General features: G+C 40.6%; 8 protein-coding genes and 1 non-coding gene across 13 annotated transcripts in view; 4 read left to right on the top strand and 5 right to left on the bottom strand.

Moving 5' to 3' along the window:
- Nucleotides 1-28,081, top strand: part of mrps22 (mitochondrial ribosomal protein S22) — a 47,155-nt gene extending 19,074 nt beyond the window's left edge. The window contains exons 4-8 of the mRNA XM_019345271.2: nt 24,444-24,587; nt 26,508-26,591; nt 26,818-26,963; nt 27,080-27,188; nt 27,714-28,081. Of these exons, the coding sequence (XP_019200816.1) occupies nt 24,444-24,587; nt 26,508-26,591; nt 26,818-26,963; nt 27,080-27,188; nt 27,714-27,806 (576 nt within the window). The 3' untranslated portion in view covers nt 27,807-28,081. The remainder of the gene's footprint in view (nt 1-24,443; nt 24,588-26,507; nt 26,592-26,817; nt 26,964-27,079; nt 27,189-27,713) is intronic.
- Nucleotides 27,923-39,685, bottom strand: LOC100702225 (COPI coat complex subunit beta 2). Of its 2 annotated transcripts, none has more exons than XM_005461703.4 (23): nt 39,040-39,685; nt 38,822-38,913; nt 38,214-38,351; nt 37,960-38,046; nt 37,635-37,761; nt 37,185-37,333; nt 36,734-36,880; nt 35,131-35,230; nt 34,904-35,046; nt 34,529-34,728; nt 34,166-34,276; nt 33,504-33,592; nt 33,298-33,404; nt 33,049-33,192; nt 32,789-32,919; nt 32,394-32,601; nt 31,958-32,068; nt 31,369-31,583; nt 31,164-31,256; nt 30,715-30,895; nt 30,496-30,567; nt 29,144-30,115; nt 27,923-29,063 (listed from the first exon to the last, which is right to left on the bottom strand). In XM_005461703.4, exons 2-23 carry the CDS (start codon nt 38,822-38,824, stop codon nt 28,980-28,982), a joined length of 3,612 nt encoding a protein of 1,203 aa, XP_005461760.1. In that variant the 5' UTR covers nt 38,825-38,913; nt 39,040-39,685; the 3' UTR covers nt 27,923-28,979. The 2 variants fall into 2 exon arrangements, with proteins under 2 accessions (XP_005461760.1, XP_005461761.1); XM_005461704.4 differs by having other exon boundaries at nt 39,131-39,685.
- Nucleotides 39,686-39,938: 253 nt separating this feature from the next.
- On the bottom strand, nt 39,939-41,992 carry LOC100700053 (retinol-binding protein 2). Its single transcript, XM_003456946.5, has 4 exons — nt 41,834-41,992; nt 40,576-40,754; nt 40,361-40,462; nt 39,939-40,087 (listed from the first exon to the last, which is right to left on the bottom strand). The coding sequence occupies exons 1-4, from the start codon at nt 41,904-41,906 to the stop codon at nt 40,034-40,036; spliced, it is 408 nt and encodes a 135-aa protein (XP_003456994.1). The 5' UTR covers nt 41,907-41,992; the 3' UTR covers nt 39,939-40,033.
- A 36,992-nt stretch (nt 41,993-78,984) lies between these two features.
- LOC100697641 (lysophosphatidic acid receptor 6-like) lies at nt 78,985-80,244 on the top strand. Its single transcript, XM_005461706.4, has one exon. It carries the CDS (start codon nt 79,087-79,089, stop codon nt 79,924-79,926), a length of 840 nt encoding a protein of 279 aa, XP_005461763.1. The 5' UTR covers nt 78,985-79,086; the 3' UTR covers nt 79,927-80,244.
- Nucleotides 80,245-90,992: 10,748 nt separating this feature from the next.
- LOC100697909 (calsyntenin-2) lies at nt 90,993-400,832 on the top strand. The gene is made up of 17 exons (XM_005461707.3): nt 90,993-91,615; nt 201,187-201,309; nt 268,370-268,565; nt 287,361-287,569; nt 299,659-299,808; nt 323,607-323,792; nt 325,602-325,859; nt 326,629-326,750; nt 360,578-360,740; nt 369,115-369,281; nt 372,575-372,723; nt 383,121-383,332; nt 388,808-388,978; nt 389,072-389,217; nt 391,594-391,717; nt 397,592-397,776; nt 398,101-400,832. Exons 1-17 carry the CDS (start codon nt 91,552-91,554, stop codon nt 398,311-398,313), a joined length of 2,838 nt encoding a protein of 945 aa, XP_005461764.1. The 5' UTR covers nt 90,993-91,551; the 3' UTR covers nt 398,314-400,832.
- A 19,368-nt stretch (nt 400,833-420,200) lies between these two features.
- LOC100700324 (SPRY domain-containing SOCS box protein 4) lies at nt 420,201-463,109 on the bottom strand. Of its 3 annotated transcripts, XM_005461708.4 has the most exons (4): nt 462,738-463,109; nt 446,463-446,577; nt 434,193-435,057; nt 420,201-421,476 (listed from the first exon to the last, which is right to left on the bottom strand). In XM_005461708.4, the coding sequence occupies exons 3-4, from the start codon at nt 434,899-434,901 to the stop codon at nt 421,349-421,351; spliced, it is 837 nt and encodes a 278-aa protein (XP_005461765.1). In that variant the 5' UTR covers nt 434,902-435,057; nt 446,463-446,577; nt 462,738-463,109; the 3' UTR covers nt 420,201-421,348. The 3 variants fall into 3 exon arrangements, with proteins under 3 accessions (XP_005461765.1, XP_019223264.1, XP_019223265.1); XM_019367719.2 differs by lacking the exon at nt 446,463-446,577; XM_019367720.2 differs by lacking the exons at nt 446,463-446,577; nt 462,738-463,109 and adding an exon at nt 442,213-442,360.
- A 13,883-nt stretch (nt 463,110-476,992) lies between these two features.
- Nucleotides 476,993-491,291, bottom strand: LOC100700601 (solute carrier family 25 member 36-A). Its single transcript, XM_003456948.5, has 7 exons — nt 490,826-491,291; nt 488,048-488,212; nt 485,787-485,864; nt 483,557-483,657; nt 480,059-480,125; nt 478,552-478,841; nt 476,993-478,459 (listed from the first exon to the last, which is right to left on the bottom strand). Exons 1-7 carry the CDS (start codon nt 490,864-490,866, stop codon nt 478,266-478,268), a joined length of 936 nt encoding a protein of 311 aa, XP_003456996.1. The 5' UTR covers nt 490,867-491,291; the 3' UTR covers nt 476,993-478,265.
- A 400-nt stretch (nt 491,292-491,691) lies between these two features.
- trnak-uuu (transfer RNA lysine (anticodon UUU)) lies at nt 491,692-491,764 on the bottom strand. Its single transcript has one exon. It is a non-coding gene; the product is annotated as a tRNA-Lys (tRNA).
- Nucleotides 491,765-503,089: 11,325 nt separating this feature from the next.
- On the top strand, nt 503,090-527,308 carry pxylp1 (2-phosphoxylose phosphatase 1). 2 transcript variants are annotated; one of them, XM_003456939.5, is made up of 6 exons: nt 503,090-503,402; nt 505,972-506,130; nt 515,821-516,009; nt 517,459-517,585; nt 525,207-525,346; nt 525,461-527,308. In XM_003456939.5, the coding sequence occupies exons 2-6, from the start codon at nt 506,049-506,051 to the stop codon at nt 526,486-526,488; spliced, it is 1,566 nt and encodes a 521-aa protein (XP_003456987.1). In that variant the 5' UTR covers nt 503,090-503,402; nt 505,972-506,048; the 3' UTR covers nt 526,489-527,308. The 2 variants fall into 2 exon arrangements, with proteins under 2 accessions (XP_003456987.1, XP_005461768.1); XM_005461711.4 differs by lacking the exons at nt 503,090-503,402; nt 505,972-506,130 and adding an exon at nt 513,695-513,846.
- Nucleotides 527,309-576,716: the final 49,408 nt, after the last annotated feature.

Below are 576,716 nucleotides of genomic sequence, written 5' to 3'. Positions count from 1 at the left end.
GGAGAATGTAGGGTGTAAACTTCAAATATCTGCTTGTTTTATCAAGACATCCCATATTTAGCGACAGTGCTCTGACTACGTCGGTCCTGCCTGACAGCTAGCCGGCTACCTAGCTGGCTACCTAGCTAGCTGCCGCACTGGCTGCAAATGGATAGCGAGGGGACTCTCTCTGTCGTTTCACCTCCTGGTCTCTCGCAAATGCTCGCATAGAATCGGAGTACAGCTGGATGTGGAAAATAACTGAGTTGTTTGGTGGTGGAGCTACAACAGAGGGCAGCTACCCACCGGTGTGTGACAGAAAGGACATGCCGCCAACGAGACATATGAGGCCGGCAGGCGATTGCTAACGCGGTGGTCAATCATGGATCAGGGAAAGCGAAGGCAGGAGCGTGAGGTGAACTGAATTTCAGGTAAGAAGTTATGAACTGCACTCTATTGGGTCAGATATAAACCGAGTTTAGGTGTAGTTTATTTAGCAGCAGTTTCTTATGTGTTGCTGATAGCCGGCTAGCTACTAGCGCCGCTAGCATAGTTAGCTCGCGCCGCTAGCAACCCTTCGTGAAAAAGCACCCAGGCTTGGCTTATATTGAGGCGGGTGAAACTCGTGTCAGCACCCGGTCGCTCTCTATTTGGGTCAGATATAACCGAGTTTAGGTGTAGTTTATTTAGCAGCAGTTCTCTTATGTGTTGCTGATAGCCGGCTAGCTAGCTAGCGCCGCTAGCATAGTTAGCTCGCGCCGCTAGCAACCCTTCGTGAAAAAGCACCCAGGCTTGGCTTATATTGAGGCGGGTGAAACTCGTGTCAGCACCCGGTCGCTCTCTATTTGGGTCAGATATAAACCGAGTTTAGGTGTAATTTATTTTCGTGACCTTTTACAATCGTAATGCCACGGGAGTTTATATACAGCTGTGTGCGTACTAAGTTACTGACGTTGGACTTTATTTTATTCATTAGGGTTAGTTCATAGAGTTGCCGTGCCGTACAAACGGAATCGTCCCACATTCAGAGAAAACATTATGATTTATTCTGTCGTTACGAAGCCTCCCCTGTCATTCTCTCGCGTGTTGAAACGTCAATCATGAAACTGATCAATGATCGGCTGTTCGCTCTTATTTATCGCGCTAAACAACAGCAGCACGTTTAAGCTTGATCAGCTGTTGTTAGAATTCTTTGATTTTAATTTCTAGTATCAGCTGATGTTTGCTGGAGCATGAAGATGAAATCAGGAGATGTCCTTACTGAATCATCAGAGCTGAACTGGTGATGGAGAAACAGGTTTACACTTTAGGTGACATGAATGAGTTGAAGGGAAGTTATGAGTTGTTTCTGAGAGACAAAGACCAAGCTCCTTTTTGTGTAGCTGACAGCTGGTAACTGTGCAGGGCGGATCTAGCAAAGCTTTAGGGGGGGGGGAGCTAGGGCATTAACAGAGAAAGGTGGACACAAAGATATACTTTCTTTCTTACTCTCATATAAATATTTAGCTTTTATTAAATAGTTATCTGAATCTCACAACCAAAGTTTGTATAATAATACACAGGATTGGCTGTAGACCATTGTTCATAATTCAGAACACTGTGTAAAAATAACAAAAAACAAAAAGTGAATGCATGTGTGAAAAGTGGTCTATAATGTAATGCTTCAAAGTGTGTTCATGCAAACATTGTCGGGTCTGCCGTGGTACAATGGGACTTCTGCTCATGAACCTGTGTGCACAGCGTCTGCAAATCGGCGCTGTACAAAGTAACTTCATCTTTACACAAAACTGTAAGCTGTCATCTGTGAAGCGTGAGCGGTGTTTGTTTTACCATAGTTCATGGTGGAGAATGGCTGCTCTTCTGAGTTTTGCTCTCTGTAGCCGTATGAATGGCAACTACAGTGATTAGCAGCGGCATAGGCACACATAAAATTTCTTCTGAAATTTTCGCTTTCTAGTTATGTGTGCCTATGACAAGAGGCACACATATTACTATTCGTCGGATTTTATTATATTATTATTATTCTTCAGTTTCCGCCTGAAATTTTGCAGCGAAACTCGCCCCGCAGTTTTGAGACAAGCTTCATATATGTTACCTCATTTTGTGCGGCTGGATCAGAATGGTGTGCTATGACTTTGGTGTTTATAACTATTATAGTTTTTAAATATTAATATTTAGTGAAAATTTTCCCGCGCTTCTCTGCCAAACAGTTTTGAAAATAGGGTTACATATGTTAGATCATTTTGTGCGGCTGGAGCTGGACTAGTATGGTATACACTTTTGGTGTTTATGACTTTTATAGTTTTTGAAATATTTAGATTTAGTGCAAATTTAGGCCAATTTCCATAGAAACAGACTTATTTGTGGTGGGTTGGCTCTCTCTAGTGGTATACCGGGAGTAGTACGGCTGAAAATCTGTATGCTTGTTACAAAACTCCATATCCCATAATTCATAGCACCCTCTGCCGAGTTAAACAATGGCGGACACCACTTCGTTTTATATGTCTTTTATTCGTGTTTCTAGGTCACAAAATACACTTTTAAGATATTTTCAGGCGAGAATGTAGGTGTGTAAACTTCAAATATCTGCTCGTTTATCAAGACATCCATATTAGCGACAATTCTCTTAAGTGTTGCTGATAGCCGGCTAGCTAGCTAGCGCCGCTAGCTTAGCTAGCTAGCGCCCCTTCGTGAAAAACCACCCAGGCTTGGCTGACAGTGAGGTGGCTAAAATTCTTTAATCGCCTGATCGCTCGGCAAGGGTCTGTGTCTTAGCTGGACTTATTTTTCGTTTATATGGGCCGATGATGCTGGTCGATGTGGAAAAAATAACTGAGTTGTTTGGTGGTGGAGCTACAACAGAGGGCAGCTATCCACCGGTGTGTGACAGAAAGGACATGCCGCGAACGAGACATACAAGGCGGTGAGGCTACCGCGATCGTCCGGTGTTTGCTAACGCGGAGGTCAATCGTGGATCAAGGAAAGCGAAGGCAGGAGCGTGAGGTGAACTGAATTTCAGGTAAGAAGTTATGACCTGCACTCTATTTGGGTCAGATATAAACCGAGTTTAGGTGTAGTTTATTTAGCAACAGTTCTCTTACGTGTTGCTGATAGCCGGCTGGCTAGCTAGCTAGCGCCGCTAGCTTAGCTAGCTAGCGCGGCTAGCGACCCTTCGTGAAAAACCACCCAGGCTTGGCTGATAGTGAGGTGGCTAAAATTTGTTTAATCGCCCGATCGCTCGGCAAGGGTCTGTGTCTTAGCTGGACTTATTTTTCGTTTATATGGGCCGATGATGCTGGTCGATGTGGAAAAATAACTGAGTTGTTTGGTGGTGGAGCTACAACAGAGGGCAGCTATCCACCGGTGTGTGACAGAAAGGACATGCCGCCAACGAGACATATGAGGCCGGGCAGGCGATTGCTAACGCGGTGGTCAATCATGGATCAGGGAAAGCGAAGGCAGGAGCGTGAGGTGAACTGAATTTCAGGTAAGAAGTTATGAACTGCACTCTATTTGGGTCAGATATAAACAGAGTTTAGGTGTAGTTTATTTTCGTTGTGCTGACTTTTTACAATCGTACTGCGTGCTAGCTAGCGCGACGGGAGTTTATATACAGCTGTGTGCGCGCTAAGTTACTGACGTTGGACTTTATTTATTCATAATGGTTAGTTCGTAGAGTTGCCGTACAAACGGAATCGTGCCACATTCAGAGAAAATATTACGATTTATTCTGTCGTTACGAAGCCTCCCTGTCATTCTCTCGCCTGTTGAAACTTCAGTCATGAAACTGATCAATGATCGCTTTCTCTCTTGTTTGTTTATCGCGCTAAACAACAGCAGCACGTTTAAGCTTGATCAGCTGTTGTTAGAATTCATTTGCTTTTAATTTCTAGTATCAGCTGATGTTTGCTGCAGCCACAGCTGTAAAAACGGCTGTTCCAAACCAGATATCCTTACTGAATCATCAGAGCTGAACAGGTGATGGAGAAACAGGTTTACCCTTAGGTGACATGAATGAGTTGAAGGGAAGTTATGAACTGTTTCTGAGACAAACACCAAGCTCATTTTTTTGTGTAGCTGACAGCTGGTAACTGTGCAGGGCGGATCTAGCAAAGCTTTTGCCAGGGGGCCAGGTAGGGCATTAACAGAGAAAGGTGGACACAAAGATATACTTTTCTTTCTTACTCTCATACAGGGAGTGCAGAATTATTAGGCAAGTTGTATTTTTGAGGAATAATTTTATTATTGAACAACAACCATGTTCTCAATGAACCCAAAAAACTCATTAATATCAAAGCTGAAAGTTTTTGGAAGTAGTTTTAGTTTTAGCTATTTTAGGGGGATATCTGTGTGTGCAGGTGACTATTACTGTGCATAATTATTAGGCAACTTAACAAAAACAAATATATACCCATTTCAATGATTTATTTTTACCAGTGAAACCAATATAACATCTCCACATTCACAAATATACATTTCTGACATTCAAAAACAAAAACAAAACAAATCAGCGACCAATATAGCCACCTTTCTTTGCAAGGACACTCAAAAGCCTGCCATCCATGGATCCTGTCAGTGTTTTGATCTGTTCACCATCAACATTGCGTGCAGCAGCAACCACAGCCTCCCAGACACTGTTCAGAGAGGTGTACTGTTTTCCCTCCTTGTAAATCTCACATTTGATGATGGACCACAGGTTCTCAATGGGGTTCAGATCAGGTGAACAAGGAGGCCATGTCATTAGTTTTTCTTCTTTTATACCCTTTCTTGCCAGCCACGCTGTGGAGTACTTGGACGTGTGTGATGGAGCATTGTCCTGCATGAAAATCATGTTTTTCTTGAAGGATGCAGACTTCTTCCTGTACCACTGCTTGAAGAAGGTGTCTTCCAGAAACTGGCAGTAGGACTGGGAGTTGAGCTTGACTCCATCCTCAACCCGAAAAGGCCCCACAAGCTCATCTTTGATGATACCAGCCCAAACCAGTACTCCACCTCCACCTTGCTGGCGTCTGAGTGGGACTGGAGCTCTCTGCCCTTTACCAATCCAGCCACGGGTCCATCCATCTGGCCCATCAAGACTCACTCTCATTTCATCAGTCCATAAAACCTTAGAAAAATCAGTCTTGAGATATTTCTTGGCCCAGTCTTGACGTTTCAGCTTGTGTGTCTTGTTCAGTGGTGGTCGTCTTTCAGCCTTTCTTACCTTGGCCATGTCTCTGAGTATTGCACACCTTGTGCTTTTGGGCACTCCAGTGATGTTGCAGCTCTGAAATATGGCCAAACTGGTGGCAAGTGGCATCTTGGCAGCTGCACGCTTGACTTTTCTCAGTTCATGGGCAGTTATTTTGCGCCTTGGTTTTTCCACACGCTTCTTGCGACCCTGTTGACTATTTTGAATGAAACGCTCGATTGTTCGATGATCACGCTTCAGAAGCTTTGCAATTTTAAGACTGCTGCATCCCTCTGCAAGATATCTCACTATTTTTGACTTTTCTGAGCCTGTCAAGTCCTTCTTTTGACCCATTTTGCCAAAGGAAAGGAAGTTGCCTAATAATTATGCACACCTGATATAGGGTGTTGATGTCATTAGACCACACCCCTTCTCATTACAGAGATGCACATCACCTAATATGCTTAATTGGTAGTAGGCTTTCGAGCCTATACAGCTTGGAGTAAGACAACATGCATGAAGAGGATGATGTGGACAAAATACTCATTTGCCTAATAATTCTGCACTCCCTGTAAACAGCAAGCTCCTTTTTTTGTGTAGCTGACAGCTGGTAACTGTGCAGGGCCGGATCTAGCAAAGCTTTTGCCAGGGGCCAGGTAGGCCATTAACAGAGAAAGGTGGACACAAAGATATACTTTCTTTCTTACTCTCATATAAAATATTTAGCTTTTATTAAATAGTTATCTGAATCTTACAACCAAAGTTTGTATAATAATACACAAGATTGGCTGTAGACCATTGCTCATCATTCAGAACACTGTGTAAAAATAACAAAAGACAAAAAGTGAATGCGAAAGTGCATAAATATTTATTTTACGTGTTTGATGTGTGTGGCGGGGCTTGGTCTGCAGTGCCGCTGCAGGGAGGTGGACCCACCTGAGCGCATCTGCAATCACGCCTCTCGGGCGTTGTCTGTGCTCTCTCGGCTGTTTTTTGGGTGTGTGTAAGTTGAAAAGCTACAACCGGTTGTGTGGGTACACCAACCATGTGTGAAAAGTGGTCCATAACGTAATGCTTCAAAGCGTGTTCATGCAAACATTGTCGGGTCTGCCGTGCTACAATGGGGACTTCTGCTCATGAACCTGTGTGCACAGCGTCTGCAAATCGGGGCTGTACAAAGCAACTTCATCTTTACACAAAACTGTAAGCTGTCATCTGTGAAGTGTGAGCGGTGTTTGTTTTTACCATAGTTCATGGTGGAGAATGGCTGCTCTTCTGAGTTTTGCCCTAAGCAGCCGTAAGAATGGCAAACTACACAGATTAGCAGCGGCATAGGCACACATAAAATTTCTTCAGAAATTTTCGCTTTCTAGTTATGTGTGCCTATGACAAGAGGCACACATATTACTATTCGTCGGATTTATTATTATTATTATTATTCTTCAGTTTCCGCCTGAAATTTTGCAGCGAAACTCGCCCCGCAGTTTTGAGACAAGCTTCATATATGTTACCTCATTTTGTGCGGCTGGATCAGGAATGGTGTGCTATGCCTTTTGGTGTTTATAACTATTATAGTTTTTTAAATATTAATATTTTAGTGAAAATTTTCCCGCGCTTCTCTGCCAAACAGTTTTGAAAATAGGGTTACATATGTTAGATCATTTTGTGCGGCTGGAGCTGGACTAGTATGGTATACACTTTGGTGTTTATGACTTTATAGTTTTTGAAATATTTAGATTTTAGTGCAAATTTAAGCCAATTTCCATAGAAACAGACTTTATTTGTGGTGGGTTGGCTCTCTCTAGTGGTATACCGGGAGTAGTACGGCTGAAAATCTGTATGCTTGTTACAAAACTCCATATCCATAATTCATAGCACCCTCTGCCGAGTTAAACAATGGCGGACACCACTTCGTTTTATATGTCTTTTATTCGTGTTTCTAGGTCACAAAATACACTTTTAAGATATTTTCAGGCGAGAATGTAGGTGTGTAAACTTCAAATATCTGCTCGTTTTATCAAGACATCCCATATTAGCGACAATTCTCTTAAGTGTTGCTGATAGCCGGCTAGCTAGCTAGCGCCGCTAGCTTAGCTAGCTAGCGCCCCTTCGTGAAAAACCACCCAGGCTTGGCTGATAGTGAGGTGGCTAAAATTGTTTAATCGCCTGATCGCTCGGCAAGGGTCTGTGTCTTAGCTGGACTTATTTTTCGTTTATATGGGCCGATGATGCTGGTCGATGTGGAAAAAATAACTGAGTTGTTTGGTGGTGGAGCTACAACAGAGGGCAGCTATCCACCGGTGTGTGACAGAAAGGACATGCCGCGAACGAGACATACAAGGCGGTGAGGCTACCGCCGATCGTCCGGTGTTTGCTAACGCGGAGGTCAATCGTGGATCAGGGAAAGCGAAGGCAGGAGCGTGAGGTGAACTGAATTTCAGGTAAGAAGTTATGACCTGCACTCTATTTGGGTCAGATATAAACCGAGTTTAGGTGTAGTTTATTTAGCAACAGTTCTCTTACGTGTTGCTGATAGCCGGCTGGCTAGCTAGCTAGCGCCGCTAGCTTAGCTAGCTAGCGCGGCTAGCGACCCTTCGTGAAAAACCACCCAGGCTTGGCTGATAGTGAGGTGGCTAAAATTTGTTTAATCGCCCGATCGCTCGGCAAGGGTCTGTGTCTTAGCTGCACTTATTTTTCGTTTATATGGGCCGATGATGCTGGTCGATGTGGAAAAAATAACTGAGTTGTTTGGTGGTGGAGCTACAACAGAGGGCAGCTATCCACCGGTGTGTGACAGAAAGGACATGCCGCGAACGAGACATAAAAGGCGGTGAGGCTACCGCCGATCGACCGGTGTTTGCTAACGCGGAGGTCAATCGTGGATCAGGGAAAGCGAAGGCAGGAGCGTGAGGTGAACTGAATTTCAGGTAAGAAGTTATGACCTGCACTCTATTTGGGTCAGATATAAACCGAGTTTAGGTGTAGTTTGTTTTCATTGTGCTGACTTTTTACAATCGTACTGCGTGCTAGCTAGCACGACGGGAGTTTGTATACAGCTGTGTGCGCGCTAAGTTACTGACGTTGAACTTTATTTTATTCATAAGGTTAGTTCGTAGAGTGCCGTACAAACGGAATCGTGCCACATTCAGAGAAAATATTACGATTTATTCTGTCGTTACGAAGCCTCCCCTGTCATTCTCTGCCTGTTGCAACTTTAATCATGAAACTGATCAATGATCGGCTTTTCGCTCTTGTTTGTTTATCGCGCTAAACAACAGCTGCACGTTTAAGCTTGATCAGCTGTTGTTAGAATTCATTTGCTTTTAATTTCTAGTATCAGCTGATGTTTGCTGGAGTCACAGCTGTAAAAAACGGCTGTTCCAAACCAGATGTCCTTACTGAATCATCAGAGGTGAACAGGTGATGGAGAAACAGGTTTACCCTTTAGGTGACATGAATGAGTTGAAGGGAAGTTATGAACCGTTTCTGAGAGACAAATACAGGGAGTGCAGAATTATTAGGCAAGTTGTATTTTTGAGGAATAATTTTATTATTGAACAACAACCATGTTCTCAATGAACCCAAAAACTCATTAATATCAAAGCTGAAAGTTTTTGGAAGTAGTTTTTAGTTTTAGCTATTTTAGGGGGATATCTGTGTGTGCAGGTGACTATTACTGTGCATAATTATTAGGCAACTTAACAAAAAACAAATATATACCCATTTCAATTATTTATTTTTACCAGTGAAACCAATATAACATCTCCACATTGACAAATATACATTTCTGACATTCAAAAACAAAACCAAAACAAATCAGCGACCAATATAGCCACCTTTCTTTGCAAGGACACTCAAAAGCCTGCCATCCATGGATTCTGTCAGTGTTTTGATCTGTTCACCATCAACATTGCGTGCAGCAGCAACCACAGCCTCCCAGACACTGTTCAGAGAGGTGTATTGTTTTCCCTCCTTGTAAATCTCACATTTGATGATGGACCACAGGTTCTCAATGGGTTCAGATCAGGTGAACAAGGAGGCCATGTCATTAGTTTTTCTTCTTTTATACCCTTTCTTGCCAGCCACGCTGTGGAGTACTTGGACGTGTGTGATGGAGCATTGTCCTGCATGAAAATCATGTTTTTCTTGAAGGATGCAGACTTCTTCCTGTACCACTGCTTGAAGAAGGTGTCTTCCAGAAACTGGCAGTAGGACTGGGAGTTGAGCTTGACTCCATCCTCAACCCGAAAAGGCCCCACAAGCTCATCTTTGATGATACCGGCCCAAACCAGTACTCCACCTCCACCTTGCTGGCGTCTGAGTCGGACTGGAGCTCTCTGCCCTTTACCAATCCAGCCACGGGCCCATCCATCTGGCCCATCAAGACTCACTCTCATTTCATCAGTCCATAAAACCTTAGAAAAATCAGTCTTGAGATATTTCTTGGCCCAGTCTTGACGTTTCAGCTTGTGTGTCTTGTTCAGTGGTGGTCGTCTTTCAGCCTTTCTTACCTTGGCCGTGTCTCTGAGTATTGCACACCTTGTGCTTTTGGGCACTCCAGTGATGTTGCAGCTCTGAAATATGGCCAAACTGGTGGCAAGTGGCATCTTGGCAGCTGCACGCTTGACTTTTCTCAGTTCATGGGCAGTTATTTTGCGCCTTGGTTTTCCACACGCTTCTTGCGACCCTGTTGACTATTTTGAATGAAACGCTTGATTGTTCGATGATCACGCTTCAGAAGCTTTGCAATTTTAAGACTGCTGCATCCCTCTGCAAGATATCTCACTATTTTTGACTTTTCTGAGCCTGTCAAGTCCTTCTTTTGACCCATTTTGCCAAAGGAAAGGAGGTTGCCTAATAATTATGCACACCTGATATAGGGTGTTGATGTCATTAGACCACACCCCTTCTCATTACAGAGATGCACATCACCTAATATGCTTAATTGGTAGTAGGCTTTCGAGCCTATACAGCTTGGAGTAAGACAACATGCATGAAGAGGATGATGTGGACAAAATACTGATTTGCCTAATAATTCTGCACTCCCTGTAAACACCAAGCTCCTTTTTTGTGTAGCTGACAGCTGGTAACTGTGCAGGGGCGGATCTAGCAAAGCTTTTGCCAGGGGCCAGGTAGGGCATTAACAGAGAAAGGTGGACATAAAGATATACTTTTCTTTCTTACTCTCATATAAAATATTTAGCTTTTATTAAATACTTATCTGAATCTTACAACCAAAGTTTGTATAATAATACACAAGATTGGCTGTAGACCATTGTTCATCATTCAGAACACTGTGTAAAAATAACAAAAACAAAAAGTGAATGCATGTGTGAAAAGTGGTCCATAATGTACTGCTTCAAAGCGTGTTCATGCAAACATTGTCGGGTCTGCCGTGGTACAATGGACTTCTGCTCATGAACCTGTGTGCACAGCGTCTGCAAATCGGCGCTGTACGAAGTAACTTCATCTTTACACAAAACTGTAAGCTGTCATCTGTGAAGCGTGAGCGGTGTTTGTTTTACCATAGTTCATGGTGGAGAATGGCTGCTCTTCTGAGTTTTGCTGTCTGTAGCCGTATGAATGGCAACTACAGTGATTAGCAGCGGCATAGGCACACATAAAATTTCTTCTGAAATTTTCGCTTTCTAGTTCTTATTATGTGTGCCTATGACAAGAGGCACACATATTACTATTCGTCGGATTTATTATTATTATTATTATTCTTCAGTTTCCGCCTGAAATTTTGCAGCGAAACTCGCCCCGCAGTTTTGAGACAAGCTTCATATATGTTACCTCATTTGTGCGGCTGGATCAGGAATGGTGTGCTATGACTTTTGGTGTTTATAACTATTATAGTTTTTTAAATATTAATATTTTAGTGAAAATTTTCCCGCGCTTCTCTGCCAAACAGTTTTGAAAATAGGGTTACATATGTTAGATCATTTTGTGCGGCTGGAGCTGGACTAGTATGGTATACACTTTTGGTGTTTATGACTTTTATAGTTTTTGAAATATTTAGATTTTAGTGCAAATTTAGGCCAATTTCCATAGAAACAGACTTTATTTGTGGTGGGTTGGCTCTCTCTAGTGGTATACCGGGAGTAGTACGGCTGAAAATCTGTATGCTTGTTACAAAACTCCATATCCCATAATTCATAGCACCCCTCTGCCGAGTTAAACAATGGCGGACACCACTTCGTTTTATATGTCTTTTATTCGTGTTTCTAGGTCACAAAATACACTTTTAAGATATTTTCAGGCGAGAATGTAGGTGTGTAAACTTCAAATATCTGCTCGTTTTATCAAGACATCCCATATTAGCGACAATTCTCTTAAGTGTTGCTGATAGCCGGCTAGCTAGCTAGCGCCGCTAGCTTAGCTAGCTAGCGCCCCTTCGTGAAAAACCACCCAGGCTTGGCTGATAGTGAGGTGGCTAAAATTTGTTTAATCGCCTGATCGCTCGGCAAGGGTCTGTCTTAGCTGGACTTATTTTTCGTTTATATGGGCCGATGATGCTGGTCGATGTGGAAAAAATAACTGAGTTGTTTGGTGGTGGAGCTACAACAGAGGGCAGCTATCCACCGGTGTGTGACAGAAAGGACATGCCGCGAACGAGACATACAAGGCGGTGAGGCTACCGCCGATCGTCCGGTGTTTGCTAACGCGGAGGTCAATCGTGGATCAGGGAAAGCGAAGGCAGGAGCGTGAGGTGAACTGAATTTCAGGTAAGAAGTTATGACCTGCACTCTATTTGGGTCAGATATAAACCGAGTTTAGGTGTAGTTTATTTAGCAACAGTTCTCTTACGTGTTGCTGATAGCCGGCTGGCTAGCTAGCTAGCGCCGCTAGCTTAGCTAGCTAGCGCGGCTAGCGACCCTTCGTGAAAAACCACCCAGGCTTGGCTGATAGTGAGGTGGCTAAAATTTGTTTAATCGCCTGATCGCTCGGCAAGGGTCTGTCTTAGCTGGACTTATTTTTCGTTTATATGGGCCGATGATGCTGGTCGATGTGGAAAAAATAACTGAGTTGTTTGGTGGTGGAGCTACAACAGAGGGCAGCTATCCACCGGTGTGTGACAGAAAGGACATGCCGCCAACGAGACATATGAGGCCGGGCAGGCGATTGCTAACGTGGTGGTCAATCATGGATCAGGGAAAGCGAAGGCAGGAGCGTGAGGTGAACTGAATTTCAGGTAACAAGTTATGAACTGCACTCTATTTGGGTCAGATATAAACCGAGTTTAGGTGTAGTTTATTTTCGTTGTGCTGACTTTTTACAATCGTACTGCGTGCTAGCTAGCGCGACGGGAGTTTATATACAGCTGTGTGCGCGCTAAGTTACTGACGTTGGACTTTATTTTATTCATAATGGTTAGTTCGTAGAGTTGCCGTACAAACGGAATCGTGCCACATTCAGAGAAAATATTACGATTTATTCTGTCGTTACGAAGCCTCCCCTGTCATTCTCTCGCCTGTTGAAACTTCAGTCATGAAACTGATCAATGATCGGCTTTTCTCTCTTGTTTGTTTATCGCGCTAAACAACAGCAGCACGTTTAAGCTTGATCAGCTGTTGTTAGAATTCATTGCTTTTAATTTCTAGTATCAGCTGATGTTTGCTGCAGCCACAGCTGTAAAAACGGCTGTTCCAAACCAGATATCCTTACTGAATCATCAGAGCTGAACAGGTGATGGAGAAACAGGTTTACCCTTAGGTGACATGAATGAGTTGAAGGGAAGTTATGAACTGTTTCTGAGACAAACACCAAGCTCATTTTTTGTGTAGCTGACAGCTGGTAACTGTGCAGGGGCGGATCTAGCAAAGCTTTTGCCAGGGGCCAGGTAGGGCATTAACAGAGAAAGGTGGACACAAAGATATACTTTTCTTTCTTACTCTCATACAGGGAGTGCAGAATTATTAGGCAAGTTGTATTTTTGAGGAATAATTTTATTATTGAACAACAACCATGTTCTCAATGAACCCAAAAAACTCATTAATATCAAAGCTGAAAGTTTTTGGAAGTAGTTTATAGTTTTAGCTATTTTAGGGGATATCTGTGTGTGCAGGTGACTATTACTGTGCATAATTATTAGGCAACTTAACAAAAAACAAATATATACCCATTTCAATTATTTATTTTTACCAGTGAAACCAATATAACATCTCCACATTCACAAATATACATTTCTGACATTCAAAAACAAAACAAAAACAAATCAGCGACCAATATAGCCACCTTTCTTTGCAAGGACACTCAAAAGCCTGCCATCCATGGATTCTGTCAGTGTTTTGATCTGTTCACCATCAACATTGCGTGCAGCAGCAACCACAGCCTCCCAGACACTGTTCAGAGAGGTGTACTGTTTCCCTCCTTGTAAATCTCACATTTGATGATGGACCACAGGTTCTCAATGGGGTTCAGATCAGGTGAACAAGGAGGCCATGTCATTAGTTTTTCTTCTTTTAAACCCTTTCTTGCCAGCCACGCTGTGGAGTACTTGGACGCGTGTGATGGAGCATTGTCCTGCATGAAAATCATGTTTTTCTTGAAGGATGCAGACTTCTTCCTGTACCACTGCTTGAAGAAGGTGTCTTCCAGAAACTTGCAGTAGGACTGGGAGTTGAGCTTGACGCCATCCTCAACCCGAAAAGGCCCACAAGCTCACCTTTGATGATACCAGCCCAAACCAGTACTCCACCTCCACCTTGCTGGCGTCTGAGTCGGACTGGAGCTCTCTGCCCTTTACCAATCCAGCCACGGGCCCATCCATCTGGCCCATCAAGACTCACTCTCATTTCATCAGTCCATAAAACCTTAGAAAAATCAGTCTTGAGATATTTCTTGGCCCAGTCTTGACGTTTCAGCTTGTGTGTCTTGTTCAGTGGTGGTCGTCTTTCAGCCTTTCTTACCTTGGCCATGTCTCTGAGTATTGCACACCTTGTGCTTTTGGGCACTCCAGTGATGTTGCAGCTCTGAAATATGGCCAAACTGGTGGCAAGTGGCATCTTGGCAGCTGCACGCTTGACTTTTCTCAGTTCATGGGCAGTTATTTTGCCCCTTGGTTTTTCCACACGCTTCTTGCGACCCTGTTGACTATTTGAATGAAACGCTTGATTGTTCGATGATCACGCTTCAGAAGCTTTGCAATTTTAAGACTGCTGCATGCCTCTGCAAGATATCTCACTATTTTGACTTTTCTGAGCCTGTCAAGTCCTTCTTTTGACCCATTTTGCCAAAGGAAAGGAAGTTGCCTAATAATTATGCACACCTGATATAGGGTGTTGATGTCATTAGACCATACCCCTTCTCATTACAGAGATGCACATCACCTAATATGCTTAATTGGTAGTAGGCTTTCGAGCCTATACAGCTTGGAGTAAGACAACATGCATGAAGGGATGATGTGGACAAAATACTCATTTGCCTAATAATTCTGCACTCCCTGTATAAAATATTTAGCTTTTATTAAATAGTTATCTGAATCTTACAACCAAAGTTTGTATAATAATACACAAGATTGGCTGTAGACCATTGTTCATCATTCAGAACACTGTGTAAAAATAACAAAAAACAAAAAGTGAATGCAAAAGTGCATAAATATTTATTTTACGTGTTTGATATGTGTGGCGGGGCGTGGTCTGCAGTGCCGCTGCAGGGGAGGTGGACCCACCTGAGGGGCATCTGCAATCACACCTCTCGGGCGTAGTCTGTGCTCTCTCGGCTGTTTTTTGGGTGTGTGTCGGGCTGTGAGTTGAAAAGCTACAGCTGGCTGGGAGGGTACACCAACCATGTGTGAAAAGTGGTCCATAACGTACTGGTTCAAAGTGTGTTCGTGCAAACATTGTCGGGGTCTGCCGTGGTACAGAGGGACTTCTGCTTATGAACCTGTGTGCACAGCGTCTGCAAATCGGGGCTGTACAAAGTGACCTCATCTTTACCCAAAACTGTAAGCTGTCATCTGTGAGGCGCGAGCGGTGTTTGTTTTTACCATAATTCATGGTGGAGAATGGCTGCTCTTCTGAGTTTTGCTGTCTGTAGCCGTATGAATGGAAAACTACACAGATTAGCAGCGGCATAGGCACACATAAAATTTCTTCTGAAATTTTCGCTTTCTAGTTATTATTATGTGTGCCTATGACAAGAGGCACACATATTACTATTCGTCGGATTTATTATTATTATTATTATTCTTCAGTTTCCGCCTGAAATTTTGCAGCGAAACTCGCCCCGCAGTTTTGAGACAAGCTTCATATATGTTACCTCATTTTGTGCGGCTGGATCAGGAATGGTGTGCTATGACTTTTGGTGTTTATAACTATTATAGTTTTTAAATATTAATATTTTAGTGAAAATTTTCCCGCGCTTCTCTGCCAAACAGTTTTGAAAATAGGGTTACATATGTTAGATCATTTTGTGCGGCTGGAGCTGGACTAGTATGGTATACACTTTTGGTGTTTATGACTTTTATAGTTTTTGAAATATTTAGATTTTAGTGCAAATTTAGGCCAATTTCCATAGAAACAGACTTTATTTGTGGTGGGTTGGCTCTCTCTAGTGGTATACCGGGAGTAGTACGGCTGAAAATCTGTATGCTTGTTACAAAACTCCATATCCCATAATTCATAGCACCCCTCTGCCGAGTTAAACAATGGCGGACACCACTTCGTTTTATATGTCTTTTATTCGTGTTTCTAGGTCACAAAATACACTTTTAAGATATTTTCAGGCGAGAATGTAGGTGTGTAAACTTCAAATATCTGCTCGTTTTATCAAGACATCCCATATTAGCGACAATTCTCTTAAGTGTTGCTGATAGCCGGCTAGCTAGCTAGCGCCGCTAGCTTAGCTAGCTAGCGCCCCTTCGTGAAAAACCACCCAGGCTTGGCTGACAGTGAGGTGGCTAAAATTTCTTTAATCGCCTGATCGCTCGGCAAGGGTCTGTGTCTTAGCTGGACTTATTTTTCGTTTATATGGGCCGATGATGCTGGTCGATGTGGAAAAAATAACTGAGTTGTTTGGTGGTGGAGCTACAACAGAGGGCAGCTATCCACCGGTGTGTGACAGAAAGGACATGCCGCGAACGAGACATACAAGGCGGTGAGGCTACCGCCGATCGTCCGGTGTTTGCTAACGCGGAGGTCAATCGTGGATCAAGGAAAGCGAAGGCAGGAGCGTGAGGTGAACTGAATTTCAGGTAAGAAGTTATGACCTGCACTCTATTTGGGTCAGATATAAACCGAGTTTAGGTGTAGTTTATTTAGCAACAGTTCTCTTACGTGTTGCTGATAGCCGGCTGGCTAGCTAGCTAGCGCCGCTAGCTTAGCTAGCTAGCGCGGCTAGCGACCCTTCGTGAAAAACCACCCAGGCTTGGCTGATAGTGAGGTGGCTAAAATTTGTTTAATCGCCCGATCGCTCGGCAAGGGTCTGTGTCTTAGCTGGACTTATTTTCGTTTATATGGGCCGATGATGCTGGTCGATGTGGAAAAAATAACTGAGTTGTTTGGTGGTGGAGCTACAACAGAGGGCAGCTATCCACCGGTGTGTGACAGAAAGGACATGCCGCCAACGAGACATATGAGGCCGGGCAGGCGATTGCTAACGCGGTGGTCAATCATGGATCAGGGAAAGCGAAGGCAGGAGCGTGAGGTGAACTGAATTTCAGGTAAGAAGTTATGAACTGCACTCTATTTGGGTCAGATATAAACAGAGTTTAGGTGTAGTTTATTTTCGTTGTGCTGACTTTTTACAATCGTACTGCGTGCTAGCTAGCGCGACGGGAGTTTATATACAGCTGTGTGCGCGCTAAGTTACTGACGTTGGACTTTATTTTATTCATAATGGTTAGTTCGTAGAGTTGCCGTACAAACGGAATCGTGCCACATTCAGAGAAAATATTACGATTTATTCTGTCGTTACGAAGCCTCCCCTGTCATTCTCTCGCCTGTTGAAACTTCAGTCATGAAACTGATCAATGATCGGCTTTTCTCTCTTGTTTGTTTATCGCGCTAAACAACAGCAGCACGTTTAAGCTTGATCAGCTGTTGTTAGAATTCATTTGCTTTTAATTTCTAGTATCAGCTGATGTTTGCTGCAGCCACAGCTGTAAAAACGGCTGTTCCAAACCAGATATCCTTACTGAATCATCAGAGCTGAACAGGTGATGGAGAAACAGGTTTACCCTTAGGTGACATGAATGAGTTGAAGGGAAGTTATGAACTGTTTCTGAGACAAACACCAAGCTCATTTTTTTGTGTAGCTGACAGCTGGTAACTGTGCAGGGGCGGATCTAGCAAAGCTTTTGCCAGGGGGCCAGGTAGGGCATTAACAGAGAAAGGTGGACACAAAGATATACTTTTCTTTCTTACTCTCATACAGGGAGTGCAGAATTATTAGGCAAGTTGTATTTTTGAGGAATAATTTTATTATTGAACAACAACCATGTTCTCAATGAACCCAAAAAACTCATTAATATCAAAGCTGAAAGTTTTTGGAAGTAGTTTTTAGTTTTAGCTATTTTAGGGGGATATCTGTGTGTGCAGGTGACTATTACTGTGCATAATTATTAGGCAACTTAACAAAAAACAAATATATACCCATTTCAATGATTTATTTTACCAGTGAAACCAATATAACATCTCCACATTCACAAATATACATTTCTGACATTCAAAAACAAAAACAAAACAAATCAGCGACCAATATAGCCACCTTTCTTTGCAAGGACACTCAAAAGCCTGCCATCCATGGATCCTGTCAGTGTTTTGATCTGTTCACCATCAACATTGCGTGCAGCAGCAACCACAGCCTCCCAGACACTGTTCAGAGAGGTGTACTGTTTTCCCTCCTTGTAAATCTCACATTTGATGATGGACCACAGGTTCTCAATGGGGTTCAGATCAGGTGAACAAGGAGGCCATGTCATTAGTTTTTCTTCTTTTATACCCTTTCTTGCCAGCCACGCTGTGGAGTACTTGGACGTGTGTGATGGAGCATTGTCCTGCATGAAAATCATGTTTTTCTTGAAGGATGCAGACTTCTTCCTGTACCACTGCTTGAAGAAGGTGTCTTCCAGAAACTGGCAGTAGGACTGGGAGTTGAGCTTGACTCCATCCTCAACCCGAAAAGGCCCCACAAGCTCATCTTTGATGATACCAGCCCAAACCAGTACTCCACCTCCACCTTGCTGGCGTCTGAGTGGGACTGGAGCTCTCTGCCCTTTACCAATCCAGCCACGGGTCCATCCATCTGGCCCATCAAGACTCACTCTCATTTCATCAGTCCATAAACCTTAGAAAATCAGTCTTGAGATATTTCTTGGCCCAGTCTTGACGTTTCAGCTTGTGTGTCTTGTTCAGTGGTGGTCGTCTTTCAGCCTTTCTTACCTTGGCCATGTCTCTGAGTATTGCACACCTTGTGCTTTTGGGCACTCCAGTGATGTTGCAGCTCTGAAATATGGCCAAACTGGTGGCAAGTGGCATCTTGGCAGCTGCACGCTTGACTTTTCTCAGTTCATGGGCAGTTATTTTGCGCCTTGGTTTTTCCACACGCTTCTTGCGACCCTGTTGACTATTTTGAATGAAACGCTCGATTGTTCGATGATCACGCTTCAGAAGCTTTGCAATTTTAAGACTGCTGCATCCCTCTGCAAGATATCTCACTATTTTTGACTTTTCTGAGCCTGTCAAGTCCTTCTTTTGACCCATTTTGCCAAAGGAAAGGAAGTTGCCTAATAATTATGCACACCTGATATAGGGTGTTGATGTCATTAGACCACACCCCTTCTCATTACAGAGATGCACATCACCTAATATGCTTAATTGGTAGTAGGCTTTCGAGCCTATACAGCTTGGAGTAAGACAACATGCATGAAGAGGATGATGTGGACAAAATACTCATTTGCCTAATAATTCTGCACTCCCTGTAAACAGCAAGCTCCTTTTTTTGTGTAGCTGACAGCTGGTAACTGTGCAGGGCCGGATCTAGCAAAGCTTTTGCCAGGGGGCCAGGTAGGCCATTAACAGAGAAAGGTGGACACAAAGATATACTTTTCTTTCTTACTCTCATATAAATATTTAGCTTTTATTAAATAGTTATCTGAATCTTACAACCAAAGTTTGTATAATAATACACAAGATTGGCTGTAGACCATTGCTCATCATTCAGAACACTGTGTAAAAATAACAAAAGACAAAAAGTGAATGCGAAAGTGCATAAATATTTATTTTACGTGTTTGATGTGTGTGGCGGGGCTTGGTCTGCAGTGCCGCTGCAGGGGAGGTGGACCCACCTGAGCGGCATCTGCAATCACGCCTCTCGGGCGTTGTCTGTGCTCTCTCGGCTGTTTTTTGGGTGTGTGTAAGTTGAAAAGCTACAACCGGTTGTGTGGGTACACCAACCATGTGTGAAAAGTGGTCCATAACGTAATGCTTCAAAGCGTGTTCATGCAAACATTGTCGGGTCTGCCGTGCTACAATGGGGACTTCTGCTCATGAACCTGTGTGCACAGCGTCTGCAAATCGGGGCTGTACAAAGCAACTTCATCTTTACACAAAACTGTAAGCTGTCATCTGTGAAGTGTGAGCGGTGTTTGTTTTTACCATAGTTCATGGTGGAGAATGGCTGCTCTTCTGAGTTTTGCCCTAAGCAGCCGTAAGAATGGCAAACTACACAGATTAGCAGCGGCATAGGCACACATAAAATTTCTTCAGAAATTTTCGCTTTCTAGTTATTATTTTCCTTTTTCCGCCTGAAATTTTGCAGTGTATCTCGACCCGCAGTTTTGAGACAAGCTTCATATATGTTACCTCATTTTGTGCGGCTGGATCTGGAATGGTGTGCTATGACTTTTGGTGTTTATGAATTTTATAGTTTTTTAAATATTAATATTTTAGTGAAAATTTTCCCGCGCTCCTCTGCCAAACAGCTTTGACAATAGGGTTACATATGTTACATCATTTTGTGCGGCTGAAGCTGGACTAGTATGGTCTGACTTTTGGTGTTTATAACTTTTATAGTTTTTGAAATATTTAGATTTTAGTGCAAATTTGGGCCAATTCATCTTTTGGCGCCAAATAAACAGACTTCATTTGTGGTGTGTTGGCTCTCTCTAGTGGTATGCCGGGAGTGGTACAGCCTGTCTACCCTTATTTGGATTACCGTAATGATGACAATTTCAACGGTGCGCACAGCGTCGCTGCTTTCAGGAGCCATTGGAATTTTTAAGGTTGCGCAAATCATTCAAAAGTTACGGTAATGCTTGGTGGAAAACTCAATATCCCACAATTCATAGCACGCCTCTACAGAGTGAACAATGGCGGCCACCACTTCGTTTTATATGTCTTTTATTCGTGTTTCTAGGTCACAAAATAAGCTTTTAAGATATTTTCAGGCGAGAATGTAGGTGTGTAAACTTCAAATATCTGCTTGTTTTATCAAGACATCCCATATTTAGCGACAGTGCTCTGACGACGTCGGTCCTGCCTGACAGCTAGCCGGCTACCTAGCTAGCTGCCGCACTTGGCTGCAAATGGATAGCGAGGGGACTCTCTCTCTCTCGCTAGCTAGCACGACGGGAGTTTATATACAGCTGTGTGCGCGCTAAGTTACTGACGTTGGACTTTATTTTATTCATAATGGTTAGTTCGTAGAGTTGCCGTACAAACGGAATCGTGCCACATTCACAGAAAATATTACGATTTATTCTGTCGTTACGAAGCCTCCCCTGTCATTCTCTGCCTGTTGCAACTTCAATCATGAAACTGATCAATGATCGGCTTTTCGCTCTTGTTTGTTTATCGCCTAAACAACAGCTGCACGTTTAAGCTTGATCAGCTGTTGTTAGAATTCATTTGCTTCTAATTTCTAGTATCAGCTGATGTCGATGTGGAAAAAATAACTGAGTTGTTTGGTGGTGGAGCTACAACAGAGGGCAGCTATCCACCGGTGTGTGACAGAAAGGACATGCCGCGAACGAGACATAAAAGGCGGTGAGGCTACCGCCGATCGACCGGTGTTTGCTAACGCGGAGGTCAATCGTGGATCAGGGAAAGCGAAGGCAGGAGCGTGAGGTGAACTGAATTTCAGGTAAGAAGTTATGACCTGCACTCTATTTGGGTCAGATATAAACCGAGTTTAGGTGTAGTTTATTTAGCAGCAGTTCTCTTATGTGTTGCTGATAGCCGGCTAGCTAGCTAGCGCCGCTAGCATAGTTAGCTAGCGCCGCTAGCAACCCTTGGTGAAAAAGCACCCAGGCTTGGCTTATATTGAGGCGGGTGAAACTCGTGTCAGCACCCGGTCGCTCTCTATTTGGGTCAGATATAAACCGAGTTTAGGTGTAGTTTATTTAGCAGCAGTTCTCTTATGTGTTGCTGATAGCCGGCTAGCTAGCTAGCGCCGCTAGCATAGTTAGCTCGCGCCGCTAGCAACCCTTCGTGAAAAAGCACCCAGGCTTGGCTTATATTGAGGCGGGTGAAACTCGTGTCAGCACCCGGTCGCTCTCTATTTGGGTCAGATATAAACCGAGTTTAGGTGTAATTTATTTTCGTTGACCTTTTACAATCGTAATGCCACGGGAGTTTATATACAGCTGTGTGCGCACTAAGTTACTGACGTTGGACTTTATTTTATTCATTAGGGTTAGTTCATAGAGTTGCCGTGCTGTACAAACGGAATCGTCCCACATTCAGAGAAAACATTATGATTTATTCTGTCGTTACGAAGCCTCCCCTGTCATTCTCTCGCGTGTTGAAACGTCAATCATGAAACTGATCAATGATCGGCTGTTCGCTCTTATTTATCGCGCTAAACAACAGCAGCACGTTTAAGCTTGATCAGCTGTTGTTAGAATTCTTTTGATTTTAATTTCTAGTATCAGCTGATGTTTGCTGGAGCATGAAGATGAAATCAGGAGATGTCCTTACTGAATCATCAGAGCTGAACTGGTGATGGAGAAACAGGTTTACACTTTAGGTGACATGAATGAGTTGAAGGGAAGTTATGAGTTGTTTCTGAGAGACAAAGACCAAGCTCCTTTTTTGTGTAGCTGACAGCTGGTAACTGTGCAGGGGCGGATCTAGCAAAGCTTTTAGGGGGGGGCATTAACAGAGAAAGGTGGACACAAAGATATACTTTTCTTTCTTACTCTCATATAAAATATTTAGCTTTTATTAAATAGTTATCTGAATCTCACAACCAAAGTTTGTATAATAATACACAGGATTGGCTGTAGACCAGGGGTGGGCAATTCCAGGCCCCGAGGGCCGGTGTCCCTGCAGGTTTTAGATGTGTCCTTGAACCAACACAGCTGATTTAAATGGCTAAATTAGCTCCTCAACATGTCCTGTTCTCCAAAGGCCTGATAACGAACTAATCATGTGATTCAGGTGTGTTGACCCAAGGTGAGATCTAAAACCTGCAGGACACCGGCCCTCGGGGCCTGGAATTGCCCACCCCTGCTGTAGACCATTGTTCATAATTCAGAACACTGTGTAAAAATAACAAAAAACAAAAAGTGAATGCATGTGTGAAAAGTGGTCTATAATGTAATGCTTCAAAGTGTGTTCATGCAAACATTGTCGGGTCTGCCGTGGTACAATGGGACTTCTGCTCATGAACCTGTGTGCACAGCGTCTGCAAATCGGCGCTGTACAAAGTAACTTCATCTTTACACAAAACTGTAAGCTGTCATCTGTGAAGCGTGAGCGGTGTTTGTTTTTACCATAGTTCATGGTGGAGAATGGCTGCTCTTCTGAGTTTTGCTCTCTGTAGCCGTATGAATGGCAAACTACAGTGATTAGCAGCGGCATAGGCACACATAAAATTTCTTCTGAAATTTTCGCTTTCTAGTTTGTTTTTATAAAGCTCTGACTTGTATTATGAGTCTGTGGTCTGGGAGAGAGTCCTGTAACTCTCTGTCTGCCAAATACAATATATAATGATCAATGCTGGGCAATTAATTATATAGTTACTCCTCAAAAAAGTAACTCAGTTTGGCAAACAAAGTTTTTTGCAGCTATTTTTTTAAATGCAGCCAAGGCATTTTTAAATAAACATTTCAAACTATTTACAGAACAATCAGCTGTTCTGCATCAAATTTGATGCCACACAAATTATTTGTGCCACTCCAAAAAATAATTTCTGTCCACTATGAGATAAAGGAGAACAACAGCCTGATACCTGCAGGCCTGCCAACAGGAGATGTATCACTCCTGTAACACCTGTAACATTCAGCAGCTGCCTCATTGTTCTGACACACACAACAAAACTATTGACTACGCTACACACTAACTACACACTAACTACACAAGATTTGCGCTAAACGCCTCAAATCTCTCACATCTCAAAGCACCGCCGTCACTCCTAAAACTTCCCCCCGTTTCTTAACAACTAGATGTCACGTTGCCATATCATTTTTTTGATTGGTCGACATGGTACTTTTTTGGACGAATAGGAAAGAGAGAGGGGGGTGGGGGTTTGTTTTTGCTCACAGGTGGAGAGTGCTTTCGATCGTTTTCCTTATAAAACGCCGTTTTTACTGCTTCTTCCCGCAGTAAATCTAAACAACGATAGTGTTCAGGAAGAAAACCAAACATTGCAGATATTTTTTATCATAACTCTGGTTTTACGTGGCCTATCAACACAATTTAAAAACTGGTATAAAGTCCACACTTTTTCCGTCAATTGTTCCGTCTGTCCTGCTCACATCTCCAATGGTTGTACACGTTGTCATTAACGTGGCTTCAATGCACATCAGCCACGTCGCTTTGCTAGCTAAAACACCAGTCTCGGCACATAAGGACGCTGTCATAGCCTGTCAACGACGTTGATTAGCTGCGTATATACGAATGTGAATCGCATTATTGGCTGGACTATGGGATAAGGTGGCATCATTCTCATCCCATACTGGAGCAGCCAGTCACTTACTGACTAACACTGCAAAACAGAATTGTTAAAGTATTAATTTTAATTTCAATTCAGGTTAGATTTTTTTTTTTTTTTGTGCGCAACGCAGATTTTCTGTGCGCAGAGACCGTGCCAGCAGTGCGCAATTGCGCACGTGCGCAGTTTAGAGGGAACATTGATCACGATTGCTTTTATTGATACCTGCTCTGTGCCAGACTGCCATATTTAAAATACAGACTTTTTATTATAGGGGTCCTGACTGACGTGAGCTTCCATAATATATATATCTGTATGCCCTTCATTGCCTAAAACTCACCGATTTGATATGGCTGTGGATTCAAGAATGTTACTAAAATATACCATATATATATTCTGTATGTCTTTTCAACAGGAAAGATTTATAGTTGTACGGGAACCTAATGGAACCCTTAGGAAGGCCACTTGGGAGGAGAGAGACCGACTTATCCAGGTCTACTTCCCTAAGGAGGGACGCAAGCTCACTGCACCACTTCTGTTCAAAGAGGAGAACCTCAAGGTAGAACCTAAGAATTCTCCCACCTCTCTTTCTTCTTCTTCTTCTTTTGAAATTGTATTCCATAAAATTCCTTCCATGCATCTTTTACAGAGCTCAGGTTTTATAAGTGGCACCAGCCTTCTGTAGACAAAGGCTTCATTTTGTGCCCATGAGGTTTTTCCTTTTACTTGTCATTGGTCGCAGTGAAAACATCATGCGCTGAAAGTGTTACACTAGAGTGTGTAGCTGGCCCACAGCAGATACTTGGACTTGAACTGCTGTAGTTAATACGCTTAATAATGGCTGCCTTCCATTTATGTCTGCCTGATCCAGCGTCGTTTTATTCTGCTTGCTGGGCTCATCGTCACAGCTTGCTGAACACTATTAGCCATTATTGTGATTTGTTGGATCTGTGATTTTTTTTTTATTTATTTATTTATTTATTTTTCGGTATGCAGCTCATGTTTGCACTGATATAAAATGAGTTGATGTAATCTACTCTACTTTTCAAAATTGTTTTTTTATTTACACATAGTCATCATTATCCTTGTTTAGATTGATGTTCTATTAACAGGGCTAACAAGGGAAAACTCTTATTTGGACCTAATTTTCCAACCTTTATGTATTTCAGAATACTACTGCTTGTATAGCATTACCATGGATACATTGTATCCATACATGGGCACCAAATTTTAGTTTATTATTTATTTTATTCTTTGTAGTTTATATTTGGAGATACAAATTAAACTTTTAATTACTAGAATAGTAAAATCAGTTCCTTTTGTAGTCCACCAGAGGGTGCTGTGGAGTTTTCCTAGCCAGGTCAGCTCTGATGATTGTCAGCATGCAGGAGGAACGTTCATTCAACAAATGGGCATCAGAGAAAGAAATGAGAAAAGCACCATCTGCATTTAAATCAAAAACATGTTTGTTTTTCTTTCTTTTGTAACAAGTCGGGGACAAAAATGTAGTGTGTAAGTGAAATACTCTGAGAATGTTACAAACGTGAGGAGTTGTCTCACACACCACCATCCTGAAATACTGCTGACTGATTACAGGACACCTCATGTTAAATCAGCTCAGCCAAAAAACAACTAACACTTGACCTACTTATCATGATTCAATTTGATTCAATTCAATTCAGTAAAACTTTATCGATCCCAAAGGTTGGCCCCGAAGGAAATGACAAACCTACCTCGTGAGTGACAAACCTACCTCACTGTTAACAGTGAGCTAAGAGAATAGGGTACATGCTGAAGACACTGGAATAAGATATGTGACACTGTCACAGTGTTTTATCACAGACACAGCCCTGTCTAGACTGTACAGAGGAGAGAACTGTAAGGCCGAGGAAAGTTGGAGTAGAACACAAAGGGTTACATTAACTTGCAGGCTGTGGATTCATATGTGATTAATATGGCTCATTTTCTCTCAGAGGAGCGTTGACTGCTGTCTCATATTCTAAATGTATGTAATGGTACAGCAGTCCACACATTTGCATTCAGTTGTTTGACTAGAATGTAATACAAACAGCTCAGTTTGACAGGTGGGTGCAGCATTTACGACAGGTTTTAATGACAATGTAGGTCCGCCTGTGTGCCTAACAATTAAAGTCATTCAACTGGAAGAGACTGAAAACCTTGTCAATATTTGTTTTAATTAATAAGATAAAGTTTATCACTGGAGGACATAATTTGCAGATAAATCACAGTATATGTTATTGCAAACTCAGCATATCACAAAATGTTTAAAATCACAATAAATTATCACGAGTGAAGTGTTGTGATAATATCATAATCTACACATTATTCTGTCCATAAAAAAACAGCTATTAACCACGAGTAACAAATGATCATCACCTCATGTTGTTCATTGTCACTGTGTGTGTGGAGGGTTTCCTCAGTACACTGTTACCCACTGATACCTCTTTCTCTTCATTAGTTGGTGTTTTCCCAGGACCGCCATGAGGATGTGTTGGACTTGTGCCTCGTCCAGTTTGAGCCAGACTCTTCAGAATACATCAAGGTAAAACAGTGAGCTTGTGGTATTTTGACCTGATCGTCGGCTGCACTGAGATCTGTAAACTGTACCTAGAGCTCGTTAAGCTGTGAAATTTTCTGCCCTTTTATATGTTCTCTGCTTTATTTGATATGAAGTGAAAAAAGGGGCATGCTGATTGTTGTGCTGATTATTTAGAAATGAGCTACTAAATCATCAAGGCCTGTATTCATTTAATGTGTTTTGTGTCTAGATACACACGGCCACATATGAGGACTTGGACAAACATGGCAAATATGATCTGCTGCGGTCCACCAGACACTTCGGAGGCATGGCCTGGTACTTAGTCAATACTCGTAGGGTGGATGGGCTCATAGTGGACATGCTAAAAAGAGAGCTGTGAGTTTTGTTTTTTTAAGCTTTTGCACTATTTTAGAATTGAGTTACATTGAGTACGCTGTACCTGCTGGCAAAATTCTGATCTTAGCCTTCAGTGTGTGTGCTGGTGTTTCCAGGCTCCATGATGCTGTAAGCCTCGTGTCTCTGTTTCACATGGTCCACCCCCACAGTGAGTCTGCCCGGGAAGCTGCCAGCCAACAGGCCACAGGCACCGACCTGCTTAAGGTAGTTGAACTGTGACAAACAGTATCTGCTGATTCGTAGCTCTGTCTGGCACTTGAGTTCATTTAAAGTCTGTTTAACGTATTGCTATTTGATCTAGTTTACATAAATGGTATTCCTGGATATTCGAGGTGAATCAGGAGTCAGTGTAGCTCTTAAGAGGTCAAATCTAGGCTGTTTCCTGCATTAGACGTTTGGGTTTTTCCTCTAACGTGGGAATAGAGGGACCAAGTCCAGGATATATCAGGACTTATTTGTTCTCACAGGCCTTCAGCCTTGAAGTAATGGGGAGAGACACTGAGAATGACAACCATTTAATGTGAGAGGTTAGCGGCGGGAGGTGTGGGTGTGTGTTTGTCTTCTACATTCAAGGCCTCTCATTTAGTCACGGTTGATTTCGAAACCCAATCTTAGCTGTGTTCACTACGTCCAGTAATAATACTATTAATACTGTGATTGCACTTTGACTGTATTTTAGTGTAATTGATCTCTGTTCTTTTTCCCTTTTGCTCATGTGTGCCCCTGCAGATCTATGCCCAGAGGGACTCCCAAAGGTCGGGGTACATCGAGCTGGCTCTGCAGGCCTATGAACAGACTGCTGTTGAGGGCTCTGCTTCATGATTGCTCCATACCTCAATAGAGAAATGCTATACAGAATGCCGGGAAATCCTGCCTCTCATGTATATTGTTGTTTTTGTGTTGGGCCAAGAGTAAAATATGGTTCTCCAAAGGAAACCTTTTCACATCACAACCAACAATTTGAAGAGTTGGCTGAAACGTCTTGTGAGATACTTTAAGATGTTTGTTTCTTACGTGGAGAAATTGTCTGTGTAGTTCTTTGAATCAAGCTTTGTGTCTCCTTATATCATGTACATAAAATAAATACAGCCTTTGTACTTGAGTGTCATGTTATTGGAGTTGTATGAGAGACTGTGGAAGCTCCTTTAGTTTACTCTCCAAGAAAACAGTCACAGTAGCATGCAGTTTTTATTTCAAACAAAGGAAGCAGAAAACCATTTTAAACACACTAGCAACAGCAACATACTGTATGTTTTTGATCATTTAATAAGCTTAAAAATAAAATTATGACTTTAATTATGAAGACAATGAGAAGAACCAAATGGGGGGTTTGCGTGACGTGGTGTATACATAAAGTGGAATGGCATGCAGAAGATTTAACTCGCATTGAAATAATTTGGAGTCGGATGCTTGTGACATGAGTAACAGGGAGAGGTATTGCGATTCTTTCCTATGAAAGCTATGTTTATGTCAGCAAGTAAAGCTGGAAGCACTTAGATTTGAGACACAGCAAACCCCAAAGTATTTATTTAAAGCTACTAACCATTTAAAATAAAATAATAAAGGCACGCTAGCAACAATGAAGAAATGCCTATTTGTCTGTCAGTACACTTTTGACTTTAATACACTGGATCTGCAGATAGTGTTAAAATACAGCCTGGTCTCATCAGAGTCGTGGCTGGAAACCAGCAAAACAGCTCTGTCCCACTGAGGCATGGACAGGCTTCCTAAGGTTTTCACGGTGTCTGGCATCATGCCTCGAGAGCAGATACTTTGGGATTTGTGGGCTGCAAGGTAGGCGGGTTGGGCTTATTCCATTGTGTTTGATTAGTCTGGGATCTGGGCAGTTGGGAGGCTGGTTTTTGTGGTGTTTGGATAAGGGTTTAGGCCAGACGTAAGAATGCAAATGCCGAATACTCACTTTAGTCTTAATTGTTTCGATTTATAAAACTCTTATTACTGAACAGAAAAAAATGGCTTGTGAAAGACTAGTTTCTATTCACCCAGGAAATCTTCATCTAGGTTGACATCTGTGGTGTCAATAACGTCCAGGTCAAAGTTGTCCAGATCATCCAGGGCCTACAGGTGAAAGACAAAACAATTCTGGATTTAACATTCAAAGCAATATTAGTGTAACAGTCTTATAAACCTTTGTTTACCTCATCATTCGCCTCGAGGTCCTCTGGCAGTACCTCAGGTCTTTCAGGACCTTCCTCTTTCTCTTCTGCTGCATTTCCTTCTGCATGAGCTACGGCGAGGGCTAAAACCTCTGGCTCAGCCTTGTGAATAACAGGAGGCTTTACTGGAAGTTCTCCAGTTTGTTTCTCTTGTTCTCGTTCCTGCGCCGGGACTCGCTTCAGTACTGGCACTGCATCTTCAAGCGAGTCTAGCAGAGGATCGAGGGTCAGCTCCGGTAAAATCTGGACAGCTGTGTTCAGCGCTGGAACATCTGCGGTTTCAAAAGAGATGAGCTCCTCCACTGCTGTGTGTGAAGGTGCTGTTTCTGCAACAAGTTCGCACGTAACAGGAGTCTCTTCTGTTTCTGCTGCTCCACCCATTGTACCTGGAACTTCTGAGGGGATCGTATCTTTTTCCAGATCTTGAATGATCATTTCCCCAGGTGCTATAGGCTCGGACATAACTTCATTATCGACCGTCAGACCAGCGCTAACCAGGACATCCTCAGCTGCTAATGCCTCATTTGGTGCTTCTTGTGTTGTTAGAGTGGTTTCTGTTTCAGAAGCACAGACAGCAGGTGGAGCTTCAGTTGCTGGAGATAATTCCAGGTCTTTCTTCACGCATGACCCGACATCTTCCACAGGACTGAGCCGTACCATCTCAGCCTCCTCATCAGGCATCCTGGTGATCTCCTCTACAGAGACTAGAGTGTCTGCTTTAGTGCCAACCTTCACTGCTTTAAACTCACATGATTCTGACACTGCTTGTTCTTCTGTAGCAACAATTGGAAAAGGGTCCGCTGCTCTCAGGACAGATTCTTCTTCACTTGCTGAAACAGGATCAGTCGACTCTTGTTTTAGTGAAGTGTCCTCCTCCACTACTGCAACTTCTGAATATGTACTTTCTGTTACTACTGGCACAATGGCGGCCTCACTAATGCTCTCCGCCCCTGGCTTTAAAGAAAACACAGAACAATCAAACTCAGAAAAGGAGTTGCAGTGTTTGCTCACGGTGGATGAAAGAGAACAGTGTCAAGTGTGAAAGGAGCTGAATCAGTGGTAAATTTGAATGGTTTTTTTTTTGCTTCCCGCAGTGAACCATTACAAAAATTTTTCATTGTTGTTATCATCCATTAGCTAATATTGTTGCCCTAGAGACACATATTAGGTTAGGATATTACACTGTAGTTAAGATACCATGGAAGGAAATTAAAAAAGACTGGTATGCTGCTGTGACATTTATAATGGCTCAGGCACTTATTCACACACAAGAGCAGCCTGTTCGACTGCACTGACTGAATGAGCATGTGTAGAGATGAAGACTGTGCTCTCACCTCTGAGTCCGTGATTTCTCCTTTAGATCTAAAACCTGCTGATTCCTCCAGAACACTGCGCTCTTCATTTGGCTAAAGAACCAAAAAAAGTGGGATCTCAGACTCAACTTTTGTTCAAAGTATGAACAGCTATAGTCCAACAAGCTTTGCAGCTAAATGCAAAAATTTTAGATGCTGATTTAACTTTGAAAATATAGTTCGACTGACTCTCGCACTGACCGTAATGAGAGAGTATTCTGCAGCAGGTCTGACCCCGACATGAGTCTCCTTCAGGTACTGCTCAGCCAGCAGGGCCTGCTGGAGGCCAGGGAACAGGTTGGTGTACTGGCTGGGGTCAGCCAGAGCATCTGCTGCCTTCTGGTTGACCTTGGAAAGACTCTCCTTCCACAGCTTCACCACCCTGAAGGAAGAGAAGCACACGCAGCGCCACAGTGATGCATAATATATTATAGAAATTCTCATTAATAAGAAACAACATTTTTCTAAAAACTCTGATTCAGACTAGTAATTATTTCAACAGCTGGGAGGAAAACAGGAACTTAATATAATTGCACATCAAGTAATACATGCAGAGGTTCTTCAGGACACAAACAGATAGGCTAATGTAAGCCCACAGGCAGAGTGTTACACTTGGACATATGTTAGGTATTCATTAGAAGCAGCATTACCTTGAGACATGGCTGGGCACATATGTTCTTGCCAGGAATGCAGCTTCTGGCAGTCGATCTGTTTTGATCAAAAGGTCCAGACATTTGTCCACTCTGAGCAAATACAAAAATCACAAGGATGGTGATGACAGAAAAAAAGAATAAAGTTTAAACACATAAGCCAGTTTAAACACCTCCTTTGTGCTCTTTACCCTGACACACTCACCTCCCCTGCAGGAAGTAGGTGAGGAAGGCCACGTTGGTCTTCCCATCGCTCTCTGCCCCCTCAGCCAGTTGGCCCACCATGTCAACGTTGCCCGAAGTGGTGGCCAGAAGCAATAATCCCCCATAATCCTGAGCTTGGTGGAGACACTCCTGAGCCAAGCTAAACTGGCACTTTGTAGTTGCAAGCTCTGCCAGCTGCTTCCATTTTTGTTCTGACTGACTCGGCCCCCGAGAGCAGAGGTGCCAAAGAGACAGGAGAGCGGATTATCTCAGGACGAAAGGCATGAACCTCGACAACAAAACCCTGTAAAGCGGTTACTAAATAAGGGACACCAGGTCTGTGACTCACACTGTCAGGCATGTATAGGAGAAATAACTGATTCTGTGCACATTATGTATCATATTACAGAGCTGCTGAATAAAAAACAAAACCAATAATCATTGACTTATTTATGTGAATATACACCACACAACTATTCCACTCTGTAGCTTTAGCTAACTTTAGCATTTTGCTCAGAGTAGCACAGTGTCTAAAGACATCCTTACACAGCTGCTAACATTTAGTAGTAGTAAAGTGTCCGAGGTCTCACCTCTGCTTTCAGGGCCAGTTGATAGGCTGTCTTGAGCTCTCCCAGCTGCAGAGCAAGTTCAAACTTATGCTCTGGGTCAGTGGACACAACGAGGGCCTGCTGCCTAAAGCCCTACACAGCACAAAATAACATTCTCATTAGTCTGTATTCTGTATATTATCCTCTCTCACTTGTTGTGATGGCCAGCAGTAGAGGCTAGATATATGAAGCAATATGAATGGGGGGAAAGTGACTGCGTGAGAAGCCAAAGCCCTTGCATGATAAATATGTTTTATAAGAAACACACAGAAATTCTGCCCAGAGGTATCACTCCATCTGGCTGCCTCATGTTCTGTAAATTATGCATTCGTCCAAGTCCTGAATTTTTACTCAGCTAAAGGAGCAAGAGAAGCACAAAGATGGATTTCCAAGGGTAAAAGCTGGCATGCAAACATACCTGTTTCTCCAAGAAGCGGGCTACACGGGTCTGCTGCTCCTTGGGAATTGTGGGTAGAACCTTGTCAGCAGTGCTGAAGTCCTTCCTCATGACAGCTGTCTGATATTCTAGCACAGAAAGCAGCAGCGAATAGCTGATAACGTTCAGCTCCTTGTCTCCGAGGTAGAGACGGTCATCCTTCGGGATGTAGCCAAGCAGATACATCGTCCTACACCAAAGAAAGACAGTCTGTAGTTTTGAATTTACTGGATAGCAAGTGGAAATAAAACATAAAATAAGACGCTAAATTGATTCATAGCCATACAACTGATTTTGCAGCATTACAGGAACATTTATGAATATGCCAAGGAAAAAGACACCAAAATGGATTTGCAGATACATATTTGTGAGTTTACCTGTCCATGTGAGCAATGGTGATTATCTCTCCTCCTACATAATAGCTGAGTCTGTTAACAGAGCTGGTGTAGATGAAGCAGTCTCCCACCCAAACCCCTGTCTTTACCACCTCTTGGACCTCCCCCAGCACCTGACCAGCAGGAAAAAGAGGACAGACAGAAAAGAGATTGAGAAATTATCTAAAAAGGTAACAGAATTCTTCTAAGACGTCCAATTTTTACTTAAATAGTCTAGACAATTGACCATGTAAGTCTCTGACCTCAAAGGCAGCCTCTATCCCATCTTCTGTCACCCCTTCTTTAGACTCCTGGGCTGTGGACACTCGCTCTGGTAGGTAGCGCAGCACGAAAAAAGACTCATCTGTAGCGATACAGACGAGCTCCCCAGAGTCAGACCACAAGACCTAAAGACACAATTAAAAAAAACAAAACAACTCCTATTAGAAAGCCACAGTAGTAAATTTAGTATCGACTTAAGCTGATAAAGTGCTCGTTGGATTATAGCTGACATGTTTAGGCTGGATCTCAATACGCCGGATCAATTCAGAGCTCTCCCAGTCGTAGAAGGCCAGGCCGCTGTTTGACCTCACTCCTAGTAGGCAGCCACCAAAGATGCCTGTAGGGATGCAGGATAGTAATACATAGGCACAGATACTCACACATATGCTCTCAAATATATATTCAAATTCAAACAAAAACATGACATGAAACTCACCTTCAGCTCCAAATTCAGGTTTGAATGTCTTCTTCTCTTTGAAGTTCTTAAATATTTTGACCACACTGTTGCCTTCTCTGACTGCATACCTATAACAATATGAATAATAATAATGTACCAGACCACAGGGGACTTACAGTAAGGCTAATCAGTCCTTTGACCATTTTCAGGAGTACATATTTTGGGTTTATGTTGACAGTTAGATGAGCAAGTTAAAATCCTGTTTTTAAAAAAATCACTCTGCATTTAATCATTAGTTATTATTAATCTCTGGCTCTTCTTCACAGCATGTTTTTGTCCTCTCTCTCCCTCTCTCTCTTTATCCCCAAACAGTCTCAGCAGATGGCTGCCGCTCCCTGATTGGCCTGGTTCTGCCAGAGGTTTCTTCCTGTTAAAAGGGAGTTTTTCCTTCCCATTGTCGCCAAGTGCTTTACTCGTTGGGAGTTGTGTCATTGCTGGAGTTTTTGCTGTATTACTGTAGGGCCTTACAATAAGAAAAGAGCCTTAAGGCTACTGCGATTTAGCAAATAAAACTAAATTGAACTGATTAGAAATTGGACGATGTGTAAAATGTAAAAAAGAGAGCATTGGTTTTCTTATCTAAGTCAGCACAAAGTATATTTTCTAAAATGCTGAGCCTTAATGTAAAGGTAAAGACTTACTGTGAAGAGTCGTGCGCCCAGATAAACTCCTGAGCAGAGCCAAAGCTCTTGTTCCTCAAAGCCATGGCAGTATAGATGATGTACTCCCCATCCCCACACACCACTACAAATCTGTCAGTGTGCAAAGATACAAATTACACACATGATTATCAAATTATACTTTAAGATTTTTACCCCAAAGACTCAGTGAGCATGCAGGCTGCCACTATCTTACCTGCACTGAAACGATCATAGGCAATTACACTATAGTTAAATCTAGTTCAAGTCTAATTTACACTTTAATAACGGTCATATTTTGGTTAGAGGAAAAAGAAACATTAGTCAGAACTTCATGCTGTTTCCACCCAAAGCCTGGAGCTTTACCTCCCATTAGGGCTGTGTTGGATTGTCTGGGGGTAAATCTCACAGCTTCCCAGGTCCTTCACACTCAGAGGGAGCCTCGCTCCATCCCTTATCTCAGTCTCTGTCAGTGCCTTTAGGTTGGCCTGCTGCACTTCAGAGTGACGAGCCCAGATAACCTTCCCGCTAGAGTCCATGGACATGACGGGCTCCACTCGACCAATCTGAAACAAAGAGGGAGTGGCTGAAGAAGGATTAACAATAATAAATGGAAAAAAGAGAGAACGGTGTATGAAGAAATGGAGGACAGAGATGTTACATCATCAGCTGAATCTTAACCACATCACTACTTAAAAAGTCCATTCAGAAAATCTGTGAGAAAACTACAAATATAACTACCTTGATGATGATGCTGCCTTCATCAAAGCCTATAGCCACACTGTTGGAGCTGGGCTGGCCACATATACACCACACCCGCTCCATGCCATAGTTGAGTGTGTTTTCCAGCCGGTAGGTGTTGGAGTGCCACACACGAACAGTGCCTATGGAAAGGACAAACAGGTCAAACCTTAAGCAAGATGCCGTGCCCATTTGGGAGCACAAAAATGTACGAATGTTTGACCCACCATCTTCAGCACCTGTGAGAATGATTGGCAGCTGAGGATGGAAGCTGACGCAGGTCACATTCTGAGCGTGACCCTCCAGAGTCTGAACACAAGTTTTGTTCTAGGGAGATAAAGCACACACCGTGTTTATTGTTCTTTTCACATGTGGTAAGATTTTTATATGAATGCACATGAACGTGTGTATGAACTGTCTATATTAACGCTGAATAACTGCTTAAGAACAATGACTTTCCATATAATGGCTTTATAGTTAAGAATATAGGGAGTATTATGGAAACTCCTTCCTATTTTTTACTTCTACTACAGATGCACCTCTTACTGTTGCTAAATTAAATGGGAACAGCAGAAATAGAAATGGTTACATAGATATGGTTTTGCTTTCCATTCATGATAACCATATGAGTTATTTAACTGTCCTGATTTAGCTGTATTTAGAATAAAAGGTATGTATCTTTAAGGCTTTTTACTTATTTTGCTTTTTTAGCATGTACAGTGTACATACATAGAAAAAAAATCAAATACAAAGGGCTCTAATGTCCAGAAAACAATGATAGCGCTTAATTGTGTCTAGTTTTTAGTGAATGAGAAACACCTTCAACATTGCCAACAAAACAAACACTTCATCAGGGCAAGGAAATTTCAGCTATGGGTACCAATGTTCACTACAGTTTCAGGTAGACCTTGAACTCTTTCAGTCACGTCTTCAGACTAAATTTGCAATCTGTGCTTCGCACCCTGATGCACACACACCTTAACTGAAAACAGCTTTGCCCAAATCTTGTAGATAGAAACCAAAGATGAAAGACTCCTCGAGTTGAAGCTGTCATTAACCTTGAGTCAGCACTACATGTTTTTCATATTTTTACATACTCTGGTAGATTGTGGATACTTTTATACAGTGCACCAACATCACTGCTGGCTCAGAGAGCTAACTTCAAATATGAAACTATCAAAAGACTTGATAGTGCTGATTATCTATTTTGGAGTGGCGATGAGAGTTTGGCCTTTTGTCCATCATTTTCCATGTTTGCTTTTATAGACTAAAGAGGAGTTACACTGATGCAGGAAGGATAACAGTGTTCCCATTTGAGTGACAGGTTGCTAGGTTACCTCAGTGAAATGAGTGTGATTATTGTGTTGACAATCAGACCATCCAAAAATGTCTGCATTACATTTTTTTGTTGACTGAAATTCTAATATCTTATTTATATATTAGCCCTAATTAGCAGGTACCTGTGTCTGTGTCATGCACTATGTGCAGTGTTTGGATACTCCTTGCAAACCAAGCTAACTACTGTTAGCGGATAAGTTAGACGTAACTTTTCATCTAAAAATAAAATAAAATACACATTGGTCAAACTGAAGGCTTGAAAATAACAGTGGGTAATGTCATAGTGAATATGTCCATCTTTTATATACAGGTTATGGTGGAAATATTTTCTTAATACTGTAGTGTGTTGTTATTGTATTTTTATTGTTTTTTGCGTACCTCTTTGCATGTTTTGTATAATAGTCTCACATGTCACATAATTATGGCAATAAACTGTTTTGATCCTAGGGTGCAGAAAGGAAGAAAAAAGCAGTCTAGTGTGTTTGTGATAACCTGATAATCCCAGATCTTGACCAGGCGATCATCAGCCCCTGATATGAGGTAGGGCTTGTCTCCTCCACTGTAGTAATCAATACAATTCACTCCCTTCTCATGACCCTCCAGAGTAAAGTTGGGAGCCTTGGAGCCCAGCTGCCACACCTACAGTACAACAATTGAGTTGTTTATCACTGAGCAACTGAATAATGTCAGCAAATTACTGCTCCTGTCTCACTTAAATTCTGTTGTTAGCAGTAGTGTTTCTCAAAATGAAGACCACCAATCCCGCTTTTCTTCCTCCTGTAGAGAAACTACACCTGTGTGTTCCTCCTTTTTGTCTCCTTTAACTTCATTTAAACTGAAAACCACTTTCATTTCTTCATGGCCTACAGCGGTCTTCCTTGCCTGCTCTTACAATTACTTTCCTGTATTCGCTAGGTGTGCTTGTGTGTGCGTGTGTGTATACCTTAATAGTCCTGTCCAGAGAGGCACTGGCAAACTGGTTGTTGTCTCTGGGGTTGATGACAATCTGCATGACATAGTGACTGTGTCCCTCAAACACCTGACTGCACAACCACTTTCTGTCCCAGTCCCACAGCTTGATCAACATGTCATCTAAAAACACGGAAACACGAGAAACGTAATTTCAATTCAATTTTATTTACACACCGTAGCACCACATCACAAAAAAAGCCAGACACGGAAAGGCCATCCAACTGCTGTGATCAGTTGGGGTGAGGGAAAAGGCAAGGAGAGCAGAGCATAGAGAGACAGTAAACAAGAAGCAGGAAAAAACATGATGATGATGATGATTTCTGATTACAGCTTGCAAAGTTTAAAAAGTTATATGCATGAGGTAACATTTTATATGAGAGCATTTGTGTTTATGTGAGTATGTGTGGTGGCAGTTTCCTACCACTGCTGGTGAGGATGTATGGCTGTGTGGGGTGGACAGCGATGCATCGGATGTAGTCAGAGTGAGCCTCAAACAAGTGAACTCTCTCCAGCGTGTTGTAGTTAAACACACGGACCTGCATGTCATCCTGCAGACAGGCAAAGAGATTTGAATTTCTCTGCCCATTAGAAACGGGTCATCTACCAAAGCCAACATTACACACAACAGACTCATTCTTTTTAACCTTAAAACTGTCACATTTGTATTGTTATTTGCACAAAAAACATACAGTAAAAGTAAAAGTAAAAGCTTTGAATCAGCAGTGCACATGAATTCAAATACTTACGGCTCCAGTGATGACCCAGTGTTTCCTGGCTACGAACTTGGCCACTCTTACAGGCAGTTCACACAGCTCGAATGTTTTCACTATCATCTACACACAGAAAAAAGCCCCATGCTGTCAGACTACATCACCATTAAAGACATCAAAAGCACAGACGAAGGAAGATGAAAAGATTGGTTATTTCATGTAACCACTCAACGAGCGATTAGGGGGGAGATCAAACGGCTTTGTACAAATGTGCAGAGACGGATAGTGACCTGTGTTTCATGGTTCCAGACCACCACGGTGCCGCTGTAGAGGCTGACCACCATCCACGGCTCAGTGGGATGCAGGTCCACACTCTTCACCCGGTCTGACCGAGCTGTCAGCTTCCGCTTGATGTCCAGTCTCAGAGGCTGTGGAAGAGTGAAAAGACAAAGAGATAATAACACCGTTAAATATGTTAAAGTAAGCTTTAATCCTCCAATTTTGTCAGTAATCAGCTTGTCTCAGCTGCTGTTTGATTTCAGTTTTTGGCTGCCTTGAGGGTGGGGTTGTGTCTGTTGATACTTCTCATACCAGATTTTATATGCATGCCTGCTCCATCACTACAGGTCCTTTCAAGTCTTTTCGTAACTCTGCTTATTTAGTATTACGAATGCATGTTCAAAATATCCAACAACCAAAAGACAAAAGTGTTTTTTTCAGCCTTTTCATTGTCTCATTTTGAGAGTTTAAGACATACAAAGTTATTCCAAGTTATTATGTCACAATTATTAGGTCGCTGACAAAAGTCCTTAAAAAAACTGCAAACGAAATAACTATAATTTTTTTTTCTTAAATAACCGAAGTCACATAAACAGTTTAGTTTTTCAGTTGCACCTACCATGACTGCACATCGGTGAGTCTCTGCGGTGCTGTCTACTGTAAATACGGGCCTCACTGCTGCCTGCCTGTGGAGCTCAGCGGAGCAAGTTTCTGTAAGAAAGTTCGAGGAGCTGCAAAAACCACCTCCGGTACAGATTTTCCAAAATAAGCCTGAACTCCCAAATTTCAACAGGGCTATAAAGCCAAATATAGAACCAAAAGGCTGAGTATAAACACCTGTCTTGTAGATTTTGCTAGTTTTAAAAGCGTTTGTGTAAATAAGTATTTCTTCAATAACAAGATGTTAGCTCTGCATGTTTACACTTACAGGAAAGCTAAGCTAGCAGTAGTTCAGTACATATAAATATGGCTTAGAAAATGCCATTTTATAACAGGTTTGCTCGTTTTCAGAGCTACACAATAGCTGTGAATCAACTATTAGGTATAGTAATTAATGCAACACTAAATATATAAAGGTAGATATTTCAACAAGTTACAGTGGGCTATACGGGATAGATTGTATCCTGTTTTACAGTATGTGTGCAGGTTTATATATAGGTGCTGCTTCCTGTTTTGGGGGGAGGAGCACCATTTCAAACACATTTCGTATTGCTCAGCAACAACATAAATCTTTTCTTGTGAAGACAAGAATTTCCGGCCTGTATATCTCAGCCGCCGCTGTGTGATTTACACAGCTTCATCCAACGTGGATTCTTCCGCATTTCTTGTAGAAGCAAAACACGGTGTCACTTGTAAACTTTTACCTCCGCATTTGGTGCTCAATAATTTCCAAGCAAATTATTATTTTCATGTTTTATTTACGTTTGTCTGACAGAAGAACAGAGTTTAATATGAACGTTATTTTCTGACGCATTCCTTTATTCATTCTGGCGTGTTTAATTAGTCTTTCTCCGTTTTGTATAGTTTAGACATCAGACATTATTACATACATTACTTACATATCAGAGAAACCTTTAATTATAAAAGTGAATTTTAATGTATAAAACATGCACTCTTTATGTGTTTAAAAGCCTGTACTTTTTAATCCAGTACTGGATTTATGAGCAAGGTTGGACTTCACTTTTTGTATGCATTTAATAGACAAAATATATCACATCAAAAACACAGTAAATCAGTACAGTTGTGTGACATCAGTTTATTGCAGCTCTCCATAATCACATTATAAAAAGACACAGCAGACGGTTTTGTGCGGATGAACTTCATTCCAGTGTTATTTCGCCTTCTTAAATACTTGGTGGCAGACTTTGTCGAGAACGTGGATTTCCTAGAACAAAAGGTACAGACCTTCAGACTTAAAGTTCAACATGGTGCAACACATGGCTGTCTAGATTACACAACAAGGCTGAGCCCGCATGTGGTTTTTTTAGATAGTGATTCATTATCTTTTTATTGTTATTGCCCGCTGTTATGACATTTAACTTACTTAATGGATAAGATTCCATTAAGTAAATTTTAACTGCTTTTGATTCAAGATTCAAAACACGAGAACATCTAAATATATGGCAGAAATTTCCCAGCATGTCACGTTTTTTCTTACCAGGTGTAGTAGGTCTCCCTCAATCCAGTGTCTCCAGCCACGATTTTCTTTCTCCCCCTTCTGAACACACACCAGCTTATCCCCATCCCAGGTAACTAGTGTCTGTTCCACCACAATATAGGACAAAGACATAGACCTTAATACATCACTGGTTCAACACAGCTGTTCCAGGTGCACTTGTTAAAGGTTCTCGGAGTAAACAAATTCAGTCCTACCTTGACGTTTCGGTTGTCGAGTCCCTTTGTGTACTCATCAAACTCCTCACCCACAGTGAAGTTGACCTCATAGTTTCTGAAGGTGCTGAGGGTCTTTGTTTCAAACTTGTCTCCATTCTGGACTATCACTTTCGTCTGATGCAGGTGGACGGCGATCTTCCTGGTGGCAAAGTCAATGTCTGCAAGCATGCAGGGATGCAAAAAATGAATGCAGGGTCAGCTGAGGCATCAGCTCTTTGTGGGTCTGTGAAGAATATTCTGTCCTGTCTTTGTGTGTGTGCAGACACACCCAAAGCACACATCCAACAGAAATGCACACAACACCACAGGCCACTTATTATGATTCCTCTCCTACCGGTCCTTTTGACAGTTTCGTTTACCCTTTAAAAATGACCTTGCTCCCAGTCAGAAGAGGCCTAAATGAGTTTCTCCATCCCGCTCAGTTTGGGCTCTGCCAAAGAGAACCACCCATCCTGACCGTTTAGATATTCATATCCCATTTGCCCTAAAGTGAAAATTCAATTTCTTCCCATCACTCTTACAGATGAGGTCCCTATATTTACCCATCTAAATGATATTTTTGACCCATTTCCATAAGGATGTCATTTTCCCATCCGCTGGATGGAAATGAGGCGGAGGCATTGAGGATTTCCTGGATTTTGTGTGAGCCGAGTGTACCGAGGGTTGTTTTATGAATTGCAGATAGAGTCGTGAATAATGAAAGTGTTTCTGGGCCTGATCAACGACACGCCAAAAAAAAAAAGGAAGGAAGGAGAGCCTTTTTTTTCTTCCCTCCTTCTTTTTTAAAAATTGACGAGCTGGCCCGCTGCCTGATCCAGGGTCGGAATCTGTCTTCCATTTCTGTGGATCGTGGAGGATGAAAATGCAGAAAGGAGTGAATCAATATTTATTTGGCGTCGTAACAGACGGCAACCGCTCACAGAGTGGAGGTTAACTCAGCCTGACAGCAGCTCAATGAGGAAATGAAGCAGTGCCATAGCACTCTTCTTTTTTTTCCCTTCCTCTTTCCACTGTCTTCATCTGTCTCTCACACTGCTGCTCTCTCATCTTTTCTGTCACACACATGCTAGATTTCCTGCCCAGACCTTCCTGTCTACTTGGCTGCTTTTAAATACATCACTGTAACTGAGCTACAGTAAGCTACAGTGTGTGTTTTTGGGTTGGATTTTTAAAGAGAGTTGCCAAGCCAAATTCTCTCCTTCTATGCCGTATCAGATTTTGCATGAGCGCGACTTACCGAGGGCCTTCATGACGTCTTCAAAGTTATCATTGCTCACCATCTCCCAGCGTCCACTGTAATCTGCAGGCATGTTTGACTGGTGTGCGTTTGGAGGCAGGAGTTTGCCGTAACGTTTGTTTGTCAAGCAAAGAGAGAGGCAGTGCGTCGCCCAGCCCTTTATATATACCGTGTTTGTTCCTGTGTGTGTGTGTGTGAAAGTGCTTGAGTGTGCATGTGTGTGTGTGTTCACACTTATACCACTATGTGAGGACCAAAATTTCAACTATTACTATGCTTGTGAGGACCAACATTCCCCACAAGTTTGAAGGCATTTTTCAGGGTCAAAATGTGGTTTTAGTGTCAGGGTTACAGTTAGGTTATGGTTAGGTTTAGGCTGAGGTTTGGGGTTAGGCATTCATTTTTGATGGTTAGGGTTAGGGTGAGTGGATAGGGAAAGCATTATGTCAGTTAGATGTCCGCACTAAGATATAAAAGGAAAGCATGTGTGTGTGGACCAAAGGTCAGTGTCATTGTTTGTCCTTCCAGTGAGTGTGTGTATATGTATGCAGAATAAGCTCAGGTTTGCATTTTTTTTGCATTGTAAACACACTCATGTGGGTTTGTGTGTTGTGTTGTGATATAAAATCTCATATTACCTACAGCTGAGAATAGACTTTGTGCATGCTTGGAGGTCTGAGCATCACACTGATGCACTGTAAAGAGTCTCCTGCACTTGTTCCAATCTCCATTTCCGACTTCCGCAATCACTCATTCTAATGTGCTGGAGTGGAGATGAGCTGTAGTGGAGCATGGAGATGTGTGCTGATTACCTTAGCGATAAGTTTGGGAGTTTTGCGGTGGAGACATTCTTCTCTCTCCTTTTTTTTTAAACTTCAAGGAAAGAAATTTTGTTGACTCAAACACAGATTTTTTTTCTTTATTGATGAAACGCTTCCTGATAAGATAAGACACTCAGGCCTCAGTCAGCTGGAGTTACTTTATCAGCAATTGAGCATGAGTGTGTGCTCACATTTTTACAACAGTGTTTCTCTGTGTTAATGTCTGAGCTGCTTAGTTCGGGTTAATGAAAAGTTTCTGGTTGGTTTATTTGTGCGGGGTTTCGGCGTTGGATCACAGTTCCTTGTGTTTAATAATTCTGAAAGCTGCCATCTAATCCAATCCTCTTCCATGTCTGTTCATTGAATCAGATACCCCAGCAGAGACTGTGTCCGACACAGAATCAATATGACTCACTCTCTGGATCTCTTTCAGAAGCTGCAGTGATTTTCATAAAATATTGTGCTGTTGTGACATGGTTTCACAACAGCAGCGGTACCGCGCGCTCATGCTCGCATTGAATTCATCTACGGCTCAAAGATGATGTTGTATGTGGAGGGCCAAAGGTGATGTTGGAGGAGAAGCTCTGATAAACCTCATAATTTATCAGGGCTGATAATAACCTAACCACAGCAACATTTAACACAGAGAGATGAACAGATCGCAACGTCCAACTGCACTCTTTGCTTCATCTCACTGCATTTCAGCCGTCTAGTGTAATCATTGACAGACTCTGCCTGCAGTCTGTTTAGTTTGTGTTTTCCTTACACTATCCATGATTCTATGCATAATACATATGCAGTAGAGAATTAGTAAGACTAAGTAATACTAGTAAGACTAATACACTGATTGCCGAAATAAGCAGAATCAGAGAAGAACCCTCCTACACTGTCTCACCTACTGCTGAAATATTTATGTAATACATATTTAAAAATGGGTCTGACCCCAGGGTCACCAAATGGTCTGCTTTGAGGCAAATCTGGGTGTGTTTTGGGACTTTGTATCAACCATAAAATTCAAGCGCACAAAACAGGTTCTTTTACAGTGCTTTATATCTAACATTCACTCTCTAATGAATGCATCACGAGCAACTCTGGATTCGGTAACTTGCTCAAGGGTACTCTGGCACACAGACTAGAGTAGCCAGGGATCAAACCAGCAACTTTCACAGACAGTCTTGGTTGATAGCTAGGAGGTAAAATTAGAAGTAACTAAATTGTAGCTGTGCTGCTTGGATCAGATGCTGAAAATGTGTTGTCAGAACAGCCAAAACTAATAATATGTAATTAAAGAGTGAACTAACAATAACTTAGATTACTTACAGGTTTTTGGCATTGCTGTTCCTTGGGCACAAAATGTTTGAAAAACCCTGATCCATCCAACATTCAAAAAAATCCAGAATGTTTAAAAATGTTCTAAATGACAGATAATGGTTATTGGAATCATAAATATCTGCATAAGCATGGGGAGCTTGTTTTTGTTTTGTTTTTTGATCAGATATAAGACTTTTTGGCTTTTACTCTTTACATGGAAACTGTTTGTTATAAATATGTGCGCTTCTTTAATCTACTGTAAAAACTATGCTTTCTGTTTATCTATTTTACTTCTTTTCATCATTTCAGCATCTGGTTGATTATTAGGGGAAAAAAAGTTTTATAATTTAGTTTTACCTTGTTTGAAGAAGGACTACATCAGCCTTGTTGAGTGTAGTCTCTGTGGGTTGGATTATAATCTCCAAATGGCCAAAAAAACCAACTCCTATTTCTTGCTGTTTCTTAAAGAAAATTTCTAAAACACAAACTAGGGTCATTCAGTGTTCAGTGAGGGCTTTGAATAAAAAGCAGGACATGTAAAGATGGTGCTGGAGTGCGTGCTGCTGTGTTTTGCTGATTCCGTAGTAGCAGGTTTGCTACACAATATTTAAATGATGTTAAACTACAAACTACTTTTTCAAATATTTTATTAAAATATTCACCAAAATGTTAAAGATGAATTAATCACTTTTCATTTCAAATGATAAAAAAATCAAAATACATCATGGGTTTTGTAGTTGCTCAAAGTAATCATTTGTGGAGAGTAAAACACCAAACTTGGCAATTTCCCAAATTTCTGAGACCTTTAGCAACTCTCAGCTCATTGTATTGATTTTGTTAAAGCCGCTACCTTAAAGGTTTTAGCACAAAGTGATCTCCCCCAATGGTTTTATTTTCATCAGCAGTAGATCAAGCAAAAAGCCACTGTATAGGCTTCTACCTGCACAGCACAAACATATAGACAGTTAGTTAACAACAAGTGAGCATACAGAGAGCTGGTTATTTAAAAGAGAGTAGACAAATCTATGAGGCTGAATAACAGACTTTCATGTGTAGAGCGATGACTCCAGATAAGTGCTGTTAATTTATGTTTGTCGGATGTATAGAAACTGCAAAAATAAAAGCTTTGTACATTTAACAGTATGTCACTGTTGTGTTTTCAGACAGGTGCACACATCCCAAGCCTTCAATAAAATCAAGCATTATAAATTTAACATAAGAGAACATAAATTCTATAAGCAATTAGACAACAATGATATTTTAATGTACACTTGCAAGGTAGATGACTGGTGTGTTCACCTGTCATACACAGAAGAGTTATTATAAAGATTTCTAGCATTAAAGCATTTTTTATGGCAGTGTGGTTGAATCCGTGTGAAGGCGAAAGAGCTCTGCTGCTTCAAGAATCTGGAGTGGAGTGGGTGTGATGTGTCGTCCACGATGGAGCAGTTCGTTCAGTGCCCTCCTGTCCTGATCTTTAGTCAGTGTGGCTCTTGCGCAAGGCCTTGATCAAATGAACAGGAATGACAGAAAGGGCCTGGAAGCCTTCTATGGGGCTCAGGAGGTATAGCATGTAGTCTGTCCACTACTCAGATACTTAGTAATTCAACCCTTCCTCTGCACTTGCACGGGTGAACTGTTCACTCATTCACACACATTCACAGCCAGAATGATTGAATGTTTCTTGTAGTTTAAAGTGCTTTGAGCAGTTTATAAGATTCGAAAAACTCTGTGCACGCTATCTATTCACTAAAAAGTATGAGGGACTTTATGAATGTGCATCTTTTGGCCAACTTTGAACACTTGTGATGATTCAATATGAAATATTGCTACACTTGTGTTTTTTCTCTGCTCTGGACAGTAGAAGAGGCTCTGCTGTACAAGGGCGATGTCATGCACTGAAGCAAAATCTAACAAAAGTTGAAGGGTTGTTTGCTTATACTGCCAAGTTGCTGATCACATCTGATCAAAGTGCACCAGCACAGCCCTGATAAAGCAAATTAGTAGAGTTTGCTTTCCCTAAGCAAACTTGAGCTTGATTGCTGGCTGTTTCTGCATATTTAAGGTTAGAGAGAAAACCATTGCACTTATTTATCCTAATTAAAAACCACATTTCTAACTCACAATACAGAACTGTGCCTGTACATCAAAACAGTTTCTACCTGCATCTACCTACACTTTGAAATGTGGACTGCTCTTCATCAAAGTTACAATAAACTAAACTAAACTAAACTGAACTAAACACACAAACAGTTTTACTCTTGATGTCTTGATGGCACACTGGGTAGTCATTAACAGTCTATGCTGGAAAAAGCATTTGATCATCTACAAATGTCTCACAAAGCTATTTGATACCAAAATTTTCATTTTAGAGAAGGATTGTGGGCTGTAGCTGTGTCCCTCTCCATAAAAAAAATCTTGCACAGTCTGGTTACCGGCAACGTTTGATCTTTTCAAGAAAGATTGGTTCATGTAAACCACGCTTCAAGCACAGCAAATTTCCCTTTAGCCCTCAGGAGAAGCATTATCGAGAAGCACAAATCTGAGAAATGCTACAAAACATTTCTCGACCCAGATTTTATCAGTTCACATGAGTGGGAGTCCTGCAAATGACAAATCGAGACCACAGCATTCAGCCCTGAATTAAATAAAAAGAAAGGTAACAGCAAAACACCTGCAGAAATCTCTACAACTGACTAAATATTAAACCGTGCGTCCATTATAAGAACATTATAAGACCCCAGCTATCAGCTTCATGCTTTTAACTGAACGAACCACAAACAAAACTGCTACTTTCCAGAAAAAATAAAACAAAAAACTGGACGTCTGAAATTTAGCGAAAAGAAGTAGAAATGTTGAACTTCATAGTCGTATCTTTATCCTTGGTTTGATTTCTCTTTTTTTGTAGTTTTTTAAATAAAAATGGAACTACACACGGACTCTAAATCCTCACCACTGCTATGAACGAGTGTGGAGGGAACATCACAGTTTAAGGCTTCATGGTTTTGCAAGGACAGCAAATTTGAATTTGAATTAAGGAGAATGTCAGGGCAGCAGTTCATGACCTGACACTTATGAAAGGTCAGCAACGCAACCAGGCAATTTATCCACAGCCCAGGAAAAAGAAAGAAGAAAATCCATGTTTGTGAGGCACTAAATCCTGACCTCAAACCAAATGAGATGCTGTAGTTCATTAGGAATATTGATGGACTGAGATTGGACTGAGAAATGATTCACACTTCCTACTGATCTTTTGTAATTCTCATAGGCAGCCACAGGAAACATCTATTGTTAATGCTAAAGGAGTTTGTATAGGTTACTACACTAACACTTACTTCTTCTGGAGTGTTCATCTGTTTGTTTGTAAGATGAAGTCACAAGAAGGTCAGCTTACATTTGATAAGTGAGGGTTCACCAAGCTTTCCTCGCTGCCGCACACGCAGCAGAAAACGGAAAAGTCTCTTTGATCTTCTCAAGTTCCCTCTCTACAGTTTCCCCATTTCACCACACAGGGGCGATGTTGCTACACACGAGTCAAAGTACCTTGTGAGACCTTGTGAGAATATCTTGGACTCTGTGCAAAAATATTAGCACATTTCATACTGCGATGAAAGTTAAAACGACACAGAGCCATCTGGGAACTGAGAGGCCGACTTAGTGGAAATCTGTTCATGTTTTTTTTTCTTTTTTTGTTAGGTTAAAGAAAAGTATTAGCTGATTTATAGTAAACACGAAGACAGAGACGGTTAATTACACAGAGAATGACAAGTAATCCCCTAAGAAAGAATGGCTGCAACTATGTGCACACGTTTGCACGGCGTCTCATAAACGTATGCAAATGCAATTAGGGTAGTTTTAATAATGCATCACAGTGCATCACATTTTCAATTCTGCCTGATTCACACCTAATGGCACAGCCCCCGTAACCTTGTAGGCACACACTGCATTGACAGTTATTTCTGTCAGCTGAGTACACACTTCCTTGTGTGTGTGTGTGTGTGTGTGTGTGTGTGAATGAGTTTTAAGATATCTTCACAACTTGCCTGCAACCTTGGCATCTAACTGATACATATCTTTGAAATAATCTCACAATTCTGTTTCCTGCTAGACTTCTCACCTCCCCACCCCAACTTGTGAGTGCCTTATTCCACTTATCTCAGCATAATCTTTATAACGGTGAGATGTCGTGCATTGTGCTTACGTGCTGCGTCAGTCTCCACAAAATGCGATTTCAATATCCTGTGCGATTCAATTCAATTTGCTTCATTAGTGTGGCATTCAAAGCTTTGCATTATGAAGTCTTTACACCCCCGTGCAGCTCCCGCAGTGGGCTTCTCATCCCTCCCTCATCTCTTCCTTCTCCCCGTTGTTTTAAAAAACATCAAAGGTTAGATTAATCACAATCCTCAGAGGAGACGGATGACTGAGAGAAGTCTGCTCTTTGTTATGAAATCTTAGTTGCAGATTTCAGCAGAGAATAGATATATTTGCAGTATTTTTTCTTCATCCCACCCATGGATTCTAATAGTGCAGTGTCTTGCTGTGTGCTTTGATGTCCCAGTGAGAATTGAAAGGGCCCCAATGTTCCCACACAAATGAATGATTTTTTTTTTTTTGCTTTTACCCTCCTTATGGAAGCCTGTTTGGGAAAAAAAGAAGCTCAGCAGTGTTACATGCATCAGTACACACTGAAAAATAGCCGTGTTAGAGGAAATTGCACAAACAGGGGGAACGCATGCCCACGCGCACAAAAAGATGCATAAAAAGACATTTTCATCCTAAATAACCTTTGCAATTTCAGACAGAGGACAAAATCCAGGTAGAGTGTAAGTCCGTTTTTATTGCTTCTGCACTTTTACAAATGATATGCAGGGCTTTAGACTGCAGAAAATAATAGATCTGCTGGTTATACAGTGTTGCTGTCAATACACGGGGTCCTTTCAGGTGTCAAAGACACGCGCTGTGGAGGTATCCTTTGTCAAGGTCACTCAATGTGCACTGCAGGCTGCTTCATAACAAAAAAGAAAAAAAAGAAGAAGAAAAAACCCCAACAACAGCCAGATCTACAAAGCAAGCTCTGCTTCCTGTCATTTGTACAGAATGCTGCCATGAATGTATGCATGTGCTGCATGCACTCAGCTGTGCTTGTTTGTCCATTTATGCATGCTAAATGATTCACCCCGACCGATCAGCATCGGTACATGTGTGCTTTGTTGGACTGAGCCTATTCTTCTCATAATAAATCAAAATCTTTTTTTACACCTCTGTGTGCACTCATTCCCCAGAGGGGGGGAAACCACTCCTCAAAAAAACTCTGACCTTCACCAATCCACATGGTGCCCCCCCCCCAACCATTCAGACAAAGCAAGACAATATACTGTAAATAAACTCTCTGCTGCCATCTTTCACTTAAAAAATAAAAAAAGAAACTAACTTTTTTTCCCTCAGGAAGTTTGAGCAGGAAAGTAAAGAAGAGGAGAGGGGAATGACAATGTTAAATATTTCATGTTTTCCTCTTGGTAATTCCGTGCGGTCGGAACGAGACCTCGTTTTCCACAGAAACATGAGCAACTTTGGGACTGATTGCAGGAGCCTGGGAAGCTCTGTGTTTCTCTTTTATTTTTTTATTTTTTTTTTTGCCTCTCTGCTCCAAAATAGGCCTGGGTGGTGATGCATAATGCATGGGGCTTCCTATGTGCAGCTGGAAAGGGCTGTGAGTCCTGAGGGATCAGCCAGGGAAAGGGGTGTCCAGATTCACATTCTGCTGCGTGGGGCTGGACACGTCAAAAAAAAAAAAAAAAAAAAAAAAAAGGAGCTTGAAGGAAAACATGAAGCTTGTGTGTTTTTTAAAAAAAAATTCCTGTTCAGATTACTGTAAGATATCTTACTGGCTTTCATCTCAATCAGGGCCACAAGAGAAAACGTGGGGCTCTTTTTGTCAAATGTATTATTAATTGAAAGTTTCTTCTAGTGTATATTTAATTTTTATGATTCAAATAGTATAATATTGGAGCACCGTGTTAGTTCAGGCAATCCATCGAGTCAAGCTGCGGCAGATCAGCTGATTTCACTGCCAGCCCACATCAGCTGATGGTCAGCTGATAGGATTCTACACATCCAGCTGTCAAATCTCACACTCACGGGTCCATAAGTATTTGGACAGTTTTGTTTTTGTTTGATGTGGTGTTGAAAAGAGACAAATTTAAACTGATTTATGTCAACACCCAAATACTCATGGACCTAACTGCTATATAGGCTGCTTTGGCCCGTATAGTTGGTGGTGCAACTGCAAGCCACTTAACAACCCACCACTATCTCAGCTTTTTCCATTTCATTCTATTCATGCTACTGTATTTCTGACTTAACCAACACCAAGTGTGTTGTCATTGATGCCTGATCTGTCCTGCCTTTAGGCCTTCCATTCCTGGGCACAATCTGATTTTGATCTAAGTGGCAAGAGAGCTGGACTTGTAGAACTGACATTTAAAGAATCCCTCATAAGAGATTTGCTTTATCTGTTCCTGACAACGTCCTTGTGGATCCCTTATCCTGTGGTGGTTCAAGTAAATCTGAGGCTCCGCGTTATCGGTGCATTCCTCGGCATATTTATGCAGAGTTGACACTGCGTTGTTTTGGTTTTTTTGCGCAGCGTGGCGGCTTTTATCCTGCCAATCCAGTGTTTTCCTGTTGTGTTGAAACAGAATCTCTGTGCGTCTCTCACGCGTACAGTTGTTTATGCTAAACATTAGTATGCACAGGCATGTCAGCTGTCACACTCATGCTTGTATCCAGAGCCCCTCCCCAATGGAAAATGAATTTCAGTGCACAGCTTCTTCTTCTTCCCAGTTGTTGACAAAAACCAGTGTGCCGTAGTCTCTTATGCTGCTAACCTGTTGTCGTGCAAGTTTGGATTTGTATAATGAGCATTTGTTCTCTTCCATCCGACGCTGCCTTGTGTTCAAACATTTGTTTGATTAAGTAATTAGCAGAGGAAAAGAAAAGAAAAAGCCAGGGTTTGGAAGAAGAAGCCTATAAATAATGCGTTGACTTTAGAAGCGTCATATCTTTAGCTCGAATGATTAAATCCCCCTGCCTTAAACAATAAAAAGCAACTGATGCTGGGACTGATGTCTTTGGCTGTGTTATTACAGATCAAAACAAAATTTGTGGTAGCACCCTCCTCTAGTTTCAAGATGCTTCCCAAACACTGCTCAAGGTCTTCGTTAGCAAATCGAGCTGGCTGAAGCTTCATTGTGAGACCTTGGTGTGGTTATATGATAGTCCCATATTATTTCTATCTTTTTAATCCCTGCGCACGTCTTCCACAGTGCACCTGCCTCCGGCTCAGAACGTGACCAAAATAACTTCCCATCACATGACTCTTCAGGTTTATATGGCTCGTACTGTGATTTATTTATGAAAGCGTGTTTTTCTCCTCTAACAAAATTAAGAAGGAAATAAGTAAAAAGGGGGCACTGTCATTAGTAGAGACACATACTGAGTCTTATAAATAAAACATTTACTATCAGAATGAACATAATTTGTTCTAAACTTTTGTTCTATGTAACTGAAACCGATATTGTTGCCAATATATCTGAACACATCGTCAGTGGGGGAAAGTAAGATACACATACAACCTATAGCCTGTAATACTATTACTTTTTAACTGTGAGGACAATGGCTGGATGCCGGTGGCAGCGGTGTTCCTTTGTTCCACCTGTCAGTATTGCAAGTAATTCACTAGCAAAGAACACAATTATTGCACAAGTAATTTTCTTTTATATCATAGTGTGTCATTCTGTATCATTATACTGACTGGGGGAAAAAATAAGCCTTAGCTCAGCTTCGCTTTGCGACACCTCTTGCATGCGAAGTGTGCATTATTTAACAGTGTATTCACTTCACTTAGATATTTCATGTGTAGATCAAGGAGAGGAGAGGCTGCTGGCGGGATTGAGAGTCTTTTGTGCTGAGACAGTTGGTTGCCAGTCCATCTGGGTATGAAAAGTGCTCCAGTTGTCACAAACAGTCTGCATTTCTGTCCTGTGTTACTGAGAGAAATGGTGAAAAGGACAGGAATGACTGACGAAAAAGTGATGCGAAGGCATTGTGGGAAAGAGGAAAGGAAGGCAAACATAAGTGAAATGTGGAAGGAATGGAGGAAAACATAGGTTAATTTAGTTATTTGGAGTTTATGCCTCACTGTAGGAGCATTGTCGGGGACTCTGATGTGAGGTGGGGGAGCGAAATGAGAAAACTTTGGCCCAGGTTCCCGTCTAATTTCTCTTAGTTATTTGGCCTTTCCGCTTGTGGAGCTTTCAATCTCTGAGGCCTTCGGGGGGTCCAGATTATCTCTTTCGTTTGGAGAAAATGAGCTGAGCTGGAAGCTACATTACCTCCCCTGCCTTATGTGAGCTCATTTTTCCCACACCGCCATTAGCTCGCTAAAGCCATTTGGAGATGCACTGTGGAGTGTTTTCCATGTTCATCAGTAAGTGCCTGGCATTCCTTCAGTCAATTATCACCAGAACTGTCTCTGTGTGATAATTCAGGCCTCGGGCTTGTGTTTCTGTGCCAGGGTGGGTATACAAGGGACATGTTGATGGAGGTTTTGAGCAGAGCTTCCAAATTCAAAGTAGCAATCAGCCATCCCTGCTTCATACTCACATATGAGACCAAGTGATTTAATACAAGTAAAAGTGGAATGTTAGATATTGTACCACTGTACAGAGTGCATTATTGGTTAAAGAAACAAAAAGAAATAATAGAGAAAGCTTGAAGTGAAATGATGCCTCTAAATGCACATATATTAGACTGTCATGCAGAGAAATCTGCATTCTATGTGGATATGAATAGGGATGTGTATAACATTAGATAATCTGTTGTCCGTTTACAGCATCTTGTTGTGTGATTGCATTTGTCCCTAACCTTCAGGAACCCTCGTGTTAACTTTTATCTTGTCGAAAAAAGTTAGCGTTCATCCTCCATCTTCACTGTTTATATTATGCTAACATAGCTGTTTCGCTAGCCATCATTATATACCAGCTAGCCAAACTTCAGTAACCCTGCAAAACATCACTGCTGTTTACTTTCCCGTCTTCATTTATGTTGGAAGTGATAGCAGGGCTGTATGTTTTTGTTTCAGAAATCCCTCAGTCTGAACATGGTATATTTAGATGGAAACTAGCGAGCTAACTCCCTGCTAACTTCTAACTCCATTAAATTTAATAAATTCAGTTTTCATGGATGCCTGGATGTTAAACTTAATTGTTACATCTGGTAGAGCAGCCACACTGATCATTTTATTACAAATGAAAGAATTTAGACAGTTTTTCAACTGTCAGTGATGCCGCAGTGATCGTTTGACTTTGGGACCTGCAGCGTAGTTTGGGCCCAGACATGGCTAATGACATCGAACTTAAAGACCAGATAGGTCCAAGTAGTTTTATATTTACTGCACTTTTTTAATGACAAGGCAGTAGGATTTAATGCACGCTCTTAGACACTTGTTATTACCACTTATTACTTAATATATTTTCTCTCAGTCCCGGAATAAAAAGCGTAGCCTCAGTTTTAGCTCTGTGCTTCTTTTTAAAAAAATATAAACACAAAATGCATCATGAGACAGGGCTATAGGGATGTTAAACTCCTTACACATCACTTAAAACCTGTTTTCTTGGCATAATATATGTTATGTTCAAAAATTGAAGCAGTTCTCTCTTGTTTGGCTGACAGATCAGCTGACTCCCACCATCCTCCTGCTTCCTTCTCCTTTTTCTTCAAATGTCATTTGCCTGTTTCGAGCAGAACTTCCACTACTGAGGTCCTTGCAACACAAGCTTCCCTTTTTAAAAAAAAGTGGTCCTCAAAATGTGTTTCCTTGCAGAGAGCTATACGGCCATGGCAGTATGCTGGCTGCACATAGGTGGACCGTTATCCGCTATCAATTGTTCATCAATTGCTGGGATTCATTCTTGGATGAGTACACAGTTGGGATCTCTCCAACATTATGATGTCACATTATGTCAACTGAAAGCTCAGCAAAAGCAAATATAATATTATAATAAAACTGTAACTCAAAACAAAACCTATACCTACTGGTTAACATCCACAGAAAAATGTGTGAAATAATTTCCAATTTAAAAGTTGTTCATTGAACACTCATAATGATGTAATCTGTCTACTACAAATAGTGTTTAAAGATGTTCTGTCTGTACTGATGTATAAGAGCATATATATACGTCCTTCCAGAGTAGCCTTGACATTTTGACTCCACTATTTGACTTCATTATTGCCACTGAAGCAAAGTAGCATAGCAGCTTCAGGTTACTGCAAGAAGTAACTGTGAGAGTTAAATTGCATCCATAGTAACAAGCGTCCTTGCCCCTAACATTGGCACACTTCTTCTTAGTGACTATTCCATAATGATCCAACATTGCAGGCTAAACATATTTTTATATTTCTATAGTTAACTGAGGGTAAGACGGCGGCACGGTGTTAGGCACTGTTGCCTCACAGTAAGAACGTACTGGGGTTGAGCCCACCGTCTCACAGACAATCATTAAATGGTTCTTCATCTCTCTGTGTTAGCCCTGCAACACATTGGTGACCTGTCCAGGATCTACCCTGCCTCTCACCCTTTGTCAGCTGGGATAGGTTCCAGCCCTCAGGGCCCTTCTTCTTCCATTCATCCATGTAAGTGGAAGAATGGATATAGTGAACTGAAGTCAGTTTTACAACATAATCTATCTGTAGAGCTCTGAACTCTGTTTACTTCCTGCGTAGTTCTTTTCACTGTAAAAATCAAGCAAGAATATAATTTCCGCTTGGGGTGTCCAACAGCACTCAGACAGCTGTGTGAAGAGTAAGTCCAGGGAGTATGTTGAGCCACTTCCAGGCACTACAAACCGATAGGATAACCTCCTTTTTACCATAAATACCATCAAAGAGGCCTGACGGCAAATGTTTTCATCTGAGGTGTGTGTGTGTGTGTGTGTGTGTGTGTGTGTCTTGGTGCAACAGTCATCTTTTAGGGAACAGAAAAGTCCACATTAGGTGTTTGCAGGGGTTGTATAGGAGCATGTCACAAGTGTGTCAGCCAAGAGGCCCCAGTTTGTGCACTGTTTGAAGACTTCGTGTTTTGTGCTTTTGCCGTTAAAGTTTACAAAGACACAAAGAAGAACATGGTAATGTTCAAATATGCTACATGTTACCGCAGGAATCTCTGCAATGCCAGCAGCTGATACAACACATCTCAACCTGGTAATAGAAGGCCCTCCTCATATACAGTCACTTGCTCAGCATGCACTCAGCATCATGTCTTAAATACCTGTAACACCAGTTCTCATCCTGTGAGGCCTCCTTGTACGCCTCAGTGGAAGCCACAGTTTTATGATGTAAACATCATAAAACTGTGGCTAAATATTCAAACTGTTGCAGATGGGAGGAACTGGCATTCTAACACGTGGTTAAACAGGGGTTATTGTGGCGAACAGGTTACAAAGGGTACCTCAAACCATGATCGTTTCCTGTCCTTAAGCAGGTAGTTCACTTATTCAGCTTAACAGCAACTACAAATCAAAGAAAAACAAAAAGAAATAAAATAAAACCAATAACAATAATAATAATAATAATAATAATAATAATATTAATGATTACAGAAAGCTCCTGTCTGCTGGTATGAGCTCCTTTATGCCACTGCCTACTAATGCAGACTTCCATTGTTCTTCCTAATTTATTCAGCCAGCTGATACCCTGCAGGTCACAGTCTGAAGCTAAGGGGTTACACAGTGACTGAAATGTGACTCCAAGGAGGCATGACATCAGTACGTCAGTATGCGACAAGCTGAGTTGAAAACGTGTGGTGTGTTCCAGCAATAATGCATTGCTTCTGAGGCAAAAGATGAGCTCTGAGGGCAGTGTGTGTGTGTGTGTGTGTGTGTGTGTGTGTGGTAGCTTTCACTTCAAGCAGCATTCATGCCGAGCTGATGTGATGTTGCCATGGGTCTGAGGGGTTCATTGTGTTCTGGAGGTTTATCGTGGGCTTAAAGGGGCGTATCAAACAAGTGAAAGGGTTTTTTAAATGTCACTTCTAGGTCTGATCTGTAATTGGTTATTTGCGGTTTTGTCCAGAATTTTTAACCTGGGCCTTATGACTCCTTCTAACCTCACTTTTCTGCCTCGCTCTGGCCCGGGCTCCACTGTCTCGGCTAACATTTATTGCGAGTTATGGACCGTATGAATAATTGATCCCGATTCTATTTAAGATCCTGACGGGGACAAATGGGATGGGGCTACACTCGCCAATATTTCTCCCTCCACTGCCCTAATAGGAGCCCTCTTTACCCGTGCCACCGCAGTCATTTTTCCTCCCTCTCATATTCCCTCGTCTTCCCCGCCCAGTTTCCTTTTCTCATAGTGCGCCATACCTTGTTCCAAGTTGCCGACACTATTTTAAGAACTGGAATCATTCCAGGCAGTGTAAAGGGTATTAGAGAGGAGTAGCTTCAGCTCTATGACAGACGATGCCAGCATCGGTCGATAGCAGATAGCGGGGTAAGGATGTATCTCTGTGGTTTTATAGTGGACTGGCCCTTTAAGTGTCATAACCAGGGAGATCATTTGGAAACAACAACATGAGACCATAGTACATCTATTTGTGCTATAAGGCGAACACCAAGATCAATGCTTATCACATTGGGTCTTTATGTCTGTGGAAGTAGTCCAATCTATTAACTGTGCCTGTGTGTACTTCTGTGTATCGTGTGCCTGGAGGGCCGAGGTGCAGTAGCTCTTCCGTAGGAACGTGTCCCTGTGGTCGGGCCAGCGCAAAACGCCGGCTCCAGGTTCAGAAGTGATGGCAGATCATTAGTGTGCGCACATGCTGCGGGGAAGTCAGAAGATATGGACCTAATGGACTGTAATGGACCCACAAACACAAACACACGTATAGGTAGGCGTGTAATTCACTGCAGCACCGACCATAATGAGCAATTCACTCCATGTTGTAGCATTCATCTTTCCCCTTCTTCTGTGAATTTGCTGGACGAGACAGAGACCCTTGAAAATCTTTCAGCACTGAGCGTCCCTGCAGAAGTTTCTTCCTTCTCTCGCTGAACACTAGGGTCCTTTTCAGCATTGATATTTGTCCAGCAGTGAGATCTAATAGCAGGCTAAAAAGAAGACGGCCGCTGACAGAGCTTAGGATATCCCCGAAAACCTTCTGGGTGTCATTCACTGTCAGCTGGACTCCTACACTCACCAATATGTTGTAAATAGAACAATAGCTACCCTGTGAGTTGCACAGAGAGCCCTGCTCCTGTTGACGATGTCTCCCCCTTAGCCTTCCTCCTTTTTTCCACATCTTTATCGTGTGCGTCATCCACTCTTTTTTTCATGACTCAAACTCCCACTCCAGCACTTAAACAACACAAATCTCCTGAAGATAGATTTCTGTAGATTATGATTTAAAAAGGTCTATAAAAGTGTAGGCAGGGAGATGAAAGGCCAGACAAATGAATAAAAGGAAGGTAAGATTAATTTAATATATGAATATACTGGCTTCGGTGCTCGTAAAAGCAGCATAGCCAAACGTAACCTGGGGGAAGGGGGCAGGTACATCAGCATTAGTAGCATTAGGTTGGTTAGAGCACATCTGCTCTCTTGCGATTCATAAAAACACTCCAGCACTGGAAATATTCTGTACACAGGGTCTGTGGCAGCCAGTGGCATCTGACCCTTTTCATAGGCAGCAGGAAGGAAAGGGTTTGCATGAAATATCAGTAAATTCTGGATACAAATATAAGCCAAGAAACTACAACTTAAAACAGGCTTATTGGTGTCTCCATCTGCATAAACACTGAACACGAGCTACTTGAAGAAACACGAGTTAAAGTGTTTGGAATTACTGCCACAGTTTCCTAAACTGAATAGAATTTAAACAATCTCCAACAAAGAGGATGGAAAACCATAACTAGGGAATGAACACGTTTTTTTTTTTTTAGCTGAGTTAGTTAGGAGTAACTTACTGTAGGAGGATCATCAGACTTTCGTGCGCCGTAAGTAGTGGATGTTTGAAAAAAAGATGGGGGTTGTTTTTATCGCAGCTGTGTGGGGGTTTTTCGCTCTCACTTCAAAGAAAAGCTCATTTTCACCCAACTTTCGTAAGTAACCGAGTCTACTCAGAAACCATCCAACAACTGATGTGGCAACACTTGTGTTAGAGTGATTATCACATACAGCGTGACGCACTCTTATGAAGCACGCTGAAGTGTCTTCTCAGTGCTCACTGCTAATAGGTAGACCTTTCTGACAACTCCTCTGAAAGAATGTTGTGAAGTTGATTGTTTTTGAGGTGGGGTGGTGGAATAACGTATAGAAAGAGATACCTGCCGAATTCTTGCAGGTGTGATCGCACCCTCGGGTCATTTGTGTTAGTCCCGGTTATCTCGTGTCACGTGGTACATTACTGCCACCAACTGGTATGGAGTGTGTGCCATGGCAACTTTTGGCAGACGTTTATAGCGGGTTTCCTTCCTTTTTATGTCTCTTTCCACATGCAAACTAGGATCTTTTGTTTAATAGTCAAACATGTTGACCTAGTAAGTCCTATCAAAAATGGATATGGCCTGATAGCTTTCACTGGTATATCAATAAGATCCAGTTTAACGTCCAATTTAAGTTTGAAAATCAGTTGCCTTCTCTCAGCGTGATATTTCTGAGAGTTTAATAAAACATTGTCTAATAGTTTCATCTTCTCCACAATAGTTACATTTCCCTGTATGGTGTTTTTTTGTTATAAAGATGCCCATGTGGGTCCACAGTGGGCAGGTGTAGGTGAACTGCGGGGCTGTGTGGTAAAAGCAAACCCACACTGATCCTACGCAGGCTCCAAGTGGGTATGCCCACACAGTGCCGATAGCAGTTTTGACATTTCGGGTTCCTGTATGAGTTTCTATGGGAAAGTCCACTATGGTTTGTGTATAGAGAAGCGTAATGGTATTTCCTGTGGGGCCTGCGTGAGCTAACCCACAATGAGGCTTTACTGTGGGTAAACCCATGGTGGTTTGTGGGGACGACTCTTCAAATAGCTGTTCTTTTGTATTTTTAAGTTGTTTGAACTATTTGGCAGAATCAACAGTGATTAAACTCTGCCAATCTGTTTTTTTTTCCTAAAAAAATGTCACATTAATTAAAATTATTCCTAAAATATTAAAAATGTCACAAACGCTGTTACATCTGGAACATAAATTACAACTGTGGTTAAATGTTTTGTTGGGCTACAGCAAAACGATTTATGATGCAGCTGTGCCACACATCATATTTAATTGGCATGCTTTTAAAATGCGGGATGTCTTATTTAGTTAAATGGCTGTTGCCTCAGCTCCTCTCTGCTGGTGTCACTTTCTCACCTCCTCCACCCACATCTGTGGAGGGAGGAAATCGGGGCATGTACAAACTGAGAAATGAGGAGCGGGAGGGGGTTCTAGTGAAGTCTTAAAAAATAATCAAATTGGCAGAAGTTATGCCTGGCCTGATCCAGCCCCCAGGCAGTACAAGCACCTCTTAACACAGTTAAATTCCACCTCACACCTGCTTCCAGCACTAACCTAAATCAGCAGCAAAGGATTTACAAGAGTATGCTTCATCACACCACTTCATTACAATGAGTACACTCCAAACATTGCTAATTGTGGAGAAAGAAGCACAGGAGGGGCTTCCTTCTTAAAATCACGGCCCACACTAAGCAATATTGATGATGGGCTTAAAAAAAAAACGCAGCAGCAAGGTGAGGCCATTGATCAATAGGTGTGACTGGATGCCTCTGCAGACTGGAAGCAAAGGGATTGACTAGGGCCCAGCGAGATTTACATGGAACTAAAAAACAGAGGTTCTTCTAAGACAATCTGACTGTGTCCTCCCTGCCCCCGGTGGCTTCCAGTAAAGCCTTTGTCTTTTTGGACTGCTTCATTTTTTCTAAATCAATCTTTTTTAAAGAATATCAATTTTTTATAAAGTAACAAATAGTTCCAATTATGAAGGAGCATTCATTTGTATATATGAACTGTAAAAGGTCTTGATGCATGCTCAGTCATCAAGGTACATTAAACAGTACATTTGCATAATGACTGAAACGACTTAAGCCATAATGACTGAAGAAGTCACTTGGATGAGTGATGAAAAGTTTCTCCCACTGAAAACGTTACGTCCAAATGAACAGAATCAGTTTTTGGGGATCTGTAAAAGGACTCACTGAGGCTTTTGACTGGTAGAAATTGGAGAAATATCACACACACCGAATTAAGTGAGTTCTAATTCCGTGTGTGACGTTTTGTGTATTTGAGATAGGCTTTTATTGTGCAGTTGCAGTTTATTTAAACTTTGCGTCAAATTTGTCCTTTTTTGACACCTGCAGCAATAAAAATACTCTAAATGTCATTCTTTTAGCTTCAAGTTGGATAACCTGTGAAATATGATTGAGTACAGTGCAGTGAATCAGTATTTTCTTCCTGATCTTTTTGTTTCTTTTCATATTTGTCATACTTGCATGTTTCAGACCAATTCAAGTGTAATAAATATGCCAAAAACTAATAAATCAGGAAGGGGGCAAATACTTTTTAATGGTACTTTAGGTGTGTCAAGTTTTTGAAGCTGCTCCAGGTTGGATTTGACCGGTATCTATTCAGATGGTTTTTAGAATTACAGTAAAGAGAACTCTCCGTGTTGATTCCACATTTGCCCAGGTCCAGCGGTTTTTGATATGGGCGACATGGGCGGTTGCCCAGGGCGGCATCGTGGTGGGGGCGGCATCCCGGGCATCAGCAAAAAAAAACAAAACAAAAAATTTGCTCGTACTCATGCTGCCTCGACATCATGCCAGAGCATTTTGGGGATTGCATAGGCACCGTTCGGTTTTCTATTGCCCATTGGCCGGGAGCAGGGCGCCCTCCGTTTGCGAGGTGCGCCTGCTGCTTGCGGCAAAGGGAGGAGAGGGCGGGGCGGCGGGGGATTCGCTGGCTGGCTGGAGCGGCATCTAATAACCAGCTCCCAAAAAACAAAAAAACAAAAAACAAAAACAGAATAAGAACAAACTAACAAACACAAAAACACCAGACATTAAGATACACACTTATAATTTGCATCGATGTTTTTTCGCAATTCTATACGCGAAAAGTGAGCGCGACAGCCCTCGGTGCGCCTGCTCGCTGCTGAAGTCAAAGTAAACTTTATTGTCATCTCCGCTATATACAGTCCAGTATATAGAGAGACGAGACGACGAGGCTCCAGTTACAGCAGTGCAAGTAAACGAACAATAAATATAAGATGAGTAAGAAAATAAATATACACTTTAGGACTCGGGGTAAAGGGATCAATAATAATTTAAAATTTATCATTTACAGTTTCATGATTTAAAGTCTCACACACAACCCGTCGAAAGGGGAGGGGGGCGGCTGCTTCCAAATAGAGCACATTTCATTCATAATGATGTAAATCCAAGCCTATTATGTATTCACGATTTGAATCCTGGGTTGTGTGAAATCCCAGAAATACACCTTAGACAAAGTGAATCTGTGAACTAAGGTGTAGGTCTGTTAGGTTATGTCGTGGTGATCCTCGGGTTGGGGGATGGGTGTTCATACTGGAGTGCAAAATTAAAACCAATGGAAGATGGACAAGAAAAGTTCAAAGCCATCAGGTGCTCAGTTTAGAAAAAGAGACAAGAAGAAGAGGAGAAACGAGCAAAAGATACAGGTAAGCAGATGTGTCATTGGATAATGGCAGGTCATCCTGAAACAATCAGAATCAGAATACTTTATTAATCCCTAAGGAAATTATGTGGGTTACAGTTGCTCCAAGAAGAAATGGTAAAAATAGTAACAGTAACAGACTAAACTCCAAACAATACATCATGTTACAGATTTTACACATTTAAGAAATAGCACTAATATATACAGATCACTCAATTATAAATATCAAGGATTAACAGAGGTGATTAAAAATAAATATCAAGAAAATTGACAAGAATATTACAGAGTAGAAAAGAGCGTGTGTAAATAGGGTGTAACTATTGCAGTGTTTACAGTGTGTTAGACGGAGGAGTTGTACAGGGAGATGGCCACAGGTAGGAATGACTTCCTGTGTCGTTCAGTGGTGCTTTTGGTAATCTCAGTCTCTCACTGAACATGCTCCTGTGACTAGCCAGTACGTCATGGAGTGGGTGGGATGTATTATCCATGATTGTCCTTATCTTGGACAACATCTGCCTTTCAGACACCACCCTAATGGAGTCCAGCTCCCCCACAACATTACTGGCCTTGTTTATTTAGTCTGTTGGCATCTGTGACCCTCAACCTGCTGCCCCAGCATGCAACAGCATAGAGGATAGCACTGACCACAACAGAGATACAACAAGATAAGATTAATTAGTAGGGATAGTGAAAACTTCTGTTTACGTTTGTTAGCCACTTGACTATGATAGTAAACAGTAGAAACTGATGTAGCTTACTGTATCTTTTGGACGGTGTTCAGCACAATATTAATTAGTCATTGTCAATTGTTGATTTGTCCTATTCTCATTGTATGACGAATTATGATGGCTGTTTGTTAGTCGTTTGCATACTCTCTCTCTCTCTTCATACACAGTGTTGGGAAGGTAACATTTAAAATGGATGCCACTACAGATTACAGAATACATGCCCCAAAATGTATTTTGGGGCATGTATACTTTGGATTACTATCACTATATTAATATTACTATATTATCATGCTTTTTACAACTACATTAATGTACTATTGCTGTGTGATTTATTACTATTACTGAAGGTTACTCCCCATACCAATACCAACTAGACTTTTAAACCATCCATCCATCCGCTTATCCTTTCCAGGGTCGCGGGGGGCGCTGGAGCCTATCCCAGCTGTCATAGGGCGAGAGGCGGGGTACACCCTGGACAGGTCGCCAGTCTGTCACAGGGCCAACACACAGGGACAGACAACCATTCACGCTCACATTCACTCACACATTCACACCTAGTGACAATTTGGATTATCCAATTAACCTATCCCCTCAAACTGCATGTCTTTGGACGGTGGGAGGAAGCCGGAGTACCCGGAGGGAACCCACGCAAACACGGGGAGAACATGCAAACTCCACACAGAAAGACCCCGGCCTGATGGTGGAATTGAACTCAGGACCTTCTTGCTGTGCGGCAACAGTGCTAACCAGTGCTAACCTTAATATAAAATGAGTAACAGTAGGGTGGACATTAGGTAAGGCTGCACTTTTTGCGGCGATCTCGTATAGAAAACTACTCCCACGTAAAAAAAAACGTGACAGAGGGAGTGTTCGCCCAGGGCGCCAAACAGGCCAGGACCGCCACTGCCCAGTTCCATGTAGAAACAGCCACCTGTTGTTCTTTAAAGGCTGGTGGGAGACTCTTGACACAGTGAGATAGTGAAACAGGATAAGAGCCATCATATAAGGTACAAATAAGGAGCAGAGGTCATACTGAGAACGCAGGCACCTTGTTACAAATTTCATGTCTGTGCTTTGACAGATGGCGCCTTGACACAGACATGAGATGTGTAATGAGGCGCCACAGTGGTGAAGTGTTAACCACGGCACCATCGTAGCGCCTTATTAAATAGATCTTATGTCATGTCAAGAAACCCTCTCTCAAAGCGCAGACATGAAATTTGTAATAAGGTGCCAAAGTGGTGGAAGGGTTAGCACACTCACTGTTGCAGCAAGAAAGTTTCTCTTCCTGTGCCCACAGTCCAAAGACATGCACGCTAGGCTAGCTGTGAGTCTAAGTTGTCAGGGGATCTGAGGTTTAAAGTGTAAAGAATAACGTGCTAGACTAGCTAGACTTATGCACTGCAAAAACTCAAAATCAAGAGTATTTGTCTTATTTCTAGTCAAAATGATCTCATTACACTTAAAATAAGACAGAATCAGCTAAAGGGCAATATTTCAGTAAGCTAAAGGAACTTGTTTCAAGACAGTAAATCTTAAAACTAGAAAAAAAACTAGACAATTTTCACTTGTTTCATTGGCAGATTTTTTTACTTAATACAAGGTATTTTAGCCAGTGGATCCTCAACTTCCTCACAGACAGACCCCAATTAGGGAGGGTAAAAAAAACAAGTCTCCCCCTCCATCTTACTCAGGACTGGAGTACCTCAGGGCTGTGTTTTAATCCCCCTTCTGTACTCGACAACACTGTTGTTGTGGGCCTGATCTCTGACAACATCGAGATGGTCTACCTGGAGAAGATTAGGAACCTGGAGAACTGGTGCCAGGAGAACAACCTCTTCCTAAACATCAGCAAGACTTAGGAGCTGATCATGGACTTCACTACAAAGCAGGCGAGGAATTACAAGCCCCTGATCATCAGTGGTGCACCAGTGGAGAGAATGGACAGCTTCCGGTACCTGGGTGTACACATAAATCAGGAGCTCTCATGGTCATGTCACATCAACACCCTGGTCAAGAAAGCCCACAAGCATCTCTTCTTCCTCAGAAGACTTAGAGAAGACGCTGCCGCTGAGGGTGCCTGGTTTGGGAACAGCACCAAGCAGGACAGATGAGATCTGCAAAGAGTGGTGCGCTTGGCTGAACGCATCATTCGATCAGAGCTTCCTGACCTGCTGTCCATCTACACCGAGCGGTGCAAGTCCCAAGGCAAGGAAGATTATGATGGACCTCTCCCATCCCAACAATGGACACTTCTTACTGTTGAGGTCTGGTAAGCACTTCCGCTCCCTTAAGGCCAAACAGAGAGAATAATGATTAATGGGCCCTAAACCAGGTGTAGGACTGGACTCTCATACATCACATCACCACATGCACTCTGTTTTATTATACACTTCTAATAAGTTCTTTCCTAAATTTTATTTCTACATTCTTTTTTACTGTAAATTTCTAAAGTTAAAATCTGTAAATTTCGTAAATTTCTTTATTGTAGTTTAATGGTTGGGCATTGCACTGCAATAAGCATTTCACCACATGTCGTACTGTGTAGGTTGTGTGTGTGACGAAACAAATTTGAATTTGTAAAGTCATGAAGTATGAAAAATATTGTTCTGTATTCCTACAGTACATTTACATCAGCATCTTCACGACATGTTGTACCAGCAGTGTGTTTCACTCGCTGAGCCTCTATTTCTTTTTCTAATGACCTTATGTTTATTTAAAACGAGCAAACTAACCCATTTTCTTCAAACTTAACTAAAACTTGAAAACTTGCTACATTGCCTCCTAAATGGGCTGAGTTTGTTGTGAAGTGGAGGGACACTGACAGCCTGGCAGGATTTTATAGGAACACGCCTAAAAATTTAATGTGGAGAAAATGTGTTTATTCCTTTTTAAATCTTCTTATGAGAAGCACGAGTATTGGACACAAGTAGTTCCATTTCATGCTGCCGTGTATGAGATTTTAGTAGCAGGAAGTCATTTTCCTTTGTTCTTATTTAATGCCATTTGAGGTGGAAAAAAAATGCTCCAAAGATGTTTGGCGTGACGGAAAATCCTGCTGAAGATGGTTTTAAGCAGGAGCAAAGCCATGTTCTCTGCACCAGTTTCATCTTCTCTTTGTGTGTCCCTCTGAAGAGGTTTATTTATAGAGCCATCTGCATGTAGACATGCATGGTTCCATCTCCTGCAAAACAGCTAGCTATCCCATTACTGCTCCAAGCATGCTTAATTCAGTTCAGAATGTTTTGGGTTCTGTGGTGACAACTGCTCTCCTCCAGAATCTATGTGGGCTGTTTGTGTGTGTGTGTCTGTGTGTGTGTGTGCGCGCATGTGGCAGTGTGATAAAAGACAGATGTCAGACCTAGACAGAGATAGCATAAAAAGGAGGAGAGCAGGCCAGCCTTGGCCAAGTCGCTTGGAGTGGGTGGAAAAAGAGAGTCAGCGATAGCAGCAGAGTGGCGCATGTATAATTGACAACCTATGCTTCCTCTCCATAGAGTTTATGACATTTTCGCTCTGTAATCTACTTTTCCTGGCCAATACATAAGATGGTAGTGGGCTGGGTTGTGAGTTGGCGGCTTGGATGGAAATGGCAGAGCGGAGCATAAGCCTGGCAAGGAGAATGTGAAGGGGAGAAAATGCCATGGCAGCCTTGACGTATTTTTTCTTCTTCTGTGTTGTACTTTCACCAAAAAGCAGGTCTGTCACTGATAAAAGCAGTGAGGATGGGAGGCACTGAGGTGAGAAGACACTGTGCTAAAGCCAGAGAGGGTATTTTGTTTCAATATTGTGGGTGGGATTTAAATAGGCGTTGATGTGATTGATAGAAAGTTAGAGTGAAAGTGAGGTGGGGAAAGAAAAGGTTTGGGTTTGCTGGTTCAGTGCGGAATACATTTTCTCTGCACTGGCTATTAGGTGGCAGGAAGCTGGGGGATTTACACATGCATAGGTGTGTTGCCTCTAGTTTACAACTGCTTGGTAACCACTAAAGTACAAAGTCAATGAGATCCTGAAACACATGTTACACTGCAGTCTGAGGGGCAGAGATGACCAGAGCATGTTTATTTAAACAACAAATTGGAGGTTGAATTGAAAGTAAGCTCATTGTGAATATGATAAATATGATATGATAAACTCAACCGAGGAGGAAAAGCTGCATAGAGTGTTTTAGTGAATATGATGCATTTTAAAAAAGCAAGATCTGCAAATTTTCATTAAGACTTTGTTAAATTAGCTGTAAATTGCTGTGAGGCTTTTTTATGCCTTCCTTAAATCCTCCTCATCATTAAGCCCCATAACGCATGTGAATTAAAGACATCATTTGGCCCCTCATACACAACAACTATTCGAGATTCGTTTTTAATGGACCTAATGGCATAAATTGTGAATTCCCATCATTTTTCTTATATAAGAGATTTCTATGAAACGAGGTGCTTGAAAAACATGAATGTTGTTTGGTGTGAATTTTGAGATTTTAAAGTATTAATGTTACTGAAACTTTCCCCAAGTTATTTTTTTCCTTAGAAAGACTTATAGATAAATTATGATACATTTCCTGATCCCCTCTGTGAGGCTGTATTGGGAATTGAAAAATCACTTCTCTTACTTTCACTTTCACTCACCACCTTGCTTAAAAACTAACACAGAGACAGAGTTTGAAACAATGAAAATCAAATAAAATAACTGTAAATGTGCTATCTTACTGCTCAATTTTGATATTTTAACATAGAAGTCTACAGGGTCTGCCGGTCAATGGGTGCCATTAGAAAAACTGCCAGTTTTTTGGGGGGCACTTCCACGTTGGGTTCATTTTTCAGCTCTGGAGGTTCCCCAATGCATTAACCTAGTACACTAAAAAAAAAACACTCACTGAATTTAAGTTTAGTGCCAAAGGGCCCTTTTACAAGCATCCATATGTGAGGTGAGGACTGACATTTGAATTGCATTGGATTGCCATGGAGCCTATGACATAGCCTGTGCAAGTGCCACTGAAAGCATTTATACCTGTGAGGGTTGCTTGTGAATTTACATTTCTAGGGAGGTATGCTTCAGTTGACAATGTAGGCCACAGTGTAGGGTTTCAGAAGGGTCAGTGGTTATGACATACCTAATGCATAGATTGGATGCAGAAGGATGAAAACCCCATAAGTGAGAGAGTCACTGCTGCTGCAACCCAGCAGGGTTAAGGCACAGGTGTTAAAGACACCTCACATATATCTGTATGATTCCAGCTGATATTTGATATTATGCATGGGAACAAGAAGGGAAAAATCCAAATATAAATTCAAAGGACTGAGAAGAAACCAGCAAGCAGGGCCAAGCAGAGAAGCAGCTGAGACAGTGAGCAGTTGTTGCTGCATCTATTGCCCAGTATTGCCAAAGTTTGTTTCCCTCTCATTAAAATGACTTTTTCTGTGGTGGTCCCCGGGGTTTAGGTTAAATGTAGCAGAAATACCTGGCTGGGTTTAAGTTAAGCATCACTGTATGCAATTGGCTGGATTGGTTCAGATTCAGGAAAGCCAACCATTACTTGTGAAATGGCCACCTGCTGCTGCTGTCCACCCCCTGTAACCGCATGTGTTCAGCTGAAGAGAGCAGTTTGCACCTTAAAATATGATGTAATGTGACATTAATAAAGTCAGTTTGCTTTGTTTGCTGATTGTTAAGTGGTAGTTATAGGTCATTTTGATCCCAGTATGCCACTGTATGATGCCTTCATCCAAGCTGTGTTTCTGCACTTTGCATGTTCACATGCTGAATGTTTTTAAATCAGGTTTTATGAACTTTCATCAACTCAGAGGGCAGCATCAATTTGAGCAATATATACTTTGCAAGATTAACATCCACAATGTAATGCAATTGTCCCTGATACTCAGTTCAGGTTTATTTATATAGTCCAGAAAGATTCTACAGCAGAGGTGTTCCTATACAAAGGTATCTGAGGCAGGTCGTCTAGTTATCTCTTTCAAACTGAGACAAAGGGCTGTTTGTGGTCTGGCCTATGTGTGTGTATATATATATATGCATATTTATTGATAGTACACTAAGCTACTATTCCACCAAGGTGTATTTTTGCTTTGGCCAGCCACTGTTTTATGGTCAGCAGTGATGAGGTCTAATCTAGGTCGCTGTCACCTTGCCTTATGGTGTCTTCATATGACAATCACAGTTTGCAATCTGCTACCCATCAACAACGTGTCCACCAGCTAAATCACCTTATAGGACCTTGTCCTTTAAAACACAAGAGCATGACTGAACTCATCCTGGCTTCCTGTGTGGACACAAACCTGTTCACACACACATAAATGTGAAAACACACAATTCCATGCTCTGTGACACTAAAAACTCTTCAGATGGAAATGAAACTCCAGCATGTACACATGCTCACAAACACACACACAAGCTATCCCTCTTCATATCGATGGCACTTAAAGAAGAGGAGAAAGAGAAAGACAATCGAGTGGATTAACTGGGTTAACCATGTTCTTTCTCTCCTCCACATCTTACCCACATCATCTCCTCCTCACTCTGTCGCTCCGTTTCTCTCAGGTAGCATCGCTCGCGTTCTCTCACCTTGCCTGTGACTCAGTGCATTGCAGTTTCTCTCACCCCTCGCTCGTATCCCCACCACCACCCACCCTTCAACTTAGCAGCTACAGATCAGCTTGCACTTATTCTCCATCACTTTCATCTTCTTTCACACTATTGTTGCTTCATCTGCCAATTTTCCCTCCTCTTCACTCTATCGCACCCCCCCTCCCCATCTTTAAATCTTCCTCGTCTTGCTTTTAACCATCCAGCTAAGCGTGCATTGTTTTTGCACCATGCTGTTTCACATAATGGTGTACAGCTTGTGTCGAAGTCCCGCGACTCCCTCGAAAAGAGCTTTATCTCCCAGTATAGCGCTTGTCTGCGGTCTCTGGGAATAGTATGATGCAAATTGAGCAGGTGGTGATGGGTAAGTGTTGTGTATTGCCTATTCGCATTAAAATGCAGGCATTTACATTTTCCAGGTTTACAATTAAGCTATGCTTTGTAACTAATTAACATAAGTGGCGTGGTAAGCAATTAAAGCCTCCCTTTGTAACACACAGGAAGAACAATTATATAGTTGAGTAATGAGTTCTTTCCTCAGTCTTGTCTGGTGTCTTTTTTTGTAGTTTTTTCCCCCCCAGTGTGTCGCTCAGCTTCATGGACACATAACCATAAAGGTCTTGCAGGCATGTAGCGTATATAAGCTACGTGTAATTTTTATTTATTTATTTAGTTCAATGCTTTCCTTAAGGGTGCTGTTGTGCTCTGCAAATACACTAATACGAACCACCCACTGACAGCAAATCTAATGAAGCAGAGTTTCTCAGTATGCACATGCACAAGTACACACGTACACAAACTTGAAAGAAACGGAGTTTGCGATGAAAGCAAACATGTTAATCGAATAACTTCAATTTTCAGACCAAAGTAAAAGGATTTGCCCCCTGGCGGACTGGAGAGGGTTATTTGATTTTTTCTTTTTTTGGAATATGAAATGATTCCTCTCCCTTGTGTTCTCACAACATGTCATCTTCTGAATGCCCATGATTGGCTCAGCTTTACTGAGGGAAGTAATTTACACAACAGTAAATCGTTTTATGTTAATAGAGAATAGAGATTGGGAAGCCCACCTCCTCAAGCTTTTATTCTGTAAAGGGTAGATAAATGGACCATACTTTTAGTTCTTTTAATGTGAAAGCGGTACAAATTGCTTTATAGAGTTTCAGATTCACCCACGCAAATATACCGTGGAAAAACTGCTGTGGCCTGCTCTGCAAAAGCAGTTTGAGGTTTAAGTCTTTAGCTAAACCACACTTCCCAGTCTAAAAATGAACATCCTGCATGAGTCTGAAATGAGAAAATGGAAACTTACATACACTTAAGATCATTCTTTCCGACATGCAGAACAGGACACTGTGATGACAGGTTATCACTGACAGGTTGGCTTATAATCTATGAAAATTCACCTCTGTCAGCAGAACAGAAAGCAGGCATTAGCTGGCATGACAGAAAACCTAAAACCTCAGTCAGAGATAAAAAGTAACAGAACATTAGTTAACACAGCATTATCTACTAGCTCTGGCCTTCTGCTTCAGGTTCTGTGCATGCTCACATTTGTTGCATCATTTGAATCTTCTTCTATATGAAATTGATCGACTAAGCACTGCCTACAGACATTATCAGAGGATTGGATTGAGATCCTTCAGAAATCTGAAAAGCAGGAATAGTAAAATGCAACACTGTTGCTGCAGTAATATAATTTAATGTATAAAAATAATAATGTAATGGATAATAATATAGTATTATAATGTTATGGAAAATGATGTTATGATGATCACAGGCGCACAGTGGAAAAAGGAAATAGACTGACTCAAGTTAACATATTTTCTTTTACTGATTAGTGTAGTGTCTAACATGATGAGCTGCTAAATTCTTAGAGCTGCTAAATTTGAAAACCTTTACAATTAAACATTACAGGTCACTCAGTGTGTTCAGGCCTGATAGCCTAATAACGGACGAGGAAATCACTTTATTTTGTTGCCGGATCAAAATGAAATTAATAAATGAATAATTATAAATAACATACAAATGCTCAATTTTCTTATTTGTCTTCTACTAGCTGCTACACCAGGGTGTAAAAGACACTTGGGAGCTTTAGGATAAAACATAAAAAAACACCAAAAACCTTGTGATTGCTTTGATCACAGGCAGATTGCCACGGTTACTCATAGTTTCCATGGAAGACTTGTCTGCAAACACTTAACATTTATAGTGTTCCTAAATAAGTCGGAAGTCAGAATTTCCAGGTTGTTACTCAGCATTACAAGTTATACCTGAATGCCTCTACCTTGCTAAGAACCAGAGCAAATCCTGTTTTTTCTCAATTTTTCTGTAGTAGTAAAACTCAAAAAATGTCATGCAACAAGACTATTTACCTTCATAGTAAAAGTTGTGCATTTCTAATGCAACCTACAAATTCCAAGGCTTTTATTTTGAAAGGAAACACTCTCCATTTCCAGTTTCAGTTTCACTACTGCTTGGCGTTTTATAGTTTATGGGTGATTGCAGACTTCCGGAGACTGCACGAACAAAACAACAAACAAAGCGCCAAAAGAAATTTCAGCATATGGGCCAAACCTATAAGTACACAGATGTCAATGCTAGACAACATGAGTGCAGGTCAAAGCCCAATAATCTTTGAACTTGACTTAATTTTCATCTCAGCTGCACACACGTAAAGATTAAAAGACTGAGTGGCCTATCTACGCCATTAAATTAAATGGTCACATATGTAATTACAGTCCACATGCCACCTGGAGTATGTAATACTCCAATCATACCAGGAAAATCAGTGGTTGGAGGCTGTGGCATGAACAAAATTATTGTGATCATGTGCAGTGAAGTTGCAATCTCATTGCCTTTGAAATGGTAGGTTACTGCCATCTTCAAAGTCAGCTGCCATCTTCAAAGCAAGTTTAGTCCATCACAACAGCGATAAAAGAGGAATAAGCTGGAGTCTATCTGCTATCAACTTGTGATTGAATGGGGTCAACTCGGAGGTTACGTGCAGTCTGTAATATAGCAATTAACTGTGATAAATTGACTAAAATCATAAACACTTGCCATCTGTTGAAAAACTGTTGCTGTACACATACAATTACTTGCATTAACTACTTGCATTCAGAGTCCAACCAAAACCTCAAACATACGAAACAGAAATTTGCAAATTTGTCCACATGGTTGTTGCAGGACAGCAATTTAACTGCAAACCAGTTGACTCTTATTGATTACAATGTGTTGGTAATCTCCATCCATCCATTTCCGCTGATCCTGTTCAGGAACAGGACCCTAGGGCTAACAAGTACACAAAGACAACCATCCACACTCACTCCTGCAATTTAGAGTTTCCAATTAACCTTTGGACTGTGGGAGGAAGCCGGAGAACCCACACAAACACGTGGAGACTCCACAAACTCTACACAGAAAGGCGTAATGGTGGAATTGAACTCAGGACCTTCTTGCTGTGAGGCAATACTGCAAACCACCGTGCCAGCATGCTGCCTGTGTAAACTATCTGTGGAATCGCCAAACTGGTGGGAGTGATTGCAGCTAGCCTGAGTCAGACCACAATTATTTAGAGACGATACGATCTGTGCAGTTGCCTTGCATTTGAATGCAATCACCCACAACATGAAGGTGTTGCATGCTTAACTTTTGGGCAATCAGTTACTCACCTAAATCTACTCACAACTGGTTGCTCAATCACCAGGCAACCACCAGTTTTAGCGAGTCACGAGAAAGTTACCGTTCTATCTTTACTCTAGTGTGAATAAACTATAAGTGAAAGACTAATTAGATATTCCAACTGTGTTTCTTCTTTTTGGCTACAGTAGCAATTTACATAGTTCTTTTTCAAATACAAAGAGGAAATTCATGAGGAGAAACTAAATTACACTCAAACATTTTTCAAAATCTTGGCCAAAGTTCTGCCCGAAGGTACAGTCATAAACACTGGTCAATTTGTCTTGTTGCAACTTTAAGTGTCTTGGGAATGTTGTCGTTCTTTGTTTAGCCCAGCGGCAATGCTCACGATTGCAACGCTCTCCTGTGTTAAACCCGTTTATTTCTGTTGACAGCTTTATTATAGCTTCCCGCTCATTTGCATAGGTAATCAGGCCATACTTTCTGAGCCTGTTAAGATTTAAGATGGCAGGCACTAATTGGAAAAGGGAAGGCAACAAAGCACCATTTGAGCTTGATTTTACAACTTCCTCTCATTGCTTGGGACTAATAGCAAGGTCCCTGCACCTTGGGACAGATTAACTTATTTTGTTTTTTTGGCCTCAGATGAAACATATGAAGTGGGTTAATTGCCTTGCCCCAGCTGGAAATGGCAGAGAAATTGTCTAAAGCGTATAATCTTTTCAAATCCGAGGCTCTTCTACAGGCTCGAGCTTGAAAGCAATATTGACTTTCTGTATTTGCAATGGCTGTAAATATGTGACTGAAGCAACAAAAAATAATAAAATGAATTTGTACATATTCCTTGCAACCTTCACTTCAAACCCTTAGCTCTATGGGTCAGTGTTCAGTCATTTTCAAGCTGCCAGAGATATGCATCTCCTCTGCAGGTCATGAGAGCAGGGCTCATTGTGACACCTGCTGTTCAAGAAATGGAAATTTTAATGAAGTGAGCACAGTAATGTCTGTATCTCCACCCTCCCTGGTGTGGGAGAATGGCACTTTAACCACACTGCCCAAAAATGGACCGGTGATTTCATTAGCGATAGAGGCAGTCAACCCATCCTGTAATCCCAGCTCTTCTTGTGCCCATATGTAGCATGTTGGGAAAGTGAATCAGCACTTATTGAAGATCTTCACTTTAGTCACTTATCCATTGTGTTTCTACTTTTCTGATCATCCAAACAAATATTCTGATAGTGACCAAAGGTTAACAAGTTAGAATGAAGCAACACAGAGAATGGAGCCAAACATTTGCTGTAGTAGCTGTACTTTTGTCAAGTCAGTTAAATTTATATAGTCCTTCATCATAAAATCTACACTTGCCTACCTGCCAAAGACAAAAGCTGACTCATGACCAGTTGGATTGCTTGTTGCAAAAAGTAAGGCTTAAAAAGAACAGGAACAAAGAAGGATGTTTAAGCAACTAAAGCAGCTCAAAGGTTAAACGATGAGAGAGAGCGGCCACAGTTGTGGGTGTTATCAGAAAGTATACAAAATAGAAGGCAGGAAAGGAAGAAGGTGCTACCTTATGTATCAGATAAAATGATACCAGCTTTTCTTAAAAAATTCAACAGAAAAAGCACTGAATGATATACTAGGTAATGATATATTTAGGTAAGACACAGAGATCGCATGTTTAGTGCTAAGTAACAGTGCTAAGTGCTAAGTTAAAATAAAACACGCAGTCAGAGTGTACTACATATTTGCCACTCTGGCCTTAAGATGCGTACTGCTATTGTGTACATAGCATTAGCATTTATTCAGAGTCATCTTTTTGGTCAGAATTCAATATTAATCCTCTTGGTCTGGTTTAATCTAATGTCTCCAGGAGTCTCTGGCTTTTTTTTTTTTTTTGCTGCTTGGTGCTTATTTGGTAGTAGTGATTCATTTTTGATCAGTATTGTTTATAAAAAATGTGGATCAAATAAGCAGCCTTTAATAGTATATAGTTCATATATACTTAATATATTGCTGACCTTTTGAAAATCACTTGTTCATTCCTGTTATTCTTCCTTACTCAAATAAAACAAACTTACACAAATAATGTATTTTTGTTCAGTAAAGAGCAGAAATTATTATTATTATTAGAAGTACTAGTTAACTGATTTCTTTTACTCCTTGCAAAGACCCAAGTATCTGACTAATACTCACTGTCCGTCTCGCTATGAATGCAGGGCCAGCATTTTAAATCAGTGTATTTTAACCAAGACTAATAACAAAGATTACCTGTCCTAAGCAGTGCTCAAGTTTCTCACACATTAGAGCCCAGAGAAAATGGCATTCTTGCTTTTCCACAGAAATCAATTTAGATGCTCTTGTGCCCTGCATGTATTGATGAGTTAGTCGGCCTATTACTCCTTTTATTTAAGTGTGCGAGTCAGATGAAATCACATAATTGCTGTCATTGCAGTAGCCATTTTGATTTCAATCTTCCAAAAGGTTATAGCTGAGAGAGTTTGAGGGAAAAGACCATAAGTGGTAAATTGAAGCTCAGGTGACAAGGTGAAGTTTGGTTATTATTAGTATTTCACTTTCCAGGCAGCTTTCAAGTATACCGCTCGACTATATTAATGTTTTATTTATGTAGTCCAGTATCTGCACGAGAAAGAATGAATGATCATGTATGCTGTGCAGTCACATTTTGCACATTTTGTTCTTCAGCTGTGGCTTGAAACTGAAACATAACAGAACTACAGATAACGTACCGCTGTGTGACAGCCCTTAGACGATTGCATCTTTCTCACACAAATGATTCATAGTCGGATAATCTATTGCCTTCAAAGAATTAAAAATGTGTTCAACGTGTTGGTCCTTTTTTCTGTACTTATTTTTAAGAAGTGTAAGTTTGTTTTAGAGGTGCTGGTTGAATTTTTTGTGAAGAGCCAGGTTCCCATCATTTCTGTCTTTTTGCAAATCTACCTGATGCCTGTGGGTTTGGATGTACTTCGTAAAAAAAAAAAAGTCAGATTGGTTTTTTTTAAGAAGTGGAGCAACATTTAAAAAAATAATATTGTAGCTACAAATATGACAGCACGTTGGTCTGACATGTTTGTGCTGTTGTGCTGTGTATTTGGTTATCATCAAACACAGTGCTGTGCATTACGCCTAAAAAAGGTTTTGTGGTTTGTTTAGATGCAAACCTGAGCTGCGCTGCATGTGCTTTTTATAGAGAAGAGGTTTTTCTCCTGACAACTTTTTTCTTTTTCTGATAGTGCTGTCATGGATTAACAGTTACAAGCTAACTCAGGCCCGTAGCATCTGACATGTAGCTCTAGGGGGGCTTTCTTTGCAATTTGTCTGACCATGAGGTGCATTTTCTGGGTCATTCAGACCAGCAAACTGCCAACACTTGCTGATGATCGATTAATCAGGTGCATTTGATTAGTAGCAGCTGGCTGGAACCACTAAGTCTGTTTAGTTTTACAGAAAACTGCATACAGTCTTTTTCGCATGTCTGTATGCCACTGATCAGCAACCAGTACAAGCAAGCCAAGCACTGTTTGACCGGTTGAATATTAAAAAATTCAAATGAGTCAATTATCATTATCATTAAGTCACTACTACAGACTGATTGTAAATCAATTCAGATAAAGAGAAAAAATTATAAACTTTTGGTTAGAACCTGGGAGAACAGTCAGACCAGTCACTTTATAAGAGTTAGTCTCGAATGTGCCTCAGTGCCCGTTTGAATTCAGGAACTGAAGAGACATTTGTCAAACTTCACACACATATTGTTTCTTGAAGCTAGCATACGATGCATCAGTGTAGATTAAACTAGCCAACAAGATACGTAGCATGTTAAAGGCACAATCAAACTTCGTGCTACGTATGCTATGCCTGAGTGTGGGCCAGTTGTTTCGCTGTTTTGTTGTGCTGATTAAGATCATTTGGTGGTGGGAGAAAATGATTCATTGACGTTGCGTGCCTTTCAAGTCACCAGACACAACTGTACAAAACCAAACCTCATGTGCATTTGTGTTTCTGGCAGGGACTGCATCAACCTCAAAAGGGCTGCTGAATACGAAGCTGTTATCACCATTGGTAAGTCTTTCTGTTCCTTGCACCTCCAACCTTGCAGCAGACACTGTGCAGTTTTTTTCCTTTGTGTTCTTGTTTATTTACAGCTTTAATAATAACAGTGATTTGCTCAAATTCCATTATCTGAAGTGTTGGCAATGACCAAGAGTGGCATTCTGTAGTTCAGTCTCTTTTCGCGTTTCCTTTTGAGATAGTTTTGATGTAGTTTTGTTTCTATCACCTAAAACATGCAACGACTTGTGTTGTTTCCTGTGTTACCATTTGATGATTGTGATGTGCAGTGGGTGTAGCAGCACCCACAGGCGCACACACACTAAAACACAAACGGAGGCACAACTGGTCAGTTCATAGTATATTTAAAGTCTTGGGGTTCATCAAGATGTATTTTTGGCAAATGTGAGACGAAACCTTTTTTTTGGTCAGCAGTGGTTTTGTCTTTAGAAATCTTTCGTATTGAATCATGCATTCACACCTTAACTGAGAACACGTGAGGCCTGCATCTATCTAGATGTTATTCTGGGATGTGTTTTTTTCCCCCATTTCATTACTCCAACTCTCTTGGAGTAATTTTGCAGTAACCCAAGAAAGTTTCACTATTGTTTCAAGTTTTCGCCATTTGAGCATAATGGCTCTCGCTGTGGTGGAGTCTCGAACCTTAGAAATGGCTTTGGAACCATTTCCAGTCTGATCGATGTCAATGCTTTTGTTTCTCAGCTGTTTCTTTAGGTTCTGACATGATATGTTGCTTTTTGAGATCGTTTGGCCTGCTTCCCTTAATAAATGAAATCGTTTTAAAAAGCAGCATTTTGTATTTATTTGAGTTAGCTTTGTCCAATAATAACATTTGTTTGATCTGAACTCTTAAGTGTGACAAATCTTTAAAAAAGACTAAGAAATCAGCTACTTTTTCACAGCACAACACTGGATTTTAAATTTTGAGATTGAAGCACAGACCTTCAGGTTTAATTGAAGGAATTTAGCAAAAGTAAGGCATCATTTGTTCATGAATTACATTCATTTTTTTCCTATAATCACATCTTGATTGTTTGACTTACACTGTGACGGTGCACACAAGCAAAAACGTATCATTGTCCTAAAGCTTATGAATCTAACTGTATACTTCTTATGTCTGAACCCCTCTGCATACACCTGTGTCACTCAAAGGTTCCTCTTTTGCTAGAAAGACCCTACTGTGAAGTAGGAGCTAAAAAAAAAACCCCTTTGTACTGTGCAGTGTGAAAGCAGAAAAGGAACTTCCTCTGAAAGATAAAACGTCCACTGACACTTGTGTTCATTTGCCTAATGTGCACCTGTTTAGGCTGTATTGTAAGTTTAAGGCAGTGGGTTAGTGTTAAAACTTAAGTAGATGTATCAAAATCACAAAAATGCAACCATAAAAGGGATAACATTATAATCTCGATGCATCATGCTATGTTCACTAAGATAAAAAAAGACAATGCCATCAAAGGCACTCACAGTAAATTGCAAAATAAATTAGACAACACTGTAATCAATCAAAAATGAAACAAAACCAAAATTCATGGCCACGTTTTCTTTTTCTCACATCACAGAGAAGAAGAAAGTCTCATATTTTGCAACAAATGTATTTTCATAGAATTCTCATTTGCTAATAAATCCATGTTAGACATCAGAACAGAAGACCAGGTGTGACAATGTTACATTGTGGTGCATAACACTGTAGTGTGCAACACCCACAGAGAAACATAGTGGCTGAAATATTCAAGTATGGGGAAGTTTTGCCCTCACTGACAGTGGACGCCTTCCAGTGAATAGATTTGATCCTGTACAAGAAGCAACCAAGTTTGTTCTGAGCATTGTCGACATGCTGGAATAACATGGGTAACATGAGTTTTTCCATTTCTGTGCAGAGGAAGACTAGATTAAACAGTGAGGCACTGAAAATATATTTTTCAGAGAATCAGATTTTAACTCAAACAAAATTCTGATTTCCCTGTAAAACAGAGGTAAAATTTCTTGAATTCTTTCATTGTTTTTCGATTAAAAATTAAAATTCCCCAGTAACTTGTAAATAAATTAAGTAAATTGTAACTTTTTTTTCTTTCAACTTTAGGCTCCCACACAGAACTAGTTTCACGTAGGGTTAACTCTTTCATTCTTATAAGGTTACTTCCTGTTTCAGCTTTCTCTGCTACTTCAGCACTGTTGAAACGGTTTTTTTTTACACTGTTTTTGACACTTGTGATTTGCAGGGAGGTGTGTCTTGTGGTTTCTAACACTCATACAGTCACTTCCCCCACTTCTACATTTCACACTCACGCAAAACATGCACGAAATCAACGTGGCTCAAAATGGCACGAAATGGAACAGAAGCTGACACGGTGTACGCTGTAGTTTATGGATCTGTTATAACGCTCGGACTGCCTCTCAACGCTCTGTCGCTATGGATTCTTCTTCGCCACCACAGCCGCAAATCAGCCAATGCTGTCTTCATGATCAACCTGGTGATCTCAGACCTCCTGCTCATCATCTCCTTACCAATGAAGGTCTACTTTTATGCCACAAACAAATGGCCTCTGGGAGACATGGCGTGCATCTGGCTCACGATGCTTTTTCGCAACAACATCCGCTCCAGCGCCGTCTTCATCACCTTCATCAGCATAGACCGGCTGCTGGCTGTAGTCTATCCTCTGAAGTCACGCCAACTTCGGTCCTTGTCCAACGCCTCAAAAGGAGCTGCACTCGTCTGGCTGATTGTGGTGATTGTGAATATCCCAGAGAGTGTGGCCTTTTCAAAATATTTACAAAACAAGACTTCGAATGTTTCGACTTGTTTTGATGACAAGAATGACTTCTTTCCTCCAATAGCGTATTTTCAGCTTGTGTTACTCTTCACCCTGCTGTTCATCAATATTGTGTCCACAGTTCTGGTGTCTTTGACTCTAAACAGACATTTGAATATCACCACCAGGATCAACAACAGAGTGAACGTCATGCTGATTTTTGCCATGAACTTGTTGATGTTCTGTATATTCTTCTTGCCTGTGTCCTTGACTGTTTTCTTTGATAATAGACGGGCTGCTCTGAATTGTCTTGCCAGTGTGAACTGCTGTCTGGATCCACTGTTGTATTACTTCTCATTTGATGGTTTCTGGAAGAAAAAAGAGGACACAGACAGGTCCACTGAATAGTCATTGAACATGACCAGTCAGATTTCCCAGTTTCTTGTGAGAATGTTTCAGAGTAAGGTTGTAAGGGGAAATGAATATCAGTATTTAAGAAGCCCAGTTTTGTATCTCATTTATCTAGTTATCTAGTTTTGCATTGTTTTTGTTTTTCCGGTGTATAAGCTCTCCTGTTGACTTGGAAATGTAAACTAATGTGTAATGAGTACTAAAATTAACAACTTTTGTTAGTTCCATCAGACAAAGTTTGCTCTAAATGTTGCTCTTAAATATATAAATATTAAATACTTGGCAAGTCAGAGATTATGCCAGAGTCTGTTTGCATCACTGTGTTGGATTGTCTTGAGTTATTTTGTGAAATAGATGTGCAAAGAGGCTTTTTGTTAGGTTATTAAAACAATTCAATCACAAATGCTTTACAAGCTGTCATGAACCTCACGGACTACGTTAACAACTCTCAAACCTGCGTTTTTCCCCTAAGATTAATTGGAAATTACTTAAACTGACACATGCCTTTGACGGCATCAGAATGAACTTTTTTGAGGCTGTAAGGATTGGTGCAGCTGCCGCTGTTGCAGAAAGTGACAGCTGTGCATGAGAGCTAAAATTTACACATAGAAATATAGATGATCACTGTGAATTGCCTGAATTGCTTCCAGGCAAAATCATTCAGATGTTCTAAGTTGCACAAAATTATCATGTTTATTATATCTGATATGGAAGAAAAAATCTTTACTTCTGCTATCATTTGATGTATATAATTTTGTTTTCTAGATACAGGTGTGTATATTAATTCATTCTTGCGCTAAAACAGCAGCCCTTGTTTTTTTAGTTATTAATTTATTTGTTTTTTTTAGATTTATTGTTCAAATCACGCTCTAAAGCTGACTACTGGCAGGATCTTTTTACGATCAAACTGCAAGTTAAGATGGGATGGACATGTGTGGCAAGCACGTCAGGAACCTGCATGCAGGACATCTCCAGGTGAGCACACAGTTGCTGATGCTTTAAGTGAAGCAGTATCAACTCAGAATTAGAGCTGATGCCTCTACCCTAACTATCACCTGGTATTTACTGTCAATCCTTTATATACGCAGCAGATATGAAAACGGGGCATTTTCATTTTCGTGATAAGACATCTTCTTTTGATTGCCTTTAACATCATTTGGCACAGTCATGTGTGTGTCTTTGGGTATAAATCCTTCAGTGCAGCTGAGGCTGTTGTGCTTTTTTGTCAGCATCTTAGTACGGAGGCCAGCAGCACTCCAGTCCTATGACTCCTATGAGTTTTGGCAAAGAGACGTAGCTCTCTACGCTTGTAGCAAACAATCCAAAAAGGCTCTAGGTGTGAAACAATCCAGACATAAAGTCCAGATTAGCACAATTGAAGTTATTCAAAACTCACTACACGGTCATCTGTACTCAGCATCAACTAACCTTAAACAGTTATTTGTTTTTGTAACTAGGTTAGTAATGGAACAACATCAAACCTCAAAAACCACTCTCTACACGGTGTGTTCATCCTGTGCCATTTAGATGCTTTAGATGCGTGCTTTCATGTTTGCTTTAACTGTGGTTGGATTCGTCTTTATTACATAGACTCTCTTTGTTGAGTGAGTGGTAAAATTAAAAAAGAAAAAAAAGAAAGAGATATTTATATCTTTTGTTAAATTGCCATTCAAACCTCTTTGTCTGCAACAGGCCACGTAACAGTTATTCATTTTTTATAGTTTATAATTATTCATCTTTTGCCTGTTGAAAACCTGCTTTGAGGAAGTTCCATCCGCTGCGTAGCTCACGCTTAATGTGAGTTTTGTGTGTAACCTCTGTCAGCAAATGAAAACAGAATTTGAATGGAAAGTGCTATCCTACATAAGCAACCTGTACTGCTTTTATAAAACTGCATATGGTTCATAAAACATCTGCTTTTTTTCTTTTTTTTTTGTTTTTTTTTAGCTTTATCGGTTCTCTGGTAGTTCTGCAAAATCAAAATCAAACAGTCTTTTTTCAATCAATTTTTACATTCTTCCTTTTTTTGTTTCTTCTTTAAATATTGTCAAATTAAATGAATAATAGTCACAAAAATATGTGTTCTCTAAATGGAAAATATCATTGCTTTCCATAGGGGTGTTGATTGGTTGGCTTGTCCCAGAATTAATGTGTATTTTGGAGTTTCTTTTGGGTTCCTTTTCCCCCCTTGTATATGTGTAAATCAAGGTTGTGTTCATGTTTATTTGAAGCTCTCCATCTGTAAGTGGCTGATACGCCAGATCTGGAGGGATAGCAGGCTCTGACTGGGGCATGAATGTGTGTGCAAAGTCTGGTCACGGTCAGCTGACCCTCTACCCCCAAGGTAAAAGAAAAAAAACAACAACCAGAAAACCACAGGCGCCCGCACACACACACACACACACACACACACACACACACATACACCACACATACAAACACATATACACACCACATAAACACACGCATACATACCACACATACACCACACATACACACGGACAGACACACATATGCACACACCACACATACACACCATAAATACACACAGACAGACCACACACACACACACACATACACACCACACACAAATTCCTTTCTGTTTGTTTCTCTATCACATATCACACACACACACCAGCACAAACACATTCATGCCATGAAAAAAGACCCTAAGCAGGTACATTCAGGTCTGCAAGCCTCCCCTGCCAAGGCCCACAAACAAGCCTGCTGTGCTGCAGCCAAGTCTCCCTTCGACCAGAGGAGGACTACTATTCAAAGACAGCAGCAGCTTTAGTGACTGTGGAGAGTCACGCAGAACAAAGAGCCAAAAATCAAGCAAAGAGGGGCGGAAAGGAGGAAGAGACAAAAAGAAATGCAAAGCTACCAAAACAGCAATGAGCAGACAAATGGCTATCTTCCTTGCATGTGCAGGAAGTGGCTCCATCCAATCAAATTAAACATTTTCTTTTCTGTGTCACAACAGTCAGGGGGAAAATCCCATTTTACAAGGTTCTCAATCTCTAAAGCACTAGACCCTATTCTCTCTGTTGTAAGTCATTTTATTGTATCAGTCACTCTTTTGGCTAAACCTTAAACAGTTCATGACAGCACAATTAGAAAAAGACTGAACAAGTACGGCTTCTTTGGAAGGGCTGCCAGGAGAAAGCCTCTACTTTCTAAAAAGAACATGGCAGCATGGCTTAGTGAACAAACCACAAGACTTCTGAAACACAGGTCTCATTTCTCCTTTGGACAGATAAGATGAAAATGGAACTGTGTGGCCCAAATGCACGGTGCAACATTTGGTGAAAAGCAAGCACACCATATCAGCACAAACAACAACTGTCAAGCACTAGTACAGCTAAAGCTTGGGCCAACCTCGATCATGCGACATTACAAAGATCCCAAGCACAGCAACAAATATACACCAGAATGACTGAAAAATAATAGGTGTTCTGATGGCCTGGTCAAGTGCTGAAGTGCTTTGGTGGGACTTTATACGTGCAGTGTGTATAATCTCACCACTAGATGTGAGTAAATTGCAGATTACAGTTAACCGAGTTTTGAGATTTTTAATTTTTTTTTTATTCCCTTCTAATTCAAGTGCAGCAGCAGTGCTAAGTGTAAGCAGTCCTTTATCTCAGCAGTCCCCAACCCCCGGGCCGGATCTATCCTACCTCACAAACCATCCTACCCATTGTTTCTGCGCATACACATAACACAAACCCCTAATTCACATAATTTTTTTAAACCCATTGTGAATATTTCTTTTTTTAAATGTTTTTTTTATTCGCTTTACACAAACTGTGGTCACAATGCAAATGAAAACATTGTGATTATACATAGAAATAAAGCACAAAGATTAAAAAAAAGAAGAAAAAAAAAGAAACCCCCCTCCCTCCCCACCCGAGGCTCATGTAAAAAACAAAACAAACAAACCAAAAAAATGTGCGTTACATTACTGGAAAATACATTTTTATATAGTCAATAAATGGGTTTCAAATCGCAGAGAATTTTTGTTGTGATGAGAAAACTTTGTATCTAAGTTTTTCCAGTGGTAAAAAGAAAAGCACCTCCTTTGACCATTGTATGTATGAAGGAGCCTTCTCAGACTTCCAGCGGAATAGAACAGAATATGAATATTTCTTACTGTTAGGGTTAGGGTTATGGTTGTGGTTAGGGGTTGGATTAGTCAGAAGTCGCCGTCAAATTATAAAACGGGTACGACGATTTGCCAAAGTAGGACGGTTTCTCAGAACTGTGAGTCGTTTGTTACCAGGCCACGAGAGTTGAGGCTCTGGTGTGAAATTTATGGTTTTCAGGGTTTTTTTATCGGCTTTTATCGATATTTTTTTATTGTTATCTTGATTTCCTTGGGTCTTTTCCCATGTGTTATGAATAAATCTTTTTCTTTTTAATACCGGTACTGGTTGTATTTTGTTGTATTTATCCTCAACTTAAAGGCCAGTCCATGAAAATATTGTCGGACATAAACCGGTCCGTGGTGCAAAAAAGGTTGGGGACCGCTGCTTTATCTGATCTACTGACAATAACTAATAGCATAAGTACTGAGAATAAATAAGCACATTTATTCACATTTTTGTGTTTTAGAGGCCTGACTTCAGTTCAGGTGATGAGGCTTTGCACAAACCAGCATAATTTCTCACTGTACCTTTAAGAGAGTTGTGCATTAACAAATGCATTAAGAGTGGACCACAATTCAACCACAATGACGCAAGAGTCTGATAAAGTCAGACAGAAAATAGTTACTTCACAGAAGTGTCTCTACACTGTTGAATCATAGGATTCCCATAGTTTTTCTGCTTCTGCATTCTGGCTGTTTTTCAGTAAATAATGGCATGATGTAATATGTCCAATGTTGTTGCTCATCTGAGTTTGTACTTAAATAATTTTAGAACCTGATATGGACTAATTATTATTATGTTTTGCTTTATTATGTTGTGATGTGTGAAACATTTGACTTGATGGAGCTTGTAATTTCTTTTTCACATGACTGTATGAGGTGTAATGTGCACTGCAGAGAATGAAAGGATATTGTTATCGTGTGTTTGTTAAAAAGTTAAAAAAGGAAGTTCATTTCATCGCCTACCTGACCACCATCTTTTAGCTTTTTTTTTTTCTGTGTGAGGCTTCTTGAATAAATAAAATTTTATTCAACACAAAATACTCTAATCTTTACAGGAAAGAATATTTTTCGTAGTTTTTTTTTAAAGCTGAATCTCTTTTTCTTTTTTCAAGTTAATTTCAGAGGAAATCAAGATGACCTGAATTGGTTTTGGATGCATTGCAATAATGAGACTGAGCTACAGTGCGTGAGAAAGGACTGAACTCTCATATATGTGATGCTTAGTCACCTGTAACTGCTGTTCAGAATAAATAACGAATATATGTGATATATATCTACGGTGGCCCTGAATAATAAAGTGAAAAACCTGAAAGTCTTGTATTGTCTACTCAAAATTCTGCAACTTCAGAACTGTACAAATGAAAGCTAGAAACTTTTTAAATTTCTAAAATGCACCTGCATGTGAGGGATGCACTATACCTTATGTATTTTGGTCTTTAAAATAAAATAAACCCTAGTCTAATGTTGTTGTGTTCTAGTAAAAAAATATTTAGCAAATTTAAGGTTAAAAGAAGAAGTAGAAATGACAGAGGTAAAGACATAAAATTTAAGTGTTTTGATTTTTCTGACAGGAAAGGAAACAATGTTTTCTCTTACAGTTTTCAGTAATGGGATTGAGAAATGTGCAAGGCTTTGAGCAGATGACAACTTCTGGCCCAGTTCCTGCCAGTGAGGCAAGGCAAAACGGGGCCAGAAGGCATTCTCACAGCTTCAGACCTCTGCATGATGTAGGCGGCATCAAAGCGCCGCCACCGACACTTCCTCAGAAAGAGCCGGGGGGAAACGCCAGGGGGATGATGGTCTATCTCTCTGCCTTTCTCAGCCGCCTCTCATGCCTACCCTTCCCCATCCTCACCTCCTCCTACAGCCTCAGCCAGCCGTCAGTGGGAGCGTGCGGAGGCATTGCACTCTTGTCAAACACACACACACACACACACACACACACACACTTACTGGAAAGCAAGGGCGAGAGGAGAGAGGAGGGGGAGGGAGATTGAGAAATGTGATGTGGTGACAGTAGAGTGATTAGTCTATGCACAGAGCTTAGAAGAAGAACAAAACATGGAGTAAAACAAAGGCTTTGTGCACGTGGAAATATGGTATAAAGGATCGGACAAAAGGAAACATGGGAGTGTCATCACTTGGGAAAAAATGATCTCTCAATTGAGGGAGAAGGATCAAGGTGCTGGGAGAGTCCCCACAGTCATAGGATGGAATACGGAGGTTAAGAGCATTCAACAGGCAGGAGAACAATGGGAATGACATCGGGGTCTGGATTGGACCTGCTTTGCAAAATTAGAAAATAAAACATTTTTAACTGTCAACACATTCCCCAAGCTAATGTCCAAACTCTGAAACTGACTAATAAAAAAAATTGCACACATACAAGGCATTCACTTCTCTCCATGATTATATTCCAAATAGCAGCACAATGGACCATTAGCTCCTGCAATGAAGACGATGGTGTTTCTATTCTCTCCATGTGTTCAGCAAATGATCAAATTAAGATGCACGACTGTGCTTTTCTATCTGTCACACTCGCTGTGCACAGAGGGATCTCCAGCCAGACCTGATTTGCTGGAGAAAGCTGTGTGTCTGTGCACAACACAATTCGTGGGTGTGCAAAGTGAAAGTTTAAAGTCAGTGTTCTACATGTATCTGTCTTCTTTGGGTGCCACGGTCCTGCATCTAAACTTTATGCAAGAGCAAAGGCACATGAGAACAAGCTTAACCGCTAACCACAGTAGCATTCTGGCTATAACTCACGAATCTTTGGTAAGTGGCCACAATGTTCCACACAATAAGTTACTGCTGATTAAGCCTGCTCAGTCACAAAAGTTTCACTGTGTCCGCTGTGTTCAGTGTCAGTTGTTGCAGTCAGGGTGACTTGCGTGTAACGGTGCATAGTAAAGAGAGGTGGAATTAACTCAGAGCAGACTTGAGATTCAAAGATAAGAAAATTAATATGAAACAAAGCTATAAGTAAAAAAAGAAGAAAAAAAAAGAAAAATCAACATTCTCTGAATTACCCAGATTGTGTTTTATTTAAATCCTTGCCGGTGCTTCATTTGTTCTGGAAGGGCTACGTTCTGACATTATATATTTATTACACAATAGTAAACTAATATTGTCATCCTTCCTAAGGTTCCCATCATCATATAGTAGCCGGTAATATCTCCCAAAAGTGAAATACTTACATGAGGCGACCAGAATTGCACATTAAAACCGCTCGGCCAGGTTAGATTGCCTGACGGGGCGCGTTGCGAGTGAAAGTTTTCTCTGGACTCTGAGCAGACAGACGGACATGGTGTGATATCGCATTAGCATTATGGCTCCCAATTCACTATTCCCAGGGTGGTAGATACGGTAGCCTGGTGGGCATAATGTGTGTCAATAATGAAAAAGCATCAAAAACCTGGAGAGCAGAAACGGGATTCTCACAAAATTGGCCATTTGCAGCAGGTTGTAATTTTGAAAATAGCCCTGATGAAAAAAATTGAAGTATTTTGCCTGATGCAGCTCAGTTACTGATATGGAAACTTCTGTCACATTCAGGACGTATCTTGCCAGGTGACTTGCCTTGCTACATTATTATGGGCCCTGCTTTTCTGTGATATAGTATTTGCGTCTGCAGATTAATAATTTGGAGAAGAGCTGTCCTTAAGCTTTAAAGCCTTGTGGAATATAATAGCTTAGAGTATATATCCTCAGAGGTGTTTAAAGGGGACTGATTAGAAGCTCCATGTTTTTATTTTCGGACTCCACTATTGCAGCTTTAAAGAACACATCACCTCAGTTGATCATTCATCTGAAACTGACGCTTCACTTTCCTTCCCCCTCCCTTTAAGCCACCTTTCTGCTGATTGGCGGCCCCTCGCAAGAAAAAGATTTGAACAACAGCTACATGAGATTTGCTCAGGGCCGGAGCGGTGGGATGTTTAAGGATATGCCATTATGTGTCATACATCACACAGAGATAACAATAGAAGAAACTAGCAGAAACTAGCAGAAGACTTTGTTGTACAGATCATATGATGTTTATGTTTAATATGTTAGAGGGGTTGGTGTTGGTGTGATGTTGCACACAAGTTGGTGGGTCGATCCCTAGCTGCTCCACAATGCGCATGCCAAAGTGTCCTTAGACAAGATCCTGAACCCTGAGTTTCTCCTGATGTGTTCATCAGAGTGTGAATGTTAGATAGAAAGCACTTAAAGAATATAGAAAAAAGTGCTTGTATGGCTACATGGGCACATGGGTGAATGAGACATGTATAAAGCAGAAGAGTGCTATATGAGAGCCAATACATATGTCATTTACCAGCCCATACCAGCCCCCACTGTAACTGTATAGTCAGAAAATTTAAAAAAGTGTAACAGATCCTCTTTCAGCTATGAATAACAAAAAAGAGGAAACAAAAAATTAAAGGAGCAGGCGATGAACTGTAGCAAAAGCTTAACCCCCTGAGTCCTGATGTCTCCGTTATGCTATTAAAATAACAAATAAGGGAGTATCTTTTAGAATCAATCCCAGTGTTTACTCAAGCTGTTCTGGGTGCAAATGATCACGCAACACTTTATTTACCTACTGTGATGCATTTTATTGATATTTTTCCCATTTAACATGTCACCCAACCATTCACTGGAGTCTTCTTTATGCAACATATTCCTTGGGTTGTTAAAGTCAAAGCAAGCTAGAAAAACACTGCTCTGCCTCGTCATCTCTTTGTACACAAGCCTTTGTAAGCTACACACCACTTGGGTCATTTTCCAGTGAAACGAAGACCAAAATTTAATTTCATCACTGGATTGTGTGGATTTAAATCTGAGCATTGTCATCTGTTTGTTACCCCCCCCCCCGTAGATAACGGAGGCAATATTTTCCTCTGCCTCCCAGAGATAGTCCAAAAGAAGAAAAATTCCTTTTGAGATAGGCTACTCAGGAAAATTGAAAAAGTTATTATTAATCCTGCTTCCCAGCATCAACAACAAGGCATACACAAACCTTCACGCATGCCAGCACACGCCCACACATACGCATTGACACACACACACCTTCCAGACAAGAGTGGAAGAATGAAATGAGATTTCCCCCCACTCCCAATGTGAAACATGCAAAGAAATTGTGCTCTCTCTGCAAACATGAGCCATGTTGCACAGTGATTTTTAATTTCATTGTCCGTTTCACGAGGCAGCGTAAATGTCTGAACCAAGCAGCAACCTCTGGGACTGTCAAAATGAATCCAGTGTGAAAGTGCCAAAAACTGCAGTTCCTATAATAGTCACTTGGGCTTTATGGATAGTTTCCTCCTTCATCACACCTGTACGGTGAGTGATTTTTTTTTAAACTTATCCATCATTCATTCTGTTAGATGCGAAATGTCAAACTAATTTTACACCGTGGGCCACATACAGCCCACTTTGAACCTACATGGGCAAGACCAGTGAAACTTCCAATTTAACTACGCATTGAATTCTTCTTCTAGCTTCATATAAGTAGTGCCGTTTCAATAGTACGTCTCGGTTTTTCTACATGCTAAAGAAATTCTGCTGTGGTAACTCTTTGGGCATAAATTGCAAGAAAAAACAATTTCTGGTAGCTTATTTCACAGACAACTATGTAATAATTAAATGAAGCTTTTGCTAATTCACAGAAAATGATCTTTTTTTAAAAAAAAACAAAACAAAAATTATTAAAATCATGTGATTTCAAAGTGCTTTAATTCCACAGCTGTTTGCCGGTAATGATCAAAATATGTACTGTTGGAAAGAGCAGGTTAAAGTGTTTTCGGAGGGGGACACGTTGAGCACTTGTGAACATTGTAAGTTTTTTATGTATTTGTATTCAGCCATGTATCTTAAACTTTACCCCAAGCTTCTATGTATGTTACTTTAAAAAATATATATTTATATATAAATATAAAAAATTTATAAATATATAAATTGGACAATTCTTTTTGAAACACCCTGTATTACTCTTTGTCAGGAGGAAAAAAATCTATGAGTTTCTTTACATTTTCCAAAGATGTCCAGTGGGCCGGTTTACAGTCTTTAGTGGGCTGATTCTTACCCCTGGGCCATATGTTTGACACCTCTGCTGGCTTAAATTTAGAGGCCTGTTTACTCACAAGGGCAGCTAAAGCTCATCTCTGTCAGCTAGGCCTCACCTCGGGTAATAGATGACACTAAAAAGGACCTCTTAGCCATGGTTGTGTCATTGGCACCTTTTGGAATATTAATAATTATACTCTCAAATTATATATGTGTCCTGTTGTGATGCGAAGCTTGTTCTAGAAGTTTCTGCCTCACTAAAGACAGAGAAGTGTCTGTGCGGCTTGCTAACAAACCTTGCTAGTTCTCTGCTCGTAAGTTCACACGCCAACCTCTGGGCTAAATATGACATCCAGCTAAAAAACAAACAAACCAAAAACTCATTCACGTCTTTTTAAATACATTTTTGCAACTTACATTCAGTGTTTCAGGCTTAAAACAACTGGAGTCTGTAAATCCACAAATGTCCCCGTCAGTTAAATTGTAGATTATTCAAAACCACACACCAGCCTACACAGTAAATTAGGAGTGCTTTAGAGCAACAACACTTTAATGAGTGGCAACAAACAAACAAAAAACGCTGCAGTATTAAAATCACGTCCTGGATACTCCGTTTGAATTTATGTGCCTTAATTGTATGGCCCTTTTCCCTTCATCGCAATTACAGCATTGTTAAACGCACTGCTTTCTAATGGCATCGTAGCGTTTAACTCTGATGGTGTTGTAATGAGCCTTTAGCGCTTGTAGTTCAATTGTTTCGGCTTTATTTTTTATTATATAAATACTCGCCGACAACCCAACAGTGTTGTACACGGAATCCATTCAAAGAGCTTTTTTCAAACTCCCTCACCCTCGTTTTTTGTAACATTAGGGATCACTGCACGCTGCTGTTGGAGTGGGCTGGGATGCTCCACAGATAGGGAAAGGGAGGAGGAGGAGAGCGAGGAGGGCGGAGGATGAGAGAGTGAGAGGGAGACAGGGAGAGCGAGAGAGAAAAAAAAGAAAAAGAAAAGAAAGAAAAGGAAAAGCGCCCGGGTCCATCTCTCTCCTCTTCATGACGTAGCTCGGTGTGGTCCCGGGGGTCCGCCGCTCTCTGGTCCCGTCTCCACAGTCCGAGCAGCCTGCGGTGCGACGCGCGCGGTGCCGAGCGGCGAGGTGCGTTGCGGGTATCCGCTGTCCTTCTACTTCCACGCTCCCCCGGCTTGTCCCACATATCAGTGAACTGTTTCCACACTGCCTCAACAGAGAGAGAGGAGAGACCCCGCGGTGAGAGAGAGAGAGAGAGAGAGAGAGAGAGCGGAAAGGAGAAGGAGAGAGAGAGAGAGAAAGAGAGAGAGAGGAGGAGGAGGAAAATAAAAAAGGCAGAAAGGGGAGAGAAGAGGAGGAAGGAGGTCGCCTTAGTCCCTCTCTGAATCTCCAACGAGAAGATGCTGAGAATAGCCGGCGTGCTGGCTGCTCTGGTTTTGGGGTTGAGCGCCGCTCACACCAAAGGTACGGTAGGTGAAGGGCAGCGTGTTCTGCGTGGTGCCCGTCTGCCAGTGTGCTTTATTATTATTATAGTGGGTGGCTGTGGCCAGAACTGCTGTGCGTGGATGCAGAGAGGTGACCATCTGATACAGCGAACTAATTGATGTTTCTGCTGATTGCACTGTGTGCGCGTTTTGTTCCTCACTCCAAGACAGGGCTGTAATTTTCCGCTGGTGTTTCTGCGTGGACTTGTGGATACTTAGCACTTGATAATAACTGTACGACTGTGCAGCCCCCGATGGCACAAGTATTCGTTTTTATCTTCTGTGGCATCACTACAGTCGTTGAGTGTTACTCAATAAGGAGCGTACAGTGACCTTGTTATGGCCCATTTTAAAGGGTGGGCTAATCTCATGTGGCATCGCTAGAAAATTGATTACGACTATTGTTATGATAGCTCACCCTCTTCACATTTTTTTTCTTTATATTTGTGGCATGTTGAGTGTAGATGAAGCATCCTCGTGCACTATTAGAGGTTACAGGCTTGTTTTCTGCTGTTTGTGACTGATAGGCGGGGGAATAGGCAGGGGAAAAGCGAAGCAGGTCATTTGGGGAATAAGTTTTAATTAAACAAACAAAAAATTCATCCAAGACGCCATGTATATATATTTGCACCATGTAAGAAAATACATGACAGAATATAGTTAAAGCAGGGGGGTTCGTGCATGTGTGACCTGTCATGAGATTATTGTTTGAGAGAATCTGCATGACTCACTTCTGAAGTCCAGGATCTTGGAAAAGGAGTAAGACAATGTCTTTGCCTGAGGATACACATGCCATGCACATGTATGTAACATGGCAGCCCCCAGTTTAGTATTGCAAAGATATGTACCTATGTAAGCAGCTAAATATGGCAAATTCTGCCAAAGCAGTCGAAGCTTTCAAGATCCAATCAAACTTTTATGAGTCTCCTTTAAAAGTCATGCGCTTTTGTGTGTGTACCTGTGTCAGTCCACAAACTGTCTCTAAGTACTGGCACTTACTTTTGGCTCATTTCAAATTGCAAAACACGCGCCACGAAAAATCCCCCAAGCCACCTGATATACGATAATGACGTCCAGATGTCATAAATCTGTGCCATACTGTTGGCAGTTTTGCTTCGCTGCTGAGCTAATTTTAGGTCTCCCAGCATCCCCACTGCAGCGGGGCCGCTCGGTCCTCTTGTGAGACTGGCATGTGCCGTAGGTAAGCAGGTAAATGCGGCAACAGGTTCGTGCTAATCAACTCCCCGTAGACCTGGGCGGGCTTTTGCACAGCAAAATAACAAGGTGACACCTGTCAGTTTCATCTGGCAGCCACGCGGCACCAGAACTGTGATAAGCTGTTCATCCTCCTCGCCTTCTGACACGGGGAAGATCCTCCCTGCTGCCGGTCGGCTGGCTGCCTACAGCTGCAATCTTTTCTGCGTGTGTGCATGTGTGTGTGTGTGGAAGGAAAACATATGCTAATAGACCTGCTGTGGGCTGCGACCTGGCCAAGAGGTCAAAGTTTTGTCTTTAATGCACTTTTCAGTTGCACGCAAGCAACAGTGGGGCTGTCTATCATGTGCTGTCCTTAAGAATCAGCTTTGCAAATACATGTTACCTATTAGGTATTAACTGGATTAGTTCATAGATGTAATATGGCCAGAAAGAAAGGGGAAGGTTGCTTTGTAAGGAAGGATTTATTGTGTGCGTGTGTTTTTTGTTATCCAGAGCTTGGCTGTGAAGTAAACAAATTACTGCCAAGTCAATGGGGGTGGAAAAACCAAGCACACCATGGTTCTAATTGATTCCCCTGGGACACTGTATAGTGCAGTTAAATCCAGGAGAAAATAAGAGGCTATTGTATCCAGTATCTGCCTATCTGCTGCTATCTGTTGCTCTGTACATTGTCCAACCTTTAACCACCCTTCCCTGTTTCCTGTCACAGCTTCTGGGAAGCAGACACAATAAGAATCACCATTCCCCATTTTCTTTTTTTCCTTAACTCCAAGTCTGGTTCTCACTTTCAGCTTTTGAGATAACAACCGAAAGAGTGCATCCGTGTCAGGCGCCGGAGAGGGATTTGCCTCTGCAGGGCCGGTATACGAACTTGTTTCCCAGATAACTTTGAAGCGCCGCCGCTCCTGTCATTTTGTGTTTAGCCACTGTTTCATTCCAGGAAGGCGACTTCCTTTAATCACCGTCACCCTTGAGTCATCCAGTCAGACTCGGCATGGAAGCGTGTGTTTCTTACTTAGTTGTCAGTAATCAGAGCTTGAAGTGTTAACAGCCCCCTTGCATATGTGTGTGTGTGGTTCACCTGTGCACGCACTCAGAGCGAGAGTGATGGATTGAAGCCAACATGTTGACAGCTGCCAAGTATGCAAAAACAGGCAAGGAGGTGATGTCGTTTACAAAGGAATTATTGCGTTCGCTAGATACACGCTGTGGCTCAAACGATTTCCCCAGGACCGACCGTGTCGCTGCTCAACAGGGAGAATCTCCTGGCAGCGAGGCAGAAAGAGCCATACAGTTTTTTGCCAGTGCTGCCCGGAGCCTTGCTTTTGTGTAATTCCAAGCAATATGAACTCTGAATTTAGATAGCTCATTACCAGCACACTGTATTTTAATTCAGCTACCCACTGTGTGACTCTTTGTTGGGGGAACCTTTTGCTGCTTTATTATATCCAGATAAACACACTGTAGGTCCCCCCCCCACCCCCCTGTCAGTGAGCGTGTAAGCAGCTAAGAGTGCAATATTCAGCCACTGCAAGAGGCTCCATGCTAACTAGCTGGCTGCTCGGACATCTGCTAGAAAAGTTGCAGGATTAATCAACGCAGGTATTGTAATTTATGCCATTCCTTATAGAGCTTTTGCATGTGCAACTGTGTGTGAGCTAGTGCTTTTATGTGTGTGTGTGTGTGTGTGTGTGTGTGTGTGTGTGTGTGTGTGTGTAGAGGGGATAAAGACAAGCCAAGAGGATAGGCATTTGAGGATCCCATTAGCAAATAAAAACGGGGGGTGTCAAAAAAATAGAGGCAGATTTATGTCCACCCCGGTGGAGGAGAGGAAGTGCATTATAGGAAGCACTCTATAAATCCTCCAACGAGGCTGTGACACAGTGTGCGGCACAAATCCTGTCCAGTTTGCCACGGCCACGGGGAGGCAAGCCTCAGTGACACGGAGGAACTTCACAGATTTCTTTTTTTCTCTTTTCCACGAACACTTTCTTTCTTTTCCTATTTTTTTTCTTTTCTCAGAGCTCTGTGCCATTTGAGAAGTAGGAGAGCTTAAGCGGCTGCAGTGATGGAAGAACGCCAGGCCGCTGATCCCGGCACAGTTCCACAAGCATCAGAGACAAAAGACAGAGTCGGAGTGGATAAGTTTAAGGAGAAGGTCGAGAGGCTTTCTGTGATCCCATGAGTGCCGCGGCTAGATTCGCAGGGAGTCTTGTGACTACGGAATAACACAGTTCCTTACAGCATATTGAACTTTGCTCATTAGCGAACAGATGCTGTTTTTATTGCTAATGAGAAATCAAGCCTTTGTTCTCTGCCTCAGTGCTAAGGATGGCATGAATATGGGGTAGTGTCGAGTGGCTATTTGTTGCTTCCTTTCAAACGTTCATATAAAGCCATAAATGAAAGGAAACTTGGTCTCTGTTATCAGATCTTAGTGTATTCTGCTTGTCCGGGGTATTCCACAGTGGCCTTTACACTTATATTCTCCTACATATTTACGCTATATACAGTATCTTTTTGTTCAGCCTTTTGTGCTTTTACTCCATTGTTTTTTGAGACGTGGAACGGAAGGTGGGAGGGGTTTTTGGGAGTCACGGTCTATGTGAGGATGTAGTTCAGTAGCTGACTGAACAGGGTAAAACATACAGTGAGTAGGTGTCTCATCTCTCTCTCTTCTTTCCTTCTTTCTATCCTTTTGGTTGTCTTGAGTGGTCACAGCTGACCATACTTGGCAGTAAAAAGGCAGCCAGGGCCTATTGATTTGCCTTAGACAGACAGAGAGTGAGACACACACACACACACACACACACACACACACACACACACAGAGGAAGGCACACAGAGAGGATTTGATCAGAGACGAGGCCAGAGTAGATTTTGCAGAATTAAGTTAGATGCTGCGGTGTCTTTTATGAGTTGCATTTGGAAGGAGCAAAGAAATCAACTTGAAAGGGAAAGAAAAAGAAAGGATGGATGGATTGAAGAAGCAGGAAGAGGAAAGCAGAAATGAATTATTACCGTATTTAGATTTTTTTTCCTATGGGTGGCCAGGACCTTCACAAAAGTTGTGCAAACACTTCTTTGGAGTGTTTCACCATTTCGTGTGATCTTCATCAACAGATGACCTGTTATGATGCATTACACACTACTTGGAATGCATTGGTTTACCTTTTCTCATAGAAGATAAAGTAATCTGTTCCAGTACTCATTACCGAGTGAAAATATAAGAAAAAATTAAAAGATGTAACTAAAAAGCGACATATTCCACTATATTCTTGTCCTTTCATCCAAAGATCTGCATATCTCTACCTTTTAAAAGATCCAGCCCAATGTCTTTTCACCCTGTCTTCTTCATGACCTCACCTCACGCTAGTGTTGCTCACGAGGGCATGAAGAAGACAAGTAAAAACATTTCTCCCATCTTCCACTTAAATAAACCATTGATGTGTTTGCTGCATTTAGTTACACTGATGTGTTGGATTACTCTGTTAAACAAAAATTTAAGGTAATTCTTTTTTTTTTTCTTTTTCAACACTGATTTTTGGAATGGTACAGTGATGGTGCGCTGATTAGCACAGTTGCCTCGGAGCAAGAGGTTTCTAGGTTTGACTCCACCTGCTGGCCGTAGCCTTTGTGAGTGGCACTTGCGTGTTCTCTGCATGCTTATGTGGGTTTAATCTGGGTACTGTGGATTCCTCCCACAGTCCAAAGACATGGATTAGTTAGATATACTGACAATTCTAAATTGTCTGTAGCTATAAGTGAGCTAAAATATTTGTCTGTCTCTGTATATTTGCCCTGTGATAGGCTGGTGACCTGTCCTGGGTGCTCTCCACCTTTCACCCTGTGACAGCTGGAACGGACTCCCGTATGTGCCTTGCTAGGCACTTTAAATACTTTTTATATCTGTTAAAATAGGCACCCTTTAAAGTAACATTTAAGCAAGTCTACCTTTGTTACCTTTATTTTTAGAAATACCATTAATGGAAAACACTGTTGTAGTCCAACACGCCTACATTACAGGTATAACCTTTGGTATAAAAGTGCCAATTAATTACCATTAATATAAATTATGGACATGCTCTATTACACTGATATCACTTAGCTGCTACTACTTTGAAAAAAATCCACTTGAGACACAACAAATGCTTTTAATGAATCCCAGGCACTGGTTTGTAAATGTGTGATTTAAATACATAATATTCCCATAACAGTACATCTCCTACAACTCCTGTCAGTCACTGTAAAGCAGGACCTGTATTCTCATAAAATAAAAGGAAAAGGAATGAAGAACACACATTGCATTAAGAAAACTTGTAACTTAAAAAAGATACAAGTTTCATAACACTTGCAAGTGAAGTACTGCTGTTCAGTTGTGTTTCGCTTTGATGGATTTTTTTTGTCACAGAGAAGAGTAGAAAACAGTAGAGTCACATGAAGAGGCCTAACATTTTGATGCCATCCTGTTCTCACTTCACACGCCTTTAAAGCTATAGAGCTTAAGTGCAATTCCGGAGCCTTGCTCTCTCCATTGCTGTTAATTTAACAATGTCAAGTATCAGTGAGTATTAAATGCGTGAGCTTTGTTTTCAACAATAACAGAAACTGCAGCAGGCTGCTGTCTTTTAACTGATTTATTAGTAGAATTTTGTGTCTTGATGTCTACCAGATGGTGACTTTCAACTCACATTGACTTTAAAGTACTTATGACACACAACTGCATCTCTGAATGTGTGCATGTATGTCTCTCCTTACTGCTACACTTAATCCCCACTTCTTCTGGATTATCAAGTTGAAGTTATTCTAAGTGTCTAGCCAGACCCTCACCAAGCTCCCCTGTTGTTTTTGCTGTTATGGACTACAGTGCATACAATAGTCACTTAGTCTCACACACACACACACACACACACACACACACACACACACACACACACACACACACTTACACTCAAGAGCTCTTCAATATATTCAAGGAGGTCCTTCTGCCACCTTCAGCCCTCCTTTCATCTATTTGGTCCTGTTTTCCAATCACTTACCTCTAGCCCAATCTCACCAGTGGACTCTCTTCCATTTTTCAGAGAAGAATGATGACACATCCTGAGACACACACACACACACACACACACACACACACACACACACACATGCACGCACTGATGAGTAGCAAAGGGTTACACAGACAGATAGTGCCCGACCTGTCCCTCTCCACCAGCTGGGTCTGGCTGACCTCGGAGGAAATGATCAGAGGGAGAAGGCAGAGAGAATTATAGGATGAGTGAGAGGAAAGGGTCAGAGAAAGTTGCAGATCTTTGTCTTTGTGACTCATAAATCTTCACACTTGACAAGTGGAGCACTCTGAGTGGAGAGTGGACTTTAAGAAACGACGCGGAAAAATAGCAAGAGCCTCTGAGGATCTTAGGGATAAGTCTCTACACTTATTTTTGGCTTTTACTCTGTGATACGCATCACCTATCTTAAATATATATCCAAAACATTAATTTCCTATCTGTATTTGCATGGTGCTGTAGGCTACCTTGAGGTGATGTATGTAAATTTTCCAACCAGCCACCATCAGTCCAACAGACGGTGACATGCTCATTTTTCTTTTAACTCTTTTCCCCATAAAGACGACATTTGACGACCTCGCCTGTGTCCTTAATGATGAGTTCTGACACCTCAGTATATACCAGTAAAGATGCAGTTTGACAACCATTAGAATAGTTTCTGGGGTTTTCGAAGGACAGCTGCATAGGCAGAAATCACCCTCACTAACATCTGATGCAAACGCAGTCATTTTGTTCTATAAGCAGGCCTGAAATGTGACAGAAACCAATGACAAAAACAGCTTCAGGTGAAGATGGGCGGGTTGATCAAAATATTGTGACTAATGCTGGTATTAGTAGACAGAAACATCTACGTTCCAGGTTTACCCTTAAATAAGGTGCCTTTGTAGGTTAAAAGTAACAGTATCGGAATTGGTATTGGTATACAACAGTGGCCCTGAATTTACTTGGTAGCAGCTTGATAGGTCCAAGGGTTAATTTATGAGCGACAAAATGACAGTAAAGAAGATTCTAAATGAAGCTGAATGAAATTAAGTCCTCTAAAAGAACAAACAGGTGGGGATAGTACATGCTTTTCAATGATCAGTATACGCATCATGTAAAAATTGCTGGTCAAAAACTAAGCAGGTGCTTGGTCACCTGGTAAACTTCTTGGACATGCAAGTGGAGACTGCCAAACTGTTGCTTTGCTGCATATTATTATACATTGACCACACATACTAGTTTTCCATGACTATATGTTGCACAGGATTGTACAGTTGCATACGACTCATCACTTTTAAGCTCAGTATAACTACATACAGAGACAAGTTAATTACTTAACATGGTGAATTCTTAAGAATGCGGACAAATACAATAACAGAAAAGCCTCTCGCAGCACATACTGGTCAAGAGGAAGGAAAGTTTGTATTGTTCATGCTCAGAGTGCTGTAAGAAAAATTTAGCCTGCTCTATTGAATGTAAAGTTAGGCTAAATATTTAATATTTTGAGAACTACTGTGAATATTTTTTGGCCTTGACCAGTTAGTTACCAGAGACTCTAAGATCTTATTGATTCTCCCCAAACAGAAGCTCTAATAAATCAAACATTTTTTACTTCGTCTTTTGTGCTGAAGAAAAATTATATAACGCGATCACTATAAACGCTTTGAGTGAAGCATAGTTCCCAAATTTTGAACTGTTACTTTAAGAATGAAGGGCTCCTTTATCAAACTGTTAAATAAGACAGAAAAAGGTCTGGTTGGTGCTGATCTGGTGCTTGCTTCAACACACAGATGTGTTGTAGGAGCGGCAGGAAGGTTATTTGAGTTTCACTGCTAAGAGGGCTCCATATTCAGGTCAGCCCTGCATGAGTGTTAGCTGATTCTTTCAGCAGGGCAAGCAGCAACACATGCTCCTCATTGTCAGTCTACACAGACACACACCACACACAATCCTCATTAGAAGCCATCAGTATTTGCTCTTGGTTTGCTGAGGTTGATGATCTTCCACTGGTATTGGGCTGGGGCTGCCGGTACACACATATTAATTAAGCAGTAATTGTTGTTTTCTCCGTTAGTCCACAATCCCTCAAAGCGCCCCGCACAAACATGAGCATGCAGCGCATAAGCGGGGTAACGTGCAAGGAAGTCCCTGTGTGATTTTTCCTTGATGATTGTGTTAAGTGATCATCAGTTGCTGCCTGTTCTTCTATCTGTGCTCAATTTCAATTAATCCGTCCATTTCCCCCATGAAGGCAACAGTTGTCATCCCATATGCTAGACACTTACAGGCCTGAGCAGAAGCTGGCCGGGTTTATACGTATGCAACCAAAAAAATTCACACACACACACACACACACACACACACACACACACACACATGCAAACACATAGACCCTCACAACTGCTTTCCTGTGGCAGTGCATAAATAAAACAGCTTTTTTTTATACAGCTTTATACTTGCGTGGATTCCTGAGGCTCGGGGCCCTTTTGGCAGTTAAACCTTACATCTGCAGGGGGTCTACAGATATGCCTGCCCTGATAAAACACATGTTATTTAGTGCTGCTTCTTATAAGTTAAAGTGCCAGTGCCCCTGGTGTTAATCCAGTCTGCCAGCAGATGCTCCAGAGTCTGTCACCCTTCTGCAGCGGTTATGATTGGTAGTGACTGGATATGAGGTCTGCCTAGCCTAAGCCTGTTTCCCTACATTATCCCTGTTCTGGCATTATCAAAGCATTGCCACCTTTTTTTTTTTTTTTCAGTATTTGCTGAAATAGGAGTCATTATGCATTTCTAACACACAAAGAGCTGGATGCCAAACATTTAGTCTTGCTATTATCAAGCCTATGTATATTTAATACGGGCTGATGCATCGCAGATCAGTATAAACGCTTCGAGAGCAGCCTCGGTGCTGTTGTTTGGATGGGAGAAAGTGTTGTTTTCATTTTCCTTTTAGAAATATCCCACCCTCCCAGAGAACTGCACGACAGCAGACGAGTTATAAACAAGCAGACGTGGAGCGAGTGCCTGGCGCTGTCCTTGGTGCTGAAATGAGCCAATGACACTCAGAGCGAAACTGCATTAACGGAGCCATCCATTGTGCTGAAAGCAGACTTGCAGGAAGATTTTTTTTTGTGTGTGTGTGTGTCTCCATTAGCTCATTTGCATACACCGGCATGCAGAAAGATTGGAGGGATAGAGGAATGTGAGAACACACCGGGGACCTGACAGTCTGTCACAGTGAGGATAAGGCTGAGCGGTGACTGATGAGTGACAGATGGACGGGTGAAAATGGCCAGGAAATGTGCAGCATTTAAATGTTAATGCTAAGCAGTGCTTTTTGTTTTTTGTTTTTTTAACACGTAGCTGTTACATAGGAAGATGCGGCATGACGATGATGCGTGTCTAGGCGATGAGTTATTATTCACGAGGGTCCGCGACTTTCTCCAGTATCGGGAACCACAGAGCCAAGAACTATAAAGCATCTAAAAATAGAGTTCCAACAGTCTGAAGTGCACTGATTTGTTGCCAGTGATTCTCACACACAGTCTGCCAGACATATTTTCAACCTGCTATAGAAATCTAGGCACAATGATCCATGAAATCCCACATCTTTGTGATGAGTTTGGGGGTGTGTGTGTGTATCTGCACGTGTTAAAATATATGAAAGGCCTCGGCTCGAAACTTCAAAGTTGTCCATGCACGCTAAAATCCCTCTTTCCAAGAAATCTGTACCAACTGTGTTTACTCACATGATTGCACAGGAACACACACGCACACACACAACTTGCAGAGGTGGAGCGTTTGAACAGGTGGGGCAAGAATTATGTAGAAGGCCTGTCACGGATGCAGCGATTTTATCCCTCTGCTGTAACTGGGCCACTGATGCACACGTCCATGCACACATATACAGACACACACTTTGAGCGCCTTCTCTTCCCTCTGTTGAGGTGCATTCCCTCTGGCTGTTGCGCAACCTCAGTAATTGCATGGTCAAATGTGTGTGTGTGTGTGTGTGTGTGTGCGTGTGTGTCTCTGTGTGTATGTGTGTGTGTGTGTTTACCTGCGTCTAGGTCAAATCCTGAGGGACGTGAACTCTGTTGGGTTGTTTCATTTTTTAACGGGACGCTCGGGGCCTCATCACCAAGGTGCTCCTGTCTCACTCCCTAGGAAAAAAAAAAGAGGGATAGCGAGCGCAGCACTGAGGGTACCTGTCAGCTCTTATAGGAGCCCAACACGCACCAAAAAACCACACAATTTGATCGTTTTTCAGAGCTGCACATCCTCACATGTTTATTGTGATTTAGACCAGCTGTCAGGCCGGGGCGGCTGTTTTGGCTCATATCTGTGTCTTGTATCTCTTCATCCTGTGCTCCAGCCCCCACTTGCAGACAGCAGCCAGGCTGTAGCAGCTCCCCTCCTGGTTACCGGGAGGAGGATCTGGGTCATTGTGTACCACCTCCTCCCATCGCTTTGCTTTCTCTCACTCCGCCTTGCTCCTCTTCTGATCTATCTGCCTCCATCGTACCCTCACGTGTGCCTCTTCCTTGTCTGTCTTTGTCTGATCTCTGAGTCACTAATATCAGACATTCGACATCTCCTCTTTTTGTTTTATGTCTTTCTTTCTTTCTTTTTTGTTTTTTAATCTATAGTCTTCATCAGTTTTCATGCTCCCGCTGGGTTTTTTCCTGGTGTAGCATTAGCGTGGTGGTAATTACCGGCGGCGAGGCTTAGCCAGGTCTTATCACACTGTTCTCTCCTTCCCTCAGGATTCGTCTATCCCCTCTCTCTTTCACATTCAGTTCCTGCCTCGTTTACCGAGGACCCCACTGAGATCCCACTTTTGGAAGGGCATTGGGTTAAGGACAGTTAGAAGCTCAAATTTTAATCCGACTTTTGTTCTAGTTTTTGTTGACTTGATTAGACTGTGCTTTATCAAGGCTAAACATACCCAGGGGAGACTGAGAAAAAGAAGCAAAGCAATAATATTAGAGCCCCACTGATAAAGAGGCATATTTCAGCTGTGACAGTATTGGCGTATTTGGCATACTCATAGTACAATATAAAAAACTAAATTATGCAGAAAAAACACATACTTGGGGCCATTGAGATATAAAGTCATCACAAAAAAGAAAAGAAAAAAAGAATAATTTTGCAATCACAGCACATTTGCCAATTTTCTGACAAATTAAAGGAAAAAAGAAGAAAGTATCAAAGTAAATTCTAAATTGGCCATAGGAGTGAATGTGAGCATTAATTGGTTTCTGTATCTGTTAGCATTGTGATAGATTGGCAACCCATCTCGGGCATATCCCGCATCTTCTTTGTGGCACCTATTTAAGTCCCACCTGAATTGCATAAGTTCAAGATAAACAGTTGATCAAAATGTTCAGTGACCCCATTAATGTGGACACTGCAGTTCTGGAAGAGACTATTTTTAAGGTTTTACCTTAAATTATTATCTGAAAAAATAAATCCCCCCATAAAACAGTATTCATTAACCTATAATTCTAACATTCATGTCCTGGGTTTGAACTGGGTTCTTCCTCTTGAGGGTTTGCATGTTCTCACTCTGCCTGTGCTTGTTAGATTGGAGATTCCAAATTGGCTGTAGGTGTAGATGTGAGTGTGACTGGTTGTCTGTTACTCTGAGTTAACTAGGAACCTGTCCAGGATGTATCCAGCTGCTTGCAGGACTGGCTGCAACCTGGAATGGATTTTAAATATGTTTTTTTTTTTTTTTTTAAATTACAATCGGGTTCCATAATAACACACAGGAACATGGCAGCATTCACAAACATACAGTATGTTGAATTCAGATCTTCAGATCTTATTTTCATACCCTTTTAAAACCATGAACATAAGTGGACTCCTTATTCCCCTTTGTCATGCATGCTCAAACGGCTACATGAAGGCTAGAGGGGTGTGTAATAAAGAAAGTGCTACATGTGTTCATGGGGCACTCAAAAATGCTTCACAGGACACACACACACTCTTTTCTAAGCCCTCATTTTTGCCCCCCAACTCTCCTTCGCTTTCACTGCCCTCTATTTGAATATCTTGTCACTTGGATACACTGCGTGTTAACATGGATGCTTGCATGTGTGCGAAGGTCACTTATTTTTCTAACCAGCACAACATTATTAAATCATGAGTCCACCCACCACTCTTGCTTGTTTACTGTTTAGCTCTCAGGTTTTGTTGGCTGTGTGTGTGTGTGTGTGTGTGTGTTTTGGTCTGCGTTACTGATGTGTGCTGGAAAGACAGGTGTTTTTTGGTGTGGTCATGCATGTGCATAAGTGTGTGTGTGTGGGACCGGACCCCCTTGAGTTCTCATTATGGTGAGAGTGGATGGCCGAACCCAGGCTTAACATCTGTCTCTGAGAGTGGAGGGGCCCCACATCGAGCTCTTAGCCAGCGAACGCCCTGAGAGAAGAGGCTGCTTTTACCTGAATACCAAAGCCACAACGCCGCGCCTCGCTCTGCTGTTCACTACTGATCTTTAATTCAACTGTTAAATGCCTGTCTCCATTACTGATAGCACTGTCACATCACGCTGCAGAGAGCATTATCCCTATCTAATATTGTTGCTGTTCAGTTTATATTTTCCATCAGGTGACAGGTTGCTAGGACACTGTCATTAATATTAAAACAACCCTGCGATGGGAAACAAATGTAGCACTTCTGAGCTGTATGAATGTTTAAACAATCATTTATATCACATTTATAATACATTGGTAAGCAGATGTTGTTAACGTCAACAGCTGGTCTTCTACTCTGTCACATAAATAGACAACATGTAAAAAAGTATAGCACAGGTCTGACTGTACGTCGATAAATGCTGTGCATTTATAGGCAAATGAAAATGATATCATACTGTACTCATATTTTTTTTTATATCTAATCTTTGTATACTGCTTGTTTTATAAACAGATTTCCTTTTATTTAAAGCTGGTCTGTCCCACATTAGGCTTCTTTAATCTGTAACTTAACAGAAATGCAGGGTTGGATCTAAATGTCGGAAGTGATTAAACCCAATAACACGAAGGTGCTTAACAACCTGTTGTGATGTTTGTCCTCTTGAGTAAAGACAAAGAGAAAGTAAACACAGTGACACCTGCCAGAGGACGGGGATACATTTTAACATTGTAAGTTAAACAAGGACTACAAGCTGATGGAACTTGTGGTCTTAACACTGGAGGAACACAAATTACTTCTCACGGAAGCGTTAATATTTCAATCGACCACATTAAAACAATATGACAAGGCTGAGCTGGAAAATGTCTTATTGTGAGATTTAAACTGGATTTCTCTTTTTATTCTTTTGTACATAAAGTAAAATAAGATCCCAGTGTGTTCTTCTTCTTTTATTTATCAACAGAGTGAAAATCATTTATTTATTCAGCACGCTTATTATACGTTATTGGTAGCTGGGAAGGGGAGCAGAATATAATATTTTTCGCTCTGTTGTTCCTAACGATTAATAATAACTTATGAAGGTGGTGAAGCTGACATTCCAAGTTATGATATGAAATAATAAACTTATTATTAAAATGCATCCCAAATTGCACTTAGGTGGAAACCTAGACATTATATCTATAATTGACTGTTCAACATCTAATGGTTGAAGGTGGTTGGAAAGAGCTAAACTCTTGAGTTTGTTTTTTTAGATTAATTCTCAAAACTACAATATGAAATCAACAAGGCAAGACAAGCAAGTGAATAGTCAGTCCATAATTAAATTTAAATGTTTGATTTCAACATGACACGGGGCGGCCATCTGCTGTGACTACATGGAGGGGTTAGACAGGACAAAACACGCGGTGGAAGGGACCCAGCAATTAATAATACTAATGATTATATCTGGAGGAGTTTAAGTATTTCGGGGTCTTGTTCACGAGTGATGGGAGAAGGGAGCAGGAGATCGACAGATGGATTGGACATTGTACTGGGCCGTCGTGGTGAAGGGAGAGCTGAGTGTGAGCTGCTGAGTTTAAGCCAACCAGTAAACTGATTGGCTTTCAGTTTACTTAGAGCCGAAGCCAGCCACCCTTCAGAGGAAGGGTGGCTGGCCTCTCCCTTAGAGATAGGGTGAGGAGTTTTGCTCCATGTCGAAAGGAGCCAGTTGAGGTGGTTCGGGCATCTGAAAAGGATTCCTCCTGGGCACCTCCTGGGTAGCTGTTCCAGGCATGTCCCACATGGAGGACACCCCGGAGCAGACCCAGGACACGCTGGAGGGATTATACCTCTCAGGTGCCCTGGGAATGCCTTGGTGTTACCCTGGATAAGCTAGAGGAGGTGGGCAGGGAGAGGGAGGTCTTGGCTTCTCTACTTAGGCTGCTGGCCCCACATGAAGAAGACGGATGGATGGATGGATGGATGATATGCAAAGGGGTGCATAAACAAATTGTGACTGAAATGGGTGAATAAGAAACCCTCAGTGCATCATGGGAATCCCCCAGCATCCTATTGCAGCATAACTAAGGGGGGATTCAGGGTCACCTGATGCAGCCCTAGCTATATTCCTTATCAAAAAGGAATCATTAAGCCTAATCTTAAAAGTAAAGAGAGCGTCTGTCTCCCGAATCCAAACTGGGAGTTGGTTCCACAGAAGAAGGTTCTGCCTCCCATTCTACTTTTAAAGATCCTAGGAACATCCTAGGAACCACAAGTAAGCCAGCAGTCTGAGGGGGAAGTGTTTGATTGGGGTGATACGGTACTATGAGGATTGATTATTCAATACCTTGTATGTAAATTCAATTCTAGATTTAACAGGAAATGAAGAGAAGTCACTATGGGAGAAATATGCTTTCTGTTTCAAGTCCCTGTCACTAATCCCACTGCAGCATTTTGTATGAACTGAAGGCTTTTCAGGGAGCTTTTAGGACAGCCTGATAATAATGAATTGCCGTTCTCCAGTCTCAGAGTAATAAATGCATGAACTAGTTTTTTAGCATCACTCAGAGACAGGATGTTTGCTAGATGCAAGAATGTGAGAAAGCAGTCCTACATATTTGTTTAATATGCCTGCTGAAAGACGCTGGTTTAACATAGGAGATGAAAAAAATAAGCATCCTTAGTGTCTCCCTGTTCCTTAGTGGAAAGCAACCCACTAAGGGACAGGGAGAATATACAAAACAGTCCCAGTTGACCTGGAGATTTAACCCCACAACAGCTTGACTGTGAGGCAACAGTGTCTGGCCTTCCCAGATTCCAATCCAATTAACTTGCCAGAGACTGATCCATGGAGTGGGACGCCACAACACTGCTTGAATTGAACCCGCAACAGCTGCCCTTGTGCCTACATGCCTCTCTGTACTGGGCCTCATGGGTTCTATGTCTATAGCGCAGTGGTGCAGAGCTGTTTTAGTAGAACGTAACTATATAATGCAACCATCTTGCATTATATGGTTGCATTATATGCTCTATGCTGTGGGTAGATCATAACCCCTTAACAAAGGATTGTAATTCTAGCCATTAGGTGGGATTTTTTAAAACAGTTACAGCCATTTTCCATATCAAACTTAGGATCCATTATCATGTAAAAACTGGCGGCTCTTGCAATTATCCCGTTACCTTGTGAATCAGTAACAAGATCTAATTACTGATATGAATGCATTAGTTCTGTCATCTACTTTGCAGGCGTTTAGACACCAGCTGGTGTTTACTGCATTTCCTGAAGAATATCAAACGCACCTGGTGGATATGTTCCCTACATTCGACATGTGTAACAGTCAGAAAAATAAGCTGAAAAACAATGTTAATAATCACCCTGAAATTTGCTCTTGAAAGCACAAAATGATCTACCCGAGCCATCACCACATCAGATTCTCCTGAGTCATAGAATACATTCTGGAGATATGAAACAATCCATCTCTGCCACATAACTGTGAAGAAATGTCAACTAATCTAATCTCCCTCCACATCTAAAAAAAACAACAACAAAAATCGCACTTTTAAGTTACAGGAATACACAGCTGTCTTTCTCTCGCTCACACACACACACACTGATGCACACATACACTTAAATATCAGTGACTCCTCTCCTTTTAAGCTATGCTGTGGGTCCAGAAACAAATAGATTATATCTAGCTGTGTGGCATTTCCCAGGTGGTATTTTCAAGAACTCGAGTGTTGGCCACCTGATGCTCGAGAACATATGAAATGGCTGTTTGTGTATGTGTGTGTGAGAGAGCGAGAGAGAGACACGCGGTGCTGTTATTCCGTGCCCTTTCTGAGTGGTGTCGAGTCTCTTTCCATCTGTTTGAATAGTGACAGTTCTCCCCCGCTGCCCACACCCAAGAGAGCCGAACACCTGTAGAGGGGCACGCGCACGCACGTTTGCATATAGACACATCTTAGCTGTTGACTCTCTCCTCCACCTCTGAGATGGCCCCTTCTTCTTTTTTTCCCCACTTCTTTTTATTTACCCAACTCCAGTTTGTACCCTTCACTTTGCATGTGTATATGCTGATGTTTGTTGTGGTGCTCCACTGTGTAGCAAATGACTTGTCCCTGGCTGGGTGGGTAATTTTCCAGTGGCATTGGTGCTTTCATCCATGCAGTCTCTCGGTGTGCTGTGTTTATGAATTGACATCGTAATCACTCCTTTGCCACTTTCTCTCCATTTCCTGCACGTCGGGAGGGGAGGCAGGAGGGTCTCAGGTTTTTATGCAGATGCTGAAAAAAAGAAAAGAAAAAAAAAAGATGGAAATCTGTGACAGAGTGTTTCAGAGAGGCCAGTAACAGCGTGGAATAGGTGAGCGACTGACTGACAGGATGAAATTGAAATAGGAAGAAAGTCCAGGAGAAAGAGACAGAGGGGGAGAGAGAAAGCGTGACTCGCAATGAAGTTGAGAAAATTGGATGGAGATTTTTGTCAAATCACATTTGACGATTCTATCTGTTGAATTTTTATATAGATAAATGTCTGCATTTTAATGTCTAGAATGAAAGGAAGAACCAGTTTCCTCTGTTGACATTTACCATCTGTAGCTGTCGGTGCTTGACAGCACAATGGCTGATTTGCGGGAAAACACCGAGGACCTTTTTATCAAAGCGTGAGCTGAACAAGTTTGGAATATGTGTGTCAGAACTGCCACGATGAACAAGAAAGTTAGTATTTGGTACTCACCTTTATGTAGTCAGCGATCATAAATAACGCTTGTTCTACATCCATCTGCTTGTGCAAGTACAGGCTGATTTAAATACAGGAGCAGTCGCACTGTGCTGTACATGGTTAGTCACTTTGAAGGTAACTTTTTCCTAGATGAATGCAGCAGCCGGAGTAGATTAAAAGGAAAAAACATGACAGACAACAGAATCAAGCAACTCTGATGCTGTGTCCCGAGTTATTATTAATCTCTGGCTCTCTTCCACAGTGCTTTTTTGTCCCATCTTTAGGACAGATAGGCCTCCCTGAGCTTGGCCCTGCGCAGGCTTCTTCCTGTTAAGGGGAGTTTTTCCTTGCCACTGTCGCCAAGTGCTTTCTCATAGGGTGTCATCTGATTGTTGGGGTTTTCTCTGTATTATTGTAGGTTTTTACCTTATAGTATAAAGCAAATGAAAAAAAAAACTAATTAAGCTTCTGTTACTTATGACTTTGAATATTTCACATATAAATATATCTGGAATCACAGCACAGCCATTAGCCAATAGATGATAAATACCACCAAAAGATGGTATTTGGCAAGTAACTATAAGAATCAGCAAAAATTCGCCCTACGTGCGTTTTTCCTAGGCCAGTAACACACTTGATATATTTACAGTTAAAGAAAACATATTTAACCTCCTAGGACCTGGCGTCCACATTTGTAGACATCACATTTTGGCCCTGATATCCACTTACAAGGATATTATACTGCCAATGTTCTATTGAAATTTAAAACAAATGTCCTTTTATGTGAATCTCATTTTTATCAGAAACAAAAATCAAGTAGAAAAAAAAGTCAGGTAATTTTTTGTTTTTACATTCATCAGGTCCCAATCAGCCCCAATAGCAAAGAGAAATTGAAAATGCATGCCATGAAAGAGTTCGGGTCTTAGGAGGTTAATAACTAACAATTTGAGCTATAAATAATAATCCTAAATAGCTTAATTACTACTAAATAGGATTTTGAGCAGCATTTAAAACTATGACTTTCAATACTTTGCTACAAGTCAGCCACTTTAACCCTCACATTAATATCAATAATAGGTTTTTTTAGTTGTACACACAGAAATGAGGATGGAAATGACTGAAAAGGTGATAGTTGCAGACTTTTATGTCCATCATGGTTCTTTGGATGAAGCGTGCAAATGTCCAAAAACAACACATGTTTAACCATATTTTAAAAGGCACGCCAGCTAGGAAATAAAAATCATCGTATGCACAAATGAACGTGCAAACAATTTGCAGTGTTTACATTCGTAAAAACGGCTGTTCATGAGCAAGACCCGATCATACAGTTTCCATATACAAACACTGAGAAAGAAACAGTCCTTTTTATTTGAAATAAATATTTTAATCAATCACCATATAGATGATATAAATTTTGCTACTCTGTGTAGTTTGTAGGCTAAGGCTCATCAGGATTCGTCTAGGAGGAGTTCGGAAACAAACGTACAGATGTAAATAGGCTACAATCATTATAGTATGATAATGATGTGGTCTTAGTATTAAAATGAGGCTGCAAGCTCAAACTCAATAAGGAATCATACAATTCAAATACTTGGGGATTAACTAATTAAGTTCATTCAGTGCAGACCGACAGCATCTGAGTGTTGTTAAAGAGCAAGTTTTAAAACTAGAAAGGATGTATTCATCCTCCTCCTGCTGAAAAACTGAACACAGCATCAGTCATGTTGGGGTTTGTTTGTCTCATTCACATTTCTACCTGTCCATAACACCCTCTATATAACACAGCTTATTTGTTCCTGTGGTCGCGTTGCATGTGCACACACTGTCAAACAAAATCTGAGATATTCTATTGAAAAAAGCATTCGAAAAAAAGAAGGTTATTGAATCAACACTTTGAATCAGAGTGGGTAAATCTGTATGAGCTTATGCTGAAGGTGAAGAAGCAACACAAAAAATTAAAAATGTCTTGTTTTCTTAAAACCTTGATAGAATGTGAAGTAGGGCATGGTTGTTTTCCTCTGATTGCCACTACTTTGAAAGCATGGTTTCCATCCCCTGTGGGAAGGCAGCTGGATTACCTTTGTTTTCAAGTGCTCCATGCCACTCCTCGCTGCTGCAACTGAGCCTTCAGTAACAACCCCGGCCGGCTTTGTTGGGTCTTCTTACATTCAAACTCCTTTTTTTTGTCTGTCCTGTATTCTCTCAAGTCTCTGAAGCTGCATGATGAAATATAGAGGTACAGTTAGCAGCGTCGAGACACTGAGGCAATAGGAAGGGGATTAAAACCTTCACCCTGTGACACTGTTGAGAGCAGATGCCTTTTGATGTGAAAGCAATTGGCTCATCCAGTGCCATGTAGCAGAAAGGAATAAAAAACTAATCACACTTATAATGTCTGACAGCCAGATATGCAAACACATACAGTTTAACATGTGTGCATGGGAAAATTTCAGTTTCTCTCCTCTGATCTTTCTAACACTCTCTTTACGTCTGTCTCTCTGACTCAGCTGCCTTTTTTCTGGCTCGCTTCTTATAGGCACAGTGCTTCATTGTTTACAGCAGAATAGATCTCTTTATTTGAGGGATTAAAGCGATTACGATCCCCATTTTTTTACAGCACGGATCATGATTCAGTCTTTTTTCTTTTAACCTTTCCCCACTTTTGTCCCAATGTCACGGGCAAAGCGGCAGAGAATTCAAGGTCTTATTGAACAAATGCAGTTAATAAAATACCAACCAGGAGGAGAAAGACGGTAGTTAATAGCAGAGGGGATTTGAGCTGGTAGCAAGAGATTAGGGTGCAGTGTTTTACTGGGCCAATTCTCTTGGAGTCATTCGCTGTCCCCTCCGTTCCCATCTCCTGGGTTTATGGACAGGAAGGTGTTCATAAAGTTACATGGGTGAATGGATGCAGGATGGAAGGAGTGTCATCCTCATATGTGTGTACTTGCTAGCCCAAGGGCTCAGTAGATGCCGGTTTTCCAGCATCTACTGAGCCTGGCTAGATATTTCCTCTCTCTGTATGTATATATATGCCTGTATGAAGCTCCCCAGATTTGTTTTCCTATTTTTTAACAAAACTGCTTTGAAAAAAATGGTTGCTTATTGCACATTTGGCATTTATGGTGACTTGATGAATGTAAGTTCAATACTCTACCACCTCCTTGGGGAAATATCAGCCGCTGTGTTCACAAGCTGCTCACTATCTCTGTTCTTTTGTGGTGAGCAGGTGGTGGGCAGTGAATTGAGCTTTGTGCTGGAAATTACTTACTGCTACTGAAAGCACCAAAGCAAAGTAAAACAAGCCAAACAAGCTGAAACTTGCCATAATGCATTGTAAACATGATGGGAGCTACAGGTTCAAGTCAGTCTGTCACTGAAGGTGAACTCTTTCGTGATGTCGCACCGCTTTAAAATAGAAATTAGGATCGATAATTAGTCTAAAAGCATGGCTGTGCCCGCTTAGAGCTTCAGCAGATTTGGAGACATGGAACCGTTTAACAAGATTAATAAAGATTCCAGAAAGTTGATTCTGTACATGTGGATGTAGCGTTTTCAGTGGAAGAGCTCTACGGTGAAGAGAGTCAAGAGTTAGCTGGATGACTGAGCATTCAACAAGATTGTTACAGAGCATATAGATAGTGAAGGGAAATTTCTACTCTGTTTTATCCATTTGCAAAAAGCACAGTTGCGCTTTGCACGAATTGCACGAGCTTAAAGTTTGATTTAGCCTTCTTTGCACTAAGGTTGAACGTTATATTGATAAATGAATATGTGTCTTAGCTGCGTTTGCTGTCATTCTTTGATGTTGGTCTTAGAGTTGCATGCTATAATTTTTTTTTCTTTGCAGCAAAACTTTGCAACATTCAGCTCAACTCCATGCATGGTTTATCGCTCCTTTTGAGCCAGTGCACCACCATTACCGGCACTGGCTGCCAGGGGCAACGGGCCGGCTCGGCGGGATTGGAATACAGCCGTGTATTTGTGTGTGTGCTTGTGTGTATGTGTGTGTGTGTGGGAGGATGGCAGGCAATCTGTCGCTTGTTTACACTTTATATATCACTCTCTGGGTGCTGTAAATCTCTATCGGGCTCTGTCCATGACCATCTCCCTCCTGGTTGGATTACATCTGCTTTTCTCTGTCTTTCTCTCCCCTTGTCTCACCGAGTGTGCATCAAACTATAAATCACCGCGTGACGCACTGTAGTGTCTCGAGGTGATGCGGTTCTGCGAGCAGGCCCTGAATCACCTTCTCGCCCTGCAAATTTTGAGGTCCGCAAGGGTGAATATTGATCCTCCTAATGGAAGGCGTGATGCTCCTATAAGTGTTGTGATGTCACAGGGTGAGACAAAGAAATGCACAATCGCTCCCTTCCCGGCTGCCTGGAGACATCACCTATATTATTGATTTATCACTCAGGTGTCACTTCTGCCACCATTGATCTGTCCACTGTAAATCTGTCTGCTGACCGGAAAAAAAAAATGAAATTAAGGCACAGAGAGTGGAAGACTTTTGAGCCAGGTTCTAAATATCCCGTGCCTTCTTAACAAGCACACTTCACAGGTCACTGAGAGGCCAGGGCTCTTATCATGAAAAGCCTGCTTCGCTTACGGATCACCATCTTGCCAAATGACAGTGATGGCTCCAACAGGAAAATCAATGCCTTTCCACCCCTGTCATATGTGAGTCCTCTAAAAGCATTTTCTATCCTGCTTTTCAGCTGCACTTAATGATCTTTCAGCCGCTGACTCCTGTCACCCTCTCCATCTTAACATGTGGGATGAGGCCTGAGTGGTTACACGTTCCCTTCGTCCTCCCTTGCCAGCAAAAATGACACGCTCGCTGGAACCTGATCTTTGGCCCTCCATGGGCAGACAATTGGTTGCTGTATTACCATGAAAATATTTAAAGACTAATGAATATTCAGCCCCCTCCAACCTGTTTGACAAACTATTGATTGAGGCACTTGGATAGGTCTTGAAAATATTATGCTCAATTTGTCAAGTCTTTTCAGTTGTGAAGAAGGGCAGGAGAAGTTTAAGAGTGTCTGGCGGTAGGCCCAGGCAACTGGCTATGGGCTGTTTGTCAGAGTTGTCTGATTCAGCCGTTGATGGAGGTATTATTTGCAGTTGGAGTAAGGATGAGTTGCAGCAGATTGTGTGGAATATGAGGGATTTTCTCAGCTCCTGGATCACGGGTTGGGCTAAGAGATAAAATAATCCCTTGACAAGTGCAATATGAACGAAATCCTCGATGGAGAAAATCCCATGTTTACTTGGACATGCAGTTCCACCATCTCCATTTCTGCTAAGGGTATGTTTTTACATAGACTGGACATGGTGTCTTTTTTTAATACTTCTCCATTCACTCAATTTGCAGCTTTGAATATAAAAAGTCACATGCAAAGACAAATCCTGTACACATGTACTTGTATTGCTGTCCTTTTAAAGATTGTAATATTCATTCCTCTATTCTGAATATTATTTTTTAGTACAAGGTTGGCATCTAACTAAATATTTTAAATAAGAAAGTAGAAATAGCAATAAAAGTGACATTACAAGCATTTTGAGAGCAAGCAGAGCTACTTTGTGCTTATATAGAAAGTAGTAGTAGCAGTAGGAAAGCTCAGTTGGAGATTAAAGCAACATTTCTTTGCTGCCATACAACAATCATGTCACTCTTCCCGAACAAAGTGCACCTGTTCTCTGAAGATCGGTGGGTGACCTGAGATTCAACTGTGTCCATTGATGTTCAGTTGAATAAAGATCGGGGCTCATAGCGGGCCATTTCAGTATTGTGCACTGTTTTCTTCTCATTAGACTAAAGGTTTACTTTGACAGCTGAATAAAAGTGGCTGTTTCTCAAAAGGTTGTTTCAGCTTATTTGGAAATTAAGACCAGTTAATGTGGCTTTATAGGTTCAGTTGCTATAGCAGCCTCTCTCGTTATAGCAGCTGAGTAAACGTGTAGACATGTTTAGTGAAATCATAAGCTGTTTGTTGACCAGATGTTAACTGTGGGATCAATTTGTCTAGTCTGTGATCTGCTACCTTTCCACAGCTGTAATTTCTAACTATTGTAAAAGAAGACCTTTAGTTGCAGTATACATGTCTTTACTGTATCCTGATATGTAGGTGCTAACTAGCCTTTACTGTACAAACAAACTATGCGCTTATGAGGAGATGGAGTTGTAAACTTGCATGAACCGAGTCTTTATTTCCTTTTCTGGGGCAGTGAACACGGTACACAAGATTTGCACAGCTGTTACACTGAAACTTGGGCCTATTTACAGAATTTATGGCTGATTATAGTAACTTAATCACCCTGCCAGCATGCATTTCACAGTGGCTTGGGGTACTTGCTGGCAGCCTTACTTCTCACAGACTCACAGCAGAGACAGACAAAGTTATTCATTTTCCAGAACAAAGGCCACCTTTTTACAGGGAGGGTTCCTGTGGGTACCCGACCCAGTGCATGATTCTGCCATAGCAACACTGTGTTTATTCACAGTGGGATAATGGCAGATACTGCCAGTCAGTGTTCCTCAAAAATGTTCATAATGTGGCACTAAAAATGCCAGAAGTTTGTTTTAAAGTTGCTTACTTTCTCAACTGTGCACATCTTGCTTGGAAAGGGGTCAACACCTGACAGGAACTTTTGCTAGAACACGCTGAACCGCTCTGAATAAATTCCACCAGTTTGCAACCACAGCTCCAGTACAAGAAACAGGCCAAAACTATTCAGGTGGAATTTATGATCATGCCTCAAGTTTTATCTTAACGGAGGGATTGGTAATACGGACCAGTATTAAATTAATACTGATACCAAACTAGTAATGAAGAATGGAGTGCCTGTACAGTCAAACTAGCTACCTGAACTTATACCCAGAACAGCAATTTAAATGTTTAAAGGGAGTCACATTCTCTATGAATGTTCTCACAAACATTTTCCATCCAAACTAAAGTTCAACATCAAACTGCTCATTTCTGTTTTGTTTTATTTTTTGTTTTGTTGTTATTTTTATCTTCAGCAGGAATATGTATGATGCCGCTAAAGCCACTTTGGAGTCATTTTATTCATTAAAAGTTGTGAGTAAATCTAGTAGTTCCTTATTCTTTGTAACTAGGGTTGTGAAAACACTTTAGGGTGAATTTCAGAGGTCAATAAAGCTCCTGTTTCAACAGCCTGGCAGTATTAAATAGTCAGCACACATGTTAACGTTAGCCGTTTAACTTTTAGCAGTTACCCACTAGCCACATTAGCCTCTTGTTATCATTAACATAGTGGCTGGCGGACATTAGCTTAGGTAAAAGATGAATAATTTTTGCATTATGGCTAAACGTCTGAATAAATGATAAAGATTTACTTTTCTGCTTTTACAATAATTTATTAAAATATTTTTCTTATTTTGTCACTGACAGCTGTGAGGGCACCTCGGTCGATCGGTTCTTTCACAATGAGCAGTCTGTTTTTTACTGTCTTTGTTATTATGAAATGAAATTCTCTAAATAATTTATAAAATGAATACCTTATTCTCAAATGTATATTTTTTTAAAATTGAACTTAAAATTGGGAAAATTAGTTGAACATTAACAAGTTAACTTTACTTCTGTTGTTACAAAATGTTCTGCCTGGTATAGAAAAAAATGGTGTTGAATATTTTTCTGACTCATGGTATCAAGTTTAAAATTCCAGTATTGTGACAACACTGGTTGTAACATTGTATCTATCTGCAACTAGCTCATTTTGTCTTTTTTTTTTATTTCTGTATTTTCATTGATAATAATAAAAACTTAGCTTGTCATTTGCCAACTCTCCCAAACAGCAGGTCCTGGGAGGTCACTGCTGTGTTGTTTATATGACTGCAGCTCCTGTGACCGTGGCAGCAGTGACGTGATGAGGATTGTGAGGGCGTCTGGGGAATGGCAGACGTGCGCTCTGTTTAAATGCTGCTGTGCCCCGGGGATGGACGCTCACGCTCAAAGTGTCCATGTCTGGCAGGACGAGCTGTGTTGTTATTGGATGACTAAAAATAAAAAAAATCCTTTGACCTTGGTTGGTCGCTGATGACGGAGTGAAGACAAGAGATGATGAGAGACATAGTGAATGTGTGTGTGTGTTTGACAGCAGAGAGATACAGGAACTGAGGGAGGATGAGAGAACTTTGTAGGAGTATTCAAAGTAGCAAGACGAAAACAGATGGAGAGGTCATTCAAGGGAAGTAGGGTAGAAATATGATAAGGGTATAGCAATATTGTACATCACAGATTTCGACGACCTCTTCAATTTGCAGCTCAAACTTATTTAGATAATTTGAAAATACATACTTTGATCTCTAAAAGAAAAAAGAGAGAGATGAAATTTAAACTGGATATGTCATATCTCACGCAGAGGGAAAGAAAGTCTGTAATGTGACTGTGCACGGTTTAAAAATGGGGTGCAAAAGATAGGCTTCACTTTTCTCTTTGATCCTTAATTATAAGCTTAACAGGAAATCACACATTTTGTCATTATTATTACAGTAAATATAACAGCATGTGAAAGTATTTTTCTGCACCTAGCAACTTCTATAACAGCTCACTTTTTCCAGGTAAAAAATAGATAAATTTAATGCGGTGAAAGCAAATGAGAAGCCTGTCTAGTTCATCATGCACCGCAAGTAAAATCTATTAACATCTTGGTTTACACTGCACTGAAGCCTTTATGACCTTCAAATGATTATGTATAAAATAAAATCATATAAAAATATAATACAGCAAAGGCTGATTAATGTAATTTTCTACACTGAAACACAGCTTGAGAGATTACAGGGAGTAGTAAATAACTGTGTCTCGGCTTAGCCTTGCTCTTTTGTGTTACATACATGGTGATTGTGGTTTTTTGGTAAGCATGTTTTTTAACGCAACAATACCACACACAGAAAATACAACACTATCAACAGAATGAATTTTGAATTTCCATGGTTCGACTTGGAATATTTTCAATGCAGCTAACGGTGTAGGGTAAGGATTACAGGTGCAAATATAACCCTACTAGTAGTCTCTACATAAATGCTACAGTAAAGGGAAAACTCACAAAAACTGCAGTTTTTCAAATTATATTAGTCACCCAGTTAAATTTTATTGAACCTTACAGTTTGCATAATTAGGAGTGGGGCTGCTTTGACTGACAGACTCAGGTTACTATAGCTAGCACCTGTCTATAGCTAGTATATCTCCTGGGTTAAAAAATTAAGCCAATATAAAAAAGTCTTAAACCCATATTCCATCTGAAGGTTCCAGGTTCCTATAACAGTAGTTGCAAAAAGTCGTACAGAGGTCTAAGCTGTAAACGCTTTCCTGCTTTGACTGTCACATCTGCTTCTTCTTGTGACCTGTTTTGAAACCAAGATAGTGATGAGAAAACTTGAGCAACTAATAGATGACACTACAGTAGCTTTGGTAACCTTTTATACTGTCTATGATTGTGTCACATAAATATACTATAAACCTAGAAACTATGTTTCTTATGCTGCTTCTTTTTGGAGCATTTTAAATGTTTTTACAAGCAACATGGTTTACTATCCAAGAAATCTGTTTTATTTGTATGCTACAGAACACTAACTAGTTGGTATCTGCGTCTCTATGATGCACCCGTAGAGAGTATAGATGCACCTTAGTGACTAAGTTGGCTAACAATAACTGTTAACATAGCACTGCACTCTCTTATCCGAATATGGTTGGTTCTGGCTAAAAAACAAAAACAAAAAACACACCGCTGTGGTGCTATCAAAAATGCCAAAGACAATGTTTCAAAACCAAGACTTCAAAAACCTGTAGGCACCGTTATAGTGACTATGATGTCTTTTATATACAGTCGATAGAGACAGCACTTCTTATAATCACACTCTTAGTTGTCATTAAATATAAATAGCATAACTGTACTTTCCAACATGAACTTAATTGTGAGATGAAGTGATGAAATTTATCACTAATACATTTTAACCTACTCTACATTGAGCTGCTAGCTACTAGTCCTGCTAGTCTAATGTTGCCCCATGGAGAGATGAAAGAGATGCTCATTCAGGGAGCTGCAGAGCTGTTGATATCTTATTCACATACACATTCAAATGCTGATACTTCTGCTCTACAAATGCACGGTGGGGTTGTACGGCCTGTACTTGTCTTCCCAGAAAGGACAGGAAGCATAGAGGGAAGGGTACAAACGCTGTTTAAAGGCTGACTGACAGCACTGTAGGAAATACACAAAAGACAGCAAGAGAATCTAAGTAAAATATGGAGCTTTGGGAGAGAACTCTATGGCAGAAAGGGGATAGTGGTGAAATCTGTACAATACAAGGAGGAACAGATCAGCATTGAATGTGCTCTTTTCAACTTCTTTCATACTGGAAACTGCAGACTATTACATATAGCAGCCCTTTCTTGGCTCTCTTGCCTATTTGTTGTTAATACAGCCCTCAAAGTCAAATGGAACTGGGTTACTGTGAGTTGGAGGGACTGTAATGATGTCATCTGTCTCCTGTCATCAGTGACAGGAAAAAATATTTGCCGTGGTGCTGTTTACGAAGGCTGTACAGATGTTGGTTAAAGTTTTATGGCTCTTGATTAACATCAGAAAGATTCATTGGAGCCACTGCATCCTTTTCCTCTAGTGGTGTTTGTGGGTTTGCGTGCAGACGCAGTGCTGATAGATGCCTGATCATGTTTGTGAACGCCTCAACAATGATATGTCGTAGATTGAACCAACAAGGCTCATGTCATTTTTAATAATGTACACCAGACACCTCATGGGAACAATGCAGCAGTACGTGTTTGGGTTTTGGCGACACTTTAGCTGCCGTAACGCAATTATCGTCCTGCCTGTCCCTCTCCACGCTCAGCCAATCATTTCCCCTCCAGGAGCACATTATTACAACATGTCAGCTGCGTGCTACTTTTTTTTTTTTTGCCTCGTTTTGACATCTTTGCAATGTGAAAAACAATCTTTCTTTAAAGATGAAACAACTGTCAGAGCAGGGAAACATCTACACTGAGCTAAGTCAAAGGGGGGATTTTACACTCCAAAGTGAGAACATTTAAAATGATTGGAGGCTAAATGGAGAATTTCCGTCTCTGGGCAGTCTTTTTATGTGATGAGCCTAATGCGGTATTAAAAGTTCAGGAAGCAGTTTAGAAGGAAATGACAGTTTCTCTGATGACGTTCCTACACATCAGAGAAACTGAAAGTGGACCATTATTCTGTTTATCACCTCTGTGAATAAATGCAGTCTGAAAAATGCTAAACTGCATTATTGTCCTTGAACTGGGGCAGATTTCGCTGCTAATGGAGTGGACTCATCAAATACTGTTAAACAAGGGTCCTGTCCTTGCCCTTACTCATCTCTTAGGAGGGACATACCAGCAGATATGCGCTGAAGCTAATGGGCTAGCCTCCACTGCGTTAACGACCGCTAGGCTAATTGGCTGGCTGTAAGTGTTAATGCGAGACAATACAGTTCTCCTCCTTTTCCCTCAATTGAACCGGCAAAGACAGCCGCCGCCCTTTTGTAATGGAATTAATGGGGGAAAAAAATAGAAAACGGCCTGGTTTGAGAATTAAGGAAATGTGATATGTGGTCTAGAGTAATTAGGGCCTACAGAGTGAAGAGTGTGAGCACTTAGCGCGGCACTATTCCCATGTCGAGCAGCCGTAATTACGATGGGATTTCTGCCTCTTCTTCCTCCCCGTGATGAAAAGGTTTTATTGTTCCGCTGCTTTATAAAAAAAAGATGGGAAAGGAGGGATCAGCATCGGTTGATGAAAGGAATCTCTCTGAAATGTGCTGCCACCGCAAAAACAAAAAAAGAAGAAGAAGAGCTTCATCTCATCTCAGTGCAGCACCATCACTCTCACACTTTTTGTTTTTGCCTTTCTTCCTTTCTCCTGCTGCCTTTAACTCCCGGAGACGTTACAGTAGAGCTGCATCAGAAGCCATAGAGTAAATTCACAGGAAGCTTTATAAAGATTTTTTTTCCCCTTTTTTTTGTCAGTGCATTGTGATCTCCTGGGATGCGCTCCACAATGGGTGTCAGTGCTGCCTTAGAACGAGGCAGCTGCACGTCGCCGTGTTGTTTTGCTGAGCTTTTAAGAAATGTTTGTGTGAGTCTAAAGCTGCTCTGCATTTATGTGCACTGCTTTTGGCTGACAGCCTGACGGTTCCTGTATGGGATGTGGCATTTCACACAGCGGTCCCTGTTCCAGAAGGAACATCGTCATCTGGGCCTATTCTCCATGAGAACTAAAGTCAGGAAGAACTTTGCAGAAGCTTGGTAATGCAGTCTAGATTAGAGGCGGGCAGATCGAGTCGAATATCGACAGTATCGATATAGAAGCTGGCATCGGTATCAGAATCAATACTTTGTTTCGCTCCACTAAATTTCGCGCATTGCTCCCAGTTATCAGAAAGCAGACATATCTGTGCAAACACCGCTCCTCTCATGTAGGCATGCTTTGCTCCTCCACTCTATGCTGTGTTGATGTAATTGAATAACTGATGATTGATCATGATTTTTTTAACTTAATTCATGACTACATTCTACGTAAGCTGTCTTTGTAAGCTGAAAGTATCTGTAATATTGGCCCTGTATTTAGTTGGTATCAGATCAATACCATAAATTGCAGTATCACACACAAACTAATCAAAGCTCCGCTGCTTGATGGAGTACAACAACCCTTCATGAGTGCAGGGGGAAAAAGACAGCAGCAGTCAGCCAGGTGGTACCAGCAGGCTACTCAGCAGCTGGACCAGAGCAGTGTTTATAGAGTATATTATAGGGGCAAGCATCATTACACAGAATCCATAATGGAGTCCATCACCTGAAATGACAACTCTTTAATATGGAACTATTACAGCTACTGGCTTCACTGACTTGCAGCATCCTTTCGTCCGTGCATGCATTTTAGATGTGTGCTGAATCATATTTTCACCGGGCCCACAGCAGCCGAACGCATCGCGTCATCGACCCAGCGCATCCGCACACGGAAAGTTATCAGAGTTAGGCGCCACTGCTAATGAAAGGCACAGGGCACAAGTCTCTGTGAACCTGCACAGTTGAAAAGAATCTTTAGCATTTCAAACAAAGAATGGAAGAAGGCTAGGGAGTTAGTTTGTGCCTTTGTGTGTGTGTGTGTGTGTGTGTGTGTGTGTGTGTGTGTGTGTAAGTGTGACCAAGACAGAGGCTTTTTGTTATGGAAAATAGGGTATAAATAATCCAAATATGATGAGGAAGATGATTAACACAACAAAACTTAAAGGGTTCGTGGGTCCATTTGTTCAGCCTAGATGGTTAATGAGAGGACAAAATCTCTGCTGAAGATTTGCAGAATCAGATGGATACATACATGTGTGCATTTTTTTAAATTATTTTTTTCATTTAATAACTTGTCTGTATTTTGACCTAAAGGTTTGAAAACAGCTTTGTCTGCTTGCATCCCCTAATGAAGCACAATGCTGCATTGCAGCAAGTCTTTGGTGAACACGAGGAAACGATGCTAATGTTGTTCTCACCCTCTTCACCATCAAATTCCCGAATTATTTCCTTTGCAGTCGTGCACTTTGTCACCAGAAAAACACAAAAAAGGGCATAAAAAGTTAGTTTTACTTACAAAAAGAAGTCCGCTTTTCAAACACGGTGGCCTTGTATTCCCATGATTCACATTCTGTTTTTACAATTTTGCTCAATTATCAACATTTCACCTTTCTAAAAGCCTTATTGGTGTGAACCATGAGTAATTATAACCACTCCATATATAGAGTTATTTGCATTGTCACCTTCTGGTTTTATGAAAAAAAAAAATGCTAAACAGCTAAGTGTTGATGACTTTGGTGGGTCTGGAATTAGAATTAATGGCTCTTTTAATTAAGTGACTAGTGCTCCACTTTGCGATTAGTTTTCCCCTTTCAGGTTTGTGTGGTTTTATTAAAGCTGTAGGCTGTGGTTGTTCTTTATTGAAATGGTCCGTGATATAATGTGACAATTTAAATTGGACATTTAAATCTGTGCTTGGAGTGACGTCCATCTCCACTCAGTCAGAACAAAGACACAGTACGCTACCCCCATGGAACAAGCTGTAAGACGCCTTATCTGTACTAATTAAGCACTTTAAAATTATACTTCTGAATCGCTCCGTGAAGCTGAGCCGGCGCCACCGGGAGCAGTCACAGCGCTCCTCTATAGTTGCTTAACTTCTCTTTACCATCCACCAGCCATTACCTGTGGCTGCAGGAGATCAATCTTAAGTGATCTGAGCCCTGACTGCCGCGATAAAACCTTTCTTGGTATAAGAGATATGACTTTGACCCTCCATTCATAGCGGGTGTCTGTTCTATTCAACACTCTGTCTTACTTCTCATCTTTTCATCGCGACTGAAAAGAGAGGAGGATGGGGCTGTATTTATCTCCTCTGGGGACAGATGAGGGCTTTTGTGCCTGGGTTGGAGACACCCAGTGGAACTGAGGGACACGCCTCCCCAATGGTTTATCAGATCAAATACGTCCTCTGCATTATGTACTGCTCTGGAAGCGACCAGCAGGCCGTTTTAATTCTCCCCTGCCTGACCGGTAATTGTTTGATTAGTAATGGCTGGGGGGAAGGCAGGAAAAGATGGATGGGGCTGTTAAGCTGGAGAAGTGGAGAAATGTGTCCTATGGGCCTTTAATGTAGGTGTTTCTGCAGTACAAAAAAATCATTGAAGGGTGTTTTTAATGTGAGTCAATTCGATGTAATTCTGGAAAAGCACTTCAAAAGACAGCATTGGCTTTATTGGAAAAGAAACCTCCTTGTTTTTTTAGTTCATGGCCCTTTTTTTTCTTACTTTGTTTAATACTCAACGAGCAGCCACAGACAGGGAGTGACATGGGCTCTAACTTAAATCACTTGAACACTGAGCCATTTGATACATATTGCTCCCAGAGGAGCAACTGTGCTGCGCCACAGAGGTAAACATATCTGTTTTTAAGGATGCACATACTGTATAGCCCACATGTCAGCACCATCAACCCTTTCCAGCTCTTTGTGGAAAGACTGGACAATTTGACAGCACGGTAAAAATCATGGTTTTATTTCTCTTCAAAATATCAATTATCGGTAATTACTCATTCAGTAAATCTGTACATCCTGTTCTTATGTTTGGCTCCAAAGTGACTTTACAATTAAAAAAAAGTTTACTGATTAAAATGAAAAAATTTATGATGTATAAAAGCATCTAATGTCAAACTGACAAATTCATAATGTAAATGTAACTTATTAACATTTACATTAAAAAACAGCATCTTCAGAATAAAATGTTCAAAACCATACATCAAGGCTATATCAATCTGGGAGCCAAATAATTAGTATTGTCTTGCCTTTAGCTTGCAGAGGCCAATGTTTCCAGGGCTTTAGGTTTAGTCAGGATATCCATATTGCAGGTTCAACGCCTCGTGTTTGGTCTACTGGTCGCAATTTGGAGATAAATCTTTAAAAATGCTCATAAAAAGCTAATTGGTCATCAGCAGATAGGTGGTGTTTTTGGCAAATGCAGGCCATCTTTTGCTCTCTGCTACAAAGCCTGCTCAAATGTGATTCTTAACACTAAGCTTAGAGAGGTACCAATTGGAATTCAACCCCCAAACCAGTAAGTCAAATGAACATAAAGAGCTCTGCTACTGAAAAGAAATGCAGATAATTTACTGAGAAGGAGTTGCTGGCTGCACACTTCCTTTTACCTGACATATTTCATCAGACAGTAAAACTTTTCTTATTTTCTTTCTCCCTAATAATTTTCCTCACATCTGCTTTGACCCTTTGCTCATACCGAGGCTGCTGGATTGTGGCTGGCTCTGAGCTCTGGATAGCTTTAGCTTTAGCCACTTATCCTTTGTTAGCTTCTTTCAAAAATCCATTTGAAGCCGGGTGAAGATGATTAAGGTGTCTATTTAGGTTTGTTGTTACAAAGGTCTTCCTGGTTGTTCCCCCCGTGTTTTGTTTTGGTGAACTTTGTGTCTTCAGCCACAGTGAAGAGCTTCCATGCTAACACCATATTAGCATATGTGTGTGAGTGTGTGCCCGCAACTATTTGCCTGCATCACTATTTGTGTATTTTGCATGTGTGAAATGGAATCAGATATATGGGAAGCCGACCAGATGGTCTCTGGTGAGGCTGAGAATGCTGGAGATCAGCTGATTCTGGTCCTGGGGCAGTCAATCGGTGCATTTCTAATTGCAGCTGAAGGGAACGGATCTCGTGAGTTAGTTTTTATGCCAAATTCCCAAACTCAGTGTTTCCCACTCAATCGGAGGCACTTTAGATTAACAGCTGCACAAGTTGTGGTATCTGCCAGTATAAAATAATGATCAGGGATAATTAAACAGGCTGTAACTTTACTCATCACTTCAATACAGCTCATCAAAACAACATGTGTGTTTGTTATGTGGCCATCCTCTGCTGCTCACCTGCTGTCTAGTTTATCTGGACTCGGTAGCATCGTTTTCAGTCACGTTTCACCTGGGTGGCCGGCGAGGCACTGCTACTGCAACAGTGCTCCTCTCAGGTCCATTACACGCACTGAACTGTGGACACGCGTTCAAAAGCACACACCTCAGCACACACGCACGACGTTGAGATGCTTTAAAAGTCCCCCGAGAATTGGCTGTGATTATTGTGGTTACTGTGATTGCTGTCATTGTCTCCCATCACGGCCATTATCAGCGGAGCATTTCCCCGTGTGCTCCTTTCAGCTCAGCACTCTGTTTACCCTAATGTGAGCTGGGGGGAAAATAGCAGAGTGGCGTCTTCCATAAACACCTTGTTATCTCTCAGTCCTTCTCTAATTTTCTCCCCATTCTATCACTCCCGCTCATTTTCCCCCCGTCTTTCGATGGGCCGTGTGGGGCCGCGGCTCTCCGGCTTGAAATGGAAGAAAACGGCAGTGTTGTGTAATGCATGTTTGTTTTCAGGGCTCATTGCTGTTTGTTAGTCAGCATCCAGGGTTGTGCTGATGCTTGCTTTTGCTCGAGTTGTGCAGTTGTTCTATGTGTGTGAGATTTTTTTCTACCACCACCACCTCGTTAATAAAAAATGGCTGCAACCTATTTACACTTAAAGAGGTGCCAAAAAAATGAGAGTGGGATGTAAAGAATTTCTGCCCACACATTTCTGCTCTTTGGCTCTGATTTCCTTTTATTATCCATCTTCTTTTGCTCTCCCTCTCATCTGTGTGAGGCAGCCTTAGTCAAAGCACTCAGTCAATTCTACACAAATGGGATTCTTACAATCCAAATAGAGAAGATTGAAATCCGGCAGCATGTATTTGAAGGGTGTTAAACGTGTCACCCAGTTAATGCTTCCTCAAACAGAAAAAAAAGAAAGTGAGAGAGATTCCAAGTCATATTAAAGCTTGATTTCCTGGAGTACAGTCTCTGGCTGCTCTCTCAGGTATAGGCAATTACCTCCACTACTCTTTATTGCTGGTTAAATGCATGCAACTGTGACCTGGATCAAAAAGTCAAAATCCCTCCCTCTTCCAGAATTGTGATTTTTATGAGCACTAAAGCCTGGGTGACTCCTGAGTGATGCTTACTGATGGCTCAGAGAAAGAACCAATCACAGGTGCCTTTGTTGTGCGAGCCTGAATCCAATCTTTGCGTACAACAGAAGATGTACCAACCCTGCTGCAAGCTACGTGAGTGGGTGGACTTGTTTCACATGGTCAAGGTGTGTGTGTGTGTATTCGACTCAGTGACATTTCATCAGGCAGTCACGTTATCCCCCTGTCAGTCCCCGAGACACGAGCATCAGAAAGAGCTGGAGAATGTGTGAATGTTTCTTTGCGCGAGGTGTGAATGTGAGGCGCCACATGTAATGCCCGGCTTCTTTGGCTTGTCGCGTCGTCTCTTTGTGTTTGTCTGCTGCTGTTCACCCGTGTGCACGTTCAAACACGCACAGACACACACGCAAACTTCACTTCTCTCCAACCTTTCTTGCCCAGGGCTTTTATCAGCAATTCATTTCCCAGTATCTCAGCCATCAATCATTCCAGCTTGTCCACAAATGCAGCCATCACTCCTAAAGACTATGAGAGGGAACGATGTATACAGAAGTAGACGCCGGCTCCGACAGGCAAAAGGAGAGCGGGGCGGGGTGGGGGTGGCTTTTTAATTAAGATTGCAATCGACTGGGACTCTTAAGAGATGAAAATTTGCCTCATTTTTGGGTGTGTTTGATCCTGAGCTGACGGTACTTTGGCAGGCCCCGGGTCCCCGTTTGTCCTTTAAATTCAGCGTGACTTACAGCGAGGGCCTTCATTTTGAAGGTCCACTTTAAAGGCTAATCCATCTTCTTTTTACTGACTCCTGCTCAGGCTTCGTTCTGTTTTCAGTCATGGTGTCCATTGCCACACATGCTAACTGCCCACTTCTGCTTCTTCTCTTATTCCCAATAAATCAAAAAAGTAAAGAGCTTCCTACAGTATCACACAGTTTCAGTGAGTGACCCAGCAGTTTTTCTGACAGGGCAGGTGAACCTCAAATGAAAAAAAGCTGCAGCAGTTTGTTTTTTTCTGAAGTTTAGTCAGCAATGTCCACTGAAAACAGGGTCACAGAGCACACACACTGAGCGTCTAATTTGAGTATAAACTGCATTCTGGGAGCCTAGAGCACACTCTGGCTCTGAACTGCATTTCTTGTGTGCTGCTCAGAGCACCACCCTTGCAGAGCATTGAGAGTGCTCCTTTGACACGGGTGAAGGAGGAGGAGGAGAAGCAGCAATCCGGTGTTTAAAGTGAATAGGTTTCCAGCTACCCTGGTGAGCTGCTTTTAAGCCAGTTGCTGAGAGCAAAAAGTAGTCTTTCTTTGAGATGTAACTCAAAACGGATATTGTTTGTCCATGGTGTGTGTTTACCTGTTGCGGTGAGGGGGGATGGGAGTGTGTGTGTCTTAATCTTCAGATTTCTTCCCAGACAAGCGAGCCTCGACCGTCCTGTCATACTGTTAAAGTGTTTAAAAGGGGTCACGGGCACAGATGAGAGGCCAGCCAGCTGACAGTATGTGAAATGAATGTCATCAGTTTGTTCTTTTTCATCACAAACACAGATCTGAAACAGATGGTCTCCTGCGTTGGGTTACAAAGAGTGGAAATCCCTGAGAAAATGAAGTTTGATTTAGAGCGCTGCTTGCAGTTTATAGATTATCTTTATCTTACACATTTTGGTTTGGAAACAATTGCCGTGCTGTCGTTGATTTATATTGCACAATAATGAGAGGGACCATTATAGCTCGCAGAGGTCATAGTGTGAACAGCACATTAACAGTGTATAGTGGGATGTAGTATAAGTAAAATATGAGCCAGAACTGGACTGCCTAAAATATACTGTTTAGCCCAACGTATTCAGTCACACATCCAAATCAGTGAATTCAGGTGCTTCAGTCACTTTCATGGTCACAGGTGAATATAATCAAGCACACAGGCATGCAGACTGCGTCTACAAACATTTGTGAAATAATGGATCGCTGTCAGGATACCACCTGTACAACAAGTCCAGTGGTGAAATTTCTTTACTACTAAATTTTTTAGAGAGCTTAGAGCTTTTTATTGTCATTGTGCAGTTTCTTGCACAGCGAAATTGGGTAGCTGGACCACAAAGGTGCTAAAATAAGAAGAAGAGAAACCAATATACAATAAGGCTGAAAAAATAAAAATAAATAAATAAATAGAATAAAAAGCAGTGTATATGTATACATATGTGAGTGGAACTATATACATGGTGTATGTGTAGGAAACATTGAAACAGACTGGGACCAAAATAATTGCACATGAGCCAAAAATATTGCACAGAACATGGAAAGACTGAGATATTGCACATAGATGATCAACAGCAGTGTCAGAGTGGATGTGTTGGGGAAGTCTTTACACACTCTTAGTTTGCATTAAGAGTTCTGACAGCCCACGGGAAGAAGCTGTTTTTTAGTATGTTGGTTTTGCACCTGATGGATCTGAGCCTTTTTCCAGAGGGCAGGATGTTGAAGAGGTGGTGGTTAGGATGGAAGTGGTCCTTTATAATTGCCCTGGCTCTGGAGAGACATCTTGAGCTGGCAATTAAGTCCAGGGAGGGGAGTGGACAGCCGATCACCTTCTCTGCAGTTCTGATGACCCTCTGTAGTCTCTTCTTCTCAGCTGTTGTGCAACCAGTGTACCACACAGGGATGGCGTGCACCAGCACACTCTCGATAGTGGCACGGTAGAAGGACACTAGGAGTTCAGTCTGCAGCCTGTTCCATCTCAGAACCCTCAAGAAATAGAGGCATATTCCACAGTCAGCTGTTAGTGGTATTATAACAAAGTGGAAGCGATTGGGAACGACAGTAATACAGCTACTAAGATGCAGGCTATGTAAACAGTGAATTACTAATGCAGTTACACACTGGAAAAGGAAGGCTTCAAGCAGCTGGTTAAAAAGCTCAAACCAAGTTAACAACATCCCAGGTGAAAAATGTTTTTCAGTTGTATTATGTGACAACATTGTGCAGCTCCTGAAGACTTACAAGTTACTTTAGTGTAAGTTTTTAAGCCACATTTCATACTTTAAATTTCTACTGGAAATACTTATGCTGTGTCACTACTGTTGCACAATAATGCTGACGCTGGCACCGTGTTTCAATCGATTCAGACTTCAACTTAGAAAGTCTACCATTAGTGACAGTGGCTTATTGGAAAAGAAGGATGGATACTGGCCTTAATTTACTTACACTTACGAATGCTGCTACAGTACCTGCAAGCTGCAAATAACAATAACATGTTGTTCAGTCTTTTTTTTTTGTATATTGTCAGAAATTTCAGCAAATTGCCTTGAAATATTGTGATGTAATTGATACCGCCCACCCTTACTGTGTCTGAAGTAGACCACCTCCTGCTGTGTGCTTGTGTTAGAATGAACTTCTGCACTGAAAGCAAAGTCAACACATTGTAACAAGCCACAATGTCACATACCAGGGTTTCCACCAGTGTAATACGCACATGACGGCATCCCAGATCTACTGTAACCTGAGTCCCTGGTGCGATTAAATCACTGGGAAGAACTGAAAGTTGTAGTCTGCAGATAACACATAATCAAGAATGATTACGTTAGCTAATGTATCTTATGAGCTAACTATTCCCAGTAGCCATTATAAACATTATAAAGCAGCTCAAATGCAGCTTAAAGATGTAAAAATTAAACAGAGAAAATGTTATGACTTCATAAAATTTAATTATTCAGTCATTGGTCGCAGCTACAGGACCAAACAACGTTTCTGGTGGAAACCCTGCACAATCATGCTGACTCAGGACCCGTGGGTGTCAAATTTTTACTCACTAGTTACTACTTTAATAGGCTTGTGCTCCAGAAGGCCATTTTTGAGGGAGCATTAAATGACTCCTAACCAGAAGTGGCTGCTGTTTCCGAACATTCAACTTTACCTTTCCTCCTCTTGTTTTATTAGGCTTAGACACCAAAACTGTTAGATTAGGTTTAGAAGAATATTTATTGGTTTGGGTAAAAATACACCTTTTCACCATGTTTTTGTGTTATACCTCTAAGAAAAGCATCAAGGACAGGACACAGTCAAACTGTCCTTGATTGCCTTGATACAGCTATTCTTCTTTACTGAAGGATAAATGTAGGAAGGGGAATGTGAAATTCAGTGTGGGATTAGAAAAACTGGATGACCACACCCATCGATCACCTCTTCCTCTTGATACCATTTTCTAATATAACTGTGTTTGTATTTTGTACCCATAATCTAAATCTCCTGATCGAATATTTTCACATGAGGAAAATTTTGTTTTTGTGTGGGATGTCGTCCACCCACACAGAAAGCCAAAGTGCAGTAGCCGTTCCATATAGCCACCGAGAGGTGAGGCGTGAGAGTGCTACACTGTGGACTTATCGGCAAATACTTCAAACATCGCTCCATTTCATGCCAGTGATGTCCTGCATAAACTCACATACAATACATAAACACAGAAACTCAAGCTGAAAAGCGCTTCTGAAAGCTGACAGCTTAATAGCACCACCTTACAATAAACCACAGCCTTTATGGTGGTTTTGGACTTCAATCATTTTGTCAAACCTGAATTAAGTATGCTTTTTTTCTACCTTCTGCTGTCACAAACAAGAATCGTTCTCTTGTCCTACCTGGCTAGATTTGGCTAATTTGGTATGGCAGCTTTAAATGACATTATCGTCATCTGCCTCACAGTTTCCAATTGTTTCAAAGAGTTTTTTCATCTCCTTTTTTCCCCATCCACACATGGTTTGACAATGCTTTGACAGCTTTGGAACCCACAGTGTATTTGTGCATCGTTATCAGTTTTATCCCAGTAGGTGTTAAGACAGAGAGAGGTGGTCCACTGAAGTAAGATTACATTGCAAGAATAAAATGGTGGAAAATCGGCTGCTGGCTGCGCGATGAGGTCACATTTCAAAGGAAGCCAGGACATTTGAATACACCTTTGTGCGAGTGCTGTCCTTCAGCTGGCGTTGGTGTCAGCCCGCGTAATGACAAAGGAAGGCTCACTTTCATCTGCCTCCATTTGTTCCTGCTCCCTCATTCTTTGCATTATTACCACAACGGCCTGTTGTTCCCCTTCATCTCCCTCTATGCTTGATTTGTTTGGTCTTGGAGATCTGTGGATTTCATGTCTTTGTTCCCACTGTTGGGAGACATTATGTTTTGATGTCAGTAGATGCTGCATCTGTGTGAATGTACTCTGCAAAATAAATAATGTTCAGTGGGAATTTCTCCTGGAGTTAAAGTTAAAAATGGAACACAACTTCAAACTTGAGCAACAAGGTCTACTTTTGCAGTAGTTAGAGCCATACTTCTCTGCCCGTCTTTAGTGCATCACTCTTGCTATTTATACACTTTCCAGAGATCACCTGTTGATTCATCTAGCCATTCTGTGATAGTGTGTTTTACCCCTCAGCAGTAAAAAGCTGATGGAGTATTGTTCAAGTTCATACATTCCCAGTGCAAGCACCAAGCCTGGATCGGTGGGAAGGGTATATGGATCCGTTTGCTGTGGGAACCCCTTCAGAAATAAGGGAGCAGCTGAAAGTTTTTTTCATTTTCTATTAACTTAAAACTTGCACTGTCTCATTTGAAAATATTAAGGTCATGTCTTACAGTTATAGTGATAATTTGTTAGTTTTGTCAAACTCCAGGGAGTTCATCTTCTTCAATTAAAACCTAACACATCATAAATTATTATCAGTGTTAAGTTAAAATGTCACATCTTTTCACATTACAATCAAAATAAAAGAAAAAACTTAATTTATTCCTTCCAGACAGTGTGGAGAGAGCTTGGGGAAAACCCATGTTTGCTCACAGTGACAGCACCTAAGTAGCTCAAGTGAAAATAAACTCAATTTCACACTTTCCAAGACTATAAACAAATAAGAGGTACAGTTATCAAAAATTTGTTACCCTCACACAGGCTTGTTGGTTTGCAGTCAGAATTTTTAAAGTTGGTGAGTGCTGGGGAGATTCATGACTTATTTAAATCCTGGCTCACAGAAGCGTTCAGTGATATGTTAAAAACATTTTTGTCTAGTCATCGTCAGACCAACAACCAGCGTTTGCCGCAATATTCTCTGGTTTGTGGTGCTCTGCTCTCTATTGAAAGCTAACATACAATCTGCTTCACAAGTCTCCACTACACAAGACCTGTGTTAGACACACTGATAAGAAATCAGCAGCAGTGCCTCTGTACAACTTGTAGGCCACATTTACTAAGATCCAATAGCATAAGATTATCAAAATAAAATGTCAAAAAGACACAGGAGGAGGGTTATGCGACAGCCATGGTGTCATTCTGTTACTGTATCTAAATCACTAGAAACTAGATTCTGATATGCCAGCAAAACTCTTTGGTAAGATAGTTTAGCTGTGTGTGGTTAATGTATGCATGGTTTAAAAGCATGCTAGCAAGGTCAAAGCATAAAGGTGGACTTTTTTTCTCATGGGTTTAAAAAAATGAGGCATGAACTGAACCGTAAATGTAAAAGATTCGTACACGCCAAACAAAAATGTGCACACGTCAACATGAATTACTCTTAATCACTGATGGCACACTCTGTTATCTGTTATTTTCACACATCTTTCTATTTTTCTTTTTTCAACCTAAACTCTACAGCTGCTGTGACTCAGTCTCCCTACAGGGATCATTCACATTCAATTTAATTATTGAGTGTAGTTGCACATCTTTCTTGTAAACAGCTACAGAATTATTTTTTTGCACACATGTAATTTTCCATCTTATTTCACTTCTTGTTAGGGTGTTATGACCCGTTGTCCCACATATCATTTAAATTCAAACAAAAACACTACCCTCAATTCCACCCACCGCCATACAGCCGAGCACTATCAATAAAGCAGAACACAACTGCTTTATTCAATCAGGGGTCGAGCCAATCAGAAAAATTGCAAACAGCACCAGTAAACGCCTTTATTACCTACTCCAGGTTTTTCAGCTACATCAAAGAAACCTCCCCAGATATGTGCTCTGTTTTTTTCCCCCTTTTTTTTCTGGAATCAATCTTGTGAGGGCCAGATAATTATGATAGTAGGCACAGGAGCCAACGCTTTTCCACCATGGCAATTAACAAGGCTTGTTAACATCAAAGGCAGAAAAAGACCAGAGGCTGACTTTCAAACAGAAAGTGTACTGAACTCACAGGAGGATCAGCTTTATGCTCCGAATGTGTGTATTTAAATGCATTTCATCTGAGCTCAGCAAATAGAGAGATTTTTGGGGGAGAATTTATGAGGAATGATTGGGGACTGAAAAATGAGATGTAAATCTGTCGACATTACAGATGTGCTCGCTTTAAAAAATATATAAATTTTCTGTGCAGTAATTGGTTTAATGTCTCTCCATACAGTTATTTAACAGAAAATAATAGCCCGTCTGTCAGTTTATACCTAATCAGTTTTTCAGTAATTATTCTGTCCATGCTGTGGTTAAATCTGCACATCACTTCATTAATATTGCACCAAACAAGCTTTATTTCTGAAACCCAGATCAATGAATTCAAAGAGAACAGACCGAGAACAACTAAAATTACATCTCTGAGCTTTCTCGGATCATATTTGTTATCAAGCTCTGGTTGTTTTCATGTTCCCCATGAGCAAATCTGCCTCCTCTCCAAGTAAATTTGACACAGGGACACAGAAAAGCCTCTTTTCCTGGAACCTCAATCACTCATGGATTCGTCAAAAAGTTTGCGCTCCCAGACACATTTTCATCTGGCTTCAACTTTCTCAGACGGAGGAAATGGGTAAATGTAATCCCTTTTCTGATGGGCGAACAAGCTAATCTGCTTACTTCCTCCATTGTGGATTGACTCGGTGATGGCAGAGAGGCAGGTGATAAAAGAAAAGTACAGAAAGAGAGGTTCATTTGACTTTCTCCACTTCACTCTTCCCCGCGCTCCTTCTCCTGGGAGACTGACTGTAGTGGCTGCTGGATTATCCTTGTGTCTCCTATTCACCTTCTCTCCCCATGCAGTATCTCTATCCCCCCGTCTCTGTCTCCTTTTGCCACAGAGGGCACTGATCCCCTGTTTCTGGAAGTTTCTACGTTTGTTTCAATGTAGCTGCTTTTGTTTTGATGCCTTATCTTTCACAAGAGTGCAGCGAAGGGGAACACGACCTTGCCAATGGTTTTCTAGCCTGCCAGGCTGTGGGTGGGAGATAGAGATGTTGTGTACACAATCGTACAAGTGTGAGTCTGAAATATGAAGTAGCTTTGGTCATGTGACATAAAGGCTGTTTGGTATGACGATACTGTGCACCAGAGGTGACCGAGAAGATAAAGATGACATCATGAGTTTTTTGTTAGCCTCGTTATGCATCACTTTGTTCAGGGGAGAATGGGACGTTTAATCTGTGCCACTAATATTCCCGACTCCAACAAAATCTACATATAAATCTATCAGTTTTGTGATACTAATGCATGCTATTTCACACGTCACGCCCAACCTACCTCTGCACTGTGCACCTGAAAATACAATGTTAATTTGTTTGTTTTTTTTGCACATTTGTCACTCTTACATGTTTCAGATCATCAAATAAATTTTAATATTAGACAAAGATAGCCTGGGTAAATACAAACTGTGGTTTTTAAATGAATTCATTTATTTCATTTAAGGGAAACCTGGCCCTGTGTGGCAAAGTAATTGCACCTAAACCTAATAACTGGTAATGCAACCCTTGACAGCAAGAACAGAAATGTATGCGATTAAAGACAATGACTCTTTCACATCGCTGTGGATACATTTTGGCCCACTCATCTTTGTGAAATTGTTTTACTTTAGCCACATTGGATAGTTGTCGAGCATGAACAGCTTGATTAAGGTCAACAGGAAAGTCCAGACTTTGACATGTTCAGTCTAAAACCTTCCTCTTCTTTTTTTTGATATATTCAGAGGTGAACTTGCTGATTAGGTGTTTCAGATCATTGCCCTGGATTGTCTTCAGCAAAGTGCTCTTGAGCTTCAGAGCACGAAGCGACGGCCGCACATTCTCCTTCAGGATTTTCTGCTAGAGAGCAGAATTCGTGGTTCCATCATTTACGACAATCGTCCAGGTCCTGAAGTAGCAACCCAGGCCATCACACTACCGCCCCCATGATTGTTGCTTTGATTTTGTATGAAATGCTGTTAGTTTTTGTCAGATATAACGGGACTCAAACTTTCTAAAAAGTTCAGCTTTTGTGTCGTCAGTCCACAGAATATTTTCCCAAAAGTCTTGGGGATCATCAAGATTTTTTTGTAATTTGAGACAAACATTTGTGTTCTCTTTGGTCAGAAAATCATAAAAAACATAATATATATAGCTTTTTAAAACTCACTCACTCTGTATTTCAGTTTGAGACCAACGATAGGAAAGACATTTTGGCCAACAACATTCATGACTAGAAAGATTTCTGTTCTTCCACTTCAGAGTTTGAAAACAGTTCACAAATTTTGTAACTACATTCCATATTTTTCTGCTGGTGTCTCTCACTAGCTACAACTTGAGGCTGGCTCCAAAGACAAGTCAGTCTCCATAGACTCATATGTTTAAATGTCCAACGTTATAACATTAAAAACAAAATACTTACAGCCGGGCCTTTGTGAATAGCTTCCCCCACCACAACAACTCTGAGTGTGCTGAAGATTTTGTAACTCATCTGTCTGCATGCTGTAGTTGGGGGCATGGCCACACCGATCAGCATCTGCTGGGCCTCACCTCAATGACTCTGAATCATTACACTGGAGCTCTCCACCGTGTGTGTGCTGTTGGTACCTTTTGGAGTATTTTAATGAAGCATCTGACTAATGCTATAATGTGCTGAGTGGTATAGAAGATAGCAGTGCTTAAACTTTTGTCAGTGAAATTCTAGTGTTTTAATAATGTGTTATTTAGCACGCATTAGCCATTGCAAGTTATGGAGGGAGCATGCTAACTAAGCTTTCCAGAGCACTTTAGCTTATCATTCCACATTTCAATAACTTGTGGCTCCACAAAAACAACACTGTATTGGAAAAAAGGGCCAATGATGAAACTTCAGAGTACAGTGTTCACAACTGATGGTGATGTTGTCTATGTCTACTGCCTATTGTTTGCATAGGTCAACATGTTGCATTGGTCAATCCCTAAAGTTAGGTCACATGAGCATATGTCCTTCATAAGTTCTCTTTTAAATCCATGATGTGTTTAATAGTTGTTAGCCCCCCAACCCCCCGTGACCCTGAATCGGTAAGCGGAAGAAAAGCGGAAAGAGAATGGATGGATGTAGTCATTTTAGGTAATTATGATCTCAGTATTGTCTGAAATAACAGTTATTAATATGTGGCTGTTAGTGATAGTGTCATTGCCATCTAACGTGCCAGTGCAGCTTGTGCAAAGAAAAGATTACCAGTTTAGGACTTCTTACTTTTCAAGGTTAGGGGAAACAAATTGTTTGTTGCATATTTATATATCGATCAGATATGGAGCAACATTAGCATTCATTTGGAGTCATGTTTCTAACCACCTGATGAATGAAAGTCCAATATTCGCTCGCCTTTTATCTCTGTTTTTCATCTCCACGGCTCCTTAGAGAAATATCAGTCTCATTAACTGATAAGTGATCCACTTTGTTCACATGCTATTTTATGACTTTGTCTGTTTACTGCTAGGCAGGTAGTGAGCAATAAGGTTGGGAGTTGTTTTTCTATTTTTTTAAAGAAAGGAAAAAATCCATCTAAAGACACTCTGATGACAACTTTAAGGGGAGACCAAATATCAAATTAGCGAGCCACAAAACTATAACAAAGAGCAGAAAGATGCAATAAAGCTTTAAAGAGCCACAGGAAAGCGCACATGCGGGAGATAATTTTTTAATTTGTCTCTGTAAGTGACTTCCAAGCACTTGGAAGTTGTTTAGCGACTCCAGTTAAAAATAAAATTGATTGTCACTTGTCACACGTTAAGAGTTTCAATATTTCACTTGATATGATGACAGAACATTTAACAGAGATTTTTAATTGCTGCTTGCTAAGCAAAGCGTGTCATTTAATACAGTAATAATGCATTAAAACTGAAGTTTCAGAGTCAGTAGCACAGCCGGTGACATGGCCGTGATAAGACCCACACCGCGGCCATTTACAATGTCTATAATTTCCCTCTGCACTGCACAAGCTCTCATTTATTCAGAGGCCCATTCAGCAGTATCAGGTTTGAAGATGGAGTGAAGCTCAATAAACTGCATATAATTTCGTTCCTGCCTCAAGGACACGAAACATGAGGTCAGAGAGAGACGGGGAGGAGGGGGGAGGGCTCGTCCAGCGCAGCAGACGGATGAACTGCAAAAAACATAATAACAATATGTGGAAAGATAAAGGCAAAAGTCCGACTTAAGGGTCTGTGACACTTTATTGTGCGAATCGTTCATATTCTTTTTCAGTTTTCATAAAAATCTAATGAAAGCAGGGCTGTAATTTTGAGGAATGGTGAGGACCATGACAGTCAAGATAAATGAGCTGTGGTCTAGCTTATCAGATTGAACAAACCATCAATCTAGTGCAGGGTTTAAAATGATAACACTGGACTATTTTTGGATGTATTTTATGAAGGCTGAACGTCAGATGACTGCAGTTCTGAGCGCCCGTGTGTGTAGATCTGTTTAGAGGAAAGCGTTGCCATTTGTGAAAGAGTACATTTCAAATATCGGAGCCTCTCCGCCTGTTGCAGGTTTCAGCCCACAATTATCCCGTTGAGGACATGCATCAAACAATCCATAACATTTCCCATCATGTTGCTTGCACTTATGAATACGTAATGCTGGTACAGGTGATTGTAAAGTGCCCCAGCCCTGCTTTAGTAAACACCATTCCCTGCAGCGCAAATGAGAGGCAATGTCACCTGCCTCCAGGAAAGTGAAATAGACTCTACTTCAGCTAAAGATAAAACCAGCATTACTCTATGGGTGGCTTATTTATAATTTCTATTACGTAGTATTATGAGGCAGTACACTGAGTATTTCTCATATGAAAGCTAATCAAACCGCCATCACGTCGTTTGCTGTGAACTTATCATTTAGATAATGTCTGTACAAAGGCTGATGGAGAGAAAATGAGATGAAAAAGTAAGGAAACAGATTAACAAGATTAAAGGAGGATGCCAATTATGGCTGTGTGTAAATAAGTGGATGTCTTTGCGAGGGACAGACGAGCTGAAATTTGCCTTCACTAAAGGAGTTTTTCTAAAAAGGATGCCAGACGTATGCAGAGGCAAACAACAAGAAGAGGCTTGGGAACATAAAGGAGTAGAAACTACATGACAAACACTGAGGGAATAGACACGGTTTGAATAACGTGTCCACATCCTGTAGTATAATCAGCATTTAGGAAATGATACTGGTATATGCGGAATCTAAATTACAGTTTGTATCCTAATATCATGTCACATTTGACCTGTGACCTCAGTTTTAATATCTGCCTTTCTTTCAAGTTGATGCCTAAATGTGTTATATCTTTAAAGAAAGTATTGTTAGAGAAAGAGAATGAGCTGCCTAGTTAGTGAGAAATACAGTGTCATACCATACACTCTGATAAAAGTTGACTTGTCAGCGACAGATCCGCCTTACTAATCTCATTACCTGGTGCCCAGGGGACACCTGGCAAGGCTCACATCAATGAGCCCTGCTAGTACCTTTGACAAACCAGCACTAAGTGACGCCCAGAGCGATGAAAAGGGACTGCACTACACTCTACGGAGAGGAGGGTAGTAACAAACAGATGATTCACTCAAGGGTGGGAAAGAGAACAAAGGAGGGAAGCAGAAATATCGGACGCCCCATGAGGAACAAAACTTCAAAATAAAATAAAGACAAAGGGAACGCAGGAGGCACAGAATAAAGAGAATAACACAAAGCGAGAAGAAAAAGTAAGGATTTATAACCAAAATCACAGATCATTACAGACACCATGACAAAGGGATCGCTGTTTCTGGCAGTGTAGAAAGAGTGAAATGTTTTGGTAGGAGGCCACAGTGACATGTGAGAAGATTACTTCAAAAGAAATTCCACTAGAGCTAAAGCTATTTCCACTTGGTTTGCTATCAATAATAACATAACTGTAGAAAAAATATGCAATAAAAAACACACACACACACACACACACACACACACACTAATGAATCTTAGATTAATGCCTCTTCACCCCCAATAATCAAAACAAAACAAACAACAAAAAAACCCTAATAAACCACATGGTACACACTTGACAAAGATGATATCAAACCATCAACCAAAAATTAATAACATATATTGAAAAACAAACAAAAGGTGTTTTTTCAGCTTTTTAGGGGATGCAGATGTAATGGATTGTCAGTCAAACTAGCTGCTTGTTGTGAGTTATTTGTTGGAGAGTTGGTTTTGATTTGTTTCCAGCAGATTTATATTATGTTTGTGTTTGTGAGTGTATACATGTGTGTGCTTCCTTTGCTACCAGCAGTCCAGGATGGTAGAGATAGAGTCTGTCCAAAAGGCTGAATGATAAGTGAACTTTCAAAATAAAAGCAAGGGTAATGTCCACTGGTTAAATAATGGTGGATGATGTCATTCTCTCACATTTAGTTATCATTCTTAAATTAAACAAAATATATATTCAAATGTGTCACTGATGTAGGCGAAGACTGTTATATTGCTATTTCATCATCATATACATATATAGAGAGGAGTGTAGTAAAGTTAGTAGTACAGTTTGGAATTGGTGGATATCAATGTTGGCATATTTTGTGACTTTTTTTTTTTTAATGGTGAAAATTAAACTGAAATGATTGCAGTGAGGAGCCACAGATGGCCGCCCCTCCCGGAGCCTGACTCTGCTGGAGGTTTCTTCCTGTTAAAAGGGAGTTTTTCCTTCCCACTGTCGCCAACTGCTTGTTCATATGGGGTCATCTGATTGTTTGGGTTTTCTCTGTATTATTGTAGGCTTTTCACCTTACAATATAAAGTAGCTTTAGGTGACTGGTTGTAAGTTGGCGCTATATAAATAAAATCAAATTAAATTGAACTGAAAAAATGGAGTTGCAGTAAAAGCTTTTTTACACATCTTTTTTCTGCTACTTTTACTCTGTGCTGAGACTCAAAGGAACAGCACAACAGTACAAGAGTCATGTTGAAGCTAAAAAGCTGTGTAGGTTTCCCAGGCAGCGGTGGCATTGGTCACAATAAAATATTACTATCATCCAATTTAGTATTGTTTATTTTATTTGTTTTAGTGACACACGTTTTAATTTAATGATTCAGCTATTCAGTCTGATGTGCATCAGCAGTTGCTGAACACTGATGCTGTATGATGGTTTTGAAAAGCTGGAGCTGGGCTCTAACACAGACTTTGTATTCAGCAGCCAAGTTACCCTTTGGCTACACCGACTTTGGACTGTTCGTGAAATAGAAGCTGCAGCATCACACTTTCACTAAAATGAGTGAAAATGGCTACACCGAATTTGAGAACAACAGGTTAGTAGTGCACAGGTGCTGTGGATATCTGCACATATGCATAAAAATAAACCAAGATTTTTTTATGCACAATGTAGGTCTGTACACACGACCTAGATAAGTTAATAATGGTAGTTTGAATATACTACCAGTGTATATGAAAAAATGCTCTAGAATCAGATTTTTTTTGACTAGTACCAGCTGGCAGTTGTGTAACTTTCCACAGTCCACTGTAGTCTGTAGATGTTTACACACCAGTCTTACACATACTTAGTGAAATGTTTCACCATGCTGTGCTTTGTCCAAAAGCTGACATTCCCAAAATGAAAGCATAGATTTCTTGTTTTCCCTGTGATTTACGCAGCCCTACACAGAATGCACATTGCAGGTAACCTCTGAAAAGTTGCATTGTGCTACACATTGACTCTGAGATCAGGCCACGGGCTTCAACAGGTAACTTTAAGACTTAAGTTCAAGCTTAAAGTAGCGATATAAATGAAAGCACCTTCCGTACAAAGTAAAAAAGAGGCAATCAAAAAGGTGATTTAATGATAGGCCAGATTCTTTTCGTGCGAGGGGGTGCTCATGAACCCAGAGTTCGTCACCCTTGGTTACAGCCATGAGGATAACAAAAAGCCTTTCCATCATTCAGTAAGTGTCAGGATGAACAGTGACACAGTGACACGTGAAGGTGCATTTGCTTCTGGTTGAATATCAGTCTAAATATGGAGTGACTCAGGGTGAGACTGCACCTAGAAGCCTGTAAACAAGTGAGCCAAAAATACCAGCCGCCTTAAACGACCATGAGGGAGGGAAAGTGAGAGGAAAGGACATGGGCTTTTTTAACACTGCTCTCTGTCATGTTTTCTCTTCATCTCCAAACATTATGCAGTTGTCTGGTGCTCTGCCAGCTCAAACAGATATTCACTTCAAAATATGAGAATGTCTTTTGGGACGCCGGTGCAGCAGCCAAAGCACGTGTGAATGCATCCAGAGCTGTAAGCTGCTTTTTCTTTGGTTTGTTTTTTTCTCTGCGTGTGTGTGAGCACATGTGCTTATGAAGGAATATATGAATAAAATCCACATGGGAAGGGTGTCTGGATTCACTTACTATGTAGGTCCTCAAGGTCAGAGACACACACACACACACACACACACACACACAGATATATGGAGATAAATAGGGAAATGGCTTCTGGGACACATTTGAGTCTCCCGTCTCATAATAAACATCTTGAAAACTTTAAGGGCCTTCCTTGTTAATGCTGCCCATTACTTTCCCTCCGCTGGCGTGAATGGGATTTCTGTCAGCATCGCACTTTGCCGTGCGGAGCATTTTGGGCTAAGTAGTCCAAATAACATGGCTCTAAAAGCCTTGACAACGGCTTTTACAGCTTGCCTTTTACCTTTAGAAGCCTCTCCTTTCCGGCCCACTTTAGTCTCTATTTCCTCCCCACTTTCTGCCTTTTAACCGTGTTAGAGGGTCTGTCTCCCATCGTGCTTTGCGGCGTTATCAAAGTCGACCACCTGCAGTTTGTTAATCATGCCGGTGTAGGTGTGAAATGGAGTGTTCACACTCGGCTATGTGGCTCACTCTCTGCTGCAGCCTTTTTTTTAAAATTTGGTCACGGTCAGCCATTTTGGAAAGTTCAGTTGATGTTTACTCATCTCAGAAGAACTCATAAAGTTATCTAGTCCAATCAAAGCCCATTAGCTTATTGATTAGGATGGCATCACTTCCAGTTTGTGTGTTGGATGACAAACTTTTCTACAGATTCATTTGAAGCAGTTACCAGAACAACAGGTTAGCATGCAAAAGCCTTAATTTAGCTATAGTCACTGAGCAGCAGTGCCTCTAGCTATTTAAAAGCAAACAAGGGAGAGATAAATCCAATTCTAACTGGAGAAAAAAATAAGGCACTGTTATTTCAGTGTTGCAGTTATTTTAAAGCACTCTTGCTGTATTGTCACTCCTGAGCCCTGTTTTCTGTGCTTTTATTTCAAACATGTAATCACAAATCTAAGCCTCGGCTCCAAAAGTTGTGCCTGCGGTGATTGGAATGAGAGGGTAAACACGCTGTCAATAGGACTAATTTAACACACGCCAAGATGACTGGCCTCAGAAAGCACTGCCAATTGCGCCCAGTTAGGAAAATAACAAGACGTTCGATTTGTTTTTAACCCCCAGCTGGCACCACTGTTTATGGCTAGGAGGCCAACACCAAGCTTCAGCTTATTATTTAGTCAGGTCATCAGTCTAAACGCTAATTAGAATTGTCTCCCTGCTGGCTTTTTTTTTTAGTGTGTGCCCATACGTGTGTTTGTGCTGTGGGGGGAAAAGAAATAGTCTCGAAAACCTCCATCTCCTTGAATGTCAGAAACTTAATTGTACATATTTGGACATGAGCATAAATTGCTCTCTTTTTTTAGATAAGAATAAAGCAAGTGCAGCTGGCCAGGACTTAATTTACCACAAGGGAGGCAACTCATGCCTCCGCACAAACCTTCTTCTTTTTTTTATAGTGGATTAAATTACAAACCTATTAAGATCTTAGTTAGCACTCTCTCTCTCTCACTCTGTGTCAGACTGATGTAAAAACATACAAAGCGCTTCTCTGTATGTAATTGTTTAGAGTACAATATGCTGTCTTTCTAAATAACTTCACTGCAGGTTCTAATGACCATTAATAAGCATTATATGAAATTCTCATCTGAATCTAATATCTATTGTCATTTGGCCCCTCAGTCAAAAGGTCCTAAAGTTCAGACCAAAGTGATTTTAATTAGAAGTTATGATCCTATTATCATATTATCAACTATTTAAGGTTACTGGTCCCTTTGCCCTTAGTTGTGTGGTTCTGGTGAACAGCAGGGCTACAAGGTGTTTAGTTAAATATTTATAGTTATATATTTATTTACATTATTGTCATGCTGTTTATTTAGTGTACTGTAGAAAGTGAAAAATGTTGCAGCGTATGATTAATGTCATTTTTTTTTATCATAAAGGAAAACAAGTTGCAAAGCTATCTTAAAGAAAAGATATTCAAACCCATCTTGTAGATGTATGTTCCTACTTTGAGTCTTTGAGTTTGGGTCCCTCGATTCTTCTGCGAATTAGTTCACTCGTGTACTCATGTATTCATTTTAATGCCTTATGTCTCCTTGTTTCACCCGTTTCCTGTTTTACTTTGCTAATTAGTTGTTTCTTGAGTTTTGCTTTGAGTTTTACGTCTGCTTGGGGTTGCCATGATTCCTGCCAGCTATGCATTGTTTCCCTCCTATTTGCATTTCCTTAATCAGCCTCCTGTGCACAAACAGTCCTGTCTACTCTGTTTTGTTTGTTTGATTGTCTGCTGTTTCACCTTTCCTCTGTTGTCCCATCTCTCGTTTCCCTCATGTTTTGGTCATCCTAATTCTGATCTTTTTAATTTTTTAATTTTGCTTGTTTGTTTGTTTGTTTTGAATTAAACTCCTGCATTTTTGGATAATTTGTCTTTTCACGTTGCCATGTTATTTTTAGCTCTTAATAAAGGCGGCTTTAAATTTTACTCTTTGTCTGCATTTGGGTCTGGCTTTAAACGAAATCACATCAGAACCCTACATATCGGAAAAAAAGTCAAACCAATAAATGCACTTACTGTCATGAACTGTTGATTCTCTCTTCTGCTCTCTCCTTTACCGTGTATCAGTGCATGTATATATGTAGCAGGGGTTGGGGGGCTGAATAAGGTGAAGATAATCTCAGTTGGCAACAAGTCCTGACATTATTAACATTTGAAATTCTGGTAAAACCACAGCCAGCCTAAATCCTTTTAGACAGCTGGAAAAATAGTCCTGACAAGAGAAGTAGTACTGATAACGTTAATGGCTACACTCACTAAACAAGCACAGGAGGAAAGGGGTTTGACCTATCTTGCCTTTTAGTGAGAAAATCTCTCTCCTGGCTCTCTATTCATATTGATAAGGATCCTGGATATGCTTAATTAACTCCATACAATCTTTTCTTTTGACAACAATCAAATACAAAGCACGGGAAAACATGGTATGCACTGTATGTCTTTGTGCTTGGATGCTTGCGTCTGTTCGTCGCTCTGTACGCGTGTTCATCTGTGCATATGTGTAGGCTCGGATCACGTTTTGCATCTTGCAGTCTCGCAGTATACCTTTTTTTGTAGTTATAAGAAGTCGACATGGCTTGCGGCAGTAAGCTGTGTGTTGATATTGGCTGTGATTGGGATTTCTCAGCACGGCCACACGAGTGTCAACACATTGGCATGCTGCACTCTATCAAGGCTCGGCGAGGTTAAGAGTGCAGCAGACGAGTTGAGAATCATTTCAGATGAGGAAAACAAGCTTGCACACAAGGTTTCTCAACAGTGTGCATAAAGCTGTATCTCTGAGTTAGCTGATTATAACACACAATAACAATTAAAATGTATACACACACACCCATATGGTTCTGCTGTAATTAGAAGCACATTTTTCTTGTTTTAATCAGTTTCCTATCAGATGTTCTGTGCTATATGAGTATAAAAGATGCTCTTGACACGTAGATAGGCAGATTTAAATGTTTGCATTTTAACACAGATTTAATAAAAATGCATACTGCTTGTATCTATCTTAAAAGAGGCCTATGTTTTTCTTATTTGTGTACAAGATTAACAGATGGGCTTTTATACTCTTGGCTCTGTAAATGACAACTCTACGAACACAGAAGCCCCACCCTGCTATTCAACCTTTTGTTTGCATGGGCAGCTAATCAGAAGAAAGCTGATTTAAAGGTAGCTAAAACAGCTTGTTTCAGACTGCTTCAAAAGCCAGTCAAGGACTTATTATTTTGAACTATGAGTGATGCAAAGTTACTCTAGTGAATCTAGAGCTAAAACACTGGGCTAGCAAAGATCACTTTAGTTTTAGAAACACTGGGAGCAGGTGTCCAGGTGAAGAATGTCACAGGAAAGAACATCATCAGATGTGAAATCATCAGCGGTGACAAAATACAGCCATTTTTTAAGCAGAAGTACAGATACTTGGCCGCACAGCAAGAAGGTCCTGAGTTCAATTCCACCATCAGGCCGGGGTCTTTCTGTGTGGAGTTTGCATGTTCTCCCCGTGTTTGCGTGGGTTCTCTCCGGGTACTCCGGCTTCCTCCCATCATCCAAAGACATGCAGCTTGTGGGGATAGGTTAACTGGATAATCCAAATTGCCACTAGGTGTAAATGTGCGAGTGAATGTGAGTGTGAATGGTTGTCTGGCCCTATGTGTTAGCCCTGCGACAGACTGGCGACCTGTCCAGGGCGTACCCCGCCTCTCGCCCTATGACAGCTGGGATAGGCTCCAGCGCCCCCCGCGACCCTGAAAAGGATAAGCGGAAGCGAATGGATGGATGGATGGATGGATGGATGGATGGAAGTACAGATACTTGTGCTAAAAAATACGCAGGTAAAAGTTAAAACACTGATTCAAATTGTTTTCTTGATTAAAAGAGATCAAATACAGCCTCTAAAATTATTCAAAGTAAGAAAGTAAAAAGCAGGTCTTTGAAAGGAAATTTCTACCAGCTATTTTTATACTGCAGTTAAAAAAAACAACCTGTATATGGGAATACAAACTTTTTTCTTTTCTAAACAGAAAAATGAGTCCAGTCATGGGTTAAAGTGGGATTCTGCAGGTGAGAGAAACCTAAGTTCTGTTGTAGTGGCTCAGCGTGGGGAAAACCCACAATAATTTGTATTGAGAGCTCCAGCTCTCTGCGATCAGCTGACCTGCTGCTCTGAAGTTCAGCTCTTTTTGGATTTACATAACTAAATTCAAAAATGTAAATCAGTATTTCTCAAGCTATCTTGGCTGATTTCCATTCGATACAATAACAGCTATACTAACAGGTTGAGATCAGTGAATAAATCTAAGCATCATCAGGTTAAATTCAAATTCGTATCTGTTTCACTTGGTATAACCTTACAGTTACCACGAATGGCAATTCAATTTGAACTCAGTTTTATTTTTATAAAAACAAAATTCCAGTTTTAACCAGTCCAGCACATAGCTTTACTTTAACTTCACCGCAGTGCAGAAGGCTAACCTGCTTGTCCTGCACTAAACTACTGAGTGTTTTCATGCTACCTTTGAATAACACACAGTTAGTATACCTGTGATTGTTTTAAAGGACATTTCACAATATGGAAAACATAACTTCACATCATATACAGATCCCAAATCTCATTTAACAAAAACAAGGACAAGCTTTCCCATTTCCAGTTTCCAGTTTACCAAATGTCACTGATCAGTCTTTATATTTAAAGTAAGCTCTCTCCTTCCTCTCATGTCCTATCGTCCTTCTTTCTCCATCTCTGAATGTAGATATGTTTCATTCTTTTCTCTGTCTGTGAAGTACAGCAGCTCGACCTTTATGCAAAAGAAACAGTTTTAGTGTTTGCTAATGTTTGTTAAGGTGTCTCAAATGTTGCATTTGAAATTTAAAAAAGGAAAACAACCAAAAAACAGTGAACCGTGTATGCTCACCCTTTTCTGTATTGATAGCTGAATTCAGAAGTACTGTGACAATAACTTAAAATAGGTGGTTCCGGACTATTTTAACTGCTGATTGTAGCGCTATAAATGATGCACAAATTGTGTTTTTTACTCTTTTTGCTCTTTGTATGCGATAAGCCCCGATAATGGACACACCAGTATAACTGTCTTTCTAGTGTTTCTGGTGTTTCTTCCATTAAGGATCAAATTTGCTTGATGAGTAGAAAAGACTGGTTTAAAAATGTAGAGAGTAAAAACAAAAAGTTGCCAGAAAAATAAATACTCAAATAACCTAAAGATACCTGAAGTATGGTAACACAGTATTGCTTTATTTTCTTCCCACCTCTGGAAAACATACAGGTACAACAGCGTTGTACAGCTACCTTTATAAATCAAAGCTAGAGCGCTCACTCTCTACAACCCATCCTGCTGTGTGTAAGAGAAAATCACTCTTTTCCAAGTCTCAAGATATGGCTCGATGCCATGGATGCTAATAAAGTTACAATGTAAGTAAAGGTCAAATGGTTGATCCCATTACCCTTCATAAGGAAAATGACAGTGATGGCTGGCCTCAGTGGCCTGGTGAGAATCAAAGCAGCGAGGTAACACTGTGAACCGCAGTGGCTTCGCCTGTTAATAGGACCTTAAATCACTTTATGATCTACATTATTTAACAACATTCATCTTTTGATGCAGTCATCCATAAGCTGATAATAATTTGCATTGTGCCCTTCATGTTTCATGTCCTTGACGCTGAACGGTAAAGACTAGTCTGTTACTGACTGTAGGGTCTCAAGTCTAACTGACATTCTCCTCAGCTGATAGGACAGTCAGTCAATATTATCATCATTTCACTGTTGTAGCTGTGAATTTTATCAACAGCTCATCTAGGTGAATATAAATGTCACCCCTTTTGCTATGCCTTCTTAGCAGTGCACTCTTAAGAACAGTTATCTTGGTTCATCCTCCCACTGGGAACTGTAATTCCTTCTGCAAACATTTATAATTATCACCTCAGCTTTCCCATCAAGTCTAGAAAACATACACGCACGCACGGGTGGATGACAACACTCCTGCTGCACCCATTTATCTAGCATCTCATTGCTAAGCTGCAATATTGCTCTGACATGAAGTCCACGATTGCCTGAGCATGAAGGGGAGGGGTGGGAGAAAGCATGAGGGGAACGAGGGGAAAACAGCAGCTCTAATATGGCAACTGATAAGAAGAGTAAGCGAATGCAACCTAGGTGAAACCCTTAACCTGGATCTCCCTATCTTCATTTTCTTTTTCTCGTTCTCATTTCCCTCTACTTATACACCTCCATCTGGAATTGCAAATCAGCTCATACAGTATGTTTCTTTACAGCTGAGGTGGGAGATAAGGAGTGTTGGGCATATCTGCAATCTGAGCATGTTGTTCATTTCAATTTATTTATTTCATTCTTGGCATTTATTTATCTCCCTGTCACTGCTGGAATGTGTGTTTTCTTGTTAATGTACATGTGAATGTGAGAGGCTTTTTCTTGTAAAAATGATAAAGACGGATGGCTTGTTTTTGTTGTGTGATCTGGCTCAGATTGCGCTGAATTCAAGCGTGCAGCCAAGGGACGGGTGGACACCGAAAATTCAGTTTGCTTCCACAAACACTTGTGTGTTTCTTAGAGGTTCTCCGTGTGGTGTGCTGTTGCGTGACTGTGAATTAAAGATAGGGAGCATTGAGACGACACCAGAAACCTGCTGTTTGGCTTGTGTCAGTAGGCATTGATAGATGAGCCCGGAGTTGCTGCCTGGAAGATGGACTCTAGAAGATCACAGAGCCATTCACCCTAAGGAGATAGACATGGAGACAAGTCTTGCTCGCTGAGCACAGAGATGGTGGTGAAAACAAGATACGATATGAAAGAACACACTTAAGAGGGCACAAAGGATGTCAGTCAGTATAGGTGGAACTTAGTTTCATTAGTGGACACTGTAAGAAAAAGGGGACCTTGGGAAAGTGCCTTTTAGTAAAATGTGTTAAATAGGACTTTATTTCATTTGGTATACTGTAGAAAGTCATGTGCAAAAGTCCCGAGCTACCTCTCTTTTCTTTAGACTTTTGCTAGGAAAATGGTAAATGGATGCTGCAATTTATTGAAACATGTGCAAACATACATGGAAACACAGTATATGAGGTAAAAACAGAGTTTGTGCAAGTCAAATGAGTTTGAAAGTCACTATTTGGTTTGACCACCTTTATTCTGTACAGCCTGAACTCTCTTAGGCAGCTTTCTTTTAATTTCTTTAAGTAGTCTTCAGGAACAGTTTTCAATGTTTTCTGAAGGACATTCAAAGCTCTGCTCTTTGTTTTGTTTTTTGCTTCAGTAATGCTGAGGAGGGGTAAATCTCTCACTGATGGTGTTCCACTGTGTGTTTTTCTATCCAGGTATGCTTTTACTGCATTGGCAGTGTTTTTTGGAGCTACCAGTCAATTCCTTTCCAGATGTTATTGCACGGTTATTCAAAATTCAACTGTACTTTTCTGTGTTCATAATTCCATCAATTTTGACAAATTCCCCAAACCATGACAGAGCCTCCACCGTGCTTTACAGTTGGTTGTAGACCCTCAGTGTTGCACCTTTCTCCTGATCTCCTCCTTATATATATTGACAAAGATTTGAACCAAAAACTTCACATTTGGATTTATCACACCACAAGATCTGTTGCCACTGATTTCTAGTCCAGTTTTATGTAATTTGTTATACATATAATGGAAGCTCAAGCTTCATACAGGTTTATATTGCCTAGTTTCAGACAGCTTTTTCTAGTCTTTGGCTTTTTATGATGTCAATGTGATTTTGGAGCCAACCCAGCACACGCTTATATTCACAGCATTAGTTGCCTATGGACAATTTTGGGTCACTGTTAAGGGTAACATCTCTTTAAACTGAGGGTAGAAGCCAGTTTGCATATGTATATGCAAACTGCAAACTCCATGTCGTTGCCTCAGCCGGCTGACAGGTTTGAAAAGGTGCAGTCCTGCTGTGAGGTGACAGTAAGTAATATTTTAACTGTCAGTAATACAAAGCTTCTCTATTCAAGTCCAAGAATAAGAAATGAAATAATAAATAGTCATGATAGTTTTCCTTTAAAATATTATTTACGTTATTTCAGCCAGACAAAGTAATTAGTATTGGAGGTCAGATTGAGCTGGTAGTACGTGAAATTAATGTTTTAGATGACACGATATTTGGAAAAACAGAACCCAATACTGTAACAACAAGCACTCGGTGGTCAGTCAAGTTCATTTATCGCACGTAGGAATAAGCAAGGCTTTTTTGATCTTCTCTGGGGGCCCAAGCTGCAAGTGTTCTGTTTCCAAGCTTTAAACACACACACGCAGCTTAAGCCTCTTTGGCAGCACCCAGCATGCTACATCCACTCAATGCCGGCTCTGACACAAGGCCGAGCAGTGCCAAGCCACTTGGCCCTCAGCAGGTGGTGTAAATCTGGGCATCCATAGATAGCTGCGACCGCCACATTATCACCAATGGTAACTGCCAAATGACACCACCCTTCCCCCACTCGTGTCCTGACTCACACCAATAGTGAAAGGTCATGTATCATTGTCCTTGTTATGTCAGTAACACTTAAAACCTGCAGGAAACCAAACTGGCAGAGTACACAGGTTTTCGCCTTCGTTCCCGCCTCACATCTGGTGCTAACACAGCTTTATAAACTGATACCTACATACTTTCCTTTTTGAATTTGCATTTAACATGCACTGGTACACACGGTGACATCAGAAAGAGAGAGACTTGGCCTCTACAGAGATAAGTGATGGGTGTAATCAGTGGCTATTGTTAGCAGAATTATGTTGTCCAAGGAGATAGTTCTCTTGACAATAAGTATAATCTGAATCCGCAGTTTCAGCCCATCAGTGTAATAAGGTGCTTGCAAGCTGATCCCTTTGGCAATAACCTCACATCCACCCACAGACAAAAGCACATGCTATAGATGGTGAGAAACTCAGAGTATTTTAAATCAGTGTCTACGTTGTTGTCTATGTTTTTCTGTCTCAATGTTTTCCTCAAATTAGATTTGTCTCATTTAATGTAGCGAGCATTAAATGTCACAGACAGATGATTGTTTATGTGTTTTTTAATCTAGAATTAGTGAACATACAATAAGGTCCAGAAAGATTTGGACAGAAATAACTTTTTTCTACTTTTGGTTCAGTACATTACCGCTTTGAATTTGAAATGAAACAACTCAGATGCAGTTGAAGTGCAGACTTTCAGCTTTAATTCAATGGGTTGAACAAAAAGAGTTTTTTTTAGCACAAGCCCTTCATTTCAATCATTTCAATCAGTGAAATTTATGCTTAATTGGGTTGTGATCAGGTGAGTGACTTGGACATATATAAATATATTCCTCTTCTTAGCTTTAATAAACCCCTGGGTTGCTTTGGCTGTATGTTTTTGGTCATTGTCCATCTGTATAGTGAAACGCCGCCCAATCAATTTGACTGCATTTAGCTGGATTTGAGCAGACAGTATGTCTCTGAAAACCTCAGACTTCATTCAGCTCCTTCTGTCCTGTGTCACATCAATAAACTTGAGCGTCGAAGCCATCACACTGCCTCTGCCATCATTCTGGTAGATGTTGATCTTGGTTTCATCTTTCCAAAGAATGTTTTTTCAGAACGGTGCTGGCTTTTTTATATATTTTTTAGTCCAATCTAGCCTTTCTGTTCTTGAGGCTTATGAGTGTCTTGCACCTTGCAGTGAACCCTCTGTATTTACTTTCATGCTCTTTATAGTAGACTTGGTTATCAATATGCCTACCTCCTGGAGAGTGTTGTTCACTTGGTTGGCTGCTGTGAAGGGGTTTCTCATCACCATGGAAATGATTCTGTGATCATCTATCACTGTTGTCTTCCGTGGATGTCCAGGTCTGAGTTCACCACTGCTTTCCTTCTTTCTCAGGATGTACCAAAGTGTAGATTTTGCCACGTCTAATATTGTAGCTGTAATTCCACTCAAGCTTCTTGGAAAGTGTGCACCATTCAGCAGGCTGTATTATTTGTCAGATAATTCCATTAAATGTCTCAAAAGTCAAACACATGGTTGAGAGATCCAACTCAAGAGCTCAAGTCAGCAGAAGTAAGGTGAAACAGACACCAACTGCCTACAGCTGCTTCTATTGGTACGTCTGTCAGCCCGCACCAGATTTTTAGCCTGCTAGGTCGGAGGTGGTGTTTATAAAGTGCCATGTGAGCACAGTGTCACGAGAGTGTAGCAGCAGCTGGAGCTGTCTCACTGAAGTGGCTCGCAGCTCTGATTTTAGGCATCCATCTCTAGCCCTCTCAGTTTTCCTCTTTCTCTCCAAACTACTTGACAATTCCCCCACCCACCCCCAAATCAATTCTAAATCCAATTAGTCATTGCATTAGACTGTGAGGAAAAGCACCACTGTGCACTGTAGCCTGACAAGTGTTTGGCTTCAGCTGCTGTTTGTTTTCCATGTGAGAGCTATTGATCAGAGGGTATGAGGGCACTGGGCGAGTGGGATGGGTGGAAGGTGGAGAACCTGGAAGAGATAAGTGTTATTGTAAAGGAAAATGTGAAACACTTGTCTGTTTCTGAATTGGAAAGGGAGGACATAAAAGGTGTGGTGTGCAGGGGAAAAGTTCTGCTGGTGTGGGAGGGGGAAGATCAGATGAAAGTGTGACTGAGGCCAACATCTGGCAACAGCTGGGGGCGGGGGAAAGTAGGTGAGAGCGGGAGATAAAGAGCGAGGGGTGGCATGAAGGACGGATTTTTGCAGGGTTGAAAACAGAGATAGATTAAGGGAAGGAGAGTGGCACAGGGTGAGCGTTATTGCCTGAGGTTGAACGCGTCAAAAACAAAAATGATGATGCCGGGCAAGGCCGGCAGGCTGCCTGGCTATCTGGCAGCTTCCTCAGCCAGGGGTTCCCACTCTGAGGTGCCAACATGAAAAGGAGAGAAGGAGATGGATAGAGAGTGGATGGCGAGAGGCAGGCAGGGAGAGGGAAGGCTGATTTTAAAGCAGGATAAACAAAGAGGACAGATCAAAGGGCCGAGCAGCCTCACAGTTTCACCCAAATCGTCGTGAAATCCCTCATGATGCTTTGGAGGCTCTCAGAGCCGAGCAAAGCCGAAACAGGAGTTTTGAGCATTACACCACAAAACACTTACAGCATGCTGCTTTGGGCAACAGCCCAGAAGGGATAATAATACAATAACACAATATGATGGTATTTAATACTCCAAGGGAAATTAAATTCAAGCCACACAGCACGGGAGTGCACATCCATAAATGACTGCAGTGGACGATATAGTGACCAATTAACAGCTGCAATTAAATGAGCAGAGCATATCACATCTATTGTTATGTGTGAAGAGTTTATCCATACATGCATATATTTATTTTGAACTGGGTCTCCAAAGAGAGATGGCATGTTTGCCTTTCAGATATCCAAAGGAATCCTTACACAAGAAATGCAGTGAGCAAAAACAATAAGCTGCTGCTTTATTTTATTACTCTTTTTTTGAGGTGAAGATATGAGATTTGAGAGAGTCTAGATATTGTTAAAAGTAACCTCTTCTATTCTTTTCTCCATATTGTCTCAGCCCACCCTTCATGTTTGTGCCGTGATTTCACTTGCAATTCCAATATTTCATCTAATATTTCCAGGGCAGAGAGCAGTGTTGCTGAATTATTTAGGGGCACCTGAAATCTGGAAAGGTTTCACACACACACATACAGTACTAGCAACTTCCACATATAGACTATGCTGTCGATTTATGGCTCTGGGTGTTGATTTCTTGCTATTGAGGAGTTCAAGAATGGCCATTCTTGAACTCTGACCCAGGACGGCGAGAGGTAGATCAATCAGGAGAACTGACCCCCCCTCCCATGCTATAATCACTATCCACAGCCCTGTCCTGGGGCTGATTGATGATCACTCTCTAACTTTTCTCAGATTCTCTCATGTACACACCACACAGGTGCGAGTGCACGGTTACCTATAAATCAGGCCGACACAGACGGTGCTGTTGGTCACTTCCTAGGGTGAGCATTGTCATGGATATGTGACATTTTCTATGGGTACATTTCTATAAGGCGTCCTGCGGGGATTTAATTTGTAGCTCCTCAGTGCGCTGTCAGCAGCTTGTGCGTGCATTGTTGGATGTGCTCACGGGCAGCTGGAGCTTTTGTACGTTGGCCTTTATGCACCATTTGTGTGAATCAGCTCTCCCCACATATGTTTCCATCATCTCTATTCTGAGCCCATTCTGCTCTGCCCTGACTGGACCAATACCCATTCTTCTATGAGTCATCACCATCAGAGGTGTAGGTGGTATTGGGACCACTGTATTTTTAAAAAGTGAGGACTGATGGAAAGATACGAGCAAGAAAAGAATAACAGGAATTGTGAAAAGAAAGAAAGAGAAGCACTAGAACGCCAATTTGCGGCTTTAATAAAATGTTAACATAGTTATGATGTTCTTCCTAATAAAGAATTAAGCTAAGGCAGCGTTTGTACATTATGCACTCTGTATATGCATTAGCAATGCGGACAGGCAGACAAAGAGTTCAATCAACATGCGTTGGCCTGATTACTTCCCTTCAATCAAATAGTATTCACTGAGATCACCAAGCACTGCCATGATGGAGGTCACGTGGGAAGGAAATTGAGACTGCACACCAAGGAGGATTAGGACAAGAAAAGATCTCCACAGGTGTGCAAGAAAGTAGGCCTACACTTAGTTGCTCATGGCTGTGTGAACTGAAATAAGTGGAAAAGTTTGGACTTTAAATTTCTGTTATTATTCATATTTTCTGTTTGACTTTTAGTTTGTACTTTTAGCAGCTATTTCCTGGTTGGTTTCCTTATGTTTCTCGGTTTTTATTATCTAGTTTCTGTTCATGGCTAAAGTTTGTTTGTATTCAGTTGCTTGTTTCAGTTATCCTGCCTTTCCTGTGTCCCATTGTCTTACCGTCAAGTCTCCATTTTTGTGCTAGGTGTCCACATCTTTTGTTGCTTCCTGTTTTGTTTGGGCAGCTTCATTCTCTTGTGTCTTTTTTCGAGTTTGTTGTTCAACCTGGAGTTTCCCATATCAGTGATTACCTACTGTGTCTGTTTAAAGCCTGAGTTTACTTTCTTTTTCACATCATACTGTTGTCTGCCTATGCATCGCCCTTTGTCTTAGCTTCTTGATTTTTTTTAATCTTCTCTGGATTTCTTCAACCTCAATAAAGTCTTGCTTTTTGTTTAACTTAAGCCTTGACAGAAGAGCAGTGGAAGCTACAAGCTAAGAGTAAATGGCTAATAGCACGACTGTGGTTTTTGGAGGCAGAGCGGGTCTCCAGTCTGCATGCCAAGTATCATTCGCCAAGATATTCACCACAATGCATCCATCCATCCACACAAGTTGTATAAAAAGCACTTAGAGTGCTCAGTTAGAGTAGAAAAGCGCTTTATAAGAACCAGTCTATTTACCAAACATAAATCGACACCATGAATCATGCGATAAAATTGTCCACATCTTTTAAGCATGTTTTGGTTTCTGTCACTTGCACAGCTGTTTTGTCACATTATTGTCTTTAAAAAAAAAAACACCTTCTCGTGTTTTTCGGTCTACTTCCTCTGTGTTTCATTCAGCTTCCGTTGTGTTTTGTGCACTCTTGCTGCATTTTTCTATTTGCTGGTGTTTTCTTAAATTGGAGTGCATTAGACCTCTCAGGGCCACCATATAATAGAAGCGTATTAGATATAACAGAGCAGCACTCACCTTTTAGCAAAGTAAGAGAGCAGCACATTTCAAAATCTGGTGTCTCTTTTCAGAAATCAAGACCTGGTTACTCCAAAAAAGAATCTACAGACCTTATTTTGAGCAGTTTGATCAGGCAGCTATTTTCTTTTGACCAAAATCCCAACAGCTAGCTAATATTACGGATATGCTAAGGGTTATAGCATCAATGTTAACATCCTGTCACAGCTACAAACCTTCTGTTTGTTTGTTTGTGCTCTTCTCACTGGGCTGAACTTGGCACATGTTGTCTTTAGGATTTGTGATGTTTCGATGATCTTCAGTTCAGCAGCACCCAAATGAAAATATGTTGACAGGTCTTCGCTTGTGTGCAATCTTCATTCAACGGTGATCAAATAGTCTGATGAATCAGATTAGCAGGTATTTCAGGGTATTAGAAACTTAATAAATCATAAGCAAGTATCAATTTTATCAGCTGTGTCATTAATTATTGAACATGAATTATTTTGTTATCGCAAGTGGGCTCAAGTTGCAGACATTTCTAATCATGAGGGTTGGAGACAAGCTCTAAATGGTGTGTCCAACGGTGCACAGTCGAAAATCTTAGCAGACAGAAGAAACCATATATAAAATGCATCTACTGATTTCTGTCTAGTTCTCATTTTGAGTCATCTTTAAAAAAAAAAAAAAAAAAAAAAAAAAAAAAAGGAAAGGAAAGAAACATCCTAAGTCTGTGCCAGCCAAGTTAAAAAAAAAGGCTCTCCCAATCTGGATCTACAGTACGACCACACTGCATTAGCACTCTGGCTGATACCTTACTATTGACTCCCACCAGTGTGGTGTGTGTGTGTGTGCGCACGCACGCGAAGCCTCTTTCAAGGCATCTGATCAGCTCTCCAGAGCTGAGCTGATGCCTACCTCGATCAATACCTGGCCTCCAATACCATCCTTCATATATTCAGCAATGTCTGAGGCATGGCCCTTTCTTTCTCTTTGTACTTTCACCCTTTATTCTCCATCCTGTAAAACAGCTTAATTTCATAAAAGGAACCGAGCATCATAATAACCTGTATTATCAGCTGACTCACCAGGTATTCATTGGGAGGCTCTCACTTTGCTTTTATTTCTTTTATTTTTCTCACTCTTCTGTCTCCCTATGTATTATTTTACTTCTGTCTCCCTCGCCTCTTCCATTCTCTCCCGCTTCGTCTCTGTACCTACCTATTACTGATGAGTCGATTTCACGAGTCACTGATGCGGAGAGGGTACAGTAGAATATGGTGCGAGTGTGAATAACAATAGCTGTCTATGCCCCATAAGAGAAACAATAATTACATGGACTGGCACGGGGATCGCATGCCTCATAAGAGCACAAATGGTCATTTCAGCTGAAAAGTGGCCCTGTTGTTGGGGGAGATTTTAGCTAATTATGTTAGGAAATGGGCATAGACATGTGTTTTATTAGCATTTTTGTAGTGTAATCAATGATTTGTCTGAATACTTCTATGTCAAGTTGTGGTGTTTTCCCCTCTTTTTTCCAGTTTCAGTGCGTAGCTACAGAAATGAGTGAAACCCTCAGACAGTCATAACAAAAAAGAGCACATTCACATTAATTATATTCTTGATTCTCTGGCAAAATCAAATCAGAGCATCTTTATAATACCCCACTGGCTTCGTTTCCCTCATTTGTGCTGCATAAATCAATATTTGGGTCTGTAATTGAAGTGGGAGAAATGTAAGTATATGTGGCAGGAAGAGAAGCACTTTAACAGTGTATGTGGCAGAACACACCGACACATCTCTGCTCCGTTCAAGGCTTACTGGTGAATTGAAATGAGCATTGGGATCAGTTTGGCTACTGTCTGTTGCTATAGAAATGTAAATCAATTAATCTTGCGGCATAACAACATAAACCATCTGCACAGCGTAAGAAGCCGTTGCTAACAAACTTATGGTTTGTCTTAAGACAACAGTAAAGATTTACCTAGAATTCCATTTCGGTACTCCTGATTATGCTCTGAAAGGGATCTGTGCAGCAGATTAATTCAACATCAAGACTTTTTGACATATATCTAAACCATGGTCAAAATCTGTGTTTTTTTTAACTGCACCATATTCTCTGTGTTATTAAAGAGCCAAGCTTTCATTTGAGAGGAAGCAGAGGGTGACTGAGGCAAAAATTCAAAAACAGCATTCAAAGCTTTTTTTTTTATAGCAGGTATCAGAGATGCAATTAGGCTACTGGCTCATTGTGGAATTACACTTTAAAAGGTTTTCCAGTTCCGACGAAGGCCTTTGTGACAATGTGTACACGCTGTCCGCTTTTTGTTTGTCTGCTTTAGCTATTTGGGCTGCAAAGTGGGGCTATTACACAACCATTGTCCAGGTAGAAAGGCTGTCAAAAAGGAAGCTTGTAGAACTCTTTCCCTGTCTTTTTTCTTATTTCCCCCCCCCAAATGTTTTCTCTCTTGTGCACGGCTCGATGGCGCAGCACCGAGAGGAAGGTCGGAGAGGTTGCGGGACTGTTGGCTCCCCTCCTTTGTGCTCAGCAAACAATCTTAATTTTGGTTTCTTTTTTCCAGCAGCTTCAAATATCCAAATAGCAGTGAAAGCAACAGATGCATTCTCGCCTGCTGGCGCTCATGTAAACATTTGTTCACATGATGCTGAGGGTGAATGGAGACTGAGTGCGGTGCCTTTTCACCGGGGACTCACTCTGCCACTCTCTGTTTTTATCTCAAAGCTCCACTCTCCGCATCCCTGCTGTGCTACTTGAAGCCTGTGTACAATCTGCCTCTCTTTTGCTTCCTCTCCAACATTTTCCATCTGTCCCTCAGGTTAGTTATTCTTTTTTTGTGTGTGTGTGTGTGTGTGTGTGTGTGTGGGGGGGGGGGGGGGGGGGGGGGTGCATTTGAATTTTCCTCAAACTTCTTTAAATATTTGTAATTCTTTTGGCACATTTTGGACCTCCTGTTGCAACTGATCATCATCTCATCTTTGTCCATATGATCCCCTGTTAGTGTGTGTGTGCTTGGGATCTGGGGCGGAAGCGTGTCACAGGAAATTTTTCTGGTGACATTTAAAGAGGCTTGTGTGTTATGACTGGCTGATTGTCATGAATTGCTATCCACAGCCTGGGTGCACACATTCAACATACATAGAGCTAAAATTTTTGCAGATATGCATGCTAGATCCCTGAGGAATCTGCATTTTTCTTTTTCTTTTATCTCATTATTTGCCCAACGAGATATCAGAAGCTTGAAATATATTGATTTTGCTGCCTTCTTCCTTACTTCCTCACTTACACACGCACCGCTTTGCCACGAGCTGAGTAGTCTATACTTAAGTCAACATATAGAGTGAAGTTTAACCAAGCACGACTCCCCTAGGCCTCCGCCCGTGCACGTTAAATTAACTGCGAGCTCGAGAGACCTGGGAAAACACAGCGCACATACAGAACAAGGGGCAGAAGAGGGGGACACGGAACTGCTCATTTTATTCCTCATCTATAAATCCACCACCGCAGACTCAACACTGAACTTTCCGTGAATCATCCAATTCTCATTCATTAAGAGACTCAAGATTGCCAAAGACTGTAACTATCCTCTGCTGAAAGACCACAAAGATGGAATGACGCTCTCCCGTCGCTGTTATTTCCCTCCCCGCGCTAACTGTAATCTTCGCTGCAAGCTGATTTTTAATAGGCTGATGGCAGACAAATAATTGTTTTGAGGGGAGCTGAGCTCAGACCTAATTCAATCTTCTCGCCACCCAAATCCCCACCCAAACACGCTAATGCACATTAATGAGATTTCATAGCTCTTAATGGGAGACAATGTGTCTGTGCAGGTTTTATCCTGTGTGCGTTATCTTATGTTTTTGACTTTATTGAATGTGAGCATATGTGTTGTCTGTTTGGTCTAAATCTGTTTTCATTAGCTGTTGCATGAGCTCAAGTACACTTATCCATCTGCTGCAGGGGATACATATGCAGCAAACAGCATGCATGCATAGAGTACACACCCTATGGGTGTTATTTAGCAAAGTAGGCAAACATTAGAATGCCTTAGGGACCAATATTTTTCGTTTTAACTTCAGCTCATCTCAGCCCATGGAAATGTCTGTCTAGTATGTTCTTTTCTATTGAATTGTATTTGCGTTAAAGGACTGAAAACATGAAGAAGGGTGCATTTGCAGAAAACGCACAACACAGGATTGTATGTCAGCACCTTAAATTAATTTAGCCATTAATATGGAATAACTTATTGTATACAGACTTTGTCACACTGTAGCATCTGCTGACAGAACTTTGAAGACGCCACGGTGCTCTATAGTGTGAGCGTGACTTCTTGGGTTTGTTATTCACAATATGCTGAACTGGTTCTTATGTAGCACTTTTCTACTCTATCGAGCAATCAAAGTGCTTCATACAACATGTCTCATTCACACAAGCACTGTTCTCTACATCTAAGTGTTTTCTCTTGATGCATCATCCCTATGATGATGCATCAAGAGCAACTCAGGGTTCAGTGTCTTACCCAAGGATACTTTGGCATGAAGACTGGAACAGCTAGCGAATAAACCACCAGCCTTCTAATTAGGAAGTAACCTGCTGTACCGCCTGACCACCACCGAAGCTCAGTGGTGGTTAAGACTGTTGGCTTGTATCGTGCCCTTATATCGTCAAACCCTAAATTGGATTAGCAGAAGAAAATGGATGGAAAATCTGCAATATAGTTGTACCTAGCTACAAGCTAATTGCTAACTGTATAGCACTTGGTACACTGTAAAAAAAATTTTTAATATAAAAGTATTTTACTGTGTATTTTACAGTTTTGTACTGTTTTTCTAGAATATCATTAAATTTACATAAATAGACTGATTTTACATTTCAAATGTAAAATAACATAAAATCGCTGTAAATGTAATAAAACATAATTTTCTTGTTCTATAAATATATTTGTCTGTACATATGCATATTTAGATTGTTAAAATACATTCACAAATGTATCATAATTTCACAAATATTTGTTCGTTATTTGAAAAACTGTTAAATTCAAATGTAATACTATGGAAAAATATATAAAATGATTCTTATAAACATTTTTTACATCAAGTAATGTTATTTAGGGCGATCGTGGCTCAAGAGTTGGTAGTTCGTCTTGTAATCAGAAGGTTGCCGGTTCGAGCCCCGGCTCGGACAGTCTCGGTCGTTGTGTCCTTGGGCAAGACACTTCACCTACCACCTACTGGTGATGGCCAGAGGGGCCGATGGCGCGATATGGCAGCCTCACTTCTGTCAGTCTGCCCCAGGGCAGCTGTGGCTAAAACTGTAGCTTGCCTCCACCAGTATGTGAGAGTGGATGAATAGTGGAATTGTAAAGCGCTTTGAGGGTCTCGAAAAGCGCTATATAAATGGAATCCATTATTATTTAAACCAACTGTTAACTGTATATTTCTGTACATTTAAGTATTATTATTCATATTGCCGCATTCATTGACCTTGTTTATAGGTAATTTCATTGTTTAATCACATTAAAATGTTCCTAATTTAATGTTTAAAAGCACTTGAAAAAGGCAAAATCCCATGTAAAATTAGGGCAACAAACTGTATTGTCATTACTGAAAATAACCGTATTTTTATGAGAAAGTTATTTTCTGTTATTTTCTGGTATTATTTTGGCGCCCCAGCTGCCGGAATATTACTGTTTTTTTAGGGTTTTTTTTTAACAGTGTAGCTAAACCAACCCAGTACATCATATGCAAATAGTATAGTAACTTATCTGTAGTAACTTATCAGATAAAACGACACAGAGTTTGTTTTGATGTAAGTTCAAAATCTCAGGTTGTAATTATTTGGTATGTGCTTAATACTAGATTTTTATGCCTATTTATAAATCATTAAGTCCAAAAAGACTTGTGGTTGAAGAGCACTCCACACACCGTGGCAGATTTAGCTAATCTAGAGATAATTTGGATACTATGCATTACAAGCTAGTGACAATCTCCAGGCTTCACAGTCTTGACAAAGACTGTTTTTGAAACAATAACCTGTCATGATATATAGTGGAAATAAATTTCAACTTTAACTAAAAGACAGGTTTAGGTCTGTTATTGCTTACCTCCACAGCTGCTGTTTCCTTTTCCTCTTTATTTTTGTGTTAAAGAGTTACCATCTGGCTACTCATCTCCTGATGTAGGCACCTCAGGTTTTATTTCATGGATAAAAAGGGCACTTGGCAGAGTTCCCAAACTGTTACATGGCCCTCAACACATCAAACAGTTCACCCTTCCCCGGCTTTCTCAGCATGCTGCTACGCTGTATCTCCATGGTTCTTCCACAATAAATTAATCGGACACCCTGACTGCAATGTGTGATGTCACTGTAATATCCACAAAACCAAATTAAAAAATGAATGAATAATAATTCAACACTATCCAAGCAGGGATCTAGGTTACTTTATATCATGTTCACAGGAATTGCTATTACTGTATACTAGTCATCATTAGGTATTAGGTAAATGGTAAATGGACTGATACTTATATAGCACTTTTCTACTCTCCCGGAGAACTTAAAGCGCTTTATACAACATGCCACATTTAACCATTCACACAGGCACTTTCTTCTATCGTTTTCAGTGCTTGCTAGCTAACATTCACACACATCACACATCCATCATACTCCGATGGATGCATCAGAGAGGAACTTGGGGTTAGTATCTTGCCCATGGATACTGGAGAACCAGGGAACGAATCTTCCGATCAGTAGATGACCTTCTCTACCTTATTAGGTAGATGTAAATAACCAATACTGTAAGTAACTCTTATTGTGTGGCCCATGTCTGAGGTTCATGTTTAGATTCGTTTCATGATCAATAGGTTGCAGCTTTTTTCTTTTTTTTAATAGTTATTGTGGCCGTAAAAATAAAAGTAGTTTTTGTCCAGCAGGAATCTGAAAGTCGAATGATAAATCCAACTCACTAAAATGGCGTTATTTTCCTTTGGCCAGTTCTGCTCACTGTTCATTGTTACAGTTTTACTCATTCCGGGCAGCGATGAAAGGATGTGGCCTTGGGTGCATTTACTGACAGCTGAGGGAAAATTCTCAGAGAATGTCTGAATTCTCTCACATCAACCATCGTGTTAAGCAAAAGAGAAAGAAGCATATGCCACACACACACAACGTCCCATGTTCTGATGTTCAGTCTCCTTTTGGTCTATGCCCAAATTCCTCTGTGCATCAAACCTTACCTTACCCGCCTCTCTGATGTTCTACCTTAGTGCGGCTGCAGCCTTGTTTTTTCAAGATTAAGCCCAGATCTAACCCATAACAGTGGCACTGATGCTTAGCCAGCTAGTGCTCGGTGCCCATTGCTACAGGGCTAATCTCACATATGCCACAGAGGACACGGACACGAATTACACACCATACCAAATCACTGTTGGTCTAACTGAGCCATTAGGCTGTGCTGATAGCGAAAGCATAAACCCCACTGACTCACCTCAGAACCATTAAACGGGGTGCACGTATATGTGTGTGTGTGTGTATCTGGAACATAGGTAATGCTCTTCTGACTCCTTTGCTGAGTCCATAGCTTCATCATCATTAGGCTGCTGCAGTGATAAGACAAAGTGATAGAAGGAAGAAGGCACAAAGACAGAGAGAGAAAGAGGGAGAGAAAAGGGTTTTGCAGTAGAGGTATCGGGGGATTACCTTCACAACTGCCAGCTACCTATTAGAATTTCTTACCAGGTCCAATCACACACATACACACACAAAAAATGGATTTTATAGCTATATACTCAAATATTATCTGATTTGTTATCACCATCATCAAAGGGAAAAAACCAACTCATTTTGGGGCTTAGAGATGGCAAATAAGATTCGAAACCCAAAGATGCTTTGTTTCATTCTTTATGCTGTTCCAAAGTTTTCTCCTTTAATGCTCCTTTTTTTTTAATCTTCTTGCATTGCCCTTATCTGATCCTCCTTCATTAACAGCGTAGCCTCGTTAGGGTTCCTCGAAACGTTAATCTCGTTAAGAACAATCAAAGAAGCCTGAATCTGAGGCAGCCTCCACGCAACGAACAGAGAACAATGGTGCAGTTGTCTCTCTTTGAACTCTTTTCATCTCCTTTTGTAAGTTTCATTTCTTTTCATTTGCTTTATATTTTACATTTCAGACATTTAGCTAATGGTTTTCTTCAGAGCATCACACTGGATGAGCCACAATGGTGGGGATCAGTGTCCCGCTAAAACCTCTAATCTTTAACTCTGTTGCTGGGACCGTAAATGCTGAAACATTTGGGTGCGTGACATCTTGGAAGCTAAGAGGGGAAAAAAGGTGTGTTGTGAAAGATTTTCTGTACCTTTATTAGCAATTCATCATGGTTACTTTTAGGCTTGATTCTGACCTCCAGACTGCTTACATTCTAATAGTCCTTGTGTGATCTTTTACCTCTTCTCTTCTGCCCTTCTTCTTTTATCTTTGCAGAAACAGGCAGTGACATCATGCTGATGTTTAGACATTCCATCATAAGCTGATTGGTTATGGCGCTTGACAGTGATTGGATTTTAATTGATTAGTTACAACCTAATTGACTGATTGGCGCCAGTTTAATGAAAATCAGAACAGTTGAAGTCAACTTCGACTCAGTCTTCATGTGTACCACTAGAAGAGACATCCCCATGGCAGCAAGCTGAATTCGATCCCTGTTACTCTAACAAGCAACATCTTTGAACCCTTTTCTCAAGGATCCTTGAATTAGATGAGGTATGTTTGATCTAGGTTTCCCACAAAAGTTTCCTACCACTTGGACAAGCTTGGAAAACTTGGAAACTTGGAAACCTCCAGAAGTAAAGATCTAGCTTCAGACAAGAAGCTGTTTTACAGAAACTTGTCGTAGGTTTTAAGGTGAAATGTTAATTGTAATTTCTGTGATTTTTACCTGATTTAGCATTAAAAAGAGCAAATCCTCTATTACGCCAGGAGCGCTCACTTACCTTACATCTTATCTCAGTTTAAGAAATTATTTTCAGTCCAACATTACTTATCAACTTTCATACACTCAAAAAAATGAAATTGGGTGGTTGTTACATGCACAAGATCCAAACTTGTAATATGAACTAAATAATTCCATGTTTCTATGGTGAATGTAATTGAATCATGTAGCATCTGCATGAAATTCAGCAACGTAATTTCTTCTTGTTGAGATGACATCATACAATCTAGTAAGAGTGGTTAGTTGCCTGGATCCAGCCACTCTTACTAGATTGTATGATGTCATCTCAACAAGAACAAATTAAGTTGCTTAATTTCATGCAGATGCTACATGATTTAATTACGTTCACCATAGAAACATGGAATTATTTAGTTCAAATTACAAGTTTGGATCTTGTGCATGTAACAACCACCCAATTTCACTTTTTTGAGTCAGCTCACGAAATCCACAAGATCACATTAGATGTCAAACCACAGGAAAATCAGTGGGGTTACAAGAGGCAGACAACCACACCACGTGTATGCTGTTACTATTTCGTATGGTTTAACTTGTCAAGGAGAACAACATAAAGCATCATCAAGCATAGCTTTCCTACTTTTGTTAAGTCTGTATCGACAGATTAATGCCATGGTGGTTCGTGCTGTTGCCTCAGAGCAAGAAGATCCTGGGTTCAAATCCACAATGAGGCGAAGTTTGCAGTGGGTTCTCTCTGCGTACTCTGGTTTCCTCCACAGTTAAAAGTCATGCAGTTGTAAGGGTAGCTGGTTATTCTAAATTACCCAAAGGTGTTGAAGTGCAAATGGTTGTTTGTCTCTGTATGATAGCGACCTGTCCAGTCTGTACCCTGCCCCTGTTACCCTATCACTTCTGCAGCCCAGATAAAGATAAGAGGATTGGAAGTTGCTGTAAATCCGTTGAATCTTATTTTTGTTGAACATTATGTAATATGAATACAACATGTACTACAGACATAAGTTACATTTCATTCATTCAACAAGACTATCATTGGTGTAACAAACAAATATTTTACTAGTTCATGTAACAAGACTGACTTTTGATGTGCCAAAGTGTTTAAACAATATAAGATGAATTTAAATAAATCTAATTAGACTAACATGGTACAAACATGTTGGTTGAACAAAAGTCAAATTAATTGAATGTTACTGTTAATATTATGTTAAACCTACACACATATATCGTGTTGACACAACACAACCAAGATGGATTAATATAACATGATTTGTTTAGATGGAATATAAGTGGCAAGATAAAATTACGTTCATCCAATGACTTATTTTTTTGAGTGATCTACCTCCCAGTAATTAATGCTACTTTTCTAATACCGAGCAAACATTTGTACCCATTACTTTTTTATCACTGAGATATCTGTGGTAGAAAGCTCAGTGAGTTCTTTTCCTTCTGAGACGTATACATAAAAAGTAGCTAAACTGCTAATTGCTGATGCAACTCTGGTTAAATTGTGTGATATAGCAGCCTGAGATGAATTTCCTGTGTAGAGCACATCTTGTCAAAACGAAAGTTCACGTGCCAGTCACACCACAAATGCAAGAGTCCCATGTCACTGGGCCAGTCTCCGCAAAGCAGGCTTTATTGCTGGGTAAGTGCAGGATGACTTAGGGTAACATGCATCTGCTACTGAGGGGTTTTCCATTAAATTGTAACACATTACTAGGGCCTCCCATAAGCCTCTCAGTGAGTTCTGGCTGCTGCCATTTCATTGGTTGTGTCCAAACAAAAAAAGCCCCCGTGTGAACTAAACAACTTAGTTGAAAAGTGAAAATTCCCTTCAGTCAGAACAGGAACACTGGCTTCACTAAGGAGGAAAATAATTTAGGCTACTGTGGTTTAGTGAATAACAAAACCACATTACCAAAATGGGTGAAGGTTCATCACAACCTTCAACTTCCTCTGCATAGAGGTCCTATATAAAACCTGCATCAGTGTAATTCCACGTCCGTCAGTTTACCCTGCATTTTACCCTCACTTGATAGAGCCATGGGCTCAGACCCAAAACTCTGCATTCTGCCTTAGTGCAGAAGATAATTGTCTACTGAAACCAACAAGGTCACATCATCTGCAAAAAGTACAAACTTAAACCAGTTAAAATTAAAATTTTCTATTACTTCTAGCCAAGGATACAGAAACAGCTCTCACTCTGGTAATATAGGGACCGGCCTGTCAAAGGCTTAGGAGACATTGGCACTGTTTCCTCATTTATCATCTATGGGTTTCGAAGGTGTATTCATTCATCATACATCATGACTGTGACAGAAGGGTTGTACAGGAATGTATGTACACGTGTGTAACCTGCTCCTGGAGTTGGACATGTAGAAAGAGTGGGCCATATTTTTCTTAGTTTAAAGCCTAATCAATCAGTTTGTTCCCTATTCTTCCTGTGGTCTCCATGGCGATCAGAATGGGCCTTATGCATCGTCCTCCATGTGAGGTTTCCATAACGATAACATGGAAGCACTTGCTACATTGCTGACAGCAGTGTGACTGGTCTGTAATTAAATTTCACTTTTACCCTTTTTTCACACAAAGAATCATGGCAAAATGACTTAGACACACAATAACAGTGTGTCTGTAATGAGGGATTGTTTGTCTGGGCCATTGCCAAAGCTTAACATGAAAAATGATTTGGACTTCCCCTCTTTCACCCCTTTATTTTTGTATTCTTCTGATGAATTGGGCTTTGGTTCTGTGCATCAGTGGGAAAGCGCTGGATGTTTAGCCTGGAAAATAAATGTTTTTTTTGTGTCTGGGTGAACAACAGAAAAGTTATTAGAGCAGCATAGAAATCATCACTGCCGTTTTGTGTTGTGTGCATTTTGGTTGTATTCTCATCAGGTTCACATTCGTGAGAGATTAAAGTTTCCGAATTACTGAAATCTGTCGCTGCGGGTTGAGGATTTGGTCCTTAAACCCTCAGCGCTGTGTATTCTACAGTCTGTCTGATAAATAAAGATCTGATCTCTTGGCAGTCATTAAAGTGATCACTATGTGTGAGCACTGGGGATGTGGGGAGGGAAAGAGCATTGGTCTCTGTGTAGCACAGCAGGAAACCTTCAGCAAAGGGCACAGGCTGCTCACAGCATGCGCACTGGTCTGCTTCAGTGTGTGAGTGTGTGTCTATGAGTCTATGATCTTTGCTCAACAGAGGTTGTGTACAGACCTCACAGTAAACCCCGTGTTGGCAAGAAACACAGAGGAGGCAAACTCAGGGTTGCAGTTCAAACAGAAAGCTTAATCTTTTTCAAGATGTCTACCATGTTCACAATGATGCTGATATATATTTTTTTCTTCACTTTCACCCTGCATCCACACTAAGCTATAGTATTTTAGACTCTGAGAAACAGAGCTTTAAGACAATGTTTCCTGACAGAATTTATCCTCTAAAATGAATCGATTTCAAAATACTCAAAATCTAGCCTAAAGCGTTATGAAGGAAAAAAATGCTGGGAGACTTCCAATCTTTTACATACAAATCCAACACACTGCCAAAGCATTAAGAAAGAACATTGCAACTTATCAGACTTCTAGACCTTTGGTTTTCAAGCTTAAACTTCCTGGCCTGAGTGAAAATGACATTTTTAAGCATATCTGCCAAAGAACATTATTATGTGAATAGCTGATCAGAATTTTACTGTACCTATATTGTGGCCCCGATTGCAATTGCCTGTCCTGCGGTCTTTTGAATCCAGTAGGATGCTTAAAATCAGGCTAAGATTTTTTTTTTTTTCTGTGGAGGAAACACTATACTTGTCTGTAGTACAGGTGCTGATTTCAAACATTTTATGAACAAGATGCCAAATAGTTGAAAGACAGACAAAAAGCACATTTGCAGGAAGAAGGAAATTAGTTGTTTTCATTGTTTCCTGTATGAAAGATTGCTGTAGAAGTGAGTCAGTAACACATCATTGTAGCTTCCTTTGTGCTAAAGTATACGTTTCATAGATCAAACAGTAGTGTCTGTTTACTAAAAACGGTAAATTAGTGTATTACATTTTGTTTGACTCAGAAAAGTTCAAGACACTGGAATTAGTTAAATTGCAGCAGTAAAGCAAGCAATCACAACATGAGTCAGAGTTGGAGGCAGCAGACTGGAGCCGAAATCATTACTCAGACGCTGTTCTTAATTCATTGTCGTAAAAACGAAACTGTTTATTGTTTACTGACTGTAAGTATACCTAATTGTTCTTTGGAATTGTGTTGTTATTGGATGACTATTCATTTTCATGACAGGAAATGCAGCGTATCAAACATTCATTCAGTTGAATTGCTACCATACTATCCAATAGTTGTGTTGCCTAAAGGTCTGCCTAGAGACCAGCTGTTGACCGCCTGGCAACCACCATTTTTCCAGTAGGGAAAGATAATATTTCCTGACCGGTTGTGAATGGTTGCTGGAGGTTGCAGGCAGATGCTGTTAAGCTGATTGATAAAGCCCCAACCACACTGGCCTAGAACCCTGGTAACCACCCGTCACTACAGAGAAATGTAAATTGCGGTTCAATTTACTTTTATCTATAAAGCGCAAAATCACAACAACAGTTGTCTCAAGGCGCTTTATATTGTAAGGTAGACCCCACAATAATACATTTAGAGATAAATCCAACAATTATATGACCTCCTGTGAGCAAGCACTTTGGCAACAGTGGGAAGGAAAAACTCCCTTTTAACAGGAAGAAACCTCTGGCAGAACCAGGCTAAGGGAGGGGCGGCCATCTGGGTTGAGAGACGGAAGACAGGACATGCTGTGGAATTTCTTTACTGGTTGGTGAGTAGGTTGCTGGCTTGGTGAAATTGGTTGCAAGAGGTATATGGTCCTGCACCGAAAACCTCCTGGTGATTGCTTTGTTGCTGAAGACACCATCTTGACAGCAAATACTCACCAACTCACTAAGCTTGAGTGCAATACAAGCTAGAAATGGAGAGCATTCACCTTCAAAGTCAAAGCTGAGCCTTTTGAAACATGTTGGCGGTAAGGTGCAACTTTTACTTTGAAGGTGGGTGGTTGTTTTCAGTTTGCATCACTTTTTCAAGTTTCACTGCCGCTCAAATGATGAGTTACTGAGTATTTGCAGACAAACAGGCGCCTTTGGTGACCGCAGCATGTACTAACAACCAGAGCAATCTCAAGGTTTTAGGTGCAGCAACCTCTTTATGACCGAGTTCACCGTTTGACAGACATCTACCGAAAAGGAAACACACATATTTGGCTGTGTGGTTGAGTGGTGTGACTGTGGTGTAAGCTTAACAGACGTGATCGAATTCTCATTTCATTCCAACACCTACTCTCCGTGCAGTTAAATACAGTTACATTATGATCATCTACCTCTTACTCTCCCACCACCTCAAGCTCTGATTTTTCCGGGCTAGCTCCTTTTCTTTCCCCCAAGAGAAGATTTGTGTCTCCTCTATGAAGTACAACTTGACCTTAACCCTCCCTCATTCTTTCCCACACTGCCTCCACCATTTTCCATTTGATGTAAATGCAAATGATTCATCATCCTCCACTGATACAGTATCAGCAGTCCATGACGGGTGGGAAAAAAGTGTTTTTATGGAGTAGTTCTCCTTTCCAACAAGTCTAGTACCTCACAGGGACTCTTTTACATAGAACTGGAGCATAATGTAGTGTACCTATGGAGTTTCGAAATGTGTCATTGTCTTGCTAGTTAAGGCTCAAAACGAAAATCCATGTGGATTTTTCAAATACTGAAATAGCAATTGTCATTCCTATCATTTCTCAGCTTTTCCATCTCATCCCTCTGTTCTCGCTCCCTTCTCCTCTCGTCTTCCACTGTGGACAGCAGGCATTCAGCCTCTTATCAGTGGAATCAGCCAAGCACAGCCACTTTGGAGCCACAGATAGGCAGGAATTGGCTGACAATGTGGAACTGCTTCTGAAAAAGAGAGAGAGATATTAAAGATGAGGAGGGGCAAGAAGGGGTGGGGGTGTTGGGGGTAAGGAAAAATGACTAATCATAAGGAAAAGAAAACAATCTGAGGTGTTTATTTTCTTCATAGAAAAATTCCTGGAGATAAGATAGGACTGTTTCTTCCAATCACAACATCGAGTGCAGTCTCTTTTGCACAGCATATCTCCCATGCCATCTTCAAAAACCGGCAAGCTTGCGTTTATGTTTGACTTTCAGAAATCCTTGCAGCTCCAGAACTCAACAACTTTTTCCCTAACAGTTTAATTCAAATACTACACATTTTGTCAAGTCCCCCTACATATAAATTATGTCTTAGCCCATTTGAAAGTGAGATCAGACTGCAGCTAATCAGCCTGGAAGCTGATCGTCCCCACCTGTCATGCCTCATCTCCTCTAAGGTAAACACAGTGATGTTTGAAAAGGTGGCTTGCTAGGTGTGAGCAACTAAAATTGTAATTACAGCGAGACAGGTGTCAACAAAATAGAACAGGCTATGCAGACAAAGAGAAACTTCCTGTCATGTGATGCCACTGAAACTGCTTTCTTTGTTTGAGCATCATGAGGGATTAAAATCACAGATTTGATTAAAGCATGAAACCTTCAAGGTTGCTACAGCCCAGGCAGGCAAGAAGGGTCCAGCTGCACCAAAGAGTGATTGCTCTGATTTTCAAAAACGTCTCTCGCAAAGGCTAAAAATCATAAATAAATAACAAAAATTGATGTGAGAAAAAGAAAACTTTGTACAGTTGTGTGTTGTTCTTTGTGAATATGGTTGAATCCTGTAAATGTTGGTGCCTTTGAGGGAAATAAATATTAACAGCAAACTGTTGTACACTTTTACAGTGTTTATAGATCTATATGGTTTTTCTTGATTCAAGACAAAACTCAGAAAACTATAAAGGGTTAAGATAAAATTATGAATTTGAAGTATTTTGTGTTTAGACTCTGATAATTGTGGCTGCATACACAGTATAAAGAATGAGAAATCTGAAGGCTAGACTGTCCCATTTTACAGCCTCGCACTTCCGGCCTTCTCTGTCTTCGAAGGACCCGGCACATGTAGACCTCCGAAGGAGGACCCGCCCTATGAATTGGGACATAGCTACAGAATGAAGGTGAGCTGACGGAGACACAAATAATTAACACAGGAAGGTAGACACTAGAGGACGGGGAACACAGAGGGAAGAATAAGACACATTAGACACAAAAGGAACCTAAATTAACCTAAACAAGGAACAGAGAACTAAGCAAACTCAGAAACATATGGAAATCATACTCAGGAAACAGTACATTATCTTAAACCTCCAGAAATACCTACCAATTCAAGGCAAGCACAAACTACTGGTCACAACCTCGGGACCATGAAAGTTTCTCACTTCACTTTGGATTTGTGTCATGGCATCCCCTGAATAACGTCAGCGAAGGTTACACTACTTAAACTTAAAACCACAAATTGTACCTCTCATCTAGGCTCCACACAAACTGTTTCCTTTAACCAGTGATTAACTGTTATTCAGGCCACATGGGGAAATGCTTGGAGTGCAGTGTGGATATTGCTGGGGGCGATGCCTGCGGAATATAAAGCGGAGGACAATATGGACACGCTGTCTGTAACAGGCAGTGAGTGAACTCCATGTGATGCTTTAAAAAGCAGGGGGAGAAATTTAGGAGGGGGGGGAGTGGTGATAGTGGTGGAGTAATCTGTCCATTTTAATGCATCTCATTATTAGGGAAAAGGAGGCCTTGTGACATAGAAAGGGGTTGAAGAGGAATGAAAGGAGAAGGGGAGGAGAAAGGGGGAGATGAGGGGAAGATGTTGGAGTGTAATCAGACTATAATTAAGCTACTCTTTCATCCACTTTGAGGGGTCTGCATATGCACACAGAGCACCTTACATGATCGTGTATGGGCTCACGGTATGGGCAGATATGGCTGCTCTGTAAAAGATGACAAACAGCTGATAATTGAACGTGTTCAGATGCATTAGGCATACTTCTCTGTTTCTCTTTCGCTCTTCTGGGTTGCAGTTTCATGGCTGCAGATCTATAGCATGCTGGCATTTAGGTGACCTTGAAACTCACCTGGCTGTTCATTTGGCATTTATGCGTCTTGCCCACCTGGTACACCACAAGCTGGGAGAGATGACACATTAAAATGTTTCTTGTATTTAAATAAGACAGTGATGGTTGTTGTTCTTTTTTGATATTTATTTAGTTTTTTTTTTAAAGTTGCTGTAACTGGTCACACTGAGAATCCACAGTGCAAACACTACAAGTCTATACTGCAGACTGTAATTGGCCAGACTGTATGGTTTTGTCCCAAGGGCTAAAATGCAGAAATGCTAAATAATACATTTGCAGAAGTAAATTTCTCGATATTATTCCAAAAGTTGGAGGAGGCCTGAAAAACTTGTGAGCTACAGCAAATAGAGAATGAGGACATTTTCTCTTTTGCCTCTGGCTTTACATTATTTAACACCTGTCCATAAATTTCCAGCAGCACCCCGTGTCTTTGCTAATCCATAGTTAGAAGCGCTGCAACCACTGCACGTCTTTTATCAAACACGCCTCATTTGTGTTGAGGTACAAAAGACATAGGTTGTCTTTTGTACCTACTGCTATTATCATGGTTAATAACACTAAACCATAAGTGTTGTTGCCATTGCACATTGCACTTTTTTGATTATAAAATTTAGGTCGTTTTCTCAGGGCTTATATATTATTCTTTTGTGTGTATGTGATGTGTTTATTTGTTTGTCTGTTTGTTTTTTATGGACATACTGCAAACCAATTTCCCGTCAGGGACAATAAAGTTACCACCATTGAGTTTACTTAAAGTATTTCACTAGTAGTATACAGTAAAAGACTGCCATGCTAGCATACCAGCTAGCATGGCAGACTTAGAAGTGACAAATAGCCAGTACTCTCTATTATACTAGCTACACGACACTTAATCAGACATCATAAATGCGAACATAGGATATATTTTGGATATGTCACTGATACACAGATAAAACAAAGTTTTTATTTACCACTTAATTCTATCTAATCAAATTTTAGCAGTCAAAACAAAGGGGTGGGTCATTACTGTCAAAGGTACTGAGGTGTGAATCTTAGAGGTGGGCAGATCAACTCAAATATTGTATTGATACCAGTGCTTGTATTGGTATTGGATCGATACTAGCATGACAGGACTGGTACTTTTATTCTACCCTCTAAAGTTTGGGATGTAGCCCACTGAATTGTGGTAAATAAATGATCTTTATGGAAATTGGAAACACTCAAATGTGTTCAGAATTTTACAATATGCTGATGATTCATCTCATAAGTCATGACACACTGCTCTCCCCTACAGCTGGCTTTATAGGTTAAAAGTATCCATATCGGTATCAGCAATACTGGTCCTGTATTTCCTTAGTATCTATTTGATACCAAAATTTGCAGTGTTCCACAGCACTAGTGAATCATTTACGAGATATCACATGAGGTTTGAAATCAGATGACCTTCTGTTCCTGTCTTATCCCTTATTTGTTTTTCTAACAATTACATAGTTGTACCGCTCTGGTGTTATACTATCTTGGTAAGTTAAGCCAAATCTTTTACTAGGTAGTAATTATGACAGTCCAGTTCTAAGGAATTAGACATTGCAAAGAATACTTGAAATTTTGATCATCAGTTCTTCAGAAATTGATTTTCTGAGAATTTGTCTAATAGTTGGAAAGTTTATCTCATTCTAGCAAACCAGAGCTCGTGGAGCAAACTTCCACAGAGTCATTCAAGTAGAACATGTGAGGTCTGTTGGTGTAATGGGTGACAATTTTTCACCACCTCAATCTGCATATGTTCCGTCAGATACTACATATTCTGCACCACATGGCTAACGATGCTAATCAAAGAGTCAACACAAAACATCGTCATTGTTTTTAGCACTTGGAGTTTGAGTCGTGCATACACACTCACACACAAACATGCACGCGCACGGCATTGAAAAACAGGTCTTAGTCATTTATTGCAAGTGGCTCAAATGCTGCATTAGCATAATTTAACACGGGAAATGTGTGAGTCATGGGGAGGGAAAAGCTTATCATCTGAAAGGTTATCTGCATGTTCGGTGAACACACACACACACAGGCTCACATGCACACAGACCATCAGGAAGACGGCAAGAGATAGTGAATGATAAATCAAAGAAAGAGTTGTATGACTAAAGAGGAAAATTTTTTATCAGATTGTATCTATTTGCATGTCCCGTGGCCTCCACTGCAATCAGATTATACTTTGAACAATGCAAGCAGTAATGAGGACTCGATTAGATTATTATTAGTTGCATTTTTCACTTTCACAGATCTCTAGCTGGTGACTGACTTGGTGTCAGCGTGACCTCCAAAACCTGCCCTTAGGCCGGTTGTTGGGGCATGGATGACACCGCGCACTCAGGGAACTGACTAATGCACATGTGAAATGCATATATATATATTATGTAGTGCATGCTCTTGGCGCCGGATCAACTGAGTGACCAAGCTTCTTTTTTGAGATTGCTCTGCAGAATTACAAGTAGTCAAAAACAGAGGTCTGAATTCAGCGGACATTTGATTTGATCAATTTACAGCAGGCAGAACCTTGAAGAAGAAGCAGCAGCAGGCATCAGATAAAAAAAAAATCCTCCGTCTGGCCTTCCCAGTGAAGTTTAGTAAACATGTGAGAGCACCAGAAAGAAGAGAAGATTAGCTTGTATCAAAATCCTCCCTCCTTCTCTCCAGTTCGCCCCTCTGTCTCTCTCTCGCTCTCTCTCTCTCTGGTCCAGCAGGTTCAGCTGCAGCGAGTGGCCATGAAAAATGGATGAGTGTGTTTCTCTCTCACTCACTCACACACACACACACACACACACATACACTCACACTTCTTTCTTTCCCCTTCACTCATCCTGTCTTTCCCCCTCACTGCAGTCTGATCATGCATGGCTGTAATATATTTATTTTGCCAATAACCCGAATGAAGACCGTTTCTTTTCCTTTTTCCTTTTTTGTAATCTTGCTGCAGAGAATAGCAGAAGAGAATAAGCAGAAACAAAGAAGGAAAATAAAATAATAAAAAAATAAGATGAGGCATTACTGCTGCCCAAAAACGTGTGAGCAGGTAAGGCAAAGTAGAGTCGTTGAAGCGCAAAGTCTGCATCTGTTCCATGCACAAACCCCCCTCCCTGAACACACACACACACACACACACACTTCTAGGAAACGTCACATGTTAGTCAGTGCATCTGCCACCAGTGCCACCTCATGTTCTCCTGCACCTTCTGATTTTAGCACTCTGAATTTGGGTTTGTGGGTAGATGTATTCATCTGTAATCTCTCCACATCCTGTGTGTGTCTGTTTGTGTAGGTGTGTGAGAGAAAGAGAGAGAGGTGCCTTATACGTTGCCTGAATGTGGTAGCAAAAGCAACAGAGGAAACAGAAGAAAAGGTTGACCTTTCTCTAATCAACTCTGGCTGTGTGCATATATGTGTGTTTGTGTATGTGTTTATATTTGATATGAGTGTTCAGAAAACCACCGCCACGTTTCTACTCTGCTAGCGTCAAACCAGGAGCACATTAACTGATATTTATCCAGTTTTAAAGATGAGGAGTGCTGAGCTGAAATCATCAGCTCGCCGCCTTTGATCATTGTGTTCACATTAACCTGAACGACCTGAACTGACTGCAGATCAGTGCACTAGCTCAGAGATGATTGATTAATAGCAACCAGCGAGTGCAGGCTCAGAAATGGCGGGCCAGAGTTATGGTAAATAATTTGGCAGCGTGATGCATTCTACTGTGTTGTTTACGCCTGCAAGAAAAACACATACAGGAAAAATACTATTATCATTTCCATTTGATTTTTATGGCCTATTACTAATCTTAAATGGGCTTCCCCCCCCGGTACTTCTTCGGCAACCTGCCGTTGTACCCTCTCATATCCCAATTGTCTCCCCTTCAAATTGCTTAAGCCCTGTAGTCCTTTTGATGCTAAGAGGCCTTTGAACTGGAGCCAGCATCTTTACGCTTCACTCAGTGGCGAGTCTGCAAGCAGCTCAAATATTCATAGGGGCCACGTCTCACCTGGCATACTGATGGACACTGCACTCTGTGGATGGGAACAGATGTGTCAAGCGTGGTCCAAGACACGGGCCACAGGTACAGTATATGAACTGTGTTATGGCACTGGCTGTGAAAATGGTTAGAGAGTTGCCAGTAGAATGGGTTATGCCATTTTATTGCAACATGTGATGGATACTACAGCGAGGTGCAAGGACTTTCTTTTATTTCCATGAAGGTCCTCGGTGTGGGTTATACGGCTCTCAACCGATATAGAGGTGACTGTAAATGTTGTTATGGGGGTTGTTCAGAGGTTTGTATGAAAGTTCACGGTTAGGTCACAGCTGGATAATAAGACTGCTGCAGTGATGCAAGTTCTCCTTGTGCTAGGAAACAAAAGCATGCTGGTTAAGAAGAGTGTATTTTCAAAATATAGAATTTGATTATTTAAAATAGCTTAAAGGACAGATGCTCAAGTACCCGCGCTGGAACTTGAGAGGTCTGCTGTAATCATGCCGCTGCTCTTAGTGGTGATCAAAAGAATACTTCCTAAATCTCTTTTAGTGCTGCTGCCATCATCATCTGCAGTCTTAAGTTTGTGCAATATTGTATTCAGAAGTTTGCTTTTCTCTTTAAATATGAGGCTGCAGCAGTGTGAGTTAAACTCATTCAATGTTTGTGTTTGCTTGGACAGACACACATGGACTTTTTTCTTTTCTTGTTAAGGGACTGAAACAATCTTTGGAAGGTAGCAACTGGATTTGTCTGTCTCAGCCTGCTGGAAGTGTTTTTTAACTGAGTGAGGACTGCTGGATTCTGCCTGTTATCTCTTACAATACAATTGCAATTTGGAAGTCACATTTAAAAAGCAAGTATGAAATGAAAGCATGATCACAGCCATCTGTTTGGGTTGGCTGTCAGTAATGCCCATTGTCATGTAGATGTAGATGGTGGTCACCTTGTTCTGCCAGTTTTTCCAAAAGAAAAAAAACACTAAAAAAAATCCTAAATATAGATGCATAAGAGAACCTAACAGGCAAAAAAATCCCAATCATGTTGTTTTACAGAGCCATGTACACAGCTGGGCTTCACAAAAGGTTTAAACTGTGTTTTGGCAGACATATCTACTCATTATTATCCCAGTTTAAGGCTATTGTAGTAAAGATGAAGCTGTGTGTATTTATGTTTTTTTCTTGGCTAAATGTATTCAGAATATGATTGGCGATTAGGGTTAAACGCAAATTCATTTTTTAAGCCATTTTTAGCTCAAGGATTCTGATTTGTGTTAAAATACACTCTCACAAAGCCAGATTTGCTGCTGTTAGTGTAATAGCTGGATGTCTCCAACATAATCTGGATAGCTCTCTGTTAGTCATTAAATACAGTACAACTAAATACAACTAACAAGTCGAGAACTACGAGAACCGGTGGTAAAACAATTGCTAATGACCATTCAGTTGGTTGAATTGGGTATTCCAAGCAGAAATGCTTTCATTGCTCTCACGAACACGTGAGAATTGTTTTTGAGACATTTTTAATTATTTCTGGAAAACATTCATCTTCCTCAGCAGCTCCGGTGTTTGCAAATGGCCAGTGTCAGGTGTTAGCCTCACCAAACCAAAGCCTCATGCTACGGATGGCTGTGCTCTATTATGCAGAGTCTGGATCTAGATTAAAGCAATTTTTCATAACCAAATATCATTTGGGCTGATTACAACACAACAGGTTCCTTTCCCCACATGGTGTTCAATTCAATTCATCACACACTTCACAACAGAGGCATTCTACACTTGATTACCAGACAGGAGCTATCGTATGTAATACATATGTTCTCAGCGCTTAGTGAATGGAGTCTGGAAACGCTTCTTTGCCGTGCCAAAAGAAAGATGCATTCATGTTCATGTTTCCTTTGACACTTTGTTTTTTCTCAATGTGCATGCTTGTGCGGGTCAACGCATTTTAGTGTGTGTTCTATTTAAGGAGTTCCTACCTAAAGTTATTTATGACTCGTCTTCTGTGCTTTGTCCCATGGAGTGCGGCTCTGAATGGTTTCAGGATTTCACTGGAAGCAAATGAATAGAGGTTGTCAAATTATAAAACATTTAAGCTGTTCAAACTGGCAGTAAAGAACATTCCAATAATCATAGCCATTTAAATTAAATTACTTCTTATTTCTGAGTTGAAAATGGCTCCCTCAAGCCATTGGGATGTAACTGCCTTTGTTGACCTGTCATCGGCTGAGGAAAATAATTGGTACCAGGTTGAGATGGGTGTAACCCAAAGAAAAGGCATTCAAATCAGTGCCATTTAGACTGGGAGCTCGGGGGGCTGCGGTGGGGTTGCGGGGCAGGCAGTTCTCTTTGTATAATCTGAGTGTTGTGAATGTAGCAGAATGAATTTAAATCAGACGCAGATAAAATAAAGAAACAAAGAAAAGAGAAATTGGAGAAAATAGAAAGGAACAACATTGGGTCAATGAATCATGCTATTTAAAGATAATGAGTGTTCTCCCCTTTGAGTTTTATGTTTTAGTGTTTATTTAGAACAAGCACATTTCAAAATTGCCAGTTTACTGAGTCACCACTCACAATCAGTTGATTGTTCATGCAACCATGCCCCCCATTTACTTGGAAACTTCTAAAGAGGCCCTTTAGTTCATTTCCCTTTTTTTCTTGTTGTTGAATGTATGTTATTACTGTGGTGAATATTCACATATAAATAAACACGAGAATAAATACGGCCAGAGTTTCAAACGATGACTCAGTATATGTACTTTGGACATTTTTCACTCCTTTTGGCTCTGTATCAAGTCATAAAGTGGGATTGTTGTTAATATTGTGATCACATAAGTCCCACCTTTTACTATCAAACCTGTTTAAGAGGGGCAGCCAATCAGAAGTAGGGTGGCTTCAAGAGCAAGTGGCCTAAGAGAGAGATGAGTTAGAATGTCTTTTTTTAAATAGTGGATAGACTGAGGAGCAGCACCAAGGGTCCAGTATAAGATAAAGGTTTAATTTCTGAAAACAAAATTCGTTCATTATCTCTTCATTTCAGACAAAACAGTCTCAGATTCATTAAGATGACAGTGAATGGGAGATAAGCTAAACATACCTCCAGTCAACTTTTTGATGTGATTCAAATATTCTATATAAGAACCTCAGATACTTACTTACAGTTTATTTACATGATGTCATAGTGTTATTAAATAATGTCTTTGGAAAGGCATGAGGAAAAAATGCCATTGGGATGAAGAATAACTGGTGTGTGCTGCTAATGCTTTTCATCTAATGTTAGTCAGGGTTCTCCAAATCGCATGAAAAACAAGGCAAGCAGGGGAAATACAAATTACAAATGATTAGAAATACAAGGCAGTCTACACCAAATGCTTATTGTTGTCTCACTCAGCATTGCACTGATGCTCTCATTATGTAATGTGTTCGAAATTCATTAGACCCATTCTTTTACAGCTGTGACTTTTCGCCCTGGCTTAGTGTACAAAGTCATCCCCAGCCAGGCGGTGGCATGTTTATCTTAGTTAACATTTCTTTCATTTCTGTCCTCAAAATTTGATACTGTTCCTCTGGACGTTGCGTCCAGCATCCAGACGAACAGGTGAATAGAATCAACTTTTTGGGATTTCCGTGCCTGGATGATTGAGCATGCATCAAGATCATCATTTCATTTTTGTCCCATATAAAGTCATAATGATAAATTGTTAATTTAATCCTATCTAGAGGTTGTGGCTCCATCGTATAGTGGTTTACACATTGACCTAACAAGTGAAAGATCCCTGGTTTGATCTCAGCAGGAGAAGCAACTCCCCCTGGGCTATCCAATCGTAAAAAAATAAATAATCTGCCAACTCAAACATGTAGAGGTACCTGCTACGGTGAGCAGCTTTGGCAGTGATGTTTGACATTCAAGGAAATCCACAGTTAAAAGGAAATTCTTCAAGTTGAATATATTGTTTTCAAAGTCATTGAGTATCTGTGTTTCTCCTTCCCCATATTAACCATGCTTAATTATTTGGACGTAACACGCAACACTGGGTCATTTTAACAGCTTGCACAAATGACCTGTGGAGGTTGTTTTTTCGAGAAAGATGCTGTCAGAAGTATTCCAGACGAATCTGTTATAAAGTTGTTGAAAAATAAAGACAGAAGTGCAGTTCTGTATCTCCAACTGAGCACCTTAAGGTCAAACAAGAGCAGATTGTTCTTAAAAACCACATCGGGGGGACACTAGTAAAGGATCCTGCCATGAGGCCTGGGGACAGAAACCTTCATCTGCGCTGTAACAGAATGTGTTTACTTGACAAAGTAAAAAGCATATGTTGTTTTTGCACCAACCGCACTGATAGAATCTGCTGTCCAAAGGGTGACAGTCTCACACATTTCTATTTTGGTCCATCGGTCTTCAGTATCCACCCATCCGTCTGTAGAAGAGGGTCAGAAATGAGTCATCTCTGTGCTAGCCAGCTGGTCATGTGACAGCTGCATGCCATATGCAGGAGCACTATTCTGAGTATTGCTAGCTTAGCATTCAAGCCCCTGTGCTTTCACTCAGTAAACCCTCCACATCCCCAGCACTGCTTCCCTCTGACTATCATGACTGCCATCATTCTTACTACTAATAAATGTGAAGAAAGCAGTCGCACTGGAAAACAAAGCCGGGCAGTACAAGAAATCAGACTATTATAGAAGTTTAAACAAGCTTACAGGGCAGGCAGGCTGTCTGCTAAGTAGCACAGATCGAAAGCCACCTTCTTCATTCAGGTGTAATTGTTTAATGCATTCAAGGCACAGCTTTTTCTGTGCACTGAGAACTAAGGATTAATCTAGTTCCGTTTTGGATGATTTCAATCATTTTGAAAGCGTGCTGGTTTGAGAGCAGCAGGTTGCTATTGTTTCTTCCTCTTTTTTCCGCTGCTCCCTTTAGGGGTCTTCTCCTCAGATCACCTGACCCCATCTCACCCTAACCTGAGGGTTAGTGTCTCAGCACAGTAACCCGCAGCATGTCCTTCTTCACTCCATCTATGAATCGTCTTTTTGGTCTTCCTTTTTTCCTTTTCTGCCACAAATCACCCCCGACACCTGACTCCACCCACTCCACCCTGCTTGCCCTCTCTTCTAGACCTCTCTTGTGCACTGTTGGATCCTTTAAATGGTTAACCCCAGGTAACCATTTAACTCATCTGCCTCCACTACCTCTACTCCTCACGTCTTCACCTGCCGCCTCCCTCTCATCCGCACGCATATATTCTGTCTTGCTTCTGCTGACTGACTTCACTCCTGTTTTCTCCAGAGCGTACCTCCACCTCTGCAGACTCTCACTACAGATTCTAATGTCATGTGCGAACATCATAGTCCACAGAGACCTCCGGCTTACCTCATATATCAGTCTGTCCATCACCACTGCAAACAAGAAGGAGCTCAGAATCGAACCCTGACGTAATCCATCCTGCCACTCCTGATTTCCTCTTCTGGCACCCTATCATGTGCTTTCTCTAGATCCACAAAGACACAGTGCAGCTCCTTCTGACCTTCTCCATACTTCTCCATAAACACTCAAAAATGGCATCTGCAGCACTCTTTTTTGGCTTGGAGCCATACTGCTGCTCACTGATCGTCATCCCTTTCCTTAACTTAGCTTCAACAAATCTTTCTCATATCTTCATGGTATGGCTCATCAGTTTTATCCCTCTGTACCGATTACAGCTCTGCACATCACCTTTGTTCTTCAAAACTGGTACCTCTCTCACTCCCCAGGATTGTATTAAGCAGGCTGGTTAAAAAGTCCAGTCTCTCCCTGAAATCTCCACACCTCCACTAAGTGGTCATCAGGGCCAGTGCGTTTCCACCCTTCATCTTCTTCAGTTACCCTCACTTCCTTTACTAAGAGCACCCCCACCCTCCATGGCTGAGTTACCCAGTACTACATTTTAATTAGAAAATTAAAGATATTATGGAGAGAAAAAAATAATCAGTCAAGCTTTGAAAAAATAAAAATCTTTAGATTAGTATTTTGAATGTTATTTTATATGAATAGTAAATGGCCTAAATGCTGTTCATATTTTCAGATATAATTTGAAAAGCCTGGGCAAGGTTGAGTGGAGGTGATCTGTTGATCTCTTTCAGAGAAACTCAATTAAAAATGTTTTATGCTCCTTTCATTGCTGTTTTTAATACCGGTCTTGTTTTGTTTATTTCCACACATTTAATGTGGTTTATGTTGTTCTTTTTCAATCACTTTTGTGTGCATTAGTATTTCATTAATGTACATTTGCCTGTGGCTTGTCCACCGAGTCTGCTAAGAGTTTCATTGACTTACTAAAATGTGCCGTCCTCTATAGATTATAGAGCGTCTAAGTGGAAACAATCAGTCCTTTCATGTATTGCGTTGTTTGCGTGTGCTTGTGCAATGGTCCTTTGCTTTGTATGAATGGTTTTCTTTATATGTTTGTGTGTTTACACTATTTAAGTGTGGGTGTGTTCGCAAGTCTGGCCTCACAGCTTCTGGAGCGCTTCTGGGCATCGAACAGCCCGTGAATGATCGGACCAAGGTTGTCTGCAGTGAACTGATGTGTTCCTCTTTTGACACTACTGATTCTTTTATTGAAAATAGAGTTAAACATAGTTGAAGGTGTATGTATATAAGATGTGTGCATTTTTTTCTCAGTGTGTTTGCATGCCCTCTGTAGAAATCCTTGTTGCTCTGCTGGTTACTGGTGAGTCTTTGGTTCAATGGCAAGTGACTAACACAGTGCAAACCTACAACAGTGGCCCAAATCCATACTCTGATATATACTAACAGTCCCATTAGTCACATATTATTGTTGTTGCATTCTTGGCTACCTGTAACTCAATGTAGTTTTTTAGCTCTCAGCACACATTAGAAGAGGCACTTAACGCCCATTTTTAATTTACGGTATATTCAAAGCACCTACAATACAATACACACCAAACAGACGTCGTGCTTAATCAGTTGCACCCCCACACCCCCCATGTTTTTCCACCTGAATTAATTTGCTGCACAAAACAACAAAGTGCAATGTAATTTTCAGGAACATTACATGCAATATACAGCGTGCGTGTGTTCATGTGTGTGTGTGTGTGTGTGTGTGTGTGTGTGTCCTATTCTCTTCAGTATAATAAACTTAAAAAATAAGCACTTGATCTTTGGCTGAGTTAAAAAGCGGTTGAAAGGATGTTGTAATGCACAAACACTTTAACAAAGCAACAACAACAGAAAAAACTAAAACAAAACAATTGATTGCTTCAGTATTTAGCAGCGTATATAGTGGGTGCTACCCAGGGTGCAGATGTGCATCATGAAATGAAGAGCGCCGGTCGGTGGGAGGAACAGCACAATAATTGGACATGAGTGAGCTTTGTGGTTCATAAGTGGAGACTGTGCATGTGTGTGCTGAATACCTGCTATTGTGTTTTGGTTGTTCTTTTTGTTTTGTCTGAACTGCATTTAACTTTGTAAAACACTAAAGTGTTCCTGTGCCTTCCATAAGAGCTTCTTTAACACTGTCATTTTTCCTGTTTGCTGCTTCAAATAGCGCACTAACAGCTTTAAGAGATCCTCTCGCATAAGTGTGGCTTTGCCAACGTATGTCTCCTTTACCAGTCTTCCGGGAGTTTCCTTTAGATAGGGAAGTAGTTCTGATTATGTTGGGTATGTCAGTAGCATATCCAGCAGTCAAGCCTGATTGGATACCGCTTCTGGGATTTTTATTTTGCTTATCGGTGTTTGTTCATTCTGTGCGTATCATCAGCTACATATTTCGGAGATTTGGTGAAGGTTAAAGTGCGCTCAAAGCAATTTTCTCCTTTGTGTACATCGCTGACTTGCAACCTCTTCTGTTCTCACAGTTCACACTCAGGGCTCCATGGTCATGCACTTGAGCTCTCTAGGTTTAACCACAAACACACACACACACACACACACACACACACACACACACACACACAAGAGAAACAAATACACAACAAATGTGTAGGGGAAACAATATCCTTTTTTCATCTCTGTGCCATTTGGGCTTGAGAATTCCAGCTTACCCCTGCAGTCCATAAAAATGCCTGTCAGGTTAACTGCTGAGTCTACATTAACTGTAGGTGTGAATTTGTGTTTGAATGGTTGTCTGTCTTTCTCTGTTAGCCTTGCAATAGACTGTGCACCTGTCCAGGGTCTACCCTGCCTTTCACCCTATGACAGGTGACACAGACTCCAGCCCAACTGTAACTCTGAATTGGATAAACTGAAGAAAATAAATGCATGGCTGGATGGATGATTAAAATACCATTAAAATTACAGGCTGCTGATTTCTTTGACAGTTAAAATTATGAATTCAGAAGGAGGGCAAATACTTATGTCATCAACTATATATATTCCTCTCTCCAGGTAATATTGTAACAATTAAATGTGGATTTGTGTGAAAGCTGAGCTACTGTTGCTCAAACTGCTGAAAAAGTTGATGCTGGTTCTGATAGAGAGGTATCAGAATACTCAGTGTCACAGTTTGTTGCATAAGAATCTGGTCCTGGCACCAACAATGGGCACGTGAGCATCAGATCTGGATCACAGTGCACTGGAAGAAGGTGAGCTACTCTGATGATTCACATTTTCTCTTAGATCATGTGGATGGCCAGGTGTGTGTGCACTGCTAAACATGGAGCACCTGCCACCAGGTTGCACTATGGGAAGAAGACAAGCTGGCGGAGGCAAATGTGACACTTTGGGCACAAGTTTGAAGTATTGAGTTCGCCTCTAAATTCTCCAGATCTCAATCCAATCGAGCATCTGTGGGATGTGCTGAACAAACAAGTCCAATCCACGGAGGCTCCGCCTCAGAACTTACAGGACTTACAGGATCTGTTGCTAACACCTTGGGATTGCATCTGCAATAATCCCACTGTGGTTATTTTTTCTCTTTTCCAGTGAATTATCAAAACCTCTAGTGGAGTCCATGCCTCGCGGGTCAGGGTTGTTTTGGCAGCGAAAGGGAAACTAACACATTGTTAGGGTGGTGATAATCATACACCTGATAGCTGCTATCAAGTAATAATAATAATAAAGTCATTTTAATGTGAAACCAGCAGGCTACAAGGAGACAGCTGCCATTGATTTCCAAATTATGTTGAGGACATTGCAGCAAGGTGCAGCAGGTGTTTCATTATCAATAAATAATGTTACTGTGCAAAGGATTTTGCTCTAAATACACAGTGTAGAACTTTTATCATTATACTGCCAAAGAAGGGCATTATTGTCTCTTTCTACAGGAGCAAAAAGTAATGTTTCAGATATATCTGTTTTACATATTATGTGATAGGTTGTCTTTCACTCTATGATGATTTAAACAAGTGTATTTGTGTTGTTAAAGGCAAAAGAGCATACATTGAATACATTTTAGACTTAATTATCTTCCAGAGACAAAAAAGAAAGTTTTTGTGTTTTGTTTACAATGGAACTGTCTCACCAGACATTTTTTAAATATTAGGATTGGCAAATTTAGCTCTGCTTGAAGCTGTTCCCCAACAGTATGTCAGTGGGACTAATGAGCCCTCTTTAATTCTTTTCTTTTTCTGCTCTTTTGAACTTTGTTTTTGGGGAGAAGGAGAATTTTAGCTCTCTTTTCCTGCCCTTAATCCCTCCAGGATCAGGTAAAATGAGCTAGATATGTGCGTGGATGAAGTTTGTGCATGTGTGTATGTGCGTGTGTGTTTAGCAGAGGTCCAAAAAGAGTCCCAGCAGGGATACTCTTCCTCTCATCTCCTTGCTCAGTTGCCTTCAATTTTTAGAGCAATATGAGAAAGATAGAGAGAGGCAAAGTGGAATGGACTGCCAGGAAGAATCATGAACACGCTCTTAGGAGCACAAGGGACTAAGTGCTGTGGAGAGCTGAGTGTGTGTGTATGTGTGGGGGAAAAAAGAACACGTGTCCACGGTATGTAGGCGACTAAGATGAAACAGCCTGACCAGACTGCATGCATTTGAGTGAAGAGGCTGAAAGTAAAAACACAACAAGAAATGAACAGAAAAAAGGGAAAAAACTAAGCCAACTAAATCTATTTGAGAACAGACACAAGAAGAAATCGTTTCCAAGGTCATGCCGCTGTAAGTGTAAATGTTTCCTTCACGCACACATGGGGCCACATACACACACGTCTTTAACCAGATTACTGTGCATAGTGCACTTCATGTTCCATAAGACGGTGGCCTTCGTTTCAAAAGCCCAGCCACTTTAAAAGGATTACACTGGGGATACTTTTATTGGCTCAATGTGTTTTCAACCCCCTGTTCACAGCTGGCCTGAGGTGCCATATTAACTGGGCAGAGGGAAAATTCTGCCTGCAACAAAACAGACCTGAGAACTCCCACCAACTCCTTGTTCTCAGCTCATACTTGAGGCCATCTGCAAATAAGAGGACACTTACTGAGCTGTGAGAGAGAGTAGAAGTGGTCTGAGTCAGCCTCGGTGTTATATATTTGGTTTGCTTCCTACAGTGTACAGAACTTACCACCCAACTTATTTAATGCACGGTTTCTAGAAGTCTAGAAAAAAGCAAGCAGAAACGGGGAGTTTAGGGGGGTTTTTTACACTTAACTGAGCAGAAAATGATCAGTATGTTTATGCATTCCTGCTAGTCAGTGTAATTTTCCTGCCCCTCCCTGAAAATTTCCACCAAATACTATAAAATAAAAAAAACTGAAAGGAATAAAAATAAAAGTATGGAGCGTTTACATATACGTCTCTTGCAGTCCACCCATGGTAAATGTCAAGCTTTTATCTAAAATAATATTACAAAAACACACATACACACACACACAGGAAGCAGGTGGATTTATTAGGTGCTGGAGTAAAAAAGAAAGGAAGAACAGTCCTTTTCTTTTGGGTGGAGAGCAGCTAAGGAGGACGCAGAGATCAGGGAAGCAGATAAGAAAATGTAATTTATTAAATAACAAAAACACCAAAAACACACAGAACAAACTAGCAGTCAACAGTATATAATCTCCACAGGCACCATAACCTTAAACCAGACGTTTGAGAAACCATCACTGGAATCAGTCGTTTGGGTCTCACTATATACAGTAAGCTGTCTTTTACTGGGTCCACCTCATCCGACACCAGTTCCACAAATGCAACTCCACGGCTAGGCCCCAGTTTCCTTGACGTCCCTTTCCAATGTGATTTTTAATGCTTCCCCTTCTCCTTTCTTCGCTGTCCTTGACTAAACTGTCCTTCACTGTGCTGTCCTTCACTCTTTTATACCAGGTGACTGTGCAGATGTTGACCATTTCCTGAATTAGGAGATGCGCATATAAAATTTCCAAAGTGAAAAATGTGCAAATAAAATCCAACAAATCCCAAACAAAGTTTACTAATAGAAACCAAACAAGATAAAATATTAAAATTTATTTAACCCCGTGACATCAACAATGTCTGTAATCCTTTCAACAGTGTTTTTTTCCTCACAAAGGGAGAGGTCTCACTGGTCCCAAATTCAATCTGCAACATGAAAAGGACCACGGGCATACAGGCAGCATTATAAACAACTCTCATCATCTTCTAGTAGAAAAAAAAACAGAAGCGCTGGTCCTAACGTGGCAGAAAAGTCTAGGACTACAGAAGCAACTGAGACACAGCAGTCATAGCAACATTTTAATTTCATTTTTTTGTCTTTTATCAACTCTGTTTTTCAAAGTCAATCAATAAAACTATTCAGAACATTATTTTTAAAGCCTTCTCAATTTATGTGCCTAAATCAGCAATTCTTAACCGGAGACTTTGACCTTATCTCAACAACATATCCAGTCTCCTTCAGCTGCCTCTGATTGATTTGAATTGCCATGCTGTTTCCAGACCTGTGTAAAATCTGTGGTTACACTTTATTATTTTCCATCAGGTCGGCTCTTTTTTTCACCTGTTCTTGGTAGAAAGTTGTCCATGACTAAAGTGAACTGGCTCTGTCTTTGTTTATGAATTAGCACATTTTAGTAGATAAGCTGCAGAACCTTCTACTCCTATTGGTGCATTATTGGTAATGCGACCACACGCTAATGTGCCCCCTTAGTAAAGTTAGCCCATTGTCTCTTGAACTTATTTTCCTTAAAGTGATCAGATTTTAGGAGCTCACCACCACCGTCTGCCTCTGCAATGACCATTTGAAACTGGGAAGTTTTACTACATGTCACTGGAAGGGGTTCAGGGATTTTCTTCTAGGATGAACTAGATTTAAGCAAGCATGTGTTCTGCAGCTCTGAGTGTGCTGTAGTCAGCAGTAGATACCCAATAATGCATGTATCGTAGGTAACTTTAATATACTCTGCAGTAACCGTTTTTTCATGTGCATTCATTACATTATGGCAGGAAATTAGTGTACTATCTCTAGATAAGGAATTTACACATCGTAAATGATGTGTAAATTCCTGATGATTGCATCTGCAATAATCCCACTGTGGTTAATTTTTCTCTTTTCCAGTAAATTATCAAAACCTCTAGTGACAGTGGCAGCTAGTTTGTGATAAAGGTTACAAAGCTTACTGCACTGGAGAAAAAGCTCCACTCAGAATAGTTAGTATCTACACGTCCATGATGTGATTTCTCCCTTAACCAAAAAGAATGATCCCCATTCTGTTAGCCTGCTTAGTTCTGTCCATTTGGACTGCTCATAGAGCTCTTGATCAGAGCCCTGAGTGAAGATGCCCACAGCATTTCAGAGCAGGGATACTGATCATTTTCCCATGATTTTCAATTTTATGTACTTGGCAATTTCTTTAATCATTCCAATTTGACTGGGTGGATAATAACACACCTTTTTCCTGTAGTATTGGTAATAAACTTTGCTTTGACGCTAATGGTCAGGGTAGCTTAATTGTAAAATGAATTTGCAATGGCGTGCACTAGTAGGTTCCATTTGGGTGGTGGTGTGAACCTCTACCTCAGAGTAATAAGCATTTGAACACCTAGCAAATGCTCATTGAGTCTGATTTGCGCTGTCTGCAGCGGGTCAGGTTTGTACTGCAGAGAAATCAGCTACGTGTTTGCATTAGCACTGTCATGTAAAAACAGCAGCGGCAATGAAATTATGCAATTATACAGCTTAAAGTATGTAATCACAACATGGATTTGAATTGGTTAATGTTAACAGTTTCACATGATGGAAATCTGAAATGCACATGTTCTGGAAAAATATCGCATAGTCACAACTTCTCTGTGCACGCAGTGCAGACAAGTACAGTCGTGTCTGCTGCTGCTGTGGGTGGTGGGATTAAGACTGGGGATGTCATCTTCCTGAGACAGAATCAATTTCAAAGAAAATGTCAACTATTGGATGAAACTGACATATGCAGGATGTTGTGAATTCCTCTACAAAAAACATCTCGACAAAGTTTGTCAAACGACATGACAAACTGAAACTGTTCCTAGCGACTGTGTTCAAAGTAATGTTGAACGTTTGAATATGCCCGTCAGTGTAACATTTTGTAATACGGCCTACGACTAAGGGCATCATTCCTCTGTAATTAGATCAGATTTCAATATAGGCCCACACCAAATTTGAAATGTGAAATTACAATGTAATTCTGTTTTTTTTATTTCCAAACTAATGTATACTTGGAAGTATATACACTAGAATAAGGAGGAAACAAGCCAGGTTTATACAGGGAACAATAATTATACTGCAAGTAAATTTAGACAATGCATAAGTAATTTTAAGTGCTACATAACTTCAGAAATTTTACAGCAAAGTACACGGAAATTATCCTCCAAGTAATTTCATTTACTTTTACCAGTAAGTAAGTAATTTTAAGTACTGCATAAGTTCTTGGTAGTTTTGCAGTCTTGCAGATCGTATTATGGAGTGGCTTATCTTTGCCTAACTTCCAAGTATTTTACATGAAAGTTATGTTTGAGCAGTCATTGTGAAAGAAAAGTTAAGTTAGACTTGACTCATTATAAGGTCACATAGACCTGCAAAGTTTGAGGGGATTTATTTTTTCTTGTGAGTTGGTAAGGCAGAACAGTCCTTAATGCATTTATATTGGTAAAATAAAAGGACCACTGAATTATAGAATATCTATCATTCATGTTAAGATAATGAATATTAATTAAAAGTGTGAAAAAATAAAGACTACTCCATAATACGGCCTACGCCTGAAAAGTACAGCGTATGTATGATGTGAGGTGGGGAAATATAGTTTGTTTTTCTGCAAAATTACCATCAAATTAATTAATTAATTACAGAGGGAATTCTATTTAATCTATACTTAGTACACGTATACTTGTACTTATACAAATGAAATGGCCTTGCCCAGTATGTTATTCCCATTAACGAATGAAATTATTGCATGTTATACAGAAACTTTAGTGTTTCACAACTACTTGTTCTCCATTAGTTTCTTTCATATCCTGTATAAATGTCAAATTAAAAGTAGGGATTCTGACGTAAATGCACCATCACAGTCTTTACTGTTTAGTTTATTCTCAGTATGCATGTGATATGTGCACTCAGTACACATCATTTGTGATTCTTGTGACTCTTGCCCCGCAGCAATACTTTGCAGTGTAGGTGTATTTAATGGCATGTTCGGAGTGCATGTGAAATTTGAGAAAAGCAGGAAGCTGTAAATGCCATATCTCGAATTGCACATACAATAATGGAGCGGGGTAATGGCTCTCAAATGACGCACAGAGAGAACATTTGTGACTGTGAAGCCATTTGATAAAGAGGGGTCGTGATAGCTGGGGGTAATGGCACCAGAAGTGCATATTCAGCTCCTGTGTATCTACCCTGGTCATTTGGATGGATGCTTTTAGTTTTTTTTCTTCTTCTGTGTACCTTAATGCATAACACTCTCTCTTTGTTTTTCTCACTCTTCCTCAGGGGCAGTCACAGACATGGGGGTGTTACACAGCAGCAGAGTAACTGTTCAGTGAGCCTTTTTTTTGCGGGTTAATAAGTCCCCACCTGAAAACAGAGCAGCGCACACGGTGATACGGGAGAGCGGTGAATTACGACACGGAGACAAACTTCGACAATTTGTATTGTGCATTTCCGCCTCTCTCTTCTCCTTTCTGAGGCTTTTTTTCGGTCTTGCATTTAGACTCCAGAGGGGGATTTTGCACTTCAGCCAAGGTGGATGGAAAACAAGCTTATGATAAAAGCCTGACCTTTGTCTTGGCTCTATCATTTTGCTGCAGGGACAATGTTGAGGGGAGGATGGCAGACAAATGTCAAAAGAAAAATGCCATTGCTCACTGTGGTGGAAATAAAGGCGGACTTTGATATGTGTGGCAGCACTTACCTCCTCTCTGTGTTTTTTGTATCTTCTTGTATAGTGCAGAACTATCAGTGCTCCTTTCTGAGTTTTTCTTTTTGTATATAAACCTTTGAGCTTGATTATTGTTATATTGTTTGTTATTTTTTGCCTTCTTTTTTTTTTTACCATGGTCAAAAGCCTGCTGGATGTTTTCACACAGCGTTGTGTGCACTTGCTGCTTTGGATTTGGTAGGCTCAAAGGCTGTAGGTACCTGCTGCAACGCTGCTGTGCTCTCCAGCCTGCCACTGAACCTCCCCTACTGCCCTCCCAAGCAATAACCAACACACACACAGACACACACACATGCACACAATCACGTACCAGACACCAGGCGCTCGGATCATGGCCAGAATGCACAACTTGCCAGGACCACAGAAGCAGCATGCACACAAACATGCACAGGCCTATATACTGCTTTTTACACCTACACATGTACACACAAAAACACCTAGGGGCAATGCAGAGCAGACTCTGAATGATTGGGTTATTCTACTCTCAACAAACCTAAAAAAAAAAAAAAAAAAGCACAGTGTGATCCTGCTTTATCTCACTCAGCCCAGGGCTACAAACAGCTCATAATCTCAAGGAACTAAATCCAAATAGAACAGCCACAAAAGGGCAAAGAGGGGGCAACAGGTGAATTATTTTCTGGCCGTGTCATGATTTTCAATTACAACCCAAAGGACACACAAGGTCTATGTGTAAGGATTTTATTTTTCTATTGTATGAAACTGTGGAGTTTAGCTTCCATTGTGTCCTCCAGACACTGTTCTAAGATGAGAGGACAGCAGAAGGAGCTCTGTACCAGGCACAGCGCAGGTCAGGGTGTCACTGTCTGAAAGGGACTGCAGAGAGACAGCCTCAATGTGACCCAGGTGTTTTGGCAGGAACACATTTTCTTTTGCTGTATGCTCTGACTGACTAATGAACTTGGAACTTGCTTGCATTCTACTCAAGGAGAAAATGCAAAGCAAAACAAAAAGCCTTTCTCCCCCATATGGAGAATAAACTGAATTAAAAAAATCCTAGTAATGTTTTATAATACAGTCCATCCATCCATTTTCTTCCAGCTATCCAATATATCCGATACAGGGACGCAGCCGCCATGATGCAACATGCAGGTTACAACATAGACAGGTCACCTGTCTGTTGCAGGTCTCTTACAGAGAGACAGACAACTATTCACACTCACATTCACATCTATGGTCAATTTAGAATCATCAAATAACCTAGTACTTTGAAATATTTTAAATAATTTCATTGTAAGTGAGTAGTGCTTGATGGTAATTTTGCAGAAAAAAAGCAATATTTCCCCATCTTACATTGTAAGTACACGGTACTTTTGTACCTCTTTCCTGTAAAACACATGAAAATAAATTTACTCACACATTACTTAAAATTACTTGCACGCTCCTTAAATTTACTCACTATAATTATTTATTTATTTACCATTAAACTTCAATTATTACCTCCTTACTCAACTCTGCCTACCTTTGAGTATTTGTAGAAAAATATAATTGCAGTGTCATTTGAAATTAAATACATTTCATTTAGGGGAATTATACCCGTAGTCATGGGTCATATCACATCCAAGTGTTTATCCGAGTGTTACCCAATATACAAAAAGGGGCCACATTCATGAGTATATGAGACATAGAAGTCTATTGTGCCATATAGAATATAAATGTTTACTTTGTACTTTCTTTGGTAATAATTAGCAGATGTAAAATTTTTAATCTTTTCTCAAGATCTTGTTTACGGATTACTGTCAAGTTTCTTAATCATTACACATCCATTGATTCAAATTAAATAATCCAACAATGATGTTCAGTAGAAGCAGAAACCAATTCTTCATAAACTGGTATCTACTTTCCTTTTCCTTTGTTTTATTCAACAAAATACACTAAAGACATTTTTACACTGGGGGAGGCTCGATCCAACATTTTGAGAAAGGCAGTTGAAATTATTTTTTTCATGCTAGAAAGACTAATCAGAGCCTTCCAAATGCACATCAGGGTAGCCTTGCAAGTTACACCAAGACCTTTGCATTTCATTTCTACTAGGCAGTCTAATTGTGTTGAATGCTGGCATGAGGGAAATAAAAGGTTACATTAACTTTTTACGTATTTCAAGATCCTGCTTAGTGAAATAAGAATAATAGTGTACTTTTTTAGGGGAACAAAAGATGATATCATAGTATATATTTTTACAGGGTAGTCATCATGTGAGTGTGACTTTGGATTTCTTGCAGACATCTGCATTACAACCTGCGGGTGTGAATTTACAAAGATGTGGGCATTTAGTAGGCAGGGAGGTTCTAAAGGCAGGATTTGATCCCAAGTGTAATACTAAAACAACACCGCACATCTAAAATACCCACAAAGTTTTTGTTTTTTTAAAATGAACTTATACTATATAATACACATTTTCTTAGCTTGCAAACTACCTGTATTACCCATATAGTCTAACTGATCTTAATTTGAAATCACTGAGCGAGCACTCAGTGCAATGTAATAAAGTCTTCTCCCCTGCAGATCATTCCTGTCATCTTGCTCTGTGAAGCACAAAGCCAGCACACTGAGTGCAAAGAAGATTAAAGTTTGCAAAGATCTCCATGGTTCAAGGAAGTCATGGATCACTGCATTGATGAAGTGGTAGTGGGTAAAGGGGGAAAAAAGTGCACTGAGAAACACCCCTTGACAATGGCAGAGCTGGGATGTTTCTTGATAATTTGCAGCAACCCGCTGATGGACATCTCTGAGCCTCTCCGAGCTGGCGTGAGCTCCCCGCTTGCAGTGTAGCTGTAATTGCCTGTTGGTCACAGTAATGGCTAACTGTCTGTGCTACGTTTGCTTTTCATTATGTTGATGTATTCATCATGGCCCCCTTTTGTTGACCTTATCAATCAGAGTTTAATTTCATACAAATTTCTTTTTAATTACAACAGTTTCTCTTCCTCCGCTGTCCCCCCGAGAGGCTGTTCAGATTGCAGCACCCGCCCGTTAAGGGGTGGCACCTGCCAGCACAGTTACGGTGGCACACCGTTGCTTGGTCAGAGATTAATCAGCCATTATAGCGCCCCTGCCATGCCCGGAGCCTCAAGTCAAATCCACGACACTCAGCTTAATTGGCAGTGAAACGACAGAGGCAGATAGTCCCGCTGACCTGCAGCCAGCAGAAAAGGGCACATGAGCTCCAACATTCACCTTTCAGCTGTCACACAACCTGATTATATTAGCCCGTACAAGTTTGATAACTGTATCGCCTAAACCCTGAGATTAATTTGAAGTACAGAAATGATTCAGTGGCCTTTCACTTCACTCATTTGTGAAAAGACAATGAAAGACAATATTACAAGAAAGTGGTAATTATGGAAATGTTCGAGTAATACATTTGATTAATTTAGTGGCAACAAACCCAGTAAAAAGCAGAGAATATTGAAGAGCTGAAGGCAGTAATGGGTTTCATTAAAACAAATAAAAAAGAAAAATGGTTCCTGCTGCATTAGCTCGTGCTGACCACAATGCCACAACTCCTGCATGTTTTACTGCTCTCAGAGCAGGGGCATACCAGCTACCGCATCACACATGCAACTGGCAAATCTTAGTACGTGTTTGGTATTTAAGCTGCTTTAGCATGGCAACTGTTGCCGTGCATTGGCAAGCCACTTTGCAACCTATCTCCCATTTCGCCTTATATACATATCACATCACCATATAAAGAAAATGCAGAAAAAAAAACCCATCCGATATATTCATATTTTAAAAGAAAGATCAACTGTCCCTTGAGGTCACTGTATTTTTCACCCTGCTGTCTTTAGGTTTTGCATACTTGACAGGACAGGAGAGCACATGGTACTACTGGCTGTCATTTCCAAATGTAAAAGTAAGAAGAAAAATAACATTTGGTATTGTGTATTTTGTAAAAATTTAATTCAAATTATAAAATGAACATGAGTGGGCTAATGTACCTTGAGATTTTTTCTCAACTGTGCAAAAATGTGACAAGATCTCATTTCCACAGTCACTTCCATCGCTTTCTTTAATGTGCCAGAAAAGACATATTGGATGGATATGACAGTGGCCTTGTTAAAAATGCTTGTCAATTGTCTTATCATATATTCAGTTAAATGAATCCTTTCGGTTATAGTGGCTGATCTAGAGTTTTTTCTCCATTAAGAATTCACCCACTTGCTTCTCTGTGTGTCATGGTTGTGAAAGGTCATGATATTTGAATACCAGCTTAGGTCTGGTTGGTAAAACATGATAATCTCATATGAGCAGTGTGCTCTGCTTGTTAACACATGAAACAGAAAATAATTTTGGCTCTGTCCTTAGCTGTAACAAGTCTCTTGCATCTCAGTCAATTTCTTCAGCCAAACAGCCACCAGGTCTCACGAGATGCTGGCAAATTGACCTTCCTCCATTCACAAACACAGGTTATCACATGCCATTTACTGAGTGCTTTTAGTAGCCATTCAAGTTGTTTGCTTTTAAAAATTGGGGTCACTCAAAGTGCAGTTTTTTTCACGCATGGGCATGTTTGTTTGGTCATTTTTTAAGCACACATCTTATTATAGTCTGTCTGAAGCCTGAAGGCCTCACAGCACCACAGAGTTCAATCAGATGTTGAAAGGACCAATCTCACTGGTGTGTCGTTAGTACATAAAAGCTCGAAGCCTTTTAGCGAAGAGAACAACTGTTCTCTTTCTACCTGCAGAGGGGAAACTGCAGACAACTTTGGCTGAGATTCATGTTCATTTCAGATTGATTAGCGGATTAACCGTGTGTAGTTTTGATACAAAACACCATCGATGAGTATGTGGCTAATCACTTGGTTTCAAGGCATTAGTGCTTGCAGCTGTGGGTTCGATCGTGTTAATCGGCTGCAATGTTTCCTCTGGGAATCTCTGGGACTCATCGTCCGGCTCATTCAATTCTTCCCCCACCTGCAGCCTACCTCTTCTACCTCTTCTCGACTTCTGATGTCCTGCATTATTTCTAAGGATAAAGAACCATATCATACATTTTGTGGCACTGACTCAGGGTCTTGTCTCAAGTTGTCAATACATGGACCCTACTCCGCTAAAGTGGTGCCAGCATCATATTTCTTACCAATGAATGCATGAGCCGTCGCTGGGGGTTAACGCGTAGGTGGTACTCCCATTGAGATACTGTGGCGATTAGTGGAGGTGGAGTCTCTTTTAATGGCCTCATTACTTCTGCTGAAAAACTATTCCATCCCACACACAGAGAGCAGTGAGACTTTAAGATGGATTTAACCCTCAATGGCAATGCAGCTTGGGCACACCGACTGGAAAAACAGTCCACTTTGCACATTCTTGATATGACAAAGGTCACCAGCAGTGTGATATTAATAAACTAATTTGCAATGTTTCCACCGATAATCACTGTGTAGAGCAGTTTATGAATAGAAAAACTTATTGTTTTAAAGTTTTTGAAAAGGCATTTTCTTGATTCCAATTTGTAACAAGCTAAGACTTGGTTACAGTACACATTTAATGCACCTGATACAACTTTACTACAGCTGCTTGGAGGATGATGATGTAGAAAAACTTACAGAAGCCTAGTTGGGAGCAAATGGATAAGCAGAAGAGTACGTATGGGTGGATGGTTTGGAAGGCATGTGGATGGGATATTGATATGTCCAATTAAAACAACAGAGCTACGTTCGTCAGTTTAGGAAAAGATGATGGTTGTGCTTAATCATGCTCATTTCTATCATAGCGGTCACGACATCAGCTAGGGTGACACACAAAGGTCTGCACAGACTACCCAAGTCGAAAAATTATCACAAGCAACATTATGTGACGAGCTGGGAGTGAGGCCAGGTTGGAATCCTTTGTGCTTTCACAGGGGAAAATTTTGATAATGCTGAACAGAACCTTTGGGTCAGCGTGACACTGCTAAGTAGTCATGGTGAGTGGCAGAAACCGAGAATCAAGGATTAAAAGGTCAATAGGGCGTCTAAACTGTGAGAAGACTGAATATGAAGCCGATGACAAGCCCCTTCTATTCTCTAGACCCCTCATTAGCTGTCATGCATTGTGCTCAAACAGTATTATGCCCTGTATTACACATTTATTGGGGTTGCGCACTTGTACCAAGTTGGAGAATAATATTAGCTTTTTTCTTGTCATCTTTTACAGATTACTTATTTTTTGATTTGCCTGCATGTAGTCCTGCTAAAGCAGTTGATTTTGTCTGGTTTATTTCTGCAACAGTGTGCTAATTGTTCTGTAACAGTCCAACAACAGATTGCTTTGGAAAAAAAGCCTCTCAAGAGTGTTTTTTTTTTTTGTATGTGTGTGTGTCTGTGTACGTCTGGGAGGCACCATGATAACACATTCAAATAATGCTTCTACTTGATATTCCTGTGCATCATCAACAGCAAGGTTTTCATTCCCAACATGACGCAGTTTGACATTTAAAGATGAAATCCTGTGAAAAAAAAAGTTTTACCCCTAACTGTTGTAACAAGCTCATGCATGTTCATCACGCCCAAATACACTAACGTGTTCCCATCTCTGTCTCCCTGTAAATGATCTCTTCTGATTGTATCAGCGCTGTTAGCCATGCTTTGCGGGTTGACATTCATGAATATGCATCCCTGTGGTGCTAACATGCATTTCCCCAGTCTCATTACCTTTTTTTCTGCTACCCACATTAACTGAAAATATAATTTCAATACTTGTGCCTAAATATCAAGTTAAGTCCTGAAGTGATAGAAACTTGCTCCTTTAACACTTAATTTACATGGATTACGTTTAGCTATTTCAGCTATTGCTTTTGGCTAGTTCCATTATGACTCTATTATGTTTAGCTAGTAATTTGAACCATTTTTCATCAGTCTATTTTTCAGTGTTTTTATAATTTCCTTAGTTTCATTACTTTTAGCTAATTGAACCATTATTACATTTACAAAACTATTTCCCCTTTTCCTCTTACCTGTTCCCTTAACTGTTCAAACCATTTAAGCTAACAATCTTGACTTTTGTGGCAGTCACTTTTAGCTAATAGTTTCTAGCACTGTCATATCCACCACTTGTATATAATTATACCCACCATTTATTATGATGATGATGATAATAATAATAATAATATTTAACTAACATTTTTGATGTTAACAAGCTAACTGATAATTGACTCCTGTTGGTTGAAGATCTGTTTCACCTGATAGCTTACAGATTAGCACGATTATAAACTTATGATCACCACTGTTTCAACTTTGATCCTATTTCGATGGTGATTTTTCACCCACACACAAACACATCAAATCCACATTAGTCGAGTTTCATACAATCTTACCGCAAGCACCCAGGCAGCTGTAGAAGTGTCCCCTGGGCTTCGAGTACTCCTGGTTGGGAATAACTGTTTTAGACCGTGTTAATTAGATTTTAAGTGCAGTGAAAGCAGATAATTAAATTCTATGGAAGTGATTAAATGAAAATGTAATTGAAGATACATTTGTTTCATAACAACAACAAAGTGTTCTTTGTGTACTCACATTAAAAGAGTATGATGGGTGCATTTACTTGTCTTGTTTGGAAACTCCACTTTTTAGCATTGTCAAGTGGCTTTTACTGGCATTCAGTGCATAACTGAAGTGCTCTATAACAATGATTGCTTGATTAGGACTTAGAAAGAGCGTGCTTTCTTTGGTTTTCCTTTCACTGAATGGAAAGTAATTATTGTTTATGCACTTCATTCTCCATTAAATAAAATATTCTGTTTTTTTAAGCACTGCTTCTCGGGGGACCTCAAATTAAAGGTTTTCTTCGTCAATTTCAATCCACATACAAAAACTTGACATTTCGAAAGTAGACAAAGTGCTGTTTTGTTTGTTTGTTTGTTTGTTTGTTTTTTATGGCCTGGCTAAAAGGCAGGAAGAACGATTTATAAGATCCACTGTTTTCTTTTGGCTCTTTGTCTTCTTCTTCTTCTTCTTCATCTTCTTCTTTTGACTTTAGAATAGTAAACAAATGGCAAGTGGATTGGCACAGTGCTGTGCACAATCCAAACGGCTTTTATTCAGTTATGACCATTAATAAGACCCTGTGTTTTGACTCAGCCCACAGTTTTGTATTGGCAGCACAGTGGTGGTCTTTGGTCAAGTTTTGTCACCATGCTTTGAAACCTGCGGGGAATGTTTGAATGAAGAAAAGAACAAAAGAAAGAACAGAAGTAGCAGGGGGAGATTAGCCAAAATTAAAATTACATATTGAAAAGGAGGCTGCAGGAGCTTTGCCAGTAAAATTTGCATGGCTATTTGCAGCAGCGTGTTAACTTTCTCGTGTTTCAAGGTGAACTTATTTGTCTGTGTCCACGTTTTGTTTTGTTTTTAAAGGTGACATTAGTTGAAGATTTGCATTTTAGTACGTTAAGGCTGAAGCATAGACTTTTTAGTTTACATATATTTTCTTTCTGTCTCCACAGTGAATAAACACAAGCCTTGGATTGAGACATCATACCATGGGGTGATCACTGAAAACACTGACATCGTTCTGCTGGATCCTCCCCTGGTGGCCCTGGATAAAGATGCCCCAGTTCCTTATGCAGGTATCATACATTTCAACCAGGTTGTCAACTTGACAAGGATCATAGCAACAGAGCAGGCTACCTCAGACCAAATGGAGGCGGTCGCCAATGACTCAGGTGTTAATCCGCACAGGGAAGCATAGCCGCGGGATATACTTACACTAAGGATATAAACATATAAAGCTGTCATGTGATATCAATGTGAAGGGGCTTAAATTGGCCTCACTATAACTGCTGCATCACAGCCTTTTTTAAGAGTTATCCCAGCTCTTTGCTGCCTGCAACTATTAAATCCAATAATTCCCAGTGAACATACATCACATACTCATCTTTCATATTTATTTAGAGTGGAAAGTAGCCCAAATAAGCCCCATGGTGGCGGAGAAGAGTGGGGACGGGAGGGTAAGAAAAAAAGACGAGTCAAACCGGATTAGATTCTTCCCACTTTGTGGCCATTCCAGCTCATCTAAAGGGTGCCAGCTCTTGTGGGAGGACGTTAGCTGGAGGCTGTTGGCGAGCCCAAACAGTCAATCTCCTGCCAGGCTGCTAATGTGGCCAGGGCACTAGCATGGGGCTGTTGTGCGGGGCTGAAGCCCACTCACAGAGACCCTCAAGCTGAGCTGGACGAATGGTTGGACGGAGAGGGGGGAGCGTGTGATGTGTGTGCTTACTAACACATTTTTTTTTTCATTATTGGCTATTGTGAATGTGTGCGTATGTGTGTGTGCATGTGCTGGAGCATGGCCTGAGGGGGCTCACTGTAATGGCCACCCTACAGGGAGAAAGAGAGAAAATGATTAGACAGTGGGGAGGGTAGCTGGCTGACCAGCGAATGTCCTCTGGCTCTTGAAAGACTGATAGCCACACAAGCAGGAAGTGCACACAGAGAGCAGGCAGAGCACATGAGTATTCCAGGATTGCATAAGTGAGAGTAAAAGAGCGATCTTGCACTTAGATATTAATAGACAAAAGCTGTAGCATTACCATGATGTCTTTTTGCAGTCCACCCTCTCTTGTCCTGCTATCTCTGTCAGTTCTACATTGTCTCTTGCCTCTTATCACCACTCCCCACATTCATCTCCTTCCCTGTGCACCTTTGAGCAACCCCCAGCAAGCCCACAGTGCAGCAGACACTCTTACAGAAGTTTTGTCCAAATGCACAGACAAGATTCAGGCCAGAGAGAGTTATCCAGTAATTAGCTGAAGTGAATCTTTCCTTCTTCCAGCAAATTGCCAGGGTGGAGTGGCAGGGCAGTGCACAGGTAGTGGTTAAGGCTCATTAATTAGGCCAGCCAGGTTTTAATTACCATAGATCTAAGACACGGACACGCCATGCCTGACTGACAACAGCCACCCAGATGAATCGGTGATTGCAGGAGCAGTGATATATTGACGAGATCGTAAAATCAGCATCTGCTTGAGCACATTTATACACTTTTGAAAGGTGTTAAAATTTCTCTCTCTCACTCTCACAGACACACACACACACACCACCAACATTTATGTGGAAATCGGAATACACACATTTTCTGGGAAGCCCCTCATGGTTGAGATTAATTCAGCAGCAAAATATGACTAAGCTGCCACACAGGCCTGTCTTTAACATCACTCTAAACCTGACCAGTAATCCTCCCGGACTGCCGAGCAGGATGCAGCAGTCACCACAGTCACTGGTCTGGAACAACAGGAACTGTGGCAGCACTGTGTCTGTCTAAAAGCTGGCTGAGACTGACATCAGCCATCACTGTGGCACTACAGCAGATCAGAAGCTTCGAAATCACAGAGACAGAATATCATGACAAGTGAAATGCACCAGCATAGATATACTCATTGCTTTATGCATGGCTGTGTCTGACAAAATGGAGCTGTTTTGCCCTAGGAAACAAGGAGAATAAAAAAAGGTACCTGATTCAGACAGCTATATGCTCCAGACATCAAGGCAACACTTCAGTATACATTCTCTGCTTTATAACTCAGTTGATTTTATATTCATGAAGTGAGTTAGAATGTGCATGAAAAAAAACCTTGTCTGTAGCATATGCTTCTGTCTACTCTGTCACAACACATAATTTTATTAGTTGACAAGTGCCTACACAAACTCAATCATCAACTTGGATTTTTCCATTCCAGTGACAGCTCTGCATAGAGCGACGTTGAAACTGTGCTGGAAAAGTGACAAGTACCAAGAGAACATGTCAGCTTGGTAAAACTAGACCTTATTAGGTTACCAAAGAAATCAGAAAGACTGCATCAGGCTGTTATGCAAAACTACAGATTAGTTTTAAAGACTGAGCTCGAGATAAAGCTAGTTGTAGTTCTCTGTAAACTCTGTGTCGGGTCAGCCTCTCCGGAAACACATCTTCCACATGCTTCAGGCTTAAGTTGTTAATCAGACATCACATCAGTGCAACACCAGGTCTCACAAATAATCAGTGTTGGGACTAACGCGTTATTAAGTAACGCGTTACAGTAACTACGTTATTATTGTGGTAACGAGCACGGTAACTAGTTATTATGCCAAAACCAGGAACGCGTTACTCGTTACTGGGATTTAGATAGGCTCGTTACTCGTTACTTCGTGTGGTGGATATCACGGAGCTTCCACAGATTCAATAACATTAGCAAGTGGTGGAAGCCAGCAGGTGGATGAAGGAAAAGGGAGGCAAGAGGAGAGACCCGAAGCGGCCGCCGGTCCGCGTGTCAGGTGAACTGAACTTCAGGTAAGAAGTTATGACCTGCAGTCTGTCTGGGTCAGATATAAACCAAGTTTAGGTGGAGTTTATTTTCGTTATACTGACTTTTTCGTACTGCGTGCTAGCTAGCATGGCAGAGTTTCTATACAGCTGGGTGGGTGCTATGTTACTGATGTTGAACTTTATTTTGTTCATACGGTTAATTATTAGAGTTGCCAACCGTCCAGTAAAAAACAGAATCGTCTCGTATTCAGAGAAAATATTACGCGTTTCGTACTGAGGTGAAAAGGAACACAGTTTGTCCCGGACTTCAGCTACAATGAAAAAGACACAAAGCTGAAGCTGCACAGCTGCCTCTTCTTCTCTCATTCTCTCCTCTCCTGTTTCTACTTCAATCACGAAACTGATCAATGATCAGCTGATCGGCTTTTCTCTCTTGTTTGTTTATCGCCCACTTTGCGCCAGAAAGAGGAAACCAGCGGATGTCGCGTTAAACAACAGCAGCACGTTTAAGCTTGATCAGCTGTTGTTAGAATTTATTTAATATTAATTTCTAGTATCAGCTGATGTTTGTTGGAGCCACAGCTGTAAAGCTGCTGGTCATGATATCGGTTTGGTTATCTGGTGAGAGGGAAACATGAAGATGAAACCAGGAGATGTCCTTACTGAATCATCAGAGCTGAACAGGTGATGGAGAAACAGGTTTACCTTTTAGGTGACATGGATGAGTTGAAGGGAAGTTATGAACTGTTTCTGAGAGACAAATAACACCAGCATCCTTTTCTACGTAGCTGACAGCTGGTAACTGTGCAGGGGCGGGTCTAGCAAATTTTTGCCAGGGGTCCATGTAGGGCATTAACAGGGAAAGGGGGGGACAAGGAAATAGTTTTCTTTATTATTCTCATTTAAAATGTCTCGCTTTTAAAAAAAATAATTATCTGAGTCTTACAACAAACAATTGATAGATTGATACATATATACCATCAGAACAGTGTACATCACTGTCACAACAGTGTTTATTTTCATTCAAAGGCTTTATGATTTTTCCTATAATGGTGGGCCGGTCTCTAGTCAAAATGCTCAGGACGATTGTTTTGTCCCAGTCCAGCTCTGTATGCAGCTCATCTGCAGTCTGGTGTTACCTACATCTTCCTATTCAGAAGGCAGAATTTCCAAGTTCTGAGTACAATCAAAAGCACCACGACTGCAGTTTTTGTGTTGGATGTAAAAAGCAGGCTAGAATCATGGCGGCGGTCAACGACGGTCCAGGCGTGGGATTTCTCTCGTGGAAATGTGTACATTATTTTTTCCTTTCTGTTGGTAGGTGGCACAGTGCACTTGTGGCAAGTAAGCAAGCTAGAAGACTGGCAATCTGGCTGGGTATCCAGTTACGGAAGCAACACATTAACAAGAGAATTCTGAGTAAAACCAAAGTTACTTTCCCTAGTAACTAGTTACTTTGAAAGTAACGAGTAACTTGAAGTAACTGAGTTACTTTTTTAGAGAAGTAACTAGTAATGTAACTAAGTTACTAATTTAAAGTAACTTACCCAACACTGCAAATAATACATAATTTAATCATTACAAAAGCTTTAGTAGTCTCCGAACCCGAGGAAGGAAACTGCTGTAACATGTGCCGGTATAGAAGCCGTTACTTCCCTTTTTCTGACAGCACAGGCTGTACGTTGCCCTTTAGTAACCTCGCTGCTCTCACCGATGCTCAGGAGATGGGTGCTGGTGATGTACGTGATAGTATTAGGTACAGTAGGTTCTGAGCTTTCTTTAGCAGGGTGCAATTGTGTGATGACTGTCATCATGACCATTCAGGGTCGCAGGGGGATCTGGAGCCTTTTAAAAGAAAGAATATTTTGAAAGAAAAATATTCATTTGCTCCATCTCAGCTCTGTGTCTACGTCTCTCAAATAGGGCCTTCATTTTCCACAATCTCCATGTCTGAAAAGACAGTCATGGGTGTCTAGTTTGAACAGAAGGGAGCTGAGCACACAATCTTGGGTGGCTCTGGTACTGAGCACTAGAGCAAAGTAGGTGTTACTGCCAGTCCAAATGGTTTGGCACTGAAACTTGCTCAATTTAAATTCATCTTTTAATTTCCATCTGTATACTTAATATGATGTAATTTTGTGCTCCTTTACCATAAATTAGGAGCTACTGACTGATCTGATTTAGATGCACTATAAAGGAATATTGGCCTGTGACATATATTATGCAACCTCATTTCCATAAAAGTTGGGATGCTGCGTAATATGTAAATAAAAACAGAATGCAAAGATTAAAAAAATCTAATTAACCCATATTTTATTCACAGTAGAGCACAGAAAACATTTTAAAGGTTTGAAAATTAGAAATTTGACTTTTTGGGGAAAAAATAGCTTATTATCAATTTGATGGCAGACAGGGCCATCTTCACCACTGTGTAGCTTCCCCTCTCTTTAGCAACAGTCTGTAAATATCTGGTAACTATGGAGACCAAATGCTGGACTTTTGGAAGAGAAACGTTGCCCAGTACTGGTCTCATAGTTAATTCCAGCTGGTCAACAGTCAGTAATCTTCTGCCATATTTTCTTTTCCATGATGTATCCAGCGTTTTCAATCATGGAAACATCTGGAGTGCAGGCAGACCAGTTTAGCATCAGCCGTCTTCTACTATGAAGCCATGCTGCTGTAATAGTATGCAGTATGCAGTTGAGCCTTGTCTTGCTGAAATATGCAAGGCCTTCCCTGCAAACCTGTATAGATCTTTCAGCATTGATGGTGCCTTTCCAGGTGTGCCAGTTTAAATCCAGGCACCGATGCACCCCATACCACCAGAGATGCAAGTTTTTAAACCGAGTGCTTATAAAAAGCTGGATGGTCCATCTCTTCTCCCTTTGTGATTTTGATTGATCTGCCCACAAAACATTTTTTCCACATTACCTCGTTCCATTTCAAATGAGCTTGGCCAAGAGAAGACAGCAATGTTTCTGGATGATTCACAAATGGCTTCTTCTTTGCATGGTAGAGCTGTAACTTGAATATGTGAATGGCACGGTGAACTGTGTTCACAGATTTCTGGAAGTGTTCCTGAGCCCATACACAGATTCATGCCTTGGAGAAAGATTAGAACGATTTCTCCAAATTCTCTGAATCTTTATTGATATTGTTGATATTATGTGCTGTAATGAGATATTTAAATTCTTTGCAATTTCCATTGAGGAATATTTTATTCTGAAAAATTTTACACAATTTGTAGATGCCTTTTTGTAGATGGGTGAAGCTCTGCCCATCTCTTCTTCAGAGAAACTTTGCCTCTCTAAGACACTCTTTTTATACCTGTTGCCAAGTAACCTCCAGCTTTTTCTTTTTACTACCACTCTCTTTCTGCCATCAAATTCAAAATCAGCTAGTATTTTTCAGGAACTAGTGAAATGTCTCTTTATACATTTGAGATGTCTTCCTATAACAAAACATGAATTTATGGGATTTATAAATCATTGCAGTCTGTTTTTACACAGCGCCCCAATCTTTTCTGGGATTGTAATATGTCACTTAAGATAATCAAAAGGCCCTGGAGACTTTACAGATACCTTTCAGTTAGCTAAGACTGTCACATGACAAGTATTGCTCTGGATGCTACAACCCAGCACTAAATGGCATCTCTGGAAAGTTCGGGACATTTCATATTGATAAGAAAGTATTACAATAAGACAGTATTAAAATATTCATCTTAACTTAAGATGAGAGTCACAAATAAATGTTCTTAGGCAATAATTTCTACTGGACAAATTATTGCAGCGATCACATATACACAAACACATTCCCGTGAATATAACACAGCTGATTAAATTAACTTTGATACAAAATTACACGTGTTTCTTTTTTAGTATTGTGTCTGTCTAGTAGGTATTATTTGTTTAAAACTTGTGATTCTGTTTACGAGGTGTATTCATGTAATTCCAACTAATCTTTCCAGAGAACACCCACTCAACAACTAATATTTTACTTAATTTACTATTTAAACACAATTATTAAGTGGGAGGGGCCACAGGTTTCAGAGTATTTTCCCCACTTGGGATTTTACTTTTAACAACTATAATGTTAATGAGCACAGACTCACAGCAGTCTCCTGAATAAATACACACTACAGACACGCCTGTAAGTGCCAGTCTGCAGTTAGTCATTAATTAACGGTAGCTTCCTAAGAAGGCATGTGGAGGAAGTTCTGTTTGCTAAATCTGTAATTTTGCGTGCGTGTGTGTGTGTAAGGGGGGGGGGGGGGGGGTCAATTATGTTTACAGTTCAGATGCTGAGGCTGTGTTTTATGAAACTTTATGTTAGATTAGCAATGCTGACACATGACAAGTGGGTTTCGAGGTTGATGTCAATCCCTGTCCCTTCCCGGTCCCTCAGGTCGGCAGACCAGCTCCTCCTGAGCGTACCCAGGACAAATCATAAGCTCAGAGGGGATCGGGCGTTTGCTGTGGCAGCACCAAAATTGTGGAATGAGTTGCCTTTACATGTTAGACAGGCACCTTCCTTATCTGTTTTAAAATCACGTCTTAAAACATATCTATTTACCTTGGCTTTCAGCACAGCAGGACTTGTTGATGTCTCTTAATATGTTTCTTATTAATTATATCATTTTTAATTTTAATATATTCTATATGTAATTTAAACGGTTTTCTCTTTGTTTTATATTTGTAGCACTTTGGCCAACATTGTTGGATGTAAAGTGCGTTATAAATAACAATGCTATGCTATGCTATGCTGTTGGATGCTGGAATAGCCCTGCTAAGTATGCACGAGCCTCGTCATGTTTGGCTTTATATGTTATTTCCAAAATTAATTCTTAATTAATTAATGGAAATCAATCAAGGCAAGTAAGAATGGGGTGATGTGCATGTGCCAACTAGTTTGTGCTAGCAACCTAGCCAGTGTGTTCTGAGGTGAAAATACAGGTATGTTGCTTATCTTACTTAGAAGTAACTCACTCTTCAAGTACTTTCAAGCAAATCAAAGTAATTATCTTCTATGTGACTGTCAAAAGTAGTGAAATCCCATAAAAAAACTGAAAGTTAAAAACTGCCTACTGCTTTAAAACCTCCTTTACTGCTTTAACTTAAAAACACAAAGTTAAAAACTGCTTACTGTTGTAACTTAAAAAACACAACAACGAACGAAACTGTTAAAGTAAGAATTCACTCATTCAAAAAATAAATAGTAAAATACTGAAATTAGGGTTCACTAGAAAAATTACAAAATTAAGCAGTTTATAAAATGAATATGCAAAGATATATTCATAGCAGTGTTAATCACAAAAACTAGCTTTGGTCAAGCAGGATTTTATTTTTTTTATCAGTGCAGTGGGTGTTTCAAACTGTTCTGCTCTGTGAAAAGTAAAATTCTCTTGTTGATGTAAAAATGTACTGCATTCTGAAACATTCACTCTGTCAGTGTTAGAAAATATGTGAGAATAGTGCAATAGTCCATCAGGTTATTAAGATGAAGTGGCTTTTTTAGGTGACTTTTTGCAGGCCCAATGTTCTGAGTAGGCTTCTAAAGTGCCAGGTTTTGCAAGGTTAATGGGCAAAAGCAGTGCTGAGCGCTGGCATTTGACACAGGTTAGCTGGTTGTCAGTCATTCCTCATTTTCTGCTGCTTGCACACACAGAGACACCGGCACCCATGTATTTTCTTGAGGCCTAACTTACTATTCATGTGTCAATCCTTCACTTCCACTGGTCCCTGGAGCCTTGCGACTTTTATTTGGGCGGCAAGCAAATGTCTCACCAGTGACCCGCAAAGCGCATACGTGGCTCAATCAGGAGCGCTGGCAGTTGAGACAGGCTCAGAAAACCTTAAAAGCTCCCCTCTACACATTCACTTACACATTCAGCTTTCATAAATATGTCCCCCACTTTACATTGGCTCTAATGTGCCATATGACACGTGCCTTTTGTCAGACTCTAGAAGAGGTAGGCTTGCTATTTATTCCTGTTTGTGTTCTGCAATCATTCACAGCAAATAAGAAATCAGACTGACAGCAGGTATCAGCCCGGTTCCCGCCGTCTCTTCTGATGTCTGAGCAAACAGTGTTTCTGAATTCTAATTTTTCCGCATTACCAAAATATACCTCTCAAGACATTAATAAAAAATAATTATCTCTGACCTTGGGAGAATCCAGCAGCTTCCCATTACTCCACAAACGGCAGGTGATAGCACATCATCTCTCGCCATAAAGCAAGGTAAATAGATTCACATAAACATACAGGGTGGCTAATGTGCTGTGATTAATTAGCCTCTCAGTGTCTGTCTGATTGAGAAACAGATCTCAAGCTAATTATCAAAAGTATCTTGTTAACATGGTAGCAGTAGAGCTCGGCGAAGTGTGTAGGTGGAGAATTAACACTGCTTTGTGTTTATTAACAAGAGAAGAATGAGAAGGGTTTGTTTTAAAGTTGATATATGTTGCGTGACTCAGAGATGGAAGAAATATGTTGAAGTGAGATAAATGGCTTAATGAACAGAGGGTGTAAAGGTTAGGGTACAGTCACTGTTTCTCCTTGTAAAAGATAAGATAATGGCAAGCTAGAAAATGCTTTGAAGTCTTAAAATATGCACATGTTGAGAGGTCAAATCAAAGCATTTAGGTCTTAATATGAAAATACCACTTCTCTTAGCATGTATTCTTGCAGCTACTTGACTCAGACAGCGTCTATGATCTGTCACCCAGCACACTGACATCAGCGTTGTTTTTAATGGTTAATGTAACATGCTAGTTTTGCAATGTACAGGTTCAGTTCAATTCAATTTATTTATATAGCACCAAATCACAACAACAGTCACCTCAAGGCGCTTTATATTGTAAGGTAGACCCTACAATAATACATACGGTGAAAAACCCAACAATCATATGACCCGCTATGAGGAAACACTTGGGCGACAGTGGGAAGGAAAAACTCCCTTTTAACAGGAAGAAACCTCCGGAAGAACCAGGCTCAGTGAGGGGCGGCCATCTGCTGCGACTGATTGGGGTAACTGAGGTTCAGTTAGTAAGTTACTTTTTCACATTCAGTCAGTTACTATTAAAATAATTCCACAGTTCTCTTGTTCATTTACTTTGTTGACTACAACAAAGCAGTGTTTCTGACTCTTTGGCACACAGCTGCAACACAGTGATGTTTCCTACAGATGTGCCAGTGTGCATGTTAAAGTCAGCTAGTGAAATTGATATTATTACTATTAATTTTATTGTTATTATTTCAATGAAGAGAGATCATTAGAAGGAACTGAACATGATTTATTGATGCAAAAAACTCTAGTCTCTTTAAACTCTGCCCATCACAGCAGAATGAAATCCCAACAGTGACAGGAATTAAAGCAGGACCCCATCCTTGTTGGTCTGAAGAAGGCGAGAGAAAGACGTTTGGGCTACAGCAAAGATGTGGGCTTTGAGTGTGGGAAAGTGGAAGTGATGTAATAAACAGACGAGCAGCCAAACACCTAGGACAGCAGGTAGAGCAGTAAATACAGAGCTTGAACATTCACATAAGCTTCACTTTCATTATTATTATTATTATTATTATTATTATTATTATTGTTATTATTATTATCATGCACTTTACATTTTAAAGAAACATTTGCAAGCTTAACACAAGCTTGAGAATGAAGAACGATGTTGATCACACAACTCTGAAACTGCAACACAATGGCTGAAACAACACCAAATGTGATGTCACTTCTGGCACGTGGCGCCGTTCGCAAGGGTGAGAACACCGAGTATAATGGGCCCATTAGTTCTTCTCTGCGGAGTGAGGAGAGTCCTCTGAGGGAATCATGAGTGGGACTGTACTTTGCAAAAGACATTCAGCTGAGTACCATGACATCTAAATGCAGTGCTACAGCAGACACATTTTAAAGATGCTGAGGGAAATGGCAGAAAGTGCTTTCTTTAATGAGGGAAGATTCACAGGAAAAGGACGTCTCATTTCCCTGAAACTTATCCTCACTCGCTATTTCTTTTGCATCGTCTCCACCCGCCGTGTTTAAGCTGAGTTTATTACGTTTTATTGTATCGTCTGTCGGATTGAATAAATGGAAACTAGATGTCATTCTCATCCAAGACCATCACGACTGAGAAATATAGATGTGGAGTTAAAGAAGGAGCTTTCTGGTGAGAGAGCCTTTATGCCTTTTAAATCTCATCTCATGAGCTGAATGGAAATTTAGTGGGGCCAGGGGGCTGCTTTTAATAAGGCAACTTTTTTTTCCCTTTTTTCATTTTTCAACAGGTGCGGCTGTGTCAATTCACTTAAAACACTCTACTTCAAAGCTGTGGCTTAAAACCATGATTAAAAAGTAACAGATTGAAATAATTTTGCAGAGCGATAGTCCAAAGATACATACAAAAAAAAGAAGAAGAAGAAGAATCCTCCATCACAAGGCTGCCAGATGCCCTTAATCCATCTCTGCTTTCTGTTCAGGTTCTCCTCCTTCTGTGGTTCAGCTCCTCCTTCCTCTTTTAGCTTTTTTTTCTCATATTTCGACCCGAACAAACCCTCGCTTTCCTTTCTTCCCTCCCGTGTTCTTGCGCAATTGTCTCGTCTTTGCTCGGATGATTTCCACCTGTCAGATTTCATCCAACCCCTGAGCTCCTGTGCACAGGATGATGCATGATTTTCCCCACAGATGACTGCTCTTACATTTTGGACAAATAAAATCTAATTACTTCCATTTGATGTCATTTATGAAGGCTAACAGGAAACAGATGGACCTGACAACGTGTGGACTGCTAGTGCAACAAGCCTGTAAAACTCGAGCACAGTGTTATTGTGTGATACAGGTATCCTCGCAAACTTGCTTCGGCTGACTTTTGAGCTGAAGAGAACCGGCAGCATAATGACTATCTTGCTCCTAACATTCAGAGTGCCCTATAGTGTTCAGCTTGAAGACAATGGAGCCATCACTCTGCCATTGTTCACATACTCATTTATTAATGAAGTACTGAAATGCAATCTGCTTCTTCACTGAACCACACAGATGAGGGAAATAGTCTTTGTAATGAGATTTTTTTCCAGGCTTTTAGCTTTTTTTGTCTTTTGATGAGTTACAGAACTGGCAGAGGGGTGGCAGGCAGGTTAGAGTCACAACTCATTCTTTGTTCTTTCAAAAGGACTCCGGGAAAAAAACCCAACCACATTTTAGATATCTTCAGTGCCATTAAGCTGAATTTTCAGTTGACTTCATCTTTACCTCACTGTGAAGCTTAGTAACGTAGCCCCTTTCATAAAGACGCTTTTGGTGGTATTTTAATCACAAAGTGACGTGTGATATTTTGCCCTTTCACATGCTACGCTCCATGTTTGGAGTCCTTCTGCTGACTCCGTGCTGCTGAAAATCTGCTTTGCAAGGAAGTTAACTGGTCGAAAGTTTGAAATGAAATGGGACTTTTTCCTCCTTCTTTAGGTTGCGCAATTGAAAACATCTATTATTACTGCAGTAAGTGTACAGCTGTGACATATTCTTTAGATCAGTGGTGTCATACATTTGGCCTGGGGGCCAGATTCATCCTGCTAAGGACTCCAATCCGGTCCACTGGGCAGCTTTTGGAATAAGTAAGGCATAGATGTGGGAGTTTTAACTGTATTTTTAGCTATTTACAGCTCTTGCCTACTGATAAAAACCCCCTCCATAATTTTTTTTTTTTTTAAATTAACTAAAAAGAAATTTTCTCTTTTTCACTATCTACAATAGAAATAAATTTTTTTACGGTTTAAAAAAGATAATAGCTAAAACTTGTGTTTTTCTTGTGTAATGTTACTATTTTTATTTCTTATCCTTTAAGCCAACTAGAGCCTGGACTCCACTGACTGTCAGTTTAAAAGTGATGCACGACAAGCAAATCACTTTGTGTGGACCCATGATTAAGCTTTAACAAAAGCTAAATGTGTGTTATTTAAAAAAAAAAAAAAAAATCCACCCACAGTATTATCGTTTGTACCAGGCTGTTAATGTGCTTTCCAATGGTGTTTATTGGAATGTAACGCTGTTTAGTTTGACTGCGTCTTTGGAGATTGACTTGCTTTGGACCTCAAGTGGTCACTCCAGGAACTGCAGTGTTTGGCTTCATTTTTCAGCTCTGGAAGTTTCTGTGTGTATAAAGCACATGTATCTTGTGGTTGAAGGTGTCCAAAAAACTAAACCATCTTTGAATGTGTATGCAACTGCAACTGGTACATTTAGCACTGTTATATATATGTATATATATATATACATATATACCCTGAGCATTTCTGTGAATACTCTGACAGACGTATCATTTGTGATCACGAAGTCTGAGCAGCCGAACACATTTAATAAACCTGATGGCAGCTTTTCAGGTGCATCTTTGTGTTTACACATATATACATATAAATAAATATATCTATTCATTTATTCATATATCCATGTATATTTGCTGCTGGTGTATTTGTTCTCGATTAGTATTCAAGCCTCGAGGCTTCCAATTAAAGTGTCAGCAAACTGTCATGAGACAAACACAAGGAAGAGAACCAAGAGTCAGCTTCGAGTCGTCGGAGTCTGATAGAAACAAGGATGTTGTTTCAAAGACTTCTCGCTGAAGTTCAGCTATCGAAGCTGCACTCCATGAGAGTAATCCATGTTTTAGCAGTTTGTCAATATCACAGTCATCACTTGCCAGTACATCACAGCTTCGCTTCAAAGAGTTTGACGCCGCTTTTGATATACAGCTTAAATTTCAAAGTTCATCCTGTCTACCCTTGAATACTTGTTTTTCATTGCGCTATCTCTGATCTGACTCCCAGTCCTATCTTCGCATTTTGAGTCCTCTCTCAGTCTCTTTACCGAAGAAGACCTCCCCATTTCTTTTGGAAATTTGACATCTCCACTTTACTGCCCTACTTCACTTGCGCACATACACAGACACCCAGCAGAGACCTTAGTCGCTGTGCGTGTGTCACACAGAAGATTTGAGGATGCAGTCATAAAGATGCTCTTTCAGAAAAAATAAAACTTCAGGAACAGCTCAAGCTCACCCTCGTGCATTTGTGAAGAAACTTGGAAAATTCAAGAATTCACCACTGCCACACACTGTAACTTTCCACTCCTTGATTTACCTTGGTGCTAATATATTTATCCCTCACTCTTTCACTGCCTGTAGAGTTTTATTGAGTGACTGCAATCTTCCCACAAGGGCAAGAAATTGTATGTCACACTGAATTTAAAAGCAGCGAACTGCTGTTATTAAACAGCACACAGGAGAACAGTGGAAAATGAACCTGTGAATCAAATCAAAATCTCCTTTTGATAGAAACATAATAGATAGTCAGAGCTTTAGATTTAATCCTAATCCCCCGCCCACATCCATGTAGTTAATTCCTGGATGGCCTCGGCCCTGTAGCTCCGTATTCGAGAGCACAGAGGCTATTAGAACATTGCTCCACAAAATGTCTTGTAGCTTTAATCATCTGCAGGAATGATCACCTGAAAAGGCACCCACTCCTCTCTCCACTATTACTTCATATTGAATAGAAAGCACTTAAAAACATAGATGAGGACTTACACAATCTTAGCTATAAAAACTGTGTCCAACCGCATTGGAGGGCAGAACAATTTACAGCTCACTCGTGACTTTGAAGGCACCTCCTTGTTAATTCATTCAGCTAAAAAAATAAACACGTGCACTTCCAAGCTTTACAACCTTTTTATATTGATGCATACAGATTCAGTTTTTTTCAGAGCAGAGCCAATGTAAGAAAGATATTTCCATATACTGTTAGTATCAGTGGCAGAAATTTGCTGCAGGTCAGTCAGGACACGGACGCTATAGTCCTCAGAAAACAGGAACAAGGACTGAAAGGAGCTTAATGGCTCCAGCTTGTAGACAGAAAAGACAACACATATTTGAGTTTGTTTGTGCAAAGCCATTAGGTTTCATTATTTAGCATCAGTATCTGTATTTGGGAATTTAAAAAAAAAGGTATATACATTTATATATACAAGGAAGCTGATTTTGCAAGTGGAATACTAGCTTTCTGCTAACACATGCTGATAGGATGGGACAATACCCATTTCTAAATGATAACTATGAAGTGGAGTTAAAGCATAAAAAAAATGTATAGTCGTGTACGTGACGTAGGTGGTCATGGTTATCAATGGTGACTGCTCATTTCCAGTTGAATTTGAACAATAAAGTGACTAAAACTTACAAAATGTTGGTTTACTACAATCAAACCTTGTGAAACCAAAAATAAAAATGGAACTAAAGTACTGTGCACATCTCAAGCCAAACCCCATTTCTTTCTATTTTGTCAGGAAAATGGGAAATGGGTGTAATGATTTATTATAACGTGTGCAATTATGTATGGAAATATATGTTATAAGACAAAAACATATTTTTTTAATTCTAACAAGCATGAAAGTCGATGTTTTGTGTCACCACCCACTAACACAGCCTGTGTTTTTCTAGCCAGGTATGCTTTTACTGCATTGGCAGTGTGCTTGTGATCATTGTCACACTGAAAAATGAAGCTGTTGCCAATCAGACATTTCCCAGATGGTATTGCATGATAGGTCAAAATGTGATGGTACTTCAAAGCATTCAGTAATATTTCTGCATTCCCCAAAGCAACGGGCTGAAACAAAGCCCCAAACATGACAGAGCCTCCGTGTTTTACAGATGGCTGTAGACACCCATCCAATGAGACCATATCATGGTCTCTGGATCTTTGACCCTCAGTTTTGAGTTTTTTAACAAGTTTATGTTTTCTTTTGGTTTGGAAAATGATTAATGGCTTGGTTTTTCCTTTGTGCATTCATAATTTCTTTTCATGGTGTATGTCTGAATTTTGGTTGCTTGTTTGTTTTATAAATTATCTTTGGTTTTTGGTTTTGTATGTAGTTTGCTGTCCATATAAGTTGTGTTTTCCCTCAAGGTTCCCCATTCAGTCCTATTGTGTCATTGGCCTAAGTTCATACATGTATCTGTGGTCCCCTATTCCAAAATGGAGAGACTATTTAGAAGAACTAAACATGATTTAATAGGATAGAGGAATTAACAAATCTATTTGACCATTTGACATCGCTCACCCATCATGTTAGAACGGAATCCCAGCAGCGGTAGTCTGGATGGTGGTGGGGAGGAGGTAGGTTGCACGAATGAGAGGCTGATAGAGAGAATGGCAGAGTTCTGAGATTTGAGGCGGAGTCGAAGCTGATTGGTTCATCAAAGGCAAGCAAGAAGATGACTGGTCTAGATCAAGTTTGGCAGCGTGGGAAAGTAAAAGCCTTAATTTAAATGTTTTCTCTTCCTGTTTTATTTTGATAATCTTTTGTCTCTGGTGCTTTGTATTTAATTTTACTTCCCCTAGTGTCCTTTTTTGTCTCCTCCATGTTGCTATGGGTTCCTTTGCTCTGCTTTCCCTGTTCCTCCAGAATTATTTTTGTGTTTTCCTGGATACTTGTTTTTCCTGGCATGAGTCCCTACTAATCCTTGGAGTATGGAACTTTTTATTTTTGCATTTAACAGCATTAAAAGCTCACTTTATGTTTAACTTCTGAGTCTTCCATTTGAGTCTGTAAAACAAAGACACACAGCGTTTCATGACAAACCATTCCTGATGGGACTTCGATCGATCAGCTGAGGGTCCAGATGTATCTTTCAGGTCCTCTGTCAGATCTTTGCTGGAGTTATTTCCTGGTTCTAAAGGAGATGACTTTCAGATAATGCTCGTCTGCTGTTGATCATTTTTTAGGCTTATTTTTCCCTCAACTTTCCCTCCAGTTTCATCACTGCAGATACTGAGTTTTCAGCTAATAGCCCTTTAGAAATCACCTTGTTGGAGCAAAAGTGCTATTTTATGCTTGTCAAACTATGTTATTCTTACCATTTTTTTGTTTAGTTCACAAAATAGGAACAAAATATCTGTTTTTATGACAGGCTGCCAGTTACAAAGTGCCTAAAGATACAATTGGTTGTCTGTTATGTGTAGACGCAACCCTTGTTCATCCCTTGAGCTAATTTTTCTGCTTGTTTATGGTTGAATGATTCATAGATTAGTGCTAAGTGGCTTAAAAAACAAACAAAAACATTCCTCTGAAAACAATCAGGTGCAATGAGTGAAAAAGCAGACAATGACCAAAGGAAATCTTTGAAAGACTTTCAGACAACTTAAAAAAACTTTTAAACTGATTTTTTAACTGACATACACTAACCACTTTAAGCAGAAGCATAACGAAAACTGCCAGAAGACCAGTGTTTACCAGACTACATTTACATTTTTGAGCTACAGCTCTGTGGTGTTGCATTCATTCTAGACTGGCTCAAAAGCACCCCCTGAGAAACCACAAATTGAAACAGTAGTAGTTATGTTAGTTCCTATTTAGACATTCATTGCTCAGTGAGTCGCTCCTGTATATAGGAGCGACTCACAGTCGGAAGCCCACTTTAGCCTGATAACACTCTGCTTTTTATTTCTTATTAATTAATTTATTTAGATTTTTTTTTTTTTATCTCTGCTCTGCTGTTTTATCTTCTTTTCGCTACATGTCGTCATGGCTAATATCATTTCCAAATGTTCCCTCGCATTTAAATCAAAGACTCAATTAACTGAGTGAAGGCTGGGTGGGTTGGTGGGTGGGTGGAGAGGCAAAATGACTGGCGGAGAAGGAAAACAGGAAAGGAATGATGATAAATCGTAAAACATCAAGCGGCATCAGTCGGGAGGACACATGACTTACTCAGTGTAACTCGAATGGAAAAAGAAGGAGTTTCTTTGTTTTCATATAGAGGGGTGAAAGTAATGCAGGGAATGTGATTTCTGTTTAGGCATTATAATTAGGTATTATAATACACAGACAGACGAACACGTAAGATAGTGTAGCATGTGCTGGAGGTCGTCTGGTAGACACAGAAAAGGACATATTTTAAGTAAACAAAGATTATATGGAAACATGACAGGAAATCATCAGTGGTAATTAATAGGCTCTGCTGACTCGAGATTACAGACAATATCCAGGAAGCTGCACATCAAGGTTATTTACCTGAAAGGAAAATGCCTTAAATGCATTAGGTTTATATTACGTGAACTGGTTTTATATATACAATCTCCATCCGCACACACACACACACACACACACACACACACACACACACACTCACTCACTCGTTTTTATATCTTAGTGAGGACATCTAATTGGCATAATCCTTTCCTTAGCCGCTTACCCTAAGCCTAACCATAACCTAACTGGAATCCTGTCACTAAAACCACATTTTGAGCCTCAAAATGTGGCCTTAAAACTCATGGTGATGGGCATTTTGTCCAGATAAGTGACTGTTGGTCCCCACAAGTATAGTAGCATGCCAATTTTCTGTCCTCACAAAGATGTCTAAACATTTACAGACACACACACACACATTTGCAGAAATGAATGCTTCTGGTTGTACACCTGTATAGTTCAACAAGGGTCTGTTCTTCCCTTAAGAGAAAACACTACCCTGTGACTATTCATAAAGAATATTCATGTATTGTATTAACCCTCCCGTATCACGATGTGTTCATGTGGTGTCCGACTTTTATGTGCACGCCGCTCCCAATACCTATAAACAAAATCCTTGGATTTGTGCCAGGCAGAGAAAAAAACTAAATTGTGTTCTTCTAAACAAGGCTGAGTTTTAGAGTTTGGAACAAAATACAGTTATCTGACAGAATGGGAACAAAAAGAGCCTCGGGGGGGAGGAACATCGCTGGCTTCAACCCCGTAATCATAGAGGGTTTTAAAAGGTACAAACAAGATGAGTCGAATTACTATTGAAAGGTCTGGTTGAGATGGGAGTAATTGGGTATGGAAAGAAAAGGAGAGCTCTAGATGAGGGAGGGAATGAAAATGACAAGACAGAGAGCCTAGTTTTTCTTCTCTCTCACTTTCGTTTTCTTTTTCTTTTTTTACCTCTTTTAGTTAGCATAGATATTCTTGTAAGTGGCATGTCGCAGGACCCTGCAGTGAAACGCTCGCAAAATTACTGAAAATTAAGTGTACAAGATTGGCCACCAAAATCCAATCTGCTCCCAGCCTCAGTCATTTTGTAAAGTTGACGATGCCTGGGAACTTGTGACAGTCCAATTAAGGACATTTGCATATCAGGGGGCTTAAATTATTGTCATCCGCTGGAGCATAAAATGGAGGTGCAACTCAGGAGGAGATAACGGTGATCTGCACTCGTAGACCATGGAGGAGTAAGCGGAGGGGGGAGCTGCTTTCAGTTAGATACATGCAGTATTATTGTACATATTCCCTATACTTATTCCCATGCTTTTTTTGCCTCATCCTATCATTCTCCTCTTATGCTTTCGCCTCCTGCTTCTTTGAGGTCCCTTCTTTCTCTTCACAACCTTTTTGTCTCTCCTCCCTCCTCAATCCCCCCTTCCTTTGCTACCTTCTTCCACCAGTTCCTCTACTTATGGTTTCAGCTTATTGAATGAGTTTGCTGTTTAGCAGATCTTAAAATTTAATCTTCTTGATAAACGGACAAACTATGTGGGAACAGGCTGTAGTTGTAAAATGCTCCATTACTAAGAATAAAAGTGTCTCAAACAGTTTTAAAAAAAAAACAACCTGAAGTTTTTTTCCGCCTCAGTCTTTCCCCATCTTTGCCTGGGGCATGTGTATCGTTATGGTCTTGTGTCATGGAGGTACAGCCAACAGGAGATACAGCACAAGTAAAGGTAACTGTCAGGTACAAGACAAGAGAGGCAAGGCCTTACAAGGAATGACTGCAGGCTGTACGCACAGACCGCATAAGACAGTTTTGTTTATCTTTTCCTCTGTCTGTTTCTCTTTGTGTTCGCATCAGTCTGAGCATGTCTCTTTGCTTTTGTGTGTTGTTTTTTTATTTGTTTCACATGTGGATCAAAATCAAGGTGCAGAGTTTGAGTCACATTTCAATAACTCTACCTGCCTCGCACTTGACTGTGTTAGGGGTGTCATTGCCATTTTGGCGGAGTTATGATAATGTGCTATACATCACGCGGATAAATTTAGAGAGGAAACGCTTCCATGAAATGCTTGAGACACCCTCGCTGCGCATGCAGGGCCAACCATAGTCGCCTCTACTCTATAACTTATTTATATCCACAATGTCTCATGGGCTGCTAAAGTTTGCAGCGTCAAAGGTGAAGTAGAGTGCAAGGTGAAGGGACCACACAGCACTTCCCTTCAGGGGCGACTGATGCTAGTCATTTTCCACCTCATCAAATGCCCATAATTCTATCAGCCATGTAAAAAACGGACCTTTTGTCCCCCCTGACATGTGCTTTTCCTATATTCCTGAGTGTTTTTACTCCATACGCTTAAATCCATGCATTTCTTAGAGGTATCTCAAAAACAAAGCAAAAAGAAAATTTAGCAATGTTTCAACATGAAACAAGCTACTTTTGGCTGCTCCTATGTTTACAGGGGGAGGTGCTACAGTGGTTTGCTTTGCATATATGCAGATTTTAACACGTCATGCCCTTCCTAACACAACCCCAAAAGGATTTCAGTTTATAGTGCGTTTTATTGTAATCAGAGTGATGCAGGTGCCAGAACCCTAAGAAAGTTTTATTTCTGTATCTACTCATGTATTTTTTGTGTGTATATATATATATATATATATATATATATATATATGGTTTCATTTAATTTTTTGAATAGCTGCAGCCCATAATCCTCAGAAAATGTTGCTATCTTTATGCTGTGCACCTCGCATTTCTTTTCTCCAGCGGCAATGTTCAGCACCAGCAAGTATCCAAAAACGGCATTTGTTCAAGTGATGTGACAGGATGTGAAGGAGGGATAAAGAAGGATGTAAAGCATCCTTTACAAAGCAATAAAGTCTGTGTCAGGAGCAGATTGGCAGGAATGGATTAATCAACAATAAAACAGTACTACATAAAAAACAAAAAAACACACACACACATACTTATTCTCTAATATCGAACCATATTTCACTGGTAAAATAATTAATAGCTATTTATTTTAATAAAGACATATCTTTGAAAGAATCCAACATAATTTACTGAAGCACAGAATTTGAGTAAACATAATTAAGTGATTTGGTTTTTGTGAAATTCCACAGCAGAGACTTTGAGAGTGCCAACAAGAACAGGAAGTACTATAGTATACACAGCGATCAGGCATAACAGTGACAGGTGAAGTGTACAGCACTGATTATCTGCCCATCATGGCACCTATTATTAGGTGGGATATATTAGGGAGCTGAGAAATCTTGGGTCTTGCCATTCATGTTTATGTTACTTTGATTGTACAACCTACCTTAACACTGTCACAGGTCATGCAAACCCTTACATGGAAACAATATCTTCTGATGGCTGTGGCCTCTTTCAACATGGTAATGCACCATGCCACAAAGTAAGATGGTTCAAGAATAGTTTGAGCAGCACAGCAATGAGTTTGAGGTGTTGACCTGTCCTCCAAATTATCCAGATCTCAACTTAATCGAGCATCTGCAACTTGTAGCCAAACTTAGCTTAGCTTATACCGTCAGTATTGACACCACTGGTTGGCAGTAGTTATATTTTAAGGATCCATTTTGCTGTTATAATGATGCCATGTAGTTACTAATTTATGTAGCAAAGTGGCACTGAGCTATTTCTGGCACAGGTACAAATGAGACTTATTGAAGATGCTTCTGAAGTACCAGGTGACAGTGTCAGTAGCTCAAAATCAAAGAGCACAGTTATAAAGACAAAGCTAATGCTATTATTTTTCTACTGTCAGCTGTGAGCCTGTGATGTGCAGAATATAAAATGCAATATTCATATAGGTGTCTTGTTTTTTTTTATTTATATATATAACTATACTCTCATTAAGAAAAACAGATTAGTCTATTGTTTCTCTCCTGGTAGGCAACACATTGAAGTGGCATGCAGCCAACTGTGGGATCAGTGTAGAGACATAAAACATTATTAACCTCATCATCACTCTTGACTGTCACTCTAAAACTACACCCTCCACTAATGTAATTACAGTCAGGTCAAGTCTTCGGATGACACAGTGGTATCCTGGCAAGTTTCAGCTCAAAGGCCTCAACAGTGAGAATACTGACCTGGCACTGGGATGATGTAGACCTTCTTTAGCTTTATTGAAAGCTGTCTCTGAATTGTTGCCAGAACAACGTGCATTAACATATGAAGAGAAGCACTCACTTAAAAAGATGGAGTAGAGTTGTGGGGGAAAGAAGCAGTTCAAGGAAGGCCAAATGCCAGCTGTCTAAAGCCATGTCCCATTTACTGAGTGTAATCGATACATGTGTAGTAGGCATACTGGATGAGCAGCTGAGGAGACACGTTAGTACATTGCAAGAGGCAGCAGCGCTCAGATCGGAAACATGCTGACATTTCATCTATAGGTTACTGAATTTTCATCAGTGACACTGAGGAAAGTCCCACACACGTCAAGTATGTCTCAAATGGATGGGACTCTTTCAGGTAGGCTGTCCTCAACAAGAACTGTGAAGAGAGACTGCCAGCATGTGCATTCTGACAGTTTGCTTACTGTAAGCCCATTGGCATGCATCCTGTCTCTGTTTGGATTCCCATCTGTAGACTTGGGTAGACTTCAGAGAATGTGAAGGATCATCTTCCAACATTTGAGTGTGAAGGATTTCAGAGAAATAGCAAGCTTATTTGGATGAGGTGACTATGGCTCAGCTGATAGTAGACTCTACAATTTAAAGGGTTCATACACACACAAACACATTTATTTATCTTGAAGCAAGGCATTAAACCTGGAGTTAGCCAATGTCTCGTATGATATACTTTCCTGCAATCTATGCATCATTATTAAAGCTCCTTTTAAATGTGCTTTTTCATGCAGTCTAGCTTAACCCCCCTCTGCCACATTTTCTGACATTTGAAAACAAGCACAGACTAAATCCAACAATTTCTGTCACTTTCCAGAAGTGACTGTCCGACAAGCCCGTCCATCTCATTGCAGCAATTGACCAGTTGTACCTAAATGTGAAACTACCATGGCTTTCTGTGCCGCTTTATTTATGTGGCGCTAATTCACAACAACAGTTATGTCAGGGCACTTTATATTACCGAGAGAAAGCCAGCGACTCCCAGAGCAGGCATTTGGACACAATGGGAAGAGAAAAAAATCTCCCTTTTTAACAGAAGGAAACAGAAGCAGGCTTTGGAAGCAGGGCCATCTGCCTCGACTGGTTGGGGTGAGAGGAAAGTGAAGAGAGAAAAGAGGCTTACTAAAGCTTACTTCTTTTATTCTGTCTCTTTGACTTTTTATGTGTACACCAGAGTGTCACACCATGAATGGCTTTGGGGTGAGGAAGTCAGAAAGTACGCACCAGTATGCTCATTTGTACTATTCATTGCATCTCGTCTATGATGGCAGGCTTTTTGCACTTCACATGTGGCACTCCGGAACAGGTTTTAGCCTCTAAATGTGGTTGATGACACATTGTGGCGCTTTCTTTCATTCTAAGCATAATGAACTCTTTAAATTGAGCAGAAACAGCAGAATGTCTAGACGAGCAATTAAAACAAAACAAAAAACTAAATAAATTAAAAAAGAAAATCACTACAATAAATTGGCTGTATGCCTTTTATATTGGAGTGTGTTGTGTAAGGTGTTTGCCACATCCTTCCTGCAAGACATTTTCCACTAACAAGACTCCACTAGACTCATACTGTGTCTCAAATCACAGACCTCTTTGCACGTACATTTACTCTTCTGGTTGTATAATTTTGACAGATGAACTGTTGAAAAGTTGAGTGTTGCATGCTCTACACTTCTCACCCTTAGTGCTCAGTGGCTATGCAGAGAACAGGGCGGAACCAACAATCAGTGCTCAGCCAGGAGTAGGAATATACATCGCCATTGCTGGTGATAGTGCGATGCTTAGCAACAGAGATACATTTTAATCTAGTATTACATGTGTTGCTGCGGTGGCTGTTGTTTTAAGGGTCTTGTGTGTTTGTGTTAATTCTTTGTCATTAATGTGCAAGGAATTAGTATTCAGTGTGAGGTTAGAGGTTGAAAATGGTCACAAAAAGTAACAAGGCCTCACTTTGCCCTGAGAGAGAGTTCACGTTCAAACTTAAGACCCTAAGCTAAGTGTAGTGTAGTGTACAGTTGCTGTCATAAGTTTATATATGCTCACTGTGGACATGAATGTCATGGTTTGGGGATTTTAAGGATTTCTTTAAACTGTTTGTTTTCTAGGGTGGAGCACAGCAGACATCTTTAATGACTTAAAAGAGGAAAAAGAAGAAGAATTTAGTGCATGAGTTTAAATTAATTTAGGTTTTTGTCTAATCCACACAGGCTCAAACATATACAAACCCTCATTTAAATCTTTGAAGTGGTGCTGAATGTTCTGCAGTGTCTTGACAAGGTTAAGGCCCATGAACTTCTCATTAGTGATTTTGATTGTTGGGTAATTTCTTCTTTGCAACATCAAAAAGATACGGTGGCCCTGAGAAACCAAACGGACTGCAACTTAAGAAAACACCAGCAACAAGAAAAACGCTGCAAAAGCGCACAAAACAAAACAGAAATGGGAAAAACGAAAACAGAAAGAGGAAGTGTTTCTGGGGAGACAATAACCTGACGGACCAGTTGCAGGAACCAAAATATGCTAAGAATTGCGCTGGGAGACACTTTAAAGATGTGGAGGATTGGTTTTGTGAGGAAAGAAAAGATGAGAGGTAAGTATTTTAGTATTTTAACTATTAGCCTAAAAATCCGTCAGAAGTATTATATGAATCATGAGATTAAAATACACTTACCTAGCATGTTTTGGTTCCTGCAACTGGTCCGTCGGGTTATTGTCTCCCCAGAAACACTTCCCTTGTGCTTTTGAAAATCTGTGGTTTCCTATTTCTGTTTTTGTTTTTCCTATTTCCGTTGTGTTTTGTGTGCTTATGCAGCGTTTTTCTTATTGCTGTTTTTTTCTTAGGTTGCAGTCCGTTTGGCCACAAATGTGTCAGAAGCTTGTTGATGACTACATGTACCAAAGGTGTCTTGTGAAAGTGCAATATTAGTGGGGGTGTGTCTGCTTTTAGCCATGGGTGGATTAGAGAAAATCCAAAATAAATTCAAATTAAATCACGTTTTCAGTGAAATGATTAAAAGACCAAAATTACTATGACATTCATGTCCATCATGAACAGACTTGCTTTACTTAAGTAGCAGTACAGATACCTGTGCTAAAAAATACTCCAGTAAAAGTTGAAGAATTGAAGCAACTTCTTCTCTTTTCATGCAAAATTTGAATAACACAAATTTAGTATATTTTAGTTTGTTTTGCTGGACATTGAAAATACATCATTTCTGAAAACACATCATATACAAATCCAATATGCAGTTAAAATTATGACATAAACTATAAAGTTTAAATCTGCAGATTATCAAGTGTCACTGAGCAGTCCCTACCTTGAAATCTGACCTTTCTTCTTCCTCTCGTCTCCTGTTTGTCTTCCTCCATCTCTGAGTGAAATGATCTCGCACTCTTCTTTCCCTGTGAAATGCAGCAGCAACACACTGTTCAACAAACTACACATAAACAGTTTGTGATGTTTGTCCAATTAATAGAAACATTGAATTTGAAATTACCTGCCGCTTAAATAAACGTCATTCCCTTCATGCGTCCTCCTCTTCTGTAGAGCTAGCTAGATGCTGAAGTATCACAAACACACCTTACAGTCAGCAACACTCCTTTAAACTAAAAGTAACAAGTCTATTTTTAAAATGTAAGGAGTACAAAGTACAGATATTTGTTTAAAAATGTAAGGACTAATAGTAAAAAGAAAAATGAATACTCAAGTAAAGTACAGTAACGAAGTATTTGTACTTCATTACTTCCCACCTCTGACGATGAATGTCTGCAAACCTCTGACCACATTTGTATGCAGTTTATTGCATGCAAGTATAAAGGCTAAAATTTTAAAATTTCTACTTAAGTTCCTTCTCCGTGTCACCGTGCGAATCCATGCTGCAGCCTTTAGCGGGCTCATTTACAGGGAGGCCAGCTCTTGAAAAGTAATCATCAAGTGCCTGAGCATTTTATCTTGTGCATTTAATCACACACTTGGGCTTTACAGGTGCAATCCTCCTCTACCCCTCAGCTATCCCCAAATAAAAAAAAATAAAAGGACAGCTCATTTTAAAGGAGCGTCTAGTGGCTCATCAGAGGTGATACCCTGTCTTCACTTCCCTCTAGGCCTGTAAACACATGAGTAATGAATCACTTCCCAGCCATACCCAAGTGGACAACAATTTGTGTCCATCTCTGTCTGGTAACTCCATCTCTTGCACTGCGTGAGACCTACGGGGATTACCGGAAAGAGAACGACTCAAAGTTTAAAAGCTGCTGTGTGCATTGCTGTCAGTGAGGATGAGAGCCATCTTAACGCCACGTGTGTGTCAGCCTTGCAACATAACCCTGCCCATCAGCATTATTGTACTCTATTAGGGTAGCTGCTTAGTTGACAGCTGAACGATTGTGCTTTACTTGTGCTGTTGCCCGGTCGTGTCGTTTTCATGCTCCGAGCTCTTCCCTGTCATTTTCCCCTTGTCTGATCCTTTTTGTGATACTGATGCTTACATACAGAGCGCAGAATATAGGAAAGACCTACTGTAGTACACACCTTCACTGGAGCTGTCAAACCTCATTGCAATGAAAAGCCAGTGGGAAGCGTAAGAAGCTGTGCCCAAAAAAGAAAAAATAATAATAAGGAGCTAAAATGTTGAAGTGAAATGAAGGGTTTGGGCGTTTATCATCATCCACTTGACACACAGGAAAGGCGACAAGCTGTAGGAATAAAAGAGACATGGAAAGTGATAAATGTGGCTGGAGTGTAAACTTTAATGGCCCAACCTTGGATGGGAACAATTTGCCAATATTTAATTAACTGTAATGTGATCAATCAGAGTGTTAAAAGATGAAGCTGTTCCGGTGGGGCACTCTGCCAGCTGCACTCATCCTAGAGCTCATTTAGTCTTGAGAAAGCTCCAGCAAAATGCAGCAATCAACAAAAGCCCCTCTGGATTCTGTCTGGAGGATCCTATTGTCACTGCACTGACAACAGCAGCATGTGTTCCCTGTAAATCAACAGAGAGGCTCTGCTATTCATTCCAGTTTGAGGTCTGCACCGCTTGGGTTTCTTTTTTTGCCTGGATTTCTGTATTTATGAGATTAATGTGACATGATATTGAGATTTTTTAAATTTCTTTTATACCTCTTGATTTTTCACAGATATATTATTTAAAAAAACATCAAACAAAAGGAGAAAGATTTTCAGGATGGGTGCTCAGTTACACATTTGCACATGTGTACAGTAGTCCATCTCCCATTGCTGTGTCTTAACTGTGTCATGCCGTTTTGAGAGCAGATACTGCTGAGTGATTTGTTCCCTTTGTCTCCTTATGTGTTTCTCTCTCATCCTTAGCAGAGATGACTTAAAATATAATAGATTATTTACGAGCGGTCGCCCACCATAGAAGTAATTAACTCGTAAAGTCCATCCAGAAGTAGATCTGGAGCCAGAAATTCCTACATGTAACCTTTAACACTACAAAAAAATATATTGCATTGCTTGGAGAAACTTGTGTGTGACGTCTCAGACTTCTCTTGTTGTCTTTGTGGTATGGCCACAATAATATTTAACTTTTAATTTAACAGCCAAAGGTTACTTGCGATAAAGTGTTCAATGATGATCATTATTTTTCTAGGGGACCTTAGACTAGAAGGCCACATGTAGATACTGGGTTATAGAATTAGTTTCATTCATTTTCATTTGCTTTACTTCACTTGGTTTAAAGGTGTAGTTGATGTCTGGGCTCCTGTGTTTTCATTCCCCAGAAGATTACACCAAGCTTAGTGCAGCAGGGATTGGAGAGATACAATAATGAAATCTCCAGGGGAGCTGCTTCCCACAGGTGAACGCTGGGAGGGAGGAGGAAATGAAATGCTATAAGAACAGATATAAGAACAGCAGATCAGCGTGCTTGCCTAAATGCATTTATACTGTGATTGACCTGCTACATGAGACAAATTCTGATTTATTGAGGTTTGAAAATGAAAGGTAGTTAGTTGCAAAGAAACACATTTCAGAGTCTTAGTGAAATCAAACTAGCACAAAAAGAGATCATAATTATGCTCCATTAAACATGATACGGTGAAAAGTAAAGGTCATTCTATGATTACAACCAAACCAGACTTAAGATCTCATATCTGTCGTCTGCAATAGACCGTTTAACTAAACATTTGAAAGCTTTCTTCTTTATTTTTTTTTCCAGATAATACCATCACCTGTGTTCTGATAAACATATTATTCATTCATGGTGTCAAGAGCTTTAATTTCTCGAACCTTCCAAGGTTGCGCCGTGCTTGTGTGCTCATCTAATTTTAAGAGTTTCCTTATCACCTCCAGTTCCGCAATATTCAGCAAATAAATAAGTGATTAAACAAATGAAAATCTGAAACCCGGCTAATATCGCTCTGGACCAGTGACAGCGATGCTCACTGTGCTGTCTGTCAAAGATATATTCCATCTACATAACGGCATCTAAAACTGTCAATGAAGATAGACAACAGCCAGGCTAAGTGAAAATGAAGTGCAAATTGATGGCATATATTAGCCCTACCTCAATTTTCTACTCGACCTTTACAACTCACCACCAAAAAAATGAAAAGGAAAAAAAAAGAAGGTCTCCGTTCATTCTTACTGGTTGAGTCTCTAATCTCTCGCAGAAAAGTAGGAAGATAGTGAGGGTAGGATGCTGTGGCAGAAAATATATGAATTGGCTAATAAAAGTGTGGCCGATTAAATTAAGACAGTAATTGGATTCCTGCATGAGCACTAAAATAAAGCTGGATTGGGTAGAATGAAACAGTCTAGTCAAGATTTAGTTTCATCGCTGCTCTTTTTTTCCCCCTCCTTTTAGAGCTGGAAGCTGGAGCGGGGTTACAGTGACAGGCAGAATTGGAAACTGGGAACACGGCAGTCAGAAAATGGATTGAGACACACAGATTTGTTCACCGCTGAGCACTCAGGCAGCCAAATAGCATTTTGTTTAGGCTTCATCCTTCAAATCAAGTTCAGTGGCTGAACGCAGCGAAGGCAGAACTTGCAAACAAAAGCCATATGGCCTCCATTATTCTCTCTTTAAAATTTCTCTCTTGTGGAATCGCAGCGGGAATCTTCTGTAATCGTTTTTTTGGATTGACAAATTTAAAACGCTATTAAGTCATTATCAGTTTCAGCCTAACCTTGTCTTTTCAAGATAACCTTTCTTTTTCTCTGTCATTAAAAATAAGATAATAATTGTTCCCATATAGAAAGTTCTTTGGAGAACACTGTTCAAGTGTCTCTGTGTTCTACAGGAAGTTTGATCTTGTTTTTAGTTTTACAGCTGTCGTTGACTTCACACCGGATTCCTCCAGTAACTGTATCATTACCACAGCAGCAGTTTATGCTGTGGACCAGGGCACTTTTACTTCAGCTCACGCAAAGGGCTGACTATCACTCATTCCACCTTAATGATCCATTAACTTGTAACACACACTGAGCACACACACACACACACATAGGCTACACCAACACCACCACTAAAAGCGATTTATCAGCGCTGATTTATTGAGAGTATGTGTTAATTACAGTGAGCTAATCGATACCTTTCACTAAGCGATGGCTCCAAGGCAGGTACCTTTGCATCCTCCTATGTGACCAAGTGCACATGTGCACATCTCGGTGTATGTGTGTGTGAAATCCCCTGAGGTATAAGTACTTTCCATGATGCACTTTTTTGCACTTTCCATGATGGATGGTCGAGTGTTTTAGCCATCAGCAGTGTTTTACTGGCTGTGAGCGGTCATTCCGCTGAGCTGACCCTATGACAGGCAGCCTGGAGCTGAGCCAGCATCTGGACAGCTGGACTGATGGTAGTTAGAGCAGTCGAGAAAGTGCCTTGAGTATGAAATTAGCTCTGCTAGCTAAACCAAACTGTTTACTGTAGATTTAAAAGTATGGCCGCCATTATGAACTATGAATATATATGACTTTGTGAATATACTCTCATACAATTTGAGAATGTAATCAAATTGTTTATCAGAGGGAAAGTGGGATTTTTAGGACAAACAAGCCTAAGATTAGCTGGCATCATGTTAGATAATAGCTAATAACCAACAGCCATCTAGAGATGGGAAGATAACATGTAAACTGCTCAAGATAAGTAATTGTTTTAATGTTGGGAATAAGAAGTATTTTATATGTCTTTGTGTGCTAGAGCCCCGAGACAAAGTATGAATTAAAATTTGCCTCCACAGCACACCAATGCCTACGACTCCTCTTGTCCTCCACATTTGGTGTACTATGTATGCACCCGGTGTGTAGCTGCATACATAATGCACGATTTGGCATCTATGTATTTTTAATGGATTCATTCTAAAACTGATAAATTTGTTGGAAGACAAATATATTTGAGTACACTATCCCCTTTTTCCTATCAAATAACCTCAAAAAACAGCCGATTGTACCTTTAACTCTTCTTTCCCAGTTCACATTGCATATGGTTATTTCATATTCATATTGCTATAAACTAAAGAATGTTACTGACATTTTGTTGTAGCTGTTGGACCCTTCTGGCTCAAAGTAGTTCTGAAATCAAGCATCTGCTAATGTTCAAAATTTCACTAAACCGTTGTAGCAAGGAGGAGCATTGAGACAAACAATAGTCTGAGTCGATCATAGCTTCATTGCTAACACTTTTAACATTGCAGACTAGCAATGTCTAGGCACTCCATTACAGATATACACCTCAGGCTTTTATTGAAGGGCAGAAAGCAAAGCGGCAACTTAAAGACCTGGTAGTTTCACTTCTTCAAGTGATTGAGATAATATGGCTAAATTGTTTGCTTGTCAACAGTGCAGCTATGACCAACTCTGTTTCTTGCCACCCCAAGGTAATTTAGGTCTAACCGGGTATTTCAGTGAATTCAGTGTTCTTGTGCCCTATACAAATAATGGCTGAAACTATAAAAACATGTATTTATCCAGGAATACATTTGCTGAAATGAGTGCTCTTTACAGGAATAAGCACCACACAGTTAAAAGGATGAGGAGCTCCACCTTGAGTCATTTGCAAATGGAAGGCCTTGTTCAACACAGACAGTGAGTGCAATAAGGGAAAGGCAATCCCTGCTCTTTCACTGGTCATATTTACAGAATTAACAGCATGTCTTGGACAATATGTGTAAAACCATCTCAAGCTGATGGTCTTGGGCCACAGAAATAAAAGCACAGCAAAGAGAAACATTTGTATAGCATGGCACGTGAAAAGAGAAGAATCACAATTTTCAAGAACATTAGCGCCTGTCGCTTTGCAAATGAGTAATCAAAGCGCTGCTGGCTATCAAGATGAGACAGTAATTAGTCCAACCCTGATAAACAAAAACAATTAAAAAAAACAAAAACAATACCTTCTACAACTGTGTTGAACTTTGTCAAGATTTCAATGACCAAAGTCTAAAAGACATCAAATCGTGCACCACTAACTCAGTTTCCCCAAAATCGCATAATGGTATTTGTCATCCTAGAGGAAACCCTTTTTTTGATCATTACGCATTATGCCCTCCAAAATACAAAGTTTTCTTTTTTTTTGTATGAGTTTACTCTTATTTGGGATGATTGAAATAGACATGCTTAAACGCTGTGGCTTTTACAAAGATTGGGAAACCACCAACTGTGCACCATAGCTGTCATGGATGGAGGAGCATGTGTATGCGCCGGGGAGAGGATAAAAACAATAAAGCAAAGAAGAATGGAGGGTCGCCTGGGGAGTTGTGCTAAAGCACTAATAACGCTGTTAGGAATTTTGGTAATTTTCTGGATGAAAAGCATCATTTAGCTGGAGACAAATTTGCGTAAGGCTCCATAGTAATTAGAATCTGGGGATATGATTATAGAAGGGCGTCAGCATGAGCAATGACAGGCTTTGAATCCAGCAAGTCTAGATGAAAGAAGGAAAAGAACCGCAATAATAACAACAACAAAAGGGAAATTAATGTAAACACATTAGCAGAGTATTATACTAAGAGTCCACGCTTATTGAGAATTTTTAATTATCATTCAAAGAGCTGGGTCTGTTATTGCTGAATGCTGTTTCACTCGTCATTTTATTACGTGCCTATCTGTGATTAATCAAGCCTCAAAGTCGAGAGCGGGTTTGGAAGTCTGAAGTTAAAGTTTGATGTGAGAGAGGAAACGTAAAGCTCTGTGACTTTCCAGTTAAAACAGTATCAAAAGAAAAAAAATATATCAAGGACATATTTCTTGACCATCCATGTGTTGAATTTGCAAATAAACTACAAATAAAACAACTTTTTTTGTATTGGAGCCTAAACCATAGAAAGAGAAAAGAGGAGTATAGCGAAGGTGCTGAGCAGGAACTCCAAATCAGGTTTTGAAGCAGTGAGATTGTCAGCTTTTTTCTGTGTTTTGTGTGTGTGTGTTGGGGAAATATTCACCTGAATGTGTAAGTTTGTGATGTATCCGTTTACAGAGATCTGTGTAAAAGTAAAGAGCTGTATGGTGAGATTATGGTGCCTGTCAAAAGAGTCCGTCGGCAGTGGAACCCAAATTTCTTCTCTCCAAAGTGGACTGCCAGTCACAAATCTTTCAAAGGCAGCATTTAGTGACGTATTTGTTATTCACTAAGCCTCATGTCTAAAGGTCGCCTAGCGCAGTGCTCCTTGTTGTAGAAATCAAATTCTAGCTTGATCTACAGCCTGCTGAATGCCCGCACAAAGGCTTTATTTTTCTTCATTTTGTGCCTTCGACTAAGTCTCATAATATTTTGGGAATGATTGACAATGAAAAGCAGATTAGACGTAGATGAAAGAGAAAACACTGTGTTTTCAGACAACAGAAGGATTATTGTGATTGAGTGAGATATGACATATGGTTCAGTCTAAGGTTAGATGTATTTCTGTCAAGGTCAAAATGGAAATGCTCCTACTGAAGATGAACCCTTGAACCCTTTCCATAAGGCCTCTTTAACTCTCCTTACCTCGCCACACCTCAACTTTGCTCTCCACCTTCCCACCTCCACCTTGTTGCATTGAACCTGTCTTTAGGGGGAAGATGGCATAAAGGGCTGACGGGGCCTGTCCCGTTTCAAAAGCTTCTGCAAATGCAGCAGCTGCTTTGGCAAAAAGGCTTCAAGGACACTTTCTTTAAAGGCAAAACATATCAAAAGGAAAAATAACGGCATATTTACTTGGTGTTTTTGTGCAGGCGTTAAATCATCACCTGTAAACACAGAAGCCAGAATAGGCCTTGCAATGTTAGACGAAAATAAACTGCATTTGACCCTAAAGGGCAGAAGCTGAATGCACTAAATTGGATGTAGTGTGCAAAACACGCATCTACTGTAACCTCTCAGTGCATGTGAATGCCACAACTAAAAATGAAATGACCATTGTTACATAGCATCTATACTACATGTGTTGGAATAGGCTTACTTCTAGCCCATTTTAAGTCTACAGAAAATTGTTTCCACCCATTCAGAGATTTGGAAAGACTGTAGTTGCTAGTCAAGCATTTGACTGTATTTGATGTCATGTTTGACACCTTATATAATATTATGCACACACACCCAGTCAGTTAGTGTGAACACAGTGCCTACTTACTGTTAAACGACTACTGCCAGAAGGTGGGAATAGTATAAGTACTGAAAGGCATAGATTTTTAAAGTTGGGATGTTTTGGGGGGTTTTTTTTGCAAAGAATCAAATGAACCAAGTCTTTATCATCCAATAGATACGATCAAGTAATTGGTTTTAAATTTAGTATGGGCTGCACTCTGTTACGACACTGGTTGTTAATTGCTGGTTTAATGAGCAGTGCAACCATGTCTGACTGCGTGGTCAATGTTATGCTAATCTGTGTGTTTCTGTGCAAGTACTGTGGTTAGTGTAGTTCAAATTCAAGTTGTGTCAGATGAGCCAAAAGCTGATTTTTACAGATATGGAGATGTTTACTGTTGAATTTAAAAGAATGTGTCTCATTTGGCGTTCTCCTTCCACTAATTTAATTTTACTGATTAAATCCTCAACCATTGCACATGTGTTGTGTGGTGCACAAACAATGCAACAATCAAATATGAATTGTTTTTGCACGAGACATCTGATAAGTGTGGGGTTTTTTTGCTGGCAAATGGCAGTGATGATACGGGCTGTCATTATGAGGGATGAAGTGGGATCTGTATCGTAAGCTGTCTGTGCAGCATGCATTCAAAATGCCACATGTACTGATGTCATTATAAACAATATAGACTAATTAACACATACTTCCCATGACTTGTGATAGATGAATCAAAATAGGAGCACTTAAAACATCGTTTCATCCATATGCTACTGTTAATTAAAACCCTGATCACTTTATCACTATAAATAGAACCAACATTGTAAAAATGAGTGCAGCCATTTCTCACTCATGTTACACCTTTAACCATCTGCAGAATTCAGTACTTCATATTTTTATATTTTTTTCTTTCCATTTTAAATACAGTGGGGTGCACAGTTGGGGGAAGGCATAGTAACTGTTGTATCCATATACAAGGTCTTGAATCATCAAGCTCTGTTTTATGTTAAAGACCTCATAGGGTCGTATCACCCCAATAATTCAATTTCAATTCAGTTTGATTAATATGTTGCCAAATCACAACAACAACAGTCGCCTCAGATTGGTTTACTTGTGGTTTCTTTCTTGTGGTCTCTCTCTGCTTTCTTCTCTTTCCTCTCACGCCAAACCGGTCACAGCAGACACCTGCGCTTCCCTGAGCCTGGTTCTGCCACAGGCTTCTTCCTGTTAAAAGGGAGTTTGTCCTTCCCACTGTCGCCAAAGTGGTTGCTCACAGGGGGTTGATTGTTGGGGTTAATTTCTAATATTTTAGCATCTTATCTTACTTGAATCACTGGCTGTACCTTCTAGAACAGTCTTTTTAATAGTGACATAACTTCTTCTTTACAATGTAAGACAGTAGCTTTGGCCTGTTTTCCATGAATTCATGAAGTTTCTTGAAGACGTTTCACCTCTCACCTCTCAGCTTCTTCATTTCACCGTATGCTTCTGCTGCAATTTTATGAAATGTGGCATGGCATGTTCACTGACCAGGCCAGCTACTTCGACTATGACTGAAATGGATGTGGTGTTTGTTGTGCTTTATTTCTGTTACATCAAACTTGTAGATTTGCATTCTGTAAATTTTTTGCGAGCGTCACAGACTCTGGATTGTGTCGTATTACTTATGCTCTTATTTACAATTTTGATTAGACAGAAGTAAAACTGTCAATGTTTAATGGACATTTTAAAAAATCTCACTGTGGGTTGATAAAAAGCCAAAGGAAACTTATAGTATTTTTACTTTTCCCTAAGTGTCTCTCATACATAATTCATTTTGAGCTCAAAGATTTGGAACTGTAAATGCAGATAAATGTAATCAAAAACAATAATTTAGAAAAATAATGTAGGATTAAGATGCTGTTTTTTAACTAGAACCTCCAGAACTGAAGTTTCTGCTTTATTTTTTTTCTAAGTGATTATAATATTTGAATTTTTGTAGCCATTCAATGCATATCTTTTCCCTGACTACAGACCTCACTGTAGCTTGCAGACTAAACACCAAAAGTAATTTATCATTATCAGTCCTGCTAATTTCCTAAACTTAGTGAAAAAAATAGTCTAGCTTTGTAGCCACTTGTGGTATTTTGTGCTTGCTCTGTGATTGTTGTCAGCTCAGCCAAGAAATTCTTTTTTTCCCTCTTTTCCCCCCCGGCCTTTCATTTACACTGACTGCATGAACAATAAAGCCCAAATGAAATGCCTCACCTGAGTAATGGCTCAAGGTTTTCACAAAAGCACAGCTCGATAAGTTTTAGCGCAAAGCTGAGTTATAGAAATAAGTCGAGACTGTGATGTATAACAAGCATATTGTATGCCGGGGTACGCGCTTTGTCTGTGAATGCAGTCATTTTGTTACCCATTCACTGCATTTGAAGGCTTTTTTTATTATATTTAGCTGGAATCACTCTGTGTCTCCAACCACAATGTCAGTAGATGCTTTAATTTTACAGATCGCTTCCTAAAGTTGGAATTCAGGATAGAAATGGATTGTGGAATTCTCTGCTGTACACAATTACATTACATCAAACCCAGGTAGACAGAGAGCCGGAATTTCTATGTTAAGACATGTGTTGTGTGTGTGTTCACAAATGTACAGTATGAATGAGAGTGTGTGTGCGAGACAGAGATAAATAGAGAAGAGCAGAGGTGTCAAAGATAGAGACGGGGATAGAGATAGCTGTGGAAATCCTGAAGCCCTCTCATCTTTCTTAATGATACATTTGTGATGAGACGTTTGCAATGATGACATCTCTCATTGTAATTTCAAGTGCCTGCGCCCGTATCAGAGTCGTACAAGACAGGATGTGAAATTGGGGTCTCAGAACGGGATGTTTTATTAGCTGCTGGATATTTCCAGGCTGGTTAAGATAGGGTATTTGATTTGCACCGCTCCTTTCATTTACTCTGTTTGATTTGCGATAAGTGACTGTTCCTGGGGAAGAAATCGGTAGTAATTTCACAGTTTGTGCTCACTTTCTGTCTTTTTTCTCTTTGTGCCCCCCCGCTCAACCCTCTCACCCTTATGGACTCCCCTCACACACCTCTCTGAGACTCCCACATGCAGCCTCAAGCCACGATGGTGATGAACAATGCAAATGAATTGATTCCAGTATAAATGAACTCATGATAGCAATCCCATGCTAAGTGGCTGCTGCTTAATTTCATATTGATAAATGAACTGCCGCAGCCAGTGCTCAGAACAATGGTTTCTAATTAGAGCGACACTAATTGCAGACACATTGATTGGCTTATGAGAATCCAGTTGGATCAGTTAAAGAGCTGTTCCTGAAGAAAACACTTCAGAGTTTGTTGCTAGAGACTTTAAACCTCCAGGAGCACTATTTCAGAAAACTCCTTAAAAGCACATAAATTTATCTCTATTAGTCTGCAAAATATGTCACGGGAGCAGCAGAAACGTGTTTCGAAGCAGCAGAAAAAGGACAAATACACTGTGTTACATAAATATAAAATAGTTTTATACAGCATACATGTTTAATAGCTTTTACAACACAACTCTGTTGACCCTTTAGGGACATGAAGGCATTTTGACAGCTTGGAAATAAGAAATAAAGTATAAACTAGTACACCAGCCCTTTCTGTGTGGTCTCTAAATCTACACCAGCCCTTTCTGTGTGGTCTCTAAATCATAAAAATGTACATAAACAGCAATATACTGACAGCAGGCGTGCCAATATGTTACTGTTGTTTTACGGTCCTTTTTATTGGTATGCTTTTCTAGCAAGTGTTAGTGTTAGCATCAGTCTTATTATGATAATGATACCAATCTCTGAATTTCAGTGCATTGCTGTATTTCCTTAAACTATTTTCTTAACTGCCGGGCAGTTTGCTGCTAATTTTCCTACAGTTTGCTTGTTATAAACTTAGAAATATGAAGATGCATGTCAGTGTGGTGTTAGCTAAATATTAACCTACAGAGGACACCTTTAGCGTGGCTTATTTTAACATAACAAGACCCAGAAGGGAAAGCTTAGGTTGAGCAGACAGGAGACAAAGTTAAAGAGGGAAGGTTATGAAGGTTTGACATGTACAGAGGAGGCTCCAGTGGACAAAGGATGTTGAATATGGCCAGGTAAGAGGAAAGTAGGAAGTGAATGAGGAAATGCAGGCTGTTGGGGTGACAGAAGAGGATGCTGGGAATAAGGTGAGATGGAGGCAGATTTTGTGGTAACCACTTAAGGGAGCAACTGGAAGACTATGTTAGAAACCTCTGATGTGGATCTAAAGTTCAGAGTTTATCTGGCCTCTAAGGCTCATCTTGGATTTAGTTCAGAGCAATGACTTTTCTGGTGCTACAACAAACACAAAGTCAATGTTCCTGGACAAAAATAAATAAATAAATAAATCAGGGCTGTGTCTGAAGCCATTCTGTCAATCTCTAAACATATTGTTTAACTTCTGCTATCTTACTGAAGTGTCTGGACTCTGAGTATGTACTGCTGTGCAGCATGTTAAATACTTTTTGCTGAAATTCCCACAGCACAATCTAAAATTTAAAATGTGCAAATTGGAAATGCACATTAAAAGTACTAACATTTATGGATTTATCACTTATTTTTTTTATCTGGTTATGAATTTATGAATATCTGGTTCCAGTTATGCATTTTGTGATTGAACTAGGAATGTTGCAGTGGGATCCATAATCTGTGCAATGAATATTTATACTGAATTACATAGTGCACCTGTTATACAGCAGGTATGAGCAGGCAGGCACCAACCAGTGAATGGCTTTTGATACTTCAGAAGACTTTTATTTTGTCATTGTTGCTTTTTTTATTATTATTTTGACAAGGACATGCATAAAACAGCTCACATCCAAGAAATGAATGAATACTGATTGCATCTCTGGCATTATGTGTAGCATTGCACGATCTGATATTGTCGCGTTGGTGTTGTTCCCAGATCATCATGAAAATGTTGTTCCAGGATCAACATTGCAAGTGACCAATCAGAATGTTGTGACGTCATAGTTTTGCGACTTTGGGAAAAACCGCCGTAAAACAAAAAACTGTACTTAAGCTGCGAGAAACCGCCTCTGTCCGCCGATCAACGGACCCTGACCCTAATCCTAACCCTAACCCTTTAATAAACGGTAAGCAGAATTGATATTGTCCTTGCAACATTGGAATTTCATAAATGCACGAATGGCTTGGCGCTCAAAAGAATAACGTCACAACATTCTGATTGGTCACTTGCAATGTTGACCCTGGAACAACATTTTCATGATGATCTGGGAACAACACCAACACGGCGATATCAGATCATCCAGCATTATATTGTCTCAAAAGCCATTTATATAATGGGAAGAAAAACCAAAACAGAAAACTTAGTGGAGATTGAAGAGACGACATTAATATTCAAGAGTGGGATTAATTTTGGAAATCTTTGTTCTAAAAAAAATAATAATAACAAACCTGAAGTCCAAATGTGTTATAATAAGAGCTTGAATAAATTTATAAGAAACACTCAAATTGTTCTTTTTCTGTCCTTATATGTCCCAGTGATGTTACAGTAAATAACAAGCATGGATGGTCTTTAGCTTGCGTATGGACCTTTTCCTGTCATGTCTGAAGTGTAATCCCTGCTGAATGATGACAGTGTTGTAATGGTGGCTTCTACAGTAGAGTCTGTTGCCTCTAACAGGGCAGTGCAGCTGAGATCAAATCATTTGGTCTGATCCAGTAGAATGAAATGGAGTTAGAGAAGGTCAGCCTGTGGCGCCATGTTTCTCACTCTGCTCTAATGTAATAAGAGCACACTGTGAGAGACATGGATTAGACTGTAATCCACCTGCTTTTCTCTCTCCCTCTCTTTCTGATTTGTTTGCATTATGCATCCCCTTTTTCTTCTTCTCTTCCTCAGACTCGTCTCCTGCTCCATCTCTTTTTTAAAGCCAATTTATTTCAGCCTAACCTCACTATTGGAATTCCTCTTCTCTCTCTGTCTCCTTCCTTCTCCCTTCTGCTCATCTGCCTACTAACGCTGTCAGTCAGTCTTTGGTTGTGAATATGTCAAGTGTTTGATCAGTTTTTATTAGAAATGGGACTAAATCAGTCAGTATGAGGATCCCAATAATGTTCAGCCTGCATTTTCTATGTTTTATTTTTTGGGGGAGACTGCCCTTGAATGCATTGTCTAAACTTTTCTATATTATGTGACTTTTTAATGTAAATTGTAAAAAATAAAATAGTACCTTTTTACATTATACATTTCTGTTCAGTTTTGTGAGATAGACTCTAAGAACTGTTGTTTTTTGCTGTGTAAGATATACTGATTTGATCATTTATATATTTGATTGTAAAACCTTATATAAAGATGAGCAACATAAAGAGTCCAGGTGATTCCATGTGGATATTATGCAATGAGAATAGGTTCATGAACAAACAATCATCGTGATTAAACACCTTATTTGATTCCAGGGTAACACTTGAAGAGTACTGACAGTGGATAATTACTTGTAACAGTGCTGTTTAACACTTTGATATAAGCAGTAGGGCTGGTCATTAGCATGAGTGTTAAAGACCAAACTGGATGTTTAACTGTACATATTTATCTATGTAGTTAAAGGCACATCTGCACTGAAAAATGCTGGAATATGGCATTATGGAAGCTCCATTTGTCCCATCATAAAGTAAAAATATTGTACGAAAATAAACCACATTTTGTTCCCTTTAGGATAAAATAACATCGGAGATCTCTTAACTCTTGCACTGTGAGCTTTCATTTGTCCATCACTCTGGATTAATATTAAGTAATTATAGAACTAATGATGAGCCTCAGCTGTACCTTCAACACAGTAGTGTGGTAGTTAGCTCATTAGCTTGGTTAGCTAGTTTGCATCTTAATCGCAGCACGACGGTCCACTCACTGGTCGATGCCTCTCTGTGTGGAATTTGCAGTGCAGCAACATTAGGTTAATCTGTGAATGTGGCTGAATGGCCTCTACACCACCCATCTGTCTCATTTAAATGTAGATGACGAGCATGGTAAAATAAAATCTAGGTAAACATGCATGTTAGCATTATCTGCTTAAAATGACTAACAACTGTAGTATCCTCCGAGGATCCTTCTGATTTAGTAAAAACCATAAAACCTACCTTCAGCTTCCAGCAGTTTTTGTCACTTTGCGCACAGTTTAAAGTGCTAAAGCAGATTATACCAGCAATGTTAAAAAAAAAAATCCACTATAAATGCTGTAATACGAGAGAATGGTTATTTGATGAAGTGCCATGTTTTATTTGCTCATTCCAAATGTGATTTCATTTTGTGATTTATTTATTTATTTATTTTTAGAAAGAGGGGCAATACATATTAATGAACATTTTAATGAATGTAAATATGCCAGATTATAGCCTTGGGCTAATTTCCATCTGCAGACCCTCTGGCAAATTTTTATCTCAAGACATCAAATCTATAATTTACCAAATACGTCACACAAAAGGCAGCCCCATATCCATCACATCACAGGTCAACAACCCAAACTAGCTGAAATGCAATAATCAGTAAAACCTGATTAATGATATGTAATATCAGCCTGATATACCGCCATTAACAGAGATTAAAATGTACTTACTCTTCAGAGAAAACATAAAAATTCGCTTTGCTTAGCTCAAATGATTCCTGTCCACACTTCATTTACCACTCCTGGGAAATGACTATGACAGCAACCCACCCTGAACTTCCAAACGCTGAATCCTATCTCTTTCTTAGTTAAGAGAAGTGTGTGTGTCTTTTGGGGGTGGGAAACAGTACTTGCTGCTCCCCACTCCTCCAACCTTCCTCGAGACAGAAAACTGTCATCATCATGTTCTGTCAGTTCGATCAAAGCTGAACACAGTCAGCAGAAAGCAGATTTCGTTGTTTAAACAGTCTTCAGGGAGAACTGGGCAGGAATGTGATTGTGGTGACAGCAGGAAAACAGGTGGGAATAATGATGTGTGTGCGTGTGGAGTGGCAATGACGCAAACACGATGTGCATCACTGTGAGATGATATATAGAAAATGTCTGAAAAATAATGATCGTTATAGTCAAACTTTTTTATTTTATTTTCATCTATCTTGGAGTGGGAGGCTCTACTTGGCCTTTGTGTCAATATGTAAAGACGTCATTACATCATTCATCTACACTGAGTGCATTTACAATAACTTCTTAGTATGTACAGCAAAGCTCACATTTTTATATTCATGTGTTGTATGTCCATTCTGCAATATTGTTTGATCTCTGATTTTAGTGATTTTGTTTGGTGGTTGCTAGGTAGCATCATGACATCATAACATGTCATGTGTAGTTCAAGTTTTGTAAATATAAATGAGATGCTGTTTTTGTGAAATTGAAATGTTACAAAATTTTGTAAGGTGTTGTAGGTTGTTTTAACCCACTGGTAGATAGTTGCTAGGCAACATGATGATGTCTTAATATCTGATATCAGTGAGAATCTGCACAGGTCTAGGATGAACCTGTGTGCCAAGTTTGATTGCTCAACTCCTGATCATGTAGGAGTTTGCAGGCAAACAGATGGAGATTTTACATATTAGTAAGATTAGAGTAAGATCCGATATTTTAGAATTTAGTTTTTATGGTAGTGAGCTCGTTTCTGCTCTACGGTAGTGTCAAAATGGTTTAGCTACTACAATAGCATCTGATTCAGTTTAGTGATAAAAAATAGATCTTCTTAATGGCGATCTTAATGGTGGATTTAAATGACAGCGAAAGATGCCACTCAAATTATACAATAATCTCAATAGGTCCAGGCAGCTGCATGAACACAATCTAAAAAGGGAATTTCTCTGAATCTTACAGCCTTCTCAGGACACCATGTGATATCTTAATGCAGTTTTACTGGACAGAAAGTGATTCCATCACTCCCATAAGTCAGTGTTTTAGAAGTTTTTAAAGTAAAGTTTGTAGTCATCTGAGTCTCTTGTCCTTAGTGTATTCCAGCAGTGTTTGGATAAAGGGTAGTCCTGGTGTTAGTGTGTGGTATTAGCCCCGATTCATACCTCTCACACTAAAATCACAGAGTTTCTTTGGCATGTCACTCACACTGCCATGATCCACACAAACTCTGAGTACCCGAAAGCAGACGCTGAGACTGAATACAAGTTTCAAAGGTTTATTCAACACCAGAACGCAGAGGCGGCTCTGGGTCCCTGACACATACTCCTTTGAGTTTGCTCACTCTCAGCCTCACCTTGTCACATATGAACTCTTGTAAAGGATCTCTTGGCATCACATTTACAGTGTGTCATTTCTCAAGGTGCAAGGACAATGCTATTTTACTCAAACCACAATCTCTTTCTGATCCTGTTTTCTTTTTTGCTTTGTTTTTTAAGCCTAATCAGCAAGTGCAAGTGAAAGTAAAAGGCAAGTGAAAGCAATCTGAAAAAACTGAATCTCATAAATGGTGCACAAACTTCAGCCTTCTGACATAGTTTTTGACATGACATATCATAGGATGATAACATGTTGTTTCTTAAGGCATTTTCAGTATCTTCAAAGACTATTAAGTTAAACATGCTTCAGTTTCTACATACTACAATTTTGGTAGAATTTGTCTCAAGTATGACATTTAAAAATCAGGATAAAACCCAGTAGTAGCAAAAGAAAAATACAGTAAAATTCTGAAGTTTGGAGGATGTAATAGTTCCCTTCAATGCAGAGGGAATACATCAATTCACCCATCTAAATAAGCAACTCTCAAACTCTAACCACTTTGTATTTTTGTGAATGTGCTCAAGTTTAGTTCTTGTTTGTTTAAAGCTGCAAGGACACATACCAATTCCCAGATTCCTTTCTAACACTGGCAGGCGCATCCTCCTGCGTATATATATGTGTGAGTGAAAGACAGAGTGATAGTAATGAAAACTTCTACAAGCAGACATGCTCACATGGGTAACTACCTGAATATGCATGTCTGCTTCTCCTCTTTACGCACTTTCCTGCACGTACACACAATCTATAAAACTGAAACACAGCTCCCCTTGACAGGTACTGCTGTTGTTTCACTGGATTTGCATTGACACACCACAGTTTATACATCTCCAGGTGAATGCGTGCCTTCTGCTGTCTGTGTGATTTCCCATTCAGTTTATGAGGAGGGATTATTCTTGTATGTATGAGTCTGGCCTTGTCGTATGTGTGCTGGATCGAGGCGAATCCCGCGTTTCCGAGCAGGGATAGTCAGTGTCAGTCCTCGCTGACATGCTGACATTTACCGCAACGCCGACGTCTTTGTGCTGCTCTCATCACCGTGACAGCGGGCTCACAGATCACCAAGAATCCCTGCGCAGTATCAATTTGCTCAGGCAGATTGCAGCAAATGGATGCAAGGTGTACACACAACCGCACACACAGCTGTGGGGTAGAGGCACGACACACACACTAGTGGGTGGATACTCAAGGGCAAAAGTTCCAAACCCCATATTAGTTGTGGTGATAATAACCTCAAAGTAAAAGGATTGAAAATTACTGCAAGTGACAGACTGGCCTGTGATTTACATCTCTGTGGTTATTTTGGTGGAAAATAAAGGCTCAAGATTTAAATATGGCTGCCATGAAGCACATTGGGAATTATCCTTTTCAATATTGATCAGACATCAAAAGATCGTCCAACAAGCATGCAGCTAAGACTTCATCTACTGTCTATCATCTGCTGTAGGCAGGGAATAATGCATTATTAATCCCCTCTTGGCACATGAGCTGTTGTTGTCATAAATAGTTTAGAGGGCCTCATGACTGACTCTAATGAATCAATGTTCAGACTTTACCTATTAATATTAATTAAGGGTAACATGTTCATATGAAATTATTCAATGTTTCTCAGTGTAATATCACACATTTTAAAACTAAAGCGTGTTTAAATGCCTCCACTGTAATCCCCCTGTTTGGGAGAAGTACTATTTCAAAGATTAACCGTTACTGCATGACTGCATGCATATATTTGCATCAGATTTTTTTTTTCCTCTCATGCAGATTTTGTATTTTAAAGAGTTTATTTTTTGCGCCAGCCACCTGCGAGAAGAAGCACAGCTTTCACCGCATGACCTCTACCGTCTTTATCTAAACTTACAGAGGTGAATGAAGTCAAGAAAAAAGTCTCTGAAATCTGAGTCCATTACTGCCTGTTTTAGTAAAATGTGATCAATTTACCTTGGAATAATTTCACAGTCTCTTCTTTCTCTTTCCAGTTTACAGTTTAGGTTATTTGTGAAGTTTGGGAAAGAAATGAAGTATTATTTGCATTAGTCTTTCTTCAATAACAGCAGTGCAGTGTGTTTAGTTTTAAAAAGGGCATTTGAACAATTTTAGCTCTTTGACATTTACTGGCACTGTTTAAACAAGTTACCGATTCTGAGCTTGTCTAATCGCATAAATGCTTTAATCAAAGAGCAGCTTTTTCAGCTTAGACATGCCTCTTTTGTACATTCAAACCCCGACTCCAGCAGCTGGAGTTTGAATGTATAAGATAGCAGTTGTCAGTAGGTAAATGTCAGGCACAAAAACATAATTCAATCAGATAATATTTTTATGTGCTTTAGAGATCATTTATTTCCTTAGTTGTAAATACTGGTCTTTCCATTACAGATAACTTTAATTTTGTAGCTAACAGAGACAGACGGTGAATGTCGGTAAAAGTGGTGCTGGCCTCACTGCCACTGTTTTCTTTGGAGAAGCTGCAGTCAGGAAGAAGGCTGCAAGGGCAGCTCATTAGGATCTGCATATGCAAAGGACGGGCTTTTTTTATGGAAGCATTGTGGCTTCTATTTGCAATTGATTGCATGATTGTGTTCAGAGCTGAAATCTAATCTCAGCACTACTGGCTGTGATCTCATCATGATTTAGCTTTTGTTTTTAACATATATGTATTTAAACTTGAGTGGTGCATTGAACTGAAAGTCTTGGTCTGGGTTTAAGTTATATGTCGACTGCTATAGAAGCTCTCAAACATCGGTCATTCAGCAAAGTCATGCTAAGTTATTAGGTGATGGCTGATGTTCCCAAATTGGGATCAACTACTCCCTAGGAGACAAGCGGCTTTATAAAACAGTAGGCTTATGATTAGATGAAGGCTCATCACTGATTAGTGCAATCGCCTTAATCCTCTAAACATTCTTCCATCAATAAGTGCCTTATTTTCAACAGATTCATGCCTGAAGTGGTGCTGCCGAGTAGCCTGTATTTAAAGCATTTTTGTTTGCAAGGATGAAGATGAGACAGAGGTCTGTGGAGGTGCTGTTCTGAGAGGGTTAATCTTTCATTTATTTGGTTCAGACTGTCCAGACCACAGCTAACGGTTCTCTTCCTCTTATCGAAGAATCCCCAATCAACTTGAAAGAACGCCGAGCACACAGTTCACACTGTAAGGCTCTTCATCACCATGTGTCATAAAAACGAGAAGAAGACTATAAACTCCTAACAAATTGCCAAAGATTTATAAAGCTCATCTGAAGAAGCGAATAAAACCTGGGATCTTATACTGTATGGACTATATACAACTTCAAATAAAAAGAGGAGGGTTTTATTTTGCAATTGGTATGCACGGTATTAATAAAGCAAAGCATGCCCTTCCTTTTTTTATATTTGCAGCACATAAAGAGGAAATGAGAAATATGCCAAAAAGCCTCGATATTCCCTGAACAGAAAAACATTTTTATAAAAAATGTGTGAGGGTAGCAAATGGTGTCCATTACGACCCAGCCACCTCGGTTATTAGATGAAACATCAGGTTAAATTCTCTGCTACTTAAACACTGCAGTGAATTTAATTACTAAATTATCTCTGAGAAGAGGAACTGTTTTTTGCAACTAATAGCATGAAATTGGACTATGATCATTATATATCGTAAAAGAAGGGATTCTGTTTAGTGTTAAAGGGGAAATATTATGTTAATTCCCATGTATTTAGTTCCTGGACTCTAGAACATCTTTGTATGATGGCACAGTTCAAAATGAAACTCATTTATCTCATACTGGGCCTCATTTTGTCCACTCTGAAACAAGCAGCTTTAGCTCCTCTCCCTTTAAGCCAGCTTTGTTCTGACTGGCTGCTTCTCACAAACAGCAGGTAGGTGGAGCTTCTGTGGTCTACGCCAAAGCTTTGTGTGTGAGGTGACCAAATTAAGAATAGCCACTCTTATTGTTCATACAGGGCTATTAACTCACAAGGACCTTACCTTGAGCAGCCTGACAGTAACTGGGTGGAGGTCTGCCATTGCAACACCTTGATTCTTTTAAGAACTGTCTTCCAATTCTTTTTCAGCCATTCTGTTGCTGCTGTGCTGGGATTATAGTCCTTTTGCATGACCCAGTTTTGGCAAATTTCAGCTTTACCTGTCTGACTCTAGAATACTTTGTTATACAAAGGAATTCATGGGCTACTCAATGACTGCCAGGTGCCTGAGTCCTCTGCCTGCAAAACATGCTTAAATCATTACCCCTCCACCACCATGCTTCATAGTTAGAAGCATAGTGGTGGAGGGGTTGTGCTGATATCACCAAACAGCATGCATAGAGACTCGTGAAAGCTTTCTTTTTCACTTGACTGTACAGTGCTGGTGTAAAACTAATACAGGATATATCACCAGTAAAATATGGTGGTGGTAATGTGATGGTCTGGGGCTGCTTTGCCACTTCAGGACATGGGCGACTTGCTGTAATTGTAGTTCGTCCCCTAAAGCTTAACTGCACTTGAGTTATCCAGCAGGTCAGTGATCCAAAACATACCACCAAGTCCACCTCTGAATGGCTCAACAAACCTAAATAAAGATTTTGGACTAGCATAGTCAGTGCAAATTTTGAATGAAATGCTTTGTCCAAGAAACCCCTCCAATGTGGCTGCATTTAAATATTTCTGTTATTAATTATTATCACTAATTATTAGGTTCAAGAGGCAGCTACTTTTTCATAGAGGGGCAGGCGGCTTTGGATAACCTGTTTTACTTAATAAGTGAAAATAGCATTTAAAAGCTTACTCTTTGTGTAATATTAAAATTTGTGACAAACATGCAAAAAAATAAGAAATTGGGAAAAGGGCAAATTTCACAGCACTGCATATGCTGGGAATAAGAAATAGCACAATCGCTTATATATTAGTACATGTAACACAACATGCTATGCTCATACTGTTAATTAAAGCTGTTATGTAGCGCTTTTATGCAGTGCATTTTATTTTATGCATGTGAGCATTGGGATACAGTTAAATGTGCAAGAAATGCCGGCATATCATCACTAAAGGCAGGTACGAGCTTTGCTAGAATGTAAAACTTCAACTTAAATGTTTCATGAGGAAAGAACTGCATTTAACACATAATGTGGAGGAGGTGAGAAACAGTGAACGTAAACAGAAGTTTAGTTTGGCAGAAAACTCCACAGGTTACCTTTAAATGAGCTGTGAAATGCACAACATAATTCATTACAATAGTTTATGAATAAAGCGAACAGTTATTATGTATTATATGTTAGATATTGTAGTGATTAGGGCCTTAAGTGGCCAATTAGCACTTGAGTTTATCACGTTGAATGATGCTTTAGTTGACATTATCACCATCTGTAGTTACATTGAGTGGCTTGGGGCCTGTGGCTCAGCTTTAGCTATGGCTGTTTCCAGAACAGCTGACAGCATCTATTCTGCAGTTAATGTGGCATAGTGAGGAGCTGCAATAAAGATAATGTAAGGGTTGTAAAAGTGCTAAAGCTAATTACACTGGCTGGTAGAAGCACACCAGGTGAGTGGAGCTGGTTGAGATGGAGGACAGACAGGAAGAAAGATGGAGTTTTTTTTTTTTTTTTAAAGCAAGCTGTGGCTGGGATAAAAAGACTCTCAAGGTTAAAAGTGTCGTGTGTCAAGTATCACAGGAGTGAATTTGTGCATTTTCCTCACTAATATTGATTAGCCTCGGATATAGCATGACACTGTCAAGGAGAAAGATCAGGCCGGGCTGTGCTATTTTAATAGCATCCTTCTCATGCTCCATCACACCATGTAATACACTCCAACACTCTGTTGGGACCTGCTTCACAATCCTGTTGCAGCAGGAATGATTATTTGAAATATACTTCTCAAAATATTCCCACGCACTCTCAATTAGACTTTATCTTTGTAACTTGTATGTTTACGGATTTTTTTTTTTTTTAGTTTTTAAACTGAAGCTTTTATATTATCCTTTATCCCCTTACCAACTTCATCCTCTGTTAACCTCCAAATTTCTGTCAAACTTTAACTTTATAAGATTCTGACTTTAAAAAAGTAATTACAAGTAGTCCACGCCTTCATACCAGATGGATTTTAAAATAATAAAACTATAAGTCAAGCTTACAATTGCTGTTAAGGCTGCGTCTGCAAAGAACATTTTACATGGTTGCATTTGAGTCATTAGGCTTCTGAAAGAACAACAGGCTGGTACACAAAACAGCAATTTTATTTTTTATTTATTTACTGTCTTGTCTGTTGTGCTGCTAATCATTTCATCCTGGGCTCTGAGCACTTCCATAATGTGGGCGAGCTATGCCACCACTTCCTGTGTATACACGCAGACATCCACTAACAGACTCCGGAAGCTGTGTCTCAGACCTGGACAGTATTCCAGGGGAATTCCTCACAGAGCCACTTCAGAGTTTTAGGACAGCTGATGTAAATCGCTCTCTTGGTGTGATTCAGCAGCATCGTGAACAGAGACGATAACTGCCTGATGATTATTTTAAGGCTTTAACTGTTACTCTGGGCTTCATCTTGAACCTCAGTGAGCATTATGTGCTGTGCTTTTAAAGTTATCTTGGCTGAGCACCCTCTGCTAGCAGTCTCCACAGTTTGTCAATACGATGAGCTGATCAATCTCTTTTTGAATACCTTACAAGTCTTATGCAAATCAGCAATTTTCTCTTTTTGATTGATTAGACTCCAGGTTTCCTAACTCCTGGCTTCAATTGGCTTTTTTTCAGATGTCATTATCCAAGAGATTCACAGAGTTATTAATGATCAGTTCACTGTGGACAAAAAAAACAGAAAAACTTGCTATGACCACATTTTAAAGTATTCATATATGGAGGACAGCAGAATGTTATTCATTAATGATAATATTTTTATTATTTTTTATTTATTTATTTTTTACAATTAACATGCAGATCTTATCTACAAATTGAGAGTTAAACACGGTTTTAACAGCAGTTCTTGTATAATTACACCAAAACTTAGACAAGGGTTTTGTAACAGACACCTCTTACACCTTAAACCTTATTACCTTACATCAATGTTCTTGTCATAAGTTAAACGTCCACTTATTAACAGGTGACTAAGTGTTACAAGGCAGTTATTCTCTTTATTAGATGTTGATGTTGAATATGGATATGGTGACTGAATGTGCCAGCACTCAGCCCTGGGCATCCAAAAATCAATTTCATCCTTGTTTGTACGTGATTGGTTGACTGGTTAATTGATTGATTTTTAACACTGTGCACTATAATAGTCCAGATAAAGGCACCCATTAAGCACTGTTATCTCTCAATAAGTATATTAATACATCTATTAAATTTAGCGAATCATTATTGTTACTTCAGATCTGGTGCTTGCAGATAAGTCAGCTGTTAATAAGTCGATGTTGAACATCAACTGAATGTATAATGAAGAATGTGTTGATGTTAAAGAATCCACACAAATCAGCAGAGGTTTGACGTTTACATGATAGGAGGTTAAACAGTTATTAACACATAATATCAATGTCAATGAGCATCATATAAGTACCTAAAGGAAACAGATTTCTAAATGTATTTTTAAACATACTTTATCCAATGCAATTATAAAATTATATGAGTGTGTGAGTTTATTTAAATCTCTTCACATTTGACAGATAAAAAAGGGAGCAATCTCATTCCCGACGCGTAACATAACCAACAATTTGTCATGTCCCGAGGCGTCCCATGGGTACGCAAAAGGTAACCTTCCGCGTCCCTATGATACGCACCCGACTGTGGATGTAATCCAATAAAATGACACTCCCGGCGGTAACACATGTTCCAGCCATGTATTTGAGCCCTAACCCTAATCCTAACCTTAACCACAACCTTAATGGTGTTAGATAGTGTTTTCCCAAGCGATTAAAGTAAAATACGTAACATAGGAACGTGTTGGGTGGCCGAAAGCGTAACATCCCGACGATTTGTCACTTACCGTAATATGTTATGCTTTAGGAGTGAGAACATGTTGGCATCTTTCAGTGTGTATCATTGATGGTGGTCACCTTTAATACTGATCAATAATCAGTGGATATTTAAATGGAAGGAATGAGAGATGGATGAGACAGATTCATACACATCGACTAAATAAAAGGTGGCACGCTTATTTTTTATGTTTTTTGCAGCATCATAAGTGAAAACAAAAAGAAAGAAAATGGCTCCTGCAGTTCAGTTTGCACTCAGCTTCCCACCCTTGGTTGTCTGACAACAGCACACAAAAAGTATATCTACTATATCTGGCCTTTTCCTGCTACCTTGATCAAAGGTGGTTACTGAAATGTCATTACTGTAATTCTGCAATTTTAAAGGAACATTTATTAGGGTTTTATGATGGAAAGAACGCATTGTTAAATTACCCCTCATTTGGACCATCAGTCCATTTCTCAGCCCGGACCTGTGTAATCTGTGTAATTTTGTGATATACTGAGCTGATTGGAGATAATGCCACGCTATGGGAATAAAGCTAGGTCAATGAGCCACCCTTAGCGTAAGGATTTAATGGCCCGCTAAAGGCTGAAAGCTGGAAAGCTGCCTCTTTAATGTGTGATCATTATGTGAAAGAACAGAATTACAGTACCAGCAGTAATAATATCATATTGTTCATGTCAAGTAACTGAAAACTCTATTATATTACGGTCATACATTATTGCCATTATTCATAGACTGATTTGTCCTGAAGAAAAAACAGTGTCAAGATCCAAAGAAAAGCCTGTAACAACAGATTCTTGCTCAAATATTTCAGCAAATATGTACAGATGTACTTTGAAGGCCAGTTAAGTACTTGTTTGGGCTTTTTTCCCCCTCATTCACCGTTACATTGGCAATTAACCTTCTTGTAAAGTGTATCAGCAGCATGAGAAGTGACACTGTGGGAAATGTGACCCGTCCTCATTTATCAGGAGAAAACATTTTAATCATAAATCCGCTAAAAGCTGTAAGGGGAAAGGCCCTCTTTGTGTTGCCAGGTTTAATCACGTTTCACTCTCAGTGGCTGTGCTTTGAAGAAGGAGTGCAGTTTGACTCGAGTGTCCCACGGGCCCGTCTTGAGTGATCCACTGAGGTCCTCCTGCCAAGGATAGGGAGATGGGAAGCAGACAGGAAAGAGTGATAGTCATCTAATTTGGCAGTGAAGTGGAAATGACAGCAAGCTTTGGTGGCCATCAGCATGCAACAGGTATTTAACTACAGCAGCATCTTTTTCTTGAAACCGTGGTACGTTCAGTACGCATCGAAACAGGGTTGGAATGTATCCGGTTTCCTTAAAACGATTAGTCGGATAATTATTAAAAATGTTTACACAACCTATAATTTAGTGCTTTCTTTTTTAGTTAGTGAGCTAGGCCACAGTTTTGGTTTTATTCATAATTAATTGAGAAGATACAACAGAGTTAGGCTAGTGGTTTGATGGTTGATCCAAAAAGACGGTTCCACTTACATAAGCAATGAACTCATTTAATGCTCCGGTCGAGCCATATCCAGTCAGGTGTCCTTTTTCTAACAAAGCTGTGTAAATAAAGGATAAGAACACAGTATCAGAGCAGAATACACAAGCTTTAATTCTCCAGCAAGGTGAAGCAAGAGAAGGACAGAATGGCATGAAGGGCAAATGAGGGAATGGGGGAACGCAGCACCATGGACAAATGGCACAGATGACAGACACTTAATAAGAAGCTGAATTTGAGAAATGGCAGCAGCTGAACGGCAGGAATAAATGAGAGAGCGAATGAGAGAAATAAATGATAGGAGGGATAGAGGCCATGTTTGCCAGCCAATCACTGAGCGTTTTCAGTCTGTGCAGGTTTTCAGGTGTCTGCAACGCAGAGACAGAAGCACACACTGGACAATAGAGATAGAGTGGGCATTCGCGCGCACACACACGCACAAACATCGACATTTTTACTTATAAAAAGAGACAGGTATAGGAACAGCAAGAGACCAGCCTCTCTCTCTCTCACACACACACACACACATGCAGAGTTCCAGAAAAACAGGTGCAGACAGCAAGAAATCCCATCTATAGGGTATTTTTGTGATGGTTATTGTTGCTCCCATAATCTCTTATCTTTCATGCTTACGTGCTCTAACACCTCTCTCTCACACACACACGCACACACACACACACACACACACACACACACACACACACACACACACACACAGACACATATATATACAGTTTTTGGCAGGGACTACCCTGTTTTCACACTCCCAGGTACCTAGGCCAATTTGAACTGTATCAGTGAGCGATGGTGACCCACTGGTGCCAGCAGACCTGGGTGGAAAAAGTCAAGTCATTTTTCACAGCTTGTGCAAATGCAAACTTCTCTCCAATGAGAGCTCAGGTAACATTTTGCCTCTTGGGAACGATTACTTTGTGTTTAGGAAAAATAGAAATATATCATACTTTTGCTAGAGTTTCTTTGAAAGGTTTAACTGTTGGAAATATTTAAATTGAAGCTTCTGAAAAGCTGAGCTTCTAAGAGCTGAGTTTTAGAGTTTACCTGTTTCCCAGTGGGTAACTTTTCAGGATGGAGGGAGGGAGCAACTATTCCCAAACGGCTGACTTTAACTAATTTAATTCCAGGTAAATTTTATGTTGCTGCATATGAACAATGTAGAACATTAAATTTAATGGAATCATGTCAAATGAAAGATACTTGTTTGGTATATATTCAGTTTATATTGGAGCATAATTTCGTCATTAATAATTTTTAAAAAAATAAACCTTTGATTTGTATTTCAGTTTCATTTTACTCAAAATTATTGCTTCATGTTTATGAGGACCAACATTTGTCATTTAAAAAAAAATCTTTTCTGTTAAATGCCACTGTGGTGACAGTTTTAACTGATTTAAAAACAGCAGTTTTGACGAATGCCGTGATGAAAATGTTCCATTTGTTTCACACTGTTTCCCCTGACCATGTGCTGATCAAAGTAACTGTTCACGCTGCGGAAGGCAAAGTAAAGACAATAAACCATAATACAACATTCAACTCACACTGCATTCATTCTAGCACCGTAAACTAAAATGTGTTTAAAAATATTCAGTTCAACGCCATTTCCTTTATATAGCACCAAACCACAACAATATAAAGAACCCAAGGTTCTTTACAGGGAGTGCAGAATTATTAGGCAAGTTGTATTTTTGAGGAATAATTTTATTATTGAACAACAACCATGTTCTCAATGAACCCAAAAAACTCATTAATATCAAAGCTGAATGTTTTTGGAAGTAGTTTTTAGTTTGTTTTTAGTTTTAGCTATTTTAGGGGGATATCTGTGTGTGCAGGTGACTATTACTGTGCATAATTATTAGGCAACTTAACAAAAAACAAATATATACCCATTTCAATTATTTATTTTTACCAGTGAAACCAATATAACATCTCCACATTCACAAATATACATTTCTGACATTCAAAAACAAACAAAACAAATCAGTGACCAATATAGCCACCTTTCTTTGCAAGGACACTCAAAAGCCTGCCATCCATGGATTCTGTCAGTGTTTTGATCTGTTCACCATCAACATTGCGTGCAGCAGCAACCACAGCCTCCCAGACACTGTTCAGAGAGGTGTACTGTTTTCCCTCCTTGTAAATCTCACATTTGATGATGGACCACAGGTTCTCAATGGGGTTCAGATCAGGTGAACAAGGAGGCCATGTCATTAGTTTTTCTTCTTTTATACCCTTTCTTGCCAGCCACGCTGTGGAGTACTTGGACGCGTGTGATGGAGCATTGTCCTGCATGAAAATCATGTTTTTCTTGAAGGATGCAGACTTCTTCCTGTACCACTGCTTGAAGAAGGTGTCTTCCAGAAACTGGCAGTAGGACTGGGAGTTGAGCTTGACTCCATCCTCAACCCAAAAAGGCCCCACAAGCTCATCTTTGATGATACCAGCCCAAACCAGTACTCCACCTCCACCTTGCTGGCGTCTGAGTCGGACTGGAGCTCTCTGCCCTTTACCAATCCAGCCACGGGCCCATCCATCTGGCCCATCAAGACTCACTCTCATTTCATCAGTCCATAAAACCTTAGAAAAATCAGTCTTGAGATATTTCTTGGCCCAGTCTTGACGTTTCAGTTTGTGTGTCTTGTTCAGTGGTGGTCGTCTTTCAGCCTTTCTTACCTTGGCCATGTCTCTGAGTATTGCACACCTTGTGCTTTTGGGCACTCCAGTGATGTTGCAGCTCTGAAATATGGCCAAACTGGTGGCAACTGGCATCTTGGCAGCTGCACGCTTGACTTTTCTCAGTTCATGGGCAGTTATTTTGCGCCTTGGTTTTTCCACACGCTTCTTGCGACCCTGTTGACTATTTTGAATGAAACGCTTGATTGTTCGATGATCACGCTTCAGAAGCTTTGCAATTTTAAGACTGCTGCATCCCTCTGCAAGATATCTCACTATTTTTGACTTTTCTGAGCCTGTCAAGTCCTTCTTTTGACCCATTTTGCCAAAGGAAAGGAAGTTGCCTAATAATTATGCACACCTGATATAGGGTGTTGATGTCATTAGACCACACCCCTTCTCATTACAGAGATGCACATCACCTAATATGCTTAATTGGTAGTAGGCTTTCGAGCCTATACAGCTTGGAGTAAGACAACATGCATGAAGAGGATGATGTGGACAAAATACTCATTTGCCTAATAATTCTGCACTCCCTGTATATTGTAAGGTTAAGACCCTACAATGAACAAGCACTTGGCAACAGTGGGAAGAAAAAACTCCCTTTTAACAGGAAGATACCTCTAGCAGCACCAGGCTTTAGGGAGGAGCGGCTGTGGAAGAGAACTGGAGATTAACTACTACTTATTAACTGCAGAGTTGTGTATAAACACACAGTGAGTGAAAAAGAAATGTTCAGTGCAACATGGGAACCCCCCCAGCAGCCTACGCATATTGCAGTGCAACTAAGGGAGTGCTCACCTGATCAAGCCCAAAATTAGTTGACATTATCGGCAGGCTAAAGTTATAAATTAGCCTATTTAGCTGTTTTGGCATTGATGCAAACACTGCTCCACTACATAAGTGTTAAAGAAACATATAACAGCACATTAGAAGTGGAAAAGAGTAGTCTTAAGACGGGACTGGTGTATAGAAAACTTATGAATCCCAGTGAGGAGAGCTATAATTTCCATGTGTGAACACACTGTGTACAGTGATGACATTTTAACTAGTTACAAACCATTTCTCAGATATTTAGTGCTTGGAGGAAGGGGGCTAGATTGATTTCTGCCATTTTTCTGAGCTCTGTGTGTGTGTTTAGAAAATCATGTGAGACATTTACCAGGAAATGAGCGTCTAACGTAAGTTACTAAGTTGCATTATGGGATACGTAGGTGTGTGTTTGGGTTGTTTTACTTGTTGTCTTTGTTGCTGTTTTGCATCTCTACATAACTTATGATGTACACAGTGGTATTTGAAATGGACTGTTAGCACAGGGGGAAGCGTAGCCACATCCATGTGTGGGAAGAGCCAATCTGGTCTCAAAAGCACTGTGCTTTAATGAAATGAAACAGAGGCTTTAAAGAGGGCATTGAAGTGTTGTGAACGCTGGAAAAGCAGAAATCATGTCTCTACTGTAGCTGTCAGGATATCTCATCCGTCACATCTGTCTTGCTGTTTGATGTAAATGCCAAGATTGTGGTGCCTTTTGTAGTTCTCCGAGGCACAAGTATAAAAATAATCTTCTAGGAGTTTTCTCCAGGGACGTCACACAGACACAGTAACAACATTTTCTCTGCAGCTGTTATCAGACACACTGTACACACCTGGTGCCGGCGCTCGCCTTTCCTCCACCCCCCCTTTTCCTCCAAAGTTTTGTCCCCCATCTCGCCTTCCCCCCCGAAGGTAAACACTGCCAGCAGCGATGGTGGACGTGCCATTTGAGCCCGCTACGTTTCATAGTCGTCACCGCCCCACAGCAAGTCATCCGTCCTGCACTCCATTCACGCTCGCTAACACAGCCTAACACAGTCATTACCACAGAATGCACTAAAAGAAGATAGGTTCCTGCCTCGTGGACCCTTTGGCTGCGGGAGCTTTTAAACAGGATGATGCAACTGATGGCAATTTACATATAAAATACACAGGAGATATGGGCAGCAGCATCAATATTTTCATCTGGTTTCCCTCTCAAATTCCCTAATAGAGCATAAACAAGATTAGAATACATTTTGTGTTTTGGTCAGTTGGGACACGATGCCTCTGCCATAAAAAATATCGCAACTGATTTTCTGATAAACCAATTCTCTATAGCATTTACAAACATCCAGACATAACTCAGCATTTTTCTTTTGGTTCCTGCCTCATTTCAGCCCCAAATACGCCGTTCGAAGCCTTATGCCTTATTGGCTTGGGTCCAGCTTTTGTTAAATCACGGGCAGACTAAGGAAAGCTGAGTGGAGCCACATCCATTGTGCGGTTGGACCGGAGCCTATAACACTCAGTGGTGATGATGGTGAACAGCTGGGCCTGACTGCCGGAGCCGTCGGTACACGACGAGATGATCGATAGCTCAATGGCAGGATTTCAGCCTGTATTTGGGCAGAGTGGAGTGACATAATGGAGAGTCAGAGTAGTTATTTTTGGAACTGGGACTTTTTAATCTTCCTCTGGGCTCTGTGGAGGGCAGTGGGTGATGCCTTTTGGTAAGATTGGAAATAATATTTGGAATGGATTTAAAATGAACAGATGCATTAAAATGCCAGGTGATCCCTGCAGTGGTCATTCTCTGATTCGGGTTCAATTCAGCTTATTATTATGATGTAAACATGAACTTCTGACACTATCAAATCTTTCATTCCAATAAATACAAAAGTTTAAATCCCTGTTTTTGTTGTAAAACAATGAAGCTGATGCTGACAGAAATAAATACATTTTAATGGATTTTCCCAGTGGAAGGTTGAAGTTTTTGTTTTACTTTGTATCTCACGTTGTGTCTTTGAAAAGCCTTGTTTTCCTCATAACAAACTATTACTGTACCCACTTTAAAGTTTGCTATATAGAAAACCTTTTTAGCAGTAAAAATCAATAAAATGCATACCTCTTATCGCCATATATTTCTGTTAATCGAACACTATGTGGATGCTGCTATGAGACAACACTTGCAGAGGTAAATTGTCAGGTTCTTATTTAATGCACAATTTAATCTACCTTACACAACATGTCTTTTTTTCACACACGCTTACTTTTCTACATCTAAGTGCTTTCTATCTATTGATTCACACTCCGATGAACATCTGGGTTCAGTATCTTGCCCAAGGAGACTTTGGCATGCAGACTGGAGCATTCAGGGATTGAACCACCAACCTCTCAATTAGTAGACAGCCTGCTCTACCAAGTGAGCCGCAGCCATCACATTAGATTACTACTAATGGGATGGGATGGCACAGATCCTCATCTGTGTGTCTGTGTGCGTGCGTTTCTGTTCTCGTGTGGCAAATTGCTGTGGGTCATCTGTTTTTGTTACTCACCGTTCTCTTGTACTCATGCAGACATGACTGGTATATAAAAGTAAACCAGAAGGACTCATAATAACCTTCTTTATATCTCTGAACTGATTACATTTGTAAAGTTATTACTTTTTAATTATTGTTTTAATTAAGGTCAGTAACCCTCTGGTAGCAATCAGTTGTGGAATCAGGGAATAGCGACTGGAGGTTGTCAAGGGGTCACCAACTGGTCTTTGTGCTTGTGTGAGTGAAGCCTGAATGCAATTAAATCCTTCTGTTTGCTATGGGCATCCAATCAGAAGAAAGATAGCAAGCAAAAATGTAAGCAGAGCCTTCCAGGCAACAGGACTGGCTAACTGTTCTCTTAGTTTAGTAAAATGAAAAGCTGAACAGTGCAAATGGTTTAGATGCATCAACAATCCACTTAGTGAGAGAGTTAAAGCGATATCTGAAACGAGCTTCTCATAATCCCTACCGGAGCTTTGGATCATTCTGACATTAATTTTGGGCTTATAAAGCTCAATAAAGCACTGCATGCTGTAGTGGTGAAAAACAAATAAAACTGAAATACTGTAAACGTCGAAACAAAGCCAGGGTTTTGTTGCGTTGTATTAATAAACATTCGAAAAACGGTTGTGGGCTAGGTTGCATTTCTGCTGTGAAGAAAACTTGGCACGTAATCAGGTTTGCATGGACTCTAAATATTCTATTGTGTGGTTGTTCTTTGATTTTGTTTGGCTTTGCTGACCTTAGATCTAATAAACCCTATCCATGATCAAAGAGGGTGTCAGCGATGTGATGGTCTTTGCTTCATCATGTTGCTCAACTGTGGAGAGAACATCCTCTGAGGCATTAATGGGGGTCATAAACTCTGATACGGATATTTGAACACACTGAACTCTAACTGGCCTTGCTCAGACAAGGACACATGCTCTCCCTTGAGGGCATTTCCATGAACAGAATTGGAAAATAGAAACTATTGATTTCTCTTTGTGTTTAATGTGATTGCCTTGGCTTTGTTTTGTTAATGTTTAGCAGGTTTGGGTTTTTTCTCTTTGGTTGCTTTTGTGTTTTTTTACCTCCTCTCACCATTTTTGGAAGGCCAATCTTATTTCGGTATTCAGCGCAGAGGAAAGAGTTGTGTCAAAGAACTTGCGTTTTACATGTAGGAAGGCCTTACAAAGTCATTCCATGACACAAAATATTGGAATTAATCTTAATTAAAGCCTTATATCTATTCATTTTATGGCATTATGCAGTTTCTTTCCCCCGAATTAGCACTCGGTGGATACGGTTTCCAATGTGAGCCATGCCTTAAATCAACAACAGGAAATAGAAGAAAGTTGTTTTTTCAAAAAATTGCTCAACGTCAGTTTTTAGATCACTGCCGGGAAATTTCACCTTTCCTGGCCGTCACTGACTGAAAGCACAGAGTGAATATTTTGTGGGTGGATGTAAGCAGCCAGCTGATTAAAGTGAGGTGTTTGTGTTTACTGTAATGATTTAGCTGGTGCTGCATCAGATGCCAGTCTGTTATTGATGGTTTGACTCCTGCACAGCAGTGCTTTGGCACTGCTCCAAGTTGAAGTAATTGACACGTTGCCCGCTGGGGTTTGTGATTAACTTTACTGACATATAAGGCGAGGTGGGTGTGTGTCATCGCACACACTTGGCAGAGCTAACAGACCTTTGAAGCTGCTATGACAAAGTAGCCTTGATTTATTTTAATTTTTTTGCTGCTGTCCAATGAAATGCCTGGAGAGATGAAACCGAAAACCCCATGCTGATTCACCCAAAAATGCGACATAACCGGATTCATATTGCGATACTTCTACAGCACGTTTAGATGCTTTTAGAGGGTTAGGGTTTTTACCCACTTCTAAACATCAAAATCTGTGCATTTGTTATGGGAAGTTCTTCTCAGTGTTGGGGTAGTCCAAAAACTCTATAAAGTATTACACCCGATGAAGTAACTAAGGTAATTTTGGCTTGTGTTTGAAGAGCACTACATTAAAACCCAAAGCTTCTCTGACGAGCTCAGTTAATTTAATTCATATGTGCACTAGGCAGGGAGGGACTGCGAAGTATGCAGAGGAAACTGATAAAGCATTAAACAGCAATTTTACTCTGGCAGGTACTTTAACCCATAAGCTAAAGGTAAAGTGATACCAATAAGTTCTTATCACAGGGCATCAAATATTGCTGTTCTGTCAAAGATATGAGATATGCACTAGGTCCTTTGGCTTTGGTGGCTTGTTGGAGAGGAGAGGAAGCCATTCTCTGTGAAAGTGCTGAATTATAAAATTGGAGGTGTGGTGCAAGCTTGGGGAGAGTCACAAGTTTGTCAGTGAAAAAACTGTGATTTGTGTGTTTGTGATTTTTGTTTTACACGTCATTTACACTCACAGATTTGTGTCATTTTCACTTACTTTCTGAATTCACTCGCTTGTTGGGTACTTGAAACTACTTGGCTATATTTTTGAAACGCTCCGAGTTTGGGTTCAAACGCAGTCATTCAGCACTGCTATATCTCTCCTGGTTGAGCAGGCAGCCTACATTGCTGATGACTGAGGTCGGAGTCCGCCACAATATTAACTCTTCACATTGAATCTCGGTGCTTATTTAGTTCGTTTAAATGTGACACAAACGGGTGACAAGTCAGGAGTAACAGGCACACGTCACAATTGCCATAATTGCATGCATCGATGTTCTGATATTTATACTATCCTTGGTGTCAGGCAAAGATTTGTTGACATGAGCCACAAATTCCATACGTATAGTGCATGTATCTCATGCACAATGCATTTCATGTCACACCAAATCTGACTGTTGATTCTCCTGCTGGATCACAGCTTACTGGGGATTTATGCTTCAGCGGGAAATGTACGCCTTAACCACAAACCCACTGAAAATTGTAACCAATGTGAAACTTGATGTGCAGCTCCCTACATATAACTACATGTCAAGAATTTGAATTTATCAGTGAGAGAATCATCATCATCATCATCTTAATATAAGGAATAATAATCATCGCATCAATCACAAATGTCAGTAAATTCCTGGAGGGAGAATGGAGAAGCTATCAGAATGGATGTGATCGAAGAACCAGAGGGACAAATGTGCCGAAAGAAAACTGACCACAACCAAGGGCAGGGAGCCAGGGTTGAGAAGCGACCACACGGTAATCACTGCACCAGCATGAGCATAAACGCTGGCAGCGACTTCAGCCGTTTAGGTGGATAACATCGTAGGTTCTACAAAGATTCAAGGCTTAGTGTTTTCCACATTCACTGCAAAATTAAATTTGCACATTTCATCTGACCTATCGTAGATTTTCTTGGTGTAGGTTGTGCTGTTTTTTTGAAATGATGACCCAGTTCCTTAAAAAAAAAAATCCCACTTTTTCATGTACAGTATTTCCTTTTTCTTCCTACTAAACTACACCCACCAATTGAATCACCGTGCAGAAAAGGAACTTCCCACCTACCTGTGATGAGAAGCCTGTACCTGTGAGTGGATGTAAACTTTGATGGGTGAGCTGTGATCTTTGGAAGCTACGTGCTTGCTTTGGTTGGCAGATTGCACTTACTGGAAAGGTCATGGGCAGCCCACCGTGCAGTTTTCTGTGTTCACTGCACTAATACAGAACACTGTTCTGCACATCAGGAGCAGGGATAGTGCAGATACATACCGTCTACATGCTTATGAACAACAACAGTATGAGCTGATTTCAGGAGGGGGCCACCCATTGCTTCCTTGACATGAGAGTCTGAGTGTAGAAGGTTCAATCCTCCACCGTTCACTCTCTCACACATGCCTACACACACACACACACACACACACACACACACACGGTGGGTGTTCACTCTGCTAGAAGACAGTGGGATGTCATTAACACTGTGTGAGGGGCCTTTAATGTAATTAACAGAGAGGAGAGGAGAGAAGGGAGGTGGCGGTGGGGATGGCACTCACGAGGTCGAGCAAATCAACTTGCACCCCTTCCGCAACAGTCGAACACACACAAGCCCACTTCCTCCCGCTTTAAACCCCTGTTGAGAAAGCTGTAGTTTAATTAAAAATCCCCGTTCCGACACACACTCAGAGGCGCTCACTGTACAGAAACACCACTTCAGGTTTCATGCACCGCAGTCAGAACATGTGGGCTTGATTAGTATTAATCCTTATCTCAGGAATGGACAGCTTCTCAATTGTGTGTTTTTTTTTTTTCCTCGGCTGGCTAATTTCATGAAGAGCATAATTACAGCATTTTCAATTTCGGCCCTCTGCAGAGTTATGAGGCTCGTGCTCTATCTCTGCACTGCAGCTGAGAGGGGCCGGGGTGTGTGCTTGTGGGTGTGTTGATTGCATTTCTTTTTTTTTTTTGAGGGTGGGGGGTTGAAGTAAGCAGGAGAATTAGTAGGTTGCAGAGGTGACTAATACACCAGATAATTTGATCCCACGTCAGAATTGGAAAAGCAGCTGAAATCATGACAACTGTGTAAACCTAATAAAACACAGCAACTCTTCTGCAAACAGGGCCGGTTTACTAACAGCGACAAGGGGAAATATTAAGTGAATGCAAACATTTCGGTGCCAGCGAAATGATTCCTCTTCCAGAATGTGCTCGGTAGCAGTATGAGATCCAGAAATCTGATTTACTTGCTGTCTATCCGGTGTTTGTTCCAACAGTAGGAGGATGAAAGGCATGTCGGCTCTGATTAGAGCCGCCGAGCTGGCACTGTTTGAGTGAACGTGTGAGTGTGTGTGTGTGTGTGTGTGTGTGTGTGTGTGTGTGTGTGTGTGTGTACTCATGCCTGTGCTTTGGTCATTCTCCAGTAGGGAAATCGGAGCTGCCCTAAGGCAGCAGTGGCCATGTTCCCATCCTTCTCAGTTCCTCCTTTCATCTGTCTCTATATCTTTCTCTTCCTCGTCTTCCTCTCAGCAGTGTGACTGCTTCCTCGCCTGATATCTCCACTTTTACTCCTCGCTCAAATGCTCGGTAAACAGCTGCCGCGCATATCTCTGCACTCGTGAGCGAAAGCACCTTTTCGGCTTGTGTATATATTAAGATACAGGCAGCTCATCAAGAATGCTTTGTCAGCTTTGATAATAACTTGGGGCCCCAAGGCGCCGAGGCCCCTGATATTTTGTCACACTCCTCCAGCTCTGCAAACACGAGCCAATATTGCCGGTAAAGCAGCTCTGCCTTCAGTGATAATGAGCTCTCCGTCCTCTAAGATAGTGCAGAGTGGACCGGTGCCAGATTCCCTTGAGGTGTTTGAGCGCTGGACGACTTCTGACACCAGCAGGACAGCAGCTTAGGTCCAGAGCGCACTTTCTACTAACTAATAGACAACCCTTAATTCAGAGTTGATTAAATGAAAATGTAATGATGTCCAAGGGGAAACGGAGTAATCACAGCAGCAGAGAATGAGGTAGCAAAAAAGGGGGGGCGGGGACAAATCAGGCATAGTCGAGTAAGTTAGTTTCAAAGTTTTACAGTGTGTAAAGCATAAAAGCATATAGTGATTAAAAATGCTGCAGGCCTACTATATGGAGTGCTGAAGATCATAAAAGCAATTTATTATGTCAAACAGTGGTGATTAGCCAGAAAATAAACTAATAAAGAAACAGCACTGCAGTCACACTATCCATTAGTTTGCATCCATTAGTTTTAAATGTCCCCCACCTCACCCCCCTTCAAGAAGACAGAGTTCCTTCTGATCGTAAATCTACCTCTTAAAAGTCTAATGTGACACCGAGATGCATATTTAGCTAACAGTTTAGTGCAGTAATTAGCGTTTGGGAGCGCTATGCCTCTGCCAAGTTCCATCCGCCCAACATCTGTTCCTCCACTGCCTCCGGGGGCCAGTGCTCTTCCACCTCGTCCCCTCTCCCACATCCCGCTCCACCACCCATCTTTGCCTCGCCGTAGGTGGCAAAACACTTATCAGGTCTGGAGTGAAGTGATAGATAGAAAGAAAAAAAATGACAGGTCTGTTGGCAGCTGGAACCATTCAGAGTGTTCTTTTGAGACTTAAGAGAGGGAGGTCCCCCCCCACTCCACCCGCCCACACACACACACACACACACACCTCCTGCGGTCACCTTGACCCTTCTCCCTGCCTCTCCCCTTCAGCTACAATTAAATCACGAAGGAGCACGTCGGGCCACCCAGCCTCGACGGTGGGCGTGCGCACCATCAGCATATCTTCAGCATATTCGCCCTGATGGGAAGCTTCTGCACTTGCCTGTGTGTATTGGATTTATTTCTCGCTCCAGCGGTGATGGATTTTCCATTTTCCTATTTTGTGTGGTGGTGGCGCACTGTCGAGAGAAGCCTCACGTCAAGACTGTTGCATCTTCTGTCACTCGCCGTCTCACACCGTTTGCTCGGTGCCATTTTATGATTTCGCTCTTGCCGGCAAGCCGTGCTTCTCCATGGCATGGGGGCCCATTTAACTCTGATAAGTCATTGTTCAGGCAATACAGAAACGGGGGCGGGGGTGTTCTTTACAGCAACCAAACAGTGTTGACACCTCCCACCCCTTTCAATTCTCTTACTTTCTGCCCTCCTTTTTCCCTCTGTCTGCTCTTTCTTCATCTTTCTTTGCCTATAGCTCGTCTGCGGGCAAATTGTCATCTCAGAGCCCCTGCCCCTAACGGGAAGGGAGGAGGCGGGAGAGTTGGGTGTGGGCGGGGTGAGGTGGCGGGGATTATGACAGAAGCAGGATGAAAGGGGAAAGAAGGGGGGCAGAAAATAAAGTTGCTCTTATCAGAATTTGCCAGGAGCAATGTGCACACAAAGCTGCTTGGGAATCCAATTTAGTCCTCGCTGTTAGTTTAAGTGATATCAGCGCAATTAGCCGTCACAGGTCAGAGTGTGAGACCAGCACGTTAAGTGATTTCCTGAAATCCCACCAGTGGAAGCACAAGAGGATGTCAGTTCTCAAAGTTAAGAAGAAAAAAAAAGCGTTCCAACCCCACAAATGGACCGCTTCTTTATACACTCCTGCTAATAAATGTCAGCCGTCTCTCGCCTCTTTTGTTTTGCTCTTGTCAGCTGCTCACTCTGGATTTAAATGGATTTTCTTGCTCTATATCTCGCCACAAGGGTGACTTTGAGCTGTTTTAGTTTTACTTGAGCCCCTGTGTAACTCAATTGCGCTTAACGTTGCTTTTGGGTGCACTACTAAGAATGGCTCCATGTTGGGTGGGGAAACGGTGGGAATGTCCTTGGTGTTTCTCACAAGAGCAATTAGACACTAAGTACGAAGGGGCATTGACAGCATTGCGAGTTTGATCTATTTATAAATGCTCCAGTGTGACTTTCTGATGCTTTTTGCTTTGCCTGTATGTTTCATTGTGCACTTGTGAAGGAGCAATAGGAATAACCCAAGGTGGCCAAGAAGTAAACGTTAGGCTTTGTTTTGTCCAGTTTTTATTCAGTCACAATACAGTTTAAATCAAATAAAGTTTAAATTAAAGATTTTCTTTTAAGCGAGGTGTTAAACCCTACCATGGAATTAACTGTACTTCTTACACTTTAAATAACTTTCACACATCATATGAGCAACACTTACATATTAAGAAAACGTAACAAATTTTATATTGCTGTACAACACAAAGGAACCTGTAAAACACAAACAGAAGACAGAAAGTTCTTCAGGACTAAGGTTAGACAGGTATGTTACTTAACCCTCTGAGGTCTAAGTCATCGAGATACCACGAACTTCTTGTTGTTTCACAGCAAGAAGGTCTTAGGTTTGAATCTGCTATCTGACTGGGACTTTTCTCTGTGGAGTGTGCATGTTCAGTCTCAGTTGTATGGCTCTTTTTGTTTAAGGGGGACAGCCAATCACAAGTAAGTTGGCTTAAAGAGAAAGAAGCCTGGGCTTGTTTCAGACTGTGAATGAAGAGAGGAGCTGAACAAGCAGAGCAAATAAATCAAATAAATCAGTATTTTTACTAACTATAAATCATATATAAACTCTACTAGAGACCAAGAACACAACTATAGAGTTGAAAATAACATAATGGGTTTAAACTTTGCTAAACTTCTAAACTGAGACAGTGAGGTGCTGATGTATAATCGTACAACTGAGCCTGTGGTTGTTAGTGTAGATCATTTTAACTTTATTCATGAACTTTCTCAGGCAGGAGTGGGTTAGATCTTTTTTTTTATAATTCCCAATAAAAATCATGAGGTTTTAGTAATCTGCTTGCTTTACATTTTGTTATTCTTTCCAGTATGTTGCCATGTATGTATACTCTGCACTGTTATCAATCTGGATCTTTCTCAAGGATGATGCTGAGAGCACGTGTACAAGAGAAACAGTTACAGGAACTGAACTGTTATTTCTCCACCGTTGCAGATAGTGAAAATCGGCAGCACAGCGCAGATATGAATATTGCAACAATATCTGTTACAGGGGCTGCTGGTGGAAATAAGCATGTGTTTCTTCTATGCAGTACAATTAAGAGTTGGACCCACAGGAACATCCATAAATGTTAAATGAAGTCAGTGTTTCTTTCCTACAATGTTAGCGTAATCTGATTGTGAAAATGAGTTAGTTGGCAGGTAGGTTGTTCCAAGCATCTTGGAGAACCTGCCACACACTGGCTCCATAATGTGAATATCAAGGCTCTGTGGGGGTCAGCCATCTGTACCAGGCCTCCTTCTGAAGTTTAGGGTCATTGTCACACTGCAGACTGGGACCAGTCAGGTGCTCTCTGATGGGTTTGCATGATGGATAAGAACATTTCGTTCCTACTGGCCATCGGTGCAGGCGTCTAGTAAAGGCAAACCTTTTTCTTGAACTTCCTCTCCCCAAAAAAAGCTTTTTGTTTGCTTAATTTACACACAGAATTCTGTCTAGCTGGTTTCTGTGTGACGGACATTGATTAAATCTGACCTCATCCTTCCTTTTCCTTCTCTCTTCTCTACCACCCTGCTCTCTAGGGGAGATCTGTGCATTCAACATACACGGGCTGGACGCACCGTTCGAGGCAGTGGTGCTGAACGGTACGTCCGGTGAGGGCCAGCTGAGGGCACGGGGCCTGGTGGACTGCGAGTTACAGAAGGAATACACCTTCATCATTCAAGCTCATGACTGCGGGTCGGGCCCTGGGGGCATCGAGGGCAAGAAGTCCCACAAGTGAGTAAAACAGACAACGGGGTTTGAATAAAGCAGGCTTTGCGAAGGTGGACAGAATGCACTGACAGGAAAATACCACCAACTGAAAGGCCTAGACAATTAAATAAACAAAACCCGAGTTAATAATGCATGTCAAGTGCTCGGGCCACATTGTGTAAGGCTACAAAGTAGAAAAGAATGAATTATTCATTTAGACAATGTCTAAAGTCACATTATCAGCTATCCTAGAAGACGGCGGAGCTTTGGAAAGACTAACGAAGACAACTAGTCAGCTTTATATAACTGTGAATATATATATATATATATATATATATATATATATATATATATATACATATATGTATATATGTATATGTATATATGTATATATGTGTGTGTGTGTGTGTGTGTGTGTGTGTGTGTGTGTGTGTGTGTGTGTGTGTGTTTATGTGTAGGTGTGTGACAACTAAAATGTGCTTCCACATGTTTTCCATTGAGGTTTTTTGGATGGTCCAAAAGATGACACTATCAGCAGTAAGTTCCTACTTTATTCTCAAAATGCTAAGGAGCACCTCTGCAGCTTTTGTCAGTAGCAGCTCTGCCCTTCAGCAAGATGGATACAGCTCTGTACCTTCATGTCTTGATGCCCATATACACAGAAAGACAGCTATTTACATATGTCTGCTTCTATTTAGGAAGTATTCTAGAAAATTATTGCAGTTTAAGTTTATTTGAATGTGTATTTTGTAAATTTACCAGATGGTTTAGGGGCATCACCTTAGTAAATAAGTTCTATGACTTATGTCTTTTATGCATGAGTAAAGCAGCCCACCCCCCTCCTTTAGTAGGGTGTTATTATTCATTGTAATTAGTAATGAAAAAAAGAGAGCAACACAGATTATGTAGAAGACATCGAGTCTTTCGGTGAAAAGGTGTTAATGTAAAAGCTGATAAACGCAGCTTTTTAAATTGCACTTTAGATTGTGACCCAAACTGTGACCATTTCACAGCCCTAAGTAAATACTTTTGTAGCCTAAGCCTAATCAAATAGCCCATTTTTGTTGCCTAAACGAAGCCAATTAGTGCATGAAAGTAAACAGCCACTAAAAGACCAATTAAAAAGCTCTTTGGAACAAAAACAAAATCCAAAATATGGGACTCAAACTTGTGATCATTGAAGTGAACAGCCCCAAAGCCTCGTTCTGTGAGGTTTTGTTTCTGTTTTAACCTGAACACACACTACTCTCAGCATCAGCCACCACTGGTATGTATGGAACAGATTATAAGTGATGACCTTGCATGAACCAACTGTCTGCAGCATCAGATTCAGACCAGAAAATGAATTTTTTTACAGAATGAGTCAAGTGAGCAAAATAGTTCAATGATGCCAGTGCAGCTATCATTACAAGAGCATTATGTAGTTATATTTATGAGGCCACTGTCATTGCTAATCATCAAAAGTCAATGGGCTGTATATCAGTTATAGAATTAAAGAAAAAGAGTACCTCGAGAAAATAAAATGATACTGTCTCAAAAAATAAATGAAGACTACAAAATATACATATATATATTTTAAAAATCTGTCCTGGTTAATAACATTTTAAGACTAAATCATGAAATAATTGGGATTAATTATTTTAAAATGTATTGTGCTATATATTTTGGGGGGGTGCATCACAATGATGATGTAGATGTCTCAAAAACTCAAACTCATGAATGAGATTGATAGACTTGGTGTTAAGGGAATAAATTTGATGTTAGATTCTGTCTCTCTATTTCTTCATCATGTACTCAGCCTGAACATCCTCACAGCGTGTTCCTTTTTAACACCAGTTTATATGTGTGTGGTAAACAGTGCGTGGAGTTATTTGTGTTTGTGCAGCTTGTTTAAACTATGAAAATATATATTTAAAAAAACAAAGCTGCACCAAATCTACAAAAGAACCTGCTTGTTTTTTGTGACTGTGACCTGATTCCTCATGATAGATGATTGTTTGCATCTTCACCACTGAGTGCACCCCTCTTTACACATCTGATTGATGCTCGGTGCTTGCGTCATTTTTAGGAGGCTATTAACTGCAAAGAAGGTGGAGTCGCCTGCAGTCACCCTCTCAGACTGCCTACAGTGCCAACAACCTCCAGCTAGAAGTCAGGGCAAGACTGTATGCAGTCTAAGGCAAAACACAGGGGAAGAAAGTGCTCAAATAACATGCTTATTAAAAATTTTTTTCAGAGCACAAAATAGGCATCAAATATAACTTTTTTTAATCAAATTTTCTTTTCAAGTGTCGTTCTACTTGGAACAAAATAATGTTTCCTGCCAGAACAACAGTGCAGGTTATAAGAGAAAAAAACACAGTCAAAATTAAAGGAATTAAATAAACCAAATTAGAGCAGACAAGGTAAAAAGCAAAGTGTGGAAATATATGGAGTTTTTACTGAGACATTTGAAATGTCAAGAAAAATGGGGCAAAAACAAGAACTCTGAAAAATTAAATTAGGTAAAAACTTACAAGTAGATATCTAGTCCACTTAAAACTAACTCCCTAGACATGGTGTTTATATTCATTACAGAAAATAAATAACCTTTATGTAGGACTCATTGATTGTAATTCTGGCTTTAGACTGCACTGCTAGAGATTTGTAACATAATTTTAAGTGAAGTTGAAGAAAAAAAAAACTTGATATCTGTTTTTTAAGTCTGTCTTTGTGAGCATTTATACTCGTGCTCTGGTGTATTTGCCCGTATGTGGCAAGTAAATTGCCAGAACCCTTGTTGGAATTGAATTTTACATTAAACAACAGCAACTACACCCAATGAGGAACAGATATGCAGAAAAATACATTGCAACTAAATGTATCTGGGATTGAACTGGGAAGACTGCAAGCACTGGCAGAAGTCTGGCTATTGTGATTGCAATATAGGCAATCCTGACATACTTTCAGCCTACAACACATTTCACATTGCTTCAAGGTAGAATTCTTGCACAAAATAGTATGTCATGGTATTTTTTTAACATATTATAATTACATATAATTACATATTAGTCCAATGGAACTCAACATATTTCTTTAGCTCTTCCTCCTCCAGCCTTCACTTGGTCTCGGCTTGATCCCAGAATGCTTTGAAAGCAACACCCACTTCATCTCCCCAAATACTGGTAGACTATACTTTAAAGAGTTGACCTGATAAAAACAATTTGTCACACTTGTTGGCTTTCCTGAAAGCAGCTTCTGCCTGAAATTGCTCTCAGTCCAGACACCTCCCTTTGTCCACTGTATAATGCACATCTCTCCTCACAGTCTCTCCACTCAGCTCCCACTCTCACCTCAGCCAACAACGCAGTCGAGCACAGAAATCTGTCATTGTGTCGGTGCATTGACTGTTATTGTTGATCGTTGCTATTAATAGATGTCACATTCATTCAATTAAATTAATGAACAATGAATAAACAAATTTAAGTGTTTTAATTTAAAATACCAGTAAATGCCTCGTATTTGTGACTCCAGTAGCCTACAGTCATGGACAGATTACGAGAGGATGAGGCACATCTACCCTTCTACACAACACTAAAAACAACTACAATGTACTACAATGTAATATGAACGTTACTGTAATTTCATTACACAAAAAGACAAGAATGGATGATGGTGAGATACAAAATACAGGCTATAAGCCAGTATTCTAAGCACTGAAGAACCAAAATGGATGTTAAAAGTCTACAAGTACTCCAGAAAGGCATTCAAAGCCTGATTTTCAAACATCTCTTTGTTGTTGTTTTGTATCTTTGTGTGATTGTTTTGCATTTCTGGGTGATTGTTTTGTATCTCTGTGGGTGTTTTGCATCTTTCTGGGTGTTTTGCATCTTTGCGTGGTTATTTTATATCTTTGTGTGGTTATTTTGCATCTCTGCACAGTTGTTTCACATCTCGCTGTGGTTGTTTTGTATCTTTGTGTGATTGTTTTGCATTTCTGGGTGATTGTTTTGTATCTCTGTGGGTGTTTTGCATCTTTGTGTGGTTGTTTTGCATCTTTGTTTGGTTGTTTTGCATTTCTGCACAGTTGTTTCACATCTCGCTGTGGTTGTTTTGTATCTTTGTGTGGTTGTTTTGCATCTCTGCAGTTGTTTTGAATCTTTGTGTGGTTATTTTACATCTTTGTGTGGTTATTTTGCATCTCTGCACAGTTGTTTCACATCTCGCTGTGGTTGTTTTGTATCTTTGTGTGATTGTTTTGCATTTCTGGGTGATTGTTTTGTATCTCTGTGGGTGTTTTGCATCTTTGTGTGGTTGTTTTGCATCTTTGTTTGGTTGTTTTGCATTTCTGCACAGTTGTTTCACATCTCTCTGTGGTTGTTTTATATCTCTTTGTGGTTGTTTTGCATCTTTGAATGGTTGCTTTGCATGCCTGTGCGGTGGCTGTGTAGCTCTGTGTGGTTGTTTTCATCTCTGTGCGCTTGTTTTGCATTCCTGTCCCTGCCTTCACGCTGTTGATAATGTTTTACATCCCTCCTAAGCTCCCAGGCATTCTGTTATGTCACACTATTACTTTCTATCAACATAACTCACTGCCTGCTGTGACGTAGAAACAGTTTGGTTGGTACAGACAACCTGATGCTGAAGGGGAAATGAATTTGGGAACGCTTTAAATGGCCTGTCCTTTTGCTGGCAACTCTCAAAGGATGAGGCTGGCCTTTCACTGCACCGCTCACTTGCTTGCTCCGATTTACAAAGAAGCTAGCAGGGAAGAAGACGAATCTCTGCCTAAGGCTGTGCTTAAATTACACATGACACATCAACAGCACAGAGAGAAGGCAGTCAAGAAAATTAGCCGCTAAAGAGGACAGGGGAGGGGATCAGGAGTGACACAGGATGAGTTCAAACTCATCTTTCTACCCTCTATATATTCCTGCTCTGCTAACCACTGGCTGCTGCCCTACTTCTCCCTGTAGTATTTTTTTCCCCTGGCTGGCTACAGCTCAGCCAGCGCTTGCTGTCAGACGCTGTCCTTCTTTTCCGTCAGGCCTTCTCTCTTTGTTACAGACTGCAGTGTTTGAATATTTTGTTCCACTGCCTCTGCATTCACAAATGGATGCTCTCTCTGCTCTGGCTATACAAATCTGTCTCCCAGTGTGAGTTTTTTGCACACAAATGAGATGTTTCTTTCTTTTTCAAAATGCCATGTCAGACTTTGAATATATGCATCCTGGAGAGCCAATAAAAATTTTACATTCCTCCACATTTGACGACTTTGTCAAAAACCACCGAAACAGACATTTTTATAAACAACGACATTAATGACTCAGAGTCAAAGCACCATTTTAATGGATTCCCCAAAATTACTCTTCTTGCCGCTGCCCTCAGATATATTTTACTTGGCTACTGCATTAGTCACTTGTCAGCAAAGTGCAAAGCTTGAATGAATTCACCTTAAACTCCTTGAGGCAGTTTCTGCTCAGGTCAGCTTTAAATGAAACACAAATTACACTATAGGGCTGACCTCTGTCAAATCTGAGCTGTGAAGTGTTCTCAGCCTTTGTTGCAAGGAGCCATAAATGTAATAAATGTCCATTTTGTGTCTATTGATTTAACACAATAATGATTCAGCTCAGGCATTAATGAAAAAGTCAAGCAGTGCTGATTTTTGAGAAAAAAATGCATCTCATAAGCAGGAATGACTTAACCGCACAGAAATGTTATTAACAAAGAAATCATTATGATGCATCTGCTGAGGCCACGTTATAGCCGTAGGGCGGCTCATGTGGTAGAGCACGTTGTCAAGTAACTGCAGAGTTTGCAGTTTGATCTCCGGCACGTCCGCCTGGAAAAGTGTCCTTGGGCAAAACACGGACACCCAAGTTGCGCCTCCTGTGACATGCCAGTTGTTTCATGGCAGTTGGGTGTGTGGGTGCGTGTGTGAATGAGAAACACATTATAAAGCACTTTGTAGAACTGCTACATTAAAAGGTTGATGTATACAGTAAGTTCAGACCATTTAATGCAGCTGGTTACTTGACCAGCATGTAATGTAGGTGCTTTGGAGGCTGCAGCCTTTCAACTCTGACATAACATGCAGGAAAATAATCTCCAAACTTTATTCAGTATTACAGAACCAACATTTTGCAGACCAGCAATTTGCTTTCTGCAGCAATTTGCTTTTTCAGACAGAAGTTTCCAAGGATAGAGTGCTTAGTGATCAAGCTAGCAATCTTGGTAAGAAACTACATTCATAAACTATAAAGGTGCAATGCACAGACACACATACTGTATATGCTAAATGGTGCCTAGTGATAGAATATGAGAACTTCACTCAATGTAACTGAAAGGTCTTGGCTGATGTGTTCCATGTAGCAAACTATATTTTTCAGATAACACTGTTGAAAACACCAGGACCTCAATGAATGTGAAAGCTGAAAAAACAGAAACTGTTCACAGAAACCAAAACATGTCTGTAAACATTGTAAACGTAGTTGGGCATTTTAAAAAAAAGAGTTTATGGAGACTCACTTTTGCAGTCAGACTCGTGGCCATTAGAGCAAATGCAAGAAGGTGTTTGATGCAATTTTCAACATCTGAGGTTGCAGCTTGACTGTGACCCAAATTTTCTTTCTCTCCTTTCTCTCCATACCCAATGTTTCTTGTATCATTGAAGGTTTTGTGTGGTTTTATATTCTGACAAAAGAAATATTGTTATTATTCTAGATCTCTGCCGAGTAGAACTAAACAGCTATAAAGTCAGCGTTTATTTAAAACCCCCAGATTTATTGTTTTAGGGCTGATCGTTCCAACTTTTTAATCAGGAAGGGATCAAAAGTTAGATCTGAGATCTACCCATAAAATCACAGTGTGAAACATAATGTTACGTTTCTTTTCTGGTTATTGAATAGTTTTTTGTGCCTCTAAAAATGATTGAAATGAAGCAGCCTATGTGGGGAAATTACTTTTCAGTTAAACTCCTGACAATTCCTGCTCAAGGGCCATAATGTATAAATTCCTTTCTATAATCGTTTAGGGTAACTCATTATATGATTTTTGCTTTTGCCGGTGCTCCTGTGAAACATTGGATAGAAAGCTCAGAAGTCACCGTTGCAGCTACAGATGTAAGCACTGAGCCTTTGGGATGGGCACACTTGAAATACAACCAAGTTATAGCAATAATAAGCAACAGAAGACTAGAAGTTTGTCTATAAGGAGTATAGCTCGCCTGTTCTTTGTGCCTTTTCCCTTGGCACAAAGTTGTGCCATTTCTACAGAGTAATTAGGCGTAGGGGACATTTCACTGCCTTACAAAGCAAGTCATATTCATAATTCCTCCCAGGACTCACACCTAACCGTGACATGTGTATTTAACACTGGCTCAGGGGTTAAGAGCCTGGAGGCTGTCAAGAAGGGTAATACATTCACAAGGTTAGGTGTTCCTGGACGTGTGTGTTCATTTGTGTATGTGTTCAAAAGAAACTCTAGACTCAATGTAGACACACATATGTTTTCTCATGTCCCTAAATAGCCACACATTCGCACACTGTGCTCGGCAGCACGGTAGTTATTAAAGTCATCATTAGAAGCCTGCATGTTCTAACCTCGCCGCGTTTATGAAAAGCTAATTATCCAACTGAACAGCCAGCTGAAGGACAGCCACGCACGCCCACACACACAGACACACTCTCAAACCCCAAATGTCGAGACAAATTCACACTCATATACCTACATTTACATACAAATAAGGCAAACAGTGTAGCTGGGGACAGATAGGCTGATTTTTCATCTCATAACCGACTCGCAGATACTCTCCTAAAAACACCTTTCAACATTAAAAAAACAGAAAAAAAGGGAAGAAAGTCACTTCCTTGTGAGTGAAGAAGTGTGCCAAACGCTGTGCCTCGTTAGCATAAGCTGTCATGATCAATTTCTGCAGTGAGAAAACCAGGGGACTCCTCGCAGATACTGCCCTGTCAGTGCGTCGGCTCTTTATTCTACCAAGAATCTTAACTTCTCACTTGTCACACTTGATGCTAATATGAGTGAAACCTCATTCTGTCAAAACCTGTTAGTTGACGTGACTATTATTCCCACCAAGCCAAGAAAAAAAAAGAAAGAGAATACACATCTCGTGTAGAAATATGTTGTTTATCCTCAGCTCACAGAATGTAATGGGGGAATATATGCTACACGTTTCAATTATGAATTTGCACCAGCAGGAAGTGCGCCATCTGTGTTTGTCTGCTTCGCTTACCAGACAAAAGAAAGTGAAACCCGTTCCTATCCACGATTCAAGCCACAGTCAGGTGTTACTGCACGTCCACCGACACTGAGGTGCTCGTCAGCAAAGTTAAGCAACAGGACATTCAGTGATAACTATTTTATTTTTTAATGTATTATATAGTTTTATTAAAATATGTTATTATATAATGTTTGTGATGTAATATTTTTGCACTACTTTGAGATTTTGTGAGACACAGATTTTGAACCAAATGCTTAAAACACTGTTTTCAGTTCATGGGCTTTAGATTAGTGAGAAAAGAGACGTGCATAATATGTAGTCTTCTATTTTAAATAGATTATTAACAGCTATAGTGGAAACTACTTTAAAACCCCACAATGTTATATAAATTATATAAACTTTTATTAAGAAAAGAAGAAACATCAACAAGTATAATAAAGATGAAACAGAGAGAAGTGCTGGGAACACAAATAACAAACAAAGAATGCAAACAGACGTTCTCTGAGATTTATTAAACTACCAGTTTTAGAAGACATTACTTGGAAAACAAACCTGAGATACTTCTTGGGCACAGAAATTACATTTAATTATAGCACAAGTTCATATTCTCAGTGCTGGAGACATTGTGGAAAAAAGCGATGCATATTACCTGTATCTTTTTTTTTTTAATATGAAGCTATTTTGTAATATGTGTAATATATCTCATATACTTGCTTAGATAGATAGATAGATAGATGTTACTCTAGAAAATGAGGAATATGTTTCATTGCTTCATAAAAATATTATAATGTAAAACAGTAATGGCAGATATCTGGTGTATCTCAGTCTATCAGTCTACTTTTTTAATGTTGTAGTTTAGGTGTTTTTACATGTGGGTAGAGCTGGGCGATATAAGATTTTTTCATATCACGATATGTTTTTTTCATTTCAGGCGATAACGATATATATCACGATATAAGCCAAATAACTATATTTGAAATAATCAGCAGCTTGTTTTGATTTAAAAATGTATTTCCCATAATAAGTTCAACAGGGTAGATGTACTTAAGGAACACGAGACTTTTTCAGATAAATAAAGGCAAATATTGCAAACTACACAAAGGGCAGCCGCTAAAGCGTTTAAGTTTCAAAATAGAACAAACAAAACAGACTAAATTGTCAATTCCACTTAGAAACAAAATATTAATTCTAAAAAAATAAATTTTAGTTTGTTTTACAGAAGAACAGACAAAATTGACTAACTTTTGTCAATATCAAATAAACTGAGAACTAAAAGGAAATTCTCAATCTCTCCTTGTTGTATAGCTTAGCTTTTCAAACAGTTTTAACAGTTACTTTAGTCTGACAAAAGCCGAATGACGAATTAGCGCTTTCAGTCAGAGATTGAGCATGCACCGCTTTAGTGTATTTCCAGACTTGCTTTCGGCACAATTTACAGTGCGCGCTACTCTGTTTTTTGTCAGACTTGAAATAGCCGAAATACCTTCACACTACGAAACTTCTATGGCCCTTCCGTTCGACAAGCTCTCCGGCATTGGAACCATCATCTGTTTTCTCTTCGATAACCTTCGGTCACGCTCTCGGTTTTCTCTAGTCGGCACACTCATTTCCTCCATTACCCGGGCGGCACGGCGGCTGGCTGCTTCCCAAACAAATACACTCGTGCGGCTTGGCACTTGTGCTGTACATAACAAGTCACGTGACGTGACGCTGCGGCTGTGATTGGTTCGGCTCTGCGCTACTTAATTTGGATTGGCTGTTCTTTTTTTTTTTTAAGAGCGCAAGAGAGATGAGGCCTATTGCAATAGTTTAATTTTTCTATCGAGAAAAAGTTATTTCGCAATACATAGCGTTATCGTTCTATCGCCCAGCTCTACATGTGGGACATAAAACTGTTTATGACTTTGGCTTAGGTTGTAGTTCCAGTGACAACTAAACTATGCTTATGTAACATCTATAAAGATTCCAGCTCTCTGGTTGTCTCTTTAAGCCGTCATAGCCATCAATCACATGTTGGATCAGTACTATCACATGTGAAGTCAGCAGGATTGGCTCACGAAGCTGAAAACTGAACTGGATTACCATGCAGCGAAATCACCTCCTATTGAGATTACGCCGGCCTCCGTGGAGTCTCTTGTGGATGCTTCCGAGGAGGATTCTTGTCGATATGGAAATGCAATTTCCTTGCATAGTGATGAAGTTACTATCCTGTGTTGTGTTGTGCATTTGATCCCACTGGCATAGTTGAGGTTGTTTATTCCCATTCCGGTCTTGCACGAGGAATCTGACGAGTCAGCCTCTCGGCTAATTCTTGTCAAAGATTAATTGAGTCCTTTCCCTTTGTGTTGGATGTTGACTTGTGTGTGTATTGGAAGTGTTCAATACTATCAGTCTGTTTGAGTGCCAGTGTTTATAAATAATGAGCGCAGATGAATATGTAATAAGCTTTGAACAATGCTAACCTGACATTAACATGCATCGCCTGCCTTTAACATGCAGCTGTTATCTGATTGTGTCGGCGTATGGTTTAACTGGGTTGAAATCCCACCTGCCACTTAAATGCATCTCAACTGCTTGGGATGCTTTTCATTTTCTGAGATACTTACATCATTGAAAAGAGACCGACTACTTCTTTTTATTAGATATACAGTGTTCTATGTAAATGAGACAGCATTCAGGCAACTGGGGTTATTAAGCAAAACAAAGTTACACAATTGTGTATTTTATGCATGCTGCGTTCAGTTCTAGAAGAGTGATTAGATGCCGTTAGAAGCACTTTAAAGTCTCTGGTCATTTACTACTTTTGATGTAGCTGTTTGAATGGAGAAAGTTAACAACAGGAGCATACTAATATTGTATTTTGATTAATTTTGAGGGAACATAGAGGAAGACTGATGTCCTCCATCATGTTGCTATTCAGGAATACTATTTCAGTCAGCACCATTACTGAAAAGAAGACTGATATTTCCATGTGCAGTAATTTATATTTGGCAGCTTGGCTTTGTTCTGGGACCTACCTGCCCTTTCATGCATGTACGTGAAATGCATAAGGTGGGGAGTGCTCACCTCCCTGTCCTTGTATGTGCATACATGGAGAGCTGGAGGCAGAGAGAACAACACCAAGACCCCAGCACAGAACGGCGTAGGCATCAAAGAGGGCCGTTATATTTAAGTCAGATAGAGATCGACAGGAGGAGCTGCGGTGGAGGTGGGTTGCATAGCAGCTTGCAGGTGCAAATCAGCTGTGGTGAGGTGAAAGCAGCTTAAGTAGCATGAGCTACATGAAAGAGCCAGTTGTAGGAGCAGAAAGGGGATCAGCTGCTGTTACGTTCCCCTGAGGGGTCTAGGCGGTGAGGGGAAGTAACAAAAAGTGTCCGGGTCAGAAAAAGGAGACAAGAAGGCAAAATGGTTAAAGTAAATAGCTTTATTAAAGTTTGTATTAAAACTAACTAAAAGAGACGGACAAGCCGCTATCACCATTTAAAGAAACAAACAAAACTCAAGCGTTGGTCAATAAAGTACAAAGTAAGTCAAAAAGAGAGAGCAGCTCACCAGCTGCAAACACAGACACGCAGCTCACTAGCTGCAAACCGCAAAAGCACAGCTCACAAGCTGTAACCACACTAATGGCACTCTGGCCCAGAGCTCACCTTTCCCTGTGCTTAAATACTCTTAATTACTGACGAGAGTCAGCTGCACAAAAGAAAGAAGGTGGCACCTCAGGCAGATGGGAGATTGTAGGACACACCCACACAGGCACCTTCAGGATGAGGCCCTGCTAGGGCCGTAACAGCTGCTGTGAGCTGATATTTTTTGCAGATGTTCACAACATAACCAGTGCCTCAAATATCAGAGATGGTATGAACTTTGTTGATTCAGTCTTTTCAGAAAATACCCCCAAAATATCATAAGTTTGTTCAAGTGTTAAATATATAGCATCCATTATGAACATGTCTCAAAGAAGGAAAGTAAACTAGAACCTTAGAGACTTCAGAGTGGGGAGGTCATGGTGCTGTGAGCCATCAACAAAATGTTGGCTTTCACAACAGGTCTACGCACAGATTGGTTTCTTTCAACGAGTACTCATCCCTGGATGTCAAATACTGCCATTCTGTCAGATACCAGACATGTTTACCCTTAGCCTTGATCCACCAACCACAGCAAAATAAGAAGCAAAGAGATTATTTATTTATTTTTATAATAAAGAAGAAGAAAATACCCACTAGCACAGCAAAATAGGTGTATACTGATTTAAACTACTTTTAACTTTGCAATGAAAAGAGGCAAGCAGTGGAAACGCTGACTGGGCTGAAAATATACAAGAGGGTTACCTATGCAGCCAGAGCCTTGAATATTTCCTATGACGCCCAGGTGTCACCTACAAACCTACTAACAATCTTTGTTTGCTGATGGAGATTAAGGCCCAAGCTTCTCAGACATGAGATGATTTTCATGCGGAGCTTTTCCATTTACTCTCATCCACTTGTTAAGTTTAGATAAAACCAAAACTACATAACCTGTTGAGGCACCAAAAATATACTTGGTTAGGTTTAGGAACAGATTGTTATTTAGTTGACATAATACTGAAAAAAAAAACTCTGACAGCTAACTATTGCAGTCCCACAAGGGGAAACATGAAATTTCCCCTTGTGGGACTAATGAAGGTATCTTATCTTAATAAAGGTATCTTATCTTTAAAGTGGCATCAAGGGATATTCGCAACTTGAATGAAATGTACAGTACGGTAATCACTATAAGTACTTCTGGCATCTCCCTTATTAACTAAGGGGTGGCAAAAGCAGATCGATCTTCATTTGATTTAGCACAGTTTTATGCCTGATGCAAGCATCCCATTTATCTGGTGTTGGAAGCAGCACGAGTACACTAACTTAAGTGTAGTGCACTAACTAACTCTTCGTGTGTCCTCCCATTCTCAAACCAGTGACCTTTCACGTGCATGTCAGATGTGTTAAACAGACTGTTTACTTCTCCCAATTGCAAAAACGTCATTAAGTTTAGTTCATTTTTATTTACATTGTTCTACATCACAGCAACAGTCATTTCAAGGCCTTTATATTGTAAGGTAAAGACCTGACAATAATACAAACTCCAAAGAATCAAGCACTTGGCGATAGTGGGAAGGTAAAACTCCCTTTTAACAGGAAGAAACCACCAGCAGAACCAGGCTCAGGGAGGGGCGGTCATCTGCTGCAATTCAATGTGCTTTTCTGTGCTGTTGTACTTGTTATCTAAACAGTCAGATGACCTGTTGGAATGACAAACTGGGAAAGTGAAATTATAGCACTAGTGCTTTGTCAGCATTAAGGGAAACTGAAGGATGTCAAAATGCATTTTAGAGTAGTAGGATTTACAAGTACAGTTGTTACTGTGTGTGTGTCCTTGTATAGCCGGCCACATCTAGCAGTGTAAACATGTAGTTGGTGCTGTTTTACAAACAGTGTGATCATACACTTTGTGTTTAAATGCTAAGTGACAAGAGGAACTCAAATGTAGTTTCCCCACTCAGTGGGATTATATAGTTTGTTTAACCTTTGACTTTTTCTTTTCAACTAACTATCCCCCATGGTGCAACTTTTGTAAACCTCTTTGTTTAAAGGTGGTGTGATCATTCACCCATAGGGGCATTTAACCCCCCACTGTCTTTCTGTGTCACTCTGACTCATTGTGGACCCCTCCTTATGAGTTGGAGCCTGTCACAGGGAGGGATAGCAGCCTTGGGCTCAGCTTGGCAATCTTCCAGCAGCATGACAACACACACACACACACATACACGCACACACACACATACACGCACACGTGCACAGAGACACACACAAGTTCAGACTTGCCCCAGAGAGCCAGGCGTCTGTTTGAGACAGATGTGAAGCATCAGCAGAGGTACACAGGCACACAGACATTTTTGCAGTTATAGCAGTTAGTTATATATCATGCATTTGTGTGGATGAATTCATAATCACACACACACACATATACCCACACACACACACAGATGAGTCCTTCTGTACAAGCCCCAAAGGAGTAGAGCATATGTTTCCTCTTTCACCACTGGGGAGAGTGGCAAAGTGAGGGGAGGGGGGGGGTGTTTATGAGCAAGTGTCATTAATATGACAAAACAAGGCTGGCAGAGGGATTTACGGCACATTCTGGTGCCACCATCATCTGTCAGTGCTTTTTCTACTGCTGTTAGCATCACCATTAACACTGGGCTAATCCTGCTTGGTCTGCAACATTGTTTAGGTGAGTGATACATGACAAAATCACATTTTAAATTAATGACAGGACGCTAGGTTTCCCAGGAGACCACTGAAACATCCCATGAAGAGTTAAACAAAAAAGCACCCATAAATGTCTGTCCATCCAGTGCTTTGCATTGTGCTTGGTGATGTAAGGCTTGGCAATAGAAGCTCATTCCATGAAGCTCTCAACACAGTGTTCTTGAGCTAATCTGAAGGCTACATGAGTTTGTAGGCTTGTTGCACCTGACTTTGCAGAAAGTTGTTAACCTCTTGTCATTCTTAACATTTCATTCTTTCACAAATGTTTGTAGAAGCATGGAAAGATACTTGTGAGTGAAGACAGGGAGGTGAGCATTGGGCAGTGTAAATAGATGCATATTGACACCAGTTACTCAAAACAAGGCATATGATTATTCATTAGTATACTGGGAACCAAAACGTATTGGAGCAGAAACTAAAAGTTTTAAAAAAGAAATTCTCAAAATTAGTTTGTACTTCAGTGAAATTGCTTAAGTAAATGTACTTAACAGTAGTTACTACCTCTGCCCTTTTGCCATGTCTTTTTTATAGCTTTTCTTCACCAGTTGTTTAGGCCTTTCTGTGTTCTGTTAAATAATTCAAGCATGTGAATAGAAGCTCAAAAACAAATCATAGCCTGTGTTTGTGGACTTGTGACAGGGTGCGATAAGGCAGTATAAAAATCAATTCTGCCTGCGCTCTCCCTCCCCGCTGGCTTTGTCTTTGTTGTCCAGTCTCTGTCTTCAACCAACCACCGTTGGAGAAATATTTACTGCTTCTTTGAATAGGATAATTTCACCGTCATTACATACCCAGCTCGAGTCCCGTAAGCCACATCTCCACTCCTTTGTGGCTTAAAGCAAGGTATTACTTGGGCTTTGCTGTTCTGAAGCCATTCCAAAAGCAAATTATTGTAGCCCATTGTCATCCATCATCAGCTGTCAGTCAATGAACTGAAGGACTGATCATGCAATCTGTTGCTTTCTGGAGAATATTGATGAAGACATTTTGAGGTGATGAATGGTGAGGGGTTTACATGATGTGCGACTATCCATGAATAACTGTTGATAAATCACTTATGGAATAATTAATTAGCGCAGTTTGATGTGCTTGATGGAGATTCTGCATAGCAAGCAAGAATCTGGCAGATGAAGTCATCTGGGGGTTCGCTTTATCTTATTTTGGCACCAAAACACAATCAAAACAATCCTTTAGGTCAGACTACATTGTGTATTACACAAAGCACAATGCGACTAGTGGTTACTGAGCTAATCCATCACCTGCTGATGCAAACTCTGCCCTCAACTATCCAAATTTAGCAATTATCTAGGAAGCTGTAATTAGTCCTTTGTGCATGGCTGTTGAAGACATATTTAGCCTTGTAAGCCATTTCCCATTTTTGGGTGGACTGAGGCTGAAAACAATAAATACACACAGCCTCTCCCCATTCATGAAGTTCTTTTACTGTGTGTTCTGTCACGCTCCCTTTTATTTCCTTTTGGGGATAAAAATGCCATATTGAAAATAAAGACAACAAACCTTAATTAAATGTTGTTTTTCTGAAAGTTGCTATTAAAAAATGGGCTGCACGAGTTATGATTTGGTTAATATTTCATGAACGTTAATATTTGAGTTCATTAATGTGCAGGCAATGGTTCCTTGTTTTCTACTATTTTGAAATGTCTTTAAAGGAGTGCTATGGTGATTTTTTTTCTTCATCTTTAATATAGTTGAGTGAGTCATGAAGGGCAGATTTCTTTTTGTAATTGGAGTCAAAGAAGCTGAGATATCCTGCCTTCTCTACGATGCATCAAGGGCAGGGGCGTCCAACTCCAGGCCTCAAGGGCCGGTGTCCTGCAGGTTTTAGATGTGTCCTTGATCCAACATAACTGATTCAAATGGCTAAATTACCTTCTCAACATGTCTTGAAGTTCTCCAGAGGCCTGATAGTGAACGAATCATTTGATTCGGGTGTGTTGACCCAGGGTGATATCTAAAACCTGCAGGACACTGGCCCATGAGGCCTGGAGTTGGACGAACCTGATCTAGGGCCTAACCCTGTACAGTTCATATAAATTTAACTCAAGCTTGTTAAAACTTGAGCCTAACCAAACATGACATCTGTTCTAAGAAAACAAGATGTGTAGTAGATATATTTATATAAAATTAATGTATAAATTTGCTGAAATCCACCTTTCATTTACTCACTGCTTCAGCCCTGTTTCCAAAATGGGGATGCTTTAAAGTAAATAAAAATAAGAATGCAATTATGCGCAAACAAATAAACCAAATAACTAATTACAAATTTAGCAAGGACAGCATATCAAATACTAAAGATGAGAAATGGTATTGTCTAAATAAATGATGCCAAAGATATTTTTAAAGAATGGTTTCAGGTTTCAGAATGAGCATGTTTACCACCGCATTGCATCACCTCGACTTACAACACTGTAACCATTTGGGAACTGAGGAAACCAGCTGCTGTAGTTTTAAAAGAAAAATGTTTTCCCATGCTTGCTTGATATCAGAGTTTAGATGCACAACAATTTGAGACTTCTTTGTTCTAATGTTATTTTGAAAATATGCCATTTTTTCAATGGGTCACAGCTCTGAACTGTTGGAGGCCATTTTAGCACTAGGAATGTTTATTCGTGCAGAATGTGATTAACTGTTATCTTGTTGAAATAAGCAAAGCCTTCCCAGAAACAAATGTTACCTGGCAGTGTGCAGTCATGTGAAAAAGAGTTTTCGAAGGGAGTCTGTGCAGTCCTGTGGAAAACTAAGCACACCCCTACTGGATGTGGACAATAAACAGCCAGTTGATTAACTGATTACCAGCAATTGTAAGAACTGCTACAAAACAGTAGTTTGAACAGTTTGCTGGTCTGGAGCAGCATTCGGGTGTGTATTAACACAATGCCAAAATGTTCCAAGGAGTGGACATGCTGGTAAATTCACCCAAAGGAAAGACCATGACTTGAGAGCAAATGAACAAAACTCCAGAGGCTCTTGAGTCCGAGCTCCATGTCAGACACATTTAGTATGTTAAACGCTGATGTTCATGGCAGGACTATTTGAAAATAGGGATCAAGTATGGTTTGTTTGGAAGTGTTGGCAGTAGAAAGCCGATTCTCTCTAAAAACAACATGGCAGCGTGACTTATGTTGGGAAAGTTAGATCGGAACAAACTACAAGGCTTCTGGAATGATGTTCTTTGGACAGAGGAGACCAAAGTGGAGCTGTTTAGTCACACTGCACAGCACCACATTCGGCAAACACAGGATAACAGTTTAAATACCTCATACCAACTGTGAAGCACTGTGAAGCATGTTGGTGGAGGGGTGATGATTTGGTTTGTTCTGTTGACCACCTGGGCGCCTTACAGTCATGGAGTTAGTCATAAATTTCTGTGTGTACCAAGTATTCTAGGGTCAGATGTCAGGACATCGGTCTGACAGCTAAAGCTTGAGGGAAATTTGATGAAACAGGACAATGAGGCCAAGCACAAAGCAAATAAAAAAAATTAAAAAAGGAGAGAACCAAGGGGTTGCAATGGCCAAATTGAAGTCCAGACCTCAACCTACTTATATTGTTGTTGTGGAACTTAGCAGAGCTCTGCGTGCTAACCCTCAATAAGCTAAAGTAATTTGTAAACAAGAGCGGACCAAAATTCATCCACAGCAATGTGAGAAACTGATAAATTCATATAAACAACAATAACGTCACATTATTGCTTCTAAAATTGGTTTTAAGCTACTGAATACTGTACTTAGTGTCTCACAGGATTGCATGGAGTGGAAACTTTCATTTTCACTTGACTGTATATCGTATATGTATTGTTGCCCTGACAGATGTTTAAATTAGATATGTTCTTTAGTTTTAATATCGCCTCCAGAGAAGACCTCACAAGGCAGCATTTCTGCCTTATGTGTTTGGCTTTGCACAGTTTTAACTTCCATTTTTAGATGCAGCAACAAACCAGTTTGCACACCGTGTCTGAACTTCAGAAGTGTTCCTGAGTCGGCACAGTAATTTCCAATACTTCTAGGATGCTTTCTTTATACCCAGTCAACATAATAATTAACCACAAGGAATGAAGTTAATTAACTTGGTTTAAATTAGTATGTGTTTTTCAAAGGAAACAATAAAATTTCTCAGTTTCACTTTTGCCTTTATACTAAGGCGTTTAAATGTTTGCAGATCTTTTACATCGTTGGTTTATTGAAAATCTGAGTTGTAATTAGAAAAGTCATTTGTACTGTGTTCACTTCTTTACAGCGACTGACATGATTATCTACTGTTCTCCGCTGCTGTTTACAGGGCAGTGGTGCACATTCAGGTCAACGATGTCAATGAGTTTGCCCCAGTGTTTCGGGAGCCCCAGTATCGAGCGGCAGTGACAGAGGGCAAGATTTATGACAATATCCTGCAAGTGGAGGCTACTGATCAGGACTGCTCCCCACAATACAGCCAGATCTGCAACTACCAGATCACCACTACTAACACACCCTTCGCCATCGATCGTAACGGTGAGTAGAAGTTGGGGCAGAATATTAAACGCATTCGGGGATTTTTGTAATACTTGTCACAAAGAAGCTATGCTGTTACCGGTCATATTCAGTGCACTGTAAGTTTTATTTTGAAACGCTTTCCTTGAAACTTTTGTGTACCCATTTTCTCTCGAAGTTCTGCTTCACCTATTTCACTGATTTCCCACAAGTCCAAAAGAATATTCCAAATCAAGTTTAAAGTTTGTTGCCTTCCCTTGGCTCTTCATCTGATATACAAAAGATGTAAAACACATTTCTCACATAACGCCACAACACGCATGATCTGAAAATCTCATCCATCCGTACTCACTATAGAGCCATGGGAGAAGTGAACACACATACCTGCATACGCTCCAGTAGAAAAACTTAATACGCTGACAGATATCTCTCCCTGGGGGTAAAATGCACTCTTTAGTCTTTCCAAGGACGAAGTCAAGCTTTGCTCAGAGAGCCATCACTCTCCACAAATCAGATCACAGAAGTCTGTGCACACACAAACATTATATACACAAACACACACACACACACACACGGAGACAAAGATAAATGCTAAGAAAAATCTAAGGACACGCTCACATACCACTGCAAATTTACTTAACTTTGCTGAGTTGCTACTTGTACTTTGCTACATAGGTAGCTATTAATCATTATTCTCCAAACAAAAGTTAAATGTTATCATGAGCCACAAACTCAAATACGAAAATGCCAACAAAATCTATTATGAAATGTGGTTTCGCTGTTTTTGTGTGTACTGAGCTTTTGTCTTATTACCATTACTGTTTTTTAATTTTAAATTGTGAATGTAATAATAGAACTTCATACCTAGAATGTAACATATTACATGAGCATACACTTTAACGCTGGACTTACTGTGTCATATACCTTTTTAGACAGGCAACTGAAATACGGCTGCCACATTAGTGCCACCGAGACGCCACATAAACTCTTTTGCCTAAAATACAGAGATGAAAGGCACATTACTGTTTCATTTTTTACTACTGCCAGCAGAGAGTTCCTGACTGTTGAGGTGCTGCAGTAAAAAGGCTGACTGAGTGAGGTGTGGGCCAAACTGCTCCGTGAATGATACAGGAGCGAGGCTGCAGCCTGTGCGCGCTCTCTCCATTTCAAGGGGTCTTGCTTAGCTATTGACCGCTGAGGAAAAAGGCTTTGAGAGCTCTTGAACTCAAGAGTACCTGAGGGAGAGGAGAAGATGGTGGGAGAAAAGTGGAGGTTGCCTGTGAGAGAGCGAGTAAGTGGTGAGACTGGGTCGGGGACAGAAGCACACTGCAAAGTATAGCAGGAAAAATCTAAACAAGCAAGGAAAAAACTAGTGATGTTGTAATTTTTAAATAGACAGTAAATCCCATAAAAACACAGGGTATTCTTTTTCATAAGCTTAAAACAATCTCTTCCTTTGTACTGTAGATGCTTAAAAAAGTAAAGTAATCACTAAACTTGCATTAAAGAAAGGGCCTTGCTTGGTGGGGGTGCTTTGCCTCTGTTACCACTGAGACAATGAAATGCAATGCAGGCGGAACGAGAGAGACAACAAACTATAGGTTTGTGAAGCCACAAACCACTTCAGAGTGAACCTTTACCAGTCTGCTGCTGCAACACTGATTTAGGGAAACAGTAAATACAGTATTCATACTGTATTGCTGCACCAGGGGGGATGTTGCACTACATTCCATGCTTGCTAACATTAGCATGTTAGCAAGCAGGTTAATGATATTTTGATAAGATCCCATTAAATATGGTTAAATATGGGAGGGTTAATTTAGTACAGTAACACTAATTACTTGCTCTTCAGTTATCCCCGCTCCACGTGGATTCAAAGAAAAAAAGATATGCTTTTTTTTCCTGCACACTACAGTCAGATGATTTGTGTGCGGGAGAAGGAAAATGGTGAAGCAGTCTACAGCAGAGACTTTTACTGCACTATTATTTTTTATTGCACAAAAGGACAAGAGCTTGATGGCAAAGTGCAAACTCTGTCCAGGACAGAAGCAACTGCATTACAGTGCTAACAAAACCTCAGCTCTTTGCAGGCACACAAACAGCTTTAGCATAAGTCTGGGGTCTTGGGTAGCTTTGCGTTGGCATGCTGAGTGCTGTCTTTAGCAGATAACAAAAACAGTGATGAGCAGTCAGCCCATGTTTCTACCTGTTCAATCACCTTGGCTATTGCTTTTAAGTCTCTTAAGACTGATTATCATCTTTGACTTGTGTTGTCGGCTTTGTGTTCACAGTAAACACTAAAACAATACATATGTGTGGCTTCATTGTGGTATATATATGTTTTGTGTTGGTGTGTTGGACTGTACACTATATTGCTTACTGGTAATTATGAGACGATGCATTTCAGGTCATTTTACAGACTAATGAGAAAGTATTGAATAAGGAGTAATGTAATGAGCACTGTAACAAATTACTTTTTTATATCAAGTAATGTGTAATACATTACTTTTTTTGAGTAATGAGACAACACTGATAGCTACTGTATAGTCCTATAATCTACATCATAAACTACACCATAGCCTGATCGCCACCTTCCAAGAAATGGATTTCAGATTTCAGCAGACCTCTGATAGCTCTGTATAGTAGTAATGTGCTTTATAAACACAGTTACATCTGTATTTTCTTGTTCCTGAAAAGTGAGATTTTTTTGGCTCAAAGTCCAGCCTGAACACCTCCTTTTACTTGTGATGGCAGGGAAATGCAAATGTTGCCCACTGTGCCAACGGGTCTACAGAAAAATCATTGCAGTTTGTTAGCTTGGTGACAAGTTTCAGCTACAATCTGTAAATGTGCAACACATAGACACTTGTTAATTATTCCGAAGTAACATACTAATAAAATACTAGAATTTCACACACTAAAAATAAAGCCCTGACTTTTTGGATGAGCTGTATAATTACTGAACAGCATGCCAAATAATTTGTCACACCACACGTATGTTCAAGCGTTCCAGTCCAGTGACTCAAATTAGCTGAGGTGAAGCCTAGCAGCAGCTGCCAACACCAGCCACTTGTGCAGTCATCCCCTTGTCAAAGCACCCTAAATACTTCTAAGAATAAGTCTTAATGAATTTTAGCCCTCATGTTACCGACATAATTTACATACAGGGACTACTGAGTTGCATCCCTGGGGACCCCAAGAATAATTTACAATGAGAATTATCATAGCAAAATAATAATAGCAAAACTTACTGTGTCTTAAAGCATTATCAGTTATGCAATGAACACTGCATATTGTATAACATCAAAATCTATACTTGCCTTTAACAACTTGCAGCTTTTATTCCAAGTACAATTGATATTATTACTTAACATCCTGTTTATCATCCTTTTACTCTGGAATCACTTGGTTTTCAGAAAATTCAAGTAAACATTAGTTTTATTGTGTATATATGATGAAACCAGTTGGGGTCATTTAGACCCCAATAAAAAGTAAGCTGAGACTGAACCAACAACCAGCTAGCCAAGAGATGTAATCTCGCCAACATCTCCTGGGTTTGCCCCGGGGCCTCCTCACCTTCTTCCCCTCGGACAGGGGTGTCGAACTCCAGGTCTCGAGGGCCAACACACCTGAATCAAATGATTAGTTCATTACCAGGCCTCTGGAGAACTTCAAGACATGTTGAGGAGGTCATTTAGCCATTTGAATCAGTTGTGTTGGATCAAGTACACATCTAAAACCTGCAGGACACCGGCACTTGAGGCCTGGACTTCCCCCACCTATGCCCTAGGACATGAGCACCTCATCTAGGAGGTTTCCAGGAGGCATTCTCATCAAATGCTTGAGCCATCTGAACTGGCTCCTTTGGATGTGGAGGAGTAGCAGCTCCACTCTGGGTCCCTGCCAGTTACACTTCGAAGGAAGTAAATTTCTGTATTCACTATTTATTTTTCTCAGTCCCTACACAGAGTTCATGGTCATATATGAGTGTCGAAACATAGTTTGATGTATAAATCAACAGCTTTAGGGTCGGCTCTCATTTCACCACAGCAGACTGATACAGTGTCCACATCACTGCATCTGTCAATCTCGCGTTACACTCCCCCTCATGCATGAGCAGACCCCTGAGATACCTAAACTCCTCCACTTGGAGCAGCAAGTTATTCCTGACACAGAGTGGTCATTCCACTTTTTCCAGCTGAAAACCATGGATTCAGACTTGGAGTTGTTGATTCTCATCCTGTCTGCTTTGCAGTCAGCTTCAAGTGCAAGGGAATGTCATGGAGGTCATGTTTTGATAAAGACAACAGAACCACATCATCTGCAAAAAGCATACACGAGATGCTTAAATCACTGAACACTCCACCATCCACACCTTGGATGCACCGAGAAATTCTGTCTCTATATAATATGAACAGACTCTGTTTGCCCAACCTGACTTGCTGCTGGTAATGCAAACCAAGCACTCACTGTGGTTAAACAGGGACAGGGCCCTCCTGGGAGGTGTCTCACTCCCAGGAGGGCCATTGCTGCTCAGATTGGGGCCTGTAATGTACTGTAGCAGTATCAGCTCTCCTTTTGATGTGTGGCGTGACCTGACCATGCTCCAGCTTTCTCACGTACAGTACATTCAGCGATTTCCCTAAAGTTCCGAAAATTTCCAGTCTGGTCAAGTCCATTAAGGCTGCAAGGGCATCTTTTTGACTGAGATGGGCCCTATTTAGGTCAGTTTTACATATTCACTCCAGGTAACAAACCCTAAAGGTGTAGACTCTGTGATTCAAAATATCCAGCTTCATTCTGGGTATTTAATATAATATTTAGTTAAAAAGTACAACTTATGTAAACTGAAAAATCTTGAGATGCAAAAATGTTTTTATGTATTTTGTATTTTTATGTAATTTATCGAAGAACAGAAGATTAATGTGAGTGGTGTCCTGTGAACAAAGACAAATGGGCCTAAGCAGTGTTAGATAAGAAAAGCTTGGTGGTAAAACTAGATGGTAATTACAAAAGGGGTGATGGCATGAATTCACAAAGACAGGTGCAGAGACGGTTTGTTTGTGTGCGTGTGTGTGTTTTTGTGGATTTGATAGAGAGGCAAATGGTGCAGGTGAGGTGGAGGGTAAAGCAGTCATTTACTAGCTGACCACCCTCACCAGCAGTCACAGCACGCACAGCCTGCTGACATGGATAAGTTGATGTTGTAATTGAAGAAGCAGGAATAACAACCTCTGTCATGCAGAAAGGTGGGAGTGTGTGTGTGCATGCATACTATGTGTGTGTGTTTGCGAAAAAAGAGAGAGCAGAGCACAACAGATGAGGCAGCAAACAGTGAAATGGGATGAGGCTGCAAAACAGTGAGACAATGATGTGCGCTAGGAGGGAATGGGAAGGTTGGGCAGGGCAGAGGGAGGAGGGAAGGAATTCTAAACAAGCAGAAAGGAAGACAGAATTGGTGACGAGGAGGACGGGTATGCGAACAATGCCCTCCTAATATGAATTACAGCTAATCCTCCTACTCACATACTTGTATTCAAATATACCACATTATCAACATTCAGCTCCTTCTGCACCTCTCTCCACACAATAGAAAAAGCTCAAGAAGCATCCAGGCTGTTATACAAGTAACTCATTCCAGCTCCATTTCAACTCACAACCAATAAGAGCCAATTTCCATGCACTTTACACTCTGCAAGTGCTCTCCATCAGGGACCCCCTCCCTGTCCAGCTCTAGTGGGGTGTAGAGCATTGTCATCTGTCTTTAGTGGAAGACTCATCAAATATTAACAGACACATTAGGACTACACAAGGTCCCTTCATCCACTTTGCTCAGCACGAGAAAAGATGCCAGCTTGGAAAATGGGTTGTGGTTACCAACGAGTCGGGAGATTCTCAGTAACTGGTTGTGGTCTAGATGTTGAATATCCAATGGAGGCAAGCCAATTGTCTGTCCCTTCTAAGGTGTTGAGTGGAGCATTACAAAAAGCATTGTTTTATACATTAGCATATGTAAGATCGTTTTACAGAAAGCTGACAGGCTGCAATGGCTTACAAAGCTGAATCGTGTGGGTTGGATTGATTGACTAGCACAAAGAAGGTGCGAATTCCGCTCACGTCACTTGGACTTGTCATGATGGAGTTCAAACCAGACAAAAATCAAATAAGCCTTCAAATTTGACTTTGGCAGCAGTGATTTATGTCTTCCTCTTTGAACCAAACCTAGAAGTAGGAGAATCAAAAGTTTTTACAAGTCTTTATATTCAAACATGTTTGTTGAGGATGGGGATATACCTGAATCGCAGGGTAACTCTAGGCGTTGTTCAACGAAAGGGAAAGACAGAGATATAATCTTGTGACACACAGTACCAAACTGATATCTATGGAAATATTTAGATTAATGATCCCACACTGGCTCGTGCAGACAATCCCACCACACGCTTGATTTCACTCACTTGGTGTTGTATGTTGGGTTCAATTGTTCCTACTTCAAATCCATTGCTAGATTAGCAATGGATAGTTAAAAGGGATTAAGATTTGTCTCTGCAGAACCAGAGATATTGATCCTCATTCAGTATTATAAACCTTAAAAGGTTCTTACCTCTGCACAAAAAGAAAGCACACAAACATTTTTTCCTTCCCTGTGCTGTAAAAGGAAAAAAAGCAGGAGAACTTCAACTTAAAAAAAATGAAAGTCTCCAATGAGGAAATGAGACAAGACATAGCTTTCCAACACGTTTCCTAGGAGGGAAAAAAACAGTGCCTAAGGGAATCTTATGTCCCCTGAGACACAGCCTTTAATTCAGATTTTTAAAACGTACAGTTGATGTGAAAAAAATGAGTAAGAGACTGGAAGAAAAGGGAAGAAGCAGGTGGAGGGCAAGGCACAGCTGATCCGATGGCAAAGATGAATTCAAGGCGCTGTATTTACTGAAGAAGCATCAGTAGGTGTCATGTTTCCTAGAAATTTTAAGGAGATCAGTTTTAGTTTCAAACTTGAATCTGATTCTAAACATTCAAAGAGAACATTAATCGAGAATATCGGTTGTACTACAACCAATATTCTCTATGAATTTCTGCTATTTCATTTGCTCTTTATGTTGGTGAAACCAAGTAGTGAAAGGGTTGCTTTTTAAAGGGGAGTGTGTTCCTGTATTACTTTACAGTTAACACTTGGCATTCTTTACATGTCATTTAACTCCTTGCTCCTTACTTAATTTTTTCTTTCTGGCTGAGGTTGTTTTGAAAAACTTTAAATAATAACCTAAGTAAAATTCTCAAGAAAATATTGATGAATCTCAGATTTGTGCATGCATACACAACTGAAGCACTGATGTGATGTGATGTTTTTGTTGTGCTAGTTGTACTTTTATGCCATATATTAATTTTCTTGGTCAAGAGATATAGTAACAGTTGCCAACAAGGTTTGTGAGTCCTTTTAAATTACCATGATTTGTGTATAATTACTCATTGCAATGTGCTTTGGCCTTTATCAGAGTCTTAGACACTATTTGACTAAATTCAGAGCTGCACTTTTCTTGTCTTTATTAAACACATCAATAGCCGTGCAGACTGAAAAAATGTCAATTAAAGTAGTAACTTGTAGAACTTCCAGCAGCACCTTCATTCAGACATTCAGGCTTTAAACGAGTCCATCTGCAAAGTACATTTCTCATAATGCTTTGGGATTCATGTGAATTTGCTTATTTACTACTCAATCAGTGATTTACATCTGTGCTTTGGGTCACTGTTCTGTTGCATTAACTAACTTCTTTTAAGCTGCGATACATAGATGTTGCTCCTTAATCATGACGCTTCACAGCTGTGGACTTGGTGGTCTCTTCAAAAAGCACCTAAAACCTCCTCCTTTTTGTGCATTTGGTCAAATCTTGTTTTTATGTTTGGGAATGGGTTGTGAAGAACTTTGTGATGTTTATCTTGAAAGGTGGTATACAAATAAAAATTTACATTATTTTACTTACAATGAGGTTTTAATGTTTATACTATATAGTGTATTTTATCCTGCTAACATTGTCCCAAAAGTTCTGTAGATACATCCTGGTAGTCTTTTGCAAACCAAATGCATTCTGCAGTGTTTCTTTCACAATAGAGTCCTTCATATCTTTCCATCTTATTCAGTGTTTATTTTAAAATGACCATGACCAAAGATTTAAACAGGTGGCATGTTTACATTTTTGCATGTGTTTGCTGTTACTCTGTGATTATTTGTTTTTGCCTCTTTAAGGAGTGCTTGGTGTTTTCTTAATGTGATCTTTGCTGTGAACAGTCCTGTTCCTACTGAATATCCTCCAGTTTCTCTTACTGTGCAGTGATGAAGATCTAGGACTAGAAATGTGTTTATGCATCTGTATAACGCTTCTTATGAGAGGCTGTAAGAGTTTTTGTAATTAAGGTTTGGTTTAAAACAACAAAGATGTTATGAAAAGAGGAAGAAGACTTTATACACTTTGATTTATAGTAAGCGGCAGTATCTGCAACCCACTCTTCCCATCTCATCATCTGAGCTGGAGACATGTTTGTAAAATATTTTGGTCTATTATGTTAGTAGAGGCTAAATGTAGCCTAGAGACATTAAACTTGAGTAAAGAAACACAGTACAGAGGTCTGCTAAGGTCATTTTTGTCCACACTCCAGATTTTTTTCTCTTTTCATTTCAAACATGTGGTATTTAAATTCAGCTGATAATACCTCAGAGTCATTTCTCTTAAGGCAGTTTACTGCATCTTGTACTCTACTCCTACTCTTTTTTTCTTCTTTTTTTTTTACATATTATCATAATATTGGGTTTCTCTTTAGTTACTTCCTGTTTTATTTTGAACTCACTCACCTGATTTTATTTTTTGTGTCTGTCTTCCTGCTAATTTTCCCATGAGGGAAACAGGTGTTCCTTCTAAGGTGTTGAGTATGCAATCATTATTCCCTTTGTTCCCTGTCAGATTGTGGCATATTCTTGTTTAGTTAAGCTTTCCCGGCATTCCTAGCATTCACTTTTAACTGTATCATGTGCAACCTTTTGGAATGTTTTGGGATTTGTTTAATTGTGAGTACATTTCTAATAAAATGCAGGTGTATGTAATATATTTAATAATTTCTAAATTTCATTCCTAGTTTTTGTGCACACACAGCCTGGATAACCTTATGTAATCTAGTAAAGTGTGTATTTTTTAAGCCTAAGGTGACAAACCTTTGTGATAATTTTTTATTGATTGCCAGTAGGTATCCAGATCCACATTTCATTCTATTTGACAATACAAAAAAAATCTCTAATTAAAACTGATAAGGGCTTTGATATGATTCATATCAGAAGTTGATTAACCAACTAGAATTTTTACAACAATAGTAATCTCATTGTTGGATGATAATAACATGAAAGGACTAATTGTGGTGGTGCAAGACAGGAGCGACGTTGTCTCTGAGTCAGAAGGCAGCATGGATTTAATGAAAATGTGCTCTTAATTTTAAAAAACATTAGCTCTAATCAAACACTTTGAGAGACGGAGGCTACCTGTCATCTCTGCCGTGATCTCATTTGTTACAGTGATTATATTAAGGCGTCAAAGTTAATTTGACAATGACATATTGGGATGGTTTAAAATTAAATACTCATTGCTCCTTTAAGCAAACAAACTGCACAAGGGGAAAGAAGACAGCAACAGATACACATTGTGTGTTATCTAAAAAGTCTAAAATGTCATTAAGATATACAGCGTTGTGCAGTAGACACACATTCAAGTGGAACTGCTGCTTCTCATTTTCCACAAGGGAGAGCATAGGCAAGTATATATACTTAACTTATGATACTATGGTTTATGCTAAAATGTCAAAATGGGTATTTTTCAAGGCACCAGACTAGGGAAGAGATCCATTCAAAATAAATGTAAAAGTCTAGTGATGAGTACAGAAACATAGCTATAGCATATTTCTTATGACTGCAGTAAAATGAAACTCATTTAGCTGTAAAAGATCACATACCCATTTTATGACTCTATAAAGTCTGACTTCCAGCTACTGATGATTTAGAAACTCCAGACTCAGATTTGGGTTTGTGGTATTTTTTTACATAAAATGTTTCACAAAAAATGTGCAGGCTGTTTTCTGTAATATGTAATAACTTCCCAAATGCCTCCACTGAGCATTTTATATTTATTTGGTGTCATGATCTGTGGGCTGTGGATCGTGTGGAGCTGAGTGTGGAGACTCAAATGCAGATGACGCAGAGAGACAGGAACAAGTTAACGTAAAGCAAGCTTAGGCTGGAGCGTGAGAGTACAAAAGAAATACCAAAACATAACAAATAACCTGAACTGGGAAAGGAAACTAAGGAAACATGGGACTACCAGGACATGAAGACAAATGAGCAGAGACTCCGATGAGAGACAAGCGGAGACTGAGACAATATATACACAAGGGGAAGATTAGGGGGAGTGGAGACAGTTGGAAACACAGCAAGAAAAAATTAGATGTAACGAGGTACGGGAAGCAAACTGAACTTAATTCACAAGAAACAAGGAACAATCGAAATAAAACAGGAAGCCCAAGGGACACAGAGAACTCAAAACAATCAATAATTTAGAAAAATCAACAGTTTAAAAACAAAAACACTGGCTCAAGACCTACACCATGACCCTTGGATGTTTTAAACTTAGTCTTTTTCCAGATTAAAGGTTTTAATAATGGATTGCATTTTATATAGCGCTTTTCGAGAACCTCAAAGCGCTGTACAATTCCACTATTCATTCACTCTCACATTCACACACTCCGATCTAATAATTAAGATTGAGATGTTGATAGTTTTTTTCATTTAAAAATCCAATATTGTATATGTGTATATTTAAATATATTCTTTACTTTATTTTTCTTTTAGATGCATGAAACATATTAAGATTTTCCTAATATTTGTTATGTGTAGTTCAGCCCAATTCTGCTGGGATCAGCTAGTTGTTTTTTGTAGCATTCCAACTGCTTTGGTGGACAAGTTATGCAACATCAACACACACTTATACTTATTTTCATTTATCATTACATCGTTACAAGTGCCAGTAGCAGTAGATCTGCAAATAGTTAATAGCGGTTGGGTTGGATTAGCCCACAGAAATGTCGATTTAAGGTGCGTGTGTAAAACAATTCAGATATTTATGTTAGTTTACTTCCATGTAGAAGACTAACCATAAATATTTATGTGATAACACAGCAATTTCACATACATAAACATAAAATCAAATCGAGACATGTAGCATCAATGGCTGAAAAACAATGGTGCTTTTAGCTAGATAGCCAGCTAGCGCTAGCATCAGCATCAGTGATAATAACGGACTCATATTTAACTGGCTGACTGTTTATTGGCGATCTCTGGTCAAGTTTCTGGTAAAGTAACCACTGTGGATGACATCTGAGTTTTACCATTAAGAGTAGTCAACTGTCTTTAGCCTCATTTTTTGATATTAACATACTTAAGTACTCAAGAGTCATGACTAATCCAGAGCATGCATGGAAAACAACCCTACTCGGTCCTGTGTGCTTGTACCATTAAATATTTTCCTGCTGTGTTAGCATGCGTTTGATTTTTAATTATAGCTGTTCTGGATGTTTTCCATTTTTCTACCAACTCAGCCAATGGGAGCTATGTTTAGTCTCAAAATGTTTCTAGCCCATGAGAAGAGAAATGTGATTCAACCATAGTTAATTTCATTTACAGCTGCCTTTTTTTTCTAATGTGAAATTAGGATAAATGTGTGTTTATTGTCCAGGCCATAAACCATTTGATGGGAAGTGTGAATTAAATTGAACACTTTAACAGAGAATCTAACTGCACAGGATGAGTTCTTTTGTAGAAAACTGGACACAGCGATTGTAACTTTGTAACTTCATCACTGCCACACAAACCAGACAATAGTTTACTAACTGAATGATGGTTATTTTTGTTTTTTTTTTTATTCTTAAAACATTCCATTTTGGCAAACCACTAAACACAAAGTGTGTTCATTATGAGGCACAATAGGGAAGCTGGATTTACTCAACAATACGCTATAATGAGTTGCTTTAAAAAGCTATTTTGGATTAATTTGACCTCGACCTTTTCTCCCTACCAGGTAACATCCGGAACACGGAGAAACTGAGCTATGATCGCCAGCAGCAGTACGAGATCCAGGTGACAGCCTGGGACTGCGGCCAGAAGAGAGCCTTGCACAGCGTTCCTGTCCGCATTGACGTCAAGCCGGTCTGCAAACCTGGCTGGCAAGGTTGGTCCTTGTTATATCTGCCTGTCTGTGTTTGTGTGCAAAGATTTCAGGCAGGTCTGACTGTGCGGTGTTTATACACCCAGAGACACAGATGCGGTTGTTTGTGTGTGATTACTTGGGTTTGTGCAGTCTGTGTGTGGCTTCATTCTGTTGATGTTCACAGATGTGCTTATTTGTAAGTGATTACTCATAGTGTGTGTTCCTACTTACCTCTAAATGCGTTGCTTAAGTTGGTATGCTTCATTTTTCTCCATTTGTGCTTATCATAATGTCTACATTTCTCATCTTTCTTTACCTACAGTATGTTTCTATATTTTTCTCTCTCGCTTTCCTTTTCTAAGCCTCTTTCGGTCTCTCTTTCCCTCCCTGAGGAATTGGCCTGTCAACCGTAGCTGGTGTGATCAACAACACTTTACTAAAAGCACTGTGACTCAACCTATACCGCTCCTAGCACATCAGAAGATGGTCTTGGCAGCTTTAACAAGGCCCAGAGTAATGCAAAGGCAAGCGTCTGAGTGCTGCCACAACAACACAAACAGTGCTTAAGATAACTTTAGATGCAATTTACGCTTGTCAGAGAGGGCGGCAGCACGTGATGGAAGATGGCCACATGCTGTTTTCAGCTTCACATGTAACCATGCGCAATCTGTGTTGTTCTGTCATTAACAAGGTGATTCATGTGCTCTTTGGCATCCAGCCATTTATCGTCCCACAGAACGCAAAGATAGCAGGCTGGTGATAAACAGCAGTAAATGAGGACCCTGGCAGCAGCTCAGTGGCAGCCACTGAACCCTGACAAAACTGCTAAGTTGCTTGGCTCATATTCAATCTTGTTTCAATCCTCCAACTTGTATGTTTTTTTAAGGCTTCTTGACAAGTGTTTCTGTTTCTGATGTGACTTTTTCACAGAAAAAAAGTTTGAATCTTATAATTCTGTTTCCAACAACACTAGGACACGGTTTGAAATGTGAATATAAGAAACATCAATATTAAATGTTTAAGAGCAAAGAAGAGGAAGGGTTGAAAATTAAGAGTAACTTTTGGACAAGATCCAAAATCCATGCTGAAAAGATGATCTTCTAGTCTTCAGAGGCCACTGCAGTAATAACTGACATGATTCAATTAAATAGTTTTTCTATCACAACGACATCTGCATCAAGGCGCTTTGTATTGTGAGGTAAATACAGAAAATCCCAACAATCTAACGAACTCCTATGAGCAAGCACTTGGTGACAGTTGGGAGGAAAACCCCCCTTTTAACAGGAAGAAACCTCCGTCCGAACCAGAATCAGGGAGCAGCAGCCATCTGCCACAACCGTTTGGGGGAGAGGATTTCAGATAAGCGTGATGAATCGAAATTTCAGCTGCTTTTTGGTGTTCTCTGAGAAAAAGAAGAGCATAGAGGAAATCCTTGGCTTACTATCGGTGCACAGTTCAGAGACTAGGATCCATGCATGTACAGCATTGCATTAGTGCTCTTGGCATATGTAACTTCATATCTGCATGACATATAAAGGTTTTGGACTATATTCTAACACCTAGATGGCAGCTTTTTCTGGTAAGCTCTTGCTTATTTCAATAAGACAACACCAAACCAGCAGGTATTAAAATATCACTCTTACTCTAGTAAAAGAGACCAGGTAATAAACTGGCCACCCTGCAGACGCGAGCTATCACACACTGAACACATTTGGCAAAAAATAGACCCAGAAGGGTCGAACCGTTAAAACTCTGCAGTATATTGAGTAAGGATGAGGAAACATCTTGCTTTCAGAACTACAATTGTTCACCTCGGTTTCCAAACATTTATACAGTGGTGTTAAAAGAAGAGGTGATGCAACACAGTGGTAATAATGCCCCTCTCCAAGCCTTTTTGAAACATAGTCCTGGCGTGAAATTCAAGAGGAGCATTTATTTTTCAAAAACACAAGGCAATTTCTCTGTTTCAACATCTGATGTTGTCTTTGTACACTTTTAAATTAAATATGGAAAATAAAATATTCGACAGTCGTTTTTTCTCCACAGTTTCCCAAGCAAGGTGGAAAAATTAAGATGGGAAAAGGGTGAAGCAATCAAATTTAACATTAGTACTATTTAGTATAAATATTTTCTTAATATGGATCAATTCAAACTCCACCAGAGTAGGAGGCTTAATGTTAAGATTCACGGGAATCAAAAACCAAAGAATGAGGGAAAGAAAAGTGTAAAAAATGTCACCCTTTATTTTACAATTCAAATTATTACATAAATATATTATATTAAAATGTATTTTAAAACAATTGCTCACTTTGTTGTGTTTTAATGGTAAAGGTTTAAGTTAGAAATAATCACGATGGCACTTTGAATATTTCGTATTTCACAATGTACAGTTGAACTATCAAGACGCCACAACAGAATAGGTTACACATAAAAAAAATTGTTCATTGTGATATAAATACACATTCATAAACTCACATATTCACATATATACATAACTAATAACAAAATTAAAAGCCCAAGCTTAATGTTGTTTAGGTCCACCTCCTGCTGCCAGCGCAGCTCTGACCCATCAGTGACGACATTTACAGTTGATCCTTTGGCTGCTGTCGGTACTGAAGTACTTAATTCTAGATGAGGCTTGCTTCATGCATTGGATGGATGGATGCTGATGAATTGAGACTGGGAGAGTTTGAAGGCCAAATTAACATAGTGTGCTCTTTTGTCGTAGTGCTCATGCTGTTCCTGTGTATTTTTTTATTTTATTTTTTTGCTACTGTCCCTTCTGGGAGAGACCACTGCCATCAGGGAGGGCAGTTGCCATGGGGTAGATGTTTAGTTGAAACAAAGTAACCTACTGCTAAACCTTAGACTACCCAGGACAAAATCTAATCCAGCTGAAAACTACATATTAACAAGATGGTCTGTTTTTTATTCACTTTGCCAATCAGGAACTGATCAGTTTTTAGGTTTTGGTGGGTGTGTGCACAAGTTCAGTTTGCCTGGCACGCGTACAATCGTGCAGGCACGCACAGAGCAGTCTGAGCTGTTATGGACGTAAAAGGTAACCTTTACGCTCTCTGTGATAATGCTGTCTTTACACTCTGCTTTTGTGTGAGCATTTTTTCAAGTTAAGATTTGAACTCCGAAATTATGGTGAAAAGATCACACACACAAATCTACACAGAGACACTGTTCCTTCATGAAAGGGCACTTGTCGCTATGAGCGTTGTTTGTCAGCAGGGAAAAAAGCGAAGGATGGAGAGAAAAGTAAATGCCACGGCCATAGATCAGGGGATATTTAATAGGCCTAGTGGTTGTTGTATTAAACACAGGCTACTGCAGGAATGTCAAAGGTGCGCGTGTACACATACACACACAGACACTCACAAAATAAGCTTTCTTGCAGTTAAAAAACTGTAAGCTGTCTGTTCAAATTAGCCATGGTCTCTGGCTCTGGACAGCAGGGCTCAGTTGTGTGTCTCTACCAATCTCAGGTCTTCAGTTGTTCTTGGAAACTTCTTTACTGAAGGGTACTGCCTGTGCGCACACACACACAGACTCACATTTACAGAGGTGTGTGTAGATAGTTATTTTCAGCCACATCATACAGCTGTTTTCAGCTGTCCACCAATTAGTAGAGCATTTAACAGATGTTTAACCAGATGTTTCCCTTAAGGTTTGTAATCAGCCAAAGGCGGGTCTAAAAGAGAGCGATTATTTGGCTTTTGGCAATCCAGCAGATGAAAACATGTCTCCATATAAATCATCATATTAGTATGTAACAACAAAGATGTCCTAGAGAGTTACCCATATCAACTTATAATGTGATGCTTTGTCAAAACTTGTTTCTACAAACTCCTGCTGGCTGAAAAAGATTTAAATCATTTTCCCAAAAAGAAAACATGGAGGTAGTTGCGTCTGCTGCTGATGGACTTTTTATTTTTAAAGCTTCAGTTTTAGCATTTTATCTACTGTCCTGTTTTGGTTTAATTTATTGAATGATTCTTTGTTTGTTTTTTTAGGGAAAAGTAATGATATTTAGATGAGAGGGTGGAGTGCTTAGTCAGCAGGCTTGTTCTGCCATATAGACATAACAAAGAGACATACATATCTGACAGCCTAATAAAATACTAGAATTTCATGCATCAAAACTGAAGCAAAAACATTAAAAATGTTCAAAAAGTCACCAACAGCAGCCTACATGTGTGATCGGACCAGTTTATTGAGAGTAATGATTATAGGTGAGATCTAGCGGACTTTTGAAACCTGTAGCTAAGGTAGCCAAACTCCTGATTATAGTAAAGTATGGATGAGTGTGCCAAGCGATGATTTTTAAGAATACTTTTTTGCACTTCAGGCTTAATTCTTTCAGCTCTGAAAGTTGCCACTTGGTTTAAATATTAAAAAAAAACCCAGCAAGAGTCATCTGGTGTTTTACACATCAAACATCTCTGTCCAAAGTAACCTTTTCCAGATCTTAATGGAAGAAGATACACAGGCAAATTAACTGGACATGGATCATGGTTCAGAGTGCCATCTAGTTCGCTCAGCATGTAAACTTGCAATCAGTGCTCTGATCAGAGCCCACGAATCTGTCCTGTACCTGCATCTCTTCCTGGACCACATTATGTTTCATTTGTTGCAGGTTCTTGGAAGGATGCCAATGTCTGTCCCTCTCAATGCCAATATGCTCTGTAACTGTCTCACCGGTGCAACACTTCTTCATCGTTTTTTTAGTGCCTTCAGTCTGTTCTATAGCAGGAGACTACACCGCCTCTGTTTTTTCCCCTCGACCAGTGAAAAGCTATTTAAAACTTCTCAAAGTATAATAGTCCATCTCATATCTTGTCTATTAATCTCCCTTCTCCCTCTGCCCACATACAAAGACAAACATGTGAATACACACACACACACAAAGACACACAAGAAAAACTAATAATGGATTGAGCCGCTGTTGAGCCTCTTCTCTAAATTCGAAGGGATGGCTATCAGCTTTATTTGGTGTGATACAGTTTGTCTCTAACACAATAACAGGCACATTGACAGAAAGCTTTATGTGGTCAGTCTTAAAGCCAGGAGGCCCGAGACTAGAGACCGAGCACTTTGAGAAAACAAACAGTCTCAGAAAACAAAAAAACTCCTTGTTTCTCAGTGTTTGTGTCCTTGGATGGTGGTCAAACACAGAGACAGTCACCAACACAACTAAATTGACTTTACGGGGTACACTCTTCAAAGTTTCACAAAGGATTCTTGAAGTTATCTGTAACTGTAGTGTATGACATCATTGCTTGTTAATCTACATTTTGGTGTTACAAAAGAAACAGTATATATTGATCAGCACATTATGGTTAAGCATGAAAGGGATATTTGTACCATATAATGTGATTTAATTGAAAAATTTAAGCAGAATTTAAATGTGTGTGTGTGTGTGTGTGTGTGTGTGTGTGTGTGTGTGTGTGTGTGTTGCCTATTTTCCCCCTCCTTAGTTGTCTTACAGGCTCTTGGTAGGCAGTGCTACTGGGAACACCTGGCAAGTCTCCCTGGAGCATTTAAAGAGCCGTCTGTCTCAGTGTTTGCAGTCTTCCTCGCTTTACCCATGTCATTTATTTGTTTGGCCTCAGCCTGATTATTTTAGGTTCTACTACATCTCACCATATGCCTAACATGGAAACACTCATCTAACTGCTGACACACTGATAACACTGACTAACACTTATCCTAAAATTAATCATGCTTTTTGTGGTTTATAAATTCCTACGTCGTTCGTATTATTTGTCATGGATCATGGAACTATGACAAAACTTGCAGCTCAATACTGATAAACTTGTAGGGCAGTGTACTTGCAATGACAACGCTAACATGCTGATGTTTAGAAAGTGTATGCACCTATTCATCATTTGTGAGAGTTGGCTTGAGTACTGACATGGACTAGAGAGAAAGACCTTATGCCTCCCATACTGGCTGCTCTTCATTGGTTCCCTGTTAAATCCTGATTTGAACCTCACATACAAGGTCTTAAATTATGAGGCCCCATCTTATCTTAAAAGCCTCATAGTACTGGATCACCCCACTAGAGCAGTTTTGGGAGCTCTCAGACTGCTGGTTTACTTGTGGTTCCTAGAGTATTTAAAAGTAGGATGGGAGGCAGAGCCTTCAGCTTTAGGTCCCTTTTTTGTGGAACCAGCTCCCAGTTTGGATTCAGGAGACAGACACTATCTCTACTTCTAAGATACTTTCAAGTTTTCTTCCTGTTAAAAGGGAGTTTTTCCTTCCCACTCTCGCCAAGTGCTCATAGGGGGTGTACTGATTGTTGGATTTCTCTTTATTGTTGTGAAGTCTTTACCTTACAATTTAAATTGAGTTGAACAGAACTGCTGTCATTTGCTAATAAATAAATAGTGTAGCTGAGGCTAAAGTGAATGTTAGCTTTGCAAGGAATGAAATGTGTGCTATCATCACCAACAACAGGAAAAACAGCTTCCAAAACCAATTCTGTCGTCTATGCACTCCACAGCAGAGATTGTAGTCACAAGCACACAACTGCACAACCAGCGACAAGCACAGGCCTTGACTGGCAGATGTCGCACTGCTGAAAACAAAAATCTGCATATGCATATCCTTCCGTTGTCTTTTGAGTGTTTTGAGCCTTGAATATTTGTGTGCCCATGTTTGTGAATGTGCACGATGCTCACTGTGCCGTTTCATTTTTTCTTTCTTTCATAACCTCCTATAGCCCCAAACTCAAACTAACCCAGAGGCAATTAGTAGGTACTTCAGACTCCACGTCTGCTTTCTATACCGGAATAATTAGAGCAATATAGCATAGATGTTTATGTTTTAAAAGTTTACATGTCGCCATCATTTTCTTCCTAATTAGAGTCATGGATCGCACCATTATGACATGAGTGCACACTTATTTGGAGAGAGGTGGCATTTCTTATTCGACTTTCAACTGAACAGTAACTTTTTATCATATCACTCTAGTTTTTACACAACAAATTATTCAACTGTTTAACAAGCATGTAGGTTTTACAGAAATATAGTTGTGAATCTTTTGACTAAAAATATTCCTTACTGAGACTGTTTGATGTTTCCATTTCAGCGGAGATGTAAGTGAAGAAAAAGTCATTGACATACAATGTACTGATGGTCCTGGCCATAAAACTGTGGCATGAGGAGAGATAATTACGAATTTTATATCTCTTGAGCAAGCGGTGGTGAGATGTGACTAGTTATTAAAAATGCATGCACCATACATCAATACTACTCAGTTTTAAAGGTTTTTGTAATGAGGATTGGAGTAATGTTTGCAGTTTGTCTTCCTTAAAATGAATAGCATTGACCAATTCCATAAAAATTGAGGTAAACTTGTTGGATAGAATGACATTTATCTAATGGAGGAAAAAAACAAAGATCTGATGATGATTATGATAAGAGGCTTTGGTTTGGAAGATATCTTTAAAAAATGTCTGTAAAAAAAGGATTGCATCGGAAAAAGATGAAAACTCAGTCTTAATAAATGCCTGTATGTAGCAGCTTTCAAGAGGATTAAGAGACATTAAGTGTGCAGAGATTGATGTTGTGATTTTTTTTGCACACATTAGGCAACAATTGTTCCTCATTTTTGTCAGAATATATAAATGTCCCTGTGACATAAATACAAATGTATTAATGAATGAAAAATTTTCAAATATGCACTGAATTGGCAGTCATGTAAAAAAAAGTAGTTTGAATTGTGGTGTGTTATTGCTTAGTTTTCACATGACTGTGTATCCACCATAACTCAATAGCTTGTAGATCAGTCTTACCAGTGATAACTTGAAGTAATTGTTTTCAATATGACTTTATCAGTGTCTCATTTTGTTGTGAAGGGATTTCGACCCACTCTTCTTCACAACATTGCTTCAGTTTGTTGAGGGCCTGGCCATTCATTTATGTACACCTCTCTTACGGGTGCTCGACAGCAGTCAGTTGGGTTTAGGTCTAGACTTTTACTGGGCTATTACAACACCTTGATTCTTTTCTTTTCCAACCATTCAGTTGTAGATTTGGGATCATTGTCTTGTTTTATGACAATGTTTCAGTAACGCTTTACCTGTCAGACAGATGGCCTCACATTTGACTCTAGAATACTTTGATACACAAAAGAATTTATGGTGGACTCTATGACTGCAAGATGCCCGGATCGTGTGGCTGCTAAACAGCCCAAATCATAACCCCTCCACCACAATGCTTAACAGTTTATGAGGTGTTTGTGCTGATATGCTTTGTTTTTGCCAAATTCGGTGCTGTGCGGTACAGCCAAACATCTCCACTTTGGTCTCATCTGTCCAAGGGACATTGTTCAGGAAGTCCGTGCTGCCATGTTCTTTTGGGAGAGAGGAGATTTTATTCTGGCAACTCTTACAAACTAACATGTACTCTCATGAAATTTAACATATAACGTGCATATAACGTCTTGGGTTTTTTGCAATTTCCATGATTTTTGGACAGTCTTACTATGGGGTAAATGTGGCTGGGATGTCTGCTCCTTGGAAGACTTTGGATATGTATTGAGAAACACCTGAATGCTCCAGATCAGCAAGCTGGACATGATTAACGTTATGATGTAACCAAAACCATAAACTCTTCCTATCCTTTGTTAAATAGCTTTATTTCCTCTAAAACTGGTAAAAAACAAACAAACAAACAAATAAATAAATAGTTGCAGTTGCAAGGGTCCTCCTGGTAAAGGTTACTGTAAATGTGGTGAAAACTGTCTACTGAACCTGCTAACTCATGGCAGAGGCAGACTACTGGTTATATCTTCATATATCTTAATTTATCATTTTCTAAGGAGGTGTCAGAGCTCATTGTGACAGTGTGTACTGTGTTAGCAGTAAAGTTGGTGGAAAGTTGAGGACGAACTGAGAATAAGCGATTTTCTGAGAGCAACAGACACTTTCAGGCAAATTCTCTCTTTGAGGAAAGAAGCTGAATTTTCTGCCTAACTCTTCAGTATGCCGTGTGTGTGTGTGTGTGTGTGTGTGTGTGTGTGTGCGCGCGCGTGTGTGTGTGTCTGTCTGTCTGTCTTGGGAGCCAACAGTACTGATCTGCGATAAGAGAGGGAAGAGGATGAATTAAAGAGAGGAAAAAGAAAAATAAATTACTCTGCACTTCCTTTTCCCATTTCCTTTACCTCCTCCTCTCTTGCTTCCTCTCTAATCTCACACTGAGGCTGTCTGACTGCTGCTGTAGCACTTTTCATCCCCTCACTTGTATTAGCTAGTTTCCCCATATTAAATTCATTGTTTCCTCTTTTCTCCCTGTCGTTAATGTCTGTGTCTCACACTTTTCTTTTCTTTTGTGGGTATTGATTCTTTTCCCTTTTCCCTGTTCCCATATCATTCCTCTCATTTCGCCATCTGGCAGCTAAGTTCAATCCTCATGTTCATGTTTCTTTCATTCTTGCTCCCTTTCTTCTTTGATCCCCTGCTAGTCATAGCAATTCGTGCACATCACTGTTTTCAGGCTGTTGTCTCTTGCCACTTTTCATTTTTATTGCATTACATCATAACAAATTTGTGCGCATTGTCACAGGGATCATCTCACGCAAAGTCTTTTTATTCTTCTCTCTGGCTTTAGGTAGAAAGGGTGGATGAATAATGGTAAGGGTAAAAGCCATACCTTTGCTTTTTTTTGTATCTTAAGAGACGCCCGTGGTAGGATGAAAATAATGTTATGAATGCAACTTGTGTTTTTTAAACTACTGATCTGAGTACTGCCATGAGTCACTTCACCGTTGTGGAAGTTGTAAAAAGAATCCAAAAAACTGTAAACTTGTACTGAAAACATCACATCTTGTTCTAAAAAGAAAAAATATACTTTCATATACAAAAGTAGCCTAATTTCCCTGTTACTGGTAACATCTGTTGCACATATAAAACCTTGCAACAATCAGGAGAATATGTAGCTTCACACTGTTATTTCAAGCGTCCTCGATCCAGTTTCATAAACAAACAAGTACCTTCACATTTGCCTGTTGCAAGTCTTAAAAACAATACTATCCACTTGTGCTTTTTACTTTGGGAAAGTCTAACAAATGCAGGTAAAAAAGACTATTCCTAAACAAATCTATGGAAATATTTCAATATATGTGACAATATGACAATATATAAATTGCTGGAAACCATTCTGAAACCTGAGCTTTTACCTCACAGAGATCACTTGATATGATTAGTTTTGACTTGATCTACATTATAACATTAACAAAAGGGAAATGTTGTAAAATATTGACTGCCCTGAATTAAATTGTGTTTGGTTGCAATTGCAATTCATGATAATCTTTTTGTTCCTTTAATCATAAATTATTTAGTTGGACAAAGCCTTGACATAAATACATACCAGCACACTCACACACACTGACAGAAGAGTGTTTTTATTTCCTCAGTCTCGGTCTCTCTGCCACAGTTTCCTTTATAGTGCCACCTTACTGTCAAGATGACAATGACTGATCATGATTACAGAGACAAAGCTGGGAGAGGGAGAGAAGGGGAGAGAAAGGGGATAAAACAAAATGGAGTGACTGGATGTCTGAGGGAAAAAAACAGAAGAAGAGTTCAGGGGAAGGATAAGGGAGACATGATTCTGTGTCTAGGGAAAAGGTTTGGAACATTAAGTCCTTGGGTCTTGTCTAGCTGAGGCTCCAGTTATGTAGATGTATTTTGCTACACACTACAGCCATGTTACATTCTGACCCTCTCCCGCACCTACAAGCTTTAGATGTGACTTAAGAGCAATACAGTGGAAAACCTCACTGTAGGGAGAAACGACCCTGGGGCAGACATGCTGCAGGGATTACGGTGTATTCCAGGCTTGGATTCCTTCGGGATCCCCCATGAGGAGATAGAGGACATGGGATGCCTTGGGTAATCTGCTCAGTCTTCTGATATGATGAGCAGGACAAAAGGAAAGATGGTATAAAGAGAACAATTTGATTTGTAGAGTCCAAAAAAGAACTTTTTGGATGATTTTTACTGAATAGTTTTAGTGTCTCCACTTTAAACACACAGGATTAAATTGTCATTTTCACTCAATCCTCAGAGGGGGCAAAAGAATTAGAGTTACTCTAGACATGAAATTGGGGTCTTTTAGGAGGCTTCCCACAGAATTCTGCAGAATGAGAACTGGTGTAATTTCATTAAATTCCATTAAAAGCTTTATAAGATTATTATAATAGAAATATGTTTCTTACAGTGCAGACCTTTAATTTCACACTCATATTATGCTGTAGCACTAGACATTTAGTAATGACAAATTTAGCAGATTAATCATGTTCAAAAACAACAGATGACAGATGATAACTGGTCCCAGAGCAGGGAAAGCATATCTAGCATGCCATCCCATCAGTTTTCCCTGAAGACCAGAGGTTCATCCATAATGGGCATGCACAAAGAACCAGAAAAACCTGCTGGATTCAGAGCTGGCCCAACTCCAGCAATCTGTATACTATGCCGGCCACTTGGTTATGGCGTTCCATGTATGCCTTGCCTGCTAGCATCTTGCACCCTGCTGTTATGTGCTGGATTGTCTCAGGGGCATCTTTACACAATCTGCACCCGGGGTCTTGCCTGGTGTGGTAGCCCCCAGCCTCTATGGATCTTGTACTCAGAGCTTGTTCTTGTGCTGCCATGATTAGTGCCTCTGTGCTGTCTTTCAGTCCAGCTTTGTCCAGCCACTGGTAGGATTTCTGGATGTCAGCCACTTCCTCTATCTGCCGGTGATACATACCGCGCAGGGGCCTGTCCTTCCATGATGGTTCCTCCTCTTCCTCCTCTTTCTTGGGTTTCTGCTGCCTGAGGTATTCACTGAGCCATCTTCCTGGTGTACGCACGGATGTTCGTTGTCTCATCCTGGACCGTAGATTAGTCCCCGGCCTCCTTCCTTCTGCTTAGCATACAGTCTCAGCAATGTTTGCAATGTTGCCTTCTGATAGTGCAGTCCCCTCAGTTCGGACTACCTTCCTTCTCTTCGTTACCAACCGAGATCTACTAGATGATGTGAATATATATGTATATGTGTGTGTGTGTGTGTGTGTGTGTGTGTGTATGTATATATATATATACACACACATACATCATCACAATCACAGAGTTCTCATATATATATATATTTTTTTAAATCACATATTTTATATATATCTATAAACACAATCCAAAGGCCAATTCTGAGCCAAGAAAAATCTGTAAATAAATAAACATATATTTATTGCAAACTACACTGTGGGTCATTGAGCTAATAAACTTGTGTATAACATAAAGTTTTATGTTGAATCCTTTTTTATTCCCAGCTACATCACATTGGCAAGTTCATTATAGCAGCTGCAAAACAAATCACATAAACAAGGCTTCTGCTGCCACAGCCTAATTAGATTTATATGTTGGAATCACAGATTTCATTTGCACATTTTAACAGCAATTTTCCAGTTTGAATTTGTTGTGTGATGCAAGCGTCATGCCACTCAGTGACTGTGTCAGGTTTTGCTGCATTCCCATTGGTTGGTTAGTAAGTAAGTAATCATAATTTTCTTTCTTGATATTAGCTTTTGGTTGCAGCACCTTGGTAATGGTAAACCTGTCTTTCAGTGCAACCATCATTTTGAAGGCCTGACCAAACAAATCATCAATTTTTTTTCAAGATGATTTAATTTTCTTCTGGTACAGTCCAAAATCATATACTTGGCTTAACACTGATAATTTGGGGCGATGATTGAACATCCTATCATGGAACACTGAGAAAAGAAATATCATTCCAGTCACTGGTGTGTTTTTTGCATTTTGACCTTGTTTTTCCACTTTTTTCTTAGCTTCCAACATTTTGTGAGCTGCACATTTTTCAGCTGCAAGTCTTGCACTCTGGTGAAACAAGTAAGAGCTCTCTATGCACTTGAGAACAAAAAGTATCTTGTATGGCACACAAAGAGCATGCATGAAAGCATTAAAATGAATCCTTTGGGGGGAAAGAGAGACCTAAGGACAGCAAGGAAACAAGAAAAATCAGAAAGATGAAGTGGAGAGAGATGGAGGAGGACTGAGGTGGAGAGGAAAAGGAAAGGGAAGAAAAGAGAGGAAAAGAGGAGCAGAGTGCTCTTTTATATGGAAATTGGCTCTCTCACTGATGGCTGGGACGAGTAATGATGACCTCCTCCAATACTTGAACATGGTGTCAGCATTTTTACATGTGCGCACGAACACACACACACACACGCACACACACACACACACACACACACACACACACAGTATTCACATAACCATTCTCCTACACATCCGCACATCTCCATACACATTTAAAAGCATGCAAGAAGTTACTGACAACACACACACATGCACACATACAAAAACTCACTCTTCCACACCCTCAAGAGACAAGGAACAGTGTGAAAGTGTGATGATGCATCATTTTCTTAAGCACCTCTATCCATCTTCCCTTCCCCACCGTGTCTTTTTCCCTGCTTTTCACACCCTTTATTTCAGGCAGGATGATGGAAACTTACCTCAGTTGTGTATTTGTGTGTGTACAGCAATTTCAGTGCTTGAATATTCATATGTGGTTCTACCTGAGAGATCATCTATCAATATTATATCCATATCTGCTGACAAATCTCTTAATATTCAAGTCGGAAGGGAAGGAATAAGACAATGAAAATAGTCTGCGTTTACACCTGTGTTTGTAAGAATTCAGCCTTAACAGCAGCTCACTGTACTGGACCTAATTCAGAGTAATTTTAATTCTGGGAAGTGTTTACTTTTAAGGGAATTGTGTAGTATTTTGTATGTATTCAGCTTGTTTTCTTTGTTTTGAAACATACATACAAGAAGTTTGTAGTGCAGTAAAAATCAGATAAGAGTAGTATAACAGACTTTGATTACAGAATGTAGGAGTAGGTAGCGGATGATAGGTAATGATTTGTAAATAAATGGACATGAATAACTTTATTAAATAACATTATACTGCAGTATATTTATCACTAAATAGGCAGCTTATTGTCTTTCTCTCGTCAATTCTTTCTTTAAAGATATAACACATCTTGGGATCAACTTGAAAAAAAGGTCAATGTGACATGTAAAAGTGAGGTCAGAGGTCAAATGTGACATGATATTTGGATGCAAACTATAATGGCAGACAGACTTACCCCATACCCACCACTCAGAAAGAGTGACGCACACATCCAAACACTACCAAAAACCTAATCTTCTTGGTGGAGGCGACAACGACTGGTTCTTCTAATGTTGGCTTTCTTTCAGCTCAAATCTATCTGGCTATTCTCCTCTGACCTTTAGCTTCAACAAGAAATTTTTGCCCAGAAAACTCCTGCTCACTCTATATTTCATCTTTTTCAGATCATACCTATAAACTCTAGAGAAGGTTGCGGTGGTGCACGTTGTGGTGTGACCAGACATGTCGCCATCTACCATATTTTCCGTGTGCCTTATAATCCGGTGCGCCTTATCTACCGTATTTTCCGCACTATAAGGTGCACTTAAAATCCTTTCATTTTCTCAAAAATCGACAGTGCGCCTTATAATCCAGTGCGCCTTAGGCATGAATTCTGGTTGTGCTTACTGACCTCGAACTGATTTTATGTGGTACATGATGCTCAAAAATCTGTCAAAAAATGTTTTAGCACGACTTTGCTAAGCTACGAAGCTGCACTGCTATGTTAGCATAACATGGTAAATTTGTATAGCGCTTTACTTAGTCCCTAAGGACCCGAAAGTGCTTTACACTACATTCACCCATTCACACACAGGTGATGGCAAGCTACATTGTAGCCACAGCTGCCCTGGGGCGCACTGACAGAGGTGAGGCTGCCGAACACTGGCGCCACCGGGCCCACCAGGAGGCAAACATGGGGTTAGTAACTTGCCCAAGGATATTTGGCATGCAGCCTGGAGCAGCCTGGGATCGAACCACCGACCTTCTGGTTAGTGGCTGACCTGCTCTGCTACCTGAGCTACAGCCACATAACATAAACACAGGGAAGGTGGAGGATGAACGCTAACTTTATTCCACTCGATAAAAGTTAACGTGAGGGTTCGCGATTGTCAGGGACAAATGGCAGGATGCTGTAAACAGACCAAACTTCAGTCAGGAAAACAACTGAGATAACAATTCGAGGTTAGTCATTTATAAACTGTAACAACATGGGAATAGTACAGCTGTGAGAGAATTATGGAGAAGTACGGAAGTAGAGGAAGCAAGAAGAATGAGTTGAGTAAAGTTTGACTTATCTGACTGTTTTGTTTCGGTTAATGCGTCTTATAATCTGGTGTGCCTTATCTATGAAAACAGACGCGTTCATCGACAGTGCGCCTTATGGTACGAAAAATACAAAACTTGACAAATTTGCTCAGCATGATTAGCACTGAGAAGCCTAACCTAGCACATTTGCTGCATAAACCTAACAACAGTAGACTGTGCATCACTCCTCAGTGACAGCAGCACCACTTTTAAGATTTGATGCCAGTAAATATTTAGATCGTGATCATACAGAAACATATCCCTTGTTTCATGCGCAAGATGCAAAAACAAGATTGTTGACTTGAGCACGCACACATAAAAAGCTCCTTTTTCATGATCCAAACCTCAGTGAGTTTGTACTTTAGCACTGATGAACCAGCTTCACATGGTTGTTTTCACGTCTGCCCCGCTTCCTCTGCCTCTCGTCTTCCTTTCAAATTCACAAAGAGAGGAACTCTTGGGCCCTCTGTGTGAGTTCTGTTCAGCGTACTGCAGGCGAGCACACAGCTCAATAGAGACCAGATAGCTTCCTATTAAACCCACACTGCTTTTAAGACAGCTGAGCACAGTGCAGGGCTGTGTGTTATTGTGCCTGTGCATGCACGTCACATTGCGCGAGAGCTTTTCGTGTGATTTTTTAGATTTATGTCTTTACACTATGTGCGCTCCTGCTCTTTGGTTTATTTATTTATTTATTTATGTATGGGTTTTTTTTGGTTTTGTTTTGTTTTTTGAGCTCCTACTGCACCTGTCAGTGGTAGCAGCAGTAGCATCATACAGATACAGCTAAATAGTTTAGTTTTAGTTTTGGTCTGTGAAATTAAAAATACATTAAAAATGTCTTTTTCTCCCCTTGGCTTTTAAATCTTTTAAGTGTTTTTAGTCTGTGGGTGTCTTATTTTTTGCTACTTGTTTACACACGAAATATCCACGTGACTCTGCTCTGCAGTAATAAAACAAGTTGACTCAGTAAATCCAGTTGTGAGATCCCACCTCTGGCAATTTGTTCAAACCCTTTCTGACTTTCCTCTTCACCTAGCTTTATTGCATCTGTTTTCCCCGCCGCAGAGCTGCAAATCATCGAGAAGCTGGATTCACTCACTTACTGTTTATCCAGTGGAATATTTAGATGCTACCTACTCGAATCCTGCAGTTTCCTATAGCAACTAAAAAAAATAGCATAACAGTATTGAAGACTGACAGCACTTCATAATGTCCGTGGAATAAGCAGGACAATACTTTGTCACAGCTATTCTGTTGGAACCTCCTGTATTTCATCGTACAGAGATATAACACTGACAGATGTTTCTCTGATTAATGGTCTTGCAGCCAGTCAGGCTTCCAAATAAACTCTTAAATAACATACAGCCATTACTCTACAGCAGTGATTCTCAAAGTGTGGTGCTCAGTCCCCTGGTGGGCTGTAAAGACACTTCAGATGGGCCATGAAGTCATTTACAAGAAGTAAATATGTTTATTTTGTTATGTAGGACTTAAAATAAAGCACTGATATTTAGAAATGACAGTTATCCTCATTTTCTGGTGTATTTTCCATCCATCCATTGATTTGCTTTCACTTACCTGGTTCAGGGTCAGTGTGGCTGGACCCATCACAGCTGTCATAGGGAGAGAGGCAGGGTGCACCGTGGACAGGTTGCTAGTCTATCACAGGGGTAACACATAGAGACAGATAACCATTCATGCTTACACCTACCTGTACAGCCAATTTAAATCACCAATTAATAACCTGACACATGCGTGTAACTGTGGGAGGAAGCCGGAGTACCTGCAGAGAACCTTAGAAGACATAGGGGTAAAATGTTCACACAGAAAGGCACCAGTCGCTGTGAGGTGATGGAGCTAACCACTGCACCACCGTGCAACACATTATTAAGCCTGAAAACTTTCTTATATCTCTTGTCAATAGTAGGAAAGAGCTGAAACTGAGCTGGTGCCAGATGTAATGATGTTCAGGAGAATCAACCTCAAAAACAGTCATGAGATCAAAATGTTTCAGTGAAAACATAAAGAAGGAACTACTTCATCTTCTGCTCATCTGATAAACAGAGTTTTGATCAAAGGTTTGGGTGCACCGCAGAAGACTTTCTGTTTTCCTAATTGGCCACAGCAGTCTTAGGTTTAGGAATGTCAGGGCAACAGTGTATGATTGCTCAGCTGCATGACGGTCATTAAAAAAAGGCTGCATTAAGATCATCAGTAGTTCATTTGTCAGTTTTTCTCTCCCCCACATTATGATTCAGTTTTCACGTATTAATGAAATATTCTATACATTACATCTACAGTTCAAGTTATTAAAAGCAACTTTATTAAACATTTTATTAAAGTTGCTTTTAATATTTCAATTTTTTTAATGTAGTTGTAGTCTAAGTTGGTTTGTGAAGCAAAGTTTGTCAAACGAGTGTGAGTGTACTCATGCCTGCCATTGTGTCCAAGCCGCTGACACGTCACATTTAAACACAACATGAAGAAACTGGTCAGGTTATGGCAGTGGTAAAAAGAAGCCTGTCATTCTACATCTCCTCATTCTCATGTTATTGCTCTCACAAGATTTTTAGAAAACTTGACCTGTGACCTCGACCTTGAGGTTGAGTTTTTTATTAGTATCAGTGGAATCAATTTGAAACATCTACATTGCTTCGTTCTCAAGTTATTCCATTCACAATCTTGAGAGTCCACACCACCCTTCACCTGCAGGGCAGAGTGACAACAATACCCCATCAGCCTTTTGCACTAAGGTGTAAAAATTAAAATAAAACTGCACAAAAGAAAAAAACACAAAGATCCAAAGCGTATGTGAACCACAGTCTTTTGGCTCTTACTGTGGCAGATGCATGAAGGACTGCTGCCAAAGTACAACTTTTGTGTAACAAAGACAGCATCTGACAAATTAGCATTACATGACACCCGAGGATGTGCTTTGCAGCAACACATTGAGTGGCAACAATAGAATCAAAAGATACATAAAAAAACAACATTCTCAAGATCATTGCGGCCAAAGGAGTACTCAGCTGTTAGTATTCAGATGCTGAGGACAAATTAAAGTCCTTCAAACTATTACTTGAAAGGTTCTTGAGATTATTACAATATGCTTCAAGTATAAATATATCATTTCAACTCATGCAGCAGAAGTGCCCCTTTTATTATTACTGAGTAAGTAATAATACTACATCATATCCTTACGTCTCTGGGGACATAGCAAGGAAAATGCCTCACAGATCCAGAGATGTAAAACATGGTGGTCAATATATTTTCTCTGCGATGTGCGTAAAGTAGCATCTAACTGTTCAGTTTCAAGTAGCTAAAAATTCAACCTAAGTAAATGGACTTGTGCTCATGTCCCCGCTGCAAGAAATGGCCTTTTACAGCTTTGGTAGGTAAGGCTTTTAGTAGAAACAGATTGAATGAAATTGCCCATAGGGTTTGAAAGCAACATAAATTCTGTGCTTTTATGACATGAACTGGGGGGAAAAGGCTGAACTGACATATACCAGAGCACTTTGGTTTACATCACTATCTTAAAAATAGTATTTTAGTGACAAAACAGAACGCATCACAGGTCTAGCACTGTAATTTAGTTCTATTGCAAAGCTAGAAATAACATAAGGCTTCTGCAAGACTGCTTGGAGTTATTAGAAATTTTAAAATGAGCACATCAGTGCTTAAAATATATGACAGGGATAAGGTTGGTGATAAATGTTACTGTACTCTTCTATATATGTATACATTTATCTTTCAGAAATCAGAAACTTCATTGAAGACAGGTGCCATTGTGTACAATTTCAAAAGGAACATATTCCGGACACTGATGTATTTCTTTGTTTTGTTCCTGTAAATACACTTCAGTACAGCCCACTGGGTTTTTGGCAAAGGACATTTTCCATTTCATCGCTGCAGTGTTTCCTGTTATTAAAGATAAATGCCACTGCCAAATATTTATCAGCGATATGAGGTTGTTTGTTTGGGTCTTATCTAAACCTAAGAAATAAAAAGGAAACTGTTTTTCTTTTGTGTTGAGAGTATATGGCTTTTCATTTTCTTTGCTTTTCTCTTAACAGTTCATATTTCAACTTCACTGCTTCCACACAGTTTCAACACTTTCTGCCTCATGTGTAACCACAGAGGCAGGAGGTGTCTCAGAAGGAAATGTGTCTTTTGGTGTGAAAGAACATCTGCTACTGTACTCGGCACTGTGATTGGTTTCCATCACACGCTACTCCCACGCTTGCTGTAACTCATTTCATTCCTACCAGTGAGCCACTTCCTCACTATAACTGAGGGCAGTGCACTTTTCACCAGTTGGTCAAACAGTATTATAAATACCATAGTTTATGACTAGGACTAAAGTGTATAAATAGACCTTGCCTTCTTATTAATCTGTCTCAATGTCATTATGTATGAATAACTTAACTCATTTTAACTCAGAGTCATTTGAAACTGGGTTTTTTCACTTTTTGAGCAAATCACTACACTAAAGCAATAGTGGTGGAGCCATAGTGGTCAACACGAGTTTTACAAGAACCAATAAAATATTATGAATCGATAGTGAACATTGTGTGGTTGTCCTGAGCTCAGAGACAGTTTTTCATGATCATTTGTAGAATATATGCTTCCAGTTACATGAAATATTGTGAGGTAATGACATATCATCATATCACTAAGAAAAGAATCAGCTGGTTGGTAAAAACAAACAAACAAACAATGGTGTCAATCTTCAGTATGATGAACCTGCTGGCAACATCATAAAAAGCTCACCAGCTCATTTACAGGAATAGTTGTACACCTTTCCTCTTTGTATCCATGAAGTTTATCAGGTTTAGTGAATGCATACTGGTCACTGCAACCTCCAGACAACTAGACTGCAGGTGTTCCTTTGGTGAGATTTAACTAAGGACTGAGGAGACTGAAACCACTTTAATCTTTCCTGAGTCTGCACCTTTTTTTAGCCCTCATGTTTGTCTAGTGCTCTCTAACCCATAACCGTTAATCACCTACTTCCAATCTGAACCAGGTCCTTCCCATATATGCAAACTGTGTCCTCAACCCATTACTCCTCATTTATCCTTTCCTCAGACGTTTCCATGCATTCTTAACCAAGCTCTGCCCTATTATCCGTGCTCCTGCTCAAAATGTAGAGCTAGGCAGGCCGTGTTAAAGCCCCGTTATCACCGTTCATTTGTTCATGGAGTCTCTTTTTACTGAACAGCCTTTTACACCTTCTCGCAAACTTAAATCTTAGGTCTACATTCTTAGTCATCCAGGTCATGGTCTCAAGCATTTGAAATAAAGGCAACTCTACTTCTTTTTGACTCATGAAGATTTTTCATCTCCCATCCAAGATGTTTCAGATGATGGAGTCCCAGGCATTTAACCCCTTGGAAGGGGTCTTAAGAGCCACTGGCCCATCCTGTAATCAAGTCATTAAGAATCACACAAGCTAGGGAGTGATTCAGGGCCATCAAAGGGGCCAAGGTGTGAATGCTTTGTGAGATGTTGCTCCACCCTGCCGTCATGTGAGATATTAAGGTCACATGGGTCAAGGTGTGAGTGGGGGATTGAAATGCCTGAGAAGTTATATGTTATATGTGACTGATAGCTGGTATCATAGGCCACCGCCTCTGTTCAGTGATGGTTATCTATGTCCACTGTGAACAACCGTCATTAATGACCCATGCTGCGATTCACACCTTGGCTCATGTGACCCTTAACGACTCACATGACTACAGGGTGGTTCTACAGCTGTGAGGAGACAAGGAGGTTAAATACCTGGGACTCTTCCTTAGTTTTTAGAACTGAAGAAACCTCTTGGTTTCTTCACAAGCCTAGTTCAGTTGCCTTCATTGCAAATGCTCAAGAACATCCTAAATCTACTACAGTTATAGTCAGCCAAAGTAAATCTTCAACTAATAGTTGTAAAAGTAAGTAAAAAGAAAAACTTAAGGTTGTTTCAGAAGAAATAATTACAATTCTGACCAAATCTGACCATCTTACACCTCCATCCATAGTCATGTTTTCTAAAAGTGGAATTATATTAGTCTGTGATCCCAACACACGAACTAGTGACGAAATGCACATAAATAAATAAGGTCATGTGCTGAGCTCAACTCCACAGGTCTAATTATGATATCGCTTTAATGTTTTGATTAGTGAGAAAGCTTCACATTCAACTCGGTCACTGTTCATACAAGTATGTGTTGGAAGCTGCAACTGGATGCACCTCCTGTTATACAACCACTATATATAAATATATTGAAATATGCCAACACTGGTATGTTCACACACAAACCTTTGAGTATAAAACACAGACATGTACACATCCTGAACAGAACATACAAATCTAACCTACTGTTTTTAGATAACGTTCATTAGTTGTTGAGCTGCACAGCAAAGTCACTCGACTATTTGGCCATTTGTTTTAACAAAATGACCCCAGTGTGGCTTTTTTACCAAGAGTAAGTTATACATTGGCTACCAAACACTGGAAGACTTTAAAACTTTAAAATTTTAAAGACTGGGACCCTCACACATCTAAAAATGTCTTAAGACTTTTAGTTTGAGATTATATACTATAAGATTTTCCAAAGACTGGGATCTTGGAGGGTTGCAGTTCAGAAAACCATAAACAGATCAACTTTGAGACTATTTCCATCATCCCACTGGTGGAAATTTATAAAAAAGAAAAATTAGAACAGAATTAGGGCCACTGTGCTGGTACTAAGATTTAAAACACACACACAACACAACGTATGCTAATCTAAGTTTACTGTATCACTAGCTGATGTTCTCATCTCACTGTTGGCAAACGTGCATTTTTTTGTTTTGTTTAAATATTAGAAAATGGAAAGATGTTTTTTCAGACAAAATAGAGCTTTATTAGTGGACGTCCTTGGTAAAGGTTGATAGTGAAAAGTGAGAAAAGCAAAAGAAGAATAACAGACAAATCTCTGCTGTGAAAAAAAAAATCCCTCTCTGCATCAGCAAGGTTAGCTACTCTATCTGCTCACACAAAATTAAAGAACTATTTTTCTTCTATTGTTGTTTTGAAGATTGAATGTCTGTCGGCAGTTATTGCTGCTACCTCTGAGAAAAGAGTGGCATATCAGCAGCTTACCCATCAGCTGGTTCAAATCAATAGCTGAATCAAAAGCATCAACCCCAAAGTGGACCAGAAGTAGCAACTCCATACAGGGGTAATCAACAAGTAGGATTAGACAGGCATGTATGCAGTTAGTGTGTGCACAATGAAATGTGTGTGTGTGTGTGTGTGTGTGTGTGTGTGTGTGTGTGTGTGTGTGTGTGGGAGAGAGTGAGAGAGAGAAGGAAAAAAGGCTAAATTAGCAAAGTCTTTTGTGCTTGTGGCCTTTTTTTTTCTTTCTTTTATGCTCCTGCATGTGCTTTTGTTCTTGTTTAGCATGCACTGTTGTTGGTACCTATTTTCATTTCAGCTACAGCCTATCCCATAGAAACAGTGGTGCTGTAGCCCACAGCAATTGCAGTCTAGAGGAAGTAAATCAACTGCAAAACAGATGCAGCATGTGTATGTGTTTCAGCATGAGCTGGTGAGTGTGAGAGGAAGTGAACATGGCAGATTTAACAGGCTTGTGAGCAACAAAAAGATGCTCCCTTCTTCTTCAGTCAGCTTGGCTTCATGCTTATGCCTCCAGCTCCTGGCTAGTAATCGTGGACAGAGAGTTAGATAGACAGTGGATAGATTGGAGCTTATGTATGCTTGTGCAAAAAGCATGGACTGCGTAGGATGGTTTAGAGCTGGTATCAATAATTCTGAGGTCATATAATTTGTTTTTAAAGAGCCAGTTTTGTAAGCGATGATGCGGTGATGCTGGTGTATGACAGAGGAAGCGAGGTAAAAGAAGTAACAGGGATGAGGAAATGTTGGAAATATGTGCTGACAGCATTTATAGATATGCCAAATCCTCTGTTTGAAAGTGAGATAATGAGTGAGAACGGCTCACTGTAAACACAACTCATGGAAAACATTAAACAGGCTACAGAATTCCACAGTTCATTCTGTTGTTAAATGGAAGAGACACTGCAGATGAACACAACATCACACCGCAAAGCCTGGAAAAAAAATTGATTGAAAAAGGAAAAAAAAAAATTACTGCCACACAAAATAATAGCCTTCCCAAATAGAAAAACACAATTCACAGCTGACATGGCAGACAGTGACAGCATAATGACTATTGCCGCTAATGCAGGTACTGCACTGCACTCCAACAACAATGCAGCAATTTCATTAGTCGGGTACATTCTGCCAGAAGGATATTGAGTTGTGATGCCAGAAATACCAGTGACAGAGAAAAATTGGAATTGGTGTTGTTTTGATGGAAGTCTAAATGGACAAAATGAGGCGCTAAACGTGCAATAACAAAAGCAACGACAGGCTTGTGAAAATCTGATATTATTACAGATAATAATCTGCATCCACTCACAGGATGAACTCTACAGTATAATATATCCTCTCTAAGACTGTCACTCCATCTTTTCTTTCCCCCCAGGCTGGAATAAGCGAGTGGACTATGAGCCGGGAACAGGCAGTAAGCAGCTGTTTCCCAAGATGCACCTCGAGACCTGTGGCGGACCTCTATCCTCGGTGAGGACCACGGTGGAGCTGCAGACCAGCCACATTGGAAAGGGCTGCGACCGGGAGACCTACTCTGAGAAATCCCTACAGAAACTCTGTGGTGGGTTATTCTATGGTTACTGTGTTTTCACAATCACTAACTATTCTTGCGTGGTCGAAATGAGCTATAATTAAGACAAAAACTTGACCTGTGACTATTAAATCGATGGTTGATATGCAGATTTACACAGTATATGGCTCATCAAAGACGGCTGTCTGAGGCAACTAAAAGTTGGGGCAGTAAATTAGAAGTTAGATCCTGCTAAAAGCATTAGCGGAGTCCATGCGTTGAGCGCCAGGGTCAGACGGAGCCCGAGGTGGGTTTCTGTGCCCTTTTTAAATCAACATCTGAAAGCTCCCAGTCCGTGTTGCTTTCTTATCTCCACTTATGTCCCCGGTAAACCCCTGTGCTAAATGAAGGCACCAGAATGGCAAGTTAAGGCTGTGTCACTAATGATGTGACAGAGCGAGGGCATTAGCCGCCCTAGATGCAGCCGCGCTTTCTCCTCTGTGACTGATGAGCAGCCGAGCCGCCGTGTCAGTGCCCAGAGCACCAGCAGAGCAGTCGAGAGCCCCCACCCCCAGCTCCCCTCCACCGAGCTCCTCTCTCCTTCCCCACCCACACCGCACTGCCAGCAGGAGGGCTGGAGTCATCATCTTTGACTAACGGCCTTCACAAGCCACATTCCAGCTAATCTGAATGCATAACATCCACTCCCTGCCTCCCCTGGCTCCCAGTCCACGCATGGTTTACCACTAAAGAGGCCTTTTCAGGCACCTCATAATCGTTATCTGATAGCAAATAGAATAAATTGTAATAGCTTTTTTAAAGCACAATCAATTTGAGATAATGTACAAAGACATCGGGCAAAGGAAAGGCTGCAGCTGGGTGCTGGAGGAGTCGATGGGTATTTATTTACTGAGGGAATCTAATTACTGGAATCAGAACGTCGACGGCGCCACGAGCACGCAGTGGAGAAAAACAGGGTTTTACAAATGAGTGAAAAACATCAATTAACGTGCTAATGTGTTATTAGCAGAAATGAACAGATGCATGTTGGAGTTTCTTTGCCAGGACAAGGGACGCAGTGAGTTGTGACACTTCCTGTTTTGTTTTTTTTTTGGTTGGTTTTTGTCCTATAACAGCATAGTTCCCAGGTCGCATTGATCCATTTCCATCAGTAAGCCATTAGAAACGATTCAAAAATGTATTTTAAAGGCATGAAATACATTTTTTACTGTCACACAGGAAAAGCAGAAGATAGATGGGTGAGGGCATGTCGTATGCATGGAGGAGCGAGGTGAGCATGTGTCAGGGGCTGCGTTTGTCAAGGTGCCGGCTCGAAAACAAAGACTGGACGGGGCTCAACATATTAGGGTTATTGTGTCAAAGGAATGATGGAGCTGCTTTTAAAGGGAGGAAGAGAAACCAAATGAGCCAGCTCAGTGCAGGACGGTAACGATGGGTCTGTTTTGTCAGGATGTGTAGGGATCGTGTCAGCTGTAATCCGTCTGTGCGACTGGCTGATTCTCACCAAGCCCTTGCTATGTCTTTTTCTCTTTGTGTTGCCATAGCGCTTGGTTAGTATTTCCTCTGTTTCCATAGAGGTGCATTATAGCAGTGAGCTATGTTCTGAATTTATGAATAGTGGCTCACATTTCTTTTGAAAGTTAGCTTCATTTGCCATGAATCAATACCCACATCCCGTATCTATCTCAGCCCATTGATTCGTTATTAAACTCTGCTATCTGCATTACTCTTAAGTAATCATAGCCTAGAATAAGGCAATGCACACTGCATATCTGCCGTGATTGTTGTTGACAGATCTACTGTCTCGCCTCTTGTTTGTTCCCACGGCAATAACCCCAGGTGCCTCGTCGGGTAGCACTGACCTTCTCCCTGCTCCTGGCACGGCCACCAATTGGACAGCGTCCCTAGTGTCTGACAGCGGGAGGGACAGTGACTTGATCTTCAGGTTTGACGGTCGTCAGGCAGCCAAAATCCCAGACTGGGTGGTACCCCAGAATTTGACAGACCAGTTTACCATTGCAACATGGATGAAGCATGGGCCTAGTCCAGGGCTCAGAGCTGAAAAGGAGACCCTACTTTGTAACTCTGACAAGACTGGTGAGTCATTTGTTAACACATTTCATGGAAAAAATGTATTTTCTAATACCTACAAATATATTTCTTGACATTTCAGTCGGTTATAAGAGAGTGTAGAGTGTAAGTTGTAGTAAGGGGGGATTAGCAGAAATCGTAAAATTGTAAATCAGAATTAAATTCAAACACCACAAATGAAATGCACCTTGATTATTTGGTGGATTATGTGTTGTGTGGTCAGTTGACAGGAGAATTGTGGTCTGTGAGCAAAGGTATAAGACACTGACTGCAATACCACAAGTGACAGTGGTTCAATAAAAACTCAGTGTCTGATAATATCTGTTTTTGTTCCTTGTAAAGACCATAAATCACTACTTAAATCATCCTAATAATCAGTGGTGCACATAAGTGGTCCGCAAGTGCGCATTCGCTGTCAAAATAAAAGACGCGCACCAGATAAGAAGTTGCACACAGATGTAAACAACAACTGTTTGTGAATTTAAATTTAAATAATTTAAATAAATTCCTAATTACAATGTGATACTTTTTAATAGCGGCACATTGATCAGAATTTGCATCTCCGTGGACAGCATGCCCTCCCTGCAGGGATTATTTTGTTGTTGTTTTTTTAAATTCCAGTGAAAGACTGTCTGCCTGCAAACTCACCTCCTTCATAAAAGTGCTGCTGTCCCAGTTTTGCGAGAGCCACATGTCAGGCTTGCTTTACCTGTCAGCTGTGAGTAGGTGAGGTGATTTGGTCCCTGGTGTCTACTCCTCTTTTTACCTCCCACAGAGATGAACCGTCATCACTACTCGCTGTATGTCCATAATTGCCGCCTGGTGTTTCTGCTGAGGAGAGACTTCACCCAGGTAGACACCTTCCGGCCGGCCGAGTTCCACTGGAAACTAGAGCAGGTGAGGCGCTAACGTTGGAATACGTGTGATAGACCAGGAAACTTGTACTCTGAGCTTATCCTCAGCTCACCTTTTTGATGAGGTATGGACCTCTCGCACAGAGAGGTATAAAGCCTCTAGCCTGGATTATACCTCTATTAATCATCCACTGGGATATGTTTTTCTTAGTTTAATCCATGGTGGTCTGTGTCTTCTGTTAAAAATAGAAGGCTCCTGGTAAGATACTGGGATTCACTGGCAGCGGCAAAAAGGTTTAAAAGGGAGTAAGAGCTGTTGGTGATTTACTAACACACATCATATTCATCCAGTGATTTGCAAACAACCATGGTTTTGTGGGTGTAAACTGTAACCAATTAGTGCTTGGCTATACTAGAAATCTCTCCATAAAAAAACAAACAAAAAAACCACCTAACCTTTAATTAACCCCATTTAATTTAGAGAATCCACATACTACTTAATATCCATGTAATATCTTAATAAATTTAGGGACTGAGTAAATGTTTGGCATCTGCCCTTTCATATGAAGATTCCTCTGAGGAATGGAACATTTCCACATAAAACACTGTGTTACCTGACAATTAATCACAATTCCACAATTAGTTAATAATAAAAACAATAGATACGATGGCTAGAGAAACATGAGCTTCCTCCAGGCTTGTGCATGTGTCTCTGTGTATGTGTGTGTGTGTGTTGCGTGAAGACAGAGGCAGCTGTCTGTTGATCATGGTTGCTGTCTCGGAGTCAGACAGGTCATCTCGACTCACAAAACCCCACGCTCACCCAGTGAGGACATTTGATTCAGTAGGCACACAGCTGAGGCTGGACATCCAGATGCAATACCCTGGGCTAATTTAATCAGACAGATCACTGGTCCTTGATTGGAGAGAGAGCATGAAACGGGTCATCCATCAGTCTCCTGACAGAGCATGGTATGCGTGAGGCCCCATCTGGAGGAATTTAGACAGAGTTTCTATTGAGTATCTGTCATGGCTATTGGTCTGTTTTTCTCACTCTACATTTTCTCCGTTTGTTTTTAATTTGTTCTGTTCATTTTTTTCCTTTTTTTTTTTCAAAGACATCTGACCAATCTGGATATTTCACAGGCCTCACTGCTACAGTAGTATGGCTTCTGCTAAAGACATTAACAGTGATGTTCACTGTACTTTCTCAGGCGTTGTTCAGATCAGCAAAAGTTACAAGAAAAACTAAGCATGGCTGGAATTTTTTGCCCTCATTCCCTCTTTCTTTTCAACCAATCAAGCAATTATAGTGTATGTAGACTATTTGTTTATATGTTGAAATAGTTTGAGAGTATCAAAAGTGTTATACTACTGTGATGTCACTAATTAGATTTCTGAGCAGTACCTGAAAACTAATGGGAATACTGTTAATGTTGTTAACATGGCCAACATTATAAACATTGGTAGGTTAGTATTCTGTTTGATAGAGGTTGTGTTAGGATTGACATTGAGCTTCAAGGAACACTATTAATCAGCATAACTTCATTATAAGTAAAAGTAATTTGTAGCCACTGTGACGTCAACCTTTGGTTTGTAGACTAACATTTCAAAGACTTTAGATTTGATTTGGATGTCAACTTCTTTCAGAGAGAGAAACAATGTTGCAAGAGCTAATCTCTCTGAAACCTCCAGGACGCTCTGTTCATATGTACTTGTCCATCAAAAGGAAACAACCCCCAAAACATGCAGTTATTTATCATTTATTTTGTTCTCAATTTGACAGTAATTGATCAAATGAATGTGATTCTCTATCAAAGGAGACTTGAAACTAGCAATCAAGACCGGAAAGTTCTTAGAAAAGTAATTACAGAGTATTCAATCTAGTGAACAGTAGGGCCTTCGTTTGGAGCTGGCAGAGCTAACTTAGTGGCCTCCTCCTTCTTCTTCTTCTCCTTCTTCTTCTTCTTCTTCTTCATGAAGAAGTACAATGAATGCTTCTTATTAAGACTGGTCTTCTGGTCCGCTCTTCTTAAGAAGAATTCAGGTTTGGTACATTTCCATTCTGGTTTCACTTTCCAGACCTAGAGGCCAGGGTTGTGTAAGTTGATACATAACAAGAGCGTATTCACAGTTCACAAAGAATTAAATGAAGCAGATAATATTCATAGTTCACAATTTAATTAAGGTTAAGCAAGCCTTATGACAGCTGGGATATGTTCCAGGCCCCGTGCAGCCCTGAACTGGATAAGCAGAAAAGGATGGATGGTTTAGATGGATCTCTAAACTATTCTACTTTCATTATAATTACTTTCTATCAACAAATCCGTCTTCACATCATTACATAATGTTACTTCTTGCTACCTACTAAAATAAAAATATTATTTTTCCTTTTCTATATTCCTTTTAAAAGTACAAGACAAAGCAATGTGAATATATGTTTTAACACCTAGTCTTAGTCAAATTGGTTGTTCGTGTAGCTGATGTTGTTACTCTTTTTTTCTTTTTTTAGATAAATATAAAAATATTCAAACTAAGAAAAATTAGCTCAAAGAGGTACAGTGGTCACAAATTTGACAGAAGTGTCGTGTTCATCTCAATATTCATTTAAAAATTGTGCTCTACAAATGACCAAAAGTTCAAAGTAAGAACAAAATTTAAATATTAGATGTTAGTGTCACGTCAGTGGTATCTGTCTATTTAGACACATAGATTTCATTTGAACTGTCTGACTCTGATATTAAGTGACAATGGAGATAAATAGAATTTAGTTGCTTAGTTGAATGCTGTAAACTCACTTTTACAAAATTCAAGTGCAACTTCTGTTCCATTAACCGGATCTTGCTGCTTTGGGCAATCCACACTGACACAGTTCACATTTTCATTCTAGCTACTTAGTGTCTGTTTCAACAGTCTGCCATATGGTCTGTGAGCTTCAGCCTGGCTAAGTCCCTCTTCACAAATCCCAATTGTATTCATTATATAGTATGTATCATACATAATAATAGCATTGCTGTGAACTAAGACACTAAGGTTTAGGCTGTTTATTGTTTACCAAGAAAACAGTCCTAGTTCAGCATTCTGTCATTTGCTAAATGGCACTAGTCAGAGTATAGCTGAGGCTAATAGCCTCACAGAGCCATTAAGGTAACGCAACCTGCATGCAGAGCGTATCCAGTTTAGAGGCCAGGAGAGAGGCAATTTTCCCTTTGATGTTCTTGCTTGTTTGTGATAATTCTGCAGTCATAACATGACTCATTATAAAATGCATCATATCACACTTTTTCCCCATAGTTGTTTTAACCATATGCCACAGTTAATGAAATCCCACATGAAGGAAGTTAGTAGATTAGAGAGGAGTTTGACAGTTTTGAGGGTTTTTTTTCTGTGGCTTAAAAAGGGTTAAGACAGGTAATTCTATAGCAGGTCTGAAATGATCTTGACTTATTTCATTAGCACGTGTCGCAATAAAAGTTTCCACGGTCTACTCTGGCACCACATAGGCACACAATAGCTGTTAAACTTTCTCGAGCACATTTAGAGTTCTCGCTCTTTCTCGCGTCCTCCCGCTCATCTTCCTCCCTCTTGTTAATAGTTGTCTCTGTGAATCCTGAGGGCATGAAAGGAAACTTTCATTAAGTCGCTATCTCCCCTCGCCTTGTCGCCATTTCCTCCTCATCTGCTAATGTCTTTAAAACAAAATGAACTTCTGAATACCTCCAACTTAGAGAACCCTCGAACAGAAGAATCCTCCTCTCCCTGCACTGGTTTATCAAAGAAGTAAGAAGTCCAATTAATTTCTCATACAATCCAATCACGCAGTGCGAGCTGCTGCATAATAACCACACTGGGGTGGTGGGGGGAGATGGTTGCAGATATTAGTTTTACCTGCTGAAAAAAATAAAGAGTTTACTATCTGTTAATAACAGACAGCATGGTTTTATGCACATTGGCCTATTCTGTTCGGTATGCTTAAACTTTGCTCTCTGTGATGTATGCATTGTTGGGAGATGAAGCCTGAGGTTTTCATTGAAACTCCACTGAAAGGTTTTGCAATGAACGTGTACCAAATGTGTCTTTTGTGCACACTTTCATATTCTTTAAATGCAGATCCGAATACGAGTGTCTCAAAGACGGAGGCTGTCAATCTTGAAGATGTTTTCTGCATGAGCCAGTACTGAATGAACCCCTGCAGGTGTTATAACTATGTACAAAATTGGATCGGGTGCGCACGGTCTAAAAAATAGCCTTTGGCGCTCGCAGGTGTCCGGGAAATTCACTGTATAAACGAGTGCCTCACAGACCCAGACTCCGACTTCAGTTCTTCCACAGTGTATTAACAGCTTGTGAGGTTTTATTGTTCCATTCACTATATTCACCCGGCACCTACTTTTCTCCTGACATCGGATGGTTTTATAATACTGCTTACTGCTGCGTTGTAGTTTCAAGTCTTAACAGAGGGAATTTGACAGGGGATTTGACTGTTATCATGTTACTGGTTTTCGATTGATCAGCATCTGAAAACACAAAAGTAAAGACAAAAAAATCCAGCACACACACACTGTGTCATTTTTAATGATTAAAATATATATATATGCAACGACCCATTACCTGCCTTAAATCGTAATAGAAACTGCAGATTACAAGGGTATTTCCAGTCCCTCCGCTTCCTGTTTCAAAGACAGAATTTGTGAGATTTGTAAGAATGAATATGACCATGTGAAGCCCAAAATGTAACGTTTTAAAGAAGAAGTCAAAGAACAAAAGCCAAAAGTGTAGGAGATAGCATTTGCATGCGTATGTGTGATTTTTTTTTTTCTGTCAGTAAACATGATGGATCTAAAAATTCTGAATGAATCTCTGTAGGGTTGTACAGTGGGGTCATCTTAACAATCCATTAAACTTTGGCTTACATCCACCGGGGTCTTCAGGCTCAACTTGATGATTTATTGGTCAAAAATGGACAAAACACTTTAAAACTTACAAACTATGATTTTTGCAAGTGTGGTGTGTATTGTGAACATACAGAAAGTACTGTATTTAAAACTTTGCTGCCATTTTTTGTATTTACAACATATAAGAAATGATTTGCGGGGATTCTAAATATCACATTACTTTGGCCCTTTGACAATATTTGACCTTAAAGGAGAGGTCAAAATTTTATAAAATGTCCTTTATCTTAAAAAATGATGCTTCAAATTTTTTGTTTGTATTGGCAACATTTATGAAGTGAACTAGTATATGGGGATTCTAAATATCACATTATAGTTTCCCCTAAATATCATGTCCTATTTGACCTCTGACCTCACTCTTACATTTTACATCTATCTTTCTTTCAAGTAGACCCCAAGATGTGTTATGTCTTTAAAGAAAATATTGCAAAGACATAGACTGCAATATAACATTATATTAGGCTCAAGTTATTTATGTTCAGTACAAGTCTCTCTGTACCTATTACCCATTACCTAATCCTGCATGTCATAAATGTCATGCCTGCACTTTGCACTACAAACTGTATGTAAAGCATGTTTAAAAAGAGCAGAGAAAACAAAATGACATACATAATACATATATACCATATGCAAAAAAATTTACTATTCCCTTAAAAATAAATACTGCTCAGAGTGCGAGCTGTTTTGGCAGAGGTTTGCGCTGTTGGAGGGCTTCTTGTAATTTGAATGTTTTCAATGAGAGCAACAGATGTACAGTAGTTCTGTTTTTAGCTCTTATGGGTTAATAAAATTGCATTTCTGTAAACACCGCACAGTATTCGCCGTTTTGAATTCACACATCAAATGAGCAGCAGCAGGTAATTTCCACCAGCAGCTACCAAATAAGCACTGACTGACTGAGTTTCATTTTTAGTGCTGACACAACTGGCTAAATTTTTGTTTTTACCATCAGTGGAGGAAGTCCTGTTGCAAATAGTCATAAAACATTAACTGTGTGTCCACAGGCAGCGAATCTTATGAAGTTTGCAACAACACCAAAAAAAGCACTCTGAGCACACAGCTTTTTTCCCTTCTGTTCTCACAACACTCTCAGCCGACATCAACTTTGTCAACAGTGACATTTACTTACAATCTAATATTAAAAGCAGTTTTTTTCAACCCTACAATAAACACTTAGGGTTGTGCTCTGAAAGCAGGCTCATGAGCACTTCCAATGCTAAAATCACTGACAAATAAACACACATCTGATGTGTACATCAGCAGAAAAGTGTTTCATGAGCAAAAATCACCAAGAAAATAGTAAAAAATTAGTAGCTTTACATTTTGCTTTTGATACATTTGCAAAAACCAAAGTAAAAAGCTGGGATTTTTTGGTCAAAAAGAAGATATAAAGTGTTTTCTTGACATTTTTCCATCTTGCCCTCCTCTACATGAATTGCAGACTATTTCAATACAATATGAATTACAATAGAGTTAACATGCTCTCTGTAGATGTGTTTTTGCCTGCAGCTAACATTAGCATTCAACCATATCATAGCCAAGATTACGGTTACAGTGTAAGTGACACAGCGAGGAGCAAAAACACATTTATTTAAATGTGGAAATAAAACACACAGATGCAGCCAAGCTTACAGTGGAATATTACTTTCTTGCACCTTTTCATCCAGCCTCAGAAATGTTTTAAGTCACTAATGTTCTGTAACATTAATGTTAATAAAACTGAAAAACCAGATTTTCACCTGCTCTGCTTTCAGTTGCCAATCAAAGAGTATTAAATTTAGCTGCCTGTTGAATGTTGGCCCTGCGACAGACTGGCGACCTGTCCAGGGTCCTATAGTAGCTGGGATAGACTCCAGCCCCTGTGCTACCTGATAACTATAGGTGGAAGAGGAAAGATGGATCATCTTTGTTTTATTTAAAGGATATATGTCATTTGTAAATTATTTCTCTAAAACCATCCATTTGATATAAAATTTATCAGTGTTCCTTTAAAGGACAATAGCCTACTCCCTTAATACCTCAAAAACATTTTAAGCACTAATAGTTTAAAAACTTGCTTCTAATCAGTCCTCTACAGTTAAGAGATTGAGTTGACAATTTTGAAATACATTAAGTCTTCCAAGAGCAAAAATAAATAAAGCAAACTGTAAATTAGAGGGTAAGTAACAACCTCATAATAACCTCATAGTAATGGGTCAGCACACACTGGTGCTGATGAACTTGTTCAAAATGCCGAACTGCAACCAGTTTGATAAAAAGGAAGGAAAACTGCGCTATTTACATTTTAATAATATGTAAGTTGCACTAAAGTAACAGATCAATGGGCTCCAAAATAGACAGCTCCAAGACATCGACAGCTCACCCTTATTTAGCCTTATTCCTTAAGGGAATTTCCTATATGTTTAGACTCTGGAGGGTTTTTTTGTTTTTGTTTACAGCTGTTGGTAAAGGAGGTGTGGTTGGCATGACCACATAAAGGTTCAAGCAATCCCAGCAAAGTATTGTAATGTATGTTGTAACAGATTGCACAAACCTCCTAATGATTTAAAGTAAACGATAGCTTTGTGTGTATTATTTCAAACATCTAACTAGTCTGTCCTAAACTAAATGCAACAATTGCTTGTTTATGAATCTCTAGATAGCTGGTTGACCAGCTCAAAACTTCCTTGTTTAGGCAATTGTGTGCCTCACAGATCCCATATAGCTTGAATAAATGCATTATACACTCTTATATTTTTGCTAATTCTCAGTCAGAAGATAGCACCACCCGAAGGCATACTCTACTCTATCGTCATTTTACCACTGAATGGTAATAGTAAAAAGACGACAAGACAAAATGAATATCATGCAGAAACAAGTGAGGAGAATTAACTAGCTCACAAGTGAGGGGAGAGTGGAGCGGGAGATTGACTGTCTGCGGTGCTGTGTCTGCTGTACTGGTCTGTTACGGTGAAGTGGGATCTGGGCTTGACACCAAACCTGTTGATTTACGGGTCAGTCCACTTTGCCAACCTCAGCTATGTTAACAAGCTCTGCGTAGTCACCGAAAAGACCACATAATGGAAACAAGTCATAAAAATTAGTTTTTTTAAAGGGTGGCTACCTCTCTTAGTGTAGAGCATGTACAGTTTGGCCATTTGGGTAGGAGTCAGAGTAGAGTCAGTGCTTCTCCAAAATGGAAGGAGGAAGTTGAGGTTGTTCAGCAATCAGACAAGGATGCCTTCTGGGCACCTCTTCGGTGAAGTGCTCTCAGCATGTCCTATGGGTAGGAGGCCCTGCAGCAGAACCAGGACATGCTGATTATATCTTTCGGCTAGCTTGGGAGAGCCTTGGTGTTCCCCCGGATGAGCTTGAGGAGGTGGCCATGGAGAGGGAGATCTGTGCTTCTCTGCTTAGACGGATGGACGGACGGATGGACGGACGGATGGATGGATGGATGGAATATCATGCAGTGTTGAGCAAGATTTGAAACAAGCAAATGAGCCCATAAAGTCATAATGAAAATGTTTAAGAGGAAATAAATGAAGTGTGAATTAGGATCATTTCCTCGCTGACGTCTGTACATTAAGACTTCCCCTCGTTTAAGGCACTTCCTATAGAAGTTTTACATGTCAGACTTTGAGGTTATATCCTCTTCTGGTAAATAGTCTGTTCTGTCTTTGCAAGTCTGCAATCAATTTATTAAAAGCAAACAAGTTAACCTTTACACATGTCATTGTTTCATGTTGTGACCCAAAGACACCATCCTGAACAACCACTGATAAATGGGTTTAGTTTCCACATTTGGAGACACTCTGCAGGGTGTGTGAATTTCCTGTGGCTGTGTTTTTAGCCCATTAGGGTTTATAAAAGGTAGAATTTTTTGAAGTTGAATATTAACTAGGACCACACTAGTGGTGTCTCATTACTTTCATGCTTCTGTAGAGTTTGATAATACGAACCCACATAGAGAGGTAAATGGAGGCTCTCATTTTTCAGTTAGAATAAAGACAGCATTGTGTCCTCATTTGACAGGCTGGAGGGATTTTGGCAAGAGGAGAAAATCAATGAGAAGTCACCTCGAGCCTTTCAGCTGGCAAAAAAGAACACGAAAAACCAACAGGGATAATTGAGATCTAAATGATGTTTCTACCAGGAGTCTAAATTGAATGTGGAAAGGACATCATTACATTCAGCTACCCAATGGAAAACACTTATTTTTTTCAGAAAGCAATCAAGCAAACACTCAGGGGGGACTTTCTCTGATTTCGCAAGTGGACAGTAATGGAAATATGAAATCAGTGACCATTCTTGTTGTGTGGTACATATGTCATGGAGGCTAAGCCGGGGACAGAGCTACAGCAGAGGGAAATATTTACAAGGAATAGTGTGTTCTTTCACACGTATAGCGACTATTTATCAGTGCACGTGTGAAATCAATGGAAGTGTCTGTCAGTCTTGCCTAACACTTGAAAAAATCTAGTACAGACATCAAACATTGTTAGAGTATATTTTACAGCAGCTTCATAAGGTGCACATTCAGTCATATTTTAATTCCTCCTCATCATCCATTTAAATAGTGTAAATAAGCCACTGTTGAGAGGCTTTACTAAAATGTGTTCTGCAGCAGATGTTATCCTCATGAGTTTTGCTTCTTTCGCAAAAAAATGTTAAAATTTTAAGCTACAAATGCTGTGTTTTAGTCTTCAGCTGAGCATAACAGCAAATTTAAAAATTGAATGATCCGAGCCTTAAGGCAACAGTTGCATCACTCACAGATCTTGAGAGTCCATCTTAAGGGTTCTAACCTCAAATGCAGTTTAAACATTTGTTGTTTTGCTTTGTGCGTTTCGGTAAATGATCATGTGTTCGGTGCATATAAAGTGCGTAGAGAAAAAAGGACAAATAGGTCATTTTGCGCTCTGGAGCACGTTTTTTGCCAGGGGCCTATCTCATGACTTAATTTCATACAGAAAATGATTGTAATTCTGCATTTCCTGTGGCTGTGTGCACATAGTAGAAACAGAAACATAACTTATTCAAGTTTTTTTTTCCATATATTAAAATTTCAGTACATGTATTCAAATTCAGAATGCACTGATAGAATTCGGCTTTCCTAACAGGACTGAATAAGCTGACTGTTATGATGGTGTCAGTGTCTCTCTAACAAATGTATTATTTTTTCAACATAATTGTGACCAATTCAAAACATATTCTGAACATAATTACTCATAAGAACTCAAAATAATGAAAAGAGGACCCTTAAGATAATCTGCTGTAGCTGCTTCACTGTTTGATTGTTAATAAAAACTTTTCTGGTTCGTTCAATGCTATTTTGAAAAACCCATGCAATTCAGAAGGCTACTCCTTTGAACACAAGAATATAATTATGGATCATGGATTTCCAAGGTTTTAAGATAAAATAAGATAAGATAGCCTCTATTGTTGCCATAGTTGGGAAATTCATGTTGTTACAGGAGCAGAGTGGACAGAGCAGAAATGAGTAATAGCCAGACTTTTGTGTACTTTCTCTAAGTGGTCTGCAAAGTTTTTTCTTTCTCAACCATTTTTAGAGGATTTTTGTTTTTTTTGTTAAGCCACCTAACACTGACCTGTGAATCATTATAGCCCAACAGATGATCCAGTGTTGCATCTACACATAAAAGAAAACTTGGCTAAGAATCCATTTTAGATTGTATCAGTCTGTCGTGAAAACACACCGTTTGTTCCAATTTCTTTAGTTGAATCTTTGAAGAATGCTAAAGATAACACAGTTTGACTGGCATAAAGTAATAGTTTTGAAGCAGCAGGGGTGATTCCCAAAGAGCTGTTAAGCAAAAACTTGGCAAATCTCATCATAGTGTTGAGTGTGTTCTTCGAAAATTTGAGAAAAATGCACAAAAAATGGAGGACAAAAGATAAAACAGTAGGTGTATAAACTATCTAGAGCAGATGAACAGTAGCTGAAAGTCATGTCCTTAAGAAATGAAGAAATACATCTGACCCTTAAGTTGATTCATCTACTGTTCACTGAAGCCTCGTGAGAAATGGTCTCAGAGGTCAAGAAGCCATTCATAAGGAAAAGAAACATGGAGAAAGGCAGAGGAACGCCAGATTACACAAGAACTATGTCAAAAATCAGTGGCAACAGGTCTCAGGGAGTGATGAATCCCAATTTGACATTTTTACTTCAAACCTTCATCAGTATGTAGCGGTTAGGAGAGAGGTACAGTAATGATGGTCTACTGCAGGGGTCGGCAACCCTAGGCACGCATGCCACCGTTGGCATGCGAAGGGTTAACTGGTGGCACGCACGACCATAGCTGGACTGGCCATCGGGCATAAGGGCATTTGCTCGGTGGCCCGATTATTTTATTTTATTTTTTTTGGGGTGGTGGTTTGGCCAGACGCGGGTCGGTGTGTAAAAATAACTCAGTTGTTTGGTGGTGGCTATGGCGGAGCTTCCACAGATTCAGTAAAATTAACAAGTGGTGGAGGCCAGCAGGTGGATGAGGGAAGGGGAGGCAGGAGGAGGAGAGACCTGAGGCAGCCGCCGGTCGGAGCGTCAGGTGAACTGAACTTCAGGTAAGAAGTTATGACCTGCTGGGCGGGTGCTATGATTTTATTGATAGTGAACTTTATTTTATTCATAAGGTTAGTTAGTAGAGTTGCCAACCGTCCCGTACAAACGGAATCGTCCCACATTCAGAGAAATTATTACGCGTTTTGTGTTGAGCTGAGAAGGAACACAGTTTGTCCCGTACTTCAGCCAGGATGGAAAAAGACACAAAGCTGGAGTTATTGTGTCTTTGCTGCACAGCTGCATCTTCTTCTCCTCTCATTCTCTCCCCCTCTCTCTCTCCTGTTGCTACTTCAATCGTGAAACTGATCAATGATCAGCTGATCAGCTTTTCTCTCTTGTTTGTTTATCGCTCACTTTGTGCCAGAAAGAGGAAACTGCCGGATGTCGCACTAAACAACAGCAGCACGTTTAAGCTTGGTCAGCTGTTGTTAGAATGTATTTAATATTAATATCTAGTATCAGCTGATGTTTGCTGGAGCCACAGCTGTAAAAACTGCTGGTCATGATATCGGTTTGTATATCTGGTGAGAGGGAAACATGCAGATGAAACCAGGAGATGTCCTTACTGAATCATCAGAGCTGAACAGGTGATGGAGAAACAGGTTTACCTTTTAGGTGACATGAATGAGTTGAAGGGAAGTTGTGAACTGTTTCTGAGAGACAAATAACACCAGGATCCTTTTCTATGTAGCTGACAGCTGGTAACTGTGCAGGGGCGGGTCTAGCAAAGTTTTGCCAGGGGGCCAGGTAGGGCATTAACAGGGAAAGGGGGGGACAAGGAAATACTTTATTATTCTCATTTAAAATGTCTGGCTGTTATTAAATAATTATCTAAAGCTTACAACCAAAGTTTTTATCTGACGTAAAATGAATAGAAATCATACATTTACCAACAAGACAGAGTACATCACTGTTACAACAGCGTTTGTTTTCATTCAAAGGCTTAATGGTTTAAACGGGGGGGGCCGGTCTTTAGTCAAAATGCATCCATAGACTCGAGACACAATGCATTTTTGGGACTTTCAGGTGTATGGACCAATGTTTTATCTTCTGATCAAACCAGAAATCTTTAATGAGCAGCAGATTTGTCTGGCATTAACTGGCTGAGTTAATGCCAGTTAATGCGACATCGAAGCAGCTGGAATCTACAGCTGTGCGTGTTCATGGAGCTGCATTTTCACCTGCTGGACATCACTACCTGACAAGTTTAACTTTCTTCAGAACATTGCAGAGGCCTTATTGACAGTATTTGGCTCTACATATCTGTGAGAGCATATTTTCTCTCACATGAGTGTCCTCAGGTAGCCGTCTGAATGCTGGACACTCGGAGACCTGTGTCTCTGAGTGGGAGACCAGAGATCACATTAACATGTCTCTGTATTAACAAACATGCCATATTGGCCCAGTTTATTTTTCTTATCATTGTTGTGAGGAGACCATAAATAGCATTTGTATTTTCTGTTGTACAGTTCATTTGCTGTTATGGAGTTCTTGTTATGAATAAAAAGTGTATTTTTTTGTTTCAAAATAGCTGATAACTATTCGCTGATAGCTGCCAACATTTGCAAACAAATATAATTCTATAAAGTGGTTCTATATAATGTGTAACTGTTAATATAGAGCGTTATTACATTTATTGCTAATGCAATCATATGGCACACTGACTTCTGAGGAAATTTTAAATGGCACTCGCCATCAAAAAGGTTGCCTACCCCTGGTCTACTGCCATCTGTAAAACAGTGGAGGCTGTGTCATGGTTTAGAGCACTTCATACACAATGAACACGATCAGTGACTAACCTCCCCAGACCTCAACATTACTGAGGCAGTGTGGGATCGTCTTGACAGAGAACAGAACAATAGGCAGCCAACATCCAAAGAAGACCTTTGAATGGGCTTCAAGAAACCTGGAGAAATAATCAATTTAATATGAATTAATTCAGTTTTATTTATATAGCACCAAATCACAACATCAGTTGCCTCAAAGCACTTACAAGCTAACAACCCATAACAGAGAAAACAGAGAGAACACCAATAACCCCCCTATGAAGAAGCTCCTGGGTGACATCGGGAAGGAAAAACGCACTTTTAACAGGAAGAATCCTCTGGCAGAACCAGGCTCAGGGAGGGGCGGCCATCAGCTATGGCTGGTTGGGGGTGAGGGGAGGAAGGCAGAACAAAAGACACACTGTGGGGGAAACCTAGAGATTAATAACAACTAATCAATCAACGCAGAGTAATGTATAAACACAGAGTAGGGGAAAAAAAGGTAAGTGAAGAAGAAACACAGTGCATCATGGGAAGCACCTGGCACCCTAGACCTATTGCAGCTCAGGGAGGATTCATGTTCACCCGATCAAGCCCTAACTATAAGCTTTATCAAAAAGGAAAGTTTTAAGCCTAATCCTACAAGTAGAGAGGGTGTCTGTCTCCTGAATCCAAACTGGGAGTTGGTTCCATTGAAGAAGACTCTGCCTCCCATTCTACTTTTAAAGATCCTAGCAACCACAAGTGAACAAGCAATCTGAGAGCGAAATGCTCTAATGGGATGATGCGGTACTATGAGGTCTTTAAGAAAAATGTGACCTGATTCTTCAAGACCTTGCTTGTAAAGAAAAGAGTTTTAAATTTGATTCTGGATTTCAAAGGGAGCCATTGAAGAGAAGCCAAAATGGGAGAAATATGCTCTCTCTTTTTAGTCTCTGTCCGTACTCCCACTGCAACATCCTAGATCAACAGAAGGCTTTTCAAGGAGTTTTAAAGCCAGTCTGATAATGATGAATTACAATAGTCCAGCCTAAAGTAGTAAATTCAGTTTTTCAGCATCACTATGAGACAGGATAGTCCTAATTTCAGAGATATTGAACAAATGGAAGAAAGCAGTCCTACATATTTGTGTAATATGAGCACTGAGGACATATAGCCTAAGAAATTAAGAGAGAGTTTTCCTAAGAGTTGTAGTCATACCAAATATTGACTTTCAAGCTTGTTAGAATTGTACAAACAGTTATATGCTGTATATGCTGTATTTTCATATATGTTTTTATAATTTTTTAATATAATGTTTAGAAAATCATATCAGGTAGTTTTTATTTTTTACAACTATAAACAAACATTGATATTTGCGGCAGCTGCACAAGTGCAGCCAAGAGTATAATATATATATTGTGTAATAGGAAGTACAAAAATGTACCTAAAACAAGAAAGATGAGTAATTGAAACACTGAAAATAAATCAAAGCAGATAATGAGAACATTTAATATTATAGCATGAGTTTATATCAACAGCTAGTAAACAGTGAGTGCAGCTGTGCACTGATTTAACCAGGGCTTAACTGCTGTGCAAAGAGTTTTAAAAGCCTAAATCTTCTTTTATCACAACAGTTTAATATTGCATCAAAAAGGAGGCTGGCCATTTCACTGATCCACTCTGACTCATTTCCTGTGAACCAGGTGTTCATTGTTATTTATTGACCGATATGCTCTTTTCCCCCGTCTTCACAGGGAAAGTATAATGAGCTAAAGCTAACAGGCCACTGTCAGCGTGTGCACTCACATCCATGTGGCACATCAACAATTTCTGAATTTATGCTCAGCCATGGCAATAAAAGATGCTCACCACTTGGCGTGATCATCCCCCACAGTTGCCTCCTAACCGGTCCAGGCTCATTGTCAAAACAAGCCTCTCCTGAGCACAATTTGAATACCGAGCATCTGGCATTTTCAAATTGCTGATGTGCTGCCGTTGACTGCTGTCATCAGAAGCTCCTTGTTAGTAAACTGCAGGCTGTTTTGGGACCACCCTACCTGATGAGTTTATGAAATTATGTTGTTTTTTATTCTTACACCAGGAGGGGAAAAAATGATCTTGCTTGTGAGAAAAGACTGAACACCTGTCTCACTCAGAAAGGAGATTCTGAGCGAGAGAAGACACGCATCATTCATACATGCTGCTGTCCTCACAGGAGTAGACCTGCTATGAGGCGCATAAACCACTTACTACAGGCTCAAAGTGCAGTGCGTGCAGCTGCCTCTTATTCTGCACCAAATTAATGTGCAAATGAGGGTGGTGCAATTTTGTTCCATGAGCTGAGATCTAACAGATGAGTGAAATAAGAGACATGGTGCATTTTTAAAAAAAATTTTGGCCATTAAGCTGAATAATTTAAAGGAACACTACATTTTAAACTTTTAAAACAAATTGCATTAGCCAAAAATCTTTACTCGTCTATTATAGTTTTTTTTTTTTAATCCTTAAACATCAAGCTCTCGGGGTGTCCCACTTAATAAAGAACAAAGATTTTATTTTTCGTTATTGTTAAATTTTCTGCCTTTATTTTATTTATGAGCTGACATACGTCAGTAATAACGGAAAAGAGGACAGGGAAAAAAAACATTTAACAACTGTCTGTCTCTTACCTCGGCTGTGCTGCTATTTTACCTTCTTTCTGGGAGACATACACTCACAACCAGCCAGCGTCTCTCTCCTCATGGGAGGGGTCATGTTGAATGATAGATGACTCCTACTAAAGAGCCCGCTAAATTTAGAGCTCTGCTGCTCCAGTGGGCTCCGAAGAGCTTGATGGGCACACACACACACACACACACACACACACACACACACACACACTCCTGCTATCTCAAACCCATACGGACTTTTGCCTCGTACACTTTCAAACCTGATTCTTGTTTTGTCTGTTCACCTGAGACTACCTGCACAGTAGCCCACACGCACACCCTCTCCACTCCGAACACATATGTGTGTTTGTTGCGTCATCGTGCTCTGGGGTAAGGACTAAAATCTGACTGTTTACCAAGCTCAGGGCTAAGATCTCACAGCTTTACTCACAAATACTGTGACCAGTGTCTGGCTACACCTGCAGAGGTAAGGCGGGGGCGGTGGGGGGGGGCTTACATCGGCCGTTACACGCGATGTGCCATGCCACTCCACCTGTAAAAATGCATCAATTGAAGCGTGCAATTCTTCTGTATAAAAAAAATCCTCTGAAATACAGTTGTCACTGCAGTCTCCACTGTTTGCTCCTCACACAGCACACACTCACATTAAAGCGATGGATTTACTTCCAAACAGCAGAAAAGCTGCTCCTGGATTTTTGATATTGATTGGCAGTCATGCAGATGGACTTGTTTGTATTCAGGTGGAGGATCTTATTGACAGGACGAATCAATAGCGGCGCAAAGATGAAGGGGTAGAGACAGAGGACAGGGGAAGAATAAGGAACGATAAAATGGATAGAAAAGGTAGCACTGCTAGAGAAACACCTCGGGGGACAAAGATCGAAAGAGAAAAACAGATTAAGAGAAGATTGGAGGAGATAGAGGCAGCTAAGGAAGAAATGTCAGAATTTACCTCCCACTGCGACAGACATGCAAATATTTAGAACACGCTGGAGGGAGAAGCCGGAAGAAATGGACATTAAACAACAGGTATTACTCTGATACCTCACGCACACATGCACACACACAACATGATGGACAGACGTGAGATCGATGCAGCGGCACAGCGTGCGAGGAGACAAAATATTCAAACTAATAACTTAATAAGTGAAATTGGAACAGGCAGGTTTTGCCGTTGCAGTCCTCTCAGTGTGATATCACTCATTCATCACCGACGACATTATCATATTCCGCCGAGGCGTCTCTCAACCTGCACTACCATGGTCTGCTTCACAAATGAAATCAGCCTTTATTACAAACGCACTTTTCAAAAACCAGATCCATGTAGTTTTCCATCATTTTTATTTCTTTCCCAACCCGGCATCCTTCGGTAATATCGCCTCGCCTTTATGAGAGGGGTAAGTGTTGTAGGTATTAGATAGGTTGAAATGGTGCTGGAGAGGCCACTAAATGACAGAATGGAGAAGCAATGGCTTTTCTTGCCTCACTTACACACACACACTAACTCTGTGTGCGTGTACATATGCATGGTGATACTGCTAGAGATTTCTTATCTGTGGTTTCGTTAGAGATAAGTTAATGTCAGGTCCCTCGGAGTCACTGGCAGGTTTGAATCAAGTGTCAAATTCTTTACAAGAAAATTGATTCTTTTTAAGTCCTTTAAGACTTCACATCCAGAAAAAGCCTTAAATCTTCTCTTAAACCAGATCTCAAGTCGTTTTTCATGAATCCGGGACATGTTTCAGTTCAACTGAGATAAATCAATTATGAAATTATTTGCCAAAAGTTCAAGTAATTTAACTCGTCCAAGTCTTCTTCCCGAAGCTTTACTTAAATTTATTCTGTTCAAGTAAAATCAGACATCATTTTAGAGAAGTTTATTCTCACATTTGAACATTTGAATGTTAGCTGTGCGACATCTGTAGGGTCCACATATCGCCTCATGCTACCAGTAGTGACACTGACATTAGCCAAATGTGGAACTAGTGAAAGAAAGGAGGAGAAAGAAGGAAGGAAAATGTGCTCCACCTGTAAAATCATTCGTGTTCTGGGATCGGTTTCACTGTTGCCCCTCTAGTGCATCTGTTGTTAATTTAATTAACACCAAAGCAGCTGAAACTGATTAAAAACACCCTCTGCTATTTAACAGACACTTATCTGACTCAATGTTATACTCTACATACTGTACTGTGCTTTTTTGAGCCGTATACAGTGCTAGGAGTCTAATAATCCTTGCTTTCTTGCCCATTTAAAATCCAGTTTGGCTAAAGCTTGTGGCTGATCACAAGGATAAAAACAAAACAAACTTGGGGAAAAGTTTTGTTGTCGTGATAAGAAAAAGGAGGAATTTGGCCAAAATAATCAAAAGAGAACTGTGACAGCAGACAAAAGGTCGGCCAAAGACGCAGACCAAGACTTGTAGCTGTGCACAAAAACGACCAAGCAATGATGGAATCAAGAACAATATTTCCACATGTAGTTATGATAATTTCACTGTCTGTCATATCCCTCAAAACTGTGTCAGAATAATGTTTCTGGTGCATGACCTGCAAATAAAAATCAAAGTATTTTCCATATGTACATTTATATTTAACCAAGAAAACAAAAGTCACACGTTTCTCACTATAATGTCGTCACTGTATTTAGAGTGTCAGCTACACACCAGTGAAATTAAGATGATGTGTTGCTGTACTTTATAATGCATTAATCATTTGGATCTGTGACACGCAAAGGTAGTAAGAAGGTAAGATAGATGTGCAAATCATAAAATCGTATGTGTCCTTGCATGAGAAGCAGCACTAAGAAGTCTGTAGGCCTTTATGACACTTTTATATCCTCGCTTTGTGAATAGGTGTTTGAGTGTCAGAGAAACTGGAGACCTTTGATGTCATTTTGAGGTAAACGGGAGCACAAAGGCCAAATAAAAGAAAATAATAGCACAGTAAAAGCGGTTGGTCTGTGTCATTCATCATATTAATCTGCGAAACACGGGTTCCCTGTATCCACTCCTACTGCAGCAAATCTCTCCCTTTACCCTTCACCCTTTCCTCCCTCTCACTTTCTTGGGTTTTTTTCCCACCAATTTGTCTTACTTTCTTGCCAAATGACTCTCAGTAAACTCTCCACCCAGACTTTCTGCCTACCCAAATAGTTTTTAAGAGGGAAAGTTTATGTGCGCTGCGTCCCTTGCCTCCGACTGGCTAAAGCACTTCCTGGATTGAGGGTGGCTGTCAGAACCCGCAGTGAAGATTTATTGTGCACATCCCACCCTGACCTTAAGTGTGGTAGGAGAGAGGGATGTGAAAAAGAGATGAATTGAAGAAGCGATAAGGACAGAGGCAGAGGAGTAAGTGAGCCTGGTAGAAAGCTGGTAAATTTAGCGTAGGAGTATCTGCCGTGTAGGTGTTATCAGGGTTTAGATAATCAAGAGGAGGCGTGTGATGGATGTAGTGTGCCCCCTCCCCCCTGAGAGTGTCTCCTTCCACAACTCTGAGAAAGGTCTGTGGCACTGCTGCCTGGTTTGTACTGACAGTTTAAGCCTGTGGGAACATGTTTTCCTTTTTATTTTTTTTCTCTCCTCTTGCTGAAGCTGCTGTTGCTTCTGAGTCTCCTCTCTTTCGCGCCGTGTTACCCGGTTCTTTTCCCTCACCTAGACGTCCACATTTCACTCACACTGTGTTCTCCTCCGTGGCAGTATCCACTAATTGAGCATAGCATTACACCAGGCTCTGCAGATACCCTTGTACATAGTCCACTGGCTATCTCCTATAGGGAACACCTTTTTAAGCTGCTCTAGCTTCCCCGGATTTGCTGTTTATCTGCAAGCTGCTTAACATCCCACCTGCACTGCAGCTCCTCCTTTCACGCCTTTCATTGACCTAATCAGTGTCATTGATAACCGCTCGTTTTCAACTATATTCACTGCAACATATATACATGTGCAGTAGTCATCAAGCGACTCCAGGAGATGGTGACTATGTTCACCAAACAACAAATGCATGGCATAATGCATGCATTGATCCTGATTTAGACTTCACAGGAAACAGCTGTGCATTTGCTGTTCCTTGCACGCATCACTGTTTTACCATCAAAATTAGAAACTAGCAGGGAAAATGAAGAACAACCTGTTAAAGATCACTCTGTCTGATAAGTTAGGAGGATGAATATGGATTTATACAAGATGCCCCTCCCTGAGCCTGCCATAGTCAGAGGTCTCTTCCTGTTAAAAAGGCAGTTCTTATCCCCAAGGGCTTAATCATAGTGGACTGTGATTTAGGGATTTGATTGTGATACCATATTACCTTAAGATATTCAGAAATGGCTTTTGTTGTGAACTGGTATCATAAAAATAGATTGTATTGAATATATGGACCTTATATTACTGAACATCTGATGCAGTCTGCCCTGAATCCAAACATACCCGTGACTGCAAATTGTTTTGCTCTAAATGTAGCCTAAAGGAGTGATTAATATGAATGGCTCTCAACCCACAGGGGGGTCCCAGCTTTCCTCCTTAACACATCCCATTTAAATCCTAGCACATACTGTACATGAGTCCCTGCTGACAATTTTAGACTTTCCTGCGTTTCTATCTGGTCCTGTTCCAAACTTAGATCAGAGACTTTCCGTCTGATTTCAATTCGAAGTACTGTAGCAACAGGCTTAAATGTCGCTGTGTGTTTGCATATCACACAGACTGAAGAATAAAAGTAGAAGATGATAAAACAGAGAGGGGGATACTGTAAGGGTAGACACTCGCTAGACTTCATATCATGTATAACGTTGATATGAGAATACAATCCATCTCCATCAATGCTAATACTAAATATAGTCTGTTTGCATCCTGTCAATATCACTTCTCTAATTCTGGTACCAGTACTGATAGTGGTGATTCACAGCTGATGCTGCAGCACAGCTAAGATTTTGGTGTTCATCTGCAGAGATGCCTGAATATCCTACCGGGGATCCACTGGGGTGAAATGAGGTAAAACCCGCTTTCTGCAACTGAGTATTCTCTGTTTGCTAAGAGACCCAAAGCAAAGTGCTTCTGGGACTCTGAGAACCAGAAAATCGTATGTGGGCCAAAGTGTTTCTAAAACTAGCACTAAGAAATGATGTTTTTGTGCAATGTGTTTTTAGACAACTAGAAAGTCAAAAGAAGAGGACCGTGTGCGTGCTGACTGACTCACGTTGTGGGGCATATAAAGAGAAACGCAGGCTTTGATAGGAGTGTCCTCCCTTAATTCATCTGTCTCGCACACATCTATTTTAAGTGATTCTTAATCTTCTCACAGGCGCATTCAAATGGGCAGTGTATAAGTGGAGAGTAGATGTGCACAGCGGTGGGGAAGAACTAAAATGCTCTCGTTTGATGCAGGTATTAAAGCACTCTGCAGTGATTCAGCCTCCTTTTGTTTTCCTTTCGATTATACGACAGGCTGAAATGTCCTCCCACTGGAAACATTCTCTGCTTACCCTGTTTTTTCCTTTGTTATTATTCCCATCTGATTAGCTCAGTACTGCTTTCCTCATTTCCCCTGTCCGGTTTCCTGCTTTGAAATAGACTTGTTCTATTCATAAAGAATTATTAAGGAAACATGTAAGCTAATAAGGAGCACCTCTGATAGATAATTAACAGCCATCCCACAAATTAACAGCACCCCTGTGCCACTGACAATCATATTGAGTCATTTGGGGAATTGGGAACCCTCTCGATCTGTGTTTGTCTGTTCACAATTGCCACAAGCATCTAAGCATCTAAATACACTCTCAGAGTGGCTTAACCCTTGAGGGCTTTCATGTATTTACAGTGATACCCTTAAAAGTACATGGATCAGTTCTAAACCCTTATCAAGCATGAAATATTGTCCCACACGCTAACATTTCTTCTCCTGCATTTAGACTTAGATTTAGATTTAAATTTGCTCACCCTACCTGAAGGTCTTAGTCGCTGAATCTAAAAAAACAGAGCATGTACAACTCAGTGCAGTGATCTGTGCATCGCAGTCATGTTGCAGGCTATACAGATAACCACTGACAACTTATTTCCAGTATCACCCTGTGCCTAATTTCTCTCCCTCTATCTTTAAATGAACAACTTAAAATCACAGATCTGTTAGGAGAGTGGTGCAGAAAATTATTCTCATGACTCACGGCAAAATGAGCTGCACTGGAGGGACTAAAGTAATCATAATTAGTGGCCACAAAAAAGCTCCTGAAGTACAAAAATGTAATTAGAATGCAGGCACGAAGAAGAGCATCTGTACCTAACGTTACCTCATATTTTTAAACTTTCAGCAAAGGCAGTGTATAAAATCCAAAAAGATAAAGCCCAGCGTTTGCCTCCTAAGCCACTTAAATGTCAGAAACACTTGTCTTTGAAGGGAACCACCACTGTGAAAATTGTGTTCTGTCAGGCGTGCCTTGTATTGAGAGAACAGACGTGGCTGGTGCAATGTTAATTAAATCTGGAGATATGGCAAAAAGCAGGAAAATTGAGTATTTAATGTTAAATTTAGGCTGATAAAACAAGTTGATGGCTAGATGGCTTGGTTATGACAATGTACCAAAGTGTTTTGATTTCCCATGGTACCTCAGAGAGTTTTTTTCCCCCGTTTTAAAAGCTTTTTTCTCTAATGGAAAAAAACACTCAAATTGGCATTTCCAGTAACCTTTCCAAAAGAGTGCAGTATTTAAAATAATCTTGCTGAAAAAGAAAGAAGAACATCAGACTTCATCAGACCCACCATTAAAGGCACTGCTGGTGTAGCGTTAGGTTGCAAAGTGGATTGCAACCATGGCAAAGCAGATTAAAAGTCTATATGGGAAGGCCCTTTGGATGTGCATGCAGCAGTCAATCCATCAGCTGATGCATGCTGGGACTGAGATCACCTGATTTGCCGGTATTGTGAGTGAGCTTGACTCCATGGCCTGCAGAACTGAAAAAAAAGAGGAAATTTGTTTCGTCTTTGTCCAACCAGCTTACCATGCTGCATACTGTATGCATTATATTATGACCTGTAAACCACTTAAGTACAAAGAAGCCCCCGTGTTTTAACCATTTGGCATCCCTGCATGTATAAATCCAGCATGACATTGACACGATCAGCGTGATCAGTCTTACTGAAATGGCCACGTAGCCTCACAACCTGGTGGTTATTATTGTGTGTTTGTGTGCACATGTGTATGTGTGTCTATTTATGTGGGCGACCCATTATGAGCTCTTGGAGAGGTCATTTGGCTGTTGACTCCCAGTCTCTGCCGGGAGCGGCTGTATAATTGCTACTCTAATTAGTCACTTTTGCCAGCCGGTAATTCATAGTCACCTTCAAGTGCTTCTCCCATATACACACACACAAACACACACACACACACATATACATACACACAATTTGGGGGATGCATACAGTAACATCCTGTGTACACCAAAGAGTTCCTTCGCTATCGGTGTCTTTTAATTGTTTCTTCTATTTTTGTAATTATAGGCTCTCAGACACCCGGTTTTGGATGCTTACAACAATTGACATGATAATGGTTTCCATGTTGACACGGAGCTGACAATGATTTATGGCAATTATGTGTTAGCAAACTGCACTTTTGCTAATGAATCTGAAGGGTAGGGGTATTTCTGAAGCGTGACAGCTTGGCCTGCACAAGAGCCTTTGCTTTAATGGAGTCGGCATTGACTGAGGTGTGCAGGCTTCTGTGGTATGTAGAAATTTTCTGTACAAGGAAAAAGAAAAAGAAATTTGTTTGGAGGAGATTCTTTTTCGGTTTTACTCTTCTTGTCGTGAGAGAGACAAAATACCTAATTCAACCTCAGATGTCTGTGAGTAGGCTCCTACTTTAATGTTGCCTGATTGTTCTCTAAATATCAGATGCCTCAGGTTCTTGTCACTGCCCTTGTAGATATGAAACCATCATACTTCTGCATAACAGTCAGAATTTGTTTGTCTCTTTGACCCCTTTGCTCTTTTTAGATCTACTCCCTTTATTAACAAAGATAAAATAAATATTCTCTTTACTTCTGTCACCAAAGTTTGCATTGGTAACTGCCAATATGTGGATTTTTTATCCTTGCATTGAGCCTCCTGTTAAACACAAGGCTACATTATGCTGATGACCTTCTTTCTCTGTCATAATGGGATCATTTCCAGATTTGTTTGGTGCTTTAACATCCAATCCCCCAGCCAAATAAAGATCCCTTTATTTTACACCTCTGTTTCCACTTCGCCTGCACTATAGCGTTCTTATTCCTTCCCTGGTCTCCCCTCCCCCCGCACAGCCGTCTGTAAAGTCACCTTCTTTCCAGTGCTCATCAATCTCTGTTGTGCATCTTTCCTCCAGCATGCCTTAAAGGCCCCCCTCCTTTGCTCCATTCTTCCACCTACTTTACTTCCTCTTTAAACCGTCTTTCAATCTGTGTCCTCAGTCATGTCGCATTAACTGCTGAAAATAACTTCATGATTAAATTGCATTAAATTTGTTTTTTACCAAAGTTGTCAATTAAATAATCATGTAAAGATAAATTCAAGGAACTTCAGCTTAAACATAATTATTTAAGACAACTAACAGTGAGCTGAGCAGAAATATCTGTTTTGCCTTGGTCATCAAGCAAAGCATTGGACAAATGGCCAACAGCTACAGTTGTTTGAGGCAATTTATTCCTGGAGTGTTGGAGCAGCGAGTAGATGGACTGACACACATCCCTGCAAGCATGGCAAAGAATGGCTCATATCAATGGTGGTCCATTTAAAATGGGTAAAATTTGCAAAACCTGCCATCACACAGTAACCATGACACAGTTGTACTAATATTGCTAACGACACTAATTTATCAGTCTTGTAGAGAGTTGCACTTCCAAGTTAAAAAACTGGTCGAGGCATACTAAGGCTATAGAGGCTGGGCAGCAGAAACAGAGCAGTGGATATTGGTTCCAACTCTTCCAGTGACCAGTTTTTACATTTTCTTCCCATCTGACCTCATGTGAGAGCAATGACATTCTCAAAAGCAAAAGTGGGACTTCCCAGAGTAGTTCAAAGGTCATGATGTATTCTGTTACCAAAGAGTCTGAGATTGGCACTGGTAACATTGTTTGCATTCCCTCTTCTGCCAACAGTCTTCTTTTTTACTTCATGATGCTTAAATAAGGCTCAAAATATAATGATGTGAAAATAAAACGGTCAGTGTGGGAATTACAATTCTTTGTTTGTTTTTTAATAAAAGGGGGGAAGCTACAACTACTACTTCACATCGAGAGGTAGCTGAGATTAGCATAAAGGTTGGAGCATCCTGGGAGAGTACCCCTAAGGCTGTAATTAACAAATAAGCATAAGGATATTCTTATCCATCTTAAGTGTAAAGAATGAGTTTCCTTAAGTATTGAGCCTTATTCTTTCTCCATCTACAAATCTGCCAGGATCCACTTGGGTCCAAGTGACTGAAATTTCATCATCAGACAGTGAGTGTGAGGGCCTGTACAGGAATCTGTGTCCCTGGCTGGGTTTTGTGACTATACGGATTCGCAGGTGGAGAATTTACACAATGCACCGACTATGCGTGCACCCCAGGCAGCGGACTACAAAGATGTATCACAGGAATGACTGCTCGACCATCGTGTCTCCAGCTGTCCATATACACAATAAATAATAAAGGCCCCTTTAAACCCAGAGCCTGTCTGCTCTGAGAAAACAGCAGGCCATTTTCTGGGCAGTTTTTGGATGGTTCCAAAAGGTCTGCTGATTAGAGCTGATTGGATTTTTGGGGGACAAAAACAATAGGTACTCTGGAGTAGGTGCTCCTGAACAACAGCCCGGAAAAAATCTATGCTGATTGGTCTAACACAGAAAGGACAACCACAAGAAAAACAAAAACAGTAAACTTGCAGAAGCCAAAGAAACAACAGAACAAATGAAAAAGATAACAAATAGAATTCCGAAGTGGATCGATTGGGCAGCGCAGGCTTTGGTTGCTTATTGGAGAAATTTGGCATGGGAGCAAGAGAGACAGACAGATGAGTGGCGGTGGTCAAGTGAGCTGGAAGATAAAGGAAGAGATCTAGCAGTTTTGAGCCACAGAAATATAATATTACACTCCTATTTTTTACAGCAGTTGAAATGCAAACATATACCTGCCCACACCTCTTTACATTCCCCGTTGCCCCTTCATCCTGTCCACTGCACCTGCCATGTGTGTGCACCACCTGTCACACAGACATAGAAGCAGGAAACTGTGATGGAGACGTAATCTGGTTGTTGCATTTTTATAAAGTCCTGTCAGTAAAAAGCTGTCGGTACATTAGGGGACTACTTTGCCTAATGGTCACGGGTCTTTGGCAAAGGTACACAATGGTCTAATAGAAGCTTTTAGCTCCATGAAGAAAAGTTACTCAGAAAGAAAGTTCTGGATACTTCGAATGGAGGAAAAAAACTGCTGGGTATGAGCTTTAGAAGTGTGAGCAAACTAGCTGTTTCCCCTTTAGCGCACAGACATGAGAGTGTAGGAAATTTGTGAACTGCTCTTCTGTTATTTGCTGGGTGCCTCGATAATTGTTTCTAAGGTTTTCCTTGTTGCAGCTGTGAGTCACTTTTCCTCCCAAGTTCTCCTCGCCTCTCCGTACTTCCCTCCTAAAGTCTTTTCTCGTATCGTTTCGTTTCCTCCGCCGTCTCTTTTCGCCCCTTTCTTTCTTTCATCTGCAGCCTCCCTCCTTCCCGTGCTGTCATCTCTCTGCCCTGCCACCTTCCAATCCCAGATCACCTCATCTCTCTTCATTCTCTACCTTTTTCTATCTCGTTTCTCCATCTCTTGTTTGAAGTTAAAAGGTTGGGTTGGATGACAGATCTCTTTAAGACTTTCAACTCCAAAGGACTTGAGGCAACAACTGCTCAGTCAAGTTCTAATGGAGACATTGGAGAAGAAGAAAAGGAGACAGAGTAAACTGCAGAGAGAAAAAGGAGAGCGAGACGGGGTAGGGGGTAAGGGGGTGGGGGGCAGATAGCAATTTTGTTTTCTTCTCAAGTGCCCCAAGAGACGGTGAGGGGTCTTTGATGTGTTACGTTTCCGTCCTATACATCTCTCTCACTCTCTTTCACGTTCCCTTCTTCATCCTCTGGTTATTTCACATCTTCTGTCTCCTTTGTTTGTGTGTGTGGTTATTTATTTCATTCATTCATTCCTTCCGTCTGTCAGTTTGCATGAGGCAGAGAAACAGGAACGTGGAGGGATTAGGGAATACTCAACTTTTTGCTTTGCTTTCGCAAGCTAGGCGAGTCAGGAGTGCTCTCGTCAAGTTTAATTTCTGCTTTGAAGTTTTTGGAGTTTGACACGTAACAGTGCTGGATTTATGTCTTTGCATCGCTGCATGCGACTCTGTGCGGGTGGGTGTTGTTACGAGCTGCGCGTCATCGCAGACTCTATGGCTCTTTCTCCCTCAGACACGCTGTGGAAGATCATCTGTTCGCACACACAGCAAATGCACACAGAACAATGCTTCTTTGTCCGAGTCCAGCTGGCATCTTGTCATTATTAGCAGTCTACTTTCTCCCGCAAACTCGAATTATTTTTATTTTTTTTGGCAAGATGCCAAGCGCTCGTGCCACCTCCACCAGTTGGATTTCATCATCATCCTGTCTGAATGCAGTTCGTCATACTCCTTGGGTCTTGGTTCAGCACTTAACTGGTAGAGAACAGCTGCTTGTTGAAGCAGACCCTCGTCTTGTCAGTCTTATAAATACAGCTTGTGTATTTTTGTGCAGCGTTGTTTTAGCTTTATTTAAACCAAGAATGGAAAAACACAGCAAAATCTATAATGAGAGTGACTCAGACATTCACACAAACAAAGCATTAATTCACCGGATGTTTCAGCAGGATGCACCGAGCATTTTATTGCTTCTTGCAATGAAATTACGCGCTGCAGCTCTCGGACTACATACAGTGGTATCGGATTTCCAATAATGTAAATTTATGTTGATTTTTTTATTGAGCAAGTTGGAGAAATTGGCGAGCAACGATATAAATTGCACTGAGAGCAGCAACACTGTTGTGAGACAGTGAAACGGAAAGCCACACTGCACTGGAGTGAAAAAACGAAAATAAAAAATAAAAAAAAAGCAAGTCTGTGTTAACGTGGGCATGTTTTTCATTCTAGTGAGACACAGGAGAGATTTTCATAGCATGCTGAAAGATTTCACTTGTTTACTTGCACACATTCCTACCTTCCACTGTGGCGATTATGGTATATTAAAATTACCCCAACGTTTTCAGTGGAAGGTAATTCATCACAAATTTGCCAGCACAGCACTTTGACAAATGATGATTCTTTGCATTGAAATGAAAACTGAGCCTAATTGATTTGTATTGTCTGCATTCCCATTCGTGGTGTGTTGGTGCACTGATGTTACTGAAATAAGTCCACTGCTGGTGACGCATTTGGTAATTCTATTCATAAGGTAACTAAAAGATATTTTAACAATCTTCCTGCCAAACAAACCTTCTCTATTGTAGGCAGAAGCCTTACCTCTACAATAAAATGATATACACTCAGTTAGCCCTGTGGAAAGTCACAAAATTCTTCCTGTAAAGCAAAACACTTACCTCGTTTAGTTTTTGGCGACGTCACCTTAAAGGTTGTCTCTTTGCACACCTTTGGACCAATTCCAGCACTGACAGCTCACATCAGAAGTGATCCTTGGCATTAACATGGTGCACATTCTGTACATTCATGCAGATCTGCCATTCTGCCACATCCCAAACACGTTCTCCGGACACAGTTCTGTCACCCACGAGGGTCCATGAATTCCACTAAAGTCACTTTTATGTTCATGAAGGCAGAGATGACTTTGTCTTTGTGACAAAGCATTATCATGCTGCACGTACCTTTGGGAAGATGTTAGGTTATGACCATTTAGAGATGCACATAATCAGCAGCAGTACTCAGATAAACTGAGGCATTCAATCAACATTTGTCTGGTATTAACAATGGCAGCGTGTGCCAGGGAAGCATTCCACACCCCATTACACCAGCAGCAGCCTGCAAGTAAAACAGGAAAGGTCAGAGCCATGAAGTCATGCATTGTGAGCCTATTCTGAGTCTACCGTGGGCAGCTTCAGCAGAAATCAGTTTTGTCATCTAATTAGACCATGTTGTCTTGCAAAAAGTCCTTTTTAGGACCTTGTGCCCACTGTAGCTGTTGTTTTTGGCTAACAGGAGTCAAGTATTATAGCTCATCTGCCAGCACTAACAACCATATCATGGTGAAAGTTACATTTTCATCCCCACTCTGCTGTTTGATGTGAACATTAGTTGAAGCTCCTGGCCTCCATCTATATAATTGTATGTAGGACACCTGTGCCGCACAGCTGGTTGATCATAGATTGTCTAAGCAGGTGTGCAGGGATTGATAATAAAGTGTATATTGGAGGTATTGGAAGCTTTTAACATCCACCAATCCAGGGTTAGGATCAGGTCCACATCTATACCTTTATTATATGGATTTTTTTTTCACCTGGCCAGATGGAAATCTCACAGAACTGTCAAACTCATAACATTGTCTTCTTTGCATATCAACCCTATACTTACATCATCCTTAAAGATTTCCTGAATCCTTTTCCCTTTCACAGTGCTTAATCTGATGGGGTTTGATATTTAAGATTAATAAAAATGGAAGGTTGCTGTTAATGTTTTGATCTTGTTTACAGAGGTGTTCTTACATCTAAATTACATCCATACATGATTTATTAAATTCGCAGAACCTCTGCCTGCAGTTGTCCAGTTGAATTTTCTTTCTGGTATCTTCTAAAACCTTTTAATTTGGGAAAATACAAATATTTAGTGACTTTGAATGTTTAGAAAAAAATCTAAACCATTAGCAGCTACTAAAATATTTTGTCAAAATAGTTTTTTGCTTTGTTTTTGTCTGCTCGCCTAATGTGGTCACATTGTTCACTCCTTCCTTATACCCTTAAGAGGGCTCTCCACCTGACATCACAAGCCGACTAAGTCAGCTTCCTCTTGGGCAAAAAACACCGCGCCATTTTCCCTTTTGAAGGCTGTAAGAGTAAATCACCCACTAGGTGCTCAGAGCTGTCTTTGAAATACTCCACAGCAAAAAGTGAAACGAAGCAGTAGTGTGCATGTGTAAATGTCAGAGGGATTAGAGCATGTGTGTGCCAGTGTACATAAGCGACTTTACATCTGGCAGCTGAGATTTAACCAGATTGAAAAAAAACCACTTTAAATTCCAACTGATAATGCACAAACCTTGTCCGGGGGATGAATTCAGTATGAATCTTGCAAACATGTAAAATCAAGAAAACCCCACGATGCACAGTGGACCGCTGACATTAGGGCCACAGGATGTTTGCACACGCTTTATGTCCTCAAATCCTAACTAGCTAATCAACATCGATGCAGTTAGTTTCAATCGTATATGCAGCACCATCAAAACCACAAACACATTATCCTCCTGCAATTCTGAGCACCGACTCAGCAGATCGACGTGCCGCATATGTGTTAAGCAGCTGTGCAGGATGATCACTGGTCGGCCAGATGTTGCATCTCGCACCTAAATAACAGGGAAAATGGAATGGATTGATTAGAACTCCCATCTGCTGCGCTAGGATGGTGCTAATAAGCAGGCTGCAGAGTGCTCTTTCCTAGAGAGGGAGGTTACCGCAGGCAGAGTGTTCAAAGGCTGTCGCAGGTTGTATCAGAGGGGCCGAGAGAGGAAGAGGTGAAGCACGGCCCGGTGAGTTTTGAGAGGCAAAGCCTAAAGCCGAGAAAAGGGGAGCGACAGAGAGACAGATAGGTGGGAGAGGGCCGGTGCACTCAATTAAATTGCACAGCAGGACGGGGTAAATGGTCAAACATGCCGAAGAGCGCCGCAGTCAAGCATTTTTCAGAAGAGGTTAAACAGGTGATGTACTAATGCATTTCAGTCAGCGTTTAGTGGAGAGGGAAGCATTTAGTTTTGACTTCCCAAGCCAAGAATTAATGTACAAAAAAAAAGGGCTGTTTTTTTCCCACACTAAATCACAAAGTGGAGGCAAGCTCTAATAGAAAACAAACATCCCTCTAAAATGAGACACCGTACTGCAATATTAATTTTTTCGCCCACACAATGTGGAGGTGAGGGAGGGTTTTGAATTTACGAATTCTTCCTGTAGTTAACGTCTGGTTAAAAATGAAAACCAAACAGAACACACCATAAACATCACCTCTCTCATTTAAAACCCCACGTATCCAAAATCAAGTCAGTTACTTCACCGTTACTTGATTTACAAGTGTCAGTCAATCCGTTGTGTGCAACATATTTCACGCACTTCCTGTGATGAGAAGCAGCAGTTTCTGGCAGCAGAATGAGATCAAAGGATGTTTTTTGTTCCTTGGTGAACAGGGAGCTTTGTATTCCCTGACAAAGAACAAAGCTAAAGTGCTTTTCAGTATTGTGAGTCTATTTTTTGTGCAAGTCAATGACATAAAGGCTGTTCTTTTTTTTTTTCCTTTGGTTGTCTTCTGTTGACACTAACGCACACCATCAGGCGCTGTATACATAGCCATCTCTAGCCTGTTGTTCTTGTTTTAAACTGATGTTTTCTGAGTCAGGTCATTAAAAAAATATGCACAGTACACAGCATATGCACAAAGCATAAATATTGTGTCTTAAAATGTTTTCTCATCATGGTTAAAAAGAAAGTACACCCTCTTTATATTCTGAGGTTTTATGTATGCATAATAAAAAATGGGTAGATATAAGCGCACACTCTTACTGCTTCCATTCAGAATGTAAGTAGCAGCCAGGTCCTGTTAATCAAATGTACTTCATTAAGTGCTCATGAGCAACTGTGAGCACCTCTATAAAAGCAGTTTTGGCAGTTTGCTGGTCTGCAGCATTCAGGTGTGTGTTAACACAAGGAGACAAGACATCAGCAATGATCTTAGAGACACAGTTGTTGCTGCTCATTAACACAGATGATGTCAAATTCAACCACTCCAAGGTCAGACTGTAAATAATATTTAAATTCAAAATAAATAATGATGGTATATATCTTGTGTTGTTGATTGGATCTAATTAGAGACCCAGCAAAGACTAAATATTTTTTTTATTATGTCCTGATATGTAAAACCTTAGACTTGACTGAGAGCGTATTTTCTTTTGACCATGGCTGCATACAGGATACAACAACTTGAGCATGCACTGGGCAAATATCAGAAATGATGAAATAAAAGCAGTCCCTGTTTTCATGTTTAATGAAGAAAAGCTTGTTTTGAATAACAGAATGTTTGATGAAGAAAAGTGTGCCTTTGAAGCTTCTTCCGATTTTCTTTTATCATTTGGAGATACAAACCTGCATTCAAAATGCCACTTATAAATCTACCCTAAACTTGCTGCACTCCTGTAGCCTCACAGCAGCATTCCCACTTCTCTCCTCGTGGTTTAAGGTCAGAACTATTTTGTTTCATCTAAACAAAGTCTGTGCTGCCAATATTCATCAAGCTTTTTCTTGCTCTGTGATGAATGATTTCACTCTTGGAAAAAATCCATAGACGCTTTCTTCGTGCAGTATCCTTCACACTGTCACTGTCACTCGTTTCAACAAATAATCCACGTGCCAACTCCCATGCGCTACCGTGACTATTTTTCAATGCAAAGTTGCATGGAGGGCTTAATTGTACATGAAATAATTTTCCCCAAAGGCCACCTTATCCATTCCTCCTAACAGCTGCTGCTGCTTGTGTTTCTTTTACGTTCAGTAGCCTTCTGATGCTCCTCTACTTGTACTGAGTTTCATGAACGTTCACCTCCCTTCTTGGAGGAGCTCCTTTCCACGTGGAGCCATGTTCTATTAAAAACACCCAAAGCCAAAACCTGAGCAAACAGTAACTGAAACTAGCTCACATCATGCTGATGGTTTTGCTGATACCTTTACACTTTGCAAATCTTAGATGGTGCACTGTTTAAGCTGCTTTACAGATACTGAATACATGCAAGCTGCTTTGGAACCCGCTTTCAATCTAGCTCAGGGATGTCAAACTCATTTTTTATTATTATGGGTCCCATAAAACCCACTTTGATGTGGGGACCAAAGAAACTCACCTTTCCGTCAGTCTAAGTAGGTTTAACTACACATTAACTAACCATTGTAGAAAACCAAATTCCCTATTATTGTAGAACCTTTCTGTCCTGTAATAGTTTATTTATTTCTTCATTACTTTGGTGTAGTGTAACCAGCCATGGGGGAGGTCTTAAGCAGTAGGAAAAGTTGTAATACTAATGAAAATAGAGTTAATAGTCCAAAGTTTATACACTTCTTCACATTTTTCTGTGCCATCCATAGGGCCAGATTGGAGTCTTTGCTGGACCGATTCTTGTCCCCCAGCCTTGTGTTCGGCACTTCTCATCAGGATCCTTTTTTATCCTGTGTCTAACTGTCATATCTCTTGTCATGCCTGTTTTGTTCTATATGCAGGGGTCTTATTGGCAAATATAAATTAGTGCAGAAGGAAAGTCTTTTGGCTGTAGGGGTCCAAAGCCATGATTTTACGGGTTCTTCTATAAACCTGCTTGTGCAATTAGCCTTAAATGGAAATTACATTTTGTAACAACTTGCTGCAGGTGGACTCCTAGATTCTACTTTGAGATATGTATTTTTAATTGCTGTTTTTTAATAATACATAGGATCAAATGCACTTTTAAATTAATGATTACCATTCCTGTAAAATGCTAGTTATCAAAATGTCTACAAGTAAAAAGATATTAAAAACTCCATTTTAATTTCAGAAGGTGTCCTGAAACAGTGGTAATAAGTTCATATTTAATGTAATCACAGCAAGGCACCAGTGAAGTGTTACTTAAAACAGAAAAATGATTCAGGATACTCTTGACTTTCCTGAATAACCTTTTAATCCAAGCTCCATTTATCTCTCTGGGTTTTCCTCTCAGATATGCGACAAGGAGTGGCATTACTATGTCATCAATGTGGAGTTCCCAGTGGTGACGCTCTATGTGGACGGAGTGACCTATGACCCCTACCTGGTGACAGACGACTGGCCCATCCACCCCTCACAGATTGATGTTCAGCTCACAGTTGGTGCCTGCTGGCAAGGTGAGCAGCCAGAGCTGATGATGATACCAGATAGTGGTGCAGGTATTCAGTTAATGTTCTTCAACAGAATTCATTCATCTTGTGGGCAATTAAAAAAAAAGTGCAACTGAAACGAAAGTTTGAATATGAAGGTCATTGTAATTTGAAGTATTTTGAGAATCCTCCTGCTGCTTCTATACGTGAGAAGGTTCAGGGATAACACTGCTGAAGTATTTGCACTGAGGGAGTCACCGAGTGTGGAACGTGTTCTTTGGCCTTGAATGAACAATGTAATTAAGAAGAGCACTTAGTCTGCCTCTGACAAATGACTGAACGAGTGTGAATGAAGGCGTACAATTAAACTGTCCTCTAAACTGATAGCTGCCACTAATTGCATAAGGGTAGAAGAAAGAGGATTTTTTTCTCGCACAGTACAGCATGCTGCTGATTTGATAGCCCAAATGAGACTGCTCAGTGATGCTTAGCCTTACATAAAGATGGCTCTCAGTGTGAGGAGCAGCAGCAGGTCATCATGTGTGGCTTTCATTTGCGCTCCTCCTCCTTTACTCCCCCTCCCCCTCCCATTTCTTTCATTGAACACTGTAGGCCTTCAGGAAGATTAAAGGGGCCTTGAGTAGAAAAGGAGTTCAGAGACTATTTGTGCTTTCCTTGTTGGGGCCAAAGTCTCAGTCGTGTGTTGTAAAGGCAGTTCTGAAATCTGAACATAAGCCATTAGCGACAGCAAATAGCCTTTTCAAAGCACAGAGTTAAGTATCCAATATGTTGATTGCAAACATGCTTGCAAATTTGCACTCATCTGTTGTCTAACTCGCCCGGTTTGGGCTGTAAATGTGTTTTCAGAGCAAAAGAAAAAGAAAGAAAGTGAACACATTGGTGACGTGCAGTAGCAGATGTCGTTGCTTATTATAGCTGCTTACTGATGGGGTTTACAGAAACAGTCGGCTGCTGATAGAGAGTTCAGGCAGGATATAACATGATGGAGTGTGGTGGCACAGTAAATAAAAACAGATTTGTCAGCTCTAAGTGCTACACTGATATTCTGGAGTATTTAATTCAATGTAATGATTTAATTTCATGGTTCATAAGTCTTAACTGGCCAGTCAGCATTGTCTAGAAATGGATTCTGTCCTAACTACAGCAAATTGATTTAATCTAGAATTATTGTGTTACATACAGTCACCCAAATAAGCCATTCGGGTTGTTGTAACAAGGTCTGTAGTGTTGCTACATGTGCTTCAGACTGATTAAACTCATTAACAGGTGATCATGGTCTGCTTTTTAAGAGCCTGGTAAAACACTAACGTGAAAAATACTTACTCTGTGTACACACTATGTGCTTCAACACTCATTGTTTTTGCAAATCGGTTCCAGAATTAACCAAACAACCACCCTAAGAACAGAAATCAGGCTTCTTAGTTTATTACTTGTTGTTTAGTGTAAATCACCCAACGTTATTTCGAGATCACCGTGAAGTTAAGATCAGCTGCATTGCTGGCAGTTTACCTGATCTTAGCACCATCTTAGCATTCTGCATGGCTCAGTTGTGACCATTCGGCACATCCATTTGGCAAATCTAATGGAGCTCTCTATTTTAGTTGCTTTAGCCTGCCTTGAGTTGCTATGCATCTGCAAGCCACTGTCCAGCCCAGCCCAGCGCAGCTCTTCCCTTTTATCCCATATCTGAATGAATCAGTGTCATGTTGTCTTGATGCCTGCTCTGTTCTGTGTTTGGATCTTGCTGTTGGGGTTCCTCCCTGCAAAAACCGACTCCTGCAGATGGAAATACCAATACAAATCCAAACAGCCTGGACTATTATATGCTGGGATGATTCATCCTCATTCTGAGATGCACACACAAAGGTGTGTGATGGTGGCTGCTGGAAGAATTCACAGTTAAAATAGCTTCAATTTCAGTAGAAATGCAATGGAAAAATTAATAATTAAAATAACAAAATAGTTCCTGCTCTTTTGTGGTCTGAAATACTTATACATTTCAGTTGGACGATTTACATAAACTATAATACTTTTGGCTTTCCACTCCTCAACAGTTAATGCATGCTGAACTTTAATCCCTCATCCTTACGGTAAATGAAAAAGAAACCAAAACTATATGCTAACCATCTTAAAATCAGACTTATTGAAACTACAGACAATGGAGGTATGCTTCTTTGTGAGTGGTGGTGGTGAGGGAGGTTAGTTCTAGTAACACATACATGAATTTCTATGTGCAAAAATACTGTGCAGGTGTTTATGAGGCTGTGTTTACAGTTTTGGACTGTCCTATATCATGACAGCATCTTTCCAGGTGGATCTGCATTCATTCACATGAATGAGAGGCCTGTGCTGTGAATGAAGGGCTGAAGTCAATACAAGTACAAAGTCTTTAATATGCGAAGACAGACATGGATGGTATTAGCCTCATGGTTAAAATCAGTCTTAAGCCTACAAGAATCCATTGGCCATCATTGTGCATAAAACAAAGTCTTTCCTTCTAACCTGCTAGTGAAACAACAAAGCTTGTTTGGCTGCACATCTGCCCGCCTTTTTTCCACACTCCTATTTTCTAATAAAAGTGTTTCCCCCATCAAACCTTCTGCTTCCACCTTGGTGAGTAAGTGCTGGCTGTGTACTCCTCACACAGTCAGTCTATATTTACCCTCTGACCTGGCGGAGGGTGTTCATGTTGGGAAGTATGTAACAGCCAGATAGCAAAGAGCAACACGCTCATCCTGCCTCGTTCTCTTAGTTCCTCAAGTGTGTAATCACACACCGTTGGTCTGCCTCTGGAGCTCCCCTCCTCGCAGCGGTAAACATGCAGGAAGTAATTTTGATGATTTGCACTGCTGAGCCATAAATATATCTGTATGTAGAGTGTATTGAATAAATACAGGCTCACAGGTGTTGATACTCATACATAATAAGTGTAAAGCTAAACGAGGGAGCCACATCTTTCATATTTACACATAAGTAATGATCCGGTTTCCTGCTCACCCATGCCTCTCCACCTCATCTGTTGTTTTCGAAACGACGCAAATAAAAAAGAGTGAAGATCTATACGGCTGCACATATCGGGCAAAGAGAGCTGACGCCACATAAAGACCAGTCTCTGTAAAGTGGAATGATCAGCGATTTTATCACCCGTATCATTCCTGCTCTGAAGCATCTCAGTAATCCCCTCTCCTCTGCTTTTCCGTTTTTATCCTCTGTCTGGGACCCTTAATGGTTTCTCTGGCCGCGGCCTAAATTGATAACATCTGTCAGTGTGGGACTAAGTGGAAAGGTGGACATCTTAAGAGAAGGCAGGGGAAGAGGAAGAAAAACGTAACTGAGCATGGGAGTGAGAGTAAGGGAAGCATGAAGTAAAAGGAAACTATGGCTTTGGCATAATTTGGTGTCTGTTAATCCAAATGTGACTTTGTGCTTTTAGGAGATAGACTCCAGTCGCCTGACAGCCTGGCACTTGGCAGGGCGTCAGCCAGCACGTATAAAGACATGGCTGCGGTTGTGGTAATTTAACTGAACTGGAGTGGAGTAACATGGAGTGACTTGATGTCAGTGTGGCCCTGTCGCTCCACACAGTAAAGTGTGAATACACTTATTTATTGTACAGGTGATTGGTATCAGGAATACTAATAATAATAGACTGTATAGTGATCCAGTAACAAGCACTACTTTCCTGTCAAGCTTGTAGTTCTGTACAACACATAACACAGTTTAAAGTGACACACTTGACACATTTACCTCTTAATGGCCCCGGTGGATAATTTATGTCAGTTTACAACAGCTGCTGAACATTTTCATCAGCTTGTTGAATGCAGTCATAGTAAAAGGAAAGTATACTTCCTTTAGTTTCCAAGTTAAAAGTCAGGACTAACAAAAATCAATTAGCCATTACTAGTTTTACAATTAGCCAAATCCAACATCACGTGACATAATACAATATGTCATTATTTATTGAACAAAAGCTGAGACAAAATGCAGAAGCAATGTGTGAAAACCTAAAACAAAAAAAGCAACAAAGTTCCTCCCATGATTCATGATTCTTTAGCAACGTCTTGATGCTCAGTCATCTAGGTAAGAATATCAGGTTTTCTGGACATCTTTATCACATCATTGTGGAGACATTTTGGCCCACTCTGCTTTACAACATTGATTCATTTCACAGAGGTTTGTGGTTTATGCACAGCTCTCTTAGGTTCCCACCACAGCATTTAATCAGACTAAGGTCTGGCCATTGTAACACCACGATTTTTGCTCCAGACAAGCAAACTGTCAAAAGTCTTCTTTTACTGACGTGCTCACACTTGCTCATTATCAATTAATCAAGTGTATTTGATTAACAGCACCTAGCTTCAACCTACCCTCTTGGTTCCTATGGAAGTAGTGAGGGTGTACTCAGTTTTTCACATACTCCATCAGCCTTTTTTGTCTTACACGTTACATAAATAATGACACAAAGTATTTAAAAGTTTTGCAGTTCATCTGAGGTGGAATTTATCTGGTTTTAAGATCAGGACAAAATTGCTTTTATTATTTTTTGATACAATAAACCTTGGAATTTAAAGAGGGTGTACTTCTTACTTTTCACTATGACTGTAAGCTAACATTAGCTCCATGAGTTGGTTGAAAATGCCATCTTGCCATATTTCCCACCAGTTTTCGTATGCAGAAGATAAAGGACCAGCACTGTTCTGGCGATGCTGGGTAGAAACAGTCTTTGAAAGCTAGAGTTCCCCTAAAACTAATGCAAGTTATTAATGATATGCTAACTCTTGCCTTGCTGTCTATACAAATGTAATCAGTGTCAAATTTAATGCAGATTCTTTATTTTATTTTTTAAGTGTATTAAAAATGAAAACCTATAATGACATTAGTTGTTCATAGAGTTTTCAATTCAAGTGTTACAAAGTTGCACCTTTATTACTGGATACCATTTATTGCTATGATAAAGAAGTGTACACTTGGTAATTACTTGAGGCTGAAAGTATAGAAGCACCTGTCTCAATGAATGAGGCATTAAGGTAAACAAAGACAATTTGCTTGACATCTCTCACTTCACATGTTATGTTTAGAGGCTTCTTGGAAGGCAAATGTCACACAACCACCATCTTCATTACCACAGACACCATATGTTTCAATTCAGGCTTCAGAACAGCCAGCAGATTTGCTCTACAGCCTTCAAATAAATATGGTACACTATATAAGCTTATATTTTGCTCGTGTGTAGCTGGTTTGACAAGCCTAAGCAGTTACAAAAAGGTATATGTCTAAAGCTTGACAAGACAATTGCAGTTCTTTGAGCAGAAAATAGTTTGAAAAGAACATTTTCAAAAGTCTGTTTCCTGCTTGCTTTTTCCAAACTCTTCCATTAACTTTCGAGCAGGTGTATGGGGGCATTTGTCACACAAGCATGACTGGTGACTTGCACCTAAATTCATGAACTGGACAGTAAGCTGAAGAGTTAGGGGGTAAGAATTTTTATATCTACCCTTCTATTTCCCACTTCCTAGTCAAGAAAAAGGCTTCATCTGTTTGTCATCTAAGAAGGCAGGCGAGCAGATGACAAGCAACTGGGTTGATAAGATCCCCCGGGTAGATCACATCAACGGGTAGGACTCTGTTGTCTGCCCCGTGGGTGATAAGGGAGCTCTATCTGAGTAGTCACTGTGCACAATGTAGCTGCAGGTCAGAAATCACAGCCTCTCTGAGTTGAAGGGCTGGATTCACTGCTCCCCATTTCTGTCATGTTTTCTCACCAGGAGAGCGAGGCATGATAAAGTGTTTCCAGTAGTGGTCAGTTGTGTCTCCATCTGTGCTGACTGAGCCATTCAAGAGCTAAATGCATCACTTAAGACAGTAATAAATGTGCCGTTACAATTAGAAGGTACTGGCCCACAAGTAAAGTTTATCATCATAGAAGTATAAAGAGTTTTCGAGAGTGTGGAGGTCTATTGTAGTGAAATAGAAATGGAAATATTCTTCTGGTTTTTCCTCTCTGGCCTATGGTGACTTAATAAGAACAAAAAAATAACAGGTACATATTAAGACAAAGTAGAAGCGCTCTGAGAGCACAAGTCTCCACCAAGGCAGCTCATTCCCTTTCTTTAAAGCTGTAACTCATTTTGGGATCAACTTGAGAGATGTGAAATGTAAAAGTGAGGTCAGAGGTCAAATGTGAAACGATATTTGAATGCAAACTATAATGTGATATTTAGAATCCACATATACCAGTATCACTTCATAACTACTACCAATACAAACAAAGGCAGTAAAATTTTAATTATAGTTTTTAAGATAAAAGACATTTTATGAAAGCTTGATCCTATTTGACATTGAAGAAGAGGTCAGAGGTTCATAGTGATGTGATATTTGGAATCCATTTACAATAATACAAACAATGGAAGTAAGAAACATAGTTTTAAACAGCTCTGGATATCATTATTATGACTTTGACCTTCAGATCAATGCTTTGACCTTGAAGGAGAGGTCAGAGGTCAGATGTAACATGATCTTTGAAATCTGTAAACATTACCTACTACATCCTGAAAACACACAAAACATAGTTTCTAATTTATGAGGCTTTTGGGGGGGGGGGGGGGGGTTACCAATAAATCAGTGAGTTGACCTTAAAGACTTTGGTGGATGTCAGCCAAAACACCCCCACTAAATTTATCAGAATTCATTAAATCAATCACATAAACGCTGCCAGAAACATAACCTCCTTGGCGGAGTTAAGTATGGCTGGTATAAGGACAGTATATCCAGGGGGGAGTTTTCATTTTTGTAGATGACTCTTATTTTTTGTCAAATCCAGTAATGCTTGTGCACTGGAGCCTTGCATGAAAGCTAATACCTTTGCCACAGCTGTTCAGTCATCAAACTTTGAGGTCCTGAAGGTTGAGCATGAATGGGTCTTGTCCTTCTACAGACACAAACATGGCCTGATAAAAACACGGCAACCATCGCAGACAAATGTTACTGTCAGTACTTTGGCCTTTAACATCTACAGCCCAAAGGGCTGCCAATTCCTTCATATTACCCTGCAGATTGTGCCACTGACACCTACCTGCAGCAGTTTCACAGCAGGGATCCATAGTACTCAACTGCTGAAGTATACCTGCTTTTAAAATGTTCAGAGCTAGTGCAGTCATTAGGAAGGAATTGTCAGAAAAAAACCTGCAGCACCACATATAACATGTGTAAGGAGCCTCCAGAGGTAAAGATTGTTACAACCTATTTACCATCTGTATGAGCTGAGATACTCAAAGATGCCTGGCGGTAAAGTAAAGGCAGTAAAAATAATGTGTTACATCTGGAATCCTACCCAGGGCCCACTGTCTACAGCTGCAGGATTAAGGAATGTGTCTACTGGACACAGAGGCTGAAGTTCACAGGGCAGGTCAGAGCAAAATGAGATCAACTTACAAAGTTGATCTCATCTACTTACAATGCAAAAGTGGAAAAAACACATTGGCATCCGAGTGACGGGTTAATGTGGTTAATAACAGATTAGCTCGAGGCTATTAGATAACTGGACCCAGTCCCTCACTTTCTGTATCTACCGAGTAATTAGATGGAAAGCAAGTGGCAATCATGAATGTGTGGACGTGCCTGATTTTGGCCAAAGCTGTACATATTTTCCCAACATTAAGGAGCAGGTATGAAAAAAATCCTGCATTTGCCTGCAGCAGTCACTTGAGAGCAGGTGGATGAGGGTACAGAGTCTCTCAGAAGTATGTTGAGAGGCAAGGCAGATAAATTAATGACGAGTGGAAGACTTTCTCTTGGTATGCACCCTTCCCATCGGTCACTGCTTCACTTCATCCTCCAAATGTGTTTGATCAATGAGCCAGTTTGGATTTTGTTGTTATTTGAGGGGAATGTTCAATACTTTTAGTGCTTTGGTGGATTACTGCCAGAATTAGAGACCAAAAGAGGGAAAAGGAAGAGAGAAATGAAAGGAAGGACAGGAATCCAAAGGTGAAGTTTTGATACCCAGAGCTGGTAACCTTTCAGCTAATGAGTGGTTTGGAGACTCATATCGCTGGTATTGGCCTTTATGGAGTTCAGAGGACAGCCTTTAAATGTGTTGACTTTTTCCTTACCTTTATTTAGCCTGGATGGGCTGGCTGAGGAGCACTTGCACTTATACAGCAGTACCTTCCACTTAATCATAGGTTGGGAGACACAAAACATGATTCTTTGGGCCAATTATAACCATTATTTGACCTAAAGGACCAAAACCAGTGGTTTACTGTAACTAAATGTTTACATGACCTTCTGTAATGATTCCATAAAAAGTGGAAAAATGATTTTAGTTTATCTGAATTGTAGTAGTATGCACTGTTTTATCTGTTTGTTGTTGTTTCTGCAGGTGGGGAGGTGACCAAGCCGCGGTTCACTCAATATTTCCGGGGAAGCCTCTCTGGACTGACCATCCGACCGGGAAAGATTGAGAGTCAGAAAGTCATATCCTGTCTGCAGGCCTGCAAAGAGGGACTGGACATCAACTCCCTCGAGAGTCTGGATAAGAGTATAAAGGTACGCGTACACAGAGATAAAGGAGGTGTTTCAAAAAGAGGGACTGCAGTAAAACCTCTCATCTTGGTTTAAAGTGTCAGATAATAGTGTAGATCACATCAGTTCAGTGAAGAGAATGGATATTAAAAGAGGAAGAGGATGGGTTTTTTTCAGTGTTTTAGATACCAAAAGCCAAACAATAACCTCAAGTGTGGTACTGTAACAGGATCCCAGTGTTGCCATAAGTCAGTTCATGGAATCTCCTAGATATTCCTCAGTCAGGAACAACAACAAACCAACTCAGTCATGAAGTGGCAGACCACATAATGTTACGGGGGTAACACTCCATAACTACAGAGCTCCAGACCTCCTCTGCCATTAACATTAGTATATAAACAGTGTGCTGGGAGCTTCGTGGCTGGGAACCACTCCACATAGTGTAATGTCACAACAAAAGTGTTGTGACATTACACTCAGTGGAGTGGTTCAGCTGTTATCCAGACTAACAGAGGCTACGGTCATCTGCACGGTCCTGAAGCACACCAATCAGCTCGTACCGTATTACCTGTCTACCCAAAGAGTGTCACCACCTGATTAAGCAACTAATGAAGCAGTGGAGCACGGGGGAAGAGACGAGTCGGGTTCTTGCCTTCCTGGCCCTCAATAAAATCTGCCCCCAGAAACAGGAAACGTACCTCAACCCCTATTCTTAAGCAAATGTACATTTCTTATGTACAAAACTGCAAGTTCACATCTCCCATGATCAACTTCATGCAGAGGACTCTAACAGAGATGTACGCCCTGGACACACAGGTTACTTACCAGCATGCCTTCATCTGTATCCGACAGCTGGCCAGTCACCTCAGAAACACCATGACCATGAGGCAACTGTTGTTGGGATTTGGCGCTGTATAAATAAAATTGAATTTAATTGAATTATATATTAGAAGATGTTGGCTAACAAATTGCTGGATTAAAAGTAATCAAATGTAAATGTTTTGTTGTTCCTAAGCAGCCAGAACAAACTATGCTAATTCAGGTTTTAATATGAAGTACAATATACATCTACTTTAATTCTTATAGAAACACTATAATGTGTTGATCAATAAATGTAATGGCAACCAAACCTGTCTTTCTTGAAAATCTCCAACTACCTTCTTCTTCTTCTTCCCCTTTGTCACTGGCTCAGCTGATTGATCTCACTGCACTGTGCAAGATAGAGGGCATACAAGATAGATGGGGCTTTGTGTGGACTCAAAGCCATCGCCCGTAAGCACCCTTCCACTCTCAGCTCCTTTATGCTTTTTCCCCTCTTCAGCTTTTCCCTCTCCAGCAAACTCCAGATCCTTCTATAGAGAACCTTGTGCCGTGGCGCAGCAAAGAGATGCTTGCCAGCCTTTTGAAAAGGCATGCTGGGATGAGGTGGAGGATATGAGAGAGAAGAGGAGAGCCTCTCTAGGGCCAGTGCAGTTTATCTTTTGAGAGCCATTTAATTTTCTTCTTAGCCACACACTCATCTGGCCCCTGGAAGTCCACAGGAAGCTTAGCCAGGCAGGTGGACAGCTGGCACCACACAATCAGAGGAGAATAACAGGCAGAGAGGCAGGTAGACACAAAGTATAGTGACAGAGAACAGAAGATGAGAGGAGACAGAAAGAAGTGTGAATGGGGAAAATGACAGGGCACAGGGACTGTAGGGAGAGCACCACAGAGAGGAGGAGTAACTTCACCCTGGTGCTGATACCCAGTTTTAGAAAATGGGAACTACTCATTGCAGTTCTGGCAGGAGAACACTGAATCCTTTTTGAAGTAAGAAGGCTTCAAATCGCTACCATCAAACTCTGCAGGAGAGCACACAGCTCTGTAAAACCAGCTCTACCATGTGTCTCCATGTTTACGATATTGACTAGTACATGCATATTCCCATTATTATCATACTGCCATGTTTAGTTATGCCAGGTTTTCATTTATTTCAGTACAGTATGGAAGCAGAAGCCTGAAACTACCTTGAAACAGGTGATCCATCACAGTGAACATTGGATGTGTTTGTTTTATGCCGTTGCATGGTAAAGCAGCGCAGCCGTGATGTTCACTTTGATGGATTGCCTGATTCAAACAAGTTGCGAGTCTCTGCAAACTAATGTGTGCACAACTGTACAGTGAAACCTGTAGAACACAGAGACTGCCTGGAAACAAGCAGAAAGGTAGTGACCTTTTATCATTTGCAGAACCGCTGCTGAAATTATTCAGTTTTTACCCCTCAGGCTGATGGAGTATCGCTGTCAACCCGCCGGGCAGGCGGGCAGCGTGGACCCCCAAGTTTGTGAATATGATAACTCGAGGAGGTGACGTGGATTTTGAAATATCGTACCATAGGTGCATCTACTAAAAATCTCAGATGAGTTCAAATCTCAGTGATGCCTACCTCAAGGATTTTCAAATTTATACCATAGGTGCATCTACCTGAGGGCTGGGCATGACAGCACTACCATGGGATTATAAGCAACCTTGCCTCTTGTTGCATCACAAATATTAAACACTATACACTGAAGGTTCAGCACCAAAAAGGTGGCAAAGTCAGTGAAGAACAGCTAAATCACTTCTGGTTTTCTTGGTTTCAGGCGCAGGAGCCTAAGCAGAGAAATCCAGAGCTCCTCATGCAACCTCCTTCAGTTTACCCAGGAACACTTATTCATTTGAACTATGACCCTGAATGGGATAAGTGAAAGAAATACATTTGAAAATGTTGTTTTTTCTAGTCTTTTCTACTCTCAGTATAAGCCACATTCACCTGGTTAAAGCCAGCGACACATATAATAAACAGAGATGACACATGGCGACATGTTTATAGGTCATATCTTGGGCAGACATGCAGACTCGAGGAGCTGGATATTGAATAAAGCATCTCAGATTATTGGATAAGCTGTTCTTCCTTCGAAGCCGCGCCGTCCCCTGAAATATCCATATAGTACAGATTCCACTTTATTATTTGATCTTAAGGCCACGACTTGAAATCGTTGGAGTTTAATCACATTACCACACAGCAAACCGTGAGCCGTGCAGTATTTAAACGGTAAATTTTGCACAGAGAGTGGGATCTGTACCCCTGCCCCCCCTTCTCCTGCAGCAGGTTAATCTGTCCATGCCCTCCACGCTTTCACTCTGTCAGCTTTCGTATGCACAGACTAATCTACAGCATCTCAATTAGAGCTGACTGATTTCAGTTTTAAATGGCACTGTTCCCACGGACATTTTATCATCTGCTGTGTCAGTTCTCGCTCTCCGTCTAACATCTGTGTTTTCTCTCTCCCCAGTTTCACTTTAACCCAGCTCAATCCATCCTGGTAATGGAGGGCGAGGACTTGGAGAACATGAACGCCGCTGTGAGGAAAGTTTCCTACATAAACTCGCGTCAGTTTCCCACACCAGGCATCCGACGCCTGCACATCTCCACTACCGTCCAGTGAGTACACTGCCGTGTTCGTCTTGTTTTTCTCCTTTATCTTTACTGAAATCTGCCTCGTCTGTGTGTCTCTCTCTCTTGTTTTTTTCTTCCTACACGACGACATTTGTTTCCTTTAGTGTTCACACGCTTTCTCTGTTTCTGGGTACCTGTTCTTTAAGATGTTCGCCCACCTCGACACTTCTGTTAAAACAACACGGCAGACATCACACCCCGACTGATATATAATTCCCTTTCCTCGCATTGATCCCCACCCCTCCCCTCTGTTTCTCGTTTTCCTCTGCTGTCACTTCCCCTTTCCTTTAATACACCATTTTCGGTTCACTGTCGCCACCGGGGGCTGGTTTTTACATTTTCATGTCATGTATTAATAATTCTGCCTGGATTTTGCCAGAGGAATGAGGGGAAGAGAGATGCAAAAGGAGAGGGTGTGTGTGTGTATGTGTATGTGTGTGTGTGTGTGTGTGTGTGTGTGTGTGTGTGTGTGTGTGTGCTTGCGGACGCAAGGCACAGAGAAGAGAGGCTGGCTGGTAAAACAGCCTCCCTTGGCGGGTTACCATTAAAATTCATGATTGTTTTAAATATATGTAGACCCCTGCAGCACAGCCCTGGGGTTTCACTCTCCGCCCTCCCGATGGGTTCGATGCACAGCGGCAGGCCCGAGAACTTCAACTAACACAGCAGAAGAGTGTGTGAGTGTGTGGACGATTGTGCACATGTTGGTGTGTGTGCTGCACAAGCTGCTGGTGATGAAGCAGAGTCGTAGCTGGAGGCGCACCGATTATCAAGGAATACATTATGCTAATAAGGGCTAAGCTTGCATCATTGCTAAATGTTGTTTAAATGAACTTTTTCCACAGACTGCTGACTAGTCTGCGAGTTGCAGGAGCTGTGCGCATGCCCAAGTGTGTGTGTGTGTGTGTGTGTGTGTGTGTGTGTGTGTGTGTGTGTGTGTGTGTAAAATAAGGAATAAAACACTACTTGAGGACATGTGTGGCTAATGTTTAAAAATGGGGTCCACTCAAAAGCATGTTTAGGGATGAGTTGTATTTAAACATCCAGTTTGACTCCAGAAAAAAAAAAGACAGTAAATCTTGCCTTTCAGCTCTGTTAGTTACACTGAGAGTCTGGAAATTGGCCTCCCGCAAGAAGGCATCAGCGGGTGAACAAACTCCCTTCACTGCTACAGACAGCATGGCTTTACACAAATAAACAGAGATGCTAAATATTTCCTGGCGATGCAATTAAACTTCTTTCTTGCTGACGCCTAATAAGCCAAATTACTGCAGGCACTGAGAATATAATTAGGCGAACAACGCTAATCTTAGCAACAAGGATCGTGGGTTCCCCTCGTCCTCTGTCTCATTTTTTGTCACAGAGAGCAGTTCAGACGCTGAATTTTTTTAGAATAAACATACAAAAACGTTCTAGATGCTGCGGAATCAGTAAAAGTGTAAACGTGGCGTCAACGGTGCATTATTCTTGTACCACAAAAACCAGAAAATGGAGACGCACGCTTCCCGGACAGGTGCTTTCAGCTTGCTCTGGGGCTCAGATGTGATTGGAGAAGTGCTGCAGATAACAGATCTAATCAGCCAGAGAGAAAACACCTGTGTGTGTGATCGAAGTCCAGGTGTGACTAATGACATTAACACTGGCTGTGGTTCATTAAGGTATCCCACAAGCCTTTGCCAGTGAGACGCAACGCACAGCACCGGGACCCCCTTGACACGCACCTGCGCTTTTTCCTGCTAAAACTGGTGAAAATACCAGTCTGGAAAAATATTACTGCACTTGCCAACTTGCGCTTGGCCGTGGAATGTTCAACGCGAGGGTGTACAATCACGACTCGATATGACGCGGCTCGTTTTGTAGCCAGTCGTGGTCTGGGATGCAAATGTCCAAAAGTAAAACTTTAGAAATGGAAAAATATATGCAATACGTCCCAGAAAATGAGTTTTAAGAATCATTTTAAGAATTCATATGTAATGTTGTATTATATATGATATTATAAAAAGTTTGTATAGCCATCATAGCACCAGCATTTTGTAAAAAAGACATACTACCTATAATGAAAAGCATTCCCCTATGAAAGATTTTAAAAAATACAAAATTCAAACTATAAAAACTGGTTTAGCAGTGTAACACAGAGACATGTAAGAGACAAGTAAAGACTGAAACAGTGTACCTCAGTGGTTAAGAATAAAGTAAAGAATACCAAAGTGCTCATATGGTGGAGTGATGGATAGCACTGTTGCCTCACAGCAACACGGTCTTGAGTTTGAACCCACCTTCAGTCTGGCCTTTTTGTGTGGAACTTGCATGTTCTCACTGTGTCAGTGTGGATTCTCTATGATTTCCTCTCATAGTCCAAAGACATGCAGTTAGTGGGGTTAGGTTAACTGGTGGTTCTAAATTGCTCATAGATGTGAACGTGAGTATGAATGTTTGTCTATCTCAGCTGGGATGGGCTCCGTGCCCCCTAATTGGATAAGTGGACGAAAACAGAAGGACTATATTAACGTGTATTATAAAAAAGCTCTACATGATGTTTCTTTATAGGTGATTTAAAAGAAGGCAGAGGTCCGAAGGCAGGGCCTTTTACAACAAGTCTCCCAAACAGCAAACACTCAGTAGTCTATTGTGTGTGTAAACAGTCAGATTTCTCCTGGAGAATCTCAGGCTTCTCCCTGAGACAAGAGTTCCAATATGTTTCCTTGAGCCATGAGGGGCTTTAAATGTGAGACATAAAATTTTAAAATGTATTCTAAAACAAATGAGCAGCAAATGTAGAGCCGTTAAACGAGTGTAATACGTACACTTGTCTTAGTTCTTACAAGAAATCTTGCTGCTGCATTTTGAAACATTTGAAATCTATTAATTGATTCTTGATTTATACCAGTTACAAGACCACTGCAGCATGAATGATCATTTCAGTATTGCTGAAACTCAGTGCTGATCAAACGGTAGTAGCAGGACTGAGGATACAGTTTATCAGAACCAGTGATAACAATGACAGTTTTGACCATTTTGCAATATTAGTTCAACATTTTGTAAGAATATAGTAGTTTGTAGTGTCTGTGGACAATAAAATTGGAAAATGTAAAACCTGGCAGAGCTGTTGTACATGTACATGTATTTACATAGGGGAATAAAAATGACTGAATCTGTGGATCAGGTATTGAGTTTTATGATGTGACGTCATGAGCAAAAAGTTGTCCGTTATATTGGATGTGATACAAGTGAAAAATGGGACATAAAAATGTCTTCTCCCGACTGGCTTGCAGTGTTGCCAACTCTAGCTGTGTGAAATTAAATTCAAAGAAGGTGCTACGCCAAAAACCTCCTCATCATTGCTTTGGTTGCTACCAAATTGTTACAGTTGGCTGCAGTTTCTTACGTTTGTCTGCAAGCACTTGCTAACTACTAGCCATAAGGTGCAACTTTTATTCTGATGGTCAGACCGTCTCCATTTCTGGTCTGTGTTGCACTTCCCACAGTGTCAGCACAGCTTGGACAACTCACTTTCATTTAAAGTACAACCGCAGCAAAATGCTAACAACCAAAGCAAACCCAATGAGCATTTTTCCAACCGATTGCGGAATACATGTTTTTCCGCAAGCAGTTAGTAGCTGCACACAAGTTACTAGGTGAAAAGTCACATAGACATGTGCTTAATGATAAATGAAGGAATACATTTCATGGAGCTGATCACATATACACGATTTTCCTTTGACACTTAGTGATAGATGGTTGCCATGGTGGACACTTACTGGTCTGTAGGCTTGTGCCTGGGGATTTAGCAATCATTTTCCCAGTGACTGCCATCAACATCCAGTGACCAATAATGAATTTTTCCCTCACAACCACTGGTTGACAAATGGTCATGGACCAGTCTCTAGGCCTGTTTGACTGGGCTCTTACACTGTCACTATGGCATCCAGAATGGTGGACACATGTCTGCAGAGCCAGAAGAGCAGCATGATGGTAGCCATCCCAAGCCAATGCTTATCAGGTTGTTAGTCTTATACTAATCACTGTAGCTATATCTGTGTGGGAGTCTATCTCGACTTCTGATGTTTTTAAATGTCAGTAATTACTAGTAGTTATTATAGCATCATTCCAACTATATGAGCTAGTTCTAGAGCTCTGCTACCCTGACTTTAATCTTTATGCTTCTCCGTAACAGCAGGAGCACTCTGAGTGATAACGATGTGTATATGTTTATATACGAACAGTCTGATAATAAAACACACACTATAAAGATTTTCTTCTAGAAGGCTCTGACTAACATAACAGAGCAAATAGGCTGTTCTACCACACAAAGGTATAATCAGATCATAAAGTTTAACAGCTATTACATAGTAGGATGAAAAATGGCATGTCATGTTTATATGAGGACTAAATGAGTGGTTTAGTAATCAGTGGAAAATGCCAGTTGTAAATTGAAAGTCTGGTTGTTTACCATGTGATGTCAACTTACCAATAATTTCAGTGTAGGAGCACATGACATTTTTTACCCGTCAAAACAGTCTTGCAAAGAAAGGTTCATGAAGCCAGCTGTAAGCTAGTTGTAGCTTTGCTGTATTGAGTGTCTTTTAAATCAGACAGGTGTCTCCGAGAGATTCCTGTTAGGTTTGAAGTTTGTGGGCTGACACGTTCTTAGCCAAGCCTACAATTTTTGCTTGATACCCAGAGGAGTTTAAAAAACAAGGACATGGAACAGACAAAACAGCTGAGCTGTAGCTCAGAAGGTAGAGTAGGTCATCTACTCATTGGATGGCTGGTGTTTCGATCCCTGGCCGCTCCAGTCTGGATGCCTGATATCCTTGGGCAAGATACTAACCCCAAGTTGCTCTCCGCTACATCCATCGGAGTATGAATGTGTGTAAATGTTAGATAGAAAGCACATAAATATAGAAAAAAGTGAATGGGTGAATGAGGCATGTTGTAGGCATGTGTTTAATGTGTAATTTGTGATCTTTCAGGTTTCCTCCTGCACCAGACACACTGGGCACTGGTCACTTTGTTAGCTGTTCAACTGCTCATTTAGAGAAATATCTAATCAGCCTATCACACGGCAGCAACTACGTGCATGTAGACATGGACAAGGACACCGTAGGTGACACTCCTTTTCTGCTAAAAACAGGAACCCGAGGCTACAGTTCACACAAACTGGACAATAGAAGACTGGAAAAACGTTGTCTGGTCTGCTGCTGCAATATTAGGACAGTCTTCGAGCTGTGAGGCAAGATGGTCAGAATTTGGTGTAAACAATATGAAAGCATGGAGCCATCCTGACTTGTGTCAATGGTTCAGGCTGGTGTGGGGGATATGAATACAGTTGAGAAGCATTTAAATATCACAGCCTACCTGAATACTGCTGCTGACCACTTGGTCAGTGGTCACGACGTAACTGTCTACTGATGGCTGCTCCCAGCATGGTAATGTGTCATAAATGGACAAGCCAGTCCGTTTATGATCAGGTTAAGATTTAATTCAATACTCTATATGGTCTTTTCTGCATTATATTTATGATTTGTTAGTTTAAACATGTTTGCTTAAAGTTGACTCTTCTTACAGAAGAACACCTCTATTGACAAAATAAGAAATGTAAGGGGGCTTTGCTCATAACCTTTAGTTCGTGACTGATATTGACTGACCTCAGTTTTTCTCCTAGACTGCTTAATGGTCAGCCTGTGGCTATAAGTCTCTTTGTAAGCCATTGTGAGTTTCCAGCAGTAAATCCTTGTGTACAGTCTAGCTGATAACACGGGCGATTTCACAGACTCGGTTACACTGGGAGGCTGAAACATGGCCAGCTGCCACGACGTGTCCGCGAGTGCTGGAACAAACTCCAGTTTTGACTGATGCGGAAAGTATCGCTCTTCACATAATAAACAGAGATGATAATTGATTCCTCCAAATGCATTTAAATTTGTTTTGTGCTGACACCTAATAACTGCAATTACTCCAAGCATCTTGCAAATAAAAGTATCCAGTGCTAATCTTTGCAACAGCCCTTTTAAGCTCCCTTGTCATATTTCTTTATAATTAAGTTGGCGTGGCTCCAGTTGCTGTTTGTGTGAGTGTGTGTGTGTTTATGTGTGTGTGTGTGCGCGTGTGTGTGTGTGTGTTTTGCAGGCCCACGCAGCAGCCGACTTCCCGCATCACTGAGTTTGTATCTCCCACTGCTCACAACAATGGCTTGGTGCCCAAGCTGCAAGCAGGCACACAGACACACAACAGCAGCCATAACCATAGGAAAGAAAGGGAGAGATTACACAATGCCCCGAAACCTGTTTTTGTCCCAAACCGTGGCCTCATGCCCCTGACTACAGAGGATTAGAGACTGCAGTCAGGTTTTTCTCTGCTGTTAGGCAAAGTTTAAGAGGGTTTTTTTCTCTTTTGTTTCAGTCTTTTGTGTCAAGAAAGTGAAAATGAATTTGCTCCTTTTTTTTAAATGATAGCGCTACACTCAAGACTTTTGAAAATGTATCCGTGTGATTTTGACAATTCAGCTAATATATCAGCTAATAGGTATGTTACATGTTATATTTGTCATAAATTAAAGAAAAACTCACATATGAGTTTAATTTAGTTCATTTCTGGTTTCTTCTACGTCAACATCCACACACACAGACTGTTAATTAGCAGGATGTTTTCTTGTTCTTATTCAGAATATGGCATAAAACGTGTGATTGCTCATAATTGATCTCAATTTTGAGCCGATTCACAACAACAATCACCAGTATGAGCTTCATACAGGTCTTTGAAAGGTGAAGACCTTGCAATATTAGAGAAAGTCAACAAATTTTGGTGGCACAACTTCACCTACTTCCAAGGTGCATGGAGAAGACAAAGATCTGATGATGTGAAGATTACTGCAACACTTAAAGAATCAGGGAACAACTTTATTGGGTGACCACATGCGTTCACACGTTGGTCACCCAATAAAATTGGTACATTTGGTTAGATGATGTAACCATTATATTCACTTTAAAATCCAGTGTGTAATTCTGATTTCTTATTGCTGTCTCCACACTCTCTTGGTGGGTGAAAGCAATAGCATTAATGAACTTAAATGACTCTATATAATATATATATATATAATATTTATATGTAAAATGTTGTGGCTGTTAATGAAATAAGTTAATGATATAACTTAATTTAATTAGCAGTTCTGCAAAGTCATAAAATAGAATTGCTCGGCTTAATAAGCAAATTAAAGGAGTGTGTTAAACACATAAAATAAAAGTACAATAACGATGGTTACACAACTACCAGTGGACATTTTTCTTAAGAATGACAACTTTACATTTATGTATCTTCATCTCAGAGTGTAAATAATTATTTATTTTGATATATTTGTTTAACCAGTTGACCCTGATATGATGTTTACAAGAGCATGTAGGTACGGTATTTAATTAGCCATTTCGTGTTCATTAAAAGCTACTTGTAAAGCAGGCTGATTAATCATAAAGTCGACATGACGGGCCTGTCGTGCACATGCAGTAAAAACCCTTAAAGGGCATTTTCTGCATCAACATCGACAACATCACTAATACCTGACGTGTGTTATTGTTCTAGCAAATACTTTAAAGAAAACTTTTTGCTTTTTGCACGCTTTTCTTTGGCAAATCTGCCGTCTCCTTTCAGCTTTTCTAATGCTAATCACAAACAATTCTAACCTAGCTGTAGGTGACCCAGCATATACAGATTCATCAAATACATTCAAGCATTGCGGCATCATTTACATGAGAATGTAGCTGAGAAAATAGAGGCTGCATAACAGCTGAAATCGTATAGCCCAGACTTCCAATCTAGGAAAAAAAAAAAGTTATGAATTCTCATAGCCGGTTACAGAGCCGCAGCAGGGAGACAAGGCAATGATGTCCCTCCCACTGACAGATGTTTGTGTGCTTGAAAGGCCTTCGGTGAAATGTAAAAACAAAAATCTGGCTTGTTTGCTCAGCTTTCAGTGCTTCTACTACCTCTCCTTCCCCCGCAATGCTCAATCCTCCGCCTCGACACAGCCTCAGCCCGTCCCAGCCTTTTCTCAGTTTAATAACTCATGCGTTCCGTGTGATCTGCAAACTTCGCTCTGTTTATCAAATAATGCAATAGAAGGGCTGCGCGTCAGATGCCTGCCCTCATTTGTGTGAACATGTGTGGGTGAATATGGCAGATCTGTGTGTGTGCTGGTTACTCTCTCTCTCTCTCTGCGTGACTGTATTGTGAGCTCTCAGCTATCGAGCTCGAATCCAAGCCTGTGCATTGAATGTTGCCAGTGGACGCTGGGCATTTAAAGGCATGCTATCACACGCAGACAGGCGGCCATGCACGAGTGAAAACGCAGCAGGCACACTGCTGCAGGTCTGTGTCTGCTGCCTAAGCACTGACAGGATGGAGCGGTTTGCCTCTTTAATAACTGCACGCACTGTGGTCTGGGTTTGAACCACACAGCTGTGGTTTGAGTACCGCTAAGAGGGCTTGATGCCGTCGATAAGCTTTATTAGTTGCTGTAAAGTTCCAGTTTTACATTGTGACGCTGCATAGGTGTATGCCAGTTTGTCTGAGGGCCAAAATGTTTCCTGTTACACTTTGGTGCTGTGTATCAGCTAGATAGTCCTTATAGAGCAGCAGTCCCCAACCCGTGGGCCACAGACCTGTACCGGTCCGTGAGTCGTTTGGTACCAGGCCACAAGAGTTGAGGCTCGGGTGTGAAATTGATGGTTCTCAGGATTTTTTATCGGTTTTTAACGTTAGCTCGGTTTCCCTGGGTCTTTTCTCGTGTTTTATGAATAAATATTCTTTTTTTGGTATCGGTACTGGTTTTATTTTGTTGTATTTATCCGCAACACCTTAAAAATATTGTTGGACATCAACCGGTCCGTGGTGCAAAAAAGGTTGGGGACCGCTGTTATAGAGTATGTGGCTTACTCTCAGTGACCTACTCCTTAGGATTTAAACATCTTGACTGAAATAAGGACAAGCGTCAACATTTAAAAAGGGCAAAATACAGTCACACACTGCTGATAGGTAACTTTAACATCTACAGAAGACTGTGGTCAGTGGTTCCTATGCAGCACTTTTCTGCTCTGCTACTTTAAAGCACGAATAATTCCCACACATTCATACAAGCACATCTTTCTGTTTAACACTCACAACCATTCACACTCTGATGAACACATCAGGAGCAACTCCAGGTTCAGTATCTTGCTCAAAGACTCTTTGGCATGTAGACTGGAGCAGCCAGGGATCGAACCGCCAACTTTCTAATTAGTAGACGACCTGCTCTACCCCATGAAAAGTTACCCCCCAGTGTCACAGTAGCATTATTATCATGGTATGTGTCCACACGATCTGTCATTTCTCCATTTCCATGAACTATTTGTCAAATCAGCCATTTGTTGGATTCTGGTATAGTTGTATTACCTGCTCCTCATTAGCATAAAGATGAGGTCTAGGTTACTTTGTGCAAATCGGGGCATCTGGCGTGATGTATGACGCTTTGGAAACTTCTGAAAATCGATTAAAATGGTCTGCATTTAGCTAAAATGAGAGAGGATTGAGCAGATGCTTCAAAAATACATGTCACTGGACTATGTTTGATCCAAAAGAAGGCTTGTGTTTCAGCCCTGAGTGTTTGCACACTTGTGTGAGGCTGGAGGAGCAGGGCAGCACCCATTAGTCATCATCACCGTCATCATCGTCACTGTCCAGTGTCTCGTCCGGCCAGCGTCAGGTTTGTATTTATAGGAAAATACGGATAATTTTATTTGAACGTTTGACATGTTTTTTTGTTTTCTTAACCAGAACGTCTCGTCGTTGTGGAGGAATTACATTAAATGACATTAAATTGTGTGGATGGATTGATTGGATTGAAGATAATTGCTCTTTTTAAATAGAAATGTTTAGTCACAGGTGTTCAGTATTCAGAAGTGTGATCAAAGGCTTGTGTGGGCTGCAGAACACACATTTACATTTATTATAGCACGAGTATAGCTCAGTATTTCCTGCATTATTTGTATACTTTTGTACTGTTTTCTTATGCTCCAATAAATGCTTATCTACTCTGCCATCAGAGTACAAGATACTTTCCCTCATTACATGAAATAAAAATTAAAACAGAGCTTTAAAAAGTTCATCAGCAATTATCCCATACCTGCAAATCTCTGTAACCATGCTCACCACATGGAGTCTTCACTCTGACGTCTTCAGCTGTGTGGAGTTTCTAAATCTGATCTGTATCGTATAGCGGTCTCTCCACAAAATCTGAGTAACAAAACAGCATCTTTACACTACAGCTAAACAGAGCGATGCAGTAAAACACCACACTAATTCCAGCTTGAGTTGGCACAGTCTCTCTCACTCTTCTGCCTCTCTGCGTCCAGGTGTTTTGGTGAAGACACGTGTATTACCATCCCAGATATTGATGCAGTGGTGATGGTGCTTCAGCCCAGTGAACCCAGGATCACAATCAGCGGAGTGGAGAGACTGAGCCATCCAGCCTCAGACTTCAGAGCATCAGGAGGGATTGTTCTGTTCCAGGACCTCCACATCATCAGCACAGTCACCAGGGCAGACACCGCTGCACATCACACAGGTAAGACACTTATCCCAGTATGGCAAGTGTGGAAAACAATTGACCACACGGGCAGCAGCGGGTGGAGAGCCAGTGAGGGGGTTACCCCTAAGGCTGAAATCAGGAGGTGGAGGTGGACTAGATCATTTCATACTCGGGGAAGAGGAAAGGAAAGCCCTAATTTAGTATCATGATTGTTTGTTTTGTTTTTTGCATGTGTAGGCTCATATTAGCATTTTTTATGGCTACATGTCACTTTCTGGTCATTTTAAATAATGCTCTCAACAATAAGTTTACACACCAGAAAGTGCAAATTTGAGTACACTTCACAAAGTGGGATATGCACTCCTTCCCACAGGTAGAAATCTGTCTCAGCTAAATATTTTAGCTTTTTTTTCATATTCATAATATGTTCACTCATTCATGAAGTTTCATAGCCTATTCAGCGCCAACTGTCTTGCAAAACAAACCTTCAGAGAAAGCTGAAACATTTCACGATGCCTCGTGAGAGTGTGAACAAGCAGCAACGAGTTCTTCTTTCATCTGCTACATCTGCGCACAATACAAACTCCAGGGAACAAAAGATGGGCTTTTACTCCCACACTGGGAAGTTGTCTAACGTGTACAGGGTACAATAAAACTTCAATAAAACTGCTGCTTTAACTCCATATGACTGACAACATCTCCAAAAAATGTGAATGAAGGTTTATATAAACCTACACATGCATTGTGTGACTGTAGCAGATTTTGAAGTAGTATTCACGCTGTTTGTTCGCAGACTGTTAACTCTTTTGGAAGTCCTGCAATTAAATACTCAAGCTGAAAATATAATTTAATTATCTCATTTTAATCAAACACAATATTAGTCTACCAAGTCAATCAGACACAGTCCGAGAGATCAGATGGTGTCAGCACATCAGATACCTTTTTAAAATTTAAGCAGCTTCAGCTTGCCTGCAGTTAGCACACATCTGCAAGCCACTTAGCAACCCATCCCCAATTTTCATGGAGTTTCAGTCATACCTGTTGTCACTGGCACCTGGTATGTTCTGTGCTGGGGTTTGCTACTACTCCAGTTTTTCATGTATGCACATTGGAAGGTGTGAAGGTCCCAAAACAAAGTCATCAATCAGATCAATCAAAATCAAATCAATCGATCAATCAAAACTGAGCACTGATCTACAATGAAAGCCCTTCAACCACACCTCACTCACCTAAGCTTGCAGTTGAGAACTGGTACCACGTTGTCCAATCCACTGCAGTAGCAATGAATGATTCTTTGCTGGTTTGTTCCTTTGTAAAACAATGACGTCAAGCTTGTGGCAGTTTAGCTCTGAGTAACTTACAAGCTCTTTACCTCTCTGTTTCTATGCTGACTCAGAGATAATAAAACATAGTAAAATAGTAGAAGTGTGAATCAGTAAAATACATGTAATCAGAATTTCCAAAGGCATTAGTGAAATCTTATCAATATCCACACCTACTGTCACACCAGCTGTTAGGTAAGGAGGGGGAAGGAATGGTTAAATGTGTCTTTTTTCCTCAACTTCCATTTTGTTGGATGTATTCATGTCCATGCACCCAAGCCTTAAAGTGATATTATAATGATCAGAGATATGTATGACTATAGCTGTGTCCCAACTCCTAGGCCGTATCCTTCGAAGGATTCGGCCTTCGTGGTCTACGTGGGCCGGGTCCTTTGAAAACCAAGAAGGCCGGAAGTGCGAGGCTGTTTAATGGGACGGTCTAGCCTTCAGATTTGCATCACCAGCTGTCTCGGTGGAGTTTAATAAACTCAGCCGTCTGCTCCTTGCTCCCTAAAATATAACAGGACACTGGAGTAAATTCTACCATCTCACACTTCTTTTTAATCAGTTTTCTGTTTGATGTTTATTCAGCTGTGTGAAAACTGTAACTTTAATCTCAGCCAAACTGATTTACTGAGGAACAAATAAAACACTGAAAAAAAACAAACAATAACATTTTTAAGTTATCTAAGTGACTTATATATCATGTTTAACCTGAGTAAACTGCAGGGAGTTTGAAAATGATGTGCCGGGAGTCCGGTGCTCTCACCAGCTCTAGTGAGCCTTGAACCCCCGGCTAGCTATCGAGCGGGTGGGTAACAGACGTCTCCGAAAACGTCGGAGCATTTTTGCAAATATGTGATGTCTTGATAAATCGAGCAGATATTTGAAGTTTACACAGCTACATTCTCGCCTGAAAATATCTTTCTATCTATAAGTTTATTTTGTGACCCAGTAAGAGTAATATGGTTAATATCAAAACTAAGTAACTACCACCATTGTTGGGAACTGGAATTGGCTGAGCCACGCTATGAATTCTGGGATCGGTTGGGCCATGAAGGATACACCTGACCTATCCTTCAAATTCAGGAAAATGAAGGACACATTTGTCTGCCGCATTTGGAGAGGCCTTTGATTTGGGGCAGCCTTCGTCACCTGGCTGTGACATAATCAGCCTTCAAATGCGGCCTCCAAAGGATGCGGCCAAGGAATTGGGACACAGCTTGTACATCTACATGTACCCTGCCTCCTACTTAACAGGTGGGCCAGCTTTATTGAAACTTTGCAAAAACCTCTTCAAACATATAGCGACTAATAACAAAAAAGGGATTCATTATAAATCCCAATTTTTTTTTGATTTTTGTATATATTTTGTTCATTTCATCATCCTTCTGTGAATGCGATGTTACGTTCTCCGTTTGTGCTTCACGCATCACGTTCATCGTACATCAGGCGTACGTAACTTCATGATCACCAGCATCCCAGACTGAATTTGACTCACCGCTAAATACGAAATGAAGAGTTCAAAATAAAGTCCTTAAATATCGCAGATTCATAGCTTAACAGACAGCAGTTTAGTTTGGTAAAGCTGAAGACTTTTTTGACGACCATCAGGACTGCATGGATCCTCCAACAAACGCTGCTAAACTGCATCTAAAACTTCATTTTTCATGTTTTGCAGTAGATTATAATTATAAATACTCATTAGACTTTTTAGAAACAAACGAGAAAAAAAAGAAAAGGTACCGTACCAAAAACAAATCAAATTTAACATTGTAACACCATAACACTCCCTCAAAGCCTTTTCCCACTAAGGGTCTAAGTGACAGCCTTTTCAAATCACCTTGCCAATATGTTGAGTCAAATGCCCGCACAGTCCTTCCCTGTGCACACAGGTTTGTAGGTATACCTTTTACTATCTTAGCCTATGCAAACGGCCTCCTGCTGAGTAAGGCCTATACCTACCAGAGGACTGATTCGCTAGGTTACGCTGTCTTGCCCGACCGCAAATGAGTATGACATTTAAATCCCGAAGGCTTTGGTCTCATCCAACGATCTGGCCACCGAGGCAGGAACCGTCTGGCTCGGCCCCAGGCCCTGCCGTTGGCAGCCAATTAGGAGCAGATAAGCAGAGCGAGAGGAAGGTTTTAGCCCACCATTGTGCGTAATTCGGGACAGGAAGACGAGCAGAAAGCGGTGTCCCTTTCAGGAGTTGTTGGAGCTCTTTCAGCTGGTGAAGGAGATATTGTGGCTGGGGGCGAAGAGATTAGCTGGAAGCCACAGAAAGACATGGAAGAGGAAAAAAAGGAGGACAGATGGGAAGATGTGAGGGAGAGGGCGTCACGATGAAGTTCTATAATGAGCAGATTTTGTATTCTCTCAAGGCTTAAAGGATTCAAGATAAATCACATATTTCTTTTTCGGGGCATGCAATAGGTTTCTTTTGGACCCTGCTAATCACCCCCTCGCCCTCTTCCTTGCTTTGTCTTTCTGTCATTCATTTGTCTTTTTATTAAGCCTGCTCAGCACTGCCTCGTTTCTCTCTCTCTCTCTCATATTCCAGTATCTTTTCCGGGCTTATTCAGATTCTTTTATTTAAAGGCAAGGTCATCACTTCTTTCTTTAACTTGGTTTTGACCCATCTGCTTTTAACAGTCATCGTTTTTTCTCTTCTTTTCTGCTTTGATCCAGAGTTTTCTTTAGTTTTAATTTCTTTACTCATTCAGCACGCAGTGGTTGTCCCCTGTCTCTTTATCTTCTTTCTCTTTTTTGCATTCTCTCTGGCTTCTGCTCTTGTTTTTCATCTCAGCCCAGACCAGGTCTAAGGTCAGAATTGGCTGCATCACCACACTGTTCAAAATGAGTGTGTGTACTCATATATTACTCTCTCATTTCCAGTCAATTCAGTAACCACAGACTGCATATAAAAGCCAGACATATCCACCCTGACATGATGGGTTTGTTTGGGAAGTCATTCTTAATAATCTTCAGTTTGGTATTTTCATTAGTTCTTTTTTAAACCATGATCATATTTAGGTGAGTGTAGATTTTGGAACCTGGTGTCAGCTTGTTAACTCAGTTAGTAAACTGCATCAATAATTCACTGGGTTTTTAAATAAGATGCAACAAAAGGTAATCAGCATTTTATTTTGGGGCGGGGTCTGTTTGGATGGACCCGCCTTTGGAGCCAGCTACAAGTGGGTATTTAATGAATGCAGTCTGAGGAGCTACAGTTTCCCATAAGAGGAGATCTCAACCTGAAACCTGAAACAATAGTCTAAAATAGGGTTAAATACTTGTATGATGAACTAAAGAGCACTTTTAAGAAAAAAAATTATTCATGCACAAAAAGCATACATATATTTACTTCTAGGACCCAACTTTTCTTTCTCCGTTTTCTCACTTTCCTACCTTTTCTCTACTGCGTCAGTCTCCCCACAAACACAGACACACAATATACAGTGTCTGTCCTTCTCAACTGGGGAGCTGTTAAATGGGCATAGCTGGTTTCCTCCCTTGGGAATCTACAGCGAGGGAGAAAGCTGGGTAGCAGCTGAGAGGTGGAGGCTAGTGCTTAGCAGACTGTCAAAGAGCCCCAGCAGCCACCCAGAAATGCTGTGATGGGAGCTGTCTGCAGGAACATGGTACCACAGCAGCTCACAGCGCTGACTGTGTTCAGAGAGTTCATGGGTAATTGGAGCCTGGGAGTGGGAGTAGGAGTAGGTGTTGTGTCCTGTGCTGTTCGAATTATGGTTCTTCAAAGCGTGCGCCGTTTTCTTCCACACACATTTTTTGGCATGGCAGCAGCAATTAGACTGCTGAAATGTGACAATTAACAGTACATTCATTCACGCTGGCCGTGTTTGGCACCGCGTATTTGATTATTAGTTTGGATCATTCGGTGAGATTAGAACAAAGGAAGCTGAGCTAAAGTAACCAGCTGAGAAGCAGGAATGAAAAAGAGCTGCAGTGGAGCTCATTAGCAGTAACAGCATATTCGGAACTAAAAATAGAAATTGACCTCAAACACTAAGTTATAATGCCAACGCTATCTTCGGCTAGTAGAACACAGGATGGAGTGAGCTGAAGGCAAACTGATGCTGATCTTCTCTAGTTGCCCTCTGGGATGAGCATCAGAGAAGGCAAATTATAGCAAATTGCATGTGTGTGTGTGTGTCTATGTGTGTAGCACATCGACCTGGAGTGATGGAGGAGATCATTCATAACTTAGACTACTGTGATGTCCTGGTGCTCGGGGAGGAGCTGAGCCCAGAACACGAATCTCTCCAACTGCAACGAAGCGCTCTGCTTGGAAAACACCTTGATGCAACCAACTCCACCTCTGGCATGTCCATATACGGTAGGTTACTGATGCCTTTTTAGCTGGTTCCCATCTACCACTACTACATATACTAGCTGGACAAACCTGTGCTGTCTCTGTCTCCTTCCACAGGTGTGGACTCCATGTCCAACTATGAGCAGGTGATCCGAGAGGTGCGCTACTACAACTGGCGTCCCGGGCAGCTAACAGAGAGGCGTTTTCGCCTCACCTGTTCAGAGCTCAACGGACGCTACACCAGCAATGAGTTCAGCCTTGAGGTCAGTGTGAATCACATACAGGATCCTCTTTATATTAAGCTGTATCCTTTATTTATATCAAATATGATATAAATAAGCTGTATTTATATCAAATATGATATAAATAAGCTGTATTTATATCATATTTGGCCTCTCAGTTCATCCTCTGTCTTATTCAAGCAGTTCTTCTTCTTCTCTCCCTTTAACATATTGTAGCTTTCTCCTGATTGGCTGCCACTTGCAAACAGAAGGTTTAGAACAGCAGGAGCTGGGTGCCTGAGATAGCCATGTTAATTGTATCCATTACATGGTCTAGATGCCAGGTCTCTCTTGGAAATTAGATTTTTAATCTCAATTCGATTCTTACCTGGATAAATAAAGGACTAATTAAAAAAACTAAATCCCCACTTTTGTCAGTTCACAGATCTGAGAGTAGAAAAGTACTCTTCAAAAGCGAGGACTAAAGGATTACTTGCATACATTACATTCACGTCATTATGTGGAAGTTTGAACGTCTAACAAGAGTAGCCATCATTAAAAGTATACATAGAAAATAAGGAAAACCATAATGGATTATTTTAAAATTTGTGTAGTTAATTCACCTGTTGACCATTCTAGAAAAAACCTTACGGGAGCATTGTTCCTGTTCACTAATATAGAGATTCCCAAAATATGGACCAGGGAATCTCTGCTTTAGTGAAGGTACTGCAGGTGGGTCACGCGATAACATAAATTCAACATAACATAAATTTAGCTTGAGATTACGAGTATGTACAATTACATATTTATTTATAAACATTTATTTATTTATATAAAAAGTGAATTAAAACTGGATTTAATTAATAGGAGGTGGTTAGTTTGTGAATTTACTGCTCTTGTACTGACGTTTGTGTACCATCAGCCCTGTATATGACTGGAAAGCATTAACAGTTTACAGCCAACAGCCTGTGCTGTTTATTTATTTTGAATAAAATGGAAATGCATCACTTTCTTGTGTATTTTAATTAGAATGAAGATTTAAGGTTGGGTAGGCCCCATGAGATTTTCAGTTTTTTAAGTGTGTCGCGGCACTCTGGGACTTTGGGAATGTGTTGAGTATAGCTGAAACAATTTGTTTAGGCAGAAATTGAATCTCCAGTTAGTTTGATAATCACCTGATAATTTTGTTATACATTATAATCCCTTTTCATATGAACCTTCCATGTTTCCTATCCATGTGGCGGTCAAGGCTCTATTGATCATGGTAGCTGCATCAACATACTGTCTTCTGCCACACATTTATGCCTACAGTGGAGGGAGAAACTATAAAGTTTGGGTGACCAGTGTAGCCACGTTTGCCATTTTTTAATCGGATTAAATACCAAACATTAACGAGTTCCTGCAGTCCAGATGTAAGGACTTTCTTCTGTTCTTCATCAAATGACAGTTTAATTTGTTGTTACACAACTGTGTGAAAATTTGCATTCAGTTTTTATGATGTAAAGACAATGACTAGTTCATTAATCAAAGCAAACTGTATGACTGACAATTAAAACATTGATAGTTGCAACCCTGCTGACAGTGGGATTGTTAAAATGGATATTTTAAGTGTATGAAAAATTGTTTTTAATGGGCTGGACTATAATTATTCAGGTTAATGCATTTATGCCCAGTACTTTTAATTTTACTCAGCCCGCCCACTCCCAGACAAGGACGCATGCTTCAAGTATTTCTAAAAGGCAATGTAAGAAGATGTAACTGACAAGCAGCTTGAATAAAACAGATGTACATTGTGCTCAAAAATCATTAATATCATTAAGTGCCACTAGAGATCGTGTTGCTTTTTACTACCAAGTGAAGCAAAGTGCTTGAACTGGCAAAGTGACTGAGCTGACTCAGCTCAGGTCTCCACTTTAACTTTCAGGGCGAATTTAAAAAAGAACCTCGACAAGCCTTCCAGCTGTGCCACTTCAGCCTCTTAGCAGCAAAATACCCTCTAAAATACCCAGACTGTAAAAGAGTTAAACATGCTAAACACTGGAGCAGCCTAGCTGCTCATGTCTAAAGAGGCCTCAGTGCAACTTTGAACGCTAAAGTCAGAGGAGGCCTCTCATTAACAGACACACTCACACACACACACCTGTTCTTTGTGCATCTATCCCTGCTCTGATAAAGGTTTGACTTATTGATCCATCCCTGATGTTCACACTCAAGTGATGATTTGGTTCTATCTCCTAAAATATCCTTGCATAAATTTGCTTCCACATTTATTCCATTTTCATTTTCATTTTTGACGGACTATAATATCAGTCATTAGAGTTGAGGCTTTTTTTGGTTGTGCAGGTAAACGTTGAATGTTTATTTTGATCGCCGTACTTTCTAAAATCATCGCTCCTGCTTCATGTGTCCTCAACCAAGGTGAGCATCCTGCACAGCGGAGAAGCGCGGGAACACGTCAATCACGTGGTAGCCCCACCTCCGTACATGCAGGTGGTCCACCATCCGTCCATGATCCAGGATCTGTACCCCGTCCACAGCTCGGGTAAGAAAAAAGCAACTGGGGTGGATTGTTTACATTTTTTTTTTATGTCACCTTCAGCCAGGATAGATTATGATTATTAATACATCATTGGTGGGATAGACTGGAAAACTGTTTTTATTTTTAATGTAAACCAGACATTCCACTTGGAGTTATGGTGTCATTAGCATCAGAAACAAACTGCTAAAGCAATTCTAGACCAGTGAAAAACCTGAAACGGATTAAGGTAAAAAGCAAAAGGTCCAAAGTGAAAAAAAAATTTGGGTCACTAAAAACTGAAACATCTTATTTTATTACATGAAATCAGGTTGCCTAGCAACCACCTACCAGAGCATTTTTGTACCTATAACAACTTATAAAACCACCATTTTTATTTCATACCAGTAACATCTCATTTGTATATAAAAAATCTGAATTATGCATGTTATATATCAATCCTATCATGTTGCCGGGCAACCACCATCCAAATGCCCTGTTTTTACCTTTTATACACCTGTAAGACCTCATGAAAGCATCCTGTCATTTCGATTTCATGACAGTACCATCTCATTTATATCCACAAATGGTGCAACCAGGTAGCACCAGGCTAAAATGACATATAAACATCTCCAACCCATATTCTGCTTTTTTTTAATGTGATCAAGTATATTGATAAGTATACATTTGCCAACAGCACGGACAGACCAAACAGTACTGTAGCATGGGCATGTACCAGTAAACGAAATTTCATACCGAACAGGACTTGAAAGTAGCTGTAGAAGTAAATAAATCCCTGAAGATTATTGTAGCCAGCTGCTATAGGTTAAGCTGTTAGTTACAAAGCCCTCTGCATGCACAAATGCAATGTTTGAACAGACTGTGTTACTACACATTCTGAGTTATCACTCTATTGCAGGTATTAGTACTCTATAGTGAATAAAGGACAATTGAAGTCAGACTTTGTGGTTGTTATGGGGTTTATTCTAAAGCTACATAGAGTCAAAACATAAATAAGAACTAACTAGTATAGTCCTCGAGAGCAGCACGCTCCCCAGACTCAAACCCATGAAGCTGGTTAAGATAATATAAGGGTGAAAGCAAAGCAACCTACATGAGCAGTACATCTGTGAGAGCTTCTGCAACAGTAGCTGTATGAACTTTCCAAAAAAAATCCAAGTACTGTGCAAATGTCTTGAGCCGCCCCTTCCTTTTGTAATTTTTTTTTTAAATGAAAATGGGAAATAGGTTAATTGAAACATATGCAGATAAACATAAATGGAAATAGAAAATACAAGGCAATAACAGTTTGTACAGTACTAACAAGCTTGTAAGTCAAGATTTGAATTCTCTTAGGTAAGCTATCTTTCAGATTCGTTAAGCAGCCTGCTTCTTGAAAGACATTCAAAGCTCTCCAATGGATGTTTGCTGCCTTTTGTTCTGTTCTCTGTCAAGATGATCCCACACAGCTTCGATAATATTGAGGTTTAACACTCCTGGAACAAAAGCTCAAAAGAAAGGTGGAGTGGCTAAATGGGTCATGTGGTGAGTACCTGTGAATGCAGGTATGTGGTGGAGATGTTTAAAAGAAAGAAAACGAAGCAAAACCAAACAAATCAGCCTGTTTTAACAATAAGCTATGTGGCAACAGATGTGCTTCCTCTTAGGACCCACCTCTCACACCCTGCCTGTCTTCTACACAAAACAAGAAAAAGGAAGCGCAGACCAGGCAAAGTGGGCAGGGTTTCCGAAGTTTCCCCCTAATTGTGCAACAAATAGCAGAAGAAGAGAGAAACCCCTCAAACTCCAAGCTAAAAGGCACATCTCTTTCTTTGACAAAGACGAGCATTATCAGCCACTGTAGCTGGCACGCGTCGCAGCGCAGGAACTTCTTCAAATAGAGCTCCACACATTGATAGGGAAATTAGTCACTAAGAGACATTTTTAATTAAACTACCCTGCAGAAATAGTTTGGCATTAGTTACCCTGACTCCTGCCCTCATATTGCAGTGTTAATGACTGAAATATACCGCAGATCCTGCAGGGGGGGAGGCACAGAGCGCTGCTTAAATGATCTTACACACAAAGTGTTCATCGTGTGGGGTTTGCAGTAATACAAATTAGTATTTAGTATTTAGTAATGCAGTGAGTTTTAATTGGAAAAACGAACATACGAGTGGTGAAAGAAGTCAAAGAAGCAAGAAGGCTCTGAGTAAAGTTCATGAAATATTGTTTGACTGACAGTTGAGAGCAAAAACTTCCATTTTTGACAGTTGTCAAGTCATTTTGAGACATGAAAAAAAAGGAAATCAATAAAGGTAAAGCATTATAAACAAGGCAGAGCTACAAAGCTTAAAGTTATAATACAGAACTAAAAAGTATTAGGAGTCTTGGATTAGTTGCATACATGACTGCTCAGCTTAGAAAATGGGAAAATTCAAATGTGGAAAAAGTGTCGACGTAAACTTGACAAAATACTGCCTCTCAAAGGAAACCATGAGAGACGGAGGGTGAAATGCTGAGACTCAGACTCAGGAGCCTCTGCTGTGTCTGTGAAGAGTTTTTCTGTCAGCCATCCATCCCAGGGTAAACATGGCGAGATCCAAGGGAACGCTCCGTTCCGCTTTCTAGTTTGTTTATCGCGGCGCTCATCAGACTGCTGCTTTCCTACTCTGTGCCTCTCCGTGATTGAGGCCCTCCCAAATGATGCAGCAGGCTTCTTACCCTCCTCCTGAGCATATGAGTGATCTGAAGTTAAAAAAAAAAAACATGGAGAGGAGGAGAGACATTGGTCTTAATCTAACACATGAGATTTAATTATTCATCACACTCTAATGGATTCTACTTAGAGTCCTGGAGAGTTCAGTGGCCGATGCTGTTAACGGCTCAGAGAGTTGGAGGGTGCGTGTGAAAAGGAGGTCAGGGGAGCGCAGAGGGAGGTGGATGGTGGGCAATCGCCGAGCCATACGTGACAAATAAAATGTTTCAATACATTTTTACACCTGTGACGTGATTTTGTGTAACGTTTCAGACGGCCTGACGTATGTAGAGTATTAGCAAACGGCGGGATGTGTGTCACATGGTGTGCGTACAGACACACAAGTTACATGAAGGTTCAAGAAGATCAAAGCCCGTGGATTTAATGTGAAAATCTAGGAGCTAGAGCGAATCAAATGATCAATTGAAGAGTCCTCTGTGAGCCTCAACCTCGTTAAGCAAGCGAGCACGCACGCACACACGCACACACAGGAGGGACTCGTGGGGAGAGGGCAGGCGCAGAGATGTCGTGTTATTTCAGTAGGCTCGAGATCAGAGTGGATGAAATAAACATTTTAGTTCAAGAGAAATCCCTCGGTCTGTGTTGTGGGTATGGTACTAAAAGGGTCTATGATATAGCTGTGCAGTCATGTGCTGCATAGAGGCCAGATCTAAATGTGTTTAAAGCTGGGGGGGAGGGGGGCAGAGCCACTAAACACAGCCTAACAGTGCTAATATTAAATAATGCCTATATTTATATAGGTTTAGAATTGACATGAGGAGTAGGGGGAGCTGCAGGATGACAACTGAGTTTTTAAATTTTGTCTTATTGAAGTGTGTTTTCATGTTCTAACAATTCCCTTTTAAGCACAAAACCCACAATTTTAAACCGTATTTGTATGAATCCAAGCCAGCATATCAAATTTAACTGGAAATTTAAACAGCAAGCAACTAGCAATGCTTTCTTATGTGTAGTGGCAGCAAAGAGAAACGTTTCATATGTTGATCACATAGAGGAAAAATTGAATTGAATTAAAATTTTAATATTTCACCCACTTTTTCACCCAGTAAGTGACCATATTTAGGCTACAAGGTGTCATTGGCTAGTACCCCCATAAACTACTTGGGTCCAACACAGAGATCTGCTAATTAGATTGAACAGACTATCAAACTGTTTGACAAATTTCATGCACTAAAACTGGAGCACAAACTTCTTGCATGGTCTGTAGCGCACAGAATGTCCACTTATGTCCCATATTATTGAAGTGAAGAGGCATCAACAGCACAAACACAGTTCAGTGACTTGAATTAGCAGATGTGAGGGCTGGCAGAAAGCCGTCCAAACCTGTCAATCGATTGACTTTTTAAGGCTTTTTAAGACTTTTTAAGGCTTAAAAAAATCCAAACAGGTTAGTTATAAAAAAAAATAATAACCTGCCATAAAGTTTTCCTTCAGCCTGAACAGTCTTGCTGAAGTCAACAAGACAGTTCAGCTTGTAGACATGGTAACTTTATAAACAGTTTAACATGGGAGTCTGTAGAGACTCGCTCGTTTTTGGAGCCTGCCTCTAGTGGCCATTTAAAGCACTACAGTTTTTTGTCTCTTACCATGTTAGCTTTCTATCTTTTAGCCCTAGATGTTGTACTCTGTTTTCATTATACACTGCTGTACAAAATCTTTGTATTTTGCTAGGAAAAAACCTTTTGTTCTGTTCTCTATAAAGATGATCCCACATTGCTTAAATAATGTTGAGGTCCGGGCTCTGGGGAGGCCAGTCCATGACTGATAGTGTCACATTGTGTTTTTTCTATCCAGATATGCTTTTACTGCATTGCTAGTGTGTTTGAGATCACCGTGATGCTGAAAAGAAGCCAATGCCAAATGTACATTCCAGATGATATTGTATGGTGAATCAATATGTGACTGTCCCCAACACCTCCATCTGACATTGTGCTCCAAACAATGGCAGAGCCTCCACCATCTTTTTCAGATGGCTGTAAACGGTCAATGTTGGATCGTCCTAATCTGTATATATTGACAGCATTTTGGACCAAAATTTTCAAAGTTGGACTCATCAGGCCTGTTGCTACTGATTTTCAGTCCCGTTCTTGTGTAGCCTTTTCTCTTCTTTCCCTTCCTTAAGAATGGCTTCTTGACAGCCATCCTTCCACTGGGACCATTTCTCACGAGCCTTCAGTGAACAGTAGTTGAATCAGATGAAAGTCCAGATACGTCTCTCAGGTCCTGTGTCCTTTGTTGGATTTCTTCCTTTTCCATAAGGATATGACTTTCAGTACTAATCATCTGCTGCTGTAGTTTTTAAAGCCTGCCACTTATTTTGTCCTCTGCTTATCCAGTTTCCTCAAATTTTTTTAAGGACACACTGCACACCATGCCGAGATATGCCAAGTTTCCAGCTAATAGCTCTTTGGGAATCACACTGTGATAACTGTGTTATCTTTGTCAGTTTTCATAGATTCAGCTAAAGAAAAGTGACAAAATGCTGTCTTTTTGTAACAAGCTGCTAGTTACAAAGTGTCTAAAGATACGGTTTAAAATGAATGCTTTGCTAAGATGCTCTGGTAGGTGTAGACACACCATTGGTTTATTTATCCTTTGAGTCTGGTGCCTTTTGTATGCTTGAATGATTCATATGTCAGTGTTAAGTGGCTTAAAAAAAACAAGCCAAGATTTCTCTGAAAATGATCAGATGCAAGGACTGAAAAGGCCAACATCCAAAGAAAAACTTTGAAAGATCTACAGAAATCCTGGATAGCTGTTGCCTAAGACCACTAAAAAATTTACAATAACATTTGGCTCCTTTGGGTGGGATCTTGGGTTGTGTACTGATGCAGGCACAGATTAGTAATATGGTGAGATGCTACTTAAGTGCATTATAAGATGTCTGGAGCTTTCTCATCAAGGACTATAGTACAGTACCTTTCAAGGTCTGCAGCATTCAGTTGGGTGTTCTGGGTATTTTGTGCCCGTGGAAGTGAAAGAATAAACCGATTCAGTACATGCTGAAGATTTTCTGACCAAACAAATGATTATGCTGATTTCAATGTACAGGTTGACACACTGTTGTGCTTTGGCATTATTATAGTCATTAAATCTCTGATCCCCTTTCATTCCGTTCTCAGGTGTACCGAGTGCTGCCACCGTGGTAATAGTAATGTGTATCGCTGCCCTGGTGGTGGTTGTAGTGTTGGGCATTTACCGCATCCACCTGACCCACCAGCAGGAGGTGAAGTTGGCAGATGCGGCTAAAGAGGCTGACGTGACCTGGGACGAGTCTGCTCTGACGATCACAGTGAACCCCATGGAGGTAGGAGGGAGGGAAGTTCAGGAATTAAAAGGATGCTGTCAGGGAGGGAGCATAGGAGCTACCCACAGTGTACTGTGTGTAGTGGGCTACTATCCCATTTCTATTTAAGGATAGAAACAAGGGATTGATCCTATTACGCCACTATTGATCCAAATACCAATACCAGCATTTGTATCAATATTATCAATATTTGGATCGATCCGCCCATCTCTAATGTCTGCTTTGTATTAAACCAGTCAAAGGAAGAATTACTGACATTTCTTGTTTCTCGCTTACTGTCTGATGATTAAGTTTGTGAAACTTTGCAAATATTTCTTACCACAGAACTTGAAGGAGCCTCAAGCTGCAGAGGAGGAAGCCAGTGAGGAGGAGGAGGAGGAAGACGAAGAGGAGGAGGAGGAGGAAGACGATGACGAGGACGACATCACCAGCGCTGAGTCAGATGACAGCGAGGAGGAAATAGACGTCCAGCTACCCAGGATGCAACGCACGACCAAGAAAGGCCAAAATTGGGACAAAACAACAATATCCTATTGAAACATACACACATACATGCACTCACTCACTCACACACACACACACACACACACACACACTTTACAACACATCTATACTCAAATCACATGGCTGAAACAAAAAGACTATGATGTTGATGCTCTAAAAATAAGGTAATATCTCCCCCTACTGGAAGACAACACTTAACCACACACACACACACACACACACACACACACACACACACACACACACACACAGTGCAGTGATTTAACCTTAGCCTTGTCACAGAACCTCCTGTTTTATACAGCTGATAAGAGATAATATGACTCTAAAAGTGCTCCTCAATCAAATGACTTTCGTTGTTCTTAGACGAAGAGATCACCAAATTTAGTTCATTCCCAGAGAGATGTCCCATGAATTATCTCTCTCCCATTCCAATGCAGTCTTTAGTGAACTCGAGCTGTATGAGAAGCCTTTTGTCAGTGAAACCCTGCACCATGCATTCAGTTTGATGTGTCAAATTTCACAGTACGATTTCTGATGTCCCATATAAGAATCAAAATGCAAAACATCCTTTATTTAGGAAAAGTCAATTGCAAAAGTAAAAAAACAGACTATTTTTTGGTTTGTATACTTCATGTTATTTATCAGTCTTTATTCTGGCCTATGTGGCAAAGCCAGGTAATTTTACAGAAATAGCATATTTTAAATGGTACTCAAAAACAAATAGAACAAAAAAAAGGAAAAAAAAAGATGATCAATGTGCTGTCACAGACGTCATGTTGAACTAGCCGACAGGGTCTGTGTTCTGGGTTTTTGGGAAAGACAGAGGAGTCTCCTTGTACATTTTTATACGCTCCTTTCTTGTAAATACTGAGTATAGTAGGTGACCCCACCCCACTGAGTCAGCCCCACATTGTCTAACCAGAGACCTTCCTCTCCACCTGTACACAACACACCTCTTCATATGTATGTACACGCCCTAATCCCTTAGCCTGCAGGAGTCTTTCCAGAGCCGACCCCCAGATCCTCCGTGCGTGTTTTTAGCTCAGTGTTCAGATCATTCTGGCTAATGGCAAACTTGGGTTTGCTCTCACGGATGTGCCACTGCCTTTGAAATTGGTGGGTTATTTAAAGCTGCACTAGGTGAGATTTTTGTATTTAAAAAAAGAGAACATCCTCTCATTAAACAACAGCAGAAACTCAGTGAAAGAGAGTTTTGATTTGAAGTCAAAAATTCCAGCTGTAAAACAGTCCTTGGTGTGGAAGCTAGTTTAATGGAATGAAATGTTAGCCACTAGCTAACGATTTCAAAAAGGGAAAACTAAGCTAAAAGAGTAACAATAGTGTACTTGGACTTATAAGATGAATATAATACAAATCTAAATAAATTTAGATTGTCTGCTGGGTGTGTATTAGCACACCCATCAGCAATATCAATTGTGAGTTTCACATCTTGCAGAACTTATCGTGGTACAGCTTTTACTTGTTACCCATCAAACTACTTAGTAGCTCTGCTAAGGTATTGATCATGTTTGCTAGAAATTTCCCTTCAACAGTGACCAGGCCAATAAATGAGTCAAGCTCTCACATTATGCATTTAAAGACACTTTATTGTGGCCTAATGGCCTAAACTAGAAAACACAGCCTTCCTAGCTGGATTGCTAGTGTCTACAGAGACATCAGATACACATTAACTGCAACAAAATAAATAAAAAAATTGAAAATAGAAGAGGAACTTCTCCAAACTTCTAACTTTGAGAGAAACGCAGCATTAATGGAAGAAATTTAAGTCTGGAGACTGATGTCACATTACATAAATCCCACCTCATTAGCCAACCCTTGAGGCCGCCGGATTGTGAAGTCGCCTCGTGCAACTTTTAAGAGGACAGAGAGTGGAATGCATTTGGCAGTGTCACATTTTACGCGATCAGAAAACCCAGTTGTGTTTTTTTTCCCACTTTGAAATGAAGGGGCATTAATCACTGTAGCCATCCTCAATTCAGCTTGTCTGTAGTGTTTGGCAGCAAGAATCCACAAATGACCAATGAAATGATGTTTTTGTCACAAGAAAGCTTGTGCGCTATATGCCAGAAATCAATAAAAAAGTTCAGTTAAAGTCATAAACACTGGAAAATGTCCTCCTCTAACCTAGTGAGCCTTTGCCAGCTGTCCTGTGGGTATAACTGGGAGAACCTGTTGTATGTGTATACTGTAGCTCTACTGTATGTTCATCTAAAGATCTCATATGTTGTTTAAGAGTTTTCCTCATCTACTGTGACACCTGGTCTTGTGACATCACTTCCCTTCCTGCACACACCCCTCCTCCTCCCCCCTTGAAATCTTTGGTGGATTTTGCATCAGCCCTAATGTTGTCCTACATTTGTTTTAGAAGAGGACGGTGAAATTAACATCGAAACCTTGTATAATGTGTAAAAGTTTCTTTCTTTCTTTTTTTTTAGTTTTTTTTTCTCTGGACTCTTTGGTCTGTTTTCCTTTGGAATGGTCACTACAGCACTTTCTGTAAATTGGCCAATAAAAACTTGTTTTGGAATCTAGCTGTGGGGTCTGTATTTGTGTGACAGTGTGAGTGTTTCTGTGTAGCCAGTAATACATTTTGTGCAACAGCATCATCTTTGGAGCTCATAATCCTCTTGTGGAAACTGTATGTGAGCAATATCAATTGAATTATGCAAAAAGAACAGTTGTGTACTGTACTAAAAATTAACTTAAAAACTACTTAAAGGGACTTTTTGTAATCAACTTCTGCACAGTTCAGAAGCTTCATCACCAGGTGGCACATATGTATGCTAGCCCCATTTCCTCTAGATGCTCTGCCTTTTTGCCTAGCCATTAGACATTACATTGTTTGTGCTTAATGACTCTTCTGTGAAGGCTTTCCACAAGTTTTAGGGGTGTGTTTATGGGAGTTTTTGACCATTCTTCCAGGAGTGCATTTGTGAGGAGTGCAAGAAGGCCTGGCTCGCAGTCTAATTGATCCCAAAGGGTACAGGTCAAGTCTCTGTGCAGGCCAGTCAAGTTCTTCCACACCAACTCAGCCATCCATGTCTTTATGGACTTTGCTTTGTGCACTGGTGTGCAGCCATGTTGGAACAGGAAGGGGCCATCCCCAAACTGTTCCCACAAAGTTGGGAGCATGAAATTGTCCAAAATGTCTTGGTATGCTGAAGCATTAAGAATTCCTTTCACTAGAAGTAAAGGGCCAAGCCCACACCATAATATGTCCTCTACCAAACAGTGCAGTCGGACAATTACTGGTCTCGTGGAAACCACCAAACCCAGAATTATTCACCGGATTGCCAGATGGAGAAGGGTGATTCATTCGTTCCAGAGAACACGTCTCCACTGCTCTGGATTCCAGTGGTGGCATGTTTCACACCACTGCAGCCCACACTTTACATTGTAGTTGGGGATGTAAGGGTTGGCTGCAGCTGCTCAGCAAATGAAACCCATTCCATGAAGCTCTCTGTGCACCATTCTTGAGCTCATCTGAAGGCCACATGAAGTTTGGAGGTTTGTAGCGATTGACTCTGCAGAAAGTTGGCGACCTCTGCCCACTCTGCACCTCAGCATCTGCTGACTCGTGGCCTACCAATTCATGACTGAGTTGCTGTTGTTCCCAATTACTTCTACTTAGTTATAATACCACTACAAGCTGAATGTGGAATATTTAGTAGTGAGGAAATTTCACAGCTGAACACGGTACCACACTGGAATTCACTGAGCTCCTGAGAGCGAGCTGTTGTTTCACACATGTTTGTAGAAGCAGTCTGCATGCCTGTGCGCTTGATTTTATACACCTGTGATTGGAACATCTGAATTCAATGATTTTCGATGTGTGAGTGAAGACTTTTGGCAATGTAGTGTACCTCCTCAGCACAGCACACAGACATTTTGGACAGTGGGTGTTTCTTTGCATCCTGCTGACAGCTCTAGTTAATTTAGGAAGGTTTCAAGTACAAGAATTTACAGTAAGTACCTTTAAGCGTAAAGCACTCCAGACGAAAAAAAATATTCCAGTTAAATTCACAACAGACCCACAACATCTGAGGAGCAAATGTCTCTAAAGGCATCAGTTTAATTGAACGCAATCAGCCATTTTCTAAACTACTTATCCTCTCCAGGCGAAGCTGCGGCGCTGATCCCTACTGGATTACTTTTTTGTTCTTCAACAAAAGACTCAGGGCTGTGTCAAATTAGAAGTGTGGAAAAGCCAGGAAACATAAGACGGGCTGTACAAAATGTCACTGACAAGGTCTTTTAGTCATTTTTGCCTCTATAAACACTAATTCTACTCATAGTGCCAGGGGCTGGTTAGAGTAAGCATTACCAAAGCCTGTTTATTGGACATGTTTTTGTCTGAGAAATTGGAGTTCAATGACTGAACCACCCAACTGTGCGCTCTATCTAATCTTCACCTAAAGAACAAACCAGCACTATTGTCGATGTAACTGTTCAATAAGCAGTTTGTAAACGCAGAGCAAGCTGCAGGGTTGGGTGCTCTCCATGCTGCTGAAATGCTGCCCAGCAAAGACAGTCCATCTGGTCAGACTTCTCTCAATACATTAAAATTCCTCTGTGGCTATTTGGGTTGTGCTTTTCCTAATTTTGAGATGGCGATATCAAATCTATCCTAGATTAAGGGCATCTTTCCAAGAAGAAGAAGAAGATGAAAATCAGCAGCTAGTGCCACAAAGCAGCTTCTCTTTGTATGACTTGCCACAGCAATTATGAAGGAGGATGTAAGTTGGTAAGTGTATTACCTCATTTTCCTGTTCAGCTTAGAGAACTTGCTAAATGTACATATATATTTGCATAAACCAAAACTTGTTTTACTTATTTTCCTCATGGATAGGATTACTCTGTGTGGTATAAGAATACCCAAAGATACATAGGCCTTCTGAAGATTGGTGTGTTGGTGTGTTCTTGAAATAAACTATATTTCTCCAGAACAGAACTAAAAATATCCAAAACGAGATACAGACGAGACATTAAATGACCACAAAGAAACAAAATGGCAAAAAAAAAAATATGCCAAAAACCCCCCAAATGTGAAATGGCTCTAAAGAGACAGACTGGCTCTAAAGCGATTTACAAAATGATCTAATTTGAATCCAAACAACCTATAAAGATGCAAAAAATAGCCAATGTGAGTTAGAAAACTATCATTAATTTATGCAAAACAATCAAGATTTCACATAAAATCGTTACAGAGCAACAAGCTGTCCAAAATAAGACAGAAAAACATACAAAATTACTTCAGAAAGGCATAAAACAGCTAAAATAGATGCAAAATGACCATAATGATACACAATATGACCCTAAACAAACCCAAAATGAGAAAAAAACCTGTGTGAGATGCGCATCCCAAAATCACATCTATGAACAATGCAGGAGGACCATGTGCAAGTCCATGCCTAATAATCCATGAGTGCACTGTTAGTACTGTTACAGCTAATGTAAATGTACTTATTACTGAGATCCAATGCAGTGCAAGAAAATGAAGAACATAGCTGCTAAGCCCAACCCAGAGACAGCTTGTTCAGCGATTTCATTCACAGTGACTTGTAGCTCTGAACGGCTTGTTGAATAGTAGTCGAGTATACTTTACTTTGTCACTTTTCCCATGTGAACAGCCTCAAAATCTGCATTTATCATTTACTATGGAACTGGGACACCACTAAGCAAGAGGGAAGATAGCTTCAGTGCAGGCTGGCTATATTTGCCTCCAAGCATTGATCACTGGTTTTTAAATATTAAGTTTTCTGATTTTTGGCTCGGGTTATTATTTCTGTGGTTTCTTTATGGCATCTTTTATTACAAAATCAGCATCTGTGGAGGGAAATTATCACTAGAAAGATCAAAATTAAATAATGTGTTTCTCATAAACCAATCATGGGCGTATCTAGAGGAGGGGCATGGGGTAGCACCAGCCCTCCCTGAAATATGATTGGTGCCACCCCACCAAAGCCACTCGACTGGAGCATTGTTTATCTTAAGGTTCGCAACCCCCATTGGATAAGAACATGGATAGGTAAGAGTAGGAATGCAAATCCGTACAGTTACTCAAGTACTTGTACTAGTACTATGCTGCTTTCCCATTTTACTCCAGTATATTCTTAATATGCTTATTGCACTTTGTACTCCATACTATATATTTTAAAGGTCTAGGTACTTGTTATTTTGCAGATTAATTGCTCTGTTACTGATTAAGCTATGGAGCAATATACAAGTAATTAAAATTAAAATCCTGTGGCCCCCATTAAAACAAAAAAAAAACAGACATGCCACTGAGCGCAATCAGTACATTACTTTTTAAAGCAGCTTAAATAATAAATGTGTTTTCTGTATTCTGTTCCTTATGATTACCACGGTCATTTATGTGCACTGAGTACTTCAGTGACGTTTGTGATGGGGACATGTGCTAAGCGCTGTAGAGATTGTATATCCAGTTGAATGTCTCCCTCTAGTGGATAAAAACTATATTGCATGACTTTAGCAATTGCAAATGTTCTCCAGTCACACCTGAGCTCACGCAGTCCTGCCATGCTGCTCACACATGTCTTTGTCGGGATCATTATCTGTTTCATATCAGCCTTGAGCCAGTTTGAGATTAGCATGGTCTCAGAATACCCAGTGTTACTCAAACTGTACTTTGCACAGCCAAAAATTGGGTCAAATGATAACCCAAGAGGCCTTCTGCTTGCATAAACTGGCGAGAACTCAGCAGCTCAGTAGGAAAGAATTAAAGTATCTGCAAAACTTATCTTCGAGCACAGCAGAAGGGGAGCCCCAGGCGCTGTCACCTTCACTCCTGACTCACAAAGAGATTTTGCAAAAACTAAACTCTGTCAAACTGCTTTAATGCACATCTATAATTACTGTCTCTCTAACAGAAACTCTTTTGACCTGACTTCTCAGGACAGCCAGCGGGGAGAGATGTGGACAGATGTTGCCTTTTGCTTGTCATTGCTAGATGGCGGCAGTCGGTGTCAAGGCTGCAAAGTCACGGCTTCCTGTCACTCACTGGAACATCGAGTACGGAGAGGTTGAGGCAGCAGTATATAAATAATGAAGTCCATGATGCCCCAGAAGGAAACAGACTACCTTTATCCCAGCATGCATTATTCATTACATTTCTTCCCACTCCAAGGCAGCGAGAATGCATTAATGTTAACGCTGTAATTGTAACCTCGAAAAACTCCAAAAAAAAACACCAAAAGAAAAAAAAAAAACAGATTACAGCAGGTCTAAGGCTTCTAGAGGAACCAGAGAGACTATGCTTTTACACACAGAGTCAAATTTCACAATAATTCTTTTATTTAAAAAAATTTCATTTATGTTTTTTTAAAAATGAGCATGAGGTGGATGTGACAACAAAAAGCAGAAAAATGTAAGCCTATAATAAAACACTGTGCTGTGTGATATTTGGAGGTAATAGTAGATGGTGATGAAGCAGTGGATGTAGAATTTCAACCACAGCAAAACAAAAAGGTGTGTAGATCAATCCAAAGATCGATGCCAACGCTGGTATTGGTAACAGCTCGATGCCAGCCCAATAGATACTTTGTGTCCCTCCTCTACATTCAGTAACTCAAACATACGCTAGAAAAAATCTCTGAACCTTTTATGTTGACCAGCATGTCACATTTAAATGATCGAAGCTGACCCAAGTAAGCGCTTCAGAGACAGACACATCCAAAAAACAACAACAAAAAAAACAACTGTTTCATCAAAATACATGAAAAGCTGTTTTGCTGTGTTTCAATTACTGTGAAAAGTACAAATTCTGTAAACTAGAAGCAATTAAAATGCAAAATAAAAGCATTTGCGGTCCTACAAAAACCAAAAAAGCAAAATAGTTTTATCCAAAACGCACAAAGTGATTGGATGAGATTCACCTTCAGGCTGCTGACAAACTGCAAACCAGCAACGGGATGAATGAAAAGCTGAAAAGGCTTCAGGCTTCCCTGCACATGTGTGGCAGCAGATTTGTGGCATAATAAGGAAAATGTTGTGGAGAAACTAATGTAATGCAAAGACTAATTTCACCTTTCATTTATTCCAAAAGTAAATAACCCCTCCCTCTAATTTCTACCTACATGTCAAGCTGACAGTTCATGTCAAAATTATCACGGAAGCAGTGAAGCAATGAGAGAATGGTAATAGTTACAATCTAACAAAAACATAGAAATGTGGGTTCTTTAAGGATGATGTCATGGTTAGATCAGCTGAAACTGGCTGGCAGTGAGTCACTTGCAGGCTTACTGTAATTCATGGACTGAATATAAAAAAAATGCAGCTTAAGGCTCTGATAAGGCCGAATGGCCTTAAATCTACATAGCTTTCTAGTCGCACATAGGTGGCAACTCAGCTAAATTCAAGCTGAGTTCCAAGTCTTAATGAGTAGAACACATTGTTCATTTTGTAGATAAAGGGTTAGTAACTGTGCAAAAGTCTTAAGCTACTACTCATTTCTGTATATTTTGCTTCCAAGGAGCGATTTTTCAGAGGAATCTTTCTTTTTCTTTTTTTTATTTGTGAAGCTACTTATCATTCAAGCATTTAAAAAAGGCCCTAACTGGATGAGCAAGTGTTGTGTCTACACATAACAGAGAAGTTAGCAAAGAACCCATTTTAAATTGTATCTTTTATCATTATTTGTTCCCTTTTAATAAAATTGTAAAAGTAGTATTTTCAGTAATAGTAAATTTTTCACAAGTCTCTACCCTACCCTATTGTATTTTAAAACACCAAAATGGTAACTATGCCCACCTTTAATATACGGCCAAACCTCCATCCTGTAAATCCATCCAAAGCCGTGGTGTCAATATCCAGGATTTTAGGACTCAGTAGAGAGGTAGTTGAATGACACTGAGGACTGTGATGAGATGTCGCTACTTATTTGGAAAATTCAGTGGCTTCTAAGATGTTCGCATATGGCACCTTTAGGGGAAATGTCAACTTAGGCAAATATAGTTTTGTTTTTTGAGTGTGAGTGTGTGTGTACTTGTTTAAATGTCTTTGTGAAGACCAAAAATTGGCATGACACTATATTTGTGGGGACCAACAGTTACTTGTGGGGTCCAAATGCTGGCCCTCACAAATTTGAAGGCATTTTTGAGGCTGAAAATGTGGCTTAGGGTTAGGTTATGTTTAGAGTAAGGGTTAGGATTAGGCATGTATTTCTAATGGTTAGGGTTAGGCTAACGGGCTAGGGAAATCACTATGTCAATTATTTGATGTCATCACCAAGATGTAAAAGCGAGTGAGAGTGTGTGTGTGTACCAAAATCAAGAATATCTGCATGTAATCACATTATGGCACAAATAAGTTTTTGTGTCTTCTTTTGAAAGAGCAACTGGCACACATGGACCTGAAAAACAGACAAATTCCATCAGCAGAAATCCTTTGCAGGGAGGCAGATACCTGGAAACAAGCTGTGTGGGACAGTAAACAGTCAACAAGTGGTTAAAATCAATAACAAGATATGCTTCCTCGGGACATGAGTCTTGTAAACTCTCCAAAAAAACAGGAGGAAAAGGAAAACCACTTTGGAAAAACAAGATCAGCTTTGGCAGAACACAGACCAGCCCACAGCTGGGAACAGAAACTACTTTTCCATGTAAATACCCAACAGCTTAGTATGATCCTCCAAAATATCACAATTCCCTGCCAAAACCTCTTCAACTTACCCCTAGAACACTTTAAAAGAGAAAAACTACCGCTCATATGTTTCAGTTTGAACAATTAACATAGTACTAAAGCTAAATACATACATTCAAACTGCTTTGACAAAGCTGCACACCAATGAAACATGTATACAGTGCACCGATAAGTGTGGTTTAGGTGTCTGAGGCAGGGTCAGCATTCACTGAAACTAGGTTTGTGCTCCAGAGGAAGTTAACTGTGGTAAACTTCTGGCAACATGTAAAACAGAAACAGCTTGCAGAACTGACAGACTGAGTAGCATTTATTTGGATTGCAAAACACAGTGCATTACGTGCAGAGCAGCATTCAACCTCTTGATCTTCACTGCCGCGGGCTTCTGAACTCACTGTGGTGTAAACAGGGTACTTTTTTTTAATAGAACAAGCTGTGGCAGGTTACACAGATGACATATTAGATCACTAACTTGGCAGATAGAGTGAACATGACTGAAGTAATTTCAAATGAACTCCACATTCCACCGTTGTCCTCAAAAACAACAGCAAACAAAAAAAGTTCTGTTTTTAGTTATTTCCTGTTTTTGGTTTCCCACCAACTACTGACAGTCTTCAGTGGTACGATCTCTTCTGTGTTCAGCAGCTTGTCACCGTCTCTTGGCATACAAGGCATACTACGAAAGAGTGAACTAAAAAGCACCTTTCAAAACACTCAAGGTCACCTCACACAGCTGAGTTCAAAAATACCCATCAAGTCAAAACCATATTTACAGTATTTAAAAATCACTAAGAACAGCTGAGTGAACAGGTGAGTGTGAGAGATAGACAGAGGCAATTAATGTTGCAAAGATGGAAGGATCAGGACCAAGTAGTTTTACTGATGTATGCTTTCTTTTCGATGTGCGAAAAGAAAGCATACTATCCAAGGTTGACACCCAGACTCTATATCTGAAAGGGAGGGAGAAACTAAGGAGTTGTCAACAGAAAATGAAAAACTATTACATTTAGATAAGGTGAGTTTGGTGCCAATGAGGAAAACCTCAGTTTTATTGCTGTTTTATTTCAGAAGATTGCAATAGAACAAAGATTTGATTTCCTGGAGGTAAACACTGAGGGCAGTGGGTGGGATAGTGGTAGTAGAGTTAGATAAGTAGAGCTGGGTGTCATCAGCATAACAATGGAAACTGATATGACCAAGAGGAAGTTGATAGATTACAAATAAAAGAGGGCCCAGGAGAGATCCCTGGTGGACTCCAGTATAACTGGAAATGGATGGAATTTAGCAATTCTGAGTTGAATGAACTGAGTGTGGCCAGAGAAATGAGATCTGTGGGCCACAAAACAAAAACAAAAAACCAAAGAAAACAAACAAACATAAACTGAGCTGAAAGAGCTTAAATGCTCTGTTGAGCTGAGTGTGTTATCAATTACAGCAGCTCAAAAAAAAACTAGAAACTACATGTATTTTCCATTGCTGACAAGGACACTGTCTTCTCTCTGCTTCCTCCTGCAAATCAGAAGCTGGTGTATATTCACAGTTTACAAGCACAGAAGCATAATAAATTTCTTCCGTAATCATCTTTTAAAAACCCCCACCCCCACCTTCTTACACTGGATTAGTCATTTGACAAACAATTACAGTCGTTCACACTCCAGCGGCCAGCAGCACCACACCATTTCACAGTCAAGCACGCTCTAATCCACTTTGCTCTAATTACGAGGCCACCATAAGAGAGGTGCCTGGAAAATGAGTTATGCCTCTCATAAATACAGCTAATCAACATATAAAGTAACTTTGTGGTCACTAGGTTAACTCATAGGTTAAAGGGACGCTCTCTCTCCTTTTTATTAGTTTACTCTAAATAAGGTCCACTGGCATAATCAAAAGAAAGCTCTGAAATTCAAGTTACTATATACGTCATTTCCAACTCGTGCAGAACACAAAACAAGCTTTTAGGAGAGGACATTGCATCACCCCCAACCCAGCCCCTCTCATTTGGCTTTCCATACATCTGATAAAATCAAGACTTAAATATAAAGTGTGTAGATGAGAGTAGATTGGAGATTTCAGTCAAATGAGTTCTGTTTTCTTACCCCTCACAATTCAAGTGTATAATCCCAGCTACAGGGCCCACTGTAGGACAAACAACTCTGGTCCCTGGTTTGTCTTTTGTGAGCGTAGGCTGTCAGTCCGATGTTTACCTCAGCTGTCAATAAGCATTCACATATTTACTCCGGAAGAGGCTGTAAAACTTTGTGAAAGGGGCCTGATATGAGCTAAGGAGTCAATGAAACTCACTCATGTCTGATGGCAGTGATACTGAGGTGGCTTGCTGAGACTATCCTGAACTTTTCCATCAGTAAGCACTGCTATTTTTGCTGCTCTTAGTCTCTAATGCTGTTAGCATTACTGAAACTCTCATTGAAATAGGTCTAACATTGTTGGACTTAATGAATAAACTCTGATAACATGTCAGATTATAATCAAACTCTTTATCAGAGGGAATGTATGTTTTTTAGGACCTTCAAGCCTAACATTAGCAGGTATAATGTCAGCTCACAACCACCTGTTTTTATCGCTTAGCTGGCTTATTGTCAGCTGCCTGGAAATGTGTGGGTCACATATCCAATCTGACATTAAGTAACTGCGACAGTGAAACTGTTTTGTGTGTTAGAGGCCTGACTTCAGTTCAGGAGATGATGCTTGAGATGAAGAGAAAGAGAATGAGGTGAAAATAAGGAACGAGAGAGCAGTTGTGGAGAAGACATAATGAGAAAGAGATGATGTTTTGTTTAATTGTGTATTTTTAGGCAGTTTGGGGTCATATTTTCATGCTTTTTGATCTAATTAATTACATCTTTTGTTTTTTGCCTTAAGAACCTTAACCTTTGTGTTTGAACATATATTCTGCTTACACTGGTCTTTTAAGACTGTTGTCCTGGAAATCTAACCTCTGTTGCTCTAGAGGAGCTTGGTCATAAAAATCTGATGATGTCACACTGATGTCATCATGGCCGCATTTGTGTAAAACAAACCAATTGCAGTTTGAAAGATGTAGCTATGCTCTAACGATGAAATGTGTTCATTTGCATCATGGGTCGTTTTAAAGTCGAAACATACAACAGAAATTCTGATCTATAAAGGGAGCATGAAAGTGAATAAGCACGAGAACTTTAATTAAAGCCAGAAGTGTTGCAGTGATGGCAAACAACCAAATGGTGGCAGCAGAAATGTAGAAAATACATCTTACAGTTTCTCTGTCAGAGAGAAGAGCAGGCCTCTGATTCATGTTGCATTTTACGAGTTTTTAATGAATTAACAAGTTAATTAGATTCAAAAGCAAAACAACTTAAATTAACAGGACCTTCGCAGACACTACGTGTTCAAAATGTGACAGTTGCAACGATCCAGTGTGCAAGGAGCCGTTCTGTTAACAAAAGAAAAAAATAAGAAAAAAAACAGACATCTGGGAGTGTTTACTTTGAAAAAAGAAAAATAATAAATGAAGAGAGAGAGGCTTTGTTCCTTTTACTGAAATCAAGCCACGAAGCAAAACCGGATAAGAGCATTAGCGGTCATGATCCTAAATCCTCCGGCTGTTATTGGCTGGGTGCTTATTTACATAAGGTGTAGCGGGCACAGCGCTGGAGAAACAGGACAGGCCAGTGGGTACAGATGACACAGTGCAGTGACGTCACAGCGAGCTTGTGTGGAGTTGTGGAGGATTTTTTTTTTAAAAACTTTTGGCACAGAGTCGGTCACCAAAGAGGCCGCCGCCGTCCCTGCTGTGTGCTCCAATCTGATTATGAGGTCCAGTGTTCTGATAAAGGTGCCAATTCACACACGCACAAAATTTAAATACACATATCTGAGCGTCACATCGCCTCTAGGCTGTGGCCACTAATCAAACAGGTGTGTGTACTATACGTGCGCGCCCACGGATCTGTTCTCACTAATTTTAGAAGCACCTTTCGCAGCAAAGGTAGTTTGTTTTTACCTAACAGGCAGCAGGTGACATTTGAAAAGGTTGAGATAGCAGGCAGGAGGCCCGACTGGAACCCTTTGGAAAATATTAGCAACCACACACCAACTTCATGCCACTTCCTTTTACACTCTAAGACACTTTTTTTTTAACATTGTTGACTCCTTAACTTCCTCTTGTTCAACCGAAGAAATGCACCGAAGCTGAAAAGAATGGAGGGTGATGCTGATGGCTCACAGGCCACAGACAGAAAAAAAGATGGAGGAGAGATAAGAAGAAGCACCACACTGTTATTATTGGGCCTCACACAGAGTTCTCCTGCTGAGAGTGTGCGCGGCACTCAGATAAGAGTATGACTCATGCATACCTTCACATAAGTACAGACTCCAGAACTTGTGCTGCTCAAATTAGAATTCCACGTTCTGTCCGTTTCCTGTGCTTGTTAAGCTGCTGTTTACAAAGTGGAGGCTTTTTTTCGCCTCTGAGCGTTTTATTTTTGTACTTCTGCAGCTTTCCTCCATATATACAAGCAACAGACGGTGGCATTGCCACCATGGTCGCTCCACAAACGCGAGGGTGGGGTGCTATCCTGGGTAGCACAGCTTAAAATATGGATTTTCCTACATTTTTCTCCCCTCATTCTCACTCTCTGCCAACCCTACTGTTACCCATCGTCCTTCAGTCCGACTCGCTCCGCTTCTCATTCACTAATCCCCTTCCTCCTCCCTTCATTTTCTCTTCACTTTCCTCTGGTTATCAGCACTGTGTTCCAGCTGAAGGAACAGACTGTTCAGGTAGCATTTGAAGAGCATTTTGAGCTCCGGTCTGATAGAGAGACTTAAGAGAGCGTCGTCACTGAGGCTGAGCTGAAGCTGCTGCCGCACATGCTGAAGGAGTCATTCAGGTAGCACGAATCCAGCAGAAGAAAATGATCACACATATTCTGGATCATCATGCTGCCATTTCAGTGTGGTCTCAAGCTAAAACTGAAGTCACCTCGGCCTCCAAGAAAATGTGACAAGTCTTTAAAGAGTTAAAGTAGTCCTGTGTGAATCATAAATTGCATGCAACCCTGGATCGTGCTCACTTATAAAATGGATTTTCTTCAATCAGGAAGTTTGAACGTTTCAGATATTCACAGTTTAATTCCGGCTGGGAACCAAAATGCTTAAAATGCAATCTCACCAGATGATGGACAATCTTAGTATCATAAAATCATGTTGGGAAGGTGTAAATTGGCAAAAGATGCACATTATCCTGACCAGGAAAGGTCAGTGCTATTAAAGGCAACAGTGGGGGGTTGTCGGTGGATTGTCTGAGGACAACACCAGGAATGCCTTTGAGGAAAAGTATGCATTGTTGTAACACAGAGTTGAACAAAACAACAGAAGCAAACCTTTTGTTTTTTAGGTTTTATATAACTGTGCTAGTGACTGTTTGATCAAGGAGATTTTCCAGCATTGTAAAAGCATTCAGATAAGGATTCGTTCAGCAAAACCAAACCAAAAAAAAAGATGAATACTAAATAAAATAAACAAAATATAATTTTAAAAAAGTAAAAAGGCAACGATAATCCACTCCATAATACACCCTACGACCTAAAACATACAGCATATATTTAACACATTGAAACCAAAATAAATAAAAAGAAAGGTGGATTTACTTTTAAAAAAAAATCACTACGTAAAATATGCTTGATATAAACTCACTGTATACCAGTCAATAAATTTCATTTGAACAGATTCCATTAAAATGTAACATTTTACATTGTACTTATGAAACAGAATTACATGGAAGATTGAAATGTAATCTATTACTTAGAATAAGCATTTTGGGATGAAACTTTTCTTTTCCCTAAGAGTACAAAGCTGCAAAGTAGAACAAGGACCGTCATCCCCAGCTATCACGTTTGAGTCAGCACAGAGAAACTGGACTGGAGAAGCAGCTGAAGACCATCAAGACAGCGATGGGATGGGGTGGGTTTCACAGCAACTAAAGTTTTAAAGTAAAATGCTTACGTATAGCACCTTTGAAGTCAATAGCATAAAATATACTACTACTAAAAATATAAAAGAATGTTAAAAACATAAAATGTGTCATCAAAAATATCTTTGCAAATATGATTATGTAAACATTCATCTGCAAGAGCCTAGGAGCACAGGATTTTTCCGTTATGTGACGCATGTGATTTCTGAGCGGGCAGACTTGGATCTGCTAGTGAAAACACGAGTGGACTCATGCAAACATAATTTTGTTCTTCAGAATTTTCAGAGCTACTGGAGCTGAAAACAAGCAGTCGATTGATCTGTCGACAGAGGCAGAGCATATCAGAAATGTCAGTGATTCACTGGCTGCTGCTTCTTTCAAAACATCTTCTGTAACAGTAAGGAAACTCTTTTTGTCAATACAAAAAATCGACACCACACACATCTATACATTCTTGTGCGTGTATATACATATAAATATATACACACACCCATACACTACCAGTCAAAAGCTTGGACATACCTTCTCATTTAATGTTTTTTCTTTATTTTCACAACTATTTATATTGTAGATTCTCACTGAAGGCATCAGAACTACGAATTAATACATATGGAATTATGTAGTCAACAAAAAAGTGTGAAATAACTCAAAATATGTTTAATATTTTAGATTCTTCAAAATAGCCACCCTTTGCTTTGCACACTCGTGGCATTCTCCCAATGAGTTTCATGAGGTGGTTACCTGAAATGGTTTTCCAACAGTCTTGAAGGAGTTCCCAGTGATGCTGAGCAATTGTTGGCCCTTTTCCCTTCACTCTGCAGTCCATCTCATCCCAAACCATCTCAGTTGGGTTTAGATTAGGTGTGTGGAGGCCAGGCCATCTGGCAGAGCTCTCCATCACTCGCCTTCTTGGTCAAATAACCCTGGAGGTGTGTTTGGGGTCCAACTAATCGAAAACCCAATGGGATGGCATGTCGCTGCGGGATGCTGTGGTAGCCATGCTGGTTCAGTGTGCCTTCAGTTTTGAATAATTCCCCAGCAGTGTCACCAGGAAAGCACCTTCACACCTCCTCCTCCATGCTTCACGGTGGGAACCATGCATGTAGAGATTGTCTGTTCACCTTTTCTGAGTCAAGCTTTAATCCAAAGTGTTGTTAACTCTGAATTTCTAAGGCTGGTGACTCGGATGAATTTATCCTCAGCAGCAGAGGTGACTCTTGGTCTTCCTTTTTCTGTAGCGGTCACTCATGGCAACCAGTTTCGTCGTAGCGCTTGATGGCTTTTACAACTGCACTTGGGGACACATTCAAAATTTTAGCTATTTTCCAGACTGACTGACCTTCAGTTCTAAAAGTAATGATGGACTGTAGTTTCTCTTTACTTAGCTGATTGGTTCTTGCCACAATATGAATTTTAACAGTTGTCAAACAGGGCTGTCAGCTGTGCACTAGCCTGACTGCTGCACAACACAACTGATGGTCCCAACCCTATGAGAAAAGCAAGAAATTCCACAAATGAAACCTGTGAAGTGAAAACCATTTCAAGGGACTACATCATGAAGCTCATTGAGAGAAGACCAAGGGTTTGCAGCACTGTCAACAAAGCAAAGGATGGCTACTTTGAGGAATCTAAAATATAAGACATATTTAGAGTTATTTATCCATTTTTTCTTTGTTACGCAATTCCATATATCTTGCTTCATATAGTTAATATTTTTATTATGTATCTACAATGTAGAAAGTAGTAAAAATAAAGGAAAAAAACATTAAATGAGAAGGTATGTCCAAACTTTTGACTGGTAGTGTATATATATAGATGTCTTGATGCATACTCAATCATCCAGGTAAGTAAATCCCAAAAGGTTGATTCTGTTGATCTGGATGTAGCGTTTTCAGTGGGAGAAATGTTTCGTCACTCGTCCAAGCGACTTCTTCGGTCTCAGCTGACTGCAGGTTTCCCCAACCTTATAAACAGTACATTTGCACAATAACTGAAACCAGCCCACTGCATGAACAATGGGCGGTGAGGTCAGTTCCTTGATCATTATTATGCAAACTGGCATGACCATTGATCAACAACCACTGATCAATGGTCATGAGTATCATTCACAGAGAGTTGGGGAATGGCTGCAATCATAGCATTGTAAGATGGTGACAGATGTACCCTTAGGCCCCCTCCTCGATTCAGAGATGGTCTTTCCCCTTTTCATGTAAATGGCCTCCTTGACTCCGCGCTCAAACCAGCGTTCCTCCCTGTCCAGGATGTGTACATCCTCATCATTGAAAGAGTGTCCACTGGCCTGTAGGTGTAAATAGACTGCAGAGTCCTGGCCTGACGAGGCAGCACTCCTGTGTTGTGCCATCCGCTTCGCCAGAGGTTGTTTGGTGTCCCCCCGATAAATCATGACAATCCTCCTGGCACTTAACAGCAAACACTACATTACTCTGTTTGTGTCGGGGGACACTCCTTGGGGTGGACCAATTTTTGGCGCAACATGTATAGATATAATCTCTATATAGATATACCTATATCTCTATATATATGGATATATCCTGTGACTCTTCATGTAATTAAAGCATCTCGGCCTGCTGTGCTCTTGCTCGTTTAAAGAATCACAGTAAAAACTACTGCAGCCCACGAGTTGCTTTTACTTTATTAATTCTGTGTCCTGTGGACAGGTTTGTGGGGGTGGGGAGCTTGGATGGCGGTCCATCTTTTGATAACAGACACTTTTTTAAAAAACCTCTGAAGCTTAAATTACCAGCAAAATGCTTAGTGTTTGCAGGGTAGTTTAAAGATATGAAACATGCAGAAAAGAATCTTTAACATTCAATCCTAAAACTACAAAAAAAGGTGATAAAAAGCAGGACGGATAACACATCTTTCATGTCGGCACTGAACATATACTGGACATAAATGTAGCAGCCGTCCAATCCTTATCATCTGCGGCCATGCAAATCCTCAAGTAGGTCAAAGAAACATCCTTTGCTTTGAGGAATTTAGGCGTGTGAAGATTTCCGTGTGCGATCCAGAGGAGAGAAATAAATGTTAGCTTTTACATAACTTACCAAGCAAAGCAGACAGGATTTTTTTCCCCTCCTCCATAAATTATGGATCTCTGCCCATCTCTGTATCAGAGACATCCGACCTCCAACCAACCATCTCCTCAGCTGCTCTCCATACATGCATATGTATAACACAAGCACAGAAAAGGGAGGCAGCGGGCTTGCGAGGGGAAAAGGATGCTCGGCACTTCCTTTGTCAGAAATGCTTCTCTTGGCCTGAAAGTCATTTTCCCTTCCAGATAAAAGCTCGGTGATGGAAGGTGTGCTTCTGAGCAAAGAAAACGGTGATGTGAGGATTTTAAAAAAGAAAGAAAAAAAAGTACATCACATGAGCAGAGCGGTGGAAAAAGAAGATAGGAGGAAAAGGCAGGAGGTGATGGTTGAAGCAGAGGCAGAGGAGGAGAGATGAAGAGATGAAGAGATGAAGTAAAGTCTCGCTGTCAGGCAGCAGCTGAATATGGATCTGGATGAGAAGAGTCACTCCTAACCTGATCAAACAAGTCATCAGCTTTAACTTTCAGCCTGTTCCAATAATCCTTTAAATGCTTGGGTCCTGCATTATTGAACAGCACTATATGCTACAGCGGGAGAATCGATTGCAGGCAGAAGCTCACGGCTGATCTCGTCTCTGCAGTGACTCACGTTTTACCGCTCACCCTTGTGTTGGCAGAGAGCTTAATGAGCACATTCTTGATCAGCCAGCTATTATTAACGGCTAACTCGACACATTTGTGTCATTACTAAAGCTTTAAATGTTCTCATCCAACAGCTGTCTTGCTGGACATCTCCCTCTCACTGAGGTAGAGATGCCTCTTGTTGCGATTATGATATTATCAGCACAGGCTGCTTTCTGCTGTACAACATTAATGGATTTTCTGTTGGCAGTGCCAGGAAAAGAAGCACAGAGATGAACTTTGATAACACCAGCAGCTTTGTTCTGGTGTTCAAAGGCTGTCCCTGCATGGGGAAATCCAGTTCATAGATGCACCTCATCTCGACTCGACACCAAAACCAGCATCGGGGGGACTTTGACAGCAGCAAAGGATTTTCTATCACTGCAGACCTTTGGAGTAACTACACTGATTTTAATGCCGTGTGATGTCATTGGTGTTATTGCCAATACACACTTTTAAATGACCAAAATTCACAGCCGCTTGTATATGACTTGTCATCCTAAAGCAGACGTGGCATTTAATGCCACACCAATGGTGTGGTGTGTTTCCGATGAAAGGAAACCACAAACACGTACAGGAAATAATGGCAAAACCCCCGACAGCTACATGCATAAAATCTATGAGGGTAGATGTGGTTAGCAACATACTATACAAATATTATATAGTAAATATACGTTCAATGTCAGCCTGTGAATTTACAATTATGGATCTTTGAGAATGAGAAAAGACCACTATATTGTGTGTCTTAACACAAGTTTGGCTGGAGCCAGGTGTTGAAGGTCAAAGTTTACTGGTAACGACTGAAGCACGTACTCGGGTTTCACGTGTTTGCTGATAGGTATAACAACAGGGCATAACAATAGCAGCGGCTGCTGTGATTTAAGACACGCCCGTACATGTATCATATGGACATACTGTGCATCCTGGCAGGGAGGGAGATGCTGAGCACTTGTGAACATTGTAAGCTTTTCATGTAACATTTTATATTCAGACATGATTATTTTAGCCGTTTAGCATCTGCTGTCACCATATTCTGAGTGCCCCTAAAATGCAGCCCATATCTGCTTAATGGAACAGCTCTCCTAGACAGCATAGCTGCTCTACACTGGGGGGAAAAATAAAAACAATAACAATCATAACAATAATACTTTTAAGTTAGAGTGCGTAAAGTCAACGTTTCTTATAAGGTAACTGAAGCAGATGATGGATGTAATAACACAAGTTCTTGCTTTATCCATCATTTTTGTAATATATCAGAAAATCCATACATGTATCATCTTCTGCTTGTTCAATTCTTGGACAATCAGACCTATTTACACAGCTGTGTTGAGTACATAAACAGTTGAAAAAAAAAAACAACACTGATCCATACAGATTTGAAAAAACTTCAAATATAAAATGGTCAAAATCAGTATTACAAATTGCTAATACAAATTTCAAAGATCTTTCTTGAAGGATGACAAAAGAAGCTGTTTTGTGGACATTAGTCTTCATTTTTAGCACCCGTCTGTTTTGACTGGCGATCTAACCATGCAGCATGTAACAGCTGACGGATGTTTATCAGGATGGATAAGTGAAGTTTCTCAAGTGGAACCTTCAGCTCCTCCACCCTAACATCTCTCTTTGACACCATCACCAAGAGGAGCTAAAAAGCAAAGATGCATGTAAAGAAAGCAAAGAGCCATATTGGTATGAGTAACACCCACAGACAGCTTTCACACATCCACATCCCAGGAAATAAATAAATAATTGAAGGAATCATTGAGGGATCAGGGATTTTTTTTTGTGTGTGGTTTAAAGCGGGTACTAATACATCCCGAAATAACTTCCCGCTGTAGGTATTATGTTGATTACATGTGCTCACTAAAGTGCACAGCTTAGGTGTATAAAGACTTTTTAATCCATTCCTTCCAGTCGGCTCCAGCATCTGGTTTAACTTTAAATTTAAAACAATCTGGGAGAGAAAAAACAAAAAGGCCACTTCGGTTAGCAAATGTAACGTGGCAAAGCAGACCACTGACCAAACAGCTGCTCAGTGTTGCAGTTTAGCACATCAGTGTTCTGAGAACCAGTTTAGCTCACTGGATAAAGTGGGTGACGCATATGCTACAGCAGGAACCTGGGTTTAATTTTGCCCCAAGCTTGTTTCCTCAACGTGTCACCCTCTCACCCAATATGTCCCTTCTTTCCCATAAAAATAAAAAAAATACTGGCAGCCATCAGTGCTCCCCCTCAGACACACATGGTTTCAATTTCAAAATCTTATGTCATCTGGAGCTCAACTTATCGCATTTGCAAGTTTTTCAGAAAGCTTACTGACCTTGAGGTCAAGATCAGTCATATTCAAACTCATCCAAGATTTTTAGCAGATGCTCCTATTGTCACCTCGTTCTCAAGTTAAAGTATTCACAAACCTGGGTGTCCATCACGCCTACCCGCCGGGGTGACGACAATCCCCCATCAGCCTTTTACAGCTGAGGGGGAAAAAAGGCCAAAAATAAATCTTTAATATCAGAGAACAGAGACAGGCAGTGTTAATTCATCTCAGTTTATTCTTATTCACATTTAAAACATTTTCATGGCAGCACATTCTTCCAACCATACAGGTGAGACATCCTGTCCTGCAGAAGAAAAAAAAAAAATCCCATAAAATTCATTTTTTTAAAAAGAAAAAAGGAAAAACAAATTCTAAGGGTATGTCAGTGATTAAAAACAAAACAAAAAACATCTTAAGTCATATGGTGGATAAGCAGCATTTAAAACTTTTGGGGGAAAGAAGTGTTTCCTGATAAATGTGTGTTTGCATGTTGTAGCAGAGTGGGCCCCTGCTTCACCTTTGGATCAATCTCTATCAGTGTTAGAGGAGCTAGAGAGCCGACCAACGGCGTGTCTGCGGTCCTTTCAGTTCACTAAGCCTGACGGGGGCTTAAAAATCACATTGGAGCGAGGGGTGGAGAGATACTGAACGAAAGAGAGAGAGTAAGGCTGGCAGCAGAGAGAAGGAAGATTTAAAAATCTGAAACCAGAGCGGGGTTGTTTTCTAGCCTGCGTGTGTTACTGCCTGCTTGTCAGCGAGTTGTCTTCTTGCTACAGACCGGGCTCACATTGTTTCTATACACAGGCTGCCTATACGTGATCCATGTGTGCCGTGCCGTGTACACAGCAGCAAAAATAGAACTGCGTGTGGCTTTGCAGGGATTGTCGAGTCTCCACAGAGCCTGCTGTGTTGTTGGGAATATAAATATAAATACCAATATGTTTCCGAGGAAGCCTCCACAGAGTCTGTGCACAGCAGATGTCTGGGTAAACTGTTGCCCGAAAACCACAGCATTTCTATCTGAGGACATGTGGTTTGACTCGACATAGGAAAATGGATTGACACGTTCTCTTTTAATTTCTCGCTCCCTTCATTTCATTCATCAGCTCCTATGGTCATCTGTCAGAAGATAGAAACAAGTCGAAAAAAAAAAAAGAAGCATAAAACCAGAAGATAAAAACACCCAAAATGGAAAACCCCCAAACTTGTGTAAACAAAACCCTTTGAACAGGTGGTTAAGATGCCACCACAATGTCATCGCCTGCATCCTCAGCAGATGTCTGATGTTCAGTCTGGAGGCTGGTTACCATAAGAACAAATGGGCCCCAGTTTCTTGCTGTGTGTGTTTAATGTGTATGTGCCGTCACTGGTACTGGAGGTAGTTCTTTAGTGTCTGCGGTAAGGGGAGTGTGTCAATGTGATGGATGCGCTCTCTACCCAGAGCCAGTCGAGCTACTCGTCTGCACAGGTCCATGAGGGGGAGGGGCTCCGCTGTTAGAGACAGAAGAGAGCACAGACACGGGTTAGAGTCCAAACGGGCATAGGAACAACTTCAAAATGCTCCAGGTATGGAAGACAAATCATGTTCAGTCATTTTAGTCACAGTTTACATTAATTTTTAAGTTTGGGCAATATTTCCTGTGAGGCAGGAAAGCATAAAGAAGCATAAACATGAAGACATTTCATATCAAGGACAGGAAGACACTTTGCAAAACATAAAACCGATATAAATGGTAATAAACTACAAACTTTTACACTAACTAGATTTATGACACTTGATTAAAACTGAAATCATTTGAATGCTTTCAAAGCGACCAACACTAAATGACCTTTCAGTCAGAGTTAATACACTGCTGTCAAAATTAACAGCGCCTACAATAACAGAGCGAAAACCCCGACAATCAAACGACCCGATGAACAAGCAATTTGGAACAGCGGGAAGGAAGAACCAGGCTCCGGGAGGAGCATTTGCCACAAATAGCTCAACTTTTTTGCATTTTGAACCATGCAAAACTACTCTGGTCAAACCCAAGAATGACAAACAGGGAGCTAGGAGTGAGCATAATGAGGCTTAAAAGGGACCTAACCATTGTAAACCAGAGGGAGCAAACCCAGTGATACATGTTAACATTTGTTTCATTGTTTTGTGTCATTATAGAAAAACTGCTGCTGCCCGTTTTACATCCAACAGTTAACTGGCACTCAGTGACGGGTTGTCAAGTAAACACCAGGAGCTGACATTCTGTGCAGAGTGTAAAACGCTTTGCCTGATTAGGACTTTGTTAAATTATTACTGCAAAAGACAAGAACATGAGGAATTTCTCTCTTTTTAATAGACTGACTGCACACAAAGATAATACTTAAGGAAAAAGGTTTATGAGCATGATCATAAGGCAGCTGCAACCTTGTGACCTTGCATGAATGCAACTCTGTTGTTCTGAAGTGTAAAACATCAGTCAAACTAATGTTACAGCACTCAAAATGTAATAGCCTTTTTTTGGGGTGGGGGCAATCTCATGACTACTTTAATTATGTTGCATCTTCATACATGCAAATGGAAAGAGAAGCAGCTGTTAACAGCATTTAAATATATACACTTGTCATCACTTCCAACAGAGTGTGCCCAGCAGAGCACGCCAACTTCCCTCCCACCAGTTTTAGAGGCAACTGATGTCTGTGCATGTCACACAGACAAGACTCTTAACTGCTACCCCTGTACGGATGTCAAGCTGCTCCACCTGGAAGCACCATCTGGTGAAGCAGAATTCCTGCTGCTTGGAGTCCACTTAAACACGGTGTGAAGGACATGAGGAGAGACGTTTACACCTGCATAAAAACCCAGTTACACACACCCTCTAGTTGACGGGGGTAAATACTGAAGAAAGCCACTTCCGTGAGCCAACCTGACCTGCAGGGTCTACTTCAGTTACACACACCCACAACACAGCAATCACTCACACACAAACACATTTGATGCTAGATTTTCTTCCCAAAGTCGATGTTTTCAGTAACCACATCCATCAGCATCAACGCTATCACAGAGTGTGATTTTCCATCTGTTCAGTCAGTGCTTCTTAAGGCCACACAGCTAGCTAGCTGAAACAATCTAAGGAGGGCCACAGCACACACTTACAGTCTCCATCATCTGCCATAACATTACATGGCCCATATGATCATATACAGTATGATGTGTGAAAACGTGCCAATGATGGGATGCAGTTCTTTTGTAACTTGTATGCAACTTTTGGCTTTTTCCTCGTGTCCCGGGCAACAGTGACAGCATGATCACAGCTGTCAAATATTAAGCTTGTTTATTTAAAAAAAACAAAAAAACATAGTAACATTGAGAACATCTGCCAGTGACAGGCTCTTAAGAATTAAGATGGGAATCTACACTAAACACTAAAAACACAGACTGAATCAACCCAGCTGTTGATTCAGTAAAGACAATAAAGTGGTGCAGTTTGGTGTCTATGAAACTATGATTATCCTAAATGTGCAAAGCTGCCCGATTATGACACTTTGGGTGGGTGTAAAATGGATTTGGTTGCAATATAATGGGGCCAGTTCCCGTGCTTATGAAGTCATTATTTTTTTAAGCCTTTTTGAGCCCTAAACTAAAAATGAAAATTTCAAACCACCCATATTACCTTCATGGCCTTGTTACTCAAAATATCCACAGCATGAAAATGAAATAAATCCTGAGAGTCAAGTGGGAACTCTTTCCAGATTTGACTGCTTTTAGATGGAACAACAGACTGTTTCCAGAACCTGCTAACAGTCTGAAGCAATGAAAGGGCATTTTAAACATCCACAGATGAGCAAAAAGGGTCCTCTATGACTGACCGAGCCCTTACTCTCTACAGTTAACAGTATGCAGCATTACCACAAACTGAAACCCCCTGCCAAACTCCTATGATGTGCATACATGAGGACTAGTCTGACAAGCGTTCATGGAAATGAAGCACATGGAGCTCATCAAGAGATCTCGGGCATTCCTCTGGGCATGAACTGCTGCTGCTGTGGCTTCATGACCGCTGAATGGCGATCACAGCTGAAAGGCAGCAGGACCTGGTGAGGCTGGACAAGGAGAGAGCAACAGTGACTGCACACATCAAGACTAATTAAAAGCCGCCTTCGTCATTTAATCTCTTTGTTATAATCAAAGCTGATGGGCTTTCCGTCCTCATGCTTGTCATGTTATTTGTAAATCATGGCGAACATCCCACCAAATCCCTCTGCTGTGGTTTTGTTAAGTGACTTTTTGAAAGCACAGTGAGGGGAAGTGATGAAATCCAGCAGCTGAACAGGCATAAGGAAATCGAGTAGAGCTGTCTGGATTTATATGAGTGCCGCATGCTTAATGAGAAGTCTTTGTTAAGGGTGCTTTGTGGACATGTGGCAGTGTGGATTTATTTGTAGCCACATCAACAAGCCCATATCACAAAGACTAGTTGAATGAACTCCGACTTAATAGAGACAATGTGCAGTGATGTGTGCAATGAGACTGTACAGCCGATAATCCTTCACAGCAGCAAGTGAAATACTTGGCAGGACAATCGCATCCCTCCAACATCTTATTAGCCTCTCTCTGCAAAGGCAAGTCCATTCTTTAGTGCAGCAGCTTAACAGATTAGAAACTAAGTCTTTGCAATATAAACCGATGGTACAACATCATCTCCATTCAGCCTGAAGCTTGTGAGGGGCTGAACTTTGCTCTCGAGAACAAGGAACCCTGAGATCACACCCTCGGTGCACGTGGAGCCTGTGCGTACGCATGTTGCCTTGACAGCAATCAATCAGCCTACTATCAGTAGCCTTAGCATATGGATAGTTTCCATAGTAACCAGCTCCTTGCACCCCCACGGTGTGATGTCACTGTATCGGTAAAGACACAGATGCAAATGTGCTCTGTGCAGTCCACTGTCTGCATCCGACTGCAGCCTGTTAAACTTGAGACAAATTCAGTTGTTTCAGCTCAGACAGAAATGACTGTATTAAAAAGCAGCTTAATAACAGCAGATCCCCAAATAAAGACATAGCTGCACACCCCACTTTACAGCTACAATACCACTGCTGTAATTGGTCTTCTAGGTTATAGAAGTAGGTTCTATAAGGGGCTGCTCACATTTTCATAAGTGTACTTACACTTATTTTTAAGCTGATTTTTTTAAACAAATGGAAAAGCCTGAAGGACGTCTGTCATACTAACATAATATTGGCAATGGATCTACTGTCGCATTGAATAATTCACACTACAGTACAATTAGAACAGTCTCCTTGGGACTTGGGGGGTGGAGGGAATAAAGAAACCGGTGGTTCCTCCAGTGCTCTGTGGAATTTTCTCACATGACTCCCTAGTGTAGTGGTTAACGCAGTCACTCGGCAAGTGAAAGGTCACTGGTTTGAAAGGTCACAGTCTAGAAGGGCATCTGGCCAATTCTAAACATTGCAGAGGTACATGCTGTGGAAAAACGTGGTTTTGACTGCATGTGGTTGCAGACCTGGTCCTGACATTGCTTTGCATTCACTGGAAACAGCCACAATAATATTGATCATGTTCCTGCAGCATTAATATAAAAAGAATGAATAAGGATAGGATAGTTAAATGAGGTGAAAAATGTCAGTGACTATATAATGACATACAGTGTCCATGCAAATGAGTCTATGGTGTTCCCAAGTGCACATGTATAACCCAGCAGCTTGGTGTTAATGACAGAGTGATTTTTTTGCATGTTACTCAAAACAATGTGATGAATCAATGTTCAGCAACAGCTTCAACCATGCATTTTGTATTTACGAGCTCTCTTACATGCACACAGCACAGCGCTTCTTCCACTCTGCAGTGCAGAAGTAGTGCACAATGCAAGGTGAAGTGAGTGCTTGGAGACCTACGTTCAGAGAACCTTTGGTGACTTCTGATCACTTGTGTTTAAAAATAATAAATATGAAAAATAAATAATACACATACAACATTACACAATACATTTACATCTTCCTCTGTTACACAGATGAGATCATTATGGCTGAAATAACCAGACAGGTGTCTGATCTTGTCTGTAGCAGGGGAATACATAGAAAAAATTAAAATATTCCTTTGCAACAACATTTCTTGATGTTTGATTACGCTCAAGCAACCACCCAGCTGCAGTCCAATTAGTTCATATTTTTCTGCTCTGTAACTACACTGACTACGGCGTTTACGTGCCTCCGCTGTAATTGCAGCAAGAACAGTCCATCTGCTTCTTGCACATTTGAAATGTATTTAAAATGTATATTTATATATTTATATTTTTAATGACTTATAATTACATTAAGAATTTTTTTATGAGCCTGTCAGTCAAAATGACAGAAAGTCTAAAATCTGCTCAGATTGGGCCTCTGTGTGCGTGCGTGTCCATGTGTGTTTGTCATAAATGAGTGTGCACCATGTCAGCATTAGGTTTATATGCTTATGAATACTGATGTGAATTATGAATGGTATAAGTGGTTCCTTAATGTCTTTGTGTACTCCTATAGAGGTCAGCAGGTTTAATGTACATTTATCTCAGCCCACACCTACAAGAGTTGTTTTCAGAGGTACTACATGTGCATGCATCAGCAACGAGAGCTGAGCAAAAAGGAAAGAGGAAAAAAAAAAGTTCATTATTTAGAGTGCAATGATGTCATTACATGTGAAAAACCATTATTTGCAGTATTTCACCCATTACTCTCTGACAGTGCTCTCCTGAGGGATGTGGGGATTCTACAAACTTGCTGGAAGCCAGCCAGTCACTGCCGGCACAAGCTGGTCTCCATGGTAAGGGTTGCCTGGGGTGACAAGTGGTCCTGTCAGACACTGCCTACCTCCTGTTAGTGCTCATCATCACTGTCCATCAGCTGATAGACTCGACTAACACTGACAAGTGATCCGAGTTTGGGTTACAAAACTGCTTCTGTTCTAATTTGCATATGTTGAATCTCAGTTGAATCAGCCTCAGATTCTACTTCACATCACATCCAGCTGTGACTATGTGCAGACTGTTGGGATGTTGGAGCTCATTTTGGAATATCACTGATGAATAGCACTACAATTTAAAACAATTACATTTTTTGTGATTCTCTAGTGCTACTGTACCTGCTTTAAAACTTGTGTACCTATTTCCATTTCATCAGTGTACATAGTGATGTTAAAAATTATAGTGACATATTTGGACAATATTTCTTATATGTAGTCTTACACTGTGTTACATAAACCATCTTTTCATGTTGTGTGCGTCTGTTAACTAGAGGTAACAGCTTGACTGTATAAGGGCTTTGTTGTTTCTGTAGCACAATAACTAATTAAAGCTTCACCAAACAAATGACGACTAAAGAATCAATAAAGAGGTGAACTAAAGTGTGATGATCCCTGCTGTGAGTCAAAGGGAGGTCAGATTCCCAAATTGGGCGCAGGAATATCTACCAGTGTACCGATAACCTGAACGGTCAAATATCTGGCTACAGCCCTACTCTGGATAAGAATCTCATAACCTCACTTTCAAGAGAATGAACCACTGGACACGCCCACTGTTTTCATGCAGTTGAGGAAATCGTTATTCCTTACAGCAGAAATAATCAGAATCTGCTGCAGTTTTCAGTAAAGTTTAACTGCTTCGAAATATTATCCAAGACACTGATTTGGATTTTATTTCGATCTATTCTAATAAAACATGCTTCGGGCACTTTCCAAAGAAAACACTGACACACCGCATTATTGCCATTCAACCCAAAACTGGTTCAGCAGCTTGCATGTCATCTGACATGCAAGCTGACTGTTAGAGCAGGTTTAACAAAGAATCTTTGTCATCCTTTGGAGGCATCTAAGTCAGCTTAAAAGTGGAGCTCTGCTTCCAGTCTGCCGTATGAGTGTCCAAGTGTGCGCTCTCCCTTTCACCTACCGCACTCATGACTTTTTTGGAATAGCCAGAGACTCAATTGACAGATTTACGGCACACTAAAGGGGAGATGGAGTATGGAAAAGCGTGGATAAGGACGACTGAGCACCTGATGCACAAGGTGGACTGAAGAGGCCTGCAAGCTGGCAGGCACCCACACCCACCTAACACCTAAACAAGAACAAAGTGTAGGAAGGGGAGGTGAGCTCCGAGATGGCAGCACGTCAGCTTCTCTGGCCTCACTCAGGTGTGACGGCTTGTGGGTAACTGTTGATGGTTCCCTTTACTTTCACATGTGCAGCCCACTAATTTTAAAGTGCACAGACATCAGCTCACCATAAGAGACGTCCTAGTTATGTCTTACTTCGAAATTGGGGCTTAGGTAGGTCCATCTTTCTGGCACGTGTTCCAATTTAGTGATCCTTGAATTCCACCCACTTTTCCCTGCCTTCCTTCAATATGACAGATGTACTGAGGTAACAGGCTCCTAGCTATGCTCATCCAATACATTAGCATAAAACTGGTGGGGTTGTCAGACCTACTTTTAAAATGATGGGTGCATGTGTCTATATAAATAGCCCTTAAGGTGCTTAAGCAGCTCCGTTCCCAAAATGAGGGAAAAAAGGAGCCAGAGAACATGTCTTCGAATGGACAGAACCAGATGACCTGTGTGGGTGATGAAGGAAAATGTGGTTTAAAGGAAAAAAATAAATAAGGGATGTCGCTCTATACCCAATTGGCAATGCTGTATACCGGTAAATTGAATAGTTCAGCGTTCTGAGTGGACCAATCAGATATCATTAGTGGAAGGATTTTATATTGGCTTTTCGCTTCCTTTTACATTGCACCGGCATACAAGTGAGTTCCACACAATCAACTGCCATCAATTTAGTCTCTGCTGAGGAAATGGAGGCTAACAATGGAATTACTACACAGCTATCAGTTATTTTAGTGGTCTAACAGCACATGCAACATATAGGCAAACAACCAATCTTAAATGGGCTTAGTATGAATGTATACAGTGGTCATTCCATACCAGTTCAACCTGGGAAGCTTCCTAATAAGTCTTAGGAAGGCCTGTAGTGTGAGTTTTCACATTAGGGACAGTGCCTTAGTAATGAAGCTAAATATTACCAAGATGGGATCTCCCATGTTAATATTATGACATCTCTGGTGTATGGTGAGAGGTAGCTATAATGTGTCATCCATTTTTACATGTAGTCTTGCGAGAGAGACCCAACTGTTTACCCACTACACCTCAGTCAAATGTCTAATTGCTGTCAATCATAACCAAATGCATGTAGCAGCAGTTTGAAAACTCTGTGGTACATAATATAGGATAGAACACCAGTTGAAAAAAAGTGTGTCACTGAGACCACCGTTTCATTGTTCTACTCAAAGTGCACCCACAAGAGCAGCGCTCAGTCAGTCATCAGTGCTGATCACAAGTCCTATACTGATGTTCTCTTTACTTCAAAGGGTACTTCATTTAAATGCTTAATTTACACCAAAATGGGCAGATAGAATTACCAGGATCACTTTAGCTAGAAAACATGTCTGACTGTTACATCTATTCGATACTAGAAGTGGGACACCACATCCTGACTTAATAGCAAGCATAACAACACTTACTTTGGATAAAAAACAAAAACAAAAAACTCCACTTGGTAAGTGCTTGCAAGTCAGTGAATGAGCTCAACCTTAATTTATGCAAGGTCTAAGATTAAGTTACAGCTTGCATCTGTCCTGTGAACACTGCTAACAGTGCTGAATGCCAGACAGGGAGGAAGAAGAAGAAGAATCTCTGGCTTTTACATAGGGCAATCCTTGACCAACAAACTAGCACACAAACTGACTGGTCAACAATTAACCACCCACCTATGCACACAAAAGAAAAAGTCAGCTAACCTGTTTCCACAGCAACCTACCACCACAACAAATGGGTGCGTAAACAGTGAAAAAAGAAAAGAAAAAGGGGGGGGGGGGATCAGTGTTGAAAGGAAGGAGGAGAAAGACGATGAAACAGGAGGGAGGTAATGAAACAATGAGAATTGGAGGCAACACAGAGTTGATTTACAACCAGGGGTGGACATGCATGCCAGCAGGACGTCTGAACCCCTTCTTCTTATGTGGTGTAAACTGCTGCCATTACACTGACTGTGGTCTCATGAGGCCTTGTGTGGTTGATAGAAAGATCAGGCCAAAATCCAGTGACACCATGATAGCCAGTTACAGGTATAAAAGTGATTTTAAAAAAGTAAAAATAATAAACAAATAAAACATGTCTCAGTAGGTGTGGCTTTCAACTGCATCTGGGACTGAAGGCCAAAGTTTAGGGTCGAGTGGAAGGCTGTGAGGATGAGAAGACTGCTTTAATGTGGGGTATTAAGGGACAATACAGACAGGAGAAGGGTAAAAGGATACTCCTCTCTTTTCGCTTCCTGGGGAGTGAGATGAAAAACAAAGCAGTCCAAGTGGGGGTAGAACGAGGGGAAGAAAGGAATGAAAGAACTACTTGACGCATGAAAAACCAAGAACGTGAACAATCAGTGAATCCTCTGTGAGACCCAGGAATAAGGGAGCACTGACATCTCCAAGCATACATATATTGACGACTCCATTCTTCTCTACATCAAAGAGATGTGCTTTATGTCTAATATCATACACTCATCTCCCATGTGCAATCTGCCACAACACAGGCTCTTCTGAACATTTGAGACTTCCAAACTCAACCGACACGAACACACGATATACCAGGCAGACAAATGGGAGTATGATTGTTTCGATTCATGGATCATTAATCTATAATTTAAAATGTTCAGAAGCAAAATGAAAATGAAAACAAACTGTTTATTTTTGCAAGGACTAATGAAGCTCGTCAATAGAAAAACTATAAATGTTCTCAGAGTTAAACTAATGAGAATCCCCAACAATTTACTTGCTAAAAGCACATCCATTCCTGACAGGCCAGTGCAGACTGCTGTACAGTCACTTCCATGCTATACTGACACACCTTGTAGCTACGAGCTACATTTATATGTGATGAGGTCTATGTTGCCCCAGAGAACTTACCTGAGCAGGTATTTTTGGAAACTCATCTTGACATTTCATGTTTTTAACCTTTTCATCCATCTCAAAGATCACCATCATCACTGCTGAATGAGGAGTACCACCGGCAGGACGACAGAATCCCGAGGCAGCTCCTGATACTGGTCCTTTATCTTTTCTAGTCACAATCAATGCTGTCATGATGCCAGAACTTCAAATACTAGCACCCACGAAAATAGGCAATACTCAATATAAAATGTTAAAGACATGCAGGGACAGGTAACATTTGCTGTGTAGCTCCAACATTAATCATAATTTATTATTTGCCATACCTGCTAACTTAATGATTACTTAACAGCTAACAGTTAATGTGGCCATCAGATAACCACTAACTGTTACTCATATAACATTAACATGTGTAACGTGTGATACTTCAATGCTGTTGAAAGGTGTCAATCGTTAAGATGCCTTACCATGTTTGCTGGGGTGCTATTCATGTGTTAGTGAGGGGAGCGGCTGTGAGGTTGTGTGTCAGCTGGCACAGGAAAAGATGGCACTGAATGAATATCTAATCCCACAGTAATTTTTACTGTTGATTAGAATGGTTTGTTTTTTTGACAGTCCTAGTAACAGAGTACCCGACAATCAAATCCCTCCAAAAGGCCTGAGCCTTGTGATGTGCATTTCACACTTTTCACACACCCCCAAAAAACAAAGACAAAACAAAACACATTGAGCTCTCATCTGTGGGAAACTGTACACCATATAGCCACATACCCACATCCTCTTATTAGATCTAACTGAGGGGCCAAGTGGACAATTGAGACAGCCAAGCTTATATCCTGAGGACATTCCACTGATCATCGCTGTGACCGAACTCTGAAATCACATTACATTAAAAGAATGATACCACTGGCTGACAGTCGGATGCTTAAATGTGTCGCCATATATTGCACAATAAAAACAATTGACCAAATGTTCTCTGGGACAGAGAGACAAGAAATACCTCGACCTTCTAAAGTTCTGGGCTGTGCTGTACTCACTTTTTTTAAAAAACGGCAGTAAATGTTAACACTTCAAAGCAAGATTTCCTTTGGTCTGGGCCGGACATTACAGCAGCTTCACGTTCAGCCCTGGATCCACACATTCAGAACAATCAATGAGATCCCTCTTCTTGGGAGCACACAACTGCAAGGTGGATTCTCCGTTTCATCCATGGTACTAGCTGTCCAAGTGCTTATCAATGATATAAAAGGACTAGCATACAGTGAGTTGTGACCTGAAACTAGTCAAAGAAAAGCGCCGTGCCTAATCCTTGCACAGACCACATTAGTATTTTAACATATTTTTCACACTAGCCAAATCAGGTGGGAAAATTTTATCATATATACGCAACAAGTGTGATCATCATAATGTTACGACAGATGTACTGTGGCATGTTTTGTTCACAGAGCCAACCTTAACCTTAAGTTTCTCACCATTCAAGGCTAGACGCTTAACTCAGAAGCACACTGGGAAATCCTCCAGAACTCCCCCTCAACTGTCTGCTGTCCACACATGGCTCACAGCCATGGACACGGCGTCCGTGCCACACTGTTGGCAACGCCCCCGGCCTGTTTTGGGTCTGCGCGCAACATGCAGGCAAGAGCTGGAGGGTTGACTGAGGGCTGTTACGCAATCTGAGCCAACTCCAGTCCCTGGGTTAGGGAATGATGACATTTAACAGAAAACACACAAAGCCAGCGCACACACACACGCACATTATGTTTAAGTTTGGGACAGCAGTGAAACGGACAGAGCTGGATGTTTGCCTTCTGTGTGTCTGAAAGTTCAAGTCTGTGCCACAAATGATGTAAAAAGTATGAATAGTACGCTTTAGTACAGAGACATCTTTCAGCAGCTTCCTAGTGGTTAACAAAGCAGCAGTCGATTTTTATAGATGGAAATGCACAATGAATTTCCAACTGCCTCAAACCATATATCCTGAGAGCCAACACATGTTATAAGCACTTGGAAATCATCCACACCATTACCACTGGTTCAATCCTCCACATCACTTGTGTATTAGATAACAGATAAGTTTCAGACACAGTAAGGATTACATGACTGACTTCTCAAGATGGTTGGGAGTTTAATGAAGGCTGCCAAAATGACTCAGTCACTTGAAACAGACTTGCCATCTCCAAAACAACTGTGCTTTGTATACAGCTAGTCACACATAAGGCTGGTCTGATGACTGAATAAACATGCCTTTCCTAGAATTGCTCCCTCTTCCTCCTCTCCCTGTTTCGCTGGACTCCAAGATGTTACAGCACAAATCACACCCTGGGTCACTGAAGCCCTAATGAGCTGCTCTAAATAGAAGTCTGTCCTGATTTGCAGCCATAAACATTACATATCCACAGTGTGGAAAATTTGCCCAACGCATCCAACTCTCCGCATTTCTGCAGCGATACAAATGCAATCAGCAAAACTAAAGCGGGCTCTAGTCGACTCGGCAGAGAGCTATGAGTTATGTGCTTTTGACACCGTGAAAGTTATTACACTTCTATATATATGAAACTCAAATCTGTGTGTGCATGCTGACTACAAATTAAGTTCAAATAGGTATCAACACAGCAGTCCACAGACAACCTAAAAAGCTGCATGAGCTCTAGTAAGTGAAGCCCATGCAAAACTTAAACAAGAATTAAGCAGAAGAGTCAAGACATTCAATTTGTGCCAGTCTCACTTTGGAAAGTGCACCCCTAAATGCATGCTATGTAACATGTTTTGATAAATTATACAGTATTAAAGCTCAACACTGTCAGAAAACAAACAGAAGGTAAAAGCAGATGCTGGAGATCACTGAAGACAGTAAAGAGAATGCAAAGAAATTATATGTTCCCTTCATTTCTGCAGCAACACTTCTTTCATCTCTCTATGCATTGCCCTCACCCACCAATCAGTCACAGCAAGCAGCTGCTCCTCCCTGAGCCTAGTTCTGCTGGAGCTGTCTTACTTTTAAAGAGGAGTTTTTCCTCTTCCCACAGTTACCTAGTGCTTGCTCTGAGGGGATTGTTTACCCTCCAGTGCTGTAGGGCATTTATCTTACAACATAAAGTACATTTAGATGACTCTTGTTGTGAACTTGTGCTACATCCCCCCCCCCAAAAAAACACTGATCTGAACAGAACCTTTTGTGCCAGCCTGTCAGAAAAATAGTTTCAAAGATTAAAGTGCAGAAAACAGTGTTGTACTTACGATCTAGTCCGTTAACGTAGCGAATCGACACTTCACAGTGCCCCCACACAGCGCTGACGATAGGATAGAGTCTCTTGCCCTTCAGCCCCCTGAAAGCCACTCCTAAGTACTGTCCATCTACCATGAAGCTCAGCGTGCCCTCATCCATGTCTAGTATCACTGTCAGACAGTCCGGAAGCACAAACGATTCATCTGGCTCCAGGAAAGAGGGATATGTGGGTGCTGATGTGGAAACAGGCCGGTTCTTCCCATCATGGTAGAGTCTGTTCCGACCCAAGTCCCAGCCCCAGGACTCCGAGTCTGAGCCCACCAAGGCTGTGTAGCCCACCGAGTGTAGAGGCGCTTCAGCAGTGGCCACTCCCACAACAGCGTGGGTGCCTCTTTGTCTGGCTGGCCAGTGAATCCTCCATACATGGAGGCCCCTTGTATATCCCACCTTACCTCGGATACAGTCCGTGCTTTGTGCTACAGGGTGTCTGTGGAACGTCAGCTTGTCGTCCTCCTTAACAAAGACATTAAGTGATCGGTCGTCGGGGTTCCAGGCGTGCTGAAGCTGAGTCTCTGGGCTTGCAGGGGGCATGTCCAGCAGCAAGTCCAGCCTAGGTGGCCGACAGAAATCTGGGCCCCGCAGTTCGCGTCGAACAGGCCTGTATGATGGCTCTCCACGTACATCGACTGACTTGATGGTTCCAGAGATTTTTTGGCCCATGGTTGGGAAGGTGCAAGGAAGGGTCAGAGGGGAGGGAAATGGATGGACCAAGGGTGATAATGAGGGGCCGGTAAGTCCTGACGTTACCTCATGGGCGCAATGGTAATGCAGAGTCTAGTTGGAAAGTACCGTCTTCAACCAGGGGAAACAACACTCCTGAAATGTAAAAAACAAAACAAACAAAAACCACAAAATTAATTCAAAGAGTTAAATGTGACACATTCATTTTCAGATCCTTATTTTTATTCTTGGACTATTTTGTATAAAGCTACTTTAACAGTGTACATCTGATTGGTGCAGCCACTTAGTTCATCCACTGTCAGGTACTTTATTCAGCTGCCTTTAAACAGAGTCCCTCATCCCACAGTCAGAAACCAGCTGCACTGTTGTGGACTGTAGCTGCCAGTCCTTGTTCTCTTATGGAGATTCTGTGCAAGTGTGCGAGCCACTCCAACCAGAACTTAAACCATGTTAAAAACCTTGTCATGTGCTGGTCATCAAGGCTGCAAGGGAAAGTGCTGCTGACACTACTGGCAAAACATGACTAATGCAGAAACAGGACATTAACAGCACGAGCTGCCAGACACCTAACATTCCTATTGAGGTTTCACACATGACATGCACACATTGCTCAAGAGTTGTCTGCTAGGAAAAATCTATTCCCCGACTCGCAGGCAGCGATTCCTGTCGGTTGTTGGCTGTCAGTGGTTGCAAAGTGCTGCACCAAAAACATCCTAGTGATTGCTTTGTTTGCTAGCAGACTGCCAGGGTTGCCTATAGTACGTATGTTCACCTGCAAACAGTCGCTGTCTAATAGCTGGGCAGAGGTAAAACTTTAAAAAGTGCAAACCGTAAAGTTGGGAAGGTTCACCCTAAAGGTAAGCTGCAGCTCTGATACACAGCTTTTACTTTGACGGTTGCATCCATTTCCAATTTGTGTCACACTTCAGTTTCACTACAACTCAACAGTGTTAGTAGACTGTTAGTAGTCTGTCACTTACATTTAAACTACAACCACAATACACCAGCAACCAAAGCATACATGCACAAGGAGGCTGCTGGGGGTATACACATTTTTCCCCAAGTGACAGTGGTTACCAGGGGTCACTGAGTGGTGTCTTGGCCTGCATGACCGAGGTCTTATATTCTGCCATCACCCTTCAACTACTCACAACTGATTTTTTCCCCTCATGGTGGTTGGCAGATGGCCACCATCCTCTCTGTAAACCTGGGGCCTTATTCACTGGATCTTAAGTTGTCACACATCCATAGTGGGATACAAGTTAGCGGCCCATGTCTGCAAAACCTCAATATCAAAAGTTACTTTGGTAATGAAAGTGATTTGACATTTGAGTGACATTTAAGTTACACCATGTGCGACTGTTTATTTGCCACTTGATACCTTGGCAGTCATTTGTACACCATGTACCGAGTTTGCAGGAGTCTAAACATGTGACTTGTCTGCCTTTACACTATTATCCAACAAGTTGAGAAGATGACACCTGGTTCATGAACTGACCCATCTACTACATCTTTGGGGGGAAAAAAATAAATAACTTTAGAAAGTAAAACATATGACACACTCAAAAGCGCCTACAGCATTTTTGATCAAACAATCTGTGAAGAATCATTTAAAAACTCAGCTTTAACAGAGAAGGAGGGCCGAATAGCTTAAATTTGCTGCTGACTTCCTGTGAAATCACGCAGGATGCATTCGCTTTTAGCCAATTCCTCCTTCACAAAGCACACAATTGTGATGTAATTCATATATTATAAGCCTGTAAGAGAATGTAGCATGCTGAGCTTTCCCAGCAAGCAAACTGAAAGCCTGAAGCTACTTCTAAACACAGGTGCAGAGTTTCCCTCGAATGACTTAGCTGTTCCAAATATGCTGCACTGGCATTACTCTGTGCGCAATCCCTCCACAGTGTTTTTCACACTCCCCTAGAGTTTCTGAGGAAACAACTCTGCAGGGTTCTTCCAAGGAAAGTACAGAATAATAACTAGTAGTGACCCACCAAGGGAGACAGTCATAGATGTAAGTAAAACAGATGAAGAGATCATGAAACTTTTAACACAGTTAAATGCAGCTTAAATCCTTTCAAAGTAACTACAAACTAATTTGCTAATCTTTTGATTTGGAACAAGTCAGAGTCTCATTTTTCCCTATTCTCAGTTTTAAGCCTGATCTTAAAAGTAGAGTATCTCTGTCTCCTGAATCCAAACTGGGAGCTGGTTCCACAGAAAGCTTTCAGAAGCCTGCAAACTGAAGGCTCTGCCTCCCACGCTACTTTTAAATACACCAGGAAGTACTTTGTTAGGATAAGGCAAAGTAAGGTCTTTACAATATGATGGGGTCTCATTATTTAAAATTTTGTATGTCAGGAGAGGAATTTTGAATTTAACAGGGAGCCACTGAACAGAACCTAATATGGGAGAACTATTTTCGTTCTCGTCCCAGTCAGGACTCTTGAGGCAGCATTTGGATCACCTGAAGGCTTTTCAGGGAGTTTTTAGACCAAGCTGATAAGAATTACAGGAGTCCAGCCTAGAAGTAATAAATGCATGAACTAGTTTTTCAGCATCACTGTGAGAAAAGGATGTTTCGAACTTTTAGCGATACTGCGCAAATGTAAGAAAGCAGTCCTGCAAAATCCTTTAAATATGCCTGCTGAAGGACATATCCTGGTCAACAACAACTTAAAGATTCCTCACAGCGTCACTAGAGGCCAGAGTAATGCCATCTAAAGTAAATATCTGTTTAGACAGCAAGTTTCTAAGATTCCAATTTGTCAATGTGTGTTCTAATCTCTGTAGTAAAACAGGAATGTCATCTGTTGAAATTGAGTGAAACAGTAGTACTGATAAATTAAAACCTTTCATTTTAAGATCCAAACAATGTAAATGCTTCCTTTTATGTATTGGCAGGAGGTTGGGGTTGTTTAGTGTCCCTTTCAGGATGTTGGGGAAGAGATTAATTGTGAGCTGATTTTGACCATATTCATTCAAAATACATCTTGTAGACCAAAAGCTCTTTCTCCTTCATTTTTGAAATAAACCATGCAAGTTTGGGCTGTTAGGGAAGCCCAAAAGCATGCCAGTGTATAGGGAGGGGGTGACTTATAACTGATAACAAAGGCATAATGATGAAAAATCAAATTGCCAAGCTATACATTGGATCCCAGGAAAAAAAGGAAAATTCTCAAATGCTTCGCTCTTTTGTTTTATGTTAGTGCCTAAATATCACAAAATAAACATATGAATGGTGGAGGTAAAAGGAGACATGGGATCAAGAAAAAATGTCACAGTGATGAATGAGCAACCGCTCCGACAACACTCTTCACATGCACATTTAATGACAGTGTCATTTGCAGAACCTCCATTATGACTACAATCCATGAAGAGACAAGCTCCAATTTCCATATTAATTACTTGCAACTACCAAATATGCCACATGGAACCAGTTCCAGACAAATGAGGGGTCTATTTAATACGGGGCTGCAACGATTCATCAAGAAACTCAAGTTAACTACTTAAAAAAAATAAAAAATAAAATAAAAAATATGCACATCCTCAATTCAAATGTTTTGCTTTGATCCTTCATATTATCCACAAATCTGTCACACTCTGCAAGTTCAAGCATTTTACCCACAGTACTGAGACCGTGAGTGAAATAAAGTGTAGTGAACTGTAGTGAAAGAAAGTTTTTCCAGTGTCCAAAAACAAGCAGCTTTTCTTACTGTAACATAAAACCAACATACCAATCATACAAAAAAAACAAAACAATAAACGCTGGCAGAAATGATCAACAAATGCAAACATGAATACTTTCAGCTGCTCCCATCCACTGCTATTGTTTTACATTATTATTATTTTACACTATGGGAAATCTACAGTAAAAGTATGAGCAGTCTTAAAAAGACCTGAGGACAAGTAAATATTAGTACTGTCAGCGTTAATCTCGTTAAAATTACGTTAATGCCATAACCGCATTAACGCAGCAAATCGTTAGCGTAGATCGCCCCGTGCGTGGGGCGATCCACATTGACTAATGCTAATATAGTACGATGGAGCACACTGAATGAAAGAAAGAAAAATCTCTATGACGGAGAAGCAAAAATAAGACAATGTCTAGTGCCGTGATAAATTTGAGAACTATGTCAAATATAATTTTGCTTAAAAGTGTTTCAGCTCTTGATCCATGAAAAACAATAAATAAAAAGGGTACTGCTAAAACAAACTGCTTACACCACTGATGTACAGTAAAGCGACCTAAAAAACAGCCTTTGTCTTAAATTGTACATCAAAGACGAAGAGGACAAGGCAGAAGCAGCTGGTTAAATATCAAAAAAAGTAATTAAAAGGTAAGGAAAAAGCTGGTTGAGAAGAGGGTTAGTGAAGAGCACCAAGGTGGGAAAAAGAAAACTTGGGAAAAAGTTGGAACGTGATGGAAAGAAGAGATGAGAGAACTGGTGAGAAGAAGCACCAATGGAGCAGGTAAGTAATGGTGAGAAGCCTGATAAGAGAAAGTGAGTATGAAGGGAGGAGATGTACTGTGCTTTCCTGAACTTTCAGATTAAGAGTGTTTAGTTTAGTGGGAGCATTCTTCAGCAGCAAAAACCAGCCCTCAACATCACCTCAGTGATTTTCATCAGCTCTGAGCACACAGAAGACTGGATGTGAAAAGGAGCTGGAATTACTTAAAATGCAGCTGGACTGTAAACCATGGCACAAACTTCTTATCTCATGCAAGGGAGGCAGTGGCATGGAGAAGGGCGCTGATAGCGTGACAACCACTGTTAGCATATCAAACATACACAAGCTAGTATTAACGCAAGCAACCCCCACCCAATGCACAGACACAGACTCATGCATATGCGCTTAAGGGCGCATTAATGCACTGTAGTATTATTGCAGAGACTTTGAAGTAGAAAAACGCAAACCCACCAACACCGTTATCTGCACACTGGCTTTAGAACATGGACTGCGGGCAATCATGACAAGGGTCTAAACACACATGAACAGTCTCCCTCTCACTTGGACAATGATTCGTGTCTGTCATCACAGTATCTGTCATATGGATGAACACATAAGGAAAAGGACAGTTTGCTGATGCTAACTCCTACTAATAAGCTTGACTTAGAAAATAATTCTGGAACTTGAAATGCCTCGAATTTTAGAATTTGGAACCATTCTGAAAAAGTCACTGATATCTATAACTGTAAAATCGATCTTATATTTCAAATTAACAACTAGAAATCAGAGGCAGAAGTTCATGAGACTAGTTAACTGAAAGCTGCACAGAGGTTTAAACTGCTTCTCCCACTGAAAACACCATGTCCAGATGAACAAAATCAACTTCTGGGGGTTTAAACTGCTGTGTTTTCTAACTAGCTGTAATGCCACTTGGTGCGTAAGGAGTATAACCCATCCAAAGACCTGACACAAGAAATGAGAGATACATGGTTTTTCAGTTGATCAGTTTACTGTTCACTGAAGCCTCATCAAAAATGGCCTCAGGAAGAGTGGCTGTTCAGATTTTCCTTTCCTTAAGGAAGGAAAATAGGGATAAAAGGTTGAGGTAGCAACAGTTCCAATGGAGTGATTAATCAGATTCGAAATTTGTGGTTCAAATCATCAACAGCATGTACAGAGGAGGTCAGGAGAGCGGTACGAGCCATCTGTAAAACACAGTTTAGTCTCCATCATGGCTTGAGACTGCATTTTATCCACTTGTGTTGGGGTCGAGTCAAAATTGATGGAATTATGAACACAGACAAGTATCGTCAGATTCTTATCCACTGTGCAACACTGTCTGGAAAGCATCTGATCGATATGGCTTTATTTTTCACCATGACAATCATCCCAAACACTCCCAATGCAGTGATAGAAAAGCACACAGTGGAACACCTTCAGTCATGGATTGGCCTCCTCGGAGCCCAGACTGCAGCATAAATAAAGCAGTGTGGGATCAGTGAGATAAAACAGAACAAAAAGCAGCTAACATCCAAAGAAGAGCTTTGAATGTCCTCTAAGAACTACTGCTGAAGACTAAATAAGTCACCCACACGTAACCACACCTACCCCCCTTACCCACATGGCCACAACATGAAACATTCTTTACAATCGCCTCCTCTCTTGAGGATTTTTGGAACATGAAAGGCCGGTGCTTGCTTGTTGTTGTGATACAGGTAGATGACGCAAGACTACATGTCGGGGGCTAGACAAAAAACAAGGCACACAGTCCGAGAGTTTCTTCTAATGCTTGAAATGAATTCAAACATTGTGTTTAGTTACAGTAGGACATGACAGATGACATGGCAAGAGGATCAGTAAGTGCCCTGTATTTAAATATTTTCAATATTTGGTTCACTGGTTCACTGTTGTACAAATAACATCTGGATAAAAGTGTAACTGACAGCACAGCCACCCAGTCCTTATGAGAATGTTTAATCTAAGCATGGGACGGCTTAAATATTTTACATTTTCTTTTAAAACTTATATTCTTAACACACCTCAGTCCTGTTGTTAAAAATGTATTCAGTTATTCTCTTGGTTTAACGTTGCTTTAAACCAAGAGATGTTTGGCAGATCACCGCCTGCTAGATCCCACCTGACAGACAATGATCTTGGCTTGCTGTGATGTAAGGATCATTCAAACAGTTCTGGGCAGCCTCTCATCCAAAACAGTTCCTTGTGGCTTCAAATACCAATATAGCACCAGTCATAGCATCAGCACTGAGGCTTCACAATACAGGGGGCATTTTCAGCTGAAGTCATTCATGAACACACAAAGATAAATGCTAATTGGTGCCAAATGACACACTCAGAAACTAAAACTAAAGCACCAACTCCGTGGAGGCATAAAAATGCGCCAATAGGAAACAATGCCACAATATTATGACAATAGGTTATAGTATTGTATAGTATAACAGTCGCAGGGTCCACTTTAGTGACTTGAATTATCAGCGATGAGGCCTAGCTACACCTCCTTGTGTCAGTCAATGAAAAAGGGAACATGACCGTTTTTATTTTTATACGGAGAAACTAAAAAAAAATAAAATAAAAAAAATTTAAAAAAAAAGTGAGTTTAAGTCATGCTAGAACTTCACTGTTTTATTTCATTGACTGAAACTTTAACAAAATTCTGACAGCCTGAAATCACTGCAGCACAGTCAAGAAGGCTTTTAGAAACTGAGTACTGGATGAGCCACAACAGAGTGAGAGTCACTTCAGCCAGAGACTGAAGGAGGCACAAATAAGAGGTCAAAAGACAGAAGTAGCCTGTGATTACAGGAAGAGACGTCTTACCATGAAAGCATTTCTACCAGTCAGGCGGCTCTCACACAGCAATGTGAACACGCAATCACAGCAGCCAAGCAGAAGAGTGGGAATAGTTGCTCCTCAGTCTCTAGTCCAAAATGAGGTCAGCACACAGTCAACAGCCAGACGAGTGTGGGACAGGGCAGAGACAGACAAGAAGAGTGTGTGTGTGTGTGTGTGTATTTCGGTAAGTCTGCGAGTTCCTGCTTGTGAGGCAAGGATAGGGAAAAAACAGCTTGGCTCCAGTTCCCAGGCAAGACAGGAAAACAGCTGCTTGAGGGAGGAGGGAAGGGTGAGAGAGGGAGGGGGAAGTGTGGGGCTTAGTGTGGAGCATGCTCAACGTCTTTCCTGAGCAGTTTAAAAGAAAAGAAAGAAAAACCACACACACACACACACACACACACACACACAAAAAAAAAAAAAAAAAAAAAAAAAAAAAAAAAACCACCCACTCTACCACAGATGCACTAACTGTGCTCCAAGTAGAAGAAAGGATGGCGGAAAGAAATGTGGGCACGCACATACACACCTTGATCCTTCATTTGCTGATTACCAGTTCATTTCCACTGGATTCAGCCTGCTGACTGCTGTGGAGCTGAATCAAGACAGAATCGCTGCCGAGCTGTTTAGTTTAGACATTTTATTGAAATATTGCACTCCTGTCTAGACAATAAAGTTGTGAATGTTAGACTATAAAAACTTGTACACTAGATAATATTTCAAGATACAACATACACACCACAGCGTCTACTAGATCAAGTGCCAAGGAGTGACTTCCAGGAATCCAGCAGTGAGTTCGATTCAACTGACGACAACAACTACTAACATCAAGCAGACTGTGTGAAAGCTCAGAGAAAGTGATTGCTGAAATCTCAACAAACTCACATTTCAACGACTGTCGTCTCCATGTGGAGTCGGGTTTTTTTTTTTGTTGTTGTTTTTTTTTTTTTTAAACAACTTAACCGTGTATTGTCACTTGATCCAAGCTGAAAGTAAACAAACCTTGCCTCAGTTTGATTCATAGTACATTCACACTTGTATGTACAGTCTTTTGACATCCCACTAACACTATTGCACAATACCGAATGCCAATACTAACATTTACTTTAGAACCTGGGGGTTATGCATCTCAGACATTTGGTATTCATCATAATGAGAACAGTCACAAAACGTCCCGTGACTAAATAAAAATACAGATTTCAGGGTCATGTTGCAACAAGTACTGAAGAAATCATCAAATAGAAAGTACTGGAGGGCATGTGCTGACTGTCAGGTGAGGTACAAACTGTTTTAAATGTTTTTACCAAACTTCTCCTTTGTATCTATAAGAGCAGATACCTGTAACTGTGAGTACAGAAGCTCCACCCACCTGCTATTCCAACCTTCTGTTTTTTGAGCTGCAGCCAATAAGAAGAAAGTTGGCTTAAAGGTAGTACAAACAATTCAGACAGTAGATGAAGGGAAGGTTCCCAGTAGATAAATAATGACCATTTACTTGCAGAGTTCAAAAATTTAAATATGCAAGTGAAAATGAGTATAACACCTGCCCTTAAAGTCAGCACAAACAGTTTTTCCCAGCCTTTTATGTGGTTTTATAAGAGTTCAAGCCTATAAGTCAAACTTACACTTCAATGCGGTGTTTAGATATTTACCATGTCTATTTACATTAAGCTGGTTCTTTCCTCATCTTCTCTCCTCTGCTAGGTTCTGACACCATCCCCCGCTCTCTACCTCTTCACCATGCCTCTCTTCCTCTCATCTTTCTCCCCTGAGAGACAAGAAAGCCCTCCTCTCACTTATCCCCCCTACCCGACAGGCATTCCTCACTGCCTGCTTTTAGTCTTCTGTTGAATTCTGCATACATTAACACAATACCACAAAAAAAAAAAAAAAAAAAAAAAAAAAAAAAAAACATTTGCACACTCACCACATTCATAACATATTCAACAACATCCACGCTTAAGGCTGCCAGTGCTTGCCGTGGAACTACCTTGTTATAGCACGTCCTTGTATATGCATAAGAGTGCAGCAAGAGGTTGACAGTTCACGTAGACACCAACGAGGGTGGTCCACAACTCTGTCAACATCCCATTTTGATTTAAGGGTGCAAATTATTATGGGAGGAGTGAATACATCAATCAATTACTATCATAATGAACTGACAGGGGCAGACACACGTATTGGGGGAAACTGCAGTGAAACTGAAATAAGACAAGTGAGGTTAATGAATACGTGCAAAGAAATGAGCAAGGGGGAGTGGATAAGTTAAAAAACCAAAACAAGTACACTGGTGTTCACAGATCCAAATGAGCATTACAATTTTTTTTTTTTTTTTTTCGAAATCTATTGCCTTTCTTCCTCAAAGGAGCAGATGGAGGACTTTATAAGATACAGATCAAAGATTCCTGTTGGCCAAGATAGTGGAGTGGTCAATAATAGGCCCATTTGTCCAAAGGTTTTCCTGCCCGTCACACAGAGCTGCACCCACCAGCCGAGGACAACTATCAGTTTGCTGTCTTCCCATCTCTGTTTACTCAGGAAAAGTATCTGATGGCAACCACGTGTTGGAAGCAGCAGCCAAAGCTAACCCTCTTTGAGAAACTAGGTCTTTGTTTGTGTCTGTATTCTCTCTCACACACGTCAGATTGTGGTCATCTTGATGTTTTAAGTTCAGATCTCACTGGATACTGATTATTTAACACTTTATAAGCAAAACACAGAAGTGCACTAAATTTTCTACTCGAGCCAAGAAAGTTCTGCACATATCTGGAGTCAGACTGGAAATCTGGCAGCACCACTCTCATGCTTTCATACATGCGTAAACCCTGCTCATGCAGACGGCCCTTCAACAAGTTAACATGGTTAGAAAATAGGTTGAGCACACATTACAAGTTGAGGAAAATAAAGCCAGAGAAAACACCGGCTATTATTTAACACTCGACATCCAACTACACCAAACAAGGTCTGGCACTATTCTGGCTAGCTTGATAAAGGGATCTATTGTAAGTACCCCAGTCAATTGATGTTTAAAAGAGGGAGAATGACAGGGTAGTTCGAGTCACCGAGTTCACTTTAAAACATTGTATCCTGATGAGGAAATTGCAGTTGTAGTGGAGAGTCGTGCAGGAGCTGAATAGCAACACGGACACTAGTTTCTGAAATAAACCTGAAATATACATTTGATGAATAATGCAAAAACTGAATGACAATAAAAGTAATTTTATACCCATGTTTTTCCCAAGGAGCCATCTAAAAAGGTCATGATTAAAACCACACAAAAAACAACAGGGTTTTCTTCTTCTTTTAAAGTGGATCACCTCGTTCCACAAGTGGTGCCAACTCCCAGTAAAAAGTAACTAAGCCTTGGCTTGATTGTGCTATTAGAATAGTCATGTTGTTACCACCTCTTTATTTCAGTTTTGCCCAATCTCGACCAGTATCAGCACTTTAGATGTGCCCATTTTCATCATCTCGGCATAAATGCTTTATATACACAGTATTTTAATCCTGCTACAAACTGAATTTTGATTCAGTAAATTGGCCAATGGAATATGTAATATGCGTTAACGCAAACTTTTGGTTTCACTGTCATGACCGAGTCTAAATCTCCCAACCACCTTAACTATTCCTTGATCTAGACAGTAACTTCCTTGCAAGTGTGATGTACTTCACAGAGAATTAATATAAATATTGTAGAGAAAGGCCAGATCTGTGATACACCTTTCAAGTAATCTAATCCTCTGTAACTTCATACGGTGCACCTCCATCACGCTCAAGTGTGCTCAACAATTGAGCCGGTGACGTAGGCTTCCACAGAATGTAACCCTAACCAAAATTCTGAGACGGTAGTGCATATCAGCTGCTTTTGGGTTAGGAGCTGTTGAAAAATTTATCAGCAGCCACCACAGCTCAGTTTTCCTGTTCCTACAGGTAAGTCCAAACCAGCCTGATTAGGTTTCCACCGCTGGGCTCTGGTTTGGGACGAAGATCACTGAAATATGTCTGTCTTCACGTCAGCAACAATCAGCCACTTTCTAGCAAGTGATATGCCTTTGTTTGATAATGACAAAGGCTCCCTGTGCCGATGGAGTCACCGTGTATTCAGTCTTTGCTGACAGGAAAGACTTTTTCCCTAGCTGCCAGTAATAAACAATGCACGGCTTTGACTTGCTTTGAATAGACAAAACACAGCCTTTAATGAAGGAAGATTAGGGTTGAATGTGAGATTGGAAACTAACCTCTTAATCCATCTGAGTGCAGACCCCTTGACAAAAGTGCATCTCTGCCAGGTCAAAAGGGAACGGTGTGGGGTGGTGGGAGTGAGGGTCACGCAAATCAAGTCTTTGTTATTTCCTGTTGAGATAAAACAGGTTAAGGTTGGATTAGTGTGATGTGCAGAAGTAAATGTTGGCTTTGTGGTCACTAATTAAGAGTCCCTTTACTGCAGCCAAGGAAATGGTGCTATTAATATGATAAACAATAGATGGCAGATCATGTTAATGAGCTCAAACATTAAACACTCAAAAGGACAATTAGAGGCAACAGACAGGCAGTGTTTTGCATTATACATTCAAGGATCACTAAAGTGCTGCTGGATGATCTCATGAGAAAAGCTGTTTGTTTGGGTCCAGCTCAAATTCAGGCCAAGATGAAGGGATCGGAAATAAGAGGACGGTGACAAAGAGATAAGAAAGGAAGGGGAAAGGGGGAGGGGGTTCTGGTCTGATGAATATTTATGAGCCTGTGCAATCTTAATGTTCATCAAATTTTAAGACCGTGTGTCTTCAAACATAAAAAAGAAAAGGGGATGGTGTTTTAAAAGTATCCTGTGGATACTCTAGTTCTCTGGCAATGCAATGGAGCCATTTCTTTATGAGTGGGTCTGTGGCGTTTTGCATGCCATGTGCGGGCCTGTGTACACGGGTGACGTAATATGCATTCTTGCCAATGGTTTCGCACTATTTGAGTGATCAACAGGGGCCAGAATGTGCCAAGAGACACAGCAATGTGCCAGCAAAGACATTGAAGAGGAGGACTGCGAGCTAGACGCTGATGTAAACAAAGCAGAATCTGAGATGTTCGAAATGGCAAATGTTTAATGAGGAAGAAAATAGAATCCGTGCCTTTGTTAGGCACCGGGAAGGAACAGCAACAGTGACAGGGAAGGTACACAACTTCAGTTTTATTAATCAGTGTATAAAATGGCTTGTGGTTTTTTCCAAAAAAAGGGCACAAAAATATTTTGTTGATGACATTCGACAAAGAAAAGAGGGAGGACTTCTCATTCAGCAGACTGAAATCGGACCATTTTCAGTTTTTCAGTCTTACACATTGTCTGGATCTTGGTAGTGGGGACAGAAGTTGTAAATTCTCCAGCACGTCCTGCACCTGCCTCATTGCTCAAAACGTCTTCGACGCATCCTGCTCAGAAAATCCTTTTAAATACAGAGGAGCAGCAGCTCTACGATGAGCACCTCTCAAATGACTGACATCCTCACCCCATCTTCAAGGGTGAGCCGAGACAACCTTTGGAAGAAGCTCATTTCTGCTTGCATCCTTGATCTTTTTCAGTCACTACTCACACCTCGTTGCCATGGGTGAATGGAGGAATGTAGTCGACCAGTAAATTGACACCTTCACACTCGGCTCCCGCTTCGCCTCAATAGACCAGTACACATCCACTGTGCTCTGCCGATCCATCTACTCTCCACCACTCATAAACAAGACCCAGAGGTACTTGAACTTGTTCACTCGAGGCAGATCAGAGCAGTCAGTCCACCCTTTTCCTGCAGACAACGATGTTTCTGTGGTACCGATTCTCATCCCAGTCACTTCACACTCTCCTGCCAATCACCCCATTTAAAGCTTGAGGTCAACTAAGCCAGCAGAAACCTGACACTCTCTCCCCAGTAAAAATGTATCAACAAAAAACTGCGACAAAGCACAACCTTAGCCATGTCCAATGAAAACTTTCTAAATATTTCTTCAAGATAAATCTGAACTTTTACAGACTCCTAAATGTCATGAATGTCCTGCTGCCTTCCTGCTGTGACAAAACAAATTTCCCACGTGTGGGACTAATAAAGGTTATCTTAAGTACTCAATGTGCTGGCTCCTCAACCCTTATGAGCACGGCTAGAATAGAGCAGTAATTCTTTCCGATAAGTCTTTGAGGGCTTTTATTTAAAAAAAAAAAAAAAAAAAAAAAAGCAACTCTATGAGAAACGTGCAGTTCCTTATAGAGGTTTTAGCTTGTGCATGTAAATGTTGTCACTTACTGTCATCCGAGTCCAGATTCACGCCTTTCACTGATTACACACATGCACGAATTACAGATGCTATCTTAAGCATTACATGTGAAAAAGAGCGGTACCCCTCCTATGATGCCCAAGTCTGCTAAGCTACTTAGCTCATTAGGAAACCTGCCCAAGTACACATCTTACTTTGTATGTATTCTTTTTGACTGCTTAACTGTAGATGAATTGATGCAAACACTTGAGAATGATCATTTCTCAGACATTTAACTAAAATACTGTCAGCACTGAGGATGATATTACCATGGCAACTATAGCATTGTGTCTTTTTCAGCTAAACAGCACTTATAGGAGAGGGGAAAAAAAAAAAAAAAAAAATGATGGATTTAGCACGGTGGCAACAGAGTGCACCTCTTCCAAACTGTCAGCCCTCAAGAAAAGCAAGAACATCTAACTGATCCGGGCCCCGACAGTGTGTAGTCTGACCAAACAGCAGGACTGCTCACAGAGCTTACACAGTAGCCTCTTTCCAATGCCCCTCACTCGTCGCCACCTGTTTCCTCCCACTCTGCCTCCACACAGCTCCAGTGACAGGCAGCGAGCTGGTGTGGAAACTCAAGTCAAGGTGATATCAGTGACACACAAGCATTCATCGCCATAGCATAACCAGTGAAGGAGCAGCCCGCCCTATCTGAAGGTTTAAGATGATGCACATTTATATTTTAAAACCAGTGTGATTACTGGAAATGAGGCACAAAAGAGACTTTTCTTGAAAACGCCATCAAAACATTTAGATTTTATTATCATAACACTTTTCAATCTGGAGTCAAGGTGCCAATATGCTCCGTGATGAGCAGTTGCACGCACAGGCACCATTATATTTACACCGACGTCACAGAGCGATGGGAGAGCTACATAGAGGTGAGAAGGGACCACGGTTTCAACATCCTGTCCAATGTTCAGTGATGGCATATGGACTCTTGGATATTGTTCTTTCCAGGTCCCAGGCTTTTGGATGCCTCACAAAAGATGAATCACTCTGTGGTCAATTAATGTTTCAGATTGGAGGTCAAGTTTAGGATTAGACATGTTTGGCAGCAAAATCATTTGAACCATGCTGCAACATATTAAGTAGCACTTGGGGAGCTTCCCTGAAGTTGCACTCTCACTGCCAACAGGAATGCCTGTGTGATGCAGCAGTCACCATGGGGTTCATGGTGACAAAGTTGGACAGGCAGAGGTGCAGTCAAAAAAAAAATTTAGTGAGCATGGACACTTTGGCTGGCTTAAAATATGCTGGCTGATACAGGCTTGGTCTAAATCCATTACCATTCTTACCCTTGTGCTTGTAAATACCTACATTTAAGTGCCACCTTCTTGTAATGGACCGATCCTGAACCTGCACCCATTAACTTGAAAACTGCATTACACACTTTTGTTTGTTTTGTTACATTATTAAATACACCTACAGTAAGCCACAAAGTAGGATAACCACTGGCTTTAAGTTTTTTCATCTTCATTCAAAACCATAGTAACAGAACTGCTTTTACATTTATTTGTATATTTTTCTCTACTAGATCATGGGCATCCAATTATTAGATGTCAACTAGCCAGGCAACTTACAGCTAATGTGTCCTTAGTGTCTAATAACTACTGCGAGAACATCTATACCTACGATTCTATTTAAATAACTCAGATTTGGACCATCTTGGCCTAAACTGTGGCTATTTTTACATGGGTGTAACCACTTTTGTGTCGTAGTTTTGTTCTCTTTTAATGTTCACTTCCTAAAGAACACACTGCCCTCGTACAAGACCCTTAACCCCATGACTGCGCAGGCATCTTTAACTAGGTGCATGAGTGTTGAGCATCTGTCGCCTTGCCAGTGCAACTGCTTCATTCTTTTATCATCTACTAATAATTAACAGGACAATTGGTTTGAGGCGACTGAGGAACAATTCAAATTTAGTTTACAAACACTAGAGAAAGCAATTAAGCATTCTCCAAAACAGGAAAGATGAGGCCAGGAGACATCTCCCATCAGTGAGGAGGGTGGTGATTATGAAGAAGTGCAGCTTTTAATGATTTGACATTTTTAATGATGGCTAGAGGGAAGAGGCAGTGAACCATTTATCAGTAGAAGGCCCTTGGGACACTACAGCCCACGATAGTTTCCAGCTCTGTTTTTCAATTCAAAAACACTCGTAACCAATCACTTCTACTGTCTGAGCAGCTCATGGGCCAAGACCAAAATAGTGGCCAGTAAAGATAAAGCTTATCTTTATTGTACAAGTTAATGCCTGGCATGAGGATGAACAACCCTGTTAGCTGCTTTGAGGTGCTGAACAACCTGCTCCTTGTATGTACCTGACAGATGAGAAACAAATAAACACAGTGATAAAGCAAGAACATTTGAATATAAAAATTACAACAACCAACATGACTGGCAGCACGATCTCTTTTCTACTATTGACCTGATTGCAGTTCCAGGGATTTTTTTATTGCCACGTTGTAACCAATAAATGTGAGAAAGTTCATAAAGGTTGTGACATCCGTCTATAAATTTACTGAACTGGAACAAACTATATTTAAAAAGGTCATGCGTCTGTTTAATCACACTTGACAGATGCAATTCTAAATTTCCTGTAGGTGTTGTTCATTTGATAAACCAAAATGACTTCAGCTGAGTAAACTAAACCCCACTTAAAAAAAAGAAAAAAAAAAAAGTCATGTCATTATAAATGTTTTTAAGTGATTATCCTTTGGCCAGAAGTTGAATCCTTTGTCACAATTCTCATCTTCTTAGGTGCGCTATATTATGGCTGGGCAACAAACATACCAGCTCTATGCCACATCCATCGCTAGTGCTTTTAATAGGAAGGGGTTTTTTTCCTGAGTGATTGATTTTGCTAATTTAGCAGGGAGTCCCCTTGCGGTAAATAATTTACTTGTAAAGTACCACACAGGGGTGCATTATATCTTTCCATAGCATTCAACTAGAACTGCTCTGGGGAAGTTTCACCATCATGTACGGCGTTGGGCAAATGTCAAGAGCCACCCTTCAGTTCTTTATAATTTCCTAGGAAATTGCGAAATATGTGAGGCAATTTCTTGAAACTAGAAATTCAAACTGAAAACTGATATCCAGGAAAAGACTGGACACGCATTTTTTTTAAAATAAAATTTAAAAAAAAAAAAAAAAAAAATCAAAATAAAAAATTAGAACAATGCTGGTTCACGCAACTGTATTCAGCTACCGCCCCTGTTTATTTCCTGTTCGTCGGATAATTTTTATTGCTGGTCAAATAGAGTTTGAAGTTCAGCTGCCACTGTTTCTAATTGCTGGTAAATTTTCTAAACATCAATCTAAGACTTTATGACAGACAAAGTTTTACATTACAATCGGGCAGGCTGGATAACACCTCCTGCCTTGCTCTCACACTAACATTATTCTTTTATTATTAGACACAGTCATAGCTCCACTACTTTGGTCCTTCACTTGCCCAGTCTCAAATTTAAGAAAGCCACACACACCATGCTGAGATATGTTAAGTATTTGGCCAATAAATCTTTCTGAATCACCTTGTTGATTCAAATATACCATTTAATGCCTGTAAAACTACATCATCGCTGACATTTTGTTTTTTGTAGATAGAACCACAATGGGAACAAATAGCATGTTTTTACAACAGGCTGATGTAATAAGGTGCCTAAAGATACAATTTAAAATTCGTTTTCATTCCTGGAATGAGGTACTGGTTTACTGCTCGATTCATAGATTTGGTAGGTAGCTTACCAAACAAAAGAAACCTCTGAAAAATGATCAGGTACATTGACTGGACTGAAAGTGAGTGAAAAAGCAGCTAATATCCAAAGAAAAACTCTGAAACTCCTTCAGAAAGCTTGGAGAACGATTGCTCAAGACCACTTTTATTCATTCATTTTAGAATTTAAAGATAAGTGATCTTGTGAGTAGGGCTGGGCTATATCATACCGTTCACAGTAATACCGGTGTAATTTTGGGCAACGATAGGAAAATGAAATATCGCGATAGAATGTGGGTAAAACGCGCATGCGCAGTGCCTATGTTTACATACGCACATGGCGGCGACGCAGAATGAGAAGAGCGAAAGTGGATCGTTAAATGAAACGGATGAACCAGAATTGGTTTGTAAAAATGCTGCAACTTCAGTGGTGTGGAACTGGTTTAGCTTTCGTCCGTCAGATACACAACAAAGCACTATTTTTGGTAGCGCATGCTAGCGGGCCGTCGTTATTACCGTGTTGTTTGGAAAATACGGCACACTTAAAATCAATCCTTTGATTTTTCTGAAAATCGTCAGTGCCCCTTATAATCCCGTGTGCCTTATGTATGAATTCTGGTTGTGTTTACTGACCTCGAAACGATTTTATGTGGTACACGGCGCTCGAAAATCTGTCAGATGTTTCAGTACGACTTTGCTAAGCTACGAACCCGCACCGCTTGATGGATTGTCGGAGCATTACGGCTATCGTAGGCAGGCGCCTCGCGAAGTGTTACGTACTGTGCTTCAACATAATATTACCGCATTGTGTGTGTGTATAACCTCTTTTTAAGTTTTGTGGATATTATACATGGTTATGCTGAGGATATGTCGGCCAATTTCCACTGGAAATGCCTTTTGGTTAAACTGTCAGCAAGGAATTTGCACTGCTACATTTTTATATAACTTTAATGCACATAAAAAACAATTGCTTGTTTAAGTGAAAATGCATTGATGGGGTCTTTTGCACTAATAAAGTTGTGGAGTTGTAAAGTATTTTGTCTAGTGTCAATTATATCATTATCGCAAATTTTCAAATGTATATTGTGATAAATATTTTTGGTCATATCGCCCTGCTCTACTTGTGAGTCGTGTTCAGATTCCTTGATGCCCTTCTCCTGCTACAAGAGGGGGGGGGAAGGTAGTTAAAAGCACATTTTAATAGCATAACGAGCTATGCTCAAAACTGACTTGACAAACTCTGCATGTAGGCCATGGGATGGTTGTGATGACACTGAGCTTAACTGGAAGGCATGTTAGCAGATCAAAAGTGCCATGTCACTTTGAGCAGTTAAATAAGCTCAATCTGCTATAGTTGAGAGCTTGTGGCCTCATCTACCCTGGAGAAAATAAGTCATTAGCTACAGTCAAACACGGACTGAATTTACTTGGATAATTAATGGGTTTTTTGCTCAAGGACTTGACTGACGTCCAATTAAAAATGCAAAACAAAATTTGGAAGAAAGGGGAAGAAGAAGAAAAAAAGACAGGGGTGTGAAAACTGTCTTCTCCTTTTTGTGTCACTTTGATCTAAGCAATTTCCTCTCCCAGCGTCCCAGAAACACTCAGCCTCAAAGACACTCATCTGTCCCAAACTCAAGAGAACTCACTACAAAAAGCTAAAGCTTACCTTATCTGAACATGTAGATAATCAATAGTGCAATAAATCTACGGGCTAAATTTTTTAAAACAAAGATTATATTTTAAAGGTGGCAAATGCTATTCCTATTTGCATTTAAACAGGACACCTGACCTACTAAACCTTAAACTACTCAAGAAAATTGTAGAGAAAGCGGAAAGATTAATAGGGTTCTTTAGATGGACCAACTGCTGTGAACAAAGGATGCTGACATCTTGCAGAGCAATACAGCAGGCTACAAAGATGTTGAACATCAGTAGAACAACAGGATCCCTAGGGCATAGATGTAGGAGCACAGCTCAATTATTCATGTCAGTGAACTACGGCTAAACAATGGTTAGGCTCTTGGGACGGTTGCAAATACAGGTGGAGGCATGTGTATGTGCAAGTCCCATCAACAAAATAAGATAAGAAACAACGTTTTGGTGAGAGTTAAAATTCCTGGATAAAAATAGACTTTTGGGAGCTCAATAAACTCTGTAAGCACTGTTGATAGCATATCTTTGAAGCAATAAGTCCATGTTACCTTCTTATGACAGATGTATACATTTATTACCCTGTTTTGTTTTGTTTGTTTTAAGACAATTGATTAACAAAAGTGGATTTTAAGCTTAATATTTTAAACATGATTTTCCCTTTCACATGTAGGAAAACTCCTGGTAACCCATGTTAAAAAACACTCACTTCTGATTCTAAACTTCCAAAACAGAGAGTGTCAAAAAGCTAAAGTTGAAGCCTCCAATGAGGACCTAAAACTAAATGGTGATGTCATATTGGGAACATCCCAAAGCATGCGGTTAGATACAAACGGTTTTACCTCTGTATACCACCAGTGGATCTAAAATGCAGACTTTCAGACTTGGTTAAACTCCTTCAATTAAAACAAGGCATTGCAGCACCAATTTAAATCTATTTATATAAATAGTGCCCCATTTTCAGAGGCTCAAAACAAATGCAACAACTGACTGACAGGTAGTTTCATGGCTCGTTCTCTCATTGTTCCATGACAAAAACCTTCAATGGCAAAAGTTTTTCACTAAAAGTCTTTAATGAGGTCCAAAGACTTTTGGATGCAAGTAAAGGAGTCAGTTATTTGAATGAAAAACCAAAATAAACCTATCGGAGAAATGTAGCAAAAACTTTAGGAGAAGCCAAATCAGCAATGTGGTACATTCTGAGGAATGAATGCTTTGACCAACACAGCCATTACAAATTTTTAATGCCACAAGTATCATCTCACTATATCAATGCTAAAGCGACACCAGTCGTTTACATTCTCTAGCAGCCCAAACATGTCAGAGAGCGAAAGCTGCCCATCAGTCAATGACTATAAAGAGAGCTAAATTCAGTATTATGAAAGTGGAATGGTTACTAGTGATTGCATGTCTTTCAAAACAACCCTTTTCAGAACAGGTAAGAAAATTGTTCCCCGTAAAAAATAGAAACACACTAATGAGTAAAACCAAACTATGAAGCCAAGCAAAAATGATATACTAGCAGCCTGCTGTAAGACCAAAAAGTAAGCAAATTCATCAACCAAGCATTGCTAGAAGACTGGGCATCTCCACCTTATATGACAGGACGAGCATGTGGTGGATGTAAATTATTGATGCAATTACATGGTGTTGGAGAAGGGTTTAAAATTATTAAGTGATAATACAACATTCTGGGTAGAAAACTGGAAAAGGATGGAATCTTCCCTTCATATTATCTGCATTAATAAATACTGCTCCCTGCAAGCTGCAATCAGACAAAATGTTTCATTTTTCTTTTTTTCAAATTTAACTTCCTTGAAATATCACAATACAATCTTGAAGTCACCTACTAAAGACAATTATTTGCATGGTTAAGAAAAATAATTCACAACATCTAGTCAAGTTAAGAGCACTTTTGAGGGGGCAGGCATACCATTGTTAAGGTCTTAATTCTATTCCTAAAGTTTTTACTGGTTCATATTACTATTCCCTTTTGTTTTATCGTTTTTTTCGTATTGTTTTTATTTATTTAGATTTTTTTTTTTTTTAATATTCAAATAGCTGTTTGAAGATATAAAATGCTTTCAAAGAAAGGTCTGCAAGTTATTATTATCATTATTACAGTCAAGAAACACCTTCATAAACAGAAATAGCGAGGGTGAAACTGCAGGTTTCACTCAAGAACAATACTGCCAGATTAGACTTTGGACAAATGATAGTCAAAATAAAATTGTACCTGAATGATGGGAAGAGAAAAGTATGGAGAAGGGGAGAAACAGCTATTGATCTGAAGCACACCACATCATCTGTCAGACAGGGTGGAGACATTTTATGGCATGGACATGTATGGCTGCCAGTGAAACCGGACCACTAGTGTTTTTGATGACGTGACTACAGATAGAAGCAGCAGGATCAATTCTGAAGTGTACGGGACTATATTCTCTGCTCAGACTTAGATGCTGCGAAATTGATTGGACAGTGCTTCACAGTTCAGGTGGATAATGAGCCGAAACATACTGCAAAAGCAACCCAGGAGTTTCTCAAGGCAAAGAAATGCAATATTCTTCAATGCCCAAGTAAGCCCCCTGATCTCAACCCAATAGTGCATGCTCTTCAGTTACTGAAAATACATAGAGGAGGCAGAGACGCACAGTCAACAACTGCAGGTGGCAAAAAAAAAACAAAACAAAAAAAAAACCAAAAAAAAATCTATCATGTCCAAATCACTGACTAAGCACCACTAAAGTAGTAAACAAGGTTAGAAATCATGAGGATTAAAAAGACTTACTTTATTCAAAAAGAAAGTCTGAACCACATTCATCTGAACTTAGTGGTACGTGGAATGATTTCCTTTCAGAAACTGACTGTTAACACAATAAGTATTTACAGTATATGGATATGAGGACATAAAGGCCACTATCATGAAATGAGCACAGCTGGCGACTGCTCCAGAACAATTTATACAGGTTTTGCTACACAATTATCCCATTGCCACAAGATTTACCACAGTCAGTGCACAGCTTCAAATGAAAAAGCCACAAGACTATTGACAAAGTGAAACATTGCATCTAGAGTTGGTTTACTCACACTCTGTTAATCATATGCCTCTGCTTCAGCATATTGACAAAATGCATCCACCACCCTCCTGTTATCCCTTCAAATTCTGTTTCGGTAAGCTGACAGCAGGCTGCCGTGTACGTCTGCACTTCTTGTACCAACATACACAAACACACTATTGCATAATACGTTATCCGAGGTGAGATGATTCACGGAGGCTGTGTATGTGGACTCTGGCCTCGTGCTGACCCAGGGGTTTGGGTACACTGTTTTGCATGCAGCAGTTAAAGAGAGACAGCACAGACCACATACTGCTACAGACAGGTAAGTGGGGTCAATCAGATAAATCTGGTAGTTTTGCATCTCTATATCAATAATGGAATCTTGATTATTTGGAAACCATGCAGTTATGAAAAGAGATCACAGACGGGAGCACTTTAAATGCAATTCAAATTAAAAAAAACGAGGGATGGAATAAGTTGCCCAGTTTGGGGGCGTTTCTGACCCTAAAGCCCATCTCACAGGGCATTTTACAGCCTTCCTACACCACAGCTGGTTCCCCTTTGGCTGCAAGGACAAAGAGAGTCAAATGGGGCTTGAATGCTTCAGGAGACTGTAGTCACAGTGCTAGCAAAAGAGCTGCAGTCAACTATTGAAAGTGATCCACAGATCAAGACACATGCAGGCAAACTTAAGATCTTACTGCTTAATAGCAAAATAAATACTTTTTTTGGAAGTAATCAGCTGCAACTAATGAAAGCTTGGCTCGTTAGACTGTTTCAAGACAGGAAAATAGAGACTACAGGATGATCACGACATCCCCAAAATAAAACCAGTAAACAAATATCCCAAGTAGCTGAACATTTGGGTGCAGCTCTACAAGAGTAATTTTCATTCATAGGAGTTTGTACTTCTATGCATACTGTGCCCAGCTTCTGCGCAAAGTACAGAAACGTGGGTGGAAACTTTCTCCAAGAGGAGCTCTTTATACCGCATCCTTCTTAGATGTGAAAGATAAACAGCCCTGGTATTTTGTCTCTCCCTCTACACACTCTGCTGAGAAAATCCTTGGTGTGCCTGAAGAGCTGGGTAAAAAATACAAACCCTAAATAGCACCAGGTACCACCAGGTGGCATGCAGTATTCTGATGTTCTAGTCATACATACAGTGCCTGAAGTAAGAATGCAATGAGCTGGGTTTTCTCAGTTGTTTAGCATATTAAAAGAAGCCTTTTGCTTAAAAGAAAAAGAAGAGGCTTTGCATCAATACAGTCTATCAGTGTCATGACAGAGATGGGGTGGACGCTTAGCAGCTTAGCCTTTCCTATTCAATAGCAGACAAAGGCCACAAACGACCCGTCTGAAAGCCAGTGGTAGTCGCAGCTGAACCTGGTGGGAAATGTTGCTGCTTTGCATACAGTCCCTGCTGTTCAATCACCCTTATCAGGACAGGGCAACAAAAACAATAGGTGGATTTGTTTCTCCACCCCCAACCCCAGCCAACAAGAATGGCTAAAGCCTTAGGGCAAATCCATGCAGCATTTACCCTTTGGACTAAAGCCTCTCTGAAAACGGTTATCCTCCATCAGTAACACTTGTTAAGAAAAAAAAAAAAAAAAAAAATCATTTTAACTGCCTTGAAGAGCAACTAAACATGAGTGGCAGCAATTTAAAAGAGCCGTTCAATTTACTGTGAGCCACTCAAGTAATTAGATCCTATTACAAGAGTGCAAACACAGGGACACTGCTGGCCTTTTAAAATGACCTGCTACCCCGTAAAGCCCAGGCTGGGCCCTGCTCAGCACTGGCTTGCTCTTAATGGGATTTCACAACATTAACATTCTACTGAGTCAGCATCAGACACACTGACTACAGCCCTGCTCTGCTGAAACAGCCTGGGCTCTGAGTGTACATCTTTACTACCGAGTGCAAGTCTCTGTTAAAGTGAGCGTGGGATGGAGGGATTAACCGGACAGATAAAAATGGAATTCTGTTGGAATCCCTCCAGCAGGTACCGGAGAGACAGTATTAAATTTTTGTCTATGGAGGGAAAGTGTCTCCTAACAGTTTCAATCCATTTTTTTCACTTATTAAAAAATTATGAGCATTGCAAGTGCTGCTTGAAAATTGGGTTACACACCATTCTGTTGTGTTTTTATTTCAGCGCAGTGCTCTTTCCTGACAATGTTTGAATTACTCTCAGTCATCCCAGGCTCTGTCACGTGTCCCACATTTATATTTTACTTGGGAGATCCATACAGATATTTTAACCACCATCAAAGCACATTTTAGCATTCTGTATAAGCTTGTGATAATGACGCCATCTATGATTGCCTGACTAGCACAACTGCTCACTTACGGCAGGAAATTGCAATTACTTTCTTGAATATTGTAATTATTTAAAACAAACGTTCTAATATTACATGAACATTATATAAAATTTAAAAAAAGAAAATAACACAAAAGACAAAAAAAAAGTCTGAGCGTGTGTCCTTGATGGTGATCGAGGACACAGGGTCTTTAAACATTAGACATGAGTTGGACACCGACCATAGAGCCCATCTCACAAAGACAACCACCAGTCTCTGCATGCCTGCCATCTCCACAGGATGTTTACACAAAGGGACCGCTGCCTCAGGGAGAACAGAAAGCTGATAGCTAACCTGTGTATGCTACCATAAGTGGATCATGAGACACGGAGCAATCTGGAGACAAATGCTGGAGTGGGAGACCAATAATCGCTCCACAGGATCACCTATGGAAACCTTGAGTTAACCAGAAATACACTGGTTAAACTCAAGGTTAACCAGTACATTTCTGGCAACCAGCTGAGTCCCTTTTGACAAAGAGTCACATCACAGAAGATTTCCACTTGTTGATGCAGAGTGACTCAAGTGGATTTAAAGCCCCTTTTCTATTAGTACCTACTCAGATCGACTCACCATGGAGCGTTACAACTCAACTTGGATTGACTAGTTTTCCACTACAATCCAGTACTACCTAACATACATGGTTGTCGTCATAGCATCGCCTCTGAGAGTCCCGCAACACTACAAAAAAGGTGGACGTCTAGGCGAGAACATACCTGGTGCTCGGTCTGTGGCTTTTCATCAGACTCAGGGACCACAGTGTTGTTTTTGTAGCCATTTCCCTTGTTGCCGGGTTTCAAAAAAAAAAAAAAAAAAAAAAAAAAATGGTGGTTGTAATTTTCGTGAACAAGGCGCTCTCATGATTCATCGAGTGACACCACTGACCGGCCAATCAGTGGCATGCAGTCTTAAGACATCACATTTTAGTACCTGCTCGGATTGCTTGGAAGCCCGGACAAGCAGGTACTAAGAAAGAACCAGGTACTATGACCTAATGGAAAACCCTGAAAACCGTAGCAAACCATGCCGAGTTGATCCAAGTAGGTACTAATGGAAAAGGGGCTTTATAGTTGTCCACTAGGGTACACTTTGATCCCTGTGAAGTAAATGAGTATCAGTAAGCACAAGGATTTGTCCAAACCACATTTTATGTGCAAAACTTTAAAATAAATAAAAAGGGAGGTCTATAAATGGTGTCTGAATGGTAACATCCTAGCAGCAAAGCGAGCTTCTGTTTTTAAAAAACAAACAAAACAGCAACAAATGTTAATATACTTCCTGTCCACATCCAGAACAAAAAAGCAGATTGTCTCATTTTTAGAGACATTGGCAGGACAGGGTTTGTAAGAGCCGGAGGAGACAGAAAAGCAGAATTTATGCTCTGTTCAAACTGTATATCAGATAACTGGATACTCCAACTGCTGCACCAAATGATCTTGGCATTTTTAGGGCTCAGTCTTTCAATGTTTGGATCCACACAAACCTTAGAAAGTTGTCCAAGTGTAACTCGTGGTTCAGACTGTAGAAATATCAGAAATGCTACGCTGAAGAATTTACGGTTTTTCTGTTATATGCAAATTATTGATGGAAACCAGTAGATAAGATCCAGAAAGGGTCTACCGCACCACTTCTGCATACGTCACAAGGCATCTATGACTTGCATCAGATGTGGATAAATAAATGGCGGTAGTTGGTACCTTGGTGAACAAAGACACATTCAGTATAGTCTGAAGGTGGAGAATTCATGTATCTATCACAATCTCTGTGGCGTAACCTTATGATCAGTTTATCATAAAGTTCATAAAGATCTTATAAAACTAGTTTGTGATGAGCAATTATGTCGCCTTCGTGAACCTCATAGCACCAATTGGTGAGATTCCTATATGGGGGGGATGCACATCCAAAGACCCCACTCACTAAAAATAAATCCACATCACTGGTCATTAAGTAAGGTCTACTGACGCAGGTTAAACTATGTCACAGAGGCGGTCTGTTATCACACACACCCCACAGTCAGTGGGCTCCAATCAGCCATAAAAATCCAGAAGCTGAAGAAACATCATTTCCCTGCTTTTTAATGCATTAATTGGCCAGTGTCTTTTATATGACTGAAGATGACCCATAAGATAAATTAAACATAAATCAGAACTCAACTGCTGACCTCTAACGCCATGTTTACATTTATCCGTGGCCAAAGGGAGGTGAGCTGACGTCATGATAGCCACAGGGTCGAAATCCAGATGGCTGGAAGTGGAGTGCAGGGGTCATTGGCCCCTCTATGAGGAGAAGATAAGCTCGCTGTTGTACTGTATGGGAAGCTAGTTAACATTCACACCATGTCCAATGCTGCCTCTGATGGAGCTGTGGAAAGTGCTTGCCTGTTGAAAGATTCTGGCTTTTGTTTATTACACTGTTGACAACTAAAAACACGATCCAACCAACCACCACAATGGTTTGCCTAGCTGCCACATCAGCCAGCTATGCTCTCCATCTTACCATCTGCTGTGGTCCACCCACACAAATCTCCCATAACACTTGATCTGGACAGTAGCCTGACAATACCCTGGAGGGCAAAGCAGATGGTGTGGTTACAGGCAAGGCGTTTAGCCTTGAATAGCAGGCAGGCATAAGATTAAATGGCCACTGAATGGAGTCAAACAGCCTAGCTCCTATTGGTTGAAACACACTAGGCTACCTACCTTGTTTGCTCACATGGAAAGCAGCCCGTTTCAGAAAAAGAAAAAAAGTTCACCAACTAGCGAAATTAAACCAATCAGGCAGCACATGTGAAAACATCTCAAGACCTCAGGCATTCAGGTGGTGAAAGCTGTGCTTAAAAAGTGCCTTTAAGCAGCTTATAAGCGCAAGGAAAACTAGTTTAATGCGTGATCCTTTAAAACGGCAAAGGAATAATGAAAAAAATAGTTTGGTGTTGACACATTTTAGTCAAACTCAATACAGGTCGATTGACTTAATGTTGCAGCAATGTCATCTTAATGCTTCCGGGCACGGCTGACTCCCTACGAAGCCATTTAGATGAGTATACAAAGGCTATATACGCCAGCTGAAGCACCAGACCTAGCTGTTCAACAAGTCAGCCTTAAACATAACAATGACCGACCTGCTCTCAAAAAGCTTATGCAGAAAAACTCAAAAAACACCTTTAAGTGTAGTTGTTCTTTGTGTCGTCTGTCATCAAGCAGGGGAGCACGAAAAAAAAGACCCGAACATTTAGTGGAGTTCGGGAGAACGCTCCCGTCTCCGGGCTGTTCGTGAGAAGAAGGTGTAGTCGCTTTCGCGAGCCTCAGAAATCAAACAGGCAAAGTTTGAGTTGGAGGAGTTTTCTGCTTCCCGCAATGCAAAGCGACGAGCGTTCTTTACAGACTCTGACTGATAGAAAAAGAAAAACTAACTTACCACACACAGACCTCCGGTAAGCGCATCCGAAGCTGGAGGGTTTCGACAAAGACGACCCGACGAAAAAAAACAACAAAAAAAAAAAAACTAAACCACCTCTCACGACGCCAAGTTTCCTCTTTCCTCAGTAAAAACGACTGCTCGGACTTAACACGTAGAATAACATGTAATAGTTACGCTAAAGACTGAAAGAAAAACAAGATAAACAAAAACCCACACAGACCCAATCCAACACGGTATACGTCCGTGTTGACTAAGTGAAAGGACGCCTTACGGACAGCGAGCGGCTTTCTTTGTTCCTCCTGCCTGCAGCGGCTGTTCCGCGGATATTATCGGCGTTCATGTGTCCCTGACAGCCGCTGATTGGCTGGAGGGTCGGGATCAAGAAAAGGTGACTAGCGTTAAGCTAGCAGCCCAGCAACGCGTTTCCGGTCACGACGCCCGAAGAGAAACGCTTCACTTAAAAACAGCATTTTTTTTAATGCGCATTTGTGTCCAGTCTACAGGCATGGAGTTATAAGAACACGCACCGAACGACGTCGTGGAGTGTTTTTGTGAGCTTTTGTTGCCAAATGCTATTTTTTCCCTGAAGGTGTCTAAATATGTGCTTTTATTTTGTGTGTCGGCTTCTCTGCACTTCCTGTTACACTCTCGCTTTTAGAGCTGAGGCAGGGTGGAGCCCACTTCATGCCTTACATAGTTTTATGCTGAGCTTAATCACAGTGGCTCAGTGCCTTTGCAGTGTATTTACGTGAACTTGGAGCACTGGTTCTACTTTTTGTTATGAAAAAGTTCATAAGAAAATATTTCTATAATTGAGACTATGTCTTGGTGACACACGCAATATGTAATCCAACCATTCCATAGAACATTTCCTGATCTTTTTTGTCTTTGATTAATGTGCATACTTAAATAAATAACTTAATGCTGACATTGTTTATGGATTTATCTAAAACTATTGATTTATCCAAAACTAATGGCTCAGCAAGCTTATTTCTCACATCTAATGCACCTTGCCACAAAAGCTAAACCAGTTCAAGTTTATGACGATCACACTGGTTTGTTTGGATTTAGGTGTGGTGTGTGCTCACAGTAACCACTGTGACTCCACCTAATGCCAGTTCATATCAATATTAACTCCCTCTCCATCATCCCAGTCCAATTCCAGCTGTGCTCATCTCACCTGCAATGGTATTAAAAGTGTACGGAAACACGGGTAAGCAAGCCTCTGTGAGTAATAAAGGTCTGGATGAAATGAGGCTCATTGTAGAAAGTAGACCACCGGCTCCCTTAGCAGCTGGCCTCGAATCAATTCCAAAGAGGACTGGAGAATTGAAGCTGATGGGTTTAACACAGCCCAGATCACTCGCCTGTCAGTCAATATAAATCAGCTGATTTTTTTCCCCCTTGCTCCTCTGCAGTGAGTCATTAAGGGAATGATTCAACATTGTCTGGTAAACACGCTTCATTTTCTTTCTAGAAAAGTTAGTTGAGGGGATCAATAACACCCCTCGTGTCTGTCTATTAAATATGAAGCTGGAGTCAGGAGATGGTGTGCTTAACTTAGCCTGAAAGAAGCATGGAAATATCTACCCATCAATCTTCAAGCTGTCACCTAAGACAGTAAAACGCCTGTTACTCATAAAGTCAGAAAGTTGATGTAGCTGAGGCAGAAGCAACTTCAACCGAACATGACTCATGCTGCATGCTGTGTGAGTGTGCAAGCAGTGAATTTCTACTCTTGTGTAAGAGCATATCTATTGTCTATGAAAGAGGCTGTGAGAGTTGTGAAAGTTAGTGTGTGTGTGTATCTCCCTGCTTTTCAGTGCTGACTTCAGAAGAAGCTGCCATGGCTCTTCTCACCAAGCACACACCGAATCCTCTGCGAGTCCTTTGACAGACACTTTGCATGGGATGTTTTCATTCACTTCCTTTCATTATGTCGTCTCTGTCTCTACCTCCCAACATCTACACCCCATTGTAATCTTTTTTGCCTACCATTCCCTCTGGTTATCTGTCTCTATCCAGTCCTCATGTGTCACACCTTCATTGTGTCTGAGTTTTTTTAATCCCTCCTGGACCAGGTTGTGTGGCCGACCATAATTGGACAGTGTCCCTACAGCCGAAGTGGTGTCACAGAATCATCATGAGGATAGCTGCTTGTGAGAAAATAAATGGAAGTACTTTGTCCTGGTTTGGCTGTATTTCCCTTCACTTTGCAATCACATATATAGTGATGTAAGTGTGTGTTTCAGACAGAAAGAAATGTCTCTAAATTCAACCTTGCCAGTCTGACTTTTAAGTCCACAGTCAACAGGCTGTGGCTGAAATACTGTCTGTGTAATTGTGTAATTGTCTGGGTCTTGCTGCCCACAGGATGAATCTGTACTGTCTATGGTGCTCCAGACACCTAATAACTAGTTCTTCCTGAAAAATCTAAACAGATAACAACAGGTCTGTGTGTGTGTATGTGGATGTAAACATTACATTACAGTATTATCATAAAAAAAACATTTAAAAAAAGCTCTGGCTGCTTAATTTCCCATTTAATATAAAGTACTTTTTGTGAAGATTTATTGCAATGGTTATGTTTTTTTTCTCTGTGAGGTACACTGCTCTACATTTTAAACTATTCTGAGTGAATGTGCTGCACTGTATGCTGAAGCACCAGACCTAGCTGTTCAACAAGTTAGCCTTAAACATAACAATGACCGACCTGCTCTCAAAAAGCTTATGTCGAAATACTCAGAAAACACCTTTAAGTTTAGTTATTCTTCGTGTCAGTGCTGAGTGGTTTAATCACTGTATGTATACCTGTGTGATATGATACACTGGCTAGGGCAAACCAAACGTTTGTGAACCTCTTGATTTATTAACACTCAAAACTGGCGGATAAGATCATAAAACCATTAGTAAAATATTTATTGAGGTAATCAATCAGCAGTAAACCAATAATTCAAATACTTTAGTAATCTCAATTGCTTGAAAACTAGCGACCTCTCCCTCTGCTGGCCGTTAAAACACAATACAGGAAATGTGTTTCATAGACAGTTGCACTTAAATTAGCTTAATTAATTGTATTAGTATTAATATTGGTTCATTTAGAAATATGAGCACTGGTGCCTGTGCAGACATGTTGTCAGCAATCCTCTGCTGCTGACATTGCAGTCAGCTAACTGGAAATGTTTCTGTGCCCCTTATTTTTCCAACTTGGGATTGCAACTCGGAAGTTGATATCAGTGGTTTTCCCCCTACAACTCATAATTATGGCCTGAAGTACATGACCAGAATGCAGCCTAAGAACAACCTTACAGCACAGACCCACAAGCATGGCTGGAGATTCTCAGGCCACAGACAGCCGCGCCTAAGATGTAAAAAGCTACACTTAGTATTAATTTTGGGTGGCTTTTAAGATCCAGGAACAATATAAGATTTAAGTGCTCAGGGAAGAACAAGAGCTAGAGACAGAGAGCAAATGCATTTCCTTTTTAATCCATGCACGCAATGTGGTGTGCATAATGCTTTGTGCATGTCAGCCATATGCCGGAGTTGTGGTTTTTTCACTGACAGTATGAGCCATGGAAGACATCTAAAGCAAGATGAGAGGGGATTGCTTGTCTGAATCTGGAGCCTACTGCTTCACCCTCACATAAACCTGCAACAGGCAGACAGCCTCCAATTACCGGACTGTAGCATTTCAGGGTTAGAATGAAACAATGGAAGACTCAACACAGACCAAAGATTTTCCATCCATCCATTTTCCAATGTTTATCTGGGACCGGTTATTAGGGGGGGTGGGGGTAACGGGCTAAGCTGTGATGCCCAGAGCTCTCTCTATCTCCCCAACCTCAGATTTTATTCAGAAAATCTGTACTCTCGAGCTGTTCTTTGGTTAAGTTAGTTATTCTAATGTAATTGTAAAATCCCATTATGAGACATAAATGAAATGGATGATAAACTATGCTGCACAGAAGTCATGTCTTCTGAGGCTTTTAGAGCAAGACAATGTATCTTTTAAAAAAGAATCAATGTACTCTTCCTCTTACACTCGAATACTTTAATCAGGAAAATTCAGTACGGCCCAACATGTCCGCCTGGAGCTCTTGGATGACGTTAGCGAACTTTTAGATGGCTGTAATATAACCAACAGGCTCTGACTTTTAACTGTAACAGAGATAAAGCCTGTTACTTCTAAATGTGAATTTATGGTTAAGCAGGGTTATCATGAAGGCAGTCTGTTGGCAGTCTAGTGATGGCGTGTCTGAAGCTGGCTCCAAAATCAAGTCAATCCCCATAGACTCCAACAGTGTCTATAGCCCCCACCAGCTTCACAGCATTGAAAAGATTGGCACAAGAAGCGGTTTGGCAAGTTTTGATAGTTTTCCCCTTTATAAGAAGTTTTTATCACTCATTAATATCCATTGCTTTAGTGCTAGACTTGGGGGCGTGGGTGCTTTGACTGGTGGGCCAACACAGGCCTTGGTATTCAGTCGGTGTCTGCCAGGCCTGACCGCTTACAGAAACTGAAATGGGCCCCTTCACCATGTTTATGCTGTTGGTACCTTTTGGTACCCTTCAGTGCAATTATTTGACAAATAACCTGGTTTCCTAAGTCCAAACATTTCAGTGTTGGTGAGTGAAATTCTAGTTTTCTACTGTTATTACTATTACCGCTGTTACATGGCACTAATTAACAAATATCTTTGTTGGTCCTATAGACTTTAAGGAGACAGCATGCTAACCAAACTTGCTACTGTTAGCTGCTAACCAAGTTTGCTAGTATTAGCTACTAACCAAGCTTGCTAGTGTTAGTTGGTAAGTTAGCACTAAACCTTCTTAACCAAATATGCCCACTTTTACCTTCACAAAAGAAAAGAAAAGAAAAAATAGAGACCAAAGCACTTTTGTTGAGGTTGTGGAGTCTAAAACCAGTAGGTAATATCACAGTGCTTATATCTATGTTTAATGTACAGTCTAAGCTTTGGAAACTCAGTTCTTTTATGAGCTGATCGGGTGACTAGTAAAAAGTGTAAAAAGGTCCTTGTGAGAAGTAAAAATTGGTGAGCAGAGAACTTGGACCTGGCTGAGCAGGGTGCCAGTTCTATATGGAATATGTGCATAAGCTGGTGATAGTGGAGTAAGGGGAGAGCTGCAGTAGGTGTGTTTGGTATTTAAAAGTTTTCTTCTTGAATATCGCTTGACAAGTCAAATTTATAACAGGAAGCCTGTTTCAGGACAACTTTGTCAATTATTAGCATTTTTTTTTTTACTGGAGACACAGGTTCTAAGTTGCTCCTAGAATACACTGTGGGAAATGTATCATGTGTTTTTGTAACTTGACCCACACAAAGGGTCAGCAGTCTAGAGATCTTATCCTCTGCTCCATCCATTGTGTAATCTTCCTGAAGCTCCCATCACAGCATCTTTCTGCCTCTTTCTAATCGCCTTTCTTTTCCACTCTAGTTCAGAGGTAAACAAGGTACCAGTCATAACGCCCTACTGGCTCCATCACTTTCTGTTGTAGCTGTTGCTTCTCAGTGTGTCCCCAGTGCTCAATTTACAAGTGAGCCACAACCAACACCCTGAAGCCCTTTGTACTATTCCAAGAACGCTGGCAGATTGTGGAACGTGTTTTAGGAACACACTCGCCCCTTTCAGTCTGACACTAAATAAATACATGTGGTGTATGAGTCAGGCTGGTCCTGCTAGAGCTAATATGATGATGCGATGCCCGTTGTTTAGCAAAGGGAATTAACTGTGAATTAGGGAAGAATGTTTGCCAGCTGAAAGCTACGCCATTGTTCATCAGTTGTTGTGTCTTTTACAGTTCATTTATATTCTGATTTAGTTGGCAAAAAAGTCACATGCAAATTTCACGTGTCAATTAGAATAAAATTTGGCATTTCCCCAGTCTCCCAGCATTTGGACTGAGCAATGGGACGGAAGCAGGCTGTCATCTGCTCCACTTGCTTGACTTTGTGAGTCTTTGAGTGAGAGTTAAATGGGGCAGCAGAGCAGGCCGGCACTGCCACCTGCTGGAAGGTAATGTGCTTTCAACAATCTGTTGAGACCAAATAAAATGAAATTCAATGAAATTTGACCGATATCAAACAAACAGAACAGAACATAGAGTAAAAGCAAATCAACCACTCCCTAAATCACAGATAACAGACCACTGAAACACAGATCACCATAAATGGCATAAATTTTTCTAGTAGAACATTTATGCAGGGCCTTTTCTCCCCAGCCATAGTTTCTATATGGACACATTTTAACAGCACAAATACCCATTTTAGTTGTAATCACCTTTTTAGCTTCAATAACACACAAAGAAGATTGCTGTTTTGATGCATGCTCAAAAGGAAATCCCAAAAAGTTGATTCTGTTCATCTGGATGTAGTGTTTTTAGTGGGAGAAATGTTCCGTCACAAGTCCAGGTGACCTCTTCAGTCTCAGCTGACTGCAGGTGTTCCCTAACAGTACATCTACATAATGACTGAACCTACCATCACTGACAAACAATGGGCTGTGAGGTCAGTTTCTTGATCATTAATCAGCATGGAAGAGAGGAAGGTGCTCATATCGCTTAGTAATGACAACAACATTATCAACCTTCTGGCAGAAAAGGTTAGGTGCATGGTTTTGCTAAGTTTTGTCACTGCTCAGCAGTGTTGGGTAAGTTACTTTAAATTAGTAACTTAGTTACATTACTAGTTACTTCTATCAAAAGTAACTCAGTTACTTCAAGTTACTCGTTACTTTCAGAGTAACTAGTTACTAGGGAAAGTAACTTTGGTTTTACTCAGAATTCTCTTGTTAATGTGTTGCTTCCGTAACTGGATACCCAGCCAGATTGCCAGTCTTCTAGCTTGCTTACTTGCCACAAGTGCACTGTGCCACCTACCAATAGAAAGGAAAAAATAATGTGCACATTTCCACGAGAGAAATCCCACGCCTGGACCGTCGTTGACCACCGCCATGATTCTAGCCTGCTTTTTACATCCAACACAAAAACTGCAGTCGTGGTGCTTTTGATTGTACTCAGAACTTGGAAATTCTGCCTTCTGAATAGGAAGATGTAGGTAACACCAGACTGCAGATGAGCTGCATACAGAGCTGGACTGGGACAAAACAATCGTCCCGGGCATTTTGACTAGAGACCGGCCCACCATTATAGGAAAAATCATAAAGCCTTTGAATGAAAACAAACACTGTTGTGACAGTGATGTACACTGTTCTGATGGTATATATGTATTAATCTATCAATTGTTTGTTGTAAGACTCAGATAATTATTTTTTTTTTTTTAAAGCGAGACATTTTAAATGAGAATAAGAAAGAAAACTATTTCCTTGTCCCCCCCTTTCCCTGTTAATGCCCTACCTGGCCCCCTGGCAACACTTTGCTAGACCCGCCCCTGCACAGTTACCAGCTGTCAGCTACGTAGAAAAGGATCCTGGTGTTATTTGTCTCTCAGAAACAGTTCATAACTTCCCTTCAACTCATTCATGTCACCTAAAAGGTAAACCTGTTTCTCCATCACCTGTTCAGCTCTGATGATTCAGTAAGGACATCTCCTGGTTTCATCTTCATGTTTGCCTCTCACCAGATATACAAACCGATATCATGACCAGCAGCTTTACAGCTGTGGCTCCAGCAAACATCAGCTGATACTAGAAATTAATATTAAATAAATTCTAACAACAGCTGATCAAGCTTAAACGTGCTGCTGTTGTTTAACGCGACATCCGCTGGTTTCCTCTTTCTGGCGCAAAGTGGGCGATAAACAAACAAGAGAGAAAAGCCGATCAGCTGATCATTGATCAGTTTCGTGATTGAAGTAGAAACAGGAGAGGAGAGAATGAGAGAAGAAGAGGCAGCTGTGCAGCTTCAGCTTTGTGTCTTTTTCATTGTAGCTGAAGTCCGGGACAAACTGTGTTCCTTTTCACCTCAGTACGAAACGCGTAATATTTTCTCTGAATACCAGACGATTCTGTTTTTTAGGGGACGGTTGGCAACTCTAATAATTAACCGTATGAACAAAATAAAGTTCAACATCAGTAACATAGCACCCACCCAGCTGTATAGAAACTCCGTCATGCTAGCTAGCACGCAGTACGAAAATGTCAGCATACCGAAAATAAACTCCACCTCAACTTGGTTTATATCTGACCCAGATAGACTGCAGGTCATAACTTCTTACCTGAAGTTCAGTTCACCTGACACGCGGACCGGCGGCCGCTTCGGGTCTCTCCTCTTGCCTCCCTTTTCCTTCATCCACCTGCTGGCTTCCACCACTTGCTAATGTTATTGAATCTGTGGAAGCTCCGATATCCACCACACGAAGTAACGAGTAACGAGCCTATCTAAATTCCAGTAACGAGTAACGCGTTCCTGGTTTTGGCATAATAACTAGTTACCGTGCTCGTTACCACAATAATAACGTAGTTACTGTAACGCGTTACTTAATAACGCGTTAGTCCCAACACTGCTGCTCAGTGACAAAAATACTTATGAGCCCCTGAAATGAGACCCACTGTGTGTGGTTTACCAAAGATACATAAAGAGGGTGTACCTCTAACACCAATTGTCTGTATGATCAACTCGGTCACCTATAACATCTCAAAGTTTCTGGCTTCGACCCTCAACCCGTTGGTAGGCAGCTCTAAACACCACATCAAGAACAGCTTGGATTTTGTTGAGAAGGTGAGAGATGGCATTATGGAGGCAGATGAAACAATGATCTCGTACTATGTTACACCCCAACCTCAGCAACAGGACCACTCTCAGCACCGACCAAGTGTGTTGGCTCTTGGAACTGTGGCAGAAACATGGGTGTGCCATGGGTTCCCCAGTTTCACCCATGGTGGCCAACTTGTACATGGAAGAAGTGGAAAAAAGGGCTCTGTTATCCTACCCTGGAACACCACCAAGTCGTTGGTTCAGGTATGACACCTGGGTGAAAATCAAATCTCAGAACTGCTACTACTACAATTCACTGATCACATTAACTCGATGGACCAACACATCAAGTTCAGCAGGGAGGATATAAAAAGTGACAGTTTAGCCTTCTTAGACTGTGAGATTTCCATCAGTAATGGGCAACATTTAAAAGTTGATGTGTACCATAAACCAACGTACCTGACACCAAATAAGAGCCAATAGCAGAATAAGCTGTTTTGTATTGGCAGAGAAGATCTGGCAAGTTTTTCATGGTTGCAGCTCACAAACTCTACTGAGTTTGTGTCTTTATCCTGTTTTCCTTCTCTCACCCCAACCGGTTGCAGCAGATGGCCCCGCCCCTCCCTGAGCCTGGTTCTGCCGGAGGTTTCTTCCTGTTAAAAGGGAGTTTCTCCTTCCCACTGTTGCCAAAGTGCTTGCTCATAGGGGGTCATTTGATTGTTGGGTTTTTCTCTGTATCTATTATTGTAGGATCTACTGTACAATATAAAGCACCTTGAGGCGACTGTTGTTGTGATTTGGCGTTATATAAATAAAATTGAATTGAATTGAATTACTCCTCAACCCACAAATGCATTTTCCTTACAAAGCATCAAGCATCATTTAATCCGCCTTTTCCTAGTTCTACCATCGCGCCCAGGGACCACCTTGATTTTCCTTGCTCTCTTCACTTCCTTCTTCCTCGGTCATGTCTTCATGTCTCCAAACAGCGACATGCTGTTTTCAGCCTGTTTGGTGCAAAATCACATAAGAGGTCAAACAGATCATCAGGCTACACCAATAATTGTAACACAAAAAAAGATTATTTTGATAATTGTGTCCAAATTTATGTTTATGAAAAAAGAAAACAGTATAATATCAGTACACTGGTTCTGTGAGTCTAATAGCAGTATGTTAAATTAGATTTATATGTTATGTAATGACTTGACATTTTGCCCTGCTATTTAATCAGCGCAAACTCATTTCTCTCTTTCTCTCACACACACACACACACAGGAGCTCAGAGCGGGCCTGAAAGTATGGCTGGCTTGTCATGTGAGAATCATCATTTCAGACCTCTTAGCCTTAGTTACAGAATTAAATCGTGCAGCCTTTTAAAGCATGCAAGTTACAGTCAGCGTTTTTCTGAGTCTGGTTGGAGTCTGGCGTTTTGCTTGCGTTTTGGCTGTAATCACATTTACAAGGAGTCGGGCCAAGGTTAGTCAGCTAGCTGTAACTTACCACATTCAGGGGTTTGAATGAATTAACAAACCTTATTACATTTTCTCACAATAATATCATTGAATTTAACAAAAGTCCTTTACAAAAATAATGATAGCACACATTGAAAAAACACAATGACAAAAAGTTTCACAATAATGAAAACCACAATTTATAAACACAGTGGACGTATTTGTTTGAAATCAGGGATCTCAAACTCATTTTACATCGTGGGCCACTTTAACCTTAATCATGGTTGTGCAGGAAGCAGTGCAGCAGGCTGGACTGGAGACTTTGGCAAGCTGATTCTGGCCCCTGGGCCATACATTTTTTAACCTTAAATGCTCTTCTATGCAGTGTTAGGTCTCTTTCTGCCTTATTCTATTTATGCTCACGAGCCACATTGTTAGGCATACCTGTTTAGTTGCTTGTTAATGCAAATATTAAATTAGCCCAGTGGTTCCCAAAGTGTGGGGCCCGCCCCCTAGGGGGGCGCAGAGCTATTGCAGGGGGGGCGCGGCATGAAAAGGGAAAAAAAACAAAAACAACGCTTGGACACTGCTAGCACGAGGCGCCCACACAAACGCAAAGCAGGAGATGAAGCATAGCTGAATACGTTTCCAAACCAACTTCATTCTAAGCCAAAGACTAGAAAATATGGTGAAGCATATCTTCCCTTTGGTTTCACCTGCACAAGTGCTGAGGTAGGTCTCCCTGCAGAATTAGTTTTCCCTGCATCGGGAGCAGCGCTGGGGCTGTTCAAATCACGGACAAACAGTATCCCACAGTTGTTTATGTTTTTGAACCCATTTTGTAGAGGGTTTTTTTGAAAAATGTATTGATAGCAATGTTGAACATTATTACACAGGAAAAAAAACAACTACATGTAAAATAATTACACCGTGATGCCTCTGCCTTTCTAAATGCAGGGACAGTAATGGCCTGTATATGTAAGCGTGTAAAACCTGCAGAGTCAGATTAACAGTATTTTGTCTCTATCTGCCATTCATCTCATGTAAACAATAACGTGGCGCACAGTGTGACGTGAAAAAGGCACATACCTTTGACATTGCGTGACAAACTCTGTATTCCTTGTCCACACGTAAACGCAAAAAAAAAAAAGGAGTTTTAAAAAATCTCCGTTCTCAGTGATTCGATACGCCGTTTACATGTGCCCGAAACAGCTGCGCGTTCAAAAATACCGGTGTAGGTGCGGACGGAGAGTAAAAGAGTTGGTAGTTTATTTTCTTACTACCTGTAATTTATTGCAGATTATTTGTATTTGCTTAATTGTTTAATAAATGTTTGAGGTGTGAAATAAACCGCAATGGAGCAAAATATGGGTCTGTGGTTGAAGGATGTGTTTGTGCGTGTGCGTGTGCGCGTGCACGCGCGGGGGTGGGGGGCGCGAACATTTTTCTTGTTAAACAAGGGGGGCCCAGCAAAAAAAAGTTTGGGAACCACTGAATTAGCCAATCACATGGCAGCAAGTCAATATATTTAGGCATGTAGACAAAGTTGAGTTAAGTTCAAACTAAGCACTAGAATGGGGAAGAAGACAATTTATTTGTGACCCATAAACAAGATGGTCTGAGAGGCTCAGAAACCACTGATCTACTGGGATTTTCACACACAACTATCTCTAGGGTTTACAAAGAATGGAAAAAGAGAAAATATCCAGCAAGCGGCAGTTCTCTGGGCGATTACAGAGGTCAAAGGAGAATGACCGGACTGGTTCGAGCTGGCAGGAAGGAAACAGCAACTCAAAGAGGCACTTGTTACAACTAAAGTCAGCAGAAGAGCATCTCTTCTGCAGTAGAAGGGTACCACTCCTGTCAACTATCAACAGGAAACTGAGGCTACAAATCATAGACTCACCAAAAGTGGACAATAGAAGATGGAAAAACACAGCCTGGTGCGATGAGTCTTGACGTTTGTGCAACACTTGGATGGTAGGGTCAGAGTTTGCCTCCCTTGTGTCAGTGATTCAGGCTGCTGGTGGATAGTTTCTTGCCACAATTTTGGGCTCCATAGTAGTAACTGAACATCATTTAAACATGACAACCTACCCGAGTATTGTTGCTGACCATGTCATCCCATTTTGACCAGTGTACACATCTTCTGACGACTGCTTCCAGCCCTGTGATCCACCATCCACCACAAGTCCAGATCATCTCAAACTGGTTTCTTGACCATGAGTGAATTTGCTGCACTTAAATATCCTCAGTCACCACATCTCAAACCCAAAAAGCACCTTTGGGCCAATCAACATCGACTGTGTGACGTTATTTCATTACGTCAATACAAACCAACATCTCCGAGGAATTTTTCCAGCACCTTATTTCATCTCCGCCATGATGAATTCATAAACTTCTGAAGGCCAACCTTCAACCTGGAGGCCAACCCAACAGCAATATGGCGTACCTAATAAATTGACCAGTGACTGTACATAATTTTATCTAACCCTGTTGTTGACAGTGTTGTTTACCCATTAAGTTTTAGGTATTCACTCATCTTTCCATTTATATACATCTTGCAGTATAATATCTTATGTAGCCACCTACAGAAGATAGTGCCTCTTTATTACACCTAAATATTGCCAATATAGTTTAATATGTTATTGCAAATCCTAGGAAGTATACTAATTTGACAGATCCTGACAACATACTATGTTATTGTGATGCATTTTAGAGGCGTGAGCAGGCAAAAGTTTCCAATATTTGTTGTAAGGAGAAGAAAACAGATTTATTAACCAAAACTCTATTTCAGAGTAGTTAAGAAAGATGTTCTGACAGGAGAATATAGTTGCACTCCTTCCGGTTTATTGACATTTTGTTTTACAAAAACAGTTATGAGAGAATGCATAGTGAGTCGCACTCACAGCCGACTCATCAAGGACAACATGGAGCAACACAACAAAGAGCGTCAGGAAAAGGCAAAAATTTCAAGTGATTAACTTAAAAAACAAAAAAAAACTCCCCAACAACAACAACACTGTTTGCAGGTCTCTCGCCCACACAATACAACTGAATGACAGACACGGGAGACTGATCTGGGCAAGCGCACGCAAAAAAACCACACACACACACAGACACACTCACTGGTACATAATGCAAATGTGTGGGGGTGGAGGAATAACAAGGGAAGATTGGTTCATCTGACAAATAACATGAAGAGATGCTTAGAAATGCACATGTACAGGGTCACATCACCCAAAGTTTAAAAAATAAAATAAAATGTACTCATCGTTAGCATTTTTACGCTCCAGATTTTTAGGAGTCAGGGGGAAAGATGAGGAAAGATTTTCTCTTATTTGAGTGAAATGATCCTTTAATCGGGTTAGGTACAAGCAGCTCACACTGTCTGTCCTGCCTTTAAAATCCACGTGAGTGAAGCCAGCACCATGACACGCAACTGTCCGATCGCTACTAGCAGCAACAGATCACTCGTGGATTTGCACGACATAAAGAGTGTGTGCTGATGGTACTGTATGCCACACACATGCACGCACACACACACACTGCACTTTAACACAGAAAGTCTAAAGAAGAGTCTAGAGCATCCTTTGTGCGTGCTGTAAAACCAAGAACTGAGCGGTGAAGTGTTTGGATAAAGATATCTGAAGGGCGAGCTCGTGGTCGTAAAGCGAGATGTGCGTTGTTAGCGTCGTGGGCTGAATCACTGTTTAACACGCTCACTCTATGACGGGAGGGTCACAACGGGAGGAAAGTTAACGGGATAAATACAATCACAGCAAAAAAAAAAAACCTAAAAAAAAAAAAACCACTGTATTGTTTGTAATGTTTAAACAAAGATGCCACAAAAAAAAAAAAAAAAAAAAAAAAAAAAAAAAAACTAAAAAAAAAAAAACCACTGTATTGTTTGTAATGTTTAAACAAAGATGCCACAAAAAAAAAAAAAAAAAAAAAACCCCAAAGGTTTCCAAAGAAGACATAAAACACACTGACCCTCTGGTCACACTCACCCAAAAAAAAGTTAGATTTTTCCAACTGGTTGAAAAAGACTAAAAAAAAAAATCATAGGGAATCAACAAAAACAAACTTCTTTTTTGTTTTTAAACTGCAGTTAATTAATGTGCGTTTTATGACACAGAATATTCCTGGCCAACCTCCTCCACCTGCTGGCTAAGCTGTACAACAAGTGTTCCAGTGTAAACTCAAGAGGATTGTCCTCGCCTGGAAAACTAGCCTGGATTTTCCAGCTAAGGGAAAAAAAATTATAATACAATGAGATGAGCACTATGGAGAAAGAAAAGCGCTATTAGAACAATAACGTTTTCTGAGAGAAAGGTAACAACTACCATGTGCTCCAGTAAAGAAAACACACTACACGTCTGCATCTTGACTAAATTGGCCCGACAAATACAATCACGTTAGGTAGTTATTTCATATATTTATCTGCATCTATGACACAGTCTGTTAAGCTTAGTTACCTCTACTGTTTTTTACTTCACACCATGAACCACAGCAGCAGTTAGAGCGGTGGATTATACTGTTGTTTAGTTTGGTGAGTTTACAGAATTGAACCATTTGGATGATATCAGAGTCAGTGTGAGGAAGGTGACTGCATTTACCTTCATGATATGTAATAACTGACTGAGGGCACCTGAAATCAAACAACACCAGTGTATGACTTGACTTTTTGTTATTATAGATCAGCCAGAGATGCATCTCCAGCTGCTCAACAGTCTTCACACAAGGCACGTCTTCTTCCATCCACCTCCCTCCGCCCCTCTGTGAGCCACAAACCCCCGACTCCTCCTCACTCTCAGAACCTCTGTGATGCACATCGAGATGAGCTACTGACTTCGGGGCCTTTGTATTCTGCATTTCTGCTGGTTCTCTGAGGGATGTGTGGAGTACTATGCGCTAGAACTAAAGTGATTTTAAAAGAAAGCGATCATCAGGATTGGATCTAAGCTTTCTACTTAAGATGGTCCTATGCTCACTTGGTATTACGGAGCTTCATTATTAGTAATGTTAAGAGACAGAATATACTGGAAGTTAGCTTCTTTCTTCATAAGGAAGAAGGTTTATGTCAGAATGGAGAAAAGGATGGAATGAAAGTGAAAATAGGGGATCTACTTCTTTGTCACTGCTAAACCTCGATGCCCGAACCAATGCAAAGATCTTTCTGATACTCCTTTGTCTACACAACAAAACTCCCGACTTTTTTTATGAACGACCACTCGTGTTGTCTTGTGTCACCGAGACAGCAGTCGAGGTGCTGTCTCTGGAAGCAGGCTGTTAGCTGTGCTAGCTGGTGTGCAGGTGCTCTGGGTCTCCTTTCTCCAAATGGGCGCAGGGTTACATAAAGTGTCTCAAAGGAGGGGGTGAGGTGGGGAGGCTTTAACCGTTCAGGAGGTAGACTACCAGCTCGTAGGTGCACATCATGATGCCCGTGTTGGGTATCTGGCGTACCAGGTGGGTGGTGAGACCGCGGTACAGGGCGCGGAAGCCCTCCTCTTTGGGCACTGTCGTTAGAGTCTGGAAGAAAGAGCGGTACTTGGTGCCTTCTTCGCGTAGTCTCGTGCGAATCACTTCTGCAAATTTGAACAAGAGAGAGGGTGGTTAAGAGAACATAATAAGGGGTGATCAGACATCCAGATGAGAACAGCTAATAACAGCCTCTCACCATGAGGATAAGCAATAGATGTGGCACAAGTCTTGGAGGTGGCAGCAGCAAGCATCATCCCCACAAAGTCTGAAGCGTCTTTTGTCAAATCCTCCTCCTCGTCCATGTTCTGTGGTGCCTTGGCCTCCAGGAGGCGCCGTTTAATGTTTTCATAGATCACAAAGTGGATCACAGTCTCTGAGATGCCGGCGTAGGATGCCGACATCCCTCTGTAGAAGCCCCGAAAGCCGTCTGTCTGATACACCTGACGCATGCACTCGAAAGCGCTCATCCTTCGCTCGCCTCGATTCCTGAAAACACAAGAAAAATGGAGGGATTACAAGCTGTGTAGCCTACTGCTTCCTCTAACCGTGGATTTGGAGAAAAAAAACTGCTCTTCTTCAGAAACTTTCAGGAGGGATGAAAAGATATTGTACAGAAGTTGCATTTACAGAGCACAGTATGTAAAATAACTAACAATTCCAGCAGCCACTCAGCCTCTTAATAGTTACACCTATGGTATCAAGTTGAGGATCCTGGATGACTGTCAGAAAACCTGACCTCTGACCCTTGATGTTGAGGTCGAGATCACTGAGATTCAACCTCAGATCTTCAGTAGACACACCTGTGGTATCAATTTGAAAATCCTATGGTGACTCGTTCTCGAGTCACAAACTTGAGAGTTCACACCACCCACCCATCTGCCCGGTGGGGTGACGACAGTACCACATCAGCCTTTCATGGCTCAGGGGTAAACCCCCACCCCCAAAAAACAAACAGAAAAACACCCCAAACCCCTAAATGACAGAAAAACATACAGTTACTAAGAATATAAAACAGGGAGCTGAGCAAGCTGAGCCACCTGACTTCCACACAAGTGAAATTTAACCTTTGTCCGGGTAACATTACTCAACAAAACAAACAAAGCCACCCGTTTACAGAACAAAGGAAAGCTCCTGCAAAGATGGACTCCTTGATTACACTGCAGAAGATACAAAAGCTCAGGATTTGTCTCCAGTTCACCATTTACGTTTACACTGAAAACACAGAGTGTTAAGTGAAAACTGTTCTATGATCAACGAAGCACATGCCAATTAACCTTTAGTCAGTTTGGCCACGTTTTGCATAGCAAGCCAGGTGGGAAGGGCACGAAAACACTTAAAGCTAAATGATATGATCTCTTTAAATTTAACCAATATCTGAATAAACAGCTCCTTCATTCTTAGTGTTTCAGAGTCAGATTTACAAGTACTTCTAAAACCTACTGTACATGTAAAATAAAGGAAAGTCAAAGCATGAAGCTTTATGGTTATGAAAGACAGACCACACCCAGCCAGGCGAGCTGCACAAGGTCCAAACAAAAGCAGCGCTCTTTCGGTAGAACTGGTTTAAACTACGAAGGAGGATTCAGAAATAAAGATAGCGACATGTTCTTTAATGACAGTGAATATCTGTGTGGTGATGCGTATCAGTGCAACAGACAAATAAAAGAAAAGAAAGGAAAAAGAAAGCTACATGAAGTGTTCACCTTGCATCCAGCTGTAGACGCGTCTTTATGAGCCATATTGGATTGGTTGCGGTGATTGCTGTAAAACCTAAAGAGGGTAAAAAACACAACAAGGTTACTCTTCTAGAAAATTAAGAAATATGATAAGCTAATTCTCAAGATGCTAACAGTAAGGTAAGTATAAACAGGTTATTTTAGTAAAAAAAAAGAAAATTAAATAAAAAAAATATCAAAGCCACAAAAGCAGGTAGCCCCAAGTGGAGGGGAAACTGCATGTTATAAGATTTGTATGTCATGCTAACAGCTGTAAGAAAGAGAGAAAAACTCCATCTTATCCAATGAGCTAGGTGAGAGTTAGAGAAAGAAGAACCAGACATAAGAAGAAGCACAGATCTGTGGCGAGTACTCACGCAGACCCAAGTAACTCCTCACAGATGCAGCTAGAGACCCCTGGTGGTGCGGGGGTCTCATGCCCTTGCGAGAGGAGAGCTACGGTAGAGTAAAAGCCTAAAACAGACACAGGGCTTGTGTGTTTGCGAAAAGACCCGGCATGCAACCATTCAAGATCCCATTCCCACCATCACCCCGCAGGATTTAACATAATGCACAATGTCATGTGATATCTCACACACACACACACACACAAAGACAGCAGAATGGATATGACGGGAGAGAACAGCTGTTCATTGATTGAAATAAATCCCCTTACATAAAAATAACAGTTTAATGCGAGAGTACTGCAAAACTACAATGCTGCATGGATACCTGCAGTTCTGAGGGATTAAGGGATAATAGGAACGGTTATGCTCATTCTCAGCTCTACTAGAAAAGCTCTGCATTATCTTATTACTTTTACTGAGCCTTCCTGCAGCTCCTCAACCATCATATCCAAGTGTGTCAAGCAGAGAATCATCTGCTAACAATTTATTTCAAACCCTAAAACTGAACACACTCTGCACTGTCTATTACACTTTACACTCATATACAGAGCCTCTTAATGTCATCTTTCACCTGCCATTCTGATTTTTACTAGGTTATGCAATCCATATTCCATACATCTTAATATTTGTATTTAAATGTTAGTGGTGGGGAAGGGGAAAAAGCCAATACAGCATAGTATCGCAATCCTTTGCATGGTGATATTATATCGATTCATGGAGACCAAATATTTTATTAAATAAATTAAAATAGTGTGGGAATAGTATAAACGAGGAATCATCGAATGCACAACCATCCTGACGCTTAAAAACTAGCATCTACGCTTACTCTTCCTGCTTGCTGCTATCCACAGCAGAAGTCCGCTCTAGCCTCTGCTATGTGTGTAAAGATGAGACGACTGTTAACACCTCGTCACCTGTCACTTCAGCTCAGGCAGCTCTATGTTGGTCGCTGCTGGAGGGAAATGTAGTGACGCTGACCTTGACTGGTTTGCTGAAAGGTCTAAGTCATGGTGTGCTATAAGTGGTGTGACTGTGAACTTTGGATTCACCCAGAAACCCAGTGAAGCAGTCTGACTGACCCACATCATACAGGTTTATTACTCCCAAAAGAATCAGCCACTTAGGAGCAGATAACCCACCCCTGACATGCAAGGCATCAGAGAATTGTGGTGTGGTATTTAAATCTGACCTCATAACACATTTATTTTAATCAGCATTGTAAAGGGAGCCATACATACACAGCAAATAGTAAAGAAACACAAGTGATGACGCCTGTAGGTTTTTCAACTGTGTCCTATAACCCCTATTCCATAGAAGTTGGGACGCAGTAAAATCGAAATAAAACTGAATGCAATGCATTTGAAAATCTCAGAAACTCACATTTTATTAGCAATATGCACTGATTTCCATGACAGAATCAGTCCTGTTTTTACTGAAGTTCTGTCTGAAGATCCAGTATTGACTGTTCAATGTGCACAGAGATTTCTTTTAGAGCTCTTTTAGTGATTTTATATACTGTAGATGATGAGACATTTAATGTCTGATTAACAGTATGATGAAATTTGTAGACACCGTTTCCTGGAAACTGGTGAAAGGCTGCCCCTCTTAATTCAGAAAAACTGAAAAAAGGCGCTCTAAAATGCTCATCATCATGCTCCAATCATGTTACTGACCTGTTGCCAAGTAACCTAATTAGTTGCAAAACGTTCCTCCAAATGTTTCTTTTTAGTAACACTGACTTTTACAGCCTTCTGCTGTCTTCACCCAACTTTCTGGGACATGTTGCTGCCATCAAATTCAACATGAGCTAATATGTTTGATGAATCAGTAAAATGTCTAAATTTGAACATTTCATATCTTTTTTTATGTCTTACTGGGAACAATATTTGGGTTGATGAGATTTACAAATCATTGTGTTCTGTTGTCATTTACACTGTGTCGCAACTTTTGTGGAACTGGGTTTTAATCAAACCTTATAAATCTGATACAACATTAGTTCTACCACTTAAACTTTCATGTAACATGACTATTTGTGGAAGCTTACCAACACTAAAGAGACAAGATCAATATGCTCACAACATCAGAAACAACTGTTATTTTAGTTTCTAAAAAGCAGGACATGATGATGCATGTCTGTCTGATGCCTTGGGAACTAGTTGCATAAAACACCTCTAGTTTTCTCCTTCTTCTTCTTTCGACACAGGAATTTCTCCTTAGCATTTTCTTATTTAAAGAAAAAACACAGGCATTTACTGCAATGAAAAAGACTTTACAGTTTTTAAGGAAACGATATGGATGTACATTTCAGATTTGCAGTCTGACCTTTATTGCACCACCAAATTAGTTTAAGAATTAAGAGATTATATTTGTGCTGGATTTAAAAAAAAAAAGCAGCACAAAAACAAAAGCAAATTTAAAGAAAACAAAAAAAAAAAAAAAACACACATGTGCCAAAAACCTGCAGTTGGCACACTTGAGGCTGGTTCCAAAAGCAAGCCTTCTTCACAAACTCAAGTGTTCAAATGTAGAAATAAACCGACTTATGGTTCTGGAAATGTGACATCAACAGACTGCATGCCACTGATTGGTCAGTCAATGGTGTAACTCGATGACTCATGAGAGCCACTCTCTTACAAAAATCAGAAATGCCATTTTTGAAACCCAGCAACGAGGGAAACGGCTACACAAAAACAACACGGTGGTCCCAGTCTGAGAAAGCCATACACTGAGCAGCAGGTATAGCATCACCATCCCCCGCTGTCGTGTTGTTTGTTGGATACAAATGACGCCATGGACTTTCGGCCGCGTTGCTATAACGACCCTATGCATATTAGGTGGTACTCAATTATCGTGGAAAATGACCAAAACCGAGTACAGTAGATTTGAGTAGAGTAGAGTAGGTACTATTAGTCTTTTGTACCACCACTGTGGGGATTCTTTAAGTTTAAGACTAAGGCAAGGAAGTTAAAATCTTAAATACATAGAAGAAGACTGTAAGAAAAAGACTTGAGAGTGTTTTATGCAACTAATTTAACTTTGACTTTAAGAAACCTTTTTTTTTGCAGACACATATAGTTACCTGCCATTCCAGCCGACACCATGTGCACCTGTGTGGAGTCAGGTTCCAACACACCGTTCAGTTTCTCTTTGGCAGTGGAGTAAGCAGCAAAGTAGATTGCTCTATTAGCAGAAAAGGAGGACCAAAAAAAAAAGGGTCAGCATGTGTTAAACTGGGATGAGGCAAAACAAGTTATATATGCCATGTTTTTGTATTTCAGTGCATAACTAATTAGTCTGAGCCACTGGCTCCAGTAGCAATACAGCTCATCAATTACATTGCATTAACAAGTGTACAACTGACCTCGTGTCTGGTTCAGTTTAATGGGGTTTAAAATTTCATTAGGTGTAAAGCCAAGAGCAGAACTAATATTCTCAGTAAATCAGCCTAGTTAGACAAATAAGGCTTTCAGCAAAAAAAAAAGCATGCCTTCATTTATTTGCAGTAATTATCTTTAGTTGTTTTCACTAATTAAAATGGTCGCAATGATCATGTTCACACTTGTGTCTAAATAGGAGCGCTGCTTTTGCTTTTATTCCAGTAATGGCACTACGCTGTGCGCCATCTGGTTCATTTGTACACCGGTTTGTCAAACGTGCTTAGTCAGACTTTTAATGATGTTTGGAGTTCGTCCGTTTGCTTTTCGCTAAATCTCCATCTGTACTCAGGAGTCCTCTTTTCCTTCCTTTCCTCTACTTAACCATTTGTTCATATAACACTCTAACAAAACACTTAGTGTATGCTTAGCACTGGCACCTGCTTGCTGCAGCACTAGCTGCTGCCCACTGACATTAGTCACCACTTTGCTTCTCTCATTACCAGTCAGAGCGGTTAATGAAATGAAACTATTATGGCAGCTGGTTAGAAGTTTTCCCCAGGCTTAGACTATGTGAACACGTCGCCATGAAGTCGGTGGTGCACAAACTGCTGAGAATGCCATGACGATTAATGGCTCCTTAATGAGTGTGGATCCCTGATTCTTCTTCGTCACCAAGTAACCTCAGCAAACATTGTAGTAGTTACAGAGCAAAACTGTTTTTCACATGCTATGGAGCGGTAGACCTTTTACAGTATACTTAAACCAACATTTCTCTAAAGCACATAGTATTATGAGCTTATGATATCAAACTATATAACAATATAGACAAAAATATCTACAATACCAGCAAAGAGTGCAGAAGATGAGCGAAAGCCACAATTTAAATATGCCTGCACTCCTGTAGCTTATTGTGTGCACATGGATCAATCTACAATCAGAACATGGCTGCATAAATATGACCTGCATGGAAATAATGCCAAGAAAGGCCTTTACTGTCAAAAAGGAACATCAGAGGCCAATTACTTGGCCACAGTAACAATAAATTCTTTTTAGAGTAGATCAAGGACACCTTTTCAAAAGAATTACCTCACACCAAGTAAAACAAGGTGGTGGAAATATTCTGGTCTAACAGTCATTAATTCATCCATGAATTCAGAATCTTATTAAAGAGTAAACGCGAGGACACATGTTCAAAAATTAGAAGCTGAACATTTCAGTGGGATAATCATCATCTGGGAATGACTCAGAAAGATGAAATTGAGGATTATGGATGGTCAAAATAATAATGCAAGAAGACAGTGAGAAAAAAAATAAGAAAGAAACCATCACAGCAAACCATTTTATCTGTTCAGCTTGACTCCACAATGTTTGGAAACTGACAACAAATAATGATGATAGAATTAACTAAAACTATTATACTAGTGCTTGACTAACAGTCTCTCTCTGCCCCTCATGGGCCGGCTGTGGTTCAGGTGGTAGAGCTGGTCGTCTACCAACCCGAGTTGCCCCTACTGCATCAGAGTGTGAGTGTTTGTGATGTTAGCTAAAAGTGCTTGGATATAGATAAAAGCACCGTTTGATGTTCCAGGATCAATATGGCATCTGACCAGTCATACTGTTGTGATGTCATAGCTTTGCAATGCGGGGGGAAAAGGAACAAGAAATGCCTTTATAATATAATAAATATATTATATGCCAATATATAACCATATTATATAAATATATGCCAATATAATAAATATATTATCAAGTTTGCCGTTAGCTAACTTCTAATGCTAACCGAATGCTCAGACAATGTGATTTAGTTGTGATACTGATCCTGGACCTATGTTGTGATGATGATGCAGGAACAACACCAACACGGCTATATCAGGTCGTGCTTTTGTACGTAATGCTAACAGTAAGAAAAACACAACGGATTAGATAACTTACCTGGAAGGTGCCACACCCACCAAATTTGGCCCCAAGCCTCTGAAGAGAGAGCGAGGTCCCTCTTTCTCCAATATCAATCTGAACACACACACACACACACACACACACACACACACACACACACACACACACACACACAGAAATATGTGGATTAGAAGCAATGTATTGCACAAAACTCCAAGGTTATCTGACAGAAAGTTTTTTCCTACAGATGATGCCAGTCAGACAATCCCAGAGTGCCAGCCCTATTTATAGTCATTACAGTTTTGTTACGCCCCCCCCTCACCACATCACCAACCCAGACCCTCTGTGTGGGACCTTAACCTAGATTCAAAGCCCTAAAACAAGCAAGCGATCTAAGAATAGCAAAAACTGTCACTCCAACACTTGGATTGTCGTGTGTAATGAACACCGCAAGGTCTAGGGGACACACAATAAAACACAATGTCTCAGGCTACGTTCACACTGCAGGTCTTAATGCTCAATTCCGATTTTTTGATCAAATCCGATTTTTTGATCAAATCCGATTTTTTTGTCTGCTTGTTCACACTAGAAATAAAATGCGACAGCAAACGCGCTCTAGTGTGAACAATCAAAGCAGCCGCATGCGCAAAAGAAGACGTCACACACAACGCGCTCTGTTTAGCCCCAGAGCAAACAATATTGTTTGACTGATGGCCCTTAATATAAAGACTTCGGACTTTACGTTTCCCAATTTTCCCTTTAAGTTATTTTGTTATTTACATAATAATGTAGATAACCTAATAATTATCCTTATTGCTGTTTTAGAGGAGCGGTGCTTCAAAGGATAGTTACAGATTTCTGTCAGAATCTGCAGATTATACAGTACAAATAAAATGTTGACGTTTCTCCAACGTTGTCTTCCCAACAGTTTCACTAACATCTACACTGGATGGCCAGGAAGCGTTCGCAATGTCTTCTCCGGCGCTGATAATTGGCGTCTGTCTTGTGTCAGTGACGTAAAAGACTGATTTAATGCGACATGACCGTTCAAACAGCAGTCGCTTTCTAAAACATCGGATATGTATCGGATTCAGTACCACATATGAAAGTGACCCAGATCGGATTTGAAAATATCAGATTTGTGCTGTTCACACTGTCATACCATGATCGGATATGAGTCGCATAGGGTCAAAAAAATCGGATTTGATGCGCTTTCGCCTGCAGTATGAACGTAGCCTCAGTTTGTTCCCAAGGATTAGGAGCACTCCACCACTTTAAACAGTGCCAGCACCCAATGTGCTATGCTGCAGGTTCTTTTCGCACAAATCAACATGAGATTTACAAGTAGTAATATTTAACCTAGAGCCAGAAACTGATATGATTTTGCTCATTTCTCAGTGTTTGGCAACAGTTTCCAAAAGCTGAAGCGTTTCAGTCTTCAGCCATGAATCAGGTCTAAATACTGGTGTGCAGCTTCAGCTTTGGTTGGCAAGGGGTAGCCAGGTGAGCACATTTTCACACAGGCCTGCTGACCGCACCCCTTCATCTACAGCCTGCAACATGTCAACAATGTCTGTACTCAGCGGCAGCTGGAGAACATATAAAACATGAATAAGTTAGGAATACACTACAGACTGCAGAGCAAAGCTGCAGCTGACAACTCCCATATGACTAAACTGGAAAGGTGGCATTCTGCCATCAAACACACTTTTTTCAGAGTAGCATTGGTTCCTCTTCTAAAGTTACCACTCGGCCATGCTGCTTTCGGGTTGCCACAATGGGTTTGGTTTATACATCAGATGCTGATGAAACCCGAAATTTGGGATTTGTGTCTCATTCTGGGACTGAACCAGGGATCACTAACGTGTTCGTCCAATGTGTAAACCACTACACCATCTGCCTAAATCTGTATGATATTGCTGTGACTGTCATAACAGATACTGCGACTGATGATTAGTTTCACAAATAAAATCACAGATAAATAAATGGTAACAGTTGGATTTGCTGTGAAATGTCCTCTTTGACTAAAGCAGCTAGTGTGTACTCCTGTATGTGCCTCTGCCAAAGGCTGCTATTGTGGAGTTGTATTTCAGGGAGAGGGTGGCTTTGCCAGGGGGGCACTGGCCAGATTAAACAACCTCTCGGGGAGAGTACAGACCACTGAATACACATGTGAACAGCTCCACTCATTTAGGCTCAAATAACTGCAAGCTGCAAATTCAAAGCAATGCTAACTTTATGTACAATGTCAAAATATGCTCTGTGTGTATGTGTGTGACATGTTAAAAGATACCCACTTGAGACAGTGCAGGGGGCCCGGTGGAGACACGCGGGCCACGCTGGCCCCATTGACAGTGCTGAGCTGAACCTCAGACACATAGAGGGTGATGGAGGATGACTGGAGACGGGTCTTCACTACTTCCAGAGGACAAGTCAATATGGCTCCTACCGTGCCCCCACATCTGGTGCAAAAACAGAGAAGGCTGAGGTGAGCCAGCAAAGCACAACAGATAAAATCGGCACAAACAGTTCCTGTATTCTTTACCAAAAGATCCGCAAAGCGTTGCCTAAACGAATTACCCGGTGTGGTGAGTGGAATTCTAAAGATCCCAGGCATGTAGACAAGAAAAAGCACAGTGTTGGGATAGGAAGCCAGCCAGGAATGCTTTGTGTTTCTTGGGAAGCAACAGCATGCTCCCATTTAGCAACACACTATATTAAAATTCCTAAATATGTGGATTTTAATAAACTAGGAACCGTCCGCTCTTTAAGTACCAAATAAAAATACTTCTGTTTTTTAGCAGGCTTCAAAGTCAGGTCCAGCCAGCCTCACTTTCTATACATCGTGTCATACATCAGGACAAAGATTTATCATTAGTTTCTCTGAAACATAAGTAATCGTATATGTTTGGAATACTATAAATTCTTCCTAATCAGCTGCCTCTCCAGTGAGCTCTTCAGTTGTACCCCTTGTTCTCCTCTGCAGCATCAATTACACTGCTGTAGTGCCATGTGAACCAGTTCTCCCCTAGCTGCCGGTTCCGATTGGAATGACTCGTAAGCTTATTGGATCTCAAGATCACAGTAGGATCAGCACTGAAGTCAGAATCACTACAGCGACCTGGTTAGCCTGCCAGAGGGGAATGTGAGAAGGGAAACTGCCAAGAGTAGCCAGTTTGCAGTAACTAAACGTTTAGAATTACAACAAGGGGATTTTGTCAGGCAGATTCAAATATAAAAATAAATCTCATTATACTTGAGTGGCCATTAATATCGGAAAACTAAGTGCAGAAAACATTGGAAACCTGGTTTAGATCATCATGGTTAGAAGAGGATTCCTAGAACAGTGTAAATGTAGTAATACAGCTTGGTTATTTCAACCAATGGCAGCTAATTATGTTTTACTGAAACTAAAGGCTACCTCATTTTATGTGTACAAAGCTAACGTTGCAGTCTTAGATTATGGAGATGCACAAGTTAAATGTATGACTTTTTAGTATAATTGTAATGAAATTGAATGTGAAAAGAAAACTAACATATCATTGATGTTCTAAGGATCTTAATGCCTACACCATGTTCATTGCAATCTTCAGGACTCCCAGCAACACACAAAGTATTGCTGATTTTGAGTTTTTAAGACAGACTTTTTTAAAGCATGAGATACAAAAGATAAGGTGGCTAATATATCTTGTAAACATACTGTTGTTATTTATTTTTTTACAGTTGTTACAAATATTTAAACAGCAGGTTTAAACCACGGCTTTTACAATTCACTCCAACTGCATGATCTAAGTGTGTACAGGCAGAAAGACCAACACTGTGTGTACACAATCTGATTTTACTGTACAACGTACAGTCAGGTACGAAAAGTAAAACAAACTGCATCGACAAAGCACAAGAATATTATCTACATGAACTCGATAAATAAACTGAGCCTAACAGGACTGTATTGGTCAGGTCCTGTTAGGTTTAGTTTAGGCTAGGCAATAGCAAAAGAATTGGAAACAGCAGTTATCTACACTTAAAGTTAATTTTCAACTGATACCAAAACAGAGAGTGTGTGTGTCTGTGTGTTGGAGAGAGAGAGACAGAGAGAAACAGGGAGAGCAAGTCCCCAAAACACAGTTTTTAGCAGAGGTGATGTAATCAAGAGTCAGATAATTACTGTATATACAGGGAAAGCAGGACATCAGAGACATCATAAGACTACAGCTTAATATGCAAAAACTGACTCCTTTAACGAGATAACACCCACTCAACATGTTCAGGCCTATAAAAGCAGAAGAACTCTTATTTGTGCTTTTCTTAAATATGGTTTAGTTTAGGGTATGTCAGTGTAATAAACTGTTGCATGTTGTTAAAAATAAGCAAAGAGCTCATTTAAACTAACAAATGATCCCTTTGCTCATTTCTAGTGCTGAAACACTAGTACTTCCAGTGTTTCACTGTGTACCAGGTCAGTCTTTCATGGGGAAGATGAACGTTTCTGCAAAATTCACGGATCTGCGAAAAGACAGGATTGCTGATTCACACCCTTTCGTAACAGTCTCAGACTATGATTCAATGAGAGTTGAACGTGCTATAAAGCGAGTATGCTTTGGAAAGCGAGTTTGATACAAGCCTATAGTTAAGATACGCTGACATAGTTGAGATGTCACTATTTCGAGTGACTTTTACTGGGAGTCTGCCCACATTTGTTTTGCTGCACACAGACGTTTAAAGACGCCGGCTTTCTAAAGCCAAAATTTTCCTGATCGTAGCTATAAATAATATATGATAATACACAACTCTGACAAAGACTTCCGTGTGTTCGTAAAAAGCCATTTCATTCATACATTGAACTGTCATTGAGAAAACTGCGAGTGCGCATACGTGAGGACAAATTAGCTGACATCTAACACAGTGATGCCAAAAGTTATCTGTGGGTTACCTTTACGCAACTACCCAAAGCCAAAATACACAAAACATCAATACAGATATCGCATAATGGACAGATACAGCGTCTATAGCGATAGCAATTAACTCACAGTGTGTGGCTAGCTAGCCCCGCTCTGACGACATAGGAATATACTCACCCTCCAGCAAACAGATGAACTAAGGTATCTCTTTGACTCATTGTGGATCATATTCGGGAACCGTCCACGGGGCACCACACGGGGGGCAACGGGAACGTAAGTGAAGAGACGGGGGAATGTCAACCCCGTCGTAGCAAGCAAATGTTACTCAGCACGTCTGTGTTGTGGTGGAGGTCAGCTGCGTGTAAAAACGAGGGTATGTAACAGCTAACTTAGCTAGCTCGCGCTAGCTGCCACGGCTAGCGGGAATGCGTTGGTAATGGCAGACGTCAGAGCGACAGGACAGCGTCTTCTCCTTTCTGAACGGGACACTGCTTCGCCGTAAAAGTTTGCGTGTCTTTAATGTTGTCGGGTAATTCCAGTCTTGTGGTAATAAGATCAACTGTGGACTACACTCGGCCTCCCTCCCGCTGACGTGCTATTGCCTCACTGAGGAGCTCTGCGGGTCACGTCGCAATGTTTATCGTCGAATGGGAAGCCTCAAAACAGAGGAGCCGATTGGCTGAGCGATCCCGCGAGCCCGCCCTGTCACTATTCTTTCACGTGATGTCGTTTGAGGGCCAGAGATCGTCACTGGACTCAGAGAAACGAGCTGAGCTGATTTAACGTAGAACAGACACGAAAAAAGGCTGATCTAAAGCTTTTATTTGGATTCGTTCAGGTTACAGTAGGACACCAGTATAAAGCACTCACATAAACGAATACAATGGCTGAATACAAGTCACAGCATCGAGTTGCAGAACTACATAATCACGACTCCTAAACTTTGTAGCATGTAGTAGTAGCATGTGTATTTCCAGTTTTTGTTTTGTTTATACTCAGCGTCCACCAGCATTGTGTTTAGTCTCCACATTTAAAATTTCCGTCGCCCGAACAGGGACTTGAACCCTGGACCCTCAGATTAAAAGTCTGATGCTCTACCGACTGAGCTATCCGGGCTCTTGTAGTAGTAGTTTCAACGTATTTAATTCATCAAATCTGTAGTTCAACTTCTAAAAACGAAGCTCCCATGGCTAAAAATGCAATAACACCTAGAACAGTTTTGTAGTTACAAGGATTTATTATTTCCCTGCCTCCCTTTTTTTGTTTAATGCAATCATCTATGCAGTAACTTTTGTTAGTGTTGTGATCACAGACTGTATATAAAAGATGTTAAGTAACCACAATGACCTCAGCAATTGCTTTTTCTGGGGCCTAAGTTTTTATGCTGTGTTCCAGATACCTCAGAAGTCTGACTGCAGAACGGGGAAGTGACATCACTCCTGAGATGAGTCGGAAAAGTAGTCCTTGGATTTTTGTGCTTAGAAACCCAGCTGAAGCACGTTTATGACTAGTGCTTGGACTTTAACAAGTGACAAATACGCAACAGTGAAATAAACAGTAGTTTAACAGTAGAATAAAGTTTTTACAGTTCTACTACTGTTTACGGTCACTGCCGCCATCTGACTTGAATCATCACCGTGCTTTTTTTTTCAATCAGTTGTCACGACTGAGAACACAACACGTTGATAATTTAGTGGCTTGTCAAATAAAAGGTAGCCATGATCCAAACCTGTTTTTGGAGATAAGTGAAATCATGTCACAATTACCTTGTGACACTTACTATCAGCATGCCCATCAAGCATTAATAAGCAATTGTAAACAAACAACAACAGCAATAACAAAAACCTACATTATATCACTATATATATATATATATATATGTATATAAAATAACACACACATATACCTGACTATGTGGGCATTGGCTATCAACTCCTAATCACAACTCTCTAGTACATTCTGAATGACCTGTTTGTTTAACATATATTCCTTATGTGACCCCTTAAAGTTAATGTATCATGCCTCCAAACCCACAAGATAGGCCCCTTCTAGGTGTAGGTAGTTAGAAGGGTTCCCATTTGGGGGGGTTTAGAGGCTGCTAAAGGTGGTTTGCGCCTTCTCGGGCTGTAATGCAGTAGCTATGTTATGTAACTTCTAGATTGGATCCCACAGTCTTTAAAAGAAAGGGCCTTCTGTTGCCACTGATGTATGACATATATGATATGATGAATGCAGACGCGGGGAAAATGTTGCTCCCCTATGGGCTCATTGGATCTCAATCCAGTTTGGATCCATGTGCAACCCAAGTATTTCATAAAGAGTTTCTTTGTGCATTTACTATGGGCAACTGTGTGTGTGAGTGTAAGGGAAAAAGAAATAGATAAACTCTCACCAGAGACTCAAATGAGGTTTTCCAATTTGGGCAGCAGAATAAAATCCATACGCCACTTAATTTCTTAATTAGAGATGAAGCTGAACTTAAGGTCAGATCATGTGCCCAAGTTTCTCGTGTAATCATGTTACTGTCTGACTGTTAAAAGGGGGGGGGGGGCATAAAAGCAGTTGGTTTTCTTACATTTTCTGGACACAGAGGAGCCCTCTATCAGAACTGCACTACTCATATAGCATTTTTGTCATAACTCAGTAGTCATGTACATGACAATATATGACGTAAAACCACAGAGACTTTTGTAGGGCGATTTGCCCCGGTAACCTTTATGAGATTTTTATTAGTATAAAATCTAAAACCAAATGTTATATGTTGTTAAAAGGAAAAAAACTAAAAAACTATGTATAAAGCTGATGTTCACTGAGTTTTTATTAGATTACAAAGATTAAAAGATTACATTCACTTCTTTTAGTCTTATTTTCCTGCTCTTTAATTTGCAGTACGATCGGTACGAATGGTACGATCTGATAAGTCAGTAGCTACAGCCACACTAATGGTTTTATGAGGCTGCGTCTTATGTCAACTCTTAAAATATATTCTTTCTTAAGGAGAACACAGGGAGTGACAAGTGACTGATGGAAAGTTGAAGGACTCACAGCGTTAAGTGTGGAATGCTGTACACCTTCATTCACAGTGGTCACAGTTGTAACTATGTAACAGCTATGTTAGAGGAGGATACTTTGTCAGTAGAGACAGCGAGTTTAGTGCTAGCTTGCTAACAGTGTCAAGTTTTTACAGGTGCTGGTGTTACATGTGTTGGAATAAAATTATGGTCTTTACTCAAGAAGAACTTAATGTTATGTAAATATATCATTTTCCTGATGTTCTCAAAATGTGGCAGCTACCATGAATTTGTGATCAGACAAACATTTGTCATTTTATGCAATTTAGAAAAGTGATTTTTATTGTGACATGCATCAGGCAAACCTTTTTTATTCAGACTTCAGTCCAATGAATGCATTAATACCCAGTCCGACCAAATGGTCGCTTGCTACATTGGAGCATACATGACTGCAAAAAGCTACTGAGATTCACTATGTGGACAAAAGCACAGGGCCGCATACACATTATACTTACATGAGCTGATCAGCCATGGAAACCCATGCAGTGAAGCTCCCAGTGCATAGCGTTATTTGCCGATGTTAATGCCAGAGGTGCCTCAGCACTTCACTCTGTAACTTTATGTGGTCTGAAGCTTTGTGGCTGAGTTCCTGTGATTCCCAAACACTTCCACTTTGTAATGAATACCACTTAAAGCTGATCCTAGAATATCTAGGAGAGAAGAAATTTCACGAACTGACTTGTCACAATGCTAGCTTAAATCCAGTGAGCCCTTTACAATGACTCTTTCTTTAACAAAAAATTACAAACTGCATGAGCAAGTGTTTGATTTTGTGGGACTGAAAACACTTGAATTCGAAGATTATGCAGTGGCGTCCAATTTTTTTCTCCATATTGACTATTTTAGTTTTGGTGAAAGTAGTGAGCCAACTTATGTTGATCTCCCTGGAGCCATCCAGCTACAGTAACTTGGCCTTAAGCTCCCTGAAATCAGTGATAACTCAGTCTAACCAATACTCTCTACAACCTATTTAACTTTCTACTACACTGCTCTAATGATACACAGTAAGGCAGTTAAACCATGATTCACTCCGCGTGGGTTCTTATTACTACCTTTATGTGATCTATCCTGCTCCCACAGACTGCTTCTTTACTGGGACATCTTTGAAAGGTTGTGCATTTACTATGTCCATTACTATTTACAAAAGTAAATGCAATTTGCCTCTTAACAAGATCTCTTGCATAGTAGGAAGACCTGTCTCCCAAAAGTCTGTCTCTACAGCAGTAAGTTTTGACTCTGCACAAACTCTTCAAACTAGACAGGCCAACCCTTCACACAAGCCGAGTACAGATTTTTTTTCTTTGCTGTCTGTTTGTGAGGAAAATGTATTTTCGGTGTGTTTGTGTTGGCTGTCAGTGCAGAAGCAAACAGCGTTCGGTGGGTGTCTTCCTGCTGGTTTGTCTGGAAATAGTCAAATACAAAGTTAGTCTGACCTTTGAGAGCAAACATTTTTTTGTGACTCTTGGTTAATCTCTGAGCACAAACATGATAACAACAACAAAAAAAATTCTTGAAAAAAATGACAAATGACGTACAGAGTGTGCAAAGCTGTCCTGTGGCCAGTCGGTTATTTTATATGCAGACTGGGGATCAAACCGACTGCACTTATCAGGATTTACTCGGATTTACTCGGTTTCTTAATATTGCTCTTGTGTGACCCCTTTGTGATCGTAGCTGATGTTAGCCAACTTAAGCCAACTATTTCGATACATTGAACATTACTTTTCCTGTCCAATCACTATATGACGTTATTTAACTATACGGCATGTTAGCACATGATTGCTTTGGTTTAGCAAAAGTGTTGTTGTCCTTGTTTAAACCATCAGGTGCTCACTTTTAGGGTATGTAGGATATCTTTAGCTCTTATTTCTATCCAACTGCAGTAATTTAACAGAAGAGAAAAAGAAGGCAGCACTTCATCCATTTGTGTTAGCAGCTGAAAAGGTGACTGTCCCTCTGAGTTGACCCCAGAGGTTCCTGCATCCACTGTATTAGGGAGACACAGTGACTGTGTAGCTTGGCGGAGACCATATTAGGGTGCTCCCTTATAAAGAAAATTGATTTGGGAAAACCCTCTCTGAAGTAATCCCTGGCAAGGTCTGTGCACCATATAAGGAGACTAGTTTATATGCTGTATATAGGAAATACAGGTATTCGTGTATGAATGTATAGTAATGTACAGTTATTTGGCCACCACAAGAGCAATGAATGATGCGTTTACTACAGAAAATATGTGTATTCTACTCTGAATACTGACTCTTTTTTGCAGAAGAAGAAGAAAAGCAGACCTTTCACAAGACTGCTGTTTAAAACATGTCGGGAACGCACATGCTCAGTAAACACACGAATGATCAAACAACTGTTTGATCACCTGGGCAGCTCAACTTCTATAATTAAGACAAATGACATAGAGACACACATGCCTTTACCACTTACACAGTTTACCTGCAGTATTTCCAAGAACACAGTTCACAGAGATTATATGGCCTGAAATCGTGTGTTTTGTTTTGTGGAGATAAGATAGATGTTTTCTTTTGTACATGAGCTAAATTTATTAGGGTAATGCCAGTTAAAGTTTAACCTTTTCCAGGGCACTGGGTTTATGCGTGGAGCACATGTGACGCTCGCATAGTCACTCATTACAGAGATAACCACGCTGTACTCACATGCTGCCTGGCATCTTTAAGCCCTGATTAAACTCCAGGATGGCTGGCATCTTTTTTGTTGTTGTTGCTAATTTTATTGTTCCGATTGTATTGATTGTAGGAATTCAACCTAGGAAGAGGCTACAACGGAGCAGCCATCCAAATACCCAAACTCCACTTAGCTTGCTGTGCTGATTCACGGATAGGTAGGTATCTGGTTGAAAAGTTGGCTTGAACAGGAAAGAAAGAAACCGAGATGGTGACCAACATGACAAAGTAGTCTAAAAGCAAAACGTAATCGAAAAAGCTGAAGAAAACCAACAGTTTTCATTGTTTTTAACAATGGGATCCTCTCTACTACAAAGAACTGTATAGAGCGCTGCAGGGATCATGGTTTTTATAGGTCAGCCTCAAAGTTAGCATTGTCCTGGTTTGTTTGACAAAGGGCTAATTGGTTATTCTCTAAGACTTTAAGAAATAAAAAGTTATGATACGTACATGTTTTATTCAACAAGATATTTTCCACAAACTTACACCAAGTTTATGATTTCTGGAGAGTGAATATAGTCACAAGAGATAAAACACTGAGTATAGTACAGTTATATAACATCATCACCACTTATTCCCTGAATTCAACATCATGACTTTGAATATCCCACGCAATTTCAGCAGTTTGATTTAGTCTTATTTTTACCTCTAACACATCAAAGCTTCAGTGTATAACTGGGATATTTACTTGTGTGTTTTATGTGGTATAACAAGATGTGAAAATGTCTTTCATGTAACTGAAATCACATTCAAAACAACAAATGTGTTTGAGAAAAGGGAAAAGGAAGTGCAAAATGCTAACTTATTTGTTACGGTCCTGGGTTGTGTGACCCAGTGTTTTGAGTTTCATTGTATTTGGTTTTTCATTGTTTATGTTTTGGTCCATTTAATCATCGTTAGCTCCTAGGTCCTCAGTTATAGTTCCTCCTTATTAGATCCTTTTGTGTCTTCACCCCCAATGGTTTGGTCTCCTTTGTTGGTTAGGAACAAAGGAGGTAAGGTAAGGAAAATCCCAGAAATTCGATTCTGATCATCTGGACAGAATCAGTTGTCTGGGGCTGTTTCAACATCAAATTACTGATAATATATTAATATTGTACTATTTTTTTTTATTGACAGGCACAACGAATGGTGTAGTTATGTTGACTTAAACATATTTAACTTTACTACTGAACATAAATTCATTATGTAAATTTAAAGTAATTATATGTTCAAGGCTTTAGCTAAAGCATTAGCTAAAACATTAGAATTAGCATTCATGCTAATGCTGCCCAAATCAGCCATTCAATTATCATAAAAGTATTCCAAGTGCATTATGCTCGGCACTCTAAAATCAATATGTTAACTAGTAAACAATTTTCAATGCTAACACACAGTTTCAGTGTTTATCGTGTTCACAGTCTTAAGTGTGTGTTTTAACCTGCTAACATTTTCAAATTTGGTTCTACTAATGGGACTAGGTAAAAGGTTATGACATCATCTGGAGACCGCAACATCTGTTTAGCTCACAAACTAAGCCCAGTTATACAGGCTGAGAGACCAGTTAGCGAACATCTGGCAACCACTGGTCAGTAAGGAAAAATGTAAACTCCCCAACCAATTAGTAAGTGATTGCTGCAGGTTGCTGGCAGTCATTAGCATGAAATTGGTTGCAAAGCGGTATATGGTGCTGGACCCGAAATCTCCATGCAATTGCTTTGATTGCTAGCATATTGCAGTGGTTCGCAGTAATGGTTGTAGTGGCAATGCCAAACTTTTACTTTGAATGCAAACATCCACCACTTAAAAATTTGATTGCACATTTTAAATTTTCTCTACAGCTAGTTCTGGGTGAAAAAATTCAGCATCTCCACTGCCGACATGTCTCTAGGCCTGTGTGACTGAGATCTAACGCTGCCCTCTCTAGAGCTAGACTGGTAGCACGTTTAATACAATCTAGAATCTCAAACTAAGTTAAATATAAAGACGTTTTATTTTCTGAAGGTAAAGCCATAATTTTACATTTATTGAAAGGGGAGTAATCATATAAGAACATTCTTGTAGTTTAATTGGAGAAAAAAAGAAAACAAGAGAGACAGTGTTATATAATCTCCTCCATTCACATAGCGAAGAATGAAACTCGTGATTCACTGAAAATCAATCAGGGATGTCAGGAATTCACACACACTGCAGTCTCTCAGACTCAGTGTGTCTCTTGCCAACCCATATCTCATGATGTTCACACGCACACACACATCTGATCCCCAAGCGTGATTTGAATTCTTATGAAATCATATTAGCACAGCCTTAGCATTAGATTGCACTTACTGTAAAAAAGACACACTCAAACATAGTACACATTTGCTCAGTTAACTTCTTAAAGGTTTTCACGTGGCAACAGAAATGCACACACATGAGCACAGACATGATATTCCCAATCACCCGCATAATCCCTGTCATCCCCATCCCATGACTTCCATTGGTGCAGAGTAGAGTGGGAAGGAAACTGTTCAAGTTAAGTGGTTGCACGTTCAACAGCTCTGCTCATATGACTGCCGTACCTTCAGATATTACTGCAGAAGAAGCAGGAGGAAGTAACAGACAATGAGCCACTGAGGGCCTGAGAGCTTCCTCCAAGAACGCTGATCCAATGGCTGACAGTCGTTCCAGCTTGTTCCATGAAAACGTTTCAAAGGAAGGGTTATAGAACAATGGTGTAACAGAATTTGGGGTTACTCATCCACTTTATTAACAAACATACACTGAAGTGAGGGCAAGGAAGTGCCTTCTTACATCTACATATTAGCTGTGCGGGACAAAGTTTAAGGGTCACCTCATTTTTTTCTCTCCTTGCAATTGTTTTGGTTGCTAGGAGGTTGCTCTTGTAGTTTGTATTTGACTTGTCTACAAACTAAGAAAACTGTGAAACATGCAACACAAATTGAAAAAGAAGGTTCTACCTTAATGGTGAATATTCTCCTCTTATGGTTTGTGTTTCTTCAAGTTTTATTACGACTCTGCTACTAGCTGGTGAGTGAGTGCTTGCATATAATTTGGCGTCTTCCATGCAAACTATTGGCGATCAGGGCATCCAAAGCAATCACGAGGTGGTTTTTAGCATGGCAACTCCTTTGTGACCGATTTCGCCTAGCAACTGTGAGCCCCTTGCAGGAACCAGAATAGCAGAATTTTAAATTGTGGTTTGGCTCTAGTTACAAGAAATCCTCATTAAATAGGAGTGAATGGAGCTAAAAACCTGCTTCCAGACAAAAAACAATGCTAATGTATTTTAGTTTCAGAAAGATCAAGAAAGATATTGATTGCAAAATTGGCATTTTGCTAACTTATGCTAATTGGTTGATTAAGGATTTATGACAAGACATGTCCTTGATCAGTAAAAAATGACAACTACACTAAACATTAAGAGCAGAAGATCAAAACAAAAACACATCTGTAAGAAACATTGATCACAAGTGAACGCCATAAAGGGGATGTTGACACTGGAATGTCCCTAAAACTTCCACAAAGGTATTTTCCTACAGCTAAACCACTGCAGATGATCCAAAAGTGAAACTTTTGATGAAAAAACTTTTTAATGAAACTTATTGTTCTCTCAACCACGAGATGAAAGTGTGATTATTTTTGACTTTTAATTTAACTTAACTTTATTCAAAGATCTCTAGGATCCCTTCCATTCTTGACTATCTCATGATCACCGCCTAGTAAGAACAAGAGTGGGAGTTTTCCCTTTTAGAGAATTTTTTTTTTGTATTTTTTATGCTCATGTTCTTATAGTCTTTATCTTCTGTACAGATATTTGATGAATTTAAATTCGATTGCGGCAAAATTTAACTTTTCACTCTTAAAACACATTGATGTGTCTACTAAATCCACATCACATTAAGCGATGAACTGACTAGTGTGTTTGTCTTGGTAGACAAAGGCTGAAAACATTGAAATAAACAATGGAGCTGTGAGTTAAGCAGGTAAGCAGACTGAAATAGGATGTTGTTATCAGTAAAATTCTCAGCGTCTCGCCTCGGCTGAGGCTGAATGCGAGTTAAGTCATTGCAGAATTCGTTAACCACATGAGCAGACAGTGGTGTGCTGCAGGCAGGATGACACTGATTAGCGGCAGCCAGACGGCAGCGCTGCAGGACACTGTCAGCAGTAGTCTAGAAAAAAACGGACCGTTAACTTTGAACCACTTGTGTCATTTTTCAAAACTTTTCAGTGGTGACATTTTCATTTAAATCGTAAAGGAAGTGTAATGGCACTTTTAGAACTACATCAAATATGTCTGACTTTGGCAAAAAAAACAAAGGAAACGAAAACACACACAAAAAAACTACGTTTAAATTTTGATATTTCTGAATAGAAGTCTGAAAATAATTCCTAAGAGTGGAATCTTTGTGCTTTCATTCAGTTTAAACTGTGGCTGTTGTTGTTTCCTACATAAAAATAAAAATAAAATTTCTGAATGTCTTTAACCACCTCTACATGTTGACTTTTGGGCCATTCATGCTTATTCTTATGCTTTAGGCTTACCTTTACAAAGTATGGGTAACCCTTCATAATACAGCCTATGATTAAGGCCGTAATTCCTGTGTAATTACACAGTAATTATATTTAAATACAGATACTTCAAAGTAGGTACACTAGAGTAAGGGGGTAACAAATCAGGTCTCTAAAGGAAACAAATAAATATACTGTAAGTAAATTAAGTACTGCATAATTTCTTGGTAATTTTGCACGAAAACAAACAATATTTCCCCATTTTACATTGTAAGTACACTGTACTTTTCAGGGTTCAGGCTGTATTATGAAGCTTAATTTTGCTTAACTTGCAAGTATGTTTCAGGAAAGGAGTGTCTGTTTTCCTGCGAAATACTTAAAACTACTTTTGAAAATTACATCTGAACAGTGATTGTGAAAGACAAAGAAATTAAGTTGGACTTGTCTCTATCTTTAGAGGGTCACACAGGACTGCAAATTTTGATGATATTTATTTTTCTTGTGAGCTGTGGGAGGAAGCTAGAGTAAACGGAAAGAACCCACGCAGACACAGTGGGAACATGCAAACTCGCCTTATTGTTTTGCTATACACTATATACTTACTGATATTCTAGGGCAGGGTTGTCAAACTCATTTTACATACTGGATGACATACATCCCACTCTGATCTTAAAGGACCAGTGAAGCGCTTCCTTCTGTCATTGTAAAGAAGATGAACTATGCATTTAATGCCAGAGATATGTTTATATTAGAAAGGAAAGAACAATTTCAACAGCATGTCTGGATTTCCATGTGATAAAGAAATAGTGCTCTAAGCATGATTTTTTGGCCTTAAATTGTAAAACAAAATTTTTCTCTCTGTGAAAAAACATTTCTATAAAATCTGCTGTAAAATTACAGAAAGATTTTATATTTTATATTTTATAAAATCTTTCTGTAATTTTAAATAACTTCAACATTATTGTGATTTATCTACTACTTAATTACTTTGGTGAAGTATATTCACGATAGAGGTCTTTATCTGTAGGGAAACCTGTAAAACCTATTGAAATACAGTTAAATGTTCAAAATTGACAGCTTCCTGGTTTTTCAAACCTGTCAAGTGGGCCGGTTTAGGGTGCCTGCTAGGCCGATTGTGGCCCCCAGGCCTTACGTTTGGCACACCTGTTTTAGGGTATTTATGGGACCTTAGGCCAATGTAAATACCAAGTTGATGTTAAATTCATTTCTTATAGGCAAGAGCACAACTAATCGAAATGCTTAAGTAGCTGGAATGTAGCTAACTAGCTAGACAATATTATGTCTATGACATAAAGAGCAGTGCATGGGCCTCCAGCAAGTTCAGGGAATGTTTGCTTGTGGGGACTTTGATATCACATCCAAACACCCGTCACCAAAGTGAAGACTGATGGTGAAAGAAAACACTCCTGCGAGATAGGAATGCTTAATTGTCTGCAACACTATGCTTCAAACTAACAGTGACTTAACATTCCAAAAAATTCCAGTAGAGGAGTGCTTTAACTAATCTGCAGTGTCAGCATTGCCACCTATAGAAGCACACACTCATTCAATAAATACCCACAGATGTGTGTGGATGCTGGCATCACTGCATGATCCAATCAATAACTTTTAAAGATAAAAAACCTCTCTGATTAAAAAAAAAATCACTCATTCCCTTTTGTGTTGCAGTTTTCCTGCTCTATGCTGAGCTGCTATTCTTTATAAACTTAAAAATCTTTATAAATGCCCCAAATACAGCTCTGTGCATAAGTGAGATGCAGAGACAGATAGTGTCTTGAATAAAATCACATTCAAGACACTATCCTCTTTGGTGTTGTGTCAGGGAGAGCATCAAACACGCGGAGCTACCAGCTGTGAGGGTCCCTTATGGAAAGGGAGCAGCTGAAAGTAGCTTACATGAGTGCTTTGTAGCCTACTGTTGAATATTACATGAATTACATACGATTAAATAAATGACTCTAATTTACAATCAAAGGTATTTAACTACACATCTCATAGGAGGCAACATGCATTGCTGTTGCTGGTCCAGTAGATGGGGCAGTCGGGCTACGCTTTTGACTGGCTTTACACATTTGTTAAGTTAGAGAAAGAATGCTAACTTAAAGCCGGAAACCCATCGATTCTTTGTACCGAAAAAAAGGAGAACCATTTTTGTTCTGACGTACCTTTTAATCATTCACGATTTATATTCACGGTAGTTATTATCCTGCTAAAATTCATGAATTAGAAAAAATCGGCATATCTAAAAATAAAGCACACAATTGATCCCCTCAGTCATGTGCGAAATGTGGCAGGATATTTGCCATGGCTGTTTGTATTTTGAAAATTCCGACAGGAAGTCGTGCTGTACATCGTCTCTGACTCGACGCCGGTCTCTTCACACTGTCCACAGTCAGTCGTATCGCAGATACAGAAGCGCTGGATTCAAGTGCTTGACCCTGTTGTCCGTGGCCCTGACAGCGTCAGTTCTTCCAGGTAAGGAAAACAAAAAACCAAAATATTCATTTGTTGATGATTGTAGCTGTTCGAAAGTGTGCAACTAGTGTTTTCTTGTTCGTCTTTTTTCAGCGAGTCGGATTGTTGATGTGGCAACTTAATGTATTCATGCTTGGTAACACAAAGCTACGCTTTAACATGATAACTTGCCCTTTTTCCAGCGCTTTGAAGCAACAGGTATAGACGAATAAAGTGAAAGGAAGTCGAGTCACAGTAACCCTGATGACACTGGCAATAGTACTGTATTGTCCATAAAGCTGTCAGTCAGCGGGACTGCTGAAGGAACATGAAAGATTGATGAACGCCAGCTAGCTAAATGTTAGCTAACTAGTTAACTAACGCTAACAGACCCTTCTGTCCCGCATGTCTCAAGTACTTTCGTTTTTTTTCTGTTAGTTAAAGCGTGACTCCAGATAACTCGAATGTTATTTGACTCCTTTATTTTGCATTCTTTGAGTTCCACATGAAAGCAATGTGCAAGGTAGCACCCTGTTAACTTAAAATAGACCTCCCTTGTTCATTTAAAAAAACATGTATGCCGAAACAACCAGTAGACCCCCCCAAACCCTAAAATTCAGTCATACTGAATTATGTCATACTTCTGTTTTTAAGACCACCTAAAAAAGGGGCGATTCCAGGAAACCTTTAGGTGGGCTCAGCATCTGATCATAATGCCAATGCGTAAAAGTGCCTTGCAGTAATATTAATTGAATATCCTGTTTGCAAAGGTAGTCGACCATTTTTACATTTGCAAACAGTAATTTAGGTGGTTGCACATTAGTCTTACCTTAAAACAGTCTCATTAGTTTAATGACCTATTGCAGTTTTTAAGTATAATTCAGAATGAATAATCACAGATTTCAGTATAATACATCGGTTTTATGGTGGACTCTTTAGTTATTGAACCCGGGGCAAAGGATCAGCTATGTTCACCAGACACTGTTTCAGTCTCCTAACCACATGCAGTAGAGGTAGTCCACCAAATCATTAAGAATTTAAAGCAGCATTACTCCATACAGACTGATCCATATTCATTTACAGCAAAATTCAAGCTGGATAAAGGCTGCTGCTGGCCAGTGACATGTAACATCCTTTTGACTTGAAGTCACCTGGAACTGTAGCTGTGCTGTAAACAAATAATGAAGCCAAGTGTGACCAGAATAACAACAGCAATCTTCAATATGCTGAAATAATAAAGTACAAAAGCTCGCTGGCTGGTAACTAGCAATAAGCCAGAGGACTGATGGCTCGGGAGGCTCATTAATATAGCTCATCAATAGCTTAATATTCATTAAGCTATTTAGAGAGCAAATATGCATAAGCATACACTTTCTAAGTGACAGTGATGCCCCGCATTTGCAAACCAGTTCACACTTTTGCTCTGTTTCAGGTAAAGTGTAAATCTGCACCACGGATTTGTGTGATGAAATTTTGTCTTTGTCTTTTTTCTGCTGCAGCAACCAAAGTCTGATTTATTAATGACAAACCAGCAGTAGATGCATCATGACATCAAGAACACTGGACAGTTAAATGTGTTTTCATTCTGTCCCATCTCCAGTAGATGAGTTGAAAAATGATCACATTAGATGACGATGTCAGAAAAATTGGGGGTGTTTGAGCACCACAAGGGAAGGGTCTAAACTTGCCTGTGCTGAAAGGATTGCTTCACCCCAGGTCAAAGGCCAGACCTTCATTGTACTTTCTGTTCCTTTCTCCTTATAGAAGTCTTTTCCATATATAGCCGGGAATTGAAAATGGAAGTGGCTATGCCAGAGTGAGTGCTTTACAATATCAGTTACAGGTTTAGGCAAAGATATTATTATTTAGTCTTGCCTCACTTCCACATCTTCCTTCTGTGAAGTATGAATACAACCTCATGGAGTGCTTAAGGTAGCACTTGTATTTAATATATTATATTGTTTGTCTCTTTTTCCCCTAGAACAACTTAGCGCTTGCTGTATGGTTTTTCAAAGGACAGTTTTAAAAAGTAAAGCTCTTTTCACACTAATACTACAGCCCTAAACATTTCTCCACATAACCAAATAAAGCTGCACTTGTTGGAATTGTGACTCAGTTAATTTTTATTTTATTTTTTTTACCGTGCAGTGTCTTAGTACTACATCTATGTGACAGACAAATGTGGTTGTCTGGTGTAAATTCACATCAAGCGAGTGGACATGGTGTGTTCAGCTCCCGCACACTCTGTCCAGTTAGCCTGAACCGTTTGGAGTATTTCCAGCAGAGACAACACATCTGATGCGCGCTCAAATTGATTCTCCTGAAACAGTCTGGAGCTTGTGTCACAATGGCTCAGCTGTGCTTTCGTGAGGTGTGCTTCATTCATCAGCGTTTGTTTCATATGAGCAAATGTATTTTATCTGTGAACTTCATGACATAAAGGGTGGAAAACCTTTATCTGCTGATATGTTTGAAATATTTGAAATGTTGTGAAGCACAAGGAGAAACAAGTTTATTGCATGAAACTCTCAGTGATGTCAGGCAAAGGTAAAGATAGTGTTTGACATGAATTCCCTGGCTCTGTGTCCAGACTGCAGGGGACTGGACTTGGTCTGGATGGCTGACGGACAGGGGCGCAGCAGACCAATCACATGATCACATGACAAGATGCTGGCTCGTAACCGCTTCCTCCTCCTGGTGGTGGTAGGTGGAGCAGCGCTGGCCATCCTCAGCCTGAGCCTCCAGTTCTGTAAGTACAGTGTGTTTGAAGTGTGATGTCTGATGTTTAAAGGTTATTCATGTAATGAGTGAAGTGAGTGATTAGTTTTTTTTGGAGGGGTCGGGATCATGGACCATTTTGCATTTTGAATTTTTGTTGCTATTAATCCCTTCTAAAGAAACACTGAGGTATAAACTAGTGTGTTTTTTCTGCTATTTCCTCTTAAGTTCCTTTTGTTATTTTTTTCTTCTGCCTGTGTCTTTGTACATATATATCCTGTCATTGCTGTCCCATTCAGGAGACCCTATTTGTATCTAAACAAAGCAGAATCCCCCATTGACTCTCTATTAATAACCAGCAGCACCAGTGGCCCTCTGTCGATGCTCTGTCGCCCACATCTGCTGTGGAATGTCTAGGTGAACTCAATTGTGTCTTTTCTCAATCAAGTCATTGTTCAGCATCCCCTTCAGGTATTGTCTAGATAGCATATCCCGGCCGGCCGCAGTGAATGCAAGGAAACCACCGCTCTGTAAAAGGAGACAAGCTTGCCCCGCTCTGGATGTGATTTGCAAGTCGTGCTGGTGAGAAAGGGAATATTGCTGCTTGATGAAGCAGATGGGGTGTGGTGAACAAATTGTAAAGCTGTTTTGCGCTGGCTTCATGAAAACCCCCAAAGCAGCACAAGTGTTAATAGTGACTGCAAGCTTGTGTCTGGACGAGCGTATAGGATTAGACTGCCATAAATCACACTCACAGGATTATGCTGGTAGTTTGGACTTTAAAATCTCCTGAGCTGTCCTTCATCAGCTGTTTTAACATTTTGTCCTCGTATAAAAAAAAAAAGAAAGTCAAATGTAAGATGGGGTGCTGAAATGACTGAATTTACTGCTCCTTTATCTTTCCTCATATGTTGCCTTGAATGACACAAATTTGGAGTTTAATCTTTGGGGAAATAATGCAAGAGCAAGCTGGCTCTGACTCTTGCTCATCTAGTGATTGCACTTTGGGACCTTAAATCCAGACTGTTTTTCTGTGCCTCCCTCCCCTTCTCCCACATAATAATAAGTGGTTGAGCATGTTGGAGGAAGCTGCTGTATAAGTTAATATTAATGCCATGCTATCAGTCTCACGCTTGTCTCCTAGACTGTAATTTTCTTGTTTTTAAAAGTCCCAGACACCCCTCTATAACTCAAAGTGTATTTAAAAATGTTATAAAGTGGAGATGCACTAATATATCAGTTAATATCAGCTTTGTTGACTGTGTGTTAGCAAATGATATGACATTTAGTATTTAGTTGAATATTTTTATAATGGTCATTTCATTTTGTTTTCCCACAAAAAAACAGTAGAAAACAAAACTAAACAAGTAAAAAGACATTTTTTCATTTTAAAGGTACAGTGAGTAATTTGTTGAGGTTCTTTGATAGACAAAAAGAATGTTGTAAGCATAAATATACATTGATTAATGTGTCTTCCAACAAACTGATGCATTCATATTAACTTAGAATTATTCTATTGAAAATATATAGGAGCGGTCACCAGTTTGTGGAAACCACCATGTTGCTCGACCATCTGGAATACACTGACTGAGTTGGATATCAAAGTTCCCCCTAATCTGGTTTTATTTATGTGGTTAGACACGGGCACATGCATAATATGCCTTTTAATTAATTCAAAGGTTTAATATTTGTACATGTATAATTTTCTCATTATGTCTTTCTCCTTGTCCTCGTCATCTGCCTCCTTCACTGCTGTCTCTCCTTCCTCATGTCCACCTCAAGCCTCATCTCCTGAACTGAAGTCAGAACTCTAACACATGAAAACGTGCATCAACATGCTTGCTTATTTTGTCATAATTACATACGGTCAGCAGATTGGACATGTGGCCCTCCTGCCTCTGGACGCCTGACAACAAGCCAGCTAAACAGCAATAACAGCTGGTTATAGGCTAACATGACGCCAGCTAATATTAGGCTTGAGTGTCCTGAAATCACACATATCTTCTGATAAACAGTTTGCCTACATTCTCACATCGTATGATACTTGATGCACCAAGTGTGACTAAGATTTTACACAGTGTACATTTAATATTGGGATCAGCCCAGAATTTCACTTTCATGACATCCTCATTACTTGATATTGCCCTTTTTATTGACGGTATTAAATTTACTGGTTTCTTAGCTAAGAGACAGTTCTTGTGGCTTATCAGGACTTGAATTTCAGTGTGGGATTGCAGATGTGACCCATAATTCAGGCAATTCCTACACCCAGCTACATCGATCTAATAATGTTCAGCCCAACGTTTATACTGGTGCAGAACAGCTGGCCAGAAGCAGTGCAGAGGTAAATCGACATTCGTCTTGGACAACACTTTGCACACATGAGTATCAGCTCTCTGCTTTTTGATACATTCTTGCTAGCTTCAAAGATCTGAACATGAAGGAATACAAACATGGACTCACTGGAGGAGTCTCACTGAAGGTCAAGTCAGCAACTTAAATCCACAAGCTCCTCAGATAGCTAACTAGAACTATTAAGATCAACCAGTATGTCAGGCTAACTGGCTTACCAGCATATCCATGGCTTAGTCTTATAGCAGTCAAATGAATGGTTGAATTTGTAAATTATACAAACTATAAACTATACTTGTGCAGATGTGCCAGATTACTGGGAAAGAACAAAGCATGCCATGGAGACCAGAGGAAAGACAACCACCGAGACAAAGATAGACAAAGCACAAATTACAGCAGTGTTATAGTTGGGAGGAGTGCAGCAAAACCCAGGGGAAAAAAAAGACCTGTAGTTAAGCTCACAAGCAGCAATCCTCCCAAGAGCACTGTTTATGTTTAAAACTGCCCTCACAAACCTTTTTTTGATCAGTAATACTGCTGAAGAAAAGCTGCCGTCATCATTTATTCATCACAAATAGAAAAAGAATTGAGCCATTATCCAGAAAAAGCATGGTAGGAAAGCATGAGGGATTTTCTCCTCATGTTTAATAGATGGTCAGCTTCTGTTTTTGTTCCACTTTTCTGCTATTGCTCGGTAGCCTGTTCATCTGTTCCAGTGCAGCTCTTCCGTCTTACCCCCAGCCTGCTTTTAAGAAAAAGCCCATCCTTATGTTTATTGTTGTTTGTTGACCATTACGGTGAGAGACAGAGTGACTGAGGATTATTGATGGCGGAGTAAATGAGCCTGTCTGGCTCCAGGCTACCTCAAATTAAAACCAATACATGCTTTAGAGCACGGCAGGCAAAGGTAGGGGAAGGGACTGACAGGGAACTCCCAGAGGACGGTGATGACAGTGTTCAGGGGCACGCCAGAGAACTGAGAGTAATCTATTTTGAGATGTAAGCAGCAGTAGTGAAAGGAAAGGTGATGCAGAACTTTGTGAGAGTCAAGCACTTCTAGGGTGTCAGATTTTGTGAGAGAGGACTGCCATGGGAGGATATAAAAGAAGAAGAAAGGCAGGTTGTCTGTGAGGTTTACACAACGATAAAAGAAAGTCCCATAAGTATACCCTTCAAACAAAGTGCTGTTTGGACGGATCAAAAAAGACTAAAAGCTTCTTTTCAGTGTTTTAACAGGCACGGGAATCACTTAACTTTTTTTTTTTTTACTTTGGAAATGATCATCTACCAATGAGTGTCCTTAAGGCATACCTCCAAGCACTTGTCAAATTTCTCTCTCCACATTTCTCACATTGCTTCCCCTGCAGTCACTACCAGCGACAGCGATGGTGTCTGAGCAAAATCTGGATATGCCTTTGAGCTACCAGTACATGCAGTGAAAATGCTATGGAAAAAAATCTTGTGGAAGGGATTGTACTCAACAGCCCACTTGGCTTTCTGAACATTTCTGAACAGCTGATTCTGCTCTATAATTTCTGTGGTCATTAAAGTTCCACTTAAGAAACCACACCTTCATCCAGCGTCTATAATTAAAGCATTGTCTATCTTTTTGTTCTTTTTATATATATTCTCCAAATAATTATTTTCCAGTCATTATCAGCCCACATGTGCAACAGGAATCCTGTCATTTCAGTCCATTTCCAGAGTTGCTGGAGCAGAGCTCACCAAAGCAGGAAACGGTGAACTATGACTCCATCGTTGAACTTCAATTCATGAGTCTTAGTGTGGTTTTCAACACCATCAATCTCGGTATCTTCTTAGCTGGAAATCAGCTGGAAAATATGTGGTCTGGCTCTCGTTTAGAACTGTTAGAACTGCTAGCCTACATCTTAATTTTTTAAGGTTAAATATGGTGTAGCTCAAGGCTCTGTTCGTGGTCTTCTGTTTTTCTTGCACTATATAAAAGCGTTGCCCTTTGGCTATGGTAACCTGCTGATCATCATTCCCTGAGAAGGAAAACGGAACGAATAGAGTGGAAGTCATGGCTGTATGAATACAGTTGCATTACCTTTGTGGTGTAAGAAAAGCTGTGCAAACAAGTAAAAGTCTTTCTTCTGCTGGAAATCATAATTGAAATGCAAAAAACCCCCCAAAACAAACATGTCCTCTTACATAAAAGGCAGAATCAGTCATGGAGTCAGTAATTATACATTACTAACAGCAGCATTTGGCACTTTTATTACAGTAGACACCAAAGACAGCTGTTAGCAACATTTTTATCATCATGTAAAGAAGCTGCCCATAGACAGTTTATCTCTTCACCTGCTATTTTTGCACACATTTTATGAATGAAGCCTGTATGAAGCGATACCATCTCTGTGATATCACATTCACGTTACACTATGACTGAACACAATGCAGCTTAAGTCTCGGACCATATCATTTGCATCCACATGATGATATCTTACAGTACGGGCATCTCTGGATACACACATTCCACACTTTTTTTGTTCTACTTATTCTAGACAGAGTTGGTTTTCAGAGGCTCTGTTATTGGTTTATAACAAGTGACGCCCTCCAGAGCCGAAAAATGAAGCTAACGCAGAAGAAAAAATAAAAGCAAAACATTTTGGCCTCTTCGAATAGTTTTCCCCATTATAACAGCTTGTTCACCTGCCCTTTATGTTCATTATTGTTAATTGGTTATAGGCTTTCAACATATTTTGTAAAGAAGTCATCGGACATGACCACAAGGTACGTAACTGAACATATATATAGACGTCTGTGACTTTTTTTGGGCATATAGACTGACTTTTTATGCCAAAGTGCAAAAATTGTTACAGCAAAAGTCACTCTATCCTAGAGTGTGTCCTGTCCTAGTGTCCAAAACACCCAGCATTTGTAGACCGTGGACAGAGTAGGCATCATTCCTCTGTAGCAGGAATGTCAAACTCCTTTTACATTACCCACTTTAATCTTAAGTGGGTCAGCCCAGTGAAACTCCCCTTTCTGTCATTCTACAGAGGTTTCTCTGCAATTTAATCCTAGTGATGTGTTAATATAAGATAGTAGTGTATATACATGCTTCTAGAATATAGACTGAAAAACAGGAACTTTTATGTCATTTAATTGTTTCTTAATTACTTTGGTGTAGTATGGTCATCTGAGCAGTTTTTATAAGTAGGAGAAGCTGTAACACTTGTGAAAATACAGTAAAAAGTGTCAAATGTTTGCCCTCCTTCACATTTTTCAAAGCAGTCCAGTCTTTGTCAGGCCAATTCTGGCCCCCAGGCCTTACGTTTGACTCCCCTCTTCTATAGGCTTAACTGAGGCTAGCCTTTCCCGATAGTAAAAGCCCATCAAATACAGGTGTTGCCCTTAAAAAACATTCATTACATTGGGTGGATAGAAAATCCAATCTTCTCCACATACGGATGTGGTGTTTGTGAGTGTTTGCTGTGGGGCTGTTTAGTCGCTTGAAGTAAAACAGGCTGATGTATTTTGATGAGATTGGATTTCAGAGTAAGAGTCAGCTTGCTGCAAATGCATGACAAACAACATTTAGACATGCATTGAAAATATGACTTTAGAGAAGATGTTCAGCCTTTCCTGCCAACATTCAGACGCTATTACTCCTCCTCAACAAAACAGCTCAAAATACTGCAGAGCACAATACGAATAGATCTAGTGTAGTATAGATATGCATTAAAGACAAATTGTGGTGCAGCCTACATTTTTAATGCAAAGCTATTCAACTGTCAAGCATACTAAATTAAATGACTTCACTAATTATTAAAGTGGCCTGTTGTAGACTAACTGTCTGCACTGTTCAGACATATTAGCTGGAAGATGGAATGAGAATATTCCCTCACTCTATCCATCAGCATTCTCTAGTGCTTATTTTATGCCAGATTGTATGAGCTGAAATGCATCCCAGCATGCATTTGGCAAAATGCAGGCTTCTGGAACAGTGCCAGTCTGTCATAGGCGTAACACCCTGACAGACTACCACGCTTTACAGTACATGTGTGTTTCACAAATGAGGTATCCTGATGATTTTGATGATTGTTATCTTTAAGCTTTAGTCTAGTTTCTTGCCTGTTGCATCTTAATGGCCTTGGGGTCTTGCATCCCTAAGGCCAGCTAAACCAGACCATAGGTGGAGTAGAAACCTAACACACATATTTGCATTTACCAATGATTTAGCATTTCCATGTTTTCTATTTGGTTTCTCCAGATGTTTCAGTTTCCACTAACATTTATATAACAATGCTAACCAAAGAGCTGCTGTGCTACCCTAATGACAAAATAAATCCGACCAGATACTGGGTATTAAAAGACTCAGATCTATATCGGGGGCAATCAGGAGCTTATCGGTGCTTTTGCTGTAACACTGACCATTAGTGATTAATGAAATGCGAGCCACGAGGATGTTAATCTGTTTCGTCCCTGTGGATTGTTTGTAAAGCCACATAGCGCTGCCTCCTCCAGCTGTGAATAATTTCATTCTTGATGGAATTTTCTGTTACGAGTGTTGCTCCATTCGCGTTCACTAGACATAAGGTGAGGATGCAACAAGTCCTGGCTGCCTGCAGCTGCTCATTATGTCTGTACTATGAGTCAATATTTGCTCCATCTTTTCCACTGGGCTTTGGTTACAGCAGTGCTGACAGTACAGTGTGCTCTCAAGTTGGGTACTATAAGTGGGCACCCACCTTCTTAATTTGAGGCCAAGCCACATTCTCTGAGTATCTTTATACTTCCATAATCACAGCGGTGCTCTACTTAACACAGACGTGTTTGTGTGCGTTTTTTGAGGCAGAGCCGCTTGTTTGCCTTGAGGCTGCATGTGTTTATAATGATGGCCTCACACATACTCAGAGGTGCGAGAATTAACAGGGCAGACTGTTTAGCTCTGAGTATCTGAGTCAGGATGCGTGTATGTTTGCATGCTGTCACCTTTGCTGAAAACACTCAGGTAGCCCTCTTCTCAGGTCTGACGGAGGTGGAAGGATACTTGGAAGGCATGTTAATTGAGCCACATTTAGCATGTCTGCATGAATTTGTTGTGTCCCGTGTGCGTAATGCTCTGTTTGCCGTTTCTATGTATGCACGTGACCGTGTTGGGCAGGGAGTAACAAAAGCCCCATTGTGGAGGCAACTGTGACTGAACTGGCCTCCAAACGTTTGGTTTGTCCAGGCAGACGTGTGTGTGTGTGTGTGTGTTGCTGGGAGGTGGTGGGGGGGATAGCAGTGTATGGGGCACAGTGAGTGGAGGAGGACAAGTTATGGTAATGAATGAGGTCCAGTGTGTGCAGTCAGACATCGAGCTACTGAACGGTCGTCAAAATGCTCTCCACTCGTGTCGCTCAGCTTGTCGTTTTTCTCATTTGTGGTGAGTTTTTGTCCAAATTCAAAACTTTTCATGAAGACTTTCATTTTTTATTTACCAAGACAAAGACATCTGGCTTTGTCTTGGTAAATAACTGTTCTTAGATGTTCTTGCTTGTTCTATGTTCTAAAAGTCTACCAGCTTTTCTAGTATTTGTGTACTACAACTCTTAGACGACGATTATCATAACAAACCTGTTAAGAAGCATTACCAAACACCTGTGACAGGTTGTGCTTCACGTACATCAGCTGCACAGATTGTGTGTGATAATATTGTTGTGCTGCTGAGGGAGATGTGAGATAAGGCTCCATTCAGCTACTTTTACTAAAAGCAGAGCCGTTTGTCTCACTTTTTAAATATTTATTGAGTGAACTATTGTGTTTTCCCTTTTGTTAATATTTACTTCTAAACCTGAGTGGAAAACTCATAATGCACACGCACAAAAGTAAAATATAAAAAAAGGGATTTAAAAGATACTGATGTTGCGAGTCAGAGTTTGTTCTAAAACCAAGGATCCTAAAAGCAAAAGCTCAGGCGCTTTAAAAACAGCAGCCAAAGCTCACATTTGAATAGCTGGAAGCAGTGACAGTCTGGGTCTTTCCAATTGATAAATGCCTTTAAAGGATTATTTAAATCGGGTTAAGGTAATAGGCAAGATTTAATTTTGCACATATGCACAATGGTTACATTGATGGGCCATGAGGATATTTAATGTCCTTTCAGAGCGGGACATTATAAAGTATGGAGTCTTTCACAGACAGCTCACAATGGCAGTTAAACAAATGGAAAACATGATCCTTGGAGCAAAACTGCAAGGCAGTTCATTTGTGTAGTACATTTCAATAAAGTGGAAATTCAGAGGGCTTTCTCAGGGTTTAAGGTATTATGGTGAGATATAGAGCAGGCATAAGGCAATCTGAAGTTACTGTATAAAAAAAGGTGTAAATACTAGTGTGAAGTACAAACAGAAGTAAATATTTGAGCAAACTGTACGGTCTTCATGAGCCCCGCTGGGGACATTGTTTACACTCTGTTGTTGTTTTCAGTCATTTCACTCTGAGAAATGAAAACTCATTAGGTCTTTTATGATGAGGCAGAGAGTGGGCCTCTCTTTTTCTTCCCTGCAGCAGGATGTAATGTTTACACAGTTGACTTGCCAGCCTGGATTGTGTGTGGGGGGGGGGTGTTCAGCCTCTTTTTCTTCAGGATTGGATCCGTTTAAATGATCCTTCCAGTTCCCACTGCTGCTCCGCTCTCTTTGGACCATTTCTCCTCAGGTTCACGGGTCAGCCAGTGCCTAGGCAACACTTTGGTGGCAATGAGGGGGTTTTAGGATACAGAGCTGTTGACATGGAGATGAACTGAGTTGGAAATGATTTTCTCAGATGTCTGTGTCTTGCTACTCCATTATTTTGTGGTTTTACTTTTCTCCTCTATTTACCATTAGATGAAAACCTTTTGAAACATGTGCTGCCAGGTTTTAGACTCCATCTTATTATTATTACTATTATAAGAAGGTACCATGATGGCACCATGTTCAGCACTATATATTTCCCTGTCAGCTGGCAGGACCAGGTTACTGTTGTGAGCATAATTGATATCATAAAGTTGGCTTTACAAGAAATACCCACATCCTGCAGGGACCCACGTAAGCATGTCCACCCCAGCTGCTGCCAAAAATAGAATCCAGTTTTATGGAAAACACTTGAAATGTTGTACACACATTAATGAAATAGTGAAGTCCCATCTTGATCCTTGGGCAAAAGACAAAACGGTACTATTTAGAGTTCTAAGCTGGTGAAGCTGCTCACTATGATGCTTTAGAGTGGTGTTTTTTAGTTTTCCTAATTCTTTCATTTCTCTTTCTACCTTTACTTTTAACTTAAAATTTTATATATATATATATATATATATATATATACACACACACACACACTGTATTTCTAGCTCTTCTCATGCCACTGTGTTTCTCCACAGTGAACCTGATCCCCACCACACCCATAGTGGAGGAGCGCCCTTTCCATGCTGCGGATGGAGGTATCGGGGTGGCTGTGGGGAAGAGCAGAAAGCGAGTGTTCCCACAGCCTCACACCCAGGAGCCCAACCCCATATTTGAGGCTTATGGGTACTGCAACATTCCCAACCGCACTGAACAGGCCTGGGAGGGTGAGAACTGCACAGTGACACAAAATCTGATTTAAGCAAACACTGAAAAAAACCTTAATGCTGTGTGTGATTGTGAGTTTGGTTATGTGAGAGACATATTCTGGAGGCCGGCTGTCTCTTTGCATGAGTCAGAAGCAGATGTGATGGACAGCACAAAAAAATGCTTAATTTAGTAATAATGTCAGCTTTAGTGTGTCAGGGCACGAGGGATGTGTTAATTTTGGAGACGTCACTTCTAGTGGTCTGCATCATCTGTAATGCTGCAGCTCCATCTCACTACAGCACAGCTCTGTTTCTAGCCTGAGGCAACCATACAAATATCCTGCACTGCTTGAGACGAGTTACACAAGCAACCGCTAATTCAACTTTTCTCTGTTTATCACTGCGTGTTAGTTTCTCTCACCAGAGGAAAATGAATCACATTCATCATTTAGATTTATTAGACCACCTGTCATAAGAACAAGAAATAATAAATAATCATATTTTTAAAAAATCTCCCAAAAACTTGTTTAAAACAAAAACATACATTGTTATTTATTAGGTACATAACAGACACTGGACAATCACTAAATACTGATTTTCCTGTTTGAGTATGCAAGTAAATAAGTGTAATTTTGCATCTTAATCAAAAATTAATGTTCTTTTTTTATATTTTTCTTTTTTCCACACATATAGCATCGATTTAGAGCATCTGTGGCATAAACCTAGATTTGACAGGCACTGTGCATCCAAAGTTATTGACACGTGCAGTGGTGTTTTTTTTTAAGGTGGTGTAATGTTCCCAAGGACATACACTCATTTCCCTGCATCTCCTATCTTCTGATTTGACTTTTAAATAACTCACTTACACTCACAGTCGTGCACTCACAGACAGTGCTCCAATTTCTTTGATGTGTCTCATGTTGCTGCCAACTCCAGCCTTAGTTGATGCCCCGAGCAGAGCACTTTTGCTTCAAATTGTCTCAAATCTTGTATATTTTTTGTATAGTTTTTTACATTTGCAAATGTGCACTATATCCTTACTATCTCCACCCTCCATTTGGTACTAGGTTAAAAGTGTGAATTTATGAGAACTTTAAAACTGAAAATATTTCTCCCTTGTGTGTCAGAATGAGTCATTTTTGGACTATATAACAAAAAACAACTGAGTGATAGTTTGGGAAACAGCTCTGTGGAGATTGCCAGAAACTCTATGGGGGATAATTCGATGTACTTGTGGCTAACAGTCACACTTTGTGAAGTGATCATTGTTGATAGAAAAAAACGAACATACCTGCTCTAATTTCTTATCATCATATGCCTGTTACATCCTAATCTAACCACAGTCTTGATGCTTGGATAAGTAATCTGATATCTGCTAACAAAAGGGAGAATAATGGTGAATAATAAAGTGGTGCCTTTTTCCACCGCATGCATTGGAACATTGCTGAAGATGGTCTCCTCTGACAGGTCACAGTCCTGCTGACTACAAGCTGCTGTCTGTCCATGTGATGATTCGCCACGGTGATCGCTATCCGCTTTATTCCATTCCCAAGACCAAGCGACCCGCCATTGACTGCACCCTGTCCACTAGCAGGTACACCCACGTTTCCCATAAGATGAACAAATACAACATGGAGCATTTTTCATAAATCACATACACTCTATAGACAGAAGTATTGGACCACACATGTATAAAATGAAGCACCAAGCCTTGAAGTCTTCCATTACAAACATTTGTGAACAGACAAGTATTCTATGTTTGTTGTAACATGATGCTACAATACACCTCAAGAAATGTTTTCTGGACTGATCTAAAAGCGGAGCAGAAGCTTATTAGTGTGGTGTTTTACTCTTTTAAGAGAAGGGCAAGAGCATGAGTGGCATAACTAAAGTGTTACATTGGTTTCTACAGTGTGAAAATGAAGGCTTTGTGCTCACTGTTTTAATTAAACCAGATCAGAGAATAGTGCTTCTTTAGCGGTAACTATCTCCCAGCTATGAACTCCGGCCCCCTTTGTCTAATGGTTGGCAGGAAGACCTGATGGGAAGTGGGAGAGAGTGAGACACCAATTACTGAACCAGCCTTTGATATCCTCCTACAAAAACTGCTGGCTAGATAACAGCTGTCAGAAAATGAGCTCAATGAGAAAGCAGCTTTAGATTCTTTTTGTGTGATGTTCAAGAGCCTCACAGCAATTAATTTGCATCACACTTGGTAAATCAGGACCTGCATAAGCATTAAACATATGAATACCCGAGACAGTCGCTTGGTTTTGCGGCGATTGCAGGCAGTAGGACAGAAACTCCCTATAGAAATGCGTGGAAGCACACACACACACACACACACACACACACACACACACACACACACACACACACACACACACACACACACAGAAATTAATATTGTTATCTTCCTTTATTCATTACGCTCCATTCTCCAGACTTTACAGTGCGTCTGCTCTTCCCGACTCTGCAGCTCAGTCAAGAGGGGCTAGACAAGACTTCCTGATAGGAAGTTATTAAAAGCCAGCTTGCTCCTGTGCTTGAGCTTCAGAAGAGGTCTGATTCTGTGTGGTTGTGTTCACTTCAGTTATTGCAAATGCACGTTGCTATGACAGTTTTTTCTTGTTATTCGGTCAGATGGGTTTTGTGCACTCACTCTGTGGGATTTTGGACCATATGGTCAATAAATTCTCTGTGACCGGTCCTGTGTTTGGGCTGTGTACCTGGCTTCAGATTCAGTCACTTCTTAACTTAATTATGCACCAAGCTTTAAAGCAGCAACATCAGCTCTGCACATCTGGACAGTGCAGGCCACATGCCAATCTCTCAAGCTGAAACAAATGGTTGGATTTCAGATTAGTTAGTTGCAGCTGATATGCAATGAACATTTGATTATTAAATATAAAACGTCGCTCTGGTTTTAGGTGGTTTATGATCAAGTACCTGCAGGAATAGCAGCCTTCCCATCAGGCAGAGTGGCAATTTGTTGCTTTGTCTTTAATAAAGTAGTTCTCTACTTAGACTGTATTTTTACCACATTCACAAAGACATGTAGAGCCAGATGTATCAGCCAATATTAGTTCTTTGATGATATATTGGTGTCTACAGTGAAATTTAAAATGAGTAAAGAAGAGATGGAGGAAACACCGTTCCACCAGGTTATTGGAGTTTGTCCTTCAGAGGCAGGACTTCCCTGTTGGCAACTCTACAAAATCAACAACCAGCTGATCTAAGCAGAGTCGGGCAGAGCATAAACAGTAATCCATGACTAGTTGTGACAGAAAAGTAAGAATATATTTAAAAAGCACTGTCACATCATCTTAGTAATATGTCCATGCCCATAGCAAAGCTAGCATATAGCAGCAGATTTTGGATTTCATGCGTTGTCTTGTTGTTTGGTGTTGAACTGCCTTCACTGTGGAAGAAATGAGTGTTATTTGTATTCAAGACTCAACTTGCTAAATATCTCAAATTGCGCCACTACCCTTTACTGTCATTCCAACTGTGTGCAGTGGTACAGTACACAGTGAAACGTTCCTCCAAGACCATGGTGCTACATATGACATATAACAGACATTCAACACAAAAAATAAAGTTTAATGTTCAAAGATTGCAAAAATTGCAAAAACAACAACAAAAAAAAAAACAAAGATGGTGCAACACCAGACAGAACAGAGCGATACAGACACAAGACAGTGCAGTCAGAACAGTGCAATTAGAAATGTGCAAAAGGCTGCATATTGTGCAAAAAGTCACAATACTCAGTCTTATACTATAATACTACTACCAACACGGAAGTGTCCCATTATCGGAGTATCCATCTTCATGTTTATCGGTCTGAGAGCATTGCCACTCTTCTTGTTTTGCTGCTGACCAACTGGTCCTGAGTAATCCTGACTCTTCCCGTCTCATTACATCCTGTTACATTCTCCCTGCCGGCTGGAGTGCTGTGCGTTTTGCTGTTTTGAGTTCCTCAGTATCATTCAGTTACACCCCCCTGAGTGGATCTCTCTTGATTTTCACCTCCACCCTCTTGGATCGCAGATTAGTCTTTCTGATCTTGTGATCTGCTGTGAGCTGCAGGGCCACTCTAAGCAGGAGGACGACTGGTTCTTTGCTACGGAATCATCAAAGCTACTTTGCAAATACATATTCACAGAGGAGCAACTAAAAAACAGAAAAAGCTTCATGCACACATGTATACATACCAGCAGACTGAGATAGAACCTTTAAATGTAAAGTTATGTACAGAGAAGCTTGCACAAAACTGCCTGGTTCTTATCTTCGCCCAGTGTGATATAGCAGCCAGTGACAACACTTTACAGGCCCGGGAACAACTTCTTATGGATGCAGTGCTTCTCTCTTATGTCCATAATTCCACGGTGCCGCTCAGGCTGCCCAGGAACACCACAGAATATGATAAAGTCCAGCATGTGTAACCTGATAAGCTGAGAATGGACAGGTTTCCTAACCATGCTGAGTTTGCTGATAACAACCCTTTGATTGAGAGTGGGCATTATTTAAAAGGTCTAGACACTAAAATGCTACAATAATATGAGTTTCCTCAGTTTTATTTATGTAGGATTACTTTGTGGGGAAATACATCGTGCCTCGCAAAGTTCAGCATTATAAGGGGCATTTTAATGCTTATATATTTTTAGCTGTACAGTGGAACCCTGGCTGACGAAGACCCCATTTAACGAAAAATTCAAGTTACGAAGGCACTTAACGGCAATATTTCTGCCCGTGGTACGGCAAAATGCCCGCGTAACGAAAAATCCGCTGGCTCTGATTGTCAGCGGCAGAGCTGCAAGAGTTGGAGGCGATGCAGCACTCATTAGTACAGCAGCAATTCAGCGAGGAGGAGGAGGCCGTCATACCATCGGCCGATATCAAGGACATTTTTCGCGATTATCATTGCACAGTGTACGTATTACGTACGTACGTAACTGTAAGTTTTAGTTTTAATGTTTAGAATGGTTAGAATGTTATGTACATGTACATGTACATGTACACGTACATATGTATGCATGCATACGTATGCTTTCTTAAGCCTCCGCCACCTCCTCCTCCACCAAGAACTTCGTCTTCAGCCAGCATCGCCTCACTCAAAAGGCGATGGAAAAAGGTGCTTCGACTTACAAAAATTTTGACTTACGTCGGGGTTGTAAGTCGGGGTTCCACTGTACCATCAACTTGCTCTTCTATTGCTACATATTTTGCATCTCGGTCGTTAATATTCTGTGTAAACACCTCACCTCTTTTCACTTTTGGCTGTAACTAAATGACCATCATGACAGTGTTTCATTTTTGATGGCCATGTTTTCAGTGTCAGTCCTCAGTCTATTTAGTCCCAACTGAAATATCTCATCTGTTAAAGATTTATGAATAAATACTCCATCCATCCATTCGCTTCCGCTTATCCTTTTCAGGGTCGCGGGGTGCTGGAGCCTATCCCAGCTGTCTTAGGGCCAGAGGCGGGGTACAGATCGCCAGTCTGTTGCAGGGCTAACACATAGACACAGACAACCATTTGTACTCACAGTCGCGCTAACATTTTCTCACGTTTACAACATGGTTTAAATTAAAACCATGTTGTAAACATGACATTTTTATGGCTGAATTTTGGCATTTTTAACCTAAGAGGTCATGGGGATTAATCCACTTGTGAAACAAACTCCAACTTCAGCTTTGTTTCAAGGGGGGGTGGACACTTCCTTGCTGGCTTCGGTCTCAAACATTGCTGCTTGGTTGGTCACCGCTTCAAAATTCCAATCAGGTGTAGATCTCAGAAAGGTTCATAACCTAGCTGAAATGCATTTGTCTTGCTTTGTTGAGTCTGTTGTGTGTCTTGGTTTATTCTGGTAATAACATAGGTAGTTCTGTTTTTATTTAGACCAGCATGTAATTACAGGGATCTCAACTAGCATATGCCCTGGGCAGGATCCTTACAGAGAGCTCAGCAGTGTGTGTCCTTGTGTGTGTGTGTGTGTGTGTGTGCACGTCTGTGTGTGTACCCTGGCACCAGCTTGTCGACCCACTGTCTCCGTCTGTGGTTAACTGAGCTCTTTCAGCAGGGAACATCTCTTCTCTTCTTCTTCTGCTTTTCCTTCTTCTACCACTGCAGTCTTTGTCCAGGTTTTTGTCTCCCTGAACCAGTCATCCGATTTGCTTTAATCTCTGCTTTGGACTTTCATCCCAGTTTTGACCACACCATCTCATTCTCTTTTTTATTTACCCCCACCCCCTCCACTCATGCTACCTCTTCTTTCCACATCTCTCCATCCCTTCCTCCCACCACACTAATCTTTTCCCCCCATCCCATTCAGTGATAATAATCCCTGCTTAATGTAATTGGGCTGTGTAATCTTTGGTTAGCAACAATCAGCCTAATAGACAGCCTGGCTGGCTCTTTGTCTGCACTAGTGTCCCCATCCGCTGACATCCAGCCTCCCAGTGTAGCCAATTAAAATATGAATTGTCTCAAACTCCCTACAGCAAACTCATCAGTTGATGGCACCGAACTGGAGCACTGCTGGGCACTGAATAGCACATATTCAGTGTTGTTTAAGGGAGTATTAACTTGTGATAATGCAGAAAAAGGTTAATGGTTAAATGGAGACAACAGCTGCTGATGCAGCATGACAGGAAAAGGCAAAAAGAGTTTAGTGCTGTGAAGCCTTTGTTTTGGCATAAAAAGCAGAAACTACCCGTTGTCATCATGCGATTGTCCTTTGTAATGTAGCTGCTGGCTGTAGAGCTGCGTCACAACAATCACAGGCATGATTTAAGGGTAATGACTGCTCTGTCTGCGTGTTTTGTTTTTTTTTGTTTTTTTCTAAAACGGCTCATTCCCGAACCAGTATGTAATCACTATGGAAACTGTGTATGTGCGCATGACCCGTTTTAATCTGAGTGAGCTGAACTGCAGCTCGCTCAGATTTGTTATATTAAACTGTAATCTTCAGTCATCTCTAATCTACTATAACTTGGATTGCTCCTCTCGCTGCCCTCATCCCTACGTGTTTGTGCGTGCTTGTATGCGTGCTCGAGTGGGTGTTAGGGTTTGTGCGTGTGTACATGTGTGCATTTCTCCCAAGGCAACAAATTCTTTCATCTTTTTATATCTCCATTTCCCGTATTGCCTCCCACACATATTGAACAGTGCTGCTGCTGCAGAGCAGTGTTGTGCTGGAGAGACACCTGGTGGTGAATGTGGGGAGTGGCACCACATGCTGCGACTGATGATTATTTTCGTTACAGGTTATCTTATCAGCTTTGTTAAGATTTCTAAGATAGCAAATGACAATTTTTTCATACCCCAGTGTGATGTTATAAAATTGTGTAAATTGTATAATACAAAAATATCCTCACATTTTGGAAGCGCGCTGTACTTTTTTTTTTTTTTTTTTTTTTAAATATAATGCAAACATAATACTGGCAGGGCAGTGAGAAGGGCCTGGTTTGACTCCACCATCCTTTCTGTGTGGAGTTTGCATTTGTTCCCCGTTTCTGCGTGGGCTCTCTCCGGGTACTCTAGGTTCCTCACGCTCTAGGTTCCTAACATGCAGTTAGTTGGGTTAGGTGTGAATGTGTGTGTGAATGCTTGTCTCTCTCTCTGTGTTGGCCGTGTGTGGCAATCTGTCCATGGTGTGGATCTGACTTGAATAAGTGTAAGAGGATGGATAATACTAGCAGGCTTCATAAAAATTACTGCAAAGCCTCAATACATAGACTTAAGTGATGCATTGGCTTGCTGTTTCAGCTTTACTACACACCACGAAGGTCTTTGGTTTGAGTTCACTGGCCCTCTGGGACCATCTGTGTGGAGTCTGCATGTTCTCCTTATGGCATCTTTGGTTCTCTCCGGTCCACAGGGAGACTCCCACAGTCCAAAGACACATTAGGTTAACTGGTGAATCTAAATTAGCCGTAGATGTGTGTTGGTCCTGTGGTAGACTGGCAACCTGTCCAGAGTGTACTTTACTTTTTGTCCCACGACACCTGAGGACGACTCTGTGACTGTGAATTTGATAAGGAGAACAATGATGGATGTTTCAGCTTTATGAGTGTTTCATGTTTTGAGGGACAAAAGCATTATTATATTAATAACTTTCTTTAGTTATTGTATTATTCCTACTAATTTATTAACCTTGAGGATTTTATAAACAATACATTATGCAAGTCAGATTTTCCATTTAGATTTAAAAGGGAGTATTTGTATTAGTTTGTATGCATTTAAAATCTTTTTGAGTGGACAACAAACATAAGCAGGATTAAAATGAGCAAACATCATGTTAGCAAAAAGGTTGAACACTCAGGGGTCACACAGCTGCCTGCCAATGGTTAAAGCTGAAATATGAACAGGAAGTTCTGTTGAAAGGTTAGAAGCAGTTTAGAGAGTTAACGTTTGCCTTTGCATGCTGCGTTATATGTTTAATGACATGAGCTAAAGGTTATTCCATGTGTGGGTCTACTGGATGACTAATTTAAAAAAAAAAAAAAAAAAAAAAAAAAGGAAAAAAAAAAAAGCAGCTTTAGTAAGAAAACACTGAGTAAATGTTTAAGACTGAGCACAGTTTAATTAATTTGTTCTCACAAATAGTGCTGTACAAATTTGCTTGGTAAGTGGAAGGTTGTTGGTTCAGTTCCAGCTGGAGACACATATCCCCTGTGGGGCTGTGTCAGGAAGGGCATCCAAACATGCAGCACTGCCCACTGTGGCGACCCCTTGTGGCAGCAGCCAAAAGTATCTATAAACAGTACTATTTGAAACAATCACATTCAAATACTCTACTACTGTTTGTCAGCCTTTACTGAACTTGATTTGGATAATGTGTAGAGTTGCTGAGAATGGAGCTCTGCTTGATTATTTTTTAGATGTTACACTGAAGTCACTTATGACTGAAAATATTATGATTAATTTTAAATATTGTAATTGGACATTTTAAGTCCTGAAATGATTTAAACTAATTTATCATCATTTGTCTATTGTGACATTTCTGATCAATTTAAAGATGTCTTTAAGATCAAAACGTGCTCTCCGTTCAGAAACAAAGAGCAGCTTTCAAACTGTCACATATATCAGCTGTGTGGGGAAACCACATCCACCTGAGCACCAATGCAGGCTTAATTGTGTGTTATGTGAAATTAACATGAGATCATGGATTACATCTTTAACCCCTCTTGTCTTTTCTTCTAACCCTCAGGAAACCCTCCCACCCCCTGCTGGACTCCTTCATCCATCACATGGGCCTGGGGGGTCGCGGCCACTGGGAGTCACCTCTGGGCTCGGTTCCTCGTCTGCCCAGCCACAGTGCCTGTGAGATGGGAGAACTCACACAGACAGGTGACAAGAGCAGATGAACCGAACTCTTACAGACATTGTTACGTGTTGAGTCACGCTCACGTAATTTATTCTACATCATTCATGCCACATTCCATTTTTCCCATCGTTGTCTAGGTGTGGTGCAGCACCTTCGCAATGGGCAGCTCCTCCACCACGCCTACAAACAACACAGTCTCTTCCCTTCTGATTGGTCACCCCGTCAGATCTGGGTGGAGACCACAGGGAAGAGTCGCACTCTTCAGAGCGGGCTGGCCTTCCTCTATGGTTTCCTTCCGGACTTTGATTGGACGAAGCTGACCGTGCGTCACCAGTGGAGCACGCTGTTCTGCGGCTCGGCCTGCGACTGCCCTGCCAGGAACAGGTACCTGGAGGAGGAGCAGAGGAGGCAGTATCAGCTCAGAGCGGCCGATACCGAACTGGAGAGAACTTACATGGATATGGCACGAACTTTGGGTATTCCCACTCGGCAGCTCCGAGCTGCAAACCCCGTAGACTCCCTGCTGTGCCACCTGTGCCATGGCCTTTCGTTCCCATGTGTTCCCATAGGGGATAGTGGCGCCGGCGGATGCCTGACTATGGAACAGTTTGCTGTGATCCGACGGCAGCAGCTGGACGATGAGGTGGACCGGAGGAGAGCAGGGCTGTACCACAAATACGCTATCCTGGCGATGTACCCCTATCTCAACCGAACCGCCGCCAAGATGGAGCGGATCGCTAAGAGCAGCGAGGCTGGTCGTCAGCCTCGTTCTGCAGGCGAGGAGGTCTTCACCCTCTCTTCAGCCCATGATGTCACAGTGGCTCCATTGCTAAGTGCCCTGGGTCTGGAAGAAGCCCGGTTCCCAAGGTTTGCAGCAAGAATTGTCTTTGAACTGTGGAAGAGTCCCCCGGCGATACAAGGCCAAGTAAAAAAGAGAAGTGGAAAAGGCGAGAAGTCAAAGGCCAAATACGGCGAAACATTCATCCGGGTGCTGTACAACGGCGAGGACGTGACATTTCACACCACCTTCTGTCGCTCACACGACCGCCACGTCAGCCAGCCTCTCTGCCCTCTGAAAAATTTCCTGTCTTTTGTTAGGAGAGACATGTTCAGCGTTGTCAATGCCACCTCCTACAAGGAGGCCTGCTACAGGCGCCCTGGTTGACAGACGGAGAGGAAGGCGACTGAGTAAAGCTTGATGGCAGATGGTTGTACTTTCATTGAGAACCTGTTTTGAAGACGGTGTACTCTTACTCTGCTCGTAGTGTCTTACAATCACCACATTTTATAACATGGTCCTTTACATTTCTGAGCATGAAGTGAGACACAATCACACACAACATGACCTTCACTTTATAACCTTTGTACAAGCTTACGATCATTTTATAAGGATCTGTTCTCGACTCTATCTGTACAACACAAACAATTCAAGGGAAGTTGAACAGCACTCAGCCACTTTATTCCAACATTCCATGACAACTTGAAATTGTAACATTTCGTTATTCCCAAATGCCTGTAAGAAAGAGGAATATTGAAGCTGGAAATACTATGATGGGAATATTTTGTGTATAATAATGTATTTCAGTGAAAACTTTGGGCTAGTTTGAGCTGTAGAACTCAAGACGACCAAGTTGTGTTTTAACATTTAATCTTTGCAGCAGGCTTTGTTTTTAGCAGTAGCATTCTGACACGTTGCCATGTGTCTTTTTATTCTTTGCTTTATTCAAATTGTTTGCGGTACTTTAATAGTGACAGTTTGGTGCTATTAGTAATCATGCTCTTCTTCTCATTTTCGGTCTTTCTACTGAATCTAATAAAAGTTTTTTCCGAACAGACGTACGTTACTGTAAAACACAAGCAGTAAAATAAATGCCGTCATGTTTTAATGCTCTGTTCTCTTAGTGTTTTGTTTTTTTTTCAGCTTTGACCCATTTGGTTTGGATTTTGAATACTGAATAAACAAATAAAAGCTGTTTCTAATCTTACTTTGTTTTACTGGTGATTTTTTTTTTTTTTTAAGTAATGATCTAAAATCATTGTATCTAAAATGTACCCAGTTATAATTAAAAGTCGTTAAAACATTTCTGCAAGAATATCAGCAGATGTCATTTCAGACACTTGTTTTGTCAGCCTTGTAAAAATGTCTTGCTTTAGGTGTTAGCTGATCCTTCATGATCCTTCTCCATCACAATCTTTCATTTCAACTCAGGATTTGAGTCTTTTTTTTTTTTCTTTTTTTTTTTAAATACTGTCTCTGATTTTGACTAAGCCATTTCAACACCCTGGATTTCCACTTCTCGGCCCATTACTTGGTGGATTTTCTGTTGTTTAGGATCATTATTCTGTTGAAATGGCTCCCTCAGGTCCAACTTCCTGACTGATAACTTGAATTATCTTCAAGCATATGCTTCCAGCTGCCAAATGTGTCCTGTGTTAATGAAGCCAAACGGCTCTTTGTTTCATCTGCGAGAGTAGATCCTCCCAAAAGGCAAATTGTTGCTTTAAAGTCTTTATGGAGCATGAATGTGTGGATGGCACACCGTTCACAGAGCTCAAACCTCTTTCTTTCTACACGTTTAGATATAGACAGTTCCAGGAGTTTCCCTTTGATTCTGGGATGGACAGTCTGTATCAGATCTTCTAAAATTGCTTGTCAGACATGAACATCTACAAACATTAGATAATGCTTTGGATCTTGGCATGATTATGCCCCACACTGACAGTGAAGAGACAGCAGTCGCTATATTTGACATTCACCAGGTCACAAGTCACCCCTCTAGGGTTGGGATTGGGTTTTATTTTGGCTTAATCTTCAACCACTTACAGAGTTTCCAATTTATAACACCCACATGGAAAGGCTTTTAACAAAACAAACAAACAATAAAGGTAAAATAAATGTATGAATATTGAAATGTACAGTGTGAAGAGAAATTCTATTTCTCGGCTGTTCTGGGAACGCCTCGATGTTCACCCTGGAGGAGGTGGCTGGGGAGAGGGAGGTCTGGGCGTCTCTGCTTAGGCTGCTGTCCCTGCGACCCGGCCTCGGATAAGTGGAAGAAGATGGATGGATGGAGTGAAGGTGTGCCTATACAACATGAAGCTAAAATAAAACCCAGTTCCATCCCTAGATGGGTGACGACCTCTTGGATATCAAAAGAGAAATAAGGAAGCTTTCAATCATTCACACCTAACCTACAAAACTTGATTATTATTGTTTTGAACCTAAAGTCGTGTAAAAAGTGTGTCTTGACTGAAATATCTGGCCTGTAACCTTGTTGCTTTATAAAGTTGAAACTACTACCGTCACATCTAGGAAAAATAACTGAACTGAAGGTGATTTCCTTCACTCTGTGCCTAATTTGCTCAGTACTGAAGTGATGAGAGCGGGTTGTACTGCATAGACAGTAAAATTACACCACTAGGTGGCGTATTAGCTCCACAGACCATGCATACCTATGCAGTCTGACCCATCTGCTGCTATCAGTTATCCACTTTGTCAGCAGAGCTGCAGGGCCACGCCACAGAGGCAATCCATTTATATAAATGTGTGCCTATTCCTCACCACCGGACGAGTCATGTGTCATCATCATTAGGAACATAATACATTGATGACAAGGTATCTATTGTACAGCTCATTTTCAAAAGTGCCTCAGCTTGTTCGCTGTGTTTTTCCTTTTTTTTTAGTCTTTTCCGAATCCTCTGAATCAGGAGAGTATTGACTGGAAAAATGCAATAACATGAATGAGTCGGTAAATTACATTTGCAGTATATGGATGTGATATTTGTCCTGGCGGTAGAGGGCTATTTGGTAGTGAATAAAAGCGTGCACAATTGATGCTGAGGACAGATTACAAATGTCATGTGCTCTAGCAGGAGTGTTTTATTTAGCCACGCTGCAGTCTGAGGGGAGGAGGGCTTGCTGTCGTTTTCAGGAGCCGTGCGAGTTTGTGCTGAGTTTCTCAAAGCGTATTGAACAGTTTCATTGAGTCGCCGAATCTTATTGTCAGACAGGAGTCACTCTGGCATTTGAACAGCAACGCCGGATTAAAAATCACTCGAGTTGCATCCTGGCACTTCGTGTCTCAATCCCAAAGTTCAGGCAAACTGCAAAAGTCTATGCAAATTTATTCCCAAACTTTTTCCCCCGCTTCCATCCAAGCCTCCTCTGAGGCCATTTCCCATGTTATACCATGACGTCAGGGTTGTTAATGATAGGAGCTAACCTCCTCTGGCCGGCTTGATTCCTCCCCCTTTTGTCCTGCCCTCTCTCACCGACGCCTTTCCCTCCAGGCCCTGACACCCCTCTGCCACCCACGCTACTGATGTCATCCTGCCACAGCGAGGTGGAGCAGCAATTTCCTCCCGCCACAACTTGCTCAATCTTTGATGTTGTTACGCTGCCTCCGGCTTTGGGTTATACACCGGTGTCTATCACCCTTCTGTGTGTGTGTGTGTGCAGAGGAGGGTAAAGACAGATCACGGTGAATGTATCGCAGTTCCAACCTTGTGTGTGTGTGTTGACCTACCAACAATGTCCACTTGACACAAAAGCTGTTGTATAGATTTCCAAACAGACCCAGAACAGTAACACAGAGGCTGCTGAAAACTGGGATGTGTGTGTGTGTAGGTGTGTGTGTGTGTGTGTGTGTGTGTGTAGGTGTGTGTGTGTGTGTGTGTTGTTTTGGATAGATGAGGGCAAAGCAGCTGACTGACAGCTCAGACAGTAGGAGAGGAGCATTGTGGTCAACGCCAAGGAGAAGGGAAGATGGAAGAGAGGGAGAGGCTGCGGTCATGGTTAGATATTAACCTCATGGAATCATCCCCGGACTCTCCTCGCTCCCAAAACCACAGTTTACCAGCCACAGGTTGGAGGAATTAAAGAGAGATATTAGATTTCATGTTGTGAAGAGGTTTCAGAGCGGGAACAACAGCTACCAGGCTCAGGGCTGAAGGAGGCCTAGTGCTGACCGAAGGGAGCAACTTCCTCTGTCTTCCCACGGTTTCATTCACTGTAACTCATAAGAAATGAGCCAATAAGAATACATAAGAGAAATAAATATTCCAGGCTCTCAAGGATATTATCTTTACATGTCTCACTGTGGACAGTTTAACAATTTACTGTAAATCGGGGGGGATCATGATTTGGGAAGCTGTGATGTTATACTCTCCTGATGCTGAGATAAAGACTTTTCAAAGGAGCGCTCTGACATTTTACAAAGTGCTCCTTTAAACCCCCCTCAATGTGCATTCTTTTTAATGGGGCAACTTTTAAGTTTTTCTGTGATGTTGGTGGACATGTAACTGATGAGTTTATGGATAGTGCCATACTGATAAAAACAACTTTTTTCAGTGATGGTCTTTATTAGAGTCAGAAAGGAATTGGGTAAACAAATGAGTGCGCAGCGTCCTTAGGTTAACGTCTGGTTTCAAAACACGAATATAGCAATGGAAAAAATGTTCATATCAAAGGTTTACAACGGGACTTCACTTATTAGTGGATGATACCATGCTGGCTACATCTATGCTTTATAATATACGGACAGAGGCAGCTTGCTGTTTGCATAGCACGGTGCTATGCTAAGCTAGCTATCTCCTAGTTGTAGCTTTTCTTCTGTAAAGAAATGACTAAGAGCAGTATTGAGCTTTTTACTCTAACAGTTTGTTCAGAACAACCAGAAAGTAGAGTTTTATGTGGCAAGGTTACTTACAAAGTCTAACTGGGGAGATTCTTTCATAAACTGTTGGTTTTCCTAAAAACGCCAACAATCAGAAATTCAACTCAGTTCAGTTCACTTATATTTATATAGCACAAGATAACAACAACAACCTCGAGGCACTATATATATAGCAAAAATCCCAATAATCTAATGACCCCCTGTGACCAAGCACTTAGCGACAGTAGGAAGAAGAAACTGCATTCTAACAGGAAGAAACCCTGCAGCAGAGCCAGGCTCAGGAATGGACAGCCATCTGCTGCAACTGGCTGGGGGCTGAATCAAGGAAGACAGGAAATAAGACAAAATGGGAAACTGGCTGCTAGCTTTCTGTCTATAGGCAGCTGGAGAAAAAAAGAAACTGTAGGATGTCCTTCTAAGTTGTGCTAACATGTTGGCGTGGCTGTAGCTCAGGAGGTAGAGCAGTGAGCTACTGATGGAAGGTTAGTGGTTCGATCCCTGGCTCCTCCAGTCTGCAAGTATCCTTGGGCAAGATACTAACTCCAAATTGCTCTGCGATGTGTCCATTGGAGTATGAGTGGTAGTTAGGAAGCACTAAGAAACATAGAACACAGTGATTGGGTGAACGTGGCATGTTGTATAGAGTGCTTGGAGTACTCTGGGAGAGTAAGAAAGCGCTATATAAGAATTAGTCCATTTACCATGTTGCTGTTACTTTAGGCTGAGGTTATACTCCACTTTCCCTTGGGGGTTAGGTTCCAAAAACTCTAGCATGATTTGGTCTGAAAACAATATAACTCTTTTAAAGGAAGTGAATAGATTTCCCCAAACATCTAAATAATCTCTTAATGGTTATTATGAGGTACGCTATATAAGGTGGTAGTTTTATAAGGTAGTGTAGTATGCTAATGTACAAGCTAGTCAAACTCCACACTAACAGCATGTTAAAGCCACTGAGAAAATACAATATTAAAGGGTTTTCTTAAAAAAGGGTTTTGAAGTCAAGCAGCAACGTTTCTTGTAAAAAAACTAGGTCTTGGAATTTAAGGATTTCTTCTGGAAACCCTCACCCCCTTTTAAGTTATATTGACGCTATGCGTACCCACTAAGCTAGCAAAAGTTGCACTGTAAACACACAGGATTTACAGTCTTTGTGCTAATCTAAGATAACTGTTAGGGAGCTATATCTCCTGGCAAGGAGAAATTATATTCCTTTTAAATTCTTCATAAAATACACACAAAGAAAATTACAGCATTGTGCAGAGTATGAAAGGTATTATCGCGTGGAGGGGGGGTAAGGTGAAAAGAGTGTGTGTGTTGGGGTAAAAGTTAGCTAATTTGCAGTCTGTGTGGTTTGTCAGTGTCTAGACTGTGCCACCACCATGTTTTCTCAGATGGGAGGCTGGGTTACGCCCTTTAGATAAGCAAACAGCACAGCAACCAAGTATTTGTCCATGGGAGGGGAGTGTGTGTAGTCTTTGTACAGTTTAAATGCACTTTGTATTTTATGCTCCTTGTGTGTGCACTTTACCTGTTTGTGATTTATTGAGATGGGAGCGAGTTCTCATTAGCTAAAATAATCAGGATTTATGAGTCTCTCTGCGCTGTAAGCGACAGGCCGGAGGCTTCGCCCCACACTGGCGCACACAGCCGGGCTAACTGAGTTTGCTCATCACTGTATCGCTCCTCCATCGAGGCTTGTTCAGTCAATCATTCATCACTTACGCACACTTTAGAGTAATTTGTGCTTTTTTACTTTTTCCTCTCTCTACACACATTCTTTGAGCATGTCTAAAGTGTTACTGGCTTCCGCATGGGCAGTTTGTCTTTGCGCGAGTCTTCCCGTGATGTCCATGCTGACATGATTTGCCCGTCTGTGATGTTTGCAACTTTATTATCCTAAATCTACTCCTGTATTTGTCTGTTCGTATCGTCTTCCACTGTTAGCTGTTACTCAAACCAGGTCATTGTGTGTGTGTGTTTGTGTGTGTGGAGGGTAGGTGGAGTATTTCTTTTTCTATAAGGACCAATTTGAGATTTAGTCCAGGCACAACCAGTTGCTAGGCCAAAACGTGACTTCTCTCACCAGTTGGTGAGTGGTTGCTGGAGGCGGCTGTCACTCCCGTTGCTGACTATGAAACCTCCATTTACTCGGGCGTAAAGACTTGTCATAGACACTGGGAACTGCAGGTTGCTGGGGAAAAGTGTATTCCACAACTGGCTGGCAAGTGGTTGATACAGTGCTCTACCAAAAACCTCCTTGCGACTGCATTGTTCGCTAGCAGGTTGCTGCGGTAGTTTACATGGCACATGCTGATATGTCTGCAAACATTTGCAACCTCCAGCCGAGGTGAAGGTGGAAGTTTGCCTAACCAAGTTTGCTAGCATTAGCTGCTAACTAAACTCTCCCCCTTCTTTTCCAGTTATAGTGCTTAAAAAAAAACCTACCACAGCAGTGACTAAAACTCTTAGTTCCAACTTCAATACTTTCAGAAACCAATGTGATGTCACATGAACAACTTCCACCTTTTAAATACAGTCTATTGGTACAGCTCTTGTATGATGGGACTTTTTGGAAAGTACTCCGTGTTTTAGTGCGTTTAGAGACAAAAATGTCAAGGTCATACTCACATTTTACAGTTCAGGTTAAAGTCAGGTGTAGGTTAAGGGTGGGGTTAGACTTTTTATTATGAAGCAATGCATTATGTTACAATGAGGCCAAAAAAATTGTGAACTACGTGTGTGTCTAAGATATCCCTTGAAACACCCTCTCGAATGTAAATGGCTAACAACCCCCTTCTGCATCTTTCAAGAAGGAAAAGCAGGAAGAGAAGGGAAATGAGACAGGCAGACGAATGACCACCAAACACAGTGGAGTGATAGACATGCATACAAATATACAGCAAGTCAACGGCGAGGGACTCAGAGACAGAGTGAAGGAGGAGGAGGGGAAGGGATGGTGGGGATAAAAGCGTTCAGTAAAATGGGTCAGGCCTGTCTGCCATACCAGGCACATACACACAGTGTGCAACCCCGAGAGAGAGACCCAGACTGTACAACATGCTGCCGAGAGGAGAGACGACAGGAGGAGAGGGAGAAGTAGAAGGATCACAGAAAAACAGAGATGGAAACAGAGATGGACTCAGACATGAAAGTTGCAGTTCACTCAAATCACACAAACATATGTTCTTACGTGACTTCCTATAGCGCTATAGGCTATAGGCTAAAGTGGTTCTGTTTATCTGTTGTGCACCTTGAGATCTCTGAGATTTCTGTTTACACCAAGAACAACATCATCCCAGGAAAACAAAGTACTTCAATTCAGAAGTGGCACCCTCGCAGGACTCAGGTTAAGGACGTTAACACATAGGAAAGCGCTCAGTCATTTTGATGAGGCGAGGCAGGAGGTTTCGAATGACTGAAAGCTGATGAACTGCAGCTTTGCTGTATTCAATGTGGACTGGCTGTATGATGGTTCTGCAACCTCTCAGTTTTCGCCTTTTTGGTAGTCACCTTTATTTGTGGTATAGTTGTGGGAAGTGGGGATGGTGGAGATGTCAGGTGACTGATAGCGCTGTGTGATACTGTAAATTTGGGTATCAATCCAATACTGAGGGCAGGGCAGTATTGCCGATACTAATACTGATATCAATACTTTTAACATATAAAGGCAGCTTATATAATGAGTTATGAGGTTAATTACTATCAGTTTGCAAATTCTGAACACATTTTAATGACCACTAATTCACTGTAATTTTTACTTTCTCACAGATTTAAATTAGTTGGATTAATTTTGATGACAGGTATTCTTTCATGGGCGAAGGTACAAGAAGATGAAATCTGTTCTTATTAAAGCAGTGTACCTGCTTCTTTATCTGCTGGACAGTATTTTAAAAAAGACAATCTTAGCTTTTAACTTCAAGATCACACCACAGTTTTTTTTCCTTCATGTGTTGTCATTAAATTTCCGAATGACAGGTCTGACGGGACAAGGAGGAAGTTGGTTTTGACCTGTGACTAAAAGGGCCTCGCGTTAGACTCTGACCGGCGATGCTGAATGCAGTTCTGCCGGCTGCTGTTCAGGCCGCGCCAGTCATTTTTTATGGTACGCTGCTCGCTTGATGAAAGGACGCGGGCGAGTTTGTTTGGTGGACTGGAACTGCATCAAAGAAAAGAGAGAGAAGAAAGGAGAACGAGCCAGGCTGTCACTGAAGTGAGAACTGCTCCGCGGCTGCTTGGCTTGAACAGATGAAAGGGTTAATATCATTTGACAACACTCAACAATGAGTAATGACTCCAAAGCCTCCCACTCCCCTCCATACCTTCACGCTGTTTCACTTTTTTCTTTTTTCCTGATGTGTGGCTTTATTTGCCGTACTGCCTCTGCTACAATCTGCCTTGTTTGTCTCCATTGTATGCACAGCAGCGTGCTGCTTACCGTCTGTATGTGCTTAGGTAAACACGTTTTGGGAATATCAGTTAATCCATCACGGCCGTCACGCTGAAAAGTTTCTCCCCCAGGGCCCTGCGGTGCTGCGGTATCAGGTGGAAGAGTTCCACTTCCTGTCTTTGTGGGCAGGTTCCTGGCCGAGAGGGACAATCTCCCCACTGGCCCCTGGCGGATTGAGCATGCAGCCCTTGGGTGACACTACCTGTTCTGCCACGGCCCTGGATGGCGCCACTGTGGGCCTGGTGGAAGGGTGTGTGTGTGTGTGTTTGTTAAAATGGTGCAAAAAGGAAGTTGTGGTTTGTTTTCTGTGGCCTGAAATAGAACTCTTGCTACCATTATTTGCACTCCTGCTGGTGTAATAGCAGAAATTCAACAGTGGTGTTATATTTTGGTGTGAGGTGGCAATCACTTTGTTGTGGGGAAGGATTCATGTCAGTATCTCCCCCTCTCACACACACACACATTTGCACAGGCGAGCTGCACAATTTTAAATTGAATCTCTCTTGTCTGCGCTGTGGGTGACCTTCCCATTCAGAGCTGAGGAATGTTCCAGAAAGCCAATACGGCCACCGTGATTTCATTCTCATGCAGCCGGGCGGTGACAAGCAGGGAGAGAGATCCAAGAGACAGGGGGGGAGCGAGGAGCCTCATACTTTCTGACCTTGTATATGATTATAGAAGGCGGCCCAGAGGAGCTGGTCAATTCTGAATGGACTCTCGTGGGTTATTAGATGTTATCCACGTGTTACATGGAAATGAAGTAATTTATATTTAATCTGGGAAAAGACATCTTCTCTTTGTGTGTGGTTAAAAAGTCTCAATGAGCTTCCAAAGTAATGCGCTATTTTCACTAATGTAACATGTTATTGTAATAATTTCATTTCGTGTGTGCAAGGAGGAGGAGCAGCCTACAGCTGGATGTTGCCGGTGTAACGCAAACTGCAAGTATGACAGAAACAACAGCATGCTAACACAAAGCTAGCAAAGAACCCGGAGTCATGTTAAAGCTGAGTGAATGGCGACCCCAGCTCAGCAGCCAGAGCCTGGATTTCAACAGGTATCAAAAAAAGGCAGTAATTAATTTTTTATTTCATTCTTGTATCAACAACTGTGAAAGTGTAACAGTGCATAACTGTGGATACAGCTTTCTAAGTCAGCTCACACTAGCTGATAACTGAACACTCAAATATCTTTTACATACAGTTTGTTTTTAAAATTAATGTTATTACTTTATCCAACTTCTACAAATATAACAGACAACAGACTTTCCACACCTAACAGCAGAAGACATGTTTGCTTTCAGATGTGATTTAATAACACTTTGTTTCAATCACAGTATGCCTTGTAAGCATTCAAAATACAAAGAACAGACACTGTGACATGAGGCTACTGTGGTATTTTCACACCGACGTGGCCTTACAAAAACACATCAGAAGAACTCCCACCCTGGTGAGGAACAGCCTCCCCGCAGATGGCTTTCTCACCAGCAGCGCACTGAAACAAAAGTTCACTTCTACCACTGTGGGTGGAGTGAGGAGGATGAATGCATCAGCAGTGTAACAAAGCCTCAGAAGACCAAGATTACTGCATTGGAAGAAGAAAGGGAGGTGGTAGTGAAGACGAACTGGTAGACTTTGATATCAGCATTTTTATCCAACTTCTGTAATCTTGTTTAGCTTTTTGCATCAAATTGCCAAATAGTGTAACGCTTAAATAGAAAGGCGCAAATGAAAATGGAGAATTAGGTAAGTAAAAATCAATTCAAGGTCAAATAAAAGAGAGAACAAAGTGAAAACTCTCAAAAGCAATAATCTCCCGTCAAACCAGCAGGCTAATGGGGCCCAAACTATTTCAGTCTTGACTAAACAAAGGAGAGACAGCGCTTTAATGAGTCTGCCACTCACCAAGAGACAACAGCCCCTTCACTCTGAAATCATTTCCGAGCTACATGCTTGATAGTTTCAGCTGTGTGAGACTCACCTTGAACTCGGGCGATGTAATCACTGTTTATTGTCTCTGTCTCAATACCTCAATTTATTCTGTTTCTGTGCTTTATGAAGCTTGAGTAACAATCATTGGTTCAGTCATATGACAAGAAGGAAAGATGAATCATATTGGTGAAGAGACAAAAAAAGAAAAAACTGCACATCATCATGAAATGTATATTTATGAAATGTATGTAAAGTTTTGTGATATCGTGTCTACGGGGCTTGTTTGTGAACTGCTTGGTGAGCTAATGGCTAATGTGTTAGCAAGTCGGGGTGTGTACAACGTAGTATTGTTTTGTTCCATCAGGTTTTTGATCTATGATGTGTGTTTATAAGGCAAGTATATATTTATAAGGTGTTTATAGGTGAGTTCATAAAATTTTTTTAATGCATGAAATATTCTCGCAGATTTTACGTGTCTGGCGTGCATTTCTTGTTGGGTATGCTAGCATCAAAGGTAGGGTGACCAACCGTCCTCTTTTCCCCGGACATGTCCTCTTTTCACGTTCTGTCCTGGGCGTCCGGGGGGATTTTCAAGAATGATAAAAATGTCTGGGTTTTCCTATATCCGACAGAGGACCCATGTGTGTGATGTCCTCCCCGAACTGCTGCTTTGTGAGCGCTTGTTGTGCGCTCACAGAGGGACAGACAGCGCACAGCAACGCGCCTAATGATGTTTAAAAGATCCCAAAGCGCAAGTTCATCTTTTCAGACGAACTGCAAAAGAAATTTCCCTCGTACCGACCCAGTACTGGTAATTTTTCTTATGCAGATGAGGCATTATTTCTCTACCATTATTTAATTCCAGAGGCTTTTAAGTTATTTTTTTGCACTTGTTGACTTGTAAAAGCCTATATGACATATTTTATTTCACAATTCATTAACCGCACAGAGAAGGCATCGTTTAAATATGTTTCTTTAAGCAAGTTCTTCATGACTGAGCCAAGTGTCCTCTTTTTTGGAAATCAAAATATGGTCACCCTAATCAAAGGGGCACATGGGTTTTAGCTTCTTTTGTCTGGAAGTGCTACAGATTGGTAGATGATGATGATTTCTGTCATTTTCGATCGTTCTTATCAAGCTGATGTAGCCTACATAGTGCAATGCAACCAAAGTCAGCGGCATGCTTTCAAAAGACCAAGATGATGATGGCAAAAATGCTTACTCTCTATGTGGTTATACATCATTTTGCATTTAATGATTAAACTCTGGCTTTCACGGTGTTTCTTATCTTATCTTATGGAGTCTTCCTCTCCTTACTCCAAACTGGTTGCGGCAGATGGCCCCGCCCCTCCCTGAGCCTGGTTCCACCTGCGGTTTCTTCCTGTTAAAAGGGAGTTTTTTCTTCCAACTGTTGCCAACAAGTGCTTGCTCATTCTTGGGGTTTTCTCTGTAATATAGCAGGAAAAAAAACCCCTAAAGCCCTCCACAACATAAGGGGCCTCGAGTCAGCTGTTTTTGTGATTTGGCTCTATCTTAATAAAATTACAGTGAATTCAACTGAATGTAGAATTTAATCCTGTATTCCATGGAAAGTGCTATTAATTTAATAGAACTACAATCAGTAATATTTCTCTGTTAGGAAAAAGGAAAAAAAGCATTACACCAGTTTTAATTTGTCCAGATAGAAATGTCAGGGTAATTTATGCGTAGAGAAGCAAATGTCAAAAAGAAAAGGAGGCACATGGAAAGAAAGGAAAAATGAGAATTAAAAATATGAAATAATGGCACTGCTCTGCATGGCTTGTCCCCCCCCCTCTCCTGCCACCAAATAAATTCTGATGCTCTTTTCTGCCGATAAGAAGCGCCATGGGTGTTTGATCAATAAGTCTCAATTCTGCTAGTGAGCATGGCTTTACAGCAGAAATCTATAGCACTGTTTTGAACTATTATTACAAATCCATTGCTCTTGTTTTTCCCTTTCCCTGCTAAAAGGGGTGGGAGTTTGTTGAAACAATGAGAGTAGATCAATGGCTATTGCAAACAAAGCACATCCCGTGGAGCCCCCAGCATAGGTCAAGCCAAAAAAAAAAAGAACTGCTGTATTATGATTAGTATGATTCAATAGTTCTTCCTCTGTTGGCTCCTCTGAGTAGTTTACACTCCGAGTGGCTCGAGAGGAAATGGAGGGATGTTTCTATCTATCTTTCAAGAGGTAATGAAGTCATCATCTCCCGGTAGATGTGTCCTGACCCCGTTGTGTCCTGATGGTGAGTCATCCGCCTGTCACTCTGGTCACAAACTGCACACACATAGGCAGAGTTTTCTCAGCACATGCTCAAAGCCTCTCTCAACACCCTGCTTCCACTTCCCTCCTCCCGTTCTGTCCTCGTCTGGTTTACAGCGCCATCATAACAAATCACCGATATTCGACATAACACCATTAACACAGATATACACACATCAGTAACATTAGGGGTGAATTAAGCGTATAGGAAGGTGATGTTGAATGTAAACGTCCAAACACAGAGGAGTTAACACTGCACACATGTTGCCCTGACAATGGAAACATGACATGATTTGATCTCTGTGTAAACTTAGCTGACTTGAAGGAATTATGGTCATTTAGATGGCCACCCTAGACTAACACTGTACATGTGCACACTATCAGCATGCTGTACATGTAGATATGTGGTGTTGCTTTTTGACACTAACATGGGGAATATGAACCAGAACCATGTTTCCTGGAGAAATCTTTCCTTACTTAATGCCTGTTTCTCTGTGGAATGGGAAATGTATTACTCATTGTGAAGCTTCACGATTGAAATCTCTTATATTAACTCATATGTTTCTGTACAAAAGTCTTGAGCCACCCCTCATTTGGGAAATAGTTAGAGCGACTTTTTGAAACGTGGACAAGCATGCTTGGAAATACTGGGAAATGATAGGATTTACTCTATTTTTCTATCCCAGTATGATTTTGCTGCATTGGCAGTGTGCTTGAGATCTCCAAACCCCGAAAGAGCCTGCATCATGTTTTACATACAAGTGTAGATACTCACTATTCTATATATCTATTCTATGACCTCCTGCTTAAATTTTCACATTTGGATCCATTGCTCGATAGATCTGCTGCCATTAATTTTAAGGCTAGTTTTTGTGTAATTTGATACACCTCGCCCCTTTCTTAAGAACAGCTTCTTGACAGCAACCCTTCAACTGAGACCACTTCTGATGAAGGTTTGGGGAACAGTGGATGGATCATCATAAGGACCCGATATGTCTCTCAGCTCCTGTGTCAGGTGTTTGCTGAATGTTTTTCCCGTCGCTTTTCAGGAAATAACTTTCAGATCATGTTCATCTACTATAGATGCCAAGATATGACTTTTTTTTAAAATCAAACAGCTCTTTAGGAATCACCTTATTTTGTTTCACAAAGATGCCTGTTTTATCTTTTGTCTGTTTAAGCTTACGTTGGCTTTGGCAAATTCATTCGTGATTCTCTGGCAGACTTAATTGGAGTTAACAAATTATATTTTTTTAACATTACATTAATTATGACGACTAACTGTAGTTGTAAATAAACATCTTTTAAAGGGAAATAGCAACTTAGACCATCATGGTCTCAAGCAACACAAGATGGTCACAAGCAGAGGCATTTGGGACTGGGGAAGGTTGGTTTATGGCAAGGGTGTCCAACTCCAGGACTCAAGGGCCAGTGTCCTGCAAATTTTAGATCTCATCCTGGGTCAACAAACCTGAATCAACGGATTACTTCATCACCAGGCCCCTGGATAACTTCAAGACAAGTTGATGAGGTAATTTAGCCATTTAAATCAGCTGTGTTGGATCAAGGACACATCTAAAACCTGCAGGACACCAGCTCTTGAGGCCTGGAGTTGGACACCCCTGGTTTAAGGGAAGCAGTATCACCACTAATACCCTTTTCCTGGTCTGACACCATGAACATGTAAAAGAAAGGGAATACCAAGGTTTGTAAGTGCAGTTAATGACTTCCAAATACTTAATTAATCAAGAAAAAAAAAGAAAACAAAACCCTCATTACTCTAATGTGTTACTGAGTAAGGGGATACTGCCTAACTGCAGATCTGACAGCATACAAAGAGCCACAGATGGGGACTCTGGGAGAGCCTGAGAAGCAGAGGACAGCTGAAGTCTCTGTTTGACAGCTGCCGCAGCTCTCAAATGAGCAGAATTAAATAGTTGACATAGTTTTGATGGAGCACTTTCACGCCCCTCTCATTCGCTCTCTTTCGCAGAGCAAGCTGGCCGACAGAATATAAACACGTATTAGTCGTATGATCTCTCATCGACACTTAATGCCACAGCGCCGAGTGTTAACCCACCACAAGCCGTGCTAATGCACTGTGGTGAACGCAGTTTTAAGTGACGACATTTAATGGTTACAGTCACTGAGACATGTCCGTATGAGTTACAGGATGTACAAAAACTACCAAAGCGTGGTATCTGTTTTATTGCGTAGTCATGGAGACCGGAAGGAAGGGCTTCAAACGTTTTGTCCACATATTTTCCACAGACCTGTGAGGCTTGATTTAGTCATGGCTCAGGAGGTTAAGTTCCTCTGTAATCACATGACACAGTATGATGGGTTTATGAACACGTATCTATTCAGCTGGGATCAACAGGTTTATTAGTGTGACGGGGCAGAGGGCGGCAGCGGTAAAGTGTCAAGCTCATCCAGCCAGCGTACAGTGTGAGTGTGTGTTAGTATGTTGAAGCGCCTGGGGTGCCTCAACCTTGTCAAGTCATGATGGAATCTGTAATTGATAGACCCCAATAGTTGCCACTTCAATTTTCTTTTGCAGTAAAAACCAATAGTGAATTTCTTTTTTTTCTGTCCTCATATCTGAAAGTACAGATTTCGTTTTTTGGCTGATACTCTTTGCTCGCCCACCCTCTTTCTATTTCTCTCTCAGTCACTCTCTCTCCATCGTCTTCGTTGACCTTGCTGAATTCCCTCCTCTCCTGATTCCGTCTCTTCCCTAATCTGGCGGCTTCTCTCTCTATTGATTGTCCCTCTCATTCGATTTCTTTCTCCCATTGTGCCACATCTGATCTAACTGCATTTGCTGACAGTTTTCCATTGCTGTATTTACACAGTTAACAGTTCTTGTCTTTTCTCATTACACGGCTTTATTTCTATTGTTCCAGCCCCCCATTCCCAACATGTATATTCCTCCCGTTGTCATGATCACCAAGTCTTTTTGGTGCTAATTGGATGATTTCGTGATGGGAAATAGCGAACCATGCTGCTTTGATCCCAATTTGTTTTTATGAACTTTTGCTGAACGGTAGGAGGAAAACACTGATTATGTTCCCTCCAGGGTCTGTAGATGTTTTGAAATGTTCTCTGCTTCATAATTGATTTCCCTTCTTTGTCCTACTTTGTGTTTGCTCATGCTTGCGCTGCAGAAACGTCCATCTTAGGACGTCTGGTGGTGAGCCAAACACTTGGGTCCCATAAGAAGTTCCACCAATGCTTGGACATCATTCATGTAGTTTCAGTGGCAGTTTTGTGAACAAAAGATAAGCATTAGAAATCTTTAATAAACCACTGCATCCCTCCTGATCCTTAGCTATTTGTAGCATCTCGCTCAGCTAGAGTACGATCCATTCAGTGATATTATCTATCCACTTCTTCTGTCTCAAATTACAGTGTTTTGCAGGATGATCTTGGCAAGACCAGATGAGCAGGTGATGTTGTGATGGTGCAAAACCATAGGAATGTGCCACATCATACCATCCATGATAAGTGTATCTCACAATATCAATGATATAGCAATGCCATGTGTTTACGTTCCTCAGCAGGTCCAACAGTGACATAAGCCCAAACATATCCAAGAGCTTGAGCCTTGTCAGCCTCCAACGAGAAGCTCGGATCATCTTCAAAGCACAATACTTTGTAGAATATATAGGAAAACTGTTCCCACTACAGGTAGAAACAACAAACTTGAGGCCAGGCTACGAAGCCATGCAAAAGGTAAGCTAAAAGTAAACAAATGAGCCAACTGAGCATTGTTGGAAAACTTGCTGAAAGCAGCTCATTAGAAAAACTCCACCAAAGATAGAACATTCCAGGTAGAAAATGTCATTTTCAGCTTTATTGTGTGCCTCCTGATGAACTACAAGGTTAAATGACTCATGCTATTGTTAATGTAAAGTTTTAAGCAGGTATAGTATACCTTAATTTAAAATGTCCAGGAAAACACTACCTAGGCCACTTCTGTGTTTACATTTCTATGTAATGCTATGTCGTTAGACTGCTGCTGCTAGCTTCTCGTGGTAGTAGAGTCATAAAAAATTTCTTTCACTATCAGTAAGATATCGTTAGATTTTACATTTTTATGGTGAGCTTTTGATTAGCAGCAGTTGCTTCCAGTCCCAAATTCTCTTCTTCTCTGCCATCTCCAACTTTAGGTTGGCTACATAATGAAACAATATCTGTTAGCATTATCTGTTTAGCTAACCAACTAGCAGGTGCAATCCTTTAACCAAATTTACTGCTTACGTTACATTACTGCTTACATCATTATTTTGAGCAATATCAAACAAATGCTACCTGGTTTCATTATTGTAACATAACCACGGCAGACCCGATGATGTTTTTATGCTTTTCAGCATCTTTATTAACACTCCGGTTGCTGCTACAAACGCATGGCTTCAGCTTTCCAGCTCGCAACCGAACATACACACGAACAACAAAAATAACCCAGTAGTTAGCCCACACTTTAAGCCGGCGAGGCGTGATTGCGAATGCACCGCAGACCACACCCTGCCACAATTATCTTTAAGAACTTCCAAACTGGGAAACCCATACTAAAATATTCATAGCCCATTTTATTGATGACTATAAATAAGTAAATGATAACACTTATAGATAGTTTTCAAATGATTCCATGTTTGGCAGTTTTATTCAGCGTTATAATACAGTCCATGTGTTAAATACAAATGATAAAAAGAGTAGCTAAGCAGTCAGTGGATTGCACAGTACACACACATGGGAAAATACTGCTCCTGATGTCCTAAAAGAAAAAAAACAGAAATCAATAAAAGCTTCAGCAGGTTAAGTGTGTGAGCGAAAGGAGGTATCTACCTGGGTGCTGAGCTCTAAAGACATGGATTGTTAAATTCCTCACACCAGTGTTGGTGAATAGTCGTGCCTATGAAATCTAATTATCTGTGCTTGGTTACGTTTTTATCTCACAGACCACTTTTGACACAAATATAATTCCAGAATTATCCACTTTTGCCCAGCTGACTGCTCATGTAGTCGTAGGTAAAACTGTTACATGTTGTTACATGTGGTTAACCTGGCTGAGTTTTTTTTTTTTTTTTTACTTGTCTTCCAGGTGGAAATGATTCAATTTAGCTGAAAAGTATTTATATATTAATGAACTGGTTAATACAGGGTAAATATGTAATAATATGGCAATAGTAATCCTGCAGTACTACAATAGCCCCACATTCAGCTACTAGTTACATGGGTCAAGTCTAGATGGATAAATAGTACTAAAGATAAAAATACCTGATTTTTTGCTTTGGGTTGAACTCCCCTTTTAACAGCTGACTACATTTGTGTCAGAACGGCCGATATTCCATCAAACGGCTCTTCGAGTTCGTGAGTGTGCTTGTTCGACAGCTATAATGTTGACTGAGTTGTTCACTTTGATGCACCCGTGCTGATCTCGGGAGAAATGCTTACAGAAAGTTGGAGGGAGTAATTATAAGTTTGCCCTCCTCTCCATAAGAAAGTTGCAGGTCTAGTTGGTCCAGTCATCTCTGATGGAGAGATAAAAGAGGAGAAGGAGGAGGGCTTTATCTCAGCATACATGAGAAATAGATGACTAACCAAATAGGAGGGCCCAGCCAGCCATGACCACAATCAATGAGCTTTTTCTAAGTGTCTTCGATTTAGACTCACACTCCTCTCTCCAAGGCAATCTCATTCTCCATCTTTCTTTCTATCTCTCTCTTTAAATATCTATATCTATATATATATATGGCCATATACTTCACTTATTTTCACCAACTTTTCCATTCTGTATCCTTACCTACTTCCCTTTTCCTCACCTACATGATATCACTTTATTTCAGTCCATTTGTCTCTTTTTTCTTTCTTTCCATTTCCCTTTATCATCTTTTTTTCTCTTTAATTTCCCCTCCTCATCTCGTAGTCTTCCCCTCCTCTCAACTCTCCTCTTCTGCCTCATTCATCCATCTTCTCTGTCTTTGTACTTCACTTTTCCTATGTTGTGCTCTGCAAATGCCCCCCTCCCCCCGTACCGAGTTGGTATTGATTGAGTCTTCACAGCTTCATTAGGATTCTCCCATTCACCTTGTTGGATGCAGCCCTGGGGCAGTGATCCAGCAGGGCTCTTGAGAGCGAGGCGCGCTCGGGTTACATGTCAGCTCTTCCCATATTTCACTTTTAGCTGACTTACTTTGCCTTATCTGCTCATTCCAGGCTGCTGGAAGTGTGCTTCAAGGGTGTTCCTGCCTCACCCCCCTGACTCGCCCCATCCTGGGGTTTACTGTCATGAAGATGTGTCACAGGTAAAATGGAGGTGAAGACTCAATTAAGGAGTGTGTGTCGGGGGGCTAATTTGCATTCATCAGAGCTCAACTTCAGAGCCTTTTTTAGCACTTGTCTGTTCTTCTTCAGAACTTCATGTGTTCACAGCGTTCTTTGATGTCAGCAATATTGTTTTGTGATAAAAGGTGGATAAACTGATGACATGAGGTTATTGAGAGCAACATTTAAGGACCGTTCACCTTTTGTAAATGCGCAATTCAAGCTCATGTGCCCACCTGAAATCACATGACAAAGATTCAGACACAAAATGATGTCTAAACCACAATAACGAAGGCTGAAGGAAGGCGGCAAGACACAACATGCTATTACATTTTTCTTATCACACCATCCCATTAATTTAATTTATAATTAATGAAAGAACAGACCTGAGATCATCAAAATTACTGTCTGATTACGGAAAAAGTCAGAAAAGCTGTGGTGTAGTCAGAGGACATGCAGAGACATGGTGTGACAGGTGAGAAAGAGGGAGATGACACACTGTGGCGAGCCCTAAAAGAAACAGCCAAAAAAGTAGAAGTTAATTACATACACTTAATGACAGGGTGAAAATAAAAGAAATTACATAACATTTTTTTTAATGTAAGTATCACAAAATACTTTCCCAAAAGCAAGCTTAAAAAGACAAGTTCTTAGCTGCTGTTTAAAGACCACAGAGTCCATAGAGCCAGCAAGTCCTGGTCACATGACCTTAGGATCCTGCTGGGGATGTATGGATGTAAAAGTTCACAGATGTACACCGGTGCTTGATCATGCAGGGCTCTAAAAGTCAGAACTAGAATGCTAAAATGGGCTCTGAAGTTGATGGGGAGCCAGTGCACCATAAAAAACATCAGTGTGACATGTGAAAGACTGAGTTAGGAGTCATGTGGCAGCGCTCTGAGGCTCCAAGTGAACACCAATAATCCAAATGCCATGGAAGCTGCAGTTGTACACCAGACACTCTTGCTGACATACTCGCAAAGGGAACTTAGGGGGATTGAACCACCAACCTTTTGCTTGCAAAGCAAATGTGTTTGCCATTACACTATTGGAGGAGCTCTAGTGAAATAAAAGCATGGATAGAAACCTCCAATTAATAAACATAAACATGAACTGTATTCCCTGATGGAACATTAATTGTTTTCTTTATGTATTTCAAAGCGGAGTCTAATGATCTTTCTACATCAGTCAATGTTATTCTGTAATGTCTACTTAAGGAAATCCTATTACCTGCCCACCTGGTTTTGCAGTGTTCTTTTAAAAGAATATTCAAATGGTTCAAATATGCGTTTTTTCAGTTTTGACCTAATTTATGTATAATCTCAAGAATTAAGAAAGACTGACTCCCAGCTTTTGTTGATGCTTTAAGCTGCAAGTTGTAAATTGATTTTTGGAATCCCCTCCAGAAGGGGATGTTGGATCTCAAGCGGTTATATCCAGATATAATAACAGATTTGCAACACTTTTCTTTCTGAAACACCTGTGCAAGCCTAATTGAAATACACTGAACACTGCTATCATATTTCTTGCTACACTAATGGAAAAAAAAAATCATAACATATGAAAATTATGAAATATTTAGTAATTAGTCGTGCTGCATAAACACACAGATGAATCATTTAATTTTCCTTTAAAAGCCTGTGATAATATATATGCAGTAGGTATGAGGTGATCATACCCTGTTCGGTGTCATCTTCTCAGCCGTGTTCTCGTTACTTTCGGCACAGCTGGTATTTTTAGGGAGCTTAGGCAACAGATCTGGGACGCATAAGCATGACATACACACTGCCATGACACCAGGCAGTCAGAAGTGCCAGCTTGATGCCCGATCTGGGCCAGACCTGTTTTCTATGGGCCTGGGCCTCATAAACCAAACCACAATCGGGCCAGATGTGGCATGCCATCACATAAACAGTGTCATCTATGCCAGGCCTGGCCCACATCGGGATGACATACCACTTACTATGCCAAAAGTCCACCAGCAGTGCCAGCTTGACACCAGATCCCAGCAAGACCTGTCTGCTATGTGGGTACATGTTGAACCATCCTTCGGCAAATGGCTGAACTCCTGGTGCACTCCTGTGTGAGTGTGTGTGACAGTTACAAAGAGCTTAAAGGCATACAATAAAAAACCACTGTATGAATGCGAGTGTGAAAGGGTGAATAAGGCTTGCAGTAAAAAAAACAAAAAAATGTTTTAAGCGCTTACAAAAGCACAATAGACCTACGAGTCCTGTCCATTTACCGCTCGTTGTGTGCAGTTTTACCAAAGATCTGACACTTTTGCCATGATCAACTTCACTTCGCCTTTTTGGAAGCATCATGACTAATGGTGAGAGCTGAGAAGGTACAATCAAGCAGTCCACAGTTTCCAGAGGAGGCATTTAAGCAATATTTACGGGGTTAGACTTTGTTTAATGCCTTGTGAAATCAACTTACAGCATCACCATTTTGGCACACTGGATGAGATCCCATAACAGAGGCACAAGTAAAAGGCGATGTAAGTTTCAAACCAAACCATGAGCCAAAATGTTATCCGCTAACCGAGGAGGTAAATAAAATTGATGGGATGTATCATTTGGTATGTCAGCGTAGGTCATATAGTCAGGATTCAGGCAGACCTGAGAACGGTGGCAAGCACTGAGCGCTTTTTTTATTCGGAGTATATCTGACAGGGCTTGTGGGGTGCTCCTGTCAGCAAAGGTGAGCATTTACTTTGTTGCTCAAGGAGCTACGCCTCATGAATCAGAGTGGTTCGAGTGCTGGTATAGAATAGGGCAAAACACGTCAGATCTCTAGTGTCTCAAACTCTTAACACGCACAGTTTAATAAGATCCACTGCTAAGGTCTGCTTATTATTGCTTTTGCTTTTAAATGAACGAGTGCTCTGAATAAAAAAGAGGAAAAAATGTGAGTACATTTTAAAGGTCCATTTAACACAATTTAATAAAAAGTCAAGAGAGCCAAGAAAAAGCCCCTTTTTGCCCAATATAGAAGCAGATTATCCGTCTTTACAGGAACTATCTCTGCTAAAGCTCACGTCTTATAAATGGAAACAATTTCCAATATGACGTCTACATACTTATGGAGCACTTACAGCAGGGAGGGTAAGAACACTCAGCCTGTCTTAACACTAAATCCAAATATAACTCTGTTGCTGCTGTTTTGGTGGGTCGTCCCCCCACCACCTACCCCGCCTCTTTGTTTTTCGATATTGAGCTTTTACACCCTTTCAGCTAATGTCTCAAGCAGACGATTCGTCACGCCTTTGCCTAAATATGTCAGAGTGCGGCGGAGAGACAAAAAGCAGAAGCAGGAGATGGAAAGTCTGTCATGTGGGAGTCGAACTGGGAGAAAGCGGGGACACCCCTCCCCTCCCTCCCTGCAAGACACATGCCGATAACACATACATGCACGCCTCCCATCCTATCAGATGTGTGTAAACACAACAGCATTAGGACATTCATGCACAGACAGTGGTCTTGGTAATGTGATAATGACATGGCATTTTCCCACAAAAGAAACATCACCGCCCTGCTTTGCACTTTCTTTTCCCAACATTGCTTCATTTAAGCGGCTGGGCTGTGATGTTATGCAGACCCTGTATTTGAGATGTGTGTTTGATATGTGCAACTGTATGTTTTCACTGGGCAGCTGCCGTCTGCCTTCATGCGCAGAGTAGACTGCTGGATGATATATTGTGGCGCTGTAAATGTAGAAATTGTTTTTTTGTGCTCTGGTTTGAACCCATATACTACGCCGAGTAAGGGGAGAGAATAGTGCGGTTTGTTAACACTGTACACAAGGCGCGTGGTATTTCAGATGAATTGATTTCACTATTCACATTTCATTAATTCATTAAAAAATTTAACTATCAGGTTAAGAGTCCAATTGGTGGACTCTTAATGTGCTGATGTAATCATTTTTATAAGATTCAAATGTGATTAAAGTGAAACAGGGCTCCTCTAACTCTCTTACAGTAAATCTTCCCACACATCTGCAGGAGGCCAGGCCGAGTCAGGATCCATTGATGAATAAATAATTGACTAACTGAGACTGTCTAACCAATAAGACGAGGATATAGTCGTGTCATTTGCAGCGATTAGCCAGGAGTGTGGGAAATGAATTCAAAAAGCCTTTGACTCCAGTCAAATCATGAAACGTTTACAATGTCATTAAAGGTCGAGTATGTCAAATCCCACCACTAGATGTCAGTAGATTGCAGTCAACTGAGTCCTGTTTTCTTACACTTCCCAATTCAAGTGCATAAGCCTAGCTACATGGATGCTATAGTAGAAAAAACTGTAGTTGCTGTTATGCTGTAGTGAGAGTAGGCTGTGAGTCCATCGTTTACCTCAGCTGTCAGTATGTGTCCCCATCTATTTACTCTGGAGGACGGTGTAAAACTGTGAATGGAGTCTGATATGAGTCGATTAGTCAGTGAAGCTCACTTCTGTCTGATGACAGTGATGCTGAGGTGAGTTGTTGAGGACATCCTGAACTTTTCTGTCAGTTCAAGCTGCTGTTTTTGCTGCTGTTAGCCAGCATTAGTGAAACTTACTCTGAAGTACATCTAACATTGTTGGAAACATCTGTCTAATCTGCTGTAATCGTGAAAATATTGGGATTAAATACAGATGTTTATGCATGCTTTCATGTGTAAGAGCACTGACTTTAGTTCAGCAGATGAGGCCGGCGGTGAGGAGAATGCCTATGAGTGATGAAAGTGTTAAAGTCGATAGTCTCTGTCTCGCCACATACATAAAACACAACTATGTCCATCGCAGTCACTGTATTCAAGATGACGAGGCAACGGTAACATGGTGACTTCCACAAAGCGGCACCTGCTCCCGTGTATATTTAATGGATTCATTCTAAGTTTGAGAGAAGGCAGCTATTTGTTGGAAGATGTAATTACACACTAATCTATGTGTATTTAAGAGTGCAAGAAGTTAAAAAAAACTGAATGTACCTTTCAGTAAGGTACTATTAGCTATTTTATTAATCAACATCAGCAATTCTGGCAAGAATAGTGGAGATTTGGAGTTCTGATTTGAGGTAAGGATTTTACTAAACTGAAACTATGGCAGCAACTTTAAATTAAATTATACGAAGAGGAATTCAGACTCTGAACGTGCAGGAGCACAAAGGCTAGTTAGGAGACAAAATCTCTTTTTGTCAGAGATTCAATGAGCCATCGAGCATTTATCAACCTAAAAAAAACGTCATGTCAGAAAGACTCAGAGAGACTTAGCAGCTTAAACATCCACAGACTGTTATTTTAGAAGACTTAACAACATTCTTCTAACAAGAACTTTCCTCTTCAAGTAGAGTGAGTGAAATGTGCACATCTCCTTCTCTGTGTGTTGTTTTAATATTGACAGAACTGCTCATATGCCTGTGTGCATTTCTATAGGTTAAATTGTACATTGAGTCTTGCTTGGCTGTGTTTAGCTGCTTAGGCAGGCCCAGATAGGCCAGAAAGGCAAGAAATAGACAGTTTTAAATAATAAAAAATGTTGGACACTATTTTTATATTTTTAGAAGCCAAGTAGTCACAAATAAATCTGTCAATTACTGATACTTTGTCCTGATTTTGTTGTAAAATACATACTTCTCCTTTAATTTTGATGAGAGCCATAGAGAGCTGCAATGACTGGTTTGATAACACAGCATGTGCAAGTCCTGCATGTGCATGACACAGTTATGTGTAAAATTATATCACTGACCTCAGCAGCATTATTGTCTGACTCGACCTGTTTGGTTTTGTTTTTAAAAGAAAAATTCAGCTCACTTGCCATGCCACCTGTCGCCTCGCCACGCCACGACTCCAAAAAACAAATGCAACTTAGAGAGGATCAGGATCAGAAAAAAACTTATGATTTTCTTTTAGGGCTTAGGTTTTCTCATGCAGTTTCTACTTTTGGTCATAAAGGAATTGGAGTTCAATTTATTGTAATTATATAGACATATAAGGCTCAAGGCACCTTATATTGTAAGGTAGAAGGTAAAGACCTTACAATAATACAGAGAAAACTCCAACAATCAGATGAGCAAGCGCTTGGCGACAGGAATTAAAAACTCCCTTTAACAGGAAGAAACCTCCAGTAGGACCAGACAGCCATCTGCTGTGGCCGGTCTCAGATGAGCAACAGTCCACGAATGACTTATGTATATTTTCTCTTTTTCTGGTTTACATTTTCTTTTATTTTAATGTTTTTTAAAAAAAATATTTTTCTCCCTGCAAAGATCCTTGTTAGTAGAATAGATGTGCAACAGCAGTAAAACACAATGCCGATGCTAATGAAGACAACATGTAAAGATTGTGCAACAATTTTTGAGAAAAAATAAAAGTATAGAATGCATAAAATAAATGATTTCATCTAAAATGAAAACAAAAAATAGCTCACTTGGTCACAGTTAGATGAGTAAAGCTCAGGTGCATACAGATAGACATGTGTACTTTAGTAACAGACACACTATAACTCATATACCCTGGTTATGTATATGGTTACGTTAGTGTAAGTATCCATGAAACATTTCACAACAATTTATTCTCCCAAAAGAGAGAATGAAAAGAAGTGATTTGTTCATTTTCTAAGAATACAGCATTTATCACCTTTTCAGTCTGCATACACAGCTACCTGCCCTCGAGCCTATATCACTCAACCCCTGTGTGTCTACGTGTTCCCTGACATATATGCGCTCTTGTGAAGTGCTGTTTAGTGTTAAGTACCTTTCTGTGCCGCCCTCCGCCCTTCCCTTCTCCATCGCCGTGGGGAATGATGTAGGGGAGTTCGGGAGGGCTGCCTCAGTTCTCCCGCAGACACTGTGTTTATTTAGCCTGACATTCCTCCACTGCTCTCTGAACGGGAGAGCCGGCTACTCTGCCTAGTCTCATCCTAACTCATGTCCACCCCGTCAGAACCAATGACATTTGAAGTGAGTGTGTGCGTGTGTGTGTGTGAGCAGATGGCAGAACATAGACAATATTCCGGCACATATGACTATCTCCTCTAAGTGTCATGGTTACCAGATCTTGAGCGTACGTTATGGTCTTTATGCTGCTGTGTGATGAGCAGGAAGCCATTGCGCTTGACGACAGATGTGTTTATATGTTGGGCTCCTCACCTCACTATGAGCTTCATGCTAAAAGAAGAACCAAAGCAGCGGTCAGGTTGGTCTGTCCTGTGTCACCGCAGTGGGAGTTTATTTATCCTTCAAGTCTCATTAAGCCGCTGACTTTGCCCTGTGCGCATTTTGGATCATCGAGTAGCCACAGTCCACGGGGGCCTCTAATGAGTCAGTGGAGTTTTCTGTCGATGCCTTTCACGTGGACGTCTTTATTTGCCCCTGTTCAGGGTTTCTTCTAATTGATATTGAGTGCCGACTCACAGTTCAGTTAGCGTGTGTTGAACTGCTTGTCGCTCAAAATTAGCAGATTTTTACAAGGCAGCCCGGGCGCCGATGTGTGCGCCCAAACCCGTCCTTATTATGCAGTCAGCGACACAATTTACAATTCACTTTCTTCACCTCGACTTTTGGCTGCACGGGTGCATTTCTTCTGTACCCTTTTTGGGTGAACTTTCTGTGTTTTATTCCTTCTGGAAAGCTCAGTGACATATTTCACTCCGAGTTTGGGTCCAGAGTCAGAGTATTGGCTTGCTCATTAGAAAAACTCACCCACTCTGTGTTCGTGTTTCTTTATTGCTGTTACTATGTGTGAAAATGTGATTCAAATCTGTCATGCGCCGTAGGTATGTGTCATTGCCGCAGCGTGCGCGTGTTTCGTTTTTCTCCACGACCAGTTGCTTCTGGCCTGTCTCACTCGTTACCCTGTCATAACAAGCACTTTGCCGCCGTATTTCACCTTACATGCACACAGCCAACACACACACTTACACACATTCTGACTTTTCCTCACCTCATTAAGCTGCAGAAGAGAAGAGGCAGAAATAAGGGAGCAAGAGGGCCGTAGAAATGGACAAGAACGAGAAAGCGCGAGGCCTTGAAAGCCCGTGTTTTATGTTTAATGCTTTTCTAGGTCATCCTCTAGTGCCGCAACCTGTTAAGTCATTCTCTGTTTTGAAGAACTCTTAAATCCAAAGTGCCAGGTCGGATCTGTCTGCCGGGCTGTCAGGAGGGGCCCGGGCATGAGAGATAGTGGATGTAGGTGTGCGTACGTCAGACAAAGTTTGTGTGTTCACTAAAAACTCCCACTCTGCCTTTCACATATACAGGCATGCATGGATGAATGCACAAGACACACATATACTATATCATCCCTTCCACCTCTCAACCTCCAGAGACACACACACACACACACACACACACACACACACACACTACTTCTCTGAAAAAGCCAAAGGCCCGCTGTGATTTTACAGGGAATGCCTTTCAGCCTGGTAACTCAGTCTGACTCAGACTCTTTACAACAACCGTGCGATTCCGTCATGCGTGGCCCGGGACACACGAGCAGCCGCTGGATGAGAAGCTTTGGCAGCTGTCCTCCCCTAGCCGTGGACGCTCACAGTGGGAATTGACTGCGGGGAATGTGATAGCGACCTTGTCTTAGCGCACTAATGCAGCCTCCGCAAACACAGGATGGATAGCCTGTCCGCAATGGCTGCCGTTCAGACTGGAGAGCGCTGCTAAACGCATATCCTGCAAGGCTCCTTATGTGTTGCACCGTTCCTGTGGCTAAGTTATGGTGTGGTTATTGAGCATGGTCCCCAGACATGGAGACGAATAGATTTCACTTGTTTTTTAAGGATATGCAATACAGTCTGGCCTCAAGGTCGGCCACATGGCTTTTTCCCTTTGGGTCTGTTACACTGATTGGGGGAAAGTTAAATACTACCAAGTATTCCCCAGGTTAGGTTAGATGTACACATTTTAAAGGTTAAGTTCCTTTTGAGGCTGGGCTTTGCTATGAAAGCTAGCCAGGAGTCTCCTGCGGCTAAAAAAACAATCAATGAAATAAGTCATAACCACTCATGACAATTATCGAGACCTGCAAGAAATACAATATTCTTCTGGATTTTGTGGATTTAATGGACATGTAGTGTTTTTTAAATCAGTAATTCAGGTCTTTTAGAAATATGGAGACAGCATTTCTTGTAGCTTGTGAGGCTGCTGACATTTGCTAATTGGTCCTAAAGGTACATTTGGAGGTAACAGAGATGTGATTAGTCATTAATACGGAGGTTTTGGAGTCATTTTTCATAATACAAGTACTGGACAGTTGACCTGATGATAGTAAAACATTAAAGTTCATTACAGTACATTCATACATAAGTTCAGTGATATTTATTGAATCCCAGTCCGATAATGGGCCAATTATGAAATTCTGTGATGTTGTATGTTTAGTATGTCACGCTGCAGCAGTGTGTTGGCAGAACCATACATTTTGATAGAAGGAGAGCTAACAGCTTATCGGGCTAACATGCATTAAATGCAGTTTATTAGCAAACAGTGGTCAAGGCAGCTGATGATACCTGAAAACCCAATATTGGCTATTTTTTCTGTCTCACCTTGTGGCGCTCGTGTCTTGTTCTCCTTATATATGGACTGTGGCTTTTATGGTGAAACAGAAATAGCTTTACACAGTGCTTAAAAAACTATTAGACCTCCTCCCATAAAATGTTTTTTTCTGTTTAGAAATGTAAAAATAAATATTACAATTTATATAGTGTAATCATAAAGGCCATAAAGGGATGGACAGATTCTGCAACAATACTGTGGATCTTTGCTTTCATGCTTGTTATGCCAAATTCTGACTCTGTCATCTGAATGCTGCAGCAGTATTTGAGCCTCATCAGTAGGGATGGGATCTTCTGTTCTCCTATTTTGGTAAGCCTGTGTGAATTGTAGCCTCAGTTTCTTATTCTTAGCTGACAGAAGTGAGACCTGGTGTAGACTTTAGCTGTTGTAGTCTATTAGTTTGAAGGTTCAGTGTATTGTACAGTCAGAGATGCTCTTCTGGATACCTTGGTTGTAACGAGTTTTAGTTACTTTTCCCTTTCTATCAGATATTAACTGTTTTTCAACAATTTTCTGTAAACCAAGGAGATGGCAGTGTGGGAAAATCCAGGTAGATCAGCAGTTTCAGACTCAGCAGGTGCCAGGCATTACTCAGACCTGGCACCAATAACCATGCCAGTTCAGCAGGTTGCCTTGATAACTGCTGCCATGTGATTAGATATTTGCATTAATGAACATTTGGACAGGTGTGCTAATGAAGTTATGTGTAAATAATGTGTCTTTCTATAGAATTATTTTTATGGTATTTTAATCAGGATCAAACTGAGAAACATGTCAGCAGAGCTAAGCTAATAGCATAGAGAACTGAGACTATTTTACTACGCAGTGAAACATACATACTCAATTTGTACTTCTAAATAGAATAGACTGAATTCAAAGCTCATTAAATAAAAACCTGCACTATGGCAGCTTTCCTCTTGTCAGGCATCTGGTTGTGCCATTGTCACTGGCTGTCAGGGGGCTGGGGTCGCCGTAGCCCTGGGGCTCGGATGCCAGTGCGAATATGTTAACTGTTGTGCCCCTGGGTTGCTCTGGCTTGACAGGTTTCTGTGTGCAAACTACATATTTCCCCTATCCTGCCCACAGCGAGATAGATCAATCAAGCTCAACCAGAGTTTGGTCTTGGCAGCCACAGTGACAGACATCTCATCCTTTATCAATGTCGGAGTACCTGTGATGGATGAAGAGCTAAATTGCTGCTATTGGATGAACTGTTGAATCATTAGGAGTGCATTCATAAGATTCAGTGGTGCATGAAGAAAAAAAACATGTCTCTAGAAACAATTCTAGAAATATGACAAAAACAGAAGATAAAAAAGAGAACAGGTCTAATAAGAACTGAAAGATGACACAGAAACACTTCGACCTCCTCTATTGCTCAACAAAAATTCCACCTTCATGCTATCCTTGAGCCCCCCCCAAAATGAAAGCAGACCATTTCAAATTAAACTCTACATTCTCCTGTCTTCCTGTTCGCTCCTCAGGAATTCTCCACTTCGTTCCAATCATAACTACAGGAAAGAGAGTTTTGAATTGGGGGGGGGGGTTGGCGGCAGGAGGTGATGGATGGCTTTTCAGCGCCATGTTTGCACAGTGCATAGCTGGAGCTGCTGATGGGAGGGGAGGTGACCGTCCACCACAGATGAAAAGGGATACGAAGAAGAAGAACAAGAGTTTGGAACACTTTAAGTGTGCCCGCTGATTGCACAAATATTGCTGTTTATGTGTTAAACCAGTACACGAGCTATCTTGTGTGTACAACAGTCTTTGGTAAAAATGAAATTAAATGAGTGTTGTGTGTTTTGTGTTTGACGTAGAACCAGCTTTGGGTTATTTGTCTCTTGGCTTTGGCCAAGTGATGGGTCTGCAGGGGTCTAATGTTTCTGCCAGATGTTTCTCCCTCTGTCCTCATAGATTTCTTTCTTTCTTTCTTTCTTTCTTTCTTTCTTTCTTTCTTTCTTTCTTTCTTTCTTTGTCAGTTCAGTTGAATTCAGTGGCATTTTATTAGCTTTCTGTAACTCTGCAGTCTCATCTGAATAAACTCAATACAAAGCCTGCAGGATGAAATATATCCATGAATCATATTAGTGTCAATCTGATACATTTTCATATCCACAAACAGTTTGTTCTCTGGATGCAGTACTCCCTATCTCTATATGAACAATAGCAGTGTCATAAAATAAAGCAACACCAAATATGGATTATATTCATGTTGTAATGGATTTAAAAGTATGAACTGTTAAACTTGAAGTCCAAATACACTTTCCTAAAATGTCACTCAGAAAAACACATCACTTTGACCTCTTTCAGGGCTGCAACTAACAATTTACATTGACTAATTGATAAACAATGTAAGCTTCAGTCTCAGTTTTGTAATTTGTGGCCGCTCAGCTTCAAGCAGCAAAACGAGTATTTGCCAAGTGCTGTGTTTTACTCTGGACAAAAAGATAAATATTGCATGTTGACACAGCTACAGAAAATCTTGATTTTCCTTGTTTCTCTTGAGAGAAGCATCAGCTTTGGCAATCAGAGGGAGAAAAACTGGCTGCACTGCTTTTCGCAGTCACCGTGCATCTGCCATAGCTCTGAAACAGAGATAAACCCTACAAGCTATGTAAATATCAGCTTTACTCTTTCCTTTAGATTTGTTGGCTACAGACTGGATTAATACATGGACCATACATCAAATGGATGGCTTTTATTGTGAACGTGTTTGTATTATGAAATGTTGAATTACGTCTCTATAAACCCAGTTAGATGCTTATGTTTGATTTTATATTTATCCTTTGATTTTATTACCATTTATACCATTTATACCATTTATACCATACATGCTTGTTTTAGCTCTTTAAGAAAAATAATGCTTTTTATTAAAGTATTTCAATGATTTTAAATAAAATATATAAAGTTTTAGAGAAAACTCCATTGTTGGAAAAAAAGATTGATTTCTGGTTAAGTATCAAAAAAAGATAAGTTATGACATTTTGCTGGGTTACATCTACAGCTAAGTTTCTACAAAATTTTCTATATTATACTAAGTTAACAAGATTCCCACAAATCCTTAATAAGTTTCATAAGCACTGAAGTAATTAATTTAAAAGTATGGCCTTAATTGATGATGAATTGGTGTCTTCACTTAATCTTTCAAAAGTCTAAAAATTCTAAGATGTATTAGGAGGGATTTTATTTTTAAAAAATTCTGGTATTTCTTTATTCAATATGGTAGAAAGTACTTCAAACTTGGTATGATGGGAGGGAGTGGGAAAAAGGTAGAAGCAGGGTATAAAAAAACAAGCATACCATGACAGCTTTCATTAGACGGTAAGTAGCAGCCAGTTGCTGCTAATCAAATGCATTTAATTAGTTGATCATCAGCAAGTGTGATCACCTCTATAAAATCTGAGGTTTTGACAGTTTGCTGGTCTGGAGCATCCAGGTGTGTGTTAATACAATTTCATGGAAGAAATACATCATCACTGATCTTAGAGAAGCAAATGTTTTTTCCCCATCAATGCAGGAAGGGTTTTAAGACCTTTATAAGACCAGAAACTTCATCGTTCATCGAAAGTTTATCGTTCGTGAAAAACATTTAGTTGCCAGTCTTCCATGGAATGATGTCTGAGCAAATTCGACCCAAGGTCAGACCGAGCAATCCTCAGAGAAACTGCAAAAAACCCAAGAGCTCCATCTCTGACTCTGCAGTCCTCAGTTAGCATGTTAAATTGTATACTTCATGACAATACAATTAAAAAATGACTTGAACAAGTGTGGCTTGCTTTTAAAGGTTGCAGGAAAAAGCCTTTTCTCTCTATAAAGAACATACAGTAGCAGAAGAGCTTAGCTGTATAAAGTTGCATCTGAACAAACTGCAAGACTCGTGGAACAATGTCCTTTGGAGAGATCAGACCAGGCAACGAGGTTTGGCTATAATGCACAAACACCTCCTACCAACTGTCAAGCACGGTGGTGGCAGGGTGATGATTTGGGCTTGCTTTGCTGAAACAGGACTTGGGCACCATGCAGTCATTGAGTTAATCATGAACTCCACTGTACAGGAGTCATAGGCCATCTCTCAAAAGCTAAAGCTTGACCAAAAATTGGGTCATCTAACAGGACTATCACATCCAGGGTGTATTTTCTTTTTCACATGACAATAAGTCACTCTTAGACACTGAGTCTAGCTTCCTATTGGTCTGCTACATAATTGGTTTATATGCTGCCTGATGAGTAGGGATAAAGTTTGGTATAGTACTACTAATTTAGAACATTGTGACCCTTACATTGTTTAAAATAGATAACAATAAACAAAATCACTGGAGAGAACTAAATATGTGCATATTATATGTAAACTTATTAAAACTATTAAAATTAATACAAGCTCGGCAGAGGCAAAAACTGAATATCTATAATCACATGACACGTTCAAATACTAGTAACAGCTTCTCTCTCCCTCTCTCTCTTTTCCTGTTAATTCCTCTCTCTGTCGTTCCCTTCCCTTTCCTCTCCTCTCCACAGCTGAAAGCGAGGTGATTAGAAGTGACTGCATGGGGTAAGAGAGGTTTCCGCTGACACGGGACAAGGAGAGGTCTGTGTGCGTTCACATGTGTGATTCAGGTGACTGGACTGAATGTGGCTTTCAGAGTGTCAAAGTGTAAGGAGCCCCCACCGGCTACTTGCTAACCAGGGAGGCGGATGACAGAAAGCAAAGCAGGGAAGGAGTTGACAGTCCGTTCTTTATACAATCAGGAATGAATGAGTGATCGGGGGGGTCAAGAGGTCAGAGCTCAAGAGAGGACTGCGGGGCTTATACGCACATTTGAACTTGTTCAACGTGGGGCCATATAAGTCCTGCATGAATCACATGTCTGAAAGAATGGCGTTATAATGGAAAGCATGCTTTGTGGTGTTTTGAGGGGCCGGTTTAGGAACACACCGAGGTCTTTAATTGCCCTTCAAGAAGAAATGCCACGCTTTTATAAGCGCTGGCTGCTTTGTCTCTGTGTGTGACGACTGTATAGAATCAGGCCCGGTGGGTGTGTGGTTGGGTTTCATATAGCACATGCGGTCAAAACAACTTTATGAAGAGAAACAGCTATTGATTTGAGCCGCAGGCAGCCATATGATATCAATAATGGCTCTATCACACACACAAACACACACACCCCATTCAACATGGAATCCATCAATTCTCTGCTGTGAACCGCCAATTGATCACACTGTGGGGACTGATACATCCTTCCCACTGTGCATATTTGTGTGTGTGTGTATGAGTGAAACACATGCTGCCATAACTCCATTGTGTTGTGAACTACATGTAGCCTGTCAATAATTCACAGTAATTCCACAGTTGAATCTTATGGTGTGGAATTTTTTTGATAACACTTACATAATAACTTAATTTAGCGGCCGGCGAGAAATGTCGGATTTGTTTCATTAAGTAATGAAGTAAGTTCTTTGCTTGGTGTAATTATCTTTATTTAAACAGTATAAGAGAAAAAGTAATAATCCATTTCACACTGCAGGAAAAAATGCTGATCTTTGGGGCAGTGATATTTGGGCTTTGGCTGCAAATGATCTGATGGTGTTGGACTCATCTTCAGGATATTCTGTGAATCTGTGAAATACAACCCAGCTGCTTCCTCCCTAGAAAGGCATTAAAGTTTTGCTGCATGTAATCAAGATGATGTGCAATAGGACTTTTTTAGCCTTTCTTTGATACAACAGTACTGAGGATGAGCAGGGATGACACACAGGAAATGGTCTGCAGCAGACTTGAACGCAACAACTTGTAGTAGCCTTTAGCATATGAGTTGGCTGCTCAACCAGGTGAGCTTTAGCAGTGCCGCCCGGCATGCTCACTAATGACTAATGAAGTTATGACTTAATAAAGCGCGCACAGCCTTGCTTTCAGCTTGGAGGCAGTACAAACTCAGCCAAAAGTAAGGATTATTTTGCACTGAGAGTCCAAGATAAAAATATGGAAATGAGCAGAACGGCTAAAACAGCAAGTAAATATTACCAGACACTCACACCTTAGCAGACTTTGATGCTCAAGGTGGTTCCAAGAGTCTTAAAGTTCTAATTCTTTAGAGGCATTTTATTTCATTTATATAGGATAATGTAGATCACAACCCTTCCATTTGTCAGTGGGTGGTGCTTTGACTATCACTTAAAACTGGCATGTAAATTATAAACAAAAAATAATATAAAGATTCAAGTTCAGACACTCAAAATGGCAATGGAAAAGTAATAAAGGCTTTTTTTTTAACTGGGGTAATTGTATTAAAAATTAACCGCTGCATATCGTCTTGCACTGTCTTCAGTGTGTGTTGTATGTACACTGCTCAAAAAGATTAAAGGAACACTTTGAAAACACATCACACCTCAAGAAGGAAAGAAATCATGTTGGCTACCTGTACTGATATGGACTGGGTAATCTGTTAGGAATGAAAGGATGCAACATTGTTATTGTTTGATGGAAATAAAAATGATGGACCTACAGAGGACTGGACCTGCTCCCAGATCTGAACTCAATGAGCTTCTGGACTGTGTGAGGTGCAACCTGGCTGCGTCAGATGGACTGAAACATAAATGTCCCAGAGGTGTTCTTCTGGATTTAGGTTAGGCATGCATGAGGGCCAGTCAGTGGTATCAGTTCTTTTCCAGGAAATGCCTGCATACTCTCGCTGTATGAGGCAGAAATAACCCAGGAGCCACTGCACCAGTGTAGGGTGTGACAGTGGCTCCAAGGATTTAATGCCAATACCTAGTGGCAGTCAAGGTGCTGTTGCCTGGCCTGCAGAGGTCTGTGTATCCCTCTATGGATATGCCTCTCTAAACTACCACCACAAAACACTGAACGATGTTACAGGCAGCATAACATTCTCCATGGCTTATCCAGATCCCTTCAAAAATTTCATATGTGCTCAGGGTGAACCTGCTCTCATCTATGAAAAGAACAGGGTGCCAGAGGTAGACCTGCCAATTCTGGTGTTCTATGGCAATTCCAACTGGGCTCCATGGTGCCGGGCACTGAGCACCGGACTTGACAATGTCAGGCCCTTAGGCCACCCTGATGAAGTGTGTTTCTGATTGTTTGGTCAGCGACATTCATACCAGTTACCTGCTGGAGGTCACTTTGTAGGATCATCCTGATCCTCTCTGCGTTAAGGAGCAGATACTGGTCCTGCTGATAGGTTAAAGACATTCTACAGCCCTGTCCATCTCTGCTCAAATAACTTCCTGTCTACTGGAATCTCCTCCATGCAGTTGAGACTGTCCTGAAGACAGCAAATCTTTGCTGTTCTTCAGATAAGATTAATCAAAGAGGATGCAAGTGTTGTTACTGCACTAGAAACTGCAGCAAAGTAAATGACAGACATTCTGTTTGCTTTGGAAAATGGTGCCAAGAGCCTTCTGTACATCTTGGAATGTCATGTATGTCCCAAATTTCATGTGTGTGCATGTAATGGATAAAAGTAGGCCCAGCATTACTTACCCAAAATGTTGTAGGGGCACTGTGAAGCTATTTCCCTCACCTGGGAATTTCACCTTGTGCAAGTGCCATTAAACATGTCCATTTTCAGCACGTGTAATTTAGAAAATATATTTCAGCCTTTCCAGAGACTTAGCAGCTGTTACACTTAAGAATCCACAGTCAATATTTACAGCTCTCTGAAACTGCTCTGTGCTGAAGACAGAGTCCCTATTCTGCCTACAGTGTGTTCTTCATTGGACAAGACTTCCTCCACCACACAAATCTCAACTTGTGCTAACCTAAGGGCAGTCTGACCACTGCCTTTGAGTGTTACTTGTATGTGGTTTTGAATGGGATCCTCGGGGATGCAGTAAACTTGAAACTGTGCTTCCAATCGCTCCAGAAAGTCAGACACCCTGCCTCTGAGAATAGAGGTGTGAGGGGCTTTCATAACACTCTTAGCAGAAAACAGTTGTCAACAATTGACCAAGTGGGAAGATGTAAAAAATTCCTTCTAGGATTTCATTGGATATATGGTAACAAAAACGACTTGGCTAGAGTGGAACTATAACGGTGGCGCTGTTAAGATTATGAAACCTTTATCAGTAGATAAAGTAATTACTTAGTTAAGCTTAGGTAAAAATGATAGTTACAAGTATCCAACAGTCATTATTTGGAATAAAGAAAACAAACTGGTGTTGTCTCTTTGATGAATTCCGATGTTTCGCTGACCCATCCCACCTCCTATTGAACTTCATGGTTCCGTAACAGGGACACTCCTCTTCAACTCCCGGTGGAAAAACAGTCATAACTCCTACAGCTGCTAGAGGTCTTTGCAACTTAAACATAAAAACATGTCATTATTGGACACTTGCTGAAATAACTAATACAGCCGAGAGGACAGTCTCTGTATGACCTAGTTCCACATGAAATATGACTTGATGGCCTCTGTTTGAGTTGGAGATAGAGAAGCCAAATGTTTTTGAAATGATCCAGAACAGAACAGAACAGAATTCACTGACTGATGACCAAGAAGAGTCCCTTAATGGTAAAGTTACTTCCCTCCGGTTGTCCCTCTCTTTTTGCCATTTCCATGCGTGTATGTGTGGCCATAACCTTTCCCAAGAGGCACTACGAATGGATGATACAACCCCAAAATCATATCATGATATTTCAAAATCAGCTATAATTATATCTCTGATGATATAGAATACTGAACATTGTTGTATTGATGCTTGCAGACTGCAGGTAGCAGCATTTGTAAGTGTAAGTAAATGAAGGGAAGTTTTCATCCTTTTCCAATGAGTCTCTGTCATTGATGTCACACTTACTAATAGTCAGAATCTGCTGAAACACGGTGCAAGCAGCGACATTACAGTGCAATAGCGGCAACATAGATGCCAAACGCAAGCAGAAAACTAGCCAAGGTTTTGTTTTCCATAGAAATCTTAAGTAAAACTCTAAAATGACTATTCAAAACTTACTAAACAACAACTAAAGTAACTTAAGGTGCAAAATATCACCACATAACAAAACCAAAACTATTTTCTACCTGGGCTGTTGTGACTTGGTTCAAACTTTTTAACCAGCTGCAACCATATCAGTAAATTGCTCCTGAGAATCTCTAGAAAGTGGAGACCCTGCTGGGCCTTCCTCACAACCTCTGATCTATTTGAGTTCCATTGGAAATGTCGTCTGTGTGCAAACCCAGGGATCTGAAGCTGGACACCATCTCCACGCATTCCCCATTTATGCAGTTGGGCTGCAGGTTGGACTTCCTGGTCAACAATCAGTTCTTTGGTCTTAGAAGTGTTGAAGACCAAGTTGTTGTCCAGACTCTGGACCTCATCTCTGTATGCTGTCTCATCACCACCACAGATGAGCTGAGGTGTTAGAGTTGGTCTCGGGTAAGAGTGTTTAAACTCTTACTCCTGTCCCTTTTAGATTAAGCAGTTCTTTCTCCTTGTTTCTAAAGTTCACATCAGAGGTGACATAGGGCAAAATTCTAGTGCATCACAGTTCATGACCACACCTACAAACTGAATACACTAACTAACACCTCTTTGGACTGTGGGAGGAGATGGGCCGCAGGCACAGATACAGATACACAGATACAGTAGAATATCCAAACTCTTCACAGAAAGGCTGACGAAGAGGTTTAAAACAGCCCTTTAGCTGTGAGGTCATCGGTAATTACTAAACTGCATCCTTGGTTTATCTACCCACTTAATGTCTGAATAAAGACAGCTAGCTAATGCTAACAGCATTCAGTTTCCAGTCAGTCTTTTTTTTTTTATTGTTAAGTAAATCACTGGGGATGGGCAAACTGTTGAGGACTTAATTCTTCATTAAAATTTACTGATTTGTTTTTCACTTTTCCTTTTGCTTCTCTGCTTTTTGTTGCTCTCCGAGCATTTGCGCTAACGCTACCTGCTCCGCTAAACTTTACAACTTTGCTCTATGTCTGGACTGACAGGCACGTCTATGAGTTAAGGCTGGCATGATTGACTCACTGGAGTTTGGAGCATTAATTTAGCTTCATGTTATTTAATATACATGATTTTTGGTTAATAGCACTTACAGTACAAAAAACAAAAATGAACAGCTGTTATTTTTCAGATAAATGAAGATAAAAAGAAACAACCTAGTTTTGCAGGGCCTGTGGACTAACAGGGCGTGTCACTGAGAGCCTTTTCATTGCTCTGTGTGCTAACGGCCTCTGGCCTGCATGTTTCGGCTTTGATAACATTGGTTTGGGTTTCTTGCAGTGTGGATGCACACTTAACCCAACAACACACTTCGGCTTTATAAAAACAGCTCAGAACAATATCCGGAGGACATCAAATATCACCGAGTTGTGGTTTTTTTTCCACCTCCCTCCACGCGGCTTGTTTTGCAGTTACGTATCACCCTGTGCGTTGCACTTCCTCTGCTCTTCGAATGAGATTCTCGAGGACTTGATTTGATCTCCAGGCCTTCATTTCTCTCCCCGCCGTCTCCCTCAGGTGCATTGTCTCCCATCTGCTAACTCAGCTGTTTAAGTTGCAGCGCAGCCTCCTGTACTCCTCATAATTCACAAAGTTTGCTTTGAACCACCCCACCCCACACACATACACATACACACACTTATTGCCTCTGTGTTCAACCTTGGGAATAGACTTAGGGAAACAGGGAAGTAAAGACAGAGGAGGGATGGGAGGAGGGAGAGGAAAGGATGACTGTTCTCCTCTGTTCTGTCCCTCGGTTCATAATTACCTGGTGAGCAAAATATGTATGTTTGTGTGTGTGTGTGCTTGTGCGGTGTGACCCATTGGGGTGGTCCTGTAGCCTTTGTGCAGATTAAATGCTGATGCAGAGTGGAGACAGCTGGGCAAAGTGAAACTCAGGTCATTAATGCTCTACTAGCAAGAGCAAAAACGACTACCAACACACACGCTCACATTTACCGCACCGCTCAATGAGCCTTTTATTTTGGAAAACGAACAGAGTAGTCTTAAAAAAAAAGAATAAAAACAGTGCCGGTGACAGGCCCTCTATGGGGTCTGAGGATAGAGGGATGAGGGAGGAAGGGGGAAGGTGTCTTAAATAAGCTAGTGGGTTGGAGAAGTGTGTATTTGTTCAAGCAAGCGCTTTCGAGTGGGTCCAAAACAAAGTAGGGGATCAGAAGAGACCACTCTGCCCCCAACACCCGCTGTCCTGCTCTGCTCCTCCCACCCCCTCCATCTCTCCCCTGTCAGCATGCATGTCCAGTTAAAACCCAGGGGTCCTGTAGGAACTGTGGGCCTTTGTGCTGCGAGGATACACTTAAGAAACCGCATGCAAGCACACCCCGGTGTATCATTCCTGAAAGGACACTTTCACAATCTGTTTAAAAGTATGTCTGCTGGAGATTCACTGCAGTGGTTCCCACACTTTTCCCTATCAGGGCCTGCTGCACCACAGATTACCATTTAGCTAAATGCGTCCCACCCAGCAGATATGCGCTGCTACTCAATTTGATATAGTGATGAATCTGTGGCAAATCTTCAAGGCAGCAGCACATATTACTTCTGTGCTTTGCTGCAATAACAGATTGGATGTTGGACTGAGTATGTTCCAGTCAAGGACAGCTGGTGCTGACAGTCGGGGGAGGAAATATCATTATCCATACGCAACATAGAATTCAATGACGCTGCCTGCTTTATAACTTATCCAGCCACTATTTGTGCTCAACTTTTGTAGCAAATTGTTGACGTGGTATCAGGCAGAAGAAGAAAACTGTTGAATATGCCAAGAAGTGTTAAAGTACTCTGTCATAGTACAGTACAGAGTTAAACTCACCCTAAACCTCAGTATCAAAGTCAGAAACTCTGCCTTTGCTTTCCCATGGATATCTGACAATTTCATACAAGTGAGGTGTTCATTATTTTATTCATTCACTCTATATACTAGTTGTTCCTATGCCTTTCTGATAAGCTAATGTTAATGTAAGGCTGTTGGGATTTTGCATCAGGAATCACCCACTTCATGTCATAAAGTATTTCCCAGTTGGTTTGGTGTCTGTTTTTCTTTAATAAGCATCGCATTTGCTTGGTTTTAGTTAGGCCAAGAACCACAACAGACTGGTTGCCCTTAGAGAAAGGTCTGGAGCAACGTACAAGGTGCAAACCATTTAATGTCTTTTCATGCAAAAAACAAAAAAATAAGTAAAAAAAAGGGAGTGAGCCTCCCAGTGTCTCAATCAGCGTCTGCTAGGCTTCATCCACTACTTTGATCATTAGACTTCTTCTATGTTTATCTGCTCCTGATGTCTCTTGGAGCATTTTTAATCTTAAATCTGTGAACCTGAATTTAAATTCAAGTTTGCTGTTATCCAAATTTAGGTTCTTCATGTTGGCTTTTAATAGCTTTTAATGACATTAGCTAACTTCTTGGCTAATGCTAATCGTATCCTCAGACAATGACACTGGTCACTTGCAACGTTGATCGTGGATATAGGAACAACATTATAAAGGATACCAGATCGTGCTTCTGACTATCATCCAGTAAAACAAAAAATAGTATCCAGAGTAAGAGCTGCACTGTCCAGACTGAGGAGAATGCATCAGGTGGGGAGGGTGACCTTCATGGAAGTGTGTAACATGGTTTTGACTCTATTATAACTTCCTGAGAAATCTGAGAGAAAAGACTGGCTCACTTTCCAAAAATGACATTTAAGTTGATGTGTCACTGCTTAAAGTAACTCTGAGTGGGCATGCTGAGAATAGCAGGAGTGCTGGGAACAGTGGACAACTGCACAAAGAGGGTACCGTGAAGGGGATACTGACTACATTTAAATTGGGTATGCAAATTTTGATATTAAAAAGATTGATTTTTTTGCCCATGTTCAAAAGGTATATGAAAAAAAGATGTTTAATAAAAGGGAAAGCCACTTGTTAGGACTCAGTTTCCTTTACATGTCTGTCAAATTCCAGAATATTCACCATGAAGGTTGTTGATCCCCTCTCAAGGACCCCTTCTGGTCCCAGGGCTCCATTTTGGAAACCACCGCCTTAATGATTTATCCTCCCCAAAGGGCAATTTCTGCAAGCTACGTGCCTGGATGCAGTTTTCCATGTGCGAACAGATGAGTGGGTCTGAAACTTTCTTTTGGAGGAGTCATCTGGGGCCATAGATTCAGTCAGGTGGCTGAGGTGCACCACTGCGGCAGCTGTCAGGAGATGTGAAACAAACGCCCCCTACGGCAGGCCTCCCTCCTAACTTAATTTCATTAAATCTGTGATTTGTTTCTGTTTGTGTGCCGCAGTGTTGGGAGAGCGGGGGGAGAGAGTGAGGGGACTGAGACTGAGGGAGGAAAAAAAAAGGAGAGAGATAAATGAATGAGTGAGAGTGAAGCAAAGTATGTGTGAGAGAAACAGAAGGCATCGGAGGAGCGATTAGTGCGGTGGTATCCATCATTGGAGCTGCGCTGCTCTGGTCGATTGCCACGGACACTGAGGAATACTTCATCTGGTCCCACTGAGCGAAATACACACACGCGCGCGCGCACGCACATATATCCATTTATTATTCTGTAGTGCAAAACACCAGCCACAGCCTTCCCACTTCTTTTTGTCCAAAACACTTTTTTTTGCAGTTTTCCTGCACTCCTCCACCCTCTGACCTTCTTTCAAGTCCGTCCTGATACCGCTCTCTCTCTCTCTCGCTTTGAGAGCCTGTCTGCAGCAGCACCACTTCCCATCTCTATTTATTATGCCAGCATGCATATTGCATCGGCTGGTGTGTGTGTGTGTTTGTCGGTGCTTAGGTCTGTGTGGGAGTGTGTCTGTGTGAGCGCATTTGTATGTCACTGTGTAGCAAGCTTGCATGTCTTCATAGACGCATGTGACAGCTGGAGACAGATGTGTGAGTGTGAGGTCATAAATATCATTAAACTTACAGCACAGCACTTTGCACAGTTCACTCAGGCTATGAAAACAAAGGCAAAACAGACTCAACCCCTGATCTTTATTTCACGAGGGTGAGCGTATTAGTATCTGCGTGTGTAATCATTTTGGGTTTTTTTCTTCTTCTTCTTTACAGGTTCCAAAAAAACCCCTAAAATAGCACATCAACATCTATGGCAGTCATAGAATGGACAGAGTGAGTGTGGCTGACCCTTTGGGTGAAAATCGGACAACCTTGAAACAATTAGCCTCGCTTCTTACTTCTTCTCATGCCGACGCCTTTGTCAGATTTGTTCTGTAAAAGCACTGAAAGGAGAAGAAAAATAGACACTTAATTTCTCTTAATTTGCTATTCTCAGTTCTGCAGTATGTCATCATATGAATCAGATGATCGAGCTACGTATAATCATTTCAGTATGATTTGCAACCACAACACAACTTGATTATTCATAGTTTTCTTGTGAAAGCATGTTAACGCCCACCTGCGGGACAAAAACAAGGCTGGTGAAATGGATCCACCAACAAGCCACTTAGTTTGTTAACAACTGCCAGCCAAGGGTTGGTATAGCCTTGTTTTACAACCACAGCAGCCACATCACACCAAGCCATAATTTTAAATTCGTTGTGGTCATTGAGACATAAAAACGTGCAAGTACAAAGTGGATTTTGATTAAAAACTAGGTAAAATTTTGTGAATTTGCCCCCAAATATGGTTTTAAAATTCTTTCACCCTGCAATTTCTGCTTTTACTGTACATAAAAAAATGTTACAGAGCACTACACATTGCCTTGTCTTTCACATTGCAAAAACCGCCACCATTGACCCATACAGATAGAAAATACCTAGATCTGCCTGCACATTTGTCCTGGTGTGAGGATAAGGGGAGCAATCCTCCAGAAGATATATTGCTGAAGAGGTGCTTGGGAGCGACTGTTTTCAGTGATTTAAACACAGTGTTTGGGGCAGCTATCCAAAACACTGATGCTCATCATTTTAGAGAATGATCTATGCATAGGCAAGTTTAGACCCTTTTTATAATCATTATAAGATTATATTTTTGTCGTTTTCTCGTTTCTAGTTGAGTGAGGAGGATGGAAAGAGAGAGAGAGGGGACAGAGAGGTTGTACAAGAACAGGAAGAACGAGGGAGCAAATAGTGAAGTTAGCTGAAAAAACAAGTTATTTTCAAGGAGGCTTTGCGTGCTTTCCAGTAGCACACTTAAAAAATGTCAGTGGACATTCTAAGCCTATTGATATGAATGGCATGTGAAGGACTACAAACTCGCGAAATTGGGGTACATGATGCTCTGTGCATAACAAAGGGAGGGTTTTTACTGTATGAGCTTAAAAACGTTAATATAAAACAACTCTGTTAACAGGTCTATGGAGTGCAGTGTGATTTTTCCAGTAATGTTACTTTAAGTACTTGGTGATTTGGTGGACGGCCTCTATGTGATTAAGAGACTGAAAATATGTGCATGTTTCTCATTTTATCTGCTTTGCCACAAATAGTTCTTTAACTTCTTTAATGACTGAGCCTTTTCCTCAGGTTTGATAACTAAACACTCCACCTTAAAACGAGTGAAATCTCTGATTATTCACTCTGAATTATTCTTCGAAACCACAAAAGGTCATCCAACTAATTAGGCTGCTTTTGAAGGTAACATTGTAATGTTTATCCAACTGAACTGAGGTTTGCAAATGTAAAAAGTGTTGATTATATTTGCAAACGGCATATTCCATTAATATTAATTGTTTCAAATGCGTTTCTGTATCGACAAGTCTAAAATGCTGGTGGAAAATCTGATTTTTAGAGTTTATATTCCATATACACACAGCATCAGCTAGCAGCACTTTCAGTCCTGAAATATGTTTTGGATTAACACTGAAAAATCAATCAAAGTAGCTTTTGTTTTTCTTTTTCTAATTAAATTTTCTGTCCTGGTATGCGAGAAGTCCCTGCTTAATATTCGTGCCAAAAGGAATTGATGAATCAAAAAAAGGAAAGATGGGCATAAAATGGAAGATAAAATCAATTCATTGCTCGAGTTAAAGAAAACACAGAGGGTGTATTTCCAAGAAAAGAAAACAAGAGGGGAGAAAAAGTTTGTTTGCTCGCTGGCGTTGGCCGTGGCGTCTGAGAAGGATTTATATCCCAGCAGGGGCCAAGCCTGGCAGAAGGGAGGCGACAGAGGCTCGGTGGCGCATTGGGGGCTCAGCGCCACGCATAAATCACCCACCTGGAAGAGCTACAAAGACTGGCATTGGCTGTGGCACCACGCCATCGACCGTTTGTGTGGAAATGAGGGGAAAACAGCCGCTCTCCTAATGGCATGAAAATAACTTCTTTTTTTTTCTTAGAGCTTGCCGCATTAAAAGGCGATGCTTTGCATTGGGGTTCCGACAGGGAGGAAGTGAAGGAAAGAGGAGCTAAGGGGGCCGCAAAGGAAAAAGAAAAGAGAGGATTGTAAATGCAATGGCACCGGTTACACTCAGAACTGTGGACAAATCACCGATGGATGTCAAGCAAGACAAATGTGGTATGATCTCACGTCCACGTCCAAGTGTGCTTTCTGTTCGATGTGTCGGACACAGAGTAAACTTCTGCTCCGGTCTCTTGAGTGGAGACCTGGGGAGGGAAAGTTGGATGCGGCTATGACCCACAGTGCGTTCCAGAGTTTTCCACCTTCCAAAGACCTGGGAACTGGACTGAGCACAGACACATGTGGAAGATGTCAAATCCAACAGCACGGCTCCATCAAAAAATAAACACTCCAACGAATATTACGGTGCTTACGTAATTGTCAAGGGTCAGGTGTTTACTTATTTTAGAGCTTAAACATATTAAACACAATGATTCCCATGCAGAAATTAAAGCATTACTAAGACTTATCCACAGTGTAGGAGCATAAATAGAGAAAGTGGTGAGAGAACACATGCAGGCAATGTTTTTGTTAAGTTTTTAAAGTATTGGGAGAGAATCTTTCTTTTTTTTAACAGAGCGTCCCAGGTTTGTTCACAAATGGTCACAAATGACCATGTTTCAGAACTGTGTTGCGTCACTTCTTTGTTTCTAAAAACAACATCCTATAAGTATCTGCGAACTGAAGAGATTACTCGTCTTGTTTTCCCATCGTTGCTTGATATAGAATTTCAGCTCATAAACAGTTTGGGGCCTCCTGTGTCGTATTTTTTGGTTCACCACCATCCAAATGTTTTCAGTGGGTGACAGGTCTGGACAGCAGTTTACCACCTGGACTCTCTGACTACAGAGTCATGCTGTTGGAATACATGCACAGTGTGTGGTTTGGACAGCATCTTGCTGAAATAATGAAGGCTTTCCTTGGAAAAAACAGAAGTTATCTGGATGACAGCATTATGCTAGTGTTGTTTCCAACGCCTGTAAATATTGTTCAGCATAACTAGGGCCCTTTACAGATTTACAGGCTACCCATTCCTTGTGCACAACCGTCAAGGATGCTGGCTACAGACTGGAGATAAATAATGGGAAAAACCAACATTTCATGCCTCTTTTCCACTATTACCTATTTGGCCCGACTCGACTCAGCTCTACTGGTCTACTTGGTCATTTTCCATTACAACTCTGTATCACCCACTGTGGGTGGGGCCATTATAGTAAGGCAGCCTAAAAGTCCCATGATGCCATTTGTATATGACACAAATAAATGCTGCCTGGAGATTTTGTGGTACACTTTCACATTTTGGATCACTCCATCTAGCTCCCTCTGGATTCTGTTGTCAACCACCAAGCACAAAAACATCTGCACTTTGTCGTTCGATGTTGGTTTGTGTGTAGCCATTTCCCTTGTTGCCAGGTTTTAAAAATGGTGGGTTTGATTCTTGTAAAGGAGTCGCTGTCATGACCCCATCCAGTGACGTCACTCACAGGGCAATCAGGTGCATGCAGTCTATTGATGTCACATTTTTCAGTTGAACTTAGATACTAAAAATACCTTGACCTCACAGGGATTCAAACTAGCTATGGGATGAATTTGAAAACCCTACACTGCCTCACTTTTGAGTCAAGTATTCAAAAAAACTTGACTTATGACCTTTACTTTGAGGTTGAGGTCAAACTTTGTTGCTGATCTGGCTAGGTGACGACATTGTCCCATCACTCTCTTACAGCTCAGGGGTAAAAAGTACTATGTCTAAATGGTAAACCCTAAAAAACCCTAAAAAGTTGAGTCTAGCAAAGTAGGTGCTAGTTGAAGAGAGGCATTAGTTAGCGGTCGGGATACCAAGTGCTGCCTTGGCATTGATTCTCATAGTTTCTGAAACTCTGCTGGAGAGATAAAACACCATTTGAAATGACATTTCTTAATTTGATGTCGGTCGGGAGTGCTGTCGAGCAGGTCAGTCTTACACAGATATTCAGCTGTACTGTGGCTGTCTCTAAGAACTTTGTATTGATTTATGGTGACCCTTCTCTCTAAACGGTTGTGCATCTATGCCAAGCCAGAAAAAAATTTACTCAACAATATAGGAATAGCACTACAGTTCCTTCAGTGTAAGGATTTTTCCATTAGTTTGCTTAGTCTGCTTCTTTGAATGTTCAGTGTAAATCCAGTAATCCTCTGGGCTTTGAATATTACCTTTTACAGCAGACTTCATGAACTCCTGTATTAGAGTAGCTAAAGATGCTATATCACATGCAGCTTGTCAGTAGATGTCTGTTGGGTAAAATACAAATGAAGACATGAAAATAAAAACATTTTCTTTTGTTTTTTAAGGAAGACACCAGGAATATTCCTCGTCACGAGGAGCAGAACACGAATACATGGATGACCCATGACTCTGTTCGCTGACATAAATATGTAGCATTTGCAAAATCAAGCGCACGCACACAAAATGCTGAAATGCCATTAACATTCAAGCGGTGCCGAGTCCAGAGTGGGTCTGTGTCAGTGGTCAACTAACATCAAAGACACAGAGAGAGTCAGGAAACAGCAACAGAGAGGGGAGGGAGAAAATAATGAGAAGGAAAAAGACTGAAGAAAAGAAACTCAACCTTTGTGAGACAAGTGAAAGACGTCTATATGTAGAGCAGTGGGGACAGATGGGGAAGAGCAGGGGAAATGACATAAAGATATTTCACAGAACTGAAGCCCAGGGCACAGCCGTGACAAGCTCAGAGCGCCTATCGTTACCGCTGTCGGACAAAAACAGATGCAGCTTGTTCCAGTCTTCAGAATTAAATCAAAAACGGAAAAACACGGAGCCTTGTGGATCAGAGCGACTGTAGAGTCACAACACGGGGTCTGAACAGCTGCAATTACTTTTGTCTTGCCAGACATCAAAGTCAGCAATCACAGTAGCTGTCGCTCCGGTTAGCTAAGTGAGAAGAGTCGCAGGTTTTCAGGCTGCACTGCAGTTACATAACAGGTCTATATGTGTGTGTTCTAGATGTGACAGCAGATACCCCCCGCCCCCCACCACAACCACCATTCCTAGGAGCCAGACTCCCTGTCTCACTGTCATCTCGTCACCCAGATGACGCCACCTGTCTGTTTGTTTGTACAGGTGATATCTGTGAATCTAACAGAACATTTCCCCAGGTTGGTGCAAAAGAATCTATTAGCAATGCGAAGACAGAAGCGCTTTAGGCAAAATTGCACCAGAGTGTTTTTGCGAAACTGCTGTTTCCAAGATGCTCTTCACCTCACCAGAAGTCTGACTGTGTAGATGTCTTTAAAAAAATAAAAAAACAACTCTGACATCAATAAACATTTCACCCACTAGCTTTGAAGTGCTAGTTTCATATCATATTAAATGCAAACGTGATGTTCATTTTGTAAGTTATGATCAAACATACAGTCAAAAAAGGACACTAAAGTTGCCATTTTCCCTGTCAGGGTTGCAGAGGCACCAATACAAGCAGAGCTGCACAGATATCCCTCTCTCCAGCTTCCATCTTCTGTTAGTGGGTCGATGAGGTGTTCCCAACCAGTCCGTGTGCTATGTGCAGCCCAGGTTATCCTCTCAGTTGGACTGCCTCTCAAATGAGGGAGCTTCTCAACCTTCTCAAGTCATTTCTGCTGCACATCCTCGTGATTGAGGATTCCAAAAACTCTTAGGTTGGAGTCAGGCCTCAGACTCAGGGCTCACTTGGTGTTTGGGCTCATAGCTGTAGAGCCCTGACCAGGTAATCTAGAGCAACCCATCACCTTATGGAAGAGCACTGTAGATCAGGCAGTTTTCAGAGATTTGGTTCTAGATTATTGGTTTCTTCTTCTTTCTTTTGTGTTTCTTGTTTATATTATTCCTTTATTTTTATGTACAAGCCACAAGCTGTTCAAAACATATTTTAAATGGTTAAACTATTACTATTGATGTCTATTTTTAAGTGAAACAAACTCAGACGCTAACCCCATAGCTGCTTTGTGCTTCACCAGTGACTCGTACTACCTGCCATAGCAGTGTACAGGGGTTTGGTCTTTTCGTCCATCTCTAATCACCTCACGTGCATAAGTGCGGCTTGAGGGGATTTTTTTTCCTCCATTTTTTTTTTTACACATGTACCTACAGTAACTTTATACTGGGATCTGAGTTCTTGTCGACGTGGGTGACCGCACTTCAGTTTGGTGGTGCTGCTGCTGACATGCTGCTTTTGCTGCACATGTACAAACATGGTGGTATCAGAGAGGCCTTGTCGACAGTTTCCTCAAAAGACAGAAACGTATTGAACTTGAAACTCTTGAGAAAAAAGCACAGGTGACGGAAAATTTTAAAGATTTAAAGGGCTGTGTGGAGAGTTTCCAGAATCACATGGCACATTGCAAAGATGTGTGGATCGGTGTAACTGTTGGCACAGGCTCATTATTTAGCAAAACAGGCTGTCGACTGAATGCATTAGTAGAGGTGGGCAGCTTGATCCATATATCAATACCAGTGCTGCCCCTCCCTGAGGCTGGTTCTGTCGGAGGTTTCTTCCTGTTAAAAGGGAGTTTTTCCTTCCCACTTTCGCCAAACTGCTTACTTATAGGGGGTCATATGATTGTTTGGTTTTTCTCTGTATGCATTATTGTAGGGTCTACCTTACAATATAAAGCGCCTTGAGGCAACTGTTGTTGTGATTTGGTCCTGTATAAATAAAATTGAATTGAATTGAATTGAATTGAATCTCTTAAATCACGCTGCTCCCTGCACAGAAGCTCTCTTTATAGGATACCTGATTTTTATTTGGTATTGGATCAATAGCAAAGTCTTGCACAACATTATTGACTAGTTAGTATTGGGCTTTTATTGATTGCATTAGTGA

Source organism: Oreochromis niloticus, linkage group LG14, assembly GCF_001858045.2.
Source record: "Oreochromis niloticus isolate F11D_XX linkage group LG14, O_niloticus_UMD_NMBU, whole genome shotgun sequence".
Lineage (NCBI taxonomy): Eukaryota > Metazoa > Chordata > Actinopteri > Cichliformes > Cichlidae > Oreochromis > Oreochromis niloticus.
Note: the sequence above shows the minus strand (reverse complement) of the source record. Positions and strands in the feature narration are given on the sequence as shown.

Coding starts and splice junctions, on each gene's coding strand:
- LOC100702225 (XM_005461703.4), bottom strand. Junction 37,334..37,634: donor ATACATCCTCACCAGCAGTG/GTAGGAAACTGC, acceptor CCGTGTTTTTAG/ATGACATGTTGATCAAGCTG. Junction 35,231..36,733: donor TCAAGATCTGGGATTATCAG/GTTATCACAAAC, acceptor TTATCTCCCTAG/AACAAAACTTGTGTTCAGAC.
- LOC100700053 (XM_003456946.5), bottom strand. CDS start 41,906: ATGCCTGCAGATTACAGTGGACGCTGGGAGATGGTGAGCAATGATAAC. Junction 40,463..40,575: donor TCGACAACCGAAACGTCAAG/GTAGGACTGAAT, acceptor GTGGTGGAACAG/ACACTAGTTACCTGGGATGG. Junction 40,088..40,360: donor AGGGAGACCTACTACACCTG/GTAAGAAAAAAC, acceptor CTTTTGTTCTAG/GAAATCCACGTTCTCGACAA.
- LOC100697641 (XM_005461706.4), top strand. CDS start 79,087: ATGGCACGAAATGGAACAGAAGCTGACACGGTGTACGCTGTAGTTTAT.
- LOC100697909 (XM_005461707.3), top strand. CDS start 91,552: ATGCTGAGAATAGCCGGCGTGCTGGCTGCTCTGGTTTTGGGGTTGAGC. Junction 299,809..323,606: donor CTGCAAACCTGGCTGGCAAG/GTTGGTCCTTGT, acceptor CTTTCCCCCCAG/GCTGGAATAAGCGAGTGGAC. Junction 391,718..397,591: donor GTACCCCGTCCACAGCTCGG/GTAAGAAAAAAG, acceptor TTCCGTTCTCAG/GTGTACCGAGTGCTGCCACC.
- LOC100700324 (XM_005461708.4), bottom strand. CDS start 434,901: ATGGGCCAAAAAATCTCTGGAACCATCAAGTCAGTCGATGTACGTGGA. Junction 421,477..434,192: donor CTACGTTAACGGACTAGATC/GTAAGTACAACA, acceptor TGTCTCTAACAG/CGGAGCCCCTCCCCCTCATG.
- LOC100700601 (XM_003456948.5), bottom strand. CDS start 490,866: ATGAGTCAAAGAGATACCTTAGTTCATCTGTTTGCTGGAGG. Junction 488,213..490,825: donor GTTCATCTGTTTGCTGGAGG/GTGAGTATATTC, acceptor TTTTTGCACCAG/ATGTGGGGGCACGGTAGGAG. Junction 483,658..485,786: donor GTGGGTGTGGCACCTTCCAG/GTAAGTTATCTA, acceptor TTCTGCTAATAG/AGCAATCTACTTTGCTGCTT.
- pxylp1 (XM_003456939.5), top strand. CDS start 506,049: ATGCTGGCTCGTAACCGCTTCCTCCTCCTGGTGGTGGTAGGTGGAGCA. Junction 506,131..515,820: donor CAGCCTGAGCCTCCAGTTCT/GTAAGTACAGTG, acceptor GTTTCTCCACAG/TGAACCTGATCCCCACCACA. Junction 516,010..517,458: donor CACTGAACAGGCCTGGGAGG/GTGAGAACTGCA, acceptor CTCCTCTGACAG/GTCACAGTCCTGCTGACTAC.